Source organism: Schistocerca gregaria, chromosome 1 (assembly GCF_023897955.1).
Source record: "Schistocerca gregaria isolate iqSchGreg1 chromosome 1, iqSchGreg1.2, whole genome shotgun sequence".
Lineage (NCBI taxonomy): Eukaryota > Metazoa > Arthropoda > Insecta > Orthoptera > Acrididae > Schistocerca > Schistocerca gregaria.
Genome location: NC_064920.1, coordinates 1173072888 through 1173560546, shown reverse-complemented (window position 1 = coordinate 1173560546; position 487659 = coordinate 1173072888). Strand labels below are relative to the sequence as shown.

Below are 487659 nucleotides of genomic sequence, written 5' to 3'. Positions count from 1 at the left end.
CTCTTCTCCCCAATCCTATTCAATACTTACTCATTAGTATTGTCATCTACCCATCTAATCTTCAGCATTCTTCTGTAGCACCACATTTCGAAAGCTTCTATTCTCTTCTTGTCCAAACTATTTATCGTCCATGTTTCACTTCCATACATGGCTACACTCCATACAAATACTTTCAGAAATGACTTTGTTACACTTAAATCTAGACTTGATGTTAACAAATTTCTCTTCTTCAGAAATGCTTTCCTTGCCACTGCCAGTCTACATTTTATGTCTTCTCTAGTTCGACCATCATCAGTTATTTTGCTCCCCAAATAGCAAAACTCCTTTACTACTTTAAGCCTCTCATTTACTAATTTACTACCCGCAACATCACCCGACTACATTCCATTATCCTCGTTTTGCTTTTGTTGATGTTCATCTTATACCCTCCTTTCAAGACACTGTCCATTCCGTTCAACAGCTCTTCCAAGTCCTTTGCTGTCTCTGATAGAATTACAATGTCATCGACGAACCTCAAAGTTTTTATTTCTTCTCCATGGATTTTAATACCTACTCCGAATTTTTCTTTTGTTTCCTTTACTGCTTGCTCAATATACAGATTGAATAACATCAGGGAGAGGCTACAACCCAGTCTTACTCTCTTCCCAACCAGTGCTTCCCTTTCATGTCCCTCAACTCTTATAACTGCCATCTGGTTTCTGTACAAATTGTAAATAGCCTTTTGCTCCCTGTATTTTACCCCTGCCACCTTCAGAATTTCAAAGACAGTATTCCAGTCAACACTGTCAAAAGCTTTCTCTAAGTCTACAAATGCTAGAAACGTAGATTTGCCTATCCTTAATCTTTCTTCTAAGATAAGTCGTAAGGTCAGTATTGCCTCACGTGTTCCAACATTTCTACGGAATCCAAACTGATCTTCCCCGAGGTTGGCTTCTACTACTTTTTCCATTCGTCTGTAAAAAATTCGCGTTAGAATTTTGCAGCTGTGACTTATTAAACTGATAGTTCGGTAATTTTCACATCTGTCAACACCTGCTTTCTTTGGGATTGGAATTATTATATTCTTCTTGAAGTCTGAGGGTATTTTGCCTGTCTCAGACATCTTCCTCACCAGATGGTAGAGTTTTGTCAGGACTGGCTCTCCCAAGGCCGTCAGTAGTTCCAATGGAATGTTGTCTACACCGGGGGCCTTGTTTCGACTCAGGTCTTTCAGTGCTCTGTCAAACTCTACACGCAGTATCGTATATTCCATTTTATCTTCATCTACATCCTCTTGCAATTCCATAATATTGTCCTTGTGTAGACCCTCTATATACTCCTTCCACCTCTCTGCTTTCTCTTCTTTGCTTAGAACTGGGTTTCCCTCTGAGCTCTTGATGTTCATACAAGTGGTTCTCTTTTCTCCAAAGGTCTCTTTAATTTTCCTGTAGGCAGTATCTATCTTCCCCCTAGTGAGATAAGCCTCTACATCCTTACATTTGTCCTCTAGCCATCCCTGCTTAGCCATTTTGCACTTCCTGTCGATCTCATTTTTGAGACGTTTTTATTCCTTTTTGCCTGCTTCATTGACTGCATTTTTGTATTTTCTTGTTGCATCAATTAAATTCAGTATCTCTTCTGTTACCCAAGGATATCTACTAGCCCTCGTCTTTTTTCCTACTTGATCCTCTGCTGCCTTCACTACTTCATCCCTCAAAGCTACCCATTCTTCTTCTACTGTATTTCTTTCCCCCATTCCTGTCAATTGCTCCCTTATGCTCTCCCTGAAACTCTGTACAACCTCTGGTTCTTTTAGTTTATCCATGTCCCATCTCCTTAAATTTCCACCTTTTTGCAGTTTCTTCAGTTTTAATCTACAGGTCATAACCAATAGATTGTGGTCAGAGTCCACATCTGCCCCTGGAAATGTCTTACAATTTAAAACCTGGTTCCTAAATCTCTGTCTTACCATTATATAATCTATCTGCTATCTTTTAGTATCTCCTGGCTTCTTCCATGTATACAGCCTTCTTTTATGATTCTTGAACCAAGTGTTACCTATGATTAAGTTATGCTCTGTGCATAGTGTGACCTAAATAATGGACTTCTTGCAACAAAAAATGACATTTTTCCATATGATGAGTTAACCTCACTGCTTTCAGATGATCGAAATGGCGCACATGTTCTTGCAAGTCCTTTGAGAAAACAATTATGTCGTCCAAATATACCATACACTGATTAGGTTTCAGTCCTCGTAACACGCTATCTTGTAAGCGTTGGAAGGATGCTGGAGCATTTTTTAGTCCGAAAAGCATTCGCCGATACTGAAAATGCCCTGTAGGTGCTGTAAAAGCTGTCTTCGTTCTGTCTTCTGTGGCGACCTCCAGCTGGTGGTACCCGCTTCGAAGATCCAAGATCGTGAGAAACCGACACTGACCCAAATTATCCAGAGTTTCAGTGATGTTAGGCATTGGGTATGGATCCAATACATTTTTTTTTGTTTCAGGAAATGATAATCACAACAAAAATGATATGGCTTGCACCCCATCAGTTGATTTTTACCCACTATTACGACAGGAGCGGACCAGGGACTACTACTGGTTTCTGTTATCCCATCCCGGATCACTGGACGAAATGTTTCAGTCTTACATTACTGGCCTCCAGGGTCACTGGACCTGACTGTGTGTGATTATTTCTTGTGGGATTTTATAAAACATTCTGTTTATGTGCCTCCATTACCAACAACAATGAATGAACTGAGACATCGTATAACGCAGCTGTGGAAGCTGTAACTCAAGACATGCCCGCTGCAGTGTGGGAACAATTTGAATACTGCATTGATATATGCCTTGCGTCTCTAGGGGAGCATATTGAACATCTATGAAAAGATATGAAAAAAAACTTTTTGAGTTTCCTGTTCATCAAAAAACAAAATTCATTGTATATGTTTATTAGTTTCAGACATATAGACGTGCCAAATCAGATGATTCCTTTTGATACACCCTGTATGTCTAATAAAATGATCATCTGCCCTTTATGACTAATGTCAGTGGTCTCCTCAAAACCCATTACTGTAGAACAAGTTTTCATTGATTCTGCATAATATTTGTGAAATAATTTCTTCATCAAAGGATTCAGCCAGGTCAGTTTTTACAGTTTTACTAAGAAGTGTACCTATTTTACTGCCATACTGTGCAGTGTCTCCACATTCTTCAGTATAAAATTTACTTGGTTCTTTAAAGTTATCTCTTTTGAAAAAACAAAGCCATCATTATGATATCTTCTAAAAGGTTAGCACATTCTAAAGTTTGCTGCTGATACGGCATTTTGCTGTGGCATTCCAAGTCAACACTTTTTCTTAGCAGGTTAGAGCATCTTTTTACAGGTATAGTCACTGATGTGTTTAACATCATTCTTCCATGATGAACTGACTTAAGAGCAGGCACAAAAAAGATATACTTTGCAAAATAGGCAATTTTTATAGTGACAAGGTAACCGTGATTTGTATTTATCTAAGTGTCCATTTTGCAAAAACCATTTTTCAGTCTTGTCTCCCTAGTTGCTATTAGTGTGTGGAAACTTGTATTCAGCTGGAGGTCCTCAGTGATTTTGAAGTTTTGTGAAGGTACTCTGTCTGAAGATTTAGTTACAGTACGTAGACCAAGGTCATTTTCATAATTAATGCTTGAAGCTGGACCTTAACCTGTATGTAATGAAGTTGAAGAGGAGCTGATCTGACATGTTTGACCTGTGACACGTTGGCCTTTGAAGACTCCGAGACATATTTGACCTGTGACAAGTTGGTCTTTGAAGACTCCGAACCCTCAACATGTTCATCTGGTCTGGAACCTGAAAAGCATATATAGCACTAAAATCATAAATGTTATGTATTTTAACACTTTTGTTGTACAAGCATACATGAACCTATTGCATGTAGAAGGCCCAAGCAGCTGTTTGCATAAATGAATGTTGAGCAACTTGTCCCACTAGATGGCTACTGGTCTAAATGAATGCCCAGAATTTACTGCTAATGATCAAGGATCCATCCAGGATTGTTTCCTGAGGAAAAGATTTAAAAATTACATTCACGTCATTGCACCTTTGAGAATAATATACATTCTGTACAAAAAATAACTGACTACTTAAGTTTCTTATTAAGGATAAAAGTATACCAGCACATTTTTACTCTGAATTAATGTTGAATTCTAATTAAAATTGTGGCTAATCTTGTTACTCAAGTCCAAGTGTAAAAATGGCAATTATGTATATGGAATGAAACAGCAGCAAACTCAAAATGATAAAATATAACTTTGAATGTAAAAGGAGACTTGTTATACAGGGACGTGAGCATAACATACCTATATATCATACATAAATATGAATAAGCAGATGCAGATGTGTCAGAAAATTTCCACATACAAGTGGAAGAAAAAGTGATTAATAGAAAAAGGTAAACATTTAAGGTACATACTTCTGTTTTATGTATTTGTGTGCTGCTGTATGTATGACTGTTATGTAAATAAAATCAAATTTCACTCTACCACTCCCATTCCCTAGGTCAAATAAACACAAATATGATTTAAAAAAATTAGTTTGTGGACATTTCTGTTGGCTTTAACAGGTGTACAGATGCATATTAATCAGAGATGTATATTAATCAGAGATATAGACAGGCAGTGCCTATGTTGTTTGTTGCAATAAAAAGAAGTCAGAAAATATATTCTTCTTCAATACTCGAAGTAGTTGCTGGCTCAGCTCATTGTCTTGTTAAAAAAAGAAAATAAATAAATAAATTAGGGTATGATTCTTTTGAGACCCTGGTCTTGATGTGTTTCAGAATACAACATTAAACTGTTGACAACATTTCATCACAATGAATTCCTGAAATTGACACTGTCAATAATGAGATTTTGTTCAATTATGTAAAAATATAACTGGATAAAATTGTAGATGTTTGAAATGAACACTTTTTTAAGATGAACTTTTTCTACATTTCACAACAATCAGTCATACAACAATTCTTGAATATAAATGTATTTGCTCTAGTTAAATTTCCACTAGTACATTACATAGTTAAACAGGGAGGCAAGTCTCAGACCTGGCTCCCAACTTTCTATCTTTTCCATAAGCTCATACAAACTTTTTATACTCATTACTTTGGAGTCAACAAAGATATTGCATTTCAACAGTACAAAGAGTTTGTTAGATAACGTTGCAATAACCATTATAAAGAAAATGTTATTTGGAACACAAACATGTTTTGTAAACAATTAATGATTTCACAGTTTTAAATGTTATTTCTATAGTAAAATTTAGTAATTTGTGTATTGCCAAAAGCATGATAATCTGCCAGTAACTGGATAAAGAAACAAGACTGATATCGTAGGATAATTACTCATTCCATATCCTTGCAACTCCATTGCTGTCAGGATCAACAGAACTCACAATAAAATAAAATTAAAATTAATGTTTTCAAAGATAAAGAGAATCCCAAAACATAACGGAAAATACACAAAGATAAAGGAATTACCAAATGAAGATGACTGAAGAGCATTATAATATGGAAAGTTACCTTTTAGAACAAGGTATGCAATTTCAAAACATCATCAGAATAAGAATGTACTGAATGATTCAGATGCTCTTCACTACTACTGAACAGGCATTACAAATGTCTTCAACATATCATGCTCAACAATGCATTGTCATATAGATATTTGGAAAAATGCAAGGAAATATATGCAACAGTTGGCTAAAGGAGACTCATTATATCAAAAAGTATGTCTGCCATGAAAATTCACTTTCATTGTCCAAGCAAATAAAATTAATTTAATGTGACCAATTATTTTGATCAATTTGACCAATTACTTTGGTCCATTTACCACCTGAAGATGACGGTTAACCATCCTAATACTATGTGCTTAACAAGTAAAGTGACTGATGCCAACATACTCTCTACTTTTAAATTTAACTTAAGAGCCACAGAGTCAAAAACAGATGAGAACATGTAAAAATTGGTGAATAGTCTTAAATACTGTTACGTTAATAACCTAAAGTTCACAATTGAGTAATGTAGAACAAAAAATACTGGTTCGCATAAAACATAAGGAAACATACTCGTGTGCTATAGTAGACTCACATCTTTACTTCTGGTTTTTTTTAAGAGAAGAAAGATGTTATTTTTGAATTTGTTCCATGGCAGACAAAAACAGAAAAACATTAAACTATCAAGATGAACTGTTTGGATGGGCTGATTGGTTAAAGGTCAACTGTCTAAAGTAGTAATCGACAATAGTGGGGGCAAAACAAACAGTGCCATATGGGCAACATGAAGTGTGAACCTCTTTGGCAGGATGGGAGACCCTGGTAATATTTGGCACACGAAATTCAAGAGCTGAACAGGAGGGGGAACACATGATCTGGTACAGGTAGTGTATTGTACAAGGCATAAAAGTATGGCAGTGTGGGGAATACAGAAGTAAATGATTGCTGACCAAGGCTCTAAATTTGCAAGCTTACCAGTGGTACAGATTACAAAAATACCATTTGATTTCTGTTGTGTGTGTGTGTTTTGTCTATTGCTGATGAAGCCCAAAAGTTTTATTTTTGACAATCTTTTTGTTGTGCCTTTCTGCAACTCAGCGTCTCTGCTGTATGGTGAGTAGCAACTTTCCTTTTCATAATGCTGTTACATTCCATCCTGGATTTTTCATTGTTTGATTTTTGCCACCTGATTTTAATTTAGTTTCACCTCTTGGAGAGGTCATGAAAGTCACATGTAAGGCTATATCAATGCAGGGAAGTAGTAAATACTGAACAGCAAAGTGTACAGTCATATTAAATACTTCTTTAAGTAAATAATTCTCCACATGCAGAAATTACATCAAAACTTACTTATACTGGCCACACATACTGCAGCCAGTCATTGGCCATACTTAGTGCAGCCTTTCACACCTTCCTGTCAGCTGCATCTTCATCTTCCAGACCCAGTATCTGCATGTCTCTCATGGTACTATCCTTCCATCTCATTCTCATCCATCCTAGTGGCTTCCTTCCTTAGGCTTCTCCATCCACTATTGCCTTTATTACTGTGTTTTCCCCTCTCCTCCTCACATGTCTGTACGATCCGAGTCTTTCAGATTTCACACTTGTTATGTTGTCAGGGAGTGTGTATAATTGATTGAGTTCTCTTGTTTTTCCTTATTCTGTGCTAATTATTATTTGTTTGCTAATCCATATATTTTTCTCCATACTTTATTTTCAAAAGTGATGAGTTTTTTTTCTCTTTTTTTATGTCAGGTTCCATGTCTTGCCTCCATAACACGCTATTTTGTTTGACGATGATCTGATTTATTCTTATTTTTGCCTGCTTCGTTAGTTACTAAGATCTTATAATTTTATGTATAGTTCCAAGGCATCATCATCCCCCCCCCCCCCCATCTTGAATTCTTCTGCTAGAAGGTTTTGTTGGCACCGAGATACATGAATAAATCTGTCTTCTGTTTTATAAGGTCCCTTGTTGTTAGATGGTTTGGTCCTAACTGAAATCTTCTTCCCTTTACCATGAATTTAATTTTACTTTCATTTATACTTGACTTACTTCTTTCGCTTCTTCCATTGGTACAGTAACCATTTTCTACGGGTCTTCCTTAGCCTTTCCTCCTGCTCATTCTTGTGTTACTCTCCTCAGCATATTGCTGAGTGCCATATTGAACAAGGCTGGTGGTTTAATAGCTGCCTGTCTCACTCCTGTTTTTACCTCAATTGTTTCTGAGAACCCCCAATCTTTCACTCTACATTTTGATTCCATCACACACATTTTAGTTACCTTTATCAACTTGCCTGGTATCCCACACTCTGTCATTATTCTCCACATTTCCTCTCTCACTATGATGTCATATACTTTGTTGAAGTCCATAAACATACAAAAGGTATCCTGATTGTACTCCCAGTTCTTATCTAGTATTTGTCTTAGTGTGAATATTTGGTTGGTTGTTGACTTAGCTTTTCTAAACCTCACTTCTGCTGTGTGTAATATTTCTTCAATGTATAGGTTGAGCAGCCTGTTCAGTATAATTCTTGATGTTATTATTGAAAAACTATGTACTGTATTGAAACTTGTTCTTTTTCAAATGATAAGTACACATGTATACACTCTTCCCTAGTTCAGGCACCATACCGATTCATGTGTTTAACATAAAACAACAATAGCAAATTATACGACCACTAGTGCCAAGAGCCATGCACCAGCATACAGCTATATTTCCTGCTATTCTGCTCAATATTCTCAGTATTCAAACAATGGAAAATTCAGAATGGAATGTAACAATGATGTTCCATTGTTTGATTTTGCCTGACAAATTTTCTTCCATCCTAACCCAGTGCCGTGTTATTATACGCAATGGCCATTCTTCCTACTCTTCTTTCCGGTTTTTCTCTTGTCACATTACAAAAAATATCTGTGACTCAGCATCTCCGTATATGGTGAGTAGCAACTATACTTTTCATAATATTTACAATATTCCTGTGACCAAGGGTGCATACAGTGTGGGGTAACAATTAATGTCACTGGCTGGCATGCTGCAGGTCGCCAGTTCGAACCCAACTAGCAGCATTCATTTGTTGCTTCGTATTTGCCATTTCTGGAGGGTTCTTGAAATACATAATGTTTGAAATGTGTATATGTATGGAATATTCAATGATTGTGTAAATGCTAGCACACTGGGATATTCAATGCTTGTAGAAATAAGTGCATGTTCCATCCAGAAAATAAGTTCTGTTGTGGCCATACATTGGTGTTTGTAATAAATGTGCTTTCTGTTCTAAGTGTTGTACTTCATCAATGAGCCTGTCTTTGGAACTGAATTTGAACGTGGTTTCAAAGTAACACTGCTTGGTGGAGGTGCTGGTTACTTCGAAGACACCTACATCACCATAGCTCTAATAAGACGACAGAAAGAAAAACACAAGCATTACATCCTTCCTACAGTCCGTATATACAGTAGACCAATGGATCCAAGCCAGTAGTAAGTCAGCTGCACTTCAAGCACCCATTAGTGTTTCCCAGAGATTAGGTCACACCTAACAAAATGGCTGAAAGGATTCAACTGAGGTGCCAAATACAACAGGTGGGATGACATGATATTTTTGGCAAATGTGTGTTTTTGTTTGGACAGGACAGCCCAGCACTGGATCCTATACAATGAAGAGAATCTCAGTAGCTGTGACCAATTCCTGATTGAAGTGAATAAAATATTTGGTGACACTGAGCTGCAAGTTATCAGAACAACAACTGAAGAGCAGGACCCAATGTCTTGACAGAACGACACACTTGTACATACAGAGCATTTTGGCCATTCGTAACATTGTGGATTTGAGCATGTCAGAAGTTGACAAATTCTCAGTTGGTGAAAGGAGTTACGGAAGACATGTACCAAGTTCGTGTGGCAATAGATGTCATAACAATAGGAGAATTCATCAAGTGGTGCCAGCGCATCAAAGAAATGCTACAGAAATTAATCAGATAAAATAGGTAATTTGGTGCCTGTGGTCATTGTAGAAGACTGCCATGATCTCACTTTTCTCTTTCACCGGATTGTAAGAGAAGAGGGACAGCAGGCCACAAATGTCAGACCAAGTACACAAGAGATAGCAGCCTCGAATGTTGACCTGAAATATAAGGAGTTAATAGAGAATATTGAGGAAGAATTATATCAGTCTTTAGCACCAATCTCCATCACCAATCAAAAATGCCATGAAGAATGGACTTGGCCAACTCTGACTTGCACTGCCACTGTCATCAAATGGCAACCCCACATGTGACCAGTTCAGACACAACCAATTCCTTTACCACATAAATTCTCTTCACAAGAACAGAAATTTGCAGGAAGGAGAACAGCACATCAGTCTGTTTTCAGTTTGGATGCCCTGCACTTGTGTGCTACTGCAGAGAAAGAAGGCGGGTATTCAACGACTGTTGTCCCATACTAAGTTAACCATCACAACAGCCAGATGATTAGAATTGACCTATGGCTCAAAGTTCATCACCATACCCTGGATAAGGTGACTTGCCAACATGCCATAGCCATTCCCCACCACTGTACAGAGAAACTGGCTGCTTGCCTATCCACGGAATTTATAAAAACTAAGCAAGGCAACCATCTATGGAGGGGAGGCCACCACAGATGAATGCTGAATGCTTATCTTTACTGCTAAAGACATTTATGCTCTGTTATACAAAAGTGATTGTAGTGAAGGTCGCAAATGGGAATTATGTCCAACCAACAGGAACATGTATTGCAAGACTGTTTATCAATGACAGTACACAGCACTTCAGATTTTTCATTTTAACAGAGGTTAGTCATGATTTTATTCTCAGGTGGGACTTCTTGCAAATATCACAAGCAATCATAGACTGGGGAAGAACAAAGTTGTTGACCGACAAAGCTACTCTAGCAAGCACACTTAACAAATTTTCCTCTGGGCAGTTGTTTGCCATTAAATAAGTTATCATCCCAACAGCATCAACAAGAAGAGTTCCAGCCATCAATTGAGGTGCACAACCATTATGCCTTTCATGACTGCAGATAGCTACTGAGGCTTACAGAAAAAACCTACATGTCACCGACAATCATAAAAGCTTTGTGGGTGTTCAAGGAGAACTTTGGATCTCTAACTGTCTTGAGCAGTCACAACTCGTCCCTAAAGGTATGTGCATAGGGACAGTTGAACCAGTCCATGATGAGCACAGGGGAAGAAGCTACTCATGAACTGCCTATGGGATCTGGCCTGATGAGGAATAGTGACGGCATGTAATATCCATTTGGTGTCAATCTTCAGATGCTTTCAAATCTGAAGTGGAGAAAAGACAGACCAAGTGGCCCATAGTAAAACACTGTGTCAGCACTGGCGCTCATCCACCGATTAGGCACCTCTTGTACAAAGTGTTGCTAGTTAAAGTATGGGTAATCCAGGAGTAAGTGGAGAATATGTTGCTAAGCAGCATCACTGAACCTTTAGAGAGTCTTCGATCCCCTCCAGTGGTCCTTGTGAACAAGGACAGTTTATAGTGTTTCTACATTAACTACTGACAACTGAACAAAATGACGAAGAAAGATGTCTGTCCAATGCCAAGTACTGATGACACCCTGAGCTGCTTGAAAGGAGAAAAATATTTCTCTAGTATAGACATCCAGGTAAATTGACGTTGATGAGGCTGACTGGGAAACAACAGCCTTCATAACTTCCGATGGCATCTCTGAGTTCAAATTATGTCATTTGGGCAATGTAATGTTCCAGCTACCTTCCAACGTATGATGGACAACCTGCTTCAACAGCTTAAATGGACTTCTTTTCTATCTGGATGACACTCGTCTTTTCAAAGAAATTTGAAGTACATTTAAGCTAACAATTGTGTTGAAGTGTGTTCACACTGCAGGTCTCCACTTGAATGTGAAAAGTGCCTCTTATTCGCCCCCGAAATAAAATTTTGAGGTGGTTAGTGAATGGCAATGGAGTCTGTCCCGATCCAGAGAAAAAATAGCAATCACAGATTTTCTGACTCCTCAGTACATTCATGAATCATAATCTGATTCATAAAGGACTTTTGTACTAAGAGGTGTGCCTTGATGGAAATTCTGCAGGAAGACAAGAGATTTTCTTTGTACTTAAGGAGGTGATAATGTCTTCTCCAGTTCTAGCATACTATAACAACAATACCAAACAGTAATTCACACTGACACTTGTGGTTTTGCGATAAGGGCCATTCTAATATATATTCAGGTAGGTTCTGCAACGTTTGTAGCTTATGCTGCTAAAGTACTCTCCCAATTTCAAGAAAAACTACTTCCCAACCGAGAAGGAGTGCCTGCAGCAGTACGGGGCCTCAACAACTTCCAGCCACATTTATTTGACAAATCATTCTTTGTTATGACCAATTACCATTCTCCATGTTGGCTAATTAGGCTGAAGCATCCATCAAGTTAACTAGCGAAATGGGCAATGGGGCTTCCGGAGCATGACATCACTACGGTGGACAAAACTGGGTGCAGACACAAGGAATCCTTTGGCAGAAAGCAGTGTGAACAAAAGCTCAGCCATCATTGCATTAAATGAATTACTGTTGAATAGAGGGTATGTCCAGCATTGCTGAAAACAGTACAAGCCTTGGAGAAGAAGGAACCTACTAAAGAAGGTTTACAGTTAATAAACAGAGCATTGTGTAAGAGGAGCTATGATTTGTTGTGGTGGGAGCGATAGTTTTCCATGCCAGCTCATCTGCAGCTAGTGATCCTAAAGTAGTTTCAAGACGCGCCAACATCTGGTCACTTGGGATTCATACAGACTCTAGAGTGAATCAGATGTAGGAATCACTGGCCAGTTCTCTACCAATCTGTTAGACAATAAGTTAAAGTCATTTTAAGGAATGTCAGTGATGGAAGCACATGCCACAGTTACCTATAGGTCATCTAGTTCCAATTCCACCAAATTGGAACTGACCTCTTTCGGAGGGCCATACAGAAAACAAATGGTAATCAATAGATAATAGTCTGCACTGACTACCTTATCAGCTATTCTGTCACCAAAATTGCGCTGACTGCTGAAGCTGCAGAAATTGCGAAGTTCCTTGTAGAGGACATCATTCTGAAATAAGGAGCACCCCATGTAATGATCTTCAAATGAGGAAAAATTTTTCACTCAAGATTAGAAGCAGAGATAATTTCACATTGTGGCATTACCCACAGGATAACAACCGTCCACCATACACAGAATGCTTTGATACAACATTAGTAGACGTGCTCTCAATGTTCATTAATGTCGAACAGAGAGTTTTGGATACAATACTGCCTTTTGTCACATTTGCATACACTGTCCTTTCTGCTCTGCAGATGTGAGGCCAAGATGACACTGGATACACTGTTCCATTTCCAACTGGAAAATACTCAGGATGACTACGTGAAATACATCATCACCAGTACTGAAGAAGCAAGGTAATTGCTCACATAAAGGCCTTGCATCCCCAGGAAGACCGAGAGTGCTATAACACAAAGTACTGATGAATGAGATACAGACAAAGAGACTTGATATGGATTTTTGCAGCAGTGTGGAAAGTGGGACTATCAGAAAAGTTACCAAAGCACTACGTTGGGTTGTATCATACATTACACAGTTTGTCGGACATCACATATGAAGTCGAGGATTGTGACCTTTCAACAAGAAGATAAAATTACAGAGACATCATCCATGCCACCATATGAAGACCTACTACAGTACAGAGGTGCAGATCGATGATGAGTGGTTCAAGAAAACTGAAGACCAATTGAATGTTGCAAAGATTCGATGGGAGGGGCTACCTTCAATGATCATCATAGTGAGGAGTGAAATATTTATATTATTATGTGTAGAGAGACTTCCCCCCATGAACCATGGACCTTGCTGTTGGTGGGGAGGCTTGCGTGCCTCAATGATACAGATAGCCATACCGTAGGTGCAACCACAACGGAGGTGTATCTGTTGAGAGGCCAGACAAACGTGTGGTTCCTCAAGAGGGGCAGCAGCCTTTTCAGTAGTTGCAGGGGCAACAGTCTGGATGATTGACTGATCTGGCCCTGTAACACTAACCAAAATGGCCTTGCTGTTGTGGTACTGCAAACGGCTGAAAGCAAGGGCAAACTACAGCCGTAATTTTTCCCGAGGGCATTCAGCTTTACTGTATGGTTAAATGACGATGGTGTCTTTTTGGGTAAAATATTCCAGAGGTAAAATAGTCCCCCATTCGGATCTCCAGGCGGGGACTTCTCAAGAGGACATCGTTATCAAGAGAAAGAAAACTGGCGTTATACGAATCGGAGCGTGGAATGTCAGATCCCTTAATCGGGCAGGTAGGTTAGAAAATTTAAAAAGGGAAATGGATAGGTTAAAGTTAGATATAGTGGGATTTAGTGAAGTTCAGTGGCAGGAGAAACAAGACTTTTGGTCAGGTGAATACAGGGTTATAAATACAAAATCAAATAGGGGTAATGCAGGAGTAGGTTTAATAATGAATAAAAAAATAGGAGTGCAGGTAAGCTACTACAAACAGCATAGTGAACGCATTATTGTTGCCAAGATAGTCACGAAGCCCATGCCTACTACAGTACTACAAGTTTATATGCCAACTAGCTCTGCAGATGATGAAGAAATTGATGAACTGTATGACGAGATAAAAGAAATTATACCGGTAGTAAAGGGAGACGAAAATTTAATAGTCATGGGTGACTGGAATTCGGTAGTAGGAAAAGGGAGAGAAGGAAACGTAGTAGGTGAATATGGATTGGGGCTAAGAAATGAAAGAGGAAACCGCCTGGTAGAATTTTGCACGGAGCACAACTTAATCATAGGTAACACTTGGTCCAAGAATCATAAGAGATAGATTATATAATGGTAAGACAGAGATTTAGGAACCAGGTTTTAAATTGTAAGACGTTTCCAGGGGCAGATGTGGACTCTGACCACAATCTATTGGTTATGAACTGTAGATTAAAACTGAAGAAACTGCAAAAAGGTGGAAATTTAAGGAGATGGGACCTGGATAAACTGAAAGAACCAGAGGTTGTAAAGAGTTTCAGGGAGAGCATAAGGGAACAATTGACAGGAGTGGGGGAAAGAAATACAGTAGAAGAAAAATGCTTAGCTTTGAGGAATGATATAGTGAAGGCAGCAGAGGATCAAGTAGCTAAAAAGACGAGGGCTAGTAGACATCCTTGGGTAACAGAAGAAATACTGAATTTAAGTGATGAAAGGAGAAAATACAAAAATGCAATAAGGAATACAAGGAATGAGATTGACAGGAAGTGCAAAATGGCTAAGCAGGGATGGCTAGAGGACAATGTAAGGCTGTAGAGGCTTACCTCATGAGGGGTAAGATAGATACTGCCTGCAGGAAAATTAAAGAGACCTATGGAGAAAAGAGAACCACTTGCATGAATATCAAGAGCTCAGATGGAAACCCAATTCTAAGCAAAGAAGGGAAGGCAGAAAGGTGGAAGGAGTATATAGAGGGTCTATACAGGGGCGATGTACTTGAGGACAATATTATGGATATGGAAGAGGAGGCAGATGAAGATGAAATGGGAGATACGATACTGCGTGAAGAGTTTGACAGAGCATTGAAAGACCTGAGTCGAAACAAGGCCCCGGAGTAGACAACATTCCATTAGAACTACTGACAGCCGTGGGAGAGCCACTCTTGACAGAACTCTACCATCTGGTGAGCAAGATGTATGAGACAGGCGAAATTCCCTCAGACTTCAAGAAGAATATAGTAATTCCAATCCCAAGGAAAGCAGGTGTTGACAGATGTGAAAATTACCGAACTATCAGTTTAATAAGTCACAGCTGCAAAATACTAATGCGAATTCTTTACAGACAAATGGAAAAACTGGTAGAAGTTGACCTAGGGGAAGATCAGTTTGGTTTTCATAGAAATGTTGGAACACGTGAGGCAATACTGACCCGACTTATCTTAGAAGAAAGATTAACGAAAGGGAAACCTATGTTTCTAGCATTTGTAGACTTAGAGAAAGCTTTTGACAATGTTGACTGGAATACTCTCTTTCAAATTCTGAAGGTGGCAGGGGTGAAATACAGGGAGCGGAAGGCTATTTACAATTTGTACAGAAACCAGATGGCAGTTATAAGAGTCGAAGGACATGAAAGGGAAGCACTGGTTGGGAAGGGAGTGAGACTGGGTTGTAGCCTCTCCCCAATGTTTTTCAATCTGTGTATTGAGCAAGCAGTAAAGGGAACAAAAGAAAAATTCGGAGTAGGTATTAAAATCCATGGAGAAGAAATAAAAACTTTGAGGTTTGCCGATGACATTGTAATTCTGTCAGAGACAGCAAAGGACTTGGAAGAGCAGTTGAATGGAATGGATAGCGTCTTGAAAGGAGGATATAAGATGAACATCAACAAAAGCAAAACGAGGATAATGGAATGCAGTCGAATTAAGTCGGGTGATGCTGAGGGAATTAGATTAGGAAATGAGACACTTAAAGTAGTAAAGGAGTTTTGCTATTTGGGAGCAAAATAACTGATGGTGGTCGAAGTAGAGAGGATATAAAATATAGACTGGCAATGGCAAGGAGAGTGTTTATGAAGAAGAGAAATTTGTTAACATTGAGTATTGATTTAAGTGTCAGGAAGTTATTTCTGAAAGTATTTGTATGGAGTGTAGCCATGTATGGAAGAGAAACATGGACGATAAATAGTTTGGACAAGAAGAGAATAGAAGCTTTCGAAATGTGGTGCTACAGAAGAATGCTGAAGATTAGATGGGTAGATTACATAACTAATGAGAAGGTATTGAATAGAATTGGGGAGAAGAGGAGTTAGTGGCACAACATGACTAGATGAAGGGATCGGTTGATAGGACATCAATTGGTACTGGAGGGCAGCGTGGAGGTTAAAAACCGTAGAGGGAGACCAAGAGATGAATACACTAAGCAGATCCAGAAGGATGTAGGCTGCAGTGGGTACTGGGAGATGAAGAAGCTTGCACAGGATAGAGCAGCATGGAGAGCTGCATCAAACCAGTCTCAGGACTGAAGACAACAACAACAACAATGTGTAGAGAGAAAGAAACGGCTTTCTCATGGAGATAATTAATATTATGAGGACATAAAATAATTTTTTACAGTTGCCTGTAGAGTTGGATTAAACACTCCTTTTGTACTTTCACACAATGAGTTGCTAGAATTATATTTGGCATCCAATAAAGGTTATCCTTTCAAAGTTTCCCTTCTCCCAGAGGTGGTAGATTTTGCAGTTCTTCTAATAATGATTTTATGCCATATTCAATTCTAATGGAAGGTAGCTGGACTTTTTTATGTGTTCTAAGAAAGCTGATTTAAATATTTGTATACTATTTTTCAAATATTCCATTGAGACAATGTTTCAAACTTTCTTGAAGTGCATTTGAATTAAACATACAAACTTTCTCATGAATTATTCAGATAGGGACAACTTAATGTGCAGCTCATGCAAGAACACAGAATAGATACAGAAGATAAAAGAAGTTCAAAAATTTACATTTTAATTAAGATTCCTTTGACTTTTTCAATGATATCATATCTTAACTGTCCTCTACATCTTTATAAAATGTAATTACAGACTGTCAATTATAATTTGTTTTCTTCATCAGTCCTTGTACCATTTCTCATTAAAAATTACCATCTCATTTTGATCCTACATACATTACATCATATATGCCTCCACTATCTGCTGGAAGTGAAAACCTCAGTACTTGTTGATGTAGTTGGATATGAAATTACAAAATTTTGCTTGTACTATCACAAAGCCGTAAAACATTGACACAAGTTTCAAGTCAGTTTTTACATTTGCAAGGTACAATTTGATTTTCTTACGTTCTTGAATACCAATGGATTAGGATCATGATCCAGGGATATAATTCCTTTTTATTGTACCAAGGGTAAGTATGGGAGTGTCATGAATTGTTTTATATCTTTTCTTTATTCTTGGCACATATGCCCATAGTGAAAGCTAAAGCTTAACTTCTACAGAAACAAAATTTACAAACAGCATTTATAAATTCTTAAGACTATGTAAAAGTTGTTGTTTTTGAACCATTTTTCCTCTTTTTTATATATATATATATATATATATATATATATATATATATATATATATATATATATATATATATATATATAGGAGGGGATTTCCTTTATAAGAAACGTCTTTTAGTGTTTCTTAGTGTTTCATTAGTTCATGTCAACCAACATTGCACATTCAGTGTTACAGTTGCATTGTGTCTAACATCATTCCCCTATCGAGTTACATTGCTTTGGACCAACTGTTGGAGTGAACAATGTTGTTAGTATTTCATTTCATGTGATGGCGCAAGTACACTAGATCATACATTGGTGTATGCCTCATTTCTTTATGATATATTCCCAGGATATCACAGCATTTCACCCGTGGCCTGCTAGAAACTGAAAATGGGACAAGACATGGTATAAATAGTCAAGACATTAGTCTGGTAAATTTGTCACATAATTGTAATTTATTTTGGTGAGTTCACCTTACAGTGCTGGTTGCTGTTCTGTCTGTACACGTTTAGCTTAACTCACAGTTGAAATTGTGCTTGGAAGCCTAAGCTCCTGTGCCCGGGTCACTTTATCACTCCAGCTGAAAAGCATTTAGAGGCATTCATAGTTGAATTGTATAATTTTGTCCTTTCTACAAACTGTGCTTTACCTAAGTTTTATTTACCTGTCCCATAGTGTTGTGATAACATTCGTAGTTAAGTTCACCTTCCATATATACTTTTATACCACTCTTTATGTATAATGGAGAGTTGAAGTTCAATTCCTACCATTGGGTTACAATGAAAATTTTCCTATATAAAAAATTACATCACAAAATTCTATTTTGTTATCTATTTTGGGCTTTTCATGTTACCTATTAATTTATAGTATACTGTATTGAATAATTTTCACAACTCATGGTTTCCCATTTTATACGTAAATGATAGGGCCTAACATAAAATACCTATTCTACATACAGAAAAGACATGGCCAAACTACAATGGCAATGTGTCATTGAAACAAACATTAAAATGGATACTGTAATGTAATATAACATTTACCTACTAACTACTTGCATTATGTACATGTTTATATAGATAACTCCAAAGATGAGGCACCACTGTATTCGCAGTATGTTGTGTCAAAACATTATTTCAAATTTGCATAGCTGGTAATGTTTGTACCTCTTCAACTTCAATACCTTGTATATATGTGCAAAAATATGTTCATCATTGCAATTGTAATTGTAATTTTACCTTTTTATGTATCTACCTTTGGCCATTTTTCCATCAGTCATTTTGATAACTATCGTTCTCCTGTATGCTTTTCTTACCTTCTTGAATACCAATGGATTAGAATTATGGGAAACAGGAATACGGATAATTGTATATGCAACAAACTGTTCCCACAATTGTTTATACATACATATATTTCAGCACAAAGAGAGATACACGTGTACACTGTACAAAGTCTAACTGGAACATTAACACAGCGGCTCGTCAGAGCAGTTAGAGTGCTAAGATCATGCTTTACATGGTCAATGTGACCTATCGATGCCACACAGCCAGCTCCCCTCCCCCTCCCACAGTACGGCCTGAGAGGAGATTAAGTGAGCGTTGGTGTCGGAATGAGTTGTGCGAGATGGCAGGTGCACAACTGGAAGCTCCATCTCAGTCAGGGCGGTGTGCAAAGGTGCGGTAATGGGCAGCAGGTTCACATAGTAATCAGACAGCCAGTGGGGGCGGATGATGCATCGGCCGGCCCAGGAGTAGAGGCGTGGGAAGAGGTGCGACGTGTGAGTGTCCCTGCCCGTAAGGCAGATTGAGCCGTCTGAGGAGATGAACGCACGAACTCTTGATGGACCGAACTCTCGGGGGTTGGACAGGCTATGCACTATCTTGACATCTAGTTCCTCGTTGAGTGCCGAATCTGCAGTGACTGTACGGAGCATGAGCACACGGTCATCGAAAGTGACAATCGACAAGTTGTCAACATGGTTAGCTGGTACATTGCAGTGCAAGTTGAAAGTTGCAGAGCAAGTCTCTCCAGTAGATGAAATACCATCAAAACCTGCACATGGGGTTGATGACGACATGCTTGGGAAACCCGCAAACTGCGGTGACGAATCATCAGAAGGTGAAGACTCTATCATGGGATGAGCTAACTCATTATCGGGCTCAGCAATGGAAAATTTGTGCGTATGGTCCGACTGGGACAGCAGAGGGGTGTCAGAGTCCACAAAAGCAGGCTTGAGTCTGTGGGGTGAAACGGTCTGCGGGCGATCTTTAACCATAACGATGAACATTGTCACCCCCCCCCCCCCCCCCCCCCCCCCACCTGGAGTACTTCAACTTCAAAGGGGCTGTGGTATGGGGGTTGTCTAACGGAATCATCCCTGAGCATAACATAAGAGCACTTGTTGAGTGCGGCTGGCACGTAAGTATCCGGCGGGGAATGACTGACAGGTGGGTGTAGCCATGTGTGTCTAAAGTGGCTACGCATTCTACTAATAAAGTCTGGGGAGATGGGGAAATATTCAGGTGCTTGTGGCAGGATGAGTTCCCAGGTAGAACTGGGTTCTCGCCGAGAACAAATTCAGAGATGGTTGTAAGCCAGGTTTGTAGGTCGAACAGAGACCGAGTAACACCCAAGGAAGTGCCTCAGACCAGAGGCAGTCATGGTGGCTGAGTGCTGTTTTAAGGGTGCGGTGCCTTCGTTCCACTAAACCGTTGCTTTGCGGGTGGTAAGCTGTTGTGTGAATCTTTTTAATAATGCAAAGGTTACACTGAATCATGAAAAGTGCCACCTTGAGCTGTCGATCCTGTCGGTGATGATGGTGGACGGGCAACCGAACCTAGCGATCCATGATGAGATGAATCCCTTGGCCATGGTTTCTGCTGTGATGTTGGGTAGAGGAACGGCTTCCACCCAATGAGACACACGGTCAATTGTAGAGAGGCTATATCTGTGCCCCTCTGATGGTTTCAGAGGGCCGATAAGTACATGACAAAAACGTTCTTGTGGAATGTCAAACTTGTCAAGGGAGGGGGGGGGGGGGGGGAGGGGGTTAGGTGTGGCGTCCAGTTTTATTGCATTGGCAGGAAATGCATCTGCGTGCCCAGGTTTGACAGTCCTGTTTAACATCTTTCCAAACAAAACCCTCGGTGATGAGGCACTTGACGGTGCGGACGCCAGGGTGGGCAAGGTTATGTAAGGCATCAAAGGCTTGTCGGCCCAACGTGGGAGGGAGCAACGGCCGCTGAGTCCGGTAGAAGAGTCGCACTTTGTCCAAAATGCCGGGGAACTTAGCTTTGGTAAACACAAGTGATGTCTAAGGATCCTTGAGGAGAGCTTGGGATTCCTCATCAGAGAGAGGCGAGGTCGGATAAATCGACTATGTGTGAGACAGTATTGATCCACGAAAAGAAATCATTGGGGATGTTTTCCATGCCTGTGATGTAGCATACATCCGTAGTAAATTGAGAGACCAAGTCGAAGTGGCGGAAACGTCAAGGAGGTGAGTTCTCAGGAGGGTTGCAGAAGGCGTCAGCCAGTGGTTTGTGGTCAGTAAGGATGAAGAAAGAATGGCCCTCAATGTCATGGCGAAACTGTTTGACGGTTTCATAGACCGCCACCACCACAAGTTCTCTGTCAAAAACGGAATATTTCTTCTGTGCTGTAGACAGTGTTTTAGAGAAGAAATGAAGGGGTAAAATCATGTCGGCTTTGAGATTCTGCAATACTGACCCGACCACAAGGGCTGCATCCGTAGTAATGAACAACTCAGCAGGCCGATTGGGGTGGGTGAGTATGACAGCATGAGCTAATGCTGTCTTTAGAACCCTGAAGGCCTCTAGCGTAAGTTCAATCCGACAGACTGGCTTAAGGCCCAATAGCCTGCACGCTGGATTCTGTCTGTGGAGATGGCGTAACCCAAGAATGTCACAGAAGACTGGTGAAATTGGAATTTATCTTTGTTGACCTTGACACCATTGGAGTTCAAGGTCTGGAGGATCCGGGATAAATGATCTTAGTGGTCCTCAGTCCACTTGCTGAAAATGAGGATGTCATCCAGGTAAGCAAAGCACAACTCAAAACTGTCGTAAGATTGAGTCAATGAAACATTGCCACGTTTGTGCCGCATTCTTTAAGGCAAATGGCATGAAGCTGTATTGAAACAAACCGAGCGGCGTGATGATAGCAATCTTTGGAATGACTTCCGGCGCTTCGGGAATCTGGTGATAGGTATGTTTACAGTCAGTCACACTGAAGATTGTGGCGCCTGATAACATGGGTGAAATCGTTTATGTTTAGCACTGGGTAATTGTCCATGACGGTATGAGCGTTTAGGCGTCTGTAATCACCACTCATTCGAAAAGAACTGTCCTGTTTGGTGATGAGGTGAATTGGTGAAGACCAATTGCTGTCCGATGGCTGTAGAATGCCTGCCACCAGAAGTTCGTTAATTTGCTGCCAGGCTGCACGCAACTTAATGGGGTTGAGGCGTCTAACCTTGTGCTTAATAGGAGGGCCAGCAATTTGGGATGAGTGGGGCGCGATGAGGTATAGCCGTTAGTGCGAGTGGGAAAAGGCAGCATGAAAGTCACATGCCTATTACGTGAACGTGGCATGCATAAGTTTGGAGAGATCGGCTGCGAGCACAGCACAGAGCGGATCGGGGCGCGCAGCGACTCTGTTGTTAGTTTTGCCTTGAGTAACCGGTGCGGGCGAGAGAGACATTGGCGTCACGCAGGGAACGGCGATGACAGCCGAATCACATGGTTGGCGCATGAGAGAGAGAGAATGTTTACCAACATGCACAGTGGCTGCCTGTGCGGTGGGCATGTTCGTATCACCCACGCGACTGTCATTAGAAGCACTCTTTGAAACACAAGGCACTGCACTTATCGGGCGTGTCGTGGATGTAGAGATCACTGAACGTGAATTGTCACAGGCAATGAATGTACGAGCTCGTCAAAAGTGTGGGAAATGCATTTTTTCAACTTGTCGTTTTGCCAATGAAGTTGCGCCACTGCGTTGTGCTCTGACAGTAGATTAGTGACGCAGGTCAGAATTTTGTCCGCGTGGAGCACTCGCAAACCAAATCTCATGTCGCGTCGGAAACGGAATGACAAGCATAAGCGCCCGAGCACAATATCTGAGTGTCAGAATGGTGGTGTAGCACTGAACCTTGGATTATGTTCGGGGAGAGTTTGTAATAGTACAAGAGATCCATACCGAGAATTGGTTCGTCTGCGTCAGCGATGTAAAAAGCCCACGAAAAACAGAGAAGGTGACAGATGGACCATAACTTTAGCAGAACCAACAGTTTGTAATGCTGATTCATTGACAGCGAGTAGAAGCAACTTTGTCGGTGAAAAAATGGGAGGAGTCAACAATGTAGGTTTGATGGATACGTCAGTGCCTGTGTCAACTAGGAAAACAACCTGCGACGAAATGTCGGTCATGTATAAACGACCACTCGGCCGAGTGGATGGAGCGCAATGTTTGAGGACGCCTGTGAAGTTCCCCACAGGACTCAGCATCTTTTAGATCCTGTGGTCGGCGTTTGGGTGCTGGCAAGGTAATCTGCACTTCTTGTCCTCATCCCCGAAAATCTTGTTGTTCCAACAGTACGGATGAGCCGTATGTGGTGGTGGTGGTGGTGGTGGTAGTGAGTGTGACAGTGGAGGAGGTTTGCCCTCATTGATCTGTTGCGGAATGTAAACCGGGACATATGGTGTGTGTGCGCGATTCTTCAGTGCTTGGAAAAAGGAGAGTGACCAAGTACTGCCCGGGGGTGTAGACGGCATGGAGGCGGAACGAGCCCTGCCTCTACCCGCAGACAGCCGGTAAACAGGCAGCGTAGTGCCAACTAGCGATGAGAGGTGTGCTGGTTGTTTTTGTCGCACTAGGGCATACAGCTGATCTGCGATGCGAAGTTGAGAGCCAATAGACTCGATGGAGTGCGGTAGCAGGTGTATTGCAGGTCATTAGGTAACTTGGCAGACCATGCTGCCCACAGGGTAACGCCCAGCATTGTGTGTTCACTCACAAGAAGCCGAAGGCGGCACCAGAGCTGTGACAGAGTGTGGTCCCCCAGGTGTTCCTCGTACAGGATCTTGATTATTAAATCCTGTGGAGAGCAGGCGAGTCTGTCCAATATTGTCTTCTTGGCACACTCATATTTTTTCAGTGGCGGTGGCAAAAGGAGGAGGTCCCAAATTAAATATGAGTGGTCATGGAGGTGTGTGACGAGACATAGAAATTTATAGTTGTCGTCGGTCACCTGATGTTAACTACAAAAGGTGCTCCACAAGCGCGAACCATGAAATGGGGTTGTCCTCGTATAAAGAAGGTAGCTTCGGCAGACGACCGGGGTGGAGGGAACAGCTTCAGCGTGTCTTGGAAGACCTGCTGTCCTGTGGTAGGATAGGCTGTCCTGATGAGTCAAATAAGTATGACGCGGCAGGCACAGTTGGTACCGTGGGGACGAATGGATGAGGCATGTGAGGTAAGCTTGTAAACTGGACTGGAGGTTAAAGGCACAGTACTTAAATTGACCACCTCAGAAGTGACGTGGATGGTTGGAGTGGCAGGCACAGACGGTACTGTGGAAGGAGTGAGTGGCTGTATTGTCAGAATTGGGCCCTCCCGTGAGTGAGAGGGGGGTTGAGGGGGGGGTTTGGTATTTGGTGACCGTAAATCACTGGTGAAACCTGCAGGCCACCACATTGTCGTGGTGCAACGTTCCTGGATGGCGAAGTGCCATCGGGCGTGCTCGAACCCATGTGGTCGAGAAACTGGGCAACATCTGGTGGTTGAGCCTGGCAAACATGTGCGTAGAGGATCAAAGCAAATATGCGAATTTGGGTCCCATTGAACACTACATGAGCGATCGATCGTTACACAATTCTGGAAATCGTCCACTTCACCTTTCACATGTTGGCGCGCACAGTCCGGCGACACGAAACCTGAGTCCATTGTTTGAGGTAACGACGTAACACTTGACCATTGTAGAGCTGCAAAGTTTGAGGATAACTTCATTGGAGATTGCGAATCACTGTCCGTTAGCGGCAAAACAACCATTGGCAAGGGACTGGAGTGGCCTGGTAGTAGCAGCTGTGCCTCAAAATCCTTATATAAAACAATGGGTGAGGCAGCCGTGGTGTCGAACGTAAGACCTGTTGATGCCACATAGCCAGTGCGGAAGATGTAGAAACTTTGGGGTCACCAATATGGGAAACGGGGATACGGATAATTGTATATGCAACAAACTGTTCCCATAAATGTTTATACATTCATATATTTCAGCACGAAGAACGATATCATGTTTTACATGGTTGATAGGACCTAGTGACACCACAGGATCATGGTCCAGGAAGATAGTTTCTTTTTATTGTACAAATGGTAACTATGGGGGTGTCAGGAATTGTTTTATATCTTTTCTTTATTCTTGTCACATATGCTCATAGTGAAAGCTAGAACTAAAATTGTACAGACACACAAAATTTACAAACAGCATTTATAAAATACTTAAGACAATTTCTTTCACATTCTCATACACAAATGCATAAGTATTCTACTAATGTATTGTCTTCATGGGCAAGCAACACGAAGTACTCTACTTAGTACAGGTGTTGTGAATGGTTTAAAAAAGTATTTTATGCAAGCATTTTATCACTTATTACTAGTTCTGTATCAAATAGTTCTAGTTTATTTTCTGTCCATTGATCAGTTTTACAATGATTTTAGACATGTTATGTTGCAAATTTATACAGAAATAAACAAATTCCTTGGAAATTTGTCATTTGATACATGATATAATTCTGTAGTAATGTTTACTGATATGTCTGCTTGTGTCTGTGTATGTGCGGATGGATATGTGTGTGTGTGTGTGTGTGTGTGTGTGTGTGTGTGTGAGAGAGAGAGTGTACACCTGTCCTTTTTTCCCCCTAAGGTAAGTCTTTCTGCTCTCGGGATTGGAATGACTCCTTACCCTCTCCCTTAAAACCCACATCCTTTCATCTTTCCCTCTCCTTCCCTCTTTCCTGAAGAAGCAACCGTCGGTTGCGAAAGCTAGAAATTCTGTGTGTGTGTGTTTTATTTATTGTGCCTATCTACCGGCACTTTCCCGCTTGGTAAGTCTTGGAATCTTTGTTTTTAATGTATTTTTCCCATGTGGAAGTTTCTTTCTATTTTGTTTACTGATATTGGTTTTACTCAGTGACATATGATAGCCTGTGCTGATTTATGCAATAGTCTAGCATACATAGGGAAAGTCTACAATCTGCTAATGATACGTTTAGAAGAAATAAAGACTATTACTTTTAGTTCATTCATGTTAAACTCACTGCATAGAAATATTAGGAAATTTATACATTATTGCAGCACTACATCTTAATTTGTATGTTTTCTCCTGTATTTTCAGCACTACACTTTGTTTTCTTTTTCTTTCTTTGAAGAAAATTTGACATTCCAACTTACATTTGTCTTATGGATTTGCCAACAAGTACTGTTTCACCTCACACCAGCATCCAGAGATGAGGTATTCCTTGAGTTTTCTTTTGAAGATGCTGAGTTCCTTTATGCTCTTAATGCTAGATGGTAGTTGTTATAAAGTATGCTTCCTGCAATTGTAGGGTCCCGGTCTGTAATTTTCAGTCTTTTATAACAACAAAAATAATCAGTTATTGATAATACAATGTAAATGGACAGATAAAATATTCTATTCACCAAGCAGCAGAAGAGGAATACACTCAAACAAAAACTTTCACAAGTTTTTGGAGCCAGTAGCTCCTTCTTTTGGCAGAATAGTTGCATGGGAAGGAAGAGAGAAGCAGGAAACAGACTGGTGAGGTTTAGGGAAAGCAGTACAGTTTATTAAAGTCATCCAGAACCCCGGGGAAGGAGAGACTTACCGGACGGGATGAGAAGGAAGGACTGATTGTTGGGGACTGCATCGGATGAGATTCGAAACCCTGAGAGATTAAAGATGAAAGGCAGGGTAATATGCAAGACAGAGATTACTACTGAAACATCATGCACAAGTTAATAAGAGTGAAAAGCTAAATGTATTTTACATAACAGATGTGGGAGCAGAGACGACAAAAAATAAACAAGTCAAAAAATGAAAGATGTACAAAACTGAAATGGAGTGAAGAAACGAGTAGTTACTGTGAATAAATTCTGAGACCACAGGAATTAAGGCCAGGTGAGTGGCAGGAAACAAGGGCATGTTATAGTGCTAGTTACCACCTGCAGAGTTCCGAGAAACTGGTATCTGGGGGACGAATCCAGTCTGTGCATGTGGTGAAGCAGGCATGACTGTCATGTTGTATAGCATGCTCTGCAACAGGATATTGTGTGTTGCCTGTAAATGCCCTCTGCCTATGCCATTCATCCTGACAGATAACTGGGTGGTATTCATGCCAATGTAAAAGGCTGAACGGTGTTTACATAGCAGTTGGTATACAACGTGTTGTTTCACAGATGGCTCTCCCTTTCATTGTATATGCTTTGCAGTTACAGGCCTGGAATAAGTGGTAGTAGAAGAGTGCATAGAGCAAGTCTTGCACTGGGGACGGTCACAGGGATAGGAGCCCTAGGATAGGGAGGTGTGTGCAGAAGGAGCATAGGGTCTGACAAGAATGCTGCGGAGATAGAGTGGGCAACAAAAAGTTATTATAGGTGTGGTGGAGATTTCGCTCTGAAAGCGTGTGAAAGTTAAATCCTTTTGTGTGTGCCTGTGAATTTCCCTGCCACCATTTTCAATCATTTGGTGCAGATATAGTAATTTTCTCTGGTTCTTGTGTTGTGGTCATGAAAGTCTCTGTTTAGAGATGCTGTAGAATTTACCATTAGAAATAGTATTGTCTCATATATGTACAAAGTTAGTACAGTTAATATTTTAAATTCCTTGAATTTGTTTTTGCATAATTCCCAAGTTGTTAGTTTAGCTCTGCATCTAATGGCTTTCTTTTGAAGTTTTAGGATTCTTTGTACATGTACATCTGCAGCACCACCCAATATTGGGATACAATACGTGTGGGAAAATTAGCCTGTAGTATGTTTTAAGCAAGGTTTCTGTGTCCACTGTATGGCACATTTTTTCTTTCAAAATACATCTGTACTTATTTTGGAACAGATCCTGTCAATGCAGTTTTCCTACGTCTAAACCTGTTACAGTCCACTGATTCTAAGTGTACTTCTCCAATACACAGAGTAAATTCCTCTATTCTGTTGGTTCTGAAATTTGTACACATAGTTTTCTTCCTGTTGATCAATAAGTTATGTTCTGTAAAATAGCTTTCTGCCATTTGCAAATTTTCACTGGCTCTTTTCTCCAACTCCTTCACTGAGTCATTACATACTAGTAAAGTTGTGTCATCAGCATACATGATCATTTTTCATTTACAGCAGTGGGAATATCTTTTACTTATAAGATAAAGAGCAGAGATCCTAGTACCAAACTCTGAGCTATTCTATATTTTACCTGCAGAAAATCAGAGTAGACATCTCTCTCTGTACTTCCAGATTTATGTTTTATTTCAACACACTGTTGTTTGTTTTCAGTGAAGGTTTTTATAATATTAGAACCTTTCCCTGGTATGCCAAAGCAGCCCAGTTTCTGTACAAGAGTTTTACAACAGACAGTCATGTTGGCTGAAAAATGGGTTGTGGATTCTGACACTGACAACTGTAAATAATGTAGCCGACAGGTGCACAGTTGAGTTTCACATTACTTCACTCTCTGTTCACAACCCCCTCATAGTACACAGTTATATGGCCAGTGCACTATTGTTTAACTTTCGATAAGTCTCATTAATAGTTTGCAGGCAAACCTGCACATACTGCTACAATAGTTTCCTGTTGAACATCTAGGAGCAGTAACACCTAACCACAAAGTTCACAGTTCTTGAAGAATAGATAGGAATGTATGGAGCAGACAATGTCCTTGTTTTTACACACAAATTATTTGTTTAACACTTATTCCACAGTTAAGTTGAAGCGTTGCTGTTGATCTAACCAACACAGGTTTCTCGTCTGAAACTCAGCCTTGAACTAACTCATGACAAAAAAAAATCGGGCCCTTATATATTATCACACTAATAGGCCCTGAAACTACTCATTGTTTAAAGTTAAACCTAAAGAAGTTACAATTAAAACTTAATGCATTAACTTAACTGAATACATCAAAAACTGGTTCTTTTTAACAGTTTCTTCTTCTACAAGAGTTAAGTCAAATTATTTGTTTAAATCATGAAATTAACAAATATAGTTATGCAAGAAATATTTTTGACAAAACTGTTAATTATTTTGGAATTAATGAAGGGCTGGTTTTGATAACATGTTTTCGAATAGAGCCAAATAAATGCTTTAACAATACTAGCATTTCGTCTTCCAAATGTTTACAATCAGAACAGAAGATATACACTCCTGGAAATGGAAAAAAGAACACATTGACACCGGTGTCAGACCCACCATACTTGCTCCGGACACTGCGAGAGGGCTGTACAAGCAATGATCACACGCACGGCACAGCGCACACACCAGGAACCGCGATGTTGGCCGTCGAATGGCGCTAGCTGCGCAGCATTTGTGCAACGCCGCCGTCAGTGTCAGCCAGTTTGCCGCGGCATACGGAGCTCCATCGCAGTCTTTAACACTGGTAGCATGCCGCGACAGCATGGACGTGAACCGTATGTGCAGTTGACGGACTTTGAGCGAGGGCGTATAGTGGGCATGCGGGAGGCCGGGTGGACGTACCGCCGAATTGCTAAACACGTGGGGCGTGAGGTCTCCACAGTACATTGATGTTGTCGCCAGTGGTCGGCAGAAGGTGCGCGTGCCCGTCGACCTGGGACCGGACCGTAGCGACGCACGGATGCACGCCAAGACCGTAGGATCCTACGCAGTGCCATAGGGGACCGCACTGCCACTTTCCAGCAAATTAGGGACACCGTTGCTCCTGGGGTATTGGCGAGGACCATTCGCAACCGTCTCCATGAAGCTGGGCTACGGTCCCGCACACCGTTAGGCCGTCTTCCGCTCACGCCCCAACATCGTGCAGCCCGCCTCCAGTGGTGTCGCGACAGGCGTGAATGGAGGGACGAATGGAAACGTGTCGTCTTCAGCGATGAGAGTCGCTTCTGTCTTGGTGCCAATGATGGTCGTATGCGTGTTTGGCGCCGTGCAGGTGAGCGCCACAATCAGGACTGCATACGACCGAGGCACACAGGGCCAACACCCGGCATCATGGTGTGGGGAGCGATCTCCTACACTGGCCGTACACCTCTGGTGATTGTCGAGGGGACACTGAATAGTGCACGGTACATCTAAACCGTCATCGAACCCATCGTTCTACCATTCCTAGACCGGCAAGGGAACTTGCTGTTCCATCAGGACAATGCACGTCCGCATGTATCCCGTGCCACCCAACGTGCTCTAGAAGGTGTAAGTCAACTACCCTGGCCAGCAAGATCTCCGGATCTGTCCCCCATTGAGCATGTTTGGGACTGGATGAAGCGTCGTCTCACGCGGTCTGCACGTCCAGTACGAACACTGGTCCAACTGAGGCGCCAGGTGGAAATGGCATGGCAAGCCGTTCCACAGGACTACATCCAGCATCTCTACGATCGTCTCCATGGAAGAATAGCAGCCTGCATTGCTGCGAAAGGTGGATATACACTGTACTAGTGCCGACATTGTGCATGCTCTGTTGCCTGTGTCTATGTGCCTGTGGTTCTGTCAGTGTGATCATGTGATGTATCTGACCCCAAGAATGTGTCAATAAAGTTTCCTCTTCCTGGGACAATGAATTCACGGTATTCTTATTTCAATTTCCAGGAGTGTATTTATACATCAACAATAGAATTTAAGATATGAAACAATTACTGATTTCGCCCTATGATGAAAGATACTAACTAGGAATGGTTGAAATAAATTAGAAAATCAATTGTGTACCTAAAACTAAGAACAAAATTAGATCTCGTGTTATATTCTGTGAAACTGAGGGACAAACTTTCTCTTTCATGAAAATGCAGACTATATTCACGTATGTTAATGGTAATTAGTTAAAAGAGAAAAAATGACTTTTAAAGAGGCAGATGTCGAAACAAGAGGGGAAGTAAAAATATCCCAGTTTGCTTTGGCACAAATTGGTAAAAACATACATCATCAATTGATGTGTAGCTCAATTCTTCAGTCATTCTTCCGCGACTCACTGTAAAATTGGAACACACAAAGTTTACATTTTCAGCTCAATTACAGTATAGTTATTGTTAATTTTATATCCACAGTAATGAGCATTCATACAAGTCTTGCTAATCCACATATTGTTCACTTTCTAACATACTCACACACAATTATACTTCATCTCAGTGGGGTCTTTACATTTCCTGCCACTGTATTTATAAATTCTGTTAAACATGTCCTCCTCTACTAATGGGACTGTGCACCTGCAAAATTCCTTTAAAATTTACCACTAGGCAGAATAGTTAGCCAGCATACCATTCGTACCTGAGCACATTTGCAGAGTAGTTTAAAATGCATTATTTCACACTAAACGTGAAATGTTATTCATGTGTCTTACACAGGCCAAAGTACTAAAATTAAGCATATCCTGACAGAACTCATACCAGTGAATTCACGTATTAACTCTCATGTTGGCAGGATCACTTGCACAACTCACTACATTTGTCACTGGTAAAATTTACCTTTTCAGAATTTTGCTCATTGAATTATGTCATATGTGCTTCATAATAGTACAGTGTACTGTCATATCCTGTAATCATTACTGATACCACTCCATGTTAACCCTTCATTTAGGTATAATGTTTTGAGGAACAGGAGTTGCTATTTATACAAATTAGTGTGTAGGTTTGATTAACTTGCAGTATACTGCAGTTCAATTTTTATACATAATAGTTCACATTTCCCTTCTTAGTCCATTTTCTTAAATCTAAACTTAAAATTAATATATGTCTGTACAGTTTTATCAGTGTCTATTCCCTTCCCTCAAATGTTGTATTTGTCATTTGGATGCTACGTCTTATAACCTGACGGTTTCAGTGTGAAAACGTTTTAATATCCTTGTGCGGATGTAGTCCTTGCACCTTTCCTGAAATGGGTGTCCTCAAAGATAACATTTGGTGTTTGGTATGTCAGTTATAAGTTATGGCCCTGAATATAGCAGTTGCCACTTGTGGTTCAGTTAGTTCTGTTTTTTTGACTTGGGGTGTGTGCTTAAAAGTACTCCTTCCTTGACCTGAAATATGCATGTATGCCCTAATCTCTTGTCATACATTTACTTCCTCTTTTCTACCCTTTCACTAAGAGTTATCAATGTTTCCATCACCTTTTATTCCAATGACACCTCATCCTGAGGCATTTGTGGTATTGATCTGACCCACTCATCATTTCAGTTTTCTGGAAACCAGTGGAAGTGTGGAGAAGGCTATTGACAGATTGTTGAAATGAAGCTAAACGTTTAGCTTGTCACAATGAGACAACAGCATCCAGGGATACCAGTTCTAATGGCTTGTTAGGAAAACTGGATGTAGTTCCATCACACAAGAAAAAACTGTATGATACAATCAAACACGCAACTTGCACACACGTCTGCAGTCTCAGACAATTGAAACCACACTGCAAGCAGCAGCACCAGTACACGATGGGAGTGGCAACTGGGTTAGAGTAAGAAGGAGGCTGGGGTGGGGATAGTATGATGGGAGTGGCGGAAGACTGAAGTGCTGCAGTTTAGACGGATGGCGGGGGGGTAAGTAGCAGAAACGAGAGAAATAAAAAGAAATTAAAAGACCGAGTGTAGAAGTGAAATGACGGCTGTGTAGTGCAGCATGACAATTTTATCACTGCCTTTAACACTCCATAGTGTCCCCAAGTGTGATGGTTATCCTTAATAAAATCATTAATACAGGCATCAGATAAACATATGTACCACCGGGATGACTCCAATGTGCAGCAATGGAACTGTAGTCCTTTGTGTGTATTATATTGCTTACCCAATTCCATACTGTCATTTCCTTGGTGTTTTTGCTTTACACTCTTCAAGCATGTGCCTTCCTCTTGCAACTGTTTCATACTTCGACACATTTTCATATAGCAAGATCAGCAAGTGCTGTCGTGCATAAGCAGAATACAAAAAACAGTGATTTGTTCTGCTAACTCAATGAATTTATTTAGACTTTGTGGTAGTCATGAAAGGGCATCTGCAGTGTCATTTTGTTCTCCCTTTATACACAAAATTTTGAAACTGAACTCCTGTAGAAAGAGATGATAACCTCCCCCTTCCTAATCGGCCTTCTGGATGGCGATATAATTGACCATGATCCCATATGGATAATGAAATTTTACAATGAGTAAGGCTATTGCTACCAGAGGAAAATGATACCAGTCAGTAGGAGGAATCTATTCTAAACCTAACCTAAACACTGATGATAATTTTTAAATGGGTGAAAATTTATTGCAATCCTTCATGGAGCACACAAAGGGGAAAAGGGTACCACATAATATTTTTAACACAAAAAATATTGATAATACAAAAAATTACTGATTAGCTAAAAAAAAGGGATAATTGACCACTCACCAGCCAACTAGGCACTGAATCTCCAGAATCTTAAGAACCATAATGCCAAAGAAATTTAAATAAATAATCACTGGCATGGTGGGGCGGCGCGGTTTCTTCTGTCCCTTTACGACAAACCTGCATCTACAAGTGAACACTGTCTGAGCAGATCATCATTAGGAATGCCAAGCAAAGCCTACTGTACTTCGACGTGAACCAGGTGGCTGCAATTAAAGTTTCGGGAGAAAGTTTTCACACGAAATGAGAGGTTGGAAATTTTGTCCTTATTAATATATTCTGAAACTTAGGTGAGCAAATATCACTGCCAAGCCTGTGGTAGTCTTAACACAGTCACTCACAATTCCTTTCACTCAGGTTAGCAAGTTTATGGTGTTGCATTTTCCAAAAACGTAATAGCTACAAAAATAGGACTGTTTTTGATTGAGAATGCTCGACAAATATTAAGCCTGTCGGTACCTAATGCAGTCACAGTTTTTAGCCACCGACCAGCTCAATACACCACGTGGACTTTATGTCTTTTCTCATCACAAAATTCACTTAAAATTTCTACACACGCATCGGAATAATTATGCCATCACTTTACCACACTTTTGATGTAGGAAACACTGCTAGAACTGGCAACTTATGATTTCCATTGGTACTACTACTACACACATCCGAACTGTTTCATGGCTAGGCTCCGACCCCTCTCTAGAATACTCTAAGCCTTCTCTACCAGCAGAGAAACGCGCGTGAAGAATATTGCTTTATCATTGGTCAGTTTACTCAACAGCCAATAGCAAAACAACATTCTCCCGTGTCAGGCCATGCTTTTCATCAATACCCAATTGCAAAATAGTAAACCTAACAACTGCACTTTTTACTGATGTAATTATCTAATGCTGAAGTTTTGTTTATGCATAAAGTTATTTACTATTGTTATTTATACCTGAATTAACTTTCCCGTTACCATAAACTTACTTTACAAATCTATTCTACAAAAATCCTCTTTGTCCACATCCATACTTCTTCCAAATTTTCCCACGCTAAATCCCACTACATAACTCGTTAAACAATTATCTTCATATTAACCTTAAACCACACTCACACGTCATTCATACTGCTAAAACACATTTATAACATTTTACATACACAAAAAACATAATAACACTTTAAAAATACTAGAACAGTTTATGAAAAACATTCTATTACTTTACTGCACTCTAGTGGGCACAATCGAAACAAAATCATAGTCCTCTATCCAATACTGTCCTCTATCGGCTGATACATAACTATGTGCTTATCCAGTCTTGTGTCACCACCTGTCACTAAGCAGCTCTGAGACACATCTCCCACTTAACCGCCTCCAAGGCGGGATTGGTATACGGCGCTAAGCCTCAATGGCAATAGAAGGTTCTCACTCTTATCCACAACACAACAATTCACGAGAAAATAAATGAATCAGAAAGCACTGAGTTTGCAGTTGCTTATTATGAAATACTAAATTAGAAAGAAAAGTTAAATTAAGTTTAGGGTTAAATAAATCTAACTAAACCTCAGCAGAATGTAATTCAAAATTTGGAAAAAGACAAGCAATTTACTTTTAATTATTGAAATACTGAATAGAATTTACTTTAAGTAAATGAGCAGATGATTTTACTTTTAATATAACGACGACACCAAGCCAGCAGAAATGACTCTACATCTAAATCTACATCTACATCCGTACTCCGCAAGCCACCTGAGGGTGTGTGGCGGAGGGTACCCTGAGTACCTCTATCGGTTCTCCCTTCTATTCCAGTCTCGTATTGTACGTGGAAAGAAGGATTGTCGGTATGCTTCTGTGTGGGCTCTAATCTCTCTGATTTTATCCTCATGGTCTCTTCGCGAGATATACGTAGGAGGGAGCAATATACTGCTTGACTCTTCGGTGAAGGTATGTTCTCGAAACTTTAACAAAAGCCCGTACCGAGCTACTGAGCGTCTCTCCTGCAGAGTCTTCCACTGGAGTTTATCTATCATCTCCGTAACGCTTTCGAAATTACTAAATGATTCTGTAACGAAGCGCGCTGCTCTCCGTTGGATCTTCTCTATCTCTTCTATCAACACTACCTGGTGCGGATCCCACACTGCTGAGCAGTATTCAAGCATTGGGCGAACAAGCGTACTGTAACCTACTTCCTTTGTTGTCAGATTGCATTTCCTTAGGATTCTTCCAATGAATCTCAGTCTGGCATCTGCTTTACCGACGATCAACTTTATCTGATCATTCCATTTTAAATCACTCCTAATGCGTACTCCCAGATAATTTATGGAATTAACTGCTTCCAGTTGCTGACCTGCAATTTTGTAGCTAAATGATAAGGGACCTATCTTTCTATGTATTCGCATCACATTACACTTCGCTACATTGAGATTCAATTGCCATTAAATACAGAATAAATGAAATTGCGCGCTCTTACTTTGTGCTGTAACTTTAGTTATTAGTTTAGCCAGTGAAATTTTACATTACTTTACGTGAATGAAGTTAATACTCAAAAGTGCTAATTAGTTAAGTATTTGGTATGCAATACAAGAATTAACAGTTACTGAGGCAAAAAATTCAGACTGAAACTGGTTATTAGCAAACAAACAAAACTAGCAGTAAATAGTTAATCAATTGTCATATTTTTATGATGCTCGATGGCTTCGTGGAAAGCAAAGGGTCCCTGCTTGGTAATAATGTCTGAGGGCAATGACAACAAAATTTTAACTATTCTTCTCTTGAAACTTCCTGGCAGATTAAAACTGTGTGCCCGACCGAGACTCGAACTCGGGACCTTTGCCTTTCGCGGGCAAGTGCTCTACCATCTGAGCTACCGAAGCACGATTCATGCCCGGTACTCACAGCTTTACTTTCATATCAGTGCACACTCCGCTGCAGAGTGAAAATCTCATTCTGGAAACATCCCCCAGGCTGTGGCTAAGCCATGTCTCCACAGTATCCTTTCTTTCAGGAATGCTAGTTCTGCAAGTTTCGCAGGAGAGCTTCTGTAAAGTATGGAAGGTAGGAGACGAGGTACTGGCAGAAGTAAAGCTGTGAGTAACGGGCGTGAGTCGTGCTTCGGTAGCTCAGATGGTAGAGCACTTGCCCGCGAAAGGCAAAGGTCCCGAGTTCGAGTCTTGGTCGGGCACACAGTTTTAATCTGCCAGGAAGTTTCAAGAGAAGAATAGTTAAAATTTTGTTGTCATTGCCCTCAGACATTATTACCAAGCAGGGACCCTTTGCTTTCCACGAAGCCATCGAGCATCATAAAAATATGACAATTGATTAACTATTTACTGCTAGTTTTGTTTGTTTGCTAATAACCAGTTTCAGTCTGAATTTTTTGCCTCAGTAACTGTTAATTCTTGTATTGCATACCAAATACTTAACTAATTAGCACTTTTGAGTATTAACTTCATTCACGTAAAGTAATGTAAAATTTCACTGGCTAAACTAATAACTAAAGTTACAGCACAAAGTAAGAGCGCGCAATTTCATTTATTCTGTATTTAATTTTGTGAGTCATTTCTGCTGGCTTGGTGTCGTCGTTATATTAAAAGTAAAATCATCTGCTCATTTACTTAAAGTAAATTCTATTCAGTATTTCAATAATTAAAAGTAAATTGCTTGTCTTTTTCCAAATTTCGAATTACTTTCTGCTGAGGTTTAGTTAGATTTATTTAACCCTAAACTTAATTTAACTTTTCTTTCTAATTTAGTATTTCATAATAAGCAACTGCAAACTCAGTGCTTTCTGATTCATTTATTTTCTCGTGAATTGTTGTGTTGTGGATAAGAGTGAGAACCTTCTATTGCCATTGAGGCTTAGCGCCGTATACCAATCCCGCCTTGGAGGCGGTTAAGTGGGAGATGTGTCTCAGAGCTGGATAGTGACAGGTGGTGACACAAGACTGGATAAGCACATAGTTATGTATCAGCTGATAGAGGACAGTATTGGATAGAGGACTATGATTTTGTTTCGATTGTGCCCACTAGAGTGCAGTAAAGTAATAGAATGTTTTTCATAAACTGTTCTAGTATTTTTAAAGTGTTATTATGTTTTTTGTGTATGTAAAATGTTATAAATGTGTTTTAGCAGTATGAATGACGTGTGAGTGTGGTTTAAGGTTAATATGAAGATAATTGTTTAACGAGTTATGTAGTGGGATTTAGCGTGGGAAAATTTGGAAGAAGTATGGATGTGGACAAAGAGGATTTTTGTAGAATAGATTTGTAAAGTAAGTTTATGGTAACGGGAAAGTTAATTCAGGTATAAATAACAATAGTAAATAACTTTATGCATAAACAAAACTTCGGCATTAGATAATTACATCAGTAAAAAGTGCAGTTGTTAGGTTTACTATTTTGCAATTGGGTATTGATGAAAAGCGTGGACTGACGCGGGAGAATGTTGTTTTGCTATTGGCTGTTGAGTAAACTGACCAATGATAAAGCAATATTCTTCGCGCGCCTTTCTCTGCTGGTAGAAAAGGCCACTACAATGCATTCACTAAGTCTTACAATGTTATAGCTGTGTGGATGGTGAAGAATTTAGCCAACGACTATGCTGATCTGCCCTTTATTGCTGGCTGAGAACCTTCAGTCATCTCCAGAGCCAAGGATAATTATGGGACAGACAATAGTTAGAATTGCAGCTTCTTTTGCAAAGGTGGTCGCAGGTGATGCTCCAAAAACGACCAGCTTTGGAAAGAAACCATCCATCATTTTGCACAACATTATGCCGCGAGCATACAGCACAAGCTGTGGCTGCTCTGTTTGGTCGAAGGGACTGGGAAGTATTGTACCATTCACCACACTCCCCAGACTTAAGTCCTTGTGACTTTGATTTGATTCCAAAGATGAAGGAACCACTTCGTAAGCATTCACTTCAGAACTGTTCCAGTTTGTATCGGTTGTAAATAAATAGTTGCCACTATTTAAGTTCCAATCTACATAAATAATGAAATTTACATTTTTCATGATGATTTAAATTACAATATAAAATTTTTATCTTCATCACGTAAGTAATTTCAAATAAATACTTAATAGTGTGGAATAAATGGTAGTACACATTATAACCCATGGCATAAATAAATTTACATTTTATCACTATAATTTATGTTAGAATAAACAGTTTTGTCTTCTTGACATAAGTAAAATTTTCTTTTCTCTATTTTTCCTAAAAAGGATGCCTAATTACTCTAGGAATTCATTCATTTTGTAATAAGTTTGTTTTCCAAGGAATTTGCTGTGGCCTGTAGTGAGAGGCCTTGACATTTGTCTAAACTGAAAATGAGAAGCAACTGAAAATCACTTTCAACGTTGCCAGTGGATGGATTCAAACCATCTCACCTCCCAAATCCAGAGATTGCAAGTTCAGAGGCTCAACACACAGAGCAACCCAAAGTCGATGGAAAATTTGTGAAAACTGGTTGATGTACAGTGCTTAAAATAAAATAAAATGCATCACAACAAAAGACTGAATTCTGACACTGCATGTTTTTCCTTTAATTGTGCACGTTTATAGTCTTTTGATGGTGCATGAATGCATGTGGACTTTATGATTTCATTGTACATGGAATTGCTGGCTTTAGTTATTACAGTATTACAAGAGCGTAAATAAGTTTTGGATGAGAGGCACAGGTAAGAACGGAGGACACTGTCAGACTGGACGAATTCAAGCAGACCGCTGAAAACATCTTTTAGAAACCAGTGAACTATAGCATCTCCTGTCATCACATACACTATCCGCTCTCCACAAATCTCTCTATGTCTTTCAGTATTGGAACTGGTTTTCATAACTGAGTACCGTTGGATGACCAGCTTGGGCAATATTTCGCCATTTTAGCAACTATTGATAGAATATTGAGCAAATTATTTTAAAGAAATGCTACCATCGCTATTTGAATGATATTTTCATTTTTCAATGAGATTTTTGGTTTACACACTGATTTTAATTTAATCTGATTTGTTATGATATTTACTACTTCACTGCCTTGTGAATTACTGAAATATTGCAAATAACAACTCCGTTGCTAACATTAAATGGGTATAGATAGGTAATTAGGCTATTATAATAATGCAAGCATATTTTTTGCCATTTCAGCTAATAATGATAGAATATTTAGCAAATTTATTAAAATAATGTGGCAGTTGCTACTTGGGCAATACTTTTGTTAATCAACATGATTTTTGGGTGATGGAGACAAATGCAAGTTTATTTTTAAGCACTGATTATAATTTAATGATATTTGTTTTAATATTTACCACTTTGCTGCCTCATGAAATACTGAAATATTGCAGCCTCAAAGTTCTTCTAGCCTCCAAAAAACAACTTCAGAGTTGACACTAAACTGCTATAGATACATAATTAAGACTATTATAGTAGTACATGCAAATTTTTTAATTACCATAATTCCAGCAGACTAATCAACATCGGTATTCCCCTTCTTTCTATTTACAAACTTATCCACAATTAGAAACTATCACAACGGCACAAAAGCAATAAACTGTAGCACTAACATTAAATTCAATAGCAAGTAGGAACTGAAATGATTAAACAAACAGCAACTGAGCTCAAGCAAAGTCAACAATTGGTCTTGGGTAAAATAGGGATGGGTGAGAGCTGATAGAGCTATGTATGTATAGATAGTTTTAAATCTATCATTGGCCTTGCTGACTTGATAGTGCTTTGTCATATGATTGAAAATCAAAATATCTTTCAATTTCACTACACGGCAACTTTGTTGGGTGTAATTTCATTTATGTTGTTGAGGGGGGTGTCTGGTTCCCCTGGACCCATCCTTGTGACAGACCATTCTCTGCTTATCCAGAGTTCTTTCCTAGCATGCATGTTTCTTGGGTAACAGAAGAAATATTGAATTTAATTGATGACAGGAGAAAATATAAAAATGCAGTAAATGAAGCAGGCAAAAAGGAATATAAACATCTCAAAAATTAGATCAACAGGCTAAGCAGGGATGGCTAGAGGACAAATGTAATGATGTAGAGGCTTATCTCACTAGGGCTAAGATAGATACTGCCTACAGGAAAATTAAAGAGACCTCTGGAGAAAAGAGAACCACTTGTATGAATATCAAGAGCTCAGATGGACACGCAGTTCTATCCAAAGAAGGGAAAGCAGAAAGGTGGAAGGAGTATATAGAGGGTCTATACAAGGGTGATGTACTTGAGGACAATATTATGGAAATGGAAGAGGATGTAGATGAAGATGAAATAGGAGATATGATACTGCATTAAGAGTTTGACAGAGCACTGAAAGACCTGAGTCGAGACAAGGCCCCCGGAGTAGACAACATTCCATTAGAACTACTGACAGCCTTGGGAGAGCCAGTCCTGACAAAACTGTACCATCTGGTGAGGAAGATGTATGAGACAGGTGAAGTACCCTCAGACTTCAAGAAGAATATAATAATTCCACTCCCAAAGAAAGCAGGTGTTGACAGATGTGAAAATTACCGAACTATCAGTTTAATAAGTCATGGCAGCAAAATACTAACGCGAATTCTTTACAGACGAATGGAAAAACTGGTAGAAGTTGACCTAGAGGAAGATCAGTTTGGATTTCGTAGAAATATTGGAACACGTGAGGCAATACTGACCCTCCGACTTATCTTAGAAGAAAGATTAAGGAAAGGCAAACCTACATTTCTAGCATTTGTAGACGTGGAGAAAGCTTTTGACAATGTTGACTGGAATACTCTCTTCCAAATTCTAAAGGTGGCAGGGGTAAAATACAGGGAGCGAAAGGCTATTTACAACTTGTACAGAAACCAGATTGCTGTTATAAGAGTCGAGGGCATGAAAGGGAAGCAGTGGTTGGGAAGGGGGTGAGACAGGGTTGTAGCCTCTCCCCAATGTTATTCAATCTGTATATTGAGCAAGCAGTAAAGGAAACAAAAGAAAAATCGGAGTAGGTATTAAAATCCATGGAGAAGAAATAAAAACCTTGAGGTTCGCCGATGACATTGTAATTCTGTCAGAGACAGCAAAGGACTTGGAAGAGCAGTTGAATGGAATGGACAGTGTCTTGAAAGGAGGATATATGATGAACATCAACAAAAGCAAAATGAGGATAATGGAATGTAGTCGCATTAAGTCGGGTGATGCTGAGGGAATTAGATTAGGAAATGAGACACTTAAAGTAGTAAAGGAGTTTTGCTATTTGCGGAGCAAAATAACTGATGATGGTCGAAGTAGAGAAGATATAAAATGTAGACTTTCAATGGCAAGGAAAGTGTTTCTGAAGAAGAAAAATTTGTTAACATCGAGTATAAATTTAAGTGTCAGGAAGTTGTTTCTGAAAGTATTTGTATGGAGTGTAGCCATGTATGGAAGTGAAACATGGACGATAAATAGTTCGGACATGAGGAGAATAGAAGCTTTCGAAATGTGGTGCTACAGAAGATTGCTGAAGATTAGATGGGTAGATCACATAACTAATCAGGAGGTATTGAACAGAACTGGGGAGAAGCAGAGTTTGTGGCACAACGTGACGAGAAGAAGGGACCGGTTGGTAGGACATGTTCTGAGGCATCACGGGATCACAAATTTAGCATTGGAGGGCAGTGTGGAGGGTAAAAATCGTAGAGGGAGACCAAGAGATGAATACACTAAGCCGATTCAGAAGGATGTAGATTGCAGTAGGTACTGGGTGATGAAGAAACTTGCACAGGATAGGGTAGCATGGAGAGCTGCAACAAACCAGTCTCAGGACAGAAGACCACAACAACAACAATGTTCCACAGGCACAAAGATGTTTCCTGTACCCTCTTTGCAGATCCAGTATGATTGATATTGTTGTGGTTGGCAGGAGAGCCAACCGTGTTCCTAAAGGAGGCCAAAATGCACGCGTTTTAGCTCACGCAGGCTGCCGTGACGTCTGGAACATGACAAGGTAATTAGAATTGAGAAAAATGGACGTAGCTGGTGGAATAGTTAACTTTAATCCATTAATGACGAACGTCGCTCTTTATGGTACATGATTCACAATATCAGTAGTACGGATACTGGTGCCTTGCTAGGTCGTAGCAAATAACGTAGCTGAAGGCTACGCTATCTATTGTCTCGGCAAATGGGAGCATAGAAGTCAGTGAACTATCGCTAGCAAAGTCGGCTGTACAACTGAGGCGAGTGCTAGGAAGTCTCTTTAGACCTGCCGTGTGGCGGCGCTCGGTCTGCAATCACTGATAGTGGCGACAAGCGGGTCTGACGTATACTACCGGACCGCGGCCGATTTAAAGGCTACCACCTAGCAAGTGTGGTGTCTGGCGGTGGCACCACAGATATTACCTTTACTTCGTCACAAACAGTCCAGCAGTGATCAGTATCCATTATCTTACAGAGAATTATTCTCATTATTTAGTAGGTTTCCTTCATTTCATTGAGTGGTAATTAGGAATGGATGATAATTTGTTGCAATTATTCAATGTTACACAACACTTCTTGAACTGTCAATGAACAACCCCATTCCACAGCCTCAATGAGCCCTTTGACGTTGATGCAGTATACAAGCTGTTCACCTCAAAATGTTAAGCCACACTCTTCTCATTTTGTGAAAACACGATGGTTACATCTGGTGCTGCCCTAATCCTCTCCTTTAGTCAAAATGGGATTTTGAGGTTGATGGTATAGCCAACCAACGGATAATATCAAATCTAACCAAAGGAAAGCAGAAAGTTGTACTTAGTAATTCAATCATTACAGTCCAGGGACATAATTCTGACTGGGGAGAAATAACGTATCGGGTTCCTGAAGGTTCATTCTTAGGTCCACTACTGTTCTTCATATGTAAAATAACTTCCATCTAATATACAATGAGCAGAATTACTTCTTTTTGCAGACAACACTAGTATTGTAGGCAATCCGAGCATGCATACAGAAACAGAAGAGATGGTAAACAAAGTTGTTACAAAGAATCATTGACTATTTAGTGTATCAACCGTGTTCGGTCAAAAAGCACACTGGTGCTGATGTGAGTTGCAACATAGCCAGCCACAGGCAGGTAATAGTTTTATGCATTGTGAAGCAAAACATGGCCGACAGGTGTTGCAAAGCAGAGCCAGATGGGTGCAATATAGCGACAGCTGACACTGCACTACACTAGTGGAAGGATGGAAGCCTTTCCTTACTTTCCATCAAGGAAGTGTTTAGTGTAAATGGCTTGAGCCCTGAACAACATAGTCTGGAGTGTATAAGCGCTCAGCCTTTCATGTACTAAAATATTCTTGTCTCAGTTTCATAGCCTACATCACAGCCCTCTGACACACGGAGTTGCATCCTGGAATGCAGTACAGTACCATGGGGTGGGACAGCTTGCCCTGCCACGAGTGCAAGCGTTGCCTGCTCGCTGGAAGGAGGTCATGGTCTTCCTTGCAATATTGTCAGCTGTGCTGTACTCATGGTCGCACTGTCAGCAATCCCAGATATATATTGTTTGGCGTAAGAGGCAATTGGACACCTCCACCAAGCTGTTTCTGATGTTCTATAGATGAGGGCCAGAATAAAGAAGTTAATTAAACCAATCTGCTGTCTTTAAAGGCGAACATCTTAGGTTAGACTTAAACGTTACTGTTGCTGACATTAAATGAAACAAGTTTACTGTTACCAGTCACTGTATTTGTCTCCACAATACATTTCAAAGGTTTAAACCTACATCATCAGTTAATTTACATTTGTTATTATGACATGAGTGCATGTTTTGTCACGATTTTTTGGGGTACTTGTAACACTGTCCAGTGGAGAAACAAAAAAACAAAGATTCCAAGAATTGCCAAGCGGGAAAGCGCCAGTAGATAGGCACAATTAATAAAACACACACACAGAATTTCGAGCTTTCGCAACCGGCGGCTGCTTCGTCAGGAAAGAGGGAAGGAAAAGGAAAGATGAAACGATGTGGGTTTTAAGGGAGAGGGTAAGGAGTCATTCCAATCCTGGGAGCGGAAAGACTTACCTTAGGGGGAAAAAAGGATAGGTATATACTCGTGCACACACACACACACACACACACACACACACACACACACACACACACACACACACACAATGTATGCATGGATGGATGGGTGTGTGTGTGTGTGTGTGTGTGTGTGTGTGTGTGTGTGTGTGTGTGTGTGTGTGTGTGTGTGTGTGTGTGTGATCCTTTTTTCCAGCTAAGGTAATAAATAATCCTGATCCCACTCCTAATGATCCAACTCCCCAACACACTATTCAAATTGAACCCTGCCTGGAACAGTTCCGTCCTCCATCACAGTGGGACCCACCTCCTCTTCCTCAAAATCACCCTCTCCAAACCTTCCAGGAATTTCTCACTTCCAGCCTTGCCTCTCAGACTTTCTTGAAAAACCTTAATCCTACTCCCAACATCACCACAGCCGAAGCCCAGGCTGAAAGCTGACCGATCCATCATCATTCTTCCGGCTGACAAGGGCTCCACGACCGTAGTACTTGATCGTCGGGAGTATGTGGCTGAGGGACTGCGTCAGCTTTCACACAACTCTACATACAAAGTTTGCCAAGGTAATCCCATTCCTGATGTCCAGGCGGAGCTTCAAGGAATCCTCAGAATCTTAGGCCCCCTACAAAACCTTTCACCTGACTCCATCAAACTCCTGACCCCACCGACACCTCGCACTCCTACCTTCTACCTACTTCCTAAAATTCACAAACCCAAACATCCCAGCCGCCCCATTGTAGCTGGTTACCAAGCCCCTACAGAACATATCTCTGCCCATGTAGATCAACACCTTCTACCCATTACATGCAGTCTCCCATCCTTCATCAAAGACACCAACCACTTTCTCGAACGCCTGGAATCCTTACCCAGTCTGTTACCCCCGGAAACCATCCTTGTAGCCATTGATGCCACTTCCCTATACACAAATATCCTGCACGTCCAGGGCCTCGCTGCAATGGAGTACTTCCTTTCACGCCGATCACCTGCCACCCTACCTAAAACCTCTTTCCTCATCACCTTAGCCAGCTTCATCCTGAGCCACAACCTCTTCACTTTTGAAGACCAGACATACCAACAATTAAAGGGAACAGCCATGGGTACCAGGATGGCCCCCTCGTATGCCAACCTATTTATGGGTCACTTAGAGGAAGCCTTCTTGGTTACCCAAGCCTGCCAGCCCAAAGTTTGGTACAGATTTATTGATGACATCTTCATGATCTGGACTCACAGTGAAGAAGAACTCCAGAATTTCCTCTCCAACCTGAACTCCTTTGGTTCCATCAGATTCACCTGGTCCTACTCCAAATCCCATGCCACTTTCCTTGACGTTGACTTCCATCTGTCCAATGGCCAGCTTCACACATCCATCCACATAAAACCCACCAAGAAGCAACAGTACCTCCATTATGACAGCTGCCACCCATTCCATATCAAACGGTCCCTTCCCTACAGCCTAGGCCTTCGTGGCAAACGAATCTGCTCCAGTCCTGAATCCCTGAACCATTACAACAACCTGAAAACAGCTTTCGCATCCCACAACTACCCTCCCGACCTGGTACAGAAGCAAATAACCAGAGCCACTTCCTCATCCCCACAAACCCAGAACCTCTCACAGAAGAACCACAAAAGTGCCCCACTTGTGACAGGATCCTTCCCGGGACTGGATCAGACTCTGAATGTGGCTCTCCCGCAGGGATACGACTTCCTAAAATCCTGCCCCGAAATGAGATGCATCCTCCATGAAATCTTCCCCACTCCACCAAGAGTGCCTTTCCGCCGTCCACCTAACCTCCGTAACCTCTTGGTTCATCTCTATGAAATCCCCAAACCACCTTCCCTACCCTCTGGCTCCTACCCTTGCAACCGCCCCCGGTGTAAAACCTGTCCCATGCACCCTCCCACCACCACCACCTACTCCAGTCCTGTAACCCGGAAGGTGTACACGATTAAAGGCAGAGCCACGTGTGAAAGCACCCACGTGATTTACCAACTGACCTGCCTACACTGTGACGCTTTCTATGTGGGAATGACCAGCAACGAACTGTCCATTCGCATGAATGGACACAGGCAAACAGTGTTTGTTGGTAATGAGGATCACCCTGTGGCTAAACATGCCTTGGTCCATGGCCAGCACATCTCGGCAGGTGCACGGCCAGCACATCTCGGCACAGTGTTACACCGTCCGGGTTATTTGGATACTTCCCACCAACACCAACCTATCCGAACTCCGGAGATGGGAACTTGCCCTTCAATATATCCTCTCTTCTCGTTATCCACCAGGCCTCAATCTCCACTAATTTCAAGTTGCGCCACTCATACCTCACCTGTCATTCAGCATCATCTTTACCTCTGCACTTCCGCCTCGACTGACATCTCTGCCCAAACTCTTTGCCTTTAAATATGTCTGCTTGTGTGTGTGTGTGTGTGTGTGTGTGTGTGTGTGTGTGTGTGTGTGTGTGTGTGGGCACCTGTCCTTTTTTCCCCCCTAAGGTAAGTCTTTCTGCTCCCGGGATTGGAATGACTTCTTACCCTCTCCCTTAAAACCCACATCCTTTCGTCTTTCCCTCTCCTTCCCTCTTTCCTGAAGAAGCAACCATCGGTTGCGAAAGCTAGAAATTGTGTGTGTGTGTGTGTGTGTGTGTGTTAGCTAGAAATTGTGTGTGTGTGTGTGTGTGTGTGTGTGTGTGTGTGTGTGTTATTTTATTGTGCCTGTCTACCGGCGCTTTCCCGCTTGGTAAGTCTTGGAATCTTCGTTTTTAATATATATATATATATATATATATATAACAGCAAGAAACTTCCACATGGGAAAAATATATTAAAAACAAAGATTCCAAGACTTACCAAGCGGGAAAGCGCCGGCAGACAGGCACATGAACAAAACACACAAACACACACACAGAATTACGAGCTTTCACAACTGGCAGTTGCTTCGTCAGGAAGGAAGGAAGGAGAGGGAAAAATGAAAGGATGTGGGTTTTAAGGGAGAGGGTAAGGAGTCATTCCAATCCCGGGAGCGGAAAGACTTCCCTTAGGAGAAAAAAAGGACAGATGTACATTCGCACACACACACACACACACACACACACACACACACATATCCATCCGCACATACACAGACACAAGCAGACCATGTCTGTGTATGTGCGGATGGATATGTGTGTGTGTGTGTGTGTGTGTGTGTGTGTGTGTGTGTGCGAGTGTACATCTGTCCTTTTTTTCTCCTAAGGGAAGTCTTTCCGCTCCCGGGATTGGAATGACTCCTTACCCTCTCCCTTAAAACCCACATCCTTTCATTTTTCCCTCTCCTTCCTTCCTTCCTGACGAAGCAACTGCCAGTTGCGAAAGCTCGTAATTCTGTGTGTGTGTTTGTGTGTTTTGTTCATGTGCCTGTCTGCCGGCGCTTTCCCGCTTGGTAAGTCTTGGAATCTTTGTTTTTAATATATATATATATATATATATCAAGCGGGAAAGCACCGGTAGATAGGCACAATGAATAAAACACACACACAGAATTTCGAGCTTTCGCAACCGGCGGCTGCTTCGTCAGGAAAGAGGGAAGGAAAAGGAAAGATGAAGGAAATATAATTTTTTTGTTGTTGCTAGAAAGGTAGGTTTGTCTTTCCTTAATCTAGCTTCTAAGATAAGTTGTAGGGTCAATATTGCCTCACGTGTTCCAATATTTCTACGGAATCCAAACTGATCTTCCCCGAGGTTGGCTTCTACTAGTTTTTCCATTCGTCTGTAAAGAATTCACGTTAGTATTTTGCAGCTGTGACTTATTAAACTGATAGTTCGGTAATTTTCACATTTGTCAACACCTGCTTTCTTTGGGATTGGAATTATTATATTCTTCTTGAAGTCTGAAGGAATTTCGCCTGTCTCATACATCTAGCTCACCAGATGGTAGGGTTTTGTCAGGACTGGCTCTCCCAAGGCTGTCAGTAGTTCTAATGGAATGCTGTCTACTTATGGGGCCTTGTTTCAGCTCAGGTCTTTCAGTGCTCTGTCAAACTCTTCATGCAGTATCATATCGCCCATTTCATCTTCTTCTACCTCCTCTTCCATTTCCATTATATTGTCCTCAAGTACATCGCCCTTGTATAGACCCTCTATACAGGCTTTTACAAAGAGGTACGGCCAAACTTTCAGGAAACATTCCTCACACACAAATAAAGAAAACATATTATGTGGACATGTGTCCGGAAACGCTTAATTTCCATGTTAGAGCTCATTTTAGTTTCGTCAGTATGTACTGTATTTCCTCGATTCACCACCATGATTTCATACAGGATACTCTACCTGTGCTGGTAGAACATGTGCCTTTCCAAGTACGACACAACATGTGGTTCACGCACGATGGAGCTCCTGCACATTTCAGTTGAAGTGTTCGTACGCTTCTCAACAACAGATTCGGTGACCGATGGATTGGTAGAGGCGGATCAATTCCATGGCCTCCACGCTCTCCTGATCTCAACCCTCTTGACATTCATTTATAGGGGCATTTTAAAGCTCTTGTCTACGCAACTGCGGTACCAAATGTAGAGACTCTTCCTGCTCTTATTGTGGTCGGCTGTGGTACAATACGCCATTCTCCAGGGCTGCATCACTGCATCAAAGATTCCATGCGACGGAGGGTGGATGCATGTATCGTCGCTGATGGAGGACATTTTGAACATTTCCCGTAACAAAGTGTTTGAAGTCACACTGGTACGTTCTGTTGCTGTGTGTTTCCATTCCATGATTAATGTGATTTGAAGAGAAGTATAAAATGAGCTCTAACATGGAAAGTAACCGTTTCCGGGCACATGTCCACAAATTTTCTTTCTTTGTGTGTGAGGAATGTTTCCTGAAAGTTTGGCCGTACCTTTTTGTAACACCCTGTATACTCCTTCCACCTTTCTGCTTTCCCTCCTTTGCTTAGCACTGAGTTTCCATCTGAGCTCTTGATATTCATACAAGTGGTTCTCTTTTCTCCAAAGGTCTCTTTAATTTTCCTGTAGGCAGTATCTATCTTACCCCTGGTGAGACAAGCTTCTACATCCTTACATTTGTCCTCTATCCATCCCTGTTTAGCCATTTTGCACTTCCTGTCGATCTCATTTTTGAGACGTTTGTATTCCTTTTTGCCTGCTTCATTTACTGCATTTTTATATTTTCTCCTTTCATCAATTAAATTCAATATTTCTTCTGTTACCCAAGGATTTCTAGCAGCCCTCGTCTTTGTACCTACTTTATCCTCTGCTGCCTTCACTACTTCATCCCTCAGAGCTACCCATTCTTCTTCTACTGTATTTCTTTCCCCCATTCCTGTCAATTGTTCCCTTATGCTCTCCCTGAAACTCTGTACAACCTCTGGTTCTTTCAGTTTATCCAGGTCCCATCTCCTTAATTTCCCACATTTTTGCAGTTTCTTCAGTTTTAATCCACAGTTCATAACCAATAGATTGTGGTCAGAGTCCACACCTGCCCCTGGAAATGTCTTACAATTTAAAACCTGGTCCCTAAATCTCTGTCGTAACATTATATAATCTGTCTGAAACCTTCTAGTATCTCCAGGCTTCTTCCATGTATGCAGCCTTCTTTTATTATTCTTGAACCAAGTGTTTGCTACGATTAAGTTGGCGTATAAACTTGTACTACTGTGGTAGGCGTGGGCTTCGTGTCTATCTTGGCCACAATAATGTGTTCACTATGCTGTTTGTAGTAGCTTACCCGTACTCCTATTTTTTTTTATTCATTATTAAACCTACTCATTACCCCTATTTGATTTTGTATTTATAACCCTGTATTCGCCTGACCAAAAGTCTTGTTCCTCCTGCCACCGAACTTTCGCTAATTCCCACTATATCTAACTTTAACCTATCCATTTCCCTTTTTAAATTTTCTAACCTACCTGACTGATTAAGGGATCTGACATTCCACGCTCCAATCCGTAGAATGCCAGTTTTCTTTCTCCTGATAACAACGTCCTCTTGAGTAGCCCCGCCCGGAGATCTCAATGGGGGACTATTTTACCTCCAGAATATTTTACCCAAGATGACTCCATCATCATTTAACCATACAGTAAAGTTGCATGCCCTCGGGAAAAATTACTGCTGTAGTTTCCCCTTGCTTTCAGTCGTTCGCAGTACCAGCACAGCAAGGCGGTTTTGGTTAGTGTTACAAGGCCAGGTAAGTCAATCATCCAGACTGTTGCCCCTGCAACTACTGAAAAGACTGATGCCTCTCTTCAGGAACCACACATTTGTCTGGCCTCTCAACAGATACCCCTCCGTTGTGGTTGCACCTACGGTGTGGCTATCTGTATCGCCGAGGTATGCAAGCCTCTCCACCAACGGAAAGGTCCGTGGTTCATGGGGGGGGCCTTCAAATGTATTGTGGAGATAAATAAACAGTGACTGATAACAGTAAACTTGTTGTTTCCTTCGACATCTACTATTGTCCTGACATCTCATTTCAATCTCCACAGGTGACACTCAAAGGGTCATCTAGCAACTAGTTTTCCACAAATGGTCTCACCTTTACATTTAAAATGACACAACACAAGTCACTTCTGCACATCTGGGGATACTACAACAATAATAAGTGTAACACATGGTGAGGAAAAAGAGTGGAAACTTTAGAATTCTGCTGTCCATTGATAAGAATTTAAACTGGAAAGAGCACATTAGAAGTCTTGGGGAGAGAGAAACCAGTCGGCTGACATATTTTGCACATTTTCATTCAATAATGTAATGTGGAATAATGTTCAGGGGTAACTCATCTTTAAGAAAGAAAGTAAAGTCATGGTTGTTCAAAAACATGCCGAAAGAATGATATGTGGAGCTCATCCACAATCATCTTGTACACATCTGCTTTAGGAGTTGGGCAGTCTGAATACTGCTTCAAATCACTTTTATTCTCTCATGAGGTTTCTTGTAAATAATCTGCTACCATCCAAAAGGAACAATGATGTATGCAGTTACAATAACAGAAGGAAAAAATGGTCATTACTCCACATTAAGGTTGTCTTAGATCAAAAAAGGCAGCAAAATGCTGCAACAAAAACTTTTGATCCGTTATACACAGTGACGTAAAATGTCTGCCAGACAGCAAAATAAAATTTGAAACCAAACTGAAAAAGTTTTTCCTTGACAGCTCCTCCTATTCCGCAAGAGAATTTCTGTTACTGTAATGTGTAAAAGGTGGTGGGTAGGAATCATTAACTCACACCTGCATATCTTTTAAAGAAGAAGAAGAAGAAGAAGAAGAGCCTTAAAAATGTTCAGAAAGTAAGCACACTTAGAAATTAATTTGCAATATGAATGTAAAATGTCTCATTCAATATCGTTACGATTTACTGTGCAAAAATGATCCATGGAACATTGAACTCACTCAGTTCCAATTATTCTGAAGTAGTTTTAGGCAATTCACCTTGACTGAATGTCTTCATCAGACAGCATGATGTCATAGTCAACACTGTCTAGAGCTGTGGGTATTATGATTCTTTACTGAAATTGAATGCTGAAAATGTTTGCAAAATGAAGATAGAAACATCTTCATTGGGTAATAGACATCTTATAACCAACCACAAGACACTCAGATACTCTTTTTGTTAAAGCCTGTCATACCAACCAAACAATGATCTTGCTATACTCCCCAACACTGTAACTCCACAACTAAGGCTTTTCCCTTGTCCTTAAGTCCACTTACTGAGGTTATCAACATATGTTCGTCACACTTATGCGGCGCCACTTTTGTTCTAGACACCAAGCTTAATTTCAAAACATGCATAACAGGTTTCAGATATAAAGTCTCATTCATATATCCTTTGTTTTGAAGTCGTGAAACAGCAACACATGAAGTAAAATACGTATGAATCATTTTTTGACTTTCTACAAATGGGACTGATTTTTCTTTAATGAAAGGAAAATAACATTAGGTTGAAATTTCTCTAACAAGAAATAAAAATTTGTAACATTTATATTTTATGAAACAATCTTGATATGGTTGATATGGTGAGGCTTAATTATTGTTTCAACACACACTATTAATGTATAAAACAGTCTTGCTTTACTTGTTAAGTAATTCTAAGTAAAATCTTAAACTTTTGCCTATCACCTACACTGTTTTCACCAGAAGCAACTGACTGAATGAAAATATTGTCCATAACCAAGAAAGTGTCAACTTGGCTGAATTCTCAAAGATATGCATCAATAACGAGGGGGTGAAAAATCTTAGAAAATAGAGCATATTAAATGTCTTGTTTATCCAATTAACAAAGTATCTTCTTACATTTCCAAATCTCCCATCTTACTGATCACATCTAATGCCGTGGTTTCTTGTGTAAAATTATTTATTTACAATAAAGTAGATATGATATAATAAAACTTATCATTGCACTAGAAGCTAAAACTAACAATATGGATGTTCGTATCCATGCAAAGAATGTTTTATCTTTTTTCTTCTCAGTGACAGCAGTACAACAAGATGAGTTAAAACTACACATTTACTTTAATATAAACAGTTGTAAATAATCTATGTTTTGTACACAGTGACTTAAAATGACTCAGTACAGAATAAAATGATGAAGCTGATAAAGCTCAGCAGTTACAATAATTGTACATGTAAATCGTCATTAAAAGATTTAAAAACCATTCACTTTCCCATGCAGGGAGCGCTTGCATTGTTTAGCTGGTGCAGGCCCATTGCTGATAATAGAGTCTGTGGTGCATGGCCTCTTTTTTGCCGTAGATGTTTGGCTTGACATCCCATTGTGCCATGGGCGAACCTACAAGAGTGAAAGTAATGTCAGACTATTATGGCTAAGCTTTATCTTTAGATCTTAGCCAAGAGCTTGTATCTGTATCAGTGTTTACATATTGTCACAAAAGGCATACAGAAAAAAAATCAACCACCACAAATAGCAGATGGAAACTCATTGCAAAAGAAATCAACATTTCTTTAGAAATGTGAAGGAAAGCACTGATGGGTTTCATTAAATTCATTCATTTAGCCATTGTGTTGCATGATTCCATCAAGAAGAACCTTTACGGATATAGAATGAGCCACAGTATACATTAACAAAAGGCAATCAGATCAAAGAAATAATCTTCACACTGTATTAACAATAAAACATCACTATTGCTTAGTGTTATATAAGCTTACACCAGGTTAAATTATGCCAGTATGCTTGAAAGAAAAATACTACTTTGTAAAAAACACTGCAAATTCGTCAATTATATATCAAACAGCTATTGTTTGTCTTCTATTGTTAGCTTCATATCTACTTAATTACGACCGTATTTTTTTTTTTTTTTTTTTTTTAAATTCTGGCCCTTTGTAAAATTGGTAAGTGGTTCTAAAGGTTTTACCAGTCACCAGTTTGGTGTGGCAGTAAAAGATAGCTTAAGGAGAGCCAAAATATTAAATTTCAGCATCTATGAAATCATTCACCCACGAGATCCCTATAAACAAACCATTGATTGATCATAACACAGACTCCAGCACGGAGGACATAGTAATAGGCATCCCTGGCATATAGAAGCAACTGAAAGAATAGAAAACAAATAAGTTGCCAGTTTCAGACGGACTCCCAATTTGAAGAGTACTACATGGCAATGATCCCTTAATGAACTTGTATTTATCCTGAATCTCTCCCCCCACCGCATAGTCCCAAGCAACTGAAAGAAGCGCAGGTGCCTCCTGCATATATGAAGGGTACATAATGTGCCCACAAAATTACAGACCAACGTTCTTAAACTGGTTTGTAGAAGAGTTCTTTAACACATTCTCAGTTCAAATATAATACATTTTCTTGAGATGGAAAGCCGCACGGTCTGAGGCACCTTGCCACAGTTCATATTGTTTCTTAGCTATACCCCGACATTCTTATACCATGTGACATGCTCATAATGTTCAGCACTGGTCTTGTAATGAGATACTACCAGGTTCTCTTTCTTTGCTATGGAAATTATCTTAGAATTATGCACACTTAAATAGAGCTGCCATTCATTACCCCAACTGGAAATATATTTCTCCAATTCCTTACAACTGTCCAATGACAATACCTTCCTATACACAACTTCACCACCAGTGAACAAGCTTAGAATGTGTTGATCCTACTAAATAAATCTTTTATACATACTGAAAACATTAGAGGTACTATTACACTTGGTTGGAGCCATTGGCTGTTATGTTTGTTTTTGTTGAATTTCCACTATCCAGTATAAGTACTGGATTCTATAAGTCAAATATACCTAAAGCTGATGTCATATTTACAAAGATACACTGTATAATCGTATCTTGGTTAGTAGTTCATCTATTGTTTGCAAGATGTATGTAAATAAGCCAAACTGGGTTTCAGATGACCGTTTTTCTCTGAATCTCTACTGGTTCCATTACAGTGCTTGTTTTCTCCAAGAACATCATAATGTTTGAACTTAGAATGTGCTCTAGGATCTTGGAACAGAAGGATGTTAGCGATAATGGTCTATAATTTTAAGCATCAAAACTGACCTATGCTCTTTACCAGTAATTTAGGACTTTTAGTTGTGCTAGCAATTCTAAATAAGTATGAGCTAGGAAAGAAGCCGATTTCATGGCATATTTGACAAATCTAGCTGAAATTATGTCTGGGCCTTGTCGCTTGACTGCTTGAAGTAGCATTAATTGTTTTCCCACTACTGCAGATTGTTAATATTTATATTATACTCACTTGTGTGTGCAGCAGTCAACCACTAATACAGTAGTATCTAAATGCTTGAATACATTTCTAAATGCTGAATTTAAATTTTCTGCTCTCTGCTTGCCTCTCATCAAACCTCCAAGATCTTACTTGGATAATTCCAGTGACTACCACAAAAGACTGAGTTGACCCGCTTCCTCAGAGAATTTCGAGAACGCTTATAACCTACAGCATTATCCCCACAAATGACTAAGGCCCCCTGGTTCTGAACCAAATGTACATTAGGTGTTTTTTTTATGTGACTGTCTTTTCAGTTCACATAATAATAGTGTTAGTATAAGACCCAAAGGAATACAGATATGCCTATAGGTGAAAAGATTAAAATCCTGTGGTCCATTTCTGAAGCATTCTTAACAAAACGATGGAGTCTGAAGTACTCCTAAAATGAAACAGAGCTCAATTAATAAATGTTACGGAAAGTTGGGTAAAAACAAAACTGCCTGCAGTGAGGGTTTTTGGGCGAACCTAAGTGTACAAGGTGCGACAATCAAGTAATGAGACTTTTTTTTTTTTTTGGGGGGGGGGGGGGGTTATGCTTACCGTTTTAGTCAAGTTTAGTGTTGTCTCATTCAAAGTATTTCCCTTCTGTTTGCACACACTTTTTCCAGTGCTTCAGCCATTGATTGTAATATTTCTGGAACCCATCTTCTGCAATATCCTCCAAGACCCTCGTCACGGCTTTTTGAGCACCTTGAGATGTTTGAAAATGGTGTCCCTCGACTGCCATTTTGACTCTTGGAAATAGAAAAAAGTCACACAGAGCGATATCTGGAGAATAAGGTGACTGTGGTAGTACTGAAATTTGTTTTGAGGTTAAAAATTGCTGTACTGACAGAGCAATATGGGATGGCACATTATCATGATGCACAGAATGCAATTATCAGCAATGTTGGTACGGACACGAAGAACTCTTTCACGAAGTCTTTCTAAAATTTCTTTGTAGTAATATTGGTTAAGTGTTTGCCCAGGAAGCACCCATTCTTTATGAACAATTCTCTTGGAATCAGAGAAGCACACAAGCATGCATTTCACTTTTGACTTTGACATGTGAGCTTTTTTTGTGTCTGGGTGATACCTTTGAGCACCATTGTGAGCTTGGGCCTTTTGTCTCTGGATCGTACTGAAAAACCAACTTTCATCACCAGCAATAAAACGGCTCAACAATTCTGGATTGATTTCCGTTTGCTCTAACAGATCAGCTGCCACATTTTTCCATGTTTCTCGCTGTTGTGGTGTGAGATTTTTGGGGATCATTTTTGCGCACGAATCTTCTCATACCAAGATCTTCAGTCCTACAATCATTTTCACGGATAATCTTCGATCAGATCGTATGAGTTCACGCAACTTGGCCAAGTTCACATCCGTCCATGAGGTTGATGGTCATCCACTGTGGTCGTCATCTTCAACATTCATTCTGCCTTCACTAAACATTTTATGCCAATGAAAAACTTCAGCTCTTGACATAACATCCTCTCCAAAAGCCTTCTGAATCTTACCATCTTGTATTTTCACGCAATTTAACACAGAAAGAAATGGCATACCGTTGTGCAATATTATGCGGTTCCATTTCTGTGACAAGAGACACGAACACGTGTTAACTTATTACAGCGCAACTCACAACTGAGGAGTTGCATTGATGTGTCGCTTGGACTAGAAGCATCTTATAGACCAAGGTCAAAGATATTGTGTCTACGCAAGCTTGCAGGGTTGCCACATCTTGCAAAGAAAATCAGTCTCATTACTTTATTGTCGCACATTGTATATTAATAAGATAAGCTATTATTTGTTGCAGTAGAGAAGAAACTCATTTCTAGCAAGATATAACTAAAAGCTGCAAGCGAAATGGGGCAAAACTCAGAACCACAGGTGCGCATAAACTTAGAATTTGGTCCTATTATCAGACTAACTCCAATTATAACTGAAAATGTTAGAGGAAATCTCAGCTTGGTAGTACATGTATCCCCAATCACGTGTAATCATTGGTAAACACTTAATCATTAAAAACTAATTAATACTAATAATTTATGGCATCCCAGATTTTTCCCAGTCTTCTAAGTAAAATACACTTTCTCCCACGTAAAAATACACTACACACTGGGTGAAAGTACATTCTTTCCATGTGAAGTGACAATGTACATTCCTATGGAGCTGTAAAACTTATCAGTCCTTTGAATGTTAAATATTTTATAAATTGGCGCAGAAATTCCTGGCACTTTAGAATATGAAACCCAGCAAAAAACAATGTGTTTTGGTAAGACTTTTGTCGTGCAACAACATGCGTATTTTTGCATTATGGAGCTAGAAATATGAATTCCACCAATCACAGCTTCTGAAGCACTGAGACAGAGATTGCAATCTCGCCAGCCAGAGACAGTAGAAATTCAGGACATAGAACACGTGATGAAGTGAGCCAGCAGAACACCACTGTTAAATAGGGAACACACACACACACACACACACACACACACACACACACACAAACAAACAAACAGGAAGAGTTAATGCTTTAAATTAATATACACACAGTATAGGTACAAGAAATCCCCCTCCCTGAGGGTGTCGTTAAGCAGAATTCTAAGAGCGCAACTTAAATTGCAACAGCTGAATATTTCCGAAAAGCACGATTATAAATTTCACTGCTGTGCACCAAACATTTCAAGGGTTACCTGGCTGAATACACATTCCATTGAGCACTTCGACGTTCCCACACAAAAGACAACTGCATGTGAAATTGCTGAAGAACTCGGCTAACACTTTTTTTTAAGAATTCTTACACTTTTTCTCATCTTTAATGTACAACCTAACAAAGAAAATAATCAATTTTTGACAATTTAACATAATTCAATAGATTAAAAATCTACTCAAAAGTGGTGGAAGGAGAACACACATGTAAAAAGGGTAACCTGGGGTCAGGGGAGACTTACCAGGTGGAATGAGACCTGTTGGGTGACTGCACCAAATGAGATTTGAAAATCTGGAGTTGAAAGGTGGAAGACAGGCTAATATGCATGACAGAGATCACCGCTAAAACATTGTGCACAAGTTAATAAGAGTGAAACGCTAAGGGGTCTATATGTAAAAGAGGAGGGAGGGGTATGACGAGAAACAGACAGGTCCAACAATGAAAGACTTGGTATACTAAAACAGAGTGAAGAAAGGAGTAGTTACTGTGAATAAACGCTGAGACAGAAGAAATTAACGTAAATTAAGGACAGATGGGTGGCAAGAACCAAGGATTTTGTAGCATTAGTTCGCACTCGTGGACTTCAGAGAAACTGGTGTCTGGGGGAAGAATTCAGATGGTGCAAGGTGGCGCTAACTTTGCCTCACTCAGCTGTTTCATATAAAAGAAAAAATTTATTTTTATGTCACGTACAACCCACAAAATAGCATTCCCTCAAGTGTCTTTCATATCATATCCAATTACAATAAGAATATCTCAGTTCATTGATTTAACGATCATTAGATTTTCATCTGTATTCCTGTTTGAAAAAAATCACTGTGTCGAATTTATTTTGAGACGCTCGTGTGCCATCCTGAAGAAAACATAGTTGCCTTGGGGATACACATCCAACAACCAGCAGCAGTATGCATTGCACAATCAGATATGTTTTTTGCGATGCACGTGTGAAAGGAGTGCCAATTGTATACCCAGTACACACCATATTTAATTTAACTGCAAACTCACAACACTATCGGCCATGAAGTTATGACCCTTCATGTGTATACATGGTGTACATTCGATCGCGACACATCTATCATCACTTCAGGCAAGTAAAGGCAGCTTTTATCTTTTTACAATTAATCTGTGATGCCTGTCTTTAATTTTAGTAGGCTTGAATTATTTTATGTATTCAGATACGGTGAGTAGGTACATCAGTCAACATTAGCAATGGTTTCTGCCTCAGCACCTTCTTTTAATTTTAGTAATACAAAATAAATAAATAAATGAATACCTATAGTAATAACTGATGGCGTTTAAGGATTCCTCGTTATAATGATAGAAAAGGGAGCCTCCTAGTGCAACTTCATCCACCTGCCTTTCTCTCTTATTTACACCAACTACTAATGTTACGACTTGCAATGTAGACTAGTTTTAAGAAAACAATCATAGCAAAAGAAGTCTAAATGTGCTCGAAATTTGCAAGTAAGGTTGCAATGTTAACTGAAGCATATCTAATTTTTTACATACAATACATGATGTTCAAAATTAAATATCAATTTCTTAAGCCAGATGAATACTACTCTAAAAATTCTTGAGAGAACAGATTGTGAAGCTTATAGTACTCAAATAAAACACGGATATCTCGACAAGCAGTGTAGTTCTGTGGAATGATGCTACACTCTCATTCGGAGGGCTCCAGGATTGATAACCAGTTGGTTGTATTTTTAAACGTAGGTGTATAGTTTATATGCATGAAATACATAAACATTGGGGTGGGGGGTGGGGGGTAAAAGTGCTTGAGACTGGTAATTGCTGGATTGCTGGTTTGCGTCTAGTTTCGGTCACTAATTTTTTAGTTTTTTTCCCCCATACAGTCCAAATACCTACATTATATAAACATGTGCTAATTAGCACACAATGAACTGTCATTTTTATGAAAAATGCATGTCTTCTTATTTCTAATTACCTATCACATACACAAATCCAGTTTTCATTGCAGACATAAATCCCTAATCATCAATCCTTTACATGTAAGGTTGTTTAAAAGCAGCAAAAAATTTCAAACTAATTTTTTTTTTTCCCATCTTTATGTTACCTACACTTCACGGAAATGCTTGTGGAACATGAACCTTCTTTTAAAAATGTACTACAACTGGAAATTGAAGGCTGTCCATGTGGCAGCTGGGCATCCAACCACAGAGCCACACGGCCCATCAAAATAGTCAACTTGCTTTATGATGTTAAACAACTTCAGGTTACTTTAAAACAGATTTTGTAGAGTATTTTTGAGAGTTGCGCCGAACTACTTTAGGTAACTGATATTTGATTGCCATGTAGTCCCTCTACCTGTCTCCAACTTATGGTAAAAAAAGTCTGTGTCAGTTCAAGAAGTTAACATGGTATGGCGTCCACTAGTAAACAAGTAGGGCCTAAGAAGAGGAAAGTCACAGAAGAGTTGAGCACTTTTCCAGACAAGTGGACTGTAAACTAATTCAATTTTTTTTTAATACAAAACAAAACCCATATGTCTGATATGCAATGAATCTGTCTCGGTTCCAAAGGAATGTAGCGTCAAATGGCGTTACAAAATAAAACACGCAGTTATGTTTGATAAGTACATTGGACAATTTCAACAAGATCAGGTACGTGACTTGAAGAGGAAACTTTCTGCTCAATAGCAGATATAAATTAGGGCAAATTCAGAGTCAATATGCTATGTGAAAGGGAGTTATGCAGTAGCTTTGTTACTGGCAAAAAAGATCAAAGCCATATTCAGATGGCAAAATGGTTAATGAATGGGTAGAGACCTTCGTTGAAATTGTGTCTCCAGAAAAGAAAAAGGATTTCTCAAAAATACGCCTGTCTCATCAAACTCTTGCTAGATGTGTGGACTACATTGGAAGACAATTTGAAGGTAACAGAAAAAAATGTGCATCTGAATTTGTATTTTATTCTCTATCTTTGGCTGAATGCACAGACATGATGGTTACTGGCCAAGTGGTGATTTATGTCAGAGGTGTTGATGCTAATTTTAATAAAACAGAAGAATCTGCGGAATTGTACCCACTTAGGGATACCATGAAGTCATGATATTTAATGGAGCACTTGTATGGATATTAAGTCAATTTTTGTTAAAACTTAACAACCAGTCGGGGCTAACATTGGAAGGTGCTCCAACAATGGTTGAGAAACAAAAGGCCCATAAAGTTGGCAATACATTGATGCCTAACTTTCATTGCATAAACCATCAAGAGAATTTATGTACGAATTGATATCAGAATTGAAATACGAATTTGAAAACCGATTTCAAGATTTTAAGAAACACGCTGTGTTTTTTTCTGTATTTGCTTTCCGGAACTGTAGAAATACGGAATCAACTTGAGATCCCCTGTCGATAGCGGCCATTACTCCATGCGAATAAAGAGAGCTGCGTTGCACAAGAATGAAGTTTTCTGAAACCATGCTGATTACGTATCAATAGATTGTTCCCTTCGAGGTGATTCATAATGTTTGAATACAGTATATGCTCCAAAAACCTACTGCAAAACGACGTCAATGATACAGGTCTGTAGTTCAATGGATTACTCCTACTACCCTTCTTAAACACTGGTGTGACCTGCGCAATTTTCCAATCTGTAGGTACAGGCGAATAGTAGAAGTCTTACAGAGATAGCAGCCATAGGGTAGGGAAATAGGTGCAGAAGGAGCATAGTGTCTGGCAGCGATATTGTGGAAACTTGAAGTGCAACAAAAAGCTATTCTAGGTGTGGTGGGCAAAATCTCAGACAGAATGAATCTCACTTCGTGATTTTAGAAAACCATGGCCTTGTCGAGGTAGTTGTTTAATACATTCGAGACCTGGATATTACTGAGTGAAAAGGGGGGTGCTCCGAAACTGTTTTTGAGGGATCAGCAAAACCAGGATTGAATGTGATCGCCCAGGAAATCTGCTTTTGATTTAGGATGGACGGGTAATTATGTCCAGTGAAGGCTGAGGTGAGAATGGTGGTGTACTACTGTAAAGAGTCTGCATCCAAACAAATATGTTTGCCTTGAATGCCAAGGCTGTGTGGGAGAAAACCTTTAACATGGAAAGGATGGCAACTGTCAAAATGTAAGTACTATTGTTTGTTGGTTGGTTAAATGTGGACAGAAGTGTGTAGCTGGCCATTGGTGAGGATGAGATAACATCAAGTGACATAGGATTCAGAGTAGAACCAAGTGAAATTTAATTGGGAGAAGATATTTAGAGATTCTAGGAATTTTCATCAACAGTATGAGGATGCATAAGGCAATGGAAACCACTGCACTAAAGACATGTAACGTATATCCATAGGACATGTGGCCTGTAACTGAAGAAGTGTCATGATGATCTCTTCATTGGCAAAAGATTCTGGAATACTCCCCCATTCGGATCTCTGGGAGGGGACTGCCAAGAGGGAGGTTACCATTAGAAAAAGATTGAATAATCTGTGGTAGGATAACATTCTATGTGTCAGGGTGTGGAATGTCAAAAGCTTGAACATGGTAGGAAAACTAGAAAATCTGAAAGGGAAATGCAAAGGTTCAATCTAGATAGTGGGGGTCAGTGAAGTGAAGTGGAAAGAAGATAAGGATTTCTGGTCATATGAGTATAGGGTAATATCAACAGGAGCAGAAAATGGTATGACAGGAGTAGGGTTCACTATGAACAGGAAGGTAGGGTAGAGAGTGTGTTACTGTGAACAGTTCAGTGACGGGGTTGTTCTTATCAAAATCAACAGCAAATCAACACCGACAATGGTAGTACATGTATACATGCCGACGTTGCAAGCTGAAGATGAAGAAACAGAGAAATTGTATGAGATATTGAAAGGGTAATACAGTATGTAAAGAGGGACAAAAATCTAATACTGATGGGAGACAGGAATGTAGTTGTAAGGGAAGGAGTAGAAGAAAAGGTTACAGGAGAATATGGGCTTGGGAAAAGGAATGAGAGAGGAGAAAGACTAATTGAGTTCTGTAACAAGTTTCAGCAAGTAATAACGAATACCCTGTTCAAGAATCACAAGAGGAGGAGGTACACTTGGAAAAGACCAGGTGATACGGGAAGATTTCAGTTAGATTAGATCATGGTCAGACAGAGATTCCGAAATCAGATACTGGATTGTAAGGTGTACCCAGGAGCAGGTATGGACTCGGATCACAATATAGTAGTGATGAAGAGTAGGCTGAAGTTTAAGACATTAGTCAGGAAGAATCAATACGTAAAGAAGTGGAATAGAGAAGTACTAAGGAATGACGAGCTATGGTTGAAGTTCTCTAAAGCAATAGATACAGCAATAAGGAATTGCTCAGTAGGCAGTACAGTTGAAGAGGAATGGACATCTCTAAAAAGGGTCATCATATGGAAGGAAGAAGTACAAAAATGTTCCAGAAAAGTCAGGAATACAGAAATACAAGTCACTGAGGAATGAAATAAATAGGAAGTGCAGGGAAATTAAGACAAAATGGCTGCAGGAAAAATGTGAAGACATAGAAAAAGAAATGATTGTCAGAAGGACAGGCTCAGCATTCAGGAAAGTCAGAACAACCTTTGGTGACATTAAACCAAAGGTAATAACATTAAGAGTGCAACAGGAATTCCAATGTTAAATGCAGAGGACATTGTTAAATGCAGAGGACAATGTTAAATGCAGAGGAGAGAGCAGATAGGTGGAAAGAATACGTTGAAAGCCTTTATGAGAAAGATTTGTCCGATGTGATTAAAGAAGAAGCACGAGTCGATTTACAAGAGATAAGGGATCCAGTATTAGAATCAGAATGTAAAAGAGCTGTAGAATGTGTGTAGAATGTATGAGTCTGGCGACATACCATCTGATTTTCGGAAAAGCATAAGCCACATCATTCTCAAGAGAGCAAAAGCTGACAAATGTGAAAATTATCGCGTAATCAGCTTAACAGCTCATGCATTCAAGTTGCTTACATGTCTAATATACAGAAGAATGGAAAAGGAAATTGAGGATGTACTAGATGGTGATCAGTTTGACTTTAAGAACAGTAAAGGCACGAGAAAGGCAATTCTGATGTTGCAGTTAATAATGGAAGCAAGACTAAAGAAAAATCACGACACGTTCGTAGGATTTGTCGACCTGGAAAAAGCATTCGACAATGTCAAATGATGCAAGATGTTCAAAATTCTAAAAAGAGTAGAGGTAAGGTATAGGGAGATAAGGGTCATATACAACATGTACAACAGCCAAGAGGGAATAATAAGAGTGGGCGACCAAGAACAAAGTGCTGGTATTAAAAAGGGTGTAAGACAAGGATGTAGCCTTTCACCCCTACTGTTCAATCTGTACATTGAGGAAGCAATGGTGGAAATAAAAGAAAGGTTCAGGAGTGGAATTTAAAGTTAAGGTGAAAGGATATCAATGATACGATTCGCTGATGACATTGCTATCCTGAGTGAAAGTGAAGAAGAATTACATGATCTGCTGAACAGAATGAAGTCTAATGAGTACAGAGTATGGATTGAGAGTAAATCAAAGAAAGATGAAGGTAATGAGAAGTAGTAGAAATAAGAACAGTGAGAAACTTTAACATCAGGATTGATGGTCAAGAAGTAGATGAAGTTAAGGAATTCTGTTACCTAGGCAGTAAAATAACCAAAGATGGCAAGAACAAGGAGGACCTCAAAAGCAGACTAGCTATGGCAAAAAAGGCATTCCTGGCCGAGATAAGTTTACTAATATCAAATATTGGCCTTAATTTCATGAAGAAATTTCTGAGAATGTACATCTGGAGTACATCATTGCATGCTAATGAAAAACAGACTGTGGGAAAACCGGAACAGAAGAAAATCGAAGCACTTGAGATGTGGTGCTACAGACGAATGTTGAAAATTAGGTGGACTGATAAGGTAAGGAATGAGGAAGTCCTATGCAGAATCGGAGAGGAAAGGAGTATGTGTAAAGCACTGGTAAGGAGAAGTGGCAGGATGATAGGACATCTGTTAAAACATCAGGGAATGACTTCCATGGTACTAGAGGGAACTGTAGAGGGTAAAAACTGTAGAGGAAGACAGAGATTGGAATACATCCAGCAAATGATTGAGGACATAGGTTGCAAGTGCTACTCTGAGATGAAGAGTTTAGCACAGGAGAGGAATTTGTGTCAGGCCGCATCAGATCAGTCAGAGGCTAAAGGCTTATGGGTTCCAGGAAAGCCCCCTGCAAGTGACCCAAGAAAAGGTTGGCATAGGAGGGAGCCATCCGGGTTCCCATGGCCGTACCCTTGATCTCTTTGTATGTCTGTCCCTCAAAGGTGAAGTGGTTGTCGGTAAGTATAAAGTTGATTAAGGTGAGCTGGAAGGATGTCAGGTCTGGAATCAAGTGGGCGCTGACTGAGGAGATTTTCAACTGTGAACAGATTATGTACATGAGGGATGTTGATATAGAGGGAGGTGGCATCAGTGATGACAAGCAAGGTGTGTGGTGGGAGTGGGATGGTCATGGATTTCAGATGATATAGGAAATGGTTGGAGCCTTTAATATAAGAGGAAGGTCTTTGTACTATGGGTTGCAGGTATTGATGGGTGCTTTGAAGGTAGCAACTACAGAACAGCCAGGATAATTGAGTTTGTGGATCTTAAGAAGAAGTTAAAAGGTGGAGTGTGTGGTTTGGGCGAGGTAAGAAGTTCTATGGATTTAGGTGTTAGTCCTAACATCATACCTCATCCAAACCAAGCAGCCCCACCTTTTACCTTCTTCCTAAGATCCACAAACCTAATCATCTTATAGTTGCTGGTTTCAAAGCACTCACCCAACGTACACCTGTCTCAGTTGATTAACAACTACAAGCCACTGTACCAAGACTTCCCTCCATATTAAAGACACCAACCATTTCCTAGATCATCTGAAATCCTTGACCATCCCACTCCCACCACACACCTTGCTTGTCATCATTGATGCCACCTCCCTCTATATCAACATTCCTCATGTATATAGTCTGTCCACAGTTGAACCTTTCCTCTGTCAAAAACCACCTGATTCCAGACTTGACATCCTTCCTGCTCACCTTAATCAACTTTATACTTACCAACAACTACTTCACCTTTGAGGGACAGACATACAAACAGATCAGGGGTACAGCCATGGAAACCCGGATGGCTGCTTCCTAAGCCAACCTTTTCATGTCACTTGGAGGGGGCTTCCCTGGAATCCACAAGCCTTTAGCCACTTCCTGAAGACATCTTTCCCATATGGACCCATTGAGAGATTGACCTGTTAAAATTCCTGTCATCTCTAAATACCTTCTCCCAATTAAATTTCATATGGTCCTATTCCAAATCCCATGCAACTTTTCTTTTCTTGCTGTTGATCTCATCCCCATGCACTCTCCTATCACCTATACCAGCTTCTGTCTCTATAGCAGCACAACAGAGCAGTGTTTTGTTTGTGCATTGTTTTATGTGCTTCTAACTACAGGCAACTTATTTTGATTCATGCATGTGCTTGGTACCTCAAATTCTTAAATTTATTGCATCTTTGTGTATTTACCAGGTACAGTCCCATGTTTTAATAACTGTCTAGTATATAGTTCCACCATCTTTAGTATGGATAGAGACTGTGGCTATTGTGTTCAGATGTGAGATGAGTTAGTGGAGGGGGGGGGGGGGGGGGGGATGTGGAGATCTGAGCAATGTCCAGCACATCAAATTGAATCTCAATGTAGACAAGTGTAATGTGCTGTGAATACATAGAAAGATAGATCCCTTATCATTTAGCTACAAAATAGCAGGTCAGCAACTGGAAGCAGTTAATTCCATAAATTATCTGGGAGTACGCATTAGGAGTGATTTAAAATGGAATGATCATATAAAGTTCATCATCGGTAAAGCAGATGCCAGACTGAGATTCATTGGAAGAATCCTAAGGAAATGCAATCCGAAAACAAAGGAAGTAGGTTACAGTACGCTTGTTCGCCCACTGCTTGAATACTGCTCAGCAGTGTGGGATCTGCACCAGATAGGGTTGATAGAAGAGATAGAGAAGATCCAACGGAGAGCAGCGGGCTTCGTTACAGGATCGTTTAGTAATCGCGAAAGCATTACGGAGATGATAGATAAACTCAAGTGAAGACTCTGCAGGAGAGACGCTCAGTAGCTCGGTACGGGCTTTTGTTAAAGTTTCGAGAACATACCTTCACCGAAGAGTCAAGCAGTATATTGCTCCCTCCCACGTATATCTCGCGAAGAGACCATCAGGTTAAAATCAGAGATTAGATCCCACACAGAAGCATACCAACAATCCTTCTTTCCACGAACAATACGAGATTGGAATAGAAGGGAGAACCGATAGAGGTACTCAGGGTACCCTCCGCCACACACCGTCAGGTGGCTTGTGGAGTATGGATGTAGATGTAGATGTAGATAGTCAAGTGGGAGATCGTTTCAAGGTGTGGTAGGCAGCTAAAGATTCTTCGGGGTCAAACAAAAGGCATCCCTGGTTCATCTGACAAACAGCTTTCAGGTATTGTCTGTGGGTAGGTCCTGAGCCAGATGCAGTCACTTGTCCTACTTCAGAAATAACCTCTCTGCCTGAAAGATCCAGGCATTTAGAGGGGGTGGGATTAATGCTAGTTGGGGGCTCCAGTGTTAAGTGCATAACGGGGTCCCTTAGGGATATGGTTGCCAAGGAGGGGAAGAGGTTTAGTGTGTACTCTGTGTATATATTGGGTTGAGTCACCCCAGATATGGAAAAGATCCTTCCAGATGCCACAAAGAGCACAGGATTCAGCCAACTGCAGGTAGTGGCTCACATCAGTATTAATTATTGGTATCGCTTTGGATAAGAAGAGATTTTCTCTGATTTTTGGCAGCTATCTGAAGTGGAAAAGAATGACAGTTTTGTTTGTGAGATGAAGGCACAGCTCATTATCTGTAGCACTACTGACAGGACCGGCAGCAGACCTATGGTACAGAGCGAAGTGCAGGGTCTGTATGAGAAGTTCAGAGAGTTCTGTGACTGTGTAAGCTGCACGTTCCTCAACTTGCGCCACAGGCTGGTGGGGTTTGGAATTATGCTTAATAATTCAGGGGTTCATTACACACATGAGGTGGCTACACTGATAGTGATGGTTGCCTGGAGTGGACTGAGCCTTCTTTTCTTTGGATTACAGGGTCTCAGGGAAAATACATGTAGGGCTTCAGTCTTAAAGGGTGCAAGACAAACAATCGACAAGATTATATCCAGCAACAATCGGTATTGTAGTTGTAAATGAACGTAGCTGTGTTAGGGAAGAACCAGAGCTGTAAGTGCTCAGAGAATGCACTGATGTTCATATTATTATAGGTACTGAATAATGACTGACTAAAGCTGGAGAGTGGGTAGCCGAAATTTTTACAACGGAACTAAAGGTGTTCAGAAAGGACAGATTAATACAGTTGATGGTGGCGTGTTTGCTGCTTTCAGAAGTAGCTTTGTATCTAACACTGAAATTAAAGTAAATGATTCCTATGAGTTGGTATGGGCACAGATTACACTTGACAACTCAAATAAATTAATAACTGGCTTCTTTTGCCGACCACCTGACAAGCACGATACAGGCACTGACCAGTTTAGTTCAAAGAAAATGTAAGTTTCATTTCAAATTGGAACCCCAATCGTCCAGTTATAGTTGGTGGTGACTTCAATCTACCCTTGATATATGGGCAAAAGTAGATGTTTAAAACTGATAGTCGGTGTAAAACATCACCCAAAATTGCACCAAAAATTATTTTGAGTAATTATCTCAGAAGCCCACTCAGAGTGTAAATGGTTGGGATAATATACTTGATCTCTTAGCATAGGCAGCATCGTGATGGATACGGGGATTAATGGCCACATTCAAACCCATCAAAAATAAATGTAAAATATAAAAAATTAAAAAGCAGATCAAATTTCACTTGATGCCTTCCTAAGAGACAGTCTCCACTCCTTCCAAACTTACTGCGTAAGCATAAACTAGATGTGGCTTAAATTTAAAGAAATAGTATTAATGAAAATTAAGATTCACAGTAAATAAATCAATAAGAGATGGAACTGATCAGCTAGGTTACACAAAACACATCTGAACACTTTTGCAGAAGCAATGAAAAAAACTGGCCAAAGGCAACTAGGATTCCCGCACTGAGTGGTCCGTACAAACTTAATTATGTGTATATGTATTTCACCTATCCTGGCAATCAAGAATTTCAACAATTGTTGTCTGTTATCGATATCGATACTGGCAAGATATTGGTCCCAGGAATTCCATTACTGTACCAAAATATCTAGAGTAGTTCCTAAGACCAGCTAGGAAATACAAAATCAGTTTATGTATATATAGAGAGAAGATTTATTACAACATTTTTATTTTCTTACTAAAAATGAGTACAACTTACATTTTATGTTTACACGCAATAATATTCGTCTATTATGGTTTTGATGGATTATAAATGCAATTTATGTTCAACTGGAAAAAGATATTTTTTATGCGATATAATTACAGTCTAATACATTTCAGATTTTTTACTTTACTTGTACTATGTAATCCTGCTTCTTGCAGAAATTCATGATTCTACGTCATTGGAAAATACACCATAGGCTTTGTTGTATCAAAATATGTGACATAAATGACCAAATCTTTTGATTGCACTGACTTACAAGCTTAAATTATTTACCACAAAAATGGGCTATAGACTTTAGTATAAAAACTGTATGATACAATCACAATTACAAATTAATAATTATCGGAATCTTTCCTTTACTTGTACTGTGAAACCTAGCTTCTTGCCAAATTTCATGACTCTACGTCTATGGGAAGCACCCTATAGATTTTGACGAGTGGTTTTTCAAGTATCAAAATATGTGACATAAATGGCCGTATCTTTCGATTGCATTGCTTCAGGAGCTCACAATTTTTACACCTCCAAGGTGTAACCCTAGATCTTAATATGCAACATAAATTTGAAATTGATACGTCTACCCGTTCCTGAGAAAAAGGTTTCTTAACAATTGGACGGACGGACACACAGAAAGACAACAAATTGATCCTATAAGGGATCCATTTTTACAGACTGAGGCATGGAACCCTAAAAACCATATCAAATATAACTATACATAAAATCTATTATGAAAAGGAAAGTTGTCACTCACCATATAGCGGAGATGCTGAGTCGGAGATAGGCACAACAAAAAGACTGTCACAAATAAAGCTTTTGGCCTATAAGGCCTTACGGGCCAAAAGCTTAATTTCTGACAGTGTTTTTGTTATGCTTATCTGCGACTCAGCATCTATTATGAAAAGGAAAGTTGTCACTCACCATATAGTGATGATGCTGAGTCGCAGATACGCATAACAAAAACACTGTCACAAATTAAGCTTTTGGCCCGTAAGGCCTTATGGGCCAAAAGCTTTATTTGTGACAGTCTTTTGGTTGTGCCTATCTCCGACTCAGCATCCCTGCTATATGGTGAGTGGCAACTTTCCTTTTCATAATATTGTTACATTCAGGGTGTATATGCAGACAAGAAAAATAAAAGCCTGGATTTCCCAGTTAAAAATACACTTTCTCCCAGGTGGAAACATACTTTTTCCCTGTTAACTGACAGTTTATTTTCTCTCGGAACTGTATAACTTATCAATCCTTTGAATGATTATCGATTTATACATGGGCATACAAATTCCCAGCAATTTAGAAAATGAAACTCAGGAAGAAAACCACATTTTGGAAAGATGTATGATGTGCAGCAACATGTACGCTGCATATTTTCTTATTATGAAAGTAACTTCGAATTCCACCAAACACCGCATGTTACTTTTCAAAGCATTGAAATTGAGACTGCGATGTGTTTTTGTCATGTCATGTCATGTCATGTCACGTGATCCCCCTGGCCGATGACAGTGGATATGCAGAGCTTCAGACATGTAGTGTAGTCAGGCGATAGCAAGTGCAAACACACGAACAGGAAAAGTTAATGGTTTAAATTAATATATATAGTGTTGCTACAAGAAAAGAAAAGCTTTAACATATGATGTTCTCTAAGGCCAATAAGCTGCAAGAGAAGCTAAGCTGTCACATATAATGTCGGTCTTTAATGTGCATATTACATTTTAAGATATATCACACAAATGTGCCAGTAAAATTTTTAATAACAACATAAATGTCTGATCATCTAGGCTCGGAATTCTTCTAAATGACTTGTCATCAAAGAGCTGACTTTTAAATGAGAGTCCCAGATTCCCAGTGAAGTAGGCCTCGACCTGATGATTAACTTTTCAATGTGGTTTTCGGGATGTAAATTTTCTTGGAGTACCAGTACTTTGTTACCTCATGTTTCGTTCTTTGTTATGGCATAATGCGATACATGCTAGAAGATGAAAACGTACACTTGAAATGCACCGAACAGTTGAAACTAGCCAATATCTTCAGCAAACCGACAAAAATAACTTCAGATGTTTTTTATTCCAGTCTTTGATCACAATATCAATTATTTCAATGATTACCAGTTTCACTCCGTAATTACCAAACTCAGATCTTTTCTACACCATGTCCTAAAGTGATAAGACCATAATGGCTTTAGGACATGGCGTAGAAAAAATCTGAGGATGGTCATTACGGACTGAAACTGGTAATCATTGAAATAATTGATATTTTGATCAAAGACTGGAATAAAAAACATTTGACAGTACTGGATCACTGTTCGTATACGCAACTGTGTAACAGCTGGTGAAAAATAGCTTCATTGTTCTGCGGTCAATTAACGCTTGACCTTCAGGAAGGTGGAAATAAAATAAAATCTGAAACTAATAATGTATTTCAGCCTTCCGTAATTATGTGAATGTATTTTAATTCAGATGATAGCTCCCAGCAACAGAAATTCATTTTTTTTCTTCCATTTGACATGAGTGCAGTAAACAAGGAGGAAACAGCAAAATCACTGAATGTAAACACGGGTCACGTGGAGACTACCCACTTCTCTATTATAACTCAGACTGCTCTGCACATCAGCCCCGTTTCTACGATATTTCTGACCCGGGGCAATACTATATAGTGGCGTCCCTTGAGCCCAATGAGGTAGGACATCAAAAATTTTTAAAAAATCAAATTTTCAATAATATGTTCAGTTTGTAGCTCTCCTGCTTCCAGTCGGCCAGTTTGACATCCTGCCCCCCCCCCCCTCCCCCCCCTCCCTCTATCTCTCTCCCACTTCTACTTCTTCTTCCTCTCCCCCCCCCCCCCCCCCCACCCAACTGCTTACACAGCCAACAGCCATGTTTCTGTAGCCACAGGAGCGAGATGATACTCCTCAACTGCTATTCCACATGTTCCCGCTCGCAACCGCTAAAACGAATCTAATTTTAACAGTTGTGGCATCATGCTCATCAGAGGCAATTTGTTGTTACGGAGCATTGCATAGTCTTCCTAAGGCCTTTGACACATTTTGCTGTTGGCAGACGCTGTATGAGTACTGTGTTTTGTTGTTGTATGTGGCATATTTCCTTTGCAATTTAAGTTTTATTTTAGTTTTTTCTTGTTTTACTGCTACAGTATCATTCCACAGTAGCATGATATAGTAAGATCCTTTGTTAGAGTATTGGTTCTTACCAGTCAAAATTACAAAAGTTTAACTGGGAAAAAAAAAGAAAAATTCCTGGAATTAAAAAAAATTCACTGGTTTTCCCCGGATCTCCCGGTTCGTATACACCCTGTACATTCCATTCTGGATTTTCCATTGTCTGGCACATACAACATCTATGAGATTGCCAACGTCTTAGTGAAGTTCAAAATTAAGCGTGGACTTCAATGGTGAAAATTAAGCATGGACTTCAATGCGAGATGTTTTTAGTAGTTTCCACAATGAAAGTCTGTCTTGAAATTTGGCAAAGAGTTTCTGGTCATATGAAAGGTAAACCAGAGCCATGGCATAAGCAATACCTTCACTGCACTATAACAGTGGTTATGTTACCAAAGACAGGGCCCCAAAGCGGAGTTACTAAAGATGGTCTAAAATTCCTTCACTGAAGAAGATGGAAGTAAATATTCCAGAATTTAAATCAAGAACAGTTGTCACCAGGAGTAAATCAGAAACAGATATCCTTGGAGTAGTGAAGAAAACTGAATTACTTAATTAAGGCCACTGCTGATTCTGATGTATTCCAATTAGGTTCCTTTCAGAGTCCGCTGATATAATAGGCCCCATACTTAGGAATCATATACAACCACTGACTCAATGAAAAATCCATACATAAATATTGGGAAGCTACACAGGTCATGTCAATAGTCAAGAAAGGAAACAGGAATAATCCACTGAATTACAGACATATATAATTAAAATGGATTTGCAGTAGTATTAAGGAATATATACTGTGTTCACAAATTATGAATTATCTCGAAGAAACACCTACTGACACAGCCAGTATAGAATCATAAAATATCATTCTTGTGAAAGACAACTAGCTCTTTATTCAGACCAAGTAATTAGTGCTGTTGACACGGGGATCTCAAATTGATTACATATTTATAGACTTCCAGAAACCATTTAATATTGTTGCTCACAAGCAACTTCTAATCAAACGTGTCTATGGAGTAATTCCTCAGTTGTTCAATTGGGCTCACGACTGCCTGTCATAAAGGTCAAAGTTCGCAGTAATAAATGGAAAGTTAGCAAGTAAAATGGAAGTGATATCTGGTGCTCGCCAAAGAAGTGATTTAGGCCTTCTGCTGTTCCCAATTCATATAAACAATTTAGGAGACAATCTGAAAAGCCCTCTTAGATTGTTTGCAAATAATGCTGCCATTTGCCATGCTTTACTGTAGATCTCCTTACCACTATCTGAACATAACACTTTCGCAGTAATTTCTTGTATCACAGAGGTAGCCTTCCTGTAATTTTAGTATAGTGTCACAAAAGAAATGTTAACCTGAAACTGAAAAAGATCATCCTTAAAAACAGAAAAGTATCAGTGACCCTGCAAACCACTTTCTTTTACTGGTCCACAAACATTTCCACAAATTAATACTCCAGGTTTAGTGAGTTTATACACACTATCACTAAATGCCAGCCAATGATGTTAACCACACAAGCATCCCTCACAAAAGCTGCTACCAGTTGTTATCTCTGTACCACAATCTTACAAAAAATGGTGTACGTAGTGTTTATTTTGATGATAATGTTTTTAATGCTGTTATCTGTAAAGCGTCATCATTCAGGAACACCACAAGACTTTTCTACATGAATAACCTTCACAGCCAAACAATAAAGCTCATTTTCATTACTGAATGCAACAGCAATATTGTTTTTGAAAATTACCTAAGACTTGCTATCATTTTCAATTATCTGATCTATTCTTTTTTTGCTGTTTCCTCAACAGAAAATAAGTTACAAGATCCATGTCAACAAATCCAAACATATTCAAAATATTGTTCTGCCCATTTAATACCTGCATTCATCTCAACCTGTACAAAATGCTTCAACATGTACTCCATTTTTGGCACGAATATAGATGCAATTTCTGCCTCAAAATGTGAAAACACAAAATTACCTAATAAATGCTATTTCATAGCATATTGTCTCTAGATGACTAATCAGCGAGTCTGAAGTAGCTTTATTTTCTGTATTGAAAAGTTGTGACTTTTTGGCTAGTAGTACTGTGTATCATCTGCAAAGCACAATTTGGATAGATAATATGGGTCAAAAAGTGTTTCCAAAATAAAAAGTGTATGAATGCAATGACTTATTAGTGCACTTGATGCTCTTGTGCAACTTCAACTGTGCGGTGGCTGAATGTTCTCTATACACGCCACATAATGCCATAATGCAACGTAAGACTCATCTGTGGGACTCAGCATCGAGGGGAGAGAGGGGAGGTGTGTGTGTGTGTGTGTGTGTGTGTGTGTGTGTGTGTGTGTGTGTGTGTGTGTGTGTGTGCGCGCGCGCGCGCGCGCGCCGCGCGCGCGCGCTAGCTAAACTTCAAGGTTGCTACAATCACATTTACATGCAAAAACTTCTAGAAGACAAAAGCGATCTTCAAAAAATGTTTTTGCTGTCATGTTTACACGTTAAGGGTTGAAGCAATTTTGATAGACTGGTGCAGTACTGCATTTGGAAATCAGTTGTTCCTGTTTTTGTTAAGTCAGTACAATGGCTGATTCTCTTCTATTAAATATTAGAGGTAGACAACTTACACTCAGTCTTAATATTTCTGCTTCTCCTTCACTGCACAGAAACCCATTCTGTCCACTTAGCCGAAGACCTCTGTATGTTTCAGAAATGGTTGTGCATTTTAATGGAAGTGGAAGTTGAAATATAGCAACTAGAGCCACATTTCCAGAATCAATTTGGGGTGTTTACATGATCAGCTAGAAGTAGAATTTGGAAACTGGTTTATGAAATGCACTTTTGGAAGCTCCATGTAAACACAGTGATTGTGAACACTTTAACATGGTGGTTTTAAGGTGCAAGTGCTTTGAACCGTGGTTGCATCAAATACTGGTAAAGCTCAGGAATGAACTATATCATGTACATCAATGCTAACCCACACGAGCAACTGTGTAGTAGCCATTGCTGAATGCTTTGTATTGTACATTGCTCATTGTTTTCCTTTCATATTTTGAAATGAATGAAAATGCTAATCATGTTTCATCATACAGTTAGATTAATACCCCCACAACACTAGAAGAGATTTGTGAACCCTATAACCATTCCCTCTAGTGGTCACAATTCTATTTTGTTTGCTCTTGCACCTAACTGCCAGTTTACAGAATCTACACTACAGAGACCAGAAAACAAAACCTCTCAACATATTTCAACCACTGGCTGTCTCTAATGTTCAAATAGAGTTATTTTCAGTTTAACTTCTCTCTAAGTATGTTGTTGATCTGTATGTAGAGTTACTAAGTATGGAGCAGATGGCTAAGAATGGTCATGAAAGACCAAACTCAATATTCTGACAGCTTTCCAACTGTCAAATTGGGCAGGAAAAGAAAATGAGAAGTACATTAAATCAGATTCACCCTTTTACCCAAAGGGAAAATGCTGCTGAATAAAGATTCATTTGTTGAAAGCTTAAAAAGAGCCAAAAGAAGAAAATGAGTAAAAGCCATTTTGGAAAAAAAACTGTTGAAGTTCTTGCTAAAACAAATATTAACAATCAAAATGCTCTTTTTAACAGTCAAATTAAAAACACTACAGCTTTGTCATCAGGCACATCATGTGACAACTTCTTACATTTGTGTGACATAAATGTACGTTGTTGTTCTATTTGTAGAATTATTAAGTATGGACCAGATGGCCAAGAATGGTCACAAAAGATCAAAATCAATATTTTGACAGCTTTGTAACTATCAATTTGGGCAGGAAAAGAAAACGAGTAGTACATTAAATCAGACAATCACAGTTTTCACCATTGGGAAAATACTGCTGAACAAAGAATCATTTGTTGGAAGCTTAAAAAGAGCCAAAGGAAGAAAACAAGTAAAATCCATTTTGGAAAAAAAAAACTGTCAAAGTTCTTGCAAAAGTAAATATTACAGTGAAAAAGCTATTTTGTAAACACCCAATTTCAACAAACTAAGGCTTTGTCTTCAGGCACATAGTGTGACAACTTTTTAAATTTGTGTGACATAAATGAATGCATATTCGCACTAAAAGATGCAAATTTTGTCAAACACAGATGCTATATTTTCAGGTCTCTAGTTAAATGTCGTCTTGCACCACTGTCAATGTATCAACTATCATGACCCAATTTGTTTACATCCGCAGAAGAATTGTTGCAGCTCACCATTAAAACTTCCTTCTCTATTTTCGAAGCATCTGTATGCCTACAATGGTTTGAACTTTTTTTTAATGTTAGGGTAGTCATTCGATCGATTGCTTTTTATCAACTGCATACACTAATCTTTGTAATAAAATTTCCATATCTCCATAATTGTCAACAACTGAGTCACTTCATTATGGAGCAAAGACCTGGAATGGGTCGTGGCATGAGCAGCTGGACTGTGAATACATACAGTTTCGTCTGAAAAAAAAATTGACTGATGTTTGTGTTACAGCAGAAGCTTAATTGGTACTGTTTTGTGGACATATACATCAAATGAAGAAAATAAACATGTGATGAAGAAACGGACAGAAGCAAAGTCCACATTTTAATATACAGCCTGATAACACCTAATAGAAGTGAGCATTGTTCTCTTTAGTGAGGAAGAAATTAATCAGGGACCAGCACAAAGCAGGTACTGAGCACCTGCCCTTCTTGCCCAATTGTTAGCTGCACATAACTAGCAATGTATGTTAAAAAAATGCGCTTGTCATATGTAGTACTTCGCAACAATGGCCAGATCACCACTAGCGACTGACGAAAGTGGCACACATAATTGGGCATAGGGAACTGCATAGTTGCTATCCATGATTAATCGTGTAAATAATATGCTGCAAATATTAAAACAGTATTGTGTAGGGTAATTTGCTATGCTGTGTTAGGATCCTCTGCATGTCACATACATACATTAATCCTTGTTCCATAGATCATGAATACGACGTTCGTACATGTTGCAGAACGTGTCACTTTAACATACTGTAAGTTTTCTTTACACAAAATAATTAAGGAACCTTTTTTCTCAGTTACTACTTCATATCTAAGAATTCATATATCGAGTAGGAGGAGTTGTCATTCAGGAATTCTTTTAATTTGCTTTTAATTGGCTATTTGTCAGACTTTTAATGCTATTTGGCAAACAACCGAGGATTTTTGCAGCAGCATAATTCACCCCTTTCTGCACCTAAGTGAGATTTAATGCAGAATAGTGAAGATCATCCTTTCTTCTAGTGTTGTAGCCATGCACTTCGCTGTTGTTTTTGAACTGGGATCGGTTATTAATGACAAGTTTCATAAGTGAATATATGTCTTGCCAAGGTACTGTGGATATTCCAAGTTCCCTAAATAAATGTCTGCAAGGTGATCTTGGGTGGGCTCCAGCTATTATTCTGATTACTCCTTTTCTGCAATGAATATTTTCTCTCTCAATGACGAATTGCCCCAAAATATGATGCCATATTAAAGTAGTGAACAAAAATAGGCATAGTAGGCTAATTTACTGATTTATTTACACCAAAATTTACAACAACACTAATAGCATAAGTAGCTGAATACTAATTGTTTCAGCAGATCATCGATGGTGTTTCTTCAATTTCTTATCAATGCTCAGACCCAGAAATTTTGAGTATTCTGCCTAAACAACAGACTTCTGTTCACAGTCTCTATTTATCAATGGTGTTACGCCATTGACTGTAGAGAACTGTATAAACTGTGATTTCTCAAAATTTAGTTAGAGTCCATTTGCAGAGAAAGACTTAATAATTTTCTGAAAGATATTATTTACAATTTCCTCAGCTGATTCTTGCTTGTTGGGTGTGATTACTATACTTGTATCATCAGCAAAAAGAATTAGCTTTGCATCTTCATGATTATAGAGTGGAAGAAAGAAACTTCCACATGGGAAAAATACATTAAAAACAAAGATTCCAAGACTTACCAAGCAGGAAAGCGCCAGTAGATAGGCACAATGAATAAAACACACACACAGAATTTCGAGCTTTCGCAACCGACGGCTGCTTCGTCAGGAAAGAGGGAAGGAAAAGGAAAGATGAAAGGATGTGGGGTTTAAGGGAGAGGGTAAGGAGTCATTCCAATCCCGGGAGCGGAAGGACTTACCTTAGGGGGAAAAAAGGATAGCTATATACTCGCGCACACACACACACACACATATCCATCCATACCTACACAGACACAAGCAGAAATATTTAAAGGCAAAGAGTAAGGGCAGAGATGTAAGTCGAGGCGGAAGTGTGGAGGAAAAGATGTTGTTGAAAAACAGGTGAGGTATGAGTGGCGGCAACTTGAAATTAGCGGAGATTGAGGCCTCGTGGATGACGAGAAGAGAGAATATATTGAAGGGCAAGTTCCCATCTCCGGAGTTCGGATAGGTTGGTGTTGGTAGGAAGTATCCAGATAACTCGGACGGTGTACCACTGTGCCAAGATGTGCTGGCCGTGCACCAAGGCATGTTTAGCCACAGGGTGATCCTCATTACCAACAAACACTGTCTGCCTGTGTCCATTCATGCGAATGGACAGTTTGTTGCTCGTCATTCCCACATAGAAAGCGTCACAGTGTAGGCAGGTCAGTTGGTAAATCACGTGGGTGCTTTCACACGTGGCTCTGCCTTTGATCGTGTACACCTTCCGGGTTACAGGACTGGAGTAGGTGGTGGTGGTGGGAGGGTGCATAGGACAGGTTTTACACCGGGGGTGGTTGCAAGGGTAGGAGCCAGAGGGTAGGGAAGGTGGTTTGGGGATTTCATAGAGATGAACCAAGAGGTTACGGAGGTTAGGTGGACGGCGGAAAGGCACTCTTGGTGGAGTGGGGAGGATTTCATGGAGGATGGATCTCATTTCGGGGCAGGATTTTAGGAAGTCGTATCCCTGCTGGAGAGCCACATTCAGAGTCTGATCCAGTCCCGGGAAGGATCCTGTCACAAGTGGGGCACTTTTGTGGTTCTTCTGTGAGAGGTTCTGGGTTTGTGGGGATGAGGAAGTGGCTCTGGTTATTTGCTTCTGTACCAGGTCGGGAGGGTAGTTGTGGGATTCGAAAGCTGTTTTCAGGTTGTTGTAATGGTTCAGGGATTCAGGACTGGAGCAGATTCGTTTGCCACGAAGGCCTAGGCTGTAGGGAAGGGACCGTTTGATATGGAAAGGGTGGCAGCTGTCATAATGGAGGTACTGTTGCTTGTTGGTGGGTTTGATGTGGACCTACTCAATCTCCCACTTCCAGCTCCACTCCCCCCAACACCTTCCCTATAGCCTAGGCCTTCGTGGCAAACGAATCCGCTCCAGTCCTGAATCCCTGGGCCATTACACCAACAACCTGAAAACAGCTTTCGCATCCCGCAACTACCCTCCCGACCTGGTGCAGAAGCAAATAACCAGAGCCACTTCCTCATCCCCTCAAACCCAGAACCTCTCACAGAAGAACCCCAAAAGTGCCCCACTTGTGACAGGATACTTCCCGGGACTGGATCAGACTCTCAATGTGGCTCTCCAACAGGGATACGACTTCCTAAAATCCTGCCCCGAAATGAGATCCATCCTTCATGAAATCCTCCCCACTCCACCAATAGTGTCTTTCCGCCGTCCACCTAACCTTCGTAACCTCTTGCTTCATCCCTATGAAATCCCCAAACCACCTTCCCTACCCTCTGGCTCCTACCCTTGCAACCGCCCCCAGTGTAAATCCTGTCCTATGCACCCTCCCACCACCACCTACTCCAGTCCTGTAACCCGGAAGGTGTACACGATCAAAGGCAGAGCCACGTGTGAAAGCACCCACGTGATATACCAACTGACCTGCCTACACTGTGACGCTTTCTATGTGGGAATGACCAGCAACAAACCGTCCATTTGCATGAATGGACACAGGCAGACAGTGTTTGTTGGTAATGAGGATCACCCTGTGGCTAAACATGCCTTGGTGCACGGCCAGCACATCTTGGCACAGTGTTACACCGTCCGAGTTATCTGGATACTTCCTACCAACACCAACCTATCCGAACTCCGGAGATGGGAACTTGCCCTTCAATATATCCTCTCTTCTTATCATCCACGAGGCCTCAATCTCCGCTAATTTCAAGTTGCCGCCACTCATACCTCACCTGTCTTTCAACAACATCTTTGCCTCCACATTTCCACCTCGACTTACATCTCTGACCTTACTCTTTGCCTTTAAATATGTCTGCTTGTGTCTGTGTAGGTATGGATGGATGTGTGTGTGTGCGCGAGTATATAGCTATCCTTTTTTCCCCCTAAGGTAAGTCTTTCTGCTCCCGGGATTGGAATGACTCCTTACCCTCTCCCTTAAAACCCACATCCATTCATCTTTCCTTTTCCTTCCCTCTTTCCTGACGAAGCAGCTGTCGGTTGCGAAAGCTCGAAATTCTGTGTGTGTGTTTTATTCATTGTGCCTATCTACCGGCGCTTTTCCGCTTGGGAAACATTCCACGTGGGAAAAATATATCTAAAAACAAAGTTGATGTGACTTACCAAGCAAAAGCTCTGGTAGGTCGATAGATACACAAACAAACACAAACATACACACAAAATTCAAGCTTTCGCATTGAACGGTTGCTTCTTCAGGAAAGAGGGAAGGCGAGAGAAAGACGAAAGGATGTGGATGGTTGGTGTTAGTGGGAAGTATCCAGATAACCCGGACGGTGTAACACTGTGTCAAGATGTGCTGGCCGTGCACCAAGGGGTATGTTTAGCCACAGGGTGACCCTCATTACCAACAAACACTGTTTGCCTGTGTCCATTCATGCGAATGGACAGTTTATTGCTGGTCATTCCCACATAGAAAGCTTCACAGTGTAGGCAGGTCAGTTGGTAAATCACGTGGGTGTTTTCACACGTGGCTCTGGCTTTGATCCTGTACACCTTCTGGGTTACAGGACTGGAGCAGGTGGTGGTGGTGGTGGTGGTGGTGGTGGGAGGGTGCATGGGACAGGTTTTACACCGGGGGAGGTTACAAGGGTAGGAGCCAGAGGGTAGAGAAGGTGGTCTGGGGATTTCATAGGGATGAACTAAGAGGTTACGAAGGTTAGGTGGACGGCGGAAAGACACTCTTGGTGGACTGGGGAGGATTTCGTGAAGGACGGATCTCATTTCAGGGCAGGATTTGAGGAAGTCGTATCCCTGCTGGAGAGCCACATTCAAGGTCTGATCCAGTCCCGGGAAGTATTCTGTCACAAGTGGGGCACTTCTGTGAGAGGTTCTGGGTTTGAGGGGATGAGGAAGTGGCTCTGGTTATTTGCTTCTGTACCAGGTTGGGAGGGTATTGCGGGATGCGAAAGCTGTTTTCAGGTTGTTGGTGTAATGGTTCAGGGATTCCTGACTGGAGCAGATTCGTTTGCCATGAAGACCTAGGCTGTAGGGAAGGGACCGTTTGATATGGAATGGGTGGCAGCTGTCATAATGGAGGTACTGTTGCTTGTTGGTGGGTTTGATGTGAACGGACGAGTGAAGCTGGCCATTGGACAGATGGAAGTCAACGTCAAGGAAAGTGGCATGGGATTTGGAGTAGGACCAGGTGAATCTGATGGGACCAAAGGAGTTCAGGTTGGAGAGGAAATTCTGGAGTTGTTCTTCACTGTGAGTCCAGATCATGAAGATGTCATCAATAAATCTGTACCAAGCTTAGGGTTGGCAGGCCTGGGTAGCCAAGAAGGCTTCCTTTAAGCGACCCATGAACAGGTTGGCATACGAGGGGGCCATCCTGGTACCCATGGCTGTTCCCTTTAATTGTTGGTATGTCTGGTCTTCAAAAGTGAAGAAGTTGTGGGTCAGGATGAAGCTGGCCAAGGTAATGAGGAAAGAGGTTTAGGTAGGGTGGCAGGTGATCAGCGTGAAAGGAAGCGCTTAATCGCAGCGAGGCCCTGGACGTGCGGAATATTTGTGTATAAGGAAGTGGCATCAATGGTTACAAGGATGGTTTCCGGGGGTAACAGATTGGGTAAGGATTCCAGGTGTTCGAGAAAGTGGTTGGTGTCTTTGATAAAGGATGGGAGACTGCATGTAATGGGTTGAAGGTGTTGATCTACGTAGGCAGAGATACGTTCTATATATATAAAATAGAAAGAAACTTCCACATGGGAAAAATACATATATACAAGTATATAAAACCCACATCCTTTCATCTTTCCTTTTCCTTCCCTCTTTCCTGACGAAGCAGCCGCCGGTTGCGAAAGCTCGAAATTTTGTGTGTGTGTTATTTTATTGTGCCTGTCTACCGGCGCTTTCCCGCTTGGTAAGTCTTGGAATCTTTGTTTTTAATACTCTTTGCCTTTAAATATGTCTGCTTGTGTCTGTGTATGTACGGATGGATGTGTGTGTGTGTGTGTGTGTGTGTGTGTGTGTGTGCGTGCGCGTGCGCGTGTGCGTGCGCGTGTGCGCGCGCCTGAGTGTACACCTGTCCTTTTTTTCCCCCTAAGGGAAGTCTTCCCGCTCCCGGGATTGGAATGACTCCTTACCCTCTCCCTTAAAACCCACATCCTTTCGTCTTTCCCTCTCCTTCCTGAAGAAGCAACCATCGGTTGCGAAAGCTAGTAATTCTGTGTGTGTGTTTGTGTGTTTTGTTCATTGTGCCTGTCTGCCGGCGCTTTCCCGCTTGGTAAGTCTTGGAATCTTTGTTTTTAATATATTTTTCCCATGTGGAAGTTTCTTTCTATTTTATTTACATCATTATATATAACAATGAGGGACCCCATGACTGAACCCTGTGGGACAATATTCTTGATACCTCCCCAGGTAGAGGACTCTGCTGCTTTTCGCAGACTATCTGTACTGTTAATTTCAACCCTAAGCATTCTTCCAATTAAATATGAATTGAACCAATTGTTTGACAGTCCCACTCATACCACAATACTTAAGCCTATCTAGAAGAATTTCATGATTCACACAATCAAAAGCTTTTGAGGGATCACAAAGTATCCCAATGGATGATGTTCGGTTATTCAATGCATTTAATATTTGATTAGTGAAAGCACGTATAAATTTTTTGTTGAAAAGTTTTTCTGAAAATCAAATTGACATTTTGTTAGTAATTCATTTTTACAAATATGTGATACTACCCTTGAATACATCACTTTTTCAAGAATTTTGGATAAAGCTGTCAGAAGTGAGATTGGGCAGTAGTTGTTAGCATCAGAACTATCCCCATTTTTATGAAATCATTTAACAATAGGGTATTTCAGTCTATCTGGAAAAATGGCCTGTTTCAGTGAGCTACTACATATGTGGCTGAGAATCCTACTTATTTGTTGGGAACAAGCTTTTGGTATTCTGTTGGAAATGCCATCAATTCCATGTGAGAGTTTACTTTTCAATTAATTTATTATACTCCTAATTTCAGTAGGAGAGGTGGGTTGAATTTCAATTTTATCAAATTGCATAGGTACTGCCTATTCCATATACTGCCGTGCATTTTCTAATGAATATGCTGAATCCTATTTTCTCAACAACAATTAAAAAATGATTATTAAAAATGTATTCTACTTCTGGTTTCTTGTTAACGAACTTTTCATTGAGTTTGATAGGAATACAGTCTTCCTGTGCTTTCTGTTGCCCTGTTTCCCTTTAAACAATACTCCCATTTGTTTTAATTTTATGATTACATGTGCTAATCTCAGACATAATGCACATACTTCTAACAACTACAGTAACAAATCCAAGATGGACGACAAAGAAAGCTGATAGATGAGTGTAAACTCAGTTACAATTATGGATACAAAGAAATAAGTATTAGTGTTTATTCAAGTTCTGCAAATATAGTAGAAATGAAGACAGTTCTGGTACAAATAGTATTCTAGAGCTTGCAGATCACAAAGCCTCTAATCACTGCTAAGTCCAGTCAACAGAAAATAGGTATAAACAATCCAGGGGCTGAAGAACTTTCTACTATGTTGTAATTAATTACGCAAATTCGTATTAGTCTTGCTAACAGAACTGAAAAAAGAGAATCTACTCTGGCTGATAATTTTGTTGTGAGAATAGGAGAAAACCTTAAATAGTGTAAGTAGACAGCTGGAATAAATGCGGAGTAGCATACGTAAGAAGTTCAAAGAAGTGAGGACTGTTCTTCTGTAATACCAGAAAGAGTTTTAATAAATTGCAGCAAGATATGCTAGAAAGCCAAAATCATATTGCTGGTGCAGTTACTCAAGATTTTAGAGAAGAATGAGATAATAAACTCACCAAGTTATCTTCATAAACAAACAAAATAAGACAGGAGCTTGAGGAATGTATTAATAATGTTGAAAGTGTTGGAGAAGAGCAGGGTACAAGTCTTAATTTGAAGGTGCAAGAAGTAACCATGAAACAGGGAAGGTTAACAGCACAGATGACTCACATTAGATGCCTGGTGACAAAGGACTGTTGTTGTGTGACATTGAACGAAAGGTGTGCGCAGGTCCCAAACGGTGTGACTGGACACAACCACAAGAGACACAAACCTTTGCTGTGAAGCCAATCGAAAGTTTCAGCTGGCAATGTGTGTGCAGCAGGGAGGCAAGTGATGATGAGTGGAGACAGGAACACTTTGTACAGAGCAGCAAATTAAACAGGTTCAAACCCAATGCAAATGCCCATCATGTTGCATTTATTACAAGTTTTAGAGGTATGCTACCATCACTATGGATCAATGCTGAAAACATCTCAAATGTTGCTAACCATTTGGATCATTTCATCACCCCCAAAAACTAGCTACAAAGGAGCACCCCCCCCCCCCCCTGCCCGGCCCCACTTTGACCCATTAGCATCCTGGAATGGAACAACTCAAGCACATCCTTCATCATCACCCCCTGAAATGAGGGATATCCTACCCAAGATCATTCCCACACCTCCTAAAGTATTGTTCCATTGCTCACCCAACCTCCACAAAATGCTATGCCACTACCAATCCCAATCCTTTGCCAGAGGGATCATATCCCTGTGGAAGACCCATGTGCACGAGCTGCCCCCCCCCCCCCCCCCCCTCTCCCCCCTCTGCACTTCATTAACCAATCTGTGTCAAAGGCATATCCTACCTCATCAGAGGCTGGGCCACCTGTGAAAGCAGCCATATCTTATACCAGCTCTGCCACAATCATTGCACAGCTTTTTATATCAGTATAACTACCAACCAGCTCTCCCCATCAGGATGAATGACCATTACCAAATTCTGGTCAAAAGCAAAGTAGACCACCCTGTGGCACAACATGCAGCTGAACATAACATGCCTGATTTCAACGGCTGCTTCTCATGTGGAGTCTCCCTTCCACACCAGTGTTTCTGAACTTCGCAGATGGGAGTCATCCTTACAACAAATTCTCTGCTCCTGAAGTCATCCCAACCTGAATTTATAGTAACCTAATGTCCCTATGCCCTCCACCCAACAATTTCGACCCTCTCAGTCTTATCACCTCTTCCCAAATCACGTCACTGTGCACCATTATCTGCGAACACATCCACTGGTCTTTCCTGTTCTCTGCTCCTTTCCTTTCTCCTCCCCCCCCCCCCCCCCCTCCCACTCCTCCAGAGCCTCCCAATGCTGCACCTGGCATCCTTGCCTTCCCGTCATCTAGTCCCTGCTCACTCCACTAGGCAGTGCTCATTTCTCTCCCACAACTGTATCCTGCTATCCCTGCTCCTTCAACATCCAACACGGATTATTGGTTCCATTCGACCCAGTTGCTTAATATCTGTGATGTCTTGATTAGAATTAATACATTGTCATTGAATGATTTAGTGAATATCCAAATAAAGAAACTGATAGACAAAAGACTGACTTTCATGCATTTTATTATGTATACTAACAACTGAGTATTCTGCTTAATTTGCTTATTGCATTTGATGTTTGATTGAAGAAAGAGGCTCTCAAGGGATAAGTTTCATGACCATTCAACATTTTGAATAATAAGTTTCTACAAAAGGCTTTCTTTTAAAGAAGCATTGGTTTAAACTACAAATGTTAGATTAAGTCTAATTATTTATTGTGTCTGATGCCCATCTTCATACACATGTTAATGTATTTACGTTATGTGTGAAGTAAATAGGATTTTTGTAACATTTATTTGTGTTTAATGATTCAAAAATCTTCATGGTTTGCACATGAACCTGTTTTTTGCTTAAGTGTCAGATGTATCTGACTAAAGATACTTAAATCAATATTATGGTTAACATTCCTTACATATGATTAATATTGTATTTCAGCGATTTAATGTTTGCTTCTACGAAAAATCCAGTTAAAATTGTTAAATATGTATGTCAAAACTTGGAGTGTGTGTAGGTTGCTTAATGCTCAATGATTGTAAAAGTTTAAAGCCACAAATGAAGGTCTACCTGCAGAGCAGTGGTCAAGAGGATTTATTTTTGGAGATTTTATTTTGAGAAAATTTTACAATTCTGAAAACAAAGAGACATGGCGCTTATAAGAGTATAATTGTCGATGCCCTTACTAATAATCAATCACAACATTTACTTCTGATGATAGCATATTCTTGGCCTTCTAGAAGGTCCAGGAGGAACAGATCATGACAACAGGAAGTATGTCCTCTAATTAGATAGCGTGTAGTTGGTAGATGTGGGAGAAGCAGTTCAGTGTTGGACGGGTCACCGATAATGAAAGTGCGGTAACAGTGTTCGACAAAGTTTAAGTTGTTGAAGAAGTATTTCCATTCTTAAGATTTTGAGGAGTACAGTGAATGGAGGAAGTGTTTCCTTATGTGTGGAAGAAGTTTTGTCATGTTTTCAAAGTTTCAAATTCTATAGCGGATGAGAGATCTCGGAATATTACATGTGTGGCTGTCACTAACGCAACATGAAAGTTTAAATATTAATATACTCTGAATAAAATTACTTTATGATTGACAAATTGTGCTGGTGGAGGCAGTGTTTCTGGCATGCAGCCAGCCATACTTCACATGGCACTGTACATCCCTACAAAACAGGCAACACAGCAAATGTATGGCACTTGAGAAAGAGCTATGACTGGATGGTGGCAAGTGCCAATCATTCCATTCACTGAAATGTCAATCACAAAGTAATTTTAATCAAAGTATAACATGGCTTCAATACTATTGGATACTGGAAGAGGTTATATTATTAACCAGTGATTTAACTTAAACCTTCTGAACCTAATTTTGAGTTGACACTTTCCACTGTGGCTAGACGGAATTAGTGCTGCAAGACTGTTAGAGACAGACTAGGAACAATTAATAAAATATGTTTCAATTGAAATAAATGGTTTTAGTTTAGTCATAAGTTGCACTGAGAAATATCTACTTTTTATTTTTTGATGGTGACACCTGTGCCCATTCTCAAACAATCCGTACCCTTAATGTGACAAATGCAGGCGATAGCCATGTACGGAAAGTGCTCCTGGAGTACTCAAAGTGGTACACGGCTGTTCTTAAGTCGGTGACACACCGCTTTGATTACTGCAAGTGCAGTTTCTGTACATGGGCTATGCTGTGGCCAATCCTGCCCAATTCATACGTCGTAGCGCCTTCTGCATCGGTATCCCACTTCACGTACAACCAACACGGGATGTCTGCCATCATAAGGCGTACATTCACCAAGAAAACCTATGTCGTCTGTGTTAACAACACAAATGTTTACCGGTGGCAACAACACAACACAACATCAGATCTCCACCAAAAGTTGTCAGGGACCACTACCCATTTGCAAAGCCAGCAGAACAGCTTCACCAGAGGTCGCAGCTAGCCCAGGAACTACTCTGATACGCTAGGCATGTGATCACAAATAGTTCCAGCAGATACATCCGCCAAATGGGCTTTATAGGGCAGTGCAATGGCGACACAGGGTAGTTCGACGCACCACTTGTAAGTATACAGAGCTGCCACACTGGCAGCCATAGTCAGACACTTCTTCTACTGGCCGATCTCTTACAGATGGACTTGGTATAGTCGACGAACATCTTGACACTGTAGAGTTGTTTTATTGTGATCTCTCACTGTGAATATTGGGCCTTTTCTATTATTATTTGTTGTTCTTTTGGAGATTCTATTACTGTTTCGTTTTGGTGAGTCCAATAAATTGCTTTTGGACTTGTGTTTTCCACATTTCTAATCTGTTAGCACAAATACTTCAATGGCGAAGAGTTGGTTTAAGAATTTCCCACACTTGCTCAGTTGTTGTCCACTATGACAGACAGTACTCCAGGTATTTATGAACCCTCAGCCCGAGGCATAGTGCTGTTAGAAAGTATGCAACAAATAAATGAGCACGTTTTTTCTAACTTATGTGGGCCCAGAAGTTTATCACCTTCTGCAACAGTTGCTTCCCGAAGCAGAACCTCATGCTCTCTCCTACGAGGTGTTGACTTCTAGCCTACTGGACGAGTCTGACTCTCAGGTCTACGTGGCAGGGGCATCTCACAAGTTGTTCTGTTGTCAGAAACTTCCCACGCAATCTTAAAGGGAATGGATTGCTACGCTGCAGGGTCTCTCCCGTGACTGTTGTTTTTTCTGTGGCAATCCCCACTGCAAGCAGCCTTATGGTTCGGCACTCATTCACGATATGATACTTGTCCATGCCCCATATGATACCTTACGGACAGATCTTCTAAAGCTGAAAGTTCCCTCTTTAAACACCTGTCTATCCATTATCCATGCTCATGAGCATTCCTTTCACTCTGCTTCCACGCTGCAGTCCCCAATGTAAGTCTTCTTCAAATCACTGCAGCCGCTGCAGCAGTGCCGGGGGCCCTCCTTGGGCTGTGCCTTCCCTCTAGGATCAGGGCTCCAGTCCCCAGCTGCGGCAACAGCAACGGCAGCCGCTGTGGCAGCAGCAACAATAGTTGCCCTCCTGTAGTCAATGTTTTGTCACACATCAGAGGCAAGAGCGCCACTCGTGTTAGGTGTGTGTGTGTGTGTGTGTGTGTGTGTGTGTGTGTGTGTGTGTGTGTGTGTGTGTGTGTGTGTGTGTGTGTACTGTTTGCCTGTGGAAAGCAGGGTCACAGAGCAGAGGCCTGTCAGTTGTCATCATTGATGCTTTGGACGCCTCCGACTCCGAGGTGGATGAGACGGACCCGCTGCCGCCAATTTCTTTCTTACAGTCAGTTTTTACACACCTGACGGCAGTGATCACTCTGACTGTGTGGTTGGACGGCACTCCTCTCCCTTTTCGAGTGGATACAGGGTCCTCCTTCGCCATCATGCCATTTTCTCTGTTCCATGCTTCCCAGAAGAGCTACAGCAATGACATCATCCAACTACAGGGGTGGTTCTTGGCTCAGGTCCAGAACCTCACTCATGATGTCACGGCCCCGGTTTTGGTCCTCACTGCCCCAAAGGCTGCCAACTTATTGGGAATGGATCTTTTTTCCTCACTGGGCCTCCAGATAATACATGATTCGGGCCCAGCTGTCCAGTCGCCGTCGGCAGACAATTACTTGCAGCAGTTTCTGGATCACTTCTCAGACATGTTCTGTGCCATATATCCAGGGTTCTCCAAGTTCGAAGCCCATATCAAACTCCTCACCTCGGTGGTACCGAAGTTCCACAAGGTTCGCTCAGTACCATTCCCCTCTGTGACAAACTACAGCAGGAGCTTCGTCACCTAGAAGCTGAGGGCATACTGACCCTGGTCCACCATAGTCATTGGGCTTCACCCATCATGGTCCTAGAGAAGCCGAACAGATCTCTTCGTGTTAGTGAGGATTTTACGGCCACTTTGAACTCTTAGTCTGTTACTGACTCCTATCCCATACCCAAGGTTGTTGACATCATGTCCAGGTTGGCTGGCGACAAGGTGTTTGCCAAAATTTACCTGCGGGATGCCTACCTCCTATTGCCTTTGGCCGATTCGTCAAAAATGATCTAGGCAATCAACACCTCTTTTCAGCTCTTCTGGTACAACCACCTCCCGTTCGGGGTCGCCAGTGCTCCGGTCATCTTCCAGTGCTATTTGGAAACATTGACAAGAGGCCTTCCGGGGACAGCTAATTGGAGACTGTATTATTGTTTTGTTTTGGTGAGTCCAATTAATTATTTTTTGACTTGTTTCTTTTCGTATTTATATTCTGCTAGTGCAGATACTTCAGTCTATCACCTGTATCTGTCACACTTACAGCACAGATAGTTTGAGAATGGACACAGGTGTCCGAAACTAGTCACCATCAAGAACTAAAAAATAGGTACTTCACAATACAACTTATGATGAAGCTACAACCATTTATTACAATTATAGGACAAGTTGCAGACCTATTTTTCACCTACAGCATGCTGTAAGTTCATAAAAATGTGCTTTCATAGAGCGCCTTTTTATTATTTCACAAATATTGTTAAATATAGACCTCTACAAGTGTAAGAAGCAGTGCATAGACCAGTTCAGGCGTACACAGAATTCAGTAACCATTGACATATCTGGATGTAACCACCACCCCTTATCTCTCATTCGTCTGATATCCAAGATAACTACACTGTTTTCATTCGAATTTTTGTATCGGGACAGTTAGATTGTGTTCTTGCTATGTGACCTTGGGCAGCTGTCTTGAGGTGTAGCATTGGTAGAGAAACTGGCATGTTGCATGAAACACCTTAAGTGTCATTGTTTCACCTATGAGTTATGCTGCCAAGTCAACTTACAGGGTGCTGATGATGGGGGACGACATTCACCTCAGAATTAGTGACAGGTTGCAATCTGTTTGCATCTCCTGAAGAGCAGCAAGAATGTGAGGACTGGCCTTCTGGCCTCACTCATTCACCCTACGAGTGGACAAGTGGCTGCTCCTTCACCATGGTCTGAGCATGCACATGGGGGAGGGAGTTAGGTATTATCAGGAGCTCCAATGTTAGATATGTTATAGATCCCATACGGGAAATAGGATTCAAGGTCAGAGCTGGAAAGACGTCCAATGCACCCTCAGAATGCCTGCTGGAGGGCCTAATTTGAGACATGCAGGTGGCCCTGTCTCCTGCTATCAAAAATGCAGCATGCTGTCGTCTGCAATTTGTGACTCATGCCAAGGACATTTGTTGCTTGGGCACTGAGGCCATACTCAGTTCCTACATGCAGCTGTTGGAAGTGGTGAAGGTTGCTGGCCTGGCTTGCTTGCTGAAAGTAGAGCTTAAGATTTACCATATTGTACCTGGGACTGATAGAGGTCTTTTGGGTTTGAGCGGAGTGGATGGTCTCAACCAGAGGTAACCTTAGTTCCATCACAGTCTTGGCTGCAGATTTCTGGACGCATGTTATGGGGTGTAGAATTGTAAGGTCAGGGATGCTCTACAAAGAGGGAACACCTACATGCTTAGCAGACTACATGTGGAGTGCAGATGCAGGATTTTATGCTAGGCATTAGTTTGAGGTTCTGTGATGAATGCTGGCCATTCAATATGCTGAGCAAAATCAGATCACAAACATAGTAAAGACCCTTTGAATGTCAAGATGTTAACAGTAAATTGACAAATCATTCACAACAAAGTACCAGAATTCACTGCCCTTCTGTCAAGATACTCCACTCAAATTACTCTTGGAACCATGAGTTAGATGAAGCATCAAGTAGAAAGCTCTGGAATATTTAACGAGGCATGTAACATAAATTGAAAAGACAGGTTAGAATCACAGGAAGGGGAGAGATCACTGGAATCAATAAAAACATTATGTCTATGGAAATCAAAATTGAGCTCGACTGTGACGTTTCCTGGATGTGAATAACCAGCCTACTTGATCTCAAATTAATAATCACATTTTTTACTGGCCACTTGATACCTCTCCAACGATTGTACAATCAATACAAAAAAGTCCATGCTCACTGGTGCAGAAGAACCCTGTCCATGCAATTGTGGAGGTGACTTTGACCTACCAAGTATAGACTAGGGTGTTTATGGATTCACTGCAGATAGTATTGACAGACAGCCTTGCGAAATGGTTCCAAACACTATAACTAAAAAATGACATGAGCAAGTAGTTCGACAACACACCTGTAATGAAAATACATGGAGTTACATGAATCTGATAACAGCCTGCCTGGGGTATTGCAGGCTGGCTACGACAGCCGCATCTACTGGTTGAATGGGTCCCACGAGACTGCACTATGCCCCCTCTTTTCTTTGCTGGTTTTATCCTGAAGGCTGTATGGAAATGTGAGTCTTGTCGGCCAGTGCAATTTGAGCAGTCAAATAGTCATAATGAGTGTAACAGTGAAGTCCAAGAATGCAACAGCGGCAAGAGCGAATTATTCACTTCCACAACGAGTGTTTATTTACGACTTCAATGTGCAGACAAAGTCCGCTTGTACTGTTCAGAGATTATTTGCACAGAAGTTTCCAGGTATTCAAGTTCCGAGTCGTGATGCAGTTCACAAATTAGTGAATAAATTTTGTGAAACGGGAAGTGTTCAAGACAAGAAGCGTAAATGGCAATGTACAGTGCTTACAGAAGCTCATTTCAATGACATTGCATACCACCTGGAAAATTCCCCTAAAAAGTCTCTTAGTCATCTTTTGCAGAAACACAAATATTGTGCATCTCTGTACAAAGAGGTGTTAAACTGCTTGGCCTATGAGCCTATAAAGTATCAGTAGTACAAGAACTTCAGCCTGGTGATCCTGCGCACAGGGTTAAGTTTTGCCAATGTATTTTAAGACAACTGCATGACAGTGAAATGGATCCTTACCTCATTCTGTTTTCAGAAGAGGCTTGATTCCATTTATACAGGTATGTTAATTCCCAAAACTGTCGACATTGGAGCACAGACAGAACTGTTGTGCATCATGGGGAACCCCTTCATGATCAAAAAAATAGAGATGTGGTGTGCAGTTAGTGGTGACAGAACAACAGGACAAATTTTTCTTAATGACACAGTTACAAGTGAAAGTTATGTGCAAAACATTTTGTGTGCATTTTTTTAAATGAAATGCATTAAAGACAATGAAGCTCTGTATTTTTTCAACAAGATTTGGCAATGGCTCATACGGCTAATGTTTCTTTGTACACAATTCACAATGTGTGTGATGAAAGAGAGAGTAGTAGAAATATCTGTCCCACTAGAAATTCTGATTTAACTACATGTGATTTTTATTTGTGGGGCGCAGTGAAGGACAAAGTATACACAACAAATCCTCACACAATAGAGGAACTCAAACATTGATTGATTGAGAGAACTACATTAATAATAATTTATTGAGTAGGTGTCAGAAATGCTTGAAAAATAATTGCAGACCATTCCAACATCTCCTTGCATGACATGGGTGAGTACAAAATTTATTTGCTTGTATTTTAGATGTCATGTCGTACCACAGCAGTTCATGGGCGACACGACATCTGATTGCTGGGCAATGGTGCTCTCGCTGCTCGGCATCTACTGCCCCACACAGGCAGTCTTCAGATAAACGGAACACCCAGTACTTTAGACCTGGTATCTACAAATGGGTCTGACTTTACCGACAGTGTCAGTATAGACAGGGGTTAATAAACACACGGTCATAATAAATCTATCAAGAAACTTTGTTGCTGGAAAGAGTAGATAAGCAGCTGCTAGTATCCTACTTAAGACAATGAATGGATGTTGTTTAGTTCCAAAATGATAGGTGTAGCAGAATTATGAGAAAAGTTTCAACCAATTGAAAATTGCACTCTAGAGAAGAATATGCCAGCTAAGTGGATTACGGGCAGAAAATACCAACCACGGTTTAATAACAAATACTGAAAATCCTTACAAAACCGTGATTGATGCATCTTCTGTGAAAAAGAGTACACAAATGTCAACAGGAAAAATTTCCATCAGATATAATTACATCATCATTTTTACAGAGACTTTTCTTTCTTCCAGAGACACAAAATCACACGTTATATCATAGTGCCCACCATCTGCTTAACAAATATTACCTAACTGTAATTATAACTCAATGAGTTGTGTATCTTTGTTGGAACTACTAAGGCATTATATGTTATCATTGGATTTTTGCACAGATACTTGAAATAGCCTATGACTGAAACTGTAAAATAGTACACAAATAAAGAGAAAAGGAGATCTGCAGGCAGTATCAAATCATTCAAACAAAGTTCTGAATTCCTTTCTTATGATTGCTACAAGCAATCGTGTATTCTTGGTCTCCTTAATTCTTCCCTTTGTAGCCTAAGCTAGTAAATTCTACTGTCCAATTACTTATGAACTTCTTGGATTGAATTCTTTTCTCAGTCATCTCCAAAATATTACTTCTTGATGACCTGAACATATGAGATCACAGCATCTCCTGGAGATTTTCACTGATTTGAAAAATTGTATCTGTAGTTCCGTCTTCCAATCTGATATTCCTGCTGCAAACTGGAGCTCACAATTATGCAAACTTTTCCTGTTCCAGTACTAAATCAGTTTGCAGTATCAGGACCAGCTGTAATGTTTCCACTATTATGTAGCGATTTAGTAGCACTCCCTGAATTGGCAAAAAATGGCCAGCATCACTCCTTAAATTACATGAAAATTGGAGGTGTAAAAGGAAAGAACAGACACCACACATTCATATAAATTGATAGGCCTTTATGGGCAATAAATCCACCTTCTTCAGTGCAGTTGCACAAGTACATCTGACCTCCTGTGGGAATCTCAGAAGAGTGAATATGGAGGAAATGGATGGGGTCTGTCAATAGGTGGCAAGCGATAGGAATGTGGACAGGACGTGAGGTGAGCCGAGATAGTACATGCAGTTGCGATAACACTGTGTCCCGGATGGCACCTGCCTAGTAAGCAGATCACGGGGCCGGGGGGAGGGGGGGGGGGGGGCAAATCCTGGTCAGGTACACATTTTCATATGTCACCACTGATTCCGCATAATGTCCCAATGTAACTGACAGCAGTGATCCCTCCCCTTTATTTTCCTTTCCTTTCTTCCCCTCTCCACCATCAATTTACATGTAATGTATAACATATGTGGATTCTGCTTGGTGTCTTGTTTTTTGAACAAGTCTGAAAGACTAGACATCACACATTCATATAACACATAATGCTTTAAATTGGCTGTACTGAAACATTCCAAATTAAAATAATGCGGGGATTGCTTGCATTAATTTACATACCTGACAATCTGTGGCAGTTAAAACATCAGTTCATCCTAACAATAAGATTGCATGAATTATACAGTTAGGAATAATTGTTTACTTATACGAAAAATATGATTTACAAATATGAATTTGCAGACTGCACTTTTAAACAATAATTTTAGTTGATCTTCAAGAGCAATTCAATGGTAAAACTATCAGTATAGTGGCAACAAACATAACAGATATGCACCAATATTCTACAACAGATAAGTTACTGCTTCAAATATTTGTTTTCTGTCCATTTGGACTGTGAAGACTACTGTGTACTAAAAACTGTTATGTACAGTTTAAACTGTACCATGAAACATTATTTTTATTTTATTACTATTTCTTTAACTACTTATGTGGAGTATAGGGCTGCAACAATGGATCACTATCTTGTTCTGTCCTGTGTTAGTATTTTCACTTCTTCTCAACCTATTCCTCGCTCTTGACCTTCTGCTTCAACTGATCATCTCCACATCATTCTGAGGTGGCCTCATGTCCATCGTTCCTGCAGGATACAATAGAGTGCTTCTTTCACAACATTTTTAATTGGTCTCCTCAGTGTATGTCCTAACCATCGCCACTTCCTGTTTCTCATCTGCAGCTCAACTGGCTTCTGGTTAGTTTTTCCTCAGAATGTTTCGTTAGATGTGACATTCGGCCACCATATTCCAGGATGTCCCTCAGACATCTGTCTGTCATTGAATGTCTGCAGTTTATGGATTAGCTGCCTTGTCACTTTCCATGTTTCACATCCATCAGAAGCATAGAATTTACATTACCTTCAGATATGTGCAATTTGCTCCTTAATGTTATTTCCCTTGATCTCCAGATACAGTGGAGAGTTGTAAAAGTGTCTTGGCTTTGGTGATGCAGCTGTTACTGTCGTCTGTTGTGCCACCATATGGTGTAATCATGCTTCCAAGGTATCAAACTTACCCACCCTTTAGATTACCTGGCTCCTAATCTTCTGCTCTGCGATGTTGTTATCATTTGCTTTTGTTTTTTGTGCATTAGTTTTCAAATTGACTTTCTAATGAAACATATGACACATTATGAAACATAATCATACTTTATTTTTAAAACAGTATTTAGTTGTTAAAAAAATAAAAATCATCTAATAAATTGTTACACTGACACAGTTTTACATGCACTTTCATAATCACCACAAAAACAAACTGAATGTGCCAACAGTCTTTAATTTTAACTGTTGGTCATAATCACTAGGCTGCAAAAGGCAAAACTACAACGAAATGAGAGGAGTGCCCTAAATTACACCATGGTGAGGTTTAATGAAACCAACTAGGGTATATCTCAATGTACAGCTCAAATACTGATGACTTGCAACAATTAGTTCTGATATGATATCAACCTTTATGGAGTTTATAAAACATGCACGAGCAACATAGGTGACTCTAACTGAAGACTGTAAAAGTCTACAGGAAGGTTTTATCCATCAGTGTATGTTAAATGACTGCTGATTCGCAAGAGTGCATACAAGATAAACCAGTCACTACATTACACATGAAAATCTCCTATCTGTCATTTGAGGGAGCATTTTTTATAACAAACAAAACTATTTAACAGGCACTGCACTCATCCAACCAATTATTACCTGATACTGAGAGTAAGTACTCATTTAAACCAAAGATCATCCTTCTGTCACCAAATAATTTTTTTTTAACTGAAAGAACATTAAAAGCATTACAAACTGGGAAGTACTTGTGCTGGAGGAGGAAGCCATGTGTTAGAGATTAAGGCAACGTGCAAGTGTGTAAGCAAAATGCATAAATATTTTGTGAGATTTTGCAGTCATTTTTAATGCACTCAGAAACTGATGTTAATCTTGACCGTTGTATTTATTAATTTTACACTGCCTTACGTGTTTCGGCCTTTGTCAAGTAAGGATACAAAATATCTGGCTTGTTGAACAAGATACTTTGTACCTATGTTAGACTAATTCAATTTTGTTTTTCCTAAGAATGAGTTGTAAATATTTTGAACCTTTGAGAATGGTGCAAAGCAGAAACACATTAGGCAGTATAAAATTAGTATATACGGTGGTCATGATTAATATAAGTTTTTGAGTGAAAACTTCATATCTGTTTCATGGCTGATGCTGGATGGAGACCGTCCATGGTCTTGTGAGCTTTATGTATCACTGCTTAGTTACACACATCCAGCCACATGTTTTACTATTAATATGTCACTTTATGGCTCAATAGCATAGTAATGGCATGCAAAGGAGTGGCACACCTGTCCCCACGTCTTGCTTGCCACTTCACGAGCTATTTCATTTCAATGAATTCTCACATGTCCAAGTACCCACCAAAAATCCATAATCTTCACTTCCTGCTGAAAATAGTAAAGGTGTCATCGGTTTTTTTGGACTGTTTTGTTTAACAAGTAAAGGTACTGTATGGAATGAATATGAATTGGAGTAGATGACGAATTTCATGTTTTAATTATGTTTCAGCTGCTCTAGTGTCACACAATATTTAGCATAAAGAGTTCTATTCTCATTTGGAAGATAATGAAGGGGAAATGAAGTATGTGACTTAAAATTTTCCACTAAGTTTAAAAATGCCTGGGGCGTCTGCAATAACCAAGTAGGATATTTATTTCAGTTCGGATGTAGAACCTAAATGCTTTCATATGATGAGCTCAAAATATAGTAGTGCAGGTACTGGGATGGAAACTGTACCTCTCTCCATTCTTAACTTACAGAATGACTGCACAACCCAACTTATTTCCCAAGAATTAAATCGTCGTGGACTACAAAAACATTTGATAATATTTGAATCCTCTAATTAACAACAACAATCACTTCAAACATACCTTTATGGGAGTAGGAGACCTTAACAGCTGTAGTAAAAGGTGATAGTATGTTAGCAGGGAGAAAGAGAAAGAAAGAGATAAATGCCTTTTCTGTAAAAATATCCCTTTTCTGTAAATATATGAGCAGACTGTGACTCAGAATGCTCTGCAATTCATTTTTTAATTTATTCCACAGAGCCCATTAAGAAAGATAACCTTCAAGGATGTTGAGTGAGTCACACGACTGGTGCCTACTCTAGCTAAATGTAACCTAGAAAATTATTAGGAAAACAGCTTCTTTGAAAATATTGCTACTTCCTCAGCTACATGAATTAGTTGCTGTTTACCTTCTACCTTCTATTGATTGCTTAATCTTTACATAATTACATTTGTAGTTTTCAAACAAAATAGTTAACTACAGTTGTAACAACAAAATTTTCCTTAGAGTATACTACTACCTGTCATGCGTCTTTAGGCTGAAGACTGCTACAACGAACTTTCTGTCCTTGAATTTAAGCATTCTGATCTTTTGTAGAATAAGTGGATAATGTGGTATTTTTTAATCTCCTTTTGAATTGGTATGGGTTTCTAGATAATTTCTTTTTATTTTTATGCTCGATGGGAGCATATTCCACATATTTGCACCGTAGTACCTATCTCCACTCTAAACTCCAGACGAGGAGGAAAAGTCTATATGGAAATTATTTTTATGTCTATTGTGGTATCAATCATAGTTTGGCTGAGACTAATTTTTATAGTTAACAACAAAAACCATTTAGGACTAAAGGTATTGGAAAGTGACTGTAAGAATTCAGGATCATGAAAAAGGCCCCTACAAGATGTATTGACTATCTACTTTACAAAATATTAAAATATTCTTATTGCTTAGTTCCGTTGTAATTGATTTATTTAGGTAAATTGCCTCTGAAAATAATTTCATAAAGCAACAGTGAATGAAAACATGTTAATGAGCCAACACTCTTGTCTTTAAGTCAACAAAATGGGAAACGACACATTTAAAACACGAGTTCTCTCTCTCTCTCTCTCTCTCTCTCTCTCTCTCTCTCTCTCTCTCTCTCTCTCTCTCTCTCTCTCTCTCTCTCTGAGATTAAAATTTAAACTGTTTGCTGTGAACCAGTTGAAGTTTTGAGCAGCTAACAGCTTGAGCTGTGTTTGTTAAGGTTGATGTGGACCCTTGTATGCTTGCGTCGGCAGCAAAAAATGCCATTTTTGAAATGTCCTTTAATACTAGGACCGCCGAGTGGTCAATCTGACCACATTTTATACTTCAACATGTTATTTTTCGGTCAATTTCTAATCTATGCTGTTGTGAGTTAATGACTTTTCCTAAATGTTTATGTAGATCATATAAACAGTCCAATATTTATTTTATCGTCATTAGTTTTCTTTGAATGACCACTTATACTTAAATCCACCGAGTTGTCACTTTGACCACATTACATGTTTATTTGAAAACAGATTATTTAAAGATTATTGTGCGTCACTCCCCGGATTTATTCTTAGCACCCATCAACAATGTACTAAATATGTTGGTTACTGAAGTTTATTCGCAATGTTTGAATTTAAAAGCTCAACAATGCAATATGTCATTTATTGTTTGCTATTGGGTTTCGAATAAACAAGACTGATTATTGGAGTATTGGTCTCAGAGCAGTAGACGTGGCTCAGATGTCACAGCGATACAAACCAAGGCCACGGCCACTTACAGATGAAGAAACTGTCACACTTTTGTATGAATCGGATGCTGAAAATGATCCTGAAGTTGAGGACCTTATGGAAGATTCTACAGATGAAGATTACCAACCTGTCGCTAATGTGGAGAGTGACAGCTCCAAGACTAAAGATGAAGGTAATTTACATTCACTTATATTATTATTATTTCTTTCTTATCTCAGACGTTATGTCTGGTCAGAATTAGAAAGTGACGCGGACCTTGATCAAGCGTGACTTCCTTCTAACTGTACGGTATATGTTATATTGCATTTAGGAACTTTCGGGTAATTGAACATGTATCAATAATTATGGATTTCTGTAGTTGTATATATACGTTTGGATGTAGCTGTATTGCATTGATGTACTGGTGGATATTGTGTGGTATGACTCCTGTAGTTGATAGTATAATTGGTATAATGACAACTTTATCCTGATGCCACATATCCTTGACTTCCTCAGCCAGTTGGATGTATTTTTTAATTTTTTCTCCTGTTTTCTTTTGTATATTTGTTGTACTGGGTATGGATATTTCGATTAGTTGTGTTAATTTCTTCTTTTTATTGGCGAGTATGATGTCAGGTTTGTTATGTGGTGGTGTTTTATCTGTCGTAATGGTTCTGTTCCAGTATAATTTGTATTCATCATTCTCCAGTACATTTTGTGGTACATAGTCGTATGTGGGAACGTGTTGTTTTATAAGTTTATGTTGTAAGGCAAGCTGTTAATGTATTATTTTTGCTACATTGTCATGTCTTCTGGGGTATTCTGTATTTTCTAGTATTGTACATCCGCTTGTGATGTGATCTACTATTTCTATTTGTTGTTTGCAAAGTCTGCATTTATCTGTTGATGTTACGTGATCTAAAGGGTTGTAGAAGTGGTTATGAAATTGCAGTGGTGTAGCCGATGTATTTATATGAGTGATTGCTTTGTGTATTTTGCTAGTTTCTGCTCATTCCTTAAATTGTCTACCTGTCCATAATGAAGGTTTTTTATGTCGATAAATCCCCTTCCTCCTTCCTTTCTGCTTATTTTGTGACTCTTTCTGTTGCTGAATGTATGTGATGTATTCTATACTTGTGGCATTGTGATCGTGTAAGTGTATTGAGTGCTTCTAGGTCTGTGTTACTCCATTTCACTACTCCAAATGAGTAGGTCAATATTGGTATAGCATAAGTATTTATAGCTTTTGTTTTGTTTCTTGCTGTCAATTCTGTTTTCAGTATTTTTGTTAGTCTTTGTCTATATTTTTCTTTTAGTTATTCTTTAATATTTGTATTATCTATTCCTATTTTTTTTGTCTGTATCCTAGATATTTATAGGCATCTGTTTTTTCCATCGCTTCTATGCAGTCGCTGTGGTTATCCAATATGTAATCTTCTTGTTTAGTTTGTTTTCCCTTGACTATGCTATTTTTCTTACATCTGTCTGTTCCAAAAGCCATATTTATATCATTGCTGAATACTTCTGTTGTCTTTAGTAATTGGTTGAGTTGATGATTTGTTGCTGCCAGTCGTTTTAGACCATCCATGTATAGCAAATGTGTGATTTTGTGTGGGTATGTTCCAGTAATATTGTATCCATAATTTGTATTATTTAGCATGTTGGATAGTGGGTTCAGAGCAAGGCAGAACCAGAAAGGACTTAATGAGTCTCCTTGGTATATTCCACGCTTAATCTGTACTGGCTGTGATGTGATATTATTTGAATTTGTGGTTTTCCAATTTTTCATTACTATGTTTAGGAACTGTATCAATTTAGGATCTACTTTGTATATTTCCAATATTTGTAGTAACCATGAGTGGGGTACACTATCAAAAGCTTTTTGGTAATCAATGTATGCATAGTGTAGCGACCTTTGTTTAGTTTTAGCTTGCTATGTCACCTCTGCATCTATTATCAGTTGCTCTTTACATCCCCGTGCTCCTTTGCAACAGCCTTTTTGTTCTTCACTTATAATTTTGTTCTGTGTTGTATGTGTCATTAATTTCTGTGTAATGACTGAAGTTAATATTTTGTATATTGTTGGTAGGCATGTTATTATTATTATTATTATTATTATTATTATTATTATTATTAGTCATAAAGCTCCCATGTGGAAGACGCTAAGTAAAGCTGGTTCACTTTCCGTTCTTCTTGGTCTTCTGGTTCTTTTTATTTGCCCACCAGTTTTTCATTGTTTGCGAAAATTTAGTTCTTCTTTCTTCGCTCCATTTTGTTCCGGTTCTCGGTGCTTTTGTCTCTGGTTTAACCTCCCACTTTTCAACTTTTATTCTAAAATTGTTCCTTGCAGCTATTTCTTCTTTAGTAATTTTTGCTAATTCCAAATCTTTTTTAACTTTTTGGATCCATTCTCCTCCATTAACGAGAGAATCTACGTATTTTACAATTCTTTTTGTTAATCTGTGTTCAGGAAGTCTCATTATGTGGCCATAGAATTTAAGGCATCTTTTCCTCATGTCTCTCTCTATGTTAGAATATTCTTCAATTTTTGATGTTTTCTGTAATCTATATCCATTCTCGGTCCATCTTGGTCCCAAAATTTTTCTAATTATTTTTCTTTATTATTATTATTATTATTATCATCATCATCATTGTTACAATATGAATAATGATCACTATTATAATAGAGCTGACACTTCTACTGCTACTTCTGTTACTACTATTTTATTGTGTGGTATGTTATCTTTATACTGAGTTGTAGCTTTCTAATTGTCTCTTTCCTCACGCAGCTGCTGAACCAGGATGAAGCAGTAATATAAACAATGCTAGAGAAGGACCTACCCTGGGTAAAAAAAGAACTGCACCTTCTGCAAGTGGACCAATACAGAATCGACGTAGAAGGGGGAAGGATGGGATCACGGAGTGGACTGTAGCAGACTTCGGTGTTACTACTCCAGGTAGGACAGGTCAACAGAATATACTGAAAGAAACACAGGGACCTACTCCACATGCAAAGTGGCACGTCTCAAATGATAATGTTTTGAGTGCCTGGCGCCTTTTAGTTGATCAATCAATGTTGAAACACATAAAGAAATGCAAAAAGCAGAGGCACAACGGCTTCTTGGAAATGATTCCTGGAGTTTGCATTTAGAAGAATTAGATGTATTTGTTGCTTTATTATATGTTTGTGGTGCACTAGGTGCCAGATGTATTGAAGTAGATGAGTTGTGGTCGAAAAAGTGGGGGGCCTCATTTTTCACTGACACACTGAGCATAAAAAGGTTTTGAGAAATTTTGAAATATCTGCATTCTGATGAAAAAAATACATGGTTGGAACGTTTGAAAAGTGACAAATTTGCACTTATATCAACTACTTGGAACCATTTTATAGAAAAATGTCAGTTGAATTACATACCTGGGTCAAATTTCACTGTGGAGGAACAACTTTTCCCCAGCAGAACCAGGTGCCCGTATTTGCAATATATGCCGAATAAGCCTGATAAATTCTGGCTTCTAGCAGATAAAGAAACAAAATATCTTTGTAATGGGTTCCCTTATGTAGGAAAGAACAAACAGAGGGCACCTAATGAGAAACTTGCAGAACAAGTAATGAAGTTGGTAGCTTCATATCACAATAAGGGGCGAAATGTGACTACTGATAATTTTTTCACTATGGTCACCCTTGGGGACAGACTGGAAAAAGAAAAAACTAGTCTTGTCGGCACTATAAACTGTACAAGAAAAGAAATTCTGAACACTATAAAAAAAATAAAAACTCCTCGTTATACATATGTTCTCTTGTAAAGGGAAAGTGGTACTCTGACTGTTTACCAAGGGAAAAAGAACAAAAATGTTTTTCTGTATAGCACCATGCACACAGATGTTGAAACACAAAATAATTCGAAACATCTTCCTGAAACAGTGAGCTTCTACAATAGCACAAAATTTGCTGTAGATGTCTTGGACCAGACGACGAGGAAATATTCTGTCTACTCTGGTACTCCAACAGCTATTACGATGAATCAGAGCCATCTCAACAGTAATGGGATACTTAACAAATCACAGTTTGGATTTCAAAAAGACTGTTCTTCTGAAAGAGCACTATACAATTTCTGCCTACATAATGGAGTCTTTAAAAAGTAAAATGTCACCAATAGGAATTTTCTGTGCCTTATCCAAAGCATTTGATTGTGTGAACCAAGAATTATGTTACAGAAATTACAATTCTACGTTATAAACGGAACAGCATATGAGTGGTTTAAGTCATGTCTACAGAACAGGAAGCAAAAAGCTTTAAGTGATTTAACAGGAAGTTTCCCCACTTCATCTAACTGGGGTGAAATTACATTAGGTGTTGCACAGGGTTCGAAGATGGGTCCCCTTCCGTTCTTGATATATGTGAATGACCGCCCTTCTTATCTGAAATAATGAGCTAAACTGACACTGTCTGCTGATGACACAAGCATCATTATTAATCAAGTAAAAGAAACTCCAATAGAATATGATACAAATAATGTCTTTGGAAAAGTTATTAATTGGTTTTTTGCAAATGGGCTTGCTCTGGACTTTGAAAGAAAAATACAGTATATCCAATTTTCTACTGCAAGGAGTACAGTTACTTTAGTAAATACAACACAACAACAGAAGTCAGTAGCCAGGGTAGAGCATACTAAGTTCTTGGGTGTACATATAGATGAGGATCTTAAGTGGGAAATTCATATTTTGGATCTCTAAAGCGACTAGGTTCAGAAATTTTTACAATCAGAATGACTGCTAATTTTGAGACCACAGAAATTAGCAAATTAACATACTTTGCATATGTTCACACTCTGATGCTATATGGAATAATATTTTGGGGTAACTCAACACTTTGGTAAAAAGTATTCATTGCTCAAAAAAAAGTGGTTAGAGTAATGTGTGGGGCTCATAGTCACACACATCTTGTACGCATTTGTTTAAAAGGTTAGGAATTCTTACAGCAGCCTTACAGTATTTTCATTCAGTAATGAAATTTGTTCTCAACAACATGGACCAGTTTAAATACAGCAGTGACAATCACTATTATAACACCACAAAAATAAACACACTATCCTCTAATTAACGTATCTTTGGCACAGAAAGGGGCATAATATGTGGCTGTAAAACTTTTTGATAAATTACCAGATGAAATAAAATGTCTGACAGACAGCAGTAATAGCTTAAAAAATAAACTGAAAACATTTCTCCTCGACAACTCCTTCTACATAATAGATGAATTCTGGAATGGGAATAAATAAATCAATAGGTATAATACATGCATTTTGGGCCATTTAAGGGAATGGGGTACATAATAAAAATTTTAAGCTTAAAAAAAAATCCTTGATTCATGCGTGCATTTCTTATGCTCAAGACACGTTCCACATCATAATGGCTACCCTGAGATTGATCAATGGAACACATAACTAAATAACTAACTAACTAATCAACCAGTTTCAATTGTATCTCATCATCACCATCCATTTTTTAAAATTGTGGCAGCATTTGTATAGGGTTAAAAACATGGCATCTAGTAATACCCTACACAAAGCTGGTAACTTGCTATCAACATCAAAACCTGGTCCAACAAAATATGTCTGAATTTTAATTTTTTGCACCACAGTTTTGATGTTGTGTGGGGCTTTTTTTAAATGTCTTGATTGTAACCAAACACATCATTTGAAAAATGACTGACTATCATTAAAACTGGTCGTGTAAATGATTTATCATGTTCTGTTTGTTCAGTATGAGTTTCTTCAGAGGAGCTTCGGATGCTTACTGAACATATTGAAAAGAACACAGGACACAGAGCACTCCTAACAAAGACAAATTCAATGCAGAAGTGCGCTATTGCTCAACTATTCCATTGCTCAAACATAAAGACTTTCACTAACAGGATGTCAAAATATTACAATGATAAAACTAATGTAGATACAAAGGGTGACAGATACTGGTTTATATGTGAGCTGACTAACCCTAGATTTGCAAGTTGATCCTGGAAAAGATTCTGGCTTAAATTTTTGCAACCATGATATAACTGTTTCTCCATGTATCAAAAGTTTATTCCCGTACTTTTCTTCATGCTGTTTTGCCAGTCTTGTCAGCTCTCCCTCCAAGCGAATTAATTCCTGTGGATTTAAGAAAATAATAAGAATGACTACTTAGAATTTGTACATGTAGGTGCAATATCTTTAGCTGAAGAATCACTACTTTCTCAAATAGCTAGACTTCCATGGTCTCTGGAAACAATAAGAAAAGTTTTAGTTATAATTAGTTAAATGATAAATTTGACAAGTGATAATTAAAAAGATAACAACAACAATCTCCTGGGAACAAATGTTGCTATACCTTTATAGCAACAACATGAAACAACACAGAAAGCCTTTAAAACACAAATGTTTCAACATTTATAATTTACTTTGATGTGGGTTTTGAAAATATATGTTGCAAAAAGTTGCTATTCATGCTTTGTTTGTGTTTTGCTCTTTGTAACAAGTAGTAAAGCTTCTTCAAAGACATCAAACCAGATTCTGTAACTGAGTCTGTTCTAACTGGATTGTCACCCACCCATCACCAAAATAATGTATTTAGTTAGCCCATCATATGACCATAATTCCCTTTATCAATAGTTCTCCCATAATTCATATCAACATTTACTGACAAAAAACTGAAAGTAGTTTTACATCACAGATCTCGCCACTTATAGTTTAGTGTTTGTGTATTACTTGGCAAAGCGAGTAAGAGACCAGACAGTAGCATGAACGAACTTGGGGATATAATTAGGTAGAAAGGAATGAAGGAAGAAAAGAAGGTTAGGGTTTAGTGTCCCATCGACATTGAAGTAGTTACAGATGGATCACAAGCTCCGACTCTTTCAAGAATGGTGAAGGAAATTGCCCGTGCACTTCCAAAGGAACCACCCTGGCATTTGCCTGAAACTTGGTTTAAGAATCATGAAAGAAGGTTGTATACGTGGAAGAACCCTGGAGATACTAAAAGGTATCAGATAGATTATATAATGGTAAGACAGAGATTTAGGAACCAGGTTTTAAGTTGTAAGACATTTCCAGGGGCAGATGTGGACTCTGACCACAATCTATTGGTTATGACCTGTAGATTAAAACTGAAGAAACTGCAAAAATGTGGGAAATTAAGGAGATGGGACCTGGATAAACTGAAAGAACCAGAGGTTGTAGAGAGTTTCAGGGAGAGCATAAGGGAACAATTGACAGGAATGGAGGAAAGAAAAACAGTAGAAGAAGAATGGGGAGCTCTGAGGGATGTAGTAGTGAAGGCAGCAGAGGATAAAGTAGGTACAAAGACGAGGGCTGCTAGAAATCCTTGGGTAACAGAAGAAATATTGAATCTAATTGATGAAAGGAGAAAATATAAAAATGCAGTAAATGAAGCAGGCAAAAAGGAATACAAACGTCTCAAAAATGAGATCGACAGGAAGTGCAAAATGGCTAAACAGGGATGGCTAGAGGACAAATGTAAGGATGTAGAAGCTTATCTCACTAGGGGTAAGATAGATACTGCCTACAGGAAAATTAAAGAGACCTTTGGAGAGAAGAGAACCACGTGTATGAATATCAAGAGCTCAGATGGCAGCCCAGTTCTAAGCAAAGAAGGGAAGGCAGAAAGGTGGAAGGAGTATATAGAAGGTTTATACAAGGGCGATGTACTTGAGGACAATATTATGGAAATAGAAGAGGATGTAGATGAAGACGAAATGGGAGATACGATACTGCGTGAAGAGTTTGACAGAGCACTGAAAGACCTGAGTCGAAACAAGGCCCCCGGAGTAGACAACATTCCATTAGAACTACTGACGGCCTTGGGAGAGCCAGTCATGACAAAACTCTACCAGCTGGTGAACAAGATGTATGAGACAGGCGAAATACCCTCAGACTTCAAGAAGAATATAATAATTCCAATCCCAAAGAAAGCAGGTGCTGACAGATGTGAAAATTACCGAACTATCAGTTTAATAAGCCACGGCTGCAAAATACTAACGCGAATTCTTTACAGACGAATGGAAAAACTGGTAGATGCAGACCTCGGGGAGGATCAGTTTGGATTCCGTCGAAATGTTGGAACACGTGAGGCAATACTGACCTTACGACTTATCTTAGAAGAAAGATTAAGAAAAGGCAAACCTACGTTTCTAGCATTTGTAGACTTAGAGAAAGCTTTTGACAATGTTGACTGGAATACTCTTTTTCAAATTCTAAAGGTGGCAGGGGTAAAATACAGGGAGCGAAAGGCTATTTATAATTTGTACAGAAACCAGATGGCAGTAATAAGAGTCGAGGGGCATGAAAGGGAAGCAGTGGTTGGGAAGGGAGTGAGACAGGGTTGTAGCCTCTCCCCGATGTTATTCAATCTGTATATTGAGCAAGCAGTAAAGGAAATAAAAGAAAAATTTGGAGTAGGTATTAAAATTCATGGAGACGAAGTAAAAACTTTGAGGTTCGCCGATGACATTGTAATTCTGTCAGAGACGGCAAAGGACTTGGAAGAGCAGTTGAACGGAATGGACAGTGTCTTGAAAGGAGGATATAAGATGAACATTAACAAAAGCAAAACGAGGTTAATGGAATGTAGTCAAATTAAATCGGGTGATGCTGAGGGAATTAGATTAGGAAATGAGACACTTAAAGTAGTAAAGGAGTTTTGCTATTTAGGAAGTAAAATAACTGATGATGGTCGAAGTAGAGAGGATATAAAATGTAGACTGGCAATGGCAAGGAAAGCGTTTCTGAAGAAGAGAAATTTGTTAACATCAAATATAGATTTATGTATCAGGAAGTCGTTTCTGAAAGTATTTGTTTGGAGTGTAGCCATGTATGGAAGTGAAACATGGACGATAACTAGTTTGGACAAGAAGAGAATAGAAGCTTTCGAAATGTGGTGCCACAGAAGAATACTGAAGATAAGGTGGATAGATCACGTAACTAATGAGGAGGTATTGAATAGGATTGGGGAGAAGAGAAGTTTGTGGCACAACTTGACTAGAAGAAGGGATCGGTTGGTAGGACATGTTTTGAGGCATCAAGGGATCACAAATTTAGCATTGGAGGGCAGCGTGGAGGGTAAAAATCGTAGAGGGAGACCGAGAGATGAGTACACTAAGCAGATTCAGAAGGATGTAGGTTGCAGTAGGTACTGGGAGATGAAGCAGCTTGCACAGGATAGAGTAGCATGGAGAGCTGCATCAAACCAGTCTCAGGACTGAAGACAACAACAACAACATGGAAAATCTAAAATTAGGATGGATGAATTTGAACCATTGTCTCCCAAATGTGTTTATGCCAACCATGGTGCCTCCTTGCTCGGTCCTGCTAAGTACATCGAAGCCCCAGTTAAAGGAGTGTGGATTTTTACCTGACAGAGGAAGCTTGCTTTTAACTAAATTATTGGCTGGTAATGAGAAGGAGAGGGCAGTGACAGTGCAGACAGAAAAGGTTACTCAATGTGAAAGCTAAATACACTGAAACACTAAAGAAACTGGTACAGTCATTCATATCCAAATACAGAGATATGTAAACAGGCAGAATATGGCACTGTGGTCAGCAATGCCTATATAAGACGACAAGTGTCTGGCGAATTGTTAGATCGATTACTTCTGCTACAACGGCAGGTTATCAAGATTTAAGTGTGTTAGAACGTGATGTTACAGTTGGTGCATGAGTGATGGGGGGCACCATCTCTGAGGTAGTGACAAAGTGGGGATTTTCCGCTATGACCATTTCATGAGTGTACCGTGAATATTAGGAATCTGGTAAAACATCAAATCTCTGACATCAATGGGGCTGGAAAATGATCCTGCAAGAATGGGACCAATGATGACCGATAAGAATCGTTCAGTGTGACAGAAGTGCAACCTTTTTGCAAATTGCTGCATATTTCAATGATAGGCCATCAACCAGTGTTAGGGTGCGAACTATTCAACAAAAAAATATCGATCTGGGCTTTTGGAGCCAGAGGCCATCTCATGTACCATTGATGACTGCACAACACAAGGATTTACACCTCGCCTAGGCCCGTCAACACAGACATTGGACTGTTGACGACTGGAAATGTGTTGATTAGTCAGACGAGTCTCTTTTCAAACTATATCGAAACGATGAACGTGTACAGGTATTGAAACAACCTCATGAATCCACAAACACTGCAGGTCAGCAGGGGACTGTCACGCTGGAGGAGGCTATGTAATGGCATGGGGCATGTGCAGATGGACTGGTATGGGACCCCTGACACATCTAGATATGACTCTGATATATGACACGTATGTGAGCATCCTGTCTTATCACCTGCATCCATTCACATTCATTGTGCATTCCAATGTACTTGGGCAATACCAGAATGACAATGTGACACAACACACATCCAGAATTGCTACAGAATAGCTCCAGCAACACTCTTCTGAGTTATAAACACTTCTGTTGGCCACCAACCTCCCCAGAAATAAACATCATTGAACAAATCTGGGATGCCTTGCAAAATGCTGTTCAGACAAGATCTCCACCCCCTCGTACTCTTACGGATTTATGGACAGTCCTGCAAGATTTATGGTGTCAGTTCTCTCCAGCATTACTTCAGACATTAGTCAAGTCCATGTCACGTCGTGTTGCGCCACTCCTGCATGCTCGCGCGAGCCCTACATGATATTAGGCAGGTGTACCAGTTTCTTTGGCCCTTCAGTGTATTACAGATGAGCAAGTTGATGGTGCATCAATTACGGCATGAAGTCATAATATTGAAATGATTGTAACTGAAGCATTTACCCCAAAGATAGTTGGTTCATTGGGGGTTTAAGGGAATAAAAAACAAAGTCATCAGTTCCTCGATCCTGGGTTCATTCATCCGGAATTAGTGATATCCACAAAGTACAGGGTCAGAAGATTAAAGTATCTAAGACCAGTAAGACTGAGGCATTGAAGGTAATACTGATGCTAGAGCTGAGAAAGAATTTACAGGGAAGTTATAGAAAGGGCTGATACGTAAGTCAGAACAGATGAGGGGGTCTTTCAGGGCTCATTCAATGGTCAGAGAAACCCCATACAGCGTTCGATCCTTGACGAAGGGCAAAGACAGTTACACAGCAAACAATGTCTACAAGTTGGCAGATTCAGTACACTAAAAGTGAGAAGTCTAAAATGTAATGGACATCACTCAGACCGTCAATAATAAAAACAAGAAGAGGGAAATCAGTAGAGTATCAGGTGGGTGACCCCGTGGCTCTGCAAATGACAGGAGTTGCCCCACCCACAGCCACCACACCCCTGTTCCAGCGCAGTCACTATTCAACAGAAAGCTACTTCCTTAATAGAAGATAGAGTGTGGCGGAAAAGGAAACAAACTGCATTGAAAAGCAATTAAAACAGAGTAAGAGAGGGATGAAAGAGCGATGTGGTCATGGACGTAGGGTTGAGAGCCACCAGAACCAGAAAGCAGCAGGAGACGTCCCAATTAACTCAACTGTCTGTGAATCATAAATCAGTATTGGATGCAAAGAATTCAGAGGCCATGTTTAGCATGGAGGGCCAAAAGAAAGGGGCATTCTACCAGGATATGAGTTACTGTCTATAAGGCTCCTTAATAACAATATGGATGGGGCTCATTACATAAAATAAAATAATGGGTAGCCTGATATGATCAATGCAGATGTGATATATGATGGTGGATTCCTTATAGGAGGTACGGAAGGAAGAGCGCCGTCCAACAGTAGTCTTCTTGATAGTGCAGAGTTTATTAGAGGGGCAATGGCCAACCACAAATCATTCCATCTCCAAGTGAGCGAAGGTCTTATTTGCACTCACACATCCACACCGGGGACCAGCAATATGAATGGAGGGAGAGTAATCACTCTTCTGGCCAAACAGTCGGCCAGTTCATTCCCTAGGAGGTTACCCACATGATTTGGGCCAGAGAAGGACAACTGAGCAGTCAGTACGATTAAGTTCAGGAAGAAGGTTATCAGTAGTAGAGACGACAGGATGGTAAGAGTAACACCAGTCAATAACTTGAAGCATTGAGTCATTAAGTATTAAAATGGGATCAAAGGAGGCCCATTTAATAAAGTGTAGAGCTTTGTTAACGGCTATCAGCTCTTCCGGCAATGAATGGTATTCCAAATCAGCAGAGATTGTAAAAGCATATCCCTGTGTTTTAGAGTCATCAGTGTAAAACTTGAAACTCCTGAAGAACTGAATGTAACAAAACCTTGGTCATGGGGCAAAACATATCAGTCCTAATTTGTGGCTTGGGCAGCAACCACGGGGGCTAAACGAGAAAATGCAGGGAGTATATCCAGGGAGGAGAAAGCAGAGACACAGCAGAGGGCTGTGAGGTGCATTTCAGCTGGTAATCACACAGTGTGCTTCAGGAGGTCAATACCTCTTGTATGCAAAAAGAATGGGATACATTGGATGATCTGGAAACTTTCAACAAGTGATTGCATAGGAGATCTAGAGTTAGTATTGACAGAGCTGAAGAGATACTGTCTACGGGACTAGTGAGGAAGGCGCAAGTGGCCAGACGAACTACACAATTATGAGCTGGGTCTAGCAATTTCAAAGCCGAAGGCACTCCCAGCCATAAACCTGACAATCATAGTCTAGTTAGGTTGAGACCAGGGGGTTGTAAAGATGGATAAGAGTAGCATGATTCACACACCAAGAGGAGTGGGCAAGGATCCAGAGTTTCTGCATGCAACGAGCACTTATTGACAAATATGAGGCAGTCAAATTAGCTTTTTATCAAAATGAAGGCCCAGAAATGGAACTGTGGAATAACTTTCACATGCTGGGTACCTGAGTAGAGTTCTGGATCAGGATGGATTGTGGTACATTTTTGCAGGAAAAAACTGGAAACCATGGGAAAGAATCCACACAGAGGCACATTGGATCACACACAAAGGCACATTGTATCACACTTTAGAGCTGGCATTCAGATGGGGCTACTGAATGGGAGCTGCGTCAAGTACCAACTAGAACCCAGAACAACTGATGGGATAAAAACTGATGAATAAAAATCATTAGGGGGCTTAGAAAGCCCCACTCATGGAGGGTAAGTAAAATGTGATGGTGCCAAGTGATACCAAATGCCTTATGTAGGTCAAAAAAGATTGCAATGGGGTGTTGCCGTTTCCAACTGGCCTAGTTGGTAGGTTATGGATCATCCCTCAAAGACGTCACACTCATAGGGGGACAAAAGGCTCTGAGACTAAGAACTCAGCATAATCTGCAGGCAGCCATCATTTCAAGTAGCTTGCAGAGCTCATTGGTAAGGTTCGTCAGTTGGAAGCTGTTGGGAAATAATAGGTTTTTGCCTGGTTTAAGGACTGGGACTACTATACTGTCTTGCCATTTCAAAGGGAAGACACCCTCAAGTCAAACAGAATGGAAGGACCTGAATATCACTCATTCAGGTGTTGATCATCTGATTATGAACTGAATCAAGTTTTGGGGGTGTACCACCAAGCAAGCCAAGAGACTGAAGGAGTTCCCAGAAAGGGAAAGGTTCACTGTATGATTCAGCTTCGTGGGGCTGAAACATAGGGGGACATCCTCAAGTTGACATTTCTGCAGTAGCAAGGCAGCCAGATAAGAAGGAAGATGCTGCTGCTGTCGCAAAGTGGATTTGAAGGTGTTCAGCAAGAGCCGATGCATTGGTACAAGACCATCCTGAAGGGCATGACCAGGAACAGTTATTGGTCATTGGTAGCCCAGAAGACAGTGGAGCTTGGTCCACATCTGGGATGAAGAGACATACATTCCCAGGAAGGAAAAGTAGTGCTCCCAGCATTCCCTCTCACTGTGTTCAATCAGACAGTGAACCTTACCATGGAGCTGCTTAAAAGTGACCTAGGTAAGCAAGTGGTCTGCCTGAAGGTATGTAAACACTGGAAATGGTGACCACTGATGTCGTCTGCACTTGCTCCACTATATGTTTCCAAAGTGGTATGAAGGTGAATGCATCCTGCAATAATACCTAACAGTTAGTGGCGAGTTGTTGCTCTTCTAAACTGCAATCCATACAAGCAATCAAGTTGCGTCTTTATCTGTGGTTACTCATACTTTAGGTATTCGGGCTATGCATGGCTCTGTTTAAAAAGAATAGCTAGAAGTAATCACAGGGTTGAGCTGCGCACGTCTGCTTTCATGCCCCACAGCTAATTCACTGCAAATAACAATCTGTAGTTGTGATCTTGCAGCCAAATAGTCTATGCAATGGCTAGAATTGTGAATTAATAAACTATCCAGAAACATAAAACAAAAGATAAACAAATAATTTTATGAAAAGGATTCTATTCTAATGTCTGCAACTGATGTAGGTGACAGAGGATTATGCAGAATAACGTTTATCCATGAAAGGACGTCACAAATAAATGGAAAGTGGTCCTATGATAATGCAGACAGAAAGCCTCCTCTTACAATGAGAGCCTTATGAGAATGGTAGCAGAATCCCCTAACTAAATTGTTATCAACATTCACTAGCTCAAAACAGTTCAGAGTTCAACATGATGATTCATAAATTAATACACACGATATGAAGAACAGTAAACCATACTCTGTCCTCGGTTCCATAACAGAAGCGGAAATAGGTTAGAGTCCTGTTCTGGAGCACATTCAGACGCCTTGAAATATTAAGTCTCTTCAAAAGTTAAAGTATGGTACAAGCAGTTCACTGTCCAGAATCCAACTTCTCCATGATCAAATGCTACTAATTACCACAGGCAGGTCTGCCTACTTCCAGAATTAATGTAAAACTGTCCACATTCCATCCTATGAGCTCTTCACTCGAGAAATCCCTGTGTCTACACTTGAATCCTGTAGTGTTCTGCTGCTACCTGCTTTTCAAGGCCATTCCTACCAAATATGCATCATCCTTAAGCTGTCCAGACATGAACTGATTCTACATGATTACTTTCCCACACTAAACTAATATGTTACAATAATATTTCAATAAAAGAAATGTAAACATCTGGCCACATTAAGACCCTGTACAGTAATTACAAATAAAGGTTTGTTCGTAAATAACTATGCTCATATTTTTGCACAACTGCATTCATGATAAATCACAATAGATTGTCCTTGTATATTGTTTAAACAATTATTTAGGCCTGCTTGAAAGAAGCATCTTTTGGTTCTTTGTTCAGTAGTGGTGTCCACTAACACATGCTACTGACCACTTTTAAATTAGCACATTTTTGAAGCACTTTCAGTCGACATTTAAATAAAGTTACTGGCAAAATAGTAAACTGTTCGTTAAATAAACTCACAAATATGACAAAATATAACAAAATAAAAGATATTCATGCAGTATTCATTTGCTGTGTAACTTTGGCGGGTACAATGTTCTTACAAAGAACATTTACATAATAAAAAGAAATAACAGACATATTTATTCAAGAAATAAATTAGATACAGATACTTAGCTTTCAGAGATGATGGCTACAGTGCAACGCTATCATTTGAGATATAGTTTGTTGAAATCACACAAAGCGATTAAAAGTTGTTAATTCAGGAGGCGCATTGTAAAAATGTTTATTCACAGTGAAATATTAACTTCTGCAGTTCTAAGGGCACTGAAATTATTTTTTTATCACTGGTTGCACCTCATTTTCCAGGGATTGTTGATGTATTCAGCTTTACATTAGTATTTGAATGTAAATTATACACTCTCAGAGAGCTGTGAGAAACCATCTTACACTTCGCCTCATGGCCCGCCATTACTGGGAGCATAGCCGACCCCCCTAAGCGATCAACGTCATGCAAATTCCATATACCAGGATTTTCCCCATTTCCGGTGAAGCCTCTGTGCCTGCACCTGGGCTCACAAGCACTGGTGACTGCCTCTGGACCAGATGCAGTGCTTTGACAGCCTGGGGCTGTCCACCAGTGTTCAGCCATTCAAACAAATTCACCTCTTACTGATCCTGGGCGGCCAAGTAGCTCACCTAAGTATGCATAACATTACAATTCATTGACCACATCTAAGTGAACCAATGTACAAATCTCTTCTGATGCCCCTGTCAGTGCCAGGATTGTTCCAATGCATGCACGATAACCAAGGAGCATTGGGGAGTAGCCATAAGTGAAATGCATTTCTTGCAGAGGAATGCAAACTGCAGAAGAGAATGGAATAAGGTGGTGGAGTTCCGGCAGGTGATGGTAATATCCATTTCATGTATCATGAAGAGGATAGGTTGCTACTCACCACGCAGTGGAGCTGATGAGTCCCAGACAATTACGACAAAAAGACTGCTTCTGAGTTAAACAACATGCACACCCAATACATTCACACACACACACACACACACACACACACACACACACACACAGATGGGCTGCCCAGACCAGACTCGCAACTGTGCATGATGCAAGAATTATGGAATAAACTCGCAAGTACGACAAAATATAACAAAATAAAAGGTATTCATGCTGGCTGGGTGTTGAGGGTAAGGAGGAGGCTGGGACAGGTAGGGGAGGGGAGGAAGGGCAGGGTATGAGTGGGGGAAGATAAAGTGCTTTGTGGGAGCACGTATAAAAAGAGGTGGAGAGAGGACAGAGGGCACGGCAGCTGGGTGCAGTTGGGAAGTTAGACGGAGGGGGAGAGAGGGGAATGGGTGGGTGAGGGGCAGACAGCAGAAAATATAAGTAAAAACACTGTGGGTGCACTTGTGGATCAGAAGGCTAGAAGGCTGTGTAGTGCTGAAGTAGGAACAGGGAAGGGAATAGCTGGGAAGGACACTGATTAACGGACAGAAACCAGATGGCTGTTGTAAGAGTCGAGGGGCATGAAAGGGAAGCAGTGGTTGGGAAAGGAGTGAGACAGGGTTGTAGCCTATCCCCGACATTATTCAATTGTATATTGAGCAAGCAGTGAAGGAAACAAAAGAAAAACTCGGAATAGGAATTAAAATCCAGGAAGAAGAAATAAAAATGTTGAGGTTCACCAATGACATTGTAATTCTGTCACAGACAGCAAAGGACCTGGAAGAGCAGCTGAACGGAATAGAGAGTGTCTTGAAAGGAGGAGATAAGATGAACAACAACAAAAGCAAAACAAGGATAATGGAATATAGTCGAATTAAATCGGGTGATGCTGTGGGAATTAGATTAGGAAATAAAACGCTTGAAGTAGTCAATGAGTTTTGCTATTTGGGAAGCAAAATAACTGATGACGGTCGAAGTAGAGAGGATATAATATTTAGACTGGCAATGGCAAGGAAAGTGTTTCTGAAGAAGAAAAATTTGTTAACATCCAGTATATATTTAAGTGTCAGGAAGTCGTTTCTGAAAGTATTTGTATGGAGTGTAGCCATGTATGGAAGTGAACCATGGACCATAAATAGCCTAGACAAGAAGAGAATAGAAGCTTTCGAAATGTGGTGCTACAGAAGAATCCTGAAGATTAGATGGGTAGATCACATAACCAATGAGGGGGCATTGAACAGAACTGAGGAAAAGAGAAATTTGTAGCACAACTTGACTAGAAGAAGGTATCGGTTGGAAGGACATATTCTAAGGCGTCAAGGGATCACCAACTTAGTATTGGAGGGCAGCGTGGAGTGTAAAAATTGTAGAGGGAGACCAAGAGATGGATACACTAAGCAGATTCAGAAGGATGTAGGTTGAAGTAGGTACTGGGCGATGAAGAAGCTTGCACAGGATAGAGTAGCATGGAGAGCTGCATCAAACCAGTCTCTTGACTGAAGACAACAAGAGATATTTTGTACTCTGTGGTGAAAATAAGCCAACCTGGAGTTTTTTTTGCATGTGTGGTGCTGTGAATTCGTGAAAGTAGATAGTACTGAAAAACTTTTATTTTCATTTTTGCTATCAGGATTATTAAATATGATGAACGCTGAATTTAAAACTAAAAAGGATTAATATAATATATTTGTTCACATGGCTATCTTCTGCAGCAGCTTTTAAAATCAGTTACTATTGGTTTTTCCATCTTCAACTAAGTGCAATTTACTTAAAGGGAATTTTACACCAGTCCTATTTTGCTTTTATTCATAAAGCATATTCCGTGCTTATTCTGCAAACTGGATACATACGTTTGTACATTTTTGATTGTTTTAGATTACAAACTGTGTTTTGTTTATAAAGCTGGAGTGCAAATTACTCACGATGTTTCTGTCTCTTGTTCATATATTCTCCAAACCACTCTTTATTCCCTCCTTGTTGACAGCAGTTGACGCCAAAAGACTTGTTTCAGATATACACTAGGCAGTTTTTGCTGTCTGCAGCATTTCTTGCACTGCATTTGCGTTTTTTACACTCCACTTGCTTTTGTAAATCGAAGTTTTATGTGTCGTCAGTCAGCACAGTAACACAGCGTTTATGTCTGGAGGGCAGAGAGGGAGAGAGAAAAGGGGAGGGGGTAATTACAAGATCGGGAGGAGTACAGGGTGAATGTGTGTGGTGTGTGGATGTGCAAGAGAGAGAGAGAGAGAGAGAGAGAGAGAGAGAGAGAGAGAGAGAGAGAGAGTTAGTGTAAATTAGAGAACATGTCTTGTATGTTTGGCAGAGATGTGAAAGGAGACTGGGGACAGGGATGGGGTGAGGAGGGGATGCTTGTGCCCCCCTCCCCCCCTTCTTCTTCTTCTTCTTCTTCTTCTTTTGTTTTTGTGAGGGTGTACAGATAGTGATTATATGAAAGAAACTGGGAGGAGATGGTAGTAATAAATGGAACCTGTGGTTATATGTGTGTATTTATTGTCATATTAAGTGGTCAGTCAGTTTAAAGATTGTGTGGTCTGTCAGGTTCGTTTGATCATTTATGAGTTGTTGCTTTACTGTTACAGTTTTTGAATGTGGCAGTTTTCTTGTAATGTGAGGTGTTTTTTGTTTTTGTTTATCCTTATGATTTCCATGTCTGCCTCTCTGGTGGTAATTTTATGTTGGTTTTGGTGTAAATCTTCTGCAAAGTTGAATGATTTGTTTTATACTTCTGTGCTCTTACATGTTGTTCGTGTCTGGTGTCAAATGTCCCCCTGGCTTAACCTATATATCTTCCATCACAGTTGTTGCATTTCAGTTGATATACACCTGACTTCTGAAATAGATAAATCTTCCAATTTTTTTGGGAAGTATATTTGAATTGAGATGTTGATTTGCTGAGCTAGTTTTATGCCTTGTTTTTGAAAATATTGGATACTCTATTTGTCTATTTGTGACTGTATGTCATCGTGTATGATCTTTTGTTTACTGTTTCTTTCTCACTTTGTGTTGTTCCTATTTTCCTATATTTTGTGAGTTTGTGTGGGATGCTGTTCTTGTGTTGCTGACAGCAGAGTGTTCATTATTTTCTGTTTATTCATTTTACTGTTGAACTTTGTTACCAAATTTTCTTTGTATGCATTGTTTGTGGCTATTTCTATTATGGTATTCATTTATTTTTTGTAATTGTCTGTCTGTAATGGTACTGTGTTTAGTCTGTGGAGTATGTACGCAAGTGCTCTTTGCTTTTGAGAACTGTTCTGTTGTGATGTCTCACGGGTAACTGTGTCTGTTGCTATCGGTTCTCAGTACATGTCAAACGTGTGTTGGTTGTTTTGAATCTTTATGATGATGTCCAAGAAATTTAACTGCCTATTTTTCTCTTTTTTATTGTAGAAATGCATCTTATCTTGATCAGAATTTATGCCTGTGTGTAACTGGTCATCTATCGGGCACAAGATTTCATCCATATATCCCATCCAGTACAGAATTCTGTACCTGTATGGTGCTATTTTGCTAAATACTACCTGTTCACATGGACCAGAGATACTTTGGGGATCCCATTGGTAATCCTTCACTTTGTAAACAGGATATATTCCTGAACTGGAAGTAGTTCTGTTCTGTTATTAGCTGTAGCAGCTTGACTGTTTCTTTGATGTATTCATGTGGAAGTGTGCTGTGTCTCTTAAGGTTTTGTTCTGTAATGTTTATTGTTTCAGTTATTGCTATACTAGAATACATATTCTCCACATCAAAAGACAGGAAGGTAACTATGTCTGAAACCTGTATGTCTTTTATGTAATGTATTAACTGTGTGGTGTTTCTTATATCCTCTTGTAATTTGTAGTTTTTTGATAAGATTTTCAGAGTGTATCTTGCAAGTGGATAAGTGGGAGTGTTTCTATAATCCAATGGCTCTGATGGGGAGATCTTTCTTGTGTAGCTTTGGTTGGCATTGGAGGTAATGTGCACTGGAATTTGTTTGATATGTTTTTCATTTTTCATTGTCTTCTAGTGTATGTTCAGTGTCTTTCAGAGGGTTTCTGAACTTCATTTGGAATCTGCTAGCTGGATTTTTTTAATTTTTCTTTTTAATTGATGCTTGTGTCTTACTGATGTACTGACCTTTATCCATTAAAACCCCTGTGTTGACTTTATCTGCTCTCATGATGATGGTGTTGTGTTCCTCTAGTTTCTTTTTAAGTTTTGTCAATGTTATGGAATATGTGTTGTTTTGGTTACATGTGTTTTCTTTCTTCTGTGTTATTATGTTTCCAATTTCATTGTTGACTAGCTCCCTCGTGACTAGCTCTTTCATCAGATCAATGTTTACCTCATTTGTTTTTCTGTGCGAGAATTCTTTCCGACTCAACTATGAGGTTTTCTGCATGGTTTTTTGTTTATTTGTGTGCTGACGTTGTGTTTCAGGCCTTTTTCAAGCAGTTTATTTCTTTTGTATGCAAAACAGTGGCAATGAGGTTGACCAGTCTTGAATAAAAGTGATAGTTTTTGTTGGAATGGATGTAATTTGTGGCTGTCTTAGGTGTTTGATTAGCTTCTAAGTGTGAGTTTTTTCATTTTCTCTATCACTCCATGTTGTTATCGTTGTGGTCTTCAGTCTTGAGACTGGTTTGATGCAGCTCTCCATGCTACTCTATCCTGTGCAAGCTTCTTCATTTCCCAGTACCTACTGCAACCTACATCCTTCTGAATCTGCTTAGTGTATTCATCTCTTGGTCTCCCTCTACAATTTTTGCCCTCCACGCTGCCCTCCGATACTAAATTGGTTGATCCCTCGATGTCTCAGAACATGTCCTACCAACTGATCCCTTCTTCTAGTCAAGTTGTGCCACAGGCTCTGCTTCTCCCCAATTCTATTCAATACCTCCTCATTATTTATGTGATCTCCCCATCCAATCTTCAGCATTCTGCTGTAGCACCACATATCGAAAGCTTCTATTCTCTTCTTGTCTAAACTATTTATCGTCCACGTTTCACTTCCATACATGGCTACACTCCATACAAATACTTTCAGAAACAACTTCCTGACATTTCACTCTATACTCGATGTTAACAAATTTTTCTTCTTCAGAAACACTTTCCTTGTCATTGCCAGTCTAAATTTTATATCCTCTCTACTTCGACCATCATCAGTTATTTTGCTCCCCAAATACCAAAACTCCTTTACTATTTTAAGTGTCTCATTTCCTAATCTAATTCCCTCGGCATCACCCCACATAATTCGACTACATTCCATGATCCTCGTTTTGCTTCTGCTTCCCTTTCATACCCCTCGACTTTTATAACTGCCATCTGCTTTCTGTACAAATTGTAAATAGCCTTTGACTCCTTGTATTTTACACCTGCCACCTTCAGAATTTCAAAGACAGTATTCCAATCAACATTGTCAAAAGCTTTCGCTAAGTCTACAAATGCTAGAAACGTAGGTTTGCCTTTCCTTAATCTTTCTTCTAAGATAAGTCGTAGGGTCAGTATTGCCTCACGTGTGCCAACATTTCTACAGAATCCAAACTGATCTTCCGCAAGGTTGGCTTCTATCAGTTTTTCCATTCGTCTGTAAAGAATTCGTAATAGTATTTTACAGCTGTGACTTATTAAACTAATAGTTTGGTAATTTTCACATCTGTTAACACCTGCTTTCTTTGGGATTGGGATTATTATATTCTTCTTGAAGTCTTTGGCCTGCCTCATACATCTTGCTCACCAGATGGTAGAGTTTTGTCAGGACTGGCTCTCCCAAGGCTGTCAGTAGTTCTAATGGAATGTTGTCTACTCCGGGGGCCTTGTCTCGACTCAGGTCTTTCAGTGCTCTGTCAAACTCTTAACGCAGTATCATATCTCCCATTTCATCTTCATCTACATCCTCTTCCATTTCCATAATATTGTCCTCAAGTACATCACCCTTGTATAGACCCTCTATATACTCCTTCCACCTTTCTGCTTTCCCTTCTTTGCTTAGAACTGGGTTTTCATCAAAGCTCTTGATATTCATGCAAGTGGTTCTCCTTTCTCCAAAGGAGAAAGGAGAACCCTGCTTAGCCATTTACATTTCCATCCCTGCTTAGCCATTTACGTTTCCTTTCAATCTCATTTTTGAGACGTTTGTATTCCTTTTTGCCTGCTTCATTTACTGCATTTTTATATTTTCTCCTTTCATCAATTAAATTCAATATTTCTTCTGTTACTCAAGGGTTTCTACTAGCCCTCGTCTTTTTATCTATTTGATCCTCTGCTGCCTTCTATTTCATCCCTCAAAGCTACCCATTCTTCTTCTATTGTATTTCTTTCCCCCAGTTTTCTTTCTCCTGATAACAACGTCCTCTTGAGTAGTCCCCGCCCGGAGATCCGAATGGGGGACTATTTTACCTCCGGAATATTTTACCTGAGAGGATGCCATCATCATTTAACCATACAGTAAAGCTGAATGCCCTTGGGAAAAATTACGGCTGTAGTTTCCCCTTGCTTTCAGCCGTTCGCAGTACCAGCACAGCAAGGCCATTTTGGTTAGTGTTACAAGGCCAGATCAGTCAATCATCCAGACTGTTGCCCCTGCAACTACTAAAAAGGCTGCTGCCCCTCTTTTCACATTTGTCTGGCCTCTCAACAGATACCCCTCTGTTGCGGTTGCACCTACGGTACGGCTATCTGTATCGTTGAGGCACGCAAGCCTCCCCACCAACAGCAAGGACCATGGTTCATACGGGGAAGATCACTCCATAGGTACAAATAATCCAGCAGATTTTGTGAGCAGTTATGCTAGTGTGGATGAGGTATATATCTATTGTTCTTCATCAGAAATGAACAGTAATCAACGCAGTGTCATCAATTTGTAGCTCAATAACAAAATGCTGCAAGGATACTTGTAGTAAGTATTTTCTGAGTGCAAGAGAAATTCTTCTTACTGCAACTGGGTTGTGGTGATCATTTGTTTAGAGTGCAGTGAGTGGGCAGGGAGGAGCGGGGTGGGATGTGGAGAGGGGATGCTAGGTGGAAATAGTGACTGACAGCTGGGATTGAGAAACAGCAAGCGCACAGAATGAGAATATGGCACTGGTGAGCTCTCTCTGATATTAACAGGGTGAGTAAAACTGTGCACACAATGACATAGAAGAGTAGGCTGGAAGAAGATAGAATTTATCTACTACAATTCTCAATAACACAGACGTTTCCTATCCAAGAACTCGTCTTCACCCACACAACCAAATTCAGTCACACTGGGCTCCTAAATAATTTACTCTCTATTTGGTGATCTCTATGGTGGAATTAATTTTTTGCCACCAATTCCAACACTTTCTTGAACATTGGCCTCCACCTCTCCAATGGTTCATTATCTACTAGCCCACCTCACACTTATCTTCGCCCTGTCCCCAAACTATAGACTTCACTCACTTCACTCTCACACTTTTCTCTCCACATTCTCTCTCTTCCTCTGCTCTATCTTGTACTTGTAAGTCACTGCTCCGCATCCTTATGCTCTGTTCAAACCGCCCTTGCCTGTGCCACAGTAAGCTCACTGGTGCCACAGTCCCATTTGTGGGTTCACTGTTCCTCCCTCCAAACTGTGAGTCACCCATCTGTCCAAACCTCCCATTACGCCCTCTTTCCCCACTCCTCCTGATACAATCCTCAACACTGTTGAGCTGCAGTGCCAGTCAACATATTCAGCTGGAACACTATAGCTCAGTAAATGTATTTTTGTGTTTGTGAAGCAAGACATCATCCAAACACTTAGCAATGTTTTCACTCTAGTTTACATGTCTGTCAACTACTCAACACCTCATCTATATGGTGAGGTGTTATCTTTACACCTAACGCAATTTATTTTCTGAAGGAGAGACATTTGTTAACATTGAATAGAAAGTTAAGGGTTGGGAAGTCTTTTTTGAAAGTATTTTTTGGAGTGTAGCCCAAAATGGAAGTTAAATGTGAACAGTAAACGGTACAGACACGAACTGAGAAGCAGCTTTCACAGAGTGTATACAAAGACAATTAAAAATTACCTGTATTTTTCCCAGAATTCCCAATTAAGAATCACTTTTTTCTGAGTGAAAGTACACTTTATCCCACATCAAAATACACTATACCCCCAAAAACACATTTTTCCTGTGTTAAGTGATAATATACTTTCCCTCAGAGCTGTAACACCAGTCAATCCTCTGAATGATACAGGTTTTATACATCAGTGTAGAAATTCCCAGTACTTTAGGAAATGAAACCCAGAAAAAAATGCATTTTGGTAAAATCTTTGATGCATGGCCCATATGTACACTGCATATTTTCATATTATGAAAGTATATATGTGAATTCCACCAAATACAGCATGCTATCTTCCAACACACTGAAATACAGATTTTGATGTGATTTTTGTCAACCAGGCATAGCTCATGTTATGTGATCTCGCCATACCATAACAGCAGGTATTCAGAGCATAGAACACGCATTATAGTCTGCATCTAGCAACTTGACTATTAAGTAGAGCGAACACACTTGTAAGGAAAGTTAATGGTTTATATTAACATGGATACAGTATAAGTACAACAAAAGCTAAGCTTTCGTGTATACTATTAGTCTTTGTTACGTGTGTTACTCCTTAAGATATATCAAACACAAATGCACCTAATTTTTAATTAATGGCACAAGTGGCTGGTCTTCTTAGCTTGATAAATTTTTCCAAGTGGCTGGTCTGCAAAGCGTTAAGTTTTGAATGACAGTCAAACGCTCCATGATTTAAGAAATTCATTGCACATTCTCACACATAACAATTCATATCGCATAAAAAGAAATTTACTTTGAATGTGACGCTTCTCAAACCACCATTCACAATTTTTTTCCGCGACCTGCTAGAAATGTCAACAGTTTTGATGTCACGCTCAGCAGACAGCTTGTTGTTGTATTGAAAAGTCTCCATAGTAAAGCCTTTGACACATTCTGCTGTCAGCAGATGCCTGTGTGTGCACTGTCTTATGTTGTTGTAAATGGCACATTTCCTTCACAATTCTAGTTTCAGTTTGTTGTTATTCTCTTGTTTACATTTTATTGCTGCAGTATTATTTTGCAGTAGTGGGCTAAAGTAAAATTCTTTGTTAGAGTATCCTTTCTTAGCAGTCAAAATTACAAAAATTTACCTGATACTAAAGAAATGAAAAATTCCTTCGATTCTAAAGAATTCCTGCGGTTTTCCCTGATTTTTGCCAGATGAAATTATTCTCACAGTTTTCCTGGATTTTCTGGTTGTCCTGTGTCATCTACAACCTGTTTCAAAATATGGTGTTACAGAACAATGCTGAAGACTATGTATCAGGTAACTAATAAAGCAAAATTTAATTGGATAAAGGGGAAACGAAATTTGAGGTACAACTTGGCTAAAATAAGGCACAGGTTCTTGGGATATACCCTAAAGCATGGCTGTTCAGGAGTCCGGTAGCCAAGCATGAGCACTCTCACTCTGTCACCACCTGGGTAGAGAGTGCTCACAGTGCGAGTGTCAGAAGTCATTACTTCGTGCTGGGGATGTGCAAACTGTGAGCTATCTTCAGAGGAATTGGTGTATGTTAAATTCACCGTAGCCTTAAACGCAAGCATATTTACCCAATGGCAAAATACTTGAAGTTGAGAGTAGCTGTTTTAAAATATGAGGAAAGCAGCAATATGGCCAGGTTGGGATCTTTAGGCATGACACCATTCTCAATTTATAATGTGTTTGTGCAGAATGCCTAGCTACAGTTAGAATTAATAGACAAGCAGTGTGACAGGCTGTTGTGTGATAAGTTTCATAATAAAATAAGTCATGTTGACTCACGTTAGAGCTTACTTAAACATGAATTTTCCCTCCTTCCCCAGTTTGCTGCTACCACTGTGTCGAAGTCTGGACATATTTGTGTAAGCTACTTTTTTCTGCAGCAAAGAGAAGAAAATCTACTTACAGATGTTCACTGACAGACTTTAATATAAAATCTTACCTATGAATTAATAATGTTCAGAAAATACTGTCAGACTTTGATGCTGTAGAGAAAAACAAAATAAGTAGTATTCAGTATCATAGAAAGAGCAGATTGCTACTCACCGTGTAGCGGAGAAACTGAGTCACAGACAAGCACACAAAAAGACTTTCAAAAAAGTCTGGTCTCGACAGCCCAGAGAATGTAGTCACCTGTGTGCGATTTGCATTTGCATGAATGTGTGTGTGTGAGTGTGTGTGTGTGTGTGGGGGGGGGGGGGGGGGGGGGGGGGGGGATGGGTGCGTGCGTGTGCATTGTGTTATTCAGATGAAGGTCTTTCTGGCTGAAAGATTACTTGTCTGACAGTCTTTTCATTGTGTCTATCTGCGATTCAGTATCACTGCTATATAGTGAGTGGCAATCTGTCCCTTTCATAATATTGTCATTATTTCATCCTGGATTTTCCATTGTTTGTTAAGTAGTATTCATTGACATGCAGTGTCTCTTTGTTTAACTTGTGAATAAAATAGTCATAAAACACAAGTTGATGTCAATTTAAACATCATCCGAAAATGACATTAATCATAAGGCTGCACCACTCGTAAGAAATATTTTTCATACTTAGCTGCCCCATGTTTTTTGACACATAGATTAAAAGAAATGTAAATTACATTTCATTGTCATTTTCCATCAATGCAACAGTCTTACAAAATAACTTTGCCCCAAAAGGCATTAATTCACCACCATGAAGCGACACATCTCCATAGAACTAATATTAGCGCTCACAGAATTGACTCGTTGACAACAGTCTCTTGTGCCAACCTGTTCCGATTCCTCCTAGCCTCTCCTCATATTTCTCTACCATTACTCACTGTGAGCCAGTCGGGTGTTAACTACTAAGGTATGAGCCTGAGGCAGCTTTCTCAAGCAGATTGGTGAACAGGCCTGTCCTAAAGTATCAAGGAATAGTTAATTTGGTAGTGGGGAAGGGGGGGGGGGGGGGGCAAATGAGGACATAGACATGTTTGTATGGGCACACGACATCAAGGTCTTTAGCACCCGCAGGAAAAAAGATTGAGATGAGTGTCAGTAAAATATGCAAAACAGGAAGATAAAACAGCACATAAAACACAGGTAACAAAAGTTGGAAAACTATGTGCATAACCACACAGAACGAAGTATTGTGTCAGCAGTAAAACATTAACGACTCAGGAAGAAAGTGGTATAATGAGCTAAAACAACATAGCAGATGGCTGTGGCTGGCTGTCCACAACTTTAAAAAAAAAATTAAAAAAAGCAGAGAGAGAGAGAGAGAGAGAGAGAGAGAGAGAGAGAGAGAGAGAGACGCCAGCCACACTGTAATACAGTAAAATCTCCGGCCTAAAAGTTTAGGCCAGAGGCCAGACACATCACAAAACTTTAAAACCTTAGTAATACCCATCGCATCATCAGCTAAAATAGAGGGCAGATTCCCACCAATATTTGCTTCCGCCCTTGCCTCACAATATAAAATGCACTCCGTTAAAATATGGCGGATAGAGATGTGTCAGAAGGCAGTGCCCAATTCTAAGATGTATGAGGGTCGCTTCATCCCGCCTGAACAACTAGCAGGAGGAATGCCACGTTTGTGTTGTCGACTTCACCAGCCACATTAATTGGCCATCACCGCCAGCCATTCCTCATCCCATTACTGCATGCACTTCCTGTGTATTACAGAAACGACAGCTCGCAAGGGAAAAGGACACTGTGCCACATCCTGTTCCCTGCATTCCTCCTTGGCAGCCCAATCAGCCTGTTCGTTTCCCCATATCCCTACATGATCTGGCACCCAGCAGAATGACACATGCTTACCTGCTGTTGGAGCAAATGTAGTTGGTCTTGTATCAGCCAGACCAACTCCTCAGCTGGGTACATGTTCTGTAACGATTGTAAGGCATTAAGGGAATCAGAGCAAATGAAAAACCATTTGCCCTGAACACTATGCATCTGCTCCAGTGCCTTCAGGATCGTGTGGAGCTCTGCTGAAAATATGCTATACTCTTCAGGAGGGCGAATCCAACGGAATTTCTTTGATGGAGCCATCAGAGAACACTATTGTAAAACCATGATCCATATCTAAAATGTTAAAAAACAGCAATTGAAATGTAAAACCAAACGTATAATCTTTCTTAAAATTTGTGGAGTCTAAAATAAGTGCCGGCCTCCGGAGAAGCCAAAATGTAAATCTGCTCCCACTGCAATGTAAAACATGAAGACCGGCCACATTCATCTCTAGAAGGCAATCGTGTGCACGAATCCCAAAGGTCCTCGTTGCCGGTGCCGGTTACGAAAAAGTCTTACCAGTGGAGACCGAGCAACCATATGGTAGATGAGTGTGTACAGTGTGGACAGTGTTTTACAAGCCTGGCACATTGTAAGTAGCCATCGCCTGACGTGAAGTGGCGGTTCACCAGTCTCTGCAAAGAGGCTTGGTATGGTGCTTGTTCTGAATGTCCCAGTGGCCAACCGAATCCCTTCATGGTGCACCACGTGCAACATCTTTAAATAAGACGGTCTCGCAGACCCATACACTATGCACCCATAACCAAGTTGAGATCGCAGAAATGCCCTGTAAAACCAGTGCAGACAAGTCTAGTCTGCTCTCCAGGCACTGTGACTAAGATATTTTCAAATGCTTAAAGCCTTAAGTGACTGTTTTTTCAGGTCCTAAGGTGTTGTAACCACATAAGCTTAGAGTCAAGTCTGAGACCCAGAGACCTTACTCTGACTTTAAAAGTAAGGGCAATGTCCCTCATTCTAAACTCAGGAAAGTTTAAAATGGAACGAGAACGGTTAAAAAGAACACACACAGACTTCTTGGTGGAAAACTCTGTACCCATTCATCCAAACGTCAAAGAGTTAGTTGCAACTGATGTGTTGTCACTGCGAGGCTTGAAGAAGAGAAAAACAAAAAGAAGTCATCCACAAACAAAGAACACTGGACAGGACTTTTCACTATGGACATAATGCTATTAATATCAAAAAAGGCAGTCACATTTAAAATGCTACCTTGAGAGGCACCACTCTCCTGCTCAAAGTGATCAGACACGACTTCACCAACTTTGTATCTAAAATATTGTGGTGAAGGGAAGGACTGAAAATGGGAAGACAACCACAAAACCCCATAAGTGAAGCTGCTCAAGGATAAGATGCCTCCAAGTACTATCATAGGCATTCTAGATGTCAAAAAATATACCTAGATGATGTTTCCGGCACAGGAAAGCCTGTTGTATAGGCGCCTTCAAGAGGGAAAGGTTATCAAAGGTGGAGTGATACCTCCTGAACACACACTGAAAGCGACTAAGGAGTTGCCTGGATTCTAAAACGCAGACAAGGTGGCAGTTGACCATCTGCTTCAATGTCTTCCCCATTCAGCTAATGTGGGCAACAGTATGACAATTACTTGGGTATCTACGGTCTTTCCCAGGTTTTAAAAGAAGGAATTAAATTTGCCTCATGCCATGACTCGGGAAAGTGACCTGATGCCCAAATGGCATTAAAATGTGTAAGGAGGATATCTTGGTTTTGCCTTGTGAGGTGCCGCAGAATACTGTAATGGATCCCGTTGTGACTAGGGTGTGTGTCAAGAGCCGCAGACAATGCAGACTCCAGCACCCACACAGAAAATGGGCAGTTGTAATCTTCATCAGAGGTGGACGAGAAGTCCTAACTACGCCTCTCAGCAACCGCCCTATGGCACTGGAAACCTGGATCACGACTGGCTGTTGCAGTAACTGTGGCAAAATACACCACCTTGGTCTGGGCAATGCCTTGCAGATTGGCTTGATGAATGCCGTTCCCCCGATGAGGCGCCTGCCTCCTCTCCCAGAAATTCTTCTGATGGTCTCCCACACAACGGAAGGAAAGAGAGGGATGAAGTGGAGGGGTGGAGAGTTAAATTTGTAGAGAAAAATCAAGGCTTGTCTACAGCAAGCAGGTTTAAATGGATGCAGGGTTGCAGTAGCTAAGCAGAGATTCAGAGGCCTGCACAAGATATAGCAATGTGGAGAGGAGCTGCATTCAGACCAGTCTCCAGCCTGTGTACCACATCAACATCTACAATTAAAAAGGAGGTCAATCCACGTACTTCATTGTCTAAATATTATAGCCAATATAACTCATATGCAGGTTGTATCACCAACCATCTTTCCCTCTGAATTCTAGCTCACATTTGGCAATGGAAAATCCAGGATGGAATAATGACAATATTATGAAAAGGATAGATCGTTACTCACCATGTAGTGGTGATGATGAGTCACAGATAGGCATTACAAAAAGACTGTCAAACAAGTAAGCTTTCAGCTAAGGAGGCCTTCATCTGAATTAGACAAAACACACACACACACACACACACACACACACACACACACACACACACACGCACGCACGCACGCACGCACGCACGCACGCGTGACCAGAGTCTCTGGCTGCTGAGGCTACACTTGTTTGACAGTTCTTTTATTGAGCCTATCTGCAACTCAGCATCTCCGCTATATGAGAGCAGCAATCTATCCTTTTCGTAACACTGTCACTTTTGACAATGAAATACAAAATACTCCACAATGGCCTTTAGTCTTAAAGACTCAGTAAGTGCTCCCCTGGAACAGTTCACAGAAGTCAGGGAAAATGTAAATGAAAGCGCAGAATTGGAAATGTAGAACAGATTCTATATAAAATGTTCTGGTTCTTCCAGATATAGATACTACATCTAAAATAATCATATGCAACATTCTTAATTGTACAGACCAGTAAAGATAACCACACACACAGAACTGAAAACAAACAAACAAGCCATAATTGCATACAGTATTACAAATTCTTGACTTATTTCTTGGTTGAAGTAAGCATTATATAGACTGGTTCTTTTCTGCAGTTTTTTCCATGTTCTGCATTATTTTTCTGATTAATGTTAATCTTAGATCATTGATATAATGTCTAAGGTTTAACATTCTGTATGAAGAAAATAACTTACATTGATAACCACTAAGACATCTGCGTTAAATGTGCTCACCTCTTCTGCCTTTGCGTGGCATGTATTTGTCAAAGACTAATCACTGTAATGAATTGATAAATTCCTCACCTTTTTTCCATCCTTGCGATCCTTTTCATTTTTAAGGAGCAGTGCACCTCGATTAGTGAACAGTCGAGTAGGGTCACTTAATTGTTTCTCAAGATCCTGCATATGATGCCAGAGGTCAAAATACTTCTTGGCTGAACTGAATACCAACCTGGAAAATAGTTGGAAAACCATTTTAAATAATGGAAACCGACACAATAATTTATGATGGATTAACAGAAACTTCATCAGGCTACCCATCACTAACCATTGTTAGGTAGTTGCATTAGTAATGTATCAGAATATTATTTTAGAGACATTTTTCCGCAGTAGTATCTGTATTTCTCCAATCTCTGTCATACTGTGTTAAGAGCCTCTTTAACACAGTGACCATTATACACAGAGGAAGGTCTAAGCCATACAGTAGACTGATAATTGAAGGCACAACTTCCATAACTCCAACAAAAGTTTACACATTTTAATATTCTATATTTAATAAATATTACGACTAAATATGATAAGGGAGATATGACACTGCAAGAAGAATTTTTATTAGGATACTGAAAGAACTAAGTTGGAGAGGAAAAAAGTCTGGAGTAGATTACATTTGCTCAGAATTATTGAGATCCCTGGGAGAGCCAGCCATGAATATAAGGCAAGCGAAATATCTTCAAGAATACTGTAATAATTCAAAGTCCAAAGAAGGTAGTTGCTTACATGTGAATACTACCAATCAGTTTAATGAGCCATGGATGCAAAACACTGGCAAATTATTTATTTATTGAAAAACTGGTACAAGTCAAAGTCAGAGAAGATCACTTTTGGCTATGGAAAAATGTAGGAACATATAAGCCAATAATGACTCCATGACAGTGAACCTACGTTTATAGCATCTGTATATTTAGAGCAAGCTTCTGACAATGTTCACTGGACTACAACTGTTCGAAATTCTGAAGGTGGATGGGGTAAAACAGAGAGAGGGGAAGGCTATCTACAGCTTGTAGGGAAACCTAACTGCTGCCGTTAAGAGTCAAAGGACAAAAAGGGAGACAGCAGCTGATTAGAGAGTGAAACTGGATTGTAGTCTACTATGTTAAGGCAACATAAAATGGAGAATCATACAATTGAATACATGATGCACCTTTAGTTCAGCTTCTATCGGACTTATGATTGATATAAACAAAGCACTATCTGATCTGCTCCCCATAAGGCCCTGAAGGACATTCAAAGAATGGACACAGCGGGCTGTCAATTGGTCAAGGGGACAAGAAATCCAAGAGGTTTCTTTGCTATCTCTGAAAATTCAGAGGCTATTTGCATGCATCTGTTTATATTGGGCACAGTCTTCCATCATGGTGTCGCGTTCAAAGATATGGAGAACATATCTTTGTTTGCGAACCACGTCTCAACATTCCTCAGTCCACCATGGGATTAGGGTTCATTGCAGAAGAGAAGAGACCTAGGGTAAGGGAAGTTCAGCGGCTGAGATGGCAATATTCATAAGGTACTTTACCCGATTTCCACTGCTGCAGAATTGTGTGTCTAAGGTCATTAAGAAGGAGCTGAGCTTCCAGTTAGTTTTGGAAAGCTGCCAAGCTGTCTTTAGCATGGGTTTTACATGGCTCAACAAGTGATTTATGCATGGAAACAAGTCGCATGAGTGTATGTCTGGGATGATGGACCATTGTAGAAGGTGCGCAAATTTTGCTCAGCAGAAGGAGTGATCCAGATGTGACAATGAATGTAAAGAATCTGAGTAAAATGTGGGTTAACCTGTTTGAGGTTAACACTATTAAGCTGGTCCAGAATATCTGCCAGGAGCATGCCCCTCATGCAGCATCTGGGAGAGCCCCGAGCAATATAGTGGATACTATCTTCATCAAACAGAAAAAAAGATGTTGGGAGCTGGGCAATACGTTGCAGTATGTCAGCACAGGGAAGAACAAGTGGTGGAGATATGCAATTATCATATAGAGTAAAGAAAGATAATTCTAGGAACATAAATACAAGAGCAACAATTTGTAACTGGTTGTTCAACAGAATGGTTTGACTATGAATGAGCGTCATTGCACAATCATGGTCTGGAGTTCCCAAATCAGGAGGAAGGTCATAATGTACTGCGGTGACATATGAAAGGTCGAAGTCTTCTTGAGGCTATATGTTTGTTTCTTGCATGCCTATAACATCTGGGAATTACACCACCATGAGCTGGAGTTCTCAACTCAGGAGGAAGGTCATAACGTACTGGGGTGAAGTGTGAGAGGGCAAAGCTATCTTGAGGTCATATTTTCATTTCTTGCATGCCTGTAGGCTGGGGATTGTGAAAATAGTACCATATGCAGTTCTGCCCATCACAGTAAGATACCACGTACATTCCATACATATATATAAGGTTAAGAGATCGCAGCCATGTTAGTGAGGGTCACCTCAGCAACTTTGGAGGGCCTGGCTTCAATTTGTGTTGGATTACACTAGTTTTTTATTCCTTCAATCATAGGAATTTCCTCACAGGGTAAACCAGCTCTATCTTAGAGATTCAATTGACAATTTCCTCTGGTGAAGTGGAGGTTCGCTGAGCAATGCTTTTGTACAGTACTGCTGTTGAGGATGGTCTCCAAGTTGGGGAAATGGAAGAATATTTTTCTTTATTTGTCTTCACAATTCCTGTAAATTTGTCTGATGATGATCTGGCCTTTTGCTCCCCAAAGGTAAGCAGAAGATCTTCTGGGGAGTATCCCCTCCAAAATTTCATTTCTTTTGTATCAATCATAAGAGATTTTCCATGTGTGGGTGAACGTTTTATAGTATGTTGTGCAGGAAATAGCAGTGGCACACAGGGATGCTACTTTAGTGCTTGGAGATTTTACAATTGTGGCACTAAGCTGGAGGTTACAGATACATGTGGCCATATCCTTTTTTGGTTATGGTGTTGTCACAATAAAGCTGTAACTGCAATGTGATTGTATAGAAGGCCTTCGAATGGCAAATATTTTCAGAAAAACAGTAAGTGTGACTTTTTCATCATCCAGATCTGTGTAGCCCACTCACAAAGGTACACAGGCCACTCACAAAGCAAAACATCATGGTTTCTAGTGTAGTTAGTTAGTTAGTTACTTGCTCCACGGATCATTTGCATGATAGATCCTAATTATATGAAGAATGTCATTTTAGATTCAAACTGCAAATTAATTTGTACATACGGTTACATACTGAATATTTCTAAGTTTTTTATATAATACAAAAAAAGATATACAGATATGAATTAGTTATTCCTACTCATCACCTTGTGCACATTACAGTAAAACACATTCTTCTATGGAACAGATGGAGTTGTCAAGGAGAAACTTTCTGTTTGTTTTCCAATTTTACTTTACTGTCTGATAGACATTTTGTATCAGTGAGTAAGTGATTAAAAATTTTTGCTGAAGCAATGCGCAACCCTTTTTGTGCTAGAGACAACCTTATCTACAGTAATGAATGTCATTTCCCCTTCTGGTATTGTAACTATGTAAATCATAGTTTCTTTTGAACTGTAGTGGATTGTTTACACAAACTTCATGAGGAAATAAATATACTGTGAAGTAGTAGTCAGAATGCCCAACTCCTTCAACAGATGTCTACAAGATGACTGATGGTGAGCACCATATATTATGCAAATACACTTCTTGGGTTTGCTGCCGGCTCATATTGCGTAATTGTTAGTTTAAGTAGTGTGTAAGTCTAGGGACTGGTGAACCAAGTAGTTTGATCCCGTAGGAATTCACACACATTTGAACAACTGCTCGATATCTTCAGGTGGTGGTAATTGCTCCTGTCACTGCTGCAGTCATACATTGCAGCAATACTAATGAAATATTGTGCAATTTACACAATACGATCTGGCAGAAAACCCGTGAAGTGTATTTGCAACAGATCCAACAGGAAAGCCTGAAAAGTCACCACATACACTCCTGGAAATTGAAATAAGAACACCGTGAATTCATTGTCCCAGGAAGGGGAAACTTTATTGACACATTCCTGGGGTCAGATACATCACATGATCACACTGACAGAACCACAGGCACATAGACACAGGCAACAGAGCATGCACAATGCCGGCACTAGTACAGTGTATATCCACCTTCCGCAGCAATGCAGGCTGCTATTCTCCCATGGAGACGATCGTAGAGATGCTGGATGTAGTCCTGTGGAACGGCTTGCCATGCCATTTCCACCTGGCGCCTCAGTTGGACCAGCGTTCGTGTTGGACGTGCAGACCGCGTGAGACGACGCTACATCCAGTCCCAAACATGCTCAATGGGGGACAGATCCGGAGATCTTGCTGGCCAGGGTAGTTGACTTACACCTTCTAGAGCACGTTGGGTGGCACGGGATACATGCGGACATGCATTGTCCTGTTGGAACAGCAAGTTCCCTTGCCGGTCTAGGAATGGTAAACGATGGGTTCGATGACGGTTTGGATGTAGCGTGCACTATTCAGTGTCCCCTCGACGATCACCAGAGGTGTACGGCCAGTGTAGGAGATCGCTCCCCACACCATGATGCCGAGTGTTGGCCCTGTGTGCCTCGGTCGTATGCAGTCCTGATTGCGGCACCCACCTGCACGGCGCCAAACACGCATACGACCATCATTGGCACCAAGGCAGAAGCGACTCTCATCGCTGAAGACGACACGTCTCCATTCGTCCCTCCATTCACGCCTGTCGCGACACCACTGGAGGCGGGCTGCACGATGTTGGGGCGTGAGCGGAAGACGGCCTAACGGTGTCCGTGACTGTAGCCCAGCTTCATGGAGACGGTTGCGAATGGTCCTCGCCGATACCCCAGGAGCAACAGTGTCCCTAATTTGCTGGGAAGTGGCGGTGCGGTCCCCTACGGCACTGCATAGGATCCTACGGTCTTGGCGTGCATCCGTGCGTCGCTGCGGTCCGGTCCCAGGTCGACGGGCACGTGCACCTTCCGCCGACCACTGGCCACAACATCGATGTACTGTGGAGACCTCACGCCCCACGTGTTGAGCAATTCGGCGGTACGTCCACCCGGCCTCCCGCATGCCCACTATACGCCCTCGCTCATAGTCCGTCAACTGCACATACGGTTCACGTCCACGCTGTCGCAGCATGCTACCAGTGTTAAAGACTGCGATGGAGCTCCGTATGCCACGGGAAACTGGCTGACACTGACGGCGGCGTTGCACAAATGCTGCGCAGCTAGCGCCATTCGACGGCCAACACCGCGGTTCCTGGTGTGTCCGCTGTGCCGTGCGTGTGATCATTGCTTGTACAGCCCTCTCGCAGTGTCCGGAGCAAGTATGGTGGGTCTGAGACACCGGTGTCAATGTGTTCTTTTTTCCATTTCCAGGAGTGTATTATTCTTACAGCACATTTTTCAGCAACAAAGACTTACTTTCTTAAAGATGAGTAACAATGTCATATATGAAATTATTGATTGAGAATATACAAAATATGTCAACTTACGGATTTGCCTCTCCCCAAGATTTGCAATGATTCTAAGTGCAAAAGTGGCTGAACTAAGTGTGCTTTTTCCAATTTAAATTCTCATCAATAAGGACACCTGTCAATTTTGAAGTTTCCACCCTATTTACTACTTCCTCACCACATGTTACACTTATCATTGGTGTAGTACCCTAGACGTGTAGAACTGAATATGTTGTGTGTTTTTAAAATTGAGGATGTGACCATTCACAGAAAACCAGTCAATGATACATTTAAGAACTCTGTTTACCATTCTTTCTGTTTCTGTATGTATGTTCAGACTGATTACAATACAAGTGTCATCTGCAAAAAGAACTAATTCTCTTTGTTATGTATTAGATGGAAGATCATTTACTTATATGAGGTACAATAGTGGATCTAAAATTGTGCCTTGGGAAACCCCATATGTGATTTCTCCCCAGTAGGAATTGTGAGTACAGACTATAATGGTTGATTTACTAAGAAAATGAAATTGGGAAGGGGGAAGGGGAGGGGGAGAGTTGCCTGCAGACACTGAAGTGTATCTGGTGTACCTTAAGCAACTGTAATAGGCCACTGCTGCACTTGTTTTACATTAATGACTTATTGGATCATATTAGTTGCGATCTTTGATTTTTCACACTTAAAGCAGCTATGTATAAAACAATTTATCCAGTAAATATTGTAGTAATATTCTGCTTGCTCTGGAAAACATATCAGCCTGGTGCAAAACTGACAACTAGCTCTTATTATAAAGAAATGTAAGAGTCAGTTATTCCATTTAAACATTCGTGTGTTACTGTGTGAAGAGATATGTGAATGTTCGCATGGGCTCAGTTGTAGGTAAAGCAACTGGTATGATTTGACCCATGGGTAAAATACCTGGTAACTGCAGTTTGTTTACAAGAGAGACCACATACAAATCACATGAACACTGCTCAAATATATGGAACCCATATCAAGGTGAATTGTCATGTGCTATCAAGTGTATACAGAGAAGCGTACTGTGAACAATCAAAGGCTTGGTTAATGGTTGAGAAACTACAGAAATGTTGAAAAATCTTAACTAGCAGAAACCTGAAGAAAGCCAATATTAATCACACAACTCACTTAGACAATTTTGACAATCAGCTTTCAGGGCAGATACTGCGAATATTCTTCGGTATCTATCATTTTATTCTCACAGAGGTTGTGATAATAAAATTACAGAATAGTAGTTTTAACAGGTGTACAAGCAGTAATTCTTCCCATGAAAAGAGAAAAAATCTTAATACATATGCCAAACAAATCTTAGAGATTTATAGAGTACTGATATAGAATTAAAATAGCATTTGAATCTATTGTATTTTGATTTCCTCAAAAAAAAAAAAAAAAAAAAAAGTCACCGAGAGAAATATGAAAAAAGACAGGGATGATCTACAATAACTGAAGAGAAAAAAGAGCCATTCTTAAAGTATGAATTAAGATGAGGAAACTTATCTGAAGTAAAATAGATCAACAACCTGTATTAAAATTCCAGAAACTTCCAATAATGAGCCATCGGAAATCAATAAGTCAAAGAGAACCCCAAAATTTGAAAGAAATATTAAGGTGCACTACTTATATAATTAAAAATTTTAATTCTATCTTCATGTACCCAAGTGCATATTCTCACATAAATAAAATAGTATGTACAACTCAACTGCCTCAAGCACCTTTAAAGCACAGTATGAATATGTCACACTACAGTGAAGAATGACAGTCATGTCGAAGCTCTGAGTCTGTTGATAAGACACACTTTATGTCCAATATAAAGCACTGTGCTTGAAAGGGTAAGATAACAGTTCAGGTCATCGGCCAGCATAGGAACATAACAGAGGAAATTTCAATTAGTTCAGGTCATCAACCAGCAAAGAAACATAATAAGAAGAAATTTCATTTCATAGCGTACACCGATTCAGAATTAAGTGTCACCTTTGAAAACAAAACTGTAATTTGTATATCCACAATTAAGCCATTGTAGCCCAATGAGTTATACCATACATTAAGCCTTTGTAACTTATAAACAAGTAAAAAACACATACCAGCAAACGAAACGCAAATAGGAGCATAGAGGTCAGATTGCTTATATGGTAAAACTTTGCCGAGAGTTCCATTCAGTGATATACCGAACAATCCAAAATGAATATAGCACATGATGATTACAATATTGTACATAGATCTGTAATGCACCATAGAGTGTTGTCCACAGTGTTGCTTCATATCAGAGCACTGAAGCAGATTTACATCTATGTGCTCCGACAATTTGGTTTCATCTGCTATGTGCTAAACTATGGCAAGCATATCACTGCATGGTTCAAAACTAACAAACATCTCATAAAGCAATAAGCTTGTGAACACCACTGCTGGTGCACAGAGTAGCAAAATGTAGTTTGTGGATAAGTCCCACTTAATCCTGTACAACAGCATTGGCCACATCCTGATAGGTGCTAAATAGTGAATACAATCTGGCAGTTTACATTGCTGAGTAGTATAGCAGACAAGTGCTAATTGTGATTGTTTGGGGCTCAGTGAAACATGTTAAATGTCTAAACGGAAAAATGTGCCAGACGAAATGTGGGATGTCCTGGAAGAGCATCTTTCATCTACATAATTCAGAGATGATACTGAGGCAGAATACAAATAGCACAGATACTAAAATAGCTGCCAATGTCATTGGTATTGCAGTTTACAGTTCACTGGGGATTTGGGTGGCTGCATTTTGGTTAATTACAGTTTGGCAGTGGACAATCACGTAAGTAGCCAGCTGTTTAGTTCTGTAATCAATGATAAATTGGAAAGACTTTATCATAAATTTTATTTCATTTTCAACTTTGCAGGAAAAGATAGAGTGCTACTTACCATAAAGAAGACACGTTAAGTTTCAGACAGGCACAATTACAAAACACTTGGATAAAGCTTTTGGCCACAGCCTTCATCCGCAAAATAGAAACACATACTGTTCATATGCACAAGCAAACACACCTTGTTCACACATTACCACCAACTTAGGCAGCTCGGGCCGCAATGTAAATACCACGTGGAATGCAAGCAGAAATCTCAAGGTGTGAGGAAAGGGAAGGGATAGAAGTGTACGGTTGGGGGTAGAGAGGAATGCTGTCTGGTGGAATCTGCAGAGACTGCCAACAGGTGGACTGTCAGGAGGTTGTGGGGCAGGGAGGTGGGGAAAAAAGGTGTGAAAAAGGAGAGGAGTGGAGAAAGATGGGTGGGTGCATTGGCAGAGAGCAGCAAACAAAGAGCGTGGGAAGCGAAAAAGGAGGGGAGATGATAGGACAGAGGAGTAGAAACTGTTGGATGGAGGGTGAGGGAACAGTAGATTACTGTAGATTGAGGCTGGGATACTTACAGGAGTGGAGAATGTGTTGTAAGGATCAACATCCACATCTACATAAATACCCCGCAAGCCACCGTACAGTGCATGATGGAGGGTACCCCATACCACCACTAGTCGTTTCACTTCCTTTCCACTTGTGAATATAGCAAGAAGAAAATGAGTGTCTATATGCCTCCACATGAGCCCTAATTTCTAGTACATTATTGTCATGGTCCTTAAGCGCAATGTATGCTGCTGGCAGAAGAATTTTGTGGCAGTCACCTTCAAAAGCTGGTTCTCTATATTTCCTCAATGGTGTTTCTCGAAAAGAAAGTCACCTTCCCTCTAGGGATTCCCATTCGAGTTCCCAGAGCATCTCCATAACATTTAGGTGTTGTTCGAATCTACCAATAACAAATCTAGCAGCCCACCTCTGAATTGCTTCGATGTCTTCCTTCAATCTGACGTGGTACGGATCCCAAATACATGAGCAGTACTCAAGGTAAGGTTGCACCGGTGTCCCATATGCGGTCTCTTTTACAGGAGACCCACTCTTTGCTCAAATTCTCCCAATAAGCTGAAGCGAAACATTCGCCTTCCCCACCACAGTCCTCACATGCTCATTCCATTCCATATTGCTTTGCAACAATTGCGCCTAGATATTGAAACGACATGACTGTGTCCAGCAGGAAACGACTAATATGTATCCGAACAATACAGGTTTGTTCTTCTTAGTCATCTGCATTAACTTCATTTTTTCACATTTAGAGCTAGCTGCCATTCATCAGACCAAATAGAAATTTTGTCAAAGTTGTCTTGCATCTTCTTATAATCATTGAACTTTTACACTTTAGCATACACCACAGCATCAGCAGCAGACAACTGCAGAATGCTGCCCACCCTGTCCGCCATATCATTTATGTATATAGAGAACAACAGTGGTTCTATCACACTTCCTTGGGGCACTCCTGACAATACCCTTGTCTCTGATGAACACTCATCATCAAGGACAACATACTGGGCTCTATCACTTAAGAAGTCTCCGAACTCATTCCATATGCTCGTACCTTCGTTAACAGCCAGCAATGGGACACTGTGTCAAATGCTTTGCGGGATTCTAGAAATATGGAATCTGCTTTTTGCCCTTCAGCCATTCGCAGTATATCATGTGAGAAAAGGGCAACCTGAGTTTTACAGGAGCAATGTTTTCTAAAACCATGCTAATTCGATGATATAAACTTCTCAGCATCAAGAAAGTTTAACATATTTGACCTGGGAATGCTCAAGGATTCTGCAGTAAACCAAAGTTAGGGATATTGATCTGTAATTATGTAGGTCCCTTCTTATATACTGGAGTTACCTGCGGTTTCGCCCCCCCCCCCCCTCCCAATCCTTGGGACTTTGTACTGGGTGAGAGATTCATGACAGATGCAGACTAGGTACGGAGCCAACACCATAGAGTACCCTTCGTAAAACTAAACTGGAATTCTATTTGGACCAGGTGAATCATTTTCTTTCAAATCTTCAGTTGCTTCTCTATAGCAGGGATTCTTATTACTATTGTCATCCATAAAGGAGTCTGTCCAATGGTATAATGATGGTACGTTTGCACAATTCTCTTGTGTGAACAAGATTTCTTAAACAAGAGATTTAAAACTTTGGCTTTCAATGTGCTATCTTCAACTGCCACACCACACTGGTCAACAAGGGACTGAATGAAAGCCTTAGACCTGCTTAACGATTTTACATAGGACCAGAATTTTCTCTGGTTCTCTACCAGATCTTTTGCTAAGGTGTGACGGTGGTAGGTGTTGAATGCTTTGCTTATAGAGCTTTTCACAGATGCAGAAATCTCTACTGACCTTCACTTGTCATCATTTGTCCATTCTCTTTTGAATTGACAATGCAACCACATCTGCTTCCTCAGTATCTTATTGAACCATGGTGGATTTTTTTCCATCCTATATCTACTCACTAGGCACATAATTCTCCAGACCCCAATTTACAATCTCCTTAAATTTTGCCCATAATTTCTCTAAATCCATCTTACTGGAACTAAATGATGTCAATTCATTGTCTAAATGAGATGCTAACAACTGCTTATCGGCTATATCTAGAAGAAACACTCTCCTAGACTTCTTGACTTGTTTATTAACTTTTGTAATCATAGTTGCTGAAATGACATCATGATCGCTAATCCCTGTTTCTATAATGACAATGTCAATTAAGTCCGATCTTTTTAGCCACAAGGTCTAAGATAGTTCCATTGCATGTGGGCTGCCAAGCTAGCTGCTCAAGACAGTTTTCAGAAAACATGTTCAAAAGTATTTCACATGAATCCAAAGGCATTCCAGTCTACATTCAGTAGGTGAATGTCACCTCAAACTAGCAACGCACAATCTGGGTATTTAAGCGCTACTAACTCCCATCGGCACTGTTCAGGAAAAGCTAGTGGTGGAGTGGATGATCCAAATAGGTTGAGTAGTGAAGCAGCCAATAAAATGTTATGTTCAGCTGCATGTTGTGCCACAGGGTGGTCTACTTTGCTATTGGCCACAGTTTGGCAGTGGCCCTTCATCCTGTTGGGCACCTGATTGGTAGTCATACCAATGTAAAAAGTTGTGCAATTATTGCAACAGAGCTGCTAAATGACATGGCTGATTTCACTTGTGGCAAAACCCCTGATGGGGTAGGACAAACCTAGGACAGGACTAGAATCAGAAGTACTGGGTGGGTGGATTGGGCAGATTTTGCACCTGGGTCTTCCTCAGGGATATGATCCTTGTGGCAAGGGGTTGAGATTGGGAGTGTCACAGGGATGAACTAGGAAGTGTGGGAAATCTCTACGGTAGAATGTCCCTCATTTCAAGGCATTATGAAAGGTAATCAAGGCCCTGGCAAAACATGTGATTCAGTTGTTCCAGTCGAGGGTGGTACTGGGTGATGAAGGGGACACACCTTTGTGACTCGTTCTTGGGGGTGGTGGGAGGATTGGGGGTGTGAGAAAATGGCAAGGAAGATCTGTTTGCAGACTAATCCACGACTACTTCTCCTTTGAAGCAAAAGTATACAAACAAAACTGTGGCATCCACCATGCCAACCTGTTTATGAGAGCATACAACATGCAGCGGAGAAAGTAGGGTCGGCAGCAAGAGGGTGGTGGTGGTGGGTGGGTGGGTGGGTGGGTGGGTGGGGGGGGGGGGGGGGGGGAAGAAGAGAGGTGAAAGACAGAGGTGTGTGCTGTCTGTTTCAGAAGAATGCCTTCTGGCCGAAATCTTACATGTTTAGTAATCTTTTTGTTGTGCTTGCCTGTGACTCATCATCTCCACTATGTAGTGAGAAGCAATCTATCCTTTTCGTCATACTGTCATTATTCCATCCTAGATTTTCCACAACTCAAAATGGTAACTTGACAAAAATACACATATAAAAAACTGTAAAGTAAATGGAGCAAAGCCCCGCAATTCATGTACGTGGCTGCCTTTTCTTGGTGCTACATTATAATTTTAGAGTACCACTCTTTCCATCATGCAGAAGGTATTCAATGACTGGGTGTGGGACACGGTTGAAAATTTTCAAGGCCTGTTTGATATTTTGTAATAAAGGGAGTGTCAGATGAAAATGTACTGATGCATTCAGAAGAGATTAGTTATTATCTTTGTGAAAGTATGAATACAGACCAGAGCTACAAATTTTATGTGAAGTCCATTGCAAGGGGCACCAAAGGACACACAGAATTTTAGGGAAAATACATCAGACTGTACTTTGGACAGTGTGAAAGAGAATTTGCTCTAATGGCACAAGTAGAATGCACGAGGGTTCATTGTGGAGCTTATCAAAGAAGAAAATTAGTAAAAAAGGGACTAAAAAAGAAACAAAGTAAAAAGGGACCAAAAATGAAACAAAGTAATAACATAATTTCAGAAATAAGTGGCTGGATTCAGATTTATTATAAAGCAGAGACAGCAAAGTAGAAGACATACAATCTAAAAAGGTTGGTGAGACACTAAATTTGAAGATGTTCATTTGAGAAATTTCATGTACAATTGTACTTAATAATGCATTATTGTAAAGCTAAAATTGGTAACATAATATACAAGTATGTTGTGATGGTCCTATCAACAGGAAAAAGTAAATACGTCAAAGATTTAAAAAAAATAGTTAGGGTAGCATACAGAAAAAAAACACTACTGAAATAAGTGTTGTGGCAAAGAGAGTAAAAATCTTGCAGCCTAGCAATTAATTGCATGTTTGGTCATGTTTAATCATGACTGAGTATCCAACATACAATTTGTACATCTTTAAAAACACTCCACTGCTTTTCTTTCTGCAACTTCCACACTGCACACTCCACTTCAATGAAAATCTGGCCCATCATAAAAACCACTTATTTTGAAAAATAATGATTACTTTTTTTTACAGTCAAATATGTCTCTTGTTACACTTTATCTCTGAGCAGACTAATATGAACTACTATTAATTACATCTGCATTAAATCAGAATCTCTTCCAAAGCATTTACAATAAAAATAGCTATCTCTGGCAGCCACATTTACATTCCGTGATTCCATTTGTATTTAAAATTCATAACACAATATTATCAGTAATCATTCAAATGACCTGAATGGAAGACCTGTTCAACACCCCTCTCCCTCCCCAATCATCTCCTATCGTGTTCCAATCAAAGGTGTTTCCTATCTGATCAGCTGTAAGGCTACAGTTGAAACCATCAATATTATATACCAGCTGTACTGAAATTATTGTGCAGCATTTTGTGTGGGCACGACAACAGACCAGTTATACTGAAATTACTGTGCAGCATTATGTGTGGGCATGACAACAGACCAGTTGTCTGGCTGCATTGCACAAACTGCAAATTTACCTACCCAATTGCTGAACATGCCACTGACTATAGCACTAGGGATGTCAACAACTACTTCAATACCTGTGCCGTTTATATCTTGCCTCCAGGACCAGATGCTCCAAACTGAGCAGATTGGGAGTATTCTTCTAATGTATCCGCCATTCCAACAACCACCTGGTCTGAACAGATTATATTTTTAACTGGGTATAAATTTTTAAAATTAAGTTTTTGAAGGAAAGGTGACCACTGACATAAAAATAACTGGTGCAAAAGAAGGTAACTGCCATTACTAATTTCACTTTTCATTAAAAAAATTTGGTAATTTGGGCTTTATAATATATCAGAAGTAAACCAATAACTCTATAAGAAAAGTAGATGTAAATTTTATGTAGATTTAGAGTTCAGAGACCATTTTTTTATATTCTAGGAAAGTCTAAGAGTAGAGATACCCAAATACATATTTTAGAGTGGACAGGCAAGAAAGGTAGCCTCTGAATGGTTACTAATGACTTCCAAACTGAATAGAGAAGATGTACTTAGGGAAAAAGGATGAACAGAAGGAAGAATGAATTCAATATGCACAAAAGAGGTTTGGAAAATGGGGTGTGGCGAAAACGACTGTAATAAGATATACAGCAAATATTACAGATAAAAGACCCACAGTTCAAGGAAAGAAATCTGTAGTGCTTTTGTCACAGAAATCAAACAAGATTTGCTAAGTTCATTATTCACAGATCAGAAATAAGAAATGTTTTAAATAATAAAATGCTACATAAAAGTGCACATTACAAAACAAAATTAAGCAGTTGGGCGAAGTACTGACAGAAGAAGGAAAATGATATTAGCACTGGAAAAGAAAAAAGAGAAATTGGAATTGGAATATGAACCTAATTGATCAGTATAGGAAAAAGTGCAAAAAAAAACGTAAACATACTCATTGTTTTTATACAATACTTCCAATGTAGCAAGATACTTTCTATGTTTGTCCAGGATTGTTTCAGACACAACGGGTACATTATACTCTGGGAACTCTTCTTTCTGTGTATCTGTATAACAACACAGAGCCCACATTTTCTCTACATCTTCTCGTAAAACTTTTATCTGATGCTCTGTTAACAGTTCTTCTTCTTCTTTCAGGTAATTTTGCATGTAATTCTGGAAAAAATAAATAGGGAAAAAACTCAGAAGAAATCATTTATAAAGCTAAAATGAAAAAGAAGTAAACTAAATACAATAGAGCATGATCAGGGTTTTGTATCCATTCTATAATGAGGACATTAGTGATAAGGCCAAGGTTGAACTGAGGAAGGATAGGGAAGGAAACTGATCATGTCCTTTTGAAGGGTCATCTGATATCTACCTTAAATGATTCAGGGAAACCACAAAAAAAACCTAGATTTGGACAGAGATTTTAATCACTGTCTACCTAAATATGGGTCCAGTGTGTTACTACAGTAGCACTGGATTTGCAGGTAGGGAGTGGGGGGCAGAAGATTTTCAATGAAATTCAATACAGATATGGAAGGAATTAAGAAACTGAAACTGAAGTCACAAGAATGAGTCATGAGTCACATACGGGAAACTCATTCAGTAGGAGCATTGTCCTCAAAGAAGACCACAAGTAATAAAACCATTAACCAATAATCATAGGTAATCTTGCGGAGGTGATGCAGTTCATACTAGAGTACTACTATTGCCACACTTCTCGCCTTGCTTCTGGGTGACTGACTGAAGACAATAGTTACCTCCACTAATCATTTGTTCCGCTTGTGTATGTATGTCACGTATATAATTAGAACTGGGTAATGTTTCTACACAAAGGGACCTCTGAGACTAGCAAATGCTGGCATCTCAAATTACTGCAACAGCATTTATCCAGCTATGTTTGCAAGATTTTTCTTAGCACATTTGATGACACATAACCTTTGTGTGTGTCACCTCTACTGACCTATCCTTTCTGCCTGCATCTCAAATTACTGTTACAGCATTTATCCAACTATGTTTGCAAGATTTTTCTTGCCACATTAGATGACACACAATATTTGTGTGTGTGTGTGTGTGTGTGTGTGTGTGTGTGTGTGTGTTTGTGCGCTCGCGCATGTCACCTCTATTGAATCTATCTTTTCTGCCCCATTAGCACATATAGTTCGCAAGTTAACAGTCAGTTTTCAAGATTAACAACATGCAGTCGGCTTGGGGGCTTTGTTGAGGTTCCAAAAGGAATCTCAGACAATCTACTCTATATTTCACAAACCACTGTGTAGTATATTAAAAAGGGGTACTTCCCACTGTTTTAAAGGCTTTATGTGCACTGTTTTAAAGGCTTTATATGCACACTCATTAGTTTAATCTGGTCATCATAGACTAGGTATTTGTGCAACATTTTTTCACAAACACTTTGTTTTGAAGCCTGCATCATATGAGGTTTCAATCAGCAGTACCGTCTTCCATGTCATTAACAACAACATGAGCAGCAAGAGTCAACACACATTTTCCTGGATTTCATCTAAAGTTGCTTTTACATCTGCCAATTACTCTCCATTCAAGTTGACATGCTGGCCTATTTCACATGAAGTGCACCCAGTAACTGTTGCGCTCATACCAAAGACATTTGTGAAAGTTTGGTGTAAGAAAGCAAATACTGCATGAATTTCCAGAATTTTTGATCAAAATGACAAGATAAAGGCCTTTTTGAAATGTGACATTGATAGGCAAGGTGGCTTACATCACTTTCAAGAAGAGCTTATGTTATCCAATTTGGAGTAAATTGATTTACTTTTGTGAAAACAGCCCTCAACTGACACCCACAGGAAATCCAAACGAATAGGATACAAGAATGATGGAGCTGGCACACATGGATGAAGAAAAGTTATTTTCACTTCACAGTAACTTTCAGTAACTGTAAAATTTTACCACAAGTGAAAAGTGTGGGCTTTGTCATAGGTTTGCGAGTAGTGGGTTATGGCATGGGATTTGTTCAAAGTATTTTCATTTGGGGAAAGCCAGTGGGCACTCTAGCAAGATCCTCTCCTGGGAATGCAGCATCTGTAGCAGAAATAAGTTGATAGAGGAGCAGAAGCAGATCTGTGGCCTTCAGGTGCAGTTACAACATGCAAAAGAGGAACTAGATAGGTTGAGGAGGGTTAAGGCTGCTGGGAATGGGACCCGGAAGTTGGCAAGAAGGAGCTAGGAGGAGGAGGAGGAGGAGGTATTCAGACAGTTGCACTGTGCATATATGCAATAGACTTGACCAACTGTCAGAGTTGAGTGGAGAGTAGCCTCTTTTAGTTGTAGGTGTAGGAAACATGCAGCAGTCCTCGGCAGGTATAAAGCCTAAGTCAGTTGCAAAGTCTAACAGAAAGAAGAAGGTTCTGCTGCTACGTAGTTTGCACAGTAGAGGTGTGGGCCTACAGTTGCAGGAAGTGTTGGGGGATGAGTACCACATCACCAGCATTGTGAAGCCTACTGCAGGGTTGGCTCAGATGACTGACAACATAGGGGTGCTATGTAGGAATTTTACAAAGGAGACAGCAAAGAACCTGGAATAGCAATTGAATGGAATGGGCAGTGTCTTGAAACGAGGATATAAGATGAACAACAACAAAAGCAAAATGAGGGTAACGGAATGTAGTAGAATTAAATCAGATGATGCTGAGGGAATTCGATTAGATAATGAGACACTTATAAAGTAGTAAATGATTTTTGCTATTTGAGGAGCAAAATAAGTGACGATGGTCGAAGTAAAGAGGATAAAAATGTAGACTGGCTATGGCAAGGAAAGCATTTCTGAAGAAGAGAAATTTGTTAACATCGGGTATAGATTTGAGTATCAGGAAGTCGTTTCTGAAAGTATTTGTATGGAATGTAGCCCTGTATAGAAGTGAAACATGGACGATAAATAGTTTTGACAAAAAGAGAATAGAAGCTTTCAAAATGTGATGCTAGAGAAGAATGTTGAAGATTGGATGGGTGGATCACATAACAAATGAGGAGGTATTGAATTGAATTGGGCAGAAGAGAAATTTGTGGCACAACTTGAGTAGAAGAGGGCATCGGTTGGTAGGACATGTTCTGAGGGAGACCAAGCAACGAATACATGAAGCAGATTCAGAAGGCTGTAGGTTGCAGTAGTTACTTGGAGATAAAGAACTCACACAGGATAGAGTAGCACAGGGAGCTGTATCAAACTAGTCCGTTGACTGAAGACCACAACAGCAACAAGTATGTGTCGTGGTTTGTGTTTTGTAGTGTTGCCAACACAACCTTTCCGCTACTTTGTCTTTGACCAACAATTTTTTTCTTATTTTTTACTAAATTATTGTATGCATGTAATTCTGTTTAATTATGTTTCTGTGTATTCTACATCTATCTACATCTACATGGTTACTCTGCAATTCACACTTGAGTGTCTGGCAGAGGGTGCATTGAACCATTTTCATAAATCTCTACCATTCCACTCTTGAATGGCGCGGAAAAAGGAAAACCTAAATCTTTCCGTTCGACCTTCGATTTCTCTTATTTTATTATGATGATCATTTCCCTACGTAGGTGGGTGTCACAAAATATTTTTGCATTCGGAAGAGAAAGCTGGTGATTTAAATTTCATAAATAGATCTCGCCACAAGTGACTGCCACCCCCAACTCACATATCATATCAGTGACACTCTTACCCCTATTGTACGATAACATGAAACGAGCTGCCCTTCTTTGCACTTTCTCGATGTCCTTCATCAATCCTGCCTGGTAAGGATCCCACACCGCGCAGCAATATTTCTGTATTGTGTAAGAGTAGGAAATGAGTAGTGATACAGTGAATTTTTTTAAGAGAGGGAGAAACCGTACTGATTGGACATAAGTGTATAGTACTGTGATGGAGTGCGAGTTAGAGAAGGTGCAGAGTGAGAAGTGGAATAGAATCGTGAGTGGGAGGAGGTGAAGGGTGGAAAAGCCTCTTTTGTTTTTCATGTAATTTCATCATTATTTTGTACAGGGTCTTCACCCCGTGCCAGTTCCCCAACCCCACCCCCTCCCCCCAATCACAGTTTCCTTCCACTTCTCACTCCTCACCTTCTCCTCTAACTCACACTCCATCACTGCTACACACTTACGTCCACTCATCACGGTTTCACCCTCCACTAAAAAAAACATCCCTCTATTGCTACTACTTCCCTACTCTTACACAGTACATAAACACACAGAAATACAGAGGGGTCCAAAAAAATGTATCCACTGTTTAAAAGTCCATAGCTTGCCAACTAATTGAAGGAGTATTCTCATTTTTGGTGAGAGTGTAGCTTAAAGTCCAACTTAAGGATATCACTGTAGGTGTTTGAAATGGTCACCGTCAACATCCACACACAAACGGTGCTGCCGAATTACTGAGTGCAACGTGTTCAGTTGGATATTTGAACAAGAATGTACAATGGATTCTCGAAGTTCATCCAATGTGTGTGGCCTTTGTCGATAAATGACATCCTTGAGTGTTCCCCACAGGCAAAATTCCAGAGGAGTTAGGTCTGGGAAACGTGGTGGATACTCCACAGCACCTATACAGCCTGTCCATCTTCCAGGTAGATTTTTGTCGAGATATGCCCTAACATGTGTTTGGTAGTGGGCTGGGGCACCATCTTGTTGAAAGTAAACTCTTCCATCTCCATACATGTCTCGTATGGCAGGTAAAATGGATGTCTGAAGCTCCTGAAGGTACACCTCACTGCTAACTGTGCCGTCAAAGACGAATGGCCCAATCAAGACCCAGTAAGACAACCCACACCACTCATTTACTCCTGCCAAATTCACAGCTTTGTCTACATGGACGTTCGGATTTCCGGTGGCACAGTAGATGCAGTTGGGGCAAATTACTGTGCCACTGAGTTTGAACTGTACCTCATCAGACCACACAATCATCTCTGCAAACTCTTCATCGTTGCACACCATATTAGTAAACCACTAGCAGTACTCAATTCTACGATCTGGGTCGTCCTCGTCCATTATGTGAAGCAATCGTGGGATGTAGCACTTCCACTTTGCTGTCTTCAAAATTCGCCGAACACTTGAGCGACTCACTCCAGTTTCACGGGCACACTGTGTCACAGACTTCTGTGGTGAGCAAGTGAATTGTAATACACAACGGGAGTTAGTTGGACTTGTGACTGTCACAGGTCGTCCAGATCATTGTTTGTGTAAATCTTTAACACAGCCTTCGGCTTCAAATTTGTCTTGAATGCGACAAATCGTTAAACGTGTCGGTGGCTCTGTTCGATACTCATTTCATCATTGCCATTGAACCTCATTAATCTTTTTGTATTTAAAATACCACTTCAAAACAGACTTCCTTTCATCGAATGTAAGCCTTGCACCAGCCATGTTTACTCGAGTAACCAGGTGCAGCTAGGAAGAAAACACTGACTATCTGGTGACTGTCATCTGACAAAACATAACAACGCAATTCAACACTTGTGTGGCGATTGCCGGAACTACAAACTATTACACTACCAAAGATGAGACAACTCCGTCAATTAGTTTACCAGTTATTGACTTTTAAACAGTGGATACATTTTTTGGACCCCTCTGCATAATTAAACAGAATTAGACACACACGGTAATCTAATAATTTTTTTTTAAGTTGTAGTTCAAAGACAAAGTAATGAAAAGGTTATGTTGGCAATACTACAAAACACAAACCACAACACATAGTTAGAAGTATCCAAAACAAACAGAATACAGTGGTGTGCTTGAATCGTTACAGGATCATTTAGTAATCGCAAAAGCGTTACGGAGATGATAGATAAACTCCAGTGGAAGACTCTGCAGGAGAGACGCTCAGTAGTTCGGTACAGGCTTTTGTTAAAGTTTCGAGAACATACCTTCACCAAAGAGTCAAGCAGTATATTGCTCCGTCCTATGTATATCTCGTGAAGAGACCATGAGGATAAAATCAGAGAGCCCACACAGAAGCATACCGACAATCCTTCTTTCCACGAACAATACGAGACTGGAATATAAGGGAGAACCGATAGAGGTACTCAGGGTACCCTCCGCCACACACCGTTGGGTGGCTTGCGGAGTATGGATGTAGATGTAGATGACATGCCCTCTAATATTATGAGTAATTCTAAAATATTTCTGTTTGCTGATGGCACTAGCTTGGTAAAAAAGGATATTGTGTGCAACACTGGCTCTGTTTCAAATAGTGTAGTTCATGTTGTTGTTGTTGTTGTTGAGGTCTTCAGTCCTGAGACTGGTTTGATGCAGCTCTCCATGCTACTCTATCCTGTGCAAGCTTCTTCATTTCCCAGTACCTACTGCAACCTACATCCTTCTGAATCTGCTTAGTGTAGTCATCTCTTGGTCTCCCTCTACGATTTTTACCCCCACGCTGCCCTCCAATACAAAACTGGTAATCCCTTGATGCCTCTGAACATGTCCTACCAACCGATCCCTTCTTCTAGTCCAGCTGTGCCACTAACTTCTCTTATCCCCAATCCTATTCAATACCTTCTCATTAGTTATGTGATCTACCCATCTAATCTTCAGTATTCTTCTGTAGCACCACATTTCGAAAGATTCTATTCTCTCCTTGTCCAAAATATTTATCGTCCACGTTTCACTTCTATACATGGCTAAACACCATACAAATACTTTCAGAAATGACTTCCTGACATTTAAATCTATACTCGATGTTAACAAATTTCTCTTCTTCAGAAATGCTTTCCTTGCCATTGCCAGTCTACATTTTATATCCTCTCTACTTCGACCATCATCAGTTATTTTTCTCCCCAAATAGCAAAACTCATTTACTACTTTAAATGACTCATTTCCTAATCTAATTCCCTCAGCATCACCCGACTTAATTCGACTACATTCCATTATCCTCATTTTGCTTTTGTTGATGTTCATCTTATATCCTCTTTTCAAGACACTATCCATTCCATTCAACTGCTCTTCCAAGTCCTTTGCTGTCTCTGACAGAATTACAATGTCATCGGCGAACCTCAAAGTTTTTATTTCTTCTCCATGGATTTTAATACCTACTACGAAATTTTCTTTTGTTTTATTCACTGATTGCTCAATATAGGGATTGAATAACATCGGGGAGAGGTTACAACCCTGTTTCACTTCCTTCCCAACCACTGCTTCCCTTTCAATTCCCTCGACTCTTATGACTGCAATCTGGTTTCTGTACAAATTGTAAATAGCTTTTCGCTCCCTGTATTTTATCCCTGCCACCTTCAGAATTTCAAAGACAGTATTCCAGTCAACATTGTCAAAAGCTTTCTGTAAGTCTACAAATGCTAGAAACGTAGGTTTGCCTTTCCTTAATCTTTCTTCTAACATAAGTCGTAAGGTCAGTATTGCCTCACGTGTTCCAACATTTCTACGGAATCCAAACTGATCTTCTCCGAGGTCGGCTTCTACTAGTTTTTCCATTCGTCTGTAAAGAATTTGTGTTAGTATTATGCAGCTGTGACTTATTAAACTGATAGTTCGGTAATTTTCACATCTGTCAACACCTGCTTTCTTTGGGATTGGAATTATTATATGCTTCTTGAAGTCTGAGGGTATTTCGCCTGTCTCATACATCTTGCTCACCAGATGGTAGAGTTTTGTCAGGACTGTCAGTAGTTCTAATGGAATGTTGTCTACTCCCGGGGCTTTGTTTCGACTCAGGACTTTCAGAGCTATGTCGAACTCTTCACGCAGTATCATATCTCCCATTTCATCTTCAGCTACATTCTCTTCCATTTCCAAAATATTTTCCTCAAGTACATCGCCCTTGTATAGACCCTCTATATACTCCTTCCACCTTTCTGCTTTCCCTTCTTTGCTTAGAACTGGGTTTCCATCTGAGCTCTTGATATTCATACAAGTGGTTCTCTTTTCTACAAAGGTCTCTTTAATTTTCCTGTAGGCAGTATCTATCTTACCCCTATCGAGATAAGCCTCTACATCCTTACATTTGTCCTCTAGCCATCCCTTCTTAGCCATTTTGCACTTCCTGTCGATCTCATTTTTGAGACGTTTGTATTCCTTTTTGCCTGCTTCATTGACTGCATTTTTGTATTTTCTTGTTGCATCAATTAAATTCAGTATCTCTTCTGTTACCCAAGGATTTCTACTAGCCTTCGGCACTGTTTCATCCCTCAAAGCTATACATTCTTCTTTTCTGTATATCTTTCCCCCATTTTTGTCAATTGTTCCCTTATGCTCTCCCTGAAACTCTCTCAACCTCTGGTTCTTTCAGTTTATCCAGGTTCTATCTCCTTAAATTCCCACCTTTTTGCATTTTCTTCAGTTTTAATCTACAGTTCATAACCAATAGATTGTGGTCAGAGTCCACATCTGCCCCTGGAAATGTCTTACAATTTAAAACCTGGTTCCTAAATCTCTGTCTTACCATTATATAATCTATCTGACACCTTTTAGTATCTCCGGGATTCTTCCATGTATACAACCTTCTTTTATGATTCTTGAACCAAGTGTTACCTATGATTAAGTTGTGCTCTGCGCAAAATTCTAACAGGTGGCTTCCGCTTTCATTTCTTAGCCCCAATCCATATTCACCTACTATGTTTCCTTCTCTCCCTTTTCCTACTGACGAATTCCAGTCACCCGTGACTATTAAATTTTCGTCTTCCTTCACTATCTGAATAATTTCTTTAATTTCATCATACATTTCTTCAATTTCTTCGTCATCTGCAGAGCTAGTTGGCATATAAACATGTACTACTGTGGTAGGCGTGGGCTTCGTATCTATCTTGGCCGCAATAATGCGTTCACTATGCTGTTTGTAGTACCTTACCCGCATTCCTATTTTCCTATTCATTATTAAACCTACTCCTGCATTACCCCTATTTGATTTTGTGTTTATAACCCTGTAATCACCTGACCAGAAGTCTTGTTCCTCCTGCCACCGAACTTCACTAATTCCCACTATATCTAACTTTAACCTATCCATTTCCCTTTTTAAATTTTCTAACCTACCTGCCCGATTAAGGGATCTGACATTTCACGCTCCGATCCGTAGAACGCCAGTTTTCTTTCTCCTGATAACGACATCCTCCTGAGTAGTCCCCGCCAGGAGATCCGAATGGGGGACTATTTTACCTCCGGAATATTTTACCCAAGAGGACACCATCATCATTTAACCGTACAGTAAAGTTCCATGCCCTCGGGAAAAATTACGGCTGTAGTTTCCCCTTGCTTTCAGCCGTTCGCAGTACCAGCACAGCAAGGCCGTTTTGGTTAGTGTTGCAAGGCCAGATCAGTCAATCATCCAGACTGTTGCCCCTGCAACTACTGAAAAGACTGCTGCCCCTATTCAGGAACCACACGTTTGTCTGGCCTCTCAACAGACAGCCCTCCGTTGTGGTTGCACCTACAGTACGGCTATCTGTATCGCTGAGGCACGCAAGCCTCCCCACCAATGGCAAGGTCCATGGTTCATGGGGAGGGGGGAGTGTAATTCATGTAGAAAATAAACTAACGCTAAATCACAGTGGATTAAGTTTTTACAGTTTCTAACAAACAATTCAACAAAACCTGACATTTTAATTTTACAGAATGGGCATATGATTAGTGAAACTGAACAGTTCAAATTTCTAGGTGTTCAGATAGATAGTAAACTCTTGTGGAAAGCCCATGTTCAGGATCTTGTTCAGAGACTTAATGCTGCCATTTTTACTATTCGAATGATATCTGAAGTAAGTGATGACACGAAAATTAGTGTACTTTGCTTATTTTCATTCACTTATGTCGTATGGTATTATATTTTGGGGTAGCTCTTGCCCTTCTAAAAGGATTTTTTTTTGGCTTAGAAACGGGCATTTCGGGCAGTAAGTGGTGTAAGTTCGTGACCCTCTTGTCGAACTCTGTTCCGATGCCTGGGTATTTTGACATTGGCCTCTTAATATATATTCTTTACCGTCATTTCTTGTTAACGATATCAGCTTATTCTCAAGATTTAGCAGCTTTCACTCCATTAATACTAGTCAGAAATCCAGTATGCATTTGGATTGCATTTCCTTAACTCTTGTGAAGAAAGGTGTGCAGTACACTGCTGTATCCATTTTCAATAAGCTACCACAAGTATCCAACAATCTTAGCCGTAATCCACGCACTTTTAAATCTAAACTAAAGAGTTTCCTCATGGGTCACTCCTCCTGTTCTGTTGAGGAGTTCCTTGAAAAATAAAGCTGATTCCTATGTTATATTGTCGATTACATTTACTTAAATTTATCGCTTGACTTTTTTTGGGTTCATAAACATTTTATTTGATATGTTAATACTTTTATGTTGTAATTTCCTGCACTGACACGTTCCATGACCTTGGAGATTTGCTTCTGATTTCGGTCCAATGGAACTAGATGTGTAAATAAAATGAATAATCAATAACAATGATATACAGTAATCTGCTGTCAAATGTTAACTCTGAACTTCATCCTGTAGTACTATACTATTAAGTTTGTGAAAAACCATACATAAGAACAAATTCTGATTGATTAATACTTTCTTTTGTGGAGTTAAGGAATGCTGTTTGTTGCTTGGCAATGAAGTCATGCTGAACTGAACAGGACATCTTACAACAGAATGAATCTATAAATTCTTCGGAAGTTATCTGTACAATTTCCAGATTACAGTGGTTGGCTGCACCCACTTGTGGAACTGAACCTCATAAATTACATTTTCATCAAGAGAGTGTTATAAAAGTATACATATTACAGTTTCTCCTGGGTGATATTTGCAGTGTTGCAATCAAATAATGATGGGTTGTTTGTAATTGATTAAGTAGTCACTTGTTACTATATTTAGTTAGGCATTTTCTGTCACTAATTTGTGAGTCCTGCACACAAGTGGAGTGTGTACCACTCTGTCCACCTAATACACAATGTTTAGGTTTCAACTCAGCAAATTTAGAGAAACTATTTTTATGTTAGGAAACCTGTCTAAAAATGTTTGCAAGCTTCTTTCAGTTACACAAACTAAGCCTCTTTGATATTTTTGTTTTACTTTCATATGGTTCTGTAACCATCATGCAATCTTTAATACCCGGCTAACTTCATTGTTTTCTTAAAATGAATGTACAGTTTCTAATGATCAAATTTCTCTGGTTTTAGGTTTGGACCTTCCATAAACCCTTTTCTTTCATTCTTTCCTTTTCCTTTTTTTTTTTTCTCCTTAATTGCCGAACAATGTAATTAGGAGCACTAAATTTGCTCATTATCTTCATGATACTCCACTTTTCAGGTAAACTTCCAAGAATCATTGGTTTCTTTACTCTACTTGTAGAATTTAAAAAGTTAGTCTTGAGATTTTGGAGACTCTCATAATTCCTGAAGTGTTAAGCATTTGAACAACCACTGAAGTTGTAGTGAAGTCTGGGTCTTTGTCTGGGATGATTACCTCTGATCCAGAAGAATCTTCATCTTCTTCATTTTTATCACTGATTCGCTCTGTATTTTTCAACCTGGTTACATCTTTCCTACATTTATCACAAGTCATGGAGCCATTTGGTATTTGTGAAAAGAACTCCGGCATCCACACTATGACATTTCTCAGTTATTTTCTGTCTAGTTAAATGATTTGATTTCTTCAATGGCTTACAACACTGCACTCTTATGCCACTGTTTATAGTTTTGCTTCTAATTTGACTATTAAAAAATATCAAGGTCCACTAACATATATTAGATAAATAATTGATCAATTTAGGGACAATAACAGCTTTACACTATACCACATTGTGCTATAATGGCTTAGGAACACTAATACATAAAAAGTTTAATTGTCCACCTTAGAAAGAAACTATACAGAACACATCCACTCAGCAAAGGCTCTAATCACTGAAAGATTGTACAGACAGCAAGTGTATGGCTGGAGGCAGACTGTGCCATTTCAACTTGTTCACAGCCTACATGCATGGCCAGGAACCAACTTGCTCAGCCTATGTACAGGGGTTAAAGTCTGTGGAAATTTAGTGTACATTATGATTAGTCTGTTTGGACCAGAACTATTACATTAATACTCTCACTTTTTTCATACCGTATTTAAATTTGCAGTTATAGGTCCCATGTTCAATGTTTTTCTTTTACCAGTTAAAGAATGGGCTATTAGTTTAAATCTATAAAATGAAAGTAAGCAATCAACTTAATATAATCATAGCATATGCTAATTGGTTTTGTTTTAAGATGATGATATTTTGAAATTTATGATATTTTTAGTTACCTTTCTTTTTTTTAAGAATGAACCCATAATAATCCCATGTTTATATTTTGCCATGTGATTTACAACAGTACTAAGTATTTATGGAAATATTGTGAAAATTTTAAATCACATATTTTTTAGAATAAAATTAAATCAGAATTTCAGTTCGCGTTTTGAAAAAAATTCTTAAATAGAATCTACCTTGTGTTGTACAGCACTGGAAAGAGCATAAAAATGCTGCAAAATACATGTTTTCCAGCTCTCTAGATCAATTAGGACAGCTCCTAGTGTGATTTTTAAAAAGTCTGTGCATGTTTTTTTGGTCAGTTTATGAAAGTTTTACATAGTCATGTCTCAGAAACAGTTTGAGATAAAAAAAAAAAAAAAAAAACAGAAATTTGGTAATTTTCTTAGTCAATTAGTAGGCCAAATTTTGGCAAAATCTAAAATATAACTTGCTTAGTAAACACAATTGCAGTTGCATTCAAGTTAGCCGTTATACTTAGATGACTGGTTTCAATCTTCTAAAGAGATCGTCATCAGACCTACATTCCTTCATAACCGTAGGTCTGTCGGTGTTGGAGCTGTGTTCTCCACCCTGGCACGAACACACCTACACCATGCCAACAATTCCCACTGTCGGCCATTTAAAAATAAAAATTAACAACTTGAATGTGACCATGACTGTGCTTACTAAATACATTATAATATTAATAGATAGCTGTTTTATAAGAACAATGTTGCAAAACATTTTAAAATCTGAAATAGTGAGGTAAAATTTTTATTTAAAGTGTGTTGATTTCTCCAGATATGGCTCCTCTTCTTTATGGTAGGTTATTTGAAAAATATTGTAAGAGTTTTAGTCAGTAACAGACTGTGACTGCTGTGAATTTGCAACAGGCCATGATAGTTTTGGGTGGTGGAGAATGTGTTGTAAGTATGACTCCCAGTTGTGCACTTAAGAGTAGTTGCTGGTGGAGGGTGGGGGGAATTCAGATGGCCTGGGTTGTGAAGCAGCCACTGAAATCAAGCATGTTACATTCAGCTGCAACCTCGATGTAAAGTAACCTACTGTCCCCACGTCCTCCACCCAACACTTTCTACTTCACCTGTCTCATCACCTCCTCTCGATCCACATCCTCACAACCTCATTGTGTTCTGCTCTCTGCCGACACGTTCACTGATCTTTTGTTTTTTTCTGCTCCTCTCCTCTGCGTAGTCTGCCCCATCCCTCCCCCACACAGCCTCCTGATGCTGCATCTGGCAGCCTTGTCTGCTGTCCTCTAGTTCCTGCGCACCCCACCAGACAGCACTCTTTTCTCCCTCCACCACTGCTCCACAATTCCTCCCGATTCCCCACTTCACTCCGGATTGCTGCTTTCAGTGAATGCAGGAGATGCATTCTGGTGGCTGGAGCTAGTGGTCATTTGTGCATGAGGTGTGCCTGCTTGTGTGAATGTGTGTGTTTTCTTTTCTAAAGGCTTTGGCCGAAAGCTCAATGTGTAAGAGTCTTTTCATTTTGCCTGTCTGCAACCCAATGTGTCGTCTTCACAGCGCATATCAATCCATGATTTTCATAATATGGTGATATTACAACCTGAGCATTGTACTGTGCAATTTAGCAAGAGTTGTGTTAGAGAAAATTGAAAATACTTTCCCTATAACCAGCTTCATAGGGTAAAGAAAAAATCCAAAGTTTTGTAACAGTACTGAATACATTGCAAATAAATCAAAAAGGTATTACTAAAATAAATTGGTATTTTGTCAAAAGGGAGCTACAAAGTGGGAAACAGAATAAATAGGTAAGGATGTGGAAACGCATGTCCAGACTTATTACTATGACTATGACAGAAGCCAAATTTGTACTGCTAATAAGAGATTGTCTGTTTATCCACTCATAAAATGACAGAAGAGCATATAAGACAAAACAACTCATTCTGTATAATCTGATGTATGCATATGTACCTACCACCAAAACATAAAATATAATGCGAAAAATAAGAACTGCAAAGACAAAGATAAACAGCTGCACTCACATAAATAAACTCTATGCACTAGTGATCAGAATGTGAGCACTAACAAGAACAAGGAGCTGCAAACACACACAAATGTAAATATGCGAAACCTTTCCAACACTCCCGCTGTTTAAGTGATTGCATTTACCAATTAACAACACTGAGCTTTGAGCGCAAATATACAAACTTTTCTTTGGTTAATGCTTTGATCAACAAATCAGCAAGTTGTTCTTTAATACACACATACACTACTTCTATCTCTTTACACTGCACTTTTTCATGTAAGAAATGATAGCATACATCTATATGTTTTTCTCAATTCAATATCTTTACCAACAGCCGTATACTTTGGGCTATTTTCTTTTATATCAAATGCTACCAGTTTCGGCAATTCATTATTGCCATCTTCAGGCCGCAAACACTTTTTTCATATTAACAAGCTTATTGTATGGTGCCATAAAATTGGAACCTTGGAGCTGAATCATTATGCAATTGATTCATATGAAAGGGTGATGATAAGCTTGTTAATACGAAAAAAGTGTATGGGGCCTAAAGATGGCAATAATGAATTGCCGAAAGTGGTAGCATTCAATATAAAATAAAATAACCCCAAGTGTTTTGAATTGAGAAGTACGTATCAGCCGATGTCCCCTGGCCATAATGGACTGACAGAGATCTATATGTTTGGTGCATTTTTGGTAATCAGGATTTTTGAGAACTTGATTGCACTCTGGTTGTCGATTTGTAATGTAGTTGGTTCTTTCCACTTGATTCCCAGACCACCTACTAATTTTCTCAGCCAAATTGCGTCCTTAGCAGCTACATATTCAGATTCAATTGCACTTAGAGCAACAATCTTTTGCCTCTGAGAAGTCCAGGTTACAGGACCACCAGCCAAAAGAAAAACAAATCCTGTTGACTTTTGCATAGTAAGATCACCTGTGTAGTCGGCCCCAAAAAAAACCAACCAGTTGCATTTTGCTCTCACTGGTTGAGTACTATATTCTGTAATACGGTGTTGCAATTAAGTGCCTCTAAGTTCTTTTCACTGCTTGCCAATGTACATTAACATGACTGTTCAAAAATCTGATGACACTGTTCACTGCAAATGAAATATCTGGTCGAGAGATAACTGTCAAAAACATAAGAGATCCAACCGCTTCACGATATGGTACATTTTCACCACTGAACTCTTCATCATTAGGTAACATACTCACATGAGGATCAGCAGGAACACTTAAACCTTTTGTTTCAGGCATTACAAATTTCTAAATTATTGTTCTAATATACTGGTGTTGACATATTAACATTTTCTTCCCCACACGATCTTGCTCAGTTTCCACTCCAACAAAGAAATGACCATCACCGACAGTGATTTGAAAGAATTCTTTTAGTGGTGTAACAACTTTATGAATTTCTTCCATTGACTTTGATACAATACGACCATCATCTACAAATAATGCCAGCAAGATAACATCACCACTGAATAAATGTAGATCAGCATCAGTTGCTTTAAAACTATAATGTAAAGGAACGTCTGTAAATTTCTCGTTCCAACACTGAGGAGCTTGCGTAAGTCCGTACAGTGATTTCTCAAATTTGCAAACTACAGATTCCTATGTTTTAACCACCACTCCCTTAGGTATAACCAAGTCAACTACGTCTTCAAGGCTCCCATAAAGAAATGCCTTGCGAACGTCGAACTATACCATCTCTAGATCATTATATGCGGCAATTTCCAAAAAAACTATGAGTGAATCATATCATGTCACTGGTGAAAAGTGTCATTGTAGTTAACACTACAGTCCAGTTTGAAACCTCCTGCGCACAGTTCTGCTTTGTACCGAGTAATCTTACCATCTGTGTCGAATAAAACCTTGAATACCCATTTTGAATCAATAACTCTCTGGCTATTAGTTCTAGTAACTATCTTCTAGGTTTTCTTGCCTTCATGAGCTTCCACTTATTCTTCAATCGCTTTTTTCCAATGTTTTGAGCCAGGACCAGAAATTGCTTCTTTGAAACTGTAAGGATTATTATACTGAGCAAAATCAGCTTCATATCTTGCTGGTCCCCCCATGAACCATGGACCTTGCCGTTGGTGGGGAGGCTTGCGTGCCTCAGCGATACAGATAGCCGTACCGTAGGCGCAACCACAACGGAGGGGTATCTGTTGAGAGGCCAGACAAACGTGTGGTTCCTGAAGAGGGGCAGCAGCCTTTTCAGTAGTTGCAGGGGCAACAGTCTGGATGATTGACTGATCTGGCCTTGTAACAATAACCAAAACGGCTTTGCTGTGCTGGTACTGCGAACGGCTGAAAGCAAGGGGAAACTACAGCCGTAATTTTTCCCGAGGGCATGCAGCTTTACTGTACGGTTAAATGATGATGGTGTCCTCTTGGGTAAAATATTCCGGAGGTAAAATAGTCCCCCATTCGGATCTCCTGGCGGGGACTACTCAAGAGCATGTCATTATCAGGAGAAAGAAAACTGGCATTCTACGGATCGGAGCATGGAATGTCAGATCCCTTAATCGGGCAGGTATGTTAGAAAATTTAAAAAGGAGAATGGATAGGTTAAAGTTAGATATAGTGGGAATTAGTGAAGTTCGGTGGCAGGAGGAACAAGACTTCTGGTCAGGTGACTACAGGGTTATAAATACAAAATCAAATAGGGGTAATGCAGGAGTAGGTTTAATAATGAATAGGAAAATAGGAATGCGGGTAAGGTACTACAAACAGCATAGTGAACGCATTATTGTGGGCAAGATAGATACGAAGCCCACGCCTACTACAGTAGTACAAGCTTATATGCCAACTAAGTCTGCAGATGACGAAGAAATTGAAATAATGTATGCTCAAATGAAAGAAATTACTCAGATAGTGAAGGGAGATGAAAATATAATAGTCATGGGTGACTGGAATTCGGTAGTAGGAAAAGGGAGAGAAGGAAACATAGTAGGTGAATATGGACTGGGGCAAAGAAATGAAAGAGGAAGCCGCCTGGTAGAATTTTGCACAGAGCACAACTTAATCATAGGTAACACTTGGTTCAAGAATCATAAAAGAAGGTTGTATACATGGAAGAATCCCAGAGATACTAAAAGGTATCAGATTTATTATGTAATGGTAAGACAGAGATTTAGGAACCAGGTTTTAAATTGTAAGACATTTCCAGGGGCAGATGTGGACTCTGACCACAATCTATTGGTTATGACCTGTAGATTAAAACTGAAGAAAATGCAAAAAGGTGGGAATTTAAGGAGATGGGACATGGATAAACTAAAAGAACCTGAGGTTGTACAGAGTTTCAGGGAGAGCATAAGAGAGCAATTGACAGGAATGGGAAAAAGAAATACAGTAGAAGAAGAATGGGTAGCTTTGAGGGATGAAGTAGTGAAAGCAGCAGAGAATCAAGTAGGTAAAAAGACGAGGGCTAGTAGAAATCCTTGGATAACAGAAGAAATACTGAATTTAATTGATGAAAGGAGAAAATATAAAAATGCAGTAAATGAAGCAGGCAAAAAGGAATACAGACGTCTCAAAAATGAGATCGACAGGAAGTGCAAAATCGCTAAGCAGGGATGGCTAGAGGACAAATGTAAGGATGTAGAGGCTTACCTCACCAGTGGTAAGATACACTCCTGGAAATTGAAATAAGAACACCGTGAATTCATTGTCCCAGGAAGGGGAAACTTTATTGACACATTCCTGGGGTCAGATACATCACATGATCACACTGACAGAGCCACAGGCACATAGACACAGGCAACAGAGCATGCACAATGTCAGCACTAGTACAGTGTATATCCACCTTTCGCAGCAATGCAGGCTGCTATTCTCCCATGGAGACGATCGTAGAGATGCTGGATGTAGTCCTGTGGAACGGCTTGCCATGCCATTTCCACCTGGCGCCTCAGTTAGACCAGTGTTCTTGTTGGACGTGCAGACCGTGTGAGACGACGCTTCATCCAGTCCCAAACATGCTCAATGGGGGACAGATCCGGAGATCTTGCTGGCCAGGGTAGTTGACTTACACCTTCTAGAGCACGTTGGGTGGCACGGGATACATGCGGACGTGCATTGTCCTGTTGGAACAGCAAGTTCCCTTGCCGGTCTAGGAATGGTAGAACGATGGGTTCGATGACGGTTTGGATGTACCGTGCACTATTCAGTGTCCCCTCGACGATCACCAGAGGTGTACGGCCAATGTAGGAGATCGCTCCCCACACCATGTTGCCGGGTGTTGGCCCTGTGTGCCTCGGTCGTATGCAGTCCTGATTGTGGCGCTCACCTGCACGGCGCCAAACTTGCATACGACCATCATTGGCACCAAGGCAGAAGCGACTCTCATCGCTGAAGACGACACGTCTCCATTCGTCCCTCCATACACGCCTGTTGCGACACCACTGGAGGCGGGCTGCGCGATGTTGGGGCGTGAGCGGAAGACGGCCTAACGGTGTGCGGGACCGTAGCCCAGCTTCATGGAGACGGTTGCGAATGGAGCAACAGTGTCCCTAAATTGCTGGGAAGTGGCGGTGCGGTCCCCTACGGCACTGCGTAGGATCCTACGGTCTTGGCGTGCATCCGTGCGTCGCTGCGGTCCGGTCCCAGGTCGGCGGGCACGTGCACCTTCCGCCGACCACTGGCGACAACATCGATGTACTGTGGAGACCTCACGCCCCACATGTTGAGCAATTCAGTGGTACGTCCACCCGGCCTCCCGCATGCCCACTATACGCCCTCGCTCAAAGTCAGTCAACTGCACATACGGTTCACGTCCACACTGTCGCGGCATGCTACCAGTGTTAAAGACTGCGATGGAGCTACGTATGCCACGGCAAACTGGCTGACACTGACGGCGGCGTTGCACAAATGCTGCGCAGCTAGCGCCATTCGATGGCCAACACCGCGGTTCCTGGTGTGTCCGCTGTGCCGTGCGTGTGATCATTGCTTGTACAGCCCTCTCGCAGTGTCCGGAGCAAGTATGGTGGGTCTGACACACCGGTGTCAATGAGTTCTTTTTTCCATTTCCAGGAGTGTATATACTGCCTACAGGAAAATTAAAGAGATCTTTGGAGATAAGAGAACAACTTGTATGAACATCAAGAGCTCAGATGGAAACCCAGTTCTAAGCCAAGAAGGGAGAGGAGAAAGGTGGAAGGAGTATATATTGAGCCTATACAAGGGCGATGTACTTGACGACAATATTATGGAAATGGAAGAGGATGTAGATGAAGACAAAATGGGAGATACGATACTGCGTGTAGAGTTTGACAGAGCACTGAAGGACCTGAGTCGAAACAAGGCCCCCAAAGTAGACAACATTCCATTGGAACTACTGACGGCTTTGGGAGAGCCAGTCTTGACAAAACTCTACCATTTGGTGAGCAAGGTGTATGAGACAGGCGAAATACCCTCAGACTTCAAGAAGAATATAATAATTCCAATCCCAAAGAAAGCAGGTGTTGACAGATGTGAAAATTACCGAACTATCAGTTTAATAAGTCACAGCTGCAAAATACTAACACGAATTCTTTACAGACGAATGGAAAAACTAGTAGAAGCCGACCTCGGTGAAGATCAGTTTGGATTCCGTAGAAATGTTGGAACACTTGAGGTAATACTGACCCTATGACTTATCTTAGAAGCTAGATTAAGGAAGGGCAAACCTACGTTTCTAGCGTTTGTAGAATTACAGAAAGCTTTTGACCATGTTGACTGGAATACTCTCTTTCAAATTCTGAAAGTGGCAGGGGTAAAATATAGGGAGCGAAAGGCTATTTACAGTTTGTACAGAAACCAGATGGCAATTATAAGAGTCGAGGGACATGAAAGGGAAGCAGTGGTTGGGAAGGGAGTGAGACAGGGTTGTAGCCTCTCCCCGATGTTATTCAATCTGTATATTGAGCAAGCAGTAAAGGAAACAAAATAAAAATTTGGAGTAGGTATTAAAATCCATGGAGAAGAAATAAAAATTCTGAGGTTCGCCGATGACATCGTAATTCTGTCAGAGACAGCAAAGGACTTGGAAGAGCAGTTGAACGGAATGGATAGTGTCTTGAAAGGAGGATATAAGATGAACATCAACGAAAGCAAAACGAGAATCATGGAATGTAGTCGAATTAAGTCGGGCGATGCTGAGGGAATTAGATTAGGAAATGAGACACTTAAAGTAGTAAAGGAATTTTGCTATTTGGGGAGCAAAATAACTGATGATGGTCGAAGTAGAGAGGATATAAAATGTAGACTGGCAATGGCAAGGAAGGCGTTTCTGAAGAAGAGAAATTTGTTAACACCGAGTTTAGATTTAAGTGTCAGGAAGTCTTTTCTGAAAGTATTTGTATGGAGTGTAGCCATGTATGGAAGTGAAACATGGACAATAAATAGTTTGTACAAAAAGAGAATAGAATCTTTCGAAATGTGGTGCTACAGAAGAATGCTGGAGATTAGATGGGTAGATCACATAACTAATGAGGAAGTATTGAATAGGATTGGGGAGAAGAGAATTTTGTGGCACAACTTGACCTGAAGAAGGGATCGATTGGTCGGCCATGTTCTGAGGCATCAAGGGATCACCAATTTAGTATTGGAGGGTAAAAATCATAGAGGGAGACCAAGAGATGACTACAATAAGCAGATTCATAACGATGTGGGTTGCAGTGGGTTCTGGGAGATGAAGAAGCTTGCACAGGATAGAGTAGCATGGAGAGCTGGATCAAACCAGCCTCAGGACTGAATACCACAACAACAACAACAACAACAACAACATCTTGCTGGTTTACGGATAAGAGAACGATCTCGTAGCTGCATCAACGGCACTTCGGTAGTTTGTTCTTCAGTTTCCAATTTAGCAATATTTACATCATTTTGAGAAATTTCCATCTCTTCTTGTACTTGAACTGGTTCACCATTAACTTACTTGTGCCAAACCATGATATCTTGTCCATCGTCAGTCTTGAAGTTTAAGTATGTGTCATCAACTTCTTGTTGTGCAGATGCTGAGCTGCTGCTAACCTCATTGAATGTGACATACTGCGATACAAATAATTTGTGACTTATGGGATCATAAAGTCGATAATCTGTTGATTCTCCTTGATAACCAACAAATACAACTTTTCTTTATTTCCCATCAAACTTGCTGCGAAATTGTTTTGGTACATGAGCAAAGGCATCTGACCCAAACACTAGAAAATGTCCAACATATGGTTTTCGTGCATTCCACAACTCATATGGAGCTTGCTCCAAGTTGCGTTTTGTTGTAACCTTTTTTAATATGTATACAGCAGTGTTAACAGCCTCTGCCTATAAAAATTTCGGAAGGTTTTTGGCTTTCAACATCGTGAGTGCACTTCCAACAATTGAGCGATTTCTCTCTCAGAACGCCTGTAGTGGGACTTTGAATTTCGCCGTGCTACACTCGTTCCCTCAGATATAAATTATAACGTCACAGCTGTATGAGCGCTCTACGGCAGAAAAAATATATAAGAAAATGAAGGTACAAAAATTGTAACTCTTTTTGTTTTCTACCTGCTTTTGTCTCTGGACAGCGGAAGCTTAACTTACTTATTAGCAAGTCTTGGTCGGATGAAGACGAGAAACCTTATTGGTGTGCAGACATATTGTGGAAGTTTGTATGAAATTCGGAGGATGGAAGCAGCAATGTAAAATATATTGCATTCAATATCAAGATGGTTTTGATTTGTGTACATTAGTAATTCCTGGACAATGAAATTTATTGCAAAATTTCGGAGCAGCTACGACTTTTAACGCAGAAATGAAGCAGGAGCTTTTTGGAGAACAAGACCTGGAAGCCGCACGAGAGAAGACATGTTAACATGGTAAAGGATGAACTCTTACCTACGCCATTTCCCCCTTTTAATCACATTTTGTTATTCTCTTTTCTCTTTCAAATAATTTTTGTAGTGGAAATTGGTTTGATTTTTGCTCAGAAACGCCACAAGGTCCACCCCAACAAAGCTTTTCTGAATCACGAAGTCCGATAACTTTTCTGTAATATGAAGTCTGATTTGCATTTCATTCTTTCCCTTTTTCATGACCATTAAAGATTTTAAAACCCCCTTTTTATTCACCATTTCTTCCCACATTTCAACCTTTTCTTTTCTTCTCTTCTCTTTTTCTTTTTTATTAAACACCACTACAACTGGCGACCGTGACAGGACATGAACCTGCAATCTTCTGCCCATAAAAACTTCGGAAGGTTTTTGGCATTCAACATTGTGCGCGCACTTCCAACAATTGAGCGATTTCCCTCTCAGAACGACCATTCTGCTCTAGAGTATACGGTACAGTTTTTTCTAACTGAATCCCATGGTTTCTCATGTTTCATACCATAATTAATGTCTTCAGTGCCATTGTCTACACGTAATGTTTTGATATTCTGACCAAACTTATTCAACACAAGACTACTGAATTCATGAAACCAATCAGCAACATCGGATTTTTCTCTTAGAAAATAAACAACTCTGTATCCAGTTGCAGCTTCTTTGAATATGACAAAAAACTTTGGACCACCAGTTGATTCAACTGACATTGCCCCACACACGTCAGAATGAATAAATTTCCCTGGTTTTCTTGAACAATTTGTGTCTTTGTAGCTGACCTTCAGCCGATGTGCCTTGCTCAGCTGGCTTGATTGACAGCAAAAAATCTTCCTGTTTCCTTTTTTACATTTAGTCCTCCGACCAACATTTTTGCTGAAATCTGTTGAATTGTCTGTGTAGTGACTTGTCCTAACCACTCAAGCCACTGTTTAAGATCAGTCACTGCAACATTAACTTCACTCCCTAGTATGGATTCTGCCATGAAACACATCCTATAAGTATTGTTCCCTTCTTTCGTACCTTCAGCTACAGTCTCTCCATCACATATTAGTACAACTTGATCTTCTTTGAAAGCTGCAGTAATTTTCTTCGACATGCGTACTCCGTCTCTAAACAAGTTCTTTTTGATACCTGGTACATACAAAACATTTTCGATACATGCCTCACTCCATTTGCTGCTAAATACTTTGCTGACAATAATAGTACCAACACCAGCGACTTGGCATTCTTTATCATTACCCAGTAACACATGCTCCCCAGTCACTCGACAGAACTTCGAAAACAATTCCCGTCGAAAAGCGATGCACCACTGTCCAACAGCCACACATCTGACTGATCATGTTCAAACCACTTAGCATATGTCTCTCTTGACTATCTGACAACTCAACACATTTTATGTGCTGACACAATAAATGCATATGCAGATTTATTTTTACCACTCTTACATTCCTCTGTCTCTCGCTTTTTCTTCCGACACTTGCGAGCTATATGACCAGACTTCTTGGAGTAAAAACACTTGACATCTGATCTTGTTTTTCATTCTTGTGAAAATATGGTTTTATCAGGATATCTCGCTTTTTTCCTTTTGTCTGTTGATGGACATCACTGCAAATGGACCATTTTCTTCGTCACTCATATTCAACTGGGACTCTTCTATGACGAGACATTCCGTCAAAGTTTCCACATTTTGTTGACTAGCTGGCACACTGTCCCAAGCTGTTTTAAATGTATTATATTTTGATGATAATGAAGCAATGACTTTCGCTATTACAGCTACATCTGAAACCTTTCTCCAACCTTTCTGAGTTGTAATGGTAGATTTTCAACTTTGGTTACATGTGCAACTACAGAATCATTTGCATTCATCCGATATTCATGAAAATGTTGAGATATTGTTAGTTTGCTGGCTTCTGACCATTGCTCATGTATTGATCTCAACTTGTTCCATATTCCATGGGCTGTTTCACAAACCAACAGACTTTGCATTTGTGTATGTCTACTGATGTGGAAATCATTAACATACCTTTTCCATTTTCTTTTGTCCATGCCTTTAAGGCGGGATCATCGTCTTCATTAGGCTGACCTCGAATACCAATTACAACACAAGAGTTCCGTAAGCCTTTAAGATTGGAGTTATCTGGATTTTTCATGACATAATTTTTTCCATCCAGCTTCGAGGTTTGTTTTGAAGACACTTCTTCAGCCATTGCAGATTTCTTCTCTCTTCTTCTCATCCGAACACATCATAGTCGGCATACCAAAAGTTTATATCAAATAACAACTTTCCTCACGCAAACTGAGCGATGCTTGGGCCCATAACCTGATGTAGATAGTGGAGGTTTGCTAAGAGTGATTAATAAAGCTGTGTATGAACTTGTTTTATTAATTAAAATAACTGGCTTTCTTTGCAACGGCTGACTTTACACATGCAACAAAACAAGACAAAAAATACTACTACTGCAAAGAAGACAAAGATGAACAGCTGCGCCCACATAAATAAACTAGTGGTCAGAATGTGAGTGTTAACAAGAACTGCAAATACACACAAATGAAATTATGCAAAACCTTTCCAACCAAAATTAACAAATCAGGCAATAAAATCAAATCAATATGGAATGTTGTTAGAATGAAGATAGGAAAAGTAACCACTGGTGCAGGTAGTATTACTATTAAAGAGAATGAGACCATCTTAATCAACAGCACACAAGTAGCTAATGTATTCAACAACCTTTTCTTAGGTGCAACTGAAAAAGAAATTGTGAGAATAGATCCAAAGAAAAAGCCAAGCAGTGCATGGCAGAGTCAGTTTTGAGGAATCTTAGTCAGATTAATTTTCACCAAACAGCCTCTTGCGAAATACGGAAAATCATCAAATATTTGAAAAATAAACGTAGATGACATCTCTAACAAGATATTAAAACAGTGTGGAGCAGTTACAGCCGATGTTCTGAGTCACACATGTAACTCAAGGTATTTTCCCAAGCAGTTTAAAATATGCTATTGTCAGGCCTCTCTACAAAAAAGGGGACACTACAGATGTCAATAATTATTGGCCAGTATCCTTGCTTACAGCATTTTCCAAAACTGTCAATGAAGTAATGTACACAAGAGTGGTTAGCCATCTCAACAGTAATGGGATACTTAGTAAATCACAAAATGGGTCAAATGGCTCTGAGCACTATGGGACTTAACATCTGAGGTCATCAGTCCCTAGACTTAGAACTACTTAAACCTAACCAACCGAAGCAGGATTCAAACCTGCGACCGTAGCGGTCGCGCGGTTCCAGACTGTAGTGCCTAGAACCGCTCGGCCACTCCGGCCGGCAGTAAATCACAGTTCGGATTTCAAAAATTCTGTTCCACTGAGACAGCAATATACAATTTCACGGCCCACAAAAAAGAGTCTGTAAATAGTAAAATGCCGACAATGAGAATTTTCTGTGACTTATCCAAAGCATTTGATTGTGTGAACCATGACATAATGTTACACAAATTAACAATTCTATGGTATAAATGGAACAGCATAAGAGTGGTTTAAGCCATTTCTATAGAACAGAAAGTGAAAAGTTTTTTTATATAGTTTAAGTGATTTAAGGAAGTTTGCCACTGCATCTAATAGGGATGAAATTACATTAGGTCTACAAGCTGTGACATGGTCACAAGTTGAACAGTGACCCGAATGTAGAATATATTTCCTTTACTTCGGGTCTATAGTCACAAAACACATCTGAAGATGCTCATTAAAGACCCAAACCAGTAGTCTGATGACCGAAAATTTGTGACCATAGATGTGAAGTAAAGTAAATTTATGCATTAGTTGTTCCACAGGGTTCGATAACGGGTCTCCTTCTGTTCTTGACATATGTGAATGACCACCAATCTTATCTGAAACAAGAAGCTAAACTGACACGGTTTGCTGGTGATACAATCGCCATTATTAATCCAGTAAAAGAAACTCCAATAAAAATTATACAAATAATGTCTTTGGAAAAGTTATTAATTGGTTTTCTGGAAATGGTTTTCTGCAATAGCTCGCGCTATTCGTCCACGAGACTCAGAGGGCCATAGACACGGGTTCACAGGTAGATGCCGTGTTTCTTGACTTCCGCAAGGCGTTTGACACAGTTCCCCACAGTCGTTTAATGAACAAAGTAAGAGCATACAGACTATCAGACCAATTGTGTGACTGGATTGAGGAGTTCCTAGATAACAGAACGCAGCATGTCATTCTCAATGGAGAGAAGTCTTCCGAAGTAAGAGTGATTTTAGGTGTGCTGCAGGGGAGTGTCATAGGACCGTTGCTATTCACAATATACATATATGACCTGGTGGATGACATCGGAAGTTCACTAAGGCTTTTTGCAGATAATTCTGTGGTGTATAGAGAGGTTGCAACAATGAAAAATTGTACTGAAATGCAGGAGGATCTTCAGCGAATTGACGCATGATGCAGGGAATGGCAATTGAATCTCAATGTAGACAAGTGTAATGTGCTGCGAATACAAAAAAAGATAGATCCCTTATCATTTAGCTACAAAATAGCAGGTCAGCAACTGGAAGCAGTTAATTCCATAAATTATCTGGGAGTACGCATTAGGAGTGATTTAAAATGGAATGGTCACATAAAGCTGATCGTTGGTAAAGCAAATGCCAGACTGAGATTAATTGGAAGAATCCTAAGGAACTGCAGTCCGAAAACAAAGGAAGTAGGTTACAGTACACTTGTTCGCCCACTGCTTGAATACTGCTTAACAGTGTGGGATCCACACCAGATAGGGTTGATAGAAGAGATAGAGAAGATCCAACAGAGAGCAGCGCACTTTGTTACAGGATCATTTAGTAATCCCAAAAGCATTATGGAGATGATAGATAAACTCCAGTGGAATACTCTGCAAGAGAGACGCTCAGTACGGGATTTTGTTGAAGTTTCGAGAACATACCTTCACCAAAGAGTCAAGCAGTATATTGCTCCGTCCTACGTATATCTCGCGAAGAGACCATGAGGATAAAATCAGAGAGATTAGAGCCCACACAGAAGCATACCGACAATCCTCCTTTCCACGAACAATACGAGACTGGAATAGAAGGGAGAACCGATAGAGGTACTCAGGGTACCCTCCGCCACACACCGTCAGGTGGCTTGCGGAGTATGGATGTTGATGTAGATGTAGAAATGGACTTGCTCTGAACTTAAGAGGGGGGGGGGGGGGGGGGGGGGGGGGACAGTACATCCAATTTTCTGCTGCAAGGAGTACAGTTCCTTCAATAAATGTAACACATCAACAGAAGTCAGTAGCCAGGGCAGAGCATACTATTTTTGGGTGTACATATAGATGAGAATCGCAATTGGAAAATTCATATTTTGGATCTTCTAAAGTGACTATGTTTAACAACTTTTGCAATCAGAATAATTGCTAATTTTAAGGCTATAAAAATTAGTAAGTTAACATACTTTGCGTACTTTCACTCTCTGATGTCATACAGAATGATATTTTGGGATAACTCAACACTTAGGCAAAAAGTATTCACTGCTCAACAGAAAGTGGTTAGAATAATGTGTGGAGCTCATAGTTGCACATCTTGTAGGCACCTGTTTAAAAGATTAGGAATTCTTACAACATTCTCACAGTACATTTACTCAGTAATGAAATTTGTTCTCAACAACATGGGCCAGTTTAAAAACAACAGTGATATTCATGATTATAATACCAGAAGAAAGAAAGGCTTACACCATCTACTTAACCTATCTTTGGCACAGAAAGTGGTCAAATATGCTGCTGTAAAAGTTTTCAATAAATTACCAAATGAAATAAAATGTCTGACAGACAGCAGCAATAGTTTCAAAAATAAATTTAAATCATATAGATGAATACTTGAATAGGAATAAATAAATCCACAGGTATAATATATGCATTTTGTGCTGCTGAAGGGAATGGGATACGTAATAAAAATTTTAAGCTTTTTTTTTTTTAAAAAAAAAAAAAAAAACTTGATTCATGCATGCATTTCTTATGCACTTGACACATTCCACATCATAACAGTTACCATAAGATTGATCAATGGAACACGTGACTAACTAACTAACTTGGCTTCAGTATGCTGGACAAAGATTTCACTGGCAGAACATTCAGTATAGACTTCATCCTTTTGCTGTGTACTACAAAACATTGGATTTCATTAAGTCAATGCTATTGAGTTTTATACACAACTGTGTTTTCAACAAGGCAAAAGTAAATCTGATGGTTTTGGTGGTACTATTATATGTTTATCCACAAGAGCAAGTTTATAGTGTCTATATGACACTCACATTTTAAGTCCAAAAGACCTTGCTGCTTGCCGAATCTCATATTCCAGGAATGCAGACATTTTATGTTACAGTAGAGGATGTAACAAAATTCACAAATATGATAAAATATCAACATGAAACTAGTCCTACATTTCAAAAAACAAAGATGATGTGACTTACCAAACGAAAGTGCTGGCAAGTTGATAGACACACAAACAGAACGGTTGCTTCATCAGGAAAGAGGGAAGGAGAGGGAAAGACGAAAGGATGTGGGTTTAGCTTGAATTTTGTGTGTTTGTTTGTATTTGTTTGTGTGTCTATCAACCTGCCAGCACTTTCGTTTGGCAAGTCATATCATCTTTGTTTTTAGATATATTTTTCCCACGTGGAATGTTTCCCTCTATTATAGTCCTACAATTCCTGAGACATGAGTTAATCTTTTTTTTATTTTTTCTTACCAAAAAATTCATACAAGTTCACCTTGGATTTCAAAACAAGGCCTCTATCACCACCATGAAGAAATTTTCATCATAGCTACCTACAATAACCAATGGTGGCTTGGAACAATTCTGGAAATCACTGATGAACATAGAGATGCAAAGGTCAAATTCCTGAGATCAAGTGTATCAGTTTATTTATGATCACATCATGCTGATGTTTGCTGGATCCTGTATGAAAATACTTTAATGACTGCCTGTTCCTAACGAGAGCACAAGCACTGGTTGTTTACACACTTTCGGATCATATATAGTATTCTCCGATGATAGCAAGTTTAAAAGAATGAACATATTTAGACTCACTATAGCTGACATAACTGTCCCGAGAGAATCAGCAACTAGCTAATATTTAATGCAATTCTCATTTATTCTTCAGCCTCAGTTGTATATTTTTAAGTATGTGACATGTTTCGATCACTCTGTATCATCTTGTGACGTAAGTAGTTGCATCAACAACCCATCTTGTCTGTTCAGAACCTCACATAACTCAACCTCATATGAGGTTATAAACAGGCAAGATGGGTTGCTGACATGACTACTTTGATCTGAAGATGATCCAGAGTGATTGAAACATGGCATGTATTCAAAAACGTGTAACTGAGATTGAAGAGTTAATGAGGATTGTTGTAACCATTTTAGAATTTTATGGATGTATTTTATGAGAACTGAAGGTCATTTGTTGTAAACCACCTAAGACACACAAAATGGAATGAGTGTTTACATCTACATTCTTTCAATTTTTAAACCGTAAATGAAACAAACACCCTTCTAATTTTTAGGTTTCAGTACCTAAGTTGGTAAAAATGGAACTCTTATAGGATCACCTTGTTGCCCATTTGTCTGTCTTTTGGTCTATCCATCTGACTGTTAAAAACCCATTTTCTCAGGAACAGGAAAATGTATCATGTTGAAATTTATGTCACATTCTAAGATCTACAATCCCTTGGTGGTGTAAAAAATTTAAGCTTCCATATCAATGCAATCAATACAAGTGGCCTTTTATGTCACATATTTTGATATTCACAAACTCATTTGTTCCAACCTATAGAGGACTTCCCATTGACCTACAATCATGAAACTTGCCAAGAAGCAAAGTTTCATACTACAACCAAAGGTAAACAAATTTTAATTTGTAATTATGTCACTAATATGTAATTACATCACACAAAAAGAATTTTTTTTTCATTTGTTGTCAACCTGACTGTCTGTCTGTTTGTCCGTCCGTCTGTTAAGGCCCCTTTTCCTCAGGAATGTATATACATATCCAGCTGAACTTCATGCCAAATGTTTGGATCTATGGTTCCTTGGTAGCGAAAAAATTTACGTTCTACGACAGTGCAATCAGAAGATATGGTAATTTATGTCACATAATTTGACACATGCAAACTCTCTATTTGCAACCGATAGGGTACATCCTGTTGACCTAGATCACGAAACTTGGCAAGAAGTAAGGTTTCACAGCACAAGTAATGGGGGGTGGGGCAGGGGGAAATCAGAAGCTTGTTAATTTCTAATTATGTTGTTGTGGTCTTCAGTCCTGAGACTGGTTTGATGCAGCTCTCCATGCTACCATATGCTGTGCAAGTTTCTTCATCTCCCAATACCTACTGCAACCTACATCCTTCTGAATCTGCTTCGTGTATTCATCTCTTGGTCTTCCTCTATGATTTTTACCCTCCACGCTGCCCTCCAATGCTAAATTTGTGATCCCTTGAGGCCGCAGAACATGTCCTACTAACCGGTCTCTTCTTCTCGTCAAGTTGTGCCACAAACTCCTCTTCTCCCCAATACCATTCAATACCTCCTCATTAGTTATGTGGTCTACCCATCTAATCTTCAGCATTCTTCTGTAGCACCACATTTCGAAAGCTTCTATTCTCTTCCTGTCCAAACTATTTATCATCCATGTTTCACTTCCATACATGGCTACACTCCATACAAGTTAAAACATAACATCCTTGAACTGATGGGACCAATGTCTTGCTAGTATCAGTGTCGTTAACAAGCAAAAATGATCGAGACTGGATGGGTATAGATAATTAAGTTTGAACAGAACCCTCAGTGTGCAAGTCCTACCCACCTACCTACACCTGCTCAAGGATTCCATCAATTCTAGAACTGTTTGCAGTGGTGCCTGAATGAAACTGGGGCAGTAGTCCTGCATCTTCCTTTCTAAAAAAAAATCATTTAAAATCAGAACTCTGCATTTAGTCTGCTACCCTCAGTTTCAATACTTGCATCATCCATGAAAGCTTGGATACTAAATTTTGTACCATCAACAACCTTTAAACACGACTAGAATGTGTCAGGATTTTGGACAAGTTTGCTGATAATATTCTGCTAATATGATAGTTCAAGGCCTCACACATGGCTCTACAGACAGGCAAATATGCTTGACTCGGTACTCTCCATAGCTCTTTCCTTTGTCAGGGTTGACACAAGCTTCCCCAAGTGAAATTTCCCTTTTTTCCAGACATGTTTCATCATTTTTCCCTGACACATTTTGAGATCTCTATGGTAAGTAAAGGCATAAGTTGACCAAAAAATGTAAGGATTTCTGTATTTCTCCACTGGGTGAGCAAAAATCTCAAATACTAACATCAACATCTTTTGTAATGAACTGTTTTTAGATGGAGAAAGCAAGTCAAATGATATATGTGTTTCATTGAGAATTAAGACCACTGTTGTTATTTGATTCCAATAAAATGAAACACATCTGATGACAAAAATACATATTTCCTTGGAGTCGCAAGACAGATTTAAAGTACCTGCACTGATTTCAGAAATGATCTCAAAAAAATCAGGCCTCTTCAAATAAGTGTATAAGGCAGGGAAGAGTTGTATAAGCCAATGCTATAGGTGACTAGCAATGAAATGCTGGTCCTGCTATGTTTGTTATTGTCGGTTGTCTATATGGGCATAGCCTGCACATTAGTGGGAAACAATGAGCTTCAGATTGGCAGGCCCGATCCATTAGAGATACCCACAGAAATGGCCTGCAGTTTTGGCAGATCGTGGGAATCCAATCGTGTGACCAGCTATTCATGTGTCACAGACAGAATGTTGATGAAATGAGACTGCGGTGATTAATCCATGCAACAGATAACGTGAGCAAATACTAATACAATACTAATGAGTTCATCATCTTGTGGTGCAGTTCTTCTTATATCCGTGCTTGCTAAGGTGGAACTTCTCATCCCAATACTAATGAGGATAGATAGCAACTCACCATAGAGATGATCGCTGAGCCACAGACAGGCATGTAGAAAAGACAATCACTCTCACACAACTAAATTTTCGATCATGGCCTTTGACAGAAAATGAGAGCACACACACATTGACACAATCACTCAGACACAACTAATGCACACATGATCACTGTCTCCGGACATTGTGTCAACATTCTCTGAGAATGAGGTAGAAACAAGCAACCCCTCATGTCTCCCTGCCTGTCGTCAGAAGCTACTAGGCTAGTGGCACGAAGTGGTGGCAGCACTGACTGCAATCTGAGGGGAGTGGTAGGAAGGGGAGATGTAGTAAGAATGAGCAATAGGGAAGTGCCGCATGTGCCGCATTTTCTCAGATGCGTCCAGCCAGCAATGATGCACGACATCTCAGTAAACAAACCACAACTATTGAGACAAAAATGAGATTTTTCCAGTGTCCCCCCCTCGCCTTCACATTTTCCTGATATTCCTCTGATCTCCTTGACATGTTTTAAATTCCCAGATTTTCTGAATATGTGGCAATCCTGTTTATTTTGCACCTACTGTGTAGTGGTTTTAGTTTCATTCACCATGTAGGATCCCTCTGACCATTAACTGTTCTACTCGGCACATATCTATCCACTACTTGTTAAACCATTATTCTAAATTTGAGGCACAGTTCCTCTATTTGATCATGACTACAGCTATAGGTTTCAAATCCTTCACTCATTAAGACATTAACTGTCTCTACCTGCCTCAGTGAAGAAGTAAATCTTTCTAATTGTTGTAGTTCCTGTTTGTGCTTTTGATGATCACTGTTGCAACAAGTGTTTTTTACTCACCGATACCAGTGGATATTCTCATGGACGTTATGGCTAATTGTTGTCATTAGATCTAATGTATTTCCATCATGAGTTGGCTTCAAAATAATGTGCACTTGCAGTTTTTTTCTGGGACAATGACTTGTAATGCTCATCACTTTCAAAACTGTAATTATACCAATACATTTTTGATAATACTGGTACACAGACCCATGGTGTAACCAGATTAGGGTTCAGCATGGTCTGGACTTAATTCCAGCCATTCTGAATTAAGCATCTTACAGTGTTAGATTTGAAATTCTTATACTTAATTTCAACAAACCAGAAATTTTAGCAAAATTCTTTATGTTAGTTAATACTATTAGTGCTTCAACATTTATTTTTCCAAGTCCAAAGAAGCATAACTGTGCTATAAGCCGCCCCCCCCCCCCCCCACTCAAAAAATAAAACTATCTCTCTCTCTCATAACTTAATGGCTGCAGTATCTGTAAAAGAAATAGTAGTGAAAGAAAAATTCACTTCAGTAAACTATAAAACCAGAGATCAACTGCTGGCCACTAGGTACCCCAGGAAGAAAAATATTAAGTACTGCCAATGAACATATAAACTAGTTCCTTTCTCTGGGAAGAGACCGGAAGGAGGGGGGGGGGGGGCGGGGAGGGCAGACTTATAGGGTGGCTGACTGAGAAGGTTCAGAAGGAAGGGTAGGTCACTCACTCCAGGTTAAAGAACCACATACTGCAATATCGAGGGGAGACAAAGATGAAGAGGGAGATGTCAGAGTACGAGGTCAAGATAGTACAATGGATAGCCCAGTGCAAGCTACAGCTCAGAGAAAGAAGATGAGGTCAGACTAAGAACTAAAGCTGGATCAAGAGAAATAGAAGTGAATAGAACAACTAAGAACTAACATGAGGATATAAAAGGCACAATCAATAAAGAAAATAATTAAATCAGATACAATCTATGGAGAAACTACTAGAGATAATAAAAAATATTTAAGACACATTTAGACTAACTCTAGAGTAACAAATATTCCCTGAAAAAGGGCCATTCCATATCAAATCACCCAATAAAAAATAAATTTTACACCCACCTCCTTAGATTTTCATGAAATTTGGCTCAAATGGTTCTAATACCATCCTGACAAAACCTGTAAATCTTTTTTGCTGTATCTCTTATAGTTTTCTTTTATAAATTTTTAAATTTTTTATGTTTTGCGTTTTCCGAAACTTCAGAAATGGTAAATTTAATTTGTATTCAAAACTTTAAAATTGTAAATAAAATAGAAAGAAACTTCCACATGGGAAAAATATATTAAAAACAAAGATTCCAAGACTTACCAAGCGGGAAAGTGCCGGTAGATAGGCACAATAAATAAAACACACACACAGAATTTATAGCTTTTGCAACCGACGGTTGCTTCTTCAGCTGCCACCCATTCCATATCAAACGGTCCCTTCCCTACAGCCTAGGCCTTCGTGGCAAACGAATCTGCTCCAGTCCTGAATCCCTGAACCATTACACCAACAACCTGAAAACAGCTTTCGCATCCCGCAACTACCCTCCCAATCTGGTACAGAAGCAAATAACCAGAGCCACTTCCTCATCCCCTTAAACCCAGAACCTCTCACAGAAGAACCCTGAAAGGGCCCCACTTGTGACAGGATACTTCCCGGGACTGGATCAGACTCTAAATGTGGCTCTCCGGCAGGGATACGACTTCCTAATATCCTGCCCTGAAATGAGATACATCCTTCATGAAATCCTCCCCACTCCACCAAGAGTGTCTTTCCTCCGTCCACCTAACCTTCGTAACCTCTTGGTTCATCCCTATGAAATCCCCAAACCACCTTCCCTACCCTCTGGCTCCTACCCTTGTAACCGCCCCCGGTGTAAAACCTGTCCTATGCACCCTCCCACCACCACCTACTCCAGTCCTGTAACCCGGAAGGTGTACACGATCAAAGGAAGAGCCATGTGTGAAAGCACCCACGTGATTTGCCAACTGACCTGCCTACACTGTGACACTTTCTATGTGGGAATGACCAGCAACAAACTGTCCATTCGCATGAATGGACACAGGCAAACAGTGTTTGTTGGTAATGAGGATCACCCTGTGGCTAAACATGCCTTGGTGCACGGCCAGCACATCTTGGCACAGTGTTACACCGTCCGAGTTATCTTGATACTTCCCACCAACACCAACCTATCCGAACTCCGGAGATGGGAACTCGCCCCTCAGTATATCCTCTCTTCTCAATATCCGCCAGGCCTCAACCTCCGCTAATTTCAAGTTGCCGCCGCTCATACCTCACCTGTCTTTCAACAACTTCTTTGCCTCTGTACTTCCGCCTCGACTGACATCTCTGCCCTTACTCGTTGCCTTTACAAATGTCTGCTTGTGTCTGTGTATGTGCAGATGGATATGTGTGTGTGTGCGCGCGAGTGTATACCTGTCCTTTTTCCCCCCTAAGGTAAGTCTTTCCGCTCCCGGGATTGGAATGACTCCTTACCCTCTCCCTTAAAACCAACATCCTTTCGTCTTTCCCTCTCCTTCCCTCTTTCCTGAAGAAGCAACCGTCGGTTGCGAAAGCTAGAAATTCTTGTGTGTGTTTTATTTATTGTGCCTACCTACCGGCGCTTTCCCGTTTGGTAAGTCTTGGAATCTTTGTTTTTAATAAACTTTAAAATTGCAAAATTGCTTATCTTAAAAACTCTTTTAGATAACATCATGAATTTTTGCAGCAAGTTTATCTATTATACATATTTGAAGATAAAAATGATACTATTAAAATATATTAATATTTTCTATGAAAAAAATATTCATGTATTTTTTTCCTTTAACGGATGTTTTGTTTTATAAGAATTGCAATATCTAGAGTCTCAGACCTGATAGAATGCTCAAATTTGTTTTAATTTACTCTTAAACATATAGGCTACTTGGTAAAACAAAAATAATGATGGCTTTTTAACATGTTTATTAAGTATAGTAGATTACATTAGAATTATGTACAAAGATAGTGTACTTACGACACTTATGTATAACGCAACTGACTGCTTGAAACATTGAATTTTTTGAGTAATTTTGTCTTTTTAATAAACACTAATGTTGATTCAAACTGTTTTTCCACTTCATCCAAGAGCTTTCGGTTCTTTTGATACAGTCTTTTTTGAAGTAATACATTCTTCCAGTGCCGCTTGATTGAGGTGCGTCTACTACACAGATTATGTGCTCCAAAGACACTATGCAAGAATCTTCTCTTTCAGGCCAATAAAATGATGCAGCTGGTCCTGAAGGATGTAGAAACAGAATTTCAGCATCTTCTTCATCATTGAATATTGTTTTTACCAGTCCAAAGTACCATTTACCATCATAATTTGCAGCCACATAGCTATTTATGGATGATTCAACACGAACCCAATCAGAAGAAGAATGGAAAGAAAAGACTCTTCCAGGAATGGTTGAGGCTGCTGAAAGACATTTTTCTAGTTTCAACCGTAGCAAATCAGCTTCTTTTTTGCCAATAAAGTGAAAATGAATGTTTTCAATATTTTTTTCACAAAACTTCTACACATCAATTGCTGTCATTATTTGTTCTTCGTCTGAAAGCTGTAGACTGGCTTTCCTTAAAATTCTTTTAATAGTTCCTCCTAGGCCACCACAAATTGACTTCCCATGACTTGTTGCAAAAAAAGAGTGTTGGGCCTTCAAATAAAAGTCTCTCATATGTTTAGTCAAATTTTTAAAACTGTTTCTATTTTTGTACTGCCCAGAACAACCATCTGTAAAGTAGTGAACTGAGTCAATGTCAGTATGATGTAATGACAGCCACTTTGTAATTTCTTTTTGTACAAAGTTAACAAAACCAGTGTCATGTTCTTGATCATCACTAATAAAACAGTGGTTGGAAACAAAAACATTGTTTTCCTCATTTCTTAGAAAAACTCCAACTGGGTGTAGAGTACAACACCTCTATTCCAGTGGTAACTTTGGATCTCATTTTGTATAACAAAGGAATAATTTTCCTGAAATCCATCACAATAATTGCTGTTTTGGGTGGTGGGTCTTCCTTCAATCTTTTAAAGGCTGCTTATTGGGATTTTGCTATAAATGAGTGGGGGATGAGCTTTTCCAATGATCTAACCAATAAAGAAATGCAGTCTTCAACACTGATAGACTGTTTGATCATTTCTGCCCTGTAAGTGTTAACTCACTGACTGATTACAATTTCTTCTTCTAAATCATAATCTTCACTTAGTTTTTCAGTTAAGTACTCAATTAGTGCAGTATTTGCAGGACAGCTGTCGCAATGATGTAGCATGCAGTTTTGGCTGTCCATGTTACACACAGGCATCTTAATTAGGTCTTTATAAGATTCTTCAATTTTCACAGCAACCAGTAATAGTTTAACATTCTGGTGGATACTGCATACATATACAGTGTGTGTGTCTGCAGCACCAGCAAGGATACACCATTTAGGTCTCAAGAAAGAAAATTTTGAAAATCCTACTTCTACCTCGGGATTCTCCCATTTGAAAGAATAATAGAGTTCTCTCAAGTTACACAAAATGAGTCTTTTTTGCATGTAAACATTTTTTTGAACACTTACTTTGTCTTTTGTTCTTCCAGGTAGCACTCTGGAACTTTCATCTTTTTCATAAAAATCTGTATTTTCTGAAAGAGTTTTACCTTTTTTGGACCAGGAGTTTCCAAAATACCCTTTTCAGATTTTAGCTTTCTAGCTTGTCGCACCATGTACTCACTCACATTAAATTCTTTCATCACTTTATTTCGACTCCAAGAATCTGGAGCCAAGGTCAGAATCTGGATTTTTCTAGACCTCCCAACAGATGAAATCTTCTCTTTCATAAGAGAAATCATTACATCAAAATCCTTTGCTTTCTCAACCACACTTGTATCTTCTTTGTCATCATCAGAACTTGGTGCATCATATTTTAATGCTTTTGAAACCGTCTTTTTTGCAATCTTTTCAATACTGCTAACCTTCCTTTTAAAATAAGCCCTTTACTTTGTTCTGACAAGCCATGAAGCTTTATCGGTGTTAAACCTAAATTATCAAGAGCAATGTTTGTTTGTAAGAGGGATTCATTTCTGGATTCCAATGATTCTAATTCAACCAGGACTTCATCGTATGTTTCACTTTCATTGACTTTTGTCAGTAATTGTTTAGAAAGATCCAAGCCTACACTTCTCAACAATTTTTTGATGGGCTTTCTGCATTTTTTTTTTTTTTTTGTGGGTCTACACGTTGTTTGATACTTTTCAAAAACATTTAAAAAGTAGTAGCTGTGGTGTGAACATATATTCTTAAATTCACACAGATTAATTCCAGATCGTAAGTGGATCAAATCTTTTTCTTCCTCACTCAATTCAGACACCGGCTGTAACTTTTTTGAAGGTGTGTAGGCTGTTTGGAAACAGTCAGGTTTTTAAATAACCCTACACTACAGGTTTGAATATCTGACATACTGATTTCACTTTTGGTTTGATTACTGGTCTGGTTACTTTTATAGGATATTGGAAAAGAATCGCTGTAAACTAAGTAACAGTACTTACTGAAAGTTCGAATAAACTTAATAAAATAATATCCAAGCACTATTTAACACTATAATAATTTTTTACTTCAAAACACAGGAGTAACAAAACAAAATCCAAGCATACATTGTTACTCCAAGAAGACAAAAACTTATGTTCGGTGTCAAAGTCACTTGGTACATTTTATTTTTAAAAATAATTAATATTATTTTAAAAATTAGATAACTATTAAACAGGTTAAAAAAGCCAACATAATTTTTCTTTTATCTAATAGCCTATACAATTAAGAGTATTTTAAAACAAATTTGAACTTTCTATCGGGTCTAAGACTCTAGAGATTGCAGTTTTTGTAAAACTAAACATCTGTTAGCTTTTTTAAAAAAAAAAAAAAGAAAGAAAGAAAGAAAAAGAAAAGCCTTTTAATTGTTTTTCATTTGGAAGATTTTAATATATCTTTGTGGTATTTTTTTAAACATTTAGATATAATACACAAACTTATTCCAAAATTTCATACTGATATCTTGCATATTCCTTAATATACATTTTTTTTTAGTTGTGAGGACACGTTTCAGTTACGATTTCCAACTGCTGAAACAACGCCAAATCAAAAAACTTTAAAAATTTAAAAAAAAAAACTATAAGAGATAGAGCGAAAAAAATTTACAAGTGCTTTCAGGATGATAAAAGAAGTAATTGTACCAAGTTTCATCAAAATCTAACATTGTTGGTGTCAAGGCATGGGTGACTTGACATGGAATGACCCAAAAATGAGAGGCTGAAGGACTGGATCTATATCAGACAACTGATTTTCCAGTCTCTGTTTTAACTTAGCCTCACCTCTCAATGATGTGAGGAGTCACCAGAAATAGCATCTGGTTCACATTCCATGTTAAACTGTAGGCCCCTTACCCTAGTTGAGTAACTGTGGTAGGTCAGGGGCATCAAAGTCACCAAAGTGGCGTCCAATAGAAAGGCTTGCACCACATCATTGAGCCACACAAAATTATTATTATTATTATTATTATTATGCATTCTAACTCCTCAAGCAATCATGTCATCCTGCACACTCAGATCTGCTTTGACCTTTTACACACTGATACAACAGACACATGCAGCTATTATGAAAAGCCTTGAAACAACCATGAGAAAACACCATCATTTATTTCAAAATCGTGGTTTTCCCTCAAGCACTTTACAGCAATGAAAAGGATTTACCCAAGTCAACTGTTTGCAAGGACTGTCCCCAAAGAAAATGGTTAGCAAATATTTGTAACATTGTTTTCAAATGACAGTAACATTATAACAAGGGCCAAATGTCCTGTGTTAGACAGAGAAGGAAGAAACCGAATGTAGGCCTATATAAAAAATAAAATTTCTAGGTAAGATCTAGATCATCAGTTGAAGGGGGATGTACACAAAAGTGAAAAGAATTTCTTCCGCATGTTATGCAATTGGAATTCTAACCCAAATAAGTAGCAGCATCCATTTCTGAACAGCCTATTTCATTGAATCCTTGACTATGGTATTCCTAATTTTTGGAAACAAATCCTCAATCTTTTAACTGTATTTGAGCTCTAATGCTGTTAGGACTGTAAAACACACACACACACACACACACACACACACACACACACACACACACCCCAGGGGATTACAGAAGCATCCAATTACACCCTTCTGCTTTGACCTATGACAACATCAATATGGCAGAAATGACCGTTCTCAGCATCTCCAATATGGCGCCAATAACATCAGTACATAAACACAACACCAAACATGAAAATACATATCAATATGACAATATCATCTTCCACCAAAAATGTAATCAAACTAACAGAACACGAGGGCAGGAAATTGGGGATTTTATGGTGGTGACAAACTAAATACAAAGATATAAAAACCCACAGCACAGCCCCAAACAACACAAAAAAACGATAAAAAAATGACAAAAAACAACACAAAACTCCCACATTCTGCCACACCCACAAAATCCACAGGAATCAATCACTTCCTTCGAGCTACAAAGTTCAGCTGCAATTATCGATACTCCAAAATAAAAACCTACAACTACAAAAATTAGAATTGGACTGCAACTATCAAGACCACAAAACTAGCACATAAAACAACAAAAATCAAAATCAGACTCTTCCCTTGACATATATAGGTCAACTAAAGCACACTACATCAAAACACGTACAGCTACAAAGACAAAAATTGGAACTGGACATTTCCCTTAACCTACATAGGTCAACCACAGCTGACGATACAAAAAAACAAACACCTACACCTGTGACAAATAAAACCAAACCCACAACACAACAAAAACCCCACAAAACATCGAAACTCGCAAACAGATAAAAAAAAACTACTTGCCGCAAACAAATTCTGGCACTACACACTATGTTAGCCACCCCAATCTCTCTCGCCGCCCCCCCCCCCCCCCCCACACGGACACACACAGGGAGAGGGAGACCTCTCAAACTATCCATCACCTACCAACCCCAACCCCCAAATTTCACCCCCCCCCCCTTTCCCGCAAAAACAAAAAATCTGCCAACAAATAAAAACCACAAAATAAGCGAAACTCAACCACACATTACAACTCAAAAACTACCACAACAAAACAGACCCTCTGCAGCATAATCATAAATCAACCCCCACCCCCACCCAACCCACCTAAAACAACAACCATTACTCACAAACACCACCCCCTCTCACACACTAAACTACCTTAACTAACCACCCTTGGCCGTACATCTTATTAAATGCCCTCAAAATATCACAAAATATACAATACTCCCCAGGGATGCTCTTCCTCCAGCAATACTCATCTAAATGAGATTGCGGGTTAGAAGAGCGCCTCTTCCCTTCCCTATGTCTGATTTAACCACACCCAAAACCCCTCTATTGTATTGGTACATGCACCAGTTTCATAATTTTTTAATTCTAAACTATGATTTACAAGTAAATGATAACAACACCTCTTCCCCAACCCCCTATATAACGAAAAAAGCATATGACACTACAGTATTCCCCGCCTGTATATAATCTTCAATTAACCCTACCAGTTCCCTCTTAGTACACCCCTCCAAAACCCTGTAAACACAATCCACACAGCCCCCCCCCCCTCCGAAATAAAGGCCCCACACCCATAAGCCAACTGGATAATTATCCCTCCCATACTTCCTCTTCCCAAATTGAGAATCATCCTATCTCTACCACCACCCCCAGTTCACCCAACTCACCCCTATACTTCACATATTTTGAACACCCTTCCATATAAAAAGAAAATCAATCTAAAACCATCCTCTCACTCACTCCAATCTCAATCCTCTATCAAGAGGATCTATAACAAAAATAATAAGTCATCAAAACGATCTCTCTCATAGCCATCTTAGATGTCTCGAACCAGGTACTGCATCTGATGGTGCACCAAAGATTATCCTTTCGGCACCGCCACATATAACAGTACCTGGTCTGAGAAGCCGGAACTCTTGCCAACCTCCTGTTTTCTCTGCACAGACTACATTTCACAAGCTTTGCTAACAGTCCGAACATTTGGAGAAACGTGATCAGAGACATCATGTCTTCACCCCAGCTATGAAGGCAACCTCAAGCTATTGTATTTAATACTCATACCTAACAAAAAAGGCCTCACAATAAATTAAGTGTCTTAACGCATGACAAACAGCAAACCAATAACACCAATTTCAATTTTTCAGTCACAGACACTCAAAAAATTTCACACTGCCACCACCAAAGCTCAAATGAACCCAATACATCACATAACAAACACACACACACACACACACACACACACACACACACACACACATACAAAACCACCACCGCAACCACAAGACATCATAAACCGCAAGAAGGGGGCATCTACAAACAGAACCAACTCATAAACTAGACTCTGCACTGTAATGACATCACACACAACAAGAACCTTGCGTCACAGGTCAAAGCAGATGGGTGGGATCGGATGGCTCTGTTGACCCCACACCAGTATTATTCTGTTTCAAATTCCTGGCATTCTAACTGATCTTTGCACCATCTTGCCTAATAATAATAAAAAAGGCTTGAAGATTCTTCCCCACCAATGGGTAAATATTCTAATCTGCCACAATGTATTAAACACATGAAATCACTTATCACTTAGGAAAACTCAAAAGAAATATTAATCAACAAATAATTTTTCTCAGTTGAAGAGTGTATGTTTGAGACTGAGACTGCAGATTCAGAAAAAAGAAGTGATGATGGAATGAAAAAGCAGTTACACTATCACGTCGTTCTCATATTCATATAAAAAAAAAAAATGCGTCGCTTGTGTTGTGTCAATACAACAAAAAATTATATATACCATGTAAGATTTGAAATTACTGAAACATTTCATCCAGTAAAGACGGAAATTTTTCTGTCCAAGTTGTTTGTCTATTTGTATATTAATGTTGGGAAGGAATACCTATCAAATGAAACAACAAATTTGCTGGTAACAGTCCCTGTTTATTTAACGCCAAAACCTCTCTCTCTCTCTCACACACACACACACACACACACACGTAAATCCATCTTATGATGGAGATTTAAAACTGTGAAACGCGTCGTGGAGATAAAGAAACAGTGACTGGCAACAGTAAACTTGTTGTTTCATTAACAGCCAGGGTAAAGCCTAACCTCCGCATTTACAATAATAATGTTTGTTTTGAAGAAAAATATTTATTTATAATGACCTATGCAAAGTAAACGTGTTACAAATTTGGATGCTTGTGTGAAATTTTGATATTTTGTATTTGCGACTTAAAAGCGCACGAAATGTTTACAACGCAAATGGTCAAAAATGAATAAATCAAACAGGGAACTGCACCAAAATTCGTAATCTGCCTATTACATGATCCGTGATAAAATGCGTACAGGTCTCTCTTCAATATAACTGCTATGTTACTCAATCACTCTAGAACTACCGCTGCAGCAGCTGTTTGAATATCAAGTTGAAGTGTGAAGCGATGAGTATTGTCGTTGAGATCCTCACCTTCAGCCCTGTCAAAAACCTGTCGTGTGCCGTGCTCTTGAGTTCTTCTGAAGGAGGCAACAGCTTCCATTTACCCTCTAACTCTTTCTTCAGGTCTTCCAAATTCTTGTTTACACTTTTTTTAGTGTCTGTCCTGATAAACAGACGAGAACAATTTTATTGCACATAAATAGAAACTCCTACGACAGTTACGCACATGACAGGAGTATTTACCATTTGCTATCCATATCCAAATTATATCAGAAAACACAATTTACGTCAAAAAAGTTCCTAACCATAATTATTTACGTCAAATAGTTAAAACACAACAACTGCCATTCATATCAAATTCATCGGCGGGCCGCGGGAATCTGTTTGCAATGTCTTTCAGTGTTACCAACCAAAGAGATAAGTATTTCTCTTCATTTATTTATTTGACCTCGATTAGACCATTTACTCGTTACAGTGTGATAACAGATATATTAATGACATAATATAAGCTTTTCTGGGTATAATTAATCTTTAATATCAGTTGTATGGTAGTATCGACAGTTAAATCTTGTACGTTACTGTTAATGATAGGTGTTAGGAAAATGTTTCTGGCTTCTTTATATTGTGGGCAATGGTTTTTGTCTCCATATGTCGTATCAGCAGAGTTGCAGGCAGGGCATTGAATTACATGTACTCGAAATAAATGTCTCGAGAATGACTCTTTGGCAACAGAACTAGTAACTTATCCTGGCGTTCACAATAAATATCGTTCGGTATTCGATAATCGATAGTGCACTCTATTGCACAAGCATATTGCATAGCAAGGCAAAGCAAATAAATCTAAACAACAACTGTTAAGCTTGTAAATAACAACAATAACCATCGTGAGAGCGCCGAAGTTGCTTATTTTCGTCCACGGTGTGTGCTGTGGTGTCGTCACAACTCATGATGTAATTAATGCAGGCACAGTTTATCAGCGTCCGTAAATTGTCTCAAACGATAATGTATGCGGAATTAATGATTGAATTTGGACACAATCACTTCTTTTGATCCGTGAGTTCTGATGCTATTTGACTTGTCATGCATCGAGCACTGTTTTGGGAATCATGTCGATATTCCGAAATAGGATCCTTCCACGGTCATTCTTTTGCCATACACCGTTCCATGTGTGACCTGACAGACCTCAAATTTTAAATAGCCATAAAAATCCCATTCAGCAATTTCAGTGAAACAATTCAGTTTTGATATGTAAGACGTTACGTTAACATAGCAGAATGAAATACATTGACATAAATTTTGAAGGTTATTTTTAAGAAAAATGCGCATCTGAACAGAAAACAGCACAAAATGTACTTAACATTACATGATAATGCTATAACAACTGAAATGGCCTGCACTCTAAAGTTTACTTTCTGGTTTATTATTATAATAAACTGTTCATGTAATGGTAAATACATAAGCTACTCCGTCAAGACAGTCAAAAATAAAAATTACTCTAGCGTCAGTACTTTTTAAGTTTTTAGTTTCCTTCTGAAAAACCTTCTTTGTCGCCACTGCTGATTTTTTGTCAAGCATTGAAGCTAGATTGGCTTCTTGGAGCCATGACAAACATAAGGTGTCCTCCACTAATTTTTTGGGGCACAGGTGGAGAGTATTTCGCATTTTGGCCACTGTGTATGAGAATCGGGCCTTGAGACTCTACTATGCCTGCTACAGGAATAACACCTGCACCAGAATATCTTAACATAATAACTGAACTTTATTTGATCATAGAATGCTAACTAGAGAGCTCATGAGGATGAACATTAAATACAGGTCTTGTGAGACTAGGTCTGTGAGAACACATCAGTTAAGCTTAGTAAGCCTGTTTGCTTGTGTGATAGGTATGTTGTACAAAGGACTCCATACAAGGTAAAAAAAAAACAATAACCATCATATGAAAAGTAGCAAAGAAAAGATTAAAAGTTCTGCGCATTGTAAGAGCAAAACACAGCGCTCCGTGCGGAATGCACAGAGCTACTTGGTGCAATTGCAAAAATTGACACTTGCACTCTGGTTGACACTCACGCACTAACAAAACACAGGCAAGATGATGGCTGCAGTCAGTACAACAGTCCCCTCAACAGGAGTGGAGCGCCATCTAGAAAGAGTGCCAGAGAGTGCAAATGACGGCCAGATGTGATTGTGCAGTATGGTACTCAAGCTGCTGGCAAAGGTGGTGCAGTTTTCCGGTCTACTTCTGGGGCACAGGCTGCTGCAGGACCAGGAGGCGGAGCAGACACAGTGGTTGTTGGCCTGCAGGTGGTGGTGGTTCATTGAACATGTAGGCCAGCTTAACTCCGTCGATGGTGACAGTGGTATGTTTTCCATTGAACAGACTGTCCCTGGTGTGATCTCCCCTACTGACAGCCTGGTGTGGACTAGTGAAGGGGAGCTGAAGAGCCACTCTGATGCCATCACTAAGTAGCTTCATGTGTCAGCATGTGCTGAGATCTGTGTGTGTAAACACTTCACCGGTACCGTATACGGATGGCTGTGGCGAGTGTCCTCTGTGAGACACCCAACGAGTGTAGATTTGTCGATCTCTTGTCCCAGGGCTGCTTCTATGAAATTTCACGGTAGTCTCAGTGTTTCCCGATATAGTAGATCTGCCAAGGAAATGCCCAGGTCTGGTCTGTAGGTGGTGCGAACCTGAGCGGGACAACTGGCAGGGTCTCAGTTTGCCCAGACAAATGGCATATCAAGGCCGCTTTTAATGTGCGGTGCCATCATTCCACCATTCTGTTGCTGGTCGCGTGGTATCTGGTCATCCAATGATTGCTCATGCCACAAAGTGCTGCAGATTTTGCGAACAACTTGGACTCAAGTTTTCTGCAGCAGTCAGTTGTGACATGGAGAGTGTAGACAAACCTCAATATCCAGTGTGTTATGAATGACTGCACCAAGGTTTCAGCCGAGATATTGACTATCAGGATTACTTCAGGCCAATGAGTGAATCCGTCATCACAGTTTAGCTGTATTTGCTAATCTAACTGCGATGGCACTGTAGACAGCACTTTTTCCACTCTCTCAAATTCTTCTTTGCCCATGACCACACGAAGCAAGCTAGAACTTGACGGAGCATAGACCTTGTACCTGGATGACAGAGGTTGTGTAAGAATTTGAACACTTGCTGACGGAAGTTTGGAGCAAGTATGCACGTAGCTCGGCTATAGATTCATCACAATACAGTTATTCGCTGGTGCCAGGAATGCCCATGAGTTGTAGCCGGAATGATAACCACGTGTCTTGTAACAGGTCTTAAAGCTCTTGATCTGACCTCTGTTCTTCGGTGAGCACTGTGTAGTCCATTGTAGAGACACTTCCTATGTGAAAGATGCAGTCTGCCACAGTGTTGTCCATACCTGAGATGTGCTGGATGTCCATGGTGAATTGGGCTCTGTACTGTAGGTGATTGTGTTGTCTTAGTGAGCAGTTCAGTTTATTTTGCTGGATGGTGAAAGTCAGTGGCTTGTGATCAGTAAATATTGTGAAAGCACAAGCTTCAACAAGAGGATATAAGTACTTGACAGCTTCATACATCACCAGTAATTCCCTGTCATATGTGCTTACTTTCTCCTGTGAGGTGGTAAGCTTTTTAGAAAAGAAAGCTAGTGGCTGCAAGGGCTCATCAGTATGTTGTGAAGTACACTGCCTATTGCAGTATGATCATATCTACTACCACAGCCAACAGTGCTTTCGACTCAGGATGTGCCAACAATGCCACATCCATTATCGCTTGTTTAGTCTTCTCAAGCGCTGCAATCATATCGTCTATCCAAGTAATTGATAAATTGCCTTTAGCCTTCAGATCCAACAGTGTAGATGTCAGCAGCTCTTGAACTTCAGCTGCATGCGGAAGGTACCATCGATAAAAGTTCAGCATGCCTTAATAGTGTCTCAGTTCTCTGTATGTGGCTGATCGGGGCAGCTGGTGGGTAGCCTCAACATTGTCCGGCAATGGTAGTGAGCCTTAGGGGGTAATGCTGTGGCCTAGAAAGTCTATCTGCAACTGTCTTAAGACACATTTCGCCATGTTCAGCACGATTCCATGTTAACTCAGTCATTGGAAAAGCACGCAGTGTCTTTTGGTGATGCAGAGAATGCTGTTATCTAGGTTTGCGAAGCAAAACAACAGACTATGCTGCACTGCATCAATGTACCTCTGCCAACCTGTTGCGCATTCCGGAGGCTGAAAGTCATGAAGTTGCTCTCAAAGACGCTAAATGGCGTAATAATGGCTGTCTTCGAAATGTCCTCATCAGCCACCGGAATCTGTGTGCAGACCTTGGCATAATCTAGTACAGTGTACACACAAGCACCACTCAATCCATAGTTGTAGTCTTGGAACAGAAGTACTGGGTATATGTCAGGAATCATGTGGGTATTCATAGCTCTGTAGTCTCCACAAGGCCACCTCGATTCACATTTCTTAGGAGTGAGGTGCAGGGGCGAAGACTGGGGACTGTCAGATGGACGCTTAATGCCCTCTTTGATCATGTCATTTAATTTACCCTTCACCATTATGGTGCTAGCCTTCAATGTCGACAGGAGATTGGCGGCCCCTCAGTCATCTTGATGTGATGGACAGTGTTGTGTCAGACATCCTGAAGTATGGTGTCTCCATTAAGTCTGGAAAGTCTTTCAGTAATATGGAATATTATATTCATCACCCACAGTGGTTATCAGCCAGGCAGATTGGATGGGTATCCGGTACCAGAAGCATGCAGCTGTGGTCTGGTTCCAAGGTGGGCATTAGACGTGGATGGCAAAATGTTATAGTATGCCAGGAAATCTGCATCTACAACTTGTTCACACATATCTGCCACAGTGGAATTCCATGGAAGGCATGGTGGAAGCCGGAATGCAGCTCTGTTCTGTGCAGGCTATATGTGGAGACAGGCAAATTATTCATGACCTCCAGGCAGAATGCCATACGTGGTCAGCACCAATGTAGCATCGTGCATGGGTAGATGCATAAATGAGAGATGGTGTCTATCAGACACTTACATAGCTGGTGCATCAGTAATTGATGAATAGCACTGTGATGCCGGCCAGCACTCTGAAGAAGTGCCTACAGTCAATTGCCACTGGGATTTGGGTACCTCTGTGACTTGGTGAAGTGTTGTGCACATTCTCCAAAACGCCAATGGTACCAGCAGATGTCTTTCTGAGCATCAGGTGCTGACGCATGTGACTGAGATGCATCCCTGGTGAGAGAGCACCTTCTGTCCCTCCACTGATGCTGCAACATGCTACCAGCTGGCTAATCTGTGGCATCAGCTGATTGACCATCACCGTTAATGCCTTGTATTCGCCGTGAGTTACCATGATGGTTGTACTCAAGCACTGGGCAGTTGATATCATGTTGGGTGCTGGCAATACAGCACCCAATACTTTATTGGCCAATTCTGCCACAGCATCTAGCAACATCTCTGACTGCGTTACTATTGCAAGAATGAAATTATTGACATAGTTGACATTCGCATGAATGGTATCACAATGAGAAAAAAAGTGAAACTTTGATAATTAACAATAATGTAGCTGACCTGTCACTAATTGAACTTAAAGTAAATGAGACTGAAAATGAGTGTGCCGAAGTTTTAGATGAAATTATTAACCATGTCAATGGTCTGGGGTTAGTGCAGACTGATGAGGATACAAATCCTGATACATGTGGTGGTGGTGAGAATGACAGAGATGATGATGATGATGATGATTTGATGACAATGATTTTGAACTGACTGCAGATTCAGTGCCAGTAAAAAATGTTAATATCCAGAATCTGGGGTCTAATCAGAAATTGTTGATGTAAATATTGATGTTCTTGACATGGAAACAGAGGTGTATGGGTAGTAAATGAAACAGTTGATGAAGTTAATCATCTTGTTGTTGTGGTCTTCAGTCCTGAGATTGGTTTGATGCAGCTCTCCATGCTACTCTATCCTGTGTAAGCTGCTTCATCTCCCAGTACCTACTGCAACCTACATCCTTCTCAATCTGTTTAGTGTATTCATCTCTTGGTCTCCCTCTAGGATTTTTACCCTCCATCCTTTCTTCCAATACTAAATTGGTGATCCCTTGATTCCTCAAAATATGTCCAACCAACCGATCCCTTCTTCTAGTCAAGTTGTGCCACAAACTTCTCTTCCCTCCAATTCTATTCAATACCTCCTCATTAGTTATGTGATCTAACCATCTAATCATCAGCGTTCTTCTGTAGCACCACATTTCAGAAGCTTCTATTCTCGTCTTGTCTAAACTATTTATCATCCACGTTTCACTTCCATACATGACTACACTCCATACAAATACTTTCAGAAATGACTTCCTGACACTTAAATCTATACTGGATGCTAACAAATTTCTCTTCTTCAGAAATTCTTTACTTGCCATTGCCAGTCTACATTTAATATCCTCTCTACTTTGACTATCATCAGTTATTTTGCTCCCCAAATAGCAAAACTCCTTTACTACTTTAAGTGACTCATTTCCTAATCTAATTCCCTCAGCATCGCCCGACTTAATTCGACTACATTCCATTATCCTCGTTTTGCTTTTGTTGATGTTCATCTTATATCCTCCTTTCAAGACACTATCCATTCCGTTCAACTGCTCTTCCAAGTCCTTTGCTGTCTCTGACAGAATTACGATGTCATCGGCGAACCTCAGAATTTTTATTTCTTCTCCATGGATTTTAATACCTACTCCAAATTTTTATTTTGTTTCCTTTACTGCTTGCTCAATATACAGATTGAATAACATCGGGGAGAGGCTACAACCCTGTCTCACTCCCTTCCCAACCACTGCTTCCCTTTCATGCCCGTCAACTCTTATAACTGCCTCCTGGTTTCTGCCAACTGGTTTCTGTACAAATTGTAAATAGCATTTCGTTCCCTATATTTTACCCCTGCCACCTTCAGAATTTGAAAGAGAGTATTCCAGTCAACATTGTCAAAAGCTTTCTGTAAGTCTACAAATGCTAGAAATGTAGGTTTGCCTTTCCTTAATCTATTTTCTAAGATAAGTCGTAGGGTCAGTATTGCCTCACGTGTTCTAACATTTCTACAGAATCCAAACTGATGTTCCCCGAGGTCGGCTTCGACCAGTTTTTCCATTCATCTGTAAAGAATTCGTGTGAGTATTTCGCAGCAGTGGCTTGTTATAGTGATAGTTCAGTTATTTTCACATCTGTCAACACCTGCTTTCTTTGGGATTGGAATTATTATATTCTTCTTGAAGTCTGAGGGTATTTCACTTGTCTAATGCATCTTGCTCACCAGATGGTAGAGTTTTGTCAAGAGTGGCTCTCCCAAGGTCGTCAGTAGTTCTAATGGATGTAGTCTACTCCCGGGCCTTGTTTCGACTCAGGTCTTTCAGTGCTCTGTCAAACTCTTCACGCAGCATCGTATCTCCCATTTCATCTTCATCTACATCCTCTTCCATTTCCATAATATTGTCCTCAAGTACATCGCCCTTGTATAGACCCTCTATGTACTCCTTCCACCTTTCTGCTTTCCCTTCTTTGCTTAGAACTGGGTTACCATCTGAGCTCTTGTTATTCATGCAAGTGGTTCTCTCTTCTCCAAAGGTCTCTTTAATTTTCCTGTAGGCAATATCTATCTTACCCCTAATGATACATGCTTTTACATCCTTACATTTGCCCTCTAGCCAACTCTGCATAGCCATTTTGCACTTCATGTCGATCTCATTTTTGAGATATTTGTATTCCATATTACGTGCTTCATTTGCTGCATTTGTATATTTTCTCCTTTCATCAGTTAAATTCAATATCTCTTCTGTTACCCAAGGATTTCTATTAGCCTTCGTCTTTTTACCTACTTGATTCTCTGCTGTTTTCACTATTTCGTATCTCAAAGCTACCCATTCTTCTTCTACTGTATTTCTTTTTCCCATTCTTGTCAATCATTCCCTAATGCTCTCCCTGGAGCTCTCTACAACCTCTGGTTCTTTCAATTTATCCAGGTCCCATCTTCTCAATTTCCCACTTTTTTTGCAGTTTCTTCAGTTTTCATCTACAGTTCATATCCAATAGATTGTGGTCAGAGTCCACATCTGCCCCTGGAAATGTCTTACAATTTAAAACCTCGTTCCTAAATCTGTCTTACCATTATATAATCTATCTGACACTTTTCAGTATCTCCAGAATTCTTCCATGTATACAACCTTCTTTCATGGTTCTTGAATCAAGTGTTAGCTATGATTAAGTTATGCTCTGTGCAAAATTCTACCAGGTGGCTTCCTCTTTCATTTCTTACCCCCAATCCATATTCACCTACTACATTTCCTTCTCTCCAGTTTCCTACTCTCGAATTCCAGTCACCCATGACTTAAATTTTCGTCTCCCTTCTCTATCTGAATAATTTCTTTTTTCTCATCATTTAATCATGTTGTTAACAGATAATGTAAAGCTTTGGAAATTAATAGTAAAGTAATTGAAATGTGATTAGTAAGTGTCATTGTAATTAATGCTGTGATGATTCGTGGTTCCTTCAAAAAAAAAGGAGGATTGCAAAAGCAAAGAAGTTTGTGCCTCAACTACCAGCAGTTATTATATGTGAACTATTGGATTTTAACCCATAACCCGAAGCATCAGTCTCTCAAAAATATCACACACTATAAATATTCATTGTTGTAGAACCATTTTAATACTTGACATTTGTAAAGCAACACCCAACAGTCAGCTTGACTTTGTCAATCTAATGATAAAGCACAATATGAACAGGATAGTTGCTACTCTCCATATAGCAGACAGGCACAACAAAAAGCTGTCACAAAATGAGCTTCCAACCAACAAGGCCTTTGTCAAAAAAAGACAAAAAACGCACACACAAAGCCATATTGTGGCTACACCTGCCAGAGACTGTGATCATGTGTGTGCAACTTGCGTTTGCATGAGTGTGTGTGTGTGTGTGTGTGTGTGTGTGTGTGTGTGTGTGTGAGAGTGGGTGTCGTCCTTTTGCGAAAGCTCATTTAGTGAAAGTCTTTTTGTTGTGCCTGTCTGCTATATGGAGGGTATGATTCAGCATCTCCGCTATATGGTGAATAGCAACTATTCTTTTCGTGACATTCTACCCTGGATTTTCTATTGTTTGATAAAGTTTATTATTTAGAGCTGAACATGGAAATTGGATGCCTATCCAAGAATATGCTCCACATTAAGTGTATCAATTAGATAAGTCCATTAGACCACATGTTTGTAATTACTACATATTTTGCTTTCAATTTTTTTTATTTTCTTGTTATAGCATTCAATTATATACATGAATGTATTATATTTTTCAGCTATACCATGGATTGGCTTATGAAGAGGAATAAGATTACTGTAGTTGATCCAAATTTTGAAGCTCGGGTGCTAGAGCAATTATGTGATATAGGTGAACGGGAAAATGGGAACAACAATGATATTTTTTATGATTCTGAAGCTGATTCAGATTTTGTGGTAGCTGATGGTCATCTTGAAACAGAGAGTGATACTGGTGAGGAAAATGCTTTATTGGAAGAAGAGCCTGTTGTGACCTGTACCACAGATAATGACTCTTAGAAAACACAAGAAAATCCAAGATGGAATAATGGCAATATTATGAAAAGGATAGATTGCCACTCATCATATAATGTTGCATTGCAGATAGGCACAGCACAGCAAAGACTGTCAAACAAGTGTGGCGTCAGCTGCTAGAGACTGTGGTCGTGTGTGTGTGTGTGTGTGTGTGTGTGTGTGTGTCTAATTCAGAAGAAGGCTTTTTTGGTCAACAGTTTACTTGTTTCCAGAATGTTTCATTTACTTGTTTTCCAGACGGCGTTTGTTGTGCCTGTCTGTGACTCAGCATCTCTGCAGTATGGTGAGTAGCAATCTATACTTTTCATAATATTGTCATAGCAGACACAGTCTTTTATGGCAAAGGTAATTTCTAATGGGAATGTTCAGAGTCTGCTAGTGAAAGAAAAACACAACATTTTTAAAGGAGGAATGCTTGCATTAATAGCAGAAACCGAATTTTGTGAAAAAGCCATTTTGTGAAAAAGCCTACGAGATCTGAAATATAGGATAATTATTTGATGATGATGACATGATGGAGATATATTAACAGATAGAATGGAAAAGTGAGAGATGTGTATGAAGTATCTTGTGTTAAAGAATAGGAAAATGGTGTCTAACTGCACCAAATGTGATCAGCGAGTTTGTCTAAAATGTAACAGAAAGATGTGCATCAACTGGTTCTGCGAATTAATATTTTCATTTCCTGTGATTATTACATTTATTTTCACTGTCTACAATCTTTCATTTATACTCATGAATCTCGTCACTGATGTAACAATATTAACAGTCATTTCAAGACTTGTGCTAAATAACTACACATACTCAAGAATCATAAAAGAAGGCTGTATACATGGAAGAAGCCTGGAGATACTGACAGGTTTCAGATAGATTATATAATGGTAAGACAGAGATTTAGGAACCAGGTTTTAAATTGTAAGACATTTCCAGGGGCAGTTGTGGACTCTGACCACAATCTATTGGTTATGACCTGTAGATTAAAACTGAAGAAACTGCAAAAAGGTGGGAATTTAAGGAGATGGGACCTGGATAAACTAAAAGAACCAGAGGTTGTACATAGTTTCAGGGAGAGCATAAGAGAGCAATTGACAGGAATGGGGGAAAGAAATACAATAGAAGAAGAATGGGTAGCTTTGAGGGATGAAGTAGTGAAGGCAGCAGTGGATCAAGTAGGTAAAAAGACGAGGGCTAGTAGAAATCCTTGGATAACAGAAGAAATATTGAATTTAATTGATGAAAGGAGAAAATATAAAAATGCAGTAAATGAAGCAGGCAAAAAGGAATACAAACGTCTCAAAAATGAGATCGACAGGAAGTGCAAAATCGCTAAGCAGGGATGGCTAGAGGACAAATGTAAGGATGTAGAGGCTTATCTCACTAGGGGTAAGATAGATACTGCCTACAGGAAAATTAAAGAGACCTTCGGAGATAAGAGAACCACTTGTATGAACATCAAGAGCTCAGGTGGAAACCCAGTTCTAAGCAAAGAAGGGAATGCAGAAAGGTGGAAGGAGTATATAGAGGGTCTATACAAGGGTGATGTACTTGAGGACACTATTATGGAAATGGAAGAGGATGTAGATGAAGATGAAATGGGAGATACGATGCTGCGTGAAGAGTTTGACAGAGCACTGAAAGACCTGAGTCGAAACAAGGCCCCGGAGTAGACAACATTCCATTAGAACTACTGACAGCATTGGGAGAGCCTCTCTTGACAAAACTCTACCATATGGTGAGCAAGATGCATTAGACAAGTGAAATACCCTCAGACTTCAAGAAGAATGTATTAATTCCAATCCCAAAGAAAGCAGGTGTTGACAGATGTGAAAATAACTGAACTATCACTATAACAAGCCACTGCTGCGAAATACTAACACGAATTCTTTACAGATGAATGGAAAAACTGGTCGAAGCCGACCTCGGGGAACATCAGTTTGGATTCTGTAGAAATGTTAGAACACGTGAGGCAATACTGACCCTACGACTTATCTTAGAAAATAGATTAAGGAAAGGCAAACCTACATTTCTAGCATTTGTAGACTTACAGAAAGCTTTTGACAATGTTGACTGGAATACTCTCTTTCAAATCCTGAAGGTGGCAGGGGTAAAATACAGGGAGCGAAAGGCTATTTACAATTTGTACAGAAACCAGATGGCAGTTATAAGAACCGAAGGACATGAAAGGGAAGCAGAGGTTGGGAAGGGAGTGAGACAGGATTGTAGCCTCTCCCCGATGTTATTCAATCTGTATATTGAGCAATCAGTGAAGGAAACAAAATAAAAATTCGGAGTAGGTATTAAAAACCATGGAGAAGAAATAAAATGTTTGAAGTTCGCCGATGACATCGTAATTCTGTCAGAGACAGCAAAGGACTTGGAAGAGGAGTTGAATGGAATGGATAGTGTCTTGAAAGGAGGATATAAGATGAACATCAACAAAAGCAAAAAGAGGATAATGGAATGTAGTCGAATTAAGTCGGGTGATGCTGAGGGAAGTAGATTAGGAAATGAGACACTTAAAGTAGTAAAGGAGTTTTGCTATTTGAGGAACAAAATAACTGATGATGGTCGAAGTAGAGAAGATTTAAAGTGTAGACTGGCAATGGCAAGGAAAACGTTTCTGAAGAAGAGAAATTTGTTAACATCGAATATAGATTTAAGTGTCAGGAAGCCATTTCTGAAAGTATTTGTATGGAGTGTAGCCATGTATGGAAGTGAAACATGGACGATAAATAGTTTGGACAAGAAGAGAATAGAAGCTTTCGAAATGTGGTGCTACAGAAGAATGCTGAAGATTAGATGGGTAGATCACATGACTAATGAGGAGGTATTGAATAGAATTGGGGAGAAGAGGAGTTTGTGGCACAACTTGGCCAGAAGAAGGGTTCGGTTGGTAGGACATGTTCTGAGGCATCAAGGGATCACCAATTTAGTATTGGAGGGCAGCGTGGAGGGTAAAAATCGTAGAGGGAGACTGCTACACTAAGCAGATTCAGAAGGATGTAGGTTGCAGTAGGTACTGGGAAATGAAGAAGCTTGCACAGGATAGAGTAGCATGGAGAGCTGCATCAAACCAGTCTCAGGACTGAAGACCACAACAACAAGAACTCCTCATACTTCCTGGTAGGTTAAAACCAAGTGCCAGACTGATGCTCAAATTCAGAACCTTTGCCTTTTGCGGGCAGTGCTTTACAGACTGATCTACCCAAGCATGCTTTATGTCCTGTCCTGACAGCTTTACTTTTACCAGTACCTCATCTCCTACCTTCCAAACTGAAGTTCTCCTGTGAAACTTGAAATTCTAGCACTTCTGGAAGCTGTGAGGTCATGTCATGAGTCATGCTTGGGTAGCTCCGTTGGTAGAGCGCTTGCCCATGAAAGGTGAAGGTCCTGAGTTCAGGTCTTGATCTGGCATACAGTTTTAATCTGAGGAAGTGGCAGAGCACACTTCGCTGCTGAGTGAAACTTTCATTCTGTATACTTCTGATGTTTGGTGTTCTTTTTGAACAACTTTATCAGTGAAGTCTTTATAAAAGTTGAATAGTATTTCAAATGTGGGAAATCAAGGTTGGAAAATCAGTTATATAAGGAAAATATAGATTGATACTCACCATAAAGATGCCAAGTCAAGTTGCAGACAGGCAAAACAAAAAAGATAATTACATACTAACTTTCTGCCAAAACCTTCTTCAGAAAAGGAAATATATACACATTTATTCACACGAGCAAGCACACCTTACAAGTGCCATCTCTGGTGGCTCGGACCAGAGTGCAACTTTCAAATAGAATGGAAGCAGCAGTCTGGAGGGGATGAGGAAGGGAAAGGGAGATAAGAGTGTGTCTGGTGGAGTGTGCAGGGACTAGAGTGCCACAGGTGCAGTGTTGAGAAGGTGGGAAGAGCGTGGGGGGACTAAACAGGAAGCGAAAAAGGGTGGGGGTGGGGAAAGATGAGGACAGCACACAGAGAGGATGAGGGGATTTGATAGGGCAGACGAGCTAAAAAACTGTTGGGTAGAGGGTGGGGGACAGTAAGTTTCTGTAGATTGAGTCTGGGATAATTTTGGGAGTGGAGAATATTATTTTTTTATTTTTATTTATTTATTTATTTATTTATTTATTTATTTTTTTAAGGGTAACTCCCATGTGTGAAATGCAGAAAAGCCAGTGGTGGAGGGGATGAGCCATATGGTTTGGATGGTGACGCAGCTATTGAAATCAAGTGTGCTAAATACAGCCACAGGTTGTGCCACAGGGTCGTCTACTTTGCTCGTGGTCACAGTTTGGTGGTGGCTGTTCATCCTGGTGGATAGCTGGTTGGTAGCCATACCAATATAAAAATCTGAGCAATGATTGCAGCAGAGCTGGTATGATGTAGCTGCTTTCACAGGTGACCTGGCCTCTTATGGGGTAGGATAAGCCCTTTTTACAGTACCAGAACAGGAAGTGCTCGGTGAGTGACTCAGGCAGGTCTTCACCTGGGTCTTCCGCCAGAATATGGTTCCTGTGGCAAGGGGTTGGAATTGGGAGTGGTATAGGGATGGACTAGGATGTTGTGGAAGTTGGATGGGTGATGGAACATGATGTTGGGATGGGTGGGAAGGAGTTTTGATAGGATATCCCTCATTTCAGGGCATAATGATAGGTAATCAAAGTCCTGAATTTCCTTTGTCACTGGTTCTTGGGGATGGTAGGAGCATTGGGTGCATGTGGAGAAATGGCACAGGATATTTGTTTGTGGACTGGGTCCATGGGATAGTTCTTGTATGTGAAGATGTTGGCGAGACCATCAGCATAATGGGGGGCAAGGAAGTTTTTTGTCTCTGCAGATATGCCGTCCTTGGTTGCACCAGGCTGTATAAGAGAGACATTTTGGTGTAGAAGAGAAGACCGCTGTTGATATGCAAGTACTGTTGGTGGTTGATGTGGATGTAGCCATTACAGAGGAGGAGATCAATGTCCAAGAAGATGGCCTTCTTAGTTAAGGAGGATAAGGGGAAGCAGATGGGAGAGGAGGTGTTGAGGTTGAGAAGGAATGAGGATAGGGTGTCTTGGCCCTGAATCCAGATCATGAAGCTATCGTCAAACAACCTGAACTGGACTGGGGCATTTTTGGAGACTAGCAAGCTCTCCTCTAGGTGGCCCATAAAGAAGTTGGTGTAGGAGTGAGCCATGCAGGTGCCCTTGGCTGTGCCACGAATTTGTTTGTATACCTTCCTTTGAAAGGAGAAGTAGATGTGAGTTATGATAAGTAGTAAAGTATATGAGGAATGAGGTAGTGGGTTTGAAGTATGGAGGAGGTTGGGAAAGATTGTGTTCACTAGTGATACGAACATGTGCATGAGGGATGCTGTTGTATAGGGAAGTACCATCAACAGTGACTAGCAGGTATCCAGGAGGTAAAGGGGTTGTGATGGTGGAGAGTCAGAGAAGTCCTACATTTCCCAACGTCCTTCGGAATCGAAATCCACTATCTCATATATCTTACTATCTTTAAGCTAACTCACAGCTATTTCTCCTTTGAAGGAAAGGTACACAAACAAATCCACAATGCAGCCATGGGCACCCACATGACACACTCCTATGTCAACCTGCTCATAGGCCAACTAGAGGAGACCTTTCCAGTCTCTAAAAACGCCAAATGCTTAATCTGGTTCAGGTCCATTGATGATATCTTCGTGATGTGGACTCAGGGTCAAGATACTCTATCCTCATTCCTTCACAACCTCAACACCTTCTCTCTCATCCACCTCACCTGGCCTTCCTGAAACCAGCATGCCACATTCCAGGACATTGATCTCCTCCTCTCTGATGGCTCCATCCACCTCTATCTCCACATTAAAACCACCAACAGTACCTGCATTGCAACAGCTGTCATCCATTCCACACCGAAAAATCCCTCCCATACAGCCTGACGTCTGGAGTTGTGTAGAAATGATGCTATTCATTTGGACAATGTTATAACAGGAGATGAGTTATGAGTTGTGGTGAAGAGACATAGCTCTGAGTGGCACTCCTTGCAGTGACTGTGCCACGAGAAGGCACACATGAGCAGATCGAAAATGAAGGCAGTGCTCCTTGTGCTTGTACTATTGTTCACCATGACTTTATAAGTGTATCAACGCTGTTTCAGAGGCTGAAAAAATGCGTCCAGGTAACCAGCTTCTTGGAGAGGGATTATCTAGTCAAAAAGCAATTCAGCAATGCTGCCTCAGACCTCTTATAGACCTGAGCTCACTCTAGAAGACTTTCTTTTCTGTTTCTCTTGCTTAAGACACTGTTTTGAGACAATCAACAATGTGAAAGCTGCTGTTACACAAGCCCTAAAGGATGTTCCAACCCAGGCCTTGCAGGCTGCCTACAATACTTGGAAATCTCCCTGGAAAAAAAATTGTTGACACTGGAGGGTCCTGTTTCAAAGAATTTGGTGACTTGTATCATTCTGATCAATGAATTGTTATTGATCTACTGATGTTGCTTGCTGGACTAACCTTATACTTAATGGTCTGGCTTGTAACACGTTAAAAAAGTAATCCAGAAGTAATTCCAGTAATTAACAATGTGACATTATATGTACATCCATATTCTGCAAACCACTATGAAGTGCATGGCCATGGGTACTTCCAACTGTACAACATATTAGGTTTCTTCCTGCTCCATTCATGTTTGGAGCATGGGAAGAATGACTGTTTAGATGCCTGTGTGTACGTCGACATTAGTTTAATCTTAACTTCATGATCCCAATGGGGGATCCCCCCTATAGCCAATTGTACATAAAATTGTACAGCAGGTTGAAGCCTTCTATCCGCTCACTTAGCTATCAGTCTCTTGTGGCTATAGAAGACAGCAAAAGGAAACTGAAGTTTTAAATCTAGCATTTTAAAAATCATTCATGGAAGGGGATCATACAGACAGATGACAGTCTGATTGTTGTATGAACTCCTGTATGGACGACATTGAAATAGGCTTAAAATTACCAAATATGCAGCAACCAGTCGCAAATCATGTTTTATTTATTGACTTTTGCAAATCAATTTCAACTGATTAACAGCCATCATCTGTGCTTTCAACCAATATGTGCCCTGAGTAATAATACTGTGTTAAGCAGAGGTCAAACATAAAGTTGCTGCATATTTGGTAATTTTATGGTTTACGGTCGCTGCACAACTTGGGAACCACATGGAGCCCACCATTCATTGAAATAGGCATACCAAGCAGTGACAGACAACTGAAACAGTTAATGTAAATGTCGTGTGACTAGGGCCTTCCGTCGGGTAGACCATTTGCTGGGTGCAAGTCTTTCGATTTGACGCCACTTCGGCGATTCGCATGTTGATGGGGACGAAATGATAATGATCAGATCAACACAACACCCAGTCCCTGAGCAGAGATAATCTCTGACCCAGCCAGGAATTGAATCCAGGCCCTTAGGATTGACATTCTGTCACACTGACCACTCAGCTACCTGGGGTGGACAACTGAAACAGTTGAAAACAAATAAGTCACTGAGGCTGGATGGAATCCCTGTTCTGTTTTTATAGAGAGTACTTTTTGGCATTATTTTGAAGTGAGACTGCATCACCTATAAGTACTTTATTTATAAGCATGAACAGTTTCACAGCATTTTAGCTGCATCATCAGGAGCAATAACATCACACCATGTATTGATCAGAAAAGAGAATGGAATTACTCAACATTCATAGTCAGCAATTTTTCAATAAGTAGCGGATGTCAATTATAAAATAGCATAAAACAACATAGACACTTCCTTGATACCATGAGTGCCACTTTCTGGTGAGTTGACAGTTCCCCATACACCAAAAACGAGATAAAAAAGCAACTGTTTAGGGTCATCAATGGGATTACGTAAAATTAAGCTGCACCAGACCCTCATTTACCACTGCAAGCATGCGCAGTGGATGAGTATCAACAGACGACATTTCAAAATGGCTTTAGTCCCTTAGTTAGATTGCATTAATCACGATTCTCCTGACCATAGCAAAGTCCCAAGAGATTGTAAAAAAGCACAGGTGACTCCTACATATAAGAAAGATAAAAGAATGGATCCACAAAATTAAATATCAGTATCATTATATGAGTTTGCTGCATAATCTTTGAGCATTTTCTAAGTTTCCTTGAGATGGAAAAGTTTCTGTACACAAATCAGCATGGATTTATGAAACATTGCCTGTGCAAAACTCAGCTAGTGCTTTTCTTACATGATGTCCTGTGAATTGTGGATGAAAGACAACAAACAATTCCATATCCCTAGATTTCCAAAAAGTTTTTGACACAGCACCCCACTGTAGGCTAATAACAAAGAAGTGACCATGTGGAATAGGTTCTCAGATGTGTGAGTGCCTTGCATACTTTTTAAGTAATGGAACACAGCACATTGTTCTGAGCACCAAGTATTCATCAGAGATGAGAGTATCATCAGAAGTGTCCCACAGAAGCATAATAGTACCACTCTTGTTCTCTATACACATAAATAAATTGACAGATAAGGTGAACAACAATATGCAACTGTTTGCTGATGACTCCTTAGTATATAAGAAAGCATCATCATTGAGTGACTATAGGAGGATACTGGATGACTTACACAGAATTTTTCTGTGGTATAAATAATGGGATCTTGTTCTTAATCGAGAAAAGTGTGGACTAATGTAGATGAGTAGGAAAAGCAATTCTGTAAAATTTGAACACAGTATTAGTGGCTTGCTGCTTGACTCAGACACTTCAATTAAATATCCAGGCATGACACTGCAAAGTGATATGGAATGGAACAACTCCAAGAGTTTCTTGGAGGGAAGGCAAATGCCTGACTGCCACTAATGTGCATCTTGCATAAGGGCCACAAAAACAAGATAGGGTATTATAACCTTTAATCACCAATAATTGCGTGGATATTCAAACACACTCACTTAGAAACAATAGCTGGTTACATGATAACAACTCAGTATCTCTTATTCGACTGCCATGCCGTGACATGTGGCCGGTGCCGTTCATAGCTAGGTGGTGCTCCCGTGCTCAGCCGAGTTGCAGAGCACCTCTATCGCCGTTTGCGCGTACTGTCGTGGTGGCACTGTTATATGTTGTGGCACTGTCATAACACTTTTCGCCCCTTGAAAAAAAAAAACCACTCACTTCCTTGGAGACATGGACAGTGCGGAGAGATCTATGGCCTCTTGTGTGGCCCCGAACAGATCCGACGGAGAGACACGAGAGTATGGTCGAAAATGTCCAGGGCGGAAGCTCGTGCGTGGAATGTGCCTCCTGGACGAGATGATGGGTGAAAACTCCGGAGCAGCATCCATAGGTGTCGTGGACCTGGAGGTGTGCTTCAGTGAGATGGGTCCCGGAGAAGGTGGTGTCGCGACTGGGGACAGTTCCGGCGTACTCGGAAGCGGTAGCGACATCGGCTGCATCAACACATACGGTAGATCAGCAGCAGCGACAGGACTGGCTTCTCGGGCTGGTGGAGGCGAAGGAAGGGGTTGTGGCACCGGCGTGGCCACCACTCTTGGGCCTATCTGGTCGTAATGGCGAACAACCATGCCGTTGTCCATACGTATTTCGCAAAGCCGGCGGCCGTGAAGAGCCTTGACCACTCCTGGAATCCATCTAGGGCGAGATCCATATCCTCGTGCCCACACGTTGGCGCCCACCGAGTATTTTCCCGCACTAAGGGACACAGCACAAGGCCTGACAGGGTGAAGCAGGTGCAGTAGAGTGTGCGGTTGGCGGCCATGCAAGAGTTCAGCAGGGCTGCAATCACCCAGAGGCGTGAAGCGATAAGAACTCAGAAATTGCAGCAGAGCATCATCTGTGGAAAAATCACAAAGAAATTTTTTCATCTGGCTTTTGAAAGTGCAGACAAGGCACTGGACCTCCCCATTTGATTGCGGATGGAAGGGCGGTGCTGTAACATGATGAATCCCTTTTCCAGTACAAAAATCACGGAAGGCCTGCGAAGAGAACTGAGGGCCATTGTCCGGGACGATCATGGATGGAAGACCTTCTAGCGCAAAGATTTTGGACAAAGCCAGTGTCGTCGCCGCAGTGGTGGGCGACGGACATTGAACAACAAACGGAAACTTCGAGAAGGCGTCAATCAACAGTAGCCAATAAGTACCGGGGAAGGGGCCAGCAAAGTCAGCATGCACCCGTTCCCATGGCTGCACCGGATCAGGCCACGGAGAGGGCATTGTACGAGATGCAGCCAGTTGTTGAGCACACTGACCACACGCAGAAACCATGTGGGTGATGTCCAAATCAATACTGGGCCAATAAACATGCCTGCAGGCCAGGGACTTAGTCCAAGAAATACCCCAATGGCCTTCATGCAACAGTTTGAGAACATCTTTGCGAAGAGAGGCTGGCACCATGACCTGCGGAGGTGCACCATCCATGGCCAGAAGTACAACACCATCACGAACAGACAGACAAAGGCGCAAGGCATGGTAGTTGCAAAGGGGATCCGATGCCCGGCCCTTGGTCCTATCCGGCCAACCCCGTTGAACTAAACTGATCACCTGACGCAGGACTGGGTCCTGCGCAGAAGCCGACGCGACCTGCGAACGTGTAAGTGGAAAACCCTTGACCGCACGACGTTCTTCCTCATCAATGTGGAAACAGAGTAGTTCGTCATGATCGAAAACCGGGTCGGGGCCCATCGACAATCGCGACAATGCAGCAGTGTTGGTGTGCTGGGCCGTGGGGCGATAGTGAATCTCGTAGTGAAAACGAGACTAGTATAAGGCCCAATGTTGCAGGCGGTGAGCTGCCTTATCCGGAAGTGACGCCAATGGACTGAACAGAGAGACCAGCGGCTTGTGGTCAGTGATGAGGTGAAATTTAGAAAACATACAAAAAACGCTGAATTTTTTAGAGCATAAATGATAGCGAGCGCCTCCTTTTCGATTTGAGAGTAACACCGTTGCGAATTGTTGAGGGTCTTGGAAGCATAGGCCGATGGGCGAGAACAGCCCCAGGCCATACTGTGACGTGTCAGTTGCCAGAACCAAGTACTAACCTGGACGGAATGTGGCAAGACAAGGCGCCGACTGCAAATGAGCCTTCGGGCGGACAAAAGCCTGCTCATGCTCACACTCATCGGACCAACAGAAAGGGACGTTTTTGTGTAACAGCTGATGCAGAGGATGAGCTACCGCCGCCGCGGATGGAATGAATTTGTGATAATAAGCAGTCTTGCCTAGAAACGCCTGAAGTTCTTTGACTGTAGACGGCCGGGGTAGAGCGTTAATGGCCGCAATGTGCTGACGTAGAGGACGTATACCCTCACAGGACAAGTGGAAACCAAGATACACAATGGAGGGTTGGAAGAACTGTGACTTGTCCAGATTGCTCCTCAACCCAGCCGAATGCAAAACCCAAAACAGTGAACGCAAATTGTGAAGGTGCTCCTCAGTGGAGGCCCCCGTGACAACAATGTCATCCAGATAGTTTATGAACTGTTCCAAAAACCAGTGAAAAATGGCCAGCATGCTAGCGACGCCAAATGGTAACCGCTGGTACTGATACAACCCACAAGGAGTGTTGATGACGAGAAATTCCTTGGAAGAAGCATTCAATGGCAACTGATGGTACGCCTCCGATAAGTCAAGTTTGGAAAAGAACTGGCCCCCAGTGAGCTTGGTAAATAGCTCCTCAGGACGGGGAAGAGGATAAGTGTCAATGAGGCTCTGAGCATTGACAGTGGCTTTAAAATCAGCACACAATCGCAGATTCCCGTTTGGTTTAGAAACCACCATGATTGGCCCATTTGCTGGAGGTAACAGGAAGGAGAATCTCTGAAAGTGTTAACCTGTCTATCTCAGCCTTGACAGGTGCACGCAACGCCACCGGATTAGAGCATGCCCAGACAAACTTAGGGTGAGCTGTAGGCTTAAGAGTAATGTGGGCTTCAAAATCCTTGGCACGACCCAGACCAGCAGAGAACACCGACGAAAATTCAGAACACAATCCATCCAGCTGTTGATACGGAATATCCTCAGATATGAGGTGCACATCATCATCAATGGAGAACCCGAACAACTGGAAAGCATCATAACCGAATAGGTTTTCAGTGCCGCATGATCCACCACATAAAATGTGGGGGCACCAGAAGATTTCAGACTGATTATATAATGGTAGGACAGAGATTTTGGAACCACATTTTAAATTGTAAGACATTTCCAGAGGCAGATGTGGATCTGACAACAATTTATTGATTATAAAATGTAGATTTAAGCTGAGGAAATCGCAAAAAGGTAGGATTTTAGGGAGATGATACCCGGATAAACTAAAAGAACCATATTCTACTGTAAGTACTGTGCCAGCTTCAAACCAAAGAGGATGCATACAGAAGTAAAGAGGTATATAGTATAAAGGTGTAGGATGAAAAGATGCACAGATGGCTAAAGAGGAAAGGGAAAGAGGAGAAGACTGAGGAGTAAATGGGAGTGAGGTTGTTTAACGTAGGTTCAGTCCAGGGGTAATGGCGGGATGAAAGTATGTGTTGGAGTCCAAGTTCCCATCTCCGCAGTTCAGAGGGACTGGTGTTGGGTGGGAGAAGCCAAATGGCACATACGGTGTAGCAGGTTCCTAGGTCCCTAGAATTATGCTGGAGGGCATGCTCCGCTACTGGATATTGGACATCTCCTAGGCGGACAGTTCGTCTGTGTCCGTTCATGCGCTGAGCCAGTTTAGTTGTTGTCATACCAATGTAAAAGGCTGTGCAGTGCAGGCATGTCAGCTGATAAATGACATGTGTAGTTTCACACATGGCCCTGTTGCTTCATAACCTGGGTTGTGAGTAACTAAATCCACTTTCCCTTCTTCCCTTTCTTTCCCCTCTCTCCTCCCTGATGAAGGAACATTTATTCCGAAAGCTAGGAACGTAAATTTTCGGTTGGTTTTTTTTGTGTATCTATCGGCTGTACTGAGCTGAGGTAAGTACTGGCCAGCCCCTCTATCTCTTTGTTAGTATTTGTTTCACATCTTTATATGAGATTTTCCATTAATTATTTAAAAGAACCATTGGTTGGTTGAGAGTTTCATAGGGAGCCTTAGGCAATGGCTGACTAGAACAGGGAAAGGAGTACTGTAGAAGAAGAATGGGTAGCTTTGAAAGATGGAACAGTGAAGGCAGCACAGTATCAAATAGGTGAGATAATGAGACCTAGCAAAAGTCCTTTGGTAACACAAGAGATATGGAATGTAATTGAAGAAAGGGGGAAATGCAGTAAATTAAGCAAGGGAAAGGGAATACAAGTGTCCAAAAAATAAGGTTGATAGGAAGTGCAATATGTCTAAGCACGAATGGCTAGAAGACAAACATAAAGATTTCGAGACATATATCACTAGGTGAAAGATAGATACAGCCTACAGGAAAATTAAAGATACCTTTGGAGAAAAGAGAAGTAGCTGTATGAATATCAGGATCTCATATGAAATCCAGTCCTAAGCAAAGAAGGGAAAACTGAAACATGGAAACAATACACGGGGCGTCTGTACAAGGGAGATGTACTTGAGGGCAGTATTTTAGAAATGGAAGAGGATCTAGATGAGGATGAGGTGGGAGATATGATACTGTGAGAAGAATTTGACAGAGCACTGAAAGACCTAATGCAAAACAAGGCCCTGGGACTAGATGGCATTCTATTAAAACTACTGATAGCCTCGGGAGAGCCAGTCATTTCCTAAACTCTTCCATCTGCTGTGCAAGGTGTATGAAACAAGTGAAATACCCTCAGACTTCAAAAAGAACGTAATAATTACAATTCCAGAGTGGGAGGTGACAGGTGTGAATATTACCGAATTATTAGTTTAATAAGTCATGGTTGCAATATACTGACACGAATGCTTTACAGAACAATCTTAAAACTGATGGAAGCTGACCTTGTGGAAGATCAGTTTGAATTCCGGAAAAAATGTAAGAACACATAAGGCAATACTAACCCCATGATTTCTCATGGAAGATAGGTTAAGGAAAGGCAAACCCACATTTATAGAATTTTTGGACTTAGAGAAAGCTTTTGACAGTGTTGATTGGAATTCTTTCTTTGAAATTCTTAGGGTAGTAGGGGTAAAAGACAGGGAACAGAAGACTATTTACAACTTGTACAGAAATCGAATGGCAGTTATAACAAGTGAGGTGCATGAAATAGAAGCAGTGGTTGAGAAGGGAGTGTAACAGGGTTGTAGCCTATCCCAGATGTTATTCAATCTGTATATTGAGCAAATAGTAAAGGAAACAAAAGCATAATTTGGAATAGCTATTAAAGTGCAGGGAGAAGAAATGACATTGTAATTGTGGCAGAGACAGCAAAGGACTTGGAAGAGCAGTTGGATGGAATGGACATGGTAATGAAAGCAGAATATGAGATGAATATCAACAAAAGCAAAACAATGATAATGGAATGTAATCAAATTAAAGCAGGTGAAGCTGAGGTAATTAAATTAGGAAATGAGACACATAAAGTGGTAGGTGAGTTTTGTTATTTAGGCAGCAAAAAATCTGATGATAGCTGAAGTAAAGGGGATATAAAACGTAGACTGGCAATGGCAAAAATAGTGTTCCCGAAGAAGAGAAATTTGTTAACATCAAGCATAGATTTAGATATCAGGAACTTGTAGCCTACCCCTTCCTTGCTTCTTCCGTCTATTGTCCACATTAAAGTCTTTTATGAAGATTTGAGGGGAGCAAATATTACAATAAACTTTCAAGTTTACTTAGTTGTCATGTTGAACTGGCTCCAGTTCTTCTTGTCTAGGGGTCTGACTCTTGAAGCTGAAAATCTCATATTTTAGGTCTTGACAGTTGGACTGAAGTAAATAAATTTGAAGACTGTTGTTGCAGAATTTATTGTTTTTACATAAATGTATTTTCTCACATTTTATTATATCACATAGTCTTTTTATTTTTCACACTAACATAGCCGAAATCACATTGTTCGCACAAAAATACAAAAATATGTCCAATCACATCAGAGGCATGCTTATGTCTCTCACACTCTGTGGAAAAAACCATATTCGAAAGCGTTTACAGTTTTTCTTAACAAATAAATTTCTACCATTTTCTGTTATGTTATAAATTTCAATTATTATTTCATAAATGAATCCAGAAATAAACATAGTAAATAGTGCAGGATTGTATAATTAATAATAGAAACTTTAAACGTGCCAATATTTCCTAATTTCAAATGTTTCTAAAAAAATAATTTTAACTGTATGTTCAGAGCTTCAATAATTGAATGTAACATAGACACTGAAATTTTGTTGTAAAGTAATTCCTTTTCATAAATTTTAGCTTGAAGTATAACATGCTAAGTATAAAATTATATGAAAATTTTCAGAAAAGTAACTGAGATAATACTGACCTGTCCAAAATTCAAAAAATAATGCTGGTATCTACAACTACTGTTGCGGAAAAGTAATGCTAAAGGAGAATGTCACGTTACAAACTCTTTTCTGAAAGTATTCGTATGGAGTGTACCCATGTATGGAAGCAAAATATGGATGATAAACAATTTAGACAAGAAGAGAATAGAAGCTTTTGAAATGTGGTGCTACAGAAGAATCCACAAGATTAGATGGGAGATCACATAACTAACGAGGAAGTAGTGAACAGAAGTGGGGGGCAATGAGGTTTGTGCACAACCTGGCTAGAAGAAGGAATCGGTTGGTAGGACATATTCTGAGACATCATGGGATCATCATTTTATGAAGAGTGTGTGTTTATGGGGAAAGGGGGGGGGGGGGGGGGGTAAAATCATAGAGAGAGACCAAGAGAAGAATATAGTAAGTGGATTCAGAAGGCTGTAGGTTTCAGTAGTTACTCAGAGATAATGAGGCTTGCACAGAATAGAGAAACATGGAGAGCTGCAGCAAACTAGTATTTAGAATGAAGGCCACAACAACAACAACAGTTATCCCATGTCATATACCCACTAATTTTTACAACTAGACTGTTTGAGGAGTTGATTGATTCCAGTTGTGACTCGTAGATATTGTAATCATAAAGTATTTCATTTTGTGCTTTGTGAAGTACTCAGTTTTACATTTGTGAACATTTAGCACAAGTTCCAGTCTCTGCACCACTTTTAAATCTTAAGAAGGACTGAATATTTGTGCAGCTGTTTCCATACTGTACTTCATTACATATAACTGCACAACCTGCAAAAAGTCTGAGGTTGCATTTAATATTGTCTCCTTGGTCATTAATATACAGCACGAACTGTATGGCTCTTAATACACTTCCTTGGGACATATTTGAAATTACTTCTGCATGTTTTGATGACTGTAATTGGTTACTGGTGTCCTTTACAGAAGTTGCCTGCAGTAGCTACTTCTGGCTGTTTATATACAGTTCGAGTTGGTTTACATTCCTGCAGATTCTCCTACATCATAGAATGTATGGAACACAATGTGTGAATGAATTAATTAATAATGGCCTATGTAACATAGTCTTTTCAGGTGATCATGTATGACTACTATTCTAAAACTCCAACAGACTACTGACAGTAGTTTGCAAATTTGTGGGTTGCAGCTGAGTTGTCATTTTCTTTACATAATATTTCAGCAACTAAATTAGTTGTTGTCCACAGTTACTGCTTGTTATTTGGATTCAACCAGACTGTGAATGAGACATGCTGTGCAGCACTTAGAAAATGTCTCCTAGCGCCACCAAAAAATAAAACACTTTCATGGAAGTTTAAAATGAAGCAAAATGTTACACCAAGCTGTTACAAAATCTGTAAGTAATAAAAATGTTGTAAGACAGTGTCCTCCACTAAAAGAATGCTTTAAAAGGGAGCAGGAAGCGAGGATTTGTATTTTTTCTGACGTGATTTAAGCAAACTGAGCACCATATCCCATATTTTACTTAATTATTTGTCATTCTCCTGTCAATAACCTAATTTATTACAGTGTTCAAGAAGTTTGTCCCTTGCACCATGAAACTGGTATCTCTGTGTTTCACACCATGCTCACAAGTGATACAGTGTTCAGCAGCAGTTGATATAGTTGGCAGCTTGTGGTTTTTAATGATTAGTGAGCTCCAGTCAGGTCACAGCAATGGGGCAATATTATTGTTGTTGTTGTTGTTGTTGTTGTTGTTGTCATTGACTTTGTGGGGGGAGGGGGAAACAGCATGCATAGATGTTCATAATGCTCCCCCCCCCCCTCCTCCCCCACCTCCACCCCCCTGAAAACTGAAAAATGTCTGTGAGTTGGTACAAAATTAAAAGTTGCGAGATCAGTAGATGATGTTCTTCGTGTATATGTATAAATTACCACCCATTTCTGCAATTCCCAAAACAAAGTGAAAATATCACTATAAATGTTGTAGAAAGGTCTGATAGGATGTATATACTTTTTGGATTAAATTGGGGTAGGGGGGCTCTGTTAAAACTTCAAATCTTATGTACTGTATACATTTGTGACTTCCTTTTTTTATCACATTGTGAAAGAGTACTCTGTCCAGTAGTTCTATTTCTCATGTTTCAATGAGAGATTTAATGTTCCTTTGTCCATTGGTAGCTCCATGGCCTTGCTGACAAACCCTACATTATGAATGAGATAAAATAAATAATAAATTGGAAATGTTATTCATGTTTGTCCCATTTTTGTCACCGTTATTGTTTATGTGTTTACTTTAAAAATTCTGATCTTTTGCTAACTTGAAATGTTACACATGGTTAAAATTGCCACAGTTTAAAACACACCAAATAATATCAGGCCTCTTTCACTAAGGAAGATAAATTTACTTTTATCCCAGCTAATACACCTCAGATAAACACAATTGATACTTATCTTATCACTTACGGTTTTATCTTCCATGTAAATACAGATAATGATTTGTCTCAATTTACACTTGCAACTTCTCCTTAGTAATGAGAATAACATCATCTTGTTACAGTTCAAGTTGTTTATGAACAGAAATCACCTTGTGTATATACAGTCACTGTGTAACACTAGGTAGCAAAAGTGGCCACAGAAAGTGGACAAAATGATAGTAAAAAGACATTTTCTCAGTGTGGCAATGATTTTCATCCTCTGTTACTTGGACATGGCTAAAGGTTTGCACCTAGTAATGTCATATGATTCTATTTGTATAAGATTAATTTTCGTGCATGTGTTAGGCTAGATGAGTAGGTCTAGATGTCAGACAGAGATGTTGAGCATTGGACCTACCGAACATGCAATATTGCCCAGCTTTCAAAGTCCTTCTTTGACACTAATAATATCGTATTGAATCTTGTATTTTCCACCAATAATAATATTTTTAATTTTTTATCAACTGAACAAAGATTCACTTTTCAACCTTTAAAATTCATATTTCATTGCTAATAATGTGTTACCATACATTGTCAGACATTCATAAATGTGTCTGTAAAAGTATAATGTCCATACAGATGAAAATAGAAATACAATACAAAACAATATTTTTTAGACTGTGGTGCCTATTGTAAATGCTTATGGCCTAATCATCCTTACAACCATAAATACATACTTGTTATCCCAGTTGGGTGTTAGCTAGTTAGTTTCATGTTCCATGGATCATTTTGCACAATAAATCATAAGGATGTGGAATGAGTCACTTTACATTCACATTGCATATAAATTTATGAATGTGGCTACTTGCTAAACATTTACAAGATTTTTTTTAAATATACAGACAAGAGTTGTTAATTCATACTCATCATCTTTTACACATTACAATGACAGAAATTCTTCTACACAATAGAATGAGTTGTCAAAGGGAAATTTTTCCAGTTTGTTTTCAGACTTTTACTTTTCTCTCTTTGAGACATTTTATATCATGGAATAAGTGATCAAAAATTATAGTTGCAGCATTGTACTCCCCTTTTTGTGCTGAAGACAACCTTAATATGGAGTAATGAATGCCATTTTTTCTTTCAGGTATTTTAGTTATGTAAATCGTTATTCCTTTTGATCTGTAGTGGATTATTTACAACAAACTTCATGAGGGAATAAATATGCTGTGAAGCAATAGTCAGAATGCACAGTTCCTTAAATAGATGTCTACAAGATGATCACAGGTGTGCACAATATATTATTCTTACAGCATCTTTCTTGAAGATGAGTTTTCCCAGAACATTATTCCATCTGACATTCAAAGTAAATATGCAGAATATGTCAACTTACTGATTTGTCTCTCCCCAAGGTTTCCAATGATTCGAAGTGCAAATTCGGCTGAACTGAATTGTTTTAGGAGTTCCAAAATGTGTTTTTTCCAGTTTAAATTCTCATCAGTATGGTCACCTAAGAATTTTAAAGTTTCCAACCTATTTAGTAATAATGACAATAATAATAATAATAATAATAATAATTTATTCAGCATCAAATGATTCATTGCATATGAACAAAAACAGGTTACAAACCTTGATACATAACACAATAATACATCATTGATTAACAAAATGATCAGGTTAAAAATAAAATGGTTTGTGTAACAGTACTTACTTTTTTTTCAAAGAACTTCTTATTCTGCATCAAGTATGGTATTCTTCTAATGTGTTAAAGAGATTTGATAACAGGAACTTCTTTAGCTGAAGTTTAAGTTTTATTGTGAGAAGGTTCATAACTGTACTGGGCAGTGCACTGGCTAATTTTAAATGTTTGTATTGTGAACCCTTTTCATAGGGTGCTGTTCTATGGCTGCTGATCTAATTTTTTTATTTATTTCTGGTACTGTACCAATGCAAATCAGAACAAACCCCAGTGCAGTTTCAGTTGTCTGAGACTGCAGACATGTGTGCAAGTTGCGTTTGTGTGAGTGTGTATGTATGTGTATGTGTATGTGTATGTATTGCTGACAAAGGCTTTAATGGCTGGAAGCTATAATTGTGTGAATCTTTTTGTTGTGCCTATCATGATTCAGCATCTCCATTACAAGCAAATTTCCTTCTCTGCTTATTGTGTATTAGACAGAAGATCATTTACATATATGAGAAATAATAGTTGATCTAAGATTGAGCCTTGGGGAACCCTCTACGTTATTTCTCCCTGGTCAGAATAATGTCCCTGGACTACATTACTTGAAGTACTAAGTACATCTTTCTTCGTCTTTTGGTTGTATATTCATGACTAATTTAAAGTAACCACTAAATAACAAATTTTTGGTGATAATTGTATAATACATAACCAAAATGCTTTCACACTATTGGAGAAAAGGCAAAGAGATCTACCATGTGCTGATCGTAGATTTTAGCACAGGAGATATACCACACCCAACATATTTATTGAATTCAAATACAAGAGAAATCCCTAATAATTATGTTTATGAAAAAACGAAACTTCTGGGAATGTATAATTTATGTGGAGACATCAAGGGCAGCATCCTGAAATAGCTCTTAAAAGTGTATTTGTCATACAATACAATTTAGTATTAGGTGTGAACTGAAAACATACAGTTATAAGTCTAGTACCTTCTGCCGCAGAAGTCGAACATGCGGCAGAACAAATGGATGTGGTCAGCCCATAGAGGGCTCGGCCTCCGCAGCGGCTATTCCGCGCAGTGACTCTTGCGCAGCGACTGTCATGCAGTGACTCTCGCACAGCGAGGGCACCACCACTAAGCCACGTGCAGACAGCGGCCAATAGCCGCTCCCTCGCTCTGGAGTTCGTTTCTATCTCGGCAGTACTGCGTTCTGGTCATAGCTCGTTGTTGACATTTGCCTGGCTCTGGTTCCGAGTGGATTTACGTTTGGTGTTTGGTGTTATGGTTTCCACAAGCCTCCGTTGTTTATCTCTTCCTTGTTGTGTCTCTCATAGCCAGTCGTGGTCGGTTGTTGTCAGTTGCCGTTGGTCTGTCATCCGACTCATCCTGTGTTTACTTGGTGGTGCGTGCTCCACCGCCGGCAGCTTCTGCCGCTGGCGGCTCCGATCTGCAGCCCAAGGTGTTCCCGCTGTTGGTTGTGGTTACTACAATAAGACTCTGAAAGAAAGTAATGTTATATAGTACTGTTAATACTATGATAAGGGGACGTCCTCGGTGGATTATAAATAATAGATGGAGTAAAGGTGATAACTCACTATATAAGTGAGACATTGAGGCATCAATAGAAATATAAATTAGGCGGAACTTTGCTAAGCTTTTGGGTGAATCTTCCTTCAAAACTAACAGGACATACGAATGCATGTTTACACCTGCATGGCTAAACTGCATCAAGCTGCAGTACAATCACAATTTATTTAGCCAGTACAAGTAGCTGTGCAGTTATAAGTATGTGTATGTGTCTTCTATTAGCTATGAAGAAAGGTTGATCAGAAATGTTAGCAACATCTCAGTCTTGTTGATGTGTCTATTGACAGTTCAATGACTGAGCTATATGTTGAGCTGCCAACTTTAATCCATCCATTATTCGTACTGTACAATAAGACATAGATCGTAACAAATGAGATTAGTCATATTTAGACTTGTTTATGCAGTAACTTAGTGGAAGTGGATTACAGTACTGAAACTCCAGTGTAACCTTCCCATCACGGTGAATTTGACTGATGCCAAAAATTTTGAACTGGCGGGAGGTAGATGCCAGTTGTGCCTCAAAAGCCTACTTACAAAGTTTCAAGAACCAGTATACAGTGTGGAATGTATCCCTCTACATATTAGATCCATAGGGCCCATGAAGACAAGATTAGTCTAATTATGTTGTCCAAAGAGCTGTATAGACAGTCATTCACGCCACACTACATACAGGAATGGAGCAAGAACTATCACACAGTGATCAGTTCTGTCATCAACATTGGCCACTATACACATACTTGCTGCAGGCTGTTCTTAATTTTCAGAGCTTTTAAGTTGTTTTTGTTAGATAACTGTTTGCCATAAGTGTGTGTGTGTGTGTGTGTGTGTGTGTGTGTGTGTGTGTGTGTGTGTGTGTGTTTGTATCTGCTCTCTACATGCTACAGCAAATTGTTTTGTTGTGTTTGGGTGAACTGAAATAAATAGGAATAGTATCCATTTGTAAAACTGCAGCTAATAATTGACCTCTAATAATATTGAGGAAAGTCAATATTTGTTCTCACAGACCCAATTCTAGTAACACTAAATAAGATAAAGTACCTTTTGCTGTTTTCTGCAAGCTTTTCAAAGCCTTCAATTTTGTAAACAATAAAATTCTACTCAGTAAAATAAAATATTATTTCAGTAAAGACATCACTTTTACATGGATAGAAACATGCTTCAACAACAGAAAACAGGGGTCACACTATCAAATGATATTAAAAAAATGAAGTAAAAGAATGTCTTATTAGTCTCTCCCTCTGAAAGTTTTCAGAGTATTTGAATGGGGATGTAAAATCTAGTTAATACTAATCTTTATATAAGCTTTTCCAATGTGCAAGGGTAATCCCAAAAGCAAGGTCTCCCATTTTCATATAAGTACATTGACCTGTTTATTACTACAATGGTTTATATTAGTTTACAGGGGAAGCTGTTTTTCGACATAATCAGCATTTCTGTCGATGCATTTTTGTAGACGCTGTGGCAATTTTTGTATCCCCATGTCATGCCAACTTGCTGCCATGCTTTTCAGAAATAAATGAACCTCTTCTTTCCCTCATCATCAGAGCTGAATCGCTGGGACCACAATTAACGCTGACAGGTACTGTGAGAAACTGAAAAAACTCCATACAGGCAATTCAGAACCGGAGAAGAGGAATGTTGAGCAAGGGCGTACACATTGCAAACCGTTGCTCTCCTGCAACAGTTTCAGTGGAACGTAATCACCCACCCACGCTATATTCCTGACATGGCACCCAGTGACTATCACCTGTTCCCTAGGTTAAAAGAACATTTGGCTGGAAAGTGATTCAGCTCCAACATCAAGGTGAAAGAAGAGGTTCATAACTTTCTGGACAGCAGGGTGGTGAGCTGGTATGACAACTGCCACAGCATTTACAAAAATGTGGTGACAGAAATGGTAATTATGTCGAAAAATAGTTAAATCTTCAAGCTGTAAACTGATGTAAACCATTGTAGAAATAAACAAGTCTATGTGCTTATAAAAAATAGGAGACTTTACTTTTGGGATTACCCTCGTATAAACAGCAAATAGTGTTCTGCGACGCTATTAATGTTACATGAATGCTCAGTATGAGGTAGCAGATAAAGTAGTAAGAGGAAGAGCAGTGACCTTTTTAGTCTTTTCTTCTCTACATAATTAATCTAAAAGTATGTCACATAATTAACAATCTGTGCAGATTGGAACTGGCTGTAAGTGATTATCAGTCTCCTTTTCAAAGCAGACTGCAGTGGCTGGTTCTACATTGAAGAAAAATAGAAACACACACTATAATCATCAATAGAGTAGAACAGACTTATGTTTAATACATTACTGCTTCAGTACACTTAAAAATCAGTTGAAAATAGTCAAGAGATGCATTTTTTTTTTTTTCTGTAATAACAAAGGAGTACAAAGTCAAACTTAATGTAAAATGTATTGATTAAGATAGGCTTTTTGCGTATTTTCCATCTTTAGCTCACACTCCATCTGGTAACTCTATTATAGGTTTTTGGGAAAAAAATAATGTGGATTTGTGATTACACTATGTTTCCTAGATTATTTCTGGTGGCCTTAACATGGTGACGATGTATGGTATATATCCAACTGCAGTGCAGTCCTGTAGATAATGAGGAATTGAATAGTAGGCAGCTGCTGCATTGGTGAGAAAGAGCACTTGCCACAACAGCAAATAAATGGAGTAGTTTGGTGCATGAAATGACTGACATGTTGTCAACCGTGTTCTGGCAATCAGCATGTCAGTGCTTGCATAGTGGGCAAGATGTGATATCAGTGCAATAGGTAGTAGGAGCCTAACACATGAGACACTCATTCTCTGAGATCATGGGAACTTGAGACTTACACCCGTGAAACCCAATTAAAGTGTTCTGTGAGAACCTTAATTCAGGGAAAATTACTGCCACCAGCCATGGGGAACACTTAATGGCAGGCAATTGTAACAGTAGAGAGAAAGGTCGCAAACAGCAGATCACACACCAGCTATGTTCTGAACAACAACAACATACAGTGATGAGACACTTAAATGTGGTACGTGGAATACATTGTTTTACACAATTATCTGTGATCCCTACTCACCATAGCGCACAGAGATTAGTATAGAGACAGGAAGTACATTGAAATGCAAGAAGTACATGAAGAATTTCATTCTTCTCACCAATGCAATGTATTCTTCTGTAGAGAGTTTTACATGATATGTATGACTTATGTGACACATTTACCATTATCTCTCAGTGTCAAACGCACATTTGTTTGGTCATGTACACCCACCTCTTCAATTGCAGTATCATACTTATTTTATTTATTTATCAGTTTCCTTGGGACCATGCAAGCCAAAGTTAATTGGTCATGGATGAGTCACCAGCATGTAGGTTACAGAATGCTAATTAGAAAATTTATTAGTTATAGAATTAAGGAAAAATGGAAACATTGTGAGAGTATACATGGGTAAATGACACATTACACAGAAAAGTTCTCATTTCCTGTAAGGAATTCCTATACACAAGTGGAGGAGTGCCCCATAAGGAAGCTTTTCAACTTATATTTGTAGACTTAGGATTTATTACTCAGTTTTTTTCAGTTCTAATTGAAGCCGCCTATTGAATATGAAAACTACTCAATAGAGCGCACCATTCTGTACAAAGATTAAGATAAAATTATGCAACTGCAATTTGTTTCTCCATCTAGTGTTCAACTCTAACATTGAAGTTTCTTCTGACTGAGTCCATGTTATCAATAACAAATCTGGTGATGCAGTATATGCAGAAGGATAGTGGAGTTAGAATAGTGGGATGCCTTAAAAAAATTAAAAAAAACTAATGACATGAAGATTGTTTACACAGCAGCACAAGTCTGCCTGACTACCTTTTTCTGGGCAATGAACATTCTTGGAGAGTATGCAGAATTACCCCAAAACAAGGGCACCCATGTAGTAGTTTGTATGGAGGGAGGTCCTAGACCTGGGAGTATGGAGTATTTTTAACATTTTTGAAGTTGAATGGTGAACTGTAAGTAGCCATAAAAAAAGTTCCAGTTCAACTTTTAAATTATTTTCTTGAAAGAAAAGAACACACAATTACATTATATTTTTTCATTTCCCTGAGAACAAGATGGGGGTGGAGGGACAGGCAATCCCCTATGCCCCCAGATATGGGCGCCCTTGTCCCAGAATGTGGTACTACAGAAGATAACAGAGTGAAAGTAAACAAGACTTTAAGTTTCATTGTCAGAGGCAGTGGGGATCCTTATTGCAGCAAAGATAGCAGGATTCAGTTTCGGCACAAATGTGATACTTCCAAGAAAGCCTAAGAATTTTAAATGATCAACCTCGCTGATAGTCTGACCACCACTTAAAAATAAAATTCCCATTTTACAAGAGTTTCTCATTTCCTAAACTATGTGTGTTGGATTTTGTTGGTGTGAAACATTAATCTTGTTGAAAAATTTTGGTCGAATGTAAATACTTAGGAGTAAAGGTGACCGCTCACTGAAAATCGTAAGCATTGATTCGTCAACAGGCACATACGACAAAGAAATAAAACTTGCTAGCTTCTGCAGAGAGATAGACACACACACACACACACACACACACACACACACACACACACACAAGCGCTCTGTGCCTTTATATATGGCACCGGCTAGACACACAATAATGGCAGTGCTGCATTTCAGCAGGTGGACTAGGTTGTCGGTGGGAGTTATGTCAGGTGTGATGGAGGGGGGGGGGGGAGGGGAGAATAAGAGAGAGGGGGGGAGGGAGAAAAAGAGAGGTTAGAGGTGGGTGGTTAGTAACTCGACTGTATGTCGGCTAGGAATACGGGAGGGAGCGGTGGTAGGTGCACAGGATAGGCATGTGATGCATAGTTGTTGGAGCCAGTGGGGATGGGGATACAGATACCCAGTTGTTAGCATAGACTGTGAGCTGACTGCACATGGTTCCACTGAGGTGGACGTAGAGAAATTATCAGCAAAATTTAAACAGATTGTAAATCATGGTCTGGTGAAGTAGCCTAGTAAATGGATTAAGGGTGGAAAAAATCTACCATGCTTCAACAACAACATTTGGAAAATGCTGAGGAAGCAAAAGCTATTGGACTCTCAGTTCCCAAAGCTTATCAGAGATTCATGTGTCTGGGAAAAGATTCATGCACAAAGCACACAACCACCACCGTCATACCATAGCAAAAGATCTGGCCAAGAACCTGCGAAAATATTGCTTATGTAAAATTGCTGAGCAGTTCTAAGGCTTCCATCCAGTCTCTCATTGAACAGTCTGGTGCAGCAGTTAAAGATAGCAAAACAAAAACCAAAGTTCATAATGTCATGAATATCCAACAGACTCCAATGTGGGTGACATAGTAATAAGCATCCTTGGCACAGAGGAACAATTGACAGAATTGAAATCAAAAGAGTCGTCAGGTCTGGTGGAATCCCAGTTTGGTTTTACAATGAGTACTCTGTGGCATTGGTGATTATCACAAATCTCTCACCCAGCAGAATGCCCCAAGTGCCGAAAAAACTATAGGTAACTCCTATGGATAAAAAGGGTAAAACAATCGATCCACAAAATTACAGATTTGCTGCAAAATCCTTGAACATATTCTCAGTTCAAATATAATAAATTTTCATGCAATCGATAACATACTTTTGCTGTCTTTCATTAAAGTAAGAGGTGAACCAATTGTAAGCTACTCCCCGTATTCCATAATGGTCCAACATCTAGAGTAATATTTTGTGATCAACACAATCAAGTGCCTTAGTTAAATCAAAAAATATGCCTAATGTACTGTCGAAAACCTTTTGTTGAATCAATCTAGTAGCTAACAGAGAAAAGAGAATATAGCATTTTCAATTGTTAAAGCGCTTCTAAGACGGAACTGTGCATTTGATAGCAAATTATGTGAAATAAAATAATCAATTAACGTTACATACACAGTCTTTTCAATGCGTTTAGCAAATGCTGATGGCATAGAAATAGGTCTAGAATTGTCTACACTACCCCTTTCTCCCTTTTTATAAAGTGGCTTTACTACTGAGTACTTCAATCTTTCAGGAAACTGACCCTTCTTAAAGGAACAATTGTAAATGTGGCCAAGTACAAGGCCAACATATGTAGCACAGTACTTTAATATTCTGCTAGGCGCTCCACGATATTAATAAGAGTCCTTAGTCTTCATTAATTTAATTTTGACTCAATCTTCCCCTCGTCAATATCACAGAGGAGTATTTCAGACATGAATCTTGGGAAGGCTGTTACCTGAAATGCTCCTCCATGATACTGACAAGAGGGAGATTGAGTTAATAGTTAAATCACTAAAGACCAAGAACTCTCATGGGTATGATGGGGTATCTAGCAGAATACTGAAGTATTGTTCTATGTATGTTAGCCCAGTACTTAGCCATATCTGTAACTTTTCCTTTGGGAGTGGTCGGTTTCCTGACTGATTAAAGTACTTGGTAATGAAGCCATTTTATAAAAAGGGAGACATTGACAATGTTGACAATTATAGACCTATTTCTATGCCATCGGTGTTTGCTAAAGTTATCGAGAAGGTTGCATAATTTGCTGTCAAATGTTCAGTTTGGTTTTAGAAATGGTTTAAGAACTGAAAATAGTATATTCTCTTTTCTCTGTGAGGTTTTGGATGGATTAAATAAAAGGTTGCAAACGCTAGATGTTTTCTTTGATTCAATGAAGACTTTTGACTGTGTTGACTACAAAATATTACTGCAGACCGAGCGAGGTGGTGCAGTGGTTAGCACACTGGACTCGCATTCGGTAGGACGACGGTTCAATCCCGTCTTCGGCCATCCTGATGTAGGTCTTCCGTGATTTCCCTAAATTATTTCAGGCAAATGCCGGGATGGTTCCTTTGAAAGGGCACGGCCGATTTCCTTCCCAATCCTTCCCTAACCCGAACTTGCGCTCCGTCTCTAATGACCTCGTTGTCGAGGGGACGTTAAACACTAACCACCACTACCACCATTACTGCAGAAGTTGGACCAGTATGGAGTAAGAGGAGTAGCTTACAATTGGTTCGCCTCTTACTTTAAGAACAGAAAGCAGAAGGTAATTCTCCGCAATATTGAGAGTGGTAGTGATGTTCAGTCCCAATGGGGCACTGTTAAGTGGGGCGTTCCCCAGGGGTCGGTGCTGGGGCCACTGCTGTTTCTTATTTATATAAATGATATGCCTTCTAGTATTACAGGTGATTCAAAAATATTTCTGTTTGCTGATGACACCAGCTTGATAGTGAAGGATCTTGTGTGTAATATTGAAACAGTATCAAATAATGTAGTTCATGAAATAAGTTTGTGCCTTGTGGAAAATAATTTGATGCTAAATCGTAGTAAGACTCAGTTTTTACAGTTTCTAACTCACAATTCAACAAGAACCGATATTTTGATCATACAGAATGGACATATTATAAGCGAGACGGAACAGTTCTAGTTCCTAGGCATTCGGATAGATAGTAAGCTGTTGTGGAAAGCCCATGTCCAGGATCTTGTTCAGAAACTAAATGCTGCTTTATTTACCATTAGAACAGTATCTGAAATAAGTGACACTTCAACTCGAAAAGTAGTCTACTTCACATATTTTCATATGCTTATGTCGTATGGTTTTATTTTTTGGGGTAATTCTTCTGATTCAAAAAGGGTATTTTTGGCTCAAAAATGGGCTGTTTGAGCTATATGTGGTGTAAGTTCAAGAACCTTTTGTCGACCCCTATTCAATAGTCTGGGAATTCTGACATTACCCTCACAGTGTATATTTTCTTTAATGTCGTTTGTTGTTAGCAATATTAGCCTATTCCAAAGAGTTAGCAGCTTTCACTTTGCTAATAATAGGCAGAAATCCAATCTGCATGTGGAATGCCCTTCCTTGACTCTTGTGCAGACAGGAGTGCAGTATTCTGCTGCATCCATTTTCAATAAGGTACCACAAGAACTCAATAATCTTAGCAGTAGCCCAAACTCTTTTAAGTCTAAACTGAAGAGTTTCCTCATGGCTCACTCCTTCTATTCTGTCGAGGAGCTCCTGGAAGAGCTAAAAAATTAAGCAAATTCCAGTGTTACATTGTTGACTTTATTTATTTAAACTTAGTATAATGTAGTTCTATGTTTTTTTTTATATTTCATTTTATCTGTTTCTAATATCATGTTATAATTTCATGTATTGACTCGTTCCATGACTATGGAGACTTCTCCTTAATTTGGTCCCACGGAACAATAAATAAATAAAGGCATTTTCCAAGAGATTTATATAATTTCCTGTAGAAACTAAGTTTTTATTTAATTCACCATCAATGCTCAGGAACTGATTGCTAAATACTGTGCATGTACCTCACTTATCAGTAACAGAAATAATCAAAATATCCACGGGTGTACTGCCGGTCTATAGTGTCCAACGGGCACAATATTTCGGCGATCAAACATGTCGCCATCATCAGGTGAACTGACGGACAGAGCTCCTGTGAACATGCCGGCACAGAGATCTGTACGCTATGGCTGCTCAGGGGGAACTGGGTTCGTTCGCGGCGGCGGCCGGTTTAAATACCCGCGGCACGCTCCCTCCGTCGTCCGCGCCCCGCGCCACGGTTCTGCGGTGGAACAGATTGCGACGGCGTCTGAGATGATGTCGGTGTGATGGCTCTGTCCGCCGTGGTCATCACAACTATATGTTTGCTCGATTTACTCTTGATTAACCCAATCGCTGGTTCCCAAGCCTTGCTAAGGTTATAGCCACAGTCACGGTTTATGAGGTCGTCATTGGTGCGAATTTCGATGGCCTCTCTAACAACGCTGTCCCAGTATCTCGATGTCTGTACCAGAATCCTCGTGCGGTCATACTCCATAGTGTGATTTTCCGACAAACAATGTTCAGTGACCACTGACTTGCTCGGATACATCAGTCGAGTGTGCCTCTGGTGTTCACGGCATCGATCCTCGATGGTACGCATCGTCTGACCAATATACGACTTGCCACATTGACATGGAATCTGGTACATGCCGGCCTTTCTCAAACTGAGGTCATCTTTGGCGCTCCCCACCAGTGCACGAGTTTTATTCGGAGGACAAAACACAGTTCCGACCCGGTATTTCTTCAGAATGCGGGCGATTTTCCCCGAGAGTGCGCCTGTGTATGGAATAAATGCAGTGCCTACCTCCTCCCTCGTGACTTCATCCATCTTAACAGGTTGTGCTGCAGTGGTTGGGCGGAGAGCACGTTGAATCTGCCACTCTGAGTACCCACTATAGACCGGCAGTACACCCGTGGATATTTTGATTATCAAATACGCCGGGAGAAACTCAAGAGTAACAGAAATATTTTTACTACAAACTGACTTTATGTCATTGATCCTGTGCTGCTGACCAGACACTTCATGCCTGACCATATGGTTTTAATTTTATCCTGTGATTTTTTTTGTGTACTGTATACTCTTTGCCTTCAGAATAACATTTTTAAGCTGCTTACAGTACTGTTTGTAATGGGGCTACTGTAGCTCGACTGTGACAATTTCTGACATTTTGATATAATTCCCACTTCATTCTACATGATATCCTTATCCCACTAGTCAGCCATTCAGTCTACCTTTTAGTGCTAGTATCCCATTTAGAACATTCTAATGGAAAGCAACTCTCAGAGACTATGAGAAATGTGTTAAGGAAAGCATTACATATACATCTACATGGATACTCTGCAAATCACATTTAAGTGCGTGCCAGAGGGTTCAGCGAACCACGTTCACAAATACCTATTATTCCAATCTTGTATAGCGCGCGGAAAGAATGAACACTTATATCTTTCCGTACGAGCTCTGATTTCCCTTATTTTATCACGGTGATCATTCCTCCCTGTGTAGGTCAGTGTCAACAAAATATTTTCGCATTCGGAGCAGAAAATTGGTGATTGGAATTTTGTGAGAAGATTCCATCGCAACGAAAAACGCCTTTCTTGCAATGATGTCCAGCCCAAATCCTGTATCAATTCTGTGACACTCTCTCCCATATTTCGCGATAATACAAAACATGCTGCCTTTCTTTGAACTTTTTTGATGTACTCCATCATTCCTATCTGGTAAGGATCCCACACCGCACAGCAGTATTCTAAAAGAGGACAGACAAGCATAGTGTAGGCAGTCTCCTTAGTAGATCTGTTACATTTTCTAAGTGTCCCACCAATAAAACAAAGTCTTTGGTTAGCCTTCCCCATTTTCTATGTGCTCCTTCCAATTTAAGTTCTTCTTAATTGTAATAAGTAGGTATTTAGTTGAATTTATGCCTTTTAGGTTAGATTGATTTATCATGTACCCAAACTTTAACGAATTCCTTTTAGCACAAATGTGGATAACCTCACACTTTTCGTTATTTAGTGTCAACTGCCACTTTTCGCACCATTCAGATATCTTTTCTAAATCGTTTTGCAGTTTGTTTTGGTCTTCTGATGAGTTTATTAGTCGATAAACAACAGCATCAACTGCAAAAAACCAAAGACGACTGCTCAGATTGTCTCCCAAATCATTTATATATAAGGAACAGCAAAGGGCCTGTAACACTACCTTGGGGAAAGCCAGAAATCACTTCTGTTTTACTCGATGACTTTCCATCAGTTACTACAAACTGTGACCTCTCTGACAGGAAATCACAAATCCAGTCACATAACTCAGATGAAATTCCATAAGCACGCAATTTCACTACAAGCTGCATGTGTGGTACAGTGTCAAAGTCCTTCGGAAATCCAGAAATACGGGATCGATCTGAAATCCCTTGCCAATAGCACTCATCACTTCATGTGAATAAAGAGATAGTTGTGTTTCACAGGAACAATGTTTTCTAAACCCATGTAGACTGTATGTCAATAGACCATTTTCTTTGAGGTAATTCATAATGTTCGAACACAATATATGTTCTAAAATCATGCTGCATATTGACGTTGACGATATGGACCTGTAATTTAGTGGATAACTCTTATTACCTTTCTTGAATATTGCTGTGACCTGTGCAACTTTCCAGTCTTTGGGTATGGAGCTAATGCATCAGCATGCTGTGAAAGGAACCTAATTGGTATACATTCTGGACCAGAAGATTTGCATTAATATTTGCCTTCTGTATTAACAACACTGTAAACATCCTGCCACTCTTGTTTCTTAATGAGTTTTAAAAAGCTCTCTATTGCCTTTGGATTCACTTTTCTACATAGTTTGTAATTATATATAACATTTGTTTGAGTACGAAAACCTTTTAGTGTTAAAATTTGTGCATCATGGTCTGAAAGGCCATTCACCCTTTCACTAACAGAATGCCCATCTAGTAATGAAGAATTAATCAAAATATTGTCTATGGCTGTGCTACTGTTCTCAATTTGGTTTCACTAAATTCAACTGCCCCTGCACAACATTGAAATACCTGTTCAGTGTAGTGCCATGATATGTCTGCAGACTCAGATGGAATACTGTTTTTTTATGTCTAGTCCAGGATGATTCTGGGTGATTAGAAGCCACTCCTTTGCAGCTGATTCTTGGAGGTGGTGGGAGGATTTTGGGTCTATGAAGATATGGTATGGGAAAACTGTTTGTGGGCTAGGTTTAGGGGTAGTGCTTGTCTGTGAAGCACTTGATGACATCTTCAGTGTACTGAGCAAGGCAGTTCTTGTCGCTGTAGGTATCTCATGCACAGGTGGCTGAACTGTATGGAAGGGATTTTGTGATGTGGAAGGGATGGCATCTGTCAAAATTCAGTTACTGTTGGTGGCTGGTGGGCCAATGTGGACAGAGGTGTGGCTGGAGCTATCAGAAGTGTGGAGTTCAGCATCCATGATAGTGTCATGTTGGGTTGAGCACGACCAGGTGAAGCAGCTGTGAGAGGAGATGCTGAAGTTGTGAAGTAACGAGAATAGGATGTTTTGGTCCTGAGACCAGATCCTGAAGATATCATCAATGGATCTGAACCAGACTAGTGGTTGGGAGCATTATGAGGCTAGGAGCTTTCCTCTAGATAGACCATAAAGAAACTGGTGAAGGAGGATGCCATGCGGGTGGCCATCGCTGTGCCTTGGATTACTATGTATACCGTGCCTTCCACGGAAAATTAGTTGTGTGTAGGGTATAGCAGATGCGGTGTATAAGAAATGAGGTAGTAGGAAAGCAGCCATCCCATATACCAAATCTGCAACATATACAGCAGCTCTCTACCATTTTTCCTTGCGGTCAGCCAGCCACTTCCATCTGCTACATTGTTTTAGCTCCCTCTCCCAATTTCTTCCTGTGTTCTCCATGCTTTACTGCTGACGCCCCCCTTCATCCCATGCTTCAGTGTGGATAGGCACATGTTTTTCAACAATTGTTCCCTGTGTTTTATGTCCCATTTTATATTACTGTTCTGAATTTTTTCCTTGACACCCGTCTCACTATGTTACTGAACGGGTGCTGAAGACCTTGCTGTCGTGCACCCAAAAACCCCTCTACTACTACTACTACTACTACTACTACTACTACTCTACTCTACCAGGATGCATAGCCACCACCAAATTACTTCCAAGAACAAAGCTGACTGTCAACTGGCACAACACACAGCTAAGCATAACATGCTCAGTTTCAATGGCTCTGGATCCTTCTCTCTGCCACCAGTTCCTCAGAACTAAGCAGACGGGAGCTACCCTTGCAACACATCCTTCATTCGCTTAAATATCCTGGCCAGAACTTCCACTAGCCCACTGTTGCCACACCCTCCACTCATCTGTTCCCTCTTCCTGCATCCTGCCATCCTCTCCCAATTTGTCTTACCTTCAGCATCTGTCCCACCACTGACTCCTACGACTGTGCATCACATACCTAACCTGTGCACTTCCCACACCTCCCTCCCACATTCCTAGCTAGCAAACAGGCTGCCTCCCTCTGAGATGCCTCCCACCCTTCTCTCCCCAACTGACACAAACCTCACCCCAACTGGTGAATGGTCCCCTTAACTCCTTAAGTATTTATCAATCAATCTGTTGTCTGAGAGTCATGTGGTGATGATACTAACTACACTATTAGCTAGTTCATTTACATTACATTCTGTGTCTTTCACTATAACACTTTTGTCATCTGCAAAGAGAAAATGTTTTGTATCATCTGTCATATTTAGCAGTGGATCATGGTACATACCAGGAACAGAGCCCGAATAAAACTCTGTGGCACTCCCTGAATCACATGACCTCAGTCAGATTCAAACCTCTTTTTTTAAATTGGCATTAGAGTACAATTTTATATTTCATACTTTCCAGGTATGAAGTGAACCATTGTGGAACTTTTTCCCTAAACCCACAGGTGATCTATGTCTTCAGCACACACTGTACCACTCAAATCTACCTAATGGTTTGAGTAAAACTCAGTTGCATGAAGGTTCTTTTGGCTTGCCTATCAGGAGAGCAATATCTGAAGCCTTTAAGCATTGTCATTGCGGGATATTGTTGCTGGAGCATTCCCAAAACCCAAAAAATCTAGGGCATATGTTATTGTTGTCACTGATAAAAAGTTAGTCCAGACCCTTGTGGAGTAGACGGTAGCTGAAACAGGAAAACAAAAACTGAAATGTTCCTTCATGAGAGAAAATTAAAGAATGTTGTCATCATTCATTAATCATGCCCCTGCAAAAATGAGTGACATAGTAATTGCTGTTAGTGGTGTTGAAAAAGCAGTGTAAATCATTAAAGAATGAATAAGGTCCCTGAGCTGACATTTGATATTTTGTATTAGCTCAGTGAAGTCACTGTCGAGTTCTGTTCAGACATTGTGAGTGAATTAGCATTGCTCTTAATCATATGGGTATTTAGCGTCCCAATCTCTGAACAGAGCCACATCCCAGTTATTGGAGAAGAGGTCACAGCCATTACAAAAAAAAAAAAAAAAAAAAAAAAAAAAAAAAAAAAAAAAAAAAAAAAAAGGGAATGAAACTAATCTACAGAAATTCCACTCACATCTACTTGTAACACAAATCTAGATGAAATGTTGTGTTCAGATACAATGATCTCCATGGAACAAGCACATGGAAATAAGCATATGTTCTGAATACCTCGCTTATACGAGATTCAACTTGCGTTCTTCAGACATGAAATCTCAATGTTATGAATAAGGGGGACTACACTTATTTGGGGTCTTTAGAGTTTCAAAAAGCTTTCGATTTGACACCACTTCCAGAAAATACAGTTCTACGGTATACCTAGCCAAATTTGTGACTGGATAAAATTTTACTGACAGTCACAGTCCTGCATTTTATTATGAATGGGGAGTTACTTTAGCTGCTGAAGTAATATCATGTGTAACCTGAAAGGGGCAAGGGGGGGTGGGAGAGGAGTAAGGGGGATCAGTAATAGGACGTTTACTGTTAATGTTAGCAGCACCCTAGCCATTGGTTGGGTGGCTTTCATGCCTCAGCAGTACATATAGCCATACCGTAGGTGTAACTATAATGGAGGTGTATCTGTCGAAAGGCTACACAAATGTGTGGTTCCTGGAGAATGGCTGGAGCCTATTCAGTACTTGCAGGGGCAACAGTCTAAGTGATTGACTGATCTGGCCTTGTAACATTAACCAAAATGTCCTCGCTCTGCTGGTACTGTGAACAGCTAAAAACAAGGGGAAACTACAGCCATACTTTTTCCCATGGGCATGCAGCTCTACTATATAGTTAAATGATGATAGCATCTTCTTGGGTAAAATAATCCAGATGTAAAATAGAACCCTGCTCGAATATTTGGTTTGGAACTACTCAGGAGGGTGTTGTCATCAGGAGAAACAAAACCCGTGTTCTTCAAGTCGAAGTGTGGAATGTTAGATCCCTTAATTGGGCAGGTAGGTTAGAAAATTTAAAAAGGGAAACAGATAGCTTGAAGTTAAATATAGTGGGAATTAGTGAAGTACAGTGGTAAGAGCAATAAGACTTTTGGTCAAATGAATACAGGGCTTTTCCTTAACTTAAATTTTCCCTGAGACATTTAAGTCTTTAATTTATCTGATAACATTGGAAGCTGAAGAAGTGAATTAAAATTTGTGCTGCAGCCGGGACTCAGACCCAGGTCTTCTTACTTACTAGGCATATATGCTGAGCGTTACACCACCGCAGCATTATGGTCAACATAGCTGCACAAAGTTTGTACTTTGTGTCCAAGTCAAGTACCTTCCCCAACACAAACTCCAATTCACATCTCGCCTTATATTGTCACTATTACCAGGGCTCTCCAACATTGGAATAGCACCCCAGCTTTGGACATAATGGGGAAGTGCTGTACTAGATGTGATCGTATAGATCTTAAATTAAACTTGGCTGGCTACACGCCTGTGAACACGTGTGCTGCTGCCCATTGTGCATCGCAGGTAGAGGAGGACTTCCCAGCCTTCACCAGCCAGCCATGAGACCGTCCCCACACCACGCCCGCTGCCCAAGTTGGATGGCAAGTGAGCCACTGCAGTTGCTGCTTTGGCGAGTATAAGTGCTCTTATTTTATTGACCTGCTAATTTGGAAAACTTGGCAACAACGACAAACAAGAGGGACACTATTCAGTGCACTTTTGATAAGAATTTTGAAAGACCAATCAACTTTGAAATTCACAGTTGGATCATTGATGAAGTGAAAGTACCAGCAGAGGAAGTTGAGGGACTACAGTTGGACTTTATTTTGTAAAAATCGGAAATGCCATGGAAATTGATTTATTAGTCAATCTAAACAGGGGCGTCTGGAAATTCAAGCATAGAGACAGAACCACAAGTGGCATCACGATTCAGCATTCTGATTACAGGAGTGGGAATATAAAAATATGCAATCTTCCATTGATGAAGAAATTGTCAAAACCTCCAGACTATACGGAAATGTTTTCGAGATCTCCAGAGACAAGTGGTCGAGTGCATACTGTATGCAGTTAGATTCTGGTGTTTGCACCACAAAAATGGACCTAAAGAAACACATTACATCATTTATCAACATCTATGGGCACAGAGGCTTCGTGTTGTACACAGGCCAACCTCAGACGAGTTCCATTCGCCACACTACGGATCACATCAGGAAAGATTGCCCACAAAAACGGAAGGTACAGCGATGATGAATCTGAACACAGAATTCCCGTTGCTGAGAAACGCGGACGCTGCCCAGCAGCCCCAGGAACAGCATAGTAATGGCACTGTGCCTGCCACTGCGGGCCCCACTGCCACTAGAGCTGATCAGCACACAATGGAGGAGGAGGCCGCTGAGCTCGCACCTCTGCCCACACCCCTGGCCACCCCCAGCCCTGAGCCGGCCACCAGCCCAGTGCCTGGAAGTGCCGACAAAAGAAAGATTAGTGATAGCAGCTTGGACGAGACCAAACAGCAACTGCAGCCCAAACTGGGGCGTATACAGAATATGCAGGCGAAGCAAGCAAAAAGGAAAAAGAACAAGAAAAAAAGATAGATATGATGGAAACAGAAAAATCAGAAAGTGAAAGTGCTACTCCAGCCATGTATGAACAGGCATGCGAGCAGAAGATAAGAGAAAATGTGAACCAACTTAAAAAGATACTGAAATTAAATCAAGAAGATGACATCACCGCAGCCACTTCCAAGAAGAGGAGTGGTGAATAAGCCAAAGGGAAGCAACGGAATACAGAAAAAGACCCAGAAATGACAAACAGAACAGGCAACAAAAAGGAAAGGAAAAGGCAGAATACTAGTTCCTCACAGGAGAGAAGGGAAAACGGCAGGCAAAGCTGGCCAGATCAGCCACAACTGCACCATCCGGACACTGACAACAGCTCCAATGGTCAATAGAAATGACTAGGCTGGCAAAACCCATGTACCAGGTAATTATTTGCAATGTCAATAAAATGAACACAGCAGTAAAGATAGACACCCTTGCACAGTTCCTATGACACAGAGCCACAGACATCACACTTCTACAGGAGGTGGCATAAATGGCAATAGAACAGATACAGGGGTTCGAAGTCTACACAACCATAGACCCAGAATCGAAGTGCGGCTCCACCATAATGGTCTGACAAGGAATAGATGTCACTCTCAATGGAGAGAAGTCTTCTGAAATAAGAGTGATTTCACGTGTGCCTCAAAGGAGTGTCGTAGGACCGCTGCTATTCACAATATACATAAATAACCTTGTGGATAATATCAGAAGTTCACTGAGGCTTTTTACAAATGATGCTGTGGTATATCGAGAGGTTGTAACAATGGAAAATTGTACTGAAATGCAGAAGTATCTGCAGTGAATTGACGCATGGTGCAGGGAATGGCAATTGAATCTCACTGTAGACAAGTGTAATGTGCTGAGAATACATAGAACGAAAGATCCTTTATCATTTAGTTACAATATAGCAGGTCAGCAACTGGAAGCAGTTAATTCCATAAATTATCTGGGAGTAGGCATTAGGAGTGATTTAAAATGGAATGGTCATATAAAGCTGATCGTTGGTAAAGCAAATGCCAGACTGAGATTAATTGGAAGAATCCTAAGGAACTGCAGTCCAAAAACAAAGGAAGTAGGTTACAGTACACTTGTTCACCCACTGCTTGAATACTGCTTAACAGTGTGGGATCCACACCAGATAGGGTTGATAGAAGAGATAGAGAAGATCCAACAGAGAGCACCGCGCTTCGTTACAGGATCATTTAGTAATTCCAAAAGCATTATGGAGATGATAGATAAACTCCAGTGGAATACTCTGCAAGAGAGACGCTCAGTAGCTCAGTACGGGATTTTGTTGAAGTTTCGAGAACATACCTTCACCGAGGAGTCAAGCAGTATATTACTTCCTCCTACGTATATCTCGCGAAGAGACCACGAGGATAAAATCAGAGAGATTAGAACCCACACAGAGGCATACCGACAATCTTTCTTTCCACATACAATATGAGACTGGAATAGAAGAGAGAACTGATAGAGGTACTCAAGGTACCCTCTGCCACACACCGTCAGGTGGCTCACAGAGTATGGATATAGATGTAGAAACTGGCGAACCCAAGATGTCAAACGACCACGGAATTGACATCAAAATAGAAGGCACATTATTTGTGAATGTGTACGCACCATCAGGCCATGACAATAAAAGAGCTAGGAGCAACTTCTTCAATGAAGAAATATGTGAACTCATCCTACACAACAACAACAACAACAACAACAACATCATAATCAGTGATGACGTCAATTGTGTGGCCACACAAGCGGATCAGACCCTAGTGGCAAACGTGTACATCGAATTACAAGAACTCATTAGATGTTTAAAACTGGAACATTTGTGGAGAGTGCAAAATCCATATTCACAGGGTTCACATATTTATACAGAAACAGAAGAAGCAGACTCGACAGAATTTATGTAAGCAGAGGTTTGGCAGAAAAAATATCACGTGTATAGGTTTGCCCAGTAATGTTTTCTGACCACCTCCATGAACAGAGACATTATAGCACATGCAGCGACCAACAGAAGTACAGCAGCCATAATATCCATAGAATTCCACAAGCCTTTCGATAGAACCGATTACAGCTACTTGATGAAGATGCTAACCAGACTAGGTTTCAGACCAAAATTCAAGAGCATTATCGACAAATTACTGAAGAATGCCAAATCCAGAATAGCTATAAACGGCTGGACTACCAAATATATAGTGTTAAACAGATCAGTGAGGCAAGGCTGCCCCCTGTCAATGGCCCTTTTTGCAATAACACTAGACCCACTATTGAAGAAGATCGCCAATAGCGTCACAGGCTACTCTGTGAAAGACAAAACAGTGGCTTGCATAGCCTACGCAGATGACATGGGAGCCTTCATCAAACAACATAAAGGAATAAAAACAGTAGAACAAATACTGCAGACTTTCGAAGAAGTGTCAGGAGCAAAAACAAACAAGAAGAAAACAGTGCTAGTGCCAATTAGGAATAAGCAAATAAATGCAGCAAATTGGTGGTATGAAGTAGTCGAAAGCCATAAAGTACTCGGCATCTTCATGCAGCCTTGCCCACAGAAAATGGCTGCATACAACTGGAGAAACGCACTACATATAATACAAGGCCTCACGAGAATACATACAAACAGAAAACTAACCCTCCATCAAAGAGCAGAGCTCATCAATACAATGATCCTATCAAAAGCCTATTACCTGGCACAGATCCTGACCATACACAAGGAAATAACTAGGGCAATAATGGGAGCCGCATACTACCTCCTGTGGCACATAGAAATCTTCAAAGTGGCACAGGAAACATGCTTGCTACTGGTGGAAGGAGGAAGACTCGGCCTTGTGGAAGTAAAAACGAAATGCACGGTGCTTCTGCTAAAAAGGCTGCTAGAACCCAGACAGCATCACAGCAGCCCTGCTAAGAAGAGTGCAACCTTCATCAGAAGAAACGCTGCTAGACATGAGCCACATCCCATATAAGCTTTGCCACATAAAACATACTACTTAGACAAAAGCTATGTAATGACAACTGTGGCAAATCCCAGTCACAGGACAGTGAAGAAAATATACATGGCGCTGAGAAGAAGGCCTGCCAGGAACAAAATCAGAAACAAGTTTCCAAATTTCAACTGGCCACAAATATGGAAGAACATCACTGAAAGCACGCTACCAAAGCATGTGAACACAGGCTGGTACCTAATAATCAACAACAAGACGGTACCAACAAACCAAAAACTAGCCCAGATAAAGCTGAAAGAATCAGACAAATGTGAAGCATGCAACAGTGTCAACACATTGATCGCCGCTTCACATGTAAAAATGGGGTAAGCATATGGGAAATGTGTCAGAAAATGGTGGCAAAAATAAATGAATGGACCACCATGCTGTAACAAACACAGCCATCACTGCACCTGACACCAAACCATTTCCCAGGCTGAAAAGACTAGCAACCCTGTGGATACTCAGCATGACAAGTCATGCCATCATAATGAAATGCCAGACAGACTACGTCGACTTCCTGATGGACCCCTGGGAGGAACATAAGGAAGCCCAACAGCACAGGTAGTACCACAAGAACTTCCAGAACTTCCTCTGGGTATTTCCCTGGTGGCATGTGACCACCAGCGAGGGTTCCCACAGCATCACAGCAACCTCGAAAGTGCAATGCAGTGATCAAAGTTATAATAGTTTAAATTCAAAAAGAAAGTGAAAGTAAAAGTGCTCCAAAAGTGATCAAGCGATGCTGCAAGAAAAAAGGAAAGTATTTTCTCTGTGTATACCTCCTAGGTTCTAGTGCTCTGTGCTAAAACCTCCCACACACCACGAAAACAACAGGTACAGATTAAGGTTCTTCTTCTTTAAATTTTTTTTTCTCCCCAAGTGCCATGAAGTGATAATGTGTTCTAATAAACGCTTTCACTCAACTCTACTTTCACTCTTCGTCCTTCAATTGTCAGATCCTTCTTCCATGTAAATAGTACACACACACACACACACACACACACACACACACACACACACACACACACACACTCTTAAAGGCCCAACATAATGGCAGATACATCTAGTCCCTCGGATTTACCAATGATACTTTCCCTCGTTTTGTTTCTACCACGTTTTCTTGCCTCAAATGCAAATATATAACTCAAATAGTTATAAACACTACCTATGTAATTAGCATATAACTAACCTAGGCTCATTTTACCCTGTAACATTGCAAGTAAACAAACTACAATATCGAAGAAATGCCAGTCGTGTCATGATTGCCACAACAAAATTTGGACAAAACTAAACAGCAATGAAAACGGAACTGAAAGATTATGCTAAGAAATGAATATAGGAAAAACATATAGATATGCTAAAAATGAAAAGACTGAAAGGAAAATTAGCAAATGGTCAGTGTGTCCTGCCTACTCAAAAATAAAGAAAACAAAACAAATACCATAATAAGAATAACAAAAGTAATATGAAATCTTGTAATTCACAACAATAGAGATGTTTTTACTTCTTGTTATTTCTTAAATAAATATTTTGGTTGAAAAAAATTTAAAAAATAGGTAAGCAAGAAGACCAGGTTTGAGTCCCGGCTGCAACACAAATTTTAATTCACTTCATCAGCTTCCAGCTTTATCATCAATACAGGTCTATAAATACAAAATCAAGTAGGGGTAATGCAGGAGTAGGTTTAATAATGAATAAGAAAATAGGAATGCAGGTAAGATACTATGAATAGATAGTGAATGCATTACCATAGCCAATATATTAAAAAGCCCACACCAACCAAAGTAGTATAAGTTTAAGTGCCAATAGCTGCCCAGATTATGAATTGTCGAAGAAATTATGCCAACAGTTAAGGGAGACAAAAATTTAGTTGTTACAGGAGAATGGAATTCAATAGTAGGAAAAGGAAGAGAAGGAAAAATAGTAGGTGAATACAGGCTGGGGGAAAGGAATGAAAGAGGAAGCTCACTGGTAGAATTTTGACAGAGCATAATCCAATCACTGCTAACACCTACTTGGTTTAAGAATCATGGCAGAGACCTGGAGACACCAAAAGCTTTAAAACTGATTATACAATCGGTAAGACAGAGGTTATGGAACCAGACTTCAAATTGTAAGACATTTCCAGGTGCAGCTGTGGCCCCTGGCCACAATTTATTGATGGTGTATGGTAGATTAAAACTGAAGAAATTGCAAAAATGTAGTAAATTAGAGATGAAACCTGGATGAGTTGAAAGAACCAGAGGTCATTGAGAGTTTCAAGTGAGCATTAGGCAATGGCTGACTAGAACAGGGGAAAGAAGTACAATAGAAGATGAATGGGAACCCTTGAGAGATGAAACAGCAAAGGCAACAAATGATCAAATATGTAAAAAAAAAACCATGCCTAATAGAAATCCTTTGAAGTCACAAGAGATATTGAATAAAACTTATGTAACAAGTAAATATAAAAATGCAGCTAATGAAAATGGTGGAAGGGGACTATAAATGTCTAAAAAATGAGGTTGACAGGAACAAATGTAAAGATTTAGCATCATATATCACTAGGGGAAAGATAGATACAGTGTATAGGAAAATTAAAGAGGGCTTTGGAGAAAAGAGAAGTAGCTGTAAAATGACTACCAACATCTCAGATGGAAAACCAGTACTAAGCAAAATAGGGAAAGCTGAAAGGTGGAAACAGTACATAGAGGGTTTATACAAGGGAGATGCACTTGAGGGCAGTATTACAAAAACGGAAGAGGACATAGATGAGAATGAGATGGAAGATATGATAATGTGAGAAGAATTTAACAGAGCACTGAAAGGCCTAAGTCAAAACCAGGCCACTGTAGTAGATGACTTCCGCCAGAGCAGCTGATAGCCTTGGGAGAACTAGCTATGACAAAACTATTCCATCTGGTGCACAAGATGTATGAGATAGGTGAAATACCCTCAGACTTCAAGAAGAATGTTATAATTCCAATTCCAAAGAAAGAAGGTGCTGGAAAGTGTGAATAGTATTGAACTATTAGTTTAACAAGTCATTTCTGTGAAACATTAACATGAATTCCTTAGAGAAGAACGGAAAAACTGGTAGAAGTCAACGTTGGAGAAGATCAGTTTGGTTTCCAGAGAAATGTAGGAATACACAATGCAATACTAACCCTATAACTTCTCTTAAGATATAGGTTAAGTAAAGACAAACTGACATTTACAGAATTTTTAAACGTCGAGAAAGCTTTGACAGCACTGATTAGAATACTCTCTTTAAAATTCTGGAAGAAGCAGGAGTAAAATACACATCAGACAGAGGGGCATGAAAGGAAGGCTGTGATTGAGGAGGGAGTGAGGCAGGATTGTAGCCTAACCCCAATGTTATTCAATCTGTACAATGAGCAAGCAGTAAATGAAGCCAAAGAAAAATTTGGAGTAGGAATTAAAGTTAAGAGAGAAGGAAACTATAAGGTTCACTGATGATGATGTAGGTCTGTCAGAGACAGCAAAGGACAATGGAAGAGAAACTGAATAGTATGGAAAGCACCTGGAAAGGAGGATATAATGTGAACATCAACAAAAGCAAAACAAGGATGACGGAATGTAGTTGAATTAAATTAGTTGATGCTGAAGAAATTGCATTAGGAAATTAGAATTAGTTGATGAGTTTTGCTGCTTGGGCAAACTGAAGATGTCCGAATTAGAGAGTATATAGACTTTAGATTGGCAAGGGTAAGAAAAGTATTTCTGAAGAAGAGAATCTTGTGAACATCAAATATAGATTTAAGTGTTAGGAAGACTTTTCTGAAAGTATTTGTGCAGTGTGTAGCCATGTATAGAAGTGAAACATGGATGATAAACAGCTTAGAAAATATTAGGAAAAGGAAAGTTGCTACTCACAATATGGTGGAGATGCTGCCCTCCTCCCCCCCCCCCCCCCCTTCCACACACACACACACACACACACACAGACAACTGCAGCCTCTGGCAGCTGAAGCCACACTGCAAGCAACAGTAGCAGTCATGATGGGAGTGGTAACTGGGTGGGGGTAAGGAGGACACTAGGGTGGGGAGAGGGAGGCATAGCAGGCCAGGGGTGGGAGACTGTGAAGTGCTGCTAGCGAATGTGCAAGGATGAGGTGGAGAGAGGTACGGCAGCTATGTGCAGTCAGGAGGTTAGACAGAGGGCAGGGGAGAGACTGGATTTGGGGAGGGGGGTTAGTAGAAAGAAATGGAAGGCAGAAAAAGAACTGGGTGCCTTGGTGGGATGAGGGCTGCGTAGTGCTGGAATGGGAACAGGGAAGGGGCTGGATAAGTGAGAAAAATGACTAACGAAGTTTGAGGCCAGGAGGGTTACGGGAATGTTGGATATATTACAGGGAGAGTTGCCACCTATGCAATTCAGAAATGCTGATGTTTTCGGGAAGGATCCATATGGAACAGGCTGTGCAGCAGTCCTTGAACTGAAGAATGTCATGTTGGGCAGCGTGATCAGCAACAGGGTGGCCCACTTCTTTCTTGGCCACTGTTTGTCGGTGGCCATTTATGCAGACAGACAGCCTGGTGATTGTCATGCCCCTATATAGGAAAAAACTTCTGCTTAACACTACAATTTTTTCTTGGTCACCGGAGTCTGTATATTTGTAGCATTTGGCCTTACTCTGTGACATAATATACATATAACAAGATGAAAGGATGTGGGTTTTAAGGGAGAGGGTAAGCAGTCATTCCAATCCCGGGAGCGGAAAGACTTACCTTAGGGGGAAAAAAGGATAGGTATATACTCTCGCGCGCGCGCGCGCGCGCGCACACACACACACACACACACACACACACATATATATATATACAAAGACACCAACCACTTTCTTGAACGCCTGGAATCCGTACCCAGTCTGTTATCCCCGGAAACCATCCTTGTAACCATTGATACCACTTCCCTATACACAAATATCCCGCACGCCCAGGGCCTCGCTGCAATGGAGCACTTCCTTTCACGCCGATCACCTGCCACCCTACCTAAAACCTCTTTCCTCGTCACCTTAGCCAGCTTCATCCTGACCCACAACTTCTTCACTTTTGAAGGCCAGACATACGAACAATTAAAGGGAACAGCCATGGGTACCAGGATGGCCGCCTCGTATGCCAACCTATTTATGGGTCACTTAGAGGAAGCCTTCTTGGTTACCCAAGCCTGCCAACCCAAAGTTTGGTACAGATTTATTGATGACATCCTCATGATCTGGACTCGCAGTGAAGAACAACTCCAGAATTCCCTCTCCAACCTCAACTCCTTTGGTTCCATGAGATTCACCTGGTCCTACTCCAAATACCATGCCACTTTCCTTGACATTGACCTCCACCTGTCCAATGGCCAGCTTCACACATCCGTCCACATCAAACCCACCAACAAGCAACATTACCTCCATTATGACAGCTGCCACCCATTCCATATCAAACGGTCCCTTCCCTACAGCCTAGGCCTTCGTGGCAAACGAATCTGCTCCAGTCCTGAATCCCTGAACCATTACACCAACAACCTGAAAACAGCTTTCGCATCTTTGCCTCCACACTTCCACCTCAACTTACATCTCTGCCCATACTCTTTGCCTTTAAATATGTCTGCTTGTGTCTGTGTATGTATGGATGGATATGTGTGTGTGTGTGCGCGCGAGTATATACCTATCCTTTTTTCCCCCTAAGGTAAGTCTTTCCGCTCCCGGGATTGTAATGACTCCTTACCCTCTCCCTTAAAACCCACATCCTTTCATCTTTCCTTTTCCTTCCCTCTTTCCTGACGAAGCAGCCACCGGTTGCGAAAGCTCGAAATTCTGTGTGTGTGTTTGTGCTTTTTATTTATTGTGCCTATCTACCGGCGCTTTCCCGCTTGGTAAGTCTTGGAATCTTTGTTTTTAATATATTTTTCCCATGTGGAAGTTTCTTTCTATTTTATTTACATCATCATATGTTATAAAACAGATATACATTTATATGCAGAAAACATTATGTTTCAGTATTCTATCTAAAGCAATGATAAAATTTGTGTGTGGAATTTGTGCTATTGCATTTACTTCTAATCTATCTTTTTGTAATAAACATTTGCCCATTATACCAATTTGACTCACTACATGCTTAGTAAAATGTTATAAGCAATATTGCAGTTATGAATGAAAAATAATGTAATTTTTTACTATTTTTCCATTATTTTAAAGTTGACTTGTGACCTTTACTAGAGATGAAATAATTTTAGTATTATGAAGATGATAGACTATAAAACTATTATGAAAAGAATAGTTGTTTTTAGCCATATAGTAGTGATGATGGGTCACAAACAGGTACAACAAAAAGAAACAGCTTTCGGCCAACAAGGCCTTCTCGGGGGGAGGGGGGACCACACACACACACACACACACACACACACACACACACACACACACATCACATGCAAATGCAACTCACCCACACACATGCAAATACAACTCACCCACACACATGACCAAAGCCTCTGGCAGGTGAAGCCAGACCATGTCAATGAAGGCCTTGTTGGCCAAAACCTCACTTTCCGACAGTCTATATTTTGCCTCTATCTGTGACTGAGCATCTTAGCATCTCTGCTATGTGGTGAGTACCAAATAGCCTTTTTATAATATTGTTACATTCCATCCTGGATTTTCCATTGTTTGAAAATGATAGACTGCTATTCACAGTATAGTGGAGTTGTTGAGTTGCAAACAGTCACAATAAAAAGACTGCTAAAATGTAAGCTATTGGTCAAAAGGCCTTTTTCTGAATTAGACAACACATGCACACAAATTCACACAGATGCAACACACACACACACACACACACACACACACACACACACACACACACAAATAACCACTGTCTCTGGCTGCCTTGGCGGCCATAGTCAGTGTCATGTGTGTGAGTTGCATTTGTGTGACTGTGGGTGTGTATGCTGTCTAATTCAGAAAAAGGCCTTTGGCCAAAAGCTTACTTGCTTAGCAGTCTTTTCGTTGCCCCATCTGTGACTCAGTATCTCTGCTATATGATGAGTAGCAATCTATCTGTTTCATAATATTGTCTTTATTCCATCCTGGATTTTTCATTAAATGAAATAATTTTTAAAGTTTACATTATAGGACATATAAATAACATTTCACTTATCTCCTTATTCTATCTTTTAATTTAAATCTAATTTTTTTTTTAATTTAATTTTTTTCAGTTGACAGCTAATGGTATGTGATGATTTGTAAAATTTGTTATCAACTTGGAAGTGTTTTCTAGGAACCCATAATTTTGATTACAGTTCTTAAAGTTTATTGAATTGTTTTTTCCAGGAAAACGCATTGGTGAAAACTGTATGTTTGATGAAGAATGTGACTCTAGTGTGACGTACTGCCGGGACCGCAGTATTTGTGACTGCAAACCTGGATTCCGTAATCAACAATCATCTTGCATTGCCAGTGAGTGTCAGAATACATTGTACTTTATGTTATAATCTAGTTAATGAATCAAGCAGATACACACCTCCGTTCCAAGAGTTCCAGAACCTGTACAGAAAATTGGAATAGAGATCAATATAAGCATAATTTCCACTCTTTTTTATTGCTCATGAAAACCACACATTGTTGTACCACCATACAGCAAGACCTTCAGGGGTGGTGCACCAAATTTCTGTACACACCGGTACCCCTTATATCCAGTAGCACATCCTCTTTCATTGATGCATGCCTGTATTCGTTGTGGATTACTACCCACAAGTTCATCAAGGCACCACTCCTCAATGGCAATTCAGCATAGGTCCCTCAGAGTGGTTGGTGGGTCACATTGCCTATAAACATTCACAAGGTGCGCATGATGGAGGCGCGAATTGTCATCCATGAAGATGAATGCTTCACCAATATGCTCCCTATATGGTTGCTCTATTGGTCGGAGAATGGCATTCACATATTGTACAGCCATCGCCTTCCATGGCCACCAGCGATGTACATGTCATGGCTGCAAAGAAGGACCTCGCCATGGACATCGGGAGTGAAGTTAAGCATCATGCAGCCTATTGCGCACAGTTTGAGTCATAACACAATGTTCTGTGGCTGCAGAAAAAGCATTATTCAACACAGTGGCATTGCGGTCAGAGTGCCTCTGAGCCATAATCTGTAGGTAGCAGTCATCCACTGCAGTAGTAGCAGCACTTGGGTGGCCTGAGCGAGGCATTTCATTGACAGTTCTTGTCTCTTTGTATCTCCTCCATGTCCGAACAACATGTCCCTTCTTGGCACAAAGTAACAATGCGAACGTGATCAAAGCATGGTATGGACCATCTAGGCTCGGTTGAACTACAGACAACATGAGCTGTGTTCCTCCTTGTCTGGTGCAATGACTGGAACTGATCAGCTGTTGGACCCCCTGTGTCTAATAGGCACTGCTCATTCATGGTTGTTTACATCTTTGGGCAGGTTTAATGATATCTGTGAACAGTCAAAGGGACTATGTCTGTGATACAATGTCCACAGTCAATTTCTGTCTTCAGGAGTTCTGGGAACTGGTGTGAAGCAAAACTTTTTTTGATGTGTGTGTATTGACGAATATCTTCATAAATAAGGATCCAACACAATTACTGTAACAAGTTTGTAATATCTTGCAACATATATATCTCTTTTCTGATTTTCTCACCTGTAATTGGCTCTTCATCATGATAAGATCAGCCAACACACTGTCTTTCCACATTTCTCTTCATCAACCTTTCTTCTGGTGGAATACTGTGTTATTTTCATTGTTCTCTTTGGCATGAAGTCATCTGCCATTCTATCCAGATGTCCTAATGAATGTGTTCTCTGTGCTTCGAGAAATATGATTATACCTTTTTCCTTTGTAAGTTGATTTAATTTATGAGTAAATCTTATGCTCAAACATTGTACTTTTCTCACAACCAGTATATTCTTCATTGAACTGGGCTCTGTTGTGTGCATCCAGTTCTGTCCTTGCACACTTTCATCTTGTAGTACAAAGTAAGAGTAACTGTTTTGTTTTTCTGTTCTTATAATTAAAGATGCCTTAAATGCCTGTAAGATTGCAAAACACACTCTATTTCCCATCATCTTGTAAATAAGAGTGCCTAGGTAACTGAAGCAGGTGGTATCTTTAAATTATTTGTTAGATGTTTTTTTTTATCCTGTGGTGCTCTTCTCTTCTCAATAAAGGGAAAAAATTGAAGGAAACATTCCATGTGGGAAAAATATATCTAAAAACAAAGATGTTGTTACTTATCAAATGAAAGTGTCGGTATGTTGATAGAGGCAGTAACAAACACAAACATACACACAAAATTCAAGCTTTTGCAACCAACGGTTGCTTCGTCAGGAAAGAGGGAAGGAGAGGGAAAGACGAAAGGATGTGGGTTTTAAGGGAGAGGGTAAGGAGTCATTCCAATCCCGGGCGCAGAAAGACTTACCGTAGGGGGAAAAAAGGACAGGTATACACTCACACACACACACACATATCCATCTACACATATACAGACACAAGCAGACATATTTTAAAGGCCTTTGCCTCAAAGGGCTGTTAATTGTTGTAGACCATCATGGCTAAATAATATAGGAACCAAGAAATCTGTAGCGCAGAGAAGCTGGACTATTTTACACACATCCTCATCAAACCAGACATGACTTTTCCATATTAATTATGCAGTATTACAAAAGGAGAATGACACAGAAATTGTGTGTTATTCATAAAAGTCTCATTACAAGAATGTCTATGTTTGGCACATTTCTAAGGCAGTTACAAGTGGTCATAACTATTGAGAGACTCCTTCATTCATCATGACTACTAGTCCAATCCCTGACACAGTGAACATACAATCAACACTATTTCCCAGCAGCTACCACAATCCACATTAAGCAATGGCAGCCCTATAGTTTTGGGAGTACCGTGAGCCAACATTATGAAATTACAGCCAGGAACATCCTCAACGTAACAGCTACCAAAACTGTTCTGAAGACTTACACTGATTGATGCAATTTCCAATGTCTCCAGTTGATAAAAACCCAATTTGCCATTTTCACAGGATACACTACAGCCTACTGCAACTATCAGCAAGGTTTGTACCATGTTAGGGACAATACTGTGCCTCAGAGAAACAGTCAAAACCTGACTGATATATGTAACTGTGTTGTAGCTTTAGTACATCAAGCTTTGTGGGATCAGTTGGATCAAAAGGTCACAGAATCGTGCATGTCTTCAGGTTGTCGAATGAGACTGAAATTCTTTAAATGAATAAGATGTAACAGGAAAGAATACTATGTGGGATGCCTACCACTCCCCTATCGGTTTTGGCAATTGCAGGGACATGATTCAAACACAATTCCCAGGTTATATATAACAATTTGGTGGTGACCATTCAAGAGGACAGACAGCTTGTTAGTTGTCATGTGTTCACAGAAAGCACCACAACATTTGGTGCTTAGTTCACAGCTCACATGGCTGCTTTCATAGGTAGTCCTGCCTCTGATGGGTTCAGAGGTGCCTGTGACAGGACTGGAGTATGTGGTAATGGGAGGATGTATGGGACAGGTCTTGCATGTGTGGCTATTGTAGGTATTTGAGCTATTGGGCAAGGTAGTTAGAGTAGAGTCTGCCCCCACTCCCATGCAGCCACCTCCTGTGTGTAGTGGACCCTGGTCTATTAAGCAGACCCTGACACCTCTCCATCCTATGACCCATATAAAGGAAACTGTGGCCTAAATGGCTGCAGAAAATGTCTGAACCACTTATACAGACCCTGCACTAGGATTTTTACTGGAGGTCCACAATCGGTCCTGTCAGTGACACTACAGATGGTGCACTCTGCTTTCATCTCACAGGCTCTGTAGTTAGCCACCAGACAACTTGAGAGAATCTCTTTTGATCGAAAGTGATATTTATCACTAATAATGACTTTAGTCACCATCTGCAGTTGGCTTCAACTTGTGTTCTTCATGGCATCTGGAAGGACCTGTTCCACATCTGAGATGACTCCCCCAAGTACACACACACAGTGCCCATTAGACTTCTTGCCCATCTTGGCAACCACATCCCTATGGGTCACCATCACACATCTGGTGTTGGAGCCCTCAACTACCAATAATGCCCACCGAGCGAGGTGGCACAGTGGTCAGCACACCGGACTCGCATTCGGGAGGACGACGTTTCAATCTCGCGTCCAGCCATCCTGATTTAGGTTTTCTGTGATTTCTCTAAATCGCTCCAGGTAAATGCTGGGATGGTTCCTTTGAAAGGGCATGGCTGACTTCCTTCCCCAATCCGATGAGACTGATAACCTCGCAGTTTGGTCTCTTCCCCCAAACAACCCAAAACCAATAATGCCCACACCTTGGAGGCACTGAGGCTTCCACTAAAAAAGGAGCAGATGACTGCAGCTAGCCCAGGAGCTTTATCAGTGACAGATTGTGCCTGACTGAAACCTTTCTGTTGGGAAACCAGTGAATCTCTTCAATTGATCCCCCAGAAAGTCTTTCAGTGCCTGTCACACCTTGAATTGGCCTTCCACTCAAGTGTGGGTGACTGGTCAGCCTCAATGGAGACAATAATCTGGACAACTACAGTAGTGGACTGACTGGGAAGATATGTGGCAAATGTTGGATCTCCCTCGGATCTCCACACCCATTGGCAACAGCCTCAAGCTGCATAACTAAAGCCAACATTGCCTGGAACTGTGAGCAGAGAATCACCAACTCAACTCACATCTGAACACAGCATTCACCTTCCCTATCCATACTGAAGATGGTGGAAAACAGCACTATGCAAACACATGTGAATGTCATGATGAAACCACAAAAGCACATAGACAACTACAGATAAGTACCTTGCTGCTTGTAAAATGAACACACAAATGAACTACTTTCGTGGTGCTGCTCACATAGGAGCCGGTGACTGACTTAGCTCTATGCAACTGCTGGCTTGTCAAATTAAAACAAATGACAGAGCGGTACAGATTGCATAAGTCTACATTACACAGTTAACACAAGACTATGCCTTATAAATACACAAACACACGAGATACTTATGATTTAACTACAAAAGCACACAGTCAATTGTATATAAGTGACTTGCTTCTTCTTAGAGCCTCATAAAATAAATACACAAAGGAACTACTCTCTCCTGATGATGGTTGTACAGAAATCAGTGACTGATTCGTCATGGAAACTTACCTAGCTAGCTGCAATGAGTGGGTTCATGGGTCATGGGTCTCAGCATCAGAAGATTATTTAAACCATTTTTGTTTTGCAATTCATGCAGTGATTAGCAATTACGTTTGTGCTTGAGAATGAGCAAATAATATTCTCACTATCTTTGAATCATAAAATGAAAAAACTTACAAAATTATCAGTGACATTCTAAGATAGTGTAGATTACATATAAAATTATCAGTCACTATGTATCTGCATGTACCAACATAATGTTTTTCTAATCATCAAATATGGTAATAATGCATATAATGATGTCTGCATGGTATGTACAGAAAACATTGATAACATTAAATGAAATAAATTTCAAGCTCTATGAGAGGGGGCACAGTCATCCAGAAAAGTGCAGTCATCCAATGGGAATAGTATGTGCACAACTGAATAAACATGGTGATCTAAAATTGCTCCTCAGATATTACCAATCATAGCAGAAGCTTTTTTCAAAAAACTAAAAATTATTACACTTACGTGCCAATACATATAATCCCTAATAGCATTTGCAGTTAATAACAAGTATGGATTTAAGATAAATTGTGCAATGAAATCCGCCACAACATTGCAAATAAATATAATTTTCATTTTAAAAAATCCATTTGTATTGCAAGTTTAGAATGGAGTTTTCCACTCTGGTGCAAAAGCCTATTAACACATCACCTGCAGACAAATGCCAAGAAACTGAAAATCCACAGATATTAAAAAATAAAATAATAGCTTAGCCATTCCTATAATTTAGCAGAATATTTGAAATCAAGGATGTAAATTTCTCTAATGTCTGTTTCAGACAAATTTTAACTTTGCTATTAGACAGACAGCTGATAGGCCTAGTGTTCTTTGTAAATGACATAAGAGATACATTCTTCCCACTTTTTACTGCTGCTGACACTTTATTAACTCATTATATTAAAACATCATGACGATCTTATTTCAGCAGCTTTTACCATTTTCAAGCAATCCTCCAATGATGGTACAGCGTTTTGTGATATTTCATGATAACAGTATATTCCTTACACCTGCATTAGCAGTTATTTGTTCTACAATGTATCATCATCATCGGGATTTCCTTGGGAACTTGGTGAACGATATGTCTTCTTGGTTTCTGTCCTAGTTTAGCTTTTCCCTCTCCGCTACATCCCATGTTACTACTCTCCTCTTGAGATCTTCCTTAACCTGGTCTGTCCATCTCTTTCTAGCCTGCCCAATTGGTCTTCTTCCTGGTACTTCCATCTCCAAATACTGCTGTGGTGATGGAGTCGGGTGCATTCGCTTCACGTGACCGAACCACTTCAATCTCAAAGCACTCATCCTCTCCTCTGTAGTCAATGTCATGTGCAGGTCTCTCCTTACCTGATTATTCCGGACTCTGTCTCTCCTAGTTTTTTTATAGAACTGACCTAAGGAACTTCATTTCACAGGCTTGAATTTGACTCTCTTCTCTCTTATTTATGACACAGGCCTTGAGACTATACTTCATGATTGGCAGGGGATAAGTTTTATACATTGTCTGTTTGGCTCTTAGAGGGACTTCTTGGTCCCAGATTAGATTTCATACTTGGTGGAAGAAGGTACATTCTTTTGTTATTCTGTTTAAGACTTCTAGTTTGGAACTTACATTGTGTGATATGATGCTACCCATACAATTGAAGCTTTTCACACATTCAACCTTCTCACCCTCCAGTGTGATCCTACAAGGTGTGGATGTCCTGCTCATTTTCATTGGCGCTGTCTTGTTCCTACTCACAGTTAACTTGAATCTTTTAAGTTTTATGTTCCAGTAATCTAGTCTCCTCTGAACCTCCATTTCCGTCTCTCCCCAGATGGCGATGTCATCAGCAAAAACAAAAGCATTGAGTTCTTCATTTTCTTCTTCCTTGATTTCTTTCAGTATTGTGTCCATAAGCATAATAAAGACTAAAGGGGAGATTGAACTACCTTGCTAAGCAGCTCTCTTTGTCTTAAACCATTTTGATCTTCCACCTCCTACATGTACACTGCTCTCACAACAATCGTACAGCATCTGGACTTTTTTAATTAATGAATCAGGAACATTATGTTTTCTCAAGCATTCCCATATTTTATCCCTTGGTACAGTGTCATATGCTTTTTCCAAATCCACAAATACTACTATCAGGTCCTTTCCTTTTTCCCAATACTTCTACATTAACTGACAGAGGGAGAAATTGAGATCTATTTTTCCCTATTACTTCTGAACCCATGCCGTTGTTACTCTAATTGCTGTTCTAGAATTTTCAACAATCTTTTTTCTACGACCTTTTCCATTATTTTAAGGCAGTGTGGTAACAGTGTGATTCCTTGTTAGTTGTTGCATTTCTTTCTACTACCTTTCTCGAACAGTGGTATTATAATTCCTTTTTTTCCATTCATCCAACACTCTCTTTTCTTTCCATATCACCCCCAGCACCTAGTGTAACCATTGTATTCCATGGATTCCTGTGGCTTTAATCATATCCACTGTCAGCTCATCTACTCTAGCTGCCTTCCCATTTTTCATCTGTTTCAGGGAATTCTCAGTTTCTAACCAAGAGACTGGATCCTGCTCCTCCTCTAATTCGATGACTTCAGTGTCACTTTCTTGTGCACCTTCACCATTCAGTAAGATTTAAAAATAATTCTTCATTTCTTCTCTGATACCTTCTATGTCTTTTATAATATCCCATTCCTCTGTTTAAATCACTTTTACCTCTTCTCTATCAGTTCTTTTACTCTTCAACAACCCATTTAGCAGTTTTCGGTTCTCTTTGCTATCCTGCTCTAGTTTCTGGATGAATATTTCCCAACTCTTCTCCTTTTCTTCTTTCACAGTTCTCTTTTCTTGGTATTCCTTCTTCAGTTTTGTCACCTTGTGTTCATCTTTTGGCACCAGCCCTTGGTTCCAATTTCGTTTTTCAAACTCCATGTTTTTCTTTGCCATATTATGTTTTTTAATTGTGTCTTTTACTCTATCATTTTACCAATTGGTTTCTTTGTCTTTCACTTTACCCTTTGTTTTGCAGCGTATCTGCACAGCACTGTTAACTATTGATGTTTTAAATAGGTTCCACTCTTCCTCTACACTACTCCTTTCAGTTTTTGGCAATTTTTGTGCTACTAGATTTTGGAAACTTTTCTTCTTTTCTTCTTCTTTCGACTTCTACTCCTTAGTTTTTGGCATTCTTTGTACAGCATTCAAACTTTTCATCTTATAATTTAGACCAGCTACTAGTTATCTGTTGTCACTATCCAAGTGCTCACATGGTACGACTTTAGTGTCCCTTACTTTTCCTCCAATTAAATTGTCTGTTAATATATTGTCTATAACTGTCTACAATGTATACCATATTGTTATTAAAACATTTTTTGGCAGAATAATGTCCATATTCAGTCAACAAATTTTAATTCACTGATTGCAACATGAGCCAGTAGCATATGAACTGTAGCATAATAAATGTATAAAATAGATATAAGATGCAACAGTTGCAGTATATGACATATTTTATAAATGTAATTATAGCTCCACACAAACAAAATGTAAATAAATATATGTAATGCTACAAGAGTATATGGCTTGTGTGTATGTTAACGGGTGTTTAATTTATGTTTAATTTATGTTTCAACATAATATAATGTACAGATGCATACATAAATATAACGAGTTAATAAGGTGTCAACTGGAGCAAAAACTTGGAAAAAGATTTTTGGTATGTCACTAGTTGGTCTAATATACATTGTGGTCCCATCAGAAAGAAAACTTACGTAAAGTTAAATAAATGCTTGTTTGAAGTGTTAGATAAAATGTGAGAAGAATGAGAAGAATTGGCTTACTTCAAAGCAGCTGTTTTTCCCCTTAATTTCTAATAAGTAGTGAGGGTAGATTAGCAAGAGTCATAATATTATGCTAAAATACCATACTACAGAAGTAGCCTACAGTGAGTGTGTCTCCTTGTTAATGTGTTAACTTACTTCGTTCTTAAAAGATTGCCATCAGTGTGAGTTTTATGAAACACAAGCAGTAATGGGTGAATCTTGTGAGACAAATGAGAATTATGAAATAACTGTCCAAATCATTACAGAATCTCCAATTTGCTACACATTGGAAGAGGATGGTCCAGATTGTAACTTTCCTTTATTGTTCAGAAATATAATATAAATGTCTCCTATGGTAATTATAGCAAAAGAGAAACAAAAGACAATATCATTGCATTACAGATAAGTCAGAAATGTGAAGGAAGATAAATTTTTGGCGAGGCCAATAATTACATATTTTTATGATTCTTAATATCAAAAAGCATATCATTCATTAAGGGAATAACATGAAGTATTAAAACTTGGAAAATCTACTGCAACTAAATTAAGCAAACTATAACAGGAAAAAACTTTCACTAAGAACCAAAATAAAAACAGCTAATATTTTAATATTTTCAATTGTCTTGTGTAGATGTGAATCATGGACAACGAAGAAAGTGGATCATACCAAAATAGGCCTATAGTCTTTTGAAATAATGAGTTTGTAGAATGATGATAATGGTTTCATGAATTAAAAAAATAAAACATAAAACTGTCTTGGAGAAACTGAAACCAAAATTCGATTGAGTTAAATTCTGTAAAATCACACTTGTATATAGCAATATGGTACCATTGCAGACAAAATATTCTCATGGATCTATTTACAATAATCAGTTTGAGAGTAAAGTGCTGTATAGATAAACATGAATAAATTGGTTATGTTCTCTGTGTGTCGTTTTGATATTACAGCTATCGCACTGCCAGCCAAATAATAATAATAATAATAATAATAATAATAATAATAATCAGATCCATGTAGTAATCAAAAATAACAGGATACCCCAGTCAGAATTAGAAAACATCAAACAACAAGTACAACAAATACTGGAACAAAATAATGTGCAATCAGAAGAAGAAGAAAATACAATAATGGACTCAAACATCCCAGAGCAAACAAACAAAGAACAACACACATCAATTAAACAATCAGAGGAAAACGAAATCTTAAGACTGCCACCAGAACAAGTACAAATAAAACACAAAGTGACACACATGTTAGATATAGAAGAAAAATTTCAGCTGACATATATAGAATACAAAGACACAAATACAGACATTAGACCATTCTTGCATAGACCGCCAAATAACCCACAAGTCGAAACAACAATAAAAACTATCAACACAATCATACACAACAAAATAAATGAAAACACAACCATGGAAGAGTTACAACTACTGGTTTATATAGGAGCATTCACTACACTAAATATACACACTAGGCAGAGATCAGAACCAACCAACGCACAGAAGAAACCCACAAAACCAGCATGGCAACACAGGCTACAGATCAGAATAGAAAAACTGAGAAAAGACATTGGACAGCTAACACAATTTATAAGGCATCAAATGTCAGAAAAACAATGAAAAATGTTAGGTAAAATCTCACAACAAGAAGCGATAGAGCAATTAGATGAAAAGAAGCAGAAATTACAAGCATTGACCAAACAACTTAGACGATACAAAGAAAGTGAAAATAGAAGGAAACAAAACCAAACATTCAACACAAACCAAAAGAAATTTTACCAGACAATAAATAACACACAAATTAAAATAGACAATCCAACAAACATAACAGACATGGAACACTTCTGGAGCAACATATGGTCAAACCCGGTACAACATAACAGGCATGCACGGTGGATACAAGCTGAAACAGACACATACAAGATGATACCACAAATGTCTGAAGTGATAATTTTGCAACATGAAGTCACCAAAGCAGTTAATTCTACTCACAATTGTATAGCCCCTGGAAAAGATAAAATAGCAAATTTCTGGATAAAGAAGTTCACCTCAACACATTCACATCTAACTAAATTATTTAACAGAAAGAAACTTCCACATGGGAAAAATATATTAAAAACAAAGATTCCAAGACTTACCAAGCGGGAAAGCGCCGGCAGACAGGCACATGAACAAAACACACAAACACACACACAGAATTACGAGCTTTCGCAACTGGCAGTTGCTTCGTCAGGAAGGAAGGAAGGAGAGGGAAAAATGAAAGGATGTGGGTTTTAAGGGAGAGGGTAAGGAGTCATTCCAATCCCGGGAGCGGAAAGACTTCCCTTAGGGGAAAAAAAGGACAGGTGTACACTCGCACACACACACACACACACACACACACACACACACACACACATATCCATCCGCACATACACAGACACAAGCCTTCCTGACGAAGCAACTGCCAGTTGCGAAAGCTCGTAATTCTGTATGTGTGTTTGTGTGTTTTGTTCATGTGCCTGTCTGCCGGCGCTTTCCCGCTTGGTAAGTCTTGGAATCTTTGTTTTTAATAAATTATTTAACAGTTACATTGCAGACCCATACACATTCCCTGATACACTTACACATGGAATAACTTATATGAAACCTAAAGATCAAGCAGACACAGCAAACCCAGCTAAATATCGCACCATAACATGCCTACCAACAGTATACAAAATATTAACTTCAGTCATTACACAGAAATTAATGACACATACAACACAGAACAAAATTATAAATGAAGAAGAAAAAGGCTGTTGCAAAGGAGCACGAGGATGTAAAGAGAAACTGATAATAGATGCAGAGGTGACATATCAAGCTAAAACTAAACAAAAGTCGCTACACTACGGATACATTGATTACCGAAAAGCTTTTGATAGTGTACCCGACTCATGGTTACTACAAATATTGGAAATATACAAAGTAGATCCAAAATTGATACAGTTCCTAAACATAGTAATGAAAAATTGGAAAACCACACTTAATATCCAAACAAATTCAAATAATATCACATCACGACCAATGCAGATTAAGCGTGGAATATACCAAGGAGACTCATTAAGTCCTTTCTGGTTCTGCCTTGCTCTGAACCCACTATCCAACATGCTAAATAATACAAATTATGGATACAATATTACTGGAACATACCCACACAAAATCACACATTTGCTATACATGGATGATCTAAAACTACTGGCAACAACAAATCAACAACTCAACCAATTACTAAAGATTGAATTGAATTGAATTTTATTTGATCCTGTAAGATTACATTGTGTACAGTAAATGTACATGTAATATAGGACATGTCAAAGTGTTAACATTTCTTATCACTTATTTTTCTACACCTTTAGCTTACATTTTTACATGACTGATAATGAGTAACAATATATACAAATTTAATGGCATAAGTATTCTGCAACACTGTAAAACTCTTTTTCAATGAGATAGTCTTTAAGTTTCATTGGAAAGTCATAGTGAAGTACACTATCTTTTGGGGTTTGGGCAGACTTCTTAGTAGTCTGATACCAAAGTACTGGGGTCCTTTTTCTAGCATTGCCAGTCGGTGGGGTATGCTCCGTACTTCATTCTTCTTTCTTGTATTGTGGGTGTGTACACTAGCATTTGTAATCCAGCCCTCACTACCGTTGGTGATGTACATTATTGTTTTGTATATATACAATGATGAAAAAGTTAAGATATTTAAATTCTTGAAACAGTTTCTGCATGTTTCAGAGGTCTTTCTTCTTAAAATGGTTCTAATTGCTTTTTTTTGTAATGTGAACACTCATTTTGTCTCTTGTTTGTTTGAGTTTCCCCACACAGTCACTCCATACTGTAAGTATGGTTCGAAAAGTCCATGATACACTGTACACAGAAGGTTCTTGTCTGAATACTGTGATAGCTACATCATTAAGAATATGACAGAGCTCAGTTTCTTACAGACATTATTAATATGTTTTTTCCATTTCAGTTCATTATCCACAAGAATACCTAAAAATCTAGCAGATTCTACTTCTTCCAGCCTTGTTCCATCAACCTCTAAATCCATGTCTACAGCCTTTTCCTTGTTTTTAAACACTGCATACATAGTCTTTTTTAGATTTATAACCAGTTCATTTTCCAACAGCCATTGAGCTGTGACATTTGCAGATATGTATGCTCTTCTCTCAAGCTGTTCCATATTTTGGTCACTATTTAGTATTGTCATGTTATCAGCACACAATATTTTCTTTTCTTCCTCCTCAACACCTATATCATTAACAAATACATTAAATAACAATGGCCCCATTACCGAACCCTGTGGCACTCCATATTTGATGGATTTGGTTTCTGATTGCTACGAGTTTCCTAATGATACATACTGCTTGCGGTTGCACAAGTATGATTTTATCCATTCACCTGGTTGCCCCCGAATGCCATTGTTGCTTAATTTTTGTATCAGCATTTCATGGTCAATGGTGTCAGATGCCTTTGAAAGATCAGAAACATTGCAGAGACAACCTTTTTCTCCTCCAAGGACTGTAAAATGTATTCTGTTAGACTGACAATTGCTGATTCTGTAGATTTACCCTTTCTGAAACCATGTTGTGTGGGCATGAGAATGTTATGTTTGTCCAAATAGTTAATAATCTGCTATACATAAGCATTTCTAGGATTTTTGAGAAACCTGATATCAGTGAAATTGGTCTGTAGTTGTTGGGATCATCCCTACACCCTTTCTTGTACACTGGCACTACCTTCGTTATCTTCAGTTTTTCTGGAAAAATTGCATCTCTGAAAGAACAGTTTGCTATGTTCTTCAGTGGTGTTATTATCTCCTCACATATCAGCTTTATTACATGATTTGATATTTCATCATCACCAGCTGATTTCTTGGACTTCAGTTTCTGTATAGTTTTCCATAATTCATCTTGTGTGACTAGTCTTAAGAACATAGTACTGCATGATCTTTTTGGTACCTTAATATCCTTCTGTTTTTGACTATTTCTTTCCAATTTTAGGTTTTTTACTACACTGATATAGTTATTATTCAGTATGTTTGCTATTTCCATACTATCTGTGATCACTGTGTTGTCTATTTTAATTGACCTAATACCTTCTTCTTTGTTTGACCCATCTTTTTCCTTTCTTTCAGCATTGATTGCATTCCAAGTTGCCTTTGCCTTGTTTTTTGAGTTCGCTATAGTGGTGTCAATTGCTCTTGCTTTCGCTTCTCTTATTGTTTTTCTATACTTCTTTTTTAACATTTTGTAGTTTTCAGCTTCACCCATCCGTCTCACGTCCTGAAGCTTCCTTCGCTGTTCTAGTATTTCACTGGTAATCCACTGTGTTTGATCTTGCTGCCTTTCTTGTCTCTTTACTTTGGGAAATGCTACATTAAAATGGTACTTAATTATTGAAATAAATGCATCATATTTTTCATTTACACTCTGGGCCTGTAGGGTTTCACTCCAGGTTTCCTTACTTAACATTGTTATAAAGATGTTGATATTTTGTTCACTGATGATCCTAATTTCTTTGGTTTTTTGTTTTGGTTCTGATACTGAGTCATTACTTCTGCAAAAGCTGATTAGTTGTCCATGATGATCAGATATTTCTGTCTGAACTACATGTGACTCATAGTTACACATATTAGTAATTATGTTGTCAATAATTGTCTCATTTTGAGAAGTCACTCTTGTTGGTGCAATTATTGTCACTTTCACGCTATGCTGTAGTAACAGTTCTTCGAAATCCTGTCTTATTTTTGTGTCTTTTCCTATGTCAATGTTGAAGTCTCCACATATAATAAGATTTCTCTTCATGTTCATTCTCAATAAGCTAACAATTTTTTTTAGAAAGATGCTAGTTTGTAGTCCTTTATTGCCACATTATGTATTTTACTTTCAGTTAGTCCATGTTCACCTTTGCATAATACACTCCTGGAAATTGAAATAAGAACACCGTGAATTCATTGTCCCAGGAAGGGTAAACTTTATTGACACATTGCTGGGGTCAGATACATCACATGATCACACTGACAGAACCACAGGCACATAGACACAGGCAACAGAGCATGCACAATGTCGGCACTAGTACAGTGTATATCCACCTTTCGCAGCAATGCAGGCTGCTATTCTCCCATGGAGACGATCTTAGAGATGCTGGATGTAGTCCTGTGGAACGGCTTGCCATGCCATTTCCACCTGGTGCCTCAGTTGGACCAGCGTTCGTGCTGGACGTGCAGACCGCGTGAGACGACGCTTCATCCAGTCCCAAACATGCTCAATGGGGGACAGATCCGGAGATCTTGCTGGACAGGGTAGTTGACTTACACCTTCTAGAGCATGTTGGGTGGCACGGGATACATGCGGACGTGCATTGTCCTGTTGGAACAGCAGGTTCCCTTGCCGGTCTAGGAATGGTAGAACGATGGGTTCGATGACGGTTTGGATGTACCGTGCACTATTCAGTGTCCCCTCGACGATCACCAGAGGTGTACGGCCAGTGTAGGAGATCGCTGCCCACACCATGATGCCGGGTGTTGGCCCTATGTGCCTTGGTCGTATGCAGTCCTGATTGTGGCGCTCACCTGCACGACGTCAAACACGCATACGACCATCATTGGCACCAAGGCAGAAGCGACTCTCATCGCTGAAGACGACACGTCTCCATTCGTCCCTCCATTCACACCTGTCGCGACACCACTGGAGGCGGGCTGCACGATGTTGGGGTGGGAGCGGAAGACGGCCTAACGGTGTGCGGGACCGTAGCCCAGCTTCATGGAGACGGTTGCGAATGGTCCTCGCCGATACCCTAGGAGCAACAGTGTCCCTAATTTGCTGGGAAGTGGCGGTGCAGTCCCCTACGGCACTGCGTAGGATCCTACAGTCTTGGCGTGCATCCGTGCGTCGCTGCGGTCCGGTCCCAGGTCGACGGGCACGTACACCTTCCGCCGACCACTGGCGACAACATCAATGTACTGTGGAGACCTCACGCCCCACGTGTTGAGCAATTCGGCGGTACGTCCACCCGGCATCCCGCATGCCCACTATACGCCCTCGCTCAAAGTCCGTCAACTGCACATACGGTTCACGTCCACACTGTCGCGGCATGCTACCAGTGTTAAAGACTGTGATGGAGCTCCATATGCCACAGCAAACTGGCTGACACTGACGGTGGCGGTGCACAAATGCTGCGCAGCTAGCGCCATTCGACGGCCAACACCGCAGTTCCTGGTGTGTCCGCTGTGCCGTGCGTGTGATCATTGCTTGTACAGCCCTCTCGCAGTGTCCGGAGCAAGTATGGTGGGTCTGACACAATGGTGTCAATGTGTTCTTTTTTCCATTTCCAGGAGTGTACAAAGCAATCACTCATATAAATACATCGGCTACACCACTGCAATTTCATAACCACTTCTATAACCCTTTAGATCACATAACATCAACAGATATGAAGAAAGAAAATTGGAAAAAGAAAACACTACATGGCAAGCACCCGTATCATCTAACACAGCCACACATTGATCAAGATGCATCCAACATATGGCTAAGAAAAGACAATATATACAGTGAGACGGAAGGATTCATGATAGCAATACAGGATCAAACAATAAACACCAGAGATTACAGCAAGCATATTATTAAAGATCCCAATACCACAACAGATAAATGCAGACTTTGCAAACAACAAATAGAAACAGTAGATCACATAACAAGCAGATGTACAATACTAGCAAATACAGAATACCCCAGAAGACATGACAATGTAGCAAAAGTAATACATCAACAGCTTGCCTTACAACATAAACTTATAAATCAACACATTCCCACATACAAGTATGCACCACAAAATGTACTGGAGAATGATGAATACAAATTATACTGGAACAGAACCATTATGACAGATAAAACAACACTACATAACAAACCTGACATCATACTCACCAATAAAAAGAAGAAATTAACACAACTAATCAAATATCCATACCGAATACAACAAATATACAAAAGAAAACAGGAGAAAAAATTGAAAAAAACATCCAACTGGCTGAGGAAGTCAAGGATATGTGGCATCAGGATAAAGTTGAAATTATACCAATTATACTATCAACTAAAGGAGTCATACCACACAATATCCACCAGTACATCAATGCAATACAGCTACATCCAAACTTATATATACAACTACATAAATCTGTAATTATTGATACATGTTCAATTACCCGAAAGTTCCTAAATGCAATATAACATATACCGTACAGTTAAAAGGAAGTCACGCTTGATCAAGGTCCGCGTCACTTTCTACTTCTGACCAGACATAACGTCTGAGATAAGAAAGAAATAATAATAATAATAATAATAATAATAATAATAATAATGAAAGCAATAATAATGTTCTAGATTTAAAGTCTTAGCTATCATAAGGAAAGTATTTTTTATATAGTGTATGCTACTGGGTTGTATGGTATTGTTATTATGTGTATTGTAATTTTCAGCTATCGACTCTGTGTGCTTAACAGACAGTGACTGCAATACACTGTCATTTTCATCTTGCCAGGATAATTTCTGCATGTGTAGGCAAGATTACGTGCCTAGTTCTTCAAGGCAGGCATGTCTACCAGGTACTAAATTTTTTAATTTTAAAATAATTGTGTTGTTTCATCCTCAGCTCACAAAATATCAGAAACAGGAGCTGCTTTTTGGAAAAAGCAATAAAATCAAACTATGCTAAAATGTTAATAGAAAATGAAAAACAAATATTTAATAAAAATGAAGAAGCAGCAGCTTTCCTTCTAATTTCCTGCACTGTTAGTTTACAGTTAATACAGTGTGGGCTCTACTGAATAAGTTTATGAGGAAATGGCTTTCCTCTGTTGATGTATTACCTTGACTTATTGGTGTGCTCCTGGGTGTTCTGCCAAGTTGTTGTTTCCATTTTATGTATAATATTTCGATGACTGATCTAGTCATCTTTTCCAGGTTTTGTGAGTTTTGCTTTTATGTATAATCGCTACATGGGTTCCAACCAGATACCATGATTGAATCATATTTTTTAAAGGGGCTTAAGTCAACCAACACATATTTGTGAGAAATTGAGAAAACTGTTTAATTTGTATGATAACTTTATATTGTCATCTTTATTGTCATTTTTATGTTATGTGATTGTCAAATAAGAGAACTGAAATTGCACGTTCCTTTTTATTCGCATTAACATTACATTGATTGCATATAATGTAACATGTATTGGTTCTACATTTCACAATATTAATGCATCATTCTACAACAATAATAAGTGTCTGACAGTCCATTCACTTGTCATCTTGGCTACTGTTGTGTGCAGGCAACTTCAAAATTTCTTTATAGAAAGGCATGTATTCATCAAGAGGGTAAACATTGGAGTTTTCCAAGTCTTTGAGTGTATTAGACTTAACATGACTCTTTTCTGATGAATAAACTAGTTTTTCTGATGCAGTCAAGGTCCAGAGAAAAATTTTACTAATTAGTTCACTGATCATACAGAAGTTGTAATAAAACCTTTCTTGTGTTACCACAAGTAGAATTTAAAATATTACTGATAGAGAATGTCACCTTCCTTTGCCTTCCAATACTTTGAGTTCAGAAATCCTTGTCTTCTTGTTGAAATGGGGCCACACCATGATTTGGAGTCTAGTATTTCATTAGCAGCAACCTCTCAAATGAGAAATGTACGTTTTGAAACTGTATGAGTCACCTCTCAGATGTTGTATGCTGTAAACAATTTGTCTGGCCTCTTAGTTTCCTTTTCATACTGCCAAAATCCTATCACAGGGTAAAAATCTGTGTCCTCTCACTGGAAAGTAACATTGAGTATCCCAGAATCGGTTAGATACGACAGAAATCTACTGAGTGTATCATTGTCCTTTTGAAGTGTGCTGTTATCTGAGAATGGATTAACTCTGGTCTATTCCTGTGGTATACTCTTTTTAGCACTCATTGTATTACAAGTTACATATGATAGCTTGTGAGGGAGTGTGACGGGTGGGTGGGGGGTGGGGGGAAACCTAGGAGTATGGAGCATTTTTAACATTTTGGGGATGAATGGCCACTTCAAAGCACTCATAAAAAAGTTCCAGTTAAAAATTGGAGTAATGCTGAGTTTTAAGTCAGTTTCTTGAAAGAAAAACACCTGGCTACTCTATAGTTTTCCTGCATGTTTGACTGTGTGAATAATTGAAACAACAATGTGCAACAATAAAAAAAAAATTGCACCGAGCGAGGTGGTGCAGTGGTTAGCACACTGGACTTGCATTCAGGAGGACGACGGTTCAATCCCGTGTCTGGCCATCCTGATTTAAGTTTTCTGTGATTTCCCTAAATCTCTCCAGGCAAATGCTGGGATGGTTCCTTTGAAAGGGCACAGCCGACTTCCTTCCCTGTCCTTCCCTTATTCGATGAGACCTATGACCTCACAGTTTGGTCTCTTCCCACATAAACAACAACAACAAAAATTGCAGTATATTTTTTTCTTGTAAACCCTACTGATAATGACATATTGAGGTGTCAGGTATTCTGCTGGATTATCCAACAGTTCAAGATGTCAACTAATCAGGAAAGTCTGAAGAAATACACTACTGGTAGTGCTATCTAGTGAAGTGAGTAGAAACTGTTATATGATATGCAGCATCATTAAGCTTTATTTTCAAAGGGGTATGAACCACTTTACCTTTGAAGGAGCATGATTCATTGACTGATGCACCTATAAAAATAACATTGTTTTTCAGAATCCTATAGAACATACACTAACTGAAGCCCCAACAGAACATATCTCAGCCCTGGTAGACCAACACCTTGCCTGCAGACTCCCATCCTACATCAAAGACACAAACCACTTCCTAGAATGCCTCAAATCCATTCCCGCTCCCCTCCCACCTGAAACCTTTCTTGTCACCATAGATGCTACATCTCTTTACACATACATCCCACATACCCATGGTCTCTCTGCCCTTGAACACTATCTCTCCCAACGTCCACCCGAAGATCTTCCAAAAACCTCATTCCTTATCACACATACCAATTTCAACTTCATTATCACCCATAATTACTTCACTTTTGAAGGCCAGACCTACAAACAAATCCAAGGAACTGCCATGGGAATCAGGATGGCTCCGTCCTATGGCAACCTCTTCATGGGCCGCATGGAGGAGGCTTTCCTGAAGACCCAACAGCTGCTTCCCCTGGCCTGGTATAGGTTTATAGATGACATGTTTGTTGTCTGGATTCATGGTGAAGAAACACTCCTTAATTTCCTCCATAACCTCAACTCCTTTTCGAATCTGAATTTCACCTGGTCCTTCTCCAAAACCCAACCCACCTTCCTGGATGTTGACCTTCATCCTGTTGAAGCTCACATCCACACCTCTGTCCACATCAAACTCACAAACAAACAACAGTACCTTCACTTTGATAGCTGCCATCCATTCCACAGCAAACGCTCTCTTCCCTACAGCCTAGGTATTCGTGGCAAACGTATCTGCTCCAGTGACGAATCCCTCAACATTTACACCAATAACCAGACCAGTGCTTTTCTCTCCCGCAACTATCCTGCAGACCTTGTCCACAAACAGATCTCCCGAGCAATACATTCCTCCCTGTCCAACAACAATGTTCCTACCCCCAGACCACACAGAAGCATCCCCCTTGTCACCCAATATTATCCTGGCCTCGAATACATCAACAAATTATGCCAGGGTATGACAACAACTAAACTGGCTCAGCGCATGAACGGACACAGACGAACTGTCCGCCTAGGAGATGTCCAATACCCAGTAGCAGAGCATGCCGTCCAGCATAATTCTAGGGACCTAGGAACCAGCTACAACGTACATGCCATTTGGCTTCTCCCACCCAACACCAGTCCATCGGAACTGCGGAGATGGGAACTTGCACTCCGACACATCCTTTCATCCCCCCATCCCCCTGGACTGAACCTACGTTAACCAACCTCACTCCCATTTACTCTTCAGTCTTCTCCTTTTTCCCTCTCCTCTTTAGCCATTCACGCATCTTTTCATCCCACATAGTTATGTTTATCTTTATACTATATACCTCTTTACTTCTGTATGCATCCTCTTTGGATTGAAGCTGCCACAGTACTTAACAATAGAATATCTTTGGCTTCCCTCTGACAACGATGCCTCCATCCTTGCTACCCTCCCTGTTTACCTTTCCCTGTTGTTTCATAACCTGGGTTGTGAGTAACTGAATCCACTTTCCCTTCTTCCCTTTTTTCCCCTCTCTCCTCCCTGATGAAGGGGCAAAGTTCTGAAAGCTAGGAATGTAAATTTTCTGTTCTGTTTTGTGAATCTATCAGCTGTACTGAGCTGAGGTAAGTACTGGCCAGCCCCTCTATCTCTTTTTTAGTATTTGTTTCATAAATTCAATATTTCTTCTCTTACCCAAGGATTTCTACTAGCCTTCATCTTTTTACCTACTTGATCCTCTGCTGCCTTCACTACTTCATCCCTCAGAGCTACCCATTCTTTTTCTACTGTATTTCTTTCCCCCATTCCTGTCAATTGTTCCTGTATGTTCTCCCTGAAACTGTGTACAACCTCTAGTTTAAGGGCCCATCTCCTTAAATTGCCACTTTTTTTCAGTTTCTTCAGTTTTAATCTACAGTTCATAACCAATAGATTGTAGTCAGAGTCCACATCTGCCCTTGGAAATGTCTTCCAATTTAAAACCTGGTTCCTAAATCTCTGTCTTACCATTATATAATCTATCTGATACCTTTCAGTATCTCCAGGATTCTTCCATGTATACAACCTTTTTTTATGATTCTTGAACCACGTGTTTGCTATGATTAAGTTATGCTCTGTGCAAAATTCTACCAGATGGCTTCCTCTTTCATTTAGTTAGTTAGTTAGTTATATTACTTGTTCCATGGATCTTGAACACGATTCTTTCGTAATGATGTGGAATGTGTCAAAGTACACAAGATTCATTTATCCCAAATAATCATTGTTAGTCTTATATACAGTACAATTGTTAATGATTACTGTATTTCTTTGGCCTATGTCTAAAAATTCATCTATGGAGTAGAAGGAGTTGTCATTCAGGAATTCCCTTAACTTACTTTTGAATGCCGATTGGTTGTCTGTCAGACTTTTGATGTTGTTTGGCAATTGACCAAAAATCTTTGTGGCAGTATAGTTCACCCCCTTTTGTGCCAATGTCAAATTCAATGAACAGTAGTGAAGGTCACCCTGTCTCCTAGTATTGTAGGTGTGGACTGTGCTATTAATTCTGAAGTGATCTGGGTTACTAACAACAAATTTCATTAGGCTGTATATATATTGTGAAGCTACTGGCAATATTCCTAATTCCTTAAATAATTGTCTACAAGATGATCTTGGATGAGCCCCAGACATTTTTCTGATAACACGTTTTTGTGCAATAAATACCTTCTTTTTTAGTGATGAATTGCCCCAAATGATGATTCCGTAAGAAAGCAACGAATGAAAATATGCATGGTAAGCTAACTTACTGATGTACTTGTCTCCAAAATTTGCAATGACACTAATAGCATAGGTAGCAGAGCTCAATCGTTTCAGTAGATTGTCAATGTGTGTCTTCCAGTTTAAATTCTGATCAATACAGACAACCAGAAATTTTGAACAATCTGCTTTAGCTAAAGATTTTCCCCCACACTCTATATTTATTTCCGGTGTTATGCCTTTCCCTGTAATGAACTGTATGTACAGTGTTTTTTCAAAGTTCAATGAAAGTCCATTTGTGGGAAACCACCTAATAACTCTTTGAAAAACATTATTTGCATTTTCCTCAGCTGATTCTTGCTTTTTAGGCTTGATTACAATACTTGTGTCATCTGCAAAGAGAACCAAGTTTGCATCTTCATGAATATAATTAGGCAAGTCATTAACATATATTAAAAACAATAAAGGCCCCAAGACAGAACCCTGTGGTACCCCATTCTTGATACATCCCCAGTCTGAATAATCTGCTGCCCTTTGTGTACTATGTGGGTTTACTGTTTCAACCTTCTGCATTCTACCAGTTAAATATGAAGTGAACCATCTGTGTACTGACCCATTCATTCCATAGTACTTCAGCTTATCTAAGAGGATTTCATGATCCACTCAATCAAAGGCCTTAGAGAGATCACAGAAAATCCCAATTGGTGATGTTCTACTATCCAGAGCATTTAAAATTTGATCAGTGAAAGCGTGTATAGCACTATCTGTTGAAACACCTTTCTGAAAACCGAACTGACATTTTGTTAAAACGTTATTCCCACTAATGTGTAAAGTTACTCTTGAGTACATTACTTTTTCAAACACTTTTGAGAAGGATGTCAGAAGTGAAATAGGACGATAATTGTTGACGTCTGTCTTGTCACCTTTTTTTTACAAGGGTTTAACTATGGCACATTTCAATCTCTCAGGAAATATTCCCTGATTCAATGAGCTATTACATATGTGGCTAAGAACTCGACTTATCTGGTGTGGACAAGATTTTAGTATTCTATTGGAGATACCGTCAGTTCCATGTGAGTTTTTATTCTTAAGTGAGTTTATTATTTTCTTAATTTCAGACGGTGAGGTGGGTAGGATTTCAGTTTCATTTGTTTGCACCGGGAATGCCTCTTTCATATAGAGTTCTGCCCTATCTGGTGAGCAGCTGGTGCCTATATTTTCCACTACATTTATAAAATGATTATTAAAAATATTTTCAACCTGTGATTTTTCATTTATAAGCTTTTCATTGTGCTTAACAGTAATACTGTTGTCCTGTGACCTTGGTTGCCCTGTTTCCCTTTTAACTATATTCCATATTGTTTTAGCTTTGTCATCAGAGGTGCTAATCTCAGACTTGATTTTTTTATAACTTTCCTTAATATATTACAATATTTCTTATAATGGTTGAGCTTTTCTTCATCTCGACTTATTCTAGTGTCTTGGTATAGTTCCCATTTCCGGCGATAAGAAATTTTAATCCCTTTAGTCAGCCATGGTTTGTTATCAAGTTTATTTGAATTATGATTCACTAATTTCTTAGGAAAACTGTTTTCAGATATACCCACAAGTTCATCATGGAATAAGTTAAATTTAACATTTGCATCAGGTTCCAGATAAACATCCTCCCAGTCTACCCGTTTCAAGCTTTCCTTAAATTGTTGAATTGTTATATGGTTAATTGGGCGTATTATTTTGTTTGTTTTTTTCACATTACTGTATGGAGCAAAGTCATGAATTGAAAGTAGCTGTGCATCGTGATCAGAAAGCCCGTTCTTAAAAGGATAGGTGCTTACTTCTTTTAATTTATCTTGGTCTATGAAAATGTTATCTATCAGGGTGCTACTGTCTTGTACAATACGAGTAGGAAAATCAATGACTGATGTCAGATTGTAAGAGCAAAGTAATAGTTCAAGGTTGTTCTTCTTGCTTGAGTGTTTAAGAAAATCTACGTTAAAATCTCCACAAATGATAATGTGTTTTCCCTTTTCTGACAGATAACGCAGCAAGAGATCTAGGTTTTTAAGAAACATTTGAAAATTTCCAAGTGGGGACCTATACACAGTCACAATTATGAATTTACCACTGTCCAATTTAAGCTCACAAGCGCATACTTCAATGTGCCCTTTCGGGTCACAGGGGTTTTGCCTTGAGTCCTAGTGGCCCCCTTTAGACGACCTACAGTTAAATCAGCTAATCTATCCTTCCCTAGACTATTTAGGTGCAGGCCATGTCGAGTGTATCCCCATCTCCCAATGCTACCAACAGGCACGGTATAAATGTGTGTTTTTGCACCGTCCAGCAGCTGCTCGCTCAACTCTCTGTTAACTCGCCTCACAGAAGGGTTAACCGAGGGCTGATCGTAACGCTGCAATACCTCAACAAAACCCACATTCGTACATCCTGTTGCAGCTCCTATTTTATCCAGGTCACTCTTAATATCATAATTCCTATCCTTAGCCAGGCTGTTTCCTGCCCCTCCTATTACTATCACCTCATCATTCTTGTCAAAGTCCCTACAGAGTGGTCCTATGTCTTCTATCACCTGGCTAAGCCTAGCACTTGGCTTAAACAAACTCTTACCCCTAATCCATATTCACCTACTATGTTTCCTTCTCTCCCTTTTCCTACTCTCAAATTCCAGTCACCAATGACTATTAAATTTTCGTCTCCCTTCACTACCTGAATAATTTCTTTTATCTCATCATACATTTCATCAATTTCTTCATCATCTGCAGAGCTAGTTGGCACATAAACTTATACTACTGTAGTAGGTGTGGGCTTTTTATCTATCTTGGCCACAATAATGCGTTCACTATGCTGTTTGTAGTAGCTTACCTGTACTCCTATTTTTTTATTCATTATTAAACCTACTCCTGCATTACCCCTATTTGATTTTGTATTTATAACCCTGTATTCACCAGACCAAAAGTCTTGTCCCTCCTGCCACTGAACTCCACTAATTCCCACTATATCTAACTTTAACCTATCCATCCTATCCATTTCCATTTTTAAATTTTCTAATCTACCTGCCCGATTAAGGGATCTGACATTCCACACTCCGATCCACAGGTTGCTAGTTTTCTTTCTCCTGATAACGACATCCTCTTGTGTAGTCCCTGCCCGGAGATCCGAATGGGGGATTATTTTACCTCCGGAATATTTTAACTCAAGAGGACGCCATGTCATTTAACCATACAGTAAAGCTGCATGCCCTCGGGAAAAATTACGGCTGTAGTTCCCCCTTGCTTTCAGCCGTTCGCAGTACCAGCACAGCAAGGCCATTTTCGTTAGTGTTATAAGGCCAGATCAGTCAATCATCCAGACTGTTGCCCCTGCAAGTACTGAAAAGGCTGCTGCCCCTCTTCAGGAACCACAAATTTGTCTGGCCTCTCAATAGATACCCCTCCGTTGTGGTTGCACCTACAGGACGGCCATGGTTCATGGGGGGAGCGACAAATTGCTAAACAAGTTAGCTAACATAAATTGCTATACAAGCTAGAAAAACTTGGCATCAGAGGAACGGCTAACAACTGACTCAACTCTTATCTTAAGAACAGGGAACAATTTGTGGAAATAGATCAGGGAAGAGATAATGTTGTTGGGAAATATAATTCCAAGCTACTGAATGTTAAATACGGTGTGCCACAAGGAACGGTAATGGGTCCTGTTCTGTTCTTACTCTATGTAAATGACCTAAACATGCGCAATGACGGCAGTAAAACATTTGATTTTGCTGATGATACAAGCATTCTAATAACAGGAAACTCAGAAAAAAACCCTTGTAAAAAACACTAGAGAAGCCACTGACAAGCTAACATGTTACTTTAAAAACAATGGCTTAATAATAAACACTGGAAAGACTGTAGCTATGGATATACACACAGCACAAACAAAAAATCTGATATCACCCAATCTAGAGTTATATGGACAGACAGTTACCAAACAGCCTGTATCAAATTTCTTGGACTTCATCTTCGAGATGACTTGAAATGGGAAGTAGACACTGAGCAAATGAGCAACAAATTAAGTACTTCTTGTTTTTTGATGTGGACGTTAAAAAATTGTACCAGCTACAACATTCTCCAGTGTATATATTAAGCAGTCATAGATCCCACCTCTGGTATGTGATTATGTTCTAGGAAAATTCTGGAGATGCCATCGAAGCCATCAAAACGTTCAAAATTTTTAAAAAAAGAAAAAAATATAAGAATAATGGCAGGGGGGAACGTAATTGCAGATAATGTAGACCATTATTTTCAAAAAAGGATGGTCCTGCCTCTTCCTTGAAAATATAATGTATTTAAAACAAAACTTAAACACAAAAAGACCACTCATCACACAAAATTGCACAATACACAACTTTGATACAAGGCAAAAATTGGCCCCCCTGCAGGTCCGGGGTTCGAATAGGCCTGAAATATTCCTGCCTGTCATAAGAGGCAAATAAAAGGAGTCTTATACATTTCAGCCTTTGTGTGATGGTCACCTATAGGGTTTTACCTCTATTTTTTCAAATTTTCTTCAAATTTTTGCAAAGAGCGAGCCACTTGGAGAAGGATTCCTTACATGGTGCATCATGTCCATCATGCACTGAGACCTTCAGCATCCTTTATCATCATAGCTTTGCGGTTCTGCTCATTCTCCATCTCTTGGGCGAGGACACCTTTTTGGGTGCGCTTTCCTCCATCCACTATGCAGTATCGTTTCGTGCACCGACGATGATCGCGGACTTCTTACATCATATCCAGCATGGTAGCCGGTCTGTTGTAGTGGGACCGCCATGTAGCCTGTTGGCTGTAGCCCCGTGACTACACAGGGATCGCTCTGCTGATGCCTGCACCGTTAACTCCACATGTATGCTAAGGAGTAGATGCCCATCACCCTGGGGCATCGGGACTCCCGGCAATGACCATCCTGCCTGGTGGCCTTTGCTGTGGCTGGGTAGCACCTGTGGGGAGGGCCCTGGTCAGAGTGGGTGGCATCAGGGTGGATGACATGCCATTAAGCATACCATGTCATCACTTGCTAATGGTAAACACCAGCCATCTCTAAGTGCTACAGATCTCAGTTCAATGCAAGGAAGTATGACCCCAAATCATTCCCCTCCCTGGCCACACCATGGGAGGAATGCCAGGCTAAGGATGGCAGTGAACCTTGTTCTCCCCAATACCTTGTATGTATGAGAGCTGATGGGGAATCTTTCATGTTGATGAAGCCTCAGTTTTTTGTAGAGCATTTAGAGAACAAGTTTGGGGAGGTGGAGGGATTGTCCAAAACGCGATCTGGCTCGGTCTTGATTAAAACAGCATCCTCTGCCCAGTCACAGGCATTACTTGCTTGTGACAAGCTGGGAGATGTTGCTGTTACCATCACACCTCATAAGCTCTTAAGTATGGCCCAGGATATTATATTCCACAGAGACCTTCTTTTGCAGTCTGACAACGAGCTGCATGCCAATTTAGAGTGGCAAGATGTTGATTTCATCCAGCACATACATCGGGGTCTGAGGGATAATAAGGTTGCCACCAGTGCCTTCATTTTGGCCTTCAAGGGTGACACACTACCCGAGAAGGTCAAGTTGATGGCCTACTGCTGTAATGTCAAGCCATATATCCCTCTCCCAATGTGGTGCTTTAAGTTCTGGAAGTTCAGACATGTCTTCCCGCTGTACATCCAGTGTCACATGTTGAGATTATGGACATCATTCACGTCCCAATACTCCATGTTCCCTGCCTTCCATCTGTGTCAACTGCGGAGAGCACCATTCCCCTTGCTCGCCAGACTGCAGGATTTTACAGAAAGAAAGGAAAACAATGGAATACAAGACCCTGGACTGACTGAGCTACACTGAGGCTAAGAGGAAATTTGAACACTTACTGCATGTGCATATGACATCCTCTTATGCCGCCGCTATGACAACAGTTCTAGCCCCATCAGTTCCGTCAATACCAGTCAGCTCTCAGAGCTGTAAGACTACACCTGCCCTCTTGATGGTGGGGGCCACATCCCTACCTGTTGCTCCCACACCACCTACCTTGGGAGCACTACCCCCCAACCATTGGGGACATCAATCCCCACTTCTCAGCCAGACAAGTGTAAGTCTTCTTCGGCTCCTCTCACTAGGAAGGGGTCCCATGGGTCACTCCCTTCCCACGTTCCTACTAGTGGCCAATCAGACACCCACCAGTGGCTAGTAAACCCCCAGGTAGCTGGTCACAGGACTTCATGGTCCTCATCAGTCCCTGAGACTGAATCAGTGAAGCCCTCCCAGCCAGAAAAACCTAAGACCTAAGGAGCAGTGAGAGAAACCCAAATAGAAGAAGACCAGTATTTGCGGTGGCACCCACACCATCGCTACCTACAAGCTCTGCATCTGAGGATGAGGTGGAGATTCTGCCATCTCCTGATGACCTAGAACTCGCTGGATGCTCAGACATGGGTACTCGGTGACAGTATAAACTGCTTCCTTTCTCACTTCATGCCTTCCCAGCCCCTTGACGATGTCATCCTCCAGTGGAATTGCGGCGTTTTTTTCCACTACCTGGCTGAGCTATGACAACTGTTAAGCTTTACACCTACTTTCTGCATTGCCCTACAAGAAACCTGGTTCCCTGCAAAGCGGACCACTGCCCTCCTTGGCTGTAGGGGATGTTAGAAGAACCATAGCGACTATAAGAGGGTGTCAGGTGGAGTCTGCGTCTATGGCCTGAACTCAGTATGTAGTGAAACTGTGCCCTTTCGAACTCCTCTTGAAGCTGTGGCTGTCAGGATAAGGACAATAAAGGGAATAAGCATTTGGAACATATATCTCCCTCCCGATGGTGCAGTTGCCTTGAATGTCTTGGCTGCACTGATTCATCAACTCCCTAAACCTTTCCTGCATTTTGGAGATTTTAATGTCCATAACACCCTTGTGGGGTGGCATCATGCTTACTGGCTGAGGTAGAGATGTCGAAAATTTACCGTCCCAACTTGACCTCTGCCTCTTAAATACTGGTGCTCCCACACATTTCATTGTAGCTCATGGTACTTACTCAGCCATTGATTTATCCTTCTGCAGCCCAGGACATCTGACAGCTCCCATCTGTCCACAGGAGAGCCCATGATGACTTGTGTGGTAGTGATGACTTTCCCATCTTCCTGTCACTCTGCCGGCACCATTCCCCCGGATGTCTACCCAGATGGACTTTAAACAAGGCAGACTGGGAAGCTGTCACCTCTGCTGTCACCATTGAATCTCCCCCATCTACATCTACGTAATTACTCTTATTCACAATAAAGTGCCTGGCAGAGGGTTCAATGAACCACCTTCATGCTGTCTCTCTACCATTACACTCTCAAAGGGCACGCAGGAAAAATGAGCACTTGAATTTTTCCGGGAGACCCCTGATTTCTCTTATTTTATCGTGATGATCTCACAGCAGCTGTAGGGCCGTCCATCTCACCTTCTCTATATTCTGATGACTTCTGCATTTCATACTGCTCCTCCAGTACTGGTGTTGCTGAGCAGCACCTACAGGGAGCCATACACAAGGCACAGTCATGGGATCTAGGCCACGGCTTCCAGTTTTCAGCCGCGAAATCATCTGTCTTGCCCCTTTTGTCGGTGCTGTACCATTCATCTGGAACCAAAACTTTACCTTAATGGTGATCCACTCACTGTAGTGGAGACATATCGATTCTTAGGACTGGTTTTCGACACCCAGTTGACTTGGCTTACTCACCTTCGTCAGCTTAAGCAGAAGTGCTGGCAGCACCTCAACACCCTCTGCTGCCTGAGCAACACCAACTGGGATACAGATCTCTCTATGGAGCTACAGCTCTACAGAACCCTTGCTCAATCTCGCCTTGATTATGGGAGTCCGGTTTATGGTTTGGCGGTGTCCTCAGCTTTGCGTTGACTCGACCCAGTGCACCAGTGTGGCATTTGCCTGGCGACAGGAGCTTTTAGGTCAAGTCCGGTGACCAGTGTTCTGGTGGAGGCCTGTGTCCATCCCTTGCAGATCAGACGTGCGCAACTGCCTGCCAGTTACCTTGAACACATTCGTAGTTCTCCTGAGCATCTGAATTACCATCTCAGTTTCCCAACCACTGTGGTTCATGTCCCACATCGGTGGCCCAAGTCAGGGCTTACAATTGCGGTTTGCATCCGATCCCTTCTGTCTGAACTGGAGTCCTTCCCTTTACCACCTCTAGGTTTACACCTTCATGGTGTAAACCTAGGCCTAAGTTTTGCCTGGACCTTTCACCTTGGTTAACCCGCAGCTCTCCGCTGTCACTTCCTCTCGATTCTTGATGTGTTCCAGGGCTTTGAAGTGGTTTACACCGACGGCTTGCTGGCTGATGGTCATGTTGGCTTCGCCTACATCCATAGAGGCCATATTAAACAGCATTTCTTGCCCAATAGCTGCAGTGTATTCACTGCAGAGCTGGTGGCCATATTTTATGCACTTAAGTATGTCCGTTCATCCTCTGGCGAGTCGTTTCTTCTCTGTACTGACAGAGTGTATAAGCAGACAAGGAAAAAAAAAATTCCCAGATTTCCTGGTTAAATATACACTTTCTCCTGGGTGAAAACATGCTTTTTCCATGTTAAGTGACAGTATATTTTCCCTTATCAATCCTTTGAATGGCTAGGGTTTTATACATGGGCGTAGAATTTCCTGTCACATTAGAAAATGAAACTCACAGAAAAAGATACATTTTGGAAATAACTTTGATGTGCAGCAACATGTACACTGCGTATTTTTGTATTACAACACTATACATTGGAATTCCGCCATACACCGAATGTTACTTTCCGAATCATTGAAATCGAGATTGTGATGTGCTTCTGTAAGCCACTCATAGCTCATGTCATGAGATCTCACCAGCCGATGACAGCAGATATTCAGAGCACAGGACATGTGATGTAGTCAGCCAACAGCAACATCACTGTTAAGTAGCACGAACACACAAACAGGGAAAGTTAATAGTTTAAATTAATATATGTAGTGTTGCTACAAGAAAAGCAAAGCTTTGAATATAATATTCGTCTCTAAGGTTAATAAGCTACAAGAGAAGCTAAGCTTTTGCATATAATGTTGATCTTTTTTGCACATGTTACTCTTTAAGTTATATCACACAAATGTGCAGCAAAATTTTTAATAAATACAAATGTCTGATCTTGAAGGTTCGAAATTCTTCTAAATGGTCATCATCAAAGAGTTGATTTTTAAATGAGAGTTAAACGCTCTGTGATTTAAGAAATTCATGGTACATTCTCGCACATAGTTCAACTTATGTAAAAGGATATTCACTTTGAAAGTAACACTTTTCAAACCACCATTCGCAATATTTTCCTGCGGCATTTTAGAAATAGGTTTGTTTCAGCAGTTGCCAGAGAGCGCAGATAACAGGCAACACTGCGCTTGTGCAGCTACTATGACGTAGGAAGCCAATATATGTACATACGTGTAAAACATTGAAAGATCATACATTATGTCATAAAAGAAACAAGACATCAGAGGATACTCTAAGAGCATCGGAATTTTGTGAACCATACTAAAATGTGCACATTTAAAGTACATAATTGAAGTCCACATTCATATATCCAGGTTCCCAATGAAGTAGACCTCGACCTGATATTAAGCTTTTCCGTGTGGTTTTCAGGATGTAAATTTTCTTGGAGCACCAGTACTATATTATATCATGTTTGGTTCTTTATTGTGACGTAATGCCATACATGTTAGAAGATGCACTTGAAATGCAGCAAACAATTGAAACTAGCCAGTACTGTGGAATTAAACATTAAACAGTCAAATTTCTTTACCAGACAGATAAACATATCTTCATTGTTCTGCAAGGTGATTAACGGTTGACTGTCAGAAAGGTGGAAATAAAATAAAATCTGTAACTAATGACATATTTTAGCCTTCCATAAGTGTGTGAATATATTTTAATTCACTTGATAATTCCCGGCCACATATATCCTTTTTGTTTTCTTTTGATGTGAGAGTATTTTATTTATTTATTTATTTGTGTTCCGTAGATCTGGTATACAACAGAATTGCATGGATATGAAACGAGTCACAAAATAAATTAACAAAGTAGCCTATGTATATGCTAACAAATATAAATTGTAATCGGTGTATAAGAAACAATATATGTTAATAGTTACAGGCTTAAGCATTTTATATGGTAAATAATAAATTACAATTTTCCATATTACAAATTATACATTAGCAGTAATTTGATAGTGCCAATTGCCTGAACACAAATCCCCATACTGGTGTAAGATGTATTAAGTTACAAAGTGGCAATAGCAAATAGTACAAGTAAAGTATTACATGTAAGTTACAATGCTACATTAAAGAATTGATTAGAGAGTAAAATGCTTTTTCCAGAAGATATTCCTTCAATTTACTCTTAAATTTTGGCATTTCACTGGTAATATTTTTTATGTCAGACGGGAGTGCATTAAACACCTTTAGGCTTGAGTAGTATATTCCCTTTTGTATCAGACTCAAGTTTTTTTCTGTCAACATGAAAGTTAGGTTTTATTCTTCTGTCATATTCATGATAAGTATTGGTTTTGTACATAAGGGATAGGATATATTGTGAGGTCATTGGTAATATTTTGTGAGTTTTAAAAAGACTTCTGCATGAATGATTCCTGTTAACTCCAATTATAATTCAAATTGCTCTTTTCTGAGTTACAAATACTTTATTAGCTATTGGTTGGTTACCCCAAAATATTAAGCCATAGGATAACAATGAACGGAAATAGCCAAAATAAGCGGCCGTAACAGCATCATTATTAGCAGTTGTTGCTATAATACATAGGGCATAAGTTGCTGGAACTGAGTTTTCTTTAGATTTAAAGCTAGGCCTCTTAGAAAGAGAGAGAGAGAGAGAGAGAGAGAGAGAGAGAGAGAGAGAGAGAGAGAGAGAGAGAAACAGTTCACACATTTCCATGGGTCTCACAAAGTTCAGGATGACATAAATAAACGAACGAGAAACAGGAAAATAATTAAATGCAAACAGGAGTCACATGGAGACTATTCACTATAACTCTGACTGCTCTGCACATCAGCACTGGATCTACAATATTTGCGAACCGGGTCAATACTAAAAAACTCGAATTTTCAAAAATATGTTCATCTTGTAGCGCACATCTTTCTGAAAAGCCTGAGACATAAAACGTGTGTTTGAGGAAATGTAAGACATGTTATTTGGTCTTAAGTGTGCCAAAGTGCAGTGCCACACCTGTTCATAAAGCATTCTTCTATCGCACATCACTGTATTTCGCTCTGTAGAAATGAAACGTGTATATTTTGCAGTGGAAATTGAAATTGAAATGTCAGCTGGTTTGACTGCGTGCCTCCTCTGTAAAAAAAAAATCTTGCGATTAATAGTGGATGGGATTATTTGTAATCGGGAGAACAAGAACTCTTCAGAAAATTTGCACTCTTCATTGCCTATAAAATTAAATATGAATATAAAAGAGGGAAACATTCCACATGGGAAAAATGTATATAAAAACAAAGATACTGTTACTTACCAAATGAAAGCGTTGGTATCTACATCTACATCTACATCTACATCTACATCTACATCTACATGATTACTCTGCAATTCACATTTAAGTGCTTGGCAGAGGGTTCATCGAACCACAATCATATTATCTCTCTACCATTCCACTCCCAATTCGCGCTCGGGAATAACGAACACCTAAACCTTTCTGTTCGAGCTCTGATTTCTCTTATTTTATTTTGATGATCATTCCTACCAGTGTAAGGCTGGGCTCAACAAAATATTTTCGCCTTCGGAAGAGGAAGTTGGTGACTGAAATTTCATAAATAGATCTCACCGCGACGAAAAACGTCTTTGCTTTAATGACTTCCATCCCAATTCGTGTATCATATCTGCCACACTCTCTCCCCTATTACGTGATAATACAAAACGAGCTGCCCTTTTTTTGCACCCTTTCGATGTCCTCCATCAATCCCACCTGGTAAGGATCCCACACCGCGCAGCAATGTTCTAACAGAGGACGAACGAGTGTAATGTAAGCTGTCTCTTTAGTGGACTTGTTGCATCTTCTAAGTGTCCTGCCAATGAAATGCAGCCTTTGCCTCGCCTTCCCCACAATATTATCTATGTGGTCTTTCCAACTGAAGTTGTTCGTAATTTTAACACCCAGGTACTTAGTTGAATTGACAGCCTTGAGAATTGTACTATTTATTGAGTAATCGAATTCCAACGGATTTCTTTTGGAACTCATGTGGATCATCTCAAGACTTTTCGTTATTTAGCGTCAACTGCCACCTTCCACACCAACAGCAATCTTTTCTAAATCACTTTGCAACTGATACTGGTCTTCAGATGACCTTACTAGACAGTAAATTACAGCATCTGTGAACTACCTAAGACAGCTGCTCAGATTGTCACCCAGGTCATTTATATAGATCAGGAACAGCAGAGGTCCCAGGACGCTTCCCTAGGGAACACCTGATATCACTTCAGTTTTACTCAATGATTTGCCGTCTATTACTACGAACTGCAACCTTTCCGACAGGAAATCACGAATCCAGTCGCACAACTAATATGATACCGCATAGGCCCGCAGCTTGATTAGAAGTTGCTTGTGAGGAACAGTGTCAAAAGCTTTCCAGAAATCTAGAAATATGGAATCAACTTGAGATCTTTTCTAAATCGCTTTGCAATTGCTACTGGTCTTCGGATGACCTTACCAGATGGTAAATTACAGCATCATCTGCGAACAACCTAAGAGAACTGCTCAGATTGTCACCCAGGTCATTCATATACATCAGGAACAGCAGAGGTCCCAGGACGCTTCCCTGGGGAACACCTGATATCACTTCAGCTTTACTTGATGATTTGCTGTCTATTACTACAAACTGTGACCTTCCTGACAGGAAATCACAAATCCAGTCGCACCACTTCGAGAAATACGGAATCAACTTGAGATCCCATGTCAGTATCGGCCATTACTTCGTGCGAATAAAGAGCTAGCTGTGTTGCACAAGAACGATGTTTTCTGAAACCATGCTGATTATGTATCAATAGATCGTTCCCTTTGAGGTGATTCATAATGCTTGAATACAGTATATGCTACAAAACCCTACTGCAAACCGATGACAATGATATAGGTCTGTAGTTTGCTGGATTACTCCTACTACCCTTCTTAAACACTGGTGCAACCTGCGCAATTTTCCAATCTGTAGGTACAGATCTATCGGTGAGCGAGCAGTTTATATGATTGCTAAGTAGGGAGCTATTGTATCAGTGTAATCTGAAAGGAACCTAATCGGTATATAATCTGGACCTGAAGACTTGCCCGTATCAAGCGATTTGAGTTGCTTCGCAACCCCTAAGGTATCTACTTCTAAGAAACTCATGCTAGCAGCTGTTCGTGTTTCAAATTCTGGAATATTCCTTTCGTCTTCCCTGGTGAAGGAATTTCGGAAAACTGCGTTCAATACCTCCGCTTCAGCAGCACAGTCGTCGGTAACAGTACCATCGGTACTGCGCAGCTATATCTTGCCGCTGGTGTCCTTTACATATGACCAGAATTTCTTCAGATTTTCTACCAAATTTTGAGACAATGTTTCGTTGTGGAACCTATTAAAGGCATCTCACATTGAAGTCCATGCAAAATTTCGCGCATCTGTAAATTTTAGCCAATCTTCGGGATTTCGCATTCTTCTGAACTTCGCATGCTTTTTCCATTGCCTCTGCAACAGCATTCGGACCTGTTTTGTGTACCATGGGGGATCAGTTCCATCTCTTACCAATTTATGAGGTATGAATCTCTCAATTGCTGTCTTTGAATTTGAGCTACATCTTGTCTACATTTGCATAGTCAGTTTGGAAGGAATGGAGATTGTCTCTTAGGAAGGCTTCTAGTGACACTTTATCCACTCTTTTAAATAAAATTATTTTGCATTTGTTTTTGGTGGATTTGGAAGAAACAGTATTGAGCCTAGCTACAACGACCTTGTGATCACTAATCCCTGTATAAGTCACGATACTCTCTATTAGCTCTGGATTGTTTGTGGCTAGAAGGTGAAGTGTGTTGATAGTGACAATAAAAAACCCACAAACACGCACAAAAATTTCAAGCTTTCACAACCCAAGGTTGCTTCATCAGGAAAAAGCTAAGGAGAGGGAAAGGTGAAAGAATGTGGGTTTTAAGGGAGAGGGCTATGGAGTCATTCCAATCTTACGGGGAAAAAAGGACACATATTTATTTCTTTATTGTTCCATAGGTCCGGTTAGTGAGTCAATCACAAGGATATGGAACGTGTCAAATTGTAGAGGTTTCAATTTAAACTTACAATAAATTCAAGAGCAATTCAATGCCAAATTGTACGTAGTTTAAGTAAGACATACTATAAATACAGTAATAGATACAATGTCAGCTAGATAACATAACAACCATTTAACAGAAAAAGGAGTTTCAAATAAAGGTTAAAGATAAGAGCTCATTAAATTAAATCAGACATTAGGCCTGCAAGAATAAATGCAGGTACAACCAATTTGTTGTTACAAAAAGTGTGCTAATACTCAAATGCACAATAAAATCAATTGAACTACTTCTAGACACAATAAGTTTAGTGATGGTATACATGTTTCTTTCAGATATTCATCCACAGTATAATAAGATTTTTCTGTCAGGTAATCTTTGAGAAATTGTTTAAATTTTGGCAGTTCTGTATAAACACATTTTATATGTAGTGGTAGAGCTTTGAACAGCTTAATGCTGGAGTAGTAAACTCCTTTTTGTACCAGAGTGAGACGTTTCATTTCAAAATGTAGATTGTTTTTGTTTCTGGTGTTATAGCCATGGAATTTACTGTTGTCTTGGTAGATAGAATAATTTTTGCACACAATGGTCAGCAAGGAAAATCTATACTGTGAGGCAGTTGTTAGGATACCTATCTTCTGAAACAAGTGCCTGCAAGAGTGTCTTTGATGGACCCCACACATTATTCTGATTGCTTTTTTTGGATAGTGAAAACTTTTTTTGTAAGTGGTTGTTTCCCCCAGAATATGATAGCATATAACATCAATGAGTGGAAGTAGCCAAAGTAGGCAACCTTAATGGTGTCAGCTTCAGCCACTGAAGAAATTACCCGTAACGCAAATGTTTCCAAGCTAAGTTTTTTACATAGATGAAGAATGTGAGCTGACCAATTACATTTACTGTCTATGTAAGCACCCAGGAATTTTGTATCTTCAACTTTCTGTATTGGTTGATCTCTACATTTTATGTTAATTTCATCGAGATTACTTTGTGATGTATGGAACCTCATATAATGAGTTTTATCTGCATTGAGTGAGAGACCATTTGAGGAGAACCAATTTAAGATGTCATTAAAAACAGTATTTGTAGTTTGTTCAAGATCAGGATCAATCAAATCGTCAATTAGAATTGTGGTATAATCGGCAAACAGGGTAAATTTGCTGTTTGTCTCAGAACAAAGAGGAAGATCATTAATAGAGATGAGGAAAAGCAGTGGGCCCAAAACGGAGCCTTGAGGCACTCCACACATTATCGTGCCCCATTCAGACGAGGCAGTTTCTCCAGAAGAGCCATTTAGCATTACAGTCTGCTTCCGATCCTGTAAATATGATTGCAGCCACAAGCCAACAGTACCACCTAAACCATAGTATTCTGTCTTTTTCAAAAGAATTTGGTGGTTTACACAGTCAAAGGCTTTCGTAAGATCACAAAAAATACCCACTGGAGACATTTTTTTTGTTAATGGCTTCCAAAACTTGGTTGCTGAAAGAGAATATTGCCTGTTCAGTACAAAGACCGGCACGAAAACCAAACTGATTTTTGCGTAAGATACTGTGGAAGTTGAGACGGTCTACAATCCTCCTGTGCATGAGTTTTTCTAGAATTTTTGAGAAGGTAGTTAATACACACATATCCAGTCTTTCTGCTCCTGGGATTGGAATGACTCCTTACTCTCTGCCTTAAAATCCACATCCATTCATCTTTCCCTCTCCTTCCCTCTTTCCTGATGAAGCAATCTTAAGTTGTGAAAGCTTGAAATTTGTGTTTGTGTGTTTTTTATTGTCTCTATCAACATACTAATGCTTTCGTTTTGTGAGTTACAGCATCTTTGTTTTTATATGTAAAATTAAATATAGTATACATAAAACTAATAAAGATGAGACAAGCAAGAAAGTGCACATTTCTTCAATCCTTAGCTCCAAACATTTTTTCGCTTTACTCTTGCTACAGCTTTACATGGCGTGCTTTCCTTTCTGTGAAAGAATCTATTGCCTCATCAAAGTTAGTCAAACATTTTGCTACATGAAAAGTCGAAATATCATTATCTAATATTGAAAAAGCTGTTAATACAAATAATACCCAAGACTGTTGTGTTGTTTCTCGATCTGATTATGTCTATTCTGTCACTGTCTGTGAGACGAAACAAAATAGGCCTTTCTAATATTGCAGCAATTTTGTCACACATACCAAATAAAATAGACAGTTTTGGCACAAATGGCCATTTTTATAACACGACAGAATATAATTCATGAAGTACCAATATCAAATGCGTATTAGGCCTTCTAAAGTCTTATGTTCGGAAATAATTTCACATTTCATTCATAGGCATGAGCTTCTCAAGCATGAGACCAAAAAGTAGTATTGAGAAATTTTTATATAAATTTGGAATCATATTATTCTTCCATAATTCGTGTGGTGTCCCCATTTCTTCTCCTTCCTCGTTCTAACACAGTCTTGTCATCACCAGTTCTGCAGCTATTCCTGCCATTGTCAAAATTTGTTTGCTGATTAACTTCACTAGCCCTGCCATAATCACAGGTTTGGTTAACACAAGATTATTTTCCGGTTAGGCGTTATTACGTGTTACTTACAGAATAGAACTTAAGCGGCTGCTAGCCGGGAACTGTACAACTGGTCCTTACTGGTGTAGCGATCTAGCCCAAAATTTTACTGTCAAAATTTCATTTTCTTGGATATATCAAGAAGATAATATGTAATCTTACTCACCTGTTGTTCTTGTCAGTTGTTTATTTCCATTCTGGTAGTCTGAATGTATGTATTTTGCTAGTAATTATAACAAAGCTGATCATTTGCAAACCCAATCAACCACATAATCAGACAGCGATTGGCATTCATCCTTTTGGCTAAACATGCCTTGGTGCACAGCCAGCACATCTTGGCACAGTGTTACACTGTCCAGGTTATCTGGATACTTCCCACTAACACCAACCTGTCAGAACTCCGGAGATGGGAACTTGCCCTTCAGTATATCCTCTCTTCTCGTTATCCGCCAGGCCTCAACCTCTGCTAATTTCAAGTTGCCGCCGCTCATAACTCACCTGTCTTTCAACCACATCTTTGCCTCTGTACTTCCGCCTCGACTGACATCTCTGCCCAAACTCTCTGTGTTTACAAATGTCTGCTTGTGACTGTGTATGTGCGGATGGATATGTGTGTGTGTACGAGTGTATACCTTTCCTTTTCCCCCCTAAGGTAAGTCTTTCTGCTCCTGGGATTGGAATGACTCCTTATCCTCTCCCTTAAAACCCACATCCTTTCGTCTTTCCCTCTCCTTCCCTCTTTCCTGATGAAGGAATTGTTGGTTGCGAAAACTTGAATTTTGTGTGTATGTTTGTGTATCTATCAACCTGCCAGCGCTTTCGTTTGGTAAGTCACATCATCTTTGTTTTTAGATATATTTTTCCTATGTGGAATGTTTCCCTCTATTATATTTGTATCATTAATTTGAATACAACATTTATTTGCATATTCATCATTAACTGATATATTAATGTGTGTCATTTTATGTACAAAGCTATAATAATATATAAAATTGTTACTATTAACATATAAATCCGTATATCTCTTGCACATGATGCAGCTGTAGATGAAATGGGATGATAAATGAACTGTCACAAAAACAATGAACTCTTACAGAAGCTGAAGGTTACAAAAAATTAATAAACTCATGAAAGAATGTGTGCATGATCAGTCGCAAAGGAAGTGGGCTGGTCTGCAGAGACAGATCGAGGATATAGAATCAGTGCGTAGTGGGAATGTCCGTGTTACTGATAAGTTGCATATACGTACAGTATTTAATAATCACTTTCTGAATATAGCAGGTGAACTAAATAGAAACGTAGTCCCAACACGGAATCATATAGCACTTGTCGAAAAAAGTGTTCCGAGACTGTTACCTGGAATGCTCCTCTATGATACTGACAAGAGGGAGATTGAGTTAATAGTTAAATCACTAAAGACCAAGAACTCTCATGGATATGATGGGGTATCTAGCAGAATACTGAAGTATTGTTCTATGTATGTTAGCCCAGTACTTAGTCATATCTGTAACTTTTCCTTTAGGAGTGGTTGGTTTCCTGACCAATTAAAGTACTCGGTAGTGAAGCCACTTTATAAAAATGAAGACAGGGATAATGTTGACAATTATAGACCTATTTCTATGCCATTGGTGTTTGCTAAACTTATCGAGAAGGTTGTATATACAAGGTTACTGTAGCATTTAAATTCACATAATTTGCTGTCAGATGTGCAGTTTGGTTTTAGAAATGCTTCAACAACTGAAAATGCTATATTCTCCTTTCTCTGTGAGGTTTTGAATGGATTAAATAAAAGGTTGTGAACACTAGGTGTTTTCTTTGATTTAACGAAGGCTTTTGACTGTGTTGACCACAAAATATTACTGCAGAAATTGGACCATTATGGAGTATGGGTAGTAGTTTACAATTGGTTTGCCTCTTACTTTAAGAACAGAAAGCAGAAGGTATTTCTTAGCAATACTGAGAGTGGTAGTGATGTTCAGTCCCAATGGGACACTGTTAAGTGGGGCGTTCTCCAAGGGTCGGTGCCTGGGCGACTGCTGTTTCTTATTTATATAAATGATATGCCTTCTAGTATTACAGGTAATTCAAAAATATTTCTGTTTGCTGATGACACCAGCTTGGTAGTGAAGGATATTGTGTGTAATATTGAAACATTATCAAATAATGTAGTTCATGAAATAAGTTCATGGCTCGTGGAAAATAATTTGATGCTAAATCACAGTAAGACTCAGTTTTTACAGTTTCTAACTCAAAATTCAACAAGAGCCAATATTTTGATCAGACAGAATGGGCATTTTATAAGCGAGACAGAACAGTTCAAGTTTCTAGGCGCTCGGATAGATAGTAAGCTGTTGTGGAAAGCCCATGTTCAGGATCTTGTTCAGAAACTAAATGCTGCTTTATTTACCATTAGAACAGTATCTGAAATAAGTGACAGTTCAACAATAAAAGTAGTCTACTCTGCATATTTTCATACGCTTATGTCATATGGTATTATTTTTTGGGGTAATTCTTTTGATTCAAAAGAGGTATTTTTGGCTCCAAAATGGGCTGTTCGAATTATATGTGATGTAAGTGCGAGAACCTCTTGTCAACCCCTATTCAATAGTCTGGGAATTCTGACATTGCCCTCACAGTATATATTTTCTTTAATGTTGTTTGTTGTTAGCAATATTAGCCTATTCCCAAGAGTTAGCAGCTTTCACTCTGTTAATAATAGGCAGAAATCCAATCTGCATGTGGAATGCCACATCATCAGTACAATCAGGGGACGCCATTACACATGTGAAATTCTGTTGCGCTAATAACCATTGTAACTGCCAGATTGTTGAATGCAAGCATACAAATGTGCATGCATTGTGTCATATAGGAATGGATGTCAGTTTGTGGAATGGAGTCCCTTGCTTTGGACAGTACAGCAATGGTTAATGCTGGTTGTGGATGATGCCGGAGTTTCCATCCAATGATGCCCTATATGTGCTCAATTGGAAACAGATCTGGTGATTGAGCAGGCCAAGGCAACATGTCGAAACACTGTAGAGCATGTTGGGTTGCAACAAGGGTATATGGGCAAGGGTTATCCTGTTGGAAAACACCCCCTGGGATACTGTTCGTGAATAGTAGGACAACTGGTCGATCACCAAACTGACATACAAATTTAGAGTCAGGGTTTGTGGTGTAACCATATGAGTGCCGAAATCACACCCCAGGCTATAACTCCAGATTTAGGTCCGTTGTGTATGGGCCACAAACAGGTTGATTGCAGAGGCTCACCTGGTCTCCTTCTAACTAAGACAGGCCATCACTGGCACCGAGGCTGCTCCACCCTCCAGTGAGCTCTGACTTGACATGACTGAAGTTGCAAATGGCAGTGTTTTTGGGACAGCGGAATGCATGCTACAGGGCACCTGACCCCATGCTGTGAGTCATTTATCAGCAGTGCTTTATTTAAGAAGGCTGTTAATCTTCTAAGGAACATTTTTGTCATAATTTTGCTTGAGCTTCACAAAACTGAAACTGGGCCGTAATTAGCAACTTCACCTGTGGCATGCTTCTTATGCAGAGGTGCTACTTTTGCAGTGTTTAGTCTAACCTGAAATACATAATTCTCAAAAGATGAATTTACTATGTGTGGTAGTGGTTCTCAATAAATATTGCGCTAGGGTTGATTATAGCACCCAGTATATCATTAGTGCCCACTGAATATTTAGTACTCTCTCTCTCTTTTTCACTTTTAGTCTCTTACTGTACAGCTGCTTACCATGATGTGTATTTATCTACTGGTGTTTGAAAAATAATGCTTGAAAGCATTAGTTGCTTGTCTGGGATCAGTTAGTTTATTGTTAATTTTAATTGACTCTATATTACTGTGATTAATTGACCTTCCACCTGTTTCTCTTTTTATAACTTGCTTTGTTGCTTTAGTTTTATTCCCAAAATTGCACATTAGTTTGTCATTTTCTAGGGGTTTTTTTTATTTTGAAATAACTGGTGTTAGTATTTGTTTGCATCTTTCAAAGTAAACAATAAAATCAGCCTTTGTGCTGAGCTCGGAATATTCTTATTTTGGCACGATAACTTTATCACTTTTGTGACCTACCTGTCTGTTAGGTTTTTTGAACGTAGCTACCTATAGTTCTTTCCTTGTGACAAACTGTTTAACAAAATGCTTATATGTGGCCATAAACTTATATTTGTCATTGGTCTCATTACATCTCTTCACGAGAAAATAAAAGTATTCCACATCTTCAATATTTAAAGTCCTTATGGTGCTTCTCATTCCATGGAGTTTTGAGTTTCATGCAACACTAATTGTAAGAATTGAGCCTAATGTTCATTAAAACATATGCTTACCACTTATGTGTTACAGGCATATTAACAATAAATGCTCATGCTTGCAATAAATGCTCATATTTGCATATTTGAATAAATACTTATAATCAGTGCCTTTATATCATTACTTTTCATTTGTGAACTTTTCATAGCTGAATAGTCAATTGTCTGTTGTTTTATAACAGTTGCCACAGGTTATAAGCAACAGTGTGAGGAAAATACACAGTGTTCAAAGACATTTGGTGACTCTGCATACTGCTACGGGGGACAGTGTGTTTGCTCAAAAAGTTACCATTTTGCTGATCGAAAGTGTATAAGAAATAAAGGTAAGTAAAAGTATAGCAACATCTACTGTCACTTAAGATTTTATGTATGATTCGACATTATTTTGTAATTTCCTTTTTCAGATTTGGATAACGAATGCAATTCAAGTAGTGAATGCTACATCGGTGAGAATCTTGGATATCGAGTAAGCTGTCAGTCAAATAGGTGCCGTTGCAATGAAGGATATATTAGAAAAGACAATACGTGCATAGGTAATTTTCTTAGATCTCCTGATTTTTAATCACAATTGTCTCATAACACAAAATAGTCAATGAAATACACACATTTTAGGTTAGGCTTTACCATGAGTGATATCCATGACAATGATGGTTTGTTATGAATGTCAGTTGAAACTATGAATTTCTACAATCAATCACAATTTATTTTTATTTCCACTACACTACACCTTCCACCATTAAGTGATTTTATGTCAATTGATAAGACATGCTTGTACCAGAATCAGAACCTTTACTATTTATAGAATGATTTATAGAAGGATTCCTTGAAGCTCCGCCTGGACATCAGGAATGGGATTACCTTGGCTTCAAGGAATCCTCAGAACCTTAGGCCCCCTACAAAACCTTTCACCTGACTCAATCAAACTCCTCACCCCACCGACACCTCGCACTCCTACCTTCTACCTACTTCCTAAAATTCACAAACCCAAACATCCTGGCCGCCCCATTGTAGCTGGTTACCAAGCCCCCACAGAACCTATCTCTGCCTACGTAGATCAACACCTTCAACCCATTACATGCAGTCTCCCATCCTTCATCAAAGACACCAACCACTTTCTCGAACGCCTGGAATCCGTACCCAGTCTGTTACCCCCGGAAACCATCCTTGTAACCATTGATGCCACTTCCCTATACACGAATATCCTGCACGTCCAGGGCCTCGCTGCAATGGAGCACTTCCTTTCACGCCGATCACCTGCCACCCTACCTAAAACCTCTTTCCTCGTCACCTTAGCCAGCTTCATCCTGACCCACAACTTCCACAACTTCTTCACTTTTGAATGCCAGACATACCAACAATTAAAGGGAACAGCCATGGGTACCAGGATGGCCCCCTCGTATGCCAACCTATTTATGGGTCGCTTAGAGGAAGCCTTCTTGGTTACCCAAGCCTGCCAACCCAAAGTTTGGTACAGATTTATTGATGACATCTTCATGATCTGGACTCACAGTAAAGAACAACTCCAGAATTTCCTCTCCAACCTCAACTCCTTTGGTTCCATCAGATACACCTGGTCCTACTCCAAATCCCATGCCACTTTCCTAGACGTTGACCTCCATCTGTCCAATGGCCAGGTGCACACATCCGTCCACATCAAACCCACCAACAAGCAACAGTACCTCCATTATGACAGCTGCCACCCATTCCATATCAAACGGTCCCTTCCCTACAGCCTAGGCCATCGTGGCAAACGAATCTGCTCCAGTCCTGAATCCCTCGACCATTACACCAACAACCTGAAAACAGCTTTCGCATCCCACAACTACCCTCCCAACCTGGTACAGAAGCAGATAACCAGAGCCACTTCCTCATCCCCTCAAACCCAGAACCTCTCACAGAAGAACCCCAAAAGTGCCCCACTTGTGACAGAATATTTCCCGGGACTGGATCAGACCTTGAATGTGGCTCTCCAGCAGGGATACGACTTCCTAAAATCCTGCCCCGAAATGAGATCCATCCTTCATGAAATCGTCCCCACTCCACCAAGAGTGTCTTTCCGGCATCCACCTAACCTTCGTAACCTCTTGGTTCATCCCTATGAAATCCCCAAACCACCTTCCCTACCCTCTGGCTCCTACCCTTGCAACCGCCCCCGGTGTAAAACCTGTCCTATGCACCCTCCCACCACCACCTACTCCAGTCCTGTAACCCGGAAGGTGTACACGATCAAAGGGAGAGCCACGTGTGAAAGCACCCACGTGATTTACCAACTGACCTGCCTGCACTGTGACGCTTTCCATGGGGGAATGACCAGCAACAAACTGTCCATTCGTATAAATGGACACAGGCAGACGGTGTCTGTTGGTAATGAGGATCACCCTGTAGCTAAACATGCCTTGATGCACGGCCAGCACATCTTGGCACAGTGTTACACCGTCCGAGTTATCTGGATACTTCCCACCAACACCAACCTATCCGAACTCCGGAGATGGGAACTCGCCCTTCAGTATATCCTCTCTTCTTGATGTCTGCCAGGCCTCAACCTCCGCTAATTTCAAGTTGCTGCCGCTCATACCTCACCTGTCTTTCAACAACTTCTTTGCCTCTGTACTTCCGCATCGACTGACATCTCTGCCCTTACTCTTTGCCTTTAAATATGTCTGCTTGTGTCTGTGTATGTGCGGATGGGCATGTGTGTGTGTGTGTGTGTGTGTGTGTGTGTGTGTGTGTGCGCGAGTGTACACCTGTCCTTTTTTTCCCCTAAGGGAAGTCTTTCCGCTCCCGGGATTGGAATGACTCCTTACCCTCTCCCTTAAAACCCACATCCTTTCGTCTTTCCCTCTCCTTCCTGAAGAAGCAACCATCGGTTGCAAAAGCTAGTAATTCTGTGTGTGTGTTTGTGTGTTTTGTTCATGTGCCTGTCTGCCGGCGCTTTCCCGCTTGGTAAGTCTTGGAATCTTTGTTTTTAATGTATATGATTTTAATTACTTTTAATTATCTATCACAATTTTTAGGTGTTGAAAATGTTGATCCATTAGTTAAAAACAAAAGATGAATTAATCTATTCATATTGGCTGTGCAGTGGTGTTAAAGAACATACTTTTCCTTACAAATTGTAATTTTTTACGGTAATCATCGTACATACATACATAAGTAATATAAATTCTTGTTGCACTATGGACAGAAATAATGCAGATGAAAATTTAAATAAATGGATCTGCAATAAAATGAAATCAATTCAAAATTAGGAATATAAATAATTAATGAATGCAATATCATGGACAAGAATGTAAAGTGATAAAAAGCAAGAAATTAAATTAAAGTTAATACATAAAATAATTAAAATCACTTGCAGAAATATAAAAAAATGAAAAGAAGAGTGATTGGAAGAAGAAATGAAAGCAAATGAAAGAGTAAATACAATGTTTAAAACACTGTGATAAATTATTAGAAATAAAAAATTAAATTTAGACCCACTGAATGAATACAAATAATGATCAAAGTAATTTCAATAAAGGTTTAAAAATAAAAATTTAAAAGGGCCAGAAAGGATTCAAATCCACAATCTTTAGTATGTCAAGAATTGTTCTTAAACATCTATGCCATTGCTGTGTGTACACTGTTAATTTTAAGGCTGTAGAGCATCACTCAAAGTTATTTTACATCAATTACTTGCAAATGAGGGCCCACTTTCATAAATGACTGTTGGGTGTGGCACCTGTAACCCTGACGTACACGACCATATATATGGTTTGAAAAAGTTCATCCTTGAGGACTTTCCTTTTTTAGCACCTATAGAACCTCGAACAACTTTGCAATAGGTTACAGTGGCATAAAAAGAGTTAAGTGATTAACTAAGAGTTGCATGAATGGTGAAGGGAAACTGGTACGTTTGTTATTGCATTAGAAATTGCATTACCTTTAAATGTGTGTGTAGGCACGTATGAACATTTTCGGCAAGATACAATAGGTTAGTTTGAGCAAGTAATTATTTATTTTGCTCGCATTAAGTAGTGAAGTTATAGTTTTATTAAGCGTTCCCAGTGTTATGGTGCATACATTGCAGCACTGGGAACAGTCAACTGGTATAAAATTACGTGGTCAATTGTTTATCCAGTATGGCGGATCTGACAAATTTAGGTACACAGAGGAATGAAATATATATCTAAAACATTATATTTAGGTGGTGCTTAACAGCTTCTAAACATCTTTAAAAACCACTTGTTGCCATGTTGTTGACATAAAGTACTCACCGGACAAGACATACAAGTCATCATCCAAATGAGATAAGCGTTTTGTGATTACATAAACCAAATCAGTACTCCACAATCCACATGACAGTGCACAACAAAGAGTACTTCTGATACCACTGTGTGAACCCCCTTCCTTGTTTGAATTGCAAATGGCATATGGGAAGAATGTTTGTTGGTAAACCTCTGTATTAGCTCTAATTTCTCGAATTTTCTCATTGTAATCATTTTGTGAGACATATGTGGCAGGAAGTAATATGTTTCCAACTCTTCTCCAGAATGTATTATCTCAGAATTCCATGATGCATACCACATCTTCTGTCATGTCTACCGCTGGAGCTTTTGAGCATCACTATAATACTCCCACACCAACTAAATAACCATGTGACAAAATGTGTTACTCTTCATTGAATCTTTCCTATCTCTTCTATTAAGGCTACAAGGTAAGGTCCCAGAGTGATCAGCAATAGTCGAGAATTGGTTGAAAACTGATTTGTAGGATTCTTCTTTCATGGATGAGCTACATTTCCTTAAAACTCTTCCTATGAATCTCAGTCTAATATCTGTTTTATTTGGTCATTCAACTTATGTTTATTCCCAGACATTTTACAGTAGATACTGTGTCGAGCAATTTTTCATCAATTGTGTAGTTACATAGCAGTGGGTGTCTCCTCCTGTGTGTGTGCAATATGTTACATTTATTTATGTTTAGGGTCAACTGCCAGACCCTGCACCATGCATTTGTTCTCTGCAGATCCTTTTGCAAATTGCTACAGTCTTCTGCCATCATTACCTTCTTGTAGACAACTGCTTCAACTGCAAATAGTCTTATGGAGCTTCTGACATTTTCTACTACATCATATATATGTATATATACCGTAAACGGTAAAGGTCCTACCACACTTCTTTGGAGTGTTCCTGAAATTACCTTCGCAAATGTCCATTTTGTTCCTTTAAGAATGACCTGTTGAGTTCCCTCTGCAAGAAAGTTTTTAATCCAGTAGCAAATCTGATCTGATACCCAGTACGCTCATATTTTTGCTCCTAAATGGCAGTGTCGGATGGTGTCAAATGTGTTCCTGAAGTCAAGGCATGAACCCGAGTGCTGATGTCTGCGGCACTATGGATCTTATGAAGGAACAGAGCAAGCAGAGTTTTCCAAGCTTTCTGTTTGTGCAATCTATTTCTATTTTTATGGAGGAAATTTTCACTCTCCAAAACGTGTTCCATAATCCTACAACAGATTGACTTCAGTGATATACGCCTATAATTGTGGGAATCTGTCATATGACCCCTCTTGAAAACATGAATGACCTGTACCTTCTTACAGTAGCTAGGTACCCTTCATTGCTCCAGCCTGTAGCTTCTTACAGTAGCTAGGTACCCTTCATTTCTCCAGCAACCTACAATAAACTGATGCTAGCAGAGGAGCAAATTTCATACAATCTCTGAAAAATCTTACCTGGTCCCGATGCCTTTCCTCTTCTGTGGTCACTTATCTCAGTATCTGCTATTTCAGTGTTTGTATGAGTATTGAAAGGAGAAACTGTATTATGATCTTCCAATGTGAAACAAGTACAGAAGACTGAATTCAGTATTTTTGCCTTCTATCAATCTCCCTTTCTGATGTCACTATGGTGCCTGAGTGATTGAGTAGATGATTTCAAAACACTTACTGATTTTATGTAAGACCAAAACTTCTTATGATTTTTAGTCAGATTGGTTGGCAAAATATTGCTTTCAAAATCACTTAATGCTTCTCTCATTGCTCTCCTTACATTTATTTTCACTTTGTTCAGCTTTGGTTTGTCAGCTAGGTTTTGATGTCTTTTTAATGTACACCTACATCTACATGGATACTCTGCAAATCACATTTAAGTGCCTGGCAGAGGGTTCATCAAACCACCTTCACAATTCTCTATCATTCCAATCTCATGTAGCTCGCAGAAAGAATGAAGCTATCTTTGATTACATTGCAGTTTCCTAACACAGTTCGTAATCACAGTAGGCCTTTTCCATCCTTTAAGACCTTGAACAATGCTTTTGAATTTTTTCCATTTGCTGTATGCACCTTCATCCTCAACACTGAATTTTTGACGTTGATTACACAGATATTTGTATCCTGTCACTCTTGCTGAGCAAAAATATTTTCCTACCTCTCTTAACATTCCTTGTCATACCAATAGTCATTGAAGCCATCACTGCTCTATGATCACTGACACTACCCTCTTCTACATAAACTGATTCAAAAAGTTCAGATCTGTTTGTGGCTAGGAGGTTTAAGATATGATGTCTCTGGTTCCGGTTTCAATTACATGACTCCCATTCTAACCCTATTACAGTAGTATGATCAAGAAACATATTCAAGAAATTTTGCAACTTCTCTCTGAAGTGCTCTACAACTACAGCTCCTGATGCAGGCAGTCTATAAAGACATCCAGTTACCATTTTTACCCACCTTTGATGCTCAACTTCATCCAGATTAATTCACATTCATAATCCGTGATAATCTCAGTAGATAATAAATTTGTTTCTGCAATAAATACTCTGCCACCTTTAGCATTTAGTCAATTCTTATAATAAATACTCCAATCTGAACTTAGGTTTTTGTTTCAGCCATTTTCCATTCCTACTGCTATACAAGCTTTATTATCTTTAATAAGTGGCTCTAATTCTGGGAACTTACCATGGATGCTCCTGCGGTTAACCAATATCATTTTAACCTTTTCTATTTCTAATCTGCAAAGTTAACATTCTCTGAGAATAACATGGCTAATGAAGTTTCCTGGCAGGTAAAAACTGTGTGCCGGACCGAGACTCGAACTCGGGACCTTTGCCTTTCGCGGGCAGGTGCTCTACCAACTGAGCTACCCAAGCACGACTCACGCCCCGTCCTTACAGCTTTACTTCTGCCAGTACCTTGTTCTCCTACCTTCCAAACCTTCCAGAAGCTCTCCTGTGAACCTTGCAGAACTAGCACACCTGAAAGGAAGGATATTGTGGAGACATTGCTTAGCCACAGCCTTGGGGATGTTTCCAGAATGAGATTTTCACTCTGCAGCGGAGTGTGCACTGAAATGAAACTTCCTGGCAGATTAAAACTGTGTGCCGGACTGAGACTCGAACTCGGGTCCTTTGCCTTTCGCGGGCAAGTGCTCTACCAACTGAGCTACCCAAGCACGACTCACGCCCCGCCCTCATAGCTTTACTTCTGCCAGTACCTTGTCTCCTACCTTCCAAACCTTACAGAAGCTCTCCTGCGAACCTTGCAGAACTAGCTCTCTGCAGTGAAGTGAAAATCTCATTCTGGAAACATCCCCAAGGCTGTGGCTAAGCAATGTCTCCACAATATCCTTCCTTTCAGGTGTGCTAGTTCTGCAAGGTTCACAGGAGAGCTTCTGGAAGGTTTGGAAGGTAGGAGAACAAGGTACTGGCAGAAGTAAAGCTGTAAGGACGGGGCGTGAGTCGTGCTTGGGTAGCTCAGTTGGTAGAGCACCTGCCCGCGAAAGGCAAAGGTCCCGAGTTCGAGTCTCGGTCCGGCACACAGTTTTAATCTGCCAGGAATTTTCATATTAGCGCACACTCCGCTGCAGAGTGAAAATCTCATTCTGGGAATATGGCTAATGTTTCTCTGATTTTGGCAAGCAGTTCATCTCTGACATCGAGCAGTGGGTTCCTCTAACCAAAAAAAGCTCCATGTGCAAGACACATATCCTCCACTATCCTAGTAGCTGATTCCTGAATATAATGCATTCCTGACCTATTAAAGGGCACCCTACAATTCTCCTCCCGATTAGTGGATATCAAGAAATTCTCAACTGATACTGTCACAGAACCATTCTACTCTAAACCAGAGGACCATGATCGACACTGGGTACCTTGCCAGAGATAGTGAGCTTCATCTGCACCCCATGTGCGATGCTATCTGCTTTCAGCCATCCACCAAAAGGGACAAAGGATGGCCTCAGAACCTGACAGGAACCACAGTTTTCAACTGGTTGCACCCAGTGAGCTCGATAGTTGCTGGCAGAACCTTCTCCACATCTCTGATGAGATCCCCAGCAAACATACCAAGTGCACACTGGCATTTGTTCCCAATCTGCCCACTATCAACCTGAGGGCTCCGCAGCCCACCTAACGTTCGAGATCCAGTCTCGAGGGGCCTCTTGCCAGCCAGAGAAGAGGATGATGCACATCCAGCTGGAGGACGGGGACCAGCGTCCGCAGCAGGTAGGGAGCCAATGCTCCCAAAGTGAGAATGGTGGAAGCACCAGAAGGACCCCCAACTGCCTGGAGGGCAGGTATTAGCAGTTGGCTGTGCCGATATGTGACATTGTCCAGCATCTTACACTCCTGGATTTTTTTCTCGCGCTTAAAAGTAAAGCAATCTGGTGAGCAGGGAAAGTGGAGCTCTCGGCTATTTACCCAGATGGGGGAAGGGGCAAAAAGAACATTTGCATGGAAGGGATGGTCACAATCCCTGCAGACAGGCATAGCAACGCTACAGGAAGACTTATGTCTGAACAGCTCCCATCTCACGGGAGCGGGAACGTAACGTTTCCTGTCACACCAGGTGACCACCACCTTGACCTTCCCGGGCAACATATCACCCTCCTAAGCCAACATGGACGCCCTGGTAGCAACTCTGTTTTCCCTTGGTCCCCTGTGGACGTGATGGATGAGATGGACATCCTGTCACTCTAAGTTGCCCTGCAGCTCATCACAAGACTGCAAATGGAGGTCATGGTGAAAGATGATGCCCTGGACCACCTAACAACCCTACCACAACAAAGGTCAAAATTTAATAATCATTGTGGTGTTGTTCACACTGCTAAATACAGTAGAACCCCTCTAATCTGTCACCTTCTGGACCGGGACCATGGTCAGAACAAAAAAAAAAGGTCGGATTATCCGAAAAATCTAATATTTATTGCAAAAAATATAAAAAGACATTTAGTACAAAAAATTAAACGATTTAAGAGCTAAAAGACGTCTACAGTAGTATAAAAAGATGTTTTTTACACATTGTTAAACAATATATTAACTAAAAAACATCTACACACACAATAATATGTATTGGTTTTAAAAGGAGAAATGACAAACAAATTACAGTACTCTACTGTACTTAATAACGAATAAACGATATATACTGTAAATTAAAAAATGTTTATAGTACTGTAAATAAAAAAGAAATTTTTTACAAAGAAATAAACTACTGTATGTATAAACTAAGAAATGATTATACTGTATGCAGTGTTTTTACAGTGAAAACGAAAACAAATTACTTGGAAAAAAAAGTCAGTGATACATTTTTGTTTAGCAGATGTTATTCTAGATTTAGCTGCAGTGTCCCTCCATTTTTTTTTTATCCACAAAATGTTCATTGGAGTTGAAGTTGGATTCTGCTCGATGTGTTGAAGGGCGATGTCAAAAGTGTTTTTTGCATCGTTGTGTGAAATCCGGGTGGGGGGATTCGTCTTCGCCATCCGAGTCCTCATTCACAGTTTCCTGGCTAACAGCGGCAACAATCTGGTCGTCATTGAGCTCTTCAAAAGTGTCACAGTCTTTATCACATTCGTTTATCCACTCTTCAACTTCATTGGCAGGGACGTTCAGCTCCAGAGTTTGTAGATCTTTAACGATTTCCAGCGTGTCGTTTGTTTGCTCGTCTTCGGTATGCTCATTTCCAGTCATAACTTGTGACCAAAGCTTACGCCACAATTCCTGCAGTGTGCCAGGTTTCACTTCATCCCATGCTGCAGTGTTTGTGTAGATAGAATCTTTCATGTTCAGGGATTTCATTGCCTCAAATAAGTTATGACCTCCTTCAGATTTTTCCAAGATTGAGCTGATATACTTTCTGCAATATTGCATTATTAACCATTCGATAATGCCCTGATCCATTGGCTGGATGAGTGAGGTCACATTAGGAGGCAGAAAGAGAGCTTTTTGTCCCTTTTCACCTAATCTTCCTCAGATGGATGTGATGGTGCGTTATCCAACAGCAGTAGAGCACAAACAGGCAGATTTTTTTGCTTCCTGTCTTTTTCGACCGATGGCACAAAATCATCGAAAAACCAGTATTTAAGAAGGTTGCAGTCCATCCCAGCAGATTTTTGATTGCGGTAATAAAATGCCAAGGAAGATAAGTTTATGTTTTAGAATGCCCTTGGCTTCTTAGATTTGCCAATGACGAACAAGGGGAGCTTGTGGGTACCATCTGCGTTGCTACAAGGAATGACTGTTATTCTATCTTTTATAAACTTAGTTCCTACCACAGATTCATTTCAAGCTGCCAGAGTTTTTGTTGGCAACATTTTAAAGTTCAGCCTTGTCTCGTCAATGTTATACACTTGGCAGGGTAACAGTTCATTTTCTTCTACAGTTTCTTGAAACTTAACAGAAAACTCCTTAACAGCTGTGGAATCAGCAGATAGTTTTTCACCGGAAATCGAAACAAATCAGACACCATGACGAGTTTTCCAATGATCAATCCAGTCGTCACTGGCAGCAAATTTACTTTTGGCTTCCAGTTTTTGTGCAAAACTATTGCTTTTTCTTTGAGAATTGGCCAGGATATTGGAGTTCCTTTCCTTCTTTCTTGACAAAACCACATCCACAATATGTTATCAAGCAGTTCATGTTTAGGCTTTTTTAATATTTTGGGATTCTTCAGATTGTTTTCATCATCAATTGTAACTGTATACGATTCAATGTCTTTCTGATTCTTCCAATCCTTAATTGTCGTAACACCTACATTCAGTTCCCTTACAATTTTTTGGAGCAATTCTCCTTTGTCCAGTCTTTATAGCACTGCTAATTTTTCATTTAGTGGAAGACTTACGTGTTTACATTTGAATCCAGACTTGCTGAAAAAGAGACAACTGTAGGCACAATGAATCTACAGTAATACGTACTGTAGAGAACATGGAATAAAGCAAACAACAACGCTTTTTAATTCCAACAAAGGATAAAACTGCACAATAACATAAGTTCAACAATAAGCACAGCGATAGACACCGCAACAATGGCTGGACAGGACTTTCCATTTGTAGAGACTGCTGGGACCATGCAACCACCAGCAGGAACACATTCAGTCACTTCATGTGTAACTATCCGCCACGGTGCCACCCACTCCGAATGGGAGCTCCCCCCATGGGCACTACCCTGCCACAGCAATGGTTACCTGGCCAGTAATCTGTTGTTTGGAGTCCCCATGCCCCAGTCATGATGGGCACATACTCCATGGCATACATGGGAAGTGTGCAGCTCTGGCACCAGCAGTGCAATCCCTGCATGGCCAGGGGGCTTCCACTGTGCATGTACTTGATGACTCCTTCCTCCCACGACAGGTTGTCTACCATGCTTTATTTGAGCATACTACAACAATGGGAAGGGAAGGTGCCAGGATAGAAGGGCACAGAGGCAGAACATACACCATAGTGAGTGACCTTCTCTGCATGATACACACTTCTGTAAAATTTGGAAAAGATGGCAGGTCAAACACCATAATGGGAACCAAGAAAGGTGAAGACAGCACCAGAAGTGAAACTGGAAATCAAGACCAAAACTGTGAACCAGGTCCAAGCAGGGCCTGTATCAAAAGGACCATCCAGCAGAAAGTCAGAGGAAGAAAGAGATAGTCGAAGTGTAGGTTTGCAGCATGGAGAGAGGAAGTAGTGCTGCAAAGGGTGGGCTCCAGTGGTAGCCAAGCATAAACTTATCAATAATTAGTGAGCCCCCTGGTAAAGTGGGGGAGGGGGGGGGGGGGGGGGGGGGGGGGAGTGAGTTGTGGGTCTGACATCAGACATGGTGCAGATTGAAGGTTCTGTGTGCTGTCTGGGTCCAGATCCACAGAGTTAATGGACAACAAAGGATGGAGAATTAGGAATTCCAGGCGTACACTAGCAGGAATGGTGTCTTAGAACAGGACCCTACATCTGCTTTAGTTGGTCTTTGGAGAAAGATAGGTGAGGTGTGACTGATCTGGAGGTAGAGATGCTGGTTCTCATGGAGGATGTCTTAGGTATGGGCACTAGGATCAGCTATTGGCCTTGCTGGGCAAAGGTGGAGTCACATATCCAAACAGGTGTACATCTGAATGTACACGCCCAATTGAGGACACCCACCTTAAATAGCGTATGTTCTTCTTTTTGCTCTGACGGAGGCTGCAACAGATCTAAAAAGCAACGATAAAGGTGTTCATGTGAAACATCTACTGAGCTTCTCTCTTGAAACAATGTTACCCAGTATGAGGTTGGAAAGGAGATCAGTGCAGAATTGATAGGAGTCGATGTCAAGATTTTTTCCATCTGTATCGTAAAGATTCTCACAAAAGGCCATTAAACATAGGGTGAAACAGAAATTTAGTAACACACTTATTCCATTCCGGATGCAAAACCACTGAAACTCTGTGGGTGTAATCGGAGGACAATAATCCATGACAAGAGTTTGACGGCCTCCTTCAATAGAAAAATAGTTGTAAGAGCCTTTGTGGTATTTTCTGTCATAGTCCATTGCATTTTTATTGTGTTTAATATCAACCATCCGGCCCCATGAAATGGGCCTGTGAAGCCCCCATGCACCTGATCCCACAGCTGGTAGGTTTGGGGCAGTGCTGGTGCTACAATTGCCAAGCTTGACATTTATGAGCCTCACCCACAATATCTTGATCCACTTGTGGGCAATACACGTACTGTCGGGAAAGAGGGTTCATTTTGAAAACACCCCATGGGAACTGATGCGGGAGGAATGCAGAACCTCCAGAATCACTAGTCGACACTTGGTGGTCATCTGTTTAATCGGTGGGACACCTTTGTTTCATCAACAGACCACCTTTGAAAAGATGAACATGGTATTGTGGATAAAAGTTCTGCTGATACAATCTGGTAAATCAGTCTCAAAACATCAACTAGTTGTGGACAGCTTGTAACCTCCCTCTCACTAATCAGCCTATCCTGCTCGTGATATAAAATATGACCATGGATCGTGTGTATGCCTAATGGAGTTTTTCTAATTGGATAAGGCTATCTTTCCTGAAGACGTGATACTGATAAGTAGGAGGAAAGTGTACAACTGACCCTTCTCATGGAAAGTCTACTAAAAATAAAAAGTAATTAAACCAAACAGGCCTATAATTTGGAAAATGAAAGTTATTTTGTGCATTCACTCACAAACAACACTGGACGGAAAAGGGGTACCACTGATCATGAATCCAAAAGTTACACTAATGAACGAAAAGGAAATAATTAATAGTCACCAGCTCACTAGGGCAATTTACATCCAAAATCCTGTACAAGATGATGGGAAAGAAAAGCATGTATTATTAAACACTGACGTGGCAACTGAAGGTTGTCATGTTATTTTGACACAATTTTTAAGTGAGTATGTAATGATAAAGAAAACTGACGAGTCACTCTTATGTTTGGCATTAAATTTTGAAAAAGGCAATCAAGTAATGATTTGAAAATATGTAATTAAACTGTTTGTTAGTATTGAACTTTGTTACATGAACAATGACTTTCAGTGACCCAACATAACGTCATCAAAGTAATTTAGAAAAAAGGCAAGCACTATTTATTTTGCCATTACTTATTTTGCTAATTGGATTTCATATTATTGTCTGAACAACTGAGCCTTTTTTTTTACTGACTTGAAAAGAATTAAATACTAGAATATGTACCAAACCAAACAGCCATGTGCTCCAAGCTATATGTAAAATAAATACAACTTCTGAACTCTTAATTGATGCATTTCTTTAAATTTGGATTTTTTCCAGTGATTGAGTCTCAAACTTAAAAATGAAATTGCCTTTTTTTTTTACTGACTTGAAAAGAATTAAATACTAGAATATGTACCAAACCAAACAGCCATGTGCTCCAAGCTATATGTAAAATAAATACAACTTCTGAACTCGTAATTGATGCATTTCTTTAAATTTGGATTTTTTCCAGTGATTGAGTCTCAAACTTAAAAATGAAATTGCTGTACTTTAGTCGTATACTGAAACCTCTGTTCTACAACAGTGAATTGAAAGTAGACTGAGGCTAAAATTCTTAAAAGTGAAATTATTTATTAATAAACTGGCTGTAACTATTCAGTTTGTTTCTTATGACACTCAGTTAGCATATAAGGAAAAAAAAGGACCATGGATCCTTTTTGGTAACAATGTCTGGGGGCAATGAGGACACAATCACCCTGACTTTAATGGATTATTATTTAAATAAATTTTATCAATCAAATAACATTCAGTTGTGCTGCTGGGTTAGCCGTTAAAACTTTGTACCAATGAACAGTCTTACTTCAGTGCTGTGCATACGACGAAACTCGGAGCCAACAACAAACTGTGTTGCTGGATCTGCTGCTGTTGTTGAAGACGGTAGCATCTTGTGGAGCCACAGCTAATTACAAGAATGGGCAATCATAATTAATACAGCCTCTTCTGCCCATCCACTGTCTACTCCTGCTACAAGACATCTGGCTGGCGCGTGTACATGATGCCGCCGAAAATGATACTCTCTACTGCAAGAGTGTTAACACTACAAGTGCTGGAACCCATCTCTCTCTCTCTCTCTCTCTCTCTCTCTCTCTCTTTTTCTCCATGCTGTCCATTCCATGCAACAACTCCCTACCCAAAGATTTTACAATGCACAAGCACTGCTGTTATCGTTGCTAGTCGATGCAAATAACAATTCTTTTGACTTTGTCTCAGAGCTTATAAGTTTCACAGTAAGACACAGATAAATACAATGAAAAGTCAACGACTTCTACCTAAATTTACACATACAGTGAAGCAATGTCCTTACTTATTAAAAGAAAGCATTTAAATTACAAATATTTACATACAATTCAGAAAAAAATATTACGTATCAGAAGCAGGTGCCATGCATCCTGCATTTTTGGTGTTACGTGTGCCCCACATTTCATGACTTTTTTGCCGAAGGGAAACAAATTCAGGAAATTTAAACAAACAGAAATTCAGGTGCATACAGTTGAACAATTTTGTCTGCATAAAATCCAATAATCACTTTGTTATCAATTCAAATAATTATTGTAATTATGTAGGGGGCACATTATTTACATGACAACCCTGTGTCGTTATTACTCAAAACATTATTGTTGACAACGCATGTTAAGAACTAACACTTCCTTCAAGAAATCAGTAAGTTTAAAATTACTACAAATATTATGAAAAGCGTACTCAATATTTGCATAGAGAAATTCAAGCATTGGGAGGTATATAAAGTATAGTAAAAAAATTTAGAAACAGGATAAGAAATAGTAATTGCAAAATTCACTACATAAATGTATATAATGAACTTGAAATTTGTTTTTTTCAAGTGTCCTCTCACCTTGCGCAAGTGAGTGTATTTTAAATAAAGTCGATAGCAAACATAAACATTTACATCAAAACCTTTAACAGCTGGTGCTGAAAGAAAATCAATTCGCGTTGCACACACACGTTTACAAAGAATGCCACAGCGCTACAAGACCCAGCAATGACTCAGTTCAAGTGGAGCATTGTTGCATGCGCCATAGTGGCAAGCTAGATCTCCTTGTTTGTGTATGCAGCAAGGAGTCCTCTTTTTGATTCCATCACAATGGATAACTCAACACTGTCCGTTATTACACACGTGTACACAGACCTGAAACTTACAGTTCGTCTAAGTGCATCGGTCATAACTCACATCACACAGGTTACAATAAAATTTTAACATTATACATAAAACAGAATACATAAAACAGAAAGAAACTTCCACATGGGAAAAATATATTAAAAATAAAGATTCCAAGACTTACCAAGCGGGAAAGCGCCGGCAGACAGGCACATGAACAAAACACACAAACACACACACAAAATTACGAGCTTTCGCAACTGGCAGTTGCTTCGTCAGGAAGGAAGGAAGGAGAGGGAAAAATGAAAGGGTGTGGGTTTTAAGGGAGAGGGTAAGGAGTCATTCCAATCCCGGGAGCGGAAAGACTTCCCTTAGGGGAAAAAAAAAAGGACAGGTGTACACTCGCACACACACACACACACATATCCATCCGCACATACACAGACACAAGCAGACATATTCTGCTTGTGTCTGTGTATGTGCGGATGGATATGTGTGTGTGTGTGTGTGCGAGTGTACACCTGTCCTTTTTTTTTTCCCCTAAGGGAAGTCTTTCCGCTCCCGGGATTGGAATGACTCCTTACCCTCTCCCTTAAAACCCACACCCTTTCATTTTTCCCTCTCCTTCCTTCCTTCCTGACGAAGCAACTGCCAGTTGCGAAAGCTCGTAATTTTGTGTGTGTGTTTGTGTGTTTTGTTCATGTGCCTGTCTGCCGGCGCTTTCCCGCTTGGTAAGTCTTGGAATCTTTATTTTTAATATAACATTATACATACATATACAAAGTTCACAAACTTCACTAATACTGGAATAGCACATAATGGCTTGGTTTCTCTTTTCACATTTCAGACTAATTAGTCCTTTACTGGTACAATTTTAAATTAACAATCTTACACACAACTAATAGTTTGGCTCATTAAGGAAAAGCTAAACAGTTGGTGTTAGTAAGAGGTACACTGATAATCTCAAATGGTTCATTGTAAATGAATTTAAAGTTTGAAACTTCATGGTCGATCTTGCTTGACTTTTCGTGAGCTTTAACAAGTACAGATCACCAATAGCAAATTTGGCAAACTGTGCCTTAGTGTCATGACCTCGTATTCGTGCTTCAGCTTTCTTTTTCATCATTTCTCGTAGGTGTTCTTCCTTTACTTCAAGGTTAATATCAACTCTCAGAGAGAAATCAATCATTTCTTCCACTAAACTTTTAGACTTATGGTCTAATAGTATTTCTTCCGGAGTGTAGCCCATGGATTCATGCATTAAGACATTCATTATTTTCTCGAATTCACCAACGTAATTGCCCCATGAACTGTGATTGTGGTGACAATATGTTCAGCAAAGTCAACCTAATTCACGCATGTACCATTCCGTGGGATTCTCACTTGGGCAATAGGCCAAAATGTAATTTCATTGCTTTTCATTCCTTCATTTCATAATTGAGAAGTAAATTGCACTCCGTTATCAGACAAAACTGCTTTTGGTTTGCTGACGTGCACAAAGTAATCATTAACAAATCTGTTATTAACCACTCTATTGTTGTCTGTCTTATCAGATATAACTTGATGAACTTAGAAAATGTTTCTAGCACCACTAATATGTGCGCAAAATTCCCTGAAGTCTTGGGCAGTGGACCATAGAGGTCCATACAAACCAAATCCAGCACATCTTTAGGTCTTATGCTCTGCATAGGGCCACGGTTCATGCAATTCATTACCTTCACCCTCTGACACTTATCACATGTCTTTATTCTTTCAGCAACTCTTTTTTTGCATATTATTAAAATTTACAACTTCCGCTAGCTTCTCAACGCACTTCTTTGGTCCACAATGACCATAAGCTAAATGATAGTACTCAGTTATTTCTGCAACGTACTTTGCTGGCCAACACACTCGCTAGTTATTGCTATCTTCACCTTTACATATGTACAAGATATGGTTATATATTTTGTAATACTTTCTAGGTTTCTCCCCTTTTCTACTCTTTTCATCATACTTGTTCTTAATAATTATTAGACAGTCGTCCTCTTGTTGATGATGGGCATGTTTTTACAGATGCTCTCTTCTCTTTTACGACCTTCTACATCTTGAAAGCAGTACAATTTCAGTATGCCTTCAGACTTGTCCTCCACAAGCCAATGATTGGTTTCAGGGCAAATGTGACAGCGTGTCCACTATACAGTTGTCTGATCCTCCCACGCAACAAATGTCATAGTAAAACTACTGCAAGAAAAGAGACTACCGTATCAATTTTTCATGCAGTAAACAAAAATCCTTTAGATAAGTGAGCGCCTTGTGACCCATGTGAAGTATCACCTTTTGGTCCCACAAATAACCTTTAAATTTTCTGAAATCCCATACGATTGCAAGACATTCTTTCTCATAAATCATATAGTAACCCTCACATTTCGTCAATGTTTGGCTTGCGAATGCTACTTTTCTGTATTCCTTATTTTCTCCTTCTCCTACCTCTTTAAACAATTCTACTCCTAAGCCATAGTTAGATGATTCAGTTCCCATATGAAATGGCAACACAAGATCAAAAGGGTACAATATGTCGTTCTGTAGTAATTCATTTTTCAGTCTTTCAAATGTAGTCTGACACTCGTCAGTCCACTCAAATGGCATATTTTTTCACAACAAATTGTTCAGGTTTGGATCGTGGAATGCGTGCCCCTGCACAAACTTGCGATAAAATCCTGAGAACCCTAGGAAACTCTTTAACTGTTTCCTAGTCTTCGGCAGAGGACAGTTCTTTATTGCCTCCACTTTCTGTGGATCTTTAGTGATACCTTCTGTTGTCACAATGTGACCAAGAAAATTCAGTTCTTTCTTCACAAACTCACACTTCTTCAGTTTCAGCTTCATTCCACCTTTGCATAACACACTAAAAACTTCATCTAACAATTTGCAATGTTCTCGCCATGATGAATTCGCTAGCAGCAAATCGTCCACATACACTATCTGTTTTGAGCTCAGGGCAGTGCCTAACACCTTATCTAGGGCCCTGATAAAGACAGAAACAGATATATTCAGGCCGAATGGCACTACCTTGTACTAGTAACATCGGCCTGAATATAAAAACGCTGTATATTTCCTACACTCATCATCTAAGGCTATTAGCCATACTCAACTGTGAGGTCAAGGCTAGTCATAAACTTGTACATTGTGAAATCTTTGCAGTATCTCTCCCATACTTTCTGGTCTGTCCATCTCACGTTGAATGACCTTTTTCAAAGTGTGTGTGTCTATCACAATCCTGACACTACCATCTCTCTTTCCTGCCATTATTAGGGGATTGTTATAGGGACTGGTACTCCACTCTATAACATTCCATTCTAACATCCAATTTATCTCTTGTAGGACAGACTCCTTCTTAGATAGCGGTACCACATATGATCCTACAAAGAATGGTTCATGGGGTATTACATTCAACTTGCACTGATACCCAGTAACGAGCCCAAGTTTATTTGAAAATATATTCTTGTTTCTCATTATTATGTCATATAGGTCTCAATTTTGTTCAGGTGGAGCATTTGGCAATCTGTCTAAAATGCTCTCTAATTCATCTTCCAAACAATTGTCGATGTTCATATTGTGGATACCATAGTATTCCATTTTTCTGCCTAAACCAATCTCATTAGGACAAGTAACAAGATGAATAGGTTTGTATTCACTACTCACGTCGTCATTCGTTTCATCAGAATTCACATTTACTTCGCTCTTCTCTTTGGAAATGCATTTTATGGTTTTATTACTGCAGTTAATAATTGCGCAATTTTTTACAACCAATCTAACCCCACAATAATATCGGTGCACAGATCTGGCATGACGACAAATTCCTGTTCGAATGGTTCTCCTTGAATCTCAAAACATACAAATATTTGATTTGTTATTGGTTTACTATTCCTTCCGGTAGCACCGATTATTTTGACTCCCATTACTAGAATTACTACTACTTCTGGTTAATTTTTGAGTAATTCCAATGCTTTTTCCCAACACAGCACTGAGCTCTGCCCCTGTATCAATTAAAATTTGAATTTGTAGGCCGTGCAAATTAATGGGCACTACAATCTGTCTACACCTGTCATTATCAATGGTTAGGTCTTCCCGCAACAAATCCTCATCTGTCTCCAGGTCGTCCCAGAAAAATCCATCTGGTTCTGATGCCGATAGCAGTTGGAATACACATACAGGAAAGGTAAATGTCAGGACTTGTACTGGCTGTTATGCATTGAGTGTACTGAAAGCATGTGCCAGCCTGAAAACATTAACCTGTGCGTACTATGCTTACATACAAGCCCACCTAAAATATGGTGTAATATTCTGGGGAAATTCTCCAACTGCTCTGAGCACATTCAGAATCCAGGAGAGAGCTATGAGGATTATTACTCGGAGCAAACCCAGAGACTCCTGCAAACCCATCTTCAGAAAGTTGGAAATCCTTACACTGCCTTGCCTCTACATTCTTGAGACTCTTAAAATTTTTCAGAAACCACATAGTGCCAGCTGACCCCAGAGTCGTAAAAAATAATTAAATACATAAACACAACACCAGGAAAAATGCAAACCTGCATGTTATACGTACAAACACTCAACTGTGTAAAAAGGGAGCTTTCCACATGGACCTCCAACTGTTCAACAATCTTCCCGCTAGTATTAAGTCCATCGAAGACAACATAAAATTTAGCAAAGCCGTGAAGTCATATTTGGTGTTTCACTGTTTTTACTCTGTAAATGAATACTTGGAACAGTAATCTTGCTGTTTGTGTTAAATTGAAAACATTGAGCAATATAATACATTAGGATACTATATGCCTATGTTAATATATGTTAACAATGTTAAATGATATTTTCCGACATCTGCAACACACTGTGTACCGTCAGATCACATGGAATAAATAAATAAATATCTGGCAGTTTTCTAATTCTTTGAATTTAAACGTTTTTGATCTCTATTTGTCTGTCCTGCAGTAGTTGAACTTGTTTTGATCTCAACATCATAATCTTACTATCAATTTAATCAATTAATGAATATATTAAAAACAAAGATTCCAAGACTTACCAAGCGGAAAAGCGCCGGCAGACAGCACATGAACAAAACACACAAACACACACACAGAATTACTAGCTTTCGCAACCGATGGTTGCTTCTTCAGGAAGGAGAGGGAAAGACGAAAGGATGTGGGTTTTAAGGGAGAGGGTAAGGAGTCATTCCAATCCCGGGAGTGGAAAGACTTCCCTTAGGGGAAAAAAAGGACAGGTGTACACTCGCACACACACACATATCCATCCGCACATACACAGACACAAGCTTGCCTGTCTGCTGGCGCTTTCCCGCTTGGTAAGTCTTGGAATCTTTGTTTTTAATATATTTTTCCCATGTGGAAGTTTCTTTCTATTTTATTTACATCATCATTAATCAATTAATGAACTTTTTTTAACCTGTAGTTAACTTTGTTTAACCAGTAGTTCACTAATTGTCACGTCAGGTAGGTATTCTTCGGAAAGATTGCTGTCATCTTCTGATATTTTTGGAGAAAAGTGCTCTGTTTTCTCTTCTATCTCATCTAAGTGGCTTTTGATTAGTTGTATCTGGTCATTATCACCAAATTCATCTCGCCCCTCCTCGTAACATCCCCCTCTGTTTTCAATAGGACTAGCATCGCTGGGGTTGGCTACTTCAAAAATTTCATTTGGACAGGCTTGCCGTTCAGGTACTGAGTTTTCCTTTTCAAAAACACTAATTTCTTGCAGGCCAAGAAGCATCAACTTCTGTCTGCTCCCCCCATTAGCACACCTCCCATCCAATCCTCTATAACTTTTCAGTTCATCGTACATCTGACTGAACTGACCTAACCACACCTCCTCACATTCCACATTTCCCTGCTCAATAACAGAAACTTTATTCGAGATCAGCTCTATTACTTCCGCTGGCGACTCATACTCTACTGAAATTTGCATAACCATTGCTGCTTTAACAGTGGCCACTTCCTTCTCCCCTACCGGTACACTAATATCATTAGTACTTTTATGAGCAGTGACACCTGCATCACCAGCTTTTTCCAGCTCAGTTATCATTACTCTAGGTGCGTTGCTCTCTTTCTCTCACACATTCTTACATCGCTGAGTTATCCTTTCGGATTTATCATAGCGGTATTGTCTAGGTTTTCGTTTGGTCCGCCAAGGTCTCCCCACACCCTGTGGGCCCCTAACTGGTGCGGCTAGTTGTTTCCCCGACAAATTCCAACAGACCTGTTGCTACCAGCCTGCCATGATTTATCATTTCGCACCTGTCTACTGCATTCCTCCAAGGACCACCTACCATATACACTTGATACTGGCACCTATCATTTCTACAGTTGTGGTTATTGTTACTATGAGCATGATTGTTATAGTGCCTTGGATTGTTATTACCATGGTGGTTGCTACCATTATTTCCATGGTTATTGTTATTGTTCTGGTTGTGACTATGGTTGTAATTGTTACCATTCCCACGGCCTTTAACATTTTCGCAGTTATTCTGCCAATTGTCTTCCTCTTCTACTTACTCTAAAAATGCAGCAATCGTTCTCGCACTACTGCCGATGTATCTCTTGGAGTCATCTGGAAGCTTCTGCCACAGCCCCCATTCAGTTTTCCGATTGTGCAAATATTCCAATTTGCAAATCCAGTGTTCACAAAATTTTTTCATGGAGCCACGCGTGTTTTACATTATAGGGCCTCGACACTACGAAATCACGCCATACACACTCTTGTTTCTGCTCTGACCAATACTCTTTCAAGAATGCATTCTTGAACTCTTGAAACATCATGTTTGTTATATCGATGTTTAAGCCCCATCGCTTAGCCTCGCCAGCTAAGAAGTCGATTACTGCATTTATTCTTCTCTTGTTGAAGCAAAGCAAGCGCTGTATCATGTATAAGATACAGAGGCGAGCGAGTGCACGGGACTTACCCTAGTTCACTGCTAGTAGCGTCACGTCATCGTAACGCGCCTGCATATAGTATTGCACCACATTTAACATAAAAGTAAAAATTAAGATTTGTGTGTAAAACTTTGTTAAAGTATAGTTCTATGTAATAATGTTTCAGGTAACAAATCTTAATGTTATAAAATTAGTAGTTTACGTAAAATTCACGTTTTGAAAGAAAAATAGGAGGCGCTAAATAATGACGCTAGGAAGCCAAAATTTGGTGAGAAGGTGCAGTAAGAAGTCATTAATGAGTGGTGCTGGTTTCCAAAACCATAAAACTAAAATTGACTCCAGAATCCGCGTTTTTCGGAAAAATCAGAGGCGCGAAATAATAGAGCTACAATATTGAAAATTGGTAGGATGCTTCAGTTCACCCTAATAATAATAATGGAAATACCACAATCAGTTACCTCTTCTAGTTTTTTAGTAATTTAGTAAAACCTACTTTTGTGAGTAAAATGTACATAAGCATTATAGATTAAGTACTTTAAATTTTAATGATAAAACAAATTCTTTAAGACCAATGATCAGATAGGACAATTAACAAAGCTACACCAAGTTTTAGTCTTGTAGCATAATTAACAGCTGATACAAGTCTTGATAAAGCTATGGTTCAGAGGTAACAATCTACCGTTAGTTCCATTGTAAAAATTCTAGAGAGTAAAGTTTTAATTTTAGCGGGCTGAGATTTTCTACGTGCTTCTGTACTGCTCAGATGTATGTATACAAAAATTGAGAAGTTTGTAAAGCTATTATTAAATGTGATATTTAAGATTATGTGCCTGAGATAGCGGTCATTTGGAGGCCGCAGGCATCTGCACATGAACGGAAAGAACAGATGCTCTCTTGGCGGTACGCGCCGGAGCTATATAAAAAGAGCGGCAGAGGCAGTAGTAAGCTCACTCCGCATTAGACCAACGCGTAGTCCACGCGAGCTTAACGTCCGATCGCGCCTCGCCTCGGGTGACGTCATAGCGGGCTGTGACATGTGCGTACTTAGCAATGTAAACGGACATTGAAAATCGCGAGGACTGTACACCGTCCTGGATCGTTTAGACTTCGGTAACAAACTGTTATTGTGCCGTCCGTGTGAAGTATAATTCCGCGTGGCAAGTGGTGACTAACTCCACTTTTAAGGCGAGCATTAATCTTTTTTTTTAACATTATTGCGAACTATTAATAGAGCACCGTTAGTTAGAGTAATGAACTATTCGGGAGGAACTTGCTGTAGAAGTCGCCTCTGAACTATTAAACGATTGGCTGAATTAACAATATTTAATGTCTTTAGCATTTTCAGAAGTTTCGAGTAATTTGTTTGAGCCTTTAAGATAATAAAATCTTGTTTGGAACTTTAAATTTTATTGAAGCAGCCCTAATCCCGTGAAGAACTATGGATATTTTTCGTTTAGCTGGGCTATACAGGAATGTGGCCGTGCAGACTGGGAACTAAGGTCAGTAAGTTTCCCTTCGCTTTCTGACTGGCCACCAAATTAGTTGCCAGGCTCGCGTGATTTAAGGTGGCAATGTTCAACTTTCATTCAACATTAAACAACGACTTCTTCGCCGTCCCACATATGTTGCATCGGCAATAGTCTGTTACGTGAAATGAACATTCAAACAACTCATTCGACGACTTCTTCGCCGCCCCACATTGTCTGTCCATGATTCCGGCTATACCTTTTCACAATTTTTAATGACGTCGGTAGCATGCAGTGCACCCTGCTCTTTGAGGGGATTGAAACGCTCTTCCTTCGCTGATATTTCAGCTCTATGTGCGTGGTATGACACATAGTGCTCTATGGATTTGCCAATCAACATAGTGCTGACTTTCTCCTAATTGTTTCTCTAACTCATTTACCCTTGTAACTATTTGGCATGTGGTAACTGATAACATTCCCACCTGCTGCTTCTTTTCATTACACACAACCAAGTGTCTATTTACTTTAGCACCTATGTCTGATACTAAAGTCTGTAAACTCATTATTTTCCCTACATCATCTTCTCAAGCTATTTTTACTTTTTTAGCTACCTTGATCTCTATTATAGGACCAACAGACTCTACCAGTTTCTGTTTGATCCTCCCTACTTCAGTTTCAAAATGAATATTTATGTCTCCTATCTTTGATCATACAATGTAAGCTTTCACAGCCGGTATTGTCTTCACTTAAAACTTCCGGGCTGATAGGCCGTGGTCGAAGTATAAAACTCTCTCCTGACGTTTCGTCTCCGACTGCGGGAGACATCCTCGGAGGTAAAGCGCCGCTTTACCTCCGAGGATGTCTCCCGCAGTCGGAGACGAAAGGTCAGGAGAGAGTTTTATACTTCGACCATGGCCTATCAGCCCGGAAGTTTTAAGTGAAGTCTCCTATCTTTGCTTGGGCTTCCTCCATGTCATGCTTCAGATTACTGATTTTGGTACTCAATCCTAAAACTTCTGCTCCAGTTTTATCTACCTTTGTGTTAACAATTCCAATATTACCATTAACAGTTTTAATTGCTTTATTCTGGTCATCTATTTTTGCTGATTGGGCATCCATTTTAATGATTAATGAACTGAACAAATCTTTTATATTTCCAGAAATCACAGGTTGCAACACTGGTTCTGTCTTAATAGATTCCTCGTATCCATCATCAATAGGGTCTGTTTTACTTTTTATTCTGTATTCCGTAGCATTTGCAAGTGCCCGGAATTCCCTTTCTGAGATTGTGCGATTTTCAGCAGCAGTGTCTGTGATGCTAGCCGCCGAACTCTGAACAATGGGTCCCACTTCTTGGGTTGCGCATTGTTTGACCGATTGTTCCGCATTTGGTACAATCATATTACTCATTTCACCTAATTTATTCATGGTGCCCAGTTTGCTGATTACTGTGAAATTTAAATGTGCAAATTATTTCTGCCATTTACTATTATTGTATGTGAGTGACCTTGTTTGCAGCAACAACTTATTATTCACTACAAAAGTACACAATGCAAATTCATGCACAGAACAATACCAAAACTGATATTGTCCAGTCACCTGCGTTGCCACGTGTAATCTCCTTCTTACTAATCAGCCTATCCTTTTCGCAATATAAAATATGATTGTGGATCGTGTGTATGCCTAATGGTTTTTTTCTAATTGGATAAGGCTATCTTTCCAAAAGAAGTGATACCGATAAGTAGGAGGAAAGTGTATAACTGACACTTCCGATGGAAAGTCTACTAAAAATAAAAAGTAATTAAACTGAATAGGGCTATAATTTGGCAAATGAAAGTTATTTTGTGCATTCACTCACGAACCACACTGGACAGAAAAGGGGTACCACTGATCATGAAACCAAAAGTTACACTAATGAATAAAAGGAAATAATTAACAGTCGCCATCCCACTAGGGCAATTTACATCAAATATCCTGTACAAGATGATGCGAAAGAAAAACATGTATTATTAAACACTTCATCATCCCACTAGGGCAATTTACATCCAAAATCCTGTACAAGATGATGCGAAAGAAAAACTTTTTTTTTTTTTAGTGAGTATCTAATGATAAAGAAAACTGAGAAATCACACTTACGTTATGGGTGGTATTAAATTTTGAAAAAGGCAATCAGGTAATGATTTGAAAATATGTAATTAAACTGTATGTTAGTATTGAACTTTGTTACATGAACAATGACTTTCAGTGACCTCAACATAACATCATCATAGAAATTTGGAAAAAAAGCAAACAGTTTTTACTTTGCCGTTACTTATTTTGCAAATTGGATTTCTTATTATTGTTTGAACAACTGAGTCTTTTTTTACTGACTTGAAAAGAATTAAATACTAGTATTTGTACCAAGCCAAACAGCCATATGCTCCAAGTTATGCGTAAAATAAATAAAACTTCCGCACTCTTAATTTGTGCACTTCTTTTGATTTGGATTTTTTTCCAGTGATTGATTCTCAAACTTAAAAAATGAATTTGCTTTACTGTAGTCATATACTGAAACCTCTGTTGTACAACAGTGAGTTGAAAGTAGACTGAGTCTAAAATTCTTAAAAGTGAAATTATTCATTAATAAACTGGCTGTAACTATTCAGTTTGTTTCTTATGACACTCAGTTAGCATATAAGGGGAAAAAAGGAACAAGGATCCTTTTTGGCAACAATGTTTGGGGGCAATGAGGACATAATCGCCCTCAGCTTAACTGATTATTATTTAAATAAATTTCATCTATCAAATCACATTCGGATGTGCTGCTGGGTTAGCTGTCAATACTTTCTACCAATGAACAGTCTTACTTCAATGCTGTGCATATGACGAAACTTAGAGCTGACGATGAAACTGTGTTGCTGGATCTGCTGCTGTTGTTGAAGACAGTAGCATGTTGTGGAGCCACAGCTAATTACAGGAATGGGCAATCATAATTACTACAGCCTCTTCTGCCTGTCCACTGTTCGTACTCCTACTACTAGACATCTTGCCGTCTCTCTCTCTCTCTCTCTCTCTCTCTCTCTCTCTCTCTCTCTCTCTCTACGTGCACTGTGCACAACAACTCTCTACCCAAAGATTTTACAATGCACAAGCACTGCTATTATCATTGCCAGGTGATGCAATAACCATTTCTTTGGCTTTTTCCCAGAGTTTATAATTTTCACAGTAAGACACAGATAAATACAATGAAAAGTCAACAGACCTCTACCTAAATTTACACATACAGTGAAGCAATATGCTTACTTATTAAAAGAAAGCATTTAAATTACAAATATTTACATACAATTCAGAAAAGAAATAATATATCAGTAGCAGGTGTCATGCATCCAGCATTTTCAATGTTACAAGGCCATATAATTGTTAAAAATAATGGATTGGTGGTTTGCGAATGCAAAGCTGATGCCCAAGAGCTCCCTCACATATTTCATTGGTTTCAGATCAGATGAGTTGGTGGCCAAGACGTGTAGACATGTACACCTCCATGCTCCTCAAAGCACTGTAGCATGATTCTGAAACTGTGACATGAACAGTTGTCCTGCTGGAAATTCCATCACCATTTGGGAAGACATCAAGCATGAAGGAATGTAGGTGGAATAATGTTCACATAGCCCACAGCTGTCCAGGTGGTTGTTACTACCAAAGGTTTCATGGAAGTCCATGTTTGCCCCTCTTAGGATAATACAGAAAAGAAAGCATCTTTTGAACAGCTGTTCATCTGGATCATAGCTTATCCAAAGATGACAACTGACCCAGTGTGACAAGAAATGCAATTAATCTGACTGGGTGATATGTTTCCATTTGTCCACTGCAATCATAATTGCCGATGTTGTTGAATCATCATGGTAACACGAATAGTTTGTCAGCTAAGGAATGAATTTTGAACAGTTTTCTCCACTCACTTGCAAATGCACCTCATTGTAGCACTGACAGTAGACATGACTATCATCAGATCCATCATAGATCAACACCTATTCTGCTTTACAGAGTAGGTAAGCCTCCAACCTCAATGTTCTGTGATGAAGGATGCACATCCAACATTTTGTTGTCTACTTGTGCTTTCACCTTCTGTCAACCACTTTTGATAGATGCTCATGAGATCAGTGACTCTGATAATAAAATTAAAGCAATTTGGAATATTATTGAAAGGGAAACAGGGCAACCAAGAGCACAGGAAGACTTTAGTGCCAGAAAACTGAATGACAAGTGTACTAACAAACAATCAGAAATTGAAAATATTTTCAATAATCATTTTTTAAATGTTGTGGAGAAAATAGGATCTAGATCTTCACTAGAAGAGGCAAGGCTACTAATAGAAGAGGCCACACCTGTGCAGTTTGAAACAGGTGTAATTCCACCAACCTCTCCCTCTGAAATCAGTAAAATAATAAACTCACTGAAAAGTAAAAGCTCTTATGGAATTGATGGCATTTCCAGCAAGGTACTTAAAGCTTGTTCCCCACAGATAAGTAGGATTCTCAGCCACATATGTAATAGCTCTTTGGAGCAGGGTGTTTTCCCCGATAGACTGAAATATGCCATTGTAAAACCATAGCATAAAAAGGAGGATATGCCGGATGTCAACAACTACCACCCAATCTCTCTTCTAACAACTCTATCAAAAATTTTTTAGAAAGTAATGTATTCAAGAGTAGCCTCCCATATTTGTAAACTTTGAACAGAAGTCTGTAGCTAAGGTAGAATTTTCAAAACTTTTAGGTGTGTCCATTGATGAGAGGTTAAGCTGGAAGCGACAAATTGATGGTCTACTTATGCTATTAGGGTTACTGCAAATTTTGGTGATAAGAATCTCAGTAAATTAGCTTACTATGCCTACTTTCATTCACTGCTTTTGTATGGCATCATATTCTGGGGTAATTCATCATTGAGTAGAAAAGTATTCATTGCTCAAAAATGTGTAGTCAGAATTATTGCTGGAGCCCACCCACGGCCATGCTGCAGACATCTATTTAAGGATCTAGGGATCCTCACAGTAACCTCACAGTACATATATATTCACTTATGAAATTTGTTGTTAATAATGCAACCCAGTTCAAAAGTAATAGCAGTGTACAAGGATGATCTTCGCTATGCAGTGTTAAATCTGACTTTGGCACAGAAAGGGGTAAATTATGCTGCCACAAAAGTCTCTGGTCACCTACCAAACAGCATCAAAAGCCTGACAGATAGCCAACTAACATTTAAAAATAAATTAAAAGAATTTCTAGATGACAACTCCTTCTACTCATTGGCTGAATTTTCAGATATAAATTAAGGGGGGGGGGGGGGGGGGGAGGAAAGTGTCGTATTCATGATCTATAGAACAAGTATTAATCTAATCTAATCCAACAGCTGCATGTAAACAGCCAACCAGCTTTGCTGTTTCTGAGATGCTTGTTACCAGGCACCACACTGTAACAATCTGGGCTTTGTCAAAAATCAAACAATGGAAAATCCAGGATGGAATGTAACAATATTGATCTTCATCAAAGTCACTTATGTCAGTGGTGTCCCCAAATATGACCCATATTGTCACTAGATTGATGCCCCATTTGTCTCTAGCCTGCTTTTATACTTTCCTTACTATCTCTGTAGCCTACAGAGCCATTGTCTCACAGAGGGCAGTGGTCATACTGTTTTGGCTCACCTTTGTACATAGATGTAAATGAATTTCAGTTCCTCTGGATGTGAAAACTGGTCATTTTATGACTGTATGTGTGTTAAAACATTTTCTTGCTTGCAAGTAATGAGATGTCCCATCAGTATGTAACATGATTCTAGACTATGTCTTTACTTGCTTGACATTCTTGTTATATTGTGACTTTAAACACGTTTTAAAATGTGTATCATCCTTTGTGACTAGTTCCTTTATTACAGATTCTGCAACAACATCAGCATTGTCCTTTCTGCTGGTAGCATTTCACCTTTTGGTGGTTTTTCTGTTTTGAATATGACTGCTTTACGAAAGAGCACAGAAAGGCAAATATTTATGCACTACATGGGAAGGAGGTGACAACAGAAAGACATCTCCAAGAAGAACAGAAATGTACTTTGAAATGAAGCACTTTTGGTATAGATAGTGCACACTAAGACCTGCAGTTTGATCTATCACTTTACTTTAAAAAATCAAAGAAAGACTGATATGAATATTATAAAAGAAAGACACTCACATATTTTTGAGATTGCAGGAGGGGGCGGGGTGGCATTAGCGATAAGAATAATTCACCTCTCTTAATATCTGGTGTGCTTTCAAAGTTTGAGCCCACACAGGGTTTCTCTGTGAAATTGCTCTCTCTCTCTCTCTCTCTCTCTCTCTCTCTCTCTCTCTCTCTCTCTCTCTAAAATTTTCCCTGAGGTGTCTCAATTGGAGAAAGACTGCTTTTTACCATCTGTCAGCATATTAAGGAATCTTTTTTTTACACCTTTGTCCTTGTATTTTATCACATGGAAGAGGTAATAACTTTTCCATTCACTTAGTTTTCACTTAATTAGTTATCATTTTAGTGATGCATATACATTGTTTTGTGTCAAATTTTGCAATTACTGTTGAAACATTATTACTTGTAAATAAAAATAATTTATATAACAGTGATATGTAATGCTGATAAAATTAAATAAAAGTCATTTGTCACTAAGTAACTGCAAGCATTGAGTGATATTATGAAGACCATATTGTTTTTCCTATCCTGCTCCAGAGAACATGGCTTAATTTTTTCATCAATAAGATATCGTTGTCTTGTCATCGTCTAGATGTGGGTCACTGTTTCCTATATGATACATATGACACTGCTTTGATTTATTTTAATATTCCATCATTTCTCTTGAGTATCATAACCTTTTTCTTTTTAGATAAGAAAATTCTACATGAACATATCATTATCGCAAAAATTCCATAGTTTAGTTTCCCACTCTGCCCACACATGTATCATTAGGCTGTAGGTAGCGAGGAATGGGCATCATAATTACAATGATAAATAATTACTCACACTCCTGTCACTTTGAAAACTTTTATTCTCACAGCATATAAACAATGTGTGTGGCATAGAGTGCTTACTACAGAGAACTGATCTGGCAAAGATACGGTTTTTCTTGCTGTGGTAGGGCAGCAATATTTTTGGGGGGCAGGGGGGGGGGAGGAGGGGTAGAGCCAGTGGTTCTACGTCCCCACAAAGCCCCCCCCCCCCCCCCCCCCCCCACACACACACACACAAGTGTGGAGCACGGTGATTGGTGTATGTCGTAATAAATTGTCCCACTGGCAATGACAAGGGAGACATACCATAGTCCGCCAGGTGTCTGGGCGGCCACAAAAGGCGGCTGTCCTATGATGTCAGTGGCAGTGCCGATGGGGCAGTTGCGGTGCCCATTGAGGTGTCGGTGGCTGGCAGTGCATCATTTGGTGAGGCTGTCGGTCCACCAGCGGCAGTGTCAGTCATCTTTATGAAGTGCTCCAGGGCCAACAAGAGCAGGTAGTCATCTGCAGAAAGAGTGGATTTCAAACCTGCTGTATCGATTGTAGGCAGAAGGGGTGCGGAGCACTCTAATGACCTTGAGACCGTGCTGTAGCCCGACTGTCTATGGTAGAATTTGATGATAACCATGAGCAGCGAATCATGCAGTACTACAGAAATGTCTTCTGAGAGGTAGTCTTGTAGGTCTTGGCCGACTGTAAATTGGTTGAATGGCCTTGAGCTGGAGCCGGTGGTAAATACCAGGTATGCCCACTAAGGTTCACACTTGTTTTAGGCGGTTCAGTGACACTGTTGTTGTTTTTTGAGCTTGCAGAATATCAAAAGCATTTGGCTGTGGTTTCATCACCTTATATGGGCCACTGTACACAGGGTGGAGGGCACGTTTGATGGCATCAGTCCTGAGCATGACGTGCACAATAGAACTTTCTTGTGCCCAAAGATGGTCAGTTTGGCACGGTGGGATGCGCACGTGACATATGTTGTCCCTGACACCTCTTACCAGGTCCAGCAGGTTGAGGTCCACGGGGTCAGCGGTTTGTGATACAAACTCTGCTGGGAGGGTTCCCTGTAGAGCACCTTTGCCAGTGAGGCATCCAGATCTTCATTGTAGGCAGCTCGTATGCAGGGGAGGGCCTCTGTCCACTCCTGGTCATGACGTATGAACGCTGTCTTGAGGGCACGATGCCACCATTCCACAAGTCCATTGGATTGAGGATGGTAGGCTGTCATGTGGAACCAGTGGAACCCACCAAGGCAGCAGAGCTCAGAGAACAGAGCCAACTCAAACTGCCGGCCCTCATCAGTTGTTCAGTTGTCACGGACTCTGGGAAGCCGAAGCGTGCAACCCATAGTGTGATGAAAGCTTGGGTGACAGTGTTGGCCAAGATATCAGTGTGGCCTCCACCCATCGAGTTGTCCTGTCTACAGCTGACATGACATACTTGTATGTTTGAATCTGGGAGTGGTCCCACCAGGTCTATGTGGACATGTTGGAAATGGCCCATCGGGATGGAGAATTCCTGAAGGTTAATTGGCCGTAACGTCTTGTCGTAGCCCATTGCCACTGGATGCAGGCTCTCGTCCATGCAGTGCAGTCCTGCTTAGTGTTAGTCCAAACAAAACATTCTGTTATGAGTTTCAGCATCGGGTGTACTCCAGGGTGAGACAAGTTGTGGAGGAGGTTGAAAACTGTTGTCTTGAAGTTCTATGGGATGACTGGTCATTGCCTACCATGAGATATGTCACTTGAAACTAGTTCGGTTGTGCCTGAAATGGTGCACTGCTTGAGTTGGAGGCCCATATTGTGTCCTGATAGCAGGTTTTGAAAGTCAGTGTCAGTTGCTTGTGCCTCTGCTAGTTGGTCGAAGTCGAGTCGTGCCGATGTGGTGGTAAGTCATGAGGGGCAGTCAGCCGCAGTTTTTTTCTGCTCCCCATACATAGCAGACATCTGTAGTATATTGTGAAATCAAGTCATCAAGTCCACGTGGGAATCATTGATGGAAGGTATTGGCTGGCAGGTCTTTAGTAAGATCAGCCAGAGGGCGGTGGTCTGTGAAGATAGTAAGTGGCCACCCTCGATGTCACCTCGGAAGTACCAAACCACCTCATATATCACCAAAAGCTCACAGTCGAAAGTTGACCACATTTTCTGAGAGTCAGTAAGTCTCCGTGAGAAAAACTGTAGGGATTGAGTTGCACTGTGGACTTGCTGTTGTAGCACTGCTCCAATCGCCTACTTGCTGGCATCGGCCATTATAACTGTATGTGCATCCGGTGATGGGAGCGCCAGGGTGGTGGTCTGAATGAGCTCGGTTTTGATGGTCTTAAAAGCTGCTTGCATATCAGGAGTCCAAGTGCGCTTACATTTCCCTGATGTGTTCTTTCCGCAGAGTGACTCTATGAGTGGCAGAAGTGTTTCTGCTGCATGGGGGAGGTGTTGTCAGTAAAAATTTATTACCCCTAAAAAACGGTGCAACTCTTCATAGTCCATCAGGGCTGGTAGGTTCCGGATTTGGTCTATCTTTTTGGGGCAGGGCAGATGCCTGAAGCATCAACGACATGGCTTACAAATGTAACACATATTTGCCGGAGTTGGCATTTGTCCTCATTGATCACAAAACTATTCTCTGCTGGTTTGTTGAATATCACTTGGAGGTGTTTCTTATTATCTTGAGCTGTTTGTGAAAAGATAATTATGTCTTCCAAGTAACAATAGCAAAAGGGCATGGTAAAAAAAAAAAAAAAAAAAAAAAAAAAAAAAAAAAAAAAAAAACCTTCGTCAATGAACCATTGCCAAGTCTGGGCTGCACTCTTTGGTCCAAAGGGCATAAAGAAGAATTCAGATAGGTCAAATGGTGTAATTATTGTTGTCTTTGGGATGTCCTCCATGGCCATTGGGATCTGCAAATAAGCTCTTTTGCAGTTGATCATGCTAAAGATGAATGCACCAGCCAGTTACTGGGAGGAGTCCTGAATACTGGGCGTGGGGTAACTATCAATGATGGTGCACACTTTCAAATGACTGTAGTTCCCACACAGGTGCCACATTTTATCTTTTTTCGTCATCATAGTAATTGGTGAGTCCCACACATTGTCTTATGGCCCAGTTCCTCGATCGCTGCTTTGGTTCACTCATGGTTTATTTTGTACCACGTCCTTTTACTATTGTTTGTGAACCAGCTTTAGTTGGTGAGGGTGAGGCAGTGGGGCCACTTTGGACCAGTGGACCGGGGGTAGTATTAATTCTTTGTAGAGTGCCATTGTGTATGATGTTAATCATTTTTTGGGGCTGATGTGGAGCAGCACACGAGGCTCACGTTCTGGCTCACAAGAGCAAGTATCACTATTTTCACGTGGCCTGCTTGCTGGACTGACCTGCAGTTCTGAAGGCCTGGCAGTGTCTCAAGTGAGCAGCTTTTATTTTTGCTGGTGTGACAACAGCTGTTGCTGTGTGATGTGCTGTTGTGTTTGAGCTCAGAGTAGCGGTTGTGGAGGTGTTTGTTAGCTGCTTGTGAGCTGGCATTGGTGTGACAGAGGTTGGTGTATGCAGTAGTCACAGTTTCTCACTCCCCAAACAATGCCTGGCACTCAGTGTGAGCTCTGGTACTATTTCAGAAGCAGGCGGAGCAGGCGACGCAATCTTGATCATGAGCAGGTGGTCACTGTTTACTCCACTGACTGGTGTGTGGCTGTTGCGATGTAACCTAGCCAGGTCCAGCAGTAGATTACAATGCCTCAAAAAATCTGTACTCAACACTGGCTGTTTAATGTCGGCCATGAAAAACATCCACGGTCTAGGGGAGTGGTTGTCCACTTGAGTTGTTATAGAGGCTATGCCTATCAATGGGAATCACTCAGTTGTTTGTGGCACATAGTTGTATAGCGGATGGTGTACATTTGCCAGGTGCCAGCTGAGATGGCAACGTGCTAAATCAATGCCCATGTCGATTAAAAACTACACTCTAAGATGGTTGTAGTAGACGAAGTGCTGCATGCCATAGATTGTAGACGCAGGATATCATAAGTGTTGTCATGTTTCATAGCAAGGCAGCTTGAGGCAGGAGAGCGACCTGATGCATCTGTGTCAGTCTGCTGTACTTGTTTGGGAAGCTGCAGGGTGGCTACAGTGGTGCGCATCAGCACTTAAGCGGGTGTGGAACCAGCAGGGTCGGTGCAGCCAAGCAGGCGCAGCGTCCTGACCATGTCAGTTTTTGTGACAGTCAGGCATGGGTCAACCGCTGGGTGAAAATGCAGTTGGTGGTTGTTTACATTCTGATACAAATGCGATGCCTGGGTCCTTCAAGGTATCTGACTGTTGGTGCCTCTCTGCAGTGGAGTAGTGCAAGACTGCTGCGGGTGCGGCGTGAAAGGGCTCAGCTGAGGTCAGAGCAGCTCAGTGACTGACTGCTGGCCGGGCACTGCACAGTGAGCACTGTGCGGTGGTCTCCATGAGTGTGGCTGGTGTACGGGCTGGGCCAGGCTGGCTGTAGATGCAACCAGTGTTGACTTTGGTGCTGGAGCTGATGTGAGTGTTTATCAAGGCGTGATGTTGTGCGAGGGTAAGCATCGGGTCAGCAAGACATAACTGTGTTTCCATCGGTTTTTCCTCGTGGTTTTTCCTCGTGCATTAGCATGGCCGTTTGTACGTTTACAGGTAGCTTGAGAAGCCATAGTGGCTGGAGAGCATGACCTCTGGTAAGAGGTTTGTATCAATTTGGTGGCATAACTTGTACCAGAACACTGACTGGATTTTGTGCCCAGTGACTTCTCAGTGCTGTCTAGGTGGAGTTGTTGTTTAGGTGATCACAACAGGCACTGTTGTATGAGCGTCTCATATCTGTCAGTGGTATGTGCATGCAGTAGGAGGTCACTGATTAAGATCAGTGTTGGTGTGGATGTGGTTCAAAAGCACCAAAAACTTGTTACAGTCGTTTGTGATTCCGACCGACTGCATCATGCACTCGCAGAGTGTGAACCATACTTCCAGGGAATCAACTTGTAGCGGCGGCAGATGTAACTTGGTGTTGGCTGGTGGTAATCTGCCTGGTGGTGAGGGGCCGGGACCAGTATCGAGTTGTTGTAATCATGCTAAGCACATGGTGCAGATTAGTAAACACCATCTGGTGGCGCTGATAGAGGCCCAGCTGGCATCGGAGTGCAGTAGGTGTGTCGGTAATTGGTGGGTGTTGCGACCAATTATCATGGGATGCGGCATGGGTGTTGTGGCTGGTGTGTCAGTGTTGTGGAGAATGACGTCATAGTGGGGTAGCAAGGAACACAGCACGGTGGATGGGTCCTGGTTGGTAGCAACTGTGGTGCATGGCACATCAGTGTTGGTCACCCAACACGGCAGCTGCTGTAAGTACTCCTTATGTTCCCACAGAGCATGGGTTGTAGTTGTGGTCAGGCTCACTGTATTGATATTCTGTGGTTGTGAGATGTGAAAACCCTGTCCAGTTGCAGGTAGACATGGTGTGCCTGCCTGGTGAGTGACGTCTTGTGGCAGGTGTGGCCCAGAGCACTTCAAGGCTGTTGTCTGTGTGACGCTGTCGTGATGACATGACGCGGGTCGCAGCATGGCTGTAACAAGTGTGACGTCACCTGGGTGATGTATGGTATCATGTGGAACATAAAGTTCAGGTGTAGGCCATGGAAAAACATGGTCTGGCACAGGAAGGTCACTTGTAAGACGGATTTGTCTGCAATAACCCATAAATATCGGATCTCTGCAGTGGAAGTCAGTCATATGTGGAGGTGATTGATTGTCAATAGTTGTGGTACTCTGGAAGGTGTCTGTAATTTGGTAAGTTGTAAATGGATTTTCAATACGCACTGAGTCATTAGAATGAAAATGAGTGCAGTGTAGTTCATTAACACTCTCATTGATCAGTATATTAGTATTACTGGTTAGGTGGAAGATGGGGATGAGGGCAGGAAGCTATTGTTCACTGTGTAGGGTCACTGTTGATGTAGCATAGTTAATTAAGGGAGTGGCAGGGTTTGTCTCAATACCTTCCCTGATAACATTGTACTTGATTTGCAATTTAGTGTGTTCGCCCATTTGGGAAGAGGTAATGATGACCTGGTTTGGCAGTTGTTGAAACAGTGGGAACATTGTCAACCATTTGAGAATCACAATTGCACTGCTTATATTGTCTGGTAATCAGTGAGAACACCAAACAGATGCACATATAAATTATCTGTGGTGAAGCCACGTGATGAAGCATCGTCGTGGGGTGTATTCTTTGCGGCATCAAGTTTGTATCCAGTGGTGATCGGTGGTGTGCCAGCATGAGTATAATTTGGTATTTCATGGTATGGTTGAAAAGAAAATAATGAGGTTACCACTGTAGGTAGTGCGGAGCAGGTGTGGTAATTATGATGATAAATAATGACTCATACTTCTGTCACTTACTATGAATGCTTTTATTCTTGCAGCGTACACACAATGCATGTAGCATAGGTTGCTTACTACAGAAAACTGATACGGCAAAGATACAGTTATTCTTGCTGCGGTAGGGCAGTGATATTATTGGAGGAAACAGGGGGGTGGGGGGGGGACCAGTGGTTCTTCGTCCCCATAAGGGATTTATAGGGAAATAACATCTTTTTCTACAACTGTACTCTGCAAAATGCATGGCAGAGGGCACTAGATAATAGTGTTTCTTTCTTTTCCATTGTGTATGGATTATTGGAAGAATGACTATTTAAATCCCTCTCTGAGCACAGTGATTATCTTCATAGTGCCATTTGTAGTGATCTGTTGTATATTTCTATATTCCTCCTTAACAGTGATTCTTGAAAGTGTAAGAAGGCTTTTGTGGGACAGTTGCCGTCTATCTTCAAACGTCTGCCAGTTCCAATTTTCCAGCATTTCCATGGCACTCTCTTGGGGGGGCAAGCAAACCAATAACCACTTTGTCACCCTTCTTTGTATATGTTCAATATCCCCCGTTATTCCCACCTGGTGTAAGCGAAACAGACTTTAACAATATACTATTTTAGGATTGATCACACATAAGTTTTTCAAGTAATCTCTTTTATAGACAAACTCATTTTCCCAGTATCTTACCAGTAAACCAGTCAGTTTCTAATTGTCATGAGACTGGCGCAAAACTGTTCAATACACCGTCCATAGTTTTCTGCCACAAGTTGAAATCAAGAAACAGCGTGTTCCACAACAGATCAAAGTGTTTGAGGGTCACATTCACAATGCACTGTGCAATGCGTGCCTTCCATTCAGCTACATTCCTAATTGGAGCACTGAACACAACATCTTTCAGATAACTGCAGAGCCAGAAGTCACACCAATGAAGATCACGTGATCTGAATGACGAGGCTGTAGGTAAATGATAGCTGGTAATTCTAGCATTCAGAAATGTCTCTGCAGCAACCACTCCAATGGTGCACTGTGCAGAGAAGCCCAATCTTGCACAAAAATTATCCTAAACACACATTGTGACATTCGCCTGCTTTATTTCCTCGTTGATTGTCCTCAGTGTTGACATACTGTTTTGCTTTACAGTCTGAAAAATGGGGTTTGTAATTCAACACTGACTACTTTAAATGATGTAGCCAACAGGTGTGCATTTGTGCTTCACAGTTGTTTACTTTCACTGTTCTTAACCCCCTAATCTACACATTTAATATGGCCAGTTAATTATTGTTTAAGTTTCGATGAGCCTCATTAATAGGTTTCAGGTAAACATCTACATACTGCTACAATAGTTTACTGTTGAACATCTGCGATCAATAAAAACCTAACCACACAGTTCACAGTCTTTCAGATAAATTTAACAGAAACTGTCATTGTTTTAACACGTGGCATATTTTTTGTTACACTTATTCCATGGTTAAATTGATGCATTGTTGTTGATCTAAGAAATACGGCCATGGACTGAGGGTCTCGGCACCAAAATTCAGGCCCTTATATATCCTCACAATAATAGGCACTGAAACTACACATTGTTCAATGTTTAATTTACAAAAATTACAATTGAAACTAACTCATTAAATTAACTGAACAGATAAAAAAAATCATTCCTTTTAACAGTTTCTTCTAGTACAAGGGTAAGGCCAAATTATTTGTTTAGATGATGAAATTAACAGATATTGTTATGCAAACAACACTTTCGACAAAACCGTTATTTTGGAATTAATTAAGAGCTGGCTGCGCTAACATGTTTTTGAATAGAGCCAAATAGATGCTTTAAGAATATTATCAGTTGTTCATCCAAATGTTTATAATTATTATAGAACTTATTTTTGTTTATAAGTCAACAGTAGAGTTTAAGTTACGAAACAATTACCGATTTCACCCTGTAAGAAAAGTATTAACTATGATTAGTCGAAATAAATTAGAAAATCAATAACGTACATAAAACTAAGAACCAAAATTAGATCTGGTTTTATATTCTATAAAACTGAGGGCCAACATTTTTCTTTTATGAAAATGCCAAATATACTCATGTATGTTAATGGTAATTAGGCAGACATGAAAAAAATGAATTTTAAGGAGGCAGATGGCAAAACATGAGGAAAAGTAAAAATTATCCCAGCTTGGTTCATCACAACACGTCCACCCTGCAGATATTCCATTGCCCATATTCTGCAATTCTCCATATTGATATGTTCTTGGAGATTGAAATGGGTTTCAGTTGTCCACAGAATGTTCCATAGCCATACATTGTGCATCTACATGTGAACAAGGAAATAGAGAGTGAACATTTATCTTGTTGGAGTGTCAGCAGGTAGCAACTCCTGAACATGGGTGATTTTGTATGGATAGCAATTCGGTATGTTTTGTAGGATTTTATGCTTTGCACTCATAGGTATATGCAATGTTTGGACAATTCCCCATGCATGAATGCTCAACCCCTCCTGCAATGCTGTGGCCACGTCTTTGACAGACATAAGATAAACTGCTCTTCTCCCTCTGTCACACAGCATTCAAAAGAACCTGTCTTTTGAAATTTTGTTATCATTTTCTCCGGACACTTAGCAGAAATTTTTCATACCCTTGAGTGTCAGGAACTTCTGCAGAGCTATTGCTGCACAATCACTATTCTTGTAAATTATCTTCACCAGAAACACAAAATTCTTCATGGAGACAGTCATATTGAGCCACTCAGATGCAAACTGAGGAGCAGTTGTGTGCCGCACATCTGTTGGTGTGCATATTCTGGCACTTACAGTGCTGAGTGCTGTCTGTCAAATTTTCATGCCCCCTCAAAAAAATGACATTTTCCCTTGCATCAATAACGTACTGTTCAAATTCTGACCGGGAGGTATCTTTCTACCCTGTACTTTAAACTCTTAGTGCCCCTTGCTTTACTGACTTCAATAACCTAAGTACTGAAGAAATTAGCAAAACTGGTAATTTATAAACAATGCATCCATTTGAATAACAGTTACAAAATTATTGTGAGCAAGTGGGAGTTAAACTATGTTAATTACTTAGCTTTGTACTCATCCTTTTTGGCTGTTCATCTAGATCAAGGATTCTGCTTCCTGCAAGACAGTAGACTGTTGCTTGATATATGTACTTCGAAATGATAAAATGAACCAGGTTAGTTTCTTAATGGACATACATCTTTCATTGCACAACAGTCAGAATACTTGTTCACAATTTAATAAAATCTTTTGCAAAACGAATCATCTTTTTGAATGATCATAGAAAACAAAAGGTATTATATCAACAATGCATTGCAAGAGTTCCATTTTTAATTTGTGTTGTATCTTAGTCTTCCATACTTTGCAAAAAAACAAGGTGTGTTGAGCAGTTACATTAAGTTACACAAATATACAAAATTTAAATCAAACACTCTTTGTCTAGAAATAAACAATGGCTACAGCATTTTCTTCTGTCTTGAATAAATCCTACTCATTGCAAGAATCAGGGAAACATTAACACCGACACAGATGTTTCATTGTCTGTACTTCTCCACATTCCCAGAATATTGACCTTTGTAAGCAAAGCCGACAGCTGCGCCCTGCTGCCTTCACTGCAGGTTGTTGAGCTCAAGTGTACAGGCAATGGAGTGCATGAGCTGTGATGCGCCATTTAGGTCCGCAGCTCGTCCAGTACCTGGCACAGCGCTGTTGTCAACAAGGCTCAGTGCAACCAAGAAACAGGGGCGCTGGGAAGGCCATGCACATGCAGAATTGCTTTCTGAATTATATGCATTCCTTTGAGAATCATAAGGGTTTGATATGCTAGGAATAGGGCATTCTTGATCCTTTACAAAGGAAATAATGCATAATGTAACATACTGTAACATAGAAGTAACTGAATTCTAAGCAGATGGTTTAAGTAAGCTTATCCATTATGGATGTTAGAGAACCTTATGAAATGTATATACATAAAACTGCAATCAGTCACTTTTTTTAAATAGTTATTTATTCATTCCATGGACCTGTTTTCAAATCTTTTCAGGCTCATCTTCAGATGGTGTACAGGACTTTACATAGCTATTTCAAGCATAATGTTGGGCGCTGGCTCTGTGACAAGAAGATGGAATATGCGTTAATTCGATGATAAGAGTATTGTTTATCTGCCAATTTGGTTGCAAAACTCAGTTTTTTACTTACTGTGACAGTATGGACAGCTTTTGTTGGTACCACCTGGCAATCACAATGCAAGCACACAGATGGATATTAACAACAGAAGCTGCCCATACTGTCACTGTATGTAAAAAACTAAATTTTTGAACCAAACCAGCAGATAAACAATACTCATGGTGGAGTGTTAAAGCATGTTCCATCTTCTTGCCACAGAGCCAGAACCAAGCATTATGATTGGAATAACTTTGTAACATCCTGTAAACCATCCAAAGATAAGCCTGAAAAACTTCAAAAACAGGTTAATGGAGTGAGCAAATAACTATTTCATGAAAGTGACTGGTTGCAGTTTTATGTATTTACCAATGGTTTAACAGTCCTAAAGCTTTTACAATGCTTTACATTTCACATGTACCACATCAAAAAGGCTGAAGAAGCTTTTCCGCAATGGATAGGTCTAGGATGCAATGTTCAAATATTTTACACTTTTCTGCTTGTCTAAAAGTTTTCATTATGGAATTTACTGGCTCAGCTCTTTCTTGGAATTCATCGAGGAGGATCCACCTGCTTCACATGTGACATAATTTTGAAATCAGAAACCACAGAAGATAAAGTCAGTCTCTGATTGCTTTCCCTGTGGAGTTTGTTCTGGATTTATTTTTTTATATACATGTAAGAAGGAAAAGCTTTTTCGCACAGATATGTGGGCAAGACAGGTAATAAACTTGTTACCACTTTATGTGACAGCATTGGAAACTCTTCTCTTTAAGCTTAATGAGAAACTTATTGGTGACGAAGATTTATTTTCTGTAAATTAGTCACTGGAAGTTTTGAGTAGCTGCTCGTTTCAGTTTACACGTCAAGTGTATTCCAAAACTATTGTCTTTTCCAAGTGACAGCAAATCCAGTTGTTATTACTTAATAGAGCAGGGAAAGAATTTTTCTAAGTTTCTCAATTATATTCTCTATATTTTCATCTGAAGTAAGATGAATTTCTATTGGGAAATTGTCAAGACAATCGAAGCACTCAATCTGATACGAATTTTGACAGATTTTCCAAACTGCATAGCTTTTAGTGATGCATATGGTTATGCACATTACAAGGTTTATGTTTGGTCCACCTAGTAATAAATTTTAACTGTCAATTTTTTTACATTTCTGTCAAATAAGCTACAGTTAGAAGCCTGACTTTGCCTAGGGAAAGGAGTACCCACCCTTACAACAGGGATATTCACCAACAGAGAAACAGTGCTGAAACACAGATATGGACCACCTCTGGTTGGTCACCACAATTACTGTCGACAAACTACCAGACACCATATTTTTTATATTAATGTAGTGCCACCAGTGAGAAAGGGATCCATCCATGGTAAAACAATGCTCTGGTTCGATGTCTTCATAGAATGAAAGCACACTTCAGGTTGTTCTTCTTATAGTAAACAGGCAACATTCTCAGAGCTCCTGTCAAAACCAAACCTTTCCTTCTTCAAAATCATCTGTCTGTAGTGTCTATGTAAATTCATCATCATATATGGAACTAGAGGCATGGATCAAGACATGGCCAACCATTTGTATACGTTCTGAAGAGCACTGGTGACAACACACTCCCTTTGATAGACCATTTATTTAGTTCTTCCACTGACTTTGTATTCCTTGGTGTTCAACACAGAATCTTCGAAATGAGCATAGATCTTATGAAGCAATGTGTGGTGGTAGACTTTGTCATAAACAGATGAAAGGTCAATAAATGCCACTCCAGTATTCTTCACCCTTTCAAACCCACCCTCTTATATGCTGTGAAGTACCATTTGTTGGTTATAATGATAACGAGTGCTGATGTAAGGTTTGCTCAGGAGCTACAGTTTCCTATTAGCCGTTTGCTCGCCTCATTATTCCTTCACACTCACAAATATCCCTCCGTTGGAAGTTCTGAGTACAATTCAGTATCCAAATTCTCTGAATAAATACAATGCTCCTCAGAAACAATGTATTGTAAATTGTACTCCCTTACACAATGACCAATCATAACAAAGTTTGTTCGTTATTCAGAACATCACAAATATATTAATATGGACTACACCCGTTCTAGTCAACAGATTCCAAATAAATATTAAAGTAATAGTTTTTCTCGTGTCTCAATGACATCACTGGGACTGTAATGACCTTTCTTCTTCCATGCCTTGCTATAATATTGCCAAGGTAGGAGTCGACTACACGGAATAAACCACCCAGTCAACCACAAATGTAGTAAGACTGCTGTTGTCAACCTGACTTCTTATGCTGTAGTCATCCATAATACATGCACATAAATAAAACAAACTTCCAAACAGCAGGCTATATCATTTCATTACTTAAATAAACTTTTTATGGCGATGAAAATGATTTGTCGATTCAGGAGGTGCTTGTGCAACACATCACTTCACCAAAGTGACATGTTACGCTATAGTTTCTTCCCCTTAGGTGAAAGATGTCACTACAACTGTAAAACGCAAATAAACAAAGATTATTGGAAGTCCACAACTAATTTTAACCTTCTTCACTAAAAGAATAGACATGTAATGTCTATTTGATGCACGATCCAAACAATAATTGCATCTCATTTATAATAAATATACTTATTCATGTTTATTACACGTGGAATGCCCCACAAAGAATTATAAACCATTAATCACAGGCATGTATTTAACCTGATGTCACCACACTTTGTATAAGTCCTTTTATACCTCTACCAAGCAATCATTTTCTTACAATGAATAGCAGTCTTCAGATAACAAATATTTATTACCAAAGAATGAGAAGTTCAGGTTGGAATAACAATACTTTATTATGAAAAGGATAGATTGTTACTACCTATCCCAACATCCTTCAGAGTACAAACCCACTAACCCATTCCACGTACGCCTTGTTAACTTTATCCTATCACATAACTACTTCTCCTCTAAAGGGAAGGTATACAAATAAATCTGCAGCACAGCACAGACACCCTCCTGAAGTCCACCTGTTTATAGGCCATCTAAAGGAAACCTTCATAGCCCCTCGAAATCCCAAACCCCTAATCTGGTTCAGGTTCATTGTTGGTATTTTCGTGGCCTGGACTCAGGGCCAAAACATCCCATCCCCATTCCTTAACCCTCTCAACACATTCTCTCCCATCTGCTTCATCTGCTCCTCAACCTAGTGTACCAGATTCTTAGATGTTGGCCTCATCCTCCATCCACACGTCTGTCCACATTAAACCCACCAACAGTAACTGCACTTCGACAGCTGCCATCCCTTCTACACCAAAAAATCCTCCCATACACCCGGTCACCAAAGGGTGTTGTATCTAGAGTGACAAGAACTCACTTGCTCAGTATGCTGAAGGTCTCACAAAAAAGTCCAAACACAGTCATGATCCCCACACCTAGTCCACTAACAGATTTCCCTAGCTACATCCCAACACATCCCAATCCTCCCACCACCCTCACAAAAACCAGCTATGATTACATATCATCTTGCCCCCATATGAAGGACATTCTACCCAAGATCCCTCCCACCCGTCCTAAAGTGACATTCCATCATCCGCTCAACCTCCACAACACCCCTGCCCATACCTATGTCACTCCCAACCCCAACCCATTGGGGCATCCCTGTGGAAGACCCATGTGCAAGACATGCCCAATACGCCTACCCATCACTTCGTGTTCCAATCCTTTCACAGGTTTACCTTACCTCATCAGAAGCCGGCCCACCTGTGAAAGCAGCCATACGATATACCAGCTTTGCTGCAAGCATTGCACAGCTTTTTATATTGGTGTAACTGTCAGTGAGCTGTCCAATAGGATGATTGCCCACTGTAAAATTGTGACCACAATGTTGATCACCCTGTGGCACAACATGTGGCTGAATTTAACATTCTTCATTTCAATGGCTGCTTTACAACCAGGGCCATCTGTATTCTCCCCTACACCAGCGGATTTTCTGAACAGTGCATACAGGAGCTGTCCTAACGTTGATTAGCTGTAGAATTTTGGAACACCTATTATGTTCGAGTATAATGACTTTTCTGGAGACTAGAAATCTACTCTGTAGGAATCAGCATGGGTTTCGAAAAATACGATCGTGTGAAACCCAGCTCATGCTATTCGTCCACAAGATTCAAACGGCCATAGACACAGGTTCCCAGGTAGATGCCGTGTTTCTTTACTTCCGCAAGGCGTTTGATGCAGTTCCGCACAGTCGATTACTGAACAAAGTAAGAACATATGAACTATCAGACCAATTGTGTGATTGGATTGAAGAGTTCCTAGATAACAGAACGCAGCATGTCATTCTCAATGGAGAGAAGTCTTCCAAAGTAAGTGAGATTTCAGGTGTGCCACAGGGGAGTGTCGTAGGACCATTTCTATTCACAATATCCATAAATGACCTTGTGGATAACATCGGAAGTTCAGTGAGGCTTTTTGTGAATGATGCTGTAGTATATTGAGAGGTTGTAACAATGGAAAATTGTACCGAAATTCAGAAGGATCTGAAACGAATTGACACATGGTGCAGGGAATGGCAATTGAATCTCAATGTAGACAAGTGTAATGTACTGCGAATACATAGAAAGAAAGATCCTTTTACATTTAGCTACAATATAGCAAATCAGTAACGGGAAGCAGTTAAGTCCATAAATTATCTGGGAGTAAGCATTAAGAGTGATTTAAAATGGAATGTTGTTGTTGTTGTTGTTGTTGTTGTTGTTGTTGTGTTCTTCAGTCCTGAGACTGGTTTGATGCAGCTTTCCATGCTACTCTATCCTGTGCAAGCTTCTTCATCTCCCAGTACCTACTGCAACCTACATCCTTCTGAATCTGCTTAGTGTATTCATTTCTTGGTCTTCCTCTACGATTTTTACCCTCCACGCTGCCCTCCAATACTAAATTGGTGATCCCTTGATGCCTCAGAACATGTCCTACCAACCGATCCCTTCTTCTGGTCAAGTTGTGCTACAAACTTCTCTTCTCCCCAATCCTATTCAGTACTTCATTAGTTTTGTCATCTACCCATCTAGTCTTCAACATTCTTCTGTAGCACCACATTTCAAAAGCATTTATTCTCTTCTTGTCCAAACTATTTATCGTCCATGTTTCACTTCCATACATGGCTACTCTCCTTACAAATACTTTCAGAAACGACTTCCTGACACTTAAGTCTATACTCAATGTTAACAAATTTCTCTTCTTCAGAAACGCTTTCCTTGCCATTGCCAGTCTACATTTGATATCCTCTCTACTTTGGCCATCATCAGTTATTTTGCTCCCCAAACAGCAAAACTCCTTTACTACTTTAAGTGACTCATTTCCTAATCTAATTCCCTCAGCATCACCCGACTTAATTCGACTACATTCCATTATCCTCATTTTGCTTTTGTTGATGTTCATCTTTATATCCTCCTTTCAAAACGCTATCCATGCCATTCAACTGCTCTTCCAAGTCCTTTGCTGTCTCTGACAGAATTACAATGTCATCGGCGAACCTCAAAGTTTTTATTTCTTCTCCATGGATTTTAATACCTACTCCGAATTTTTCTTTTGTTTCCTTTACTGCTTGCTCAACATACAGATTGAAAACATCGGGGAGAGGCAAAAACCCTGTCTTACTCCCTTCCCAACAACTGCTTCCCTTTCATGTTCTTCGACTCTTATAAGTGCCATCTGGTTTCTGTACAAATTGTAAATAGCCTTTTGCTCCCTGTATTTTACCCCTGCCGCCTTTAGCATTTGAAAGAGAGTATTCCAATCAACATTGTCAAAAGCTTTATCTAAGTCTACAAATGCTAGAAACGTAGGTTTGCCTTTCCTTAATCTTTCTTGTAAGGTAAGTCGCAAGGTCAGTATTGCCTCATGTGTTCCAGTATTTCTACGGAATCCAAACTGATCTTCCTCGAGGTCGGCTTCTACTAGTTTTTCCATTCGTCTGTAAAGAATGCGCGTTAGTAATTTGCAGCTGTGGCTTATTAAACTGATTGTTCGGTAATTTTCACATCTGTCAACACTTGCTTTCTTTGGGATTGGAATTATTATATTCTTCTTGAAGTCTGAGGGTATTTCACCTGTTTCATACATCTTGCTCACCAGATGGTAGAGTTTTGTCAGGACTGGCTCTCCTATGGCTGTCAGTAGTTCCAATGGAATGTTGTTTACTCCAGGGGCCTTGTTTCGACTCAGGTCTTTCAGTGCTCTGTCAAACTCTTCACACAGTATCGTACCTCCCATTTCATCTTCATCTACATCCTCTTCCATTTCTATAATATTGTCCTCAAGTGCATCACCCTTGTATAGACCCTCTATATACTCCTTCCACCTTTCTGCTTTCCCTTCTTTGCTTAGAACTGGGTTTCCATCTGAGCTCTTGATGTTCATACAAGTGGTTCTCTTATCTCCAAAGGTCTCTTTAAATTTTCCTGTAGGCAGCGTCTATCTTACCCCTAGTGAGATAAGCCTCATCATCCTTACATTTGTCCTCTAGCCATCCCTGCTTAGCCATTTTGCACTTCCTGTCGATCTCATTTTTGAGACGTTTGTATTCCTTTTTGCCTGCTTCATTTACTGCATTTTTATATTTTCTCCTTTCATCAATTAAATTCAATATTTCTTCTGTTATCCAAGTATTTCTACTAGCCCTCGTCTTTTTACCTACTTGATCCTCTGCTGCCTTCACTACTTCATCCCTCAAAGCTACCCATTCTTCTTCTACTGTATTTCTTTCCTCCATTCCTGTCAATTGTTCCCTTATGCTCTTCCTGAAACTCTGTACAACCTCTGGTTCTTTCAGTTTATCCAGGTCCCATCTCCTTAAGTTCCCCTTTTTGCAGTTTCTTCAGTTTTAATCTACAGGTTATAACCAATAGATTGTGGTCAGAGTCCACATCTGCCCCTGAAAATGTCTTACAATTTAAAACCTGGTTCCTAAATCTCTGTCTTACCATTATATAATCTATCTGATACCTTTTAGTATCTCCAGGGTTCTTCCATGTATACAACCTTCTTTCATGATTCTTAAACCATGTGTTAGCTATGATTAAGTTGTGCTCTGTGCAAAATTCTACCAGGCGGCTTCCTCTTTCATTTTTTAGCCCCAATCCATAGTCACCTACTACGTTTCCTTCTTTCCCTTTTCCTACTACCAAATTCCAGTCACCCATGACTATTAAATTTTCGTCACCCTTCACTATCTGAATAATTTCTTTTATTTCATCATACATTTCTTCAACTTCTTCGTCATCTGCAGAGCTAGTTGGCATATAAACTTGTACTACTGTAGTAGGTGTGGGCTTCGTATCTAGCTTGACCACAATAATACGTTCACTGTGCTGTTTGTAGTAGCTTATCCACATTCTTATTTTCCTATTCATTATTAAACCTACTCCTGCATTTCCCCTATTTGATTTTGTGTTTATAACCTTGTAGTCATCTGACCAGAAGTCTTGTTCCTCCTACCACCGAACTTCGCTAATTCCCACTATATCTAACTTTAACCTATCCATTTCCCTTTTTAAATTTTCTAACATACCTGCCCAATTAAGTGATCTGACATTCCACGCTCCGATCCGTAAAATGCCAGTTTTCTTTCTCCTGATAACGACATCCTCTTGAGTAGTCCCAGCCCGGAGATCCGAATGGGGGACTATTTTACTTCCGGAATATTTTACCCAAGAGGACGCCATCATCATTTAATCATACAGTAAAGCTGCATGCCCTCGGGAAAAATTACGGCTGTAGTTTCCCCTTGCTTTCAGCCGTTCGCAGTACCAGCACAGCAAGGCCGTTTTGGTTATTGTTACAAGGCCAGATCAGTCAATCATCCAGACTGTTGTCCTTGCAACTACTGAAAAGGCTGCTGCCCCTCTTCAGGAACCACGTGTTTGTGTGGTCTCTCAACAGATACCCCTCCGTTGTGGTTGCACCTACGGTACGGCTATCTGAATCACTGAGGCACACAAGCCTCCCCACCAACGGCAAGGTCCATGGTTCATGGGGGGAGGTAAAATGGAATAACCATATAAAATTAATCGTTGGTAAAGCAGATGCCAGACAGATTCTTTGGAAGAATCCTACGGAAATGCAATCCGAAAACAAAGGAAGTGGGTTACAGTACACTTGTTCACCCACTGCTTGAATACTGCTCATCGGTGTTGGATCTGTACCAGATAGGGTTGATAGAAGAGATAGAGAAGATCCAACGGAGAGCAGCGTGCTTCATTACAGGATCATTTAGTAATCGTGAAAGCGTTACAGAGATGATAAACAAACTACAGTGGAAGATTTTGCAAGAGAGACGCTCAGTAGCTTGGTATGGGATTTTGTTAAAGTTTCAAGAACATACGTTCACCAAAGAGTCAAGCAGTATATTGCTTCCTCCTATGTATATCTTGCAAAGAGACTATGAGGATAAAAGCAGAGAGATTAGAGCCCACACATAGGCATACCAACATTCTTTCTTTCCACAGACAATACAAGACTGGAATAGAAGGAAGAACCGATAGAGGTACTCAAAGTACTCTCCATCACACGCCGTCAGGTGGCTTTCAGAGTATGTATGTAGATGTAGATCCTTACAACACATTCTCCGCTTTCAAAATTATCCTAGCCTCAACCTACAGTAACCTACTGTCCCCACACCCTCCAACCAATAGTTTCCGCCCCCTCGGTCCTATCACCTCCTCCCAATTCACGTCCCCTCAGCCTCTATGTGCCACCCTCTACTAATACACCCACCTATCTTTTTCCCTTCTCTGCTCCTCTCCTCCTCTGCTTCTCATCTCCCCCTCCCCCTCCCCTCCCCCCATCTCCTGACATTGTGCCTGGCAGCATACCCCTGCAGATAGCGGATAGCACTCTTCTCTTCCCTGCCCCTTACTATGCTATCCCTTCTGCTTCCTTGCCCCAATCCAGATTGCTCCTTTCATTCAAAGTGATGGATGGAATGTAGCCAGAGCAGCCAGAGACAGTGGTCACATATGTGAGATGTGCCTGCTTGTGTGTGTTTTCCCCTCTTTTCTGATGAAGGCTTTGGCCAAAAGCGCAGTGTGTTAACAGTCTTTTCATTGTGCCTGTCTGCAGCTCAGGGTGTTATATTTACAGTGAGTAGCACTCTATCCTTTTCATAATATTGTAAATATTTATTACAAATAAAGACATTATAACAATTTTACCACATCTTTTTATTTTATACATGTGGACTATCTGTTACCATGACGTGTAGTCGAATAGTCCTTTCAGTCTTATCATCCACGTTTCATTTAACTAGCTGTATTTCTTCCCCAACTCAGGCTTTACTAGCCATACCCATTACACGTTTGGAAATTACTGAATGTGTACTACACCTTTCCATCAGTAAATCCAACAGTCAAATCAAATCAACTCCATGGACTAAATTAACCAAACCTCCTGTGACAATATCTTATAAAACAAAGCATGTCACTTATCTCCCCTATCAAGAACAAAAATTCCTCCTGTAAAGACTTTAGCAAACAAAATTCCAACTTCCCCTATGAAGAGTACACGAAACTTTACAAAACTTACAGAGCTATAAAGGTATATTATCCTATGCAAGTTCTTTTGGAAAACATGCCAGCCACTGTTATGAGGCTGGTGCCTCAACAGACACTTATGAGATGCATTAGAGCATGCAGTGGCACATAACACTTTTAGTATTTATGAGATTGCCACCAAACCAGAGATGTCACGTGTTTTGAATAATTAACAGCACTTTGTTTCTGTCATTTTATAATCAATTACCTACTCTCCTACACCTGAAGAACAGCATAAACAACTGAGACACTTACATATTTATTATTCCATCTTTCATCTAGCATGTGGAACAGATTAACAAACTCTAGGTAAGGTCATCTACTTTGCTACTTTCGAGGAACATTGAGACTAATGGTACCCGCTTCAGCAGTAATCATCAAAACCTGTTTGATTGGATAGGGTGTCCCCTCCCTCAATCCAGATCGCAAAAATGTCATCAGTGAATCTGAACCAGGTGAAGGGTTTAGGATTTTGGGTGTTTAGGAAGGATTCCTTCAGATAGCCCACAAACAGGTTGGCATAGGATGGTGCCATGTGGGTGCCCATAATCGTAGCTGGATTTGTTTGCAGTTAATGCCTTCAACGGAAAAATAATTGTCAGTGAGAATATAGGTGCTCATGGCGACTAAGAAGGAGGTTGTTTGTTTGGAATCCATTGGGTGCTGGGAAAGGTACTGTTCAACAGTGAAAAGGCCATGGGCATTAGGGAGGTTAGTGGAAATGGAGGTGGTATCAATAATGATGAGCAGGGCCCGCATGTGGTAAAGGGACAGGAATTATGGAGTGTCAGTGGAGGAAATGGTTGGTATATTTTATGTAGGAGGATAGGTTCCGGGTAATAGCTTAAGGTGTTAGTCTATGAGCACAGGGATTTTCTCATGAGGCTATAGTAACCGGTCACAATGTGGCGAAGTGGGTGGTTGGATTTAAGGACTTTAGGATGTAGAAGGTAGGAGAGTGGGCAGTGGTAGGCGTGAGCAGAGAGATGGACTCGGGGGAAAGGTTCTGGGATGGGCCTATGACCCCATTCCAGAAATCCAGCAGGATCTCCATTCTCTCCTCAAATCCTTAGGCTCATCCCAGGACCTCAGGCCAGAATCCTAAACTCCTCACCTGCTTCAGATTCATTGATGACATCTTTGCGATCTGGATTGATGGTGAGGAGACCCTATCCACATTCTTCCAGAGCTTCAACAGCTTCTCCCCCCATTTGTTCACCTGGTTCTACTCAACCCAACAAACCAGCTTCCTAGATGTTGACCTCCACCTCAAACATGGCTGCATCAGTACTTCCGTCCATATCCAACATACTAACTACCAACAATATCTCCACTTCAACAGCTGCCACCCATTCCATATCAAGAAGTCCCTTCTACACAGCCTAGCCACCCGTGGTCATCGCATCTCCAGTGACTAGCAGTCTCTCTCGAAACATACCAAGGGTCTTACTGAGGCCTTCACAGACTGTAATTAAGCTCCCAAAATTGTACAAAAACAAATCTCCTGTGCCTTATCTTTCCATTCTCCCACAACCTCCCCAATTCTCACTGTCCAGCTACAGGGAGCATTCTCCCTGTAACTCAGCACCACTCAGGTCTGGAGCAGCTGAATTACAAGGGTTGAAACTTAAATAGTGGCAACTATTTATTTAATTTATTTACATACAAAATTGATATTTGTTTCAAAGTTTTACGTACCTTCAAAGTAGTCACCAGTATTGTGTATAACCCGTTGCCATTGATATGGAAGTCGTAGGATACTCTTAGTAGTGCCAGTTGTGTTGACAGCTCAAGAGGCACTGTCTTTTGCCTGACAAATTTGTAGAAGTTCTGAATCGAATGCCATTGTTTCCTTCAGTTTAGAAATCAAATTGAACTTATGAGGGCTTAAGCCAAGGGAGTGCAGTAGGTAGTATAGCACTTAGCAGCCCCATCAGTCAAACAAATGAGTAACAGCTTGCACTGTACGTGCTTGAGCATTGTCCTGCAAAATGATGGTCAGGTCCTGCAGAAAGTGTTATCACTTCTGTCTCTAAGCTGGTCGTAGGTTGTGTTCCAAAAATGAACAGCATAGAGCCAGAATTGATGACACTTTCTGCAGGATTGACCATCATTTTGCAGGACAATGCTCCAGCACAGACAGTGCAGGCTGTTTGTAACTGATTTGTTTGACTGATGGGGATGCTAAGTGCCATATCACCTACTGCACTCCCCCCATTAAAGCCCTCGTGAATTCAACAATCTCTACAAATTGTTGGCAATGGGTTATACACAATGCTGGTGCCTACTTCAAAGGTCAGTAAAGCTTTGAAATACATATCTATTTTGTACGTGCTGTAAATAAATAGTTGCCACTCTTAAGGTTCCAACCGTCATACATTGTCCGCCAGTGTTTCAACTACCTCCTGCCGTGCCCAGAAATGAGAAACATTCTGCACACTATTCTGTCCATCCCTCCCACAATGGTTCCGCAGTCCTCCAAACGTGCTCAATACACTTGCCCATTCCTACACAACCCCTGCTCCCAACCCTTTACCACTTGGCTCATATCCCTACAATAGACCTAGTTACAAGACCTGTCCCATACATCCTCCCACCACCATCACCTACTCCAGTCCACTCACAAGCATCACCTTACCAATCAAAGGCAGGGCTTCCTGTGAAACCAGTCAAGTAATCTACAAACTAAGCTGCAACCACTGTGCTACATTCTATGTGGACGTGACAACCAATAAGCTTTCTGTCCACATAAATGACCAGCGACAAACTGTGGCCACAAAACAAGTGGACCACCCTATTGCTGAGCACACTGCCCAACAGAACATTGTTCATTTCAATGACTGCCTCCTCTTTACCCCCACCCAGTTGCCACTCCCATCATGCACTGTTGCTGTTGATCGCAGTGTGGCTTCAGCTGCCAGAGGCTGCAGTCGTGTGTGAGAGTTGCATTTGTGTGTGTGTGTGTGTGTGTGTGTGTGTGGAGGGGGGTATTTGTTTTTAACAAAGGCCTTGTTGGCCGAAAAAGCTTATATTTGACAATATTTTTGTTGTGCCTATCTGCGACTCAGCATCTCCGCTTTATGGTGAGTAGCAACTTTCCTTTTCATAATATTGTTTAGTTACCTTAGCATTTAACTCTTCTGTTAAGGTGAAAAGTGTCATCTGCAATTTTCCGGTGGAATTTGATGTGCTTTTCAAGTGTGTTATTTGTTTGCTCGAGTATGACATTTGTTTGCTCAAGTGTAGTATTTGTTATTTTTATTTCATTTTTTAAATTCTGATTTAGTATTGTCCATATTAGCAATTAACTTCTCTATTAAAGTACTTAATTGTGCACTTTACTTTTTAAACTGTTGTGGCACTTCTGCCTCCATACTTCTTTTCACCACTGGTATAAAATACTTACAATAATGCTTAGTTTAATACTGTAACAATGCTGGCGATGACACTGTAGCACACCCACAAACTCGGGTTGTGAAACCACCTGCAGCTTACCCGACGACACAAACACCACCACCAAAAAAATTTGAAATTGATAAACTTCAAGCCACATCAAGACGTCAACAGGAAGATTCAGCAACGTAACAGTCAGACTGCATTGTCGAAAGAGTGTGTGCATCTGAGACTGTCACTGATATAGGATGACAAACTCCAGCTGTGCTCCACAATAGCTGCTATAAACTCGTGGGATTAATGATACATGGAAGCCCTCTGAAGTCATAGTCAAAAATCTTCCAACTTGTGGAATAGTTGGTTTCTTCCCCATTCTAATTGTAGTTGAAGGACTTAATATCTATTCATTGACTGCTCAAATCTCTTCAAGTTGCAGTGCTATCAATTGCTTTTGCACTGTAGCGTAATCTTGGCTATTGACCTCCCCTGCTAAGAACTACAGATATCAATTCCAGTAAATTTCCATTCAAAAGTTACCATCTTCTTCAACAATTTAAAGTTCTGTTTGTTATTCTTATTATTCATCAATTTTATTTACTCCCAGGAGTATTTGTTCTGGGTTGTTATCCCGGTCACTACATGTGATGTTCTGTTTGCATGTTTCATGATACTGGGTGGGCGATACAAAGTTTGCTCGTGAACTACGATGTCCTGTTAAGTCATTTGCTCTCCTTGTCATTTCTTCACTCACAAATATCTCCGGCCAGATTTTGTTTCTGGAAGTGCTGCAGCTGTTGTTGAAAGCCACAAGTGCAATCTATATCCACATTCTTGAAATAAATACAATGCTTCTAATAAACAATGTGCCATAAATCGTAGTCTCATTCACAATGATTATGTGTAACAAAGGTTTCTCACTGGAACATTAGAAACACATTAATATGAACTATATTCAAAATTATCTGTTCAAGTTAAGAGATTCCAATTGAATATTAAGATAACAGTTCTTCTGCTGTTCCCATGACATCATTGGGGTTGTCACAGCTGTTCTTCCATGCCTCACATCATATCTCCAAGGCAGGAGCCAATGACATGGAATAATCCAACCAACCAACCAGCAGGTACCATGAACAGGATTGGATTGCTATTGACATCACAATTTGCAGTTACCACTCCCTGGTAAATTCACATAAATAGAACAAATTTCCATACAGCAGGCTATCTAAGACCAATTTAATACATAAATACACTTTTTCTATTCTGGCAATCATCATTCAAAGCAGGAGAACTGAGAGTGGAATATAGTTTTCCTAGACACTTAGAAAGACCAATATAGTTGGGCAGTGGTGTGGGTCTCATATACAGCATTGTATATATATATAAATAAAAATATAAATTTTTATTAAATTATTTTATACAAGAAGTACAAGTACATCCAAATTGTACATCTTCTTAGGATCAGGATGTTTTCCTCTTCTTGAATCCAAAAAATTCCATGCTCTTCAGAGGATTGGCTTTCTTGGCCTGAAAAAATTAACCATTTTATAATATAGTCTCTTTTAATTGAAGGTTACACATAAAAGAAGTATGTGAATGTTTAACTGAACAACAAACCAATTTCAATAACATATGGGATTCAACGGGATAGGATTATTTCAGGCAATGAACAAATGATATACCTGAGTAAATGTTTGGAACAAAACACTCTCTATGTAATGGAACTGCTTGGTGGGTTAGTACACACATTTCAGATAACAAAACCGAAATTTCAGTGCTAAAACCCCAGTTGGTCATAGAATTTACTTGCCTGCTAACATAGTGTCTCCCCAGGAAATAATTTTTGGGTGTGGAAATCATTTTCTGGTTCAAATTCCACATTAACTGTTGGTCTTTCAATAATAGAAGCTGGGAATGTCAGCACTCAGGTCAGGCAAGGACAAGGACGTAACATTTTCACTAGGACTAGGCCTGGCATGCGAGGTGTTGCGTTATTAACAGTTTCACCTTCCCATGTTACGCCTGGTGTTAAGTAGCTTTCTTTTGCATAGTTTGTAGCTGGCTTTTAGTAAGCTGTATTACCTGATGACACAACTCTTAGTTGCAGGTATTACACTCAGTACAGTCATGCAACTGCAATGCAGTTCTCATTTCAAGATTTTAACTAATAATTTTCCTTTGACTTTTTCATTTACGATTGAACATTTTACTGAGATTAACAAACACTGACAACAAGGACAAATTCACATTTATAAACTCAGTGGATCTCTAACATATCAGAGTCTCACAATTCTCTACGAAGCTTCCCGGCTACATTAAGGAATGCAAAATTATATTGCATGCACCTCATGCCCACAACAAGATCTCAATCTCTCTTTCTCACACACTTGACATTGACAACACATTACAATCTCCCAAAGAATAATTTAGGAAGCAGGTTAGACATCTTGCAACAATTTATATGTCAATGCCACGGTCATTCCTTTGTCTGCTGAAAGAGAATGCAGACCAGCTAGATGCCAGTGTCTGCCCTATTGTTTGAATATAAATTACAATCAAAATGTGGTATAATGATATCTGGGCATCACAAGCACCACACACCTGAGGCACCATTCACTGGAAAAGGAAGACCTGCCTCAAGAGACTGTTATGTAATCATAGTCATATGTTGAGTTTATAAACTGCAGCTTATTGCCTGTTCTTTCCAACCATTCTTTTCTTGCAAATGCACAACTCTATACTTCAACAGTACACTGAAAGCACACTGAACAACAGGACTTGCTTTACATATTTTCTTGCTTGGTACATCTTGCAAATCATTGCCAGCAAAATGACTCCTCCTTACCCCATTTTTTGCAATAGACAAGGAAGCCCCGGACTGCCCAATTTCTTAATTTAAGGTAAAGATGCTGTAGAGCAACGGGCTCACAAGGACTCTCACCAGAAAAGGAACTTTATGCCATTAGCATGTCTTATCATCTCCTCCACAGTCTTTGAAATACCATTTACTTTGCAGCAAATATTTTAAAATAATTTGGTAAGTGGATCCTGAAGGCAAGCTCAGTGAAAACTGTAAAACTACAAAGAGAGTATTCCTGCTTACAGTCATTCCTTTGTTTTATCATATAAATATGATAATCACTTTAAATGTCATACTACATTTTATAAAAATAGTATCTAAGAATAGAGCTCTTGTTGTAATTCAGTACATTTAAAGCAACTATGCACCTCTTCAGAAACCAGGGTGATAGTACGCCCCAGCCTTGGGGACCTTGTCAGTAGTGTGGTGCATCAAGTCCTTTATCCAACTGAACATAACAGTGCGCAATTTGCTCTGCTTATTACTCTTCTTGGCAGGTTCCTTTTGAAAACTGCAGTGTGATGCAGACAGATCCATAGAGGAAAGCAGTCACTAGAATGGAGATCACTCATAATTTCTTGCTGTGTAGAATATGTGAGTGTGTTTGCGGAGGACCTAGTAGTAATGCAGAAGTACCATACAGCAGCTGGAAAAGTCAAGAATTTGGCCTGTGAGGCAGGCACATGATGAGGCTGTGGCATGTTGCATGTTTTTCTCTCACTAGGAGGAATGGGTGAGGAGATATACTACAGGCCTAATGCTGCTTCTTGTGGTAATCACAGGGAGCACATGGTTATACCAAATAAAATCATCTCACACTTCCAGGTACTTCAAACAGTCATTCATGCAGCATGCTTCCAGTCATCACCACCTGGCTCAAATGCACACTGTGTAGAAGCCACCTCTGAAGCTGAAAACCACCAGAAATACTGAACCACAAATGAGCAGTCTTCCACGAGAACGGCTACACTGCCATGAAAATATTGCAAACAATTTCAGGAGGTATTTTTGTTATTTTGTGGTTCACTGCTAGTATAAAAGGATGGCTCCTGAAACAGATATAACATGAAGTCCATGATGCTGACAAAAGGCAATGTGGCCTTGAGAACTACCATCATTTACAAAATACCATGACAGTGTGGACCATATTTGTCAGATAAACACACAATAGAACAATGCTTGACTGAAAATGAGAGATGTCTGTGCTATGACATCCAGAGAAATCAGCAGTAACAAATTTTATTGGAAAACTCAGAAACATCTCTGTCATCACAAAGGCTAACTGTTAATAGGATAATGTAACTACAGAAGCTACAGAGATTTTAAAAAATCTGCTAATACTATCTATAAAGATGACAGTTCATAGCTGATCACAGTGCAGAAACAATCCATCACAAGGTTAAATAAGGTGCGGCAACAGTGGGACATAACACTGACTTATAACTGATGGACTGCTCAGTGTGATGTCACGACCACGACCAACACTACATCAAGTGTGCCGTAGGGGAGTGTCATAGGACCGTTGCTATTCACAATATACATAAATGACCTGGTGGATGACATCCGAAGTTCACTGAGGCTTTTTGCGGATGATGCTGTGGTGTATCGAGAGGTTGCAACAATGGAGGATTGTACTGAAATGCAGGAGGACCTGCAGCGAATTGACGCATGGTGCACGGAATGGCAATTGAATCTCAATGTAGACAAGTGTAATGTGATGCAAATACATAGAAAGATAGGTCCCTTATCATTTAGCTATAAAATAGCAGGTCAGCAACTGGAAGCAGTTAATTCCATAAATTATCTGGGAGTACGCATTAGGAGTGATTTAAAATGGAATGATCATATAAAGTTGATCGTCGGTAAAGCAGATGCCAGATTGAGATTCATTGGAAGAATCCTAAGGAAATGCAATCCGACAACAAAGGAAGTAGGTTACAGTATGCTTGTTAGCCCAATGCTTGAATACTGCTCAGCAGTGTGGGATCCGCACAAGGTAGGGTTGATAGAAGAGATAGAGAAGATCCAACGGAGAGCAGCGCGCTTCGTTACAGGATCATTTAGTAATTGCGAAAGCATTACGGAGATGATAGATAAACTCCAGTGGAAGACTCTGCAAGAGAGACGCTCAGTAGCTCGGTACGGGCTTTTGTTAAAGTTTCGAGAACATACCTTCACCAAAGAGTCAAGCAGTATATTGCTCCCTCCTACGTATATCTCGCGAAGAGACCATGAGGATAAAATCAGAGAGATTAGAGCCCACACAGAAACATACCGACAATCCTTCTTTCCACGTACAATACGAGACTGGAATAGAAGGGAGAACCGATAGAGGTACTCAGGGTACCCTCCGCCACACACCGTCAGGTGGCTTGCGGAGTATGGATGTAGATGTAGATGTAGAAGATGAAGGTGACAACCATAAGGCAGTCACTTACCACCTGATAACTACTAAGGAGAATTTGGCAGAAAGTTTGTAGACACGTAACTACTTCATGCAGCTGGAAGTCCAAAAAAATCAATTATATTTCTGCAAGAGAATGCACTCATGCTTTTAAGTCATATGATTCATTAATTGTAACAACCATTGTTTGATGATGAGTAAGCAGTGTGACAGAAGAATGTGTGTCATTTGCAAACAGAGCTATACCCCCTTTGGTTCTGTGCCCAATAGGGTCAACCTCATGATGGAGGATATAATACCTTAATATAGCAGTGCCAGCAATTTTATCCATTGCCTACAGACACAAGCACATAAATCTTACTTTTGTTCGAACTATCGTTTCATCCATGTCCCCAAGTAGTTCACATTACACTAGCATGCTGGAGGTGGCTTTTTCCTTTTCTTTAATGTTTTCTCTCTACTACAGGGAGCTACACAAATCTGTTGGATCCACCTGGAAGATTTCATCTTCCTTAAGTTGTCATGGAATGTCAACATTTTATCTATCAGGCACAAGCAATGGATCATAGTCTAATGACTTTGGTTTCTTGCACATTTTGCTATTATTTTTCACTGGACGACAGATTATTATATGTTTGGATAAACTGTCCGAATTTTTCTGTGTCAGCATTTGAATGACTATCCTTTCTACAGCTACAAGTGATTGCATAAGGGAGATCAAAGTTCACTGGACTGGCATGCATTTGCAACTTCACATACATTTTAGTGCTTGTGGCTCTTCCCAATTTCAGTGTACCAATAGTAACTTAGGGCAGTGGTTATAATGCTGATTTCCGGCAATTGGAAACACTATCATCACTGCAACACATATTGGATTCTGACGAGTGCTATTCCCAGGATGCTACCTTTAATACACTGAACTGTCTCATCTGTTCTGCTTTGTTTTCATTTTCAGAGGTTTCATGATTCTGCTAGGCCACAGGTGCTGTAAAATATTATGCTTCTTTACCAATATGGTTAACAATTTTGTAAGCAAGGTTTGTGAGACGGTGCACAATAGTCATTACTCAGTGATTGCACCAATACAAATACAGCTGTATTTACATAGGATTTCAGCTGGAGTCAAGAGTAGCTTTAATCCTCTAAAGCCATATATAAATGCTGTATTTGCATTTCACCACAATATTTACACTACGACTAAAGCATAAAACTATCATCATTACAATAAAAGAAAAAATACCTTTACAATTTTGATTTCTGCACCTCAGCTAGTCAACACTCTCTGTTACAATATTTTCTGAACCCATCACTTGAAATGATGTATTACAAATAAGAGATTATAAGAAATTGCAGAATGTAAGAATGAGACTCGTAATGCACAGTTTAAGAAAATAATGCCACTTTCCAAAGTATTTATTTAATAGAAAACTAAGTCCATTATTTTGTCATGGCACTGATTATTCACACCCATAAACAAATGATTGAAGAGACATACAGTTCAATGAAGAAAAGCAGAATGACAGCATATCCACCCGTCGACAGTTCCTGAAGCTCATAACTGATGGTGGGGAAGATGCATCATGTAAAAAAGTTAAACATCTTTTAACTTTTGTAACTTACACATGACAGTGTGGAAGCAGCATGTTTCCACATGTAAATAATGTTGGGGAATGAAAGTGTAAATAATTCATGCCTTTGTAAAACCGGCTTTAGAAAAGTTGATTACACTATGAGGAAAGTTGAGGAAAACCAATTATCAGCCACGATATCTGTCAGGAATTATACACTGACCATAAACCTGTTTTAACTCATTTAGATAAGGCTTTACCATTATTACTTGATTCCACTTCATCTTACAGTGGATCAAAATTCCATCTGTGAAAGATAAGGTAGCAGAACAAAGTTTCACGATTTTTTAAACTACTCGTAGCAGGTGACAAAATTTGGTCACACACAACACTAACGGGTGGTGAGGGATGGAAGGTGAAGCTCTGTGAATGGAAAAAATGAGGAATGGAGGAAGGAAAGTGTTGCTACTGAGTGTCGTGGAGAGATGGAGATTTGAAAATGATGATGTATCTAGCTGGTATTTTCATTTTCCCTATTTTTCCTTTGGTCCTGTTTTCAGTCACCACTCCTCCTCTTCTCATTTAATGCCCTAGTCGATTTATTTTCCTCCTCTTAATTGTTTCCAGTAATTGTCTTATTATTCACCCTGTGTGATGTAAACTCATTTCTTATTTTATCTGTTCATTTCACATCTTCCATTCTTCTCCAAATACAATCTCAAAAGCCTCAAGTGTCTCTCTGCTCTGTCCAACACAGTGCCCATGTTTTGGCACCATACAGTGCAAGACTAGCATATAATACACTGTCATAATCGAGACATTTTTTTAATGCATAATTTGCTTGAGGCTCAATTATTCCCACCAGTAAATTTTCTGGTACTTTTAGAAAACCGTATTTAAAATTTCTTTGGAAAAATCTGAACTCAGTTGCAAAAGTATAAAGTATGACAAATAAAACTAATTTGTTTTCAATGGGTTGCTCAAACACACATTTTAATATGAGAATCACATTTTTTCATGCGGATGTTCCATAAAGAATATCTTGTAAGGCAGCAAAGTTGCCAAAACATTTGTTTTCAAACATTTGTATGTGTGTATATGATCAATCACAAATACTCTGTTCCTTGTAGTTTTAAATTTAAGTCTTTTAAAGAGGTAATTCATATCTACTAAAAACGTTAAGCCACATATCCAGACTAAAACACAAAGTTCTTTGAAGAGCACTTCATTCTTTGATACAAAAGTATTTTATTGCTGAAAGTAAGATGAAAAATCTATCTAGTGCCTTTCCATGGCTAAGTCAATGCCAAATGGAATGATAAATTGCATCTCCATATTCATTATGTATCTCAGCTAAAAACTTTTTGAAACTGTCGGTAGTTACTCCCATTGTGCCTACTAAAGTTTATAATTTTTATAACCAAACATCATATGATCTGACTTTAAAATTTTGCCACAAAATGATATTTTTTGTATATCACAATGAAAGAAATTGAGCATCGAAACAAAATTTTAAAACTTTGTGTTTGATTTTAACAACCATGGTGTTACTAACTCCATCCATAGTTTCTAACTTGACATATTCATGTGTCAGTTCTTTGATGTAGGTGTAAACATTGATGCAGTCTGCACACTTTTCAAATAAGTCTTGAGATGCCACACAGCATCATTTGTGTCAGTCCCCTTAGCAATGTCCTCTGAAATGCTCTAATTTACTGTATGTTCTAATGCTATACATTAAAATTTCAGATACTGTGCAACAGGGGATCTGAGATGATAAACAAAAGACGACAAACATGACTCACTCACCTCATACTTTGCTTTAGCTTTAGAAACTCCTGCAAGATTATTTCTTGAACTTCCAAGGCGATTTTTCTTTCTGCTAGTGCCGACCCTTGATAACTGTTTTAGTGCATCTGGTACAATGTAGTCAGGGACATCTGCCAAGTGAGGCTGAATCTTCACTGTGTGCAGCGCTTTATCATGCCGTAATGTCTGCAGATCTCTAGGATTATCCACGAAGTAACTCTGGCGAAGAAATACATTTTTATTAAAAAGAAACTGCAGTGTAATTCTATTAATATAGCTGAAAATAATAAAAATGAAAACACATACATTCATATCACATCCTCCTCGACACCCGCAGAAATCAACTTCCCACCAGTCAACTCCCAACTGTGATTCAAGACATTTGGCTCTATCTTCTCAATATCAGTGTTGTTGAGCTGTTTCTCAACTCAGGTTCTTGCTGTCCTCCTGGTCTTATTTCATGTTAGGCTCTCCATCTCTTAAACATCCTTTGTTCCTATCCTTTTCTGCTTATTTTCTGGCTTACCATACCCTCTCCTCCATCAGTCTACACCCCTATGACCGCCTGCATTTCAGTTTATATTTTATTTTTCTCCCCCCTCCCCCCCCCCCCCTCTCTCTCTCTCTCTCTCTCTCTCTCTCTCTCTCTCTCTCTCTCTCTCTCTCTCTCTCTCTCTCTGTGTGTGTGTGTGTGTGTGTGTGTGTGTGTGTGTGTGTGTGTGTGTGTACCCTCTTTCAATTATTTTTTTTCATACTTGTTCATAACATTTTTCCATAAGACAAACTGACTAATGGCAGCTCATAATTAACATTAATTTGAAATTTTAATATTTGCTGTCAGTTCGGGCATTGTCTGCCTTTCTAATTCAGTAATTCCCTTCTATTCAGCACCTGTGCATAGTTTCGCACACACAAAACTTTGTTCCATTGTTTAATTCTAATGTTTTCTGATATGTTTCTTTCAAATTTATTTACTGTTTAACTTGTATAGTTTCAATTATGTTACAAATGCAGTGCCAATGAAAACATTACACTATTCTGGCAGATATCCAACTATGTGTTATATGTTTTTCAAAATTAGTTATCAGTACTATAACCTGTTTCATGGCAATAATCAAGTATTAACTGATTAAATAAATTAATCACTGCAGGACATTCACATTTTAGTGCTTTTGATTTCTAAATGTGAAAGCAGTCAAGGTGGTGTGGTCAATAGGCACAAACAAAATTTAAATCATCACAAAGCTTTTGGATACTGTTCTTCCTCAGTAATACATATACGGGGCAACACAGTCCCTGCTCTGTCGCAGTTGGTCTGTAGTGCCAGAAAAAATTTAGCTTGACATGTGCATGTATGCTTACCAATGATTTATCAACTGCTCCACATCTCAGCTACACAGTGAGTGGTTACCTCTACCCCTCCCATTTTTGTTATTCCACCCAGTGTTTACCAGTTTCATATTACCTTTCTTTTCCCTGTTCCCCACATATTTTCTGAAGAAGGAATCTTTAAAAATGAATTTACCTGTCAATTTAAATGTTTGTATCATTACTGTTCCTGTTTTGGCAGTTTCTGAGGCTACCAAACTGGAAGAAATCTGAGAGATTAAATTAATAAAAATTGAATTTATTGACTGCTATATGCCCATGTAATACTGCAGAAATGAAATGAAGAAAAACGGGGAAAAAAACCAAGAAGTAGTGATTCAAGCAGGGCAATGTCAAAAGGCTTAATGGGGTAAGACGTCAAACAGGCAACTTGGGGCAGGAGAGGCACCACAGGACATTTTAATTTCCACTGTCTATACATTTACATGTGAAATTTAATCATTTTTTCACTTATTATTGTCTGCATGTGTTGTTATAGGTACACTTTTCTTCATAAGTAAGAAATTCTTTGATGAAGCATACAAACCATACTTACAGGTGTATCAAACTCCAGAATTTCTCAAATCTAATAAAAACTGTGGTAAAAACTGAGATAATTAATTGTAAAATTTGAGTTTTTTCCTAAACATGAAATTTAAAGTAGAGCAGCGCATTCATTTTTTCATAAATTAAATAAATTCTAGAGTTTCATACACCTGTAAGTATGGTTTGTAAGCTGTGCAAAATTCATTGAAGAGTCAATCTTTCTTACGAAGATAAGTCTACCAATAATAACAAATGCTGCCAATAGTAAGTGAAAAAAATGATGAAATGTCACATGTAAAAAAAATTATTTTGTTGCGTTTTTGAACTTCTACTGCTATGAGTGTAAATCCTGAATCCTTCCTGGCCATGCTGACAAAGTTTTAAGAATTTATCTGTAAAAGTATAGACAGTGGAAATTAAAATATCCTATGGTGCCTCTCCTGCTCCAAGTTGGCCTGTTTGACATCCTACCCCCTTAATGTAGGTCTCTCATCCCATTATTTTTGGGATGATGTAAATGTATTGCTAACTATGAACTGGAGAAAAGATCATGACTGGATTCTCTTTAGTCCACATTGCCTGAGCAGTTAAGACAGGTAACTGCTGACTATCTTGAAGCCAAGCATCAATAACCACAAACTATCCAAGAAATAGATGAAAGGGAATGTATACAAGCTAGTGATGAACTGATAATGTAATACACTTAACTGCTGTTTGTCATAGTAGTTATATCACTTATTACAGCCAATGAGATAGCCACATACAATTTAATTACCAGTGAAATATCTGCTTCATAAACATCTATACACAGATTAAGAAGTTAAAAGGAGTCTTTGCAGTGTTGAGCCTAACATACTTGGTTATGCAAAGAATAGCTAGTAGATCCACTGACTGTTGTAACTGAAATTTGTTGGTTAAAATCCTGTATGATCGAACACTTTGCATTCAGTTTTCAATACATCAGTAGTCCAGTCACGGAAGGAAATCAAAGTGCCAAGTTCAAATATTTCAAATGGCTCTGAGCACTATGGGACTTAACAGTGGAGGTCATCAGTCCCGTATAACTTAGAACTACTTAAATCTAACTAACCTAAGGACATCACACACACCCATGCCCGAGGCAGGATTCGAACCTGCAATCGTAGCAGTCGCGTGGTTCTCACACACCAATGCCCGAGACAGGATTCGAACCTGCAATCGTAGCAGTTGCGTGGTTCTGGACTGAAGCGCCTAGAACCGCTCGGCCACAACAGCCGGCAAAGTGCAAGTGACTGGAGAAAAACACAAGTGACTCCTGTATATAAGAAGGGTAAAATAACAGACCAGTGAAATTACAGACCAATATGATTAACATCAGTTTGCAGCAAAATTCTAGAGCATATTCTGAGTTCAAATATAATAAATTTCCTAGAGACCTAAAAGCTCATATCCACTAATCAACAAAGCTTTAGAAAACCTCACTCTGGTGAAACCCAGCTTGGCTCTTTTCTCGCACGAAATACTGGAAACTATCGATGAAGGGCAACAGGCAGATTCCATATTTCTAGATTTCTGAAAATCATTATACACCAGTACCCCACTGAAGAACGTTAATGAAGGTACATGTATGTGGAACAGGCACCCACATATGTGAATGGCTCGAAGACTTCTTAATAATACTAATAGAACCCAGTATGTTTGTCCTTGGCAACAAGTGTTCACTGTAGACAGGGGTAACATTGGGAATGCCCCAGGGAAGTGTGATAGGATTGTTGCTATTTTCTATATACATAAATGATCTGGCAGACTGGGTGGGCAACAGTCTGCGGTTGTTTGCTGATGATGCTGTAGTGTACAGGAAGTTGGTGTAGACAGATACAAGATAAACTACCCAAAATTTCTAGTTGGCTTGATGAATGGCAACTGGCTCTTAATGTAGAAAAATGTAATGTAGAAAACACAGATGAATAGGGAAAAACAAACCTGTAATGCTTGGATATAGCATTAGTAGCGTTCTGCTTGACACAGTCATGTCTTTAAATATCTGGGCCTAATGCTATGTAGCGATATGAAATGGAATGAGCATCTACATCTACATCTACATCCATAGTCCGCAAGCCACCTGACGGTGTGTGGCGGAGGGCACCCTGAGTACCTCTATCTGTTCTCCCTTCTATTCCAGTCTCGTATTGTTTGTGGAAAGGAGGATTGTTGGTATGCTGCTGTGTGGGCTCTAATCTTTCTGATTTTATGCTCATGGTCTAGTCGCGAGATATACATAAGAGGGAGCAATATACTGCTTGACTCTTTGGTGAAGGTATGTCCTTGAAACTTCAACAAAAGCCTGTACCGAGCTACTGAGCGTCTCTCCTGTAGAGTCTTCCACTGGAGTTTATCTATCATCTCCGTAACGCTTTCGCGATTACTAAATGATCCTGTAACGAAGCGCGCTGCTCTCCGTTGGATCTTCTCTATCTCTTCTATCAAGCCTATCTGGTACGGATCCCACACTGCTGAGCAGTATTCAAGCAGTGGGTGAACAAGTGTATTGTAACCTACTTCCTTTGTTTTAGGATTGCATTTCCTTAGGATTCTTCCAATGAATCTCAGTCTGGCATCTGCTTTACCAACGATCAACTTTATATGATCTTTCCATTTTAAATCACTCCTAATGTGTACTACCAGATAATTTATGGAATTAACTGCTTCCAGTTGCTGATCTGCTATTTTGTAGTTAAATGATAAGGGATCTATCTTTCTATGTATTCTCAGCACATTACACTTGTCTACATTGAGATTCAATTGCCATGCCCTGCACCATGCGTCAATTTGCTGCAGATCCTCCTGCATTTCAGTACAATTTTCCATTGTTACAACCTCTCGATACACTACAGCATCATCCACAAAAAGCCTCAGTGAACTTCCGATGTCATCCACAAGATCATTTATGTATACTGTGAATAGTAACGGTCCAAGGACACTCCCCTGAGGCACACCTGAAATCACTCTTACTTCGAAAGACCTCTCTCCATTGAGAATGAAATGCTGCATTCTGTTATCTTGGGGCTCTTCAATCCAATCACACAATTGGTCTGATAGTCCATATGCTCTTACTTTGTTCATTAAACGACTGTGGGGAACTGTAACGAACGCCTTGCGGAAGTCAAGAAACACGGCATCTACCTGTGAACCCGCATCTATGGCCCTCTGAGTCTCGTGGACGAATAGCACAAGCTGGGTTTAACACGACCGTCTTTTTCGAAACCGATGCTGATTCCTACAGAGTAGTTTTCTAGTCTCCAGAAAAGTCATTACACTCTAACATAATACATGTTCGAAAATTCTACAACTGATCAACGTTACAGATATAGGTCTATAGTTTCGCCCATCTGTTCGACGTCCCTTCAACCCTTCTTGAAAACGGGGATGACCTGTGCCCTTTTCCAATCCTTTGGAACGCTACGCTCTTCTAGAGACCTACGGTACACCGCTGCAAGAGGGGGGGCAAGTTCTTTCGCGTGCTCTGTGTAAAATCAAACTGGTATCCCATCAGGCCCAGCTGCCTTTCCGCTTTTGAGCGATTTTATTTGTTTCCTTATCCCTCTGTCATCTATTTCGATATCTACCATTTTGTCATCTGTGCGAGAATCTAGACAAGGAACTACAGTGCAGTCTTCCATTGTGAAACAGCTTTGGAAAAAGACATTTAGTATTTCGGCCTTTAGTCTGTCAACCTGTGTTTCAGTACCATTTTGGTCACAGAGTGTGTGGACATTTTGTTTAAATCCACCTACCGCTTTGACATAAGACCAAAATTTCTTAGGATTTTCTGCCAAGTCAGTACATAGAACTTTACTTTCGAATTCATTGAACGCATCTCGCACAGCCCTCCTCACACTACATTTCGCTTCACGTAATTTTTGTTTGTCTGCAAGGCTTTGGCTATGTTTATGTTTGCTGTGAAGTTCCCTTTGCTTCCGCAGCAGTTTTCTAACTCGGTTGTTGTACCACAGTGGCTCTTTTCAATCTCTTACGATCTTGCTTGGCACATACTCATCTAACGCAAATTGTACGATGGTTTTGAACTTAGTCCACTGATCCTCAACACTATCTGTACTCGAAACAAAACTTTTGTGTTGAGCCATCAAGTGCTCTGTAATCTGCTTTTTGTCACTTTTGCTAAACAGAAAAATCTTCCTACCTTTTTTAATATTTCTATTTACGGCTGAAATCATCGATGCAGTATCCACTTTATGATCGCTGATTCCCTGTTCTGCGTTAACTGTTTCAAATAGTTGGGATCTGTTTGTCACCAGAAGGTCTAATATGTTATCTCTATGGGTCGGTTCTCTGTTTAACTGCTCAAGGTAGTTTACAGATAAAGCACTTAAAATAAAATTTAACTGGAGTCTTTTTCCCTGCCACCCGTTATGAACGTTTGAGTCTCCCAGTCTATATTCGGCAAATTAAAATCTCCACCCAGAAGTATAACATCGTGGGGAAACACTCAAAATATTTTTCAAATTATCCTTCAAGTGCTCAGCCACAACAGCTGCTCAGCCAGGGGGCCTATAGAGACATTCAATTACCATGTCTGAGCCTGCTTTAACCGTGACCTTCACCCAGATTATTTCACATTTCACATCTCCGTCAATTTCCTTCGATACTATTGCACTTCTTTTCGCTATAAACACGCCTCCCCCTGCAGTGTCGAGCCTGTCTCTGCGGTACACATTCCAATCTGAGTTTAGGATTTCATTACTGTTTGCATCTGGTTTCAGCCAACTTTCTGTCCCTAGTACTAAATGGGCATTGTGACCGTTTATTAATGAGAGCAGTTCTGGGACCTTTCTATAGACGCTCCTGCAGTTTACTATTAGCACATTAATATTGTTATTCCCTGTTGCATTTTGCCTACTCCTACATTGCCGCATCTTAGGAGGTGTCTTGTCGGGCCTAGGGAGGGAATTCTCTAACCTAAAAAAACCCCATGTGCACTCCACACCTACTGCGCTACCCTTGTAGCCACTTCCGGCGCTTAGTGCACACCTGACCTATTCAGGGGGACCGTACATTTCTCCACCTGATACGGAGGTAGAGAAATATGCACCCCAGATCTACGCAGAATCGTCTGAGCTTCTGGTTTTATGCCTTCTACTCGGCTCCAATCCAGAGGACCGCTATCAGTTCTGGGAATGATACTAAAAATAGTTATCTCCGATTCCACCCCGCTAGCGAGGCTTTCCGCCTTCACCAATTGCGCCAACCGCCTGTACGAACTGAGGATAACCTCTGAACCCAGATGGCAGGAGTCATTGGTGCCGACATGAGCAACAATTTGCAGTCGGGTGCACCCAGTGCTCTCTATCGCCGCCGGCAGGGCCACCTCAACATCTAGGATGAGACCCCCTGGCAAGCAGCCAGAGTGAACACTGGCCTTCTTCCCCGAACTATTTCAATAGGGGGCTCCATCACCCGCCTAATGTTGGAGCTCCCAATAACTAATAAACCCCTGCCCACCCCGTGTGCCTGCTTGGATCTTGCTGAAGGAGCGGCCACATGTCCACTCACAGGCAGAGCGGGCGATGCCACACGGCCAGCTTCTACATTGACCCTCCCCCTCGTGCGCCGCGAACACAGCTGAACCCACCGCTCCCCTTGGGGAGAGGTTGGCCCACCCGCGCCCGGTACCCGCGAAGATGTCTCGACAGCAGGGACAGTGGCTGAAGCATGTAACACCTGGGGTGTACCATGCAACACTCCAGACTCCCCACTGCCACTACACTCCAAGGCAGCAGCCTGAAGACGGCTGACTGCGGCCATCAACATGCTCAGCTGTTCGCGAACAGTGGCCAGCTCCTCCTGCGTCCATACACAGCAGTCACACATCCTATCCATCCTAAGAAATCAATTTACTGTAGAGAATTAATCAACTTTTAATTAGACTGCTAATTCACTAAAGGCAGCTGATAGTTGACTAAACTGTGGTTGCTAGACATTTCTTGTAGAAAACAATGAAAATAGCACTATTTGTCTCTGGACTGTATTGAAAACAAACACTAGCACTACCGGCACTATGGCTGACTAAAGGGACTCTCTCTGACTGTATTCAAAACAAACACGAAATCTATGGAACCCTATTACTAGCACTCGACAATTAAAGCTTCCTAAAAGCAAAAACACGTGGAAGAAGAAGTTACAAGTAAGAAAAATACAGTTAATACTTAAATTAAGGTAGCTCGCTGCACAGCAGATGTGAAGCAGATGGCAGTTATGACGACACTGTGAGGATTATGGTAGGGAGTGCAAATAGTTGACATCAGTTTATTGGGAGAATTTTAGGAAAGTGTGATTCACCTGTACAGAAGACCACATGTAGGACACTAGTGTGATCTATTCTTGAGTGGTGCTTGAGTGTTTGGGATCTGCACCAGGTCAGATTGAAAGAAGACATCAAAGCGATTCAGAGGAATGCTGCTACTGTTAGGTGTAGAATCAACATGCAAGTATTACGGATATGCTTCGGGAGCTCAAATGGGAATCACTGGAGGGAAGAAGACATTCATTTTGAAGAACACTACTAAAAAAAATTTGAAGCTGACTGCAAAATGATCCTACTGCTGCCAAATAATAATAATAATAATAATAATAATAATAATAGCTCTGAGCACTAAGGGACATAACATCTGACGTCATCAGTCCCCTAGAACGTAGAACTACTTAAACCTAACTAACCTAAGGACGTCACACACATCCATGCCCAAGGCAGGATTTGAACCTGCGACTGTAGCGGTCGCGTTGCTCCAGACTGAGGCGCCTAGAACTGCTTGGCCACATTGGCCAGCTACTGCTGCCAAAACATACTTCACATAGGATCCATGAAGATAAGATTCAAGTAATAAGGATACATACGGAGTCTTATAGAAGTTGTTTTTCCTCACTCTATCTGCAAGTGTAACAGGAAAGGAAATAACTTGTTGTGGTAAAGGGTACCCTGCACCATTCACAGTACAGTGGCTTGTGGAGTATGTCTGTAGATATAGATGTAGACGTACAAATGTGGGGAAAAAATTCATCGTCACAAATTTTTGTACAGTGGTAGGAGGGAGTGCCATGAACAACATACTAAAAATCCTGCCTGGTGGGGTATGAGCATTGAGGTGCGGAGAGGGTGGGAAAGGGGGGAGGGCACCTAAAGGTCACTTTATTACATTTTTCTTGAATAACATGAAAACAGCAGCTCCAGTGAAAAAGTTTCCCAATATAAAATTGAACTACATCAATTTCCCATAATTAATTTTTTTCCTGCAAGGCAGGGGATGGGAAAACCACAGATTATTGAAGATATTGTTTTAACAGTGTAAAATTAATGTTTATCTTTGGGTGAAGTATGTTAAAGACAATTATTAAATGTGTGTAAACCACATCTCAGTGCAGTAGAGCTCTATTAAGGGATAAGTTCTGAGTGTAACAGGTTGGTGGAGGGGATTTCTAAAGTAGAACACGAGGGAAGGTAGATGTGTTCAGTTTATGCACTTCCCTCCTTCATAGGCCTGCAAACTAAAACTGAGCAGGTGATTTCCCACTCTATCTACCCCACTACATCACAAGAAGCAATTACAGGGTGCTCACCAAAGTCATATCAACCCTCCACAGTGTGCCTTATGAATTACTGGCAATACAGTGCCCAGACATGCCCAGGGGTGTATATTTTTCACGTGCATTAACATTACATGGAAGGAAGATGTGAGTTACTGATAATACTAATGCAAGCAACACACAAGGAGAGAATGTACATAAATCTCTGCACACTGTTCTATATTGCTACAGGTGAAATTGATTCTTAGTCATCCTGTACGGGAGCTGTGGTGTTCTTCTGTGAAAGCAGACTTCTTCCACTGCAAGAGCTGCTTGATTTTCAGTTTACAGACAGGCTACCTCCCCAGTATTCCCGTCTAATCATCTTGTATGAATATACAAAATACCTTCACTGAGCACTTGTTTATATAGTGGAATTATTTTCAGTTTCTACATCCCCCCATGAACCATGGACCTTGCCATTGGTGGGGAGGCTTGCGTGCCTCAGCGATACAGATAGCCGTACCATAGGTTCAACCACAACGGAGGGGTATCTGTTTAGAGGCCAGACAAACATGTGGTTCCTGAAGAGGGGCAGTAGCCTTTTCAGTAGTAGCAGGGACAACAGTCTGGATGATTGACTGATCTGGCCTTTTAACACTAACCAAAACAGCCTTTCTGTGCTGGTACTGCGAACGGTTGAAAGCAAGGGGAAACTACAGCCGTAATTTTTCCCAAGGCCATGCAGGTTAATGATGATGGCATCATCTTGGGTAAAATAATCCAGAGGTAAAATAGTCCCCCATTCGGATCTCTGGGCGGGGACTACTCAAGAGGATGTCATTATCAGGAGAAAGGAAACTGGAGTTCTATGGATTGGAGCGTGGAATGTCAGATCCCTTAATCGGGCAGGTAGGTTAGAAAATTTAAAAAGGAAAATGGATAGGTTAAAGTTAGATATAGTGGGAACTAGTGAAGTTCAGTGGCAGGAGGAAAAAGACTTTTGGTCAGGCGAATACAGGGTTATAAATACAAAGACAAATAGGGGTAATGCAGGAGTAGGTTTAATAATGAATAAAAAAAATAGGAATGCAGGTAAGCTACTACAAACAGCATAGTGAACGCATTATTATGGCCAAGATACACACGAAGCCCACGCCTCCTACAGTAGTACTAGTTTATATGCCAACTAGCTCTGCAGATGATGAAGAAATTGAAGTAATGTATGATGAAATAAAAGAAATTATTCAGAAAGTGAAGGAAGACGAAAATTTAATAGTCATGGGTGACTGGAATTCGTCAGTAGGAAAAGGAAGAGAAGAAAACGTAGCAGTCGAATATGGACTGGGACAAAGAAATGAAAGACAAAGCTGACTGGTAGAATTTTGCACAGAGCACAACTTAATCATAGCTAACACTTGGTTTAAGAATCATGAAAGAAGGTTGTATACATGGAAGAACCCTGGAGATACTAAAAGGTATCAGATAGATTATATAATGGTAAGACAGAGATTTAGGAACCAGGTTTTAAATTGTAAGACATTTCCAGGGGCAGATGTGGACTCTGACCACAATCTATTGGTTATGAACTGTAGATTAACACTGAAGAAACTGCAAAAAGGTGGGAATTTAAGAAGCTGGAACCTGGATAAACTGACTAAACCAGAGGTTGTACAGAGTTTCAGGGAGAGCATAAGGGAACAAATGGCAGGAAAGAAATACAGTAGAAGAAGAATGGGTAGCTTTGAGGGAGGAAGTAGTGAAGGCAGCAGAGGATCAAGTAGGTAAAAAGATGAGGGCTAGTAGAAATCCTTGGGTAACAGAAGAAATATTGAATTTAATTGATGAAAGGAGAAAATATAAAAATGCAGTAAATGAAGCAGGCAAAAAGGAATACAAACGTCTGAAAAATGAGATCAACAGTAAGTGCAAAATGGCTAAGCAGGGATGGCTAGAGGATAAATGTAAGGATGTAGAGGGTTATCTCACTAGGGGTAAGATAGATACCGCCTACAGGGAAATTAAGAAGACCGACAGAGCAGTACTTACTGCAACCTACATCCTTCTGAATCTGCTTAGTGTATTCATCTCTTGGTCTCCCTCTATGATTTTTACCCTCCACACTGCCTACCAATACTAAATTGGTGATCCCTTGATGTACCAGAACATGTCCTACCAACCGATCTCTTCTTTTAGTCAAGCTGTGCCACAAACTTCTCTTCTCTCCAATCCTATTCAATATCTTCTGATTAGTTATGTGATCTACCCATCTAATCTTCAGCATTCTTCTGTAGCACCACATTTCAAAAGCTCCTATTCTCTTCTTGTCCAAACTATTTATTGTCCATGTTTCACTTCCATACATGGCTACGCTCCTTACAAATACTTTCAGAAACGACTTCCTGACACTTAAATCTATACTCGATGTTAACAAATTTCTCTTCTTCAGAAACGCTTTCCTTGCCATTGCCAGTCTACATTTGATATCCTCTCTACTTTGGCCATCATCAGTTATTTTGCTCCCCAAACAGCAAAACTCCTTTACTACTTTAAGTGCCTCATTTCCTAATCTAATTCCCTCAGCATCACCCGACTTAATTCGACTACATTCCATTATCCTCATTTTGCTTTTGTTGATGTTCATCTTATATCCTCCTTTCATGACAATGTCCATTTCGTTCAACTGCTCTTCCAAGTCCTGTGCTGTGTCTGACAGAATTACAATGTCATCAGTGAACCTCAAAGCTTTTATTTCTTCTCCATGGATTTTAATACCTACTCCAAATTTTTCTTTTGTTTCCTTCACTGCTTGCTCAATATACAGATTGAATAACATCGGGGATAGGCTACAACCTTGTCTCACTCCCTTTCCAACCACTGCTTCCCTTCCATGCCCCTCAACTCTTATAAACTGCCATCTGGTTTCTGTACAAATTGTAAATAGCCTTTTGCTCCCTATATTTTACCCCTGCCACCTTCAGAATTTGTAAGAGAGTATTCCAGTCAACATTGTCAAAAGCTTTCTCTAAGTCTACAAATGCTAGAAACGTAGGTTTGCCTTTCCTTAATCTTTCTTCTAAGATAAGTCGGAGGGTCAGTATTGCCTCACGTCTTCCAATATTTCTACGGAATCCAAACTGATCTTCCTTGAGGTCGGCTTCTACTAGTTTTTCCATTCGTCTGTAAAGAATGCGCGTTAGTATTTTGCAGCTGTGGCTTATTAAACTGATTGTTCGGTAATTTTCACATCTGTCAACATTTGCCTTCTTTGGGATTGGAATTATTATATTCTTCTTGAAGTCTGAGGGTATTTCACCTGTTTCATACATTTTGCTCACCAGATGGTAGAGTTTTGTCAGGACTGGCTCTCCTATGGCTGTCAGTAGTTCCAATGGAATGTTGTCTACTCCGGGGGCCTTGTTTCGACTCAGGTCTTTCAGTGCTCTGACAAACTCTTCACGCAGTATCGTATCTCCCATTTCATCTTCATCTACATCCTCTTCCATTTCCATAATATTGTCCTCAAGTACACTGCCCTTGTATAGGCCCTATATATACTCACTCCACCTTTCTGCTTTCCCTTCTTTGCTCAGAACTGGGTTTCCACCTGAGCTCTTGATATTCATACAAGTGGTTCTCTTTTCTCCAAAGGTCTCTTTAATTTTCCTGTAAGCAGTATCTATCTTACCCTAGTGAGATAAGCCTCTACATCCTTACATTTGTTCTCTAGCCATCCCTGCTTAGCCATTTTGCACTTCCTGTCGATATCATTTTGAGACATTTGTATTCCCTTTTGCTTGCTTCACTTACTGCATTTTTATATTTTCTCCTTTCATCAATTAAATTCAGTATTTCTTCTTTCACCCAATGGTTTCTACTAGCCCTCATCTTTTTACCTACTTGATCCTCTGCTGCCTTCACTACTTCATCTCTCAAAGCTACCCATTCTTCTTCTACTGTATTTCTTTCCCCCATTCCTGTCAATTGTTCCCTTATGCTCTCCCTGAAACTCTGTACAACCTCTGATTCTTTAAGTTTATCCAGGTCTATAATTCACATTTTAAGTAGCTGTGACACCCATTTCATAAACAAAATAAAGTTATTTATTATTTAATTGGTAACACCGTTGGTCATTAAGATTATTTAACAGTTGCTTCAGGGTGTTTCAAAAATGACCGGTATATTTGAAACGGCAATAGAAACTAAACGAGCAGCAATAGAAATACACCGTTTGTTGCAATATGCTTGGGACAACAGTACATTTTCAAGCAGACAAACTTTCGAAATTACAGTAGTTACAATTGTCAACAACAGATGGCGCTGCAGTCTGGGAAACTCTATAGTACGATATTTTCCACATATCCACCATGCGTAGCAATAATATGGCGTAGTCTCTGAATGAAATTACCCGAAACCTCTGACAACGTGTCTGGCGGAATGGCTTCACATGAAGATGAGATGTACTGCTTCAGCTTTTCAATTGTTTCTGGATTCTGGCGATACACCTGCTCTTTCAAGTGTCCCCACAGAAAGAAGTCACAGGGGTTCATGTTTGGCGAATAGGGAGGCCAATCCACGCCGCTTCTTGTATGTTTCGGATAGCCCAAAGCAATCACACGATCATCGAAATATTCATTCAGGAAATTAAAGACGTCGGCCGTGCGATGTGGCCGGGCACCATCTTGCATAAACCACAAGGTGTTCGCAGTGTCGTCTAAGGCAGTTTGTACCGCCACAAATTCACGAAGAATGTCCAGATAGCGTGATGCAGTAATCGTTTCGGATCTGAAAAATGGCCCAATGATTCCTTTGGAAGAAATGGCGGCCCAGACCAGTACTTTCTGAGGATGCAGGGATGATGGGACTGCAACATGGGGCTTTTCGGTTCCCCATATGCGCCGTCCAGGTAAAAATAAGCTTCGTCAGTAAACCAAATGCTGCCCACATGCATATCGCCGTCATCAATCATGTGCACTATATCATTAGCGAATGTGTCTCGTGCAGCAATGGTAGCGGTGCTGAGGGGTTGCCGCATTTGAATTTTGTATGGATAGAGGTGTAAACCCTGGCGCATGAGACGATACGTGGACGTTGGCGTCATGTGGACCGCAGCTGCAACAGGGCGAACGGAAACCCGAGGCCGCTGTTGGATCACCTGCTGCACTAGGCTGCGCGTTGCCCTCTGTGGTTGCTGTACGCGGTCGCCCTACCTTTCCAGCACGTTCATCCGTCACGTTCCCAGTCCGTTGAAATTTTTCAAACATATCCTTTATTGTATCGCTTTTCGGTCCTTTGGTTACATTAAACCTCTGTTGAAAACTTCGTCTTGTTGCAACAACACTGTGTTCTAGGAGGTGGAATTCCAACACCAGAAAAATCCTCTGTTCTAAGGAATAAACCATGTTGTCCACAGCATACTTGCACGTTGTGAACAGCACACGCTTACAGCAGAAAGACGACATACAGAATGGCGCACCCACAGACTGCGTTGTCTTCTATATCTTTCACATCACTTGCAGCGCCATCTGTTGTTGAAAATTGTAACTACTGTAATTTCGAAAGTTTGTCTGCCTGAAAATGTACTGTTGTCCCAAGCATATTGCAACAAACGGTGTATTTCTATTGCTGCTCGTTTAGTTTGTATTAGCGTTTCAAATATACCGGTCATTTTTGAAACACCCTGTGTAATTTTTAAAACAAGTAAAAAACTAAATGAAACCGCACTAGCAGGCAGGTATGATCAATGCCAGTCTAGCACACTACTGACTGAGCTATTTCACTTTTCTCCTGCCTTCACCCTTGAGGTACACTACTAACCTGCCAGCCTCATCCCAAACTGAATTTCCATGAGACCAGAAGATCCCCTTGTAAGGAAGATAACTTATAAGATATACATTTTGGTCTGCAGGAGTATCCAAAAACCAAGGATAACAAATACTGGTCTTTTGCATGTCTTGTGTAAAACACATGTCCTTAAATCTTCACTTCCAAGAGCACATTCTATTAGTGTAATTGAAACTGTGCAAGTAGTACCACTGATATGTCAGCAAGTCACACAGTTAAAAAGCGCATTTATTATTACATAACATATGTGAATTACTACATAACATACGTTACCCGATGGTGGTGCTATAAATATGCTACAACACGAATATGCTACAGACTTACAAGGATGTTTCTTATATGCATCGTTAATATTCAACACCTATCTCATTACAGGAATATGGAGTAGGAGCAATGGGGTAACTTTACTAAACAGCGCAAACACAGCAATGTATAATCTAACAACTGTAATAAAATACATAGCAGTACTTTGTATGTACACATTTTAATACCCCAGCCAATGGCCAATGGCCACCAGGCATGTGCATGGCACCTCAGAAGAACTGAGCTGCTCACAATGAGGCCATTAAAACAGCTATGATTTGGACTAGTACAGTCGGGCTAGTCTCTGGAGAATTGAGAAGCTCAACCTCCATCACTCTGAACTACACTGATTTGCTTCTATTGTTACTAACAGGCAGCAAAGTGCTTTACTCTTGTCTTCTAAGGCATGTTTATATAAAGCGGTGCAGAAACTGCAATTAAAACCACTCTCAGACCCAGTGCTTTGTCTTTCAATGGTCTCTGTGCTCTGTTAATTGAAGACTATGGTCATCAGATGCACCTTGTAGTGACTAGGCTACAATTCAATCATACAATACATCATGGACTGCCAGCTTGCAGGGTCTTGGGCCCAGTGCAATTTCATGAGTCTTAATTGAAAAGTTTTGTATGTGGAATCACTGATACAAGATGTAATTTTGCACCTTGCTCCTGACAAGTAAGCCTCAGCAAAAGCTTGTTGTCATGTCTGAACTTAGCCTTAAAATTGCTCAATCTATCAAGATTGCTTCCAAAAATAAACACATTCTCTCTCTCTCTCTCTCTCTCTCTCTCTCTCTCTCTCTCTCTCTCTCTGTGTGTGTGTGTGTGTGTGTGTGTGTGTGTGTGTGTGTGTGTGTGTGTGTGGGCGCATCATCCTCAGCCAGTAGGCATCACTGGATGTGGAGGGGCATGTGGTCAGAACACTGCTCACCCGACCATTGTCAGTTTTACTGAAAAGAGCTGCTGCTTCTCAGTTAATTAGCTCCTTGATTGACCTCACAAGGGCTGAGTGCATCCTACACCCCAACAGCACTCAGCAGACTTGGAAAATCACCCAACCAAGTGCTAGCCAAGCCCGACAGTGCTCAACTTCAGTGATCTGATGGGAACTAATGTTACCATTACAGCAAGATTGTTGTTTTCACAAATAAAATTCAATTATCACCAGTAGCTCATTGTTACCGCAAGCAGCAGCCAACTGATGATTCAACCCCATTATTATCTTTCGCTGTCTCTAAGCCTCTCCCAAATTCATGAGTGTCTGGATTGCCAGCATTTCTTGAGAGGCTTAACCACATTAATAATTCTGCTGTCCCCTCAGCATCAAGTGACTTTTTTTGTAATATTAATCAGACTGGTCAGAAACCCCTGCCTCCATGGCACTGGAATGCGCTTCGTCCAAGTTGAAGAAATTCCAGAAGCAGCTGCCAGCACCACACACCTGACTTTTGGACCTGTGAGGAGCACGGACATCACAGAGCAGTGTGTCAAAAAGTGGCTCACTAGCTGCTCACTCATAACGTTGCAGAGCAGGTGGCTCCCCTGCCAACATGGATGCTTATGTTGAACCTGTGTGGGTAATTTCAGCAGGAAACTGGCACTGCTGTGTCATTCATTAATGAGGAAACCTATCAGCAGTTCAGCTCTTCTTTGCTGTACAGGACCAGGTGCCATGTAATGTCTTATTGCCACTAGACTATTGCACACCTCGGAGAAATATCAGCGGCATCTAAGTACAAAATTGTCAAACACGTACTAATGTCCTTAGTTTGTGCTCCCCTACTGCTGCTAACATTTTCTGCGTAGACATTTTGCCAGTTTTGGATGCAAAGTAGTGACCAACTCATTTAAGGTGATGGAAATGGAACACCTCAACTGTATTTTCAAAGTAAACTGAAGTGCCAAAGAAACTGGGACAGGCATATGTATTCAAATATAGATATATGTAAACAGGCAGAATACAGCACAGTGGTCGGCAATGCCTATACAGGCTGTTACAAAAAGGTACGGCCAAACTTTCAGGAAACATTCCCAACACATAAATAAAGAAAAGATATTATGTGTACATGTGTCCGGAAACGCTTAATTTCCATGTTAGAGCTCATTTTAGTTTCGTCAGTATGTACTGCATTTCCTCGATTCACCACCAGTTGGTCCAATTGAAGGAAGGTAATGTTGACTTTGGTGCTTGTGTTGACATGCGACTCATCTCTCTACAGTACTAGCATCAAGCACATCAGTATGTAGCAACAACAGGTTAGTGTTCATCGTGAATGTGGTTTTGCAGTTAGTGCAATGTTTACAAATGCGGATTTCGGAGATGCCCATTTGATGTATGGATTAGCACAGGGCAATATCCGTGGCACAGTACGTTTGTAGCAAAACAGATTTCCAGAACGAAGGTGTCCCGACAGGAAGACGTTCAAAGCAATTGATCGACGTCTTAGGGAGCACGAAACATTCCAGCCTATGACTCGCGACTCGGGAAGACCTAGAACGATGAGGACACCTGCAATGGACGAGGCAATTCTTCGTGCAGTTGACGATAACCCTAACGTCTGTGTCAGAGAAGTTGCTGCTGTACAAGGTAACGTTGACCACATCACTGTATGGAGAGTGCTACAGGAGAACCAGTTGTTTCTTACCATGTACAGCGTGTGCAGGCACTATCAGCAGCTGATTGGCCTCCACAATTACACTTCTGCAAATGGTTCATCCAACAATGTGTCAATCCTCATTTCAGTGCAAAAGTTCTCTTTACGGATGAGGCTTCACTTCAACGTGATCAAATTGTAAATTTTCACAATCAACATGTGTGGGCTGACGAGAATCCGGACGCAATTGTGCAATCACGTCATCAACACAGACTTTCTGTGAACGTTTGGGCAGGCATTGTTGGTGACGTCTTGATTGGGCCCCATGTTCTTCCACCTATGCTCAATGAAGCACGTTATCATGATTTCATACGGGATACTCTACCTGTGCTGCTAGAACATGTGCCTTTACGAGTAAGACACCACATGTGCTTCATGCATGATGGAGCTGCTACACATTTCAGTCGAAGTGTTCATACGCTTCTCAACAACAGATTTGGTGACCAATGGATTGGTAGAGGTGGACCAATTCCATGGCCTCCACACTCTCCTGACCTCAACCCTCTTGACTTTCATTTATGGGGGCATTTGAAAGCTCTTGTCTACGCAACCTCGGTACCAAATGTAGAGACTCTTCGTGCTCGTATTGTGGATGGCTGTGATACAATACGCCACTCTCCAGGGCTGAATCAGCGCATCAGGGATTCCATGCGACGGAGGGTGGATGCATGTATCCTCGCTAACGGAGGACATTTTGAACATTTCCTGTAACAAAGTGTTTGAAGTCACGCTGGTACGTTCTTTTGCTCTGTGTTTCCATTCCATGATTAATGTGATTTGAAGAGAAGTAATAAAAAGATCTCTAACATGGAAAGTAAGTGTTTCCAGACACATGTCCACATAACACATTTTCTTTCTTTGTGTGTGAGGAATGTTTCCTGAAAGTTTGGCCATACCATTTTGTAACACCCTGTATACAACAGGTGTCTGGCTCACTGATTAGAGCAGTTACTGCTGCTACAATGGCAGGTTATCAAGATTCAAGTGACTCTGAACATGGTGTTATAGTCGGCACATAGCATTTCCAAGGTTACGATGAAGTGGGGATTTTTCCGTACGACCATTTCATGAGCATACCGTAAATATCAGGATTCCGGAAAAACATCAAATCTCCAACGACACAGCAGTCAGAAAAAAATCCTGCAAAAATGGGGCCAACGACGACTGAAGAGAAACATTCAGACGACTGAAGAGAATCATTCAATGTGACACAAGAGCAACCCTTCCGCAAATTGCTGCAGATTACAATGCTAGGCCACCAACAAGTTTCAGCATGTGAACCATTCAATGAAAGGAGCCAAAGGCCCACTCGTGTACTCTTGATAACTGCATGACACAAAGCTTTACACCTCATCTGGGCCCATCAACACAGACATTGGACTGTTAGTGACTGGAAACACGTTGCCTGGTTGTATGAGTCTCGTTTCAAATTGTATTGAGCAGATGGGTGTGTGTGGGTATGGAGACAACCTCATGAATCCTTGGACCCTGAATGTCAGTAGTGGACTGTTCAAGCTGGTGGAGGCTCTGTAATGGTGTGGGGCACATGCAGTTGGAGTGGTGGGACTCCTGGTTTGTCAAGATATGACTCTGACAGGTGACGTATGTAAGCTTCCTGTCTGATCACCTGCACCCATTCATATCCAGCGTGCATTCCAAAGGACTTGTGCAAGTCCAGCAGGACAGTGCGACACCCCACACGTCCAAAATTGCTACAGAGTGGCTCCAGCAACACTCTTCTGAGTTTAAACACTTCCACTCGCCCTCAAACTCCCCAGACATGAACATTATTGAGGACATGTAGGATGCCTTTCAACGTACTGTTCATAAGAGAACTCCAATCCCTCATACTCTTGAAGATTTATGGGCAGCCCTATAGAATTCATGGTGTCAGTTCCCTCCGGCACTACTACAGACATTAGTCGAGTCCATGCCACAGCTTGTTGCAGCACTTCTGCATACTCCTACACAGTATTAGGCAGTTGCACCAGTTTCTTTGGCTCTTTAATGTATTTATTATTCAGATGACTAGTTTCAATGCTACATTTGTATCATCTTCAGGTCCTACTATTAATCGAATAAGTACTTACAGTCATTGGCTCATATCTCATAGAAGCCATACAATAACTAGGTGCCGTGACTGCTATTCATCTGGAGCGTATATTCCAAACATGATCACCACTGTGACTAAATATCCATGTGGTCCCAGTGGTGAATACATGTTCAGAACATACACTCCTGATGAATAGTGGTTCTTGGCACCTAGTTGTTGTATGAGTCCTATGGTACAAGAGTCACTGACTGGAAGTACTTATTTGTGTAATAGTAGGGTCTGAAGATGACGCTAATGCAGGGTTGAACCTAGTCATCTGATTAACAAATACTTTGAAAATCCAGCTGTAGTGTTCCACTTCCCTTACTTATTTAATCAGCCACTGTCCCACTTCCACAAGAAGGATGGACTCAAATGGTTCAAATGGCTCTGAGCACTATGGGACTTAACATCTGAGGTCATCAGTCCTCAAGAACTTAGAACTACTTAAACCTAACTAACCTAAGGACATCACACACATCCATGCCTGAGGTAGAATTCAAACCTGAAACCATAGCAGTCACGCGGTTGCGGACTGAAGTGCCTAGAACCGCTTGGCCACCACGGCCCGCACAAGGATGGACTTTCACAAGTCAATTCAGAGGTTGATATGGCGCCTTTTTCTAATACTGACTTTCTGTGGGTTTTGCACAAAGAGATTTTTGAATCATTGATCGGGTGTGCAAGTAATTTTACTACTGACACCTCAATGAAGTCTTCAGCTGCACCAAAATTTGGTAGAGCTTGCCCACCACCATTTGTGGTTGGAACAGATGTTCAAGCAGAATTTGCATGGCTTCAGGAGTAAGATGTCATTTCCTGTTTTGGACCAGTCACTGGGTGATACCTATGGTTGTTCTTAAAAAATCTAAAGGGTCTTTAAACATTTGTGGTGACTTCAAGTCCACTGTAAATATCCAGTCCAACACTGACCTTTATCCTATGCTTTGCCCAGAGAATTTAATTAAAACTGAATGGTATCTACTATCTTTCAATGATATATCTAAAGAATGTATATCAACAACTGTTGCTCACTGTTACATCATGTCAGCTACTAGTCGTAAATATGCCATTTGACTGGAACAGATACAATCCATTACTATTTGGGGCTGCTAGTACACCTAACATTTGCTGAAAGTATTTAGAACAATTGATTTAAGGTACTCCAGTCTGTGCTAATTATATGGATGATACCATTGGAACAGGGTCGACACACGTGGATGCAGCAGGAACCTCGGTCCTTCTTCAACAGCTCCAGGAATATGGCTTGCAGTGTCAGTTCGAAATGTAAAGTGTCTTTATCCCCAGTGCCAAATACCTAGGGCACATTCTTAGTTATAAAGGGTATCACAGCCACAAACAGCTATGTCAACTCAACCACTAATATGTCCCTCCTAACCGCACACAACTGTAGTCATTCCAGGATAAAATCTCATACTATGCCAAGTTTCTTCCCCAAGTGGCAAAAATCATATGCTCCCTAAATCACCTGAGCAAGAAGAGAGAGTGGGAGGGGTGGGGGTGGGGGGGGGTGGGGGGGGGGGTGATCTGTCTACACTGGGCACACTGTAGACATCCCAGTATGGCATTGTGGCAGTTTTTGTCTGTAAACTGTTGGACGGTTCTGAATGCCAATCACCTTCACCTCCAAAACATTGACTGTGGTGTAGCTCAACTATTCATAAATTGAGAATGAGGCTTTACCAATCACTTATGGAAGCAAGAATTTTCACGTCTATTTGTAAGGCGACATATTACTTACACCTGTTGAAAGATCACAAAAACTTACTTCATTGTCAAAGTGTCATTCTAAGCTCCCTGAAAGTAATGGAATAGTGTCCGCAGCACTGGGCACTGTTTTCAAGCAGTTACCACTATGACATCTACTTTTGCCCCACCAATGAAAAGCCCTTTCCTGCCTCCCTCTTGGGCCCAACGTGGAAATTGATCAGGTTCTGGACAGTTATCCACAACAAATGCTGGATGAATTCCCACTGATGGTGCACAAAGTAACCATGGCATTGTCCTGCAACCTAGTCCTCCAGAAAGTTTAGCCCTGTGTACAGTAAGGGTGGCCAGAGCACATTTCCAGCCAGGCTGACCCGGCCTTTCACAATTATTCTAAGTCACGTTGCTGGCCCAATGACATGAAGGGCACCTTAACTTTGGTCTCAGAGAACTCAATGCAAGGTCATCATTCTGCCCTCACTCCACCCTGTATACTCGAGTTCCTTCGATGTTCGAATTGGGGGATAACGTGCATGAAGACACTGATTGGTCCATGGCACTTCTACTAGCTTGGCTTCGAAGTGACAGCGATGGCCCCACCATAATAACCCTCGGGAGAGCGTCCAAGCAGATTTTGCAAGGCTTTATGGTATGAATGGCTATTATTAAATCCATATTATTAAATTATTTTTAAATCCATAGAGGTAGCCTTACAAAATAAATTTAATGTGTTTTTGTATGTCATTTAGAAATATTTATGTCCAAACCCACTTGCATACTTTTCTGTTTACATCACAAACATGATTTTATGTTGCAAGCTATTAAACTGTCCATGTAAAAATTTACTCCATCTATGGTGTCATCAAATAAAAAACAAGTCATCAACATACCTGTGATTATTTTTTTAACAAATTTACTTTCAAAGTATAAATAAATATTGTACAGTGCATGTACTGCTATCTGAGGCTGCATAGCCTCTGAAGATATCTTCAGCATTGGAAGATGTCACTTTAGGCAGAAAAATATGCCTTGGACTATAGCCTAAGGTCTATAAAACCAAGGATACAAACATATCTAAAAACATAGATGATGTAACTTACCAAACAAAAGTGTTGGTATGTTGATAGAGACACAAACAAACGCAAACACACACACAAAATTCAAGCTTTCGCAACCCACGGTTGCTTGATCAAGAAAGAGGTTGCTTCATCAGGAAAGAGGGAAGGAGAAGGAAAGACGGAAGGATGTGGGTTTTAAGGGAAAGGGTAAGGAGTCATTCCAATCCCAGGAGCGGAAAGACTTACCTTAGGGGGAAAATAGGACAGGTATAAACTCGCACGCGCACACACGCGCGCACATCCATCCGCACATATACAGACACAAGCAAGTCCTTGTGAGTGCCCTGAGGTTTTAAGATCAGTTTGAATCACAGGGATGGTATCTTGATCTCAGATGCTGTATTTAGATGTGTCAGACAGTTGGTGTAGGCCTTCACTAACATATTCCTTTCGATCAAGTATTACAGTGGTAGATCCTTTGTGTGCTTGGAGGATACTCAAGGAGTCACCAGCTTTCAGGGAACATAGAGCCTGGAGTTCTACAGAGGACAGGTTAGGGTCATGTTGTAGGGACCTAAAGAGGGGTTGAGAAGCAATGCTGGATGTGAGGAATTTTTGGAAGGCTTGTAAGGGATGATTTTGAGGCAGTGGTGGTGGATCAAGTTGGGATCGTGGTCTGAACTTCAGTCGAAGCAAGCTGGAATCTCTTTACTTCCCTTCTTGTTTTGCCATCTGCCTCTTTCATTTCATTTTATTTTCATTTTTTCCTAATTACCATTAACATGCATGAGTGTAATCTGCATTTCCATAAAAGAGAAAGGTTGCCCATCAGTCTTAAGGAAAATAGAATCACGTCTAATTTTGTACGTAGTTTATAATAGGGGGAAACATTCCACGTGGGAAAAATATATCTAAAAACAAAGTTGATGTGACTTACTAAACAAAAGCGCTGGCAGGTCGATAGATACACAAACAAACACAAACATACACACAAAATTCAAGCTTTCGCAACCAACGGTTGCTTCTTCAGGAAAGAGGGAAGGAGAGGGAAAGACGAAAGGATGTGGGTTTTAAGGGAGAGGGTAAAAAGTCATTCCAATCCCGGGAGTGGAAAGACTTACCTTAAGGGGAAAAAAAGGACAGGTATACACTCGCGCGCACACACACACACACACACACACACACACACACACACACACACACACACACACATCCATCCGCACATACACAGACACAAGCAGAGTCTTTCCGCTCCCGGGATTGGAATGACTCCTTACCCTCTCCCTTAAAACCCACATCCTTTCGGCTTTCCCTCTCCTTCCCTCTTTCCTGAAGAAGCAACCATTGGTTGCAAAAGCTTGAATTTTGTGTGTATGTTTGTGTAGCTATCGACCAGCCAGCACTTTTGTTTGGTAAGTCACATCAACTTTGTTTTTAGATATATTTGTACGTAGTTTTGTGTATGTAATTAATTTCCTAATTTATTTTGACAATACTTAGTTAATATCTTTGTTATAGGGTGAAATCAGTAATTGTTTTGTGACAGATTTTATTGTCGACTTATAAATAAATATTATTGTGTACTCATTATAAACATTTGGAAGAAGAACTACTAGGATTCTTTAAGTATTTATTTGGCCCTATTCCAAAACATATTAGTAAAGCTCTTAATTAATTCCAAAATAATTACAAGGTTTGTCAAAAGTACTGTTTGTATAACTAAATCTGTTAGTTTCATTATTTAAACAAATAATTTGGCTTAACCTTTGTAGTAGAAGGAACTGTTAAAAAGAAGAATTTTTCGAAGTATTCAGTTAATTGAATGGTTTATGTTCTAATTGTAATTTCTGTAATTTAAACATCGAACAATGTATAGTTTCAGTGCCCATTACGGTGAGGATCCAGAGACGGGCTGGACAGTGAAGGGGGAGGTGTGTTTATAGCAATAAGTGCAATAGTATCGAAGGAAATTGACGGAGATCCGAATTGTGAAATAATCTGGGTGAAGGTCACGGTTAAAGTAGGCTAAGACATGGTAATTGGATGTCTCTATAGGCCCCTAGGCTCAGCAGCTGTTGTGGCTGAGCACCTGAAGAATAATTTGGAAAATATTTCGAGTAGATTTCCCCACCATGTTATAGTTCTGGGTGGAGATTTTAATTTGCCGAATATAGACTGGGAGACTCAAACGTTCATAACGGGTGGCAGGGAAAAAGAATCCAGTTAAATTTTTTTAAGTGACTTATCTGAAAACTACCTTGCACAGTTAAACAGAGAACATATCAGACCTTCTGGTGACAAACAGACCCGAACTATTTGAATCAGTTAATGCAGAACAGGGAATCGGCGATCATAAAGCGGTTACTGTATCGATGATTTCAGCCGTAAATAGAAATATTAAAAAAGGTAGGAAGATTTTTCTGTTTAGCAAAAGTGACAAAAAGCAGATTACAGAGTACTTGATGGCTCAACACAAAAGTTTTGTCTCAAGTACAGATAGTGTTGAGGATCAGTGGACAAAGTTCAAAACCATCGTACAATATGCGTTAGATGAGTATGTGCCAAGCAAGATTGTAAGAGATGGAAAAGAGCCACCGTTGTACAACAACTGAGTTAGAAAACTGCTGCGGAAGCAAAGGGAACTTCACAGCAAACATAAACATAGCCAAAGCCTTGCAGACAAACAAAAATTACGTGAAGTGAAATGTAGTGTGAGGAGGGCTATGCGAGAGGCGTTCAATGAATTCGAAAGTAAAGTTCTATGTACTGATTTGGCAGAAAATGCTAAGAAATTTTGGTCCTATGTCAAAGCGGTAGGTGGATCAAAACAAAATGTCCACACACTCTGTGACCAAAATGGTACTGAAACAGAGGTTGACAGACTAAAGGTCGAAATACTAAATTTCTTCTACCAAAGCTGTTTCACAGAGGAAGACTGCACTGTAGTTCATTCTCTAGATTGTCGCACAGATGACAAAATGGTAGATATTGAAATAGACGACAGAGGGATAGAGAAACAATTAAAACCGCTCAAAGGAGGAAAGGCCACTGGAGCTGATGGGATACAAGTTCGATTTTACACAGAGTATGCGAAGGAACTTGCCCCTCTTCTTGCAGCAGTGTATCGTAGGTCTCTAGAAGAGTGAAGTGTGCCAAAGGATTGGAAAAGGGCACAGGTCATACCCGTTTTCAAGAAGGGACGGCGAACAGATGTGCAGAACTATAGACCTATATCTCTATCGTCGATCAGTTGTAGAATTTTGGAACACGTATTATGTTCGAGTATAATGACTTTTCTGGAGACTAGAAATCTACTCTGTTGGAATCAGCATGAATTTCGAAAAAGGCGGTAGTGTGAAACCCAGCTCACGCTATTCATCCACGAGACTCAGAGGGCCATAGACACGGGTTCACAGGTAGATGCCATGTTTCTTGACTTCCGCAAGGCGTTTGACACAGTTCCCCACAGTCGTTTAATGAACAAAGTAAGAGCATACGGACTATCAGACCAATTGCGTGATTGGATTGAGGAGTTCCTAGATAACAGAATGCAGCATGTCATTCTCAATGGAGAGAAGTCTTCCGAAGTAAGAGTGATTTTAGGTGTGCCGCAGGGGAGTGTCATAGGACCGTTGCTATTCACAATGTACATAAATTACCTGGTGGATGACATCGGAAGTTCACTGAGGCTTTTTGCAGATGATGCTGTGGTATATCGAGAGATTGTAAAAATGAAAAATTGCACTGAAATGCAGGAGGATCTGCAGTAAATTGACGCATGGTGCAGGGAATGGCAATTGTATCTCAATGTAGACAAGTGTAATGTGCTGCGTATACATAGAAAGATAGATCCCTTATCATTTAGCTACAAAATAGCAGGTCAGCAACTGGAAGCAGTTAATTCCATAAATTATCTGGGAGTAGCATTAGGAGTGATTTAAAATGGAATGATCGTATAAAGTTGATCGTCGGTAAAGCAGATGCCAGACAGATTCATTGGAAGAATCCTAAGGAAATGCAATCCGAAAACAAAGGAAGTAGGTTACAATACACTTGTTCGCCCACTGCTTGAATACTGCTCAACAGTGTGGGATCCATACCATATAGGGTTGATAGAAGAGATAGAGAAGATCCAACTGAGAGCAGCGTGTTTTGTTACAGGATCATTTAGTAATCGCGAAAGCGTTACGGAGATGATAGATAAACTCCAGTGGAAGACTCTGCAGGAGAGACGCTCAGTAGCTCGGTACGGGCTTTTGTTAAAGTTTCGAGAACATACCTTCACCGAAGAGTCAAGCAGGATATTGCTCCCTCCTACGTAAATCTCGCAAAGAGACCATGAGGATAAAATCAGAGAGATTAGAGCCCATACAGAAGCATACCGACAATCCTTCTTTCCACGAACAATAAGAGACTGGAGTAGAAGGGAGAACCAATAGAGGTACTCAGGGTACCATCCGCCACACACCGTCAGGTGGCTTGCGGAGTATGGATGTAGATGTAGATGTAGATGTAGATGTAGATGTAGATGTAGATGTAGATATATAAAGGACCAATTTTTGGTCCTGAGTCAGTCAGTCCATGGCCGATTTTTAGAGCGGAATTATGTACTGGTTAAAGTAACAACAATGTATCAACTTAACAGCAGAATAAGCGTAACACAAATAGCCCGTGTGTTAAAACAATTAATGACAATATCTGTTCAATTTATTTGAGAAATAGTGCCACACGTACTGTATTATTCTGCAAGAACCATGAAGTGTGTGGTTAGGTTTTTACTGCACATATATGTTCAACAGCTAACTATTGTAGGAGAACATTGATGTTTGCCTGCAACCTATTAATGAGGCTTATCAACATTTACCAATAGTGAACTGGCTATATAATGGTGTAATATTAGGGGGCTTTGAACAGTGAAAGTAAAGAACTGTGAAACGCAATTGTGCTTGCAGGAGTGCTAGTTCTGCAAGGTTCGCAGAAGAGCTTCTGTAAAGTTTGGAAGGTAGGAGACGCGATACTGGCAGAAGTAAAGCTGTGAGTACCGAGCGCGAGTCGTGCTTCGGTAGCTCACATGGTAGAGCACTTGCCCGCGAAAGGCAAAGGTCCCGAGTTCGACTCTCGGTCGGGCACACAGTTTTAATCTGCTAGTAAGTTTAATATAGTATGTCGATACTGAGGAATATGAATGAAGAAATAAAGCAGGTGAACGGCACAAACTGTTCAAGGCAGGGTTCAATGTGAGGTTTGCTGTTGGAAAGGTTTTGGAATTGTGTTGTAATGTGATATTTCCAATTGATATTATTTGTGAAGGAAAGTAGGTCCTTCACCAAAGGAACATGATCAAATGCAGGCTTAGGGCTGAAAGTGTGACTGTTTGGGGCTGAAAATAAGACCCTTAGGTAATACAGATTATTCGGGAGGGGGGGGAGAGGGGGGATTGCTTTAGATGAGAGGTTAAGGACACTACTGTTGTGACTGGTTCTTGTGATTATGGGTTATTCTTGGTCTGGGAGGCAGTGGTGAAGGCTGTGGGATGTTAAGGTGGTTGGCCAAGCTTGGTTTGTAGAAGATGAGTGGTGGTTGATGGTGTGGCTGTTTAGGGAGCTGCAGAAGAACATGAAGGGAAACACCACTGTTCAGGTAGTTTAGTAGAAGGTGGGATAGCTTTTTGAAGTTTGACATGTTGTTGCAGTTTGAAGTTGGATTGGCGGATGATACCATCCAAGGAAACATTAGGGGCAGATAACTGCAGGATTTCGTAGGAGGAGAGAAATCTGGTGCAGTCGAAAATGGCAGAGGAGGCATAGAGGTCACAGATTAGCTGGGCAAGTGCAAGAGATTGCTGTGTTTGAAACTGTAAAATAGGTTGGTGTGGAGTAGGATTACATCCAGAAACAGGGACATTCAATGTTATACCTTTTGGAGTAATTTCAAGGGACATGCAGGTTTCAAGAAACAAAATGTGGGACCTTAGTTTTGATAATGCAAAAACATGTTTTCAAAAAGAACAGATGTAATATGTGATAGGATTAATCATGGCAAAAGAGGATAGTCTGGAGAGTTAGAAATTGTGGGAGTGGCAAAAACACAACATGGAAAAATGGAAGAGAAGCACGGAAAAAATTCGATAAAATCAGAAAAATTCATGCAAAAATCATTAATAAGAGGTAATGAGTGAGCACTCTACATGATATGAAAAAAATGATTGGAAAAGAAAAACGAAAAAAATCAATTTGGCAATTCATGGGAACAGACAAAATCTTAAAAACTGGGTAAGCAGAAGGCGAAAGTCATAGGAGAAAATGTAAAACACTTAGTTTTGCAATGAAGGTGACATAAGAGATGGCATTAAAAGTCAATCATAGTGGTTTGCCGATAAACCAAAAATTACGTGTGAACAAGATAAGTGAAGGGTGGGAAAGAAAACGGCTGTCAAATTCGCAAATAAATAGGTGAAAGACTATCAGGAGAAGACCATGTAGTGTAATGAACTATAAATTGATGATGATGTAAATAAAATAGAAAGAAACTTCCACATGGGAAAAATATATTAAAAACAAAGATTCCAAGACTTACCAAGCGGGAAAGCGCCGGCAGACAGGCACAATGAATAAAACACACAAACACACACACAGAATTTCGAGCTTTCGCAACCGGCGGCTGCTTCATCAGGAAAGAGGGAAGGAAAAGGAAAGATGAAAGGATGTGGGTTTTAAGGGAGAGGGTAAGGAGTCCTTCCAATCCCGGGAGCGGAAAGACTTCCCTTAGGGGGAAAAAAGTACAGGTGTACACTCGCACACACACACATATCCATCCGCACATACACAGACACAAGCAGAAGTGTGTCTGTGTATGTGCGGATGGATATGTGTGTGTGTGCGAGTGTACACCTGTACTTTTTTCCCCCTAAGGGAAGTCTTTCCGTTCCCGGGATTGGAAGGACTCCTTACCCTCTCCCTTAACACCCACATCCTTTCGTCTTTCCCTCTCCTTCCCTCTTTCCTGAAGAAGCAACCATTGGTTGTGAAAGCTAGTAATTCTGTGTGTGTGTGTGTGTGTGTGTGTGTGTGTGTGTTTTGTTCATTGTGCCTGTCTGCCGGCGCTTTCCCGCTTGGTAAGTCTTGGAATCTTTGTTTTTAATATATTGAACTATAAATTGATATATGCAAATTCATAAATACCAATGGAATTGTTATATGCAAATAAAAAAGGACCCTTCTAAGTGCACAGAAATCAATACTAGAAAAGTTGTAGGAGCAAAGTGCTGATTAATAAATAAACAAATTGATTAAAACATAGGGTAGAAAAAGCAGATGACAGATTGAACAAGACAGACAACAACAAAAACTGAGAACATGGGCTAATATCTATCGAATTACATTATCTTTTCTGAAATTGATTGTTTTAATCAATTTCAGAAAAGATAATGTAATTCGATAGATAAAAAAATCTACTCACCAAGTGGCAACAGAACACACACATAAAAGAATCTTGTAAATAGGCAAGATTTCAGAGCCAGTGGCTCCTTCTTCAGGTAGAAGGATTGAAGGTGAAGAAAAAGGACTGGAGTGGTTAGGAAGAGAGGTCAGATTTCAGGAAAGTTGCCCAGAACCAGGGTCAGGGGAAACTTATCGCACGGTATGAGAAGGAAAGACTGATTGTTGGAGACTGCATCAGATAAGATTTGAAAGCCTGAAAGCTTAAAGACGGAAGGCAGAGTAATATGTAAGACTGAAAGTACTGCTTAAACATCATGCATGAGTTGATAAGAGTGGAAAGTTAAGTACATTGTACGTAACAGATGTGGAAGGAAGGATGGTGAAAAAATACAGGTAATACAATGAAAGATGTAAAAACTAAAAGGGAATTAAAATATAGTGAAGGAAAGAGTAGTTCCTGTGAAGAAATGCTAAGATGGAAGAAATTAACATAAATTGTGCCAGGTGGGTGTCAAGAACCAAGGACAAGAATACTGCAGATATTGGGAGGGCTATTCTAAATGTGGTGGGCAAAATTTCAGGCAGAATGGATCTGATTTCAGGACATGATTTTAGAGATTCATGACCATGTCAATGTAGCTGATTAATACATCCCAGACCACGATAGTCTGAGTCACCAGTGATGTGATTCAAAGTTATTTTTTGGAGGGATCAGCAGTACCAGGATTGCATATCATAGCCAGGGAAATATGCTTTTGAACTAGGCTGGTGGGGTAACTGCGTGCAGTGGAAGCTCAAGTGAGAATGGTGGTGTATTGCTGTAAAGAGTCTGCATCAAAACAAATATGTTTGCCTCAGATGCCGCAGCTGTATGGGAGGGAACGTTTGGCATGAAAAGGATGGCAAGTGTCAAAATATAAGTACTATTGTTGGTTGGTAGGTTTAACATGGACGGAAGTGTGTAGCTTGCCTTTGGTGAGTGTAAGATCAATATCAAGGAAAGCAGCATGGGATTCGGAACAGTACCATGTGAAATTTAACTGGGAGAAAATAGTCAGAGATTCCAGGAATTTTAACATGTCAGCCTCACCATGAGTCCACATGGTAAAGGTGTCATCAATTTATCTAAACCAAACCAAGGGCTGAAGACTTATGGATCCCAGGAAAGCCCCCTCCAAGCACTGGCATACAAAGGAGCTATCCTGGTTCCCATGGCCATACCCCTTATTGTTTGTATGTCTGCCTCTCAAAGATGAAGTAGTTGTTGGAAAGTATAAAGATGATTAAGGTGAGTATGAGGGATGTCATAGAATTGGAATCAGGTGGGTTCTAACCGAGGAAATGTTCAGCAAAGAGGGAGGTGGCATCAATGGTGACAAGCAAGGTGTGTGGTGGGAGTTAGACGGTCGCACATTTCACATCATCTAGGAAATGGTTGGTATCTTTGATATAGGAGGGGAGTCTTTGTACTGCGGATTGCAGGTGCTGATCAACTAAGGCAGATTATGTTCAATGGTTGCTTTGAAGCCAGCAAGTATAGGATGGTCAGTATGATTTGGTTTATGGATCCTAAGAAGAATGTAAAAGGTGAGGGTGTATGGTTTGGATGGGTTGAAAAGTTATATGGATTGAGGCATTAGTCCTTGTGAGGAGCCTGAGGTTTTAAGGAGGGACTGCAGGTCAGTTTGAATCACAGGGATGGGATCTTGATGCCAGACGTTGTACTTAGAGGTGTCAGGCAACTGGTGGAGACCTTCACTAACATACTCCTTTCAGGCAAGTATTACAGTTGTAGATCCTTTGTCTGCTGGGAGGATACTGATAGAGCTATCAGCTTTCAGGGAACAAAGAGCCCTGAGTTCTGCAGAGGACAGATTAGGGTCATGCTGTAGGGACCTGAGAAAGGGTTGTGAAGCAATGCTGGATGTGAGGAATTCTTGGAAGGTTTATAAGGGATGATGGTGGTGAATCATATTGGGACCTTAGTCTGAACTATTCAAGGCAGTGTTCAATGTCAGGTTTGCTGTTGGAAAGGTTTTGGGATTGTGTTGCAATGTGATATTTCCAATTGATATTATGTGTGAAGGAAAATAGGTCCTTCACCAAAGCAGCATGATCAAATGCAGGTGTAGGGCTGAAAGTGAGCCTACAACTTAAGAGGAAGAGAAAGATTATAGTGATGAGGCAGAATCATATGTTGACTGCCCATCACGATGACAAAAAACTAGTTTTGATAGTTTATTTTTATGTGTGTAAGAATGCTAAACTTGAGCTGCAACTGTGAAAGATTTAGCAATTTTAAGCTCTTCACCAACACTTTGTTCTGATGCAGCCAAAGCATTTGCTGCAACCTCCAAGTCAGTGGAAAGGTGCACATTCACATCCTGAATAAATGATTCTGTATACAAAACTTTACAGTTATGAAACACTAAATTACACTTGCAAGCAAGACCCTGCAAGTCAGCAATCCATGCTGCGTAAGACTGTTCATGGTGTTTACGACACTTGAGCTATAGTCTAGTGGTAACTATGTCCATTTGATGACTGGTCTTCAGTTAACAGAGCACACAGATCACTGAAAGACAAAACATTAGAATCAAAGAGTGGCTGCAATTTCTGCACCACTTTGTACAAACAGGTGCGAGAACACAAGAGCAAATGACAACAGTTGCTCCCAAAGATCATGCAAACAGGGCTCAAGTTACAACAATTCCCAAAAGAAGTTGCGGAAATGAAAAGGGCAGAAAGCTAACAGAGAACCACATGGATAGAAAAAACGAAAGAAGCTAAACAAAAGGGGAAAACATACACTAAAAGGAAAAGTAGTGCATGGTATTAAAATAATGTAGCAGATGGCCAAGGCTGGCTGATCACGAGAATAAAAAGAAAAAAGGATGGGCCAGCCACTCTGCAACACATCAAAATCTCTAGCCTAAAAGAGGAGGCAAGATGAACACACATAATCGCCAAAAGCACAATATGCTAAGTATTTGCCACCACCTTTCTATTTGCTCCCAATACGAAAGCATTATCAGTAAACAAAATCATACTCATAGAGCAGAACACCGAATGAAAACTAACAATGAGAACAAGGTGCTATGAAGGGTCAAAATCTAATAAGCAGAATGACATGACTGAAAAAACTCATGCAATAGACTGCACAAGACAGAATCATGGCTGGCTGCCGTGACTGGATCAGCCTTGCGCTTGCCCCTGGTGGTGACTATCCACCGCAGGCTGTAGCGCCTCTGAGTCACAATCGATATCAGCTGCTGGCAGTTACATTAAAGGTGGTAACTGTGCATTGCAGGCATGCTGTTTGCTTGCACATGAATTAGCATTTAGCAACTACATACTGTTTAGTTCACACCAGTATCTGTAATATTTACAAGGTCTTATCATTGTCAGTCATCTGTATCTCAATCACGATCAACAGTTTACCTCCATGGAAAAAAAAAGTGTTTCTGGATTTTATTGAATTAAAGGCTTCTGGAATCTTCCTGAACATTGTGATATAAAATGTGTTTCATAAACCAATTGTATGAGACAAATAAGTTGCTGCGTGTAAGGTTTTAATATAAAAGCTCGAATTTTTTCACGCCTGACACGAGTAGTGAGGGTGTAGTGCAGGAAATAAACAACCTTGGATCTGCTTTACGGAAATAAAGGAACAACACAGCTGCAACTTGAAAGAATGCTGAGGATAAACTTCATGTGGCTACACACTTTCATTTCAGGTAATTGTACATATTTTGACTTGGATGGATAACTTCACAGATAAACCAAAAGCATTTAGGCTGTTTAAATGATGATGCAACTAATTTTTGCTTTTCTTCAAGTGTAAGAGCCATGAGTTCCCATACTCAGAAATGGTAATTCTTTTAGTATGCACTGCACAAAGAAGGCAGTGTCAAATTGTGTGCTATGTTCAAATACTTCCACATCATGAATAATTGCCAGTTTCTGCTGAATCTCCAGCATTCTCCTTTAGCTGGTCATAATTACACAAAACTTTCAAAATGAAGAATATGAAAGAGTGAAGAAATTTTGAGACTTAAAAAATCTTTGAAAATAATTATAATAGTCTGGACTGCAAGGCACATTTATTGAAAGATAACTGGTTTTGCTCATCACATGATAGTCCTCAGACCTAAAGTCATGTTGATGGACAATAGCTGTGTATGAAGTGTATGAAGCAGGGACTGCTGAATGATGACAGTCAACTGCAGTTTTCCATCAACATGTCTGTAGGTATGAAAATGATCATGTGACGATCAAAACCAGTCACTTGGGATCTAGACTGTTATAATTATTCTCAAAAATTGTATTTGATTAACTGATACCTCCAGTAATGTTTTCGATAATAACTGAGAATTGAAAGTCTGAACTTCTTGCAAAACACTGGATTTTCAAATCAATAACTCCCCAACAACCTCCTAGAAATTAATTGTAATAACTGACCTGGCTCTTTTGATTAACTCAATTAGCAATACTTTACACATTATAGTTACAAAAAAAAGAACAATGTTACATTAAGGTCACAATGAATGAGGATTCTCTGATCTGATCCTTTAAACAGACTGTTTATCTAGGAAATGATGTGCTACGTATATGAAAAAGAAATGTATTGTTTATGTTATAGTTTATTTAGTTTTATAAATATAGAAATTAGATTGGTTCACTCGTTCATAGGGCTGGCAGGTGAGAAGGTGCAGAAATTTTGGGACTTAAAAACCTGAAATATGTGCAAATGTATCATACGAAATTTTCTGCTCCCTTGATGATGTATGAATGAGTAAACCTGTCAAGTTATAGTGTTATAATGGTATTAAGTCATGTTATATGATGTTATTCAGGAAACTAGTGCTCCAATTATGTATTTTACATATTTGTCTGTTTCGTTTGATTCACTTCCTGTTTGAGGTATTGGTTGGGTGACGAATGGCAATGGGGGACAGAAGCCAATGTTGTGACATCAGAGCAAGAGCAAAGAGACCTCAGCACCAGTTGCAGCTAGAAGGAATAAGCCAGACGAAAGATTCCATGGACCCAATACAAATAATGCACACAAATGGAATAACAAGGTTGGATGTATATTTTTAGGCAGTCTCTTGTCGGAATTCTCTAGACAGATCTCTCATGATAGCATTTCATGAGACATCTTATGTTGAGCATCCAAGTCTGAAAATAAAGTAATTCATCAACAACTACAGTCTACTGATTTACATATAATCAGTAAACAACTGTTTTGTGTGGTGTACAATGGCTCGAAAACTGTACAGGAGAACTGCATGATCAATATAGTCACAGTTCTACACAGCATCTCTAATATATATTCAACAGGTCCACAAAAAATGGAATGCAATGAATTTGTGCACTTGAGCCTAATGGCATCATTATCTTTGATGGCACATCACGTGAACACACAGAAATTAGCGCTTGTTTGAAATTACTGACAAGCAACTACAACCTACCTAAGAATCGACTGTGAATTACTGAAATTTTCTCTGCCGGCCGATGTGGACGAGCAGTTCTAGACACTTCAGCCTGGAACCACACGACTGCTATGGTCACAGGTTCGAATCCTGCCTCGGGCATGAATGTGTGTGATGCCCTTAGGTTAGTTCGGTTTAAGTAGTTCTATGTTCTAGGGGACCGATGACCTCAGATATAAGTCCCATAGTGCTCAGAGCCGTATTTTTTTTTTTTTTTTATTTTCTCTGTCAGCAATTTACTGCAATTTGTTCAAAAATAAAATGAATAGTCACCAACTATCAGGCATGTTAGGAATTTCATAAGAGCTGGATTTCAGTTTGCAAAATGTTTAATATTTATTCTTTGTGAGCAGTCATTTTCTTAAAGTGCGGTTAGTAAAAAGCAAATTTCGGTAACAGTGTTGTTATGACAATTTCACTGGTACTGAAGGAAATATTTATTAAAAAGTGGGAATTCCTTAAAAGTAGGTTCATTAATATGGGATTTTACTTTATTACTTTTGTGATTTTACAGGTAACATTGTTTTGCTCATACAGTGGCAACCGAGCCAAAAGAAGTGGTACCTTTAATAGCATTTGGGATGATGGTTTTAATCACAATGTTTCTCAACTGATGTTCTATATTAAATTTTAAGCCTTTACTCAGTAAATTATTCCTTTGGGAGTGAATCTAAAATTTAAAGACATATATATTCTGATATTAAAAAAGTAATCTAACATTCAAAGCAAAAGATTGTATGATTGCAGGGTGAAACATTTTAAAATTTTGTTAAATATTTATCATACGCTGATAGTATTTTTTACCTTCAGTTTCTGTGAATTGAGGATTTCTTGCTTAATCTCCTTTAAACGAGCTTCTCTAACTGCAATTCTTGTGACTGCACGCCAGGCATCTTTGGCACGATATCTGAATCCTTCTACCTGCTCTAGTTTGAACTGGTATGCTCTGTGATTAAAAAAAAAAGTTTATTACACTATGTGAGATAATCATGTGCATCACTATATTATTATACAAAGTTATCAACCAATTTATTAGTCAAAGATTCCTTATACATCATGTAAATAAAATAGAAAGAAACTTCCACATGGGAAAAATATATTAAAAACAAAGATTCCAAGACTTACCAAGCGGGAAAGCGCCGGTAGATAGGCACAATGAATAAAACACACAAACACACACACAGAATTTCGAGCTTTCGCAACCGGCGGCTGCTTCATCAGGAAAGAGGGAAGGAAAAGGAAAGATGAAAGGATGTGGGTTTTAAGGGAGAGGGTAAGGAGTCATTCCAATCCTGGGAGCGGAAAGACTTACCTTAGGGGGAAAAAGGATAAGTATATACTCTCTCTCGCGCGCACACACACACACACACACACACACACACACACACACACACACATATCCATTCATACATACACAGACACAAGCAGACATATTTAAAGGCCTTTAAATATGTCTGCTTGTGTCTGTGTATGTATGGATGGATATGTGCGTGTGTGTGTGTGTGTGTGTGTGTGTGTGTGTGTGTGTGCGCGCGCGCGCGAGTATATACCTATCCTTTTTTCCCCCTAAGGTAAGTCTTTCCGCTCCCGGGATTGGAATGACTCCTTACCCTCTCCCTTAAAACCCACATCCTTTCATCTTTCCTTTTCCTTCCCTCTTTCCTGATGAAGCAGCCGCCGGTTGCGAAAGCTCGAAATTCTGTGTGTGTGTTTTATTCATTGTGCCTATCTACCGGCGCTTTCCCGCTTGGTAAGTCTTGGAATCTTTGTTTTTAATATATTCCTTATACATCTCATGATTACAAATCAAAGGAGTAATTTAACTGGCAAAACTGATACTTCTTATGAACTCTGCCAAAAGCACAACAGTTAGATCAATTTACCTTCAACACAACACAATTAGTGAAGAATATACATAAAAGACAGCCCCCTCTGAGTAGGAAGTGCCCTACAGAAATGAAGCCCATTTACTGAAAAACAAACACACCAACTTTTAACTGCAGATAACTAAGAAATGCTACCACTTTCTTTTCACTTATCAACTGTGTTTGTTATAAACTGTTTCTGTTGCCAAATGAGTGACTTGATATTTATGTAGTTACGGAGTAAAATGCTTCTTTGCAATGCTTTCCCCCCCACAACTTACTTCAATATATTATTATTGTCTCCACAGCTTTTTTGAAGAAATTGTTCAACTTCTTGCATCAGTGGTCTTTCCTTAATACTCACAAAAGATAAAGCTGTGCCCTGCAAAGTAAAAGCAAACATATTAAATAAACTAACATAAAATTTACACAGAGCACAAAAAGTAAATGACTTGGTTAAAAATGTGTAACACTTATTTCAAATTGTGTAAACTGTAAAACATGCAACTATAAACTGGTAGATCTGAGATGACATTAACAGAACATCTGACACTGAGAAATGATGATAAATTTAGCACTGTTGAGTTGATCTGTTCTTGTATTACATTGTCACAAGGATCAAACCAGACAGGGATTTGAACTCTGATTCTCCCACATATGAATCCAACATATTAACCCCTCCATTGTCACCCCATTTTCCATGTTTTGACTTGCAGGCAAGAACTGCTCAAGAAGGGGAGGGGGTGTTTGGGGAGTTTATGAGATGAAGGACAAACATGAATAAAGCCTATGTTAAGGGGCACCTGCAACTGCCTCTAATACCATCACAGTACAAATACAATACCACATGCAGGCACAGATGTTACAACTTAAGCAGTTTATAGAACAATTAACAGTATGAAATTTTGGTGCAAACATCTATATAACAAACATTGTGCATTTCTTGCATATTACATCATAGATGTAGAGGAACTGAAAAGAGGGAATAAAATCGATAAACACCCTTCAGTAATATTACATAAAACACAACTTAGCTTCAACTCAGTTATATACAAATGTGCTTCATTTTCGAGTTTTTGTGAAACGTGGACTCTTATAGCCACGTAGAATATTAAAAATATAACTTTTATATCATCTGATGCAGGAAAACAAACATTCAGAAAGAAACAGTGAAAGAGAAAAGAAACATCACTATAGAGGCATTTATTTGGGAAATACGAGTAACTTCTGTCAACTGTTGTTTATTTATATTAGAACAGTGTACTTACTTACTAAATCACTCGATAAAAAATGACATTTTTGAGGCCATTCCTTTCACATTTATAACAAAAGTAAAATGCAATTATTATCAACTATTTCCAAATGCTGTTAAAAAGTGCCCCTTTACACACACACACACACACACACACACACACACACACACACACACACACACACCAGTTTAGGAATACACAGGATATAAGTGTTTGAAAACAATTTGCACCCTTCAATGACAATTTGAAATATTAAATCAGAGGGGTCCTTCAAAGCACTTCATCACATACTGAGTAAATGTCAGTGTTCATCTGTTTGCAATACTCAGTGCCGAAAACAGGTGCTTAATATTATTTACTGTACCAACTTAATATCAAATTAAGAAACAATGTGATACATAAACCCATTTATAGAACAGTAGATTACAATCATTTCACAGGCTCCTACTTTATTTGCATGTTTTAAATTTACCTATTTCCATGTCTATTTAACCAAGTTTTCTTCCACAAAATCATGCTCTAAATGGTCTTGTTATCTACTTTAAAATGGTCTAGTGTGAAATGTTCATCCTGCAGTTAGTGGCCCAGACACTGAGTCTCACCATTCTCACACACAAAATCTTTAGCCTCACCACACTTGCACAGAACATCTACTTTGCCCAGAAGGCCAAACTTCTGCAAGCTGATCTTATGGCAATACACTCACACACTCATTCTGGTCAAAGTTTGCAATGCAGGTTAGGGGACCTTACTGCCAGAGGCCAACTCTTTGCTTGGGAAGATGTTAAGAGTTCTCCAGGTCTGTTCTCTCTTCTGCCAGTGCTTCTGATAGGCACCCATGAGAACCTGTGTTCTTTGCATAAAGGGATTATTGGGCCATATGGGTCTCCTGATGGTGGTGCTCTATGCATTCGGTGATATGAGTTCATTTCCAGCTTTGTCCTCTCCACATGTGATTCAAAGTCCTGGCACATGTGAGTGCATGCAATGCTGACGAATCGTAGACCTTTTACATATGTCAAATTCGACATCCTGTTGCAATTAGTACAGACTCCTTCCTTCACTGTGATGTCCACATTCTTCATGCAAGCAGAGGTGCTCCAGAGAGAGGGAGCACCTTGGCACACAATGCTATAACTGACATCTACAACAGCCGTAGTTTAACACCTTGGGTCTGCTCATCATTGACCTAATAATGTTGTTCTTGACACAGAAACTGGCTCTGGAGTCAAGGCAATGTTCTAAACTTCAGGAAGTGATCCATGGTCATGGCTAGAGATTTAGGCTGTGAACAGTGCTGGAGTCACCCATCTCAGCTTGTCACATTGGGTTCTCATGATGATTACCAAGATGAAAAGTGCCAACCTGCATCTAGCCGGGGTTTCACTTCAGATGGTTAGCATCATAACAGATAGAGCATGTTCAACGTTAGTCTGTCAGTTTCTTATCTCTTCTACTGATGAGAAGCTCTAATGTGGAGCTGCCACTCCAGCATATATGAATTACTTGATGTCATTTGGTATTGGCTGGTCATTTGTGTACATGCCGTACAGTACTGGCACCAAGATGCTTCCTCGAAGTGTGCCTTTCGTCTCTATCCTCCGCCTACTGTTCTTTCCCCATAAAAGTTGACATAAAATGTCCTGCAATGGAGAACCACCAACAGAGGATGCCATACAGCGGTCTTGCATCAGATCGTATAATTTAATCACTGACTTTTGGTGAGTGACAGTGTCGTATACAACTGGTAGGTCAATGAGGCCACTCCAGTGATCTTCTTTTGTTGAGGCCCATCCTCCATGTATTGCTTCACATTTATTAGCTGTCCATTAAATCATTTTCCTAGAGTGTAAGCCCACTCAATGGTATATGAATTTCTCTTATATGATGTTTTTGATGTGAAGCAATGTCAGACAAGATATCTCAGAGCTGTGAAACAGGTCAGAAACTTTTTCCATCATTTGACTGTTCCCCCAGTTTTGATGATGAGACCACTTTGGCCTTCCTCCATGTATTCAGGATATTTAAGTCTGTAACACAGGTTTTCGTCACAAACAAGAGTCATTTATGCAGTCCTAAGCTGCCAATTTGTTCTACACACAGTTCATCAATGCCAGCTGCTCTGGTGGCTCTTATGTCACAGATCACAAATTCTGCCTCAGACATGAGGAATGTTTTCATGAGAAAATGGTTTTCAGTCTACAGAGACCATGCTTGGCACTCCTGAGCTGTCTTACTGTTGGTTCTGTCTTTCAGCACTTGGTTTGCAGCTTAAGTGTTGAAACTGTCCATCACACATTTACACAAAATACAATGGCAGGTCTTTTATACAGAAGAATCAAATAAGGCAGATCTCATTTTTAAGACATTCATTATTTTTAGAGCCTCAAAGCTCTGAAACTCTCTCGCATTGCTAAGAAGGGTTTATTTAAAGTACTGAGCTCATGATCATGGCCAATGGGATTAAGTCTTGGTACAGCACCAGCTTTGAACATCACTTTGATTACCTTCCACGTACATCAGATCTACATACCATATACCATCCTACTAGGACCGAATAGTAATTAAGCCTGGGACCTATGGATTCGCAGACTGACATTTACTCTCTCAGCTGCTGACCTACACTGAAGACATAAAGCAAGAAGCATTTATTATTGTGGATAGGAATTGCAAGCACGGCTAAATTAAGGCCAGATATAATTAGACAATCTCTCTTATAAACTGTCCAAAGGCAATCCTCTGTCACCAGATTCAAATTAAACTGAGCAGAAAAGACAAAATCTAAACTCATCTACAGAACCTTCCCCAAACAAGTTTACCAAGAATTTCTACATTAATAGACAAGGAAATCTACACTTTCAATGCTGACTTCAGGCTAAATTTTTCAGGAACTGTAATGCTTTTTTTTTCTTTGTGTGTGTGTGTGTGTGTGTGTGTTTTACTACTTCTAGTAATACTGTCATCTACACAAAAGTGAAAAGGAAAATCAAAACAACTGTATCAGAATTTCTAGTTGCTGTAAGGGATGGCAGCAAGCCTTAAATGTAAATACAGGCAAAGTTATGCACAAAATCATGAACAGAAAGAACTCCATTGGAGACTGAATTAAAATAAATATCTGAAAGTCCATGACAGTGACCACATAATAAAATTCTACTGACACTATTGCACAGCAGAAATTTGATGAAACCCTAATTTACAAATCATACCACCTACAGCAAATACCAGAGAGTTTCATCAAAACATTAATGTTTCCGAAAAATCACTGAAAAGCCTTCAGATTTAAAAAAATGTGGATGAGAAATGTCTTGGCAGGTTAAAGAAAAACAGTGAGTATAAACTAAAGTATTTTATCTTCAATTTTTAAATCACAATATGATTTTGTTCTGAATATTGCACCTCATCAATTTCCTAGTGGAAACCTTCAGTGTTTCAGATAAATTAATTCATGTATAGAAGCACGCAAGCAATTATGTCATGCATTACATATCAATGATGTAGTAACTCAAAAGCTTTTTTTATAAACATTAAAATCAAAACCACATAATAATAATATTGTACCTGATTTGTTCCTCGAGCAGTGCGACCAGCTCTATGGATATATGAGTTTACATCAAGAGGGAAGTCAAAGTTAATAACATTGGAAACATACTGGAAGTCTATTCCTCTTGAAACACCTGACTCTTTATCTTTCTTCCTTTTGCTGAAATTATAAAATATAAAATTATGTGCATACATTCAAGTACAATGCCTTCTCAGAAAATATTTCAAACACCAAGTGTGTTTGCTTATCACTTTAAATCTATGATAATGTGATATTCCTACATTCCTTCTTAAAGGCAATGACTAGTGAACATACTACCAAGTGCTAAATACAGAATTGACGGGCTCGGCAGTAAACAATGGTAAAGGACAGTCTACGAGAAACAGAGATATTAATTGTAAAATGTCAGGATGACATGTTTCATTCATATTAGTAAAATGCTCTACAAACAACTGATAGATGGCATCACTTTGCCAAATTTCAGACTTCGCTGGATCACTACCCAAAAAAGTTGTAGTAGGACTTATCCTTAAAATGAATAGCTAGATGCTTCTTTTTTAATTAAGGATTGGAAGTTTACCAGGCTTTAATCTTGTCTTTAGGATCCTACAAGTAGCGGCAATGATGACGCAGACACTAAACATGTTAATGATCAACAGAGCATATAGAAAGAATGAAAGAGGCTAAAATGTTGCAGTGTGCAAGAGCAGATGAAGAAAAAAAGGAATGAAGGAAAGCGGTATGTACAAAGTACAGAGGTAAGGGTAATGTTGTTGAAGGAAAAAGGACAGACCCGCCATGCAAATGCCCTAAAAAATGTTTCCAGCTTGTCAATGAAGTACATAAACAAACAATATTCCAAATTATCTGGGAAATGAATTACTACGATACCCAAAATTCTTACCTACAAGGTTGCTTGTGATCAAAAACTGTTATCCAAAAGAAGACTAAGGTATCTAGACACAGTCTAACAATTATATATACAGTGAAAACTGTCAGAAAGGATATCATTGTTTGCACAGTTGCATTCCTTAACATTCACGGACTTCAGAAAAATAGAGGGTGAGTAGAGAATATCATGAAATGATTGAAAAATTGTGCCATTTCACCTACTTCTGATGGCAGAGATAAGCAGACCAGTCATTCTAGAAAATATTCAAAAGAAAGCATTTATTGATGAACTTCCAAAGTACAGGAGTCATCCCAGTCGAAAAGATTCATCGCAAGAGCACTAAAGTATGGAATATTCCTGCAGCTCTGTTATGACAAGTACGTCAAGGAATGTTAGTCGGCAAGCAAAAGTTCTATTTCTATAGACAAATTTCGATGAATATTTACTGAGGAATTCAATATAAGTTTCAAGATGCCTAAAATGGACACCTGTCAACAATGTGATTCAATTTATGTAGCAATCAAGCATGCTGAGAACTGTAAAAACAAAACTGTACTATATTCATTGTGAATAAAGCAGGAGATTCATTATCAAAAAGCAGAAGCTGGGTAATCTGCAATATGTGAAGCAATGAAAGTAGCAAAACAAAATCAAAATTATCATGTAATCACGTTTGATTTGCAACAGACACTACCCACGCCTAATCTGACTGGGTCAACGTTTTATAAGCATAAAATATTGGTGCTGTAATTTTAGGATTGGGGAGAAGAGAAGTTTGTGACACAACCTGACTAGAAGAAGGGATCGGTTGGTAGGACATGTGTTGAGGCATCAAGGGATCACCAATTTAGTACTGGAGGGCAGTATGGAGGGTAAAAATCGTAGAGGCAGACCAAGAGATGAATACACTAAGCAGATTCAGAAGGATGAAGGTTGCAGTAGGTACTGGGAGATGAAGAAGCTTGCACAGGATAGAGCAGCATGGAGAGCTGCACCAAACCAGTCTCAGGACTGAAGACCACAACAACAACAACAACAACAACAACAACAATTTTAGTGTCCATTATTGTGCAGATAGCCAAGGACATGTTTTTCTCTGAGGTGAAGCAACAGCTAAAAGGGGACCAGTTGAAATAGCAGGCTGTTTAAAGACGTGTTTCAAAAAGAAAGCCATCAAAGGTGAAAAGTTGATTGCGTTTTCCGACAGCTGTAGTGGATAAAACAAGAATTGGACCTTAGTGGCATTTTGGCTCTACCTGTTAAAGTCTGGTTGTTTCAGATACATTGAGCACACCTTTCCTCAGGCTGGACATAGCTGGCTACCTAGTGACAGAGACTTTTTTCTCAGGTGGAGAAAAACGTCACCTCACATTATTAAAGTGTTTATGCACTTTATCACTGGGAAGTAATCCTAAGAACATCCCAGCGAAATAAGCCATTCAAGGTAACTCATATGACTCAAGAGTGTTTCTGCAGCTTCTCTGCACTGAAACGGCTACTCCATAAACCACAAGCATCAACTGCTCAAAGCAAAATCAATATTAGGAATTGCATTCAACTCATATTTTCTGCTGAGCTACAAAGTCCCACCCCAACATTAATGTTCAGTGATACATACAATGGTAGCCTAGAATCTGTTGCCCTATCAAAACATGGAAGACCTGCAAGCAGTTCTTTCCTCACAGAGCCTAAACTGAAATAATTTGGACCTCTTCCTACTAAAGGAGATAAGCTAAGAGACATTCTCTCAAGCTTAAAATGGATACCTCCTGTATATCATTATTGGTATGACTCACTCCAACCAGAAGCAGGGTACTGCCCTTCAGCAAAAAGAAGGTGAAGAAGAAGGATAGACAATCATGTAATGAGAAAACAATGTTTTAAGTAAAATAACAATGTTAAGTCAATGCATTGAGAATAAAATGTTTTCACGTAAAAAATGTTAAGAAAGTGTGTTGAGACTACAGTGTTTCGAGTAAATAATGTTAAGTACATGTTTCTGAAATTTTGAAATTTTTTTTTCAAATTGATATTACATACTAAACATATGTAACTATTGACACTGTGTAATAAAGCAATGCTGCACCTGAATGAAAAAAAATTATTTTGTATGTATTTCAGATGTCTGATTTATGGGATTTTATTAAAATATTTGTGGTGTGTTTTCTCAGAACTACTGATTTGTCCCTTACCATTTTTAAATGCCGAGTCCTTCAATTTTCAAGTACAGTGATCTACAGTGCCTTTACTATAAGGTAAGTCCCTCACAGTTCTATTTTAGGCCAATTCCGGGCATATGTTATATAAACAATTGTTTAATTCTCTTTACTTTGTTCAAAGTTTGTTTAGGATTGACAGCTATGAATAATGCAGTGGGGTAAGGCTCCTGAGAAAGGCATGGCATGCATTCAGCCTGTCTCACGAGACCTATAGCTGCAGCAACCACCCACAGTTGCCAAACATTCACCTCCCACCACTACAACATTTGCTACTTGCACTATACTTCAGATTCAAACAGCATGTTGTCCTGTGGTCTCAGTCTGTTCCTGCTGAGATTTTGTTTGTTTTCATTTCTTACAGTTGTGATACCTGTTATTACTATTGCTCATTGTGTGATACTGAACAATATCACGAAGCAAGATCATCAAATGTTATTTAGTGGAACTGTTAGATGTCTTTCTCTTGGCCAGCAGGTTGCTGTTGGTCAGTTACATGTTCCATAGATCATTTGAACAATTCTTTTATCAAAATCATTTGGAACGAGCCAATTTACTGGATATATATACATGATTAGTGTTAACATTAATGAACTGAACATCCAAAATCAGCATGGCATAAAAAAAAACCACACGCACGCACACACACACACACACACACACACACACACACACACACACACACACACACACACACACAATAAATAACTACTGCCACCACACAATCAAAGATGACTGATGTCAGAAGTTATCAGTAGTGAATACTAATTTCTAACAAGTGAGTAAATGGTAAAGTGAGTGCTCCTCTAACCTCACATCGCACACAAAAGTTTTCCCAACAGGTGATTCATCTGGCGGACTTGGTCCTTTTGACAAGTAAACAAAAGGTGCTTGAGAAAATTTTAAGTAAGTTCTGTCCCATCCTCTATTACAGAAATGACTGGAAGTAGTGAAAATAGATATTAAATAAGATCTGCCCCAGACTCTATTAGAGAAACAACTGGATGCAATGAAGAATATGCTTTAATGAAAGATATCAGTGCAAAACATTTAGCTGCTCATGCAATAAAGAAAGGGACGACATTTGAATGTGACACCACACAGGCTAATGATTTTCACACTCTCAACAATTTTAAAGAGAAATTACAACTGCCAGATATCATTGCCATGAAATCAGATAAAAACAACAGTACTTTTGTACAAGTGTTGTTATGTGGATAAATTTAATGATTTCCTGAGTCCCAGATGGTTCTAGGTTCTTCCTAAAGATCCTACTAAACTTTTCAAAGGTGATACTAAATGTGTAGCGAACTCACGTAAAAGCATGTTTTCTAATTTTGAATCAAAGCTGACAATTACTACGTCCTAAACTACATAAGCAAGGTCTTCCCATTCATACAGTTATATTATCGTTCACTGCTCCACCTTACAAACTTACTAGTACATTGCACACCTTAATTAAAAGCAAGACTAAATTCAAATCAAAGTGTGGTATTTCAAATTAAATGGATTTTGTAAATAAGAAGTCTACCTATCTCACATAGTGCTAAACTAGTATCCTTTATTGTTTACAGTTTGTTTTCCAACACACCAATATGGTAATGTGTTGATATTCTGACAGAGCTGATGTTCAGATCTAATATCAACCCTGTGGAACTGAATGACTTAAGACTGGACCTACTCAGACATTTTTAGCACAAAACTATTTCCAGTTCCAAGGTACTCTGTGCAAACAGTTAGATGGCTTAGCTATGGGGATCCATCTTCGTCCACTTTTGACTGAAATTTTCATGAACCCATTCTGAAAAACATTTTTTGAGTAAGGAACCTTAAGGTGCAAATATTAAATACTGACTGAGATATGTAGAAGATGTACTTTGTATGTGGAGAGGCACTACAACCAAGCTTAACACATTTTCACATAACTTAAACAGTCAACATAAAAATATTCAGTTCACAATGAACACCGGCTACAAATCTGTAAACTTCCTACATCTCATTATTGACATCATAACACAGACACATTGTTTGAAAATTTATAGAAAAGCTGCAATTGATCACAACACCCAGTAAGACACGAACATGCAGCTTCCACCCAACAAGGAACAAAAATTTCACATCGAACAAAAAGTTCAATAAAATTCATTGACTCAACCAATGACTACAACCCTGTCCTGAATGACCACATCTTGCCACAGAACCAAAAAATGAAAATTATACCCCTTATCCATGCTCCCTTGCTGCCCCTTCCACTGTCAGCAGGAAGCGGTGTACAACACCATACTTAGGAAGATATCAGAGTGTAGCAAAAACACTGAAGTCTTATGACTAGAGGATTTCCTACCATGTCAAGCACACAAAAGCCAAGTTCTATATTGGCCAACCAGGCAGAGACATAGCAACTAGGCTAGCTGAACATTAATACAGCTGAAGGTCACAGAATTATGATTCCACACTTGCTGAACATGTACTTAGTGAGAGCCACAACTACTACCCACAGTCCCATGTCCTCCTCTTAGCAAATAAAGGCCTAAAACTCAACCTGTTGGAAGCCTTGGAAATCAACATACTTCTAGTCCAAAGGCCTGATTTAATGTTAAATCACCGAACACAGCTTAAAACTTCCCCTCTTCTAAACTTCACACAATCCTCTCAGTTTGTCATTACTTCCCACATTGTCTATTCCTCCAATTTCCAGAGAAGAATCAGTTAACATGAGTAAGCAGCTTTAACTCTGTCCCTCTGTTGTTTGACCAGTGAGCGAGAGAGACAACAAGTCCAAAGTAGATTTCAAGCAAAACATCTGTCTCTATTTATAAGGTCACTTCTGTTGATAAGACACCTACTACTGGATAGCAAAAGGAGGAAATGACTGACTGGTTTCAGAGTCACATTGTTGAAATATGTGATAATCTCAAAAATTTGAAGCTTATCACACAATAAACCGTGATTCATCAGATATGAAATCGACAAGGTGGCAAAATCACATGTGGTTATGGTAATTAAGATGCCACTTTGTCACTGTCATTTCATCCCAACAGAACTGATATAGGCCCATACTTAAAGTTCAGTTACCAGTAATAATAAAATAATTACTTGTCTGCAGGTGAGACACTCAGCAATGCAGCTTTTAAGAAAGTTATCTCTGAAGAGTGGAAGAAAGCCATGAATCATAAGCAGTGCTTCAAGGAAAAAACATAACAAAATTAGGCAATTTAATAAAGTTTGTAGATTAAGAGATTGTGTTGTTAAATAACACAAATACAAGTTTCAATTTATCATTTGCGACTGTGACAAAAATAATGTAATTAGGTCTTTTCCATTATCAACACATAAAAGATGCCCTTGACAGTTCGGGGGGTGCACTACACAAAGGAAGCAGCTATTCCGGATAGCAGAGTACATGTTGAGTGCACATGAGGGTTTTTTAAGCTAGGCAGTAGTTTGAGGCACTTGGATGAACATTCGACAGTTTTTATGCACCATGGAAAGCCAAATGGCTTTTGGAATATACACACTTCAACTGTCATAATTTTATCAGTAAGCTGTCAAAATCTTTGTAATAAAGTTCCTGAATTTACTGCTCTCCAAGAAGTCTCTCACAATCAAATAATTCTCTGGAACAAGAACTGGCTGGAACAGGATGGATTCATTGCTATTGACAAAATAATGCCTCTATTGATGTTGAAGTTGAGTGTGACAGTGAAGTTATCTGGCTGCATATAGGTGAAACCAAGTTAATTGTTGGATTTTTTAGCAGCCACCAGATTCTACTGTGACAGTTCTAGAGTCATTCAGAGAAAATTTAACCTACCAATTATAGACTGAGATGTTTATGAATTCATTGTGAGGACACAGACAGACAGTCACACGATATGCTTTAGAGAAAATTTTCTGAAAACTGTCTTGAGCAGCTAGCTCAACTGCCTATACACAATGATAATATCTTGGACCTTGCAGCTACAAATAGGCCAGACCTTATCGAGAATGTCAACATAGAAATGGGGACAATCATCATACCATTATACCTACTACATTTACAAAAGTCAAGAAGGTTTCTGCTAGACAGAGCAGATAAGCAGTTGTTAGCAACCCACTTAGACAGTGAACTGACATCACTTAGTTCCAGTAAGATAAATATAGTGGAATTATGGGCAAAGTTTAAGCAGATTGGAAATTGTGGTCTAAGATTTATGTGCGTAGTAAGTGGATAAAGGATAGAGAAGACCCACCACAGTAGATCTACGCACAAAGCATATGACAACTAACACTGTCACACCTTTGCAAAAGATCTGGCAGAGAACGTGAGGAAGTTCTGGTTTTACATAATATTGCTAAGTAGGTCTATGGCTTCCATTTAGTCCCTTGTTGACCAGTCGGGTGTGGCAGCAAAATGAAAGCCGAAGTTTTGAACTTTATATTCAAGAAATCATTCACACAGGAGAATCAAGCAAATGTACCATTATTTGAATATCACACAGACTCCTATATGGACAACATAGTAATAAGCACGCATGGCGCAGACAAACAACTGAAAGATTTGAAAGCAAATAAACCAGCAGGTCTGGATGGAATCCCAATTCGATTTCACAAAGAGTACTCTAAGGCATTGGCCCCTTACCTAGCCTGCATTTACCATGAATCTCTCACCCAGCACAAAGTCCCAAGGGACAAGAAAAAAGCACAGGTGAGTATAGTATGTAAGAAAGGTAACAGAATGGACCCACCAAATTACAGACCAATATCTGTAACTTCTGTCTGCTGCAGAATTCTTGTAAATGTTCTCTTTTCAAATATAATAAACTTTCTAGGGACTGAGAAGCTTACATCCACAAATCAGCATGGTTTTAGAAAGCATCACTCGTGCAAAACTCAGTTTGCCCTATTCTCACATGATATACTGCGGACAATGGGTAAAAGGCCACAGGCAGATTCCATATTTCTAGAGTCCTGGAAAGCATTTGATGCAGTGCCCCATTGCAGGCTTTTAATGAAGGTACAAGCATATGGAATAAGTTCACAGATATGTGAGTGGCTTGAAGACTTCTTAAGTAATAGAACCCATTAAGTTGTCCTCTACAGTGAATGTTCATCAGAGACAAGGCTAACGTCAGAAATGCCACAACGAGGTGTGATAGGGCTGATGATGTTCTCTCTACACATAAATGATTTGGCTGACAGGGTTGGCAGCAATCTGCAGTTGTTTGCTGATGATCCTGTGGTGTACAGTAAAGTGTCAAAGGTGAGTGACTATAGGAAGATACAAGATGACTTGCACAAAATTTCCCGTAGATGTGATGAATGGCAGCTGACTCAAAAGGTGGAAAAATATAATTTATTGCAGATGAGTAGGAAGAAATAACCTGTAATGTTCGAATACAGTTTTACTAGAATCGTGCTTGACACAGTCAAGTTGTTTAAATACCTAGGTGTAACTTTGCAAAGTAATATGAAATGGAACAAGCATGAGAGAACTGCAGTAGGGAAGGCAAATGGTCAACTTCGGTTTATTAAGAATTTTAGAAAAGAGTGGTTCACCTGTAAAGTAAGTAGACTGCATACAGGACACTGATGTGACCTATTCTTGAATATTGCTTGAGAGTTTGGAATCCATACCAGGTCAAATTCAAGGAAGGTATAGCAGCAATTCAGGGGCAGGCTGCTAGATTTGTTACCCGTAGGTAATGGGAGATGATGAAGCTTGCACAGGATAGAGTAGCATGGAGAGCTGCATCAAACCAGTCTCAGGACTGAAGACCACAACAACAACAACAGGTTTGAATAACAAGTAAGTGTTATGGAGATGCTTCAGGAACTGAAATGGGAATCCCTGAGGTCAAGGAACTCAAATGGGAATCCCTAGAGGGAAGCCAATGTTCTTTTCAAGAAACACTATTGAGAACATTTAGAGAACCAGCAATTGGTTGCCAAACGATTCTACTGCCGCCAACATACATTACGCCTAAGGACCATGAAGATACAACACATTAGAGCTCATGTGGAGGCATACGGACAGTTGTTTTCCCCTCATTCTATCTGTGGGTGGAATGGGGAAGGAAATGGCTAGTAGTGGTATAGGGTACATTCCACCATGTACCGCAAGGTGGCTTCTGGAGTATCTTCGTAGTTGTAGATGTAGGTCTAGCTGAATGTTTGGAGTGTGTTGTTTAAGCAGAGCAAACTAATATTTTCAGCAACGTAGGATAGTTGCTACATTCAGCAGAGATGCTGAGTCACAGATAGGCATAAAAAAAAAAAAAAAAAAAACACACACACACACACACACACACACACAAATGCAACTCACACACAGATCACCCCTGTCTCTGGCAGCTGCAGGCAGACTCCCATTGCTTAAACTAATATTTTCATAAGTTTTGACTGTTGTCAGCATCTGAGTCCAAATGAAGAGAGATCTATCTTACTGTTTGCTATATAACTACTGCAGTTCTGAGATAGTAAATTTTGTATTGCTTTTCTTATTTCTTCCAAATCTATATTAGTTTTCTCACCAACACAAATGGGTGTAAATTTTTCTGTTATGTTAGAGATACATAGAAACATAGAAAAATGTAATAACAGTTTAACTATAAACCTAACAATCAGAATCTCGTAATGAAACTATGTTGGTGAGCCCTGAGCTTTGACACATGTTCTGGTTCGGAGCAGATTAAAATATGACATATTCTCATGATTTTCTTCACATAATGTGCAGAACAGAGCAATATGGAGAATTGCACCAAAGTAGCCTTCAGACTGAATACCACAACAACAATGTGTTCAACTAAATTCAGTGAAACTGTTTTAGCATCACAAAAATTCATTAATGCCATCATGTAATGAATTTTTGTAAACTTTCCATATATGACATTAAAACTTTCTTGCTGTAAATAGATCTAAAATCAAAATGTGATGCACAATGACACCATTTTGTCTGTATGTTGAATAGTTTGCGAATTTGAGCAATTTGAATCAAATGTAAGAGTACATGAATGTTCTGTACCCGACATATGAACTCTACTTCGTCTACATGCTCCTGCCCAAATGTCAGTCCTAAAGTACTTGCAGATTATAAGCATTTGCTGGGTCACTAGGTATGGCAGTACCACATGTGGTGGTGTTGGGCAAAGAGTTGGGCTTTCAGCTTCACATGTTGTGGGGTGGCGTATGGAAATATTTGTATATTAATAAATGATGGATGTAATGTAGAAATATCTTTCCCAACGATGCACCATATGTGGGGCGGCAGGTGGAAATAATTGTTAATGAAATGTTCCTATAATTTATTTAATGCTGTTGTTTGCCGTTCTCAACACTGCCTCTCTAACTACAATATTGACAACCAGAAAATGATTAGCAAAACGTGAAGCCTGTAATTAGAATTCCTAGTGCCCACTTCAACTGAGAAATACACTTATAGCTACAGTTTATAGCTCTGAGGAATTAGGAGATTGTCTGGGATTCATAATCAAAAACGATTCTTTCAAAAATGTTCACTATATTCTGAAAGTCACAGACCAAAAAGAAACCACACAATCCAACTACCAGAGCAGTTCAGAGTCTGATGCACTGACGCAACTATAACTGTTCCAATTAAATGTTTAAGTGAATGCTCGCTATAATTTGATGATAATGTTCATCAAACGCCACGCTAAATAATGCTAGAATGTCTGTCCCGCGGCAGCACGTGAAAATACGACACGCGCAAACTGAAAATAGATCATTAAAGTCATCCCGGAATTAACACTTCACTCGAAAATGATTTCATGGCTACGCATATCCCGAGTAACTTATTACGGCATCCGAGGCTGTTTATAGCAATGATACCAATGCAACGTGACTCCCAGCACAGGTGGTGCGCTGATCACTGTCTGGAGAGAACTGGGGCCTTCTTTTCTCGTGCAGCGTTCTTATATATAAAGCCGCGGTGCGGACGGCTAAGGGAACGCCTGATTAAATCCGCTGTCCCGACTAGCTGCTGGGCTAGTAATGCACCACTTTACGTTATCAAATAAATCATTGCTTTCTTTGCTGATGGCCGATGAAGCTCTCAATTTAAATGTGCATTCAGCACACAGGTAAGCAATCATAATAAAAGTCTGACTTGGCTCAGTCCAATATTTTAGGTGAGAAAATTAATTTAATTACACTACATGCAGTAGACGAGCTCTGAACTTGCCCTTTGGAGATACGCTATCACTATAGTTTTATAGTCATTCAGTTGAAACTTCTCACATCCTTATGAATATAGTGTATCTCCCCTTTACTTAAATTTAAACATCCTAGCCTTATTTATTCACCTATTTAATCTGTCTTGCTTCCTTAATTTTTGAGACAACAACCAGGAAATCATGAATTTCAACTAAAATTTTAATTTTTGAGATCCAGAATTCTGTTTCTACTAAATTATTATGCAAATGGAATCTAAATATAAATTTTTAAGTTTCTAGCTCTTTTCTGTTGCACCAACTATTTTTACAGAAAAAGTCCAAATTTCGAAAGTGGTTAAAGTTATTGAACTGATATTCAACACATATTGATTTAGTATTAATCCTGACATGCTAGAAACGTTTCAGGTTATTTACTTGATTTTTAAAGTATTGCGCAACATTTATGATGTCAGAGCTGGCTGGCACACAATGGAAAAACTGCTGTGAATTTTATACAGCGTGATTAGGCTGCTTCCCTACAATGTCACCATCAGGTGCCATCAAATGATCATAAAGACCAGATTAGATTAAGTTTTTGTTTCATAGACCCAAAAAATGAGATGATTCTCGTGGGTGTGGAACATGTCAGAAAGTATAACATAAAAACATAAAACATTTGGGTATATATATGTACTTCCCAGATCATCTGTCAGGAGATAGTCAAAAACAAGTTAATACTTTGCAGTAAACTGGGATAGCTAATATTTACAGAATTAACGCACTGTCAAAATGAGACATTGTTATCCACTATTAATAAATTTATCACAAGCAAAATACCTAATCTTGACTGTTGTTACCAAGTGTTGTCAAAACTGAAATCTAAGAGATATTTTTACTTAAGCTGACTTAACAGTCTCTGTTAAGATATTCATCTATGGAGTAGACGGAGTTGCCTATCAAAAAGTCTTTCAAACTCTGTTTAAACTGTACTTTATCTGAAACCAAGTTTTTAATGGTTGCTGGCAATTTATTAAAAATGTGTGTTCCTGAATATTGGACCCCTTTTTGGACCAAGGTGATTTTAGGCCTTTATGTAGATGCTTCTTATTCCTAGTATTGATACTGTGTACTGAGCTGTTGGTTGGAAATCGAGAGGTATTATTTGCAACAAATTTCATTAAGGAATAAATATACTGAGAAGCAGCGGTTAGAATACAATGTTCCTTGAACAGGTTTCTATAAGATGTTCTTGAATTTACACCACAAATGATTCTTATCACATGTTTTGCATCCAAAAAACTTTGCTCGGTTTGATGAGTTGTCCCAGTATATGATCCCATGTGACATAATAGAATGAAAGTAAGCAACGTATGCAAGTTTATTTTTATATTTATATCTCCTACATCTGACATCATTCTCACAGCGAATACGGACATGTGACTCTTCAAGCTTTCCTGGCGGATGTGTTGTAAATAGTCTTCACAGGTTTGTGGTGGCAAACCCATGAAGACTATTTACAAATACAGACTTGTTTAGGCACTTAAACAATTCTGTGGTATGTCATTCCCAACTGAATTTATTATCGAGTTGTAATCCCAGAAATTTAACACTGTCAACCTCTTCAATCTACATGTCTTCATACGTTATACTCATGTTGGAAGGAAAATACAGGTTCTGAACTGCATATAGTGGGTCTTCTCAAAGTTTAATGGCAAAGAATTAGCTTCAAACCACTTATTAATGCCAGTGAAAATTTGATTAGCAGCTATTTCTAAATCTGTACTTGACTTGTTACTTATTGTAATTTTTGTATCATCTGCAAACAAAACAAACTTAGCATCTGGCAGATGACAAGTCATTAATATAAATAAGAAAAAGCAATGGACTCAAAATGAAACCTTGAGGAAGACCATATGTAATTAATACCCAGTCAGATGAAGACTGGCTGCTTACTGCACAGGTATTTCGCAACGACACCATTTGTTTCCTGTTAGATAGATAAGACTCAAACCATTTTGCAGCATTGCTGGTGACACCACAATACTCTAATTTACTTAGGAAAATGCTGTGGTTCACACAGTCAAAGCCTTTTGACAGGTCACAGAAAATGCCAGTAGCCTGTAATTTATTATCTAATGAATTAAGTACATTCTCACTGCAAGTGTAAATAGCTTTCTCTAAATCAGAACCCTTCAGAAATCCAAACTGTGACTTGGACAATATATCATTTGCAGTCGGATGCTTAAGGAGATGCTTGAACACAACCTTTTCAAATATTTTTGAGAAAGCCATCAAAAGTGAAATTGGTCGATAGTTTGATGGTATCTCTTTATCCCCCTTCTTGTAAAGAGGCTTAGTTACAGTATATTTTAGCCAGTTTGGAAATGTTTCGCTGATAAGAGATTGATTACACAAATCACTTAAGATAGAACTTAAACTCGCATGAGCACTCTTTGATTAACTTTGTTGATATGTTATCATATCCACTGGAATACTTAAGATTTTAAGGATTTTATGATGGATGCTACTTCTTTGGGATATATGAGTGTCATTTCCATTTTACTGGAGTTATTTTTAAAGACTGGTCTCAAATACCCCATTGCACTGTTCACTGAACCTGATAACCCCAAACTGTCAGTAACAGAAATGAATTACTTGTTTAAGAGGTTTGCAACACTAACTCCACTTGTTACCAAAGTTTCATTTATTTTTAGAGCTATCTGTTCCTCTTCCTTTTTGGCTCCACCTGTCTCGGTCTTCACAATATCCCATACAGTTTTTATTTTGTTACCTCATGTAATTATCTTTTTCTCATTATAAAGCTGCTTCCATTTTTGGATTACTTGCTACACTATTTTGCAGCATTACAATTCTAACCTCAGAGCTGTTCCTAGATAGCAAGTAGAGTCCCCGTTTTGCCCCACATGATATCTTTATTCGTTGTGTAATCCACAGTTTATTTTTTGACTTGTGGGTGAGTTGAGTTACCTTTAGGGGAAAACAATTCTCAAAAGTGGAGGCAACTTTATTAATGAATGCTTTGTATTTTACATCTGAGTCAGATATAAACAACTATCCAGTCCATGCCTTTGAGCAATTTCCTGAATTTCTCAATTTTTTACTTATTTATTACCCTCCAGTACTCAGATTTAATAGATTTTTTATCCTGACAAGTTTCATCATTTAACCAAACATGCTGCATGTCATGATCAGATAGCCCATTTACTATTGGTTTTGTGATATGAACTTTTTCCCTAGATTTGTCTACAAAGACATTATCAGTAGCAGTCTCAGAGCATTTACATATCCTAGTAGCAAAGTTCACAGTAGGAACTAAATTGAATGATAGTGTTATTTACTGCAATAATTGTTCACTGACAGAGCTTTTCAATAAATCCACATTAAAATCTCCAGTAACCATTATTTCCTTGTTTTTTTCCTATGAGGTGGGACAGCAGAGCTTCCAGATTTTTTATGAAGAGGCTAAACTTCCCTGAAGGATATCTGTATGTACCTACTATTATAAAGGGCTTTTTATGAAGTACTACTTCTGTTGCACAAGCTTCTAAGTGCTGCTCTGAGCAAAACTCACAATCTTGAAATCAAAACAGTTTCTATCAAATATGGCAACTCCTCCTTTCTCCATATTTCCTCTACAGAAATAAGAAGCTAACTTGAATCCTGTAACATTTAACATATCTATACCAGTGGTCACATGATGTTCAGAGAAGCAGATTATATCAACTAGTTTGCTCAACTCTAATTCTTCAACACAAATAAGCAACTCATTGAGCTTACCCCTTAGTCCTCAGATATTCTGATGCAATAGTGATAGCTGATTTTGTGCACTGGCTGAATTACAACTGGATGAACCTAGTTTGCCTGCCAATTTTTGAGTATCTCTAGTTTTCGGTTCCTATCTATGCTGTTGCCCACCCCACCCACTATTACCACAGTGTCTTCTTTTGAGAGTCTTTACAAAGTGAACCTACCTCCTCTATCACCTGATCCAGACTTGCACTAGGTTTAAAAAAGATTGTGACCTGGTAATCTGACCCTAGTTCATCCAGCAACAGTTGGCCTACACCTCTTCCATGTGAACTACATAACAAAAAAACTTTCTTCTTCTTCGCAGCTTTTTCTGACTTCTTATTATTTACACACTTTTTGAAAGCTTGTTGTGTTCTCTCTACTCCTACATCTATTTGTGGCTCATCAGTTTCCAACTGACAACAGATCAAACCTGTTTTCCACATTCACAACCACACTGTCTGAAAACATCCTATTCCTATTTCTTCTATAACCTGATGTAACTTCCCACTCCTCTTTTCCCTTCTCCCCCTTAACCTTTCCAGATCTAGTTTCGCTTTATCTAGTTCCACCCGAAGGGCAGCAATCTTCTCCTGCTGTTCCACTATCTTCCTACCTCTGGAGCTACTTTTAAAAGCAGCAGCTAACATGAGCATTGCTGTAAGCAAAAATCCTTTCCTAGCTATAAGCGTAGTATTTAACTGCATCTAACACCAACTGTTCACTATGGAGTGAATTATTGTCATACAATATGAATTAAATAATTCTACAATACTGAAAAAATTATTTGTGTGTAAAAATAATGGTATAACAGTACTTTGTTGACATTCCCCATGCATGCAAAATTACATGTTACAAGCAGAGAAAATAAATCTGAAATCATCACATCACAGTTCAACACAGCTTAATGAACATAATATGCTAGACTTGACAAATCTGTCTCACATTTTGAATCTTGGAACATTGTTTAGGAAAGTCAGTATCTTACTATAATTAATTGGTGATCAACAGAAGGTATACTATACTAAGATTTTCCTGTTAGCAACAATTCTCCTCAAGAAAAATGAAGATTGAATTTATTTATTTCCAGAAGAAAGTAGAGGCACTACAAATTACCTTTTCTTCTTTGGTTCTTTCAGTTCATGAGGTTCTTCCAGAGCTTTTTCATCAGATGCTATAATTACATCATAAACCCCATTATTATACTGATTGACAGAATGACATCTAACATTTGCTGGAAGTTCTGAATTTAAAACACAAGTAGGAATACCAAACTGCTCCAAGAATAGTTTCAGCCTGCAAAAGACAATCATGTACAAATTTAGTTAATACTGTCACAATTATATTGTATATTATGCTAGAGAAGACTGATATGACCTGCATCTAAATAAAATACATTGCTCAAACCTAGTAGTTGCTTCTTACACAAATACAACGTCTGACAAAAAAATGAAGAACTCAGAAGACATGTTTGGGTGTCAGTGTAGCTTTGTATGTGGACACACTATCATTGGGTATGTAAATGATTAAAGTTGCAATTCTCTGTGGCAGACAGAACAGCCACCAAAATGCGTTAGTCTTGCTCATGTTTAGTGTTGTTGCCTGGCCTGGAAGAATATACACTGAGGTGATAAATCATGGGATCCCTCCTATTGGCATGTTGGACATGCTTTTGCCCATTGTAGTGCAGCAATTCAACATAGCATGGATCAACAAGTCATTGGAAGTCACCTCCAGAAATACTGAGCCACACTGCCTGTATATCCATCCATAGCTGTGAAAGTACTGCCAGAGTACTGAGCAAGAAATTGCCTCTCAATTATGCCCCATAAATGTTCGATGGGTCTTATGTCAGGCGATTGGGTGGCTAAATCATTCACTTCAACTGTCCGGAATGTTCTTCAAACCAGTCACATTACGATTCACAAAGTACATATGAGATGATGGAAATAAGATGTACAAATGAAAAATGTTTACAGAAGTTGGAGTCTGCACTGCAGTCTGAGATATGGAATGATATATATTGTGCAGAAAATGTTGCAGACAAATGGAATAATTTTTATAACACTAACTTTGCCCATTTCAATGTAACATGTCCAGTTACTTTCAAAAAGAAATGTATTCAAAACCATATAAGACTTCATTCAGAAGTAAAACAGCTGAAGGAGAAAATGTTTATTACTTGGAAAATATGTAAAGAGTTCCAGTACACATCAACTAAAGACAACTACCAAAGACGTCGAAAAGCCTAGAAACAAGCACTGAATGTATACACAAAGGAAATTATACAGCAAAACATTGCTACCTCAAATAACATAAGCAAATTAGTATTGAACTGTGTAAATAAGAGAATCAGCAGAAAATCAAAGCCTAGTATCACCAATATCCAACTAACGAATGATAATGTAAATACTTCACACCCATATATGATCAGTAATGTTTGTATTACTCACTTTATAAATTCAGGTAACATGTGTGTGACCTCTGACACTGATGACTACAGAACTCCTTACCAGGTACAAAAATCAGTGTCTATGTATGAAATAGATACGACTGAAGTAGAGGGAATTATAAATAAAATGCAATACAAATTCTCTATGGGATGGGATGGAATCTCCTCTATTATATTAAAACAACGCAAACATTCACTCATACCTGCTCTGTTCCACCTCTTCAATGACAGTTTGAATAAAGGTGTGTTTCAAATTGAATTAAAATATACAATAGTCAAGCCATTGCACAAAAAAGGTAGTATCGACAAAGTCAAAAACTACCGACCCATTAGCTTAATTCCAGTCCATAGCAAAGAATTAGAAAAGATTATTTCAATACGGTAAGAAAACTTTCTTGTCAAAGAAAAAGTGTTATGAGAAACCCATCATGGTTTTAGGAAAGGCTATTCAACATCATCTGCCATATGTGATGTAGTACAAACAATACTTATGAAATTAGATGAAAAAGAAAGGGTGACATGTTTGTTCCTAGATCTATCACATGCATTCGAAACAGTATCTCATGAGCTGCTACTGGAGAAACTGGAAACTTATGGTATCAGAGGAAAAGCCAAATGTCTCATACAGTCATACCAACAAGACAGATATCAGGTCACGCAAGTCACACACGAAGTGGGCAACGTTATTAAGAAGTACAGCTTCAGACCAGTTGTAGTAAAGTATGGGGTTCCCCAAGTGTCAGTTTTGGGTCCTTTATTGTTCATACTATATGTTAATGAGCTGCCCACAGAACACAAGAACAAGATACTTAACTATGCAGATGACACAACCATTGTTAACTGGGGAACCAACGAGAATGATTTGGCCCAAAATTGTTTGAATTGAAGAATTACTTCCAAAACAATCACTTAAGCTTAAATATCAATAAAACAAATCTAATGGGATTTCCAATACACCACAAACAAGATGACATGCAATGGAGTGTTGAGTCTGATGATGGTTCAGAAACAAAACTGAAAGATAAAACTTCCTTCCTTAGTGTAATGTTAGACCAGCATCTCTCTTGGGAGCATCATATAGATTTCTTATACCAAAAACTAAGCAAATCAATTTATGCAATGTGGACAATGTCACAATTTCTTAAATATGAGCAAATGAGTGTAATCTACTATGCTTTAGTGTATCCATACCTCACATATGGAATTGAAGTGTGGGGATGTGCTGCTGCCAAGCATGTAAATAGGGTATTCATCCTTCAAAAAAGGCAGTTAGGATCATGTGTAAGCTTATATATAATGTTGTAAATAAAATAGAAAGAAACTTCCACATGGGAAAAATATATTAAAAACAAAGATTCCTAGACTTACCAAGCGGGAAAGCGCCGGCAGACAGGCACATGAACAAAACACACAAACACACACACAGAAATACTAGCTTTCGCAACCGATGGTTGCTTCTTCAGGAAGGAGAGGGAAAGACGAAAGAATGTGGGTTTTAAGGGAGAGGGTAAAGAGTCATTCCAATCCCGGGAGCGAAAAGATTTCCCTTAGGGGAAAAAAAGGACAGGTGTACTCTCTCTCTCTCTCTCTCTCTCTCTCTCTCTCTCTCTCTCTCTCACACACACACACACACACACACACACACACATCCCTCCGCCACACACCGTCAGGTGGCTTGCGGAGTATGGATGTAGATGTAGATGTAGATCCATCCGCACATACACAGACACAAGCAGACATATTTAAAGGCAAAGAGTAAGGGCAGAGATGTCAGTTGAGGCAGAAGTACAGAGGCAAAGAAGTTGTTGAAAGACAGGTGAGGTATGAGCGGCGGCAACTTGAAATTAGCAGAGGTTGAGGCCTGGCGGATATCGAGACGAGAGGATGTACTGAAGGGCGAGTTCCCATCTCCGGAGTTCGGATAGGTTGGTGTTGGTAGGAAGTATCCAGATAACTCGGACGGTGTAACACTGTGCCAAGATGTGCTGGCCGTGCATCAAGGCATGTTTAGCCACAGGGTGATCCTCATTACCAACAAACACTGTCTGCCTGTGTCCATTCATGCGAATGGACAGTTTGTTGCTGGTCATTCCCACATAGAAAGCATCACAGTGCAGGCAGGTCAGTTGGTAAATCACGTGGGTGCTTTCACACGTGGCTCTCCCTTTGATCGTGTACACCTTCCGGGTTACAGGACTGGAGTAGGTGGTGGTGGGAGGGCGCATAGGACAGGTTTTACACCGGGGGCAGTTGCAAGGGTAGGAGCCAGAGGGTAGGGAAGGTGGTTTGGGGATTTCATAGGGATGAACCAAGAGGTTACGAAGGTTAGGTGGACGCCGGAAAGGCACTCTTGGTGGAATGGGGAGGATTTCATGAAGGATGGATCTCATTTCGGGGCATGATTTTAGGAAGGCGTATCCCTGCTGGAGAGGCACATTCAAGGTCTGATCCAGTCCTGGGAAGTATTCTGTCACAAGTGGGGCACTTTTGGGGTTCTTCTGTGAGAGGTTCTGGGTTTGAGGGGATGAGGAAGTGGCTCTGGTTATCTGCTTCTGTACCAGGTTGGGAGGGTAGTTGCGGGATGCGAAAGCTGTTTTCAGGTTGTTGGTGTAATGGTCGAGGGATTCAGGACTGGAGCAGATTCGTTTGCCACGAAGGCTTAGGCTGTAGGGAAGGGACCGTTTGATATGGAATGGGTGGCAGCTGTCATAATGGAGGTACTGTTGCTTGTTGGTGGGTTTGATGTGGACGGATGTGTGCAGCTGGCCATTGGACAGATGGAGGTCAACGTCTAGGAAAGTGGCATGGGATTTGGAGTAGGACCAGGTGAATCTGATGGAACCAAAGGAGTTGATGTTGGAGAGGAAATTCTGGAGTTGTTCTTCACTGTGAGTCCAGATCATGAAGATGTCATCAATAAATCTGTACCAAACTTTGGGTTGGCAGGCTTGGGTATCTAAGAAGGCTTCTTCTAAGAGACCCATAAATAGGTTGGCATACGAGGGGGCCATCCTGGTACCCATGGCTGTTCCCTTTAATTGTTGGTATGTCTGGCCTTCAAAAGTGAAGAAGTTGTGGGTCAGGATAAAGCTGGCTGGGTGACGAGGAAAGAGGTTTTAGGTAGGGTGTCAGGTGATCGGCGTGAAAGGAAGTGCTCCATTGCAGCGAGGCCCTGGACGTGCGGGATATTCGTGTATAGGGAAGTGGCATCAATGGTTACAAGGATGGTTTCCGGGGGTAACAGACTGGGTACGGATTCCAGGCGTTCGAGAAAGTGGTGGTGTCTTTGATGAAGGATGGGAGACTGCATGTAATGGGTTGAAGGTGTTGATCTACGTAGGCAGAGATACGTTCTGTGGGGGCTTGGTAACCAGCAACAATGAGTCCTACAAAGCAAATTTCAAAATTAAGAAACTACTAATGCTACCATCACTGTATATTTAAAAAACTGTTCAGCTGATGCTAAAATACAAGCAGTACAATCACCTAAATAGAGAAGTGCACATGTACAATACTAGGAGGGCTGATGGTTATTACCTGGAAAAAATAATACAAAAACTGCAGACAAGAGTCCCTATTATATGGGGATTTGAAGGAGTTCCTCAGCAATACGTGTTTTTATAGCATTAAGGAATTCCTCTCAGAGGAGTAGAATTCTTCAAATGAATCAGTACTTCATCTTGCTCCAACCCATCACATGAAAATTAGTTATACACTCATTTGCAACAAAATCTCCAAATGGAGTAATTCATATCTCTTAGATATCTGCACCTGGCATGCCTGCCTATAACAATTTTAATGTCCCAGAAAGAAAACACAACTGACTTCATACCGTGACTTCAAACTTATTAATTTATCTGAACTTGCAACTGAGGCACAGGAAATAGTTTTTGGGCTGTATTCTGCTCCCTTCTCAGACATAATGAAGAAACTTCATGAATTTACTAACAAACTACTCAACTACAAATAGGCTTCCCTAAAGACCAGAAACCTAAAAAGGAAACCTTCACCATGGCTACACTGAAGAACTAAAACAGCTCATGAATCTCGGACATTGTACATTGAGCACACACACTACACCCTAAGCCCAAAAATCATATTGTTTACATGCAGAAGTGGAACAGAGTCAGTCAAGTTGTGAAATATGCTAAACTCAGGCATGCCCATACATTAACTGACAACAGAAACAGACCAGCTGTCCTATGGAAAACCTGCGTAGTCTTAGTACAGACAAAGTAAAAGCTGCAGTTGATCCCACTGTTCCAACTGAAGAACTGAATCAGTACTCCACACTACCCACAACTGAATGGCAAATGAAACAGGGATACACTGATTACTTCATGGGAGCAAATGACTGTAGCCATGAAAAATTCTATCTGAAGCTTGTTACTTGCAACTCCATCAAAAAAACCATCATGTTTATTACATCAGCATCTACTGGACATGATCGCATGACAGCCCAAATGAAGCTTATTAGTGACCCACTTCTGTCCACGGTAAAAGACATCTTCAACCATTCCTTAGTCACCAGTATTTTCTGTGAGGCCTGGAAACAAGGACTAGTACCTTAAAGGAAGTTGCCAGAGCACCCTCTGATTACTGACCTATCTGCATCCTTCCGGCACTGTTCAAACAAACTACCTAACTACACACAACCTACTAGATGAATACCTATCAGGTTTCTGTAAGCATTTGCTTAACTAAAAGTAACAGATGGCCTGAAGTTTACCAAAAGTGCACGAGAGGTGACTATCTTAGACTTCAGCAAAGCCTTTTACACTGTCAACTGCAACATTTTACTTGCCAACTAAGCAGATTAAATTTCTCGTCAAATGCAGTGTAACAGTTTTGCTGAGTTTCGTATAGGAGGTGCAATTTCGAGTTTTAGTTACTGTAATCATAAATTCAGCAGATTCTAGCGCAGTCGTTAGGCATTTGTACAGGTTAGTTGATACATTCTTTGTGTGTTCCGCTTGCGTTATCTAGGCACGGACTCATGTTTCAGTAACTGTTGTTAAACATCAATTAGAATGGACAGGGACTGCGATTGCTGTGTTCGGATGAGGGCTGACTTGGCATCCCTTCGCTCACAGCTGCAATCGGCGCTGACTTCGGTCGCGCAGCTTGAGGCTGTTGCCAATGGGCACCACTGTGGGGAGCCGGACTCGGGTATCACGGGGATGTCAACCTCATCCCGTCTGTCCCCAGATCGGTCTGCCGCTGTGGTTGCCCCGGTTGCTGCCCGCAGTGGGGCTGAGCCCTCGCCTGTGGTTGATTGGGAGGTCGTTCCAAGGCGTGGCAGGCAGCGAAAGGCGTCACCGGAGGCTGATCAGAAAGCCTCCCCGGTGCGTCTGACAAACCGGTTTCAGGCACTGTCTCTGGCTGAGCCAGATGCAGCTGCCTGCCCTGTTTCAGAGGATCATTCTCAGCCTTCAAGGTCTGGGCAATCGCAGAGGGTGGGCTTATTGGTAGTTGGGAGCTCCAATGTTAGGCGCGTAATGGGGCCCCTTAGGGATATGGCGGCTAAGGAGGGGAAGAAATCCAGTGTGCACTCCGTGTGCATTCCGGGAGGAGTCATTCCTGATGTGGAAAGGGTCCTTCCGGATGCCATGAAGAGCACAGGGTGCAGCCAGCTGCAGGTGGTGGCACATGTCGGCACTAATGACGTGTGTCGCTTCGGATCTGAGGAAATTCTCTCTGGATTCCAGCGGCTATCTGATTTGGTGAAGGCTGCCGGTCTTGCTTACGAGATGAAGGCAGAGCTCACCATCTGCAGCATCGTTGACAGAACCGACTGCGGACCTTTGGTGCAGAGCCAGGTGGAGGGTCTGAATCAGAGGCTCAGACGGTTTTGCGACCGTATTGGCTGCAGATTCCTTGACTTGCGCCATAGGGTGGTGGGGTTTCGGGTTCCGCTGAATAGGTCAGGAGTTCACTACACTCAGCTGGCGGCTACACGGGTAGCGGAGGCTGTGTGGCGTGGACTGTGCGGTTTTTTAGGTTAGAAGGCCTCGGGAAAGTGCGGGATGGGCTGCAATGTCAAAGGGTGCTTGGCAATTACAGGACGTGCTTGGATCAAGGAACAGTCGGAATTATAGTTGTAAACTGTTGAAGTTGCGCTGGAAAAGTCCCTGAGCTTCAAGCGCTAATAGAAAGCACAGAAGCTGATATCGTTATAGGTACAGAAAGCTGGCTAAAGCCTGAAATAAGTTCTGCAGAAATTTTTACGAAGTCTCAGACGGTGTTCAGGAAAGATAGATTAGGCAGAATTGGTGGTGGAGTGTTGGTGTCTGTCAGTAGTGGTTTATCTTGTAGTGAAGTCGAAGTAGATACTCCGTGCGAATTGGTGTGGGTGGAGGTTATACTTAACAGCCGAATTAAGTTAATAATTGGCTCCTTCTACCGACCCCCAGACTCCGATGATACAGTTGCGGAACAGTTCAGAGAAAGTTTGAGTCTCGTAACAAATAAATACCCCACTCATACGGTTATAGTTGGTGGGGACTTCAACCTACCCTCGGTATGTTGGCAAAAATAGTTGTTCAAAACCGGTGGTAGGCAAAAAACGTCTTCCGAGATTGTCCTAAATGCATTCTCCGAAAATTATTTAGAGCAGTTAGTCCACGAACCCACGCGAATTGTAAATGGTTGCGAAAACACACTTGACCTCTTGGCCACAAACAATCCAGAGCTGATAGAGAGCATCATGACTGATACCGGGATTAGTGATCACATGGTCATTGTAGCTAGGCTCAATACCATTTCTTCCAAATCTGTCAGAAACAAACGCAAAATAATTTTATTTAAAAAAGCGGATAAAGTGCCACTAGAAGTCTTCCTAAAAGACAATTTCCATTCCTTCCGAACTGACTATGCGAATGTAGACGAGATGTGGCTCAAATTCAAAGATATAGTAGCAACAGCAATTGAGATATTCATACCTCATAAATTGGTAAGAGATGGAACGGATCCCCCGTGGTACACAAAAAAGGTCCGAACGCTGTTGCAGAGGCAACGGAAAAAGCATGCGAAGTTCAGAAGAACGCGAAATCCTGAAGATGGGCTAAAATTTACAGACGCGCGAAATTTGGCACGTACTTCGATGCGAGATGCCTTTAATAGGTTCCACAACGAAACATTGTCTCGAAATTTGGTAGAAAATCCGAAGAAATTCTGGTCGTATGTAAAGTACACAAGCGGCAAGACGCAGTCAATACCTTCGCTGCGCAGTGCCGATGGTACTGTTATCGACGACTGTGTCGCTAAAGCGGAGTTATTGAACGCAGTTTTCCGAAATTCCTTCACCAGGGAAGACGAATGGAATATTCCAGAATTTGAAACACGAACATCTGCTAGCATGAGTTTCTTAGAAGTAGATACCTTAGGGGTTGCGAAGCAACTCAAATCGCTTGATACGGGCAAGTCTTCAGGTCCAGATTGTATACCGATTAGGTTCCTTTCAGATTACGCTGATACTATAGCTCCCTACTTAGCACTCATATACAACCGCTCGCTCACCGATAGATCTGTACCTACAGATTGGAAAATTGCGCAGGTCGCACCAGTGTTCAAGAAGTCTAGTAGGAGTAATCCATTTAACTACAGACCTATATCATTGACGTCGGTTTGCAGTAGGGTTTTGGAGCATATACTGTATTCAAACTTTATGAATCACCTCGAAGGGAACGATCTATTGACACGTAATCAGCATGGCTTCAGAAAACATCGCTCTTGTGCAATGCAGCTAGCTCTTTATTCGCACGAAGTAATGGCCGCTATCGACAGGGGATCTCAAGTTGATTCCGTATTTCTAGATTTCCGGAAAGCTTTTGACACCGTTCCTCACAAGCGACTTCTAATCAAGCTGCGGAGCTATGGGGTATCATCTCAGTTGTGCGACTGGATTCGTGATTTCCTGTCAGGAAGGTCGCAGTTCGTGGTAATAGACGGCAAATCATCGAGTAAAACTGAAGTGATATCAGGTGTTCCCCAGGGAAGCGTCCTGGGACCTCTACTGTTCCTGATCTATATAAATGACCTGGGTGACAATCTGAGCAGTTCTCTTAGGTTGTTCGCAGATGATGCTGTAATTTACCGTCTAGTAAGGTCATCCGAAGACCAGTATCAGCTGCAAAGCGATTTAGAAAAGATTGCTGTATGGTGTGTCAGGTGGCAGTTGACGCTAAATAACGAAAAGTGTGAGATGATCCACATGAGTTCTAAAAGAAATCCGTTGGAATTCGATTACTCGATAAATAGTACAATTCTCAAGGCTGTCAATTCAACTAAGTACCTGGGTGTTAAAATTACGAACAACTTCAGTTGGAAGGACCACATAGATAATATTGTCGGGAAGGCGAGCCAAAGGTTGCGTTTCATTGGCAGGACACATAGAAGATGCAACAAGTCCACTAAAGAGACAGCTTACACTACACTCGTTCGTCCTCTGTTAGAATATTGCTGCGCGGTGTGGGATCCTTACCAGGTGGGATTGACGGAGGACATCGAGAGGGTGCAAAGAAGGGCAGCTCGTTTTGTATTATCGCGTTATAGGGGAGAGAGTGTGGCAGATATGATACACGAGTTGGGATGGAAGTCATTACAGCATAGACGTTTTTCGTCGCGGCGAGAGCTTTTTACGAAATTTCAGTCACCAGCTTTCTCTTCCGAATGCGAAAATATTTTGTTGAGCCCAACCTACATAGGTAGGAATGATCATCAAAATAAAATAAGAGAAATCAGAGCTCGAACAGAAAAGTTTAGGTGTTCGTTTTTCCCGCTCGCTGTTCGGGAGTGGAATAGTAGAGAGATAGTATGATTGTGGTTCGATGAACCCTCTGCCAAGCACTTAAATGTGAATTGCAGAGTAGTCATGTAGATGTAGATGTAGATACCTGATGTGCCGCCAGCAATACATCATGTCCAGCATCATAAAGGCACAATAGAGGCATCCGAAGACCAGTATCAGCTGCAAAGCGATTTAGAAAAGATTGCTGTATGGTGCGTCAGGTGGCAGTTGATGCTAAATAACGAAAAGTGTGAGATGATCCACATGAGTTCCAAAAGAAATCCGTTGGAATTCGATTACTCGATAAATAGTACAATTCTCAAGGCTGTCAATTCAACTAAGTACCTGGGTGTTAAAATTACGAACAACTTCAGTTGGAAGGACCACATAGATAATATTGTCGGGAAGGCGAGCCAAAGGTTGCGTTTCATTGGCAGGACACTTAGAAGATGCAACAAGTCCACTAAAGAGACAGCTTACACTACACTCGTTCGTCCTCTGTTAGAATATTGCTGCGCAGTGTGGGATCCTTACCAGGTGGGATTGACGGAGGACATCGAGAGGGTGCAAAGAAGGGCAGCTCGTTTTGTATTATCGCGTTATAGGGGAGAGAGTGTGACAGATATGATACACGAGTTGGGATGGAAGTCATTACAGCATAGACGTTTTTCGTCGCGGCGAGAGCTTTTTACGAAATTTCAGTCACCAACTTTCTCTTCCGAATGCGAAAATATTTTGTTGAGCCCAAACTACATAGGTAGGAATGATCATCAAAATAAAATAAGAGAAATCAGAGCTCGAATAGAAAGGTTTAGGTGTTCGTTTTTCCCGCTCGCTGTTCGGGAGTGGAATAGTAGATAGATAGTATGATTGTGGTTCGATGAACCCTCTACCAAGCACTTAAATGTGAATTGCAGAGTAGTCATGTAGATGTAGATGTAGTATCAGGCAACCCCTGGGGTTCAATATTAGGTCGTACACTGTTTTCATTTTATGTAAACAATATAATGTAAGTTTTGTCCTACTGCAAATACTCCACACTGATGACCGAAGTGCAAATCCAAGACACCTGAAGACAGTGATGTTATGCAGATAGTGGTGTCACCGCCAGACACCACACTTGCTAGGTGGTAGCCTTTAAATCGGCCGCAGTCCGGTAGTATACGTCAGACCCGCGTGTCGCCACTATCAGTGATCGCAGACCGAGCGCCGACACATGGCAGGTCTACTCTAGAGAGACTTCCTAGCACTCGCCCTATTGTACAGCTGACTTTGCTAGTGATGGTTCACTGACAAATTACGCTCTCATTTGCCGAGACGATAGTTAGCATAGCCTTCAGCTACGTTATTTGCTACGACCTAGCAAGGCGCCATATCAGTTACTATTGATACTGTGAATCATGTAATGTCAAGAGCGATGTTTGTCATTAATGGATTCAAGTTCAGTATTCCACCAGCTACGTCCGTTTTTCTCAATTCTAATTCCCTTGTCATGTTCCAGACCTCACGCCAGCCTGCATGAGCTAAAACGCGTGCATTTCGGCCTCCTTTAGTAACCCTGTGTTGGCTCTCCTGCCAACCACAACATTGGCGACGAGAGTAAAAGTGTTCTTATCTAAATTGCCCTGATTTACTTGTGTAATGGCTTCCCCACATTCTCCAGATGTACTGTCCGAATTGTATCGCTTACAGAATCAGCAGACACAGGCATTACTGGATGCCCTTGGACAGCTCGTCCAGGGTCAACGTGCGATGCAAAACGATGCGGCAGCAGCCGCTTCACCGCTAACGCAGCCACAACACGCTGTTGCACCAACTTTTCAACGTTTTGATGCTGCAGTGGAAAGCTGGACGGAGTGGTCACGCCAATTTGGATTCCATCTAGCCGCCTACAGAGTTCAAGGTAAAGAGCGGCAGCCTTTTTTGTTATCGTTGGTCGGCGTGACCACGTACCGTGTGATAGTCAAATTATTTCCCCGACACGACGTAGCAACTCTGTCCTACGAAGAAATTTTGTCTGCATTAGATGCATATTTCAAGGAATCAGTCAATGTAGTTGCGAAAAGGTATACCTTCTTTCGTACAAAATGTACGGCATATCAGACTAATCGGGAGTGGGTTGCAACCTTGCAAGGCCTTACTAGGGATTGTGCTTTTGAGTGTCAATGTGAACTCCCTTATTCAGATACTATGGTACGTGATGCAATTGCACAGAACGTTTGATGTTCATATAAGGGAACAGATTTTGAAACTAGTAAATCCCTCCCTTCAACAAGTGATGGACATATTGGATCAGCAGGACACACTTGACTTTGCTCAGGAATCATTTGAAACTTCGCCAGCAGTGTGTCAGGTTAACCGGCCCACCGGGCGAGCTGCACGGAGCAGTAAACAGCCCTCGCCCCCGGCCGCGCCGCTGCCGCCAGGCTCTCAGCTATGTGTGTCGCGCCGGCAAGCTAATGCAATAATCAAATCATGCCCACGATGTGCTACTAAACATTGGTGTGAGAATCGCCCGTCACACCAAGCTATTTGCTTTTATTGTAATAAAAAAGGACATGTTTGGAGTGTTTGCCATAAAAAGCTCAGATCGGAAGCTCAAAACTGTACCAGGCCCTTTGCTTCACGCCGAATTCAAACCAAGGATACTCAGGCTCGTGAAACTTCGCCCATGGAAATTCATGTAGTTCATTCCACTCCGCCCAGTGCCACTCTCTCTAACAGTGACTGTGTTCGTCCCAAAAATAGTGTGCGTCGACATCGCCGGAACTCCCATCAAGTCGCAAGTGATTATGTACCATTGTCAGTTCACACTGCACGAGACAGTCCCTCTTGTCGTCAGCAGGACAATAAACTTTTTGTAGACTTGGACATTAACGGCAAAGTGATACCATTCCAGCTCGATACAGGAGCTGCAGTTTCACTGATCAATCAAGACACTTACAAACTGCTGTGCGCACCTCCGTTGCGTGCCGCAAATGTTAAGCTAAGCAGCTATTCAGGTCAACAGATCCCTGTGTTAGAACAGTGCAGCCTTCTTGCAACGTACAGAGGACAAACAAAACTTGTATCATTTTATGTCCTTCGTTCTTCTTCTGCAGTGAACTTGTTTGGTTTCGATTTATTTCAGTTGTTTAACTTGTCTATAGTCAATCAGGTCCTAACAGTGAATCAGACGGTGCCTTCAGACAGTGTTTCTCGTCTGTGTGAAGAATTTGCAGACATTTTTGCACCGAGCCTCGGTTGCGCTAAGAACTATGAAGCACATTTGGAACTGAATATAAACGTGCAACCGAAATTATTCAGAGCGCGTAATGTTTCCCACGCATTACACGATTTGGAATCATAAGGTGTAATTGAACGTGTGCAGGCTTCTCTCTGGGCATCACCCTTAGTAATTTTGCCAAAACCCACCGGAAAGTTGAGACTTTGTGTGGACTTCAAGACAACAGTGAATCCACAACTAGTGATTGCAGCTTTTCCTTTACCCCGCCCGGAAGATCTTTTTGACAAACTGTGCCCGGGGAAGTATTTTTCAAAGTTGGACCTCGCAGATGCTTACTTGCAAATACCGATGGACAAAGAATCCCAGCGCATTTTGGTGGTTAACATGCATCTTGGGTTGTATCAATTCATAAGACTGCCATTCGGATGTGCATCCGCCCCTTCATTGTTTCAGCAATATCTACAAACTGTTTGTGCATCGGTCCCTACGGCAGCAAATTATCTGGACGATATTGTGATCTCCGGAAAGACGGAAGAACAACATTTTGCCAATCTCAGAACATTATTTCAGGTCTTGTACAAAATGGTCTTCGCTTGCGGAAGGACAAATGTGTGTTTTTTGCTTGGGACTTGCCATACTTGGGACATGTACTCAATGCCCAAGGCATACATCCCAGTCCGACGCACCTTCATGCCATACAAGACTTGCCATCGCCGCAGAATTTGAAGCAGCTACAGAGTGTGCTGGGAAAAATAAATTATTACCACCGCTATATGCCGCATGCCTCTTCCATTTCAGCTCCGCTTCATCGCTTACACCGTAAGGGTGTTCTGTTCGTCTGGACGACGGAGTGCGAACGCGCCTTTCGCCAGTTGAAATCGGCGTTGCTTTCCAATACTTGCCTTATGCCATTCGATCCCCAGAAGCCCCTCTTGTTGATGGTGGATGCATCGGATTTCGGGATCGGTGCTGTGCTTGCGCACAAAGATGGATCGCACAATCGCCCTATTGCATTTGCGTACAAATTGCTCTCGTCTGCTCAAAGAAATTATTCACAGATCGAGAAAGAAGCATTGGCTCTTGTATTTGGTGTTACAAAGTTTCATGATTTCTTGTATGGTCGTCACTTTACCGTAATCACAGATCACAAACCTTTGACATCGCTTTTTCATCCAACGAAGCCTGTACCTCCACGTACAGCACAGAAATTCATTCGCTGGTCTATTTTCCTCTCACAGTACCGCTACAATATCTTGTATCGGTCCACTGCTAAGCACGGAAACGCCAATTCGTTGTCCCGCTTGCCAGTTGCTGAGGATAGGGCATTCAATTCCTCCGAACTTGCTTGCATGTTCATTGATGCGGAAACCAATGACGTGGTCGAATCATTTCCGATTGATTTTCGTCGTGTAGCTACAGCCACAGCTGCCGACCCTGTCCTTGCTCCCGTTCTGCATTTTGTTGCTACGCAACGGCCCTTGTCAAAGTCACGGATCGGGGACCCGTTGGTTCGCCGATTTTTTGCTCACAAGGAGAGACTTTTTGTACGACATGGTGTTTTGCTGTTGTGTTCTGATAATGATCAGTCCAGGGTCGTGGTACCACGTTCGTTACAGTCCTCTGTCTTACAGCTTCTCCACCAAGGACATTGGGGTATAGTGAGAGCTTAACAACTTGCTCGTCAGCACTGTACTTGGTTCGGAATCGATGCCGCGATTACGAATATGTGCTCTTCTTGCATGGTGTGTGCCGAACAACAATCAGCACCACCGCGGAAATTCTCTCCATGGCCAAAAGCCACTTCCCCTTGGCAATGCTTACACATCGATTTTGCTGGTCCATTCTGGAATGCTCGATGGTTGGTTGTGGTAGATTCATTCAGTAATTTTCCTTTTGTTGTCCGGATGTCTTCCACGACGTCATCTGCCACCATCCAAGCGTTATCAGCTATCTTTTGCATTGAAGGTCTTCCACAGACTATTGTTTCCGACAATGGCCCACAATTCATGTCCGCAGAATTTCAGTCATTCTGCAAGGCCAATGGTATTCGACATCTGATGTCCGCACCGTTTTCGCCACAGTCAAACAGTGCCGCTGAACGATTTGTCAGGACTTTCAAGTCACAGATGTTGAAGTTGAAAGAGTCGCATTCTCGGGAGGACGCATTATTGCTCTTTTTGTCCTCGTATCGCTCTCAGCCCCGAGACAGTCACTTGCCGGCTGAGTTGCTCCACGGTCGTCGTCATCGAACCTTCATGTCTTTGCTACATCCGCTGCGCAGCGGCAGACACCTGCTTTTGCTCCAGGCGACGTTGTCTACTATTGTAATTAATGGATTAAAGTTAAGTATTCCACCAGCTATGTTCGTTTTTCTCAATTTTAATTCCCTTGTCATGTTCCAGACCTCACGCCAGCCTGCGTGAGCTAAAACGAGTGCATTTCGGCCTCCTTTAGTAATCCTGTGTTGGCTCTCCTGCCAACCACAACACAGATCATATTTCATCATCATGCACAGCTATGCAGGCTGCTTGTGAACAAGCGCAGAGACCTCCATGCCCTACTGTGTTACCAACATACACTGCTCCTCATACCCTCCTCGGCCTTAATATTTTTGTCTGAACAACATAACAGAAACACCCATTCCCATCGGAGCTAAATCTTTTGTGTCCCACTTCCTTGTTCAGCAGTTTCTCAAAATCTTTCTCAGTATCTGGATCCCGACTGAAATAACCTCCCACATTATATTGCTGGTACAGTTTCCTTAAATTTCTTTTCACCATAGCTTGCTGCATCAGAAAGCGTCTATTTTGTACAACTATAATTTTTTTTGAGGTCTGCATATCAGCTGCAGCACATGCAATATTATTTATTCACATTGAGTCTACAGACACAAAAATCATTCTAACACAATGTGTCATATTAAATACTTGATGGTTATAATTAAACTTTCCCTGTTTAACATGTTATAACACAGAAACTAATTATCATATGAGTACCAAACTTGGTACCATTAATGTCCAGAGCATGGGGTGCACGATTTCCCTGCCATGCATAACAGTGCTACCATCCAGTTCCAACTAGGGCCACCAGGTGCCGTGGTCAGTCGTCGCGATTAACAGTATCACACACCTGACCAGTTACAGTGCACTTATTGACATCTCAACATGAGCTTGGAAGAAAGGAGCAGGGCATTATTGGTGAAGCTCTATTATCAAAACAACTGTAATACTGCAGCTCCACTTCAAGAACATCAGTAGTTGAAAGGATTACGGAAGGGTCCTCTTTCTCAACCTGCTTGCAGAGCACAATGTAGAAGTTCGAATCAACTGGAGAACTGGCATCGCTCCAGCAAGAGGCCGACAACCAGTTGCACCACAGATGGTTGATGAAATCGCTGTTACTATGACACACAACGCTGCTCGCAATTCTCAATTGGCAGGCAGTGCACGCGCTGTGTCACAACAGTTAAAATCCCACGGTCCACTGTACAGATGGTGCTGTGAACCACTTTCAAATGGTATCCGAACAAGATCCATATTGTACAATAGCTTGCACAACATGATGCACAACAACCTGCAAATTTCACTTTCCAATTTCTCGGAAGGATTGAAGTAGACAAGGGCTGGCTTCATGGCTATGTTCATCATTGACCCATTCTTTTCTGAACAGGTTGGCGCTCAAAGACCGAAGACGTGCACTGTGATTCCCCAACATTATCACGATATGCTTTGCCAGCATGTCATTCCATCCCTACAGGAGAGACACACATTCAACTCAGTTTTCATGCAAGATGGGGCCTCATCGTACATCACTCATGAAGTTCACCTGCTTCTCTGAAACACATTTTGAAACTATCAAATTATCAGCCGATCATTTCCAAATGCTTGACCGGCATGATCACGTGATCTCACTCACGTGCTTTCTGGTTGCGGGGCTACCTGAAGGACAGGGTTACCAAGGGAACATTCACATCAGCTTATCGAGAGAGGTAGCCAGCATACATACAGACACGCTTTGTTCCGCTGTGAAGAATGCAATCCTGCACTTCCAGACTCTTCTAGCTACTGATAGGCACGATACTGAGCCCCTTTTGTAGCAGTAATGGTACCGGTATGTAATGGTATGATGTACCATAGCAGCACATTAAAAGTGTTTCAATTGAATTGATACTGCATTATTTCCCTTCCTCATATCATTGACACTATTTCTACTAAGTTTGGTCCTCATACAGTAATTAGTTTCCATGTTATAATGTGTTAAAGTTTAATAATAACCATCCGGTACATTATTTCTTAGGTAACTATGATATAGAAAAGCTACTGTATGAGTAAAACTCTGGTCCAATGTAATTGAAGGCCCTGATGCCTCTAATCAGATCAGGCTCAATAAATAAATTTTCTTACAGAGTATTTGATGGCTTGGTTATTGAAAGCTCTTACAAATATGAATTCTAATATACTGAGTGTAAAAATTGAATTAAAATTTAAATTTGTAGGATATAAAAGAGAATTTCTGTACTAAAATCGTTGGCTGAGAAAATAAAAACTGAAACTGAGGAGAAGTTAAAGGGGCACAAGAGCAGAAATGAGCAAAATATCAGATGACATTGGTCCTGTTAACAATAAATAATCAATTGACATAAAGGTCAAAAAGATAGAAGATGAGCTGAGTGGTACTGTGAATGACTGTGTACAAAGGCAAAATACATTTGAGGTGGAGACTTGTAACATGCAGCAATTTGTCTGGAAGAATAGTAGAGTGTCAGAAAACAACTGTATGTAATAAACAGAGTTTAGAAGTGGCAATCCATCCTGAGACAGTACAGCAAGCAGCAATTTAACAATGTGTGCACCGAACTAGATTCTCTAGCAAAGGGACAGACCCCTACTATAATTACTGCACTGTGGGGTGGGCTGTCTGTGTGAGAACATTGGATGGAGCTAAAACTAAACTTGCAAAAAGGCAGTTGGAAAGTGATCCTCAATCGAGAGCAAATTTAATGAGTAATTCATGTGTTTGAGTGATGTTTTTTGAACAAATTCTGGAGTGAAGCAAAGCTAACGCAACTTCAGAATTAGTTCTTACAGGAACAGTAGTGTTTCAATGCAGGGGTTTAGTGTGAATGAGCTGGCAAAATTAATGGTCCTTGAGCATTTTAATGGAAATTAGAATGCTCAAGAGACAGTTGCCGGATTTTCTACTATGGGACTTGTAACAGTTGTAAAGGTTTAAAGCTTGCTGAGAAATTGTAATGGGGGTGAAATTCAAGCCACATAATTTTAACAACCTACAGGGCAACAGGGACCAAACATAACTCACAATAACTGTCATGAATGTAATCAGAATAATAATTTTCATAGAAATGATAATGATAACACTTTCTGGAAGGGTAATAATCACAATGAAAATTTTCAAAATCACAATAAGGATCAATGGTTGGAGGGTAATGAGTCGTGGACTGGAAAACTGACTTTTGCTGCATCTCCAGTATGAAGGTAGCAATATAAACCATTGTGGAAACAGACGCAACACATGACACAACCAAGAGCGTGTAAAGGATAGGCAAACAGACTTCAAATAATGGAGATGATTAAAAGTGTGTATAAATTTTAGAGTGGTGTGAAGTAACAAAACACAGAAAGCAAGAACACTGAAACATAGTAACGTATTAGACGATGAGGCTACAGGACAGGACAATACATTGTATTTAGGGAAAGTTGACGATGGTAATCAAAGTTTTTGGAGCAAAATTGGAATCCGAATCAGAAGCAAAGGTAAATCCAAACCTGGTGAGATTGAGTGTTATGTCAGTTCAGATGAGCTACAATACAGTGGTGGCAATTCCTGTAATGAGGGAGGCAGTGAAATTACAGAAATTTTCATTGTATTGGTCGATATTGGAAAAGATTATGATGAATTTTATAGTGATTGGTGGATGTTGGAGAAGATGTTTGAGGAGAAGTAGATAGTGTGTTGATGGAAGTAAGAGATTTTTTGTTAGGCAAAAGTGTTTATGAAGTTTTGGGAGATAACCTTAGGTGTGGCAATAACGCAGCTGCTGGACTCGATCTTCTCAAGAAGCAATCAGTACATTCATTTCCAGAGAGGGAGCTGAGCTGATGGTGAATATGTTAGAGACAAGACAGGAGAATATAGTAATGAGCTAATGGGAACCTTTCGTTTTAGGGGCTGATGTCACTACTGAATGGTATGTCAAAGACAAAAATGGGTACTTTATTAACGAGTGCAAGTCATATGGAAAAATACTGAAGACATTGTTACCTCATTTGCAGCCACAGAAAAAATTAAAATGACAAGGAGACATGAAGAAAGAAAATATGAAAGAGGTGCAAAGCACTCATATGGTGATTTGTTTGATGGAGATAACAAAGTTGAGGATCTGTCTATAGTTAAGATGTCTGTCATAGATATGGAGGTAAGGGCCAGTTTCATCACAGTATGTTGCACTGTCTCAGAACTAGATTTGAGGGATATTTCCTCACTGTAAAGGCTTTTGTAATAACTTTAACATACTCAACAAGTGAATTATCATCATTGCAGATGCTCCATCGATGGTTCACCATATTATACTGTAGTGATGTTTTGATGTGGAAAGGTGAGGGAGGAGGTGGGGAACTTATTTAAACACAGGTACTATTGTGAGATTTCAAACTTTCCCCGCATACATATTGTTCCACAAAATTTCTGGAGAGCTGCCGGATGTTTGTAACTTCCTGCCACAATATTTTGGCACAGTGTCTTCTGGCCATCTTCAGGTGGTACTGGCAAAAACTCCCTAAGCTGTGGTATTTAAGGCCCCACATGGTGGATTCACTTGGCACTGTGCATGCGCTACTTGAGTGCATTCGATTCTGCTGTGCCGCATGCCCTGTGTGGTGAAAACTCACTGCATCAATATCAATTTGATTGTCTTCCCACGGTCCCATCACAGGCTGGTCATGGAGGGCACGAAGTTGTTTGACAATTGGATTCTATGCCATATTCAACAGGAAACTGCCCTCACGATTAATAAGAGACTCGCTGTCAGACAGCCGCATTTCCAAGGACTTGTTAATAACAGAACTCCAAAAGTTAGACGAATGGGTCACAATTTTTGTCTCAATGTAATTTGTGACATGATCAGTGGAAATACAGTGTTCTGTGAAGGCGAGTATACAGCTGATATTCTACAATGCAATCCTGTACAGTGGATGTCGTTTGCCCTAGATAAGTTTTGCTGCATTCACACAGAATCCTGTGAACACTTGCCCTGCACAGCTCTAGGTCATCTTTGACAGATCCCACAAGCAACGAAATTTTCGCAGGAGGGTGAAAGATGGCTTTCACTTTACATTTTCTTGGTATTCTGCCTATTTGTGCTGAAATATTACAATATATGGTAAATAGGCAGTCATTTTAAAGACCTCTTCCTCTTCTTTGCTCCATTGTTCACAGGTCTACATCAACCACCTTCACAATTCTCCATTATTCAAATCTTGTATAGCATGCGGAAAGAATGAACACCTATATCTTTCCGTATGAGCTCTGATTTCCCTTATTTTATCGTGGTGATTGTTGCTCCCCATGTAGGTCGGTGTCTACAAAATATTTTTGCATTTGGAGGAGAAAGTCTGTGCTTGGAATTTCATGAGAAGATTCCGCCGCAACGAAAAACGCCTTTCTTTTAATGATTTCCAGCCCAAATCCTGTATCATTTCTGTGACACTCTCTCCCATATTTTGTGATAATACAAAATGTGCTGCCCTTCTTTGAACTTTTTCGATGTGCTCCATCAGTCCTATCTGGTAAGGATCCCACACTGTGTAGCAGTATTCTAAAAGAGGACAGACAAGAGTAGTGTAGGCAGTCTCCTTAGTAGCTCTGTCACATTTTCTAAGTGTCCTGCTAATAAAACACAGCCTTTGGTTAGCCTTCCCCACAGCATTTTCTATGTGTTCTTTCCAATTTAAGTTGTTCGTAACTTTAATACCTAGGTATTTAGTTGAATTTACGGCTTTTAGATTAGACTTTGCGAAAACCCAGATACAGTGGTACTTATATCGGCCGAAGGTAATGCTACTGTTTTAATGCTACAAGAGGACTATATTAATAAGATCAATGTTTTATTAAGCGCCTCAACATATCACAAAACAGAAAAGGATCCTACTACCCGAGTGGTGTGGAAAACAGCAGAACTTCTGACTAACAGTTCCTTACCAAAGAAGGTAATTAAGAAACTGAAACCAAATAGTTCAGTTCCACTTCAGCTATATAGATTGCCGAAGATCCAAAAGGATAACATGCCATTACATCCAATTGTGAGTAATACTGGAGCAGCCACCTACGACTTAGCAAAGATTTGGCACCTTTGCTCAAACCAATGGTAGGAAAGTGTCCACATCACATGAAGAATTCTAGTGATTTCATCAGCAGCTGCAAAGTTATGACTTGTTGGTCAGTTTTGACGTACTTTCACTTTTTACAAATGTACATCTTGTGGACTCACTACATCTCATCGGCAATAGGTTTGGAGCTAACAAGACAGCGCTGTTTGAGCACACCCTCTTCTCTACGTATTTTTTATTTAACAACGAGTTTTATGAGCAATCAGATGGTGTCACCATGGGGAGTCCTTTGTCTCCCCTGGTGGCCAATCTCTTTATGGAAGATTTTGAGAAGTGAGCACTCGCCTAAGCCACTTTTAAACCAACAGTATTTTGGCGATATGTTGATGACACTTTTATAGTTTGGTCTCATGGTTTGGATCGTCTACGAGAGTACCTACAACATCTGAATTCCATACACGAAAACATAAAATTTACTATGGAGCTGGAGAAGGAGGGATGCCTGTTTTTTTTAGACGTCTTGGTGCGATGGCATACTTGGTCATTCAGTATTAGAAAGCCCACTCACACAGACATTTACTTGCAGGCCGCTAGTTGCCACCATTCGGCATAAACAATGGGTGTTTTGAAGACTTTGATTCACTGAGCCCACGTCATCTCTGACACCAGTAGTTTGCAAACGGAACTGGAGCACCTGCAGACTATTTCTAAAGAATGGGTATTTTTCCCAGCAAGTGGAGACAGTATGCAGACCGGTAAATATATAAAAATGACTGCCTATTTAACATATATTGGTAATATTTCAGTGCAAATAGGCAGAATACTAAGAAAATATAAAGTGAAAACAATCTTTCGCCCTCCTGCAAAAATTTTGTCGGGATGTGTCAAATACGACCCAGAGCTGTGCAAGGCAGGTGTTTACAGGATTCCATGTGAATGCAGCAAATCTTATATAGGGCAAATGACATGTACCGCGCAGGATCACATTGTAGAACATCAGCAGCATAGTCGCCTTCTTCAGCCTTGTCAGTCTGCCATCGCCGAACACTGTATTTACACTGGTCATGTCATGAATTACAATGAGATAAAAATTGTGGCCCATACATCTAACTTTTGGAGTTCTATTATTAATGAATCGGTGGAAATACGGCTGTCGGACAGTGAGTCTCTTATTAATCATGAGGGCGATATCCAATTGAATATGGCATGGAATCCGATCGTCGAAAAACTTCATGTCCTCCGTAGACGGCATAGTTCTGTAATGGAACCATGGGAAGCCAATCGAATTGATATCGATGCGCTGAGTTTTCACACGGAGGCCGTGCAGCACAGCAGAATCGAATGCGCTAAAGTAGCGCACGCGCATCACCGAGTGAATTCACCATGCACATGCTGGTGGGGCCTTAAATACCAGGGCTCAGGCAGTTTTCACCAGTGTTACCTGAAGATGGGCAGAAGACTGTGCCAAAATATTGTGTCAGGAAGCTACAAACATCCGGCAGTTGTCCTGAAATTTTGTGGAACAGGTACTACTGATAGATTAGTGGGCTTTACAGGGACTGAGGTAAGGGTGGAGCAGCAAGGTATCAGAGAGAAGAGGTCAACATCGTGAAAGGTGACAAGTTGATCTGAGGACTACCAGGTAAAGAGAACCTGAGAGAAGGTGTTGGTGAAAACATGATAACTTGCTACAATGGAGATTTCAGGATTGCTGAGTTTATGGATTTGGCAAGTACGTGGAAGGTGGATGTGCAGAGTTTGATTGGAATAAAGAGGCTTTGGGGGAGAGGTTCTGGGGTGAGCCTAAGGATTTGAGTAGGGGTTGGAAGTCATACTAGACTTCTGAGATGGACAGAGTTAGACAGTTAGTTGATGCCTTCCAGAAGGTAAATACCTTGTTTCACCCCAAAAGTGTGACAGTATTAGTCTGCAAGGAGGATAATGAAATCTATGCAATACAATAGTCCATCCTTACACTACACCTTACTCCCAACCTCCTGCCACTGTGGATGATACAGGTATAAGACCTGACCAAGACGAGCTCCCAGCACATCCTACACCAGTTACGTAACAGTTTTACATTAGCCTATTAAGAGCAGGATCATATTTCAGCTCTGCTGTAATTTTTGCACAGCATTTTATTTGGACATGAACAAAAACAGGCTGTCCACCTAAATGAATGGTCACCTTCAAACTGTGGTCAAGAGCAGAGTTGATCCCCCAGCAGCAGAACCCAATGCTGAGCATGTGCCCCATTTCAATGGCTGCTTCATAACTAGTGCCATCTGGATGCTTTCCTCCAACAACAACTTACAGTGTTTAAAGTTAGTTGTGACTTTTAACAATTCAGTAAGAAGTGAGTGGAGGGAAGCGTAGTCGCCTGTGTGTGCCAAGCAAGTCAGTAGGTGGCAGTAATGCCGGGCCTACTCGGCACGTTAATCAGGCTGGCTCACCTGACTGCATGAATAGTAAGCCATGCAAGCCAGCCAACCTAGAATGTTTTCCAAACAATTTTAAAGAAACTATTCAGTAATGAACTCTGATCCTCACACACCTCATAACTCAATTCATTAGCTTCTGATGAACTGACTATCATTTCATTAATGGTCACGGTTATTGTAATATTTTCATGTTAGGTGAACCACTGCAAGAAATTCTTAAAGTTTGCAGTGAAAAATAGGGGTCATTATGAATCTGCATTTGGTGCACGTTAGGTCATGTATTGCTGCACATGAAATGTAGGTAATAAATTGTAATATCCTTTAAACTTGGAAGGATTCACTATCTGTCTCTAATCTTGAGGGCATGGAGTGTATGCAAACCACTCCGTCACAAATGCACATGCCAGTGAAAAAGCCAAAATGAAATATTCATAAATCCCTCATATCTCAAAAATGGGTTGAGGTATCAAAACAAGATATTGGAAAATTATAGCACACAAAGAGCAGAGTATTTTGCCATATGATTAACATGTGAAACTGCATATTGACCACGATATTCAATCAACTACAGATTTTTTCAATGAAATAATGTAATTTTTAAGAATCATTAACAGCTGGTAAAAAAAAGAATTGCTTTGGGTTTTGTAACAATGCAAGTGAAGAAGTTACCTATTTATCCTTATTCTGAGAAAGGGCTTTTTCATAAACCACAGACCTGTCTTGCCCTCAGTTACTGGTTTAATAACTCAATGTTTCACAATTCTGTCACAATTTCAACTGTGTTAGAATGTTAGTAAGATGAATACTTGTAAACTCTGCTGTGTTTTGACAAAAGAACCAGATTAACAAGGCAACAAAAGAAGTTACATATTACCCTAAACTCGTCATAGTCCATGAATCCAGGTCTCTCCAACTACATTCTTCGTATGGCTGACAACTTGAAACACGCCCCATCATGTAACATTTGGAATGGCTTCTTTTATCAGCATTTCAACCTCACTGAGCACAATCTCCTCCTCGTTTTTGGCACATCACTTTTCACCTCAACCCATATATTCTAAGTCAGATTTAAATGAGCATGATATGGAGGAAGCCTGATTATGTCCTTTAGTATCAACCAGTTTGTCAAGCAAGTAGTGTGGGGTTTTTGGCTTGTGCACTACAACAAGTTCCATTAACTTCACCTTATACATGCGAAGTTCAACTTTATCCAATGGAACATTCCTTCACATTTTGAGCAAAATATCTGCTTTCTTCTACTGCACAGTTGTAGTTTGCTCTATCAATCACAACAGTGGTAGGGCACATTACCCATTATTATTGTCGATTTCATGGGAATATTTTAGCCATTTTCTTCACAGCCAGTGAAAGTGCTTTTGAATGATTACTTTTATTGCAAATCAAGTGTTCAGATGTGCTGCACTATAATTATTAATGCAACACCACCACAAAACACTTACTCACAATACATGGTGACTGGAAAACATTAGCACCAGCTTATAAGCAGCCACTCAACCATGATATCCAAGTTTTCTCACCTCCTGCCTAACTGTCATGGTACTTGCAGTGGATCCTGATGCAGCCTGGAATTCCTGTATAATGGTCTAGATAGATGACTGCCTATTACACATTACAACCATCTTCAACTGGTGGCAGTCTCTTGTCAGTCAACAGATGAGGTCGGCCTATACACTTTTGAGCTGTATGTATACCTTCATGTTCCCACTTCACTGTCACATTGAAAACAGTGAACCTAGGATTTTTAGGAGGGTGGAAATCTTGTGTACAGATGTACGACACAAGTGACACCCAATCACCTGACCACATCTGAAGTCCTTGAGATCCACAGAACATGCCATTCTGCTCTATCGCTATGTCTAATGACTATTGAGGTTGCTGGTATTGAGTACCTGGCAGTAGATGGCAGCTCTCTGCAACTTATATGAAAAATGTATGTTTCTGGGGAATTTTGATTACATAGTGTATTGTTCTGAGGCACCAAGGGATAACCAATTTAGTATTGGAGGGCAGTGTGGAGGGTAAAAATCGTAGAGGGAGACCGAGATGAATACACGAAGCAGATTCAGAAGGATGTAGGCTGCAGTACGTACTGGGAGATGAAGAAGCTTGCATATGATAGAGAAGCATGGAGAGCTGCATCAAACCAGTCTCAGGACTGAAGACCACAACAACAACAACAGTGTATATAAGACAGCAAATTTTAAAAACATGTAGCCAATACCATAAAAACATCATTACTAACTAAAATGAAAAAAATTGTAAATGGTTACTCAAATACTACTATTACAATAATAAATGCTTAAATGCTATGGTGAAGAAAGTGCAAGCAGCTCAAGAGACAATGCAAGGCAATATTTCTGAATAATATTTCCAAAGTAATGAATTGTTGGTTGGCTTGGGGAATTAAAGGTTGGTTGGTTGGTTGGTTTGTGGGAATAAAGGGACCAGACTGCTACGGTCATCTGTCCAGGAGTTTAAAAGGGACCAGATTGCTACGGTCATTGGTCCCTTTTTCCCAAATGTCAAACACCCACACAGAATAAAAACGAACAAGGAAAAGATGACAGACGCACAGGACAAGAGAAACTTAGTCAAAGACCAGACAAAACGAAGTAAAATCATACAGTGTGTGACAGTGGTTGGCCGACCAGAGAGAAAAAAAGGAAAAGCCAACCACCGAGAAACATATTAAAAACTCAGTCTAAAACTGTAGGCCAAAGGCCAGACTCGAGACAAAATAAAGACAAAAACTTAGAGCAAGCGATAAAAGCCCCCTGCCCGAATAAAACGCAAAACTAAGCTCGCCATGGCAGTGTCATCTGTTAAAAGGGCAGGGAGCGTATCAGGCAGCGCAAATTTCTGCCTGAGCACAGCTAAAAGCGGGCAGGCCAATAAAATGTGCACCACTGTCAAAACCGTCCTGTAGCAACAGAGAAACGGGTCCCCACAGCTCAGTAAATATCTATGCATCAGGCGGGTGTGTCCAATGCGGAGCCGACAAAGGACAACTGAGTCCCTTCGAACGGCTCATATGGATGACAGCCACACAGCTGTCGTCTCCTTGACAGGTCGGAGTTTATTAAGTATGGTCAGATTGCACAATTCAGCATCCCAAAGCAAGAGAACTGCGCAGCGTAAGACTGCCCAGAAATCAGTCTCCGGGAGGCCTACCTCCAGAGTTGGTTCATTGTTGGCCTGTTTGGCCAGGCGGTCTACATGTTCATTGCCGGGTATCCCAACATGGCCTGGGGTCCACACACAGACCACAGAGTGGCCGCATCCAGCAAGAGCATGGAGGGACTCCTGGACAGCCATCACCAGACGAGAGTGAGGGAAACACTGGTCGATAGCTCGTAAACTGCTCAGGGAGTTGCTACAGATAATGAAGGACTCACCTGAGCAGGAGCCGATATACTCTAGGGCGCGAAAGATGGCGACCAGCTCAGAAGCGAAAACGAGGCAGTCAGCCGGCAACGAATGTTGTTCGTAGTGGTCCCCTAGAGTCAGAGCATAACCGACACAAGTCAGAGCATAACCGACACAACCAGCAACCATCGAACCGTCAGTGTAAACAACACCAGAGCCCTGATACGTGGCAAGGATGGAAAGAAAGCGGTGGCAGAAGGCCTCCAGAGGGACTGAGTCCTTTGGGCCCTGTGCCAATTCGAGCCGAAGGCAAGGGCGAGGCACACACCATGGGGGTGTACGCAGAGGGGTCCGGAAAGGAGGTAGAAGAGAGAAAACCCCAAGCCCAGAGAGTAGCTCTCTGATGCGGACTGCAATCGTACAACCCGACCGGGGACGACGTTCTGGGAGATGGATGACCGACTGTGGGAACAGAAGACGATGGTTAGGATGCCCAGGCAAGCTACAAACATGTGTAGCATAAGCGGCCAGTAAACGTTGGCACCGTAACCACAGTGGAGGGACACCTGCCTCCACAAGTATGCTGTCCACAGGGCTTGTCTGGAAAGCACCAGTGGCAAGTCGGATCCCACTGTGAAGGATTGGGTACAGCACCAGCAACGCAGAACGGCTTGCTGAACCATAAGCCAGGCTCCCAAAATCCAGACGGGATTGAATTAACGCCTGGTAGAGCCGTAAGAGGGTAGATCGGTCGGCTCCCCAGCTCAAGCATTGCAGAGCATTAAGATGCTGCCAACACATCTCTTTAAGCTGCCGAATATGTGGGAGCCAAGTCAACCGGGCATCAATAACCACACCAAAAAACTGATGTGTCTCCACCACAGCAAGAAGTTCGCCAGCAAGATAAAGCTGCGGCTCAGGGTGAAATGTTCGTCGCCGGCAGAAATGCATAACGCAGGTCTTGGCAGCCAAAAACTGGAAGCCATGCGCTACAGACCAAGACTGCACCTTGCAGATAGTGCCCTGCAGCTGAGTTCAGCAGGTGCATTGCCAATGGAGTTATAGTAGAGGCAGAAGTCGTCAGCATACAACGAAGCTGAGACAGAAATTCCCACCGCCGCAGCGAGCCCGTTAATTGCAACTAAAAACAGGCAGACGAGAGGGCAAAACACTGTACTACCCCATTCTCCTGAACTCGAGATGAACTATGGGAGGCGCGACTTGCACACAGACGGTACGATGCAACAGAAAATTTCGTAGGAAAATCGGCAGTGGACCCCGAAGACTCCAACCATGAAGCGTAGAGAGGATGTGATGGCGCCACAGCGGGCAAAGGTCATACGGATGGCTGACTCCAGGCTCACCAGATTGTTGGCGGCCTTTACGGAACCCACCATGAGATGGAGCCAGAAGTCCCCGAGACTCGAGTACCCAGCTCAACCGCCAGTTCACCATGCGTTCGAGCAATTTGCAAAGAGTGTTGGTGAGGTTAATGGGGCGGTAGCTGTCCACCTCCAATCGGTTCTTGGCAGGTTTCAAAGCGGGGATAACAATGCTTTCCCACCATTGCGACAGAAATTCACCCTCAACCCAGATGCAGTTGTAAAGGTCGAGGAGGCGTTGCTGGCAGTCTACTGAGAGGTGTTTTGGCACCTGACAGTGGATGCGATCTGGCCCAGGAGCTGTATCAGGGCAAGTGGCTAGGGCACTATGGAGTTTCCACTCACTGAATGGAACATTGTAGGATTCAGGATGGTGGGTGTGAAATGAAAGGTTCCAACTGCTCTTTAATGGAGCAGAAGGCCAGTGGGTAATTCGCAGAACCGGAACTTGGAACAAAATGCTCCGCCAAGCGGTTTACAATTACGTCGGAGCCAGTACAAACTCCCCCATTCAGTGAGAGTGCAGGGGGTCCGATAGCCATAGAGGTACCTAATCTTGGCCCATACCTGCGATGGAGAGATATGGAGCCCAATGGTGGAGACATACCATTCCCAGCACTTCTGCTTGCATTGGCGAATAATGCGGCGAGCACGCACACTTAGCTGTTTAAAGGCAATGAGGTGTTCTATTCAGGAATGTCGCTTGTTGCGCTAGAGCGCCCGCCAGCGATCTTTAATTGCCTCAGCGATCTCAGGCAACCACCAAGGCACAGTCCTCCGCCGAGGGGACCCAGAAGAACAGGGAATGGCAGATTCTGCGGCAGTAACGATGCCGGTGGTGACCAAGTGAACCACTGCAACAATGGTCTCATTAGGAAGAGGCACAATAGCGGCCATGGAGGTGAAAAAGTCCCAGTCAGCCTTATTCATAGCCCATCTACAAGGGCGCCGAGAAGAGTGACGCTGCGGCAGTGACAGAAAGATCGGAAAGTGGTCACTACCACACAGGTCGTCATGCACACTACATTGGACAGACGGTAAGAGGCTAGAGCTGCAGACCGAAAGGTTGATGACTGAGTACGTGCCATGCGCCACACTGAAATGTGTGAAGGCACCATCATTTAAAATGGAAAGGTTGAGCTGTGTCAATACATGCTCAACAGTGGCGCCTCAACCTGTTGCCACTGACGCACCCCACAGAGGGTTATGGGTGCTGAAGTCGCCCAGTAACAGGAAAGGTGGCTATCAGTGTAGCCAGGACATGCTGTGGGACATCACCATCCGGTGGAAGATAAAGACTGCAGACAGTAACAGCCTGTGGCGTCCACACCTGAACAGCGACAGCCTCGAAAGGTGTGTGTAAAGGGACAGACTTGCTGTGAAGTGAGTGAAGGACATAGATGCAGACGCCACCACATACCCTTTCATAAGCTACCTGGTCCCTATAATAACCACAATAGCCACAGAGGGTGGGGGTTCACATTGCCGGAAACCAAGATTCTTGGAGAGCAATACAGAGGAAAGGGTGAAGGCTGAGAAGTTGTCGGAGCTCAGCGAGGTGGTGGAAGAAACCGCTGCAGTTCCACTGGGGGCTGATATTGTCCATGGCTGAGAAAGGCGTGAAGGGACAGCGGAGGCAGTTTCCACCACTGGGTCACTTGCTGCCACCAATTCAGTACCCGCGTGAGTGACATCCATTGCGTCTGAGGGACCGGTGAGATCCAGGTCTTCAACAGACGCCACAATCTCATCCTCAGACGCTGAGCTTGTAGGAAATGGTGGGACAGGTGCCACCGCAATGTCGGGATTCTTGAGAACCTTTTTCTTTTTCTGCTTCTCGCATTGTGCCTTCGGTAGTTCAGGCTGGGAGGGCTTCATTGGGTCAATCTCAGGGATGGACGACGACCATGAGGCTCTACGAGCAGCAACCAGTGGTGGTTTCAGCCACTTGTGGGTAGCCGCTTTTCCACTGGTCTGAACTTGCAAAGGGAGGTCCCCTAGGGACCCCTTCCTGGCAAGAGGGGCCGAAGAAATCTTACGCTTCTCCGGCTGGGAAAGGGGAACTGATGTCCCCGATGGTTGGGGGGGGGGGGGGGGGGTGTTGCTCCTGAGGTAGATGGAGGAGAGCAACAGGGAGTGAAATGCCCCCCACCATCAAGGGGGCCAGGTGAGGTCCACTGGCTCTGAGAGCTGACTGTATGTGGTACAGGTGATGGAACTGAAGCAGGAGTGACAGTGGCGGCATAAGATGACATCAGGTACACAGGATGAAGCCATTCAAATTTCTGCTTAGCCTCAGTGTAGGTCAGGCAATCCAGGGTATTGTACTCCATTATTTTCCGTTCCTTCTATAGAATCTTACAGTCCGGCAAGCAAGGGGAATGGTGCTTTCCGCAGTTGACACAGATGGGAGGCAAGGCACATGGAGTATCAAGATGGGATGGTCAACCACAATCACGACATATGAGGCTGGAAGCACAGCAATAAGACATATGGCCAAACTTCCAACACTTCAAGCACCGCTTCGGGGGAGGGCTATATGGCTTGACATCACAACGTGACCTTTTCAGGTAATTTGTCACCCTCGAAGGCCAAGATGAAGGCACCGGTGGCAACTTGGTGATCTCTCGGACCCCAGTGGATGCGCTGGACGAAATGGACACCTCATCGCTCTAAGTTGGTGTGCAGCTCATCATCAGACTGCAAAAGAAGATCTCTGTGGTAAATAATGCCCTGGACCATATTTAAGCTTTTATGCGGGGTGGTAGTAACAGAAACATCCCCCAGCTTTGTACAAGCGAGCAAGGCTCGTGACTGGGCAGAGGATGCTGTTTTTATTAAGACTGACCCTGACCACATTTTGGACAAGCCCTCCACCTCCCCAAACTTGTCCTCTAAATGTTCTACAAAGAACTGAGGCTTCATGGACACAAAGGATTCCTGTCAGCTCTGGTACAGATGAGATACCGGGGCGAATACCTTTCGCTGTCATTCATAGCCCTTCATTCCTCCCACGGTGTGGCCAGGGAGGGGAACAATTTGGGGTCATACACATTAGCCTTAAAGTGAGCTTTTGAGCACTTGGAGACTGCTGGTGGCTGGCCACCAGCAAGAAAAGATGTGTCACGCTTCATTTCGTGTCATCCACCCTGATGCCACCTATTCCGACCAAGGGCCCTGCCCATGGGTGCCACCCAGCCACAGCAAAGGCCACCTGGCAGGATGGCCATTGCCGGGAGTCCTGATGCCCCAGGGAGATGGGCATCTACTCCTTGGCATACATAGGGAGTTAACGGCACAGGCATCAGTAGAGCGATCCCTGTGTTGTCAGGGGGCTACAACCAACAGGGCACATGGCAGCCCCACCACAACAGACTGGCAACCGTGCTGGATTTTAGGTGACGTGTAGCCCATGGTTACCGTCAGTGCAGAAAGTGGCACTGCACATCGCACGGCGGAAAGCGCATGCAGGAACGTATCCATGCCCAAGAGATCGAGAGCGGGCAGGACTGCAATGCAACGACTAATAAGCTGGCGAAAGGTCTGACCGCAAGATGGACACAATGCACCAAGTAAGGCATCCTTCCCCAATCGGCTTGCTCTCCGGAAGAATTTTGAGATATGGAGGTCAAACCGACAGGGGACCATCAGATAAGGCCAAAACTTCTGAGACTCCTTTTAGTCACCTCTTACGACAGGCATGAGTACCGCGGGCCTATTCTTACCCTCTGACCCGCAGGGGGACCAAAGTAATTCTAACCAAATTGAAAACTGTGGACAAAAATTATTTTAAACTGCAGGTAAATGACTTGTTCCATTTTTGTATAATGTGACATGCAAACGATGAACAGAAATACATGTAATTATTGTAGGGATTTTCCAAAATATGTTTCCTGACCTGTAACAACGATCCACAGAGTTAACAAATATGACAGTCTTGCCACGGATAAGATGTAGCTTCAGTAGTGCATATAAAATCGCTGCCTTATCTTCCTCTTCAGCCGCCAAATGATAATGTGACAGTTGTGTTGCTGGCGCTAGTTCAGATTCTTCCAACTTTAATGTAACTGCATTATGCAACACAAGTTTCTTCAAACTCAATACATCTTCTGACAATGTTGCACTTGCAAGTGTTGCCTGGTAAATACGTGGCAAGAATCTGAAAGAAAACTTTTGATGAGTGACACGAAGAAATCTAGATTATAATTCATCAAGAGAAATGATATAAAACGCACATCCCAATATCCATGACCATCATAATAATCTTTTGGAAGATGTATTACAAAAGGAGGGGTGGGGGGGTGACACCCCCACAAGTAAACAGTGGCTGATGAATCACCAAACCCAAGATTTTATAATCAGATTTGTTAGTTTCATGAACTCACAACCAAGCCGCCTACTTCCAGTGTAACCCACACCTAGGACTGTTTCAACAATACAAGTGCATGGGTGTTTGTTTTATTTTTTAGTTGTCAGTAACACATAAAGTGGAGGAAAAGTGGGTCAATGGAAGTCCCTATTACACACCTCTTGCTTCAACCCATGACGTAATGGTGGTGGGATGTGGTGTGCGATGTCAATATGGCGTGGAGGTTTTGAGTTGGTTGTGTTTGTACATCTCGTGTTCTATTTGATGGTGCCCTCTGGTGATAGATGTGGACATACTGAGTTTAATACGTGGTATTGAGTTTTGAGTATCATTGTGCCAATGTGGTTTCGAGTTCAGATAGCTGGTGTGGTAACATGGATACGTTTTCAGTGTGTTATTAAGGTTTTTTCTTTTTTGTTTATGTGTTTGTTAGGTCTGCCTAGCTTGATGTAGCACAACGCTGTAATTTAAATTTTTTTATAGTATTTGTCTTGGGATGGCCTGGTGGTTTTTTTAAATTATTGTATATATAGCTTGTCCCCACTCTAAACACCCAATTTCCCGCAGTTGTCTCATTAGTTTCATTTTATTTTTGGAGTGAGATGTTATTGTGTCTTTTTAATTTTGTTCATGTTAGTTGGCATGAGTATGTAGTGACATCATTGTAATCATTTTGTACATGCTGGAAGTAGCCATCTTCATCATACTGATGGTGTCGAATCAAAGTAGACAGATGGAATCAGTTGCTTCTGTAATGTCGAAAAATCTGTGTATATAAATATAATTATGTGTTTGAAACCAAGATTCCAAGACTTACCAAGCGGGAAAGCGTCGGCAGACAGGCACATGAACAAAACACACAAACACACACACAGAATTACTAGCTTTCGCAACCGATGGTTGCTTCTTCAGGAAGGAGAGGGAAAGACGAAAGGATGTGGGTTTTAAGGGAGAGGGTAAGGAGTCATTCCAATTATATGTCTGCTTGTGTCTGTGTATGTGCGGATGGATATATATATATATATATATATGTGTGTGTGTGTGTGTGTGTGTGTGTGTGTGTGTGTGTGTGTGTGTGTGTGTGTGTGTGTGCGCGCGCGATTGTACACCTGTCCTTTTTTTCCCCTAAGGGAAGTCTTTCCGCTCCCGGGATTGGAATGACTCCTTACCCTCTCCCTTAAAACCCACATCCTTTCGTCTTTCCCTCTCCTTCCTGAAGAAGCAACCATCGGTTGCGAAAGCTAGTAATTCTGTGTGTGTGTTTGTGTGTTTTGTTCATTGTGCCTGTCTGCCGGCACTTTCCCGCTTGGTAAGTCTTGGAATCTTTGTTTTTAATATATTTTTCCCATGTGGAAGTTTCTTTCTATTTTAATTATGTGTTTGGATAGATAAAAAAATCTACTCTCCAAGCGATGGCAGAATGTTCTGCCACCACTTGGTGAGTAGATTTTTTTTTATCTATACAATCACACAATTTTGTTAATAATTGGTCATTTTGTTTTCGTTGTTACACACACACAAACGCAAAAAGTCAGCATGTTTCCTTCAATGAAATTGAGCCCTCTCCAACACCTCTTGTGGTAATGGAACAGTCTTTGTGAGGGTTGCATAACATTTCATTTCAGTCGCTTTTTCTATTAACTTGTCCTCAAGGATAGAAATCTTATGATGATAATAATAATAATCACAAAAACAGATTTCTCTTGCAAAAGATTCATATACTCTGTCAAATATATACATTACTATTGTGAAATGTTGTCTGTGCACTGTTTCTCAATACTCATCAGCAGCTATGAGGAAGAATTAAAGATTTACATCTATGTAATCTACCCACTATTGTCTGGTTCAATGATTGCTACTAAAAAAAATTGTGTTCATATATCTGATTCACCTGAATATTTGCTTCAATTCATCTTCATAACCAAAAGAAAACACAAGATCAGCTTCATCAATTACCAACACTTCAAGAGACTTCTTCAAATCTATGTTACCAGCTTTTAAATGAGCAAGAGCTCTTGAGGGTGTAGCCACTACAATATCAGGCCTCTCTGTTAAAAGTGACTGTTGCGCAGACAAGTCAACCTATAAGAAAGATAAAATAAAGTTGTAAGTGCTAAGCCAGATTAGTGTCTCAACAACAGCAACAACAATAATAATTATGTATAGAAGCCTATAACAAAATCAAAGGAAATAATTCCTTACTTACTGGTGCTGAAATATCAACACACGTCACCTCTCTTGAGCATTTAATGGTCAACTGAAGAATATTTGTATAAATCTGGTGGCATAGTTCTTTACTAGGTGCAAGTATGAGGCATTTAACAGCCTGCTCCCGGGCAACCTGAAAATTACAGAAATTATCATGCTTTAATCAAGAGATCACACTATATACTACAAACCACAATATAATAACACACACCAGTTACGAACCTAGTGAATCGGGTTTTCATTAACTGTACAATAATTTTCACATAAAGAGGATTATTACGTACATTACAAAAAACAAAATCTTACACTACATGCAGTTCAGAGCTTGTAAGGGGTGTCCCATGAGTACATGCCTAACATATGATGACAAGCAGAAAAAAGAAGTGGACAGTATTAAATTCTTCGGATTACAGCTTGATAATAAATTCAACTGGGAGAAGTACTCCACAGAACTGCTGAAGCGTCTAAACAAATCTCTATTTGCAATGTGAATTCTGTCAGACACAGAGGATATAAAAATAAAAAATCTTGCATACTATGCTTACTTTCACTCCATAATGCCATATGGGAATAATTTTTGGGGTAATTCATCCAGCCAAGCTAAAGTTTTCCGGGCATAAAAACGTGCAATAAGAGTTATATGCATGGCGAACTCAAGAACATCCTGCAAAGTCCTGTTTACGGAACTAGGAATACTAACTATTGCTTCCCAATATATTTATTCCTTAATGACATTTGTCATCAAAAATATCATTTCTCAGCTCAGCTCAGTTCATGGAACCAATACTTGAAATACAAATAATCTTCACAAGCATTGAAAGTCACGTACCCTGGTACAAAAGGTATGCATTAGTCAGAAACACACATTTTCAATAACTTGCAAGCAGCCATAAAAAGCTTAACAACCAATGAAATTAAGTTTAAGAGAGGCCTAAGGGATTTATTGGTGGCCAACTCTTTCTTCTCCATTGATGAATTTCTCAGTAGAATCAACTTTTTTTTATTTTTCAGTTCAGTAATGTGTTCATTGCAAATAAGTATTGTTGTTCTATTATATGTTTACGACCTTAAAAAATTAATTTTAAATTCAGTGCATTAATGGGATCTTAGTAATGAGTGTTGTAAAATGTTACTTTCATTTAGGGTTCATTAAAAAAATGACAATCATTCCACTTGGAGCCTGTGGAAGGTACATTAGCTTATTTGTTTTAGTTTTGAGTATTGGTCATGGATTATTGTTTTTCTGACATGTTCTACATCCTGGAGGACCTCCTCACTACGGTCCAATTGGAATGAAAGTAAATCTAGTTTAATCTATTTATTTGAAAACAATCCTAACAGCCAATTCAGAAGAAAAAATAAATATTAAAAAAAGAAAAGATTGTTCAGTTTTGCAGCTCACCAGTTTGGAATTAAGTATTTTCTGTATTGCTGGTATGGCAAACGCACCGGTTTTTCCGGATCCTGTTCGCGCTCTAATCAGGACATCTTTACCCTCCAGTAGCAGAGGAATAGCTTTTTCCTGAATAAGTGTAGGTTTCTCCCATCCTTGTTTTGCTATTGCCTGAAAATACGGTAAGTCGTTGTCATTAATGGTCACAACCACATCCGCTGGGGGAAAAGGAATTCATTATAAAACACATAACGCGAAGGCAATTGAGCTAGCACTTAAGTTACAGTTGAGATAACTAAATGTCAAACTTTTCCAATGAAGAATTTTCTCATGAGATCGAAAAATAGCTACTGCATGCATGGCGAAAGAAATACAACGTCAGAACGACTAACCGATTTACAGTTTTGATACCTTAAGTATACGATCATCCAACTCCATCTCATGAAAATTGCGGCTATGATCACTCTCTTCTTCCATCTTAATAGTAACATGAAAACAACAACAGCAATTACGCACTACACATAACCTCTCACACAAAAAACAACAACATTCACAACGCTGCAGACAACATGTTCCCGTATTTCAAAGATGTTTAGTTTGTCACGTACAAGTCTACCCATAGACGATGGACTAAGACTCTACCAACATCTACAGCATGCGCTAGAAATTGGTACCAGTATCCCTCATTAGAGGTGCGGTATTATCACCTTTCTGAGCCAAAAGCATGTTTTCTCCAACAGTACTATACTTGTTACAATTATTATTCCTTTTAAACTGTAGTTGAATATCAGTAAATTTTATTTAAGACTATACCATAGCAAAGGCAATATAGGGCAGCTATTATTGAAGCAAAAAAACAACATAACACTATAAATATCCAGGCATCAAAAAATAAATGTAAAAAGCTTGGAATATAATAAACTCAGTAGCCCAAAAAACAAACCAAAAGAGTTATCTGTCTCAGCAAATGATTTTAACAATTTCTGTATACAGTCAGTTAGGGATACTCAGAAAAATATCATTAAACCCGCGGAAACTGCTGCTCAAATGATGGAAAATTGTAATTTGGGGTTTACTCATGACACACATAATTTTGTGTTCTCTGGAGTGTCGCAGCAGGAGGTTTTAAATATTGTATATAAGTTTAAGTCTTCGAGCCGATATATCAAGTAAGATATTGAAAAATGTTATTGAATGCATTGTCGGCCCTCTAACTTATGTTATAAATAAGTGGCTGACACAGCGATTTTTTCCCAATGTACTGAAGCTATGTAGCGTTGTTCCTGTGTATGTCCATCTAGTTACCACACCATATCACTCACTCCTTTTTTTCTGAAGTATAAGAAACTGTTATGTATAACCAATGTGTAACTTTCTATATAATTATTCTATTATTTCCAATGAGCAATTTGGTTTTAGGAAAAATAGATCGACCACTCATGCAATTGATTCTCTCGTTAAAAAGGTTCTCCAGGTATTCGAAGATAAGTAGTTTGATCTGGTCACCTTTAGTGATCTGAGTAAAGCATTTGATTGTGTAAACCACAAGTTACTTCTGCATAAATTATAGATTTTAGGTTTTCAAAACAGTTTCTTGGGTATTCTTAGGTCTTTTTTGGAGCACCGTAAACAGATTGTTTGTATTAATGAAGATAGATCCAATGTAGCTGCTCGGTGTTTGGCCCACTGCTTTTTCTGATTATGATTAATGATTTACCATCTAATGTAAGTTCCCATTCAATCTTATATGCTGACGATACAATCTTTATCATCAATGACCCTGACATTGAATTGTTAAAAAATATAAGAGGAAATACCATCAGTGAAGCATCAAAATGGTTCAGAGCAAACGGTTTTTTATTAAATGAAAATAAAACACAGTTCATGTTTTTCAGCTTCAGATAAAGCTTATTTCCGAATGTTTCAAATAATATTAAATTTCTTGGTATATATTTAGATAGTAAACTTAATTGGAATTTTCATATTAACTATATATCTGCAAAGCTTTCTAGAGTAATCTATTTGTTGAGAAGGTTAAAAGGCTGTGTATCAGATCAGTATATTAGATCAGTATATTTTGCCTTCTTTCAGAGCATGATTTCTTTTGGTTTACTATTATGGGGAAACTGTAGTCATGTACTGTAGTCATGTACATGATAGTCCTCCACTGCAAAAAAAGTTGTAAGAATTATCAGTGATTCTGGTAGACTAGATTCCTGCAAGCCATTGTTTGTCAAACTTAAAGTTATGTCTGTTGTTCTACATGCCATGAACAATTAACCAAACCAGCAATTAAGAGAAAATGTAATATGAGAAACAGGAAATACATTGATGTACCCTTTCAACATTTAACTAAATCTTTAAAAAGCTATCATGTAATAGGTTCCAAGTGTGGAAATATATTTTCTATTTGTAAATTCGATTGTCCTATTGAAAAGATCAAGCCAAAACTGTATGAGTGGCTGGTTGAACATTCTTTTTATTCCCTTGATGAATATCTTGATTGCAGTCAAAACCAAATAATATTATTTGGCTTCTCCCAATATACTATATTAATTATTTCATTAGCACTTCTAGTTACCTATTTGTTAGTAGCTAGTAATAATATTAATTAGTGCATTAGCAGTTATAGTTACCTATTAGTTACTAGCTAGTAACAAGCATTAATCTGTTTTTCTCTGCACAATTGCAAGGGGCAATTATTATAATCTGATGGGATATTTCTTTGTATATAATATGTTTTCCTGTCTTGGTATTCAGTATTCTGACATTTTCCTGTACTTTGTACTGGTACATTCTGATTGATTTATTTGTACTACCTCACTTTATATATTGTATCTTCTGTTAAATGACTATTTATAAAACAATTGTAATATTGTACTTACAAGTCATGCATATAATTTTTTTATATTTTGTTATTTGACATGTCTATTGCTTCTGTTAGCTTAATGACAACATTCTCATTGATTTGGTTGTACTAAGTCACTTTATATATTGTATCTTGTGTTAATTGACTATTTATTAAACTATTGTAATATTGTACTTATAAGTCCTTCATATAATTTTGTTTATATTTTGTAATTTGACATTGTCTATTGCTTCTGTATCTTAATGACAGTAAAATATTATTATTATTAAAGATATAAATGAGATTTTACTGTCGTTCAATAGACAGCATCAAGTTACAAAAGTATACAAATATATCGTGTATACACACAAAAAGATTTGCTTAAAAACCTAAAACTGCAATAAGTTACAACAAATTTTCAATAAAGTATAATATTTAAGCTAAAACAATTTGAACAAGGCCTCTTACCCACAAACACAATAGAAATTACGGTACACTGTCCAAACAATTGCCGCTAACCTGTAACATTTTCGCACTTATAAAATTCATTAACTGATGGAAATAGATTAATAGATAATCAACTGTGCACTCTGTGTTAACTATATTGAATGGAATTTGTTGATTATTTTCACATCCTACCACTTCTTAGCTGTTTAATGATTTAGAAAGTCTGCAGGAAGTTCTGTCAGTAAGCCTATTATTTCTGCGATCATGAGAGTATAATACTGGCTAAGATGGTATTCAGATAATTTAGTCATTGTATACAAGAAAACAGTGTAAATGTACAAAAATATTAAAGTTAATATTACAAGCGAATAAACAGTAGTCCACAGTGGGCAAGTTTTCCTGAATTTGTAGTAATCCCAATAAATTTCTTAGGTAGTATCAAAAATTTCTAAAAATGTCTACTATTGCACAAATCATAAAAGCCCATTGGATGTAATACTGTGAAAAAGGAAAATAAGCTGATCTTGCTTAAGCCAAAAGTGCAAGTTTTTTCCAGTTTCTCAACAAGTACACCATTCTAGACAACCTTGCAATGTGTATCCAAAGGCAGTTTACTATCAATAACAATACTTAAAAACTTAACACTGCTTCAACAGTCTTCTGCTGGCAAATCTCTTATTCTAAATACAGTTTGCTGAGTTTTACTCTCAATGAGGAAAACTTCAATAGCTAGAACCAGATACACACTGGTTATAGGGTGCCAGTAGTCATAGTTTGAAGGGTATCGAAGCCTGAATTGACACTGAAGAAGTTGGTATCACCAACCTAGTGAAGGAAGCGAGTTTTTATATAAAATGGCAAACCATTTATCATTAGAGTAAATAACAAAGGTACCAGACCTAACCTTCGTGGCACACCATGTTTAAATGCAGCTGTCTGCAATCTCCTTTTCTCAATAACACGATTGGTTTATGAATATTAATTAATGATTCGAAAAGGTTACCAACTTTGTTGTTAATGATAGAATAATACAATAATTTGTTGAGATGTGAATCATGCTCTATACAGTCGAGGATCTTGATGTGGTTGCAAAATATACCCTGAGTAAAGTTTTTCTCCTTATAAGCACTAAACACCTTTTTAATCATAGAGTTAATAGAAAGAACAGTACAGCTGCCCTTCCTAAAGCAAAACTGTGCAGTGGAAAGAATGTTATTATGACCCAAATAATCACACAACTGATAACTGATTGTTATTGTTGTTGTTGTCTTCAGGCCTGAGACTGGTTTGATGCAGCTCTCCATGCTACTCTGTCCTGTGCAAGCTTCTTCATCTCCCAGTACCTACTGCAACCTACATCCTTCTGGATCCGCTTAGTATATTCATCTCTTGGTCTCCCTTTACGATTTTTACCCTAAACGGTGCCCTCCAATACTAAATTGGTGATCCCTTGATGCCTCAAAACATGTCCTACCAACCGATCCCTTCTTCTGGTCAAGTTGTGCCACAAACTTCTCTTCTCTCCAATCCTATTCAATACTTCCTCATTAGTTATGTGATCTACCCATCTAATCTTCAGCGTTCTTCTGTAGCACCACATTTCGAAAGCTTCTATTCTCTTCTTGTCCGAACTATATATCGTACATGTTTCATTTCCATACATGGCTACACTCCATACAAATACTTTCAGAAATGACTTCCTGACACTTAAATCTATACTCGATGTTAACAAATTTCTCTTCTTCAGAAACGCTTTTCTTACCATTGCCAGTCTACATTTTATATCCTCTCTACTTCGACCACCATCAGTTATTTTGCTCCCCAAATAGCAAAACTCCTTTACTACTTTAAGTGTCTCATTTCCTACTCTAATGCCCTCAGCATCACCTGACTTAATTCGACTACATTCCATTATCCTCGTTTTGCTTTTGTTGATGTTCATCTTGTATCCTCCTTTCAAGACAATGTCCATTCCGTTCAACTGCTCTTCCAAGTCCTTTGCTGTCTCTGACAGAATTACAATGTCATCGGCAAACCCCAAATTTTTATTTCTTCTCCATGGATTTTAATACCTACTCCGAATTTTTCTTTTGTTTCCTTTACTGCTTGCTCAATATACAGATTGAATAACATCGGGGAGAGGCTACAACCCTGTCTCACTCCCTTCCCAACCACTGCTTCCGTTTCATGTCCCTCGACTCTTATAACTGCCATCTGGTTTCTGTACAAATTGTAAATAGCCTTTCGCTCCCTGTATTTTACCCCTGCCACCTTCAGAATTTGTAAGAGAGTATTCCAGTCAACATTGCCAAAAGCTTTCTCTAAGTCTACAAATGCTAGAAATGTAGGTTTGCCTTTCCTTAATCTTTCTTCTAAGATAAGTCGGAGGGTCAGTATTGTCTCACGTCTTCCAATATTTCTACGGAATCCAAACTGATCTTCCTCGAGGTCGGCTTCTACTAGTTTTTCCATTCGTCTGTAAAGAATGCGCGTTAGTATTTTGCAGCTGTGGCTTATTAAACTGATTGTTCGGTAATTTTCACATCTGTCAACACTTGCTTTCTTTGGGATTGGAATTATTATATTCTTCTTGAAGTCTGAGGGTATTTCACCTGTTTCATACATTTTGCTCACCAGATGGTAGAGTTTTGTCAGGACTGGCTCTCTCAAAGCCGTCAGTATTTCCAATGGAATGTTGTCTACTCCGGGGGCCTTGTTTCGACTCAGGTCTTCCAGTGCTCTGTCAAACTCGTCAAGCAGTATCGTATCTCTCATTTCATCTTCATCCACATCTTCTTCCATTTCCATAATATTGTCCTCAAGTACATCGCCCTTGTATAGACACTCTATATACTCCTTCCGCCTTTCTGCTTTCCCTTCTTCACTTTGAACTGGGTTTCCATCTGAGCTCTTGATATTCCTACAAGTGGTTCTCTTTTCTCCAAAGGTCTCTTTAATTTTCCTGTAGGCAGTATCTATCTTACCCCTAGTGAGATAAGCCTCTACATCCTTACATTTGTCCTTTAGCCATCCCCATTGACAGATATACTGAGTAATAATTAGAGAGGCAATTAACCACCCAGTTCTTATAAATGGGTGGATCTGTAGATAATTTTAATACCTAAGGAAACACATCCTCATTTAAACATTTAGTTATTCGAGAACTAAGAGGAAATTCTGTACACTCAATCATCTTTTTTCATATATTACTAGAAAGATAGTGTGTAACTACACTATCAGAAAGGCTAAAATTATTTAAGATAATAAAACAATATCTGGTGTTACCTTAGAGAAAAAGATTGTGTTTCAGTACATGCCTTACATTATGACGTATTATGAGATCAGGTAAATCTAACAATGCTTCCACATATTTCATTAATAGACAGTATTGAAAAGTTATAAAATTCAGCAGCTGAGCCTGCTGCAGCCTATTATTGTTTACTCTTGGCCACTGAGTTTATTACACTCGATGCTTTCCTGCATTTGTTTTTTGATGATTCCATATTAAACAAGTTATGTTGTTTCTTAGCTCGATTTATTGCATGTTTACAATTCTTTTGAGGTCTTAAGCGAATCAGCTAACCAAATCTGTTTGGTATAATCTATAAAAATCTAAACACATTAACAATCTATTTTTCAGACAGGATACTTGAAAAATATACCATGCATTCATATACCTATACTCATTAATGTTACATGTGTTGGGATCGACTTTACATTTTCACTGAGGAAAGCTGGGCCCAAGAACATTTAAGAGAGCACAAAAATACTATATTAGCAGAACAATGACTATTATTATAAAACAATTATTTCAGACATAATTCTCAAGTGAAACAATAAAACTAGAAATTTTATACTGCATTATTGGTCTTGTGATGGGCACCTTAGCCCTGCTGCAGGTGCGCTTAAGATTGTTGCGTCAGCAGGCACGTGCAGCACTCAGTGCTGCCTACATTTAAATGCATAAAAAGTAGTTTTTTCAATTTTTTGGTGGAGTTAATTATTTATTTTTTATAACATCATCTTTAACAGCAACTTTTAATATGACCTGTATACATAGACCCAAGGTACATGGAAAAATTAAAATTGTTACAGAATATCTGACATACGTTTCTAGAATATGTCCTAAGCGCTACTTTAATTACAAATTCTTAATAAATTATAACCACAGATATGAGTCGATTGTTTACCATTGTTAAAGCAAGTCTTACAAACACGTGTAACATGTATAAAAACTTTGTAGTAATTATAAAGAATAAGGCAGTTAATAAATACATATCAAGAATCACACAATTTCTTCCTCCAGAGAAGCTCTGCAATCATTACATGTGACAACATTGTGGCAATGTTGCTTGCAAACGAATCTTTTGCAGCTATTGCAAGTGACCGTAGTTTTTTTTTTACCACCACAAAGATGGAACCTCCCACACCTTCTTACAGGTTCATCGTGATTGGTGGGAATTGAATATCTCGTTGTAGAGTAGAGAGCTGGGCCCTTTCTTTCAAATGGAAGTCCATCAGAGCCAAGGGCAGGTTTGTTAGGTAGGTTCTTCTTCTGCATCTTTTCTCTGGATTGTTTGCAATTAACAAGTCCTGGGAATTTATCCCAGCAATATCCAGATAACGAAAAAATAATGCTAAGGGCCATCTTCTTGTGGTCCTTTGTGTAGAATAGGATGTACGCATATAATCCACAGTATCGACTACACCTTTTGTTGCATTGCAGTCCAAATTTACAACAGACTTGCCTGTAGTGGTGTCGATTTCAGCTGTTTCACGCATTGACTACAGGAAAAGTACAGCCTTGTTCCTTTTTGTTTGACACGAAACAAGGCAGAAATCATCTTGAAATCCGAAAAGACAGATTCCAATTTTTCGCTATCTCTTGGGCAAAAATTCCGGGGGAATTTCCTTCTTGTTCTTTTTCAATGTTACAGTGAATGTCAGCCCATTTTCTAAAAGATACTAGGCTACAGGGTAACTACTGTAGTAGTTGTCCGTAGTTACATTCCTGTGAGTTTCCTTGATTGGCTCAACCAATCTCTTTACAATATCCTTTGGGTGTTAGATGCAACATATGGTCCGGGATTGTGTCTGGTGCAGTATACTTCAAAATTAAAAGTATAAAATGTCTTGCTATCGCACAATGCATACAACTTCAATCCATACTTAGCAGTGTTATTGGACATGTACTGAACAAAACCACAACGTCCGCGAAATGGGACAAGCATTTCATCATTGGCTGTGAACTCCCCTGGGCTGCAGTTATTTCTGCAGATGTTGAGAAACGCTGAGTGGAGATTGTAGATGGCAGGAAGTTTATCAGTTTGCTAGTCGTTCTTTTCTTGTAGAGTATCGTCAAACCTGAGTGACCAGATTAAGAACAGAAAGCGTTTGTAGCTAAATGCTGCCCTTAGAATAATCATCCCTATTCCATTTGATGCCCACAGTTCTAATACATTTGTGCGCCCTTCTTTTTGTACAGCAACGAGAAACAGTACTCCTAAAAAAGCCGTTATTTCAGAAGCAGAAGTAGTTTTTCAATCTCTAGCCCTTGAGTAATTCACAGACGATCTCTTGTTTTTTATGTACTTGTATATGTTTGCAACGATATAATCAATTATCTGAGGATCAAACGATTTGATAAAACTTTCAATTTCGGCTTTAGCTTCTCTACCATTGCGTTTCAGGCCTAGTAGGGCTTTGATGATATTCTTACGTTCTCGTTTCCCTGGTAGAGCTTATTTATCCACAAAGCTTCTTGGTCCTTACCAATATAAAAATGGCAGTCACCATGTGGCATTTCTTTCACTTCATTCAAGTCAATGCATGACTGCACAGATTCGCTGGAATGGTCTGCAGTTTCAATTATTTTGCTTCCTCATCACTGTTAGAGAAATCTGCGTAGTCTTCTTCGTCAGATGATTGCAGAAGATGCTCAATTTCTTCTGGTGTTGGTCCTTCTCTTTGTGCAGACCTGGGACACAATAAAATAATTCTAATACTAAAGCAATGTTAATAACTAAATCATCATTCATCCACAGAGTTGTAAAACAAAGCTTATAATCATCAAAACATTCGCCACTGGCACGGCTACATGTACTTACATTACCAAGCGCGTACGGTACGCAGTGCCGTCTCGGTTCAGTCGTCTACTTCACAGGTGAGTCACAGCTTTATGGTGGGTATAATGACGTCGCAGTAATGCAGTTTGAGGCTTGACTAAACAATTGAAGCATATCTAGCATCACTGTTGTGTGCTCGGCGGGCTGATGTAATTATTGAACGTAAACAAAATTGGCGGCAATGTATGCCGCAACGCGCCCGCCACAGGGTTAGGCTCTTTAAACCCTTTTTATTTTATTTTATTTTATTTATTTATTTAACCTTATCAGATTAGGGCCATCAGGCCTTCTCTTACATTGGACCAGTGTTCCACACATGGCAGCATTTCACATATCAGAGTTACATCATGACCATAGTTTAAATGAGAAAATTAGCTTACTCTAGTGACAATATGAATAAAGAGTAGTGACTAAGACCTAATAAAGTAAATGAGGCAGTATTTTTACAACAGGTGCTATACATACAGATTATGATAAAAGCTATAATAATAACAGTAAAAAAATGTAATGATAAACATGAGTAAGACCTAATAAATTAAAAGCTGGCAGTATTTTTACAACAGGTGCTATACAAGCAGATTATGATAAAAGCAATAATAATAACAGTAAAAAAATCAAATAATAATGACAAACATGAGAAGGATTGGCAATAGTAATGAAGGTTTGTGCAGATGTACATAATATCATGGTGTGTAAAGTAGATGTTTACTAGTATAGCGTGTTTTGGGGAATGGAGATTTAAGGAGGGGCAAAGAGGGAAGTAATGAGGTGAAGTGCATTCATGTACAAAGGAAAGCATTACTGTTCCATAAGTAGATACGTCATTAACTGTTTTTTGAAGCTGGACATGTTTTTAAGTTCTCTAACATAACGAGGGAGGTTATTCCAGAGTCGGGTTCCTGCTACTGTAAAGGACTTGGAGAAGGTGACTGAGCGATGCAGTGGAACGGAGAGGATTTTATTATAATGGGAATGTGCGTTGCTGTCATGTTGTTCCGACATGAGCGTTAGGGACAAGGAGGGATATGAGGGACAGTGTACATTCATAAGGCAGTAGATGAGACAGAGTTTATGGAAATCTCTGCGTTTGTCTGCACGCAGCCAGGACAAATTTGTATATGCTGGTGAAATGTGATCAAAAAGTCGAACGTCACAGATATATCGGACACAGGCATTCATGACCGGTTCTAGACGTCGGGAATTTTCCTGAGAGAGGCCTTGTAGGATAATATCGCTGTAGTCAATGTTTGGGAGTATAAACGTTTGTACTAATTTCTTTTTCAGATTGAAAGGGAAAAGTTTTTTATATTTTTATAGGACGTGAAGGGATGCTGATGCTTTTTTGGACACTGCAGTTATGTACTCTGTCCAATTTAGATTTTCATCTATTATTACTCCCAAACTCTTATGTGAGGGAGAGAAGTTAATATTTGTGCCATTTAGGATAAGAGGTGGTACGGATTACCGATGTTTTGGGCTAATGAGCTTAGAATGACCAACAAGTACCACTTGGGTTTTAGATGGGTTTAGTTTTAGATCTATGTCCTGTGCCCATTTTGACAGTGTATCGAGGTAAGTATTGAAATTTTCAATAGCTTTCTTGAGATTGCTTGGTTTCGAATTTAGATACAACTGAAGGTCATCAGCATACATATGGTATTTGCAATAGGTCAGAACCGATGACACATCTTTGACATACAGGGAGAAGAGTACAGGACCTAATACTGAGCCTTGGGGAACGCCTGACACTACCTGCCACCATTGTGATTTTATATTCCCAGATAGGACGCGTTGCTGACAAGACATCATGTATGAGCGAAACCATTGAACTGCACTTGGTGAGAAATTTAGAACGCTAAGTTTGGCCAGTAAGATGTCAAAGTCGACAGTATCAAATGCTTTGCTGAAATCTAAGAAGCAAATGATAGTCGGTTCTTGTCTGTCCATGGCAAGTTTCAGGTCATCTGTCACCTTTATCAGAGCAGATGTTTTGCTTCGATGTTTACGGAAACCTGATTGGTATTCGTCTAGTAGGTTGTTAGTAGTTAGGTAGTTGGTGAGCTGGTTATGAACTATATATTATCAGGCCTTTGATAGTGCAGGAAGAAGGCATATGGGGCGGTAGTCAGAGGGTGCTGTGGCGATGTCCTTTTTAGGCAGTGGCTTAATTTTTCCCAATTTCCAGGCCTCAGTATAGGACCTAATACGGAGCCTTGGGGAACGCCTGACACTCCCTGCCACCATTGTAATTTTATATTCCCAGATAGGATGCATTGCTGATGAGATGTCATGTATGATTAATGACTTGTGATTAATGAATCGTTGAAAATGTCTGTTATAGAGGGCAGTAGTTGGTCAATAATAAGTTTTACCATCTAGATAGTGATACCATCATGTCCAGTAGATGCTGATCTAATCCGCATTATGGCTTTCTTGACAGTACTGCAAGTGACGTGGTGTAGATAGAATTTTTCTTTGCTACAGTCGTTCAACCCCATGAAGTAATCAATGATTCTCTGTTTTTTTTTTGCCGTTCAATTTTGGTTGTAGGTAATGTGAAGAATCGGTTTAGTTCTTCAGCTGGGACCATGTGATTTTCTGCAACTTTTATTTTGCCTAAACCGAGACTACGAAGATTTTTCCACAGGATAGCTGGTCTACACCTATTGACAGCTAATGTACGGGCATGTCTGAGCTTAGCGTTTCTCACCGCTTGACTGACTTTGTTTCGTTTCTGCTTGTATACAGCATGATGTTCAGGTGTAGGGTGTATCTTGTATGCTCGATGTGCAGCATCTCTGAGATTCATGAGCTGTTTTAGTTCATCAGTCAGCCAGGGTGCAGGTTGCCTTTTTACTTTTCTGGTCTTTATTGGAGCATATTTGTCATATAGTTGAGTAATTTTGTTAGTGAAAACCTGGAGTTTGTCATTTATGTCCATGAGGGGAGTAGAGGTCATCCCCCAAACTATTTCTTGTGCCTCAGTTTCGAGTTGAGGCAAATTTATGCGTTTGTGGTCTCGGTACGTAGACAGTTTTTGTTTCTTTCTAGGACATTCTAGTGAATACGTCATGGAAATGATGTCATGGGCAGACATGCCAGGCACAGATATTTGAGAGTTGCGGATAATTCTGTTCGGAGATTTCGTTGCGAATATATCAATGAATTGAGCCAAGTCGCTGACAAAAGTATTACGTTTATATCAGCAGTTTGAAATATATATTCGAACTCGTCGAAGTGAGCTGGCAGAGACTGGACATTTGCATGTGCAATATACAGCTTGGTGCTTTCGGGTATTGATTGCCCAAGGAGGCTGCCGACCGATGTTTGCGGGTCGTGGTTGGCGGTGACTAGAGGGTCTGGCATGAGGAATGTGGAAGGCGTGTGAAGGAGGGAGGTGAGGGAGTGTCCTCCCAGTTCTGTGCGGTGAAAGCGGTCGGGAAGGGGAGGGGGTAGGTCACCGAGGAGGCAACGGGATCTGCGGCCAAGGTCAGCAAGGTCTGCAACAGTTTTGGAAGTAGCCGTGGGCTGGCAGGGGAAGGAATTTCGCTAAACACAACGGGAGTAATCTGTACGTTACGACAGTGTGATATTAATTTCACTTATGAGGATTACAACTAAAGTATGATGGTGGGTTGCTAATTAAGCATGGAAGTGAGACTACCTTATGTAATAATTAACAAAATTACATGAGAAGAACAATTAAAGATGAAAATAGTTATGTGGAGAAACGAAAAGTTGATAATACAAATAATAACAAAAATTACACGAGAAAAAATAATTAGAGATAAAAATAGTTATGTAGAGAAACGAATAATTTGATAATACATTAGTTAAGATATAGTTGACAGTGTAAACAGTATAAAAATACAGGTTAGTGGCAGCAAGATTAGACATATGATTTAGCTTCTAAACCACAGGCTTTCAAGTTCATTAACACCGCGAATTGTTTTCTTTCCGTTTTCGGTCTTAACCATTATCCTGCCGTCATTTGTCCATATGTTCTATAGCCCAAATTTCGAAATCGCGCTCTTCAAAATTTTTAGTCTTTCAGAGGCCAGATCCTCGCGTACTGTCAGACCCGACTTCACGAGAATCTTCTTTGCTCTGATGATTCCAGATCTTTCCCTATACAACATAAATTTCACTATTATAGGTCTTGGTTTTGTAGATCCTGGCGACTTACGACCCACTCTATGACTTCTGTCAATGTCACTCAGAGTCACCTGCACGCCTAGCTTTTATTGGACAAGGTTTATCACAAGTTCATCTGTGCTCTCTGGAATGCCGAACAGTCTGTGATTATTGCGTCTCTGATATTGTTCGAGCTCGTCTGCCTTCTCGATAAATTTCTATTCGAGCAGTCGTGCTTTCTCCTCACTTGCTTTTAACGATGTGTCCAGTGCACGGATCTCGCTCGCATTCACCTACATCTACATCTACATGACTACTCTGCAATTCACATTTAAGTGCTTGGCAGCGGGTTCATCGAACCACAATCATCTCTCTACTATTCCACTCCCGAACAGCGAGCGGGAAAAACGAACACCTAAACCTTTCTGTTCGAGCTCTGATTTCTCTTATTTTATTTTGATGATCATTCCTACCTATGTAGGTTGGGCTCAACAAAATATTTTCGCATTCGGAAGAGAAAGTTGGTGACTGAAATTTTGTAAAAAGGTCTCGCCGCGACGAAAAACGTCTATGCTGTAATGACTTCCATCCCAACTCGTGTATCATATCTGCCACACTCTCTCCCCTATAACGCGATAATACAAAACGAGCTGCCCTTCTTTGCACCCTCTCGATGTCCTCCGTCAATCCCACCTGGTAAGGATCCCACACCGCGCAGCAATATTCTAACAGAGGACGAACGAGTGTAGTGTAAGCTGTCTCTTTAGTGGACTTGTTGCATCTTCTAAGTGTCCTGCCAATGAAACTCAACCTTTGGCTCGCCTTCCCGACAATATTATCTATGTGGTCCTTCCAACTGAAGTTGTTCGTAATTTTAACACCCAGGTACTTAGTTGAATTGACAGCCTTGAGAATTGTACTATTTATCGAGTAATCGAATTCCAACGGATTTCTTTTGGAACTCATGTGGATCATCTCACACTTTTCGTTATTTAGCGTCAACTGCCACCTGACACACCAGACAGCAATCTTTTCTAAATCGCTTTGCAGCTGATACTGGTCTTCGGATGACCTTACTAGACGGTAAATTACAGCATCATCTGCGAACAGTCTAAGAGAACTGCTCAGATTGTCACCCAGGTCATTTATATAGATCAGGAACAGTAGAGGTCCCAGGACGCTTCCCTGGGGAACACCTGATATCACTTCAGTTTTATTCGATGATTTGCCGTCTATTACTACGAACTGCGACCTTCCTGATAGGAAATCACGAATCCAGTCGCACAACTGACACGATACCCCATAGCTCCGCAGCTTGATTAGAAGTCGCTTATGAGGAACGGTGTCAAAAGCTTTCTGGAAATCTAGAAATACGGAATCAACTTGAGATCCCCTGTCGATAGCGGCCATTACTTCGTGCGAATAAAGAGCTAGCTGCGTTGCACAAGAGCGATGTTTTCTGAAGCCATGCTGATTACGTGTCAATAGATCGTTCCCTTCGAGGTGATTCATAATGTTTGAATACAGTATATACTCCAAAACCCTACTGCAAACCGACGTCAATGATACAGGTCTGTAGTTAAATGGATTATTCCTACTACCCTTCTTGAACACTGGTGCGACCTGCGCAATTTTCCAATCTGTAGGTACAGATCTATCGGTGAGCGAGCGGTTGTATATGAGTGCTAAGTAGGGAGCTATAGTATCAGCGTAATCTGAAAGGAACCTAATCGGTATACAATCTGGACCTGAAGACTTACCCGTATCAAGCGATTTGAGTTGCTTCGCAACCCCTAAGGTATCTACTTCTAAGAAACTCATGCTAGCAGATGTTCATGTTTCAAATTCTGGAATATTCCATTCGTCTTCCCTGGTGAAGGAATTTCGGAAAACTGCGTTCAATAACTCCGCTTTAGCGGCACAGTCGTCGATAACAGTACCATCGGCACTGCGCAGCGAAGGTATTGACTGCGTCTTGCCGCTTGTGTACTTTACATACGACCAGAATTTCTTCGGATTTTCTACCAAATTTGGTATTGAGCCTAGCTACAATGACCTTGTGATCACTAATCCCTGTATCAGTCATGATGCTCTCTATCAGCTCTGGATTGTTTGTGGCTAAGAGGTCAAGTGTGTTTTCGCAACCATTTACAATTCGCGTGGGTTCGTGGACTAACTGCTCGAAATAATTTTCGGAGAAAGCATTTAGGACAATCTCGGAAGACGTTTTCTGCCTACCACCGGTTTTGAACAAGTATTTTTGCCAACATACCGAGGGTAGGTTGAAGTCCCCACCAACTATAACCGTATGAGTGGGGTATTTATTTGTTACGAGACTCAAACTTTCTCTGAACTGTTCCGCAACTGTATCATCGGAGTCTGGGGGTCGGTAGAAGGAGCCAATTATTAACTTAATTCGGCTGTTAAGTATAACCTCCACCCACACCAATTCGCACAGAGTATCTACTTCGACTTCACTACAAGATAAACCACTACTGACAGACACAAACACTCCACCACCAATTCTGCCTAATCTATCTTTCCTGAACACCGTCTGAGACTTCGTAAAAATTTCTGCAGAACTTATTTCAGGCTTTAGCCAGCTTTCTGTACCTATAACGATATCAGCTTCTGTGCTTTCTATTAGCGCTTGAAGCTCAGGGACTTTTCCAGCGCAACAACAACAATTTACAACTATAATTCCGACTGTTCCTTGATCCAAGCACGTCCTGTAATTGCCAAGCACCCTTTGACATTGCAGCCCATCCCGCACTTTCCCGAGGCCTTCTAACCTAAAAAACCGCCCAGTCCACGCCACACAGCCTCCGCTACCCGTGTAGCCACCAGCTGACTGTAGTGAACTCCTGACCTATTCAGCAGAACCCGAAACCCCACCACTCTATGGCGCAAGTCAAGGAATCTGCAGCCAATACGGTTGCAAAACCGTCTGAGCCTCTGATTCAGACCCTCCACCCGGCTCTGCACCAAAGGTCCGCAGTCGGTTCTGTCAACGATGCTGCAGATGGTGAGCTCTGCCTTCATCTCGTAAGCAAGACCGGCAGCCTTCACCAAATCAGATAGCCGCTGGAATCCAGAGAGAATTTCCTCAGATCCAAAGCGACACACGTCATTAGTGCCACCACCTGCAGCTGGCTGCACCCTGTGCTCTTCATGGCATCCGGAAGGACCCTTTCCACATCAGGAATGACTCCTCCCGGAATGCACACGGAGTGCACACTGGATTTCTTCCCCTCCTTAGCCGCCGTATCCCTAAGGGGCCCCATTACGCGCCTAACATTGGAGCTCCCAACTACCAGTAAGCCCACCCTCAGCGATTGCCCGGACCTTGAAGGCTGAGAATGATCCTCTGAAACAGGACAGGCAGCTGCATCTGGCTCAGCCAGAGACAGTGCCTGAAACCGGTTTGTCAGACGCACCGGGGAGGCTTTCTGATCAGTCTCCGGGGACGCCTTTCGCTGCCTGCCACGCCTTGGAACGACCTCCCAATCAACCACAGGCGAGGGCTCAGCCCCACTGCGGGCAGCAACCGGGGCAACCACAGCGGCAGACCGATCTGGGGACAGACGGGACGAGGTTGACATCCCCGTGATACCCGAGTCCGGCTTCCCACAGTGGTGCCCATTGGCAACAGCCTCAAGCTGCGCGACCGAAGTCAGCGCCGATTGCAGCTGTGAGCGAAGGGATGCCAATTCAGCCCTCATCCGAACACAGCAATCGCAGTCCCTGTCCATTCTAATCGATGTTTAACAACAGTTACCGAAACACGAGTCTATGCCTAGATAACGCAAGCGGAACACGAAAAGAATGTATCAACTAACCTGTACAAATGCCTAACGACTGCGCTACAATCTGCTGAATCTACGATTACAGTAACTAAAACTCGAAATTGCACCTCCTATACGAAACTCACGCGCATTTTAAATAAGAATCCACGAAGTAAACACTAAAGCGCGATGCTACAACTGTCAAATACTATAATAGGCCCGAAATATATGAATTAAACAATGCAAGTACCCAAAAACACGCAAAGAAATTAATTAAACTATCTAACAAATAAGTAAGCTAGGGTTATGCGACTTGCTGCTGCAGCTGCTTATCCAACGGCGGCAGGGAGCACAATGACTGTGACCAACCGACACTGGCTGTTCAAAACAAAAACAGAAGACAGACGACTACGCGAATTTACACTATTCAGGTACTAAGGCGCGATGCTACAACCTTCAAATACTATAATACGCCCGAAATATATGAATTAAACAATGCAAGTACCCAAAAACAAGCAAAGAAACTAATTAAACTATCTAACAAATAAGTAAGCTAGGGTTATACGACTTGCTGCTGCAGCTGCTTATCCAACGGCGGCAGAGTTTTCTGTATTTTGTCCGTCACTACTACAGTGACAGCATCAGTGATGGTTTGAACAACGAGCCAGAGCGTCTCCTTAGCCTGCAGCGCGGCACTCACCGCAGCCTTCACGAGTGCGGCGATGTCAGCGATGCCGGGCGAAGCGGCCGCAACTCCCGGTGTAGACTCCATGGCTGTGCTGTCTCCGGCCTGGCCGTTGGCTGCACTGCGCGTTGTTAGGCGATTTTCCATTTTAAGTGCGATTCCGTGTAAGTGGTGCTTAGTATGTGATGTGAAATACGACACTCGGCAGTAGATATACGGCTTTAGTACAGGGTGTTTCAAAAATGACCGGTATATTTGAAACGGCAGTATAAACTAAACGAGCAGCGCTAGAAATACACAGTTTGTTGCAATATGCTTAGGACAACAGTACATTTTCAGGCGGACAAACTTTCGAAATTACAGTAGTTACAATTTTCAACAACAGATGGCCCTGCAAGTGATGTGAAAGATATAGAAGACAACTCAGTCTGTGGGTGCGCCATTCTGTACGTCGTCTTTCTGCTGTAAGCGTGTGCTGTTCACAACGTGCAAGTATGCTGTGGACAACATGGTTTATTCCTTAGAACAGAGGATTTTTCTGGAGTTGGAATTCCACCGCCTAGAACACAGTGTTGTTGCAAGTTTTCAACAGAGGTTTAATGTAACCAAAGGACCGAAAAGCGATACAATAAAGTATCTATTTGAAAAATTTCAAAGGACTGGGAACGTGACGGATGAACGTGCTGAAACGGTAGGGCGACCGCGTACGGCAACCACAGAGGGCAACGCGCAGCTAGTGCAGCAGCTGATCCAACAGCGGCCTCGGGTTTCCATTCGCCATGTTGCAGCTGCGGTCCAAATGACGCCAACATCCACGTATCGTCTCATGCGCCAGAGTTTACATCTCTATCCATACAAAATTCAAATGCGGCAACCCCTCAGCGCCGCTACCATTGCTGCACGAGAGACATTCGCTAACGATATAGTGCACAGGATTGATGACGGCGATATGCATGTGGGCAGCATTTGGTTTACTGACGAAGTATTTTTACCTGGACGGCTTTGTAAATAAACAGAACTGGCGCATATGGGGAACCGAAAAGCCCCATGTTGCAGTCCCATTGTCCCTGCATCCTCAAAAAGTACTGGTCTGGGCCGCCATTTCTTCCAAAGGAATCATTGGCCCATTTTTCAGATCCGAAACGATTACTGCATCACGCTATCTGGACATTCTTCGTGAATTTGTGGCGGTACGAACTGCCTTAGACGACACTGCGAACACCTCGTGGTTTATGCAAGATGGTGCCCGGCCACATCGCACGACCGACGTCTTTAATTTCCTGGATGAATATTTCGATGATCGTGTGATTGCTTTGGGCTATCCGAAACATACAGGAGGCGGCGTGGATTGACCTCCCTATTCGCCAGACATGAACCCCTGTGACTTCTTTCTGTGGGGACACTTGAAAGACCAGGTGTACCGTCAGAATCCAGAAACAATTGAACAGCTGAAGCAGTACATCTCATCTGCATGTGAAGCCATTCCGCCAGACACATTGTCAAAGGATTCGGGTAATTTCATTCAGAGACTACGCCATATTATTGCTACGCATGGTGGATATGTGGAAAATATCGTACTATAGAGTTTCCCAGGATGCAGCGCCATCTGTTGTTGACAATTGTAACTATTGTAATTTCGAAAGTTTGTCTGCCTGAAAATGTACTGTTGTCCCAAGCATATTGCAACAAACGGTGTATTTCTATTGCTGCTTGTTTAGTTTGTATTGCCGTTTCAAATATACCGGTAATTTTTGAAACACTCTGTATATGTAGACTAGCCTAAATGCTTAAAACACCTCCAGATTTCACGTAAACTTGCGAGCCAAACTAACGCACATCACTCACTCGCCACCATCTTTCAAATAGACTTCACATTCAGCATACTTACTTCTACCCAAATTGAATCTTGACACAAAAAGCAAAAACAAAAAAACAAAAACAACAACATCAGAGCACATTAACATTTGTAAGTACAATGGTCATTCAGAAAGTAATGAATGTTTTGTTTTGATATGTGATGACGTCCACCTACCACCACTGCCGACTGATCAATGATCACGGTACTCATCCACTTCAGTTTGGCAGCAACTATGACCCAATATAGTTAAATTTCTCAATCTGGAAACATCCCCTGGGCTGTGGCTAACCCATGTCTCTGCAATATTCTTTCTTTCAGGAGTGATGGTTCTGCAAGGTTCGCAGGAGAGTTTCTGTTAAGTTTGGAAGGTAGGAGGCGAGCTACTGGCAGAAGTAAAGCTATGGGGACGGGGCGTGAGTCGTGCTTGGGTAGCTCAGTGGTGCAGTCTGCCGTCGGCAGTGGTGCGAGGCGGTCACGCGCCAGAGCGCTGCGGGCGAGGCGCGCACGGTGTGCTTGTGTTTACTTCGGCCGCTGTAGGTGCCGTTTGCCCCTCTAGACCACCATGGCGCACAACTATCGGAAGAAGACATTACGTTTCAACTTTTGTTCCGACTTCGCCCTACCCATGGCCCTGGAGGTAGAACGATTTATTCGCGATGAAGTTAAAATGCCACCAACGGATCTAATTGGTATCCACTTGTTGATAGTTAGCAGTACCGTCTACGTCAAAATGATCAACGATGCAGCGTGCGACAAGGTGCTTCAAGAGGCAAAACGTGGACTGCGCTTCTGTCATTCCGACGGCAACTTCGGACCCGTTACCGTCGATCACGCAGGTCTCGGCACACGGACGATAAGGATCTTCGAACTTGCCGTTCGAACTACCTGCAGACGTCGTCATCGAGGCGCTCCGTCCCTATGGCAACGTTCTGGAACATGATGCAGAACGATCGGTACAATTTCAGACCTATACCGTTTTAAATGGTGTTAGACAGGTCCGCATCGAGTTGCAGAAACAAGTGCCTTCTTATCTACGTATGGCTGCCGTGCCATTATAATGTACGACGGCCAACCTCGAACCTGTTCCGGTTGCGGGAAAGAAGGTCACCAACGGTCTGAATGCATTCAACGACATGTCGCGCAGCTCTCGTTGTCAGAAGCGTCCGTCACTCCCACGATGACCGCCCTACCGGTCACTTACGCAGCGGCTCTTGCCACGTCTACAGTTTCATCCAGTCCGTAGCCCAGTCCTTCCGATCGGCACGTCCCACCGTCCCAGTCACCTATGGACGGTGTAGACGTCCCACCCGACGACCTTGCCGCCGAACAGGATCCCGCACCGGACGCTGAGGAGAACAGTACTTCTTCGCAACACCTGTCTGACAAATTCATTGTACCCACTATAACATTTCAGCTCCTCAACACCAAATTAACACATTTCAGCTCCTCAACACCAAATTAAAACGTTCCACTTCAATTTGTTTGCACTTATAGCGATCCCAGCTTCCTCAACCAATTTAAAACGTTGCATTAGGAGGTGTCTGCTTCTTGTAAAAGGGCTTGAGTTCATATTGACGACAACAAGTAATTCTTCATTACAGATGTTTATTTGCAAACAGAACTGACAGACTTCACAGACTCAACAACTGACTCTCCGAGCTAACCGCACTGCACATCCGAACTGGCAACTGACAACTCCTAGGTGTATTAATATTTTTCCAAACAATGAGAGTCTTTGACAATGTTTTGTTTACAATACGATAGCAATTCACGACTTAAAACTAAATTAGACATTACAGAATTTTAGTACAGATTAAAGTAAGTAAAAGGATCAGTACATATAAATTCTTACAAGCATAATTTCCAAATAGATTTTATAACATTTTTCTACCAGCTTCTGGATAACCTTCACCAGATTTGTACCGATGTTTCCAGAAATATCTTGACATTTGATTCTGGATATTTCTTGAGTGATTTAGAACAACTATTTATATGTAAAATGATTTAAATTGTGTTTCAAAACGTAAATAAATCTTTTTAGGAATATTTCTTGATACAAATCGTCTTTCGAAATTAGGTTATGAAACAGTTTTCACAAGTTTTCGTATTTTTGCGATCATAATGTAGAATTTTTTTCCTCCCTCCATGAACCATGGACCTTGCCGTTGGTGGGGAGGCTTGCGTGCCTCAGCAATACAGATGGCCGTACCGTAGGTGCAACCACAACGGAGGGGTATTTGTTGAGAGGCCAGACAAACGTGTGATTCCTGAAGAGAGGCAGCAGCCTTTTCAGTAGTTGCAGGGGCAACAGTCTGGATGATTGACTGATCTGGCCTTGCAACATTAACCAAAACGGCCTTGCTGTGCTGGTACTGCGAACGGCTGAAAGCAAGGGGAAACTACAGCCGTAATTTTTCCCGATGGCATGCAGCTTTACTGTACGATTAAATGATGATGGCATCCTCTTGGGTAAAATATTCCGGAGGTAAAATAGTCCCCCATTCGGATCTCCGGGCGGGGACTACTCAGGAGGATGTCGTTATCAGGAGAAAGAAAACTGGCGTTCTACGGATCGCAGCGTGGAATGTCAGATCCCTTAATCGGTCAGGTGGGTTAGAAAATTTAAAAAGGGAAATGGATAGGTTAAAGTTAGATATAGTGGGAATTAGTGAAGTTCAGCGGCAGGAGGCACAAGACTTCTGGTCAGGTGACTACAGGGTTATAAACACAAAATCAAATAATGATAATGCAGGAGTAGGTTTAATAATGAATAGGAAAATAGGAATGCGGGTAAGCTACTACAAACAACATAGTGAACGCATTATTGTGGCCAAGATAGATACGAAGCCCACACCTACTACAGTAGTACAAGTTTATATACCAACTAGCTCTGCAGATGACGAAGAAATTGAAGAAATGTATGATCAAATAAAAGAAATTATTCAGATAGTGAAGGGTGACGAAAATTTAATAGTCATGGGTGACTGGAATTCGGTAGTAGGAAAAGGGAGAGAAGGAAACGTAGTAGGTGAATATGGAATGGGGCAAAGAAATGAAAGAGGAAGCCGCCTAGTAGAATTTTGCACAGAGCACAACTTAATCATAGCTAACACTTGGTTTAAGAATCATGAAAGAAGGTTGTATACGTGGAAGAACCCTGGAGATACTAAAAGGTATCCGATAGATTATATAATGGTAAGACAGAGATTTAGGAACCAGGTTTTAAGTTGTAAGACATTTCCAGGGGCAGATGTGGACTCTGACCACAATATATTGGTTATGACCTGTAGATTAAAACTGAAGAAACTGCAAAAATGTGGGAAATTAAGGAGATGGGACCTGGATAAACTGAAAGAACCAGAGGTTGTACAGTGTTTCAGGGAGAGCATAAGGGAACAATTGACAGGAATAGGGGAAAGAAATACAGTAGAAGAAGAATGGGTAGCTCTGAGGGATGAAGTAGTGAAGGCAGCAGAGGATAAAGTAGGTACAAAGACGAGGGCTGCTACAAATCCTTGGGTAACAGAAGAAATATTGAATTTAATTGATGAAAGGAGAAAATATAAAAATGCAGTAAATGAAGCAGGTAAAAAGGAATACAAACGTCTCAAAAATGAGATCGACAGGAAGTGCAAAATGGCCAAACAGGGATGGCTAGAGGACAAATGTAAGGATGTAGAAGCTTATCTCACTAGGGGTAAGATAGATACTGCCTACAGGAAAATTAAAGAGACCTTTGGAGAGAAGAGAACCACGTGTATGAATATCAAGAGCTCAGATGGCAGCCCAGTTCTAAGCAAAGAAGGGAAGGCAGAAAGGTGCAAGGAGTATATAGAAGGTTTATACAGGGGCGATGTACTTGAGGACAATATTATGGAAATGGAAGAGGATGTAGATGAAGACGAAATGGGAGATACGATACTGCGTGAAGAGTTTGACAGAGCACTGAAAGACCTGAGTCGAAACAAGGCCCCCGGAGTAGACAACATTCCATTAGAACTACTGACGGCCTTGGGACAACCAGTCCTGACAAAACTCTACCAGCTGGTGAGCAAGATGTATGAGACAGGCGAAATACCCTCAGACTTCAAGAAGAATATAATAATTCCAATCCCAAAGAAAGCAGGTGCTGACAGATGTGAAAATTACCGAACTATCAGTTTAATAAGCCACGACTGCAAAATACTAACGCGAATTCTATACAGACGAATAGAAAAACCGGTAGATGCAGACCTCGGGGTGGATCAGTTTGGATTCCGTCGAAATGTTGGAACACGTGAGGCTATACTCACCTTCCGACTTATCTTAGAAGTAAGATTAAGAAAAGGCAAAGCTACGTTTCTAGCATTTGTTAACATCGAATATAGATTTATGTATCAGGAAGTCGTTTCTGAAAGTATTTGTTTGGAGTGTAGCCATGTATGGAAGTGAAACATGGACGATAACTAGTTTGGACAAGAAGAGAATAGAAGCTTTCGAAATGTGGTGCTACAGAAGAATACTGAAGATAAGGTGGATAGATCACGTAACTAATGAGGAGGTATTGAATAGGATTGGGGAGAAGAGAAGTTTGTGGCACAACTTGACTAGAAGAAGGGATCGGTTGGTAGGACATGGTTTGAGGCATCAAGGGATCACAAATTTAGCATTGGAGGGCAGCGTGGAGGGTAAAAATCGTAGAGGGAGACCGAGAGATGAGTACACTAAGCAGATTCAGAAGGATGTAGGTTGCAGTAGGTACTGGGAGATGAAGCAGCTAGCACAGGATAGAGTAGCATGGAGAGCTGCATCAAACCAGTCTCAGGACTGAAAACAACAACAACAACAATGTAGAATTTCTCCATAGAAAGTTCCAGAAGTGTGCATTAAACGTTCATTTACAGACTTTCTCTTTAGCTGGTGAGTTTTTAAAAGTATCTTGTCCATATTATACGAAATAGTTTAGCTCAAAACTGATAATTTATACAATTAATCAGAGCTACAGTAAACAGTGAGTCTTTCTTTTACAAAATGAAATATAATTACAAAATTGAATGAAAATAGGTTACTAACACTAATATATATTTACATTAATTCTATTTTTGTTCTTTCTGTGCAAAATGTCCTAATATTGACACAGTACAATATTTAAACATCACCAAAGTTTCCCTTTACATTTTGCATATCTGTATCGACATCCCCTAAAAGTCTACAGTATCAAATACTTCAATATGTCCTGTAATGTTACACAACCCCCCCATCAGCACTTCCACGTGAAACACGGAAGGGTTGATGTCCTTACATTACAAAACAGAAAATTTTTACACATATCTTTGGTTTCTTCTTTCTTGAAGACCGGTGATCTTCTTTCTTGAAGGTCGGTGATCTTCTTCCTTAAAGGTCGGTATACCTCAATGCCACACACTGTATTTCAGTCTCATCTTCACAGTCCGTATGGTTTCCATATACACTGCAGGCTATCACAGGCTGCAATAGCACAGTCCGCTATGAATATACAGCATACAGTGGTCAAATCCAGTTAAACATTAGCAAAAGCATTTAATAGTCAGTGGACCGGTTTTTAAGGACACAGAAATTTGAATTCTCTAAAGTCTAATTACTCAAGAAAATTTACTCTAAATAATTTCTTAAAGCTAAGAGAGGATAGACTGACAGATGGAGAAAATTGATTATACAGGATCACAGAATAAGTGTAAGATGCAATGCCAGAATACGAAAATGAAATATGACAATTGCGTAGCTAGGGGACCTAGTGCTCGCCAAACACTTAGCACACAAAGAATGTATGCTCCTCTGAGGAATCAGATAAATACAACATAACAAAGTATACAAAAATATCCTGGTAAGATTACATATAAAAGTCTATAAACCTCTATTATACTTTTTTACATTTTTTTATACAATTTCAGTTCGGTCACGTTTCGTAGGCCAAACAGTCTGCCAGAATTTGGGTAGACTAGACGGTAAGCATTCGGATGAGGATTGTCCTGAATCTTGAAAGGTCCAATGTATATGTCAAAAAACTTTTTTAATTCACCACTGATGGCTTTAGACTTCTCTTGTGTTTTAACAAGGACCAAGTCTTCAATTTTAAATTGAGTAGGCTTCAATCTTTTGTCATGTCTACATTTCCTCTTATCACCTTGAGATTTCATGGTCTTTCTCACTATTTCCTCTCTCTCTTGAGTACTTAATGGTTTGCAGACTGGAAAATCAATGAAATCACTAATTGGATGTGGTGCTTTGCTAGTATACTGTATTTCATAAGGTGAAAACCCTGTTGAGGAATGCTGTAGGCTGTTCACAACATCTTCGAATTTCTCAACATAGTCAATCCAACTAGCATGATCAGTATTGCTGTAGGTTCTAAAGAATCGCCCAATTTCCCTCATGTATCTCTCCGAAGGGTTTCCTGACGGATGATAAGCTGAAATAAGAATGTGACTTATATTTTCATCTTCAACAAAAGCTTTCCATACTCTAGAAGTAAATTGAGTCCCATTGCCTGATAAGATTTTCTGAGGTTTTCCAACCCTGCCAAAATAGTCTCCTCTGATTTTTGAAATCATGCTCTTACTGTTTGCCTTGCGAAGAGGATATAACTTAATGAATTTTGAAAAAACATCAACCATAACAAAAATGTAGCAATAGCCTCCTCTGGTCTTCGGTAATGGTCCATATAAGTCGACAGCGACTAACTCGTGTTGTTCTTTTGGTAAGATGTTTTGCATCAATCCTCGACAAGTTTGGTTGGATACTTTTACTCTTTGGCACCTGTCACAACCCGTCAAAATTTTTCTAACCCTCCTGGCTATGTTGTTACAGTACACATTTTCTTGGATTTTCTGGATACACTTTTGAATCCCACAATGACCAAATCTTTCAAGAATGTACTTGATGAGTACATTGATGTACTGTTCAGGCCAACATAATTTCCATACATTGCTATCTACACTGTTTCTCTTGAATAGAATCCCCTTGTAGATTTTGTAATAATCTCCCACTTTTTCATGTCACTTTTTCCCTAAATAACTTTTGACCAGTTTACAGTTCTCATCGTGGTTCTGATTCCGTCGGATATCATTACAAATGTCTCTGATTTCTTGTTCATTGTCCACCCCTCTTAAATACATAATTTTGAATTCTTTTTCACATTCCCCACTGTCATCTTCAAAGTCACCCCCACAGGTAGTCTAGATAAAGCATCAGCAACTACATTATCGGGTCCTCTAAGATATTTTATTGAGTAATTAAATTGTTGTAACCAGAGTGCCCACCTGGTAATCCTTCCATGATGCAACCTACATTCTTGAATATAAATTAATGCCTTATGGTCTGTGTAGACAACTACCTGGTTTCCCAATAAATAATTTCTGAATTTAGAAAATGCCCAGTAAATGGCCAAAAGCTCTTTCTCAGTAGCAGTGTATTGCCTCTCATGTTTTTTCAAGGTTCGACTAGCAAAAGCAATAGACCTGCGTTCTATTTTCCCATTTCTATTTACTTCTTGGAAAAGGTGAGCACCTAGGCCATAATCACTACTATCCGCCATAATGCAAAAAGGTAAACTTAAATCAGGACGGAACAAAATTTGACTGTTACATAACTGTGTTTTTATTTCTTCTAAAGCAGCTTCACATTCCTGATCCCAAACCCACATTGCGTTTTTCTTCAGCAATCTGTTAAGACATGGAGCATTTAGAGCTTGGGTACTAATGAACTTTCTGTAGTAACCGCACATCCCGAAAAATGACTTTAGATGTTTCTTGGTCTTTGGAATTGGGAATTTTGCAATTGCCTCGAGTTTTTCAGGATCTGACAAAATACCTTCCTCAGAAATACTGTGCCCCAGAAACTTCAATTTTTTCATACCAAACTTACATTTAGATAATTTAAGTGACATTCCCCCTTTCCTTAATCTATTGCAAACCTCCCTCAAAGTATTAACATGTTCTTCCCAAGTTTCTCCAGTGATCAAAATGTCATCTACATACACAGTTAATTTTGATAAAAGATCTTTTCCCAAAACAAAGTCAAGTGCTCTAATGAATTCGGCTACTGAGACATTCAGCCCAAATGGTACCACACAATACTGGTAACATCTTCCCCCTATACAAAAAGGCAGTATACTTTCTGGAATCATTTTTTAATTCTACTTGGTGAAATCCTGATGTGAGATCTAAACTGGTCATGTATTTCATTCTTTCAAATTTATGAAGTAATTCGTCTATATTCTGGGGGTTAATCGGCCTCTCTTTCCAGATACTTATTTAGGTGTCTTGAATCTAGTACAAGCCTGACACTGCCATCAAGTTTTGCAACCACTACCAAAGGATTATTGTATTGGCTCTTACTTCTCTCAATGATGCCCCACTCTTCCATCTTTTGAAGTTCCTTTTCTACATCTTTTCTCTTTGCAATGGGTACACTATAAGGTTTTATAAAGAATGGCTCATGTGGTTTTAATCTGAGTTTACATTGATAATTCTTTACTCTGCCAGGTCTATCATCAAAAACATCACAGTAATTCCACAATAATCTTTCTAACTCTACCTTCTGTTCTTGGTTCAAATTATCTGATACCCATAATTTTTCTTGAACTATATCCCCATATTCTCCATCATCATAATCCTCAGTAATTTCCTCTACACAATAACCACTGACTTTAGAAAATGTAACGTCCCTAATTTCAATTCCCTTATCAGCACAGTTTTGAACTGACATGTCAGTACTGGAAGATACTCTCATCTTAGGATCAATAAAGGTAAACAAACTGTTTTCCCATCAAATGCTGCATTAGCTTTTAATATCCAGTCCATACCCAACAGTACATTCTTAATTAGGTCACTTATTACAAGACATCCTTGAGTAAACTGTACATCATTTATACTGAAGGACAACAACACCTGTCTATTAACAATTTTGCTCAGTTTGCCGGTAATGCCTCTAATTTTTATTCCAACAACTGGTAATTCAACAAAGTCAGGATCATACTTAATTATATCTCTTAATTTGCTTGAAATGGCACTAATTGGACTCCCTGTGTCAATCAAACAATACCCTTCCCAACCTGCAGCTCTAATTTTTTATGTATGGACTACCAATAGTGGTGTTTTCCCTTTCTTTCTGTTCTTCATACAAAAGGTCTTCTGCTATCTCATCATACCTCTGTTCCATATTTAGGTTTTCTTTATTAGCCAATACTTTCTTCAAACTTCTAGGTCTACTGGAATTTACTGGAATGTCTGGATTACTATTTACCTCACACACATCCTGACTAGTACCCCGTTTGATGATTTCATTAGGCTTAAAAGCAGAAACTGGTTCACAAATTTCCCTTAATTTGATCTTAACATCATTGTCATCACTGTAATCTTTAAATTTGTCCCAAACAGATTTCAAAATAATCTCAGATGCATCAGCACAATCAACCCCCCTGTCTCCTGATGTATTACTAAGCTGAACTGGCACAATCTGATTCTCATGTGGAATGTAGTTTGAGTTCCTGGCACAACTATTCTCAACACTATTGCTTATAACATCCTCCTTACCTTCAACATAAACTATTCCATCCAATTCACCATCAAAATCTTCTAGTACATAATCACCATTAGCCTTAACATCAACATTATCATCATCATTGCCTGAGCTAACACTACAAACACTACTAGTATCACCAACATTACTCACAACACCATCTTCACCAACCACATCCACATGAATATCAGACATTCCAGAAACTTCAGTACGAACATCATTATGACAACTTACATCTAAAACATCACCACACATAAGTTTGTACAATCCAAAATTATCAAAGTTATCCTTACCTTTCATTTCAGCATTAGGTGCTGCTTCTTGATTATATAAATTTGCAATTATATCATCTTCTAAGCCTACTTCATCAAAGGTAGCCTGGTTCCTATTACAGTTGTTTCCAGTATTTTCTCTGATGACATTCCAAAATTTCCTGTCAAATTTAATTTTTTCATTACCTCTATCTACAGATCGATCATAAGCATACTGTCTATACTGGTTAGGTCTCTGATTGTAGAGCTGTCTGTTCCGGGTGAAATTAGCCTGATTTTGAAAATTCCTTGCCCCAAACTGACAGACTCCCAGTGGAGCATTTAGTCGTTTAAAGGCCTATGTCTGTCGTTTCCCTGCCTCGGGTTACCTTCTCTCATGTCATTACCCCAGGACCTGTTTCGATTTTCCCATTCTCTGTTTGAATTAAAGTGCTTATCATTCCTACCAAAATTTCTTCTGTCATTGCTATTATAATTATCCCTGTTGTTGTTAAAGTTTCTTCGTTCACTATTATTGTTATTATTTCCACAGTTCGGTTCCCACCCTCTGTGTGATGATCCTACAAAGTCGTTAAATCTGTTGTTTTCAAATAAGTAAGCTAGGGTTACACGACTTGCTGCTGCAGCTGCTTATCCAACGGCGGCAGGGAGCACAATGACTGTGACCAACCGACACTGGCTGTTCAAAACAAAAACAGAAGACAGACGACTACGCGAATTTGCACTATTCAGGTACTAAGGCGCGATGCTACAAACCTCAAATACTATAATACGCCTGAAATATATGAATTAAACAATGCAAGTACCCAAAACACGCAAAGAAATTAATTAAACTATCTAACAAATAAGTAAGCTAGGGTTATACAACTTGCTGCTGCAGCTGCTTATCCAACGGCGGCAGGGAACATACTACGCAATCCACCATACGGTGCATGGCGGAGGGTACCTCGTACCACAACTGACATCTTTTCTCCGTATTCCACTCCCAAACAGAACGAGGGAAAAATGACTGCCTATATGTCTCTGTACGGGCCCTAATCTCTCTTATCTTATCTTTGTGGTCTTTCCACTAAATGTAATTTGATGGCAGTAAAATTCTACTGCAGTCAGCCTCAAATGCTGATTCTCTAAATTTCCTCAGTAGCGATTCACGAAAATACGCCTCCTTTCCTCTAGAGACTCCCACCCGAGTTCTTGAAGCATTTCCGTAACACTCACGTATGATAAAACCTACCAGTAACAAATCTAGCAGCCCACCTCTGAATTGTCCTCCCTCAATCTGACCTAATAGGGATCCCAAACTCTCGAGCAGTACTCAAGAATAGGTCGTATTAGTGTTCTATAAGCAGGCTCCTTTACAGATGAACCACATCTTCCCAAAATTATATCAATGAACCGAAGACGACTATCCACCTTCCCCACAATTGCCATTACATGCTTGTCCCACTTCATATCGCTCTGCAATGTTACGCCCAAACACTACACTACTAATGGAGTATTCAAACATTATGGGATTATTTTTCCTATTTATCTGCATTAATTTACATTTATCTATATTTACAGTTAGCTGCCATTCTTTACACCAATCACACATCCTGTCAAAGTCATCTTGTATCCTCCTACAGTCACTCAACAACGACACCTTCCTGTACACCACTGCATCATCAGAAAACATCCGCACATTGCTATCCACCCTGTTCAAAAGATCATTTATGTAGATAGAAGACAACAGCGGAACTATCACACTTCCCTGGGGCACTCCAGACGATACCCTCACCTCCGATGACCACTCACCATCAAGGACAACGTACTGGGTTCTGTTACTTAATAAGTCTTCGAGCCCCTCACATACTTGGGAACCAATCCCATATGCTAGTACTTTAGTTATCAGTCCGCAGTGGGGCACTGTATCAAACGCTTTCCGGAAGTTAAGGAATATGGCATCTGTCTGATACCCTTTATCCATGGTTCGCAAGATATCATGTGAAAAAAGGGCGAGTTGCGTTTCACGGGAGTGATGATTTCTAAAGCTATGCTGATGCATCGACAGCAACTTCTCTGTCTCAAGGAAATTCATTATATTTGAACTGAGAATATGTTCGATAATCCTGCAACAAACCGATGTTAAGGCTATTGGTCTGTAATTTTGAGGATCCGTCCTTCTACCCTTCTTATATACAGGTGTCACCTGTGCTTTTTTCCAGTCGCTCGGGTCTTTATGTTGGGCAAGAGATTCGTGATAAATGTAAGTTAAGTAAGGAGCCAATGCAGTAGAGTACTCTCTGTAAAACCGAATTGGAATACCATCAGGATCTGGCCATTTATTTATTTTCAACCCATTCAGCTGCTTCACAACCCCAGGGATGTCTATCACAATGTCCCCCATATGGGAATCTGTACGAGACTCAAATGGCGGTATGTTTGTACCATCCTCCTGAGTGAAAGATTTCTCAAATTCTAAATTAACTACAACCCATTGTTTCTAAGAAACCTCTAGAAAAGGAATCATTAGATGTAGCTGGAACCTTTCACATAGGTAAGGAGGAGTAAATTATATAGTAAAACTGTGTCATATATTAACATAATACGAAAAACTGTATGCTGTATAGAATGCTACAGCTGGTTCAATTATAAAATGAATTAAAGAGTATTACTTTACAAGAGTAGGAAAGCCAGAAGTCATGTTAACAGATAATGCTTCATATTTTGTTGGATGTAAATGGAAAGAGTTTTTAGATTCCATCTAAATCAAACACATTTTACTATCCAAATTTCATCCCAAATCATCCCCCATTGAATGGCTGTTTAAGGAATTCAACAGGTTTGTGAGGACCTATATACTCATAAACATACCAAGTGGATGAAAAAACATGACAAGCAGTAATCAACCTTGAAACCTGGGCTAAATATAGGAAAGGAATTTACAACAGAAAGCTAAGAGGTACAACCCAGTTTTCTACAGGATAAAAGACGTTACTTAGAACACATTTCAAATTGGAAAACTGAACCATAAGTGTCAACTACTATCCACTGCACAATACGTAATTACTAAAACTCCCTACCTGGGGGCATACAGATTGGTACTCATGAACACAGGTAAAGATAAGGTCCTTTACCCACACAAAGACTTGAGAAAGTTTACATTCTGAAGGGATGTATACTCTCTAACATATATATATATATATATATATATATATATATATATATATATATATATATATATTAATGAGACTGATTTTGTTTGCAAGATGTAGCAACCCTACAGGCTTGTGTAGGTACGATATCCTTGACCTAGGTCTATAAGCTGCTTCTAGTCCAAGCGGCATATCGATGCAACTGCTCAGTCGTGAGTTGTGCTGTAATAAGTTAACATGTGTTTGTTCTCTCGTCACGGAAATGGAACCGCATAGTATTGCACAATGGTATCCCATTTCTTTTGGCATTAAATTAGGTGATAACGAGACAACCTACAGTAAGCTTCACAAGGCTTTTCAGGAAGAGGTTATGTCAAGAGCTCAAGTTATTCATTGGCATAAAATGTTTAGTGAAAGCAGAACGAATGTTGAAAATGAAGACCACAGTGTCGAACAAAAACCTCACAGACGGATGTAAACTTGGCCAGGGTGCATGAACTCGTGATTGAAGATTATCCGTGAAAATGATTGCAGAAGAACTGAAGATCAATGGAGTAACAGTTCGTCTAATAATAACCTAAGATCTTCGTATGAGAAAGATTTGTGCAAAAATTGTCCCCAAAAATCTCACACCACAACAGCGAGAAACACAAAAAAATGTGTCAGCCGATATGTTACAGCAGACGGAAATAAATCCAAAAGTGTTGAGTCGTTTTATTGCTGGTGATGAATGTTTTTTTTCAGTACGATGTTTCCCTATAAATGATTAAAACCAATATTTGAATATAAAATATAAATAACTGTTTAGGTATTCGTATTTGTTGAACATGGGTTTTACCTTAAACACCATCCCACAAACTAAGGGAACGCGATATAATAGCAAATCCAGTTTCCCATCTGAATCCTCTTGTAACTAGCAGATGACTGCACTGAAAAAAACTGCATGGAGGTAAAAAAGAAGGGAGATTGCGCTATAAGAGTTTAGCTGTGCATTGGTTTCAAGTCAGATGCGGTGGGGCCATCTTAAATAGCCCAAAACGTAAGCAGACTATTGTTTACTGTTACTTCTGTCTTGTGGGCAACAGCTGCCTTAAAATATTGAAAAATACAGAGCTAACATGAATAATACAGTGTTAGGAAAGCAATTACGAACGTTTTTCTATTCTTGAATACATCTTTGCTGTAGTAATAATACACTTTTGACCCTATTAATGTAACTTGTTTTTTATTGATTTACTTCAAATAACTAAGAAGAGAAGGAAGTGATGCAGAAAGCATACTTATATAATCAATTTAAATCCATTGTTATTGTGTTTGTATCGATATCAAATGAAGCTGGAACTCCGAAACCAAAGCTTGTTTGTTTACTGGTCTTGGTTCTTACTCTTTACGTATTCAACTTTCAACTAATATGCACATTTTTAACGTTCGCATTTGACAAAAACGTACCTACTGTTCTTTGGTATCACGTAAACACGCACAATGAGGAAAGTAGCAAGGCATGCTATCATATCTTGTGCATGTCTAGAAAGTAAACGATGTCAAAGAAACAGAACTGTTCAGAGGTACACGTCCATCCAGAGTAGAGTTCTTGTTTCATTAGTTTGTCAGTGTATTAGTTTAACTGTCATTAACACATCTCACTTTTAAGTTTTACTATAGTGAGTCATTCACTATGTGACCAATAATAACAATTTACAGAGTAAAAAAGGATATAACTTTTAAAACATGTTCCAGCACTGTGCAATATTATAAGTGGGATTAAGAGAGTGGTCTCAAACAGTTAGACTGCATAAAATGATTACATAGGTTCAACATGTATCTAAGTCAATTTTAGTAATGGTAGCTTAAGCTGTGTAACATATAGGACTGCCTTTCCGATAGCAGCCTGTTTGCTTCTTTTCCCATAATATTTCTCACCAGTAACTCTGCCAGTTTTTCTGGAATGACGAAATATATAAATATTAAAACGTGCATCTACCTATATTATTCGATTAATTTTACTTTTAAATTTCATTTTGTAGTTTCTGAAGACTATAAGACTACACCATGCTTTGTGCTATATCAGTAGTTAGCTAGTTAGACAATGTTCCATGTATCATTTGCACAATACAGTGTAATGATGTGGATCATGTCACTTTATATTAACAGCATTCCATACTGTTCATTGATTAGTTTTCTCTTTTATTTTTAATTAAAGACAGACAGATGTACTTCCTACCCATCACCAACTTCAATAACTGTCTTCTGTGGAACAGGAGGTTTTTTTCTTAGGGAAACGTTTTCGTTTTAGTTTGAAACTTTACTTTGCTGTCTGTCAGGCATCTTATATGACTGGGTAAGTGATCAAAACTTTTGGCTGCAGCCTTGTGAACATCTACAACCTTGGTGTGGCGTAATGAATGTCATTTTTTCTTTCTGGTATTGTAATAATGAGCATCACTGTTGTTGCTGTTGAAAGGCTTTGGTTTATCTACAACACACATTACGAGGGAATAGCTATACTGTGGAGCTGAGCAGCAGGCATGCACGACAAAAAGAGTGTCACGTAAGTTTTCAGCCAAAGTTGTCTTCAGAAAGAAAGCAAAGAACACACACACATTCATACAATCATACAGACAAATCGCTCACAGATGACATCTGTCTCCACCTCTTCTAACCAGAAGCTTTTTTAAAGAGGGAGGAAATGTGAACAACGTGTAATCATCAGACTCACACACATGACTGCTGTCTCTGGTTGATCTAATCAGAATCTTTTGCAAATAGGGAGGAAACGTTAACAATGAATAATTGTCAGTGGGAGGAATTTAGAGCACAAAAGACGGCATCACCAATCGGCTCACGTAGCCATGTGTTGTGCGGGGACAATAGCATTTATGCAAAGTGACTTGGATGTTGGAGTGTTTGCAGTTTAGAAGGCAATGAAAAACACAAGAAATAATAAAACTAAGCAGCACAATCATAAATCATGTATACAGAAGAACATATTGCTTGAACAGATTGTAACGATGGTTTATTCTTGAATGTTACTTAAATTAACGTAACTCAGCCTGGAGTTTATTTGATGAAACAGTATAACAGTTTCCAACTTCACAAAATTTATTGACAACTGAACTGCATACTCGTCAAGTTAACAAAACACTGACCTACTTCACAGATCTCTTTAACTGACTGACAAAACAACAACTCAACAACTAATTTCGAAACTGAACCCCCCTCGCAGCATCACTGCTTTGAAGGAATTTTAACAATAAATTCCATATTAATTCATTATTAAATTTGCACAAAATCGATGTTACAATTAAAATTAAAATTAAAGAAGTTGATGTTACAGCCGAATAAGGTATTAATTGACATAATTTTTTATTGTATCATCACTATTTTTAAATGTGAAAATCGATCTGAACTTTAATTACAACAATATCTCTTGCATTAGATTAGTTACATATTCAATTACAATTTAAATTTTGTTGTTAACATTCAGTGACAGTACAAATCTAATGCTTTATCCAACTGCATATGAGAAAGTTAAAAATATGGCCTCAAATTCTCATAAGGTTGTGTGGTGTAAACCACTGGACAGTTAATTAGAGATGTATTTACAAAGGATATTAATTACAGAGGAGGATATAAAAATAGATAACAAATGAAAAAACATCACCCGGTAATAATTTTTAAGCCATTTCTCAAGATAATGAGGTTCTCTGTGTCAAACCACTAATCAACATTTATTTGGTGCAGGCTGCCGGTCTTGCTTAGGAGATGAAGGCAGAGCTCACCATCTGCAGCATTGTTGACAGAACCGACTGCAGACCTTTAGTGCAGAGCTGGGTGGAGGGTCTGAATCAGAGGCTCAGACGATTTTGCGACCGTGTTGGCTGCAGATTCCTTGCCTTGCGCCATACGATGGTGGGGTTTCGGGTTCCACTGAATAGGTCAGGAGTTCACTACAGTCAGCTGGCAGCTACATGGGTAGCGAAGGCTGTGTGGCGTGGATTGGGCGGTTTTTTAGGTTAGAAGGCCTCGGGAAAGTACGGGGTGGGCTGTAATCTCAAAGGGTGCGTGGCAAATACAAGACGTGCTTGGATCGAGGAACAGTCGGAATTGTAGTTGTAAATTGTTGTAGTTGTGCTGGGAACGTCCCTGAGCTTCAAGTGCTAATAGAAAGCACAGAAGCTGAAATCGTTATAGGTACAGAAAGCTGGCTAAAGCCTGAAATAAGTTCTGTAAAAATTTTTACGAAGTCTCAGACGGTGTTCAGGAAAGATAGATTAGGCAGAATTGGTGGTGGAGTGTTTGTGTCTGTCAGTAGTGGTTTATCTTGTTGTGAAGTCCAAGTAGATACTCCGTACGAATTGGTATGGGTGGAGGTTATACTTAACAGCCGAACTAAGTTAATAATTGGCTCCTTCTACCGACCCCCAGACTCCGGTGATATAGTTGCTGAACAGTTCAGAGAAAATTTGAGTCTCATAACAAATTAATACCACACTCATACGGTTGTAGTTGGTGGGGACTTCAACCTTCCCTCGATATGTTGGCAAAAATACTTGTTCAAAACCGGTGGTAGGCAGAAAACGTCTTCAGAGATTGTCCTAAATGCTTTCTCCAAAAATTATTTAGAGCAGTTAGTCCACAAACCCACGTGAATTGTAAATGGTTGCGAAAACACACTCGACCTCTTAGTCACAAACAATCCAGAGCTGATAGAGAGCATCATGACTGATACAGGGATTAGTGATCACAAGGTCGTTGTAGCTAGGCTCAATACCATTTCTTCCAAATCCACCAGAAACAAATGCAAATTTTTTTTTTAAAAGCGGATAAAGTGTCATTAGAAGCCTTCCTAAGAGACAATCTCCATTCCTTCCGAACTGACTATGCGAATGTAGACGAGATGTGGCTCAAAGATATAGTAGCAACAGCAATTCAGAGATTCATACCTCATAAATTGTTAAGTGATGGAACGGATCCCCCGTGGTACACAAAACAGGTCCAAACGCTGTTGCAGAGGCAACAGAAAAAGCATGCAAAGTTCAGAAGAACGCGAAATCCTGAAGATTGGCTAAAATTTACAGACGCGCGAAATTTGGCACGGACTTCAATGCGAGATGCCTTTAATAGGTTCCACAACGAAACATTGTCTCGAAATTTGGTAGAAAATCCGAAGAAATTCTGGTCGTATGTAAAGTACACAAGCGGCAAGACGCAGTCAATACCTTCGCTGCGCAGTGCCGATGGTACTGTTACCGACGACTGTGCCGCTAAAGCGGAGTTACTGAACGCAGTTTTCCGAAATTCCTTCACCAGGGAAGACGAATGGAATATTCCAGAATTTGAAACACGAACATCTGTTAGCATGAGTTTCTTAGAAGTAGATACCTTAGGGGTTGCGAAGCAACTCAAATCGCTTGATACGGGCAAGTCTTCAGATTGGGAAATTGCGCAGGTCGCACCAGCGTTTAAGAAGGGTAATAGGAGTAATCCATCTAACTACAGACCTATATCATTGACGTCGGTTTGCAGTAGGGTTTTGGAGCATATGCTGTATTTAAACATTATGAATCACCTCGAAGGGAATGATCTATTGATACGTAATCAGCATGGTTTCAGAAAACATCGCTCTTGTGCAACGCAGCTAGCTCTTTATTCGCACGAAGTAATGGCCG

General features: G+C 40.1%; 3 protein-coding genes across 4 annotated transcripts; 1 reads left to right on the top strand and 2 right to left on the bottom strand.

Moving 5' to 3' along the window:
• Nucleotides 1-52098: 52098 nt before the first annotated feature.
• On the bottom strand, nucleotides 52099-189521 carry LOC126284373 (uncharacterized). Its single transcript, XM_049983254.1, has 6 exons — nucleotides 189348-189521; nucleotides 189135-189267; nucleotides 145606-145826; nucleotides 131007-131154; nucleotides 105663-105815; nucleotides 52099-52920 (listed from the first exon to the last, which is right to left on the bottom strand). The coding sequence occupies exons 1-6, from the start codon at nucleotides 189359-189361 to the stop codon at nucleotides 52777-52779; spliced, it is 813 nt and encodes a 270-aa protein (XP_049839211.1). The 5' UTR covers nucleotides 189362-189521; the 3' UTR covers nucleotides 52099-52776.
• On the top strand, nucleotides 102580-320878 carry LOC126284380 (tenascin-like). Its single transcript, XM_049983266.1, has 7 exons — nucleotides 102580-102629; nucleotides 198450-198643; nucleotides 246506-246631; nucleotides 263718-263843; nucleotides 290129-290269; nucleotides 290351-290479; nucleotides 320117-320878. Exons 2-7 carry the CDS (start codon nucleotides 198457-198459, stop codon nucleotides 320185-320187), a joined length of 780 nt encoding a protein of 259 aa, XP_049839223.1. The 5' UTR covers nucleotides 102580-102629; nucleotides 198450-198456; the 3' UTR covers nucleotides 320188-320878.
• Nucleotides 320879-346100: 25222 nt separating this feature from the next.
• LOC126284353 (probable ATP-dependent RNA helicase DDX56) lies at nucleotides 346101-449889 on the bottom strand. 2 transcript variants are annotated; one of them, XM_049983230.1, is made up of 11 exons: nucleotides 449577-449889; nucleotides 449175-449336; nucleotides 447771-447905; nucleotides 447456-447646; nucleotides 445094-445354; nucleotides 412291-412470; nucleotides 396124-396265; nucleotides 391591-391691; nucleotides 390249-390390; nucleotides 353361-353579; nucleotides 346101-346246 (listed from the first exon to the last, which is right to left on the bottom strand). In XM_049983230.1, the coding sequence occupies exons 1-11, from the start codon at nucleotides 449640-449642 to the stop codon at nucleotides 346181-346183; spliced, it is 1665 nt and encodes a 554-aa protein (XP_049839187.1). In that variant the 5' UTR covers nucleotides 449643-449889; the 3' UTR covers nucleotides 346101-346180. The 2 variants fall into 2 exon arrangements, with proteins under 2 accessions (XP_049839187.1, XP_049839179.1); XM_049983222.1 differs by having other exon boundaries at nucleotides 449558-449768.
• Between the last annotated feature and the right edge of the window lie 37770 nt (nucleotides 449890-487659).

Bases quoted from the DNA above. Each gene is read 5' to 3' on its own strand.
- LOC126284380 (XM_049983266.1), top strand. From the start codon at position 198,457: ATGGATTGGCTTATGAAGAGGAATAAGATTACTGTAGTTGATCCAAAT. The intron at 290,270-290,350 runs GTAAGTAAAAGT...TTCCTTTTTCAG, and splicing joins AAAGTGTATAAGAAATAAAG to ATTTGGATAACGAATGCAAT. The intron at 290,480-320,116 runs GTAATTTTCTTA...CCTTTATTACAG, and splicing joins AAAAGACAATACGTGCATAG to ATTCTGCAACAACATCAGCA.
- LOC126284353 (XM_049983222.1), bottom strand. From the start codon at position 449,656: ATGTTACTATTAAGATGGAAGAAGAGAGTGATCATAGCCGCAATTTTC. The intron at 449,337-449,557 runs GTTAGTCGTTCT...CCGTATTTTCAG, and splicing joins GGTATCAAAACTGTAAATCG to GCAATAGCAAAACAAGGATG. The intron at 391,692-396,123 runs GTACAATATTAT...TTTACTTTGCAG, and splicing joins CTGCTCGAGGAACAAATCAG to GGCACAGCTTTATCTTTTGT.
- LOC126284373 (XM_049983254.1), bottom strand. The intron at 131,155-145,605 runs GTATGTTTACGT...ACTATTTTCCAG, and splicing joins GTATTGTATAAAAACAATGA to GTTGGTATTCAGTTCAGCCA. The intron at 105,816-131,006 runs GTGAGGAATTTA...TTAAATCCACAG, and splicing joins ATCGCAAGGATGGAAAAAAG to GAATTAATTCGCTTGGAGGG.